Source organism: Erpetoichthys calabaricus, chromosome 7, assembly GCF_900747795.2.
Source record: "Erpetoichthys calabaricus chromosome 7, fErpCal1.3, whole genome shotgun sequence".
NCBI classification, from domain to species: domain Eukaryota; kingdom Metazoa; phylum Chordata; class Cladistia; order Polypteriformes; family Polypteridae; genus Erpetoichthys; species Erpetoichthys calabaricus.
This window is the reverse complement of record NC_041400.2, coordinates 152,734,349-153,212,403: the sequence shown is the minus strand read 5'-3', so window position 1 is coordinate 153,212,403 and position 478,055 is coordinate 152,734,349. Positions and strand designations below refer to the sequence as shown.

Below are 478,055 nucleotides of genomic sequence, written 5' to 3'. Positions count from 1 at the left end.
TTTGAAAATGACAAGCTCAAAAAGGCAAGAACACAAAATGTAAGGCAAAGGATTTGCCTAAAAAGGCCATCCAGAGCAAAACAGTCCCAAAGTGTAATCAATAGACATCCATCCATCCATCCATCCATTTTCCAACCCACTGAATCCGAACACAGGGTCACGGGGGTCTGCTGCAGCCAATCTCAGCCAACACAGGGTGCAAGGCAGATCCAATCCCGGGCAGGGTGCCAACACACCGCAGGACAATCAATAGACAGTAGCTAGAAATTAAGAACCAGAAAAATTATAGTGTATGGTGACAACCATGATTAGCAATGCTGCCTGACAGTGTTACAGACCCAGGCTTAAGTTCTAGCACAGCCTCTGTACTTGTCAGATAATGAAATAATGGTGTCTTGAAAAAGAAAGGTTGTATGTGTTTGAGATTACCTGCTTGGTACACTATCCTCAGTTGCTTTCTTCCTTGTTCTCAATATTACCAGGGTGGATTTCAGCATCTTGAGACCCTGTACCAGTCTAAGATGGATAAGAAAATGGATGAAGAGTTATGATGTGCATTTCTGACAGAATACTTTAAAAGGTTTCAGATAATACAAGGAAATATAAACATAGAATGGTATAGACAAGAATTGAGAACCAGTCCATTTGTAGCAATGCGTTGGTTTTCCCAAAGCTAAAGCTATTTTTTTGTAGATTTCTATATATAATACGCTACCATGACTGTTCGTTTGTCTGTCCATTATTTTAAATCACTTGTAGCTTGCAAACCATTTGACCTATTTACCTGAAATTTGGTACACATATACTACATGACATCTGCTATCTGCTTTCGGGGTGATGATTCACTTCCAAGGTTATTCCTCTTTTTATTTTATTGTAGAATCAACTCTCAGCAGCAGCCAGCAGGGCGGCCGTGCAGCGCATGCGTACAGGCGCCGTTCTCATCCCTCCCACCTTCACTGCCACTTCCCCTACCTCTTCATATCTTAAATCATTCTTGAGGCAGATTGAAGAAGTGAAAAATTAAAGAAAACATACCAAGTACTTGCAACACAAACACTGACTTAATTAGTTTTAACGCGAAAAGCTCCCGACCAAGAAGTAGGCCGCTAGGGTGGAGTAAAAAAGAGCTGCTCAGGAAGCAGCAAGCGCATCAACCTCTGAGCAAATGAATGCTAAACGTACAGAGAAAGATAATGAAACTAGGAATGCTCAAGTCAAGTGTATTCACTGCACGTTATCGTGCAGTGTGCCGTTACTGGTCTAGACATAACTCTTCAATCAAATGACATGTTAGAGCTGAACTGTTCTACAATGTCCTTCAAAGATTCATAAGTACACTGCAGATAGCTTGTCCAAATAGCACAATATCTATACAAAAATTTATATACAAAAATTGAAGGCACAACTATCAGGGCATGCTGCTGACTATAGTTACATAACCAGTTCTAATTTTACTGCTTAAACATACTGAGAATTTTGGAGTTTGATGTATACATGGGTTGCTATTAAGAAAGTGTGTTTGCATATTGTGTCTCTAATCCTTGCTCTGGAAGGGAGTGGTCCATAGAAAAGGAAGGAGAATAAAGTGGCCATAGGATGGAAACTGAACAAAAAAAGTAGGCAAAAAACTGTGTCAAGGAACAAGACAAGGTCAGAAAGCCAAAAGCAATAGCCAGAAGCTGATTGTTAAAATCATAAATGCAAACCAAAGTCAGAGTCAAAAGGTACAAGCAAAGATCAAAAACACTAATAGATGGATAGATAGGTACAGTAGATTGAGTCGGAGACATCAGAGAGGTTTGGGGCAGCCACCCGTATATTATGCTCGGCTGCAGATTGCTCTTTTAAATACATGATGTGTATACAGTAATCCCTCGCTACTTCGCGGTTCACTTTTCGCAGATTCACGACTTCGTGGATTTTATATGTAAGCATATCTAAATATATAACGTGGATTTTTCGCTGCTTCGCGGGTTTCTGCGGACAATGGGTCTTTTTACTTCTGGTACTTGCTTCCTCAGTTGGTTTGCCCAATTGATTTCATACAAGAGATGCTATTGGCGGATAGCTGAGAAGCTACCCAATCAGAGCACGCAGTTAAGTTCCTGTGTGCTGCTGATTGGCTCAGCGACGGAGTGTTGCATTAACCAGGAAGTCTCATCTCACTCATTCACCATTAACGTGCTACTGCTTCAGGGGCTGTGTCCAAGCGCCAACAGAAGATGCAAATGATTGCAGAAAAGGTAAAAGTTTTGGATTTTTGGCATGGAGCTGGACAGTTTAACATCTGTGGCAGAGCGAAGGGCGCTCAGCAGGCTCCTATCAATTATGGAGAATCCACTGCATCCACTTAATAGTATCATCTCCAGACAGAAGAGCAGCTTCAGCAACAGACTGCTGTCACTGTCCTGCTCCACTGACAGATTGAGGAGATCGTTCATCCCCCAAACTCTGTGACTCTTTAATTCCACCCGGGGGGGTAAACGTTAACATTTAACATTATACATAGTTACTGTCTGTTTTTCACCTGCATTATTATCATTCTTTAATTTAATATTATTTATTGTATCAGTATGCTGCTGCTGAAGAATGTGAATTTCCCATTGGGATTAATAAAGTATCTATCTTTCTATCTATCTATCTATCTATCTATCTATCTATCTATCTATCTATCTATCTATCTATCTATCTATCTATCTATCTATCTATCTATCTATCTATCTATCTATCTATCTAATATGTTGAAGGAAGGGAACAGCTACACCGCTGCAGGCATCAATGAGTCCACGATTCTTTTTATATAAAAAGGAGGAAAAGCATATAAGATCTACGGCTGCAGTGTCCTTTAACCAGGGCGCAAAACGAGTTGCAAGTAGACATGATAAGGCAGTAGTCTGGATGGAATCTGCTTTAGGAATCTTTGCAACAAGGTCGACGATGTCATGACCGCCTACAAGCTGCTACGTGTACTTCGCTATACAGTAAGTGTAAACTTATCTACCGATTTCATATTGCTTAGCAGTTGTCCCTGTTATTAATAGAGTAAAGGGTGGGTTGTAAACAATACAGGGAGGGTTTAAAAACGTCCAAATACACGTTAAATAATTAAATAAATATGGTGTCCCTACTTCGCGGAAATTCAGTTATCGTGGTCGGCCTTGGAACCTATCTCCCGCGATAAGTGAGGGATTACTGTAGTTCGGAGTCCAAAACAGAACTGCCTGTGTTAAGGCAAGATGGCAGTTTTAAAGGCTTGGGAAGGAAATGACGTCATCGTTGCAGGAACTGGGAGTGGTGTCCTTGTGTCCGGAAGTGACGTCATCCTTGGGGCCGGCAAGAGGCGGGATTTCCCGGGAAAGGTCTGCAAGGGACTGAGAGAGATAGTCAGTACACTCCACCGCCCCCTGGCCTGGCGTAGAATTACAAGTGTTTAGGCCCTTCAGCTGTTTCCCATGCGCACGTGTGTGACAATAGATAGAACTTTATTTGGACACAGAGGGAATATGACTTTTTATAGAAGTTCTTCAAATAAAAAAATACTGTACATTAAAAAAGTTCAGAAAAAAAAAGAAAAGCAGCGAGGAGTTATGTTTTAGTCAGAAGTTTTTCCTTTGCTCACGAGTATTTTTCTTTGAGTCTTTTTGTTTATTTTTATGTATAGTTAATTTGGTGGTGAAGTGAGAAAAAACATACATATGTAGAATAAAAATATTTATGTTAAGGAGACTGCGGTTGTACTGGCACCCTGCCCAGGATTTGTTCCCTGCCTTGCACCCTATGTTGGCTGAGAATGGCTCCAGCAGACCCCCGTGACCCTGTAGTTAGAATATAGCAGGCTGGATAATGGATGGATGGATGGATGGATGGATGGATGTTAAGGAGAAGAAGCACCAGCTAATAAGAGTGGCCTATACAGTATGCTTCTAATATCATTTTTTACCACTATAGATTCACTCTGTACTTAAATTTAGCCATTCAAATCTTATCTGACTCGTCACACCCACCACATCCCCTATTCATTCTTCTTTCCGGAAAATGGGTCATGGCTATCAAGACTAAGCCTACCAGATTTCATAATAGTGCTTACTCACATGCTGTGAGATGTTAAATGCATAAATTTAACATCTTGGCTTTAGAGACTTGTGTAGTCATTTTCTATATGACTAAGAGTTTTTTCTTAAATTGCTTGTTTGCAGGCTGTTGAAGAATGACGATTACTGTGATGCCCTTTAATTTTTCAGAATTGGCAGCTTTGTGATTTTGGAGAAGTGGCTAGAAATTCTACGGCACATTGCCTCAACTTTCATGAGGCCAGACATCCTCGTTGTCTCAGAAGCAACAAACAGCATTGTTCATTGGCTCATGAGAGGAAGAGGGACAAAAATAATAATAATAATAATACATTTTATTTATATAGCACCTTTCCCATGCTCAAGGCACTTACAGAATATAATAAAGAACGGCAGTGTATACAGTATATAGCATTGTACAAACCAGATAAATAAATAAAGAAGATTAAGACAGTGAATTCTGGAAAAAAAAACAGACAACATAATTGATGGTCTAGCACACACACACAGGTTACATGAGCATCTTGACAGAGAAGTAAACTGAGAGAAGGGTAATAAAGTCAAGTAGAGCTAAAAGCCTTCCTGAACAGATGAGTTTTGAGTTGTTTTTTAAAAGAATTTGTGGAGTCAGCTGACCTGATTAATTTCGGTAGGTCATTCCAGAGTCTGGGCGCTATACAGCTGAAGGCCCTGTCACCCATAGAGTGTAGATTAGTGAGGGGCACAACAAGATTGCCAGAATCAGAGGACCTTGGTGGGCGGGCAGGCACATAGTGATGGAGAAGGTCACTGATGTAGTTTGGCGCGAGGTTATTTAAGGCTTTGTACGTTATTCGTAGGATTTTATATTCGATTCTGTAAGACACAGGGAGCCAGTGAAAAATGAGAATCTTGTGCTGGACTGCTGTAAATGGGGCTGGAAAGCAAGGTCTTTGCCTATCAAGGTTGTTTGCTGGTGTTTTGTAGGGCAATCATTCTATAGAACCTTCGGTACATTTGGCATTATCAGAGAGAGGAGGAGAACAGCTGTCAAGGACATCATAGGGGAAGCAGAATGGGCCTTGAGATGGCTCTGGATTAGGAAAGAAGGCCCATGGGAAGAAGCAATTGCCACCTGTGCCCAAGCCATTGCCTGATCGTCCATGACTAGGTTGACTGGGTGAGGATGCCTGATGTTAAAAGAGCCAAATCACCCGATGACCCCAGGTAACATCACTAATAATGTCCTCGAGAGCATTGAGACACATATGTACAGCACATATCAATTGTATGTTTTTATTGATAGTTTATTTGCTTGAGTTTGAGTAAATCAAATTCTATAACACAAACTCTATTGTGACAGGATAGAAACAAAAAGCAAATGTTCTTAAAGACATTTTAAAACATTGGTATCACAGTTCCCTTAAAGTATCAAAATAGTTTTTCAATAGACATTTAATACCCAAAGGATTGGCACAGTTTTTAGAAAGATGGCAAGAAGTATACAGACTGGTAATTCAACGGAGCATGTACAACCCCCAGCTATGTAGTTACATGTACATAAGTACAAGTTGATGCATGCATGTGGAAGGAACATTAATGAAAAAGTTAGTAATGAAAAAAGCAATACTTATTTTGATGTCAATAAATACAGCTCTGTCACATCACCTTTTTAAATATCATAAAATTTCTTTTTTTGCAAAATTTCTCATGTATAATTTACTACATTTCTAATTACTTGTTCAAAAAAAGAGTAACACATCATTATCATTAGGCTGCATATTAAGAATCCGTGATCTCTCTCAGAACATCTAAATCCCTCACCAGAAAACATTACATATCTTTATATACTGTACAGTATAATACCCTACCGTGGCTGTTCGTTTGTCTGTCCAGGATTTTAAATCACCTGTAGCTCGCAAACCGTTTGAACTATTGCCCTGAAATTTGTTACACATATACTACGTGACATCTACTGTTCACTTTCGGGGTGATGATTGACCTCCAAGGTTATTCCGCTTTTTATTTTTATTTTATTTTATTGTTGAATCAACTCTTGGCAGTGGCCAGCAGGGCAGCTGTGCGGTGCATGCGTACAGGCGCCATTCTCATCCCTTCACCGTCACTTCCCCTACCTCTTTTTTTATCTTAAATCATTCTTGAGGCAGGTTGAAGACTTAAGTGCCAGCTTAAGTGAAAAATTAAAGTAAACGTCCTAATTGCAACACAAACCCTGCCTTAATCAGTTTTAACGTGAAAAGATGCCAGCGAAAGAAGAGAAGAAGCGGCCGCTAGGGTGGAGAAAACAAGAGCTGCGCAGCAAGCAGCAAGCACATCAACCTCTGAGCAAACGAATGGTAAATGTACAGAGAAAGAGTCTGAAAACTAGGAATGTTCAAGTCAAGTGTATTCACTGCACATTATCGTGCAGTGCGCCATTACTGGTACAAAGATAAAATAGATGATTTATGATATTTTCCAGTTGACAAAAACACACTTCTATCAGTAAGATGATTCAATTGTGCAATTTAACAGGTAATAGAATACCTATAGAGGAGCATCTGCACCTCTGTCCATTTAACATTAATTCCATCTATACAGTACATAAAACTACAGAGCAATATCCTTAAAATCCGCATACAGTTCAAGAGAGTACAAGAAAAAACCAAAGGGTTACCTGCATCCATTCCTCTTCCAAAACCCATTTATCCAGGAAACTGCAGCCTATCCCAGCAAGCAATGCACGGAGGGCAGGAACAGTCCCTGGGCTGGGCGCCAGTTCATCACAATGTGAAAACACATTTACTGTATACACCAGGGCCAATCCACCCAGCCTGCTTGCTTTTGGATTGTTAGAGGAAACCAGAGTACCTGGAGAAAACCCACACAGACACAGGGAGAACATGCAGACTCCACACGGGAAGCATCCGGTAGATGAACTCGATCTGCTTATCACGAGGCAGCCACAGTACAAATGCACCACCGTGTTTCACCAAGTCACATACATACATTTTTTTATTCATTTTTTAAACAGAAGAGTATTGACAGTTTGGAATGTGTTGAAAACAATTTAAGTAACTTTTTAGAATGATAGTATACATTCTGGGTTTGAATCCATCACAGGTTATATGTGTGAAATTTTCCCATTCTCCCTGAGTGTAAGTGGATTTTTGTCTTGGTACACCAGTTTGTCTCCAGCATCCTAAAGACTTGTGAGATAGGTTAAATGGTGATTTTATTAATTGCCCTATATGAATGTGAATGTGGGCATAGTTGCAAATTTCCTTCTGAGATAATAAAATTTACTTAACATAAGGGCCAATATGGCCATGTTCAGTACTGATTCTTGTTTTGCACCTGATGCTGCTGGGGTAAGTTCTGCCTGCTGCAAACCAGAGCTATGTTAAGCTTGGTTAAGTTTGCTGGGTTATATTACTTTTTAGAAAAGATACTTTTGATGGATATGAGGTGTTACTTGCAGTAAGAATAGCTTGATTAAAAATTCAGAGTTAAAATGGTCACTAGATTTGAATAATAATAATTATTATTATTATTTACTAGACAAAGAGCCCGTTTCGACAACGTAAGATGAAACGGGCACGAGTTTGTGTCAGCTGTGTATGAAGAACAAATGATAAGTAACGAAGAAGTTGTTTTGTAATGATTGTAGTCCGCTTTACTCATTACTGTACAGGCTTGTACTGTTAGTTGATGAATTTTCCAAGCCTATAGTATAATATTGAATTATGAATGTTCCAGTACAATATGGAATAGTAATAAGTATAAGCACCACAAACCTGATACAGGTGTATTGAATGAATGCGTAATTGAATCAGAATGTGTAATTAGGCCTCGAGCCGTAGTCGAAATCGCCTTTCAGGCCTCTAGAGCTTTAATCGAAGTCGCCTTTCTCTTTGAATTTTTGCAGCCGTAAATCCGCCGTCTGCCATGATGTTGGGGTTGGATGTCGATCTCGTAAGGTTTTTCGGGCAGCTACGCAGAAGGCGACTGCACATTCGGCTTCGGACGGATGTGAGTGAATGAGTGAGGAGGCAGGTGAATTATTTTTATATTTTATTTACAGGCGCCTTTCAAGGCACACAAGGACACCTTACAGAACAAATTAATAACAACGGTCACAAAAAAATCGCTGGTGTTACCCCGGAGGACGTACTGGATTATACGAAATGGAGGACCCTGCAATCGTATAGGACTAATGCTAGGAAGAAGAAGACAATATAAAATGAATAGAATATTACAGTACAATAAAACCAGAACACAATAATAAAATTGAATTTAAATTTATCAACTAAAACTTAAATCAAACAGAATAAGCCAGCTTAGAAAAATGTGTTTTAAGGTGTGGAGATGAGTGGAGAACATGCAAACTCCACACAGAGAGTACATGTGCTGCCCTTATTATTATGCTTACTTGCTGATTTCTTGCCTCGTTATCCTCCTGTGGTATTAATTAATTTTCTTTTTTGGCTCAGCTTCCTTATCGTCTTTTGCTGGCTAAATCTTCATTCTCCATTAGCAGTTGGGTATTGGATTTCTTCCCTTTATAAGCTCAGCTTCTTGTTCTATAGTGACTGTGGACCTGAGTCCTTTTCTGGATTTTTCTTAAGTTGCTGCAGGCAGCCTCTGTACATTTTGTGGCATTCTGATGTTTATTTTTTCTCTCTGAAGAAGTTTTTTTATTTTTCTGCCCAATATTCAGAATAAAGAACTCTTCAGGGATTGGTCCAATTTATCTCTTTAACACCATATGTGGCCCTTGGTAAACACCACTGTAAACACTGCATCACCCATTTAAAGATCATTCTTTGAATAGTGGTGAATGTTTATAGAAAGACTCAGCCTTGATTGTCTAGTGATATGAAAATTAAATATTGGGGTATTCCATCTCAGTCACTGGCTTGATTGTGTAGTGATGTTGGAATTATATACTCTTTACGTCCATTAAAATTGTGAAAACAATTTGAATATTTCCAGATATTTTAATCATGGTTAGTAGCAGTCAGTCCTGGAGAGCTACTTTGGTTCTTTTTACAGGATATTGTCCTCATTGAAGTCAGTCTCAACTGGGAAGGAATATTATTGGTGCTCACACCTTAGAACATGTATCTAGGCCCTTCCTTACTTCACCTAATACGCTAATACAGGTCAGCTATAAAAGAATATTTTCCCACAATTCTGATGTCAGTTTTAGTTGTAACAAACCCAAAGTTTCACTTGGAGACAGTGATATGATCAGAAAATACTCCTTTTTACACACATACGTTTTATAGTATATCTTACTCAACTCCCAAATAGCTCTTACACTTCATTGATCAAAATGTGGCCTCTAGAATGAACTGAAATACAATATACTGTATACAAACTCTAAATGATGGGATTCACACATTACCCTGATATGACACACATTCTTGAACCAGATTTATATGGTTCATCACTTCAAGTCTCTAATGATTAAATGTAAGTGCATTCTTGTTATTTTGTTTGCTTGACTATGCTAACATGTAAGATTTGGTAGTAAATTCCTGGAAGCCATAGTGTTTTTCTTTAAATATGAAACTTTCAGTTCAGTGTTTTCAGGATGTCATTATTGGATTTTGCACACACAACATCAGGTCATAAGGCTTCTGAACAGCTACTTGTACTGATGCCTGCATGACAGTACCTGAAATACATTTCTTATACACTTTAGATCTTCTGATACTGTATGAAAAGTTGGATAATGTTGGATTCATTGTCTATTAAATGTATAATGCTACAGTCATAAGGCTGTGGGGGATATGTAAATAAGAGTCAATGGTATTATGTACAATGAGTAAGCTTCTGTTGTAGCACTTACCAAATTAATAAAACAAGAATAATCAATAAATACAGAATATACACTGTGGAGGATGCTATGTGGGGACTGAGAACCTGGATGGAGCTGTACTGGGAACCTTTCTGTTTCCTTAAGAGGCATTAGCTCTCTGGAAATGTGTTCTTTTCAATTGCAGCGTTTTAATAACCTGAATTTAAATAAAAAGGTATTATCCCACCCAGCATGTAAAATGACGGTTACAAGCTTACACGACAAGTTAGGATAATTCTAGCTCTTTATTGACGGTTTCACGCGGCATTACAAACGGGAAGCTTATGACAGACATATCAAGCCATGGGACTCTTGATCTGTGCAGTCCGTCATTTTTCATTGCCACGCTGAAAGGATTTTAGCCGGGCAGAAGACATAATCTTCTGCTCGGCCTTGGACGGAAGACATACTCTTCCGCCCGGAAGCTTCAAAGTGTTGGTCGTTGGTCCATCCTTTTATTTTGGTTGTTCCATGTGCAGGGTGCATTTCTCTGGTTCCAAACAAGGGCAGGAAGGATTCCAGCCCCACCTTCAAAAAATACAGGAATAGCACAATGCCTACATACAGTTCTTATACTCCCAACAAGGAAATAAGATGGTGTACTGACAGAAGACAGAAATATACTAGTCTGTCTTTAGGCTGACTATTCAATTCTCCAGTTGTCTGTGGCTCTCTAGCCCTGTGCTTCTGTGCTTGGCTCGGCAATTCTAAATGCTGCTGTTGTGCTCCGTGTACCATATTTGGTCTGCCTGTATGAATGAGTCCATAACAGTGGGCACAGAGGACAGTGACATTAAACTTAAATAACAACACATAGTATAACACTTTCCCATCCAAGATCCCCACAACTTGTGCAGGACATTGTCTCCCCCAAAACACTATGTGGCACAACCCCCGACCTCCCTCTCCCTGGGTTACAGTGCCACCATGGATTCCCACAGGGCACACTAAGAATTTCAGTTCGTTCCCTCAGCCCTGTTGGGTTGTGTGGGTGTTGCCAGGGGGAACAGAAGGTTCTAGCGATCCCTATTTAGTCAGGCTCCAGCCTTACCTAGAAGTGCTCACAGGCTGGTTATGGTGGTGTAAAGGTGTCATGAATATTTTCTTGACACACTTTGTGCCAGCTAATACCAATCAACCATCACTTGCTGACCATGGGCATTCCTTCAAGGGCATAAGTTACCTTCTTCTAAAGTATACTTCCAGCATAATAATGCACCATGATGCAAAGCAAAAGTCATCTCTGTTCTTCAGTGGCCTTCCTCTTCACCAGATCAGAATCCAATAGAACACCTTTGGGAAGTGGTAGTACTGGAGATCCGCAGCATGAATGTGCATGTTGTGATTCACTCATCTGAAAGACCCAAAGTGAAGTAAGGCCTTTAAAAATAGCCAAGGAAGCAGGCCCGAATCCTATGTTAATCTCACCAGCCTACTCAGATTAGGTGAACCGAAAGACAGCCTAGCTTCCAGTTGATTGCTAGCTTGGGTGTAAACCGGGCTAAAATGTGTTTAACGCTTAAACTTCAAAAATATACTCTGAAATGTCCTTAATACATGCAAAATATCTCACTAGGATAGGGAAAACTGTCAACCCTTGGCTACATAGCAAGGCAACAAAAGGAGAATTCATTATCAACTACAAAAAGCAAAAAATGAGGTGAAAAGGACTTGCTAACAAGGCAACTGTAAATAGACAAGTCCCAAAACACAGACCAGAAATCACAATCCCAAAAACAGAAACAAAAAGTTAAAAAGCCTGAAGATACAAAAAATAAGGAATAGCAAAAAGAAACACCTCATCAACCACTAAGTGTATGACAATGTACCATAAAGGGACTTTATCATCGTTGTCATTGTCACCATCATCCATCTGTCTTTTTATGGCATTTGGACCACAGGAGGACTGCAGTTCCCATAAGCATTTATAGGACTGGTTTTAGGTTTTGTTCTCCTCTTGGGGAACCACCCACAAAACACAAGGAGCATGATAGAACAAGTTTAAGCACATAGTTTTTTTATTATATAATAATTTCTAACATAAAATACATAATAGGGTAAACATCAATAGTAATATAAGTACTGATAATCAAATATTGAAAAATATAGACATAAAATTAATTTAACAGTGCCCCTGACAAATCTACAGAAATTGCATGACTCAATCATGTTAACACGTTCCAAATTCTAAAAGAAATGTCTCTGGCTTTTTGTAGAATCCATGCCTTGAAGAATTAAGAATGACTTGAAAGGCTCTAGCCAGTATTAGTATTGAGCTCTTAATAATTTTCTCAGGAAGGATATATTATACTAATAAACATTTGAGTTTAAATGAATTACTATGTCTTAAAATACAACATTTATTTATATAGCACATTTTTATACAAATGATGTAACTCAAAGTGTTTACAATACGAAGAAAGAAAAGTTTATAAAAAATAAAAATATAAAAATAAGATTAGACAATACTAAATAACAAAGAATAAAGTAAGGTCCGATGGCTGGGAGGACAGAAAAAACAAAAAATAAGAAAACTCCAGAGGCTTGGAGAAAAAAACAAAATCTGCAGGGGTTCCAATGCTATGAGACTGCCCAGCCCCCACTGGGCATTGTACCGAACATAAATGATCTAAATCAGTCCTCATTGATTTCAGGCTTCATGTGAAAGAATTTGATGATAATGGTCATGTGGACATCTGGCCTTCAATCCATCAATGTAGGGACTGCATGGTGCTTTGATCAGGTGGTGGTGGAACTGGAAAAAGAACAGCAGAGAAAGTAGGGATTAGTACAGATTGCAGAGCCATGATAAAAATGATAATTCAATGCATATACAGTACATCAGGGTTACACTAAAATGTAGCGATGAGAGAGCCATGTTAAAATAATGGGTTTTTAGCAGTTTTTTAAAGTGCTCCACCGTATTAGCCTATCAGTAAGCTATTCCAGATTTTAGGTGCATAACAGCAGAAGGCTATCTCACCACTTCTTTTAAGTTTAGATTTTGGAATTATAAGCAGACACTCATTTGAAGATCTATTGTTACGATTTGGAGTGTAAGGTGACAGGCAATCTGAAATATAGGATGGAACAAAATTATTTAAGGCTTTGTAAATATAAGCAGTATTTTAAAGTCAATTCTAAATGGCACAGGTAACCAATGTAGTGACATCAGAACTGGAGAGATATGCTTGGATTTTCTTTTCCTAGTTAAGATTCTGGCAGCTGCATTCTGCACTAGTTGCAATTGATTGATGTCTTTTTTGGTTAGTCCTGAAAGGAGTGTGTTACAGTAATCTAGTCGACTAAAAACAAAAGCATGAACTAATTTTTCAACATCTTACAAAGTTATAAGATATCTAACTTTTGCTATACAGTATACAGTATCTTAAGTGAAAAAATGCTGTCCTGGTAATCTGATTAATATGTGATTTAAAATTTAGGTCAGAGTCAATAATTACCCCTGAATTCTTTACCTCTGTCTTGACTTTTAAGCCTAATGGATCATGTTTACTTCTAGTACCCTCACTATATCCATTTTTGCCAGTAACTAAGATTTCTGTTTTCTCCCTACAGTATTTAGTTTGAGAAAATTACTACTAATCCACTCAGAAACACAAGTAAGACATTAGGTCAGTTAACCAAGAGAGTCAGGGTCATCAGGCGCTATTGATAAATACAGTTATGTGTTATCAGCATAGCTGAGGTAGCTCACATTATGGCTTGAGATTATCTGACCTAATGGAAGCATGTAGATCAAAAACAGCAGAGCAGTGGACCCGGGATAGATCCTTGTAGAACACCATATAGAATATCATGTGTCTTCGAAGTATGATTACACTGTAAAAAATTGCCAGGATTTCACAGGAGTTAACTGTAAGTTTTCACAATAAAATACTGTATTCAGAAATGTTACACAGCAAGATACGCCGTCTTCTGTCAAAAGACAGCAAATTACTGTAAAATTGTATTTGAAGAAGACCCCGTTGCATGGTGGGATATTACATTCACAAAGAGAGGAAGAAATGAGAATAAAATGGCCCTGTAGTGTACTTTGGCACGTGTTACTTGTACAAACGGTAATTAACTTAACATTCATTGGTTTTTCCTATTATAATTATAACAATTTCTGTTTTGTCTTGTTAGAGAGGAAGTTATGCAATCATTTTAAGACTTTATACCCAGAGTGTATTAGAAACTTATATACTGCGCGCTTTCAGTTTGTACTTTCTCACATTGTTTGAGTATGTGCCGTTTCATTTAACTTCAGTTTGTGCGTTTCTCAATCTACTTTAAATCATGCCTTTCAATATATATTAATTCTAACGTGTTGTGTACAGCTTTAATTAGTGATTTCTTTCATAAAATTTAAGTCTAGCATTTTCAAACCGTTTCAGTTTGTGCATTTTTTTTTTTTTTACTCGTGTCTTCTCTTATAGTTTCAGGTCTGCGTTTTCATATTGTTCCAATGTGAGCTTTGTCATGTAGTTTTACTTCATGCATCGTTAAACAGTTTTAATTTGTGCATTTTGATAAAGTTTATGTGTTTTTGTTTTAAACTGTGATGAAAGATGTTAGCATAGGAACAGCATAAATTTACAGTATATATATTAATTAATTTATGGTAAACTACACAGGCAAAAATAATACATAGAAGCAAATGTATTGATTTAAGCAGGGTTGATAGTAATTTGACTTCAAATAGTATTTTAACCGTTTCTTACTGGTTTAACTTTTTTTGTAGATACATATATATATATATATATATATATATATATATATATATATATATATATATATATATATATATATATATATATATATAAAATATATATTTTTTTTTGTGTTAACATTTACCTTTGGAATCCTAACCATATTGTATTTTGCACATTTAAGTTATTGTTAGCTGGTCTGTGTTAGGAGAGACAGACTTAGCAAAATATTTTTTTTACTCTATTAGCCATTAAATAGATTTGCCATTCAATTCACAATGTTCCATTGTAAATTTAGTAAGTGCCAGTATGTCTGTAGTAATGTTACTCAGTTTATTCAACACACAAAGCTGCACAGTAACACTCCCAATTATCAGTATCGGTCTGGTGTGCCTACATGTTCTCGGATGTACCGCAAAGCCAGTGTTCTGAAAACACACATCTATAGAGACCATAAGGAAGCACTACAAGCAATTCATTACACCTTTAAACAGTGTGGTTCAGTCATGTGAAGTTAAGTGTGATGCTTTAATATATGAATTAATTGGTTAATATTTGACTGTCTGCCCCAAACTCTCTTTTAGAAAATGAGTCAAGACATAAGGGAAGTGGTGCTATCTATCTTGCCAAGCCTCTCAAATGAATCCTTAACATCTCTTCTTGAATGGTTAGAAGAGCTTGGTGTGGAAAGCAGGGAAGACCTTGCTTTTGTACAAGAGAAGGATCTGGAGAAATACATTTGGCCAATCCAGTGTCGCAAACTGTTAAACAGCATTAAAAATGAAGGTAAATATATATTTTGATAACTGCCATTGGTAAGCTGAACAAATAAAACTGAAGTTCAAAAATTATTGAAGGGCAAATTCATTGACCTGAAAAACACAATCATGTCTTTCACTTACTTCTGTCCTTCATTCTGTTTCTTTCCAGTGGCTATAATATATTGAACTGGAAGAATGTAAGTTATCATAAATTAATTTAGTGTGCTGCTTTTTTGTCTTTCTTCTTTTACTATCATTTCTAGGACTTGTAACAGTTCAAAGTGAACTGGATGTGACTGCCTCTTCATCAGTCTCATCAAGCTCCGTGAGCACTCCACTCATCCTATCTTCTAACTCCTCACGCACTCCAAACTCCTCTGTTTCTTCATCCCCATATCCTGGCAGGCCATGGTATGCAGAGTTCTAAGTCAATTGGAATTGGATGCCAGCAGCAATTCAAAAATCAGTGGCAAATCAAACAAGACCATTACCAGGGGACAGAAAAGATATGGTGAAAGCAGTGGTGGATCAGATGCTTGAACACAATCTTTACCCATGGAGCAATGTGTCACAGTGTAGTCCGAGGAATTGTAAGGAAATACCCAAAAAGTTTTGCGGATGTTGGAAAAAAAGGAGACATGGTTGGAGAGGGCTGCCACTCTCTTCTTCAGCAAATTAAAACAAGAGTGGAATATAAAAACAAAAAAAATACTCTTGCAAGGTGACACAGAGAGAGAAGGTCCCACACTAATGCAGTAGGGGAGGCAAGAGGCCCTGTAGATCAGTGTGGATGTGTGAGGTGGTGTCCTGTAGAGCTGCCAACTGGAGAAATGGAGGCATCATTAGATGACATGAAAATGCAGGTACTTAAAATCTTCTCAGAGTTAGGGATGGGTGGAGCAGAGAAAGCTGAACCTCTTATGGACAAGACCTATATCCTCCAGCGCTGATACCTTATTGGAGTGCCTGCACCACACATTGCACAAGTTCAGAAGGAATGGCCTTTCCTTTTCTCACAAATATGTCTTTACTCCCACTTTAGGCTTCTAACAGACATCTCTATCCTCAGCAAGTTGCAAGAGGCACTGGACAATAAAGGCAGTACAATTATGAAGTTCTGCCAGGACCTTAGCCATCATTCAGGAATTCAGGATGTCCTGTCTAAGTTTGAACCAGAGGTTTCAGTTATGGCTGCATGTGTCCATCTCCTCCTGATGGCATACTTTAAAGAGCCCAAGGATGCAATCCTACTTCAAGCAGATGTAAGTTATTTGTAACTTTCATAAAGAAATTGTTTTAGAAATAGAAAAGTAAGTTTTGCTTACAATAGACCAGGAACCCCACTGGCAATGAAAATGCTTTAGAGTTGATTTTAGTTTTTATTTTTCTAAAATCAATGCCTTGAAATTTTAGAAAATTAATGGGGTATCTTGAGGAGTGCTGGATGTGCTTGATTTTTATATAGCAGTAAATGCTCAGTATTCTATATGAAGAACTAGTCTGATAGAACCAATGAAATGAATATGATGGCTCAGCTGAATCTGACCAAGAGTAAAAAAGGCAGGTGCCAATGCTGGAACTTGGGTAGACGATACACTATATTAACTTTAATACTTGTATTCATACACTCTTAATCCGCCATGCAGACACATAGTTCACTGACTACTGAATTTTAGTAAAATACACATAGCTAAATCTAGAATTGTGAATCACTGAGGTCAAAGGATTTTCTTTTGGCATCATTTTTACTCTTCACTAAGGGATATACAGTATACACTGTACATATATCCAGCATATGTTAAAGTTATGTATTACTGTATTTTACAGACATGTGCCACAGGCGCTGATGTTCAGAGGCCAATGATGCTACCAAGCACTCCCCGCTTGATTATACAAGGTAATGTTAACAACACATTGTAGCTTATAGTGTCAGCAACTTTAGTAATATCTAAACCTGTATTACCTTCTCATACTGTATATGTTTTGAAGGTCTTTGCAGCTTCCCTTTACTTTGCAAAGACCAGAAGAACAGTGTGCAGACCTATGACTCCTTTCTGCTTTTATGAGTAATACACTGTAATTATTTCTATTACTTTAATAGTTGTAATCTGTGTTAGCAGCCCATTCCTTTCACACTGTTGTTCATTAGGAATTCCACTTCTTTGCATAAGTACATGATGAATATCTTTGTTTATTTCAGATCACATGATGAAACCTAAAGCCTGGATGTTGTCAATTGAAGGACAAGTAGTCATGGGACCATATAATGACTTCATCAATGGTATTGCTGCAATCTTCGCAAGTTATTACAACTTTAACTTGCAGTATCCTGACGATGCCTCATTCACATTGGAGTTTATCCAAAGGTAAACTAACACACTAACATTGTAGATAACACTTGTCCTTTTAAAGAAGCATGGGTAATAGTGAGACTTGTAAATCACCACAACATTGTTAAAATGGCAGAGAAATCTTGTTTGGCTTTCCTACTTAGGAGGAGTGTTAGGCATCCGTATTCTGTAGAAAGGAACAGCATTTAATATCTTTTGAAAAACAGTGTGAAAAAGCACAAATAAAACTGACAGCTTCTATATTTTGTTTACAGGTGTTTTTTTGGTATTAACCCAGTGTCGGGCTCAAAATCAAAAAAGAAACATCAACCAACAAGTCTGCACACTTCTGAGGAAACTTATTGATTTTGAATGGATATCAATGTAGACATTATTTTCTAAAAGGACTCATAATAACTCAAAATAGATTTAAAGTGTTTTTATTCCCTGTTTTGCCTCAGTTTAATTTCTATCTTGCTGTCTTTATAAATGTTAGACTGCTTTGTAGTTACATTTTGTTGTTCTCAGAATTATTGATTGATTTTGTGCACTTGACCCTTTCAGATGTCTTTATATCTGGAGAAAGTAGCAGCTATCTATCTATCTATCTATCTATCTATCTATCTATCTATCTATCTATCTATCTATCTATCTATCTATCTATTTACAAATAATACAGTGTTGACTACTACTCCTCTACAGCACATAACTGTGGTATGTGGCAAGTTGTTAACTTCGGATGATATTAGATGTACGGTAAAACATGTGTTTTTGTTTATTGTACATATACTTACTGTATGTGAGGTTTAGGCCTTTTTGTTTGTGCAATTTAAAAAAAAAGTTGAACTGCCTGTTAAGACTTATTGAACTCAAAAGTGTGTACTTGAGGTATTCTGTGCATTTACTTTTGAAGAAACACTGCTGAATAAAAATGTAAAACAGATAATGTGCTTTTGTTTTTATTTTTGTTTAACTTTATTAATTTCCAATAATTTGAAGTTTTATATGTGCTGTAAAATGACTGATAAAAATCAAATCCTGACTGATTGACACTGATGGAAACATATTTTGTACAAACATCAAAAGGTTTTAACTCATACAAAAAACCACAGACGCAAGAAACAAGTGAACAAGTAGTGAGGTGGACAAGGGGGCTTTAGGGACCTTCAGAACTGAACTTGATGTAAATTTGGGGAAATTAGGTGAATAGGATGGGCGATCAAGGTTGTTTTAATGTCCTTTGCAGTATTTAATATTGTTATTGCAACTGTAAATTTACAGTAAATTACTGGCTGCTGAGTTGCATTACTTTTATAGTTGGCATGTAAAAATAAAGTAGATTAATGTAAATTGGAAATGGTTAATTACTGTAATTCAACAGCAACATACTGCTACATCACAATAATTTTGTTGCCAAGTTTACTGTGATGTCACTGTGTGGTATGGTAATTTTATTGTAATATACTGTAATATGATACAGTAAAATACTGTAAAAGTAATGCAACTAGTAGTAAGTAATTTACTGTAAATTTACAGTCAAATTTTTTACAGTGTACCACAACAAACAAAGAATTTTCTACCTGTTAAGTAAGACTCAAACCAATTTAAGACACTGCCAGAGAGGCACACCCACTGACTAAGGCGATTTAGAAGAATATTGGGTTCAATGGTATCAAATGTGGCACCCAGATCTAAGAGGATGACCTTGGTCATTTAGTACTTTAACCACAGTTTCTGTACTGTGATTTGTTCTAAAACCTGACTGAAACTTGTCAAGAATAGCATGTTTATTCAAGTGATTATTTAGCTGCGTAATGATTGCCTTTTCTAGAATATTACTTAAGAAAGGCAGGTTAGAAATAATACAATACAATACAACACAGTTTATTTTTGTATAGCCCAAAATCACACAGGAAGTGCCACAATAGGCTTTAACAGGCCCTGCCTCTTGACAGCCCCCCAGCCTTGACTCTCTAAGAAGACAAGGAAAAACTCCCAAAAAAACCTAGTAGGGAAAAATGGAAGAAACCTTGGGAAAGGCAGTTCAAAGAGAGACCCCTTTCCAGGTAGGTTGGGCGTGCAGTGGGTGTCAAAAGAAGGGGGTCAATAAAATACAATACACAGAACAGAACAAATCCTTAATAAAAAATAAAAATTTACGGAAAAGAATTTAACAGTAGATGATATCACATAATAAGATTTGGATAATTTTAGACTCCTGGAGACCTCATCCATCAAGCTGCCTCCCCCATTTGGCTATTCCACGGCTGAAACAGTGTTGGGCCAGCCAATCCGATGAAAGGACCCCTCTTTGTCACGATTCCTGCGATCCTCCATCAGGGATGACTTTACCTTAGGCAGGCAAAACAACTTGGCAGGTGGGCCGTGGCACCAAGTGCCACATTTGAGTACCGAGAAGAGAAACAGAATAGGTAAGGGTTAGTATCCAATTCTAACTATCATGTTACTTATGTTTTAGTGCTAATGACTAACAACAGAGATGCAGTCTGTACAGTTAATCAGCAGCTCTAGTCAGGATATGCTAAACTGAAGTAGTGAGTCTTCAGCCGGGATTTAAAAGCTGAGACCGAAGGGGCATCTCTTATACTAGCTGGCAGACCATTCCACAGTTTAGGGGCCCTGTAACTAAAAGTCTAAAATTGTCAAAAACAGAGGAGTAGAGATTATTTTTCTTGAGCAGGAGTTCAACAACAGCAGTCTTAAGACAGTCTGGGATGAATACATTATGAATTAATGAATACATTAATTTACAATTTGTACTTTCCTTAATACTAAATATATACTTAAAAAGGCTTTACGTGTCTGAGTTACTGTATGTTAACAGAGTACAGTACTTACATTTTCACTGGATGTCTTTCTTATCTCAAGATAAATAAAATATCTCTTACGTACAGTTCAACAAATATGTCTAGTGTTTGTGTAAATAATACGGCACATTTTAACAAATACGTGGAATGACTCTCTAAGACACTCCGAGCAGTTCTAAATTGCTCTGGCCAGCGGCTTTCAGATGGACGTCACGTCTGATTCATCACCACGCCGTTTTCAGATAAGGTGAGTCGGAAGGGCTGCACGAAACCCCGCCTCCTCATCCAGTTTTTTCGAGTGGCATTCCAGCCGTGTCTGCGCGTGCCGCTCTCGCGAGAAGACGCGGGCAGTTGCGGCGAAGAGAGAGAGAAGTTTGGATGCTTTAGTCTTTTGCCGTATTATCTGCTTTTTTTTGAAGGAATATAGATTCAGTCAAAGCCGACTACGTGTCCTTTTCTTATACATGTCTGTGGGCAGTGCTCTCTGACTGTGTGGCGTCTTGGAAGCTTCACCTTTTTTCGTTTCGTCGGCCGCATTGAGCTCTTTCTCCAACCGAAATGAGTTTTTTATTGTGAGTATCCAGCAGCATGGCTTACGTGCCTTGCCGGCGTATACAGTAAATCTAGTCATTTATACTCCGCAAACACCTTAGAAGTAAAAGGTTTAAGAAAGACCACAGGCGCGTGTATGTGTGTGATAACGCGTGGTTGGACAGCGAAGCTTGCGGGCAGAAGTGGCATTTCACGCTGCAGGTTCAAGGTGGTGTACTGACAGGGCTAGTGATAAGGTCTGCGGGTGACTGTACTGGACGAGATTTAAGACTCTTTAGAATCTGTAGTGTAGCTGTCGTTTTAGGATGCGGGAAGCTTGCATAGTTATGTTGGCATATGTAGCCTTGGGTAAAGTGGCATTTAGGCGGCCGTTCTGGGAATGCGTAGACAGTCAAGGCTTCTCTCCATGGACTGTGCTGTCTCGAGTGTGTTAGTAATAAGGACCCTTATGATGACGCGGAGGAGCCTTACATAATATGTGCTTCTGGGTTTTGATAATTGTTTTACAGAGGAAGAAATGCTATGCAAGCAGCATTTTATTTAAAGTATTGTTGGGTTTTAGGTTTTATTTCCCATTTTAGTCGCTTGACCTTGGATTTTGAAATGCAATACAGTACATGAAGTGGTCAACTTTTAGCTGTCAGTAACTTGAAACTGACGGTGAGTGTGCTAGATGATGTGTAGTCATAGATGGTATATCTTTAAAATGATCTGATCCGACACCCCGTGCAGTCGATTGTGCTTTCAGGATTGGATAAGAAAATATTTGTGACATCGTGTATGTTATTCACCATTCTCTGAAATATACAGCGTAGCCAGTTTAGTATGTGTATGTTAAATGTTAGTAAATAAGCACGATTTGATTGATGCAGAATAAGTCAAGTGTCGTGAATTCTCAAAATTAATTATCTGGCTTTATAAACTATCTATCTATCTAAATACATAGCACGAATTGTTCCTTTGAAGCCACGTGTTTTGCTTAGATACAGAATTTATGACTCAGTGTTTTTAATGCCATGCTTAAAATGGAAAAGTGGGTTTGTAGCTTTAGTCTAAAGTGTATAGCAGTGGTTGCAGATTAGATTCACGTTAGTATTTTGTACTTCTTTCTTTTTCTGATATTGTCTGGAAATTGTGGACTGTGATGTGAAACGTGGTAAAGTTCTGCACTGCAGCTTTGATTAGTTCACAAGGGTATGTTCTTTTTGTAATGGACTTTAATAAAGGTGTTCTCTGTATTGGCCCTTTAGGAGCACATTGGTTGTAGAGTTTTTTTCCTCTATGCACTTTCTAAACTGGAAACCAAATATCGCTGTGAATGACGTGTTCTGTCCTTGTCATTCACATCATACAGAACCAAGTTTACAGTGTTATTTCCTTCTGTGGTGTTTTTGGATTCAAAGTCTTAGGAAATTGCTTTGCATAGAAACCTCTTGATTTAGTTTTCAGTTCTGCAGCCTTTATTCTTGTCTCAGGTTATTTATACAATCCTGCTGATGTAGAATACATGCATACACTCTAATATCTGTTTAAGTAAATTCAGAGTTGTATGGGCCTGATCTTATTCTGTCAGTGTTGGTTCCAAAACTGAAAACAGCCCTGGACTTGATGCTAGTCCCCTGGATAGTACACTTTCAACTGGGTTGCATCACTTGTGAATGTTCCACCCTTCTGTGTGAAGACATTCTAAGCACAAATCACAGAATGATTGATGACAAGCTGTCTTTGATACACCCACTTGTTCCAGCAGACTCATCAAACCCAACATAGGACTATTTGTTATGCACTGTTGAATTGTGGCAGTGAGCTGTTGAGGGCTGCTGGGTTATTGTAAACATACTGTTTGTCTGTTACAAAGTCTAGTCTTCTCCACCTACATTAAAGTTTGTTTGCTCTGTACATTCTTTACATGTTTCTTTGAAATATCTAGTCCTATATACATACATCACCATAGCCGAAGAATGTTTTGGTATTTTTTTTTTTTTTTTTGGAAGTAATATCTTGGTTTATTTTCAACATGAATGTTTCGTTTGTTTATTCTCTTCCAACCTTCTGAAAATATGCATAGTTTGGTATAGATGATATGATTAAGCAAAGCATATTTTATAACAAAATACAATAATGAATTTTTAGGTTTGAACTGTTGTACTCTGTAATGCACCAGCAACTAATAAAGATAGATCTAGAATCACTGGATAGAGTGATTCTCCTCTGGTAAGTATAGTCTTTATAAAAAATTAAAATTTTCTATTTCAACATTGAGACAAATAGACACACTTTTAACTCCACTTACCTGCTGTGTCCTTAAATGTATTCAGTATTTTGCATTAAGCATTAAAATAGTGAAAATGAGAAAGAGACTTGTGTGATTCAAGTGTGGTTACACTTTTGCATGTAGATGTGCCCCGAGAACCTTTAATGTCCCGTAAATGCCAAAAGGGACTCTGCTCTGTTGGGCCATTCAGCAATGTCCTTAACCTGCAATTGCTGAGCGCTTTGAGTAGTGAGAAAAGCGCTATATAAATGCAAAGAATTATTATAATTAATGTCTGTTGACCTCAGCACCCTCAATTTTAATCTGTGCAATACATGGGTTTTTTTTCCTGATTAGGGATGCCACGAAGTTCTTGGCTGTATAGATGTTCGGTTGCAAGGAAATGTAGTTTACTCTAAACCATAAATTGACTTTTTTTTAAAGTATTAATTAGTGTCATTATCACAAGTAAAGAGGCAAGTAGAACCCAATTATTCATTTCATGTCACTGCTTAATCCATTTCAGTAATCAAAAACTGTCAAGTGAAGAGGAAAGGGGTTAAACTGGGCCTTCAATGACAACATACTGTAAAGCAGGCCTATTTAACTAGCAGCCTGTGTGCCAAATCAGGCCTGATTACTTTTTTTTTTAATGGTCCGTGTGTGTCTGCCAATCAATAGGCAACAGTAACCTTCTAAGATCTACTGTACGAGCATATCAGCAATGTATGCAGTGGTTACACCGATATGGCCCAGACAGGCTTCCTCTGGTTTTAGAAAGAAATAAATACAATTTGCATTTTAACTGCACACTGTTGGCTTCACAATGACAATGTCCACCTTAGCCCCCATAAAAAATGTGCATCTTGATTGCTAGTCATGGAATCTTAAGTTTTCCATATTTATGTTGTGAGTTATTGAATGATTGCATGTGCCTTTCAAAATTTAAAAGCAAAAGATTCATAATGATTGAAAACCATCAGTTCCAGTTAGATTGGACTGACAAATGCTTATTCACTTAACCAAGGTATGTTTATTGTGTAATGAAAGTGTATTGTGTAATGATACAGTACAATGTAAAGAGATGTTACACGTGACAGAAATGGTTCATTTTCACTAAGATTTCCAAAGTGATTAGAGCAGCAGAGAATGTCAGTGTTAGCATCTTTGCCCCGCAGTCTTGAAGCTCCTTATTGTTTTTATATGGAACAAGGGCGATCCACAATCACTGCAGTGTGTGTAGTTTTGACTTTAGGCAGTCACAGAGGCCTTTTATATACTTGGAGACTGTTAAAGACTGCATGCTAGATATTGTAAATGAGGCGATTGGCAAGAGTCAAGTTTGAGGAAGAGTGGTTTCCTCCATTAAGGACGATACTCTTTCCAATGCAGCAATCCTTCATAGAGCTGATCTTATTGTCAGTTATGTTTGAGATAAGCTTTGGAAGCCTCCTTGAAAAGTTGTGTCAATGTCAGTTGCTATTTGAGTTAAAAGATCTTCATCATGTTGCATATCTATGAGTCTATGTGAGGGGAGTTATCAATATTTTTATTTTAATGAAGCATACTTCAGGGAAGAATTTGTTGATGAATATACCATGGGTGAAGTGATTTTTTTCAAATGATTGTCTCATTTTTTTGAGAAAGTGAACTTGATCTGTAAAAGGTTAGTCTCTTGGTTACCAACAGTGCAGCTTTGGTCAGTATAATGGGAGGTGTGGTTGCCAAGTTGTCTATAATAGTCCCTTAAGTTCATTTTATTCATTGCATTGTTCATCACTCTTTGTTCTGTGCAAAGCTTAGTTGTTAGTTGAAGCATGCCACAAACCCTGTTATGAGTATTGTATTGTATTGTATCTTTTATTTGCTCAGCTTCCAATCTGCAGCATCACCTCTTTCACAAACTGCTGGTTGATGTTTTGGCAGAAGAACCCAACTTAATCGTACATAATGATGTCAGGGCTTTTATAAGATAGTATGATTCCTTTGTGTGGTCCCTTTCTGAAGCATTAATTTTATGTGGTTCTGGAATCTCTTGTTTTAAATGTTGTGACCTCTGGTTTCCAAATATGTTGCATGCATGCATATATATATATATATATATATATATATATATATATATATATATATATATATATATATATATATATATATATATAATATATTACATACATACATACATACATATCATCAACATTAAAAGAAATAAACATTTGAAATACATCAGTCTGTGTGTAATGAATGAATCTAATATACAAGTTTCACTTTTTGAATGGAATTACTGAAATAAATCAACTTTGTCATGATATTCTAATTTTATGACCAGCCCCCTGTATATCCCCTCCTTTAACCGTCACCTTATCGTGGTGGGGGGGTTTGCGTGTCCCAATGATCCTAGGAGCTCTGTTGTCCGGGGCTTTATGCCCCTGGTAGGGCCACCCAAGGCAAACTGGTCCTAGGTGAGGGATGAGACAAAGAGCGGTTAAACAAACCTCCTATGAAGAAAAACAATTTTGGACGGCGTTTTCCCTTGCCCGGACGCGGGTCACCGGAGCCCCACTCTGGAGCGTTGCCTGGAGGTGGGGCTCGATGGCGAGCGCCTGGTGGCCGGGCCTGCACCCATGGGGCTCGGCCGGGCACAGCCCGAAGAGGCAACGTGGGTCCCCCTTCCCATGGGCTCACCACCTATGGGAGGGGCCAAGGAGGTCGGGTGCAGTGTGAGTTGGGTGGTGGCCGAAGGCGGGGACCTTGGCGGTCCGATCCTCGGCTACAGAAACTGACTCTTGGGACGTGGAATGTCACCTCTCTGAAGGGGAAGGAGCCTGAGCTAGTGCGCAAAGTTGAGAGGTTCCGGCTAGATATAGTCGGACTCACCTCGACGCACAGCTTGGACTCTGGAACCAATCTCCTTGAGAGGGGCTGGACTCTGTACCACTCTGGAGTTGCCCCCGGTGAGAGGCGCCGAGCAGGTGTGGGTATACTTATTGCCCCCCAACTTGGAGCCTGTACATTGGGGTTTACCCCGGTGGACGAGAGGATAGCCTCCCTTCGCCTTCGGGTGGGGGGACGGGTCGTAACTGTTTGTGCGAATGCACCGAACAGCAGTTCGGAGTACCCACCCTTTTTGGAGTCCCTGGAGGGGGTGCTAGAGGGCATACCTTCTGGGGACTCCCTCGTTCTGCTGGGAGACTTCAATGCTCACGTGGGCAATGACAGTGAGACCTGGAAGGGTGTGATTGGGAGGAATGGCCCCCCCGATCTGAACCCCAGCGGTGTTTTGTTATTGGACTTCTGTGCTCGTCATGGATTGTCCATAATGAACACCATGTTCAAGCATAGGGGTGTTCATATGTGCACTTGGCACCAGGACACCCTAGGCCTCAGTTCTATGATCGACTTTGTGGTCGTGTCGTCGGACTTGCAGCCACATGTCTTGGACACTCGGGTGAAGAGAGGGGCGGAGCTGTCAACTGATCACCACCTGATGGTGAGTTGGCTTCGATGGTGGGGGAGGATGCCGGTCAGGCCTGGTAGACCCAAACGTGTTGTGAGGGTCTGCTGGGAACGTCTGGCAGAGCCCCCTGTCAGAAGTAGCTTCAACTCCCACCTCCGGCAGAACTTCGACCACATCCCGAGGGAGGTGGGGGACATTGAGTCCGAATGGGCCATGTTCCGTGCCTCTATTGTTGAGGCAGCTGACCGGAGCTGTGGCCGTAAGGTGGTCGGTGCCTGTCGTGGCGGCAATCCCCGAACCCGTTGGTGGACACCGGCGGTGAAGGATGCCGTCAAGCTGAAGGAGTCCTACAGGACCCTTTTGTCCTGTGGGACCCCGGAGGCAGCTGATAGGTACCGGCAGGCCAAGCGGAATGCGGCTTTGGTGGTTGCTGAGGCAAAAACTTGGGTGTGGGAGGAGTTTGGGGAGGCCATGGAGAACGACTTTCGGACGGCTTCGAGGAGATTCTGGTCCACCATCCGGCGTCTCAGGAAGGGGAAGCAGTGCAGTGTCAACACTGTATATGGTGGGGATGGTGCGCTGCTGACCTCGACTCGGGTCGTTGTGGGTCGGTGGGGGGAATACTTCGAAGACCTCCTCAATCCCATTAACATGCCTTCCAATGAGGAAGCAGAGCCTGGGGACTCAGAGATGGGCTACCCCATCTCTGGGACTGAGGTCACCGAGGTGGTCAAAAAACTCCTTGGTGGCAGGGCCCCGGGGGTGGATGAGATACGCCCGGAGTTCCTCAAGGCTCTGGATGTTGTAGGACTGTCTTGGCTGACACGCCTCTGCAACATTGCATGGACATCAGGGACAGTGCCTCTGGATTGGCAGACCGGGGTGGTGGTCCCCCTCTTTAAGAAGGGGGATCGGAGGGTGTGTTCCAACTACAGAGGGATCACACTCCTCAGCCTCCCTGGAAAAGTCTATTCAGGGGTCCTGGAGAGGAGGGTCCGTTGGATAGTCGAGCTTCAGATTCAGGAGGAACAGTGTGGTTTTCGTCCTGGTTGCGGACCAGTGGACCAGCTGTATACCCTTAGCAGGGTCCTGGAGGGTGCATGGGAGTTTGCCCAACCAGTCTACATGTGTTTTGTGGACTTGGAAAAGGCATTTGACCGTGTCCCTCGGGGAATCCTGTGGGGGTTACTCCGAGAGTATGGGGTACCGGTCCCCCTGATAAGGGCTGTTCAGTCCCTGTACGATCGGTGCCAGAGCTTGGCCCGCATTGCCGGCAGTAAGTCGAACCCGTTTCCAGTGAGAGTTGGACTCCGCCAGGGCTGCCCTTTGTCACCGATTCTGTTCATAACTTTTATGGACAGAATTTGTAGGCGCAGCCAGGCCGTTGAGGGGGTCCGGTTTGGTGGGCTCAGGATTGGGTCACTGCTTTTTGCAGATGATGTTGTCCTGTTTGCTTCATCAGGCCGTGATCGTCAGCTCTCTCTGGATCGGTTCGCAGCCGAGTGTGAAGCGGCTGGGATGAGAATCAGCACCTCCAAATCCGAGACCATGGTCCTCAGCAGGAAAAGGGTGGAGTGCCCTCTCAGGGTTGGTAGCGAGATCCTGCCCCAAGTGGAGGAGTTCAAGTATCTCGGGGTCTTGTTCACGAGTGAGGGAAGAATGGAGCGTGAGATCGACAGGCGGATCGGTGCGGCATCCACAGTAATGCGGACGCTGCATCGGTCAGTCGTGGTGAAAAAGGAGCTGAGCCGCAAGGCGAAGCTCTCAATTTACCAGTCGATCTATGTTCCTACCCTCACCTATGGTCATGAGCTATGGGTAGTGACCGAAAGAACGAGATCGCGAATACAAGCGGCTGAAATGAGTTTCCTCCGCAGGGTGTCTGGGCTTTCCCTTAAAGATAGGGGGAGGGGCTCAGAGTAGAGCCACTGCTCCTCCGCATCGAGAGGAGTCAGATGAGATGGCTCGGGCATCTGATCAGAATGCCTCCTGGACGCCTCCCTGGTGAGGTGTTCCGGGCACGTCTAACCGGGAGGAGGCCCCGGGGAAGACTCAGGACACGCTGGAGGGACTATGTCTCTCGACTGGCCTGGGAACGCCTTGGGATTCTCCCGGAAGAGCTAGAAGAAGTGGCCGGGGAGAGGGAAGTCTGGGCATCTCTGCTTAAGCTGCTGCCCCCGCGACCCGACCTCGGATAAGCGGGAGACGATGGATGGACGATGGCCCCTGTATATAATATGTTGTCCACTTGCATATTGTCTTTACATTCACAATAATAATCAGCAATGAGCGTTTTTTGAAGTTTAAAAAAAAAAAAAAAAAAAAAAAAACAAACTGCAAGTTAACAGATAAAGCCAAGCCATTTCTGAACTGAATGAAGCACAATTTTTTTTCTATAGCTGATGAAGATGCTGTTTTTCAGAATATGATTTAAAAAAAAAAAAAAAAAAATATCTGGTGTCATGTATAAATGGTGCGTACGCACAAAAATGTTGCATACAGCAGTTTCCACGCTCACATCGCGATGTATAAGAACTAAAGTTGGCATAAAGCCATGCAGATTCTCACACCACCCCAAACCTTTGTGTACGCAAGTTTTCGGCTTGGTTTTTGCAAATTTGCATTAAGCATCAAAATTAATGCACCCAGCATTAAAGCAGTGCTACTATTTCTGTGTGGTTTCCCTTTATTTTTTAGATTCATATCCTTGACGTAGCTTTATCAAATATACTGACATTAACCACATATCGTTTATTAGTTTAAGGGATCTGATTGTAATCAATCTGTCACAATGTAATGGTCCACAGAATGACCAAACTGTTCCAAATACCATAGCTGCTTTAGCTTACAGATGGCTTTACATTCATTACAAAGCTGATTGTGTGGCGATTGGTTACTTGGAGAAAGAAAAGGAAGGACAGGAATTGGGGTTAGTACATTTGAAAGAAGCAGTACTGCTGCAATAAATCATTTAATCGAGGGTTGTGCACGGCGCAGCCAGCTTCTTGCAGGAGCAATCTCTGGATGGGGCTCTAGCTCGTTGATACCACCACGCTACCATGCCCCCAAGTTTAATACATGCTTTAATTCCTATCATCATGAAAATGATATCAAGTATACAACTTAGTATTTAAATTGTTCAGAGAGCTGAAATATCATGAATGTAATGTAATCTGTGTCATGTTGGCATAAGAGAAAGCCCGTTTGAGAAGCACGTAGTGATTAAGACGCAGAGTACATAGAAGAACACGTAGAATACGAAGAGTTTAACATGCCACTTTAGTTAAGATGGGATTTGAGAAACTAGTAAATTAAACATTGATTTTAAGATTAAGTTTACAACATTCTACTTTAATGACAGAATAAACTATGAGATTGAAGTGGAAATTTGACCTTTTTTTCAACTGCGTCCCTATTTTTTAAAATTTTCTCTGTACCCTAATAAGCTTCCGTATGACACTCAGATGGTGGGCAATGACTCGCCTTTTTATGGCGACTTTAATATCTGACCACTTTTTTTATTTCGGGCACTGTGTGACTTTCTGAACTTGACCTTTTGAGTTTCTCCGCACTTTGTATCACTCAATCGACTTCCTTTTGTTGTTTATACCACTGCTTAAGCCAACAAATAGTATGTTTTTCCTTGCCTCAACTTTGCATTCACTGAAATTATTTTTTTCACATACTTTTTCCATTGTCTTTTAACCAAACACTGAACGGAAAGGGCTATTTATATTAATTTGCATATTAAAATATGCAAAATTCTGGGAGGAGTTGCAGTGGGATGTTAGGCGCATGAACGAGTATTACTTTTCACACTGACTGGGATTTATGTAGTGGAAGTGCGTGGTTTTTTTGCATTGGATTTTTTTTTTTTGTGTACGCACATTTCCACTTTTGTCCATACGCCATATTTTAGTGTGAATTCTACACACGGCGTTATGCATGAGGCCCAAGGACAGTGCTTTTGAGTGAGTTAAAGTATTTAGTAACTTTTTTTTGGTAAACATTTATTCAAACATACTGTATACTGAAGCAGTACTAATTTTAGGCCTTGCTAATGAAGAGTCAAGACTTTTAGGAGGTTTTAGCTTTGAATAAATTAGGTTTAAATCATCTTTGTAACATTACTGAATATTCTAATTTGTTTCTAGTTTATTTTGCAGAAACTGTATGTAGCATGTTCAGTAATCATCTGAAGTAAACTAATATTACCCCCTTGTTTTTTTAAATAAAAAATTGTATACAGAAAAGTACTCAATTCGTTACATAATGCTTCTGATACATCCAGTTAACCAACGACACTGTAACTGAGGCCCACTTACTTAGAAAATTTACCCAGCGAAGCCAGGTAGCATAGCTAGCTTTAAAAATACATAAAATGTTTAATTACTTTTTAAATTGTGGGAAGTTGCTGCATTTTAAGGAATTACACTGCAAATACTAAACCACTGTGCATGATGTACTAACTTTTAATTTTTTTTTCCCCCCCTGACAGTGGTAGCCGTTCATCTAAAACATTTAAACCAAAGAAAAATATTCCAGAAGGTTCTCATCAGTATGAGCTTTTAAAACATGCTGAAGCCACATTGGGAAGTGGCAACCTTCGCATGGCAGTCATGTTGCCTGATGGAGAGGATTTAAATGAATGGGTTGCAGTGAACAGTAAGTTAATAATTTTGGTAGTTAATTCTTTAGTTTGTAAGTTATTTGAAAAGGGAATGATACTTATTTCAGATTAAAAATGGCTTGACAATGGTATTTTTAAATAGTGATTATTGAAACTAGTTTCAGTTAATGGTAATTTTTGGAATAATCATTCATATGTTAAAAAATATATTACATATGGTGCACAATGAGTGTCAGTTTTCCAAAAGACTCCAGTTAACATTTAATAAATATTTAAATTATATCGGTGTAAAATTTGAGGATCACATTAACAGCTTAAATTAAAAAGTGTCAAGTGTCCACTCAAGTTTATCACTGCTGCACATAGCACTGCAGCTATTAACCTGTTAGAAGTATGGAAATGGCTTGCTTGTGATGACCCAACAAGAAAATGTGGAAAGAAATGACATGCCACACTGCCATAAAGACGTTTTATGTTTTAGAACAATGCCAAAGATGTGGCAGTTTCATAGAGGAGCTGTAGCTCGACGCGCCTGGTGCCATACCTCGGCTCACTTCTAAAATCTGCACAGGTGTCAGGGCTGGCTATCCTTCTACGACTTAACTGACTGCTGCCATAGCCCTACACAGTTGTTTTGTTTTGTCCACTGGCTTGATTTTTGTATGTGAATTGAAAACCAGGTAGCATTTCCACTTGTTAAATTTTTCTATCCCTGATGGAAAGTAGCTTCTGTATTTAAGATACGAAAGAAAATGCAGTGACTAATTCATTTTAAAAATGACTTTATTTTTAGAAATGCATAATCATTTTATATGTATATTTTAGCAAGTTGATTGAGTAGTGAGTGGCTTCTGTTGTATCAAGTATATCAATTCAGTGACATTCTCTTTTTTTATTAATAATTGCGTATTATTTATACCTAAAAAATGCCAACTCATTTTATGTTATGATTAAGAAATTCAGGCACTAGTAAAAATAAGTTTTGTTTAATAAAAACACACAGGCGTTTTTGATTTTGTATTAATATGATTTTGTAGTATCCTATAAAATACAGGCACTAATAACATTTGTAGCAAACTTGCCCTTGATAATAAATGTAAGTTCAAAAACAAGCACCTTTGTCAAGACAGCAGCAAAAAGTATGAGATTAAAATATCATGGCCTGTGTCAGTGAGCTACCCTTGCGTATTCTTGTGGTCCTCTGGGGGAACATGGAGGAATAAAGGTGGTTCTCGTATTCAGTCCTGTGGCTCACTGTGGCTGCATGTTTTCATCACTGCTATCTCCTTTTAGTTTGTCTCCTATTTTAATTAAACAGACTGTTATTTCCCAATTTCTGTGTTTTAGAGTCAATCCAGAAATAACAAAAGTTGGATTACTGATTTTTTTTTTTTGGGGGGGGGGGGGGGGAATTTAGCAAGTATGTATGTGTATGACGCAGAGCTTTTTTTTTCTTTCTAAGATTTTTCATTATTATAATGTCTATTCCTCTTTTTCAGGTGTTCTGTATTTTTCTATACTGTTATTACTAATGAGCATTCTAGTGGGGTATGACACTGAAGTAGCTGCAGCCTTTCTACATTTGTTTGCTCATTAATTGACAGTTTTAAGATACAATTAAGATTCAAAGCTCCATAGAAAATACGTGAAAGGATAGGAAAATGTCAAAAGATAAGTGTTTGTGCCCCAAATAGAGGCTTCAAAATTTTTCTGAGGAAATTCCAAGGAGTGAATGCTTTATATGGTGTTGTCCTGGTCTCTTAGTTTAATTGGACCTAGTAGTGTCAAAGTGATACACGACAAACTCAATTACAGGTCGTTTTCTCTTTCTCTTTTATTGAGAGCAACTTTCTAGACAATAGTGAGTCTGCTATAGAAAGTAGGAACCGAGCAGAAAATGAGGGATCTAGTATTAGTACTCCATTTTCATGGGTGGAAGTACCACTTCCCATTCTGTCCCTGTGTGGGTGTGCATTAGGGCAGGCAGATTAAATTTAATTTAATTAAATCTTTGAGTAAAGATTAAAAATACAACATGCACATGTGTAGTTTATGTACTTTTCAAATTTTTTTTAAAATTGAATACTTCTACATTTTTTTGTGCCCCTCAAACAACTTCGGTCTTTCCTCCTCACTTACTCTCCATGGTTCTGAATACACCTAATTGGCGCTTCTTTTGACTTTCTCTTAAAACTGCACACCGCACATCTGATGAGTTTTTATAGCTTAAGCAAAACCTGCCTTTACTGGCAAGTTCAAGCATTGTATGTCACTGATTGTTTGGGTTACCTGTCCTTTGCTCCTTTGAGTTTGGCAATTGTGCTTCCCAGATTTCACTCTTTATGGAATTACTTTTTTTTAATTACTAGTTGTTGTTAGTTGCCATATCTGGTTTGTAGCTGGCTTGCCCTTCAGTTTGGTTTGCCTATCTTTATGCATTTCACACTTACAGTATAGTTGGCATTGGGGGCTTTGCTGCATATGAGTTTGACAGTTTGGGAGCTGTGTACATGCAAGCTCACAATGAGTGCTCCCCCTTAAGTCAATGCATATAATACAGCTGTGAGAGTAGTGAGGGATGTGGGTGATTTGGACCTCACAACCAGAAGAGAGGCTCATGTCTCTGACAACTTGTGTTTTATGTAGCAAGATAGGAGGTTTATTTATATAAAAAACATTATTGCCTATCAGACAAAGGGACCAGCTTGAGATACTTTGGAAATATGAAACTGTGCTGGGAAGCAGTTGCAGAGTTGTCTAATTCTAATACCTTTCCATAGCTAGTCGTGTAATCTGACATAGTCCAGCAATAAGATCAGCAACTATAGTTGTCAGGTCTGACATCCAACTAGGTGCTGTGTAATGCGCCATTGTCTTAACCGGACTTCAAGAAGATTTGTGTGTTTCACGTACTTCCCCATTTTAATGATAGAAATGAGAACTTTAAAGTGCTCAGATCATAGTTGAACACTTTGAACACATAGTTGAAACTTTTTACCACTAACATTTTCCATATTAATTAAGCACTTTAGCAGGAAATCTTGTGACACCTGAATTCCACCCTTCATATGCTCTTGCTTAAAAGAATCTTGATTGTGAACATTGCAGCTCAAGTATGAATGTGAGAAGTAGCCCTTAAGGGCACGTCTGGTTACAAAGCATCATAGGACTGCACATAATTTCTCTTGGGTATGTAAATAATAATAAAATCTTTATATTTATATAGTGCTTTTCTCACTATTAAAAGAGCTTTCAAAATTCCGGTCAGGGAAGACCTGGGATGTGAACTCATGTTCTCCGTATGCAAGTCAGCAGTGCGATCAGTGCTCCACCTCTATAATGACCTTATCGGCTGTCTTGTACCATTTTAGTAGACAGCTAGGTTTCATCCACTCTTAGAGTTAATATATAAAAATTCAGTAGAATGAACAGGAAAATACAAATTAATTTACATATGTTGTCTTTGGTATTTTGGAAATGCAAAACTACCTGTTTGCCAAGGTTTGTATTTTACATTTTTTGATGGGTGTAAACGATCCACAGAATTGCTCTGTCACTAGAAAATTTGACATTATTTTACCCATGTTCATGCCATTTTACCTATGTTCCTTCATCAAAGAAAGGATTACTCAAATACTTTATATAACCTGTTGCTTTTTTCAGTGAGTGTGTGTATTTTTCCATATTTGTTATTTATGTGGTATTTTGTTTGGTTTAAAATAGATTAATGTCACTGGAAGAATTGAGAAAAATTAGATTAATTTGTCATTTGTAGGTGGATTTTCTTAAGGTTTGGTGAGCATGTTGGCTGCCCTGTAATATATATGACCTTTGTTGGCACTTACTCTTGCACTTACTTTTGCCACGATTGTTTTTGAAATGGATAGGACTAGGTAGTATGGCTTAAAAAGTGGTACACAATAATAAAGGCAGTATCTGTAATGTATCCATTTAAAAGCTTTATCTAAATTATACACTTAATTGTCAGATTGATTACCAATACTTTAACTGTGGTATTTACATTACATTTTATGCAGTGGTAATTATTAGTATATCAAACTCTAATTTCCTAAACAAAGAGACAGGAATCCAAATTCAGGTTTTTAAGTAGGCATATCCCTAATTATGACTGATTGCAACATTATATTTTGCTCTTTGCAACTGTTGCTTACTGCATTCTTTAAGTGGGAGTGGTTATGTGGTAAACAGATACTACTTAAAGCACTTTCATTATTTGAGGGAATAAGACTCCGCTGCTTGAAAGCATTTTGTCTTGAACAGAAATGACAGAAGCTGAAATGACAAAATGCTTAAAGATGCTGGTTCTTTGAAGAAGCTCCCAAGGGTTTGTATCTGTTTCTTCACCACATATATTACTGCTGCTTTAGTCACAGGTGTGGTTTCAACTGCTGTGCCAAGTGGGTATCTGCTTGCTTAATGTAGTAGAAACTCCACCACTGAATATGTTTTCAGTTCTTGAATCATCTTGTTTGCTTTACATGACACTCCAGTATTTCCTGCAAACAGAAAATTCACTGGTGGGCTACCACTGCAAAATTTTCCACAGCTACCACAGAATTATATAAATAATGAAAATCCATAACCATTTCCCAAGCAGTGCTTAACACTTTTTGAAAATTTATGCTTTGAAAAATGATATCCAATTAAATATATAATTTTAGTAAGGGAAGATCTTTTAATATATTTTTTAAACTTGATTTTGACTTGATGTTGAAACAGTTTATTTGTGTGTGTATATAATTTATATGTAAAAGTTCTCTGCATTTATCCCATGCTTGCACAAGGTCTGCTCTTTGGCATGTCACTCTTCACATGCTCCAGTTGAGTGTGTCTTTAGGGGTGGTGTTTACTTTTCACATTATTTTATTTGTTTTGGATCAAGCCAGTGTTTCTTTGGACATCTACATGGTCATTTGCCATTCAGACTAAGGCAACACTGTATGGACCATCTGCCCATACCACTGAAAGAATGTTTTTTCATATCTTCTTGGTAATCCATGCTATTCTAATGATCCTTGGTATGTCTTCATTCATAACATGGTTGATCCAGACCAGGCCAAGTGTCCAGCAGAGCATTTGCATTTCTGTAATGTGGAGTGTTGTTTTGTTTCACGGTTGCTGGCCAACACTCCATACTGTTAATACAACTGGTCTGATAACTTTCTTGTAAATCCTTGCCTTATGGTTGCAGTGGACACCAGTTAACTTGGAGTCATTTGAGCCATACTGAGTTGACTTGTAATTAAGCATCTGGGAAGATGTCAACATTACAGTGGACATGCAAGCCCAGATTTTTGAAATTGGCTGCTTAACTTCTTGTCCATCAATGCGTATGCTGTCATTTATCTTCTTTCCACATTTCATGTATTCTTTTTTGTTCATATTTAGTTGAAGTCCATTCTCTTCCAGTCATGTCTTTCATTGTTGTGTCTTGAGTTCGAGGTCTTGACATGCAGGATGTCATCAGTGTACAATAGTGTATGAGGATGTGGTATTTGGATGGCCTTCATGGCCATGCCGAGGGTAAATTAGTAAAGGGAAGATGACTGATCCTTGATGCACCTCAACTCAAGTAGTGAATGGTGGCAAGGCACCAACAAGACATCATATTTCAACTGTAACATTGTTATGGAAATAATAAATCCATCCATCCATTATCCAACCCGCTATATCCTAACTACAGGGTCACGGGGGTCTACTGGAGCCAATCCCAGCCAACACAGGGCGCAAGGCAGGAAACAAACCTCGGGCAGGGCGCCAGCCCACCGCAGGGAAATAATAAATAATAATCCAAATTCCCAAACCTGTATGTCTTCGGAAGGAAACCGGAGAACACTGTGGAAACCCACCAAGAAAACATGCAAACTCTAGGCAGGGAACACCAGGTACGCGACTCCTTACTGCAAGGTAACAGCACTACTGCTCCTCCACCATGCTGCCCCCACATGTGTAATTATTAATAGTATTAATTATTTAAATGACTTTAACGATTTATATGTAAAATGTAACATACTTGCTTTAACATACTTCATCATGAAAGTGATATTAAGAGTAAATAAGGATTCTAAATGTGCAGAGAGCTAGAATATCATAAATTTAGTGTGTTTTGTGGCAATCACTTCCTGCAGCTGTTAGTGCATTTCCAAGTGGATCAGTTTTAAGATGACCTTTATGACGTTCTACTTTAATAACAAAATAAGAGATTAAAGTCGATTTTTTCACTATAATCACAAAATAGGCCTTTTTTTTTCTTCATTGTGTCCCAAATTTTTTCTCTGTGGCATTCTGAAGCTGTTGCGAAGGTGTGCAAAATAAAAAAAAAAAGGTGGCACAGAAGGTAGTATGTGAGACCTTTAAAATGTATTGTATCATAACGATTGGGAATATGTGACTTTTATATTGTCTATGTGAGAATTAGATGAAGAAAAGCAACACGAATTCATTTGTATGTTAGCATTTACTGTAAGTTTGGTTTCATGCGGCTATGCAAATTATCATTCATTAAACATTGAATCATGCATGTTGATTCTGTAGGATCTTCAAAACAGCTTGCTGTTGCATGTTGATAGTAAACGGTGACTCTGATGTCGCCTTCCAACTTGAACACACTTTGCCTTTCAATATTTTTTTCCTCTTTCTGTTGCTGCACGCATTGTCTTAATTTCTGAGGACGTGCTTAGAGAATGCATCAAATGAACGCGTGGCAGCCATGATGCGTGCATATGGCGTGCTGGCAAATTGTTCTGTGAAGCAAATATAGCTGGTTGTGGGGTTCAATGAATGTAGGTCACCGAATATACTCTGCTCCTACGTGCTGGCAAATGGCACCGAGACACGACTGTAGCTGGTTTGCAGCATTCAATAAATATACATCGCAGAATATATTCGGCTCCGGCGTCCTGGCAAATTGCACGGAGAAACAACTTTAGCCGGTTGCGGAGTTCAATGAATATACGTTGCCGAATGTATGTTGCCGCATATACTTGACTTCGGCGTGCTTCCAAATTGCATTGGGAACCGACTATAGCCGGTTCTGGTGGTTTAAGGGTTAAGTGAATATAATTTCAGTTATGTTTGCTAACGCGTTTGAAGCTGTAGTAAACGAGTGAATAGGAGTAGCTGAGCCGTCCTAGTTTTTTTTTTTTTTTTTCCTTCTTTTTAGGTTTAGGTTTAGGTTTAGTATAATATTTGAGTTCATATGAATAGTAAACCATCTCTAACTAACGTTAGGTAACTTGTGTTTTGGAGTATATCGGTAATTAGCTTGTCACATATTTTAGTCCGTTATTTTTTTTTATTTTGGCATAATATAGTGCATGATGTGATAAACTACAACACTTTTTTCCTTCAGAGTGTGATGATTAAAACATCTTTCTCTGTCTGCAAAATCATTCTTGTGTAGTCCTGCTACCTCTACTCCCTCTGAGCGTCTCTTCTCAGCAGCTGGGAACATTGTCTCAAAGGAGAGAGCCAGCCTCAGACCAGAGCATGTCGAAATGCTCACGTTCCTGCACTGCAATCAGGAATATATGAACTGAATCTTTTATAAACTGTACATTATTGTTTTTATTTTATTTGAATTGAAGCTTTATTTAAACTTTTGGACTTTAAGACACACCAGTGGCCATTTTTGGTTAAGTGCACTTTTTTGTTTAAAGACTGTGCACTTTAGTTTGTATTGTTTAATGTATTTATTTTATATTGTGGTAGTCACACTAATATAAAACATCTGATTATTTTCAAATTCATGTGTTTCACTGGTTATTTTAATTTGTTATTAATTTTAATCATGTTAATTCAGAGACATCAGGGTGACATTCACAGGTGGACAGACGTGCGCAGATGAGGTGGACAGATGTGAGCAGATGAGGTAAGACATGCACTGGAGCCCAGAACAGGATGTGCAACCACAGGTCACACGCATCAAAATAGTCAGGCATGAAATAATCATGACTAATCGAAAAAAAAATTAAACGATTAGTCGACTACCAAAATAATCATTAGTTGCAGCCCTAATGTGCTGATGCTCTCCTAAAGTTTCTCTGTTTCATTGTCTGTCCATCCTGGCATTGGCATGTAGCATAAAATAATTCAAAGGGGGTGTTGATCCACATTTAGACTTTCTTCTTTAGCCCACGCCATTCATGAGTAGGGAGCCTCGTCATACTGTTTATGCTGCTTTTTTTAAATATATATATGCACTTATTGGCCACTTTATTAGGTATACCTGTTCAACTGCTTGTTAAATTTTTTTTTCTATAACCAGCCAATCACATGGCAGCAACTCAATGTATTTAGGCATGTAGACATTGCCAGGACAACCTGCTCAAGTTCAAACCAAGCGCCAGAATGGGGAAGAAAGGTGATGTAAGTGATTGTGAATGTGGCATGGTTGTTGGTGCCAGATGGGCTGGTCTGCTAATCTACTGTGATTTTCATGCACAACCATCTCTGGGGTTTACAGAGAATGATCCGAAACAGGGAAAATATCCGGTGAGTGGCAGTTCTCTGGGTGAAAATGCATTGTTAATGCCAGAGGTCAGAGGAGAATGGCCAGACTGGTTTGAGCTGATAGGAAGGCTACAGTAACTAAATAACCAATTATTACAACTGAGGTATGCAGAAGAGCATCTCTGAATGCACAACACGTCAAATGTTAAAGCAGATGGGCTACAGCAGCAGGAAAAGAAGAATGAAAAAATGTTGCCTGGTCTGATGAGTCTTGATTTCTGCTGCGGCATTTAGATGGTAGAGTCACAATTTGGCGTCAACAACATGAAAGCATGGATCCATCCTGCCTTGTATTAATGTTTCAGGCTGGTGATGATGATGTGTGGGGTATTTTCTTGACACACTTTGGGCCACTTACTATCAACTGAGCATTGTTTAAATGCCACAGCCTACCTGAGTATTGTTGCTGTCCGTGTCCATCCCTTTATGACCGTAGTGTACCCATCTTCTGATGGATATTTTCAGTAGGATAAAATGCCATGTCACAAAGCTCAAATAATCTAAAACTGGTTCCTTGAACATGAAAATAAGTTCACTGTACTCACATGGCCTCCACAGTCACCAGATATAAATCCAATGGAGCTTCTTTGGGATCTGTTAGAATGGGAGATTGGCATCATGGATGTGTAGCCGGCAAATCTTTAGAAACTGCGTGATGCTGTCATGTCAATATAGACCAAAATCCCTGAGAAATGTTTCCATCTCCTTGTTGAATCTATGCCATGAAGAATTACGGCAGTTCTGAAGACAAAAGGAGGTCCAATCCGGTACAAGCAAGGTGTATCTAATAAATTTCCTGGGAACTGTATATAGTGTGTGTATGTACAGTAAATCCTTGCTATCTGAGAATTCTGTTCCTGCTGATATGATTATCTGTTACAACAGTGTATCCTATTTTGTGACATTTGCAGTCTAATCGTACCTATTAGCAGCTATGCGCGTTAGGGAAAAAAAAAAAATCCTGTGGTGCTGTCCTGCAGCAGCGACAAGTGAGATTGATCAATAACATCTGTGATGTCTTTAGATGTATGGTGTGGCATGTATGCTATACTGAATGGATCAACAAATGCCTAATTGGCACTGAGAGGCTTAGTTGAGCAGTTGAGTCTTATTTGTGATGGGGACCAGAGGTTGTATTTACTCCCCGTGAAGGAGGAATTTCCAGTGAGCTTGCAGTGATTTAAGTCCTTGCCCGTTGTGCACGTTGCCTATAGCTACTACCGATTGGATGGTCTAGTGAGGATCTTAGATCATCCCTGCTGCATCTGCTTTTGGCCTCTGGTGGAGCACGAAGAAGACTATTGAATTTAGGGTCCATCAGAACCTAACTCCATTTTTCACATAGTGTCAGGGCTTAGGATCAATGCTTCAGTATCCGCAATATCTACAGTCATGGCCGAAATTATCGGCACCCCTGGAATTTTCCCAGAAAATTGTTGCAATTACAAATGTTTTGGTATACACGTTTATTTCCTTTATGTGCATTGGACCAACACAGAAAAACAGAGGAAAAAAAAAAGCCAAATCTGATGACATTTCACACAAAACTCAAAAGCCGGGCTGGACGAAATTATTGGCACCCTCAACTTAATATTTGGTTGCACGCCCTTTGGAAAAAATAACTGAAATCAAGCACTTCCTATAACCATCAACAAGCTTGTTACACCTCTCAACTGGAATTTCCGACCACTCTTCTTTTGGTGTCTCAGATTTGAAGGGCGCCTTCTCCCAACAGCAATTTTGAGATCTCTCCATAAGTGTTCAATTGGATTTAGATCCGGACTCATTGCTGGCCACTTCAGCACTCTCCAGCGCTTTGTCTTCAACCATTTCTGGGTGCTTTTAGAGGTATGTTTGGGGTCATTGCCCTGCTGGAACACCCACGATCTCTGACGCAGACCCAGCTGTCTGACACTGGGCCCTACATTGCGCCCCAATATCTTTTGGTAGTCTTCAGATTTCCTGATGCCTTGCACACAGTCAAGGCATCCAGTACCAGAGGCCGCAAAACATCCCCAAAACATCTTAGAACCTCCACCATGTTTGACTGTAGGTACTGTGTTCTTTTCTTTGTAGGCCTCATTCTGTTTTCTGTAAACAGTAGAATGATGAGCTTTACCAAAAAGCTCTACCTTGGTCTCATCTGTCCATAAGACGTTCGCCTAGGAGGATTTTGGCTTCCTCAAGTACATTTTGGCAAACTCCAGTCTGGCTTTTTTTTGATTCTGTGTCAGCAGTGGGGTCCTCCTGGCTCTCCTGCCATAGCGTTTCATTTCGTTCAGATGTCAACGGATATTTCAAGCTGACACTGTTGCACCCTGAGTCTGCAGAACAGCTTGAATATGTTTTGAAGTTGATTTTGGCTGTTTATCCACCATTCGAACTATCCTTCGTTGCAGTCTTTTATCAATTTTTCTCTTCCGTTCACGTCCAGGGAGATTAGCTACAGTGCCATGTGTTGTGAACTTCTTGGTTATGTTGCGCACAGTGGATAAAGGAACATGAAGATCTCTGGAGATGGACTTGTAGCCTTGAGGTTGTTGATATATTTCCACAACTTTTGTTCTCAAGTCCTCAGACAATTCTTTGCTCTTCTTTCTGTTCTCCATGCTTAGTGTGGCACACTTTGACACACAACAGAAAGGTTGAGTCAACTTTTCTCCATTTTAACTGGCTTCAGGTGTGATTCCTATATTTCCAGCACCTGTTTCTTGCCACAGGTGAGTTCAAACGAGCATCATATGCTTGAAATAAAACGATTTACCCACAATTTTGAAAAGGTGCCAATAATTTTGTCCGCCAGAATTTTGGAGTTCTGTGTGACATGTCAGATTTGGCTTTTTTTACTCTGTTTTTTTGTGTTGTTCCAATGCACATAAAGGAAATAAACATGTGTATACCAAAACATTTGTAATTGCAACAATTTTCTGGGAGAAATGGTGCATTTTCTGGGAAAATTCCAGGGGTGCCGATAATTTTGGCCATGACTGTATTTCTATTTGGTGTTACAGCAGCGTAACCCCTATGGATAATGAAAATTAACTATGTATGTGATATGTTTATATGGGGTGCTATTTAGGACATAATTGTTGTTCTTTCGGAAACATATGCAGCATGTATCAAAACACACATGCTGCATAATGAAATGTAGTTACTGCATATTGAAATGTATTCAGTTCATATTTGATGTAACCAAAAGCAAATGTGCATGTTATATTTGATAGTATGCCTTTTTATATATGAATTTTAGACTAATGAAGATATGGTTGGAAAGTCATCTGAGAAGAGAAACGATACTGTACATTTTTTGAGGTGTCAACACAGTGGGCTTATTGTTTCAGCACAAGCCAAGTACTGTACTTAAGTACACCTAAGTATATCATTATCACTTCTGGTTGAGCGAACGCTGGCATGACTGGTTGCCGCTGCTCACCGGTAACTTCTTAACTTTTTATCTTTAACTTTTTTTACGATTAACTTACAATCTAATGGACTAAGCAACTGTTTTCATTTTGGGCAGATTTATTCGTTGAGTTTTATTTTTCAATCATTTAAAGCTAGACTGATTTCTAGGTTGACTGCTGATTTGGCTGTGTGTGGACTATTTTTCGCCGATCCCTGCTTTGAAACTTACCTGGCTTTGTTTTCCGGACATCTGAGTTGTCTGCGTCTTTGCTTAACATGTGGACCGGTAGGATATTTATTTGGTTCGTGTTTGTTTGGTCCCTCCCGTTGCTCACTATCCTACCTGCGACAGGCCTGCTTCAGTACTCAGCTGCCGAGCTTCTCCGTCTGCGCTTCCACGTGTCCGAGCCTTCGCTGACTGGGCTATATCACTACCCAGATATTGTATTCCTCCCCCGTCTTAGATACATCCACTGCGGGTCTCGCCGGAGTATCCAAGCTGACAGTTCAAAATTAATAAACTCCATCTGGTCCAGTTCTCGACGTACTCCACGTAATTTAGGCAGAGTTGCTGACCACAGTGTGTTAGCCAGCCTAGCCTGGTCGGCTAACACCGTTGCTAAATGTGATAATGCCGTTGTCAACTTCGGTCTGCTGAACATCCTCTCACGAGCAAGGGGCCTCTAATCCACGATCTCCTAACTGATAGTAAGTTTGACTTTTTCTGTCTAACCAAGACATGGCAACAACCTCATGACTTTTCCCAACTTAATGAATCCACTCCCCCGAGGTTTGTTTACATCTCTCAACCTCGTGGCTCTGGCCGTGGAGGAGGTCTCACGTTAATGTATCGTGAAAAAGTGGAAAGTCCTGATGTTGTCTGTTCCTACCTTCAGTTCTTTTGAATCTCTTGTGTGTCAATTAACTGGACCTATTCCTACTATTATTGCAACTGTTTACCGGCCCCCTAAATCAAATAATGACTTTCTGAATGACTTTGCTGTTTTTCTTACATACTTTATCTACGGTTTTATCAAACATAATACTTCTGGGGGATTTCAATATACATATGGATAATATCAATGTCCCTATTACTAGAGACTTTACATCCTGTCTTGAGAGTTTTGGATTCCAGCAGCATACTGATGTTCCTACTCATTTCAAAGGACATATCTTGGACTTGATTTGCTGTTCTGGAGTTACCCTGCTTGATTATACTGCAGATGAACTCCCCATAACTGATCATTTTCTTATTTCATTCAATGTTAAACTTGCACTTTCCAATACTAAGCTTTCCGTCTCATGTCTTTCCGTAATATTAAGAATATTAACTTAGACTCTGTTTCCTCTAGTATTGATTCCCTTATGGACATTCATAATTTATCCACTCCTGAAGAACTGGTCTCACACTGTAACACTGGACTTAATGGTATTCTTAACTCTGTCGCTCCATTAAAAACTAGATCTGTTTCTTTCTTCTTTTCTGCTCCCTGGTTCACACCTGAACTTCGGCTTTTGAAAGCCAAAGGCAGGCAAGTTGAATGGTTGCATAAAAAAACTGGACTCTTTGTTCACAAAGAGATGTACAAAAACCATATACTTTGTTACAAGGACCATCCATTTTCCAACCCACTGAATCCAAACACAGGGTCACGGGGGTCTGCTGGAGCCAATCCTAGCCAACACAGGGCACAAGGCAGGAATCAATCCCGGGCAAGGTGCCAACCCATCGCAGGACACACACAAACACACCCACACACCAGGGCCAATTTAGAATCGCCAATCCACCTAACCTGCATGTCTTTGGACTGTGGGAGGAAACCCACGCAGACACGGGGAGAACATGCAAACTCCACGCAGGAAGGACCCAGGAAGCGAACCCGGTTCTCCTAACTGCGAGGCAGCCCCACTTACGAGGACTGTATTGCCTAAACTAAATCTAACTATTATACTCACATTATTTCTTCTAATGAAGGCAACACCAAGTCATTGTTTTCACTGCTTAATAATATCACACAACCCCCGGATTCTTTACCTTCTCACCTTTACTCAACTGATTTTTGCAATTCCCTTATGTCCGTTTTTAATGAAAAAATCCAGAAAATTCATCAGTCTCTCGGTATGGATTCCTCCAGTACTTCATTTGAATTTCACCCACCAACTCTTTTCAGCTTCCTACTTTCTCAGAAATTTCAGATCTTGTCTGTAAGTCTAAGCCATCCACCTGTCAACCGGACCCCCTCCCTACAGTTCTGGTCAAAGCCTGCCTCCCCTCTCTGGTCCCTCTTATTTCTGCTATAATGCACTTTTCTCTCATTACTGTTCCTTCATCTTTTCATATGACTCAGGCGCCGCTGCGAGTGACAGCCTTTCCAGCAGCTCCGTGTATGACTTTATCTTTTTACCTTTTTTCTGTATTTTTCTCTATTTCACTGTCAACTCCTACCACTTTCTTTTATGTGGACTAGTTCCCTGGACACTTTTTACACTTTTTTACAACTCTTTACTACTTGGAAATGGATTTTTACACGCTGAGACTCATCTATTCAAGTAGTCAACTTCAAGCGCTGAGAACAAATGCCCGAGCCGGTGTGGTCCCCTATTTACCTCACGAGTTAAGAAGGTCGTACTGTGGCAGCAGAGCCGGCGCTAAGATAAAAGCCAAGCGTCTAGAGAGCAAGTGGCAATACAAACCTTCGGTGCCTTCTGTGATCCTGGGAAATGTGTCCAATAAGATGCTGCAGATGTTCTATCAGACGGTTGTGGCGAACGCCCTCTTCTACACAGTGGTGTGCTGGGGAAGCAGCATAAAGAAGAGGGACGCCTCATGCCTGGACAAACTGGTGAGGAAGGTAGGCTCTGTTGTAGGCACGGAGCTGGACAGTTTGACATCCGTGGCAGAGCGACGGGCACTGAGCAAGCCCCTGTCAATAATTGAGAATCCACTGCATCCACTAAACAGTATCATCTCCAGACAGAGGAGCAGCTGCAGCGACAGACTGCTGTCTATGTCCTGCTCCACTGACAGACTGAGGAGATCATTCCTCCCCCACACTATGCAACTCTTCATTTCCACCCATTGTTATCACTCTTTAATTTAATATTGTTCTTTATCAGTATGCTGCTGCTGGAGTATGTGAATTTCCCCTTGGGATTAATAAAGTATCTATCTATCTATCTATCTATCTATTAAAACTGCTGCAATAACCCCAATACTGAAAAAACCTGGTGTCAATCGGACTAATTTCAGTCATTTTCATCCTATTTCTAATCTACCCTGCATTTCCAAAATTCTAGAAAAAATAGTGGCTTTTCAACTTCATTTTCATTTATCTCAAAATAATCTGTATGAACAGTTCCAGTCTGGTTTTCGTCCCCTCCACAGTACAGAAATGGCACTTATAAAAATTACTAATGACCTCCTTATGGCAGCTGATTCTGGTTTAATTACTATTCTCATCCTCCTTAATCTGAGTGCAGCCTTTGACACTACTGAGGAGATCGTTCCTCCCCCAAACTATGCGACTGTTTAATTCCATCCGGGGGGGTAAACGTTAACATTTAACATTATACATAGTTATTGTCTGTTTTTCACCTGCATTATTATCATTCTTTAATATTATTTATTGTATCAGTATGCTGCTGCTGAAGAATGTGAATTTCCCATTGGGATTAATAAAGTATCTATCTATCTATCTATCTATCTATCTATCTATCTATCTATCTATCTATCTATCTATCTATCTATCTATCTATCTATCTATCTATCTATCTATCTATCTATCTATCTATCTATCTATCTATCTATCTATCTATCTATCTATCTATCTATCTATCTATCTATCTATCTATCTATCTATCTATCTATCTATCTATCTATCTATCTATCTATCTATCTATCTATCTATCTATCTATCTATCTATCTATCTATCTATCTATCTATCTATCTATCTATCTATCTATCTATCTATCTATCTATCTATCTATCTATCTATCTATCTATCTATCTATCTATCTATCTATCTATCTATCTATCTATCTATCTATCTATCTCATATTTTTCAAACTACTCTTCTCAATAGATTATCTTCGATTGGCATTACCCACACTCCACTAGATTGGTTCAAATCCTACCTCACAGGACGCACTCAATTTGTTCAGCTTAAAACTTTCACATCCCAACCCACTGCTGTTACTTCAGGTGTGCCCCAGGGCTCTGTCCTGGGGCCCCTCCTTTTCATTATTTACCTCCTTCCCCTTGGTAATATATTTCATAAATATAACATTAGCTTCCACGGTTATGCTGATGACACCCAGCTCTGTCTCACTAGCAGACCTACTGCTTCCTTTTCACCCTTCTCACTTATTAATTGCATAGCAGAAATCAAATCCTGGTTTTTTTCAAATTTTCTTAAATAGTGACAAAACTGAGGTTCTCCTCATTGGTACAAAATCAACATTATCCAAAACTGATCATTTTTAATTTGCTATTGATAATTCCTCTGTCTCCTCTTCCCCATAGGTTGAGAGTCTGGGTGTCATCCTTGACAGTACTTTATCCTTTCAGTCCCTCATCAATAACATCTCCCAGTCTGCATATTTTCACTTGCGTAACATTAATATATTCGCCCCCTCCCTCACTCCCCACACCACTGCTATCCTTGTTCATAGCTTTGTCACTTCTCATCTGGATTATTGCAATTCCCTTTTCTTTGGTCTTTCTCGCAAATCTCGTTATAAGCTTCAACTGGTCCAGAATTCAGCTGCCCGCATCATTACTAGAACCCCTTCTATTCACCATATCACTCCCATTTTGCAGCAGCTTCATTGGTGTCCAGTTAAGTTCTGCATTCAATTCAAAATTGCTATCCACAACCTTGCCCCTCCATATCTGTCTGACCTCCTCCATGTTGCCATTCCCTCCCGTACCCTTAGATCCTCTTCTTCCATGCACTTGACTGTTCCCTTTGTCCATCTTACCACTATGAGGAGCAGAGCATTCCGTTGCTCTGCTCCCCAGCTCTGGAACTCACTACCATCTGAGCTTAGAAATATTGAATCATTTTCACTTTTCAAATCTAAACTTAAATCTCATTTGTTTAAGACTGCTTTTTCTCTTTGATTACAATCGCTCTGTCTGATTTTAATTTTTGTATTTTAGTTTTGTTTATAATTTGTGTTTTATCTATTGTTCGGTGTACTTGTGTGTTTAGAAAGACGCTTACAAATAAATATAATTTATTATTAATATATCCTAGAGCGTGGTTCCATTCAGTACTTTCTTCAGTTTTATGTTACTTTCCTCCCTGACTGAGGGAAAATGGGTGCTGGGGGTGTGTTTAGTGTCCTTTAATCATTTAATTGCACAACTGTCACCTGTATTCTAAAAATCAAGCTACTGGAATGCATCTATTTACATTTTATTGTGCCTTCCTTAAGTAAGAACAGTAAACATTTGTATTAATTTGTGAGTCTTGGTCATTAACATGGACAGAGCCAAAAATATTTTTTTTGTTGTATTTATTTTTTTTAAAACATTCTTTCTTTTTAATTTACAGCTGTGGATTTCTTTAATCAGATCAACATGCTTTATGGTACTATCACAGACTTTTGCACCGAAGAAAGTTGCCCTGTGATGTCAGCTGGTCCAAAGTACGTGTTTTAACATTTTAAATCTACTTGATAGTAAGGTGTTGTACCTCACAACATGTTCTATGTATCTTATTTTTGAGCTTCCATTGTATGTATTGTGTTTAACACCTTGTCTGCCTAGATAGATAGATAGATAGATAGATAGATAGATACTTCTTCTGGTCAGTGAACATTGTGCATGCGTGTACTCTCTCTCTCACGATTCACATAATTTGTAAAAGTTCCAAATTAATGTATTTGCACAAGTGTGTTTTTTTTTTTCTTGTCTGTACGTTTGCCGTCACCAGTCAAAATGGGCAGAGTTGATGTAGTCACACTTGTAAAATGTACTGGAGATTTTGCAGATGTAGTTTAAGGTTTGGAAGTAGCTGTGTAAAATCAAAGTGCTGAACATTGCAATATTTTCCTTTCCATATTGATTTTTGTTAAATATCAAATCACAAATTTGATGTATTGTCCATCTCTACTTAAGTTATTTGTTGATATTGATGTATTCATTTACTGTAATGTATATGTATATATATCATATGCATTCAACATTATATGTATAAGTGATCATTCACTGATCAAAAAAAAGTATCATCCTTTCAGACCATTATTGCATTTTAATGTATAGTGTATTCGTTTCCTTTAAAAAAAACGGACAAAGAACATCCGTATACCGAGTTGATATTTTTAGTTTTTTTATATCTATTTACAGGTGCATCTCAATGATTTAGAATATCATCGGTAAGTTAATTTATTTCAGTAATTCAATTTTAAAAAGTGAAACTCGTATAGATTAATTACACAGAGTGATATATTTCATGCATACTTTTCATTTTGCTGATTACGGCTTATAGCTAATGAAAACCCAAAATTCAGTATCTCAGAAAATTGGAATATTGTGAAAAAGTTCAATATTGTAGACTCATGGTGTCACACTCCACTCAGCTAATTAACCTAAAACACCTGCAAAGGTGTCCTGAGCCTTTAAATGGTCTCACAGTGTGGCTCAGTAGGACACACAATCATGGGGAAGACTGCTGACTTGACAGTTGTCCAGAAGACAGTCGCTGACACCCTTCACAAGGAGGGTAAGCCTTCAAAGGTCATTGCTGAAGAATCTGGCTGTTCACAGAGTGCTGAATCCAAGAATATTAATGGAAAGTTGAGTGGAAGGAAAAAATGTGGCAGAAAAAGGTGCACAAGCAACAGGGGTAACTGCATCCTTGAGAGGATTGTGAAGCACAGCCCATTCAAGATTTTGGGGGAGATTCACAAGGAGTGGACTGCGGCTAGAGTCAGTGCTTCAAGAGCCACCACACACAGGTATATCTGGGACATGGGCTACAACTATCGCATTCCTTGTGTCAAGTCAATCCTGAACCAGAGACAACATCAGAAGCGTCTTACCTGGGCTAAGGAGAAAAAGGGCTGGACTGTTGGTCAGTGGTCCAAAGTCCTCTTTTCAAATGAAAGTAAATTTTGCATTCCTTTTGGAAATCAAGGTCCCAGAGTCTGGAGGAACAGTGGAGAGGTACAGAATCCAAGTTGCTTGAGGTCCAGTGTGAAGTTTCCACAGTCAGTGATGATTTGGGGAGCCATGTCATCTGCTAGTGTTGGTCCACCGTATTTTATCAAGCCCAAAGTCAACGCAGCCATCTACTAGGAAATTTTAGAGCACTTCATGCTTCCTTCTGCTGGCAAGCTTTATGGAGATTCTGATTTCATTTTCTAGCAGGACATGGCACCTGCTCACACTGCCAAAAGTACCTATACCTGGTTTAATGACCATGGTATCACTGTGGTTGATTGGGCAGCAAAATCCCCTGACCTAAACCCCATAGAGAATCTATGGAGTATTGTCAAGAGGAAGATGAGAGACACCAGACCCAACAATGCAGACGAGCTGAAGGCCACTATCAAAGCATCCTGGGATTCCATAACACCCCAGCAGTGCCACAGGCTGATCGCCTCCATGCCACACTGCTTTGAGGCACTAATTCATGCAAAGGAGCCTCGACCAAGTATTAAATGTGTACATGGACATAATCTTCAGTAGGCCAAAATTTTTGTATTAAATATCATTTTTATTATTGGTCTTATGTAATATTCAAATTTTCCGAGATACTGAATTTTGAGTTTTCATTACCTGTAGGCCATAATCAGCACAATGAAAAGAAATAAACACTTGAAATATATCACTCTCTGTGTAATGAATCTATACGAGTTTCACTTTTTGAATTGAATTACTGAAATTAACTTTTCAATGATATTCTGATTTATTGATATGCACCTGCATATAAACTCCTGCATTAAGAATATATTTCAAAAAAAAAATTCAAGAGTAAATTCTTGACAAACAAGTTCATGAAAACTTTTAATGCACATGTTTGCTAGGCTCCTTTGAACTCTAAAGCAGGCAAGCTTTGAATTCTTGAATCAATAAATTCAGAAAGTGGTTTGTAATTAAATGTTTTAGCTACGTAGGAAGAGGTCAATATAGCCATCGTTGTTGTCATTCTCACTGGTTTAATGGCAAAGATCTGGGACTACCCAGGATAGCCAGTTCCACTCCAGGGGCCTCATGTATAACGCCGTGCGTAGAACTCACACTATAACATGGCGTAAGCACAAAAGCGGGATTGTGCGTACGCACAGAAAAATACAGATGCAGGAATCTGTGCGCACGCATACTTTTACGTTCTTCTGCTACATAAATCCCGATCGGCGTGAAAAGTAACGCACGTGCACGCGCCTTCTGTCCCGCCCCAACTCCTCCCAGAATTACGCCTCTTTCAATATGCAAATCAATATAAATAGCCTTCTGTGAAAAGACAATGGGAAAAGCACGGGGAAAATATACGAATTTCAGCGAATACCAAGTGGAGGAAAAGGAAAAACGTACTATTTGTTGGTTTAAGCAGTGGTATAATCAACAAAAGAAAGTTGATCGAGTGACAGAGTGTCGGAGAAACTCGAAGGCTCAACTTCACAAAGTCGCACAGTGCCCGAAATAAAAAAGAAATCACATATCAAAGTCGCCATGAAAAGGCGAGTCGTAGCCCACCGTCTGAGTGTCATATGAAAGCTTATCAGGGTACAGAAAAAAAAATAGGCACACAGTGGGAAAAAAGCACGAAATGTCAACTTTAATCTCGAAATTTCACGTAGTTTATTTTGCCATTAAAGTAGAACATCATAAACTTCATTTTAAAATCGTTTATTTTACTAGTTTCTCAAGTAGCACGTTAAATGCTTTGTTCTGTATTTGATCTTCTTTGTGCTCTATGTATATGAATCACTACGTGCTTCCGTTCTTTCTCTTTCTCCGACACAGAATCCATTTCATTCGTGATATTACAGCTCTCTGAATAATTAAAATACTGACATGTATACGTGATATCATTTTCATGATGATAGGAATGAAAGCATGTTATTAAACATGGGAACACGGTGGCGCAGTGATTGTTCATGTCTCACTCAAGAGGCTTGCTGCGCCATGTGCGACCTTCGATGAAATAATTTATTACAGAAGTACTGTCTCTTTCAAACGTACTAACCTCCAATTCCTGTCCTTACTTTTCTTTCTCCAAATGACCAATCGCCACACAATCAGCTCTGTAATAGACGTTAAGCCATTTGTAAGCTTAGAACGCCGATTCTTCAAAACTTTTAAGGAACATCGAAATATCTTCGTAGTACATGTTTAATTATTCTATCCGTCTATCTTTCCAGTGTCGCGTTAGCGCAAGAATACAACGCAATGCAGGAACAATCCCTGAGCTAGCTAGCGCTGCGGCACCGTGTCCTCACATGTTTAATTATTAACAATACAGATTATTTAAATGAAGTTAAAGTTTTATCTGTATAATATAATCAACATATTTTGCTGCATTTCATCTTAAAAATGAATGCCGTCATCATATGTAAATACGCACTTTATAAAGTGGCGCAGGTTGTGCAATATTATAACTGTAGTGCAAGTTTACAGTGAGGTGATTGTACTTATAAGTAAACAGTTATATAAGGAGCACTTGATGGACTGATTGAGTGCGTTTAGAGTTCTTGGGATGAAACCTTTTCTAAACCACGAAGTCCGTACTGGGAAGTCTCTATAAAGCGTTTTGCCATGGCTCAGGCAGCGTCTGCTTCATGCTGTATACCAATATTTCAGCTGCTGCTGTGATTCCCCACTCAGATACAGTGATATAAATACTCCGAGTAGTGCAGCGAGAGTAATATGGAAAAAGATGATCTGCTGTGGCAACCCTTAATGGGAGCAGCTGAAAGAAGAAGAAGATGCAGTGAGAGTTACAACGCTAAAGCAGTTATGGTATTTGGAATACTATGGCTATTCCCTGGACCATTATATTGCTGCAGGTTAATTACAATCAGTTGCATTACACTAATACACAATATACAGTTAGTTTCAGTGTATTTATAAAGCAGCGTCAGGAATGTGGATCTAAGAAAGAAAGGTGATCACACAGGAACAGTAGCACTGCTTTGACGCTGGGTGCTGCCAGTCTGCAAAACCGAGCGGAGAAATTGCGTACGCCAAGGTATGAGTTACCGTGGAAATGTGCGTGGCTTTACGCCAAGTTTAGGTTTTATACATCGCGATTTGAGCGTGGAAAGGTTCGTACGCAACATTTCTGTGCGTACGCACCGTTTATACATGAGGCCCCAGATCTTTTGCCTCCACTGTCCATGTTACTGGGCATCTTTTGGGCTAAGACCCAGTCAATACGTGTAAAAATAGTGGCAGGTTAGCCAGAAATTAAAAATGTGTCAGAATAAAAAGCAAAGTAATTCTTTCATGTAGGGAAGTATAAACTTCACGTTCAAGTTAATTATCATGTGAACACAGTAGAATGAAATTCTTACTTTAATGTCTCTTCAGAAAAGTAACAAAAATGCAGTACCTGCAAAAGATAACCCACATTTGGGCAGGTTCTGTAAAGCATGACATGCTTAGAACTCATACATTCAGTACATGCAGTTGAAAACTGCTCTAATGAAGGTAACACTTGGAAAACAACCCTTCATAAAAACTGGAATCCCTGGTTAGGACAAAATGACTTGATCAAAGAGGTAGTGTGTTGACATTTTATCATAGCTTTCTTAGCTTGTTACTTACAATAACAAAAGATTTTTTTCGTTGTGAAGTAGCATCAATTTTGAGTGCATCAATAATATAGTGTGTATATTGTGTATTTCCTTCTCATTATCTTCCTTTATTAAATTGGTGATAAAAACTAACCATTAGAAAATATGAATAAACTTAATCTGGAAGTGATGAGTTTTTGGGTCTTTAAATTGTTTGTTTTAACATTTGTAGAATCAGTCCCCCTTTTGAAATTTATTCATTGCCTAAATTGCACTTTTGTGATACTGATTGCTTTATTTTTTTACCTGAAAAACTTACAAACAGACATAGGTTTGTTGGCATTTTAGGGTTATTTGGAGGTAGGCCATATCTGAAGTGCAGCTAGCATAGAATTAAAGGTGGTACAAGAAACATGAAAGGTTGGTGCATTATGGGGACCCTTGCAAAATTCATGGCAGCAGCAAATCGGGAAACATTCAGGAAAGCTCGGAACTAATCCAGAGATTGCAGTGTATCAAACGCGATGAAGTAATGAGAGTTGAATGTATTTTAAGTTAATTAAGACAGAACGTAATAGAAACATTTCTTATGTATACTGTAGATACCAGTTTTAAACTTAAAAACAAATCTTGAGTAGAAATACAGGGAGAGAGAAGTGTGTTAAGGTAAATTTCATTCAAATGTTGTATTTTGTTCACATTGCACACACAACTATAGATACAAGGAACATGTTACCTAGGACTGATGTCAACACAACTGACAGCACAATTATATGTATTTTTAATGAAATGTTAAAATGGATGGATAGATGGATTTTTAATGGTTTGCATCGTAACACATTCTAACTGCAACTTTTTAATCCTTAGTTGTATAGTAGCTATGCAACGTGAATATACGTATAGTTGTGAATTTGGGTGAAAGGCATTGTGTAACATACCATCCAAATTCTTTTTTTTTTTTTTTCTACTCCTGTTTTCTGTATATTGTTGTGAGACGGCATTCATCTGCAGCCCTGACATGCCACTTGGCTCTCCTATCCCACTCTTTCTGACATATCAGAAGTCAAGTTTGAGAGACTTTATAATTAGATAAGAACCGTTCCAACCAGCTGAAAGACCAGACCTCTGACAAGATCATGTAATAGCTGATCCTAGAAGAATGTTTCCTGTTAATTCTTTAGACCGGAATTAAAAATATAGGTTCACACATTTTGTACCTTTTTTCTGTAGGAGAGAAAAAGGTCAAACAAAGAGAACTTGGATTTATTTTTGTGGTGTTTGTTACTGCCTTGTGTTTTATATATGCTTGCCTGTATCCATCATCTGCTGTTATTATGTTATGAATATGTTTATGTGTGAGCCACAAATAAAATGTAAAAGTTGATTTATGTAGACCTTTTACCAATTTATGAATTTTATTCATAACGAAGCTTTTAACCATTTAAGTGACATCAATGAAATTCTTCTAGAGGATTAATGAAAGCAGAAAGCACATTTTTTTCCCTCCGCCTCTCCTTTTCATAGAGTACGTTTTGTAAATTTCTTACTAACTTTAATGGAAAATAAGGGTTAGAGGTTAACCTGGGAAGGTCTGTAAGGCTTGCCATTAACAGAATAAAGTCTAATATAGATTCACAAGTACAGCACACAACATCTTATCGGAGGTCAAAATCTCAAATAGTGAGAGCACTCAAACTCTGAAAAAAAAAATGGAAAAACTCCGGCCCCAGACATATGCGGCAATACATTCAGACCATCACAGAATACAACCTCAACAACAAGTAATGTCTCCCTTCCTGATGAGCTGAACAACTTTTATGCTCATTTTGATCAGGACAAAAAAAAAAAAAAGCCTACCCGTCTCCTCGGATTCTGTTGAATTTTTATCGCTGCACTGTTGAGAGCATATTAGCTTACTGAATTACAGTGTGGTATGGCAACTGTTACATAGCTGGCAGAAAGGCCCTGCAACAGGTGCTGAAAACTGCCCAGCATATCATCGGCATCCTGCTGCCAATTATTGCTGACCTGCAGCATACACGTTTCCTGTGATGTTCTCACGGCATATTCAAGGATGCTTCTCACGCCAGCCATGGATTGCTTACCCTCCTCCCATCTGGGAGGTGTTACAGGAGCCTTCAGCCCTGCATCAGCAGGCACAGGAACAGTTTCTTTTATAACTAGGGGGCTTTGCTCGCCAGCCCCCGTGTTTGGTTTTCCGGATACTCACTTCTAAGATTTTTTTTTTCTTTGAATTGTTGCTATTTCATTAGTTTCACTTTTATTTCAGAACTTCTGTAAAAACAATATTTGTAATCTTGCCAGTCCCAATATGCTGAATCTTTTTAATGAGGTCAGGACAGGTTTCTCTGTTTGGAATTTCAGCACAGACAAAACGATCTATATCATCAGCAGTTAATAATTTTTTTTTTTTTTACAAAGTAAAAAAGTAAGTAGAGTTCTGCATTGGACTCCTGTCTGTAAAGTCGTTCTATTTTCCTCTCACAGTTACAAAGGTACATGGGGTTACCAAGGTGATACCCCAGCTTTTGGCTAGGTTTTTGTACAAGGGCTAGACAGAAGGTTTTTGACTCCTGGTGTAAATTTAGCTTTTTAAATAAGCAGACAGATAAATATATATATACACTAACAAAGTAACCAATAAATGCATGTGCGGTAAACTCTTTTTGAAATTCTCAAGATTCTTTATTTGTCACATGCATAGTTATACAGGACAACACGCAGTGAAATGCATCCTGATCTGCTTATCAAAAACTGTGCAAAGTTAGAAGAATATCAGTTAGAATAACAAAAAGTCATAGATTGAAAGATAACAGTATAGTAGAACATAATAAATAAGTATAATTATGTGAATAAAGTAGAATTAAGTGTTAAGGTGCAATAGTGTAGTAATTATTGTGCAAAACCAAAGTTAGACTGGTACATAGTTAAATGTGGCTGTTTGTTTTTTTGCGCTACTGCGATCTTTACTTTCTTTTTTTATATTTTCTAATTTTCCTACTTTCATATCCTTTAACTTTCTCCACATGTGTATAGCGCCATTTTTTGTTTTTTTGAGCCTTTCTAATTTCACTGGTTTCATAGTCTCTAACCTGCTCTGCATGTGTTTAGTGTCAACGTTTGTAAACGTCTTTATGAAGTTCTAGTTTGTCATTTTACTCCTTGTCTTTTAATTCTGAGCCGTACAGTACAATACATAGAACAGAATAAATCCTCAATACAATATAAAAATAAAAATTCTAGAAGTACAGAGTAGAATTTCAGATTAGATGATATCACATAATATGATTTGGTTATGTTTTAAGTCCTGGAGACCTCATTCATCAAGCTGCCTCCCCCATTTTGCCATTCCACATCTGAAATAGCACTAATCCGATGAAAGGACCCCTCATTCCCACATTCCCATTCATCAGGGATGACTTTACCTTAGGCAGGCAATCTACAATTTAAAGAGACTGTTATTTTCTTGTGAATTGTTACATATGCATTATTTTCACTTTTACTTTAAAAACTTTTGTTAAAAACAATACTTGTCCTTTATTTTTGGCCATGTGCCTGGTTGCATCTCTTTCTTCCCAGACGTTTAATACTGCTCGTGTTGTGAAGGGTGTTGCGGCTGAACGTACACTAAGGATACGCCTTTGGATCATTTGCTGTCTTTTTGCTGCTTGCTAGCTGCCTCTTCTGCCTGTCGCATGTCGTTGTTTTAAGAGCTCCGAGCACATGATGCTTGCCTGCCAAAAGCAATCCAACAACTGCTAGATTAGAGGTTTGTTGACTTGTTTTAAATGATGGCTCACTGCCTGGTCTTGCGTGACATTGTTAAAGCAATACCTGTCTTTTATTACTGGCCCCGGGCATGTTTGAATTCTTTCTTGCAGGATGTATAACACTGGTCACGTTCGGAAGGGGGGTTTATAGTTGCTGTCGTGCTGCCCTTCGATCGCTTTAAAGCCTGTACAGCCGCTCTCCTTCTTGGCGCCAAGTCTCATGTTTATGGTCCCCGCGAGACGCACCGTGGCAAGTCTCCTTGGTCTCGCGGGTCTTTTAAATGTCTTTCGAGATTATCACGTATCGTAGCCTTGCATTTGCTTTCCATCCCAGGATTTCCTTTTATATATAGAGAGATACCATCACCATTCTGAACTCTCAACCCTTACCTCTCAATAGCTAACCTTTCTAAATATAACTAACTTCTGAATGTACTCTCTGCATATTTCACCTGTTTTACATATATTTATTCTTTACATAAAATATTTCATATTTATATTTATTCTTATCTATTTGTACGTACTGATCATTATTCATATCTATATACTCTTCCTTGCATATTCCACTACCTGTAAATTCAAATATTATACACATATATATTCTCATTTGTGTGCTTCCTTATTGCACCTTACTGTCTATTACACTTTAATGTACTATTTGCACCCACTGTCTGTTGCATCTTACTCTACTATTTGCACTTTCTGGTTAGATGTTAAACTGTAATTTGCTGTCACTATACAATATCAATAAAGTTAAAATCTAATCTAAAAAAGCATGAGTGTCATTTCCAGAATATTGACAGAATTGGTGGAACAGTTATATGTCTGGTAACATTACTTCTGCGTGTGTACAAGAAGCCGTGTGCTGGAGTCACTTTTGTCGGTTACAGCTCACCACTTCAACATCTGAAGTAGTTGATGCAGAAAAGGCACAGCTGGCTACTGAACTAAGGTGGCTTTGTCGATTAAAAACCTAAGAAATTTACACTTTGTTCTTGCCCGTCATTATTATGAGTGTATTACTACCTTTATCCAGAGAATAAAGAAATGTTTATATTGGAGCCAAATGTTGAAATTGGAATTTAATCTACCAAGTTTTTGTTTGTTGTTTTTGCTATCTGACATGAATTTTGTTTGTGTCCGAAGGTTGGCAAAAGTTGCTTTTTCATAATGTGCAATATATGTTTTTTTGCAGATATGAGTACCACTGGGCTGATGGGACTAATATTAAAAAGCCTATAAAATGTTCAGCTCCAAAATACATTGATTATCTGATGACCTGGGTACAAGACCAACTAGATGATGAAACCCTCTTTCCTTCAAAAATAGGTATGATTAAGGCTATGGTGGGAAGGTAATGAGTCTTGAAATAATGTACTTGGGCCAAATATCTCTTTGGGCTGTAGCATTAATTATGTTTATCTTAAGCTGCCTGCATGGAATAGATATTAAATGATGCATGAAAATTGTTTGAAATGTAAATTAAGACACCTTTATATATCCTCAACACAAAGATTGGCATAATATAATATCCAAATTCAGGTCTACTGTATATTTTTGACATAGCATGGTAGTGACAAACACATATTTTCTCTAACTCTTGATTTGTTAATCATGTAATTTGAGTTATTTGAGTAATTTTGGTATTCGATCCCAATATCAGTGAAATTTTTTAATAGCTGATACCTTTCGATGCCATGGCAAAAACAGAATTTCCATTAAGTGTCTTTTAAAGAACCTCCAGTATTGAAGTGAACAATATTGTGCCTTTTTCTGTAATCTAATATAAAATATACTAACTGTAACCACTTTAAAATACTGGTATATCCATCAAGTAATTGCACAACTATTTGACTAAACTAGTACTGGCATTCCTACATATCAAAATACAATGCAGGGCTTAAATTTTAATGTAATAATAATACATTTTATTTATACATGGCACCTTTCTAAGCACTCAAGGACACCGAACAAACAATAAATAAAAAAGCACATTATAAACAAAACTTAAAACATCAGAAAATACAGAAAATATAAAAATTAAAACCAAACAAAGCCAATGGGCTCCTCCCATTGTAACAACAAATGGGTGGTTTATAATATTGGAGGATTTATAAAGGGTTTATAAAAAATGGTATTATGAACTACGTGAATTATATTAGCATGTACACATTGTAAACTTTTTCTCTGACATTTATGTCCAGTAACTGAAAAACACTGCTTAAAATCCAGTCAAAAAATAAATGAAAAAATAAACATTATATCCATACTGTTGAATTAGTGAATTCCAAGGTAATTTCATATATTTATATTTAAACTCTTTTAAAGCTGTTTTTGTAACTACATTGTTTTAAAGTTTTTAAAGGTTTTGTCAGGGAATCACTCTGTTAGATTTGTAACATCTTCTATTGTATGATGCATGTTTCCATCATTAGCTGGTTAAAAAAATGTTACTGAAGAGTATTATTTAACAACTGATTCAAATTGATTAAAATCTCAAATGTCACAAACTCATGGTGCATGATTTTTTTTCCCAAATCTGTCCCTCCTTTATTTTATTTATTTATTTATTTTACATTTGCTCCAACTTTAAAGCCTGATGTGCAAAATCAAACTTTGTCGTGTTATTTTATTCTGTTATATCATAACTACTCTGTTAAACAATCTTTGTTTTGCTGTTTCCAAGTTTTCTTATGCTTGGATACAAATTCAGAATTAGAAAATGTAATTGAGACGTAGTTAACTGTACTCAATAAATTTATATTTGTTAGACAGCATTACTGTGTACATTATTCAAAATAACATTTAATATTAATATCTGATGTGCTTTCACTTGAGAGTTATACTAATGAATGATAATGCCTTCAAAAACCAAATGAATGTTACAAATTAAATGTTTGCAGATTTGTATTTAGCAATGAAGTATGCTATTTCGCTTGTCTTGTTATCTGCGTGTTATGGCGATTGTGTTTCTGTTAACACGGTATGTGTTGCGTTAATAAGGAGATGTGCCTTGTGCTTTGAAGCATTGAAATGCTATGTAAATTTTATTTTGGTATTGACAAATGGAGCAGCTCATGTCAACTCCGATGTAGATAAGTAATATAGCTACTTCGTTTTAATCTTGGCTCATTGTGTACTTGTTACAACTATTGTTAGTGCAGCCAGTCAGTCCCCTTCCACTCCACACTCCTATATGCATAAATGTGGAATACCCAAACCACTACCATGTACAGTATTGCATATGCAAGTTAGAAAATGGATGGATGTGCACATTACGATCGGAAGAAGAATGTGTCGCCTTCATTTATCAGGGCTGAGTAGGACATGGTATTGAAAAGCAATTAATCTTGTCTTTTCACCCCCTGCCCCAAATGCGAGTGTGTACAAATTCTGACTTCTCCTTCTGACTTCTTTCCAGAATGAGTTACGAGTGGCAATAACAAGAGCCTGTGTCTATTTTGCCTCTTTTGTTTCCCCCCTTTATAACGAGTACTGCAGTTGCTCATTGAAATACTCCTCTTTGAACTCAAAGCATTTCCAAATATGAATTCTGCTGTTTTTCTTTTTGACAGTTGTTGATATGGTTCTGTATCATCAACACTGTGATTCATTTTCATATGTAGTTTTTACTATTTCCTTGCATATTATTGTACTTTCTGAAGTACATTGACTACTTGCTGTACCAACGGTACGTGCGGTACGATTTTCTCAGTACTACTGATATTGTATAAAAACTAGCACCATTGTGTGAGAGAGAGATATTTGGTCTTTTCTTACATGGACTGTTAACAGAAATGTTAGTTTATCCAATATCTCTCTTAGATCTGGAGTGAATCCAATATGTCTTCATAAAACTCACAATAACATGAATATGTGTGTATGTGTGTTTGTGTGTTAAATTACAATGTAACTCAGTTACACATACAATACTAAATCTTATTTGACTAGATTAGACACTCCCTACCCTGCCCGACAAATTTTCATTTCATGTTTGCAGTGTCATTAGTCTGTTGTAAATAATTAGTAAAGACTCTAAACTGATCATTGTGTATCAGAATAGTAGCTTTCATGCCTCCTGAAATAGTTATAGCTTAAATGATGATTTCAGTTAGCATTTTTTAGTGTTTTTAAAGTTAGATTCTTAAATTAAGTACTTCATATTCCACTGGTTAAAGTGTTACTGCACAATGCTCTATTTAGCATCACTGTTCTTATATGTTAAATGTGTATGATGCTGCAGTATTTTTTTCCTTCTATTTGATGTAATATAGCTTTTATGCTGTAAATTGAAGGTAGCATTTGAACTGTTCAGTGTTAAGCTATTAATATTTTTCACATTTTTTATCATGTTTTGTAGGAGTGCCTTTCCCAAAAAACTTTATGTCTGTGGCAAAGACTATATTAAAACGACTATTTCGAGTGTATGCTCACATTTATCACCAACATTTTGATGCAGTAATACAGTTGCAGGAAGAAGCTCATCTAAATACTTCATTCAAGCACTTTATCTTCTTTGTTCAGGTACCAAGAAAACACATAATGTTTCTTATTTTAGGTATAACTTTGCATTTTCCTAACCATGCAGGTGTTTTAAGTTATCAGGAAGGGGATTCTATGTGAATGAACTAGAGGAAAATGTGCAAAGATGAGAATATTCTATTAACTTTTTACTCTTTGATATATGACCCTTAAATCGCCAAATGATATACTCCTGTTTCAAAACTTTGTTACATATAATTTCATGTGCATTTTGGCTCACAGAAACATAAATCTGGTTAGCTCTGGCCTCTCATTAGTTTATGTTGTCAAATGGCCCTGACATCTGCAGTATGCTGTAAAATGCATATAACCTGTTTTGAGATTTTTTTTTTTTTTTTGTAAATGTTTTTGACAAGAATATCAAAGCAATGAAATGAACAGAGACTGTTTCTTTAGTTTACTCCCATATATGTCGTCACATGCTCTTTTGTTCAGGAAATTTTTCATTTTTCTGTCTGTGTGAACCTGTTTAGAACTGCCAGATATAATATCCATTTCTGTAGGATATGAGAGAAAATGAGAATGCCTTCTGCTTCACACAACTTTTTTCAGTGAGCAAAACTGGAAGGCAGTTTTTAAGGCTGCAGTAGAGGTTGTTTCAATGATTTGCTAAGTGGCATAATTGGTTAGATTGGGGATTGAACTGGAAATTTTGTAATGTAAAGTCAAGTGCCTAGTCACTATGTAAAATTAACTACCAATTGTATATAAATGTGTATTCACATTTAATTTAGTCACACTGCCATCATTAGCGATTTCAAGCTCTGCTTGGATATTCCACAATTCAGAGCTGTAGTGCCCTGTGAAAGTATTTAGACCTTTACCTTTTCTTTGACTTTATTGAATAGCAAATCATACACTGACAGTTTTCATCATTTTTTAATGAGAACTTTTATGTTGATTTTATTAAACATTCACTGTATATGGAATGGAAATAGTAAGAAAATCATTAATCAATAAAAGCTCTTTTTCTCGTTTTAAATTATATGAAGTATTATGGAAATTCTGAATCAATATTACAGTACACTGAAAACTATATAAAGCACATCTACTGAAAGAATGCAATTCCCCGAGGCACCATTCTGTTTGCAGTAGTTGTGAGGTCTCACTTCCGCAGTGACAAGACTTGTGTCAGCATAGAAGGGTAGCTGCGTGGCATAAAATATGGGTACCAAGATTTCTTCTGGTGTGCTGCTTTCTCTAGGGCAGGGGTGGGCAAAGTCATTCCTGGAGGGCCGCAGTGGCCGCGGGTTTTTGTTCCGACCCAGTTGCTTAATTAGAAAACAATCCTTGCCAATAATTACATTTCATTGCTTGTTAGTGCTTTAACTCTGCAATGTCAAGTCATTCTCATATCTTAGATTTTTTTTTCCATTCTAAGGATATCATCCAAATACTTTGAAGTGTAAAACGGATGGGTAATTCTCAGTCCTTCACTTTTTTCTCTTCTTTCCTTCCAAGTATTTAATTAAACCAAATAGTGCACAATAAATACACACAGGTGTAAAGGGTAACAAACAAAATGGATAACTGCTGGTTTCTTTTGTCATTTGTATCTTATTGCTAATAAGGAGCAATAAAAAAACGAGAATGCAGCTGTTTAAGACTTAAATAAGCAATAAGGGTTCAAAATCTTAATGAGGGAGGTAACTAAAATGAAGCAGAAGTGTTTCTAGAGCAATAAGTGCTTTTTCTTAAGCAATTGGGTTGGAACAAAAACCTGTAGCCACTGCGGCCCTCCAGGAATGACTTTGCCCACCCCTGCTCTAGGGAAATTGGGATTGGAATTTCATTATGATAGCACTGTTTTATCTGTTTCAGTTAATGTTTTGCCAATGTGAATTATAAATACAGTGGGGCAAAAAAGTATTTAGTCAGCCACCAATTGTGCAAGTTCTCCCACTTAAAAAAATGAGAGAGGCCTGTAATTTTCATCATAGGTATACCTCAACTATGAGAGACAAAATGAGAAAAAAAATCCAGAAAACCACATTGTCTGATTTTTAAAGAATTTATTTGCAAATTATGGTGGAAAATAAGTATTTGGTTACCTACAAACAAAAAAGATTTCTGGCACTCACAGACCTGTAACTTCTTCTGTAAGAGACTCCTCTGTCCTCCACTCGTTACCTGTATTAATGGCACCTGTTTGAACTCGTTATCAATATAAAAGACACCTGTCCACAACCTCAAACAGTCACACTCCAAACTCCACTATGGACAAGACCAAAGAGCTGTCAAAGGACACCAGAAACAAAATTGTAGACCTGCACCAGGCTGGGAAGACTGAATCTGCAATAGGTAAGCAGCTTGGTGTGAAGAAATCAACAGTGGGAGCAATTATTAGAAAATGGAAGACATACAAGACCACTGATAATCTCCGTCGATCTGGGGCTCCACGCAAGATCTCACCCCGTGGGGTCAAAATGATCACAAGAACGGTGAGCAAAAATCCCAGAACCACATGGGGGGACCTAGTGAATGACCTGCAGAGAGCTGGGACCAAAGTAACAAAGGCTACCATTAGTAACACACTACGCCATCAGGGACTCAAATCCTGCAGTGCCAGACGTGTCCCCCTGCTTAAGCCAGTACATGTGCAGGCCCGTCTGAAGTTTGCTAGAGAGCATTTGGATGATCCAGAAGAGGATTGGGAGAATGTCATATGGTCAGATGAAAAAAACTCTACTCGTTGTGTTTGGAGGAGAAAGAATGCTGAGTTGCTTTCAAAGAACATCATACCTACTGTAAAGCATGGGGGTGGAAACATCATTCTTTGGGGCTGTTTTTCTGCAAAGGGACCAGAACGACTGATCCATGTAAAGGAAAGAATGAATGGGGCCATGTATCGTCAGATTTTGAGTGAAAACCTCCTTCCATCCGCAAGGGCATTGAAGATGAAACGTGGCTGGGTCTTTCAGCATGACAGTGATCCCAAACGCACTGCCCGGGTAACGAAGGAGTGGCTTCGTAAGAAGCATTTCAAGGTCCTGGAGTGGCCTAGCCAGTCTCCAGATCTCAACCCCATAGAAAATCTTTGGAGGGAGTTGAAAGTCTGTGTTGCCCAGCGACAGCCCCAAAACATCACTGCTCTAGAGGAGATCTGCATGGAGGAATGGGCCAAAATACCAGCAACAGTGTGTGAAAACCTTGTGAAAACTTACAGAAAACGTTCGACCTCTGTCATTGCCAACAAAGGGTATATATCAAAGTATTGAGATTAACTTTTGTTATTGACCAAATACTTTTTCTCCACCATAATTTGCAAATAAATTCTTCAAAAATCAGACAATGTGATTTTCTGGATTTTTTCTCTCATTTTGTCTCTCATAGTTGAGGTATACCAATGATGAAAATTACAGGCCTCTCTCATTTTTTTAAGTGGGAGAACTTGCACAACTGGTGGCTGACTAAATACTTTTTTGCCCCACTGTATATCTATTTTAAATGAAGAACTGCATTATACTAAAATGGCATACAAGGCTTCAGAAGCACTAATAGAAGCAGTACTTTGGCACACCAAATGTTTTTATTTTTTAGCCAGTTAGAAACATATTTTAGTTTGTCAGTTCATTTTTTACCATAATTTTCTTTTTCTTCCTTTTAGGAATTTAACCTAATAGACAGAAGAGAACTTGCTCCACTACAAGAACTGATCGATAAGCTGACAACCAAGGATAGATAAATGAGAAATCCTGATTTTTCTTTTCTTTTTTTTTTTGGCACCAACATCTTATGCTGTGGTTTCCTGTTTTTGTATAGACTGCCTACCTTTATTCTGTATTCTGTGTGGATTATTTCGTAGGAAGCCTGATTTCAATATGGCAGTGTTGGGCACTGTTAACTGGATGACCTGATGTGTCACCATAACTAATTTTGAACTTAATTGTAGGATTGGTTACTGACACATTGACATCAATAAAATTTTATTTAAAGTACAACTCTGCCCTGTTGTTCAAGTGCCTGCCACGTTTTACAGGTGGAGCGGACATACCAAGAGCTATAAACAGATACACTTACGTCAGTTTCTGAATTAGGTAACATGTTTGGATGGTTGATTACTACTGTTTCATTTTTGTTCTCTTGTCCTGATTTCTATATTTATTTGTTTTGTTGCTGTAACTCCCCCCCCCCATCCCCAATTGCCCCCTGTAATGTTTACACAACATAGAAGGCTGGGATTTGGAAACTTTTCACACTTCAGAATTTTTATAGTGGCCTTGAATTTGGGTTGTAGATTGTACATTGAAAGCTAATATTTTAGGAAATAATTGTTTAAAACCGATGCCATTTTATCTTGAAAACAAAGTATTTTAAAATAAACCTTTGTGCACTCATACATCTTTATATGATCTAATAAAGAAAGATATTTAACTGGAAAATGTGAATGCCAGTTTATTTCTGTAGGAGTTTTGATTCACTATGGATACAAATAATTGAAACTGTCCCCTCTGAATTGTATTTAGGCACTGCATGCAGTAATCTTTTTCTCCCCATATGTAATGCCCTAAAGAGTATGCAAGAGTACAAAATTTGTGATATAATAATCTTTGTAAAATGTACAAAAGATAATTAAGATTCCCCTGCAAGATTTAAACTTCTCTTAATATTAAGTACTACTCTATACGTTCTCTTTATACAGTATTGTGTTTTTTTGTGTAATCAAAGCACTTCTGCTGCAGAATAAATTTAGAATGACAAGGTTAAGTGAATATTTTGGTATGATCTTCAGAAATTAGATTGTATTCCTGTACTGATTAAATACAGTAATTGGAATGCTTAACACATTTTTCTTTTTGCTTTGTTTATTAATGCTTAATATATTATCTATTACTTTGGGTCCTTTCAAATTCCAAAGTATATCCTAACAATTTAACAAAACATTGAACACTGAAACTGTATCATGTTCTCACTACTCTAACATTTAATTAGCTTTATTAATAAAAATACCAGCATCTCATATTTAATTTCAAAAGCTTAAGTGTCATTATACCAAATTGCATAGTAAATCAAATAGTGCCTGGGAATGCACACAATATTTATTTTTGCCTGTGTGTCTGTAGACACATTTGCATAGTAAATGTAACACAATTCCTAAATATGTGCATTATGTTTATTTTTGCTGGTCTGTGCCACATTATTTATACCCATAAAATGAAGTAGAGAAGTAATAGCATTTAGTCACTCACTGTGAGCAATAGTTGAGCCAAAGTTCTATAAGATGATGGAATCCAGTCTGAAGCAAAAAGTGTCTGTTACCTGCATACTATGCAATTCACTAGTGTAGAGCTTGAACACACTTTATTGCAAATTTGTTTAAGCCCGGTTATACCAATTTTTTGTAACTTGTGGGTTTCTGCATTATTTTTCAAAATCATTTTTATGATTGCAAAATTTACTTGGTACACTAGCCCTCCATAAAACATGAGTCTTCTGTTGAATTATGGCTGGAAGCTGAACAAGCTGTGTACAATTTAGAATCGCATTATAGCGATAAAAGACACACACACCAATTATCTGAGAATGTTTGTTGTTCATGTGTGTCCTCCAGGAGAATATTGTTTTTTTTTCTTTTTTTAATTATTTTTGTATCGATGAGCTAGAGCTCAAATAATGATTATGATACCAGAGAATGAAAAAATGAATGGTTATTGACATGATCTTTCATTTGATTTTACTTTTTTAATCATTCCCCAGTTTTAGTTTGGTTTTATAGTTTTTTACAGTTTTCAATGTTTTTTTCTTCTATGCACAAAGTAAAAAATTTTTTTTTTCTTTTTTTGGCCGTTTTCTGGTTACTAAACAGAGCAAGTGATTAAGTAAATATTTTAATTAAGCATAATTCCAAAGCATACACTTGCCTTACAAAAATCTGACAATAAAAATAAAACGATGAATCTAAATTATAGTTTATTAGCATAAAGTAGTTTTGTGGAGATTCAACTTTATAGAGGCAAGTTTTAACTACCAGTCTTTAAACCCATTATCTATCTTGATGAAATGCAATATGATCTGTGGTACTGTATGTGAACTGTGCCAATTGTGTGTTCTTTAAGCAAGTGGACACATTGTGATCCCTTTCTAAGAAAGTTTTTTAAGGATTTTTTTTTCTTTTAATTTACTGAGTTGTGTAACGCTGAAGTATGGAAGATGTAAATAATTACCATGGGAATATGTATGTACTGCAATGAAAATATGTAAAATCTTGTGGTATGATACTGAATGCTGTTTATAAAGAAAATAAAAGGTATGTCCATTAATTTATCCGATACTTGTCTTTTATTTTAAAAATGCTTTTTTATTAATATATATATATATATATATATATATATATATATATATATATATATATATATATATATATATATATATAATATAATTTTAAATTGTTGAATATATCCATGATTTTTTTCACACTTAACATGTGTTTTAATATAATATGGTTCGCATGGGTGGAACGTTAACAACTACTGATGCAGTCCTTAGGCAATTTCATTTTACCAGATGCTTTATTGTCCCAATATTGTGAACATTAAACAAGATCAGGTTTTGTTTGTCTGTGTTTCAGTGATCTTTCTTTTGAAAGTGTAGATTTTGGACACTTGCAGTTTTCCTGGACCTGCCTGGGATTATGTTAGGTTTACCCTAGCCATGTTGTTTTATTCCTTTCACAATCCGAATCGACAAAATTGAATTGAGTGCAATCATTTGAACATTTTTAGCTCGATTCACCATTACTAGATCAGGCTGTCGTGCTCAGAGACCAGATACATTTGTAGACCTCATTAACTCGTGCTCAGCGGTTTAAATACGAAGGAAGCCAAAGTCCCAATATAAGCTACTAAATGAAGAGTATGCAAAATCCGGAAATTTCGACGAGGTTCGAAACCGAGCCCAACTTCCTGAAACAGTGAAGCGGCAGTTCCTACCATTGTCCAAGGGTGCCGTCAAACCGTCAGTGCCCAACTACTACTTTCCTCTGTAAAAATTAAATCTTGTTCACAATAGAAGGCACTATATAAGATTAAACGAGCGAGGGATCTTTTGGCATAACTTTTATGCTTGTATCGAATTTTACTTGGCACATTTCGTGGTGATCGAATTAGCTAGTTTCAAGTGTACAGTGATATTAGATAGATACTTTATTAATCTCAAGGGGAAATTCACCAAAAATTCACATTAGGGGCACGTGGTAAAAGTAAAGGAGGAAAACTGAGTCACTAAAGCGGACTTTTCCGTGCGCGTCACGTCTGCAGCTGTCTCTGTTGTAGGCGGCGCGCCTACTCATTGGTACTTTATTAAAAAAAAAAAAAAAGTTTAATTTTAAGCGGCGGACTTTGGGTTCGGTTTGGAGATATCATATTAGCAGGTGGAACACAAGAGTAATCCCTTAATACGCTCAAGAAAAGATGGCATCACACCCCAAACGATCTCGCTGCTGTTCTCTGAACCAAAGTTACGAGAAACGAGCTAAGAAAATTTCCATCGAAGGGAACATCGGTAAGTAACTGTAACACGCTGCCCTCCTCCTGTCTGTCATCCGGCAGTTTAAGTATCTGAACAAATGAGCGAGCCGCGATGTAAAACGTGGTGTGCTTAAATGTTTCTTTATCGGGTAGATTTCAGTTTTAAGGTGGTTTATATTACACTGATTTGAATCTTTTTTTCATTGTTTTATTAAATAAAGGGCACGTTGTATTAATAGTTTCCAAAGTAATAGCTTTTCCCATTAAACGAGGGCCCAGTTTTACCGGACCGGAGCTTTTCCGATTCTTACAGCAGACTCCCTGAAATCAGGCCATTCATAATTCGATTGAGTTGGTAAAGAACGTTTTAAACTTTCTGTCAAACCCCCGTGAAGTGGATTATGCGGTTTTGAGAATGTTGTGTACAATGTCAGGCCTGCTTATTTGATATAGTGTGGAACCGGGCACGGAGCCAATCCTGGCAGCGGCGGCTGTCTCACCATCACGGTATGTTGTTGTCCTTTTTAAGATAAGGAACTCTGTGCTTTAATCATTTATATAACGTGTTTTATTTCTTTATTATTTTTATTTTTACGTTAACTTGTATGTCAGGATGAAACATTTAAAATGTTTTTCATCACGTTTTCTTCGTTTGCCGTTTGTGACCTAGTTTTTGTTATAAATAACTAGGTAAGTAACAATAGTAGTACGTAAAGTATTCGTAACGAATAAATGAAAAATAACATTTCTGTTCCCTTGAGATTTACAAAATCTGGCAATACCTGCCATCTGTATGTGCGAACGTTAACGGACGGTTGTGGTTTTTGTGAGAATGTCTGTTGTTGACGAAACAAGCATTTGCCGTTTAAGTAAGGATTCAACTGAGGACCTTTTAAGACGTTTGTTTCTCAGGTTACACACTGTGATGTCTCTGTATTCTTATGCAGTGGATCTGAGTCTTACTCTTCTTTTTCTGTTCTGGTTAGATCAAGTTTGCCATCATCTTTCAAGATGGCAGTAGACAACTTTGTATGGTATCTTCAGTTTCTTGGCGTTCTGTCTCACGGAATAACCATCATTCTGCAAAAATAAAACAGTAGACTGACATGTTTAATTTCTGGTCATTTTAAACCCAGAATCTTTAGGAATGCCAGTACGTTTTAATTCAAATGAACAGAGTAATACGTTTAAGTGGTGCTAATGCAATTGCAGAGGTTTCTCTAATAACCAATTGGCATTTATGCATGACTAAGAATAAGTTAAGGGAATTAACCATTAGGACACTGACGTAATGGCTGCTGAAAACAGGGTATTGGAGTCATACTGTATGTGAATAATATATTAAAATCAACCAATTCAAGTTATATGTAATGTGTTGCTATATTTCTAAATCAATTTAATGGTCCCTTGATTTAAAAAAAGGATAAATTTCTATCAAAAACATTTAAACGTCTGGTTGTGTCCAAACATATGACTGGTAATATTTGTGTTAATGGTCAGTAGGTAAGGTATCTTAACATAGAAGTTCCATTGAAAGATTATATTAGATTTTTTTTTAGGAACTGATTTATTAGAAATCTTGGAATGTATTTCAAATAAAATGCATTAAAGGTCAATTTGTCAATTTAAAATATTTGATAATAAGTTCAAGACAGTTTATATAAAAAGTATATCACATTTTATTATCCAGCATTGAATCTCAGTGGATTTCATTCAGCTTTATTATGCTGATCAACAGAAAAAGACTCTTTAACTGCAAAAGAAAACAGATTTTTGCAAATTGATCGAAATTAATTTACAAATATAATTAGCTAAATAATTGTTTGTTTAAGTCTTCACCCAAGCACCTTTAGCAGCCACAATGGCATCGAATCTTGGTGCACAGGTCTGTATTTGCACAACTGGACACTGCAGTTCCTCCTCATTGTGTTTTAGAAAGCTGCTCAGGTTTTGTCAGGTTGCATGGGGATTGTGAGTTAACAGCCTTTTTCAAGTCCAACCACAAATTCTCAATTGGAATAAGATCTGGACTCTTAACTTGGCCACCCTAGGACATTAACATTGTTTTGAATCCATTCCTGTTTAGCTTTGGCTTTGTTTTCCAGCTAGACAACAACTCCCAAGCACATTCTTCTCTAAAGGCGCAGGATTTGTCTGGATTTTGCTGTATTCGTTTTACCTTCTCAAGCCTTCCAGGGTCTGCTGCAGAGAAATATTCCCACAGCATGATGCGTCATGGTGGGGACGATGGGTTTTTGTTAGGCTTACTCCAAACACAGCTTTTATCCTGATGGCCAAAAAACGCACTATTTCTCACATCAAACCATAGAGCCTTTTTTCAGTTGACTTCAGAGGTTCCCATGTGCCTTCTGGCAAACTTCAGCTGAGATGCAATATGTGTGTTGTTTTTATTTTGGTTTTTTCTTAGCATCTCTGTTATAAAGCCGCAAACTGGTGAAGCACCTATGCAACAGTTGTTTTATGCACAGTCTCTCCAGTCTTGGCCACTGTAGCTGTTAACTACTGTATTTCAGACTTACCATATTTCTCTTTTTGACCTCCCTCACTATTTGGCTTCTTGCACAATCACTCAATTTTTGTGGACGGCTTGCTTTAGGCAGCTTTGCGGGTGTGCAATACTCTTTCCATTTCTTAAGGACTGATTTAACTGGACTCCAAAAGATATTCAGTGACTTGAATATTTTCTTGTATACATCCCTGACTTATTTTCAATAACCCTTTAATGGAGTTGCTTGCAGATTCTTTTGTCTTCATGGTGTAGGTTAGGTCACAATACTGACTCCTCACAACCACATAAGGTCCATTTACACTCAAATCAAATGAATCCCCTTGATTACAGGTAGGTGATCTGTTCTGAACTAATTATATGACGTTTAAAATCAATTGGCTGCACCAGTGATGATTTTAGGTGTCCCATATTAATCCGAGCAGTTAATTTGTGTTTTATATTTGTAACTGACTGTGTATACTCTGCTTCGCCCAGGAAATTTCCAAAGACAATGGGCCTCAGTAATAGTGGCATCGGTTAATCATATGTATCAGAAGTGCTGCGTACTATAATAACCGAGTACTTTTCTATATGATATTTTTTATTTCACTCCCCAGGGTCTAATATTTTTAGTTCACTGGAGCTTCATACTCTTGAATGTGCTACATATACAGAAATTGCCTTTCAGTAAAACATTCATTCTGTAGATTAGTTTCTGATTTTCCTACTGACTGACCTGGACTTTTGTTGATAGTCATTAGAAAATGCAATTTTTCATCAAACTGTATTCTTTTGAATTAAAACAGGTATATCAGTAATAATAGTAATTTTGGGTAATCAGATATGAATGTAACAATTTGATGTACATTCTTGCACTGTTTGAAACTTTTGGAGTGTTTAGAATAAAAGCAATATACACTGAACTATATTTTTTTAACTTGTGACATACATCATTAACATTTAAAGGATGAACATTTATGTGGAAAACGCAATGAACTGAGTATTTTAGGCACTGTACAGAAAAGAAATAATATAATGAAGTATGTACAGATTCCTCCTCCTCTATGTTCTGTCTGTGGGGGACCCCTTTACCGATTTTTTCCTTGGGGGTCTGCAACTGCAGTCCTGGAGAGCTACTGTAGCTGCAGGTTTTCATTCTAACCCTTTTCTTAATTAGTGACCAGACGTTGTTGCTAATTTAACTCTTTGCCTTAACTTTAATTGATGCACAACTTAAGACTCGGGCCCCTTAATTATTTCTTTTTTCCTTAATTAGCAACCAAACAATATTAAGACACAAAATGTACCAACACATAAACAACAACCTTCATCCATCACACAATAACTGAAAATAAAGAAAAGTGAAGGCCTCAGTAATGATGATCTGCTCAGGTTCATAAAACATTTTGACAGCAGTCTTAAAAAAGAAAATCAACAGTTTTGAAAATGTCTGCCATGGCAGAATGAGCACCATGGAATTAAATAACGGGTTTAATTAGCAACGAGAATTGGCTTCAAATTAAGAAACTGAATGAAGTGAAGTTGGTTGGAGGCCCCAACTTGGTCATCTGTTGGCTCACTTCACATCAAATTTATGTTTAGGTGCCATTTAAGGAAAAAAATCAATTCAGCGGTCAGAGTCTCAAGAAAATTCAATTAAAATAAAGGGAAATAGTTAATTAGCAATTCATTAAGAAAAGAGTTAGAATGAAAACTTGCAGCCACAGTAGCTCTCCAGGACTGGAGTTGGAAACCCCTGCCTAAGAGGATTCCACTCGCAACAGCATTATTACCAACAAATATCGCCGAATAAAAAAAGAAAAAAACACCTCAGGTTGGCTAATTTTTTTTTTTTCTTTAACATCACCAAATTTCAATCAAATCAGTCAAAGCATTTTTGAGATTTTGTGGTACAGTATTTCGCTTTTCTATTGTAGGGAGGGTTTTTACCCCTAAATATTGATCTATCTAAATGTCCTTTTTTGTGGATACCTAATGTGCTAGGACTATCACCATGCCACATTTCAGCTTTTTAATTTAACATATTGTAATGTTTTTGTTGATGAGTGAGTCAGTCAAGTTTGCCTTATATATAGAAAGATAGATGGATTCATTTAGACATTTTTGAATAGATCTGTTTTCACTTTGACATTAAGAGAGTATTTTTTCTGTTGCTCAGTATTAAAAGACATAATTAAATCCATTGTGATTCCTTGTTGTACAACAATAAAATGTGAAATCTTCCAAAAGGGGAGAATACTTTTTATGGGCACTGCATCTTGAAATGTGTTTGAACCATCTCCATGTGTATTGTAGTTGTCTTAAAATGCAAAGGAATTTATTTTGAGATATCTTGAAATACGTTTTAAACACCTGAAAAGGTGATCTGCATTTTAAGATACCTGAAATTTCATCTACTGATCCATTCATTTTCCAAACCCTCTTACCCAAAGCAGGCTTGCGGTGAATCTGGAGCCTATCCCAGACCGCATTGGACACAAGGAAGGAACAAACCCGGGACGGGGAGCCTGTTCTGAAAATCCTTTTAAGATATTTTTAAATGTTAATTTTGCTTATAGTAATGGATGGATGAAGAAATCCAAAAAATACTGATATTTGTTTGTGTTAGCATACATTGATATGATCTATGAGAGTTCACGTCAGGTTAATATGTGTTGCATGTTTAATGAACTTTGTGTTGCTACAAATACACACAAAAATTCATTCTGTTTTGAATGCTTGCATTCAATTTCAGGTCTGATTAGAGACATTTTGTTTTATTTTATTGAACATATATTGGGCATTACACCAGTATGTAGAAAATAGAGATATACAGTAAGTAAATAATTTAATGTCTACTTGTTGGTGTTTGAATTGTATGGCTTTGTAAAGAATTTCAGCGTTTAATAGCAATCAGTGAGCACCGTGCTTGTGAAGTAGACAATACAATTATATGTGCTAACATTAACATATTAGGTGTACAGGATGCTGTAATGTATTTTTCAAAATTACACAGAAAGATGGAAAAAAGAATGCATAATTAAGCAAGCATGAGTTTAATATATAAGTTGAAATTAACATATATACACAGCTGGTTTTAACCTAATAAATAAATGCCCTCATAGCTCATCCTGAACAGAATTACCATCTTCCAGTTGTGTCTGATTATACTATTAGTTTTGTTTAATTTTTTTTAATATTACAGGCATTCCTCACAAGTTGCTCAGCATATTAAAACTTATCTCAACTCATAGCCATTGCATGTATTTCATTATTGGTTGCTGAGTCTTGCAAAATATTTCAGTTGCCATCATAGGACAACCTTGTGCCATCCTTAACAGCCTGAATCTCTCATCTCAGTTGCAACTCCAGTGTTCTTCTGTCACTTAGTGTTTAAATTGTCATCTTTCATGAAGTACTAACATACTACAGGTGTAATGATAATATTTATTTTTTGTTAGGTCAAGTGCTAACAAGTGCCTCTTTACAACTCATGTACTTAACTGAACTGAAACACTCTTAAGATATCTGTTATGCTCACTCCAAATAGCGTGACAATGGATTGAATCTTGACTTTTTCCATCCATCCATTATCCAACCTGCTATATCCTAACTACAGGGTCATGGGGGTCTGCTGGAGCCAATCCCAGCCAACACAGGGCGCAAGGCAGGAAGCAAACCCTGGGCAGGGTCCAGCCCACCGCAGGGCACATACACACCTACCCACACACCAAACACAATTTAGAATCGCCAATGCACCTAACCTGCATGTCTTTGAACTGTGGGAGGTAACCCACGCAGACACTGGGAGAACATGCAAACTCCACACAGGGAGGACCCAGGAACTGAACCCGGGTCTGCTAACTGCGAGGCAGCAGCACTACCACTGCGCCACCGATCTTGACTTTCTTGCTACTCAAAATCTATTCAATGTCTAGCTCATTTGACATTATGGAGTGCATATTATCTACTTATTCATTCATAAGGAAAGTTATTATATTTAAAAGACTGGCTATATTACTTAAAACAGGTAATAGAATAAATTTTAAAATGTTTGATATTCCTTGCCTTAAATTTACCCTCAGCATTCATCCATTGCCTTTCTTCTGTATCCTTGTGTGTCTCCCAGTTACTGTCTTTGCTGGCGCTTCCTCTCTCGATCACATTCCCAAAAAGCCTGCGTCTCAGACTCTGTCATTTCGAGGTTTGTAGCTTTCCTCTTGTCTGCTTTTTGACTACAGTATAACCAATGGTAAAAAGGCTACCACTACCCACTGTGAAAACATCATTTGTATTATGGTGAATACTTCCCATGTTTGACGGTGATTTCCAGTGTTTCTCCTATACCTGTATTTGGTATCCTCTGGTGTGTCAAACTCTCTTGCCCAGTGCTTCCTTTCTTCATTGCATTTGACTGAACAACCAAACTGAAACTGACCAATCGGACCCAAGCCAAACTGACCAATCGGACCCAAGCCAAACTGAGCAATTGGGTTGCTCAGAGGGGCTGAACACACACAGAGGCATTAGCGTTTTACTAGATAATAAATATGAGATAAATACATGGTATCCTCATGTGTGTCAACCTCTCTTGCACTGTGCTTTCCTTCTTGCTTACATTTTAATGAGCAAACAAAACGAAACTGACCAGTCAGTTAAAAGCCAAAGTGAGTAATCAGGTTGCTCACATATAGGCATAGTCTCATAAACATGCTTGCTAAAGTACTTGTAAGGTGGTTGAGGTCTTGTTAAGTTTTAAGTTTCATGGTAATTATATTGGATTAAAAAGTTCACCGATTGTCAAGAAGGAACATAATAAATTCCAGGGCTAGAATGTAATATAAAACTTTTATGGCTTGTTGGGGTAGTAGTGTGAAAACTTTAAATCTAATAATCATCTCTGTAAAACATGTTGAAAAATACCAAAATGGGAGAAGAGTTTTATTTTGATCCCGAGCTTTAAACTAACGAAGCAGCCTTTCAGCAAAATCTGATCTGTTTCTTGAATTGATTCAATAGTCGAAGCCACTCAGGCACATGCTTGGCAAGCAAAGCCCCATGCTGATTTGTACTTTAATTGATCAGAATTGAATTAGTGGTATCTGTAATTAGATTTTGTCTGGCTAAAATTCAGACTGAATATATCTGTAATTACATTTTGATAACTCAAAATTAAGGGATTTTTTTTACAATTGATTTCTGTTTAGCTAATTACTGATGTCTGTAGTAAGCATGAAGGCACATCGACATTGGTAAAGCCCGCTGCCTCACAATTCCAGCATCCTGGGTTTCAGTTCTGTGCTTGGCTGCCGTCTGTGTAATTTTGATATACTTGTGTATATAAGCGATATCGATGAAAATATACAGTTAAATAATAAATTAATTGGGTGGAGTGCCAGAAAATTTAGAATCGGCTGAATCAGTACAGAGTCCTGGAGGGTATACACCCTTGGGTAGATTTGTGGTAGAGGAAATTTAATGTGGTAATGTAGTAGACAGTGGAACTTTAGGTTTCTTCAAAATTGAAATCAGTATTATTATGGAAAAATTAGGAAGACAGGATTGGTGAGCTTTGTTGGGCTGAATGGAACTCCTAGTTCAAGAATGATTGCTTCATTTTACCAAAACAATATTATAATAAAAGTTATTAAAAAGAAAGTCTTACCACATGCTGGTGTTTGAAAACCCACAACTGCAAACCCCCCAAACATGCTGGAGCACTGCAAACACTGAACTGCACAACCCTGCAACTTTTGAATTGCGGTCATCTGTAACCTTCCACCCTCCAAACTTCTGCATGCTGTTACTACAGAGGTCTCCAACTCTGGTCCTGGAGAGCTACTGTGGATGCAGGTTTTCATTCTAACCGTTTTCTTAATTAGTGACCTGTTTTTGCTGCTAATTAAATTATTTTCCCTTCATTTTAATTTACATATTTTTTTTTAAATTCAGCCCACTGAATTGCTTACTTTTGTTTCCTTAAATGGCACCCAAACAGAAGTGAGATGTGACATGAGCCAAAAGATGACTAGGTAAGTTGGAGCCTTAAATTCCAACCAGTTTCTTAATTAGAAGCCAATTTTTGCTGTTAATTAAATCCATTATTTAATTCCATGGCTTGTTGTCACAGTAGACATTTCCAGAACTGTTTATTTTCTTTTTTGTAAATGCATCATCAAAATGTTTTGTGGACCTGAGCACATCAACATAATTGAGACCTTCACCTTTATTTTCAGATATTGTATGATGGACTAACAGGTCAGCTGGTCATGTGATGCCTCATTTTCTAAGTCATTATTGTTTGGCTGATAATTAAGGAAAAAACAACACAATTAATAGCAAGTCAATTAAAATTAAGGCAAAAGAAGTTAATAAGCAGTGAACACTGGTTACAAATTCAGAAAAACGTTAGAATAAACGTCTGCAGCCACAATAGCCCACCAGAATCAGACATGGAGACCTCTGACTTACAGCATCTGGGGAAAATAATAGCCGGAGCACTGAGAGCACCTCAGCTAATGGTTGTGTTCATCACTGTTGACATTTTTTAGTAGCCTTCCAGCAAAGGCAGATTGTGGATTTGTAAGCTGAAAGATTCTTCAATACAAGCAAAGTATAAAAACTATTATTTGTGTCATTATTTTTTTGTTATTTTGCTGCCTTTGTGGCCTTGATGGAGTACTGTTGGCAGAATTACCTTTTCCCTGTGCATTTTCCAGCATTGAACCTGCTTCATCTGTGGAGCTAAAATTCCCTTCTGGACACAAAAGAGAAAAACAGCTTGTATCATCATGACATTTTTAAACACTGTCCAGCTCCCTTTTGTGTAATTTACTAGTAATTGTGGTTTCAGCAAGAAAAATGTTAAAACTAGATTACAGTATTCGGCTACATCTAGCAGTAATGGAGGAATCCTTATAAGATAAACAGTTGAGACACCTGCAGGCACAACCACAAAAAAGAGAGAACCACTCGCTGCAACAGTGCAATTGTTAGATACAGCTGCTTAAGAAGAATGATCTGAACAGCATTACTCAGCTTGGTCAGGACACCTGCATGTGCAACATGCAAGCCTCATAATGTGCCCTGTGTTTATTTGTTATGCCATCTATCCAAATGATCTACTGCTCTTAAAGTGTCTGCACTAATTGTAGCACAAAGATTTTAAAAGATCATACTTGGAAGTAATCACAATGAAAAATTTAAGTCCATTACACTATTGGCACTGCCAAGATTGCTAGTTTCACTGGAAATCTACTTGTCATTGACTACCTCAGATATCACTCCCTGATATCTTGTAATAACACACACTGTAAAGTTCAGTACTTTAAGGACTCAAGCTATTCCACAAGTCTGCTTCTTTTTTTAGTATTAGATTCAAACTACCAATAATAAATAACATAGTGAATAGTTAACAATACATTTATATATGAAAGCATGAGCAGATCTTTCATAAAATATACAATTAAATTATATAAAGCAAATCTAATCTACACTATTAAAGAATGATAGTATTTTAAATAAAAAAACATACTTTAAACCCCACTACCGGGCCGCAGCCGTCTGACAGCCGGGCCGCGAGAGAACTGCCAGCAACGGAGACTCGCTCAGACTTTTCAGAACGCTTGGCGGGCGGGGCTTTGCAGTGGCGCAGAGAGAGGAGAAAGACCGAGGTGAGAGACTATTACAACGAAGTATTTTTATGGTCCCGACGGTTTCCCCATATGACACGAGTCTATAGAAATCTCGTTACTAAGAAGTCCATTCAGCAGATACTTTCATTACAACGAAGTGACCTTGAAATGCCTGAATGAATCATCCGCAGCGCAGTTAGATCTGTGGTCGCAGCTAGTTGTGCACATTTGCACAACGATCCCCAAACAGAAACATTGCAAAAAAAATTTTCTTTCTTCGAACTTTCCTCGTACTGTTTTTTTTTTTTTTTCTGTTTTTGTTTTCTGTTGTTTTCAGTGATACCTTTTGCTTATTGCTTGTCAACATTTGAAAAACATCCATTGGAATTTTACTCATTGTCACCCCCCTATAGAAACGGCAAAGACGAATAAACGATAAGTGTTAATGTTTGTGACGTGCAATCTGTTGGAATGACAAATGCAATGCATATGTCTTTGTTATATGCAAAAAAAGAAGAAAAATCTTGGGTTGCAAACGTATGCGAACTGCTTAATAACTTAATAATAATCGAAATGTAATGTAAATTGTGTATAAAACTGCCCTACGAACCCGCCCCGAATCCTCAACCCCCCAATCCGAAACCGGTCCATGGAAAAATTTGCTTCTAGTAAAGTGGTCCTTGCTGTCAAAAAAGGTTGGGGACCACTGCTTTAAACCACTAACAACAAATGTCACTTATAAAATTTGCAGTTGAATTTCCCCCCTAAATGTTTTGATTTGTGTCAGCAATTGTTTTCAGTAGTGCATAACTGTATAAATATGAAAAAAATCTTTAAAATAAAATTTTGAAGTTATTTAATAAGAACAGTGGCTTTGATAGCAGTCACAATAGATGGGCAGAAGTCAAAGGTGGACTCCCTAAGGTGATATTAGCACCTTCACAAATGAACCACATGTTTATATGTGCAAAATGACTACTGGTCTAGCTGCCAGTTGCAGCCAGGGTTATGAAGTACAATATACAGTGTAACACACACAATCATTTTTGGAGAATTAAACAAAAATACAGTGCTATGTAAAAGAGTGGGCACCCCTCTGAGGTTGCATGATAATTTGCTCTTGTCTTCATAATAGACGACCACAGCAAAATACCATTTTCTTACTAGAGAAATGTAGACAAGGGGATGTTTATCAGACAAAGATTTTCAGTGTAGCATTATTGAGTTGTATTAAATAAAATAAAATGTGAAAAATAGGATATGCAAAAGTTTGGGTACCTTTTAATTGCATTAATTTGAAGACCTGTAGTCTTTTAATGCTGACAGGTTGTAGCACAAAATTGCTTTGATTAGCTCATTAGACCTACAAAGAGAACCAATCATGAAAAAGTTATTTAACATAGGTAAATGCTAATTGTGCTTGTCCTTGGATCTCTCTTAGAGCGTGGCAACATGTGTACCTCTAAACAACTTTCTACTGACATAAAAATTAAGATAATTCATCGTTATGAATTAGGAGACGGGTATTAGAAATTATCACAAAGGTTTGTACTGTTTGTCTCCACAGTCAGAAATATTGTTAGGAAATGGAAAGACACAGGAGTAGTCCTTGTGAAGGAAAGATGTGGTAGGCCAAGAAAAATATCTGAAAGGCATAGCCGGTTAGAACGGCCACAGACAAACCATAGACCACCTCCAGAGAGCTACAACAACAACAACATTTATTTATATAGCACATTTTCATACAAACAATGTAGCTCAAAGTACTTTACATGATGAAGAAAGAGAAAAAAGACAAAATAATAAGAATTAAAATAAGGGAACACTAATTAACATATAATAAAAGTAATGGCCAGGGAGGACAGAAAAAACAAAAAAACTCCAGACAGCTGGAGAAAAAAAAATCTGCAGGGGTTCCAGGCAACGAGACCGCGCAGCCCCCTCTAGGCATTCTACCTAACATAAATGACCTCAATCAGTCCTCATTATATTCAGGGTTCTCATGGAAGAACTTAATGATGATGGTCATGTGGACTTCTGGCCGTGTAATCCATCAGTGTAAGGATATCACGGTGCTTTGATTAGGTGGTGGTGGTGCAGATCGCCACCACATAAAAGCAGAAATAGAACAGAAGAGAAAGTAGGGGTTAGTATGGATTTTGAAGCCATCATAAATAATAATGATAATTAATTGAATATACAGGGCGGCACGATGGCGCAGTGGGTAGCGCTGCTGCCTCGCAGTTGGGAGATCTGGGGACCTGGGTTCGATTCCCGGGTCCTCCCTGCGTGGAGTTTGCATGTTCTCCCCGTGTCTGCGTGGGTTTCCTCCGGGCGCTCCGGTTTCCTCCCACAGTCCAAAGACATGCAGGTTAGGTGGATTGGCGATTCTAAATTGGCCCTTGTGTGTGCTTGGTGTGTGGGTGTGTTTGTGTGTGTCCTGCGGTGGGTTGGCACCCTGCCCAGGATTGTTTCCTGCCTTGTGCCCTGTGTTGGTTGGGATTGGCTCCAGCAGACCCCCGTGACCCTGTGTTCGGATTCAGCGGGTTGGAAAATGGATGGATGGATGAATTGAATATACAGAGCATCAGGATTAAACTAAAATGAAGCCATGTTAAAGTAATGTGTTTTCAGCAGAGTTTTAAAGTGCTCCACTGTATTATCCTGGCGAATTCCTATTGATAAGCTATTCCAGATTTTAGGTGCATTACAACAGAAGGACGCCTCACCACTTCTTTTAAGTTTAGCTCTTGGAATTCTAAGTAGCTGCGGTGGGTTGGCACCCTGCCCAGGATTGTTTCCTGCCTTGTGCCCTGTGTTGGCTGGGATTGGCTCCAGCAGACCCCCATGACCCTGTGTTCGGATTCAGCGGGTTGGAAAATGGATGGATGGAATTCTAAGTAGACACTCATTTGATGATCTAAGGTTACAATTTGGAGTGTAAGGTATAAGACATTCTGAAATATAAGATGGAACAAGATTATTTAAGGCTTTGTAGACCATACCCAGGATTTTATAGTCAATTCTAAATGACACTGGTAACCAATGTAGTGACATCAAAACTGGAGAAATGTGCCTGGGTTTTCTTTTCCTAGTTAAGATCCTAGCAGTTGCATTCTGCACTAGTTGCAATCAATTGATGTCATTTTTGGGTAGTCCTAAGAGGAGTGCGTTACTGTAATCTAGTCGACTGAAAACAAAATTGTGAACCAATTTCTCAGCATCTTGCAGTGTTATAAGAGGTCTAACTTTTGCTATACAAAACTAATTCTGATCTCTCTAGTGACCTGGCAAACATATTTAATGTAAAGAGTTAATTATTTTACAACTGAGATGTCTGTGGTTTCATCACACAGAATACTGAAAACATTTTCAGCGTATATATTTTTCAGTATGTTAGACTTTATTTCTGATGCTAAGACATCCAGCAGCTCTTGCATTATTCTTTCAGAGGTGTAATGTGTATTTTTACCAACATTGAGATGTTGTAAAAGGGAAGTACCCATTTCTTTACAGTGTTCCAAAAGATTTTCAAACAACATTGTATGTGGCAACTCATTTTTTGCCAACCAATACATGGATCTTAAAGCTCCTACAGAGGTATCTTTTTAGCACAGATACAGATCTTTCAATTTGACCGATTCCAGTTTGCTCTAGTACTCGCTTTCCTAAAAGGTCAGCAGAAGACTCAATGTGCGTTTTACTTTTTTCATGGTCCAGCAAGCTTTCTTTTCAAAGTCTTGTGCATGGCACGTTTACTCAAGGTAACTCCCTCCTTGGGGGGTGTTTATTTGAATATTTCATGCACAATGAGCACCACATAACATTTTCTTTGACCATTAGCTAATCAAAATCTTTAAACTATTATTTGTTTATGTCGGATAAGCGGTGCTTAGATTTGTCAATTGGCAGAGTGTGTGCTGAAGAGATTTCCCCTGATGGACCAGCCTCTGCAATGTCTTTGTCTGAAATTGCCACATCAGGAGTTGACACTGCACCTTCATTAGTTTGTGGTGTCTGTTTTCTGAAATAACTGAGCAGTGTTGTTTTCTGAACACTTTATTTATTCATGTTGGTAAAACGTTTGGAAAAAATTAAAAGTATCTTTGAATAAGACTTTTGAGTGGGAAAGTAGGAGCCTGTTGGATATTCAATGAACACTTGCACTACAGCAGGGCAAGATATGAACAAAAAAGGAATGGCAGATTGGTCACTTTAACAAAACCCTCAGCAATTCAGTGACAAAACTTTTGCTCAGGACACAGTGTGTTCTGCAAGGGTTTCTGCACACTTTTTGCAATATGGATGCAGGTCCAAATATGAGCAAATATAAGAACGGCAGATGGGATCACTTTAACAAAACCCTCAGTATGAGCAAATATAAAAATGGCAGAGGGAGTCACTTTAAAAGGAACCACAGTGAGTGCTACAAGGATTTTTGCACACAGAACACACCTAATGCTTAAACTAATAAACAATATGCGGGTAATTTCAGTGTATTTGATAAAACCGTGTCAGGGATGTGGATCTAAAAAAAGAAAGGGAAACCATACAGGAACAGTAGCACTGCTTTGAGGCTGGGTGCCGCCATTTTGCAAAACCGAGCGGAGAACTTGCGTACACCAAGGAATTAGCTGGCGTGAAAATGTGCATGACTTTATGCCAAGTTTAGTTTTTATACATCACGATGTGAGTGTGGAAATGGGCGTACGCAACATTTTTGTGTGTACGCACCATTTATACATGAGGCCCCTGGTCTTTATGGCCTATATATTTGCTGCCCAGTAATAAAACTGAAAGTTAGGTAGTGCCATGCCCCCTTCTGATTTAGGTTGCTGTAGAATTGCCCTTTAGATGCTTGGATGTTTTAAATTTCAAATAAATGAAGTTATGTTTGAATCTAATTTCTTAAAAAATAATGTGTTAATGTATATGGGGATGGTTTGAAATAGAAAAAGAAGCCTGGGAATAATTTTCAGTTTGACAGTGTAGATTCTACCTGCTAGTGTTAGATGCAGGGTAGACCATCTATTCATGTCTTGTTTATTTTTGTTCATGCAGACAGCAAAATTTTGTTGAAAAAGAGCTTTATATTTACTTGTGATATTTACCCCTTGGTATTTAAGCTGATCTGCTAAGATAAATGGGAAGGTGTTCAGTCTAATATTGTGTTCTAGACAGTTCACTGGAAAAAGCACACTTTTATTCAAATTGATTTTGAGTCCAGATATCTTTGAAAATCTGCTAGTGCTTTTAGGACTGCTGGCACAGAACTTTGTTGGTCAAATATATACAGTACTATATCATCTGGATGTAGTAATATTTTCTGTTCAAGTCCATCTCTGATAATTCCCTTTATCTCTGATGCATTTTGAAAGTAAACAGCCAATGGCTCAATGGTGATTGCAAAGAGCAATGATGATAGGGGGCAGTAGTTGAAGTAGTCTGAAATAAGTCTTTATTTCATTTTAAAATCAATAATAGTCTGGTTTAAATTACAGCTGCAGGAAAGTCTACATTTGTTCATCTGCTGAAACAACAGAATGAAGATTGGGAGGTAGTTCCTGAACCCATTGCACGGTGGTGCAATGTTCAAAGTGATCTCAATGAATGCGAGGTAAGTTGCTTTTATATAATTTTGTCCTGACACATTCACCTGAAAAATGTATCATTACCAGAATAACAGCACAAAAGTGAGGTAGACATCCCAAATAAAGATAAAATAAGGGATAGATCTTTGAAATAAAACACCGTAGACTGTTTACCCTGGAACTGATGGTAAATTTCAGGTACTGTGTGCCAGTAGTGCTATCTGCAATACTATCATTTTAAAGCATAAATAGGCTAGAAGTTATCTACACTTACAAGCTTTCCTCATTTTTATTATATTTAATGCTGTATTTATTCCTTCCATTTGAATTCAGTTAATAGTATAATGCCCGTTCTGCTGAAGGAGAACAATTTATATGCCTTTGCATCTGTCATGACCATACATTACCTCTAAAAGCAGGTAGTCTAGAATTTTAAAAGTCAACCTTTGAATTTGATTTTGCAAAAATTAAGTAGTGGTGGTGCAGTGGATAGCACTGTTTTTAAAAGCTCCACAGACCTGGATTCAAATCACTACCAAAGTACATTCTGTATGGAGTTTCTGTGCTCTAAATGTTTACAAAATATTCTCCAGATACGCAAATTTCTTCTCACATCCCAGACATAACAAAATGCAAAGGGTGGTGGTATGGAAAATTCCAAGGATACTTTTCCTTGTGGAACAATCATAGCATTGATAGAGGGAGGAGTAGAACAATCATGAGAACTGTAGTAGTGAGAACTAAGTAGTTGTTAGTTATAGACAATCTAGTGGTATGTGGTAATTCTGTGCTTTGCAGAGCATTTGGCTAATAATGAATAAAACGTGTAAAATGTTTACCCAGTTTCAGAGATAGTTCAGTACCCTGGACAGCTCTCAAAAACAGGTAAGTTATATGCTATCCCAGTAATGATATTTGGAAAATGCACTTCGAAATATTTCAAAATATATGTTTCTCAATCTAAATTTCGGTACTTCTTTCTAGCAATACAGTTTACACTGTCAAATGTAGGAGATAAAGTATATGGGAATGAAGTCAATAAACTAAAACTGGAAAAAAATGACAATATTGAATATCTTTGCAGCTCTAAATAACAACTGCTGACCTAGTAAATCATTCTGTTCTTTCTCATTAGTATTGATCAACGAAATTCACCAAAGCGTTTTTTGCAGCTAATATGTGGTTTTCATCAGTGACCTTGTTAACAAAAGTTTTACCTGGAAATTCGCAGTGCAGCTAGGTTGGACAAGTATTTTTCCTAGTGTGAGGCCAGCGTAACATCATAGAGCTGTGCAGTAGTGGGCAAAAGTTTTGGCAATTTACACAAATGTTGTGCTTTGCAAACTTTGCTGTTTCAGCATTATCAGATTGTTTTTTTTTTACACGTTTCTATTGTATACTGAAGAACAATTATAAACATTTCATAGGTTTCAAAGGCTTTTATTGGCCAATACATCACATTTATGTAAAGAGTAAATATTTAGTGTTGACCCTTCTTCTTCATAACTTCTGCAATTTGCTCTGGCATGCTGGATATCAGCTTCTGGGCAATATCCTGACTGATGGTGGTCCATTCTTGCCTTTTTATTGCTTTGAGTTGATTACAATTTGTGGGCTTCTGCTTGTCCTCCCGCTTTTTGAGAATTGACCACAGGTTCTCAATGGGATTAAGATCTGGGAAGTTTTCTGGCCATGGGTCAAAACTTTCAATGTTATGATCTCCAAGCCACTTCATTATTCCTTTTGCCTTATGACATGGTGCTCCATCATGCTGGAAAATACACTGATCATCACCAAATTGTGCCAGGATTGTTGGGAGAAGTTGCTGTTCGAGAACGTTTTAATACCATTCTTTATTTATGGCAGTGTTCTTGGGAGGAATTGTGAGTGGGCACACTCCAATGGATGAGAAGCAACCCCACAAATGGATTGTCTCAGGATGCTTCTCTGTTGGCATGACACAGGACTCATGATAGTATTCACCTTTTCCTTCTCCGGACAATCAATTTTCCAGATGTCCCAAACAGACAGATGGAGGATTCATCCTAAAAAATAACTTTGCACCAATCTTCTGTTGTCCAATCCTTGTACTTCCTACAGAATTTCAGTCTGTTCTAGATGTTTTTCTTGGAAAGAAGTGGCTTCTTTGCTGCCCTTTGCTGTATGTTATATAAAAGTCTTTGCCTCGTTCGGGGGTACTCCGAGAGTATGGGGTACCGGACCCCCGATAAGGGCTGTTCGGTCCCTGTACGATCGGTGCCAGAGCTTGGTCCGCATTGCCGGCAGTAAGTCGAACCCGTTTCCAGTGAGAGTTGAACTCCGCCAGGGCTGCCCTTTGTCACCGATTCTGTTCATAATTTTTATGGACAGAATTTCTAGGCGCAGCCAGGGCGTTGAGGGGGTCCGGTTTGGTGGACTCAGGATTGGGTCACTGCTTTTTGCAGATGATGTTGTCCTGTTTGCTTTATCAGGCCGTGATCTTCAGCTCTCTCTGGATCGGTTCGCAGCCGAGTGTGAAGCGGCTGGGATGGGAATCAGCACCTCCAAATCCAAGACCATGGTCCTCAGCCGGAAAAGGGTGGAGTGCCCTCTCAGGGTTGGTAGCGAGATCCTGCCCCAAGTGGAGGAGTTCAAGTATCTCGGGGTCTTGTTCACGAGTGAGGGAAGAATGGAGCGTGAGATTGACAGGCGGATCAGTGTGGCATCCGCAGTAATGCGGGCTCTGCATCGGTCTGTCGTGGTGAAAAAGGCAGCTCAGCTCTTAATTTACCAGTCGATCTATGTTCCTACCCTCACCTATGGTCATGAGCTATGGGTAGTGACTTAAAGAACGAGATCGCAAATACAAGCGGCTGAAATGAGTTTCCTCCGCAGGGTGTCAGGGCTTTCCCTTAAAGATAGGGTGAGAAGCTCAGTCATCCGGGAGGGGCTTAGAGTAGAGCCGCTGCTCCTCCGCGTCGAGAGGAATCAGATGAGGTGGCTTAGGCATCTGATCAGGATGCCTCCTGGACGCCTCCCTGGTGAGGTGTTCTGGGCACGTCTAACCGGGAGGAGGCCCCGGGGAAGACCCAGGACATGCTGGAGGGACTATGTCTCTCGGCTGGCCTGGGAACGCCTCGGGATTCTCCCGGAAGAGCTAGAAGAAGTGGCCAGGGAGAGGGAAGTCTGGGCATCTCTGCTCAAGCTGCTGCCGCCGCGACCCGACCTCGGATACGCGGAAGAGGATGGATGGATGGACAACATTTGTGTTACTGCCAGTACCTTTGGCCACTACTGTAGCTGCCATGTACAGAAGTTTCACACAAGCATTCTGTAAGATCATTGCCAATCCATTCGGATATGATGTCACAACCCGATCAGTATTCCAACCTTCCACCCGGCATGCATTTAAAAAAAACACAAAAAGAAACTTGTAATATTTTCATTCGTGGAGTACATTAGTTGACCATTATGACAATATTATGGATACTGCCACTAAATATATAACACTGATCCCTGTGTGGCAGCGGCAGTGCCACATGGCTAATTTGTATGCTTAATTAGCCATATGCAAAGGTGCAGGATGGCTCCAAGTTACTAGTTCCTTCTGGGAGCCTCTTGAACCAGTCACTGTTGATAACGTTACCAAGATGAACTGGTATAATGAGGACACTCACAAAGCAAGGGGTAGGTCTACAAAGGTGATACTGTGCTTTTATTAAGACAATCAAAATCCAAGTAACCAAAGTGCAGTGAAACATCTCCAATAAATAAATAATCCATTCAAACAGTAAAGGTTAAAAACAGTCGCAATAAATAATCTAAATAAAAACAATGAAGTTAAAAGGTAGAGACAATCAGTAGAATCCACAAGCTCCAATGCTTCCCTTTAAACCTAGTGTCTCCTCCAACTTATGCTGTTCGGATCTTGCAGAAGGAGGAGACGCTCGTCAACAGGTGCAGTCAACTTTCAAATTGCAGGCCTGGGTCCCTGTTGCCCTTGGCTCTAAATATGCTTTCAATCCGAGCCTCGCTTGTCACCTACAGTCAGTCCCTCGGCGTCCATGGGTGACACCACATTTTGGGCCACTCCTACTCCCAGGTAAACGCTCAGGAAGAGCGCCCCTTCCACAGCTTTTTGTTCCTACAGCCCTGAGGCTCACACCAGACCATGTGTCTCTCACTCTGTTCAGGACAGGTGCTCTCTTTCTCTCTCTCCATCTCTTCCTCTATCTCTTTTTTCTCCTTCTCTCCTTTTAACCTACTTCTTATCCTTCTGTTCAATCATTCTATTCTCTTCTGCGATGATCTGTCCCTTATCCCTGTGCAGGCTCCTTTTATGCTGCCTGTTTAATTGGGCGCAGGTGTGAAGAGCTGTTCCCTCCTCAGCATCATTGAGGTGGCTGACTGATCCGCCTGCCTCTGCATGTGTATGTGGCTCGGCCAGCCAGCTTCTCAATTAACTGCAGAGTGAAACGCAGTCATGTGCACCTGCACTCAATTGGCGGCTGCGCCTTCTTGTGATTATTTATTTTAAATTGGCCACTGATTACTAAGCTGCAGACTCGGTATACCACACCTTGTGCTGCAGGTATGATCCAAAACAAGCCTTAAAGCTCCCACTGAGAAATATAAACACCTGCAATCTTATGAAATAATAATAATAATAAAGATGTATTACTGTTTAAAAGGAGTTTTCAGTCTTCTACATGGAAGTAAAAAGTGCAAAACATGTGCACAGAGAGATCGGAAACAATAAATATGTATATATATATATATATGTATGTATGTATGTACATATATATATATATATATATATATATATATATATATATATATATAAATGTATGTATGTATGTATTACTTATTGCTAGTTTGTGGCCATTTGTTGTATTTTGATTGTGGTTAACACTCTGTCTGTGTCTTTTGCTGTCCAAGGCAGGGTGGAGCCATGCCTCACACCTCAGATCACATTTTTTCCGACAATAATTGATCCCGTATAGTTGGCAGATGCTTCCCTAGTCCCTATGGGCAATTAAAACTCCATTGCACCATTATAAGCCACTCAAAACTGTTTCAGTTCCTCCTTTCTCATGGACTTCATTGCATTTCTCCAAACTCACAGTGAAGCAAACTCTGAAGGGTTTGATCATCACTATTTCTCATACTACAGGTTCACCTGCATTATATATTTTATGTGGATTTCATACTGTCAGAATGACATTTGAAGATGTTTATGTAGTTGTCAAAATTTGACAATGTAATTCTAAACTATGCATGCCAGGCCATTTTTAAATATTTGCTGTCTTATACTCTGCAAAATAACATTTTAGATGGGACTGTCTTGTCATATAGCTCTGTCAGATGGCTGAGAGTTGAATGCTGAATTTCTTGGATTGTCTTTGGAATATTTATTTAATGTACTATGCTCTTCTCATTTGATTGGGTTATTTTTTGTTATTATATTTTGTTGCTTGATTACAAAAGAGATGGTAAAGCAGACAGAGATCATAACTATTTGTATCACGCTTAGAATTCTGTTATGCATATCCTCTAATTTGCTGAAGGGAAAAGTTTTAAACAAATTTATATTTAATTAATGACTTATTAGGGTGCCATATGTTATTGTTGGAAGCTGGTACTGTATCCTGAAGCTAACTGGTTTTAAAGTAAATAATGAATATTTAAGGTTCAAAAGGAATGTAACATGTCATCTGTTGTATACTTCTAAAGCAGCTGCTGAGAGTGATCAAATTAAATATACCGTGCTGATGGCAGAAAGTTTTGAACAGCTGATCTTTGAAAAGCTCACTGCAGTCCTTATGATTGTTTTCACCAAGTAACTACAAATGAAAAATTGAACTTCATAATCATTTAGTATATATATGTACAAGTTACCATTATTGATAGTAATATCTGTGTACATTCATATATGTGCAATATGTATGTGGAATGTGTAGAAATATTCCTTTTCCTTGCATTTGGCTTTTAATAGCAAACTTAAAAATAATTTTCTAACATAAAGTAATTCTTCTTCACCTACTTTTAAAAAAATGTAACTGTACAATAAGTACCTGTCCACTCTATGTTTGTGTATTTTTTCCTTTGGTTATTGTAGCTTTTTTCCAGATCTTAAAGATGTGTCTTAACTGGCATTCAAAATTGTGAATACTAAGGGTGTGAGTGAGGATTTGTTTGTTCCTTCCTTTTGTCCTCTTCTGATTAGATAACCTCCTACTTAAAGTAAGTTTGTACTGGATTATGTATTTCAGCTTTAAGAATTGATTTATGGGTGATTATTTGAATTAACAATTTTCTTTGGATTTAGTAACTATTCATATATTATGTATAAAATACTGCAAGAAGAGCAACAGCACTGACTCATAAGTTTTATTATAGTCTTGTTAGCCCTGTAAAGCACCTTGTAATGGTACATGTTGTTAACGACAGTATATAAAAATAAAAATAGATCATTGTGTAAATAAACTGGGAGAATCTTGTACATCCTTAAAGCAGTGGCTTCTGAAAATACATTAATTATTAATTACATTTATATAGGTCTTTTGCAACCTGTTATGTTACATAGACAGTTGGGAACCACTTCATCCACCAACAATGTGTAGCATCCACCTGGATGATGTGGCGGCAGTCATTCTTTTACCAGTATGCTCACCACACATTAGCTATTAGGTGATGAAAGGGAGAGAGAGATAGTTAGCCAGTAATGGACAGGTGATGATTAATGACCAGCTTGTGATGGCCAGTTTAGCCAGGTAAATACCCTGCTCTTTTTGAAAGATGCCCAGGGATCTGAACGCTATATGACTTTTGTATTCCCATTTCAAGACAGAAAAACAGTGGATACAGTTTTTGAATGCCATCTGATTTAGTCCATGATAGAATCCCAATAATTAGGCTGCAACATAATACTATTTCTTTTGGTGTGTATATGAAAGTACTGCAATACCATTTTGAAATATATAGCAAGAGCTTCAGGAATGTAGCCACACCTGGAAACAAGTAGTGGAGTTCTAGTTTTTTGACCCCATTGAACCGATAGGACAGTTTTCACTCAGAAGTTGTCCATAGAAACTTCCCCTAAGTATTCACATAGCAAATCCATGTAGTCAGCAGGTGGAGTTAGAGTCAGAAGGATAGGTGGATAAAGGGAAGTAGAGAGACCAGCAAGTTGAAGCAGTACAGAAAATGTAACACAGGAGGGTATTCTGGTGTTTAAAGGTTAGGGTGTGCTTAAGATATACCAGTAGATAGGAGTGGAAGACACATATTAGCTAGATCAAATGGGGCAGCCAAGGTTTTGTTTTCTTTTTCATTTTGCAATTTTGTTACTTTAATCCTTGTGTTGTTATTAATAAAAATAGTATTTTTTAGTACTGTAGCCATCCTTCAGTCCAGAATGAACACCAAGATGGCCGGAGTGCCCCTTTTTTTCCATAACCTATGAACATTTTGTTATATTGGTGTAAGATGAGTAAAGTCAGCCTGCGGTGGGTTGGCACCCTGCCCAGGATTGTTTCCTGCCTTGTGCCCTGTGTTGGCTGGGATTGGCTCCAGCAGACCCCCGTGACCCTGTGTTCGGATTCAGCGGGTTGGAAAATGGATGGATGGATGAGTAAAGTCAGTCACTAATATTAGCATAACTGCAGAGATTGTGATACAAAATACTCTGTCTGCATTTATGTTGAACATTTGGGTTCATTATTGTTTTCAGTGTTACTTTTTTCATGATATTACATTGGAAGAAAGAACATAATATGAAAATCGAATGCTCTGGTAAGAATAATACATAGGAGTTGAGGGCAAATTGAACTTTCAGTCTGTGTTTTATGTAATCTAATTAAATATTCTGTTTTATAATTGACACATTTGATATAGTCAAACTTAATTATGAAATAGTTATAAAATAAATGTAACTCTGATAAATTGACTCAGTGTTTTTACTATTTAAATATAGTGGATATGCAGTTTTTGGCCCATAGGTACTGTAAATGATCTCAGCTTTTCCTTCATCCAAACAAAAAGACAAATAGTAAAATTTAATTTATTGAAGTCACAATACATGATGTAACATGAAACATAATAATTGCATTATTATCACCTTGTGATAAAACATTTGCAAGATAATTATATATACCATATAGTAGTGTAGTATAGTATAAAAGATTTATAGAAATTTTAAGGTATAAATAACACAGTCAATAACCAATCTATTATTGGTAAGCTCTTCTGATTGATTATTTTTTTCTACTTCTTTGCACAAATTAAGGTCGTAGTAAGTTTGATTTTGAGTGAAGATGGCAGTGAACTAAAACTGTCAAGAGCAGTTATGACCAGAAGTGAGAAGAACAGAGAAATGTAGGCAGCTATTTTCGTGTACTAAATCACCTAGCAGCCTCCAATTACAAAAGTGGCACGTTGTCCCTGGAGCAGATAGGCCCAGTGGGGATGGCAGGTGGTATCTGCATCCCTAGGTACTCCCTTGTTGTGCTAGTATGAGCAACCAAGTGAATCTAAAAAGAAATATGTTTTCCATCCTTGTATTCTTTGATATCGGAGTACTCATCTCAGTACATACAATATCATGCCTAAGCTTAGCTTTATTCATTTATTTATTTATTGATTTATTGTTAACGTTCAAGAAAATGTATGCCTGCTTCTCCCCCACTATAGAACTGTAGCCAGATTCAAGTATATTAATGAAGTTCTTTTAGTTTCTTTGGTGTTCTGTGAATAGAAGTCACTGTAGTATAGCAACCACTGCCACTAGAGGGCAACAGAACTTTATGCATTTAATAAAACTGTGCAAACAATACAGTATTCATTTTTTTTAAATTCCATGGGACATAGTAGAGTTCAGGACTTTATCCTGTAAAAAAATAAATCAGAAATATTTTTTCTCTTGCAGAGTTTTTCATGTTTATCTTGATAATTTCTGTTTCCTGTTACTTCCTAAAAACAAATAAAATTGTAGAAATTAGTCTTTTTCTGTACAACGACAAACATTTGTAATAATAATAATAATAATAAATTTTATTTATATTGCACTTTATATTTTAGCAATCCCAAAGTGCTACAGAGTAAAAATAGAATAATAAAATAAAAAAAAAAATAAAATAAAATAAAAAATAAAAAAAGAACAGAAGAGTCTATAAAATACTTTAACAAAATGACTTTCTAAAAAGATGAGTTTTTAGGTTTCGCTTAAAGGCCTCAGTCGACTGTGGGGCTCTCAGGTAATCAGGGAGGGCATTCCACAGCCTCGGCGCCACCGATGAAAACGCCCTGTCACCCATGCTGCTGAGCTTAGTTCTGGGAACTTGAAGAGTGTTAGTGAGTACAGAGCGGAGGGAACGTAAGGAGTTATGGGGGGTAAGGAGTTCCTGTAGATAAAGAGGGGCATGTCCATAAATGCACTGATGGGTAAGAAGGGAGACCTTGTACTCTATTCTGAATGAAACAGGGAGCCAGTGAAGGGTTTGTACATTTGGATACATTTGTACATTTGTATCCCTAAGCATGTCATTGATAGCTTACCTGAAGAGGTGTGGATATCTAGTTCATGGCTATGGCTATCATTTTTCTGGGCTCCCCCCCCACCTTCTATTGTAAAATATTAACTTATTTTTGTTGGTCATGCTATCATCTATGCTAGAGAGTTATCTCTGTGTTTTTAGTGTTACATTTTTTTCAAAGGAAAACATTGAATGAAATGAAGAATTAATGCAATTACATAGTTCAGCAACTTCAAGCCAACTGGCTCTGGCTAACAGTGTATTAGATTAGTTTTCTAATGTTAGAGAACAGGTTGCCTGGGCTTTTAAGGCAAAATAATGTGGAAAGGTTGTTTATTAATTTATATTTATTTCCATTTAGGGTAGATTCATATCTTATACTCATTGCAGCCATGTCTGACATTTGAATTCCAGTTTACTTCACTAGAAAGCACAGGTGCAGAAAATGTTTGCTTAGAAGAATTTTTTTTACATATTTCAGTCCCATTGTAATCATTGGTGAACTAAAGTCAATCTTAGTATCAATTAGCCTCAAGACGGAAAACCCCTACAGATTTAAATCTAGTTGTCATATGCTGGACAAAAATCTGGCCACGGTAATGTATATAGAATATGGATCAAAATGTATGTCTCTGTGAGAAATTCATGTGAACACAGAGAGACAAAGCAAGCTCCACAGTGCAAGCAAATCCTAAACTGAACTTGGTACTGTGAATTTGAAGCGCTACATACCAGAAATGTTTAGGTAAACCAGATATTTAATTTTATACATGTACAAAAGTAACATTATAGTTATTCCATAAAAGCAATGAGTTCAGTTTTATTGCTATTATTAATGATTGTGCGTTAAATATGTACAAGCCTCTGCTTTTGATAATATTCATATTTAATTTTCATCATTTCCCTTGCTTATGTGGGTTTATTAAAGTTGAGCCACAAGAAGAGATCGTATACCATCCTGTAAAAACATACTTAAATCAAGGGAGTTTGCATTGTTTTTGGAACAGTAATAAATGCCTTCTGCAGGAGACTTTGTAAAACTGCTGTTTTAGTATTTCTTATAGGAGCAAGCCAGCATTTCTCCAACTCTATAATCTATATTTACTGTTTTTTTTCTGCTAATATGGTATGAGCAAGGGCTTATGAATGTTTACAAACAAAGTACATACCATCCAGACTACCCAGCTCATTTGACCAGAAAATATTAGCTTGCTGGTTTGCAGTATTATAACTTGATATGTGAACTGAGCCACATGCAATCTCAAGAACTTCAGGTACAAAGTATGAATTAAGCCTTAAGAGGACACCAATTCTTCTTATGGTACAGTATACCATTCTCACGACACTCACTCATACTGGGACAAATTGGAGTTAAAAATTAATGCAACATGCAATGCTTTGTCATGTGGAAGTAAACTGCAGTACCTAGAGAATACCCGCTAGACCTGGAGAGCTTGAGGAAACTCCCCACAAGCAACAACCAAGCTGTAAACTGAATCCATGCTTTGCCATACAATTTAATCTCACAATTAGGTCTCTCATGAGAAAATACAGTCTTTCAAAGAGCTTAAATAATTTTTCATAATTGGGTGAATTTTAGCAACACATTTTGAAGGCTTGTAAAAACCTGTAAATTAAATGTTTGTGCAAATTAAGTAAGATAATTTACAGACTGGAAAAAACAAAAGCTAGATGGCATGACCCCTGCAGACATGCTTGCTTGTTCAGGTTCATACCTGTAAAAGTCAACCAATAAAGTACTTTAGGGTTTTTGTTTTGTTTAATTTAAGTATACTTCACAGTATACTTACAAATCTTGTTTATTATACTGTATATTAAAATACTGACTGGTCTCTCACAGGAGTATTATACAGTTTAATTTTGTTACTCATTTGATTTTGATTTTTATTAGTTGATTTAACTGGTGTGATGAAGCTGAGAAAGTGAAAGGTGCATATTTAAAAAGTTAATATAAATCACTAAACTTGAGTTAACCCTTGTTTATTATAATATGATCAAACTTGGATTTCTTGTTTAAATGGCAAGCATGCTAACCGTAGCACCGCCATCACAACCACCATGGTGATATTCCTTTCTTAGCAGATCACTCAGTAGTCTTTCTTGCCACCCTTGCCGTCCTGCACTAGGGCAAAGCCTAACATTTTATGTCAAAAACCTGAATAATGGTGAGGTGTATTGGTGGCAGCATGATGAACTAACAAACAAATAAATGTTGTGCTTTATAGATCTAGAGTTTTTAAATTTGGCTGAAGCTTTCATGCAAGAATCCAGCCGTTTACATACTTTCTGAGGCCTACATTGAGGCAAAGATGGGGACAAAACTAAGTGACCTTCTGATTTAACATTCACAGCTTTAACCATTCTACTTGATTGGCTTTTCCAGTAAACAGTACTGATATGCCTGAGAATTCAGTCTTGACTTGGGCTTTTATTAGTTTTTTATATTCTGAAATAGATTTGACCCAGTGAAACTGCCTTGTTATATTTGTATGCATGCATTTGATATATTCTTGAATCAGTGACCACTTGCTTTCCAGCACAGCCTCAAAATTTATTGTTGACAAATTGTTATACAGTAGTTTGTTGAGCCAAGCTTTCCTGTGCAATTTTACCCAGCATGAACCTAGAATACAACAGCTCGAGTATTTCTCAGGGAGATGGTTATTTCCAGGGAAACGATCCATAAAGAAAATAACCTTGCAATTTGGAGAATCCAATTGGAATTAAAGTTATGACAACGACTGTTTTTTCTGGTTTCAGGTACAAAAAAAAAAGCAAAAATGTAGCAACAATGAATTTTGCCAGTACAAATCGATAGTCAGCCAGATCCACTATATAACAGACAGTACATCTTTTTATATGGTAAAAATTAATTTTATTTTTTGTGTCCGGAAAAGATGATTGCCTGTCCTCCCATTAAAAAAGTTCTAAGTATAATGTGTATACTTTAAATGTTTATAAGTAAAGATGATAAATGTTGCCTTAAAAATGATAGAGGAAACAGCCTGGAAACAATTTTAACATTAGCATCCATCCATCCATCCATTTTCCAACCCACTGAATCCAAACACAGGGTCACGGGGGTCTGCAGGAGCCAATCCCAGCCAACACAGGGCACAAGGCAACATTACCAGTAAAAGTTTAATTTATATATTGTATATATTTTTAGTTTGTGGCAACACATTGATGCAGTGGTGGTGCTGCTGCCTCCAGGTTTTACTAAAGAAGGAGACTGGGATTCAAGTCCCAGGTTCTCCCTTGTCTATGTGGGTTTCCCCAAGCTGCTCCAGTTCCCTGGCACAGTCCAAAGACATGCAGGTTAGACAGACTGGTGATGCTAAATTGGCCCCAGATATATATGTGTGTTTATGTGTGTTCATCCTACAGTTCGCTGGAGGCCTGTATGTGGATTGTTCCCACTCTTACACCTAGTGCTTGCTGGGATCAGCTCCAGTTTGCCTGCAACCCTTTCTAGATGAGCGGATTGTGAATGGATGGATGTATTTTAAGCTTTGAAAAATTGCTCTTTGCATGTTTGTCATCTCATACATGACACGCACCATTTATTTTTTTTCAAAAGGAGCTGACGTCTTCCCAGAAAAGTGGTGGAAATGTTCTTGAAATGATGTATGACAAACCAGAAAGATGGGCCTATACATTTCAGTCATATGCCTGCTTGAGCAGAATCCGTGCTCAGCTGAGATCACTAACTGAAAAGATGAAAGACAGTGAAAACCCTGTCCAGTTTTTTGAAAGATCAGTCTACAGTGACAGGTATGTAAAGACAAAAAATCAAAATCACAAACATGTGATGCATATTGTATTTTTCCTTTTTTTTAATTAGTCCTAAAGAGTCATATATTTCTCACTTGATTAACACTGCACTTACTTGCCGACTACAAATTTTGAGTCACCTTGCTTTATATGTATGTCATGTGACTAATTTGGATATTTAAACCTAGGGAGCTGCCGTTCTCTTTTCTACAGTAGCTTGCTTTAGCACATTGCAAGTATAAATTGTAGGGATATAGATCAGAACTTCCTACCTTTGTCAAACCTGTTTAATTTTTTTAATCTTTTTATTTATCTCTTACAAAACATTTATTCTTCATACAACTCTCAACACCTCTTTGACAAAACTCATAATGCCTTACGGTGTGAGCAGTAGTATTAATCTGCCTTGTGTGGTATATTTTAATGGGTCATTACCCTCAAACTACATTCAACATTTAAGTTCAAAGGAGTCAGGGAATGCTTCAATACCCAGAAAGGAGTAATAGTACACAGTACAAAAAAGTTAAAGACTTCTATAACAAAAAACAATTTGAATATAAAACCATAAAATTAACTGCTGTTGATGAAGAATTCATGTGCTGTTCTAAAGCGGCAGAATACCCATGTCATTAGAAGTGGAACACGGAAACGTTTGATCATATTATGTGTGGTGAAAGCACACTGACTGACTTTGAATGTTTTAATGTAACGTGAATTAGTCAACCATGAGATGATAATAATAATTAAAAGCAAAGTTGTTCTTAGGACGAAATGTTCTGGCAAGTGCATCATTGAGTTCCCAAGTTCAAGTTTATTGTCACATGTACAGAGTTCAGTGAAAAAGTTGCTTGTATCTCTAGTGATTCCCACACAAAAATGCAGAGGAAAATACTTGGTTGAGAATATTTGCCCTACATGTAACACATTCTATGCTTTGATCAAAATTAACAGAAAATCTCTGCATGTATCCATCCATCCATTATCCAACCCACTATATCCTAAAACAGGGTCACGGGGGTCTGCTGGAGCCAATCCCAGCCAACACAGGGCACAAGGCGGGAACAAATCCCGGGCAGGGTACCAACCCACCGCAGGGCACACACACACACACCAAGCACAATTTAGGATCGCCAATGCACCTAACCTGCATGTCTTTGGACTATGAGAGGAAACCCATGCAGACTCCATGCAGGGAGGACCCAGGAAGCGAACCCAGACCTCCTTACTGCAAGGCAGCAGCGCTTCCACTGCGCCACCGTGCCACCCATCTCTGCATTTATTCTCTGGTTAATTTTAAATGTTCTGCTTGCCTTAGAACGTCCAAAAAATGAGTGCACATTACGTTCAATAAAACCTAACCATTGATCACAAAACTGTTTCTTTTGAAAATGTTTTTTTCTGATTTGCCCTTCTGCTATAAGACTGAAGGTGAAAGCTTTTATCGTAACATGAGATGACATTGGCTCCATGAATCTGAACCTGAAATCAAAAGACAGTCAAAGGAAATACATCACCTAACTTCTCTTAAAAAGAAATGGAACATTATGAGCACTGGTTTTTGTCATCTAGAAGAGGTGATTTTGGTAAACATTCAACTTCTGAAAGTTGTAGAAGAGTTAATTACTAAAATATTGCTAGAATCCTCTTTCAAGATGTCAATGCACAATCAAATGAAGTGTATCCAGCAGAGAACATTAACTTCTCTCATGTACCAGGTTCAATGCTAAGACTTGCACTGTGGAAGGCTCATGACGCTTACAGTGCCATCTCAATGCTACAATGGTGACAAAATAACCAGAGCAGGAATAATAAAACAATCCACATACAAATAATTAATGTTTTTGTGTTAAAGCAGAGTTGTCAAATTTGTGATCCAGCCCTTGGACCTTTTAAAAGTGGCCCATTTTCATCACTATTCAAAAATGACAAATATGGCCGGCAATGATTGTTACTTTTCCCAAAGACCCCGCTCATCTTTATGTACGTTTTTTTATGTAGATTATATCCAAATATAATTTAGCAAGATTTTATTTACTCCTGGTGGCCAGCGTCTAATTGCATTTATCTGTACTACACGGGCCACTGCAGCTGCTGATCTGTAGATAAAATGGAAACTGGGTTCTCATAATAACCAAACAAAAAAAAATGGAAAGAAGGTGACATACCACACTGTCATAAACAACGTTAATATTTTAACATGATGACACAATTGTGACAGTCTCATGGAGGAGATGGAGGCACAGCTTTAGACATACCACACTCACTCACCTGTACATTTTGTTTATAAAGAAAGTATGACAGCAGTGCTGGCTTCTGGAGAGAGGTCATAAGGCAATCACATGAGGCAGTACTTTTTTTTTTAACATTATGAAATGATAATAAGTGCTTAATGTATATACTGTCTTTAAAAATTGTAAGGAATATTGTCATTTTAAGTTTTTAATGTCTAAGAACTGCAGTTCACACATGCTTGGTCATAATGCCAGTGTCTGAGTATCAAAACAGCGCATGTACATATCAAAACTTCAGTATCTGATTTTAGTGTTCATTTCCTTGACTTTTCACATATTGTTCTGTGTATATATTGATTGTATTGTTGTAAAATATTGTTAATTTTTGTAATGTTAACAGGGACATTGTCTTAAGTTTGCACCGCATGTGTGTGTGTGGTTAGAATGGTCATGCGCTTTTTTAGCTTGCTGAAGAGAATTTGAAACTGCCAAGGTATTTAAAGAAGAATTGTTATTTGCAAAAATTATATTTTTTTTCTGTTCTACTGTGTTGTGGAAGTATTTTATGTGAACCCAGTTTTGCAGTATACAGTATATTGTATGTGGGTTAAGTGTATCGACTCATACCTAGCAAGGATAAATGGGGGACAGGGGCAGGGGTAGGTTGGACAAACAGTAAAAAATGTGTCTTGCCTCAGGTGTCATTATTTAACACGCCAGGACTTCGGGGTAGTGTTTCTCGGTATATTCTAACCCATGCTGGATATATAAAGTGTTATTTTTGGCCCTTAGTAAAACTGTGTGTGACATCCCTGTATTAAAGAATTACTCAGTGCTGTTCACAGTAGACCCCTAATAATAGATGGTGGTACTGTCAATATTGCTGTAGTGATTAGGATGCTATCTCTCTCTTTCTCTCCCCCTCTCTGTTAGCCACACTGGATGCAGCTGCAGATGTTGCACTGGCCAGATAAGGTGAAGAGGGAGCTGAGCCAAAAATCATTTTACTGGTTGATCTACATTCCTACCCTCATCTATAGTAACAAGCTGTGGGTAGTGACCAAAAGGACTAGATCGCAAATACCAGCAGCAGAAATGAGTTTCCTTTGCAGGGTGTCTGGGCTTAGCCTTAGAGATAGGTTTAGGAGTGCTGACATTTGTTAAGGGCTCAAAGTAGAGCTGCTGGTCCTCCGCATTTAAAGGAGTCAGCTGAGGTGGTTCATGCATCTGATTAGGATGCATCCTGGACACTTCTCTGGGGAGGTGTTTTGAGCATGTTAACTAGGAGGAGACCCAGGACATACTGGAAACATAGTATTTTTCAGCTGTTCTAGAAATGCCTTGGTATCCCCTTAGAGGAGGTGGTGGGGAAATGGATTGTCTGGACATCATTGCTTAAACTGCTGCCCCCGTCACCTGGATGTCACAAAATTGATGGATGGATGGAAGAAATGGTTTTGAGTGCATTATTTAGACTGGTAGCAAAAGCAGGATACATGTTCTTGTGAAGATTATGTGGGTTAATGAAGAGAGTAGCAAATACATTTAGTTATCCTATCAGTATGTTCCATAGTAAATTATATACAATGAAAAAAATCACCAAACTTCCTGGTCAACCCTCATTCTTTATGTGCTCTGGGAAGTTCATTTTCATGTTCCTTATACACTTGGAAGAAGAGTGCTGCCTCATCATATTGTCTTTTGGAGGCATGTAGCCTTATTTCACCGTTATTAATTTTGTGGGTGCCTGATTCACAAAGAGTTTAAAGAAAGACAGTGTTCACCACATTGTGGTACTTACATAGTCTATATGTTCTCTATGTTTACTTATCAAAGTCAGTTATGGTTAAATATGTGATCAGTAAGTAGTTTAATAATTACCTAGAATTCAGAAATGTGATCAAAAATTGTCTTAATAGGTGATTTGTCCCTGTGTAAAGAATTTGTTCAAATAATATTTCTTTAGCCTAGATACATTCTTCATATTTAATCAAACTGCACAGTACCCCAGTCAAATATGTCTGAATTTTCTGATTTCACCATGCTGTTTATAAGAAAGGGCCATGTTTCACATAAAGGACCTGTACAGTTGGAACAGGAGAACAGGCTTGCAGTGAACTCATTAATATTTACTGGTGTGCAGTGACTTTGTGTTATTTTATTTGTTTATTTATTTGTTTTTAATAGAAGAAAGGTACTATGCTGGTCACATTTACTTACAGATGGTAAGCTGTAATGTCAGTAAACTGATCATATATTCAATTTAACCTTTCACAATATTCTATTTTTAGCAAATCTAATCTCTCTTGTGTCTTGGCTGTGTATCTGATCCTGCTAAAGATACAGTATACTGCTTCAAAGTTTTTGTAACTTGTCTGTCTTAAAGCAGGAGCTGGTTTTAGTCAAGATTTTAAATGTCTACAAAGGTGACTCATTTTTCAACATCTGATTTTTATCATCTGAAATCAAAGAAAGATAAGAACTATACTACTGTCTTCATATACTAGAATGAACAACTGCATGAAGTGACTTCTTGTAACACACTGCATACAAAATCTTTCTATATTTATATATGGAATTGTCAGGGTAAAAAAAATCAGCTCTTCTCAGAGCAGATTTTTAGGCAAAATATTAAAATTGCATATGTTAGTGTTTTTTTTTAACTGTAATTGCTGCATGGAATACACATTCACTAAGGGCATTCACAGTACATTGCAGCACTGCTGGAGGAGTAACACCATCTCAGGGAAGATGATGGCAAAATTATAGCTAGTTCTGCCTATCTTCTCCATGACTAGTTGTCCTAGAGCAGCCTCAGTTAGTGACTCATTCCACTGCTGTGTTTTAAGAGGTGCTATTTTTTGCCCGTAGCCATAAGACTGTATAATGCAGCTTCCCATTGTGCTCCCTTGTCCTTTTGATAGATAGATAGATAGATAGATAGATAGATAGATAGATAGATAGATAGATAGATAGATAGATAGATAGATAGATAGATAGATACTTTATTAATCCCAAGGGGAAATTCACAAATTCACTTTCTCAGTTATAATAGACATAATAGTAAAAGGACAACATGTATTTATCTTATTTTATCATTATTATATTGTTTTGTATAGCTGTGTGAACTAATGGTTCCTTTGTCATTGTCCGCACTTTTTTCACCATTTTGTACTGTGGTTTAAATTCTTTGTTGCTGTTTGAGACAGTAAATTTTCCTCCAGGCATCAATAATATCATATCTGTCTGTCTTTCAATGTTAAATGGTGTCTTATCTATCTATCTATCTATCTATCTATCTATCTATCTATCTATCTATCTATCTATCTATCTATCTATCTATCTATCTATCTATCTATTGTGGAGCTCGGCTTGGACACAGACAGACAGACATCGTTAGTACACCCAACACACATTTATTTACAATACTGTTATTTACAATGTGACACACACAACCCCAGTACTCCCCCAAAGTCCAGGCCTTTCTCTAATACCTTCCTCTCAGGTCCGCCTCTACTCCTCTCCTCCAAGACTTCGTCTGTCTCCGCTCCCGACTCCAGCCACTGAACGGAGGGAGGCGGCCCCTTTTACAATCACCCGGATGTGCTCCAGGTGCCTCCCGATAATCTTCCACCGGCACTCCCCAGTGTGGCGGAAGTACCAGCTGCGCACCCGGAAGCACTCCGGGTGTCCCTGGTAGTCTTCCCCCCAGCACTTCCGGGTGTGGCAGAAGTGCTGAGGACCAGGGCTCTCCAGGCATTGAGGCGACCCCTGGCAGTGACCACGGGCCACTGTGGGGTTGAGCTTCCAAGCTCAGTTCCCGTGGTCCCCAAAGTCACCAGGGAGGTCGCCCCCTCGTGGTCTGGAGGAGGCGTAATCCCTTCTCCGGTCCTTCCGGGCATCCTTGCCACACTATCTATCTATCTATCTATCTATCTATCTATCTATCTATCTATCTATCTATCTATCTATCTATCTATCTATCTATCTATCTATCTATCTATAAAGAGAGCCTCATACCCCAAACACCTTTTATGTGATTTTTTACATAAGTGTACTTTATATCAGCTTTATATCAGCTGATTTTTTTCTTTCAATGAATTGTAAAATGACATTTAAATAATGAATAACAAATCATTTTTAAGAAATGTTATAGTGCCAGTCATTTTAACATTTTGACCTTAGAATACAGAAACATACAGTAATAGCTCAAGCAGGTCTGATGTGTAAAAAGGTCAATGTCTTACCACCATTCAAAAACTGCATATTTAAAGTTAAATAAGTGAAGAACAAGTAAATCATGAATCATATTTGTTTGTTAAAGATAAAGCATTCTAGTGTAGTATTTCTTGTTAAACTACATTTTTGTATTTTGATGAAGGCACTAGTAACAATTTCCTGCTGCTACTTTCCTTTGTCACATATTGTAAAGCTGGCTATAGGAGAAGCAGCTTGAGAATTAAGTAGATGCCTCAAAGTCTGGCCCTACACCTTATTGATTATCATGGGTAAGCATGATATGATAGAAAATTATTGGCGTTTAAGCTACAATTGATAATTCATTAAATGAATTACCATTCTGTAGCTCTTTAACTTGAATTTGTGCCTCCTTACCTAATATTGTAATTGGATAATCAATGTTCCAATGTTTAGACCAACTGCAGGCTCTTCCTCCCAGTGGCCTTTCTTTAATTTTCATGCCCTATATATTCTGTACATTTAAATAAACCCAATGCCATTTGCAGGTACTAGATTTTTTGACAATTAACAGTCTGACTGACTAATCTAGTGCTAATCTTTTTTTTTTTTTACATTGCACATTACTGTAAACAAATAACTGTTTTACAGAAATGCACAAAATATTTTAGTAGTTGTGGAAGATCTCAAAAGGACACCAAAAAAAGGTTTGTGGGCAGCCACCCGTATACTTGAAATAGGCTGCCATAAATGAAAGATTGTGGTTCAATATAGACTTTAGTCCAGAACAAGAACAAACAGACTTGCAAACATGACAGCTTTAAAGTCAGGCAGGGGAAGTGATGTCATCTGAGCAGGAACTGGAAGTGACGTCATCAGGTCCGGAAGTGATATCATTGGGCCCAGAACCGCAAGTGATGTCATCAGGCCCGAAAACGCAAGTGATGTCCTCAGGCCTGGAACTGGAAGTGTCGTCTTCAAATCCAGGCAAAATTTCCCATGGTCGGTCTGCCGATGAAAAAAAGAAAGGATCAGTGTGCACCCTGTCACTCCTTGGACTGGCGTGGAATTACTCTCCTTTGAGCCCTTTAGCTGCCTCCAACCTAGCCACGGGGGATGCACAAACCAGTGTGTTTCTTTGTACCATTCCGAATCCTGGATAGATGGGGAGGGTTACGTCAGGAAGGGAATGCCAGATCAACATGCGGACAACAATACAGATTTCCATACCAGATCGGACGAGTTCTGGGTTAACACTGACCGCCACCAGTACTGTTAGCCAACAGGGTGCTGGCAGAAATTTGGCTACTGTTGGCCGAAGAAGGAGAAGAAGAGGAGGGAGATGTGTCTGGAGGAAAGAGGAGAGGAGGAAGGTAAAGAGAGTGGGACTGAGGGTAGGAACTTTGAATGTTGGCAGTATGACTGGTAAGGGGAGAGAGTTAGCCGATATGATGGAGAGAAGGAAGGTTGATATATTGTGCATGCAGAAGACTAAATGGAAGGGGAATAAGGCCTGGTGGATCGGAGGTGGATTCAGTTCTATCATGGTGTGGATGGGAGGAGAAATGGGGTAGGGGTTATTTTGAAGGAACAGTATGTTAAGAGTGTTTTGGAGGTGAAAAGAGTGTCAGACAGAGTAATGATAATGAAGCTAAGAATTGAAGGTGTGATAATGAAAGTTGTTAGTGCATATGCCCTGCAAGTGTGCGATGTGTGAGAAAGAAGATTTCTGGAGTGAGGTGGATGAAGTAATGGGCAGTGTACCCAAGGGACAGAAAGTAGTGATTGGAGCGGATTTCAATGGATGTGTTGGTGAAGGGAACAGAGGAGACGAGGAGGTGATGGGTAGGTATGTTGTCAAGGAGAGGAATGAAGAAGGTCAGATGATAGTGGATTTTGTGAAAAGGATGGACTTGGCTGTGGTGAATACATATTTTAAGAAGAGGGAGGAACATAGAGTGACATACAAGAGTGGAGAAAGATGCACACAGGTAGATTATATCCTATGCAGAAGAGTCAATCTGAAGGACATTAAAGACTGCAAAGTGGTGGCAGGAGAAAGTATAGTTAGACAGCATAGGATGGTGGTCTGTAGGATGACATTGGAGATCAAGAAGAGGAGAGTGAGGGCAGAGCCAAGGACCAAATGGTAGAAGTTAAAAATGTTTAGTGAGGAGGTAAGACAGGCACTGGTTGGCAGTGAAGAGTTACCAGACAGCTGGGTAACTACAGCAGAATTAGTAAGGGTGACAGCAAGAAGGGTGCTTGGCGTGACATCTGGACAGAGAAAGGAGGAAAAGGAAACCTGGTGGTGGAATGGGGAAGTACAGGAGAGTATACAGAGAAAGAGGATGGTGAAGCAGAAGTGGGATATTCAGAGAGATGCAGAAAGTAGACAAGAGTACAATGAGATAAGGTGCAAGGTGAAGAGAGAGGTGGTGAAGGCTAAAGAAAAGGCATATGATGAGTTGTATGAGAGGCTGGACACCAAGGAAGGAGAAAAGGACCTGTACCGATTGGCTAGACAGAGGGACAAAGTTGGGAAAGATGTGCAGCAGGTTAGGGTGATAAAGAAACATGCTCACAAGCGAGGAAGGTGTGTTGAGAAGATGGAACGAGTAGTTTAAGAGGCTGATGAATGAAGAGAATGAGAGAGAGACAGAGAATGTTGGATGATGTGGAGATAGTGAAATAAGAAGTGCAACAGATTGGCAAGGAGGAAGTAAGGACAGCTATGAAGAGGATAAAGAATGGAAAAGCCGTTGGTCCAGATGACATACCTGTAGAAGCATGGAGGTGTTTAGGAGAGATGGCAGTGGACCTTTTAACCAGATTTTTTATTGGAATCCTGGAAAGTGAGAGGATGCCCGAGGAGTGGAGAAGAAGTGTACTGGTACCTATTTTTAAGAATAAGGAGGATGTGCAGAGCTGTAGTAACTAAAATTGATAAAATTGATGAGCCACAGCATGATGTTATGGGAAAGAGTAGTGGAAGCTAGGTTAAGAAGGGAGATGATGATTAGTGAGCAGCAGTATGGTTTCATGCCAAGAAAGAGCACCACAGATGCAATGTTTGCTCTGAGGATGTTGATGGAGAAGTATAGAGAAGGCCAGAAGGAGTTACATTGTGTCTTTGTGGACCTGGAGAAAGCAAATGACAGGGTGCCTCGAGAGGAGTTGTGTTATTGTATGAGGAAGTCGGGTGTTGCAGAGAAGTATGTAAGAGTTGCACAGGATATGTACGAGTTAAGTGTGACAGTGGTGAAGTCTGCGGTAGGAGTGACGGATGCATTCAGCGTGGTAGTGGGATTACATCAGGGATTGGCCGTGAGCCCATTCTTATTTGCAATGGTGATGGACAGGTTGACAGATGAGATTAGACAGGAGTCCCCTTGAACTATGATGTTTGTTGATGACATTGTGAACTGTAGCGAGAGTAGGGAGCAGGTTGAGGAGATCCTGGAGAGGTGGAGATATGCTCTAGAGAGGAAAGGAATGAAGGTCAGTAGGAACAAGACAGAATACATGTGTGTAAATGAGGGGGAGGTCAGTGGAATGGTGAGGATGCAAGGAGTAGAGTTGGCAAAGGTGGAGGAGTTTAATACTACAGAGTAACAGGGATTGTGGAAGAGAGGTGAAAAAGAGAGTACAGGCAGGGTGGAATGGGTGGAGAAGAGTGTCATGAGTGATTTGTGACAGGTGGGTACCAGCAAGAGTGAAAGGAAAGGTCTACAGGAAGGTAGTGAGACCAGCTATGTTATATGGATTGGAGACAGAGCTGGAGGTAGCAGAGTTAAAGATACTAAGGTTTGCATTGGTTGTGACGAGGACGACGAGGTTGTGACGAGGATAGAAATGAGTACTTTAGAGGGTCAGCTCAGGTTGGAAAGTTGGGAGACAAAGTCAGAGAGGCAAGATTGCATTGGTTTGGAGATGTGCAGAGGAAAGATTTTTTGTTTTGTTCTTTATTTCACCTTCTACAATTTGTTGTATTAGGAATTTGTTAGTTTTCGCATACTCCTTGGGGTCAGAGCGCGGGGTCAGCCATTGTACAGCGCCCCTGGAGCAATTTCAGGTTAAAGGTCTTGCTCAAGGACCCAGCAGAGTAGGATCTCTTTTGGCAGTGACGGGGATTCGAACCGGCAACCTTCTGGATACCAGCACAGATCCTTAGCCTCAGAGCCACCACTCCGCCCATGCTGGTTATATTGGGAAGATGATGTTAAGGACAGAGCTGCCAGGAAAAGGATTTATGGATGTGGTGAGAGAGGACATGCAGGTGATGGTGTAACACAGCAAGATGCAGAGGACAGGAAGATATGGAAAAAGATGATCCGCTGTGGCAACCCCTAATGGGAGTAGCCGAGAAAAGAAGAAGAAGCTGTCTCCCATGAGCATGTGTGTGACATAGTCTTTTAAGAATCAATATATCCACTTCTACATGATACCATAACAAAAACAGACAAGATTTCAAATCTATTTATATAGATAATATGTCTGAAGTATCTAAGGCAAAATAAAAGTATTTTACATAATAGTTACAGTATAAATTAAACGAATGGTGTTTTTTTACTTGCTTTGAATTGCTTACACTTTGTGTTTATTTTGCTTGAAGTATTTCACAATGTTTAGAAGGTACATTAACACAAGGTCAGCAACTTTATGGTGTTTGCTATTATACATTAACATTTACAGCTTTTGTTGTCTTATAAAAGAAGACATTATGTTGGAAAAGTACCATAGTTCAAGGTTATTATTTTCAGTACATGGCAAGATGCTAAAGTGAAACTCAAGATTGCTAATGAGTAACAAACACTACCTTATGAGCTGAGATTTAAAAAAGAAGGTTTTACAATATATAGACTTTGAGGTCCTAGTTATAAAATAATTTTACCAGCTGTTTTTAGTCTTCATAATGTATTTCTTAAAGCAGTTGTAATGGTTAACATGTTTGATTGTCTTGTGCCAGTGAAAAAATCACTTAACAGCAGAATTCTTGGATTCTTTCTTTCACTGATACTCCAGTTAACTCCAAATACAGGTAAAATTTTGTTACAACGAACTTCCAGGAACCTAAAAAATATTTTGTTGTAATGAAAATTTTGTTGTAATGAGATTCTGTAGCTATAGTGCTTTCTTTAACTTGCGTCCAGGCGTCTGCAATCATTTCAATAGCTTCTTTCGCATTAATTTTAATCTCCTCCTGTCTACAAGTTATGCTGATGAGAATTTTTCTCAGCATTTCCTTGTGATAATACACTTTCAGGGTGAGAATGATGCCCAAATCCAATGGCTGAAGCACTGCTCTGCAATTGGGTGGGAGGAATTCAACGCGAACATTATCTAAATGCGGAAGCATGTTGTGGGCAGCACAGTTATCAATCAGAAGCTGAATCATCCTTTTCTTCTTCATATTGTAAGGTTTCTGAACACTTTTGGGCTCCCTCCCACCCTGGGATTCTCCCCACCCAATGGGAACATCACGCTGAAGTGCTTCCCGAAGCGTGATTGCCACATCTGCGTAAGATTGTTTGTTCGTTGCCGGGGCAGGGCAACAGAGGCTCACAGCAGTGCAGTGAGGCGCCACAGAACCGAATCTTAAAAGATTGGGGTCACGCTATAAGTCCCTGTCTTACACCCCAAAACACGAGGCTGAGTCTCAGTGCTTTAGCGAAACCAACTTTATTCAGCCTGAAACAGGAACAGCACGATTATTTATTGTAGCGGGATCTGCCACCCTCCTATAAACAGACACAGCAGTCAGGCAGGGTCGTGGCCAGGTTAGTGGCAAAGTAATACTGTTCCCTGCATTTACAATGTTCCTTGATCACCCATCAAGTTTGCTTTGGCAGAGAGACGCAGTAGAGCTGTGAGCCTGCTGTTGCCCTGGCAACATATAAACAGTCTTCCACAGACACGGCGATCGCACTTCGGGACGCTCTTCGGCGTGTTGTTCAGTTGTGGGAGGTTCCAAGAGAGTTTAGAAACCGCACATTTTCTTGAATGAGTGCCGCATTAATAGTAATGGTTCTTGAACGAGCATCACTGAACCACATAAAAACGGCTTTTTCGATGTCTTCAAATGCTGCAGTTTGCATACGTTTGCAACCCGAGATTTTTCTTCTTTTTCTTGCTCGGCCTTTCAAGAAAGTTGACAGTGTCAATTCCGAATTCACTGGCAACATCTTTTTTCTTTTTGCCGCAATTGAGAGCTGAAAAAATGTAAAGTTTTTTTTTCTAATATGAACTGTTGTCGTTTTTTCGTGTCTGCCGTTTCTATAGGAGGGTGACAATGAGATCATTTCCAATGGATGTTTTTCAAATGTTGTCGAGCAATAAGCAAAAGGTATAACTGAAAACAAAAACAGCAAAAAAACAGTACGAGCAAAGTTTGAAGAAAGAAATTTTTTTTACAATGTTTCTTTTGGGGATCGTTGTGCACAACTGAGCTGCGACCACAGAAAAAACTGCTCTGTGGATATTAATTCAGGCATTTCAAGGTCTTTTGGGCACTTCATTGTAATGAAAGTATCTGCTGAATGTACTTCGTAGTAACAAGATTTCTATAGGCTTGTGTGATATGGGAAAACTGTCAGGACCATAAAATACTCCATTGTAAAGATATTTGTTGTAGTGGAATTTTACCTGTACTCCCAGTCACTGCTCATTGTATGCTGAGCACTGTCTTGTTGCTCTCTGGCTACAAACTAGTGCATGAAATTGAGCAATTCAAATTATGGTACAATATTTACTGCATAACAAGCATTGGTATGATATCACTGTTTTTATGAATAAAGTGAAAAGCTCATTCCATCTCTTTTCAGATACGTATTTGCTTCAAATTTATACGAATCTGATTGTATTAATGAAGTTGAATGGTCAATTTACAAAGACTGGCATGAATGGCTTCATGGACAATTTGGAAAAGACATTCAGCTTGATGGAATTATTTATCTCCGAGCAACACCTGAGGTAAGGTAAACCTTTAAGCCACAAAGTTCATCTGGACAATTCCTTGCATATTTAGAGCAGGGTTTTCTAAATGTTTTTCAGAAAATCCATTTGTAGAAGAAGGTTGCTATTTGAAAAATTTTGTAACCTGAGTGATAGCATTAAAAATAAGCAGCTATGCCTGGAAAAATTAACTATGCAGCTGTTAGGCTGTTGAGTTTATAGAGATGCCAAGAAACAGTAAAAGCGAGTAATGTGGGAAGGCACCAGTCTAAGGCACAAAATTTATATCTGATAGGATTACAGTAGGAGTTTAAAGTCTGGTAATAGGCCTAGTTTTTAATAACAGTCTGTCTTTAGTTTGAATGCAGTTGTTTACAATTAAAATGGTTATATTTTAATTTTATTCTAGAAATGCATGGAAAGACTTTTGTTAAGAGGCAGAAAGGAAGAACAAGAGATTCCAATGGAATATTTGCAAAATTTGCACTTCAAGCATGAGAACTGGCTTCAGAATAAAACAATGTGGTATGATGCAGTATGGTAGTGTCTAGTTTAGCATCATGTAGAAGAACAATATTCCAGTCTTTTTTTAATATTGAAACCTGGGAAGAGGTTAAATATTGGTATATGTTAATATTTTGTAAAACACGTTGTTACAAACAAAATTTATGCTTACAGATTATGATTTTACTGCTTCACCCTATTTCACAGGAAAATATTTTTCATTGAAATAGTGATAGTGATGAATGATAATTACCCAGGAGTTATTCCTGAAGAGCCATAGTGGCTGAAGGATTTTGTTGTAACCTGATTAGAAAAAAGTCTTTGCTAATAACAGAAATAATTTAATTTATGGCTTGTTAATGTTTTCATTCTGCCATGTCAGTTCATTCTTATATCATAGATTTTTCCTTCCCAAGGGTATCATCTAAATCATTTGTAGTATTAAATGGAATAGTCTTTCTCAATCCTTTATTTGCCTTCCAAATGTTGTTTTTAAACCAGATAGTTCACAGTAATTACACATAGGTGTAAATGGAAACCAGTTAACTAATGGTTCCTTTTTCATTTGTATCTTTTTGCTAATAAGGAGTGATTTAAAACATTGAATGTAGTAGTTCAAGACTAAAATAAGTAGTTAAGGGTGAAAAGTCCTAACAAGCGAGACAAGTAAAATGAAGCAGAAAAATGTCACTTGAGCAATAAGTGCTTCAACAGCAATGACCTGCAGTTGCAATGGCTCTTCAGGATTGACTTTGCAGACCCTTGATATAATATCTTCTTTCTTAAGCATTTGTGTTTTTTTCTCAACAGTACATGTGTATTTCTGTATAAGATTCGAAAGCATCCAGCTGATCCCTTTTTGTATTCAAACAATTTTAAGTTTGTTCAAAACTGTGCTTTCTGTTATATTCTTATCCAGTCCTATCACTGTTTTAGGATTTTTTCTTATATTTAGTTTTTAAAAATATTTTGAAACAATATGCTTTCATAATAAATATAAAATGCGTTTTAGATTTTTTACTTTAAACTTTTATGGTATTAACACCTTTAAGAATAGATAGATAGATAGATAGATAGATAGATAGATAGATAGATAGATAGATAGATAGATAGATAGATAGATAGATAGATAGATAGATAGACAGACTATGGTCTGAACACACACCAAAATGGCTAAAATGGAATAAATTAAAAAGAAAGAAAACTTCTGACATCGCAGTCATAGTGAGGTATTACGCAGGCATATTGCCATTAACATAAACATATACACTCCAGAAATTCAAAGAACAACCATTGAAGAAGCCTGTAGAATGTGCATTTAGATTTACTCAGTGCTTAATGTTTTCTTCTTCAGTGTGGATTTTGAGTACCTGAATGAAGTTCCTGTTTTGACTTTGGATGTAAATGAAGACTTCAAAAGTGATCAAGAGAAATGTTACCACTTATTTGAAAAGGTATTTTTGTTTTGTTGCTTTACTCAAGTAGTGCCTTTGGACACAAAGGGTGGCATGGCCATTTAACTGTACTAGGCATCAATGTTAAAATTGCAGCTCTGTCACTGAGTGTTTGTAGCTTGAATGATCTCAATGTTTGCTTATGGTTTATGTTTAATGGTTATTATTATTATTATTATTATTATGGTTAATGTTTTCAGAGCTCCTGGTGCTCTGGTTTCCTGAAGCAACTCAGTTTCATGAATACTGTATTAATTGGCCACTCTTGTCTGGTAAGATGCAGTCCATGGTTGGTTCTTTGTACTAAATGCTGTACAAATAGAGTTTGGCTGCCTGCAGTGAACATTAATGAATTGATGGACTCTATCTAAAATGTATTCAGTTTATATTAAGGATGCTATTTTAGAGTATAATTATAACATGAAGGAATTACACAGTGTAGGGTATATTTTGACCTGTTGTCACATGCATTGTATAGTGAAACCTTACTTACTTGAAATACATTGTCACTCTCCGGAGCCATGATAAGCAAGATTGTATTAAAATACACAACTAATTTAATATTACCTTGAAAGTTATGAAGAAATAGCAATTGAATCAGGTCCACTTTATATTCTAGGGTTTTGTTAGACATAGCTTACAGTAAATGTGTATGCTACTTATATACAGACTACCTTTTACTTCAGTTAATGTATATTTTCTGTATGCTAATGTAAATTGTATCTGTTTTTTTTAGGTGAAGGAGTTCATCAGTTCTTTGTAACTTGGTTGACAAAGTGAACAAAGAGATTTGGTCCTTAACATTTTATACAGGAGTACATTGTATATGGTATAATGAGAAGTGTGTAATGTTCTTGAAAGTATTATATTTTTATTATATATTTAAGTTATGACCCCCATCTTTTTATTTGTGTGTACTATACAGGTTATAGGTTAAAAGAATAAATATTTTTTATATGTGTCTGAAAGACTCTATGATTGCTAAAGTATGTGACATATTTGACATGGCTATAATAAATTAAAAACATTTTTTCTTTTTAAAGCTTTCATATTACATATTGCACCAGCAAACATTAATAAACATTTGTTATCTTGCAGTTAGAAAAAATGAGTTGTTTTTCAAAATTCTCCATTCTCAAAAATGTCTTCCCTATTTGATCTTAACTTTTTGTGTTTAACCTATTACAACTTTTTTCTTCATTAAAGTGAGTTGTGTTGTATATTGTACATAATTTTTGCTCAAAATTATACTCCTGTGTTTAAATGATAGATGTATTTTTGTTAAACCTGACAGAATCTTTCCATTTTTTTCCACAGGTAAGGCATACTCTGTTTATTAACACATGGAAATGTACTTCCTTGACTAACAATAATGGCTTTAAAGGCTGGTCTTTGGCTTCTGGTCTTTATCAACATTAGCTGTGATAAAAACAGCAATTTCTACAAGCAATGTCTAACTAACCTAAGTTTCTCATCCAGTTGTTTCTTGAATATTTGAGACTTTGTTAACTTTGAGCGAAATTAGTTTGCTTATGTGTTTAGTCAAATTCAGTTATCTTTTCTTTCTACACTTAGGCTTCTGTGTTGAATGATGTATTGTGAGAACTGGAAAACTGGAATTCACTTTATTGATGCAGCGTAAGAACTATAAGTGTATTTTGTTGTCTCAAAATTCCATTCACTTTTATTCCTGCCACCCTGTTTGCTTCATTTCTGAAGTGGCCTTTGCTATGCATTGAGCAGAAATGCTTATAATATTCTAAAAATGGTCATTTTGTATCACTTGTCATATTTTGTGTATATATAAATACTCTAAAACAGTTTTAATTCTTATAGAATATGGTACATTGGTTATAATACTGATTCACAGAACCAGGAACAAAATTTAGTTGCCTGGTACCCATACTCTCCCCTCCCCCAAAACCTCCACATACCAAGGATGTCCGTTTTAATTTACGGCCCTGAAACTGGCCTTGTGTGAGGAGTGAGTGTATTCCACAAGAGATAAGTGTCCTGCAGTTCCACACAATGCTGTCAGAAAAGGCTCCAACTTCAAGATATACTAAATTAGAGTAAAAGAGTTTTGGGTAGATTGATGTTAAAAAAGCCTAAAGACTTTATTATAATTGAAAGTTTACCTCAGCTTTGAAAAACAATCTATGGTCTTATGGAAGTAATATGATAATGTTTTAGAATTTCCACTTCCAAGTAATATAATAATGTTTTAGAATTTTCACTTCCAAGCACTCAGATATTTCCCTGAATAAGATTTGGCTTTGGATTAGAATTTTATTAAGGGCTTAATTATTCAAATAAGCTCCTTGTACAGTGATCAAAGATAACTGTCTCCTTAAAAAGCAATTTACTTCTGTTTCATTCTGTCTCTATCAATTTATTGCATTAAATGGTTTATGTAATACAGAAAGTCATCTGACTCTTAACATGTGAACTGTATATTTAAAACATCAGCAGAATATTGAAAAATTAGATCCAGGTTGCTCCAGAAAAAATGTTCAGCATAAAACAAAAAATTCAGAAGAATTTAGGCATAATGTGGAGATCTTCTCCATCCATCTAGCTAAATCCAAACACAGGGTCACACTGGAGCCAATCCCAGCGCGCAAGGCAGGAACCAATCCCCAGGCAGGGTGCCAACCCACCACAGGACACACACACACACTAGGGCCAATTTAGAATCGGCAATCCACCTAACCTGTAGGTCTTTGGACTGTGGGAGGAAACCCACGCAGACACAGGGAGAACATGCAAACTCCAATTAGGGAGGACCCAGGTCTCCTAACTGCGAGGCAGCAGCGCTACCACTCTGATACCATGCCGCCTGGAGACTTCTCATGAATGTCAGATCTAAACTTATCCCAAAGGAGGAGATTTGTTTATGACAAGGCACTAACAAGCCTAGAAAGTAATAATTGTGCTATACACAAGTGAAGGATTACTCAGTGTTTAGTTCCCCGCTTTAGAGCTTTGGGTTAGACTTGGCTGTTGTCTGCGTTAAACTTACACTGTTGAGACATGCAGATTGCTTTCACTACTGTATGTAAATCCATGCTTTATGGTTTAGAGTGTGCCCTGTACAGGATGGTTATTGCCTTGTGCCTAATTTAGTTAGGATAGTCTCCTGTTCTCCATGACCTTAGAATGGTATAGATGATTGAATAGAGTACACTTTATTTTAAGTGAATGAGTGAAGTATGGTATGGCATGGCATGATGGGACAGCAGTTTGACAGTGCTTTGACATGGTTCTGCTGACGTCTACATGATGCATTCATGTGGGTTTCATTCCATGGGTAAAGAAGACTTGGTAGTTTGTGATTCTAGATTATGCCAGTTTGTCCTGTTATGCACTGCCACCTTGTTCATGTTTGGTTCCTGCATTGCCTTCATTGTTGCAAACACATACATCCCACGACCAGTGGATGGACTCTAAGATAGCTTTATTATGGCTCTTGTAACTACAGCAGATCAGTGGTTCATTTAGCAACAGGTATCAGACATAAGTTGGGGCACTCAGAAATATACCGAAAGCTTCTGGCTGGTGTAATAGGACAGATCAGTTAAGTATCAGGCAGATTGTGTTTTGTGGCTCCTTCATTTTGCTTTTTATATCTTGTAACAGTGATTGTCGGCCCTTGCACAAAAATCAAAGAGAACTTCCTATTTTATAAATCAATCAACACTTTTAATAATTTGTGTACTACACTGGCTCGTCTTTTGACCATCACAAGGACATTTATTATATTATAACTCCAAAAAATGTTCAATGCCTTACATGTTTCATAAACTTTAATTACTTTTAATATCTAGGCTGCAGTATGGCTGTCAATCTCTGACACAAAAAATAAAAAGAACATACAGAGATTTTGTAAAAGAGGAGACTTTAACTAAACTCTGGCATGCTGGTTACCACTGCTGCAGATCGGCATCTCTAAGCACCCAAGTTCAATTTTCAGCTTGGCCACTGTTCATACAGAAGTTACACATTCTCTCCATTTACAGTTGGGTTTCCTTCTCATATCACTAACACGTTTTATTAGGTTAACTGATCACTGACTGGAAGTATGCATGATAAGGCCCTGATTAGACCGACATCCAGTGCTTCCAAACAGGTTACTCCCAAGGATTCTGTACAATAGTAAGCAGGCTCAGAAAGTGGATGAACAAGTGTCAGAGGGTGAAATTAGCTTTCAACAGCTTGACATCTTTTCCTAGGTTATTTAGGGTGTTATGTCTCAAACTCCTACTGAAATAAATTGGGTTCAGAAAATTGGAATTCTGGAATTTTAACTTGGGTACTTTACTGCCCTTTTAGATTTAATAGATAATTATTTACCATCTTTAGCTGATCAGTTATATATGGAGTCAATAGGATAGCATCCTTTTTTGTAAAAAAAAAAATATGAGGAGTGTAAGCAGATCTGTGACACAGGAGACCAATGTAGAAAACTAAATACAGTTTAATACAATACAATACAATACAATGGCTGACCCTGCGCTCTGACCCCAAGGGGTATGCGAAAAAAAAAAACTAACAAACACTGTTGTAAGTCGCTCTGGATAAGAGCGTCTGCTAAATGATGTAAATGTAAATGTAAATGTTAATAACGAAAGCAGGAACCATTTCAACAAGTGATAACAAAGGGACAAACACAAGATAAAATAGCAGACATCTAAAGCCTTCAAGGCCTATGTACACATGGGTAGCCCTGGATACCTACAAGTACAATTAACTTTCCTTGCACAACTTCCTTAAAAAAAAACACTCCACAACTCTGGCCTCCTTCCCCACCTGAACCCTTGTCACCATCTAAAGTACATTCCAACTCCAGGATTTTCTACACAGAGGAGGACGCCAGTTAAGTGTTGTCCCACAATTACTTATTAGCACACAGTTGTCTGTTTTTTAATTTGGGGTCCTGGGCTTCAACACAGCCCCTTGAACATTCTTCTCCCTATATAGGTGTACTGGTGAGGGCTAGATGGGATGTTCATTCCAGTAAACTCATGTAGCAATTATCATATTTTATATGTGAGTTTTGAGTTATTTTATGGTTTTAAACCACATAGGAATCTGTTTTTGACGTTATTTATTTTTTCTTGACATGATTTTAAAAAGATTTATTTAATTCCTGGGTTATTTCTTTGTTTGAGACCGTGGTCTTCGCAACAATTACATCACCATTTGAGATGATTTAAATATGAGAGCAATTACATTGTACATTATCTGTTAATGGATAAAGCTTTTTCAACCTGAAAGCTAGCATGTTTAGTTTATTTACCAAGGGGGCCCTAGCATCAGTTCTTATTTACGGTTTCAGATCTTCTTTTTAATTTTAACTTCTGATTCTCATTTTAGTTGCCTTATTTGTCTTTTTTGGCTCTGACCTGTTTTGCTTTATCCAGGTATTACCATCTCCTGCTATATTCTATTCTCACAATAATCCGTCAACACCAGAGTGACATAACAATGGTCATGGCAATGGACAGTTGAGGAAAAAGATTTGGAGAGCAACTGGTCATCTTGTGTAAACACAGAAAATGGCCATTATATCAATGGTGATGCTGTTGCTTAGGTTGTGGGGTTCAAGTTTATAACATTTTCTCAAAAGGCAAGGTCAAGAGCAGTTCAATATTGCATTATTTCTTTTCTGCTGGACGGGCTGTATCCCAGAATAACAAAGATCCTGTGCAAGCACTACATAAGCAGACACCCAATGGTTGGATTAGCATAATAATGAAGCTATGCACAGTAGATCAAATTCTTAAAAGACACTGAGTACAGCAACTTTAATTTTAAAGTTAATTTTTGCTGATTAAATTTTGGAAATTCTTATTAACAATGTGTTTTTATCTTCTTTTATACGGGATAAATGAATTTCAATAATAGATATCTTCTTTCAGCTCAAAACTGAATGTTACGAAGTTGTCTTTCACGATCATCTGATTGAGCATTTATTGGTTACTCTGGAATGACATCCAAAACAGCATTTTCCACTTTTATTGAAAGTAGGGATGTTAATTAAACTTTGTTCTGTTCACTTACATTAATAGTTTAAACCAACTAATCATTTTGATTACACAATTAACTTAAATTTTAGTTTAAACATTAAATTACATTGCTATGAGTGATACAGGGCTGCTTTATGACATACTGATTATTGCAGGTAGATATATTACAGCAGTACTTAAGCTGCATGTCAGTTTATATCCAGACACTGAGGAGTCACTTGAGGGAAAATGAAGCATGCTAAATTGAACTTAATTTAGGAGTATTTCAAGTGAAAAGGTAACTAAATTTGCAGCAAACTGCGTAATACTATACTGAAATACAAAAGCAGTAAATCAAAAGTGCATAACCACTTAATAAGCATGCTGATCATAAGGCCAGATTGCAACACTGATGACTGGTGGTCACTGGAAATCACATAAAGGGTGTGTGCAATAACAGAACACCACATATTACCAAGCCACATGGCTGGCAGCTAAAGATCCTCTCACATTACACAACGTGCAGTCTTCAGTTATATAATCTTAGCTTGTTGAACGCTGTCATTCCAAGATTCCGTGACTGCCAGTCATTTAGTCTAACATACTCTGACCTGTCTGCCAATCACACAAACAAAATCAAACAGGCTTAATTTGACGTAAGTTGTAGGGGCAGGCAGGCTCAATGTGTGTAATAGCTGGGAACCAATGAACACTCAGCTTGAAGTACAATGCATATAATGCAGCAATAATGAATATGGAATGCAGGTGTTTTGAACATCACAAACAGAAGAGTCTCGTCTGTCTGATGTCTCGTGTTTTATGTACCATGAAGAATGGAAAAATAAAAAGAAAAGGGTAGATATTACAGCTGAACTCAACATACCCGTAAAGTATTTGTTCAGCACCAACTCAGGCAGGCAGCACAGAAAAAAGGGTGAGCTTGCATTATTTTGGAAATGTGAAACTGCTGGAATGTTGCCATGGATTTATCTAATTTATCATCCCCTGCAATTTCTAGTCATGTCATTTGACATCCTCAGGCGACAAGACGAGCAATTGCAATCTCCTCCAACTAGAAGTTATCTAATGTGTCACCGGCTTATGGCTTTCAGCAGCCAATCAAGCATCTGAAGTTGGGGTACCACATTCCAACTAGAGGCACTGTCAGCATTTCTCCAGCAAAACATTTTGAAGAAAAGACACAACAGCTGACAATCCAGGTTGCCACAGCCAATTAGTTTCCACTTATTGCAGACTTTTGAAATGTGCCGACAACAAAGAATTGTATCACAATAATGTGCCGTTGAGATTAAATCAGTGCTATTACAGAAAAAAAATCTTTCCACTAGACATGCTGCTGGCAGTCTTGCTGAAAAGCTGACTGCTGCCACAGTGAGAGACAGCTTGTGACACAGTCTCACTTCACAATAAAACATATTCTTATCTGCATAATGTATAAATAAGACTCTCTCTTGGAAATATATACTTGTGTTATCTTCTTCATCATTAAGCAGAGTATATCTTTTTAGCGATTAATGACTTGTCGATTATGGAATGATCAAAATTTGCATAACTAATCCAAAAAGGACAAGTTGATCGACTTATTCATGGAAGAATGAACTCCATGTACTGGTGAGTCCTGTGTCACAGCATGCATTACATGTTCTGGTGGCTCAGTGTTTTCTTAGAATTATTTGGTGTTCCTTCCTTTCTTCTACTACTCTATATTGCTATGTAATTTTTATGGTCTGTAATCTTTTTCTGGAGCTCAGGCTCTGTTTCTTATAGCAACTTTAGTAGTTAACAACATTCAATGGCTCTAAGAAGTATTCATTCCCTTATAAGTTTTTCCGTTTTACTGTTATTCAACGTTGAATCATAAGTGGATTTACTTTGGCTTTTTAACAAATCGCCAACTGAAAAGACTTTAACGTGAAAGTGAAAACAGATCTCTACAAAGTGATCTAAATTAATTACAAGTATATAACACAAAATAATTGATTGCATAAAGTACTCCCCTTCATAGGTGCACCTTCAGCATGATCACCTGATTGAGGATTTATTACCCTGGAATGGCATCCAAAGCAGCATTTTCCACTTTTGTTGAAAGTAGGGATGTTAATTAAACTTTGTTCTATTTGCTTATGTTAATAGTTTAACTAATCAAATTGATTACACAATTAAATTTAAGTTGAAACATTAAATTGCATTACTATGAGTAATACAGACCTGCCTTATGACTTTATACTGTTCATTGAAGATAGACACATGACAGCAGTATTTAAGCTACATGTCGATTTACATCCAGACACTAAGGAGTCACTTGAAGGAAAATAAAGCCGGTTAAAGGTAACTTAGTTTAAGAGTATTTCAAGTGAAAAGGTAACTCTTACCGTTTTAGCTTTGAGTCTGTGCACACAGGTCTTTATCAACTTTGTACATCTGGACACTACAATTTTCCCCCATTCTTCTTTGCAAAACAGTTCAAGCTCTATCAGATTTCATGGCAGTTGTGAATGAACAGTCTTTTTCAAGCCCAGCTACAAATTCTCAGTTGGACTGAGAACTGAACTCAGACTTGGCCTCTCTAGGACATCAATATTGTCGTTTTTAAGTCATACCTGTGTAAGGTTGGTTTTTTGCTTGAGTTTGATGTCTTGCTGGAAAGCAAATCTTCTTCAAAATACAATTTTCTTGCAGGCTGCTTCACATTTTCCTCTAGGATTTCCCTGTATTTTGCTGCATTCATTTTACCCTCCACCCTCACAATCCTTCCAGGGCCTGCTGCAGAAAAGCATCCCCACAGCATGATTCCTTCACCAGCATGCTTCACAGTGGGGATGGTGTGTTTTTGAGAACGTATAGTCTTTCAAACATGGCATTTAGTCTGAGTAGTAGCTCAATTTTGGTCTTATCAGACCACAGAAACATCTTCTTCCGAGTCTCTCATATGCCTTCTGGCACACTCTAGCTGAGATGTCATGTGAGTTTTAACAGTGTTTTTCTCATTGTCACTCTTTCATAAAGCAGCAGTCTCTTCAAAATTATTCAATGTAGCTTATAACTCGTTCAGAGTTATCATAGGTTTCTTGATGACCTCCCTCATTAGTATTCTTCTTGCACAATCACTTTTTATGTAGGTGGCTTGCACTTGGCAGATTTTCAACTGTGCCTTACCCTTTCCATTTCTTAATGATGATTTAACTGAACTCCAAGGAATATTCAGTGGCTTTGATATTTTATCTCCATCCCCAGACTTGTGCTTTTCAGTCACCTTTCATGCGTTTGCTGGGAGTGTTCTTTTGTCTTCATCGTGTTGGCTCATTCACAACATTGACTTGGCCCTTGCACATACAGGTACATTTATACAATTGGACTCCAGACGGCTGATTCCAATTGAACTAATTCTGGTACTTCTAAAACCTATTGGCTGCACTGGTGATGATTTAGGCGTGTCATACTAAAAGGGGTGAATATTTATGCAATCACTTACTTTGTGTTTTATGTTTGTAATTAATTTAGACCACTTTGCAGATGTCTGTTTTTATTTTCAGAATAAGTGTCTTTCTGTTGATCAGTGCAAAAAAAAAACAAAAAACGTCAAATTCAATCCATTCCGATTCAATGTTGTACAACAATAAAATATGAAAACTTCAAAAGGAGTGAATACTTTTCTTAGACATTGTATAAGATATTGGATTACATGGCATGCACTGAGTGACCAGTTTAGAGTTGCTCCCTGACTTGGTGGGATTTCGGATTTCATATCCAGTGCTCCCACCAGGCCGTGCTCTAATTATATACAGTGTACAGTATCATGTTTTTTGTATTTAGCCAGTACATTTAGAAATACCCAACAATGCAATATGTCTTGTTAAGACATTTAGTGAAATTATGTGTTGTTCTCATGGCTTTTACACAATGGATTTATTGTGCAGCTCTCTTGATAAGTTGCTCTCAATCCTCTCTAAATATTTTAAAATAGCAGACCATTTACAATAAACAGATGGTTTTAACAAACAGCAAATCTTAGAAAAGAATGGCTTAGTCTGACTTATCTGAGCGCTCAACATGAGGTGGCTGCTTAAAAATGATTTTGATTAATCCTCTGAAGAGAACAGAAAATGTTCACCCCTCTCTATAAACCAAAAAAGGTTCAAATAGAGAAAACAAATATCACCCAAGACTGTATGTTTATTCTGAGAATCGAGAACAGAATTAATCTGAATGCAAAAAATGGACATGGGTGAAAATTATGTGAAAACTGGCAGTTGTGTACATTAGGAAACCAACGGACAAGAAAAGTGGAAAATGGAGAGCTAAATACACTTTTTTTCATGCATGAAATTAGTTTATTCAAGTAGCAATGAGAGCAAGGCAGAAACCAGTCCTGGATGGAAGTGCAGCCCACCCAAACACACAATAAATGTGCAGATGTCACAAAGAAGAACTAAAAGGACCCCTGAGTCCAAGTGCTGTATGGCTATGATGCTAACTACTGTCAACCTCTCTTGGATTTGCTTTCCCTTTATTTTCAATATGTACACTTTTAAACACAAATGAACAACACCGCAGTTGGGCAAACCACCTTCACTAACAGTTTTTAGGCTGAGCGGTTTAGCAGCTAAGTGCTAGGAACAGTAAGCCATAAGTCTTAGGGTTCATGCTGAACTAGAGTGTGACACTGAGCACGTCGCTTGACCATTCAGTCATCAAAATGAACACCTTTTTAAATTGTTGAGAGTTGTGACTCTGTAGTAGTACACTGGACAAATGCAGTTGATGATGATCATTTATATATTTATTTCTGTATATCTGTCTCATGTATTGTTTCATGTGTCAAGTCAAAAGGAAATTGCCCTTCTGTGTATTAAAAAGCCTTGGGCTGAAGGCCGGGCCGTCTCCTCGTACAGTGTACTGATATCACTTACTGTGAACACATTTATCCTGGGCATTTTTTTCAGCTGACAATCTGTTTTTTCTGTCAGCATTAAAAGGTGAGCTCATCCTTTCAATGGCACTCTTGTTGCACATCTTTCTAGTTATCAACTTCTTAGAGCGTATTATGCACTTTACTATTTTTACCAGGAGAGGTCGCAGTAAGCACATTACTTCAGTGAGTCAATTTTCGCTGCTCAAAAACTAACAGAAGTTCGGCTCAAAGGCAGAAAAGTTTGAAACGCTTTATTGTGCATGAATGGCGATAAGTAAGAACGATTCTGTGTTTTCAAGTAACTGTAAAATAAACGTAATGATTAATTTGATTGAGTTCCGAATGATTTGTTCACACTGAAAGACGTATTACCAAAGAAAGGTCGATTAAAGTGCAAAACGTCTAGTAAATTATACTTGCGCTCACCCGTCTAATAATGTGCCTTTAATGTCTTGGTATAAAGTTTATATAGCGCCTTTCCTACTTATTTTTTTTTCCTTCGTCACAAGTTTTATTCAAATTTGTTTGGGTGCCAGAGCGCCATGCGCAAAACAAGAAACAAACCTGGACGAGACGGCAGTCGATGGCTCGTTACCGTCACTCAAATCTGATGTTAGGAAGTGTGGGTCTGCCCACTGGAATGCTCTTTGTTGTTCCCAGTGACTTTGGGGTAGGCGCCCGAATTGGAAAAACGGAATAGAAAATGAAAAAATTTAATCATCTTTGTGATCAGCTCCAATGGCACTGATCGCTGAAAGTGTGAAACTGCACAGCCAACTGCTGCGCCACCGTATTGCACACTAGTGAATATGCCAGTCTTTATTTTAAATAATGCCTTTTAGCCGTAAACACTACAGCAACGAGCTCAATGTATTAAAATAATTTACATTTGCGTAATATACTGCAATACGGTTGTGCTTAATGTCCATAATCTTAGCACCTTTTTTCTAACGGGTGACGGGCAGCGGTCTCTTCTTCACAGACTGCTTTGCCTGTTCAGTTATGGTTGTAGTTATTTTAAGTGACACTTGCTGAAGTGACTTTACTGGTTGTAGTTGTTTTAAATAACACTGAGGTGACTTTTCAAAAGAGATACTAAGTTGCGTTGCTCAAAATGGCACTTTTGTCACAGAGGAGTAAAATAAAGGTAAGCCTTCTCATTATACAGTATACTTGTCAATAACTGGAGATAGTGGTGCTCTCAGAGAAGTCAGGAAGGTTCAAGTAAATCAAGATTTTATATCCATTAAGTCTTTCTCGGATAACTGTGATTGGCATGCTGTCTAGCAGTATTTAGTGACATTAATAAAACCGTTGAATTACCACCGGAGTGTATATAAACCTTGTTCCCACACAATACCTTTAAAATGAACTATTGTATCCCTAAAATAGTTCATTTTAATTCTGGTGATTATTCTGATATTCCACATATAATAGGTGATTGAAATCATCTCAGGGCACGAGCCCTCTAAATCCTTAATTCTTCGCCTCCCCGACCTCGATCGCCCTTCTGCTCTGCTGCCATTCATTCCCAGCTGAACGAGAGGACTGGTGGTTGGTAAAAATAAAGGCGTCTATCCAGGCAGCCGTACTGTACGCGACTGAATGAAGCCCTGGAGTTTTCGTAGTAACTCCTTGACCTTCTCTCTACTTCCCACTTGGTGGGTCATGACGTGGACGGAGGGATGGTGCTTTAAATATGGAAACAAGAGCAGCAGTGGCAGTTCTGCACCGACGCTCCCGTCGAGGCATTGCATATGCCGGAGCACACAAAAACGCTTACCGCGCCGCAGAAGTTGCGAGTCTGAAGAGGCAAAGCGGTGCGGTTCAGTTGGCACCTGTGACATTGGCGACAGCGAACTTTTAACTGGCAGATCAGTGGCCCGCGTCTTATCGCTGATATGAGTGCACCGAGCAGAAGTCAATAAAAGAAGAGAGTGGTGAACACGCAGTCAGAGACAGACCGAGAGAGAGAGATAGTCAGAGGCTGGACAGGGGGCATCGGACGGGCTGACTGACAAACTCTACTCTCTAGAGGTTTACACCCTCCACACCCCCGGCGTCCATACTAGGAAAAGGGGCAACATGAGCAAGTACCAGAAGGGCAAGTGAGTACAAGCCGTCAAAGCTCGCCGAGGCGCAGTGGCACGGGGGGTTGTGGGGCGGGTTTGTGAGCACGGTGAGTGTTGGCCCAAATCAGGTGCGCGAATGCGAGCGAGCTGCGCTACTTTCTCCACCCGCCCGTAAAGTGCCTGGAGCCGAGGAGAGGTAACCCAACACCGAGCAGCAGATGACAGGGGCGCAGCTGAGCATATTGCGAGCGTGCTGCTCGGGTTTCATTCACACCAGGCGACGCGCGTGGGAACGGGCGGAGGGGGGTGGGATGCGCGGGACTCACACGTGACAGACCCTAGCAGGGTGAAGAAGAGACCTCCGTTTCGGGGGAAGGAAGAAGCGACAGGTGTGGTGTGTCAGCACATCTGGACTAGGGTTTCTACGCCTTAGTGCACAACCTACTGGATTCATTGTGTTAGGGCCGGCCAGCCAGGAGCAGTTAAAAAAAAACGTTAAAATGTGACAGCTTGGCCCAAATCTAACAAATCTGATATCATACAGGTAAGCAAACGGGGGTCTGCCTTAATACGAAAGGCTTCTGACAGTCAAGTGCTACTTAAACGTGTTTGAATTGCAGTACTTGTCGATGTGATTGAGGACACTGTTACTAGAAAGGCGGCAAGAAAGAATGATGTCGCGTAAATTTTATTTATGTCTTTATTTATATGATGTATTCACATCTTGCCTGAAGAAGGGTTGTCTCAAAAGCTAGCATAGTGTAATCTTTTTAGTTAGCCAATAATAGGTGTCATTTTGTTTGACTTCTCAATTTATTTATATGTTTAAAAAACAGCTCCGTGCAGAAGCTGTGTACATTTTAGGTAAATTGCTACAACAAGGGAGCCTGTATCTTACAGGGAGCTGTCATCCTTCTTAGATTTGGCTCCTGCCTCGCACCCTGGACAGGTGGTATGGACTCCACTGCCTTTCAAAATGTTAAGGAGTAAGTTAGGTTTAGATACAGACTTGGAAGATATTTATTTGAAAATATTTTTTTAAGAGAAAATGGAAACAATCAGTTGGAACCTTGGCTTGACATCTCCATTTCGAGTCAGTTTATTAATGCTTAATATGGAGCCTTTATTTGTAGACTGACTCGGACCACTATGTGTTATAAAGCTGACTTTACAAAAATGATAACAATAAAACCTGCTAAAATAATGGTTTAAAAATTAAGCATAAAGTGGACATTATTTAAATATGTTAAATACATCCACATTCATTATTAGCAGTGCAGGAGTAATTGTGCAATGTCGTTTTGTTTAGCCTGCTTAGTCCTGTACAGGGTTGCTGGAGCTTGTCCCAGCTAGCATAGGGTGCAAGGCAGGAACAAACCCTGGACAAGGCATGAGTCCATAAGAGGACAAACACACAACCCAACCACACACTAAGGACAGTTTAGTATTGTCTACCCACTTAATCTGCATGTCTTTGGACAGTGGGAGGAAACGGGAGCAAACCCCAACAGACTCAAGGAGAACATGCAAACTCCACACAGGGAGGACCCAGGAAGTGAACCCTGGTCTCCTTACTGCACGGCAGCCAGGGCCGGATTTATATGAAAAGAGGCCCTAGGCTATTCCACTTATGAAGCCCTTTCACCTTCCATTTTTAAGTTTGTAAATTACATGAGAGATAATAAAATTTTGCTAACAATTTGAATGTAGGCCCCTCTTGATCTTGAGGCCCTAGGCTGAAGCCTAGTTAGCCTATAGGAAAATCCGGCCCTGATGGCAGCAGTGCTACCACTGCGCCACCCCATGTCAGTCTCTTAATGTTAAATCTGGAGACAGTGTTGTGGGTAGTGTTGCTACCTTACAGCTCCAAAGTTTCAGTTCAGGTCCGGGTGTCACCTTTGTGGAGTCTGCTGTGTTCTCCATGTCTATGAGCTTTTTTCACATACATCTCACAGATGTGTATGCTAAGATATGTGGCCGCCCTAAAGTGGGTGAATGAGGATGTGTACATAAGTGGGTCCTGCAATGGACTATTTAGAAAATGTATACACAGTATGTGTAAATTACATAACCTTATAAATGTGTATGATAGCACTGAGAATAATCATACATCTCTGTTAAAGCAAACTTTGAAGAAGCAGTCTGTAGTGTGAACATAGTGGTAGACTGAAACCAACTTCACACTGAACCCCTGTCTTGACTACATTTGATTTTTGAAACATAACTTAACTACAAGGGTTGCCACTTAACAGATCCCGTTATCTGTGTGGAGTTTGCATGTTCTGTTTGTGTTTGTATGGGTTTTCATCCGAGTACACCGTTTTTTTTCTCACACCCTCATAGACTTGTTGGTTAGATTGATCAGTGTGGGTGTAAACATGAGTGGCTGCTATGATGAATTGCCTGACTGTCCGGGACACCTTGTGCTGTCTGGGTAGGCTCCATGCCTTATCCACAAGACTAAACTGGATTAACAGTTTGAGAATGTTGTGTAATGTTATGTTGACTAGAAATTAATGAGTGTTGTCTTGTTAATCAGCTTTTTAACAGTATGAGTATATAATCTACACATTTTAAAGCAGACCGCAGTTTTTAATACTATAATGGAATTAAGATACTTACCTCTCGCACTGAAGGGTCCAGTGCTGTTGCCACTGACCTGAAGCAGAGTAGTATTCCAGGCTGCCGGGATGTTCTGGTTAACTCAGCAGTCTGAGATTTGATAGATTTGAGTCTAGAAGTTTGCGAGCCTGTCATAGGAGCTGTATGAACCTTTTAAAATTTTCTTTATTTTCTCTTCCATCTGGCATACATTAAATCTTGGTTCCTATGATCTAAGGATTACAGTTCTATTTTACAGAATCCACGTGTCGTGCTTCCTTCTATTTAATTTGCCGTCTCTGTAACATCAAACATTTAATGAAAACTTACTTTAAAGAGACTGTACGTTTCTTCTACCCATCAGAGTTAGATCCTGCAAGTGATACAATTTACTAATGTAACAATTCTAATTTAGTTTCATGCAGTAAATCCTGGTGCATTATGATGCTTATTCTTGCTTACATCAACAGACATTATTAGGTTTCCATCTGTAAGTAACCAAAACCAGTAGAAATTATTTTATTTTCTAAATTCAGTTTCTAAATGTTAGAGGGCACTGCCTCACAACTTCCAAAATCCTGTGTTCAAATCCTGGTCCGGTCACCATGGGAGTTTACACACTCTCCCTGTTTCTCCATGTGTTGTTTTTCCTCACACAGTTAAGAGACGTGTTCAGTCAAATAGTGAGTCTGAAGTGGCCCAGTAGGAGTAAATATACAGTAGTTGTGTGCATGAAGTGCCAGGTGATGGGGTGCAGTTTCTGTCCAGAGCTACTATCTGCCTTGTGTCTCATGCTATATATAATAGACCCTATACTGAACTAAATGCAGTTAAGAAATATATGGGTAGATATCTTAAAAGTGGTTGGCACAGTGGTGCAGTACACCTGTAAGGATCTGTTTTCCATTTCTGGATCATTCACTATTTGCATGGGGTTTGCATGTTATCCCTATCTTTATGAGTTTTTCTTTTTTTCAGATACTCTAGTTTTGTCCCACTGGATAGATTAGTGACAATTTTAAATGGTCTCACAGTGATTGAGTATTGGTATGTCTGTGAGTTTAGCTTGCAATATACTGACATCCTACTCAGGTTTCCTCTCTGTTCTGTGTGCAGTGTTGTTGGAAAACTGTCTGCCCATTTGTGATCAAGTAATGGAATGAGTGGGTTCAGAAAATGCATGAATGAATGTGATCAAAAGAATACTGATTTATGAAGTTAACACTGCCATCAACATTCATTTCTTTCAAAAAAAAAAACACTGAATAGATATGTGAATTTCATTGAGTGCCTGATGCTGCTGGCATGGGCTTTGGCCTTGTAGTCATTGACTGAATTAAGCAGGTCAGCAAATAGATGGGTGGAAAAAACAAACTAACAATTTAAAATTTAGAATATAAAGATATATGTTTCTTGAAAACAGGAGGAGACTTAAGTGAAATTTACTTTAAGCAGAATTTATATACTGTATATATAAGGCATGGGGAAATTGTAATACCCAGCAAAAACTCACATGAACAACTCTTGACACCGAAGACCCCCATCTGCATGTACACACATTGTGAGGTGGCTACAATACTAATAACCAATTCTTCATTGTGAGTGTTTTTCTTTAAACCTGCTTCATTTCTACTTTATATTTTTCACTGATGGAAAATTAACATAATTATATTATTGTATAATGAGAAGTTGAGCAAAATGACACCTTTTATTGGCTAACTAGAAAGATTACAATATGCCAGCTTTTGTGAGGTTCCTTCTTCAGGCAAGATGTAATACAGAAACTGGAATTCCCTGTGTTTATATATTGTATTATATTGTGTTGTATATAGACACTAGGACAGATACAGCATTTATAATAAAATTTGAATTAAAAAATCAGAATAATCCATTTACTGGAAAAATCCCAAAGCCATACAAAAAGTGGATATTTTGTTAATCACATGCAGATTCAGAAGATTTTCAGTATTATAATCTAAATGAGTATTATGAAGTTGAAATGATGGCAAATTTATAATTATTAATAAGAGTTGTATTGGTATAGACATGATCTATGCTTATTCTTTTACAAAGGGCGAGTAGACTATTCATGATATCCATCCATCCATCCATTTCCCAACCTGCTGAATCCGAACACAGGGTCATGGGGGTCTGCTGGAGCCAATCCCAGCCAACACAGGGCACAAGGCAGGAACCAATCCCGGGCAGGGTGCCAACCCACCGCAGTATTCATGATATGGATATGCTAATTAAATAGCAATGATTATTATTATTGAAGCAGAACATAACAGCATAAACTTAATGTACACTTTTATTTACATTAATCACATTATTCTGTCACCTCTTTGTAATGGTATATTGCATTAATACTAGTCTACTTTCTTTTTTACGTCATTTTAATAGTAATCTGATTTTTTCAATCGTGCTAGTATAGGAGTGGCAAAAGAAAGCATATACTATACAGTATCTGTAAGAATTTACTCTAGCTTTCTTTTCAGTGCGTCAACACTACTTCCAAGAATTCTCAGTGTAAACAATGACGTTTCACATTTCTGTTTGCATTTTGTTACAATTATCTGTGCTGTTGAAACCTGGGCAACATTGGATATGAGTCTGAAAACATTTCTTGACTATCAAACCTTGAGCCATGAATTTTTTGGTGGCCAGTTCTGTTTTTTGTACATTTATGTGAATTTTTGATTTTAAAGTAATCCATTTAGTTTCATAATACAGATTATCAAGAGTTCATAGGGTAATATGTGTTATATAGGTTTATTGTGCTCTATTACAAGTTAGTTATATAAAATTCAATTCTTTTGTAGTTCTATCAGTCATTCAGTTTTATTTTATCAAACGCAGTTCATGGTAAACGCTGCTATCACTCTGTACTCTGCCAAGTAATAATCAAGTACTGGAAAAAAATGAATCAGCCAGAAAATAAATGTCTGTTCCACTTTTATTTACTTTAATAATTTTTAATCTAAGCATTTTATAAAGCAAATGTAGTCTTCCTGTGATGGACTACCATCCTGTTCAGGATTAATTCTACCAATGTGTGCTAATCTAGTTCCTTCTTTCTCACCAGCTGCCTTTAGATATTAGAAAATAACCTCTGGCTAGACAATGTTTGTAGTTCTGTAGTTTGTAAACAATGTTTCTCATTACATTATGAATTTTAGTTATGTATTTATTTATTTTGTTGTTTCATCTGGAGTTTAATTTGTGTAGTTTTTGTAAGTTGGCTGCTATAATACTTCGGTTTCTATCTATCTATCTATCTATCTATCTATCTATCTATCTATCTATCTATCTATCTATCTATCTATCTATCTATCTATCTATCTATCTATCTATCTATCTGCCCAATACCTTCCATGATAGATCAGGTTCACTGCAATCTTATTATAGGCTAACTGGATATGGAAAATTGACAGAGTTACTCTCATTTTTGGCACAATCTTCTCAAAACATTTTTCACTGTATTCATCATGCTTTTACATACAGTACATAATAATCAGGTACAGCTCAAATTCGGGTGTTTTTTGTTATAAAAATGTAATCTTAAGTGATTTCTGCAATAAGGTGCCAAATATGCATATACTCAGCTTTACATTTCTTCTAAAGAGTGGGCTGTGAAGTGAATGTTATTCTGAGCCGGTAAATGTTATTTTGCGATATCTGATCTGATATATGGTGAGGAGAATAAGGGCTTCTGCAGATGAAATTGCATGCAGTTTCATATGTGTTTTTAAAGTTTTAATGTATTTGTACATTTGAAATGGTTATATAAAAATTTAGACTTGGAGAAGTAATATTAAAATATAGATTGACACAGGATTATTGCACTATAATCGAATGCTTTACAAGGTGTATCCAAAAAAAGTCAATACCTGTTATCCTAATTGCACCCGTTCACATGAACCATCATTAGGATTGTAGTCACTTTTCATTCCTAAAAACCACCAGCCTCATCTTGATTTTCCAGGAAATTCCTGTTTCTTGTAGTGGATGTTGTTGCCTAAGTTGTAAGTAACTACACTTGAAACCACACTGCTGCAGGGTCTACTTTATGACCTTGTTGTAAAGACAGGTTGCCTTCATTAAGTGTTTGATTTTGCCCTTTTTCATAATAAATCAAAACAATAGATCAGAAGAGGGTGTGACACAATGTATGATGTCAGGTATCCATTCATTAATTTCTTGTAAAACAGTGTCCCCGGGGTCCAGGATTTATCTCAGCTGAATCAGGCTCAAGGAAGACATGGCTCTCTATTTCACACCACATGAGGGAGGAGTGGGAGCACTTAGAGAAAGAGAACATGGACATGAGAAGAAAGTGCTAAGTTCATGTGGACAGTATTCAGGCTGGGATTTGAACCAGTGTTTCTGGGGATGTGGCTTTGCCACCATTGGTGTCAGGTAGCACGAGTCAGGTAATATTAGGTTAACCTTCAGTTGAAATCCTTTTCTGAATGAGGGAGTTTCAGAGCAGCCTGGTAATATTTACAGGTCTTTCTGTTTTCGCTGGGAAGATTGCTTCCAGAAGAAGTCTGTGTTGTCACAGAAAGGAATACCAGAGCATGGAATGCACACAATCTTCTATTTAAATTGATTGCCTTTATCCTGTTCTCTTCTAAATTTGGGTAACTACAAATACCACCCATCCATCCATCCATCTATTTTCCAACCCGCCGAATCCGAACACGGAGGTCTGCTGGAGCCAATCCCAGCCAACACAAGGCGCAAGGCAGGAACCAATCCCGGGCAGGGCACCAACCCACCGCAGAACTACAAATACTTTAAAGATATTTTACCTGTCTCATGAGCCTATATTGCAAAAAAGTAGGTATGGAAAAAAAAAAAACAAATAGATGAATTCATATTTTAGCTGCCTTCATTTTATGTGAATACTAGCCAAAGTACCCACCATTGCCTAGGTATAAATAAATAGATGAAAAACTGAGACAAAAAGACGAAAGCTGTAATCTTGCAAGACAATGAAATTATTATCCCCATTAATTGAGAAGAAAACGCTGTACATACCCATGGCCTTAGAGGAAATTCTGCTACAAAACTTTGTGTGCTCTGATGATGACACCCATGTCCCAATACCTCATGCTGTTTGATGAGAATTGTAGATCCCTGCATCTGCCCTATTTCTTATTTTTATTTTTGAGTTGCCGCTCCATTATAACTCCTCTTCCTGATACGATTTATAGCCTGTATATTTTAAGTTGGACCAACGACAAGGCCCTTGCAAAATTTTGTGAGAATTTGTTTACCATTTTTGCACAATTAGCAAAAAAACATTAAAAAATATGTATGTGTACAAAGTGTCCATTCTTCAAAACTATAAAAATGTGAGCTCTATGGATATGATAAATATTATACAGGAGAAGCCCACAGTATATAGTAAGAATAGTTTTTAGTTTCTCGTATGCGAAATATAGGGAAAGTATTGTACCCTAAGTTCTTGTCTATAAGCCGCGGCTTATCTAAGGAAAAAAGTTGTGAAAATGAAAAAATAGAATATCGGCTTATACATAAGTCCGGTTTATACAGTAATCCCTCCTCCATCGCGGGGGTTGCGTTTCAGAGCCACCCGCGAAATAAGAAAATCCGCGAAGTAGAAACCATATGTTTATATGGTTATTTTTATATTGTCATGCTTGGGTCACAGATTTGCGCAGAAACACAGGAGGTTGTAGAGAGACAGGAACGTTATTCAAACACTGCAAACAAACATTTGTCTCTTTTTCAAAAGTTTAAACTGCTCCATGACAAGACAGAGATGACAGTTCTGTCTCACAATTAAAAGAGTGCAAACATATCTTCCTCTTCAAAGGTGTGTGTGTCAGGAGCACAGAATGTCACATAGATAGAGAAAACAATCTCTAGCAAACAAGCCAGTGGTGCTGTTTGGCTTTTAGGTATGCGAAGCACCGCGGCACAAAGCTGTTGAAGGCGGCAGCTCACACCCCCTCCGTCAGGAGCAGGAAGAGAGAGAGAGAGAGAGAGAGAGAGACAGAGACAGAGTTTGTTTTTCAGTCAAAAATCAATACGTGCCCTTCGAGCTTTTAAGTATGCGAAGCACTGTGCAGCATGTCTTTTCAGGAATCAGCTTTACAAAAGATAGCAACGTGCAGATAATCTTTCAGCATTTTTAGACGAGCGTCCGTATCGTCTAGGTGTGCGAACAGCCCCCCTGCTCACACCCCATACGTCAGGATCAGAGAAAGTCAGCGCAAGAGAAAGAGAAAAGTAAGTTGGGTAGCTTCTCAGCCATCTGCCAATAGCGTCCCTTGTATGAAATCAACTGGGCAAACCAACTGAGGAAGCATGTACCAGAAATGAAAAGACCCATTGTCCACAGAAATCCGTGAACCAGCAAAAAATCCGCGATATATATTTAAATATGCTTACATATAAAATCACAATTTAAATGACCGCTACGCGCGCGTGTTGACTCGGTGACGCCCAGAGCAGAAAGAACGCGCTCCAGCCGCTCCAACCGCGCCATGCGGGGAGTGAGAGAGACGCCAATATCTCACACTCTCTCCCCCATTAAAGAAATAAAATGGGTGCGAGTGAGACCACTGACCTCCCTCCCTTCTATTAGTTATAGGTTATAGTACGTTCGGCTTATCCATGAGTCCGGCTTATCTATGATACGATTTTATTTTAAAAATTCGTATGATTTTTGGTCTCCGGCTTATACATGAGTCCGGCTTATAGACAAGAACCTAGGGTAATAGTCAAAAAATTTGATGTCGAGATTTTGATGAATGTCAACGTTTTAAACCTTCCTGAGCCCAAAAATACCATTTTTGGAATTATGTCTGTTTGTGTATTTGTGTGGGTATGTGTGTGTTTGTGTGTGTGTATGTTAACACGATAATTTAAGTACGCTTTCACTTAGGTCAACCAAATTTTGCATATAAGTATTAAGTACAAAACGAAGATTTCTATCAATGTGTGGGCTATTTCCGCTAACCAGTAGTGGTACGTTACCTTTTATTCGTGCAGCTGCAGAGTCCGATTTATTCAACTTTACTTTTCTAATAATATTTCAGTATATTATTAATTTGATTTGATATGTTGTTTTTGGGGGCGGCACGGTGGCACAGTGGGTAGCGCTGCTGCCTCGCAGTTGGGAGATCTGGGGACCTGGGTTCGATTCCCGGGTCCTCCCTGTGTGGAGTTTGCATGTTCTCCCCGTGTCTGTGTGGGTTTCCTCCGGGGGCTCCGGTTTCCTCCCACAGTCCAAAGACATGCAGGTTAGGTGGATTGGCGATTCTAAATTGGCCCTAGTGTGTGCTTGGTGTGTGGGTGTGTTTGTGTGTGTCCTGCGGTGGGTTGGCACCCTGCCCAGGATTGTTTCGTGCCCTGTGTTGGCTGGGATTGGCTCCAGCAGACCCCCGTGACCCTGTTCGGATTCAGCGGGTTGGAAAATGGATGGATGGATGGATGGATGGATGTTGTTTTTGGTTCTTTAATTTACATAGTGTAAAAATATAGTCATTGTCTTGTGGTTTACTCCTCAAATATCTAAGCCTGGGCGGAACGTTGGCACAGTGGTAGCGCTGTTGCCTCGCAGTAAGTAGACCCGGGTTTGCTTCCCATGTCCTCCCTGCGTGGAGTTTGCATGTTCTCCATGTGTCTGCATGGGTTTCCTCCCATAGTCCAAAGAGATGCATGTTAGGTGCATTGGCGATCCTAAATTGTCCCTAGTTAGGTGCCCTGCCTGGGGTTTGTTCCTGTCTTGTGCCCTGGGATTGGCTCTAGCTCTGTGTTAGGATATAGCGGGCTGGATAATGGATGGATGGATGGATATCTAAGCCCATATCTGAGTATATGAGAAAGTCTAGGGGAGAACACTCCCGATATTTAATTTTGGGCTAAGTCATGTTGTTATAGAGTTCATGCATATTATACAAATTTTTGTTTGTATAAGTAACTTAATATTCCCAGTTTAGGTCATGTGGGCCAGTGGACTGGGCACCATTCCATTTCAGGGCACACTCACATACACACACTCGCGTAGACCCACTGGACCATTTTAGAATCATCATTTTGAAAAGAGGTCTCTCTTTGAATTGTTCTTCCCAAACCTCTTGCGAGGTTTTTTGGGAGTTTTATTTTTTTGTATTCTTAGAGAGATAAGACTCAGGGACTATCAGTTAAACAGGCCCATTGAGACATTTTGGGCTATGTACAAATAAAGTGTTGTTTTTTTCAAACATGCATGTTTTTGAAATGTGGAAGGAAAACTGGAGTATACATCGAGATCGCTTGGGCATGGCATTAAAACCAGAACACCAGATCTCTGATGCAGTAGTGGTAAACAACATGACATATATGTGTAAATAGCCAAAGTAAATCACCACAAAAATAACAATGAATTTTGTTAGGTACAGGGATAGGACGGTGTTATCAGGTAGTCTGAAAAGTGAATGTTAAATGTTTTGTTTTGATAGAAAAATATGAATAATATTTTGAAGCATTTGGTACTTTTTAATAAAATTTAAACTTGTAGGCTATATGAAATTATACATCCTAAAGAAGAAACCATGGAAAAGATCTAGCCTTAAAGTTAAACAATTAAACACTTATTTTAAATACCCAGCAATTGATTGTACAGATGTATTCTATTTAATATTGTGAAATAAAATAGCTAAAATAAAATAACAGAAAGGAGATGTAAAGAAAATCTTTTGACTGAAGCTAGCTAATCACCTATATATTGGGAATTTGCACACCAAACTGTAAAAGAAACAAGTTCTGTATTTTGAAGTATACAGTGAATTGTCTCTCACGGATAATGTGAATTTTAAGGTGATAATATGGCAGCACACAGGTTAGCAATGCTTCTTCACAGGAATATTGACCTAGATTCATGAACCATATGTCCTTATGTCTTTGTATTCTAAACTGGCCCAGCGAGTCCAACCATTATTGAGGGTTTATTCTTGCTCTGCTCCCATTGCAATTTATAGATTGGTTTAGCCCAGTGGTTCCCAAACTATAGGGCGCGCCCCCCTAGGTAACAAAAAAGGGGGCACGGATGTTGCCATATGTGGCGCGATTTCACTATTCGTAGGGAAATTTTAAACTTGTAGCGGTGTATCGGCAGCAAAAAATATAGGAATAAATTTTATTAGGGTTTCAAAAAAACGTTAGGGGGGGGGGCGCGATTAAAACTCTTATGAAAACTCGGGTCGCAAAAAAAGGTTGAGAAACGCTGGTTTAGCCCATTAATGGAGAAAGTGGGCTTAGAAAATAAACAGATGGGCAGATCGAGTTTCAGAAAAGCAAGAGATCTGCGTTCATTAAAATATTTTACTTATTAGGGGTTGAAGTATAAGAGCAACCTGTGAAAAGAGTCAATTTTACAGCATGTCTGTTTGTGCAAACACTAGTAAAGGTAAAATGATATATTTACTGGCCATGTAGATAATGTAGCTAATATTGTACTGTAGGAAAAGAAAGCTGCAATGCCCTAAGTGTTCTTTTTTGAAATTCCATCCATTTGTCTATCCATCTAGGTCACAGCTTAGTCCATTACAGGGCTGAGGGTAGCTGAAAGTGTTACAGGCACGATACAGATGATAAAATTCAATAAAAATGAAGTAACTATACCCTCGTTCAGTGTTGCTTTGTACCTACAAACACAAGGTAGTCAAACATGCTGGAGAGCTGGAGCAGCCACTGTCAATAGAATATATTTCGTTAGCGGTAAAGGCAATATATTATGGGCATAAAATAGTCAGTCATTATCCAACCCGCTATGTCCTAACACAGGGTCACGGGGGTCTGCTGGAGCCAATCCCAGCCAGCACAGGGCACAAGGCAGGAACAAATCCTGGGCAGGGCGCCAGTCCACCGCAGGGCATAAAATATCTTCAGATTAATCAATAGCAGCAGTGCACTCCCATATAAACCCATATAAGCATCACCACTAGTGTGATTTCTGATGTATCTGCCACTCCCAAAGTGTTGAATGCATGTGGTACTATACCACTTGGCCTAGCTTTTGCAATAGAAGGTACATCCTTATTGTGTGTTTTCAGCATTTATATTCATTTATGATAAAGCCGGTTATTATAGAAATAATGGCTCCAGCAGACCCCTGTGACCCTGTGTTCGGATTCAGCGGGTTAGAAAATGGATGGATGAATGTGCAGCATTTCTATAATTCACAGTACCATTTGCTTGTATCACACTCAGCACTATGTTATTATAAACTGCATAACTGGCTGGTTTAAAGTTGTGTAAATAATTCCAGGGGAGATCTCTCTGAATCTGAACTTCAGAACTGCTTGCTTGCCAAGGCAGGAAGCCAGCTCAGATACATGCTGTAGACCATCCAGATATGACTTTAAATTACTCCGTGTTCATAAGATACTGAAGGAAAGATAAAGAACCTAAAACAATCATGAAGTTGAACTCTGCACTTGCAAATCAAGGTTTTTGTCCCACTGGGACAAATGATCTTTATATAAATAAGCTATTTCAGTATTTTTGATTAATGACTGTAGTCTTAAACTGTTTTCCCACTGTTCTGTTTCACCCACAATGCTGCCACACACGGATAGGGAACACGGCGCAGCTTGATAACCTGGAAAAGACCAAAGATTTACTTTTGCTGTAATCCTACTGTACTGAAACCTTCAGCATTCTTCATATTGCCCAATTAGTTAATAAGTTGTAAAATTAGATTTCATGTAAGAATGAGGCCTTGGAAGTATTTTCATAGGAATTGCTGAGATAAGTAATTATATCAAAGAATTTTTTTTTTAAGAAGATAACATACTTTTATTGACTGTTTTTTCCTTGCAAGGCAAATTAAACATTAATAGTGCTTTATCAGTTAGTCTTGTTGTGATAGCATTAGTTGTGTATTTAAAATTGTTCTCCTGTTTCTCACAGAGTCCGGCAGAACTGTGTTAATTGATTTGTTTAGGTGAGTACCAGGGAAGCATGTGTCATCTTTAAGAAACACATTTATTCACTTTTTCATATCAGAATGTTCAACACTTTTCAGTTTATGAGAACAAATAAATCATGCAGCATGTGCAAAAAATATTGTATCATATTTACAAATGACCTAACACAATATAACATTCCCAATTCAGGTTATATTGTCACAGAAAGATGTACACAACAGTTGTAGTCAATGCAGAAATTATTTGCTTGCTGAAAAAATAAAAAGTTAGAGACACAGTGTTTCAGCTGTATAGATGTCATCACTGTGGTGATCCACTCACTTGAAATGACCAGAGTGGTATGAGGCCTCAAAAAGGTCCAGGAAAGCAGGCTGGAATTTGCACTAGTCTGCTCAGAGGGTGTGCACACAAAGGCAGCCATAGAGCCACCAAGAATGGCTGACTTCAGCCTACACCAGAGGCACAATGCACTACTAAATCCAAGTTCAAAAATATATTTTTAAAGGATAAGTTTGGCATTTTTAAAGTCAAGGTTATTTTTTCACAAACATGATATATATGCATTTGCCACATGAAATAATGTTCTATTCTAAAAAAAATATCTTGCCCGCTCTGGTGCTTTACAATGAAGAGAGGGGGTGTGGAAGAAAAGCGTAAAAACGTACCAGATATGTCCATTTTTCAAACCAAAAGAGTTGTCAAATATTGAACTGTACCTTCTGTGTTTTGGTGCATGTTTGTGACAACAAAAGATCTGAAAATAATCATTTTATTGCATATTCCTGCACTATTTTTCTTGTGGGAAGGATATGTTTTTTTTACTTGCTTGTATAAATTCTCACATAACTACGAAAGTAAATCAAAACAAAACCAGCCATGTACCATGAAAGGTTTACTGTGATCTGGTCTGTTGGGAGGAGACTACTCTCAGGGCACAAAAGGTTGTTGCACAGGAATTCTAAGTTCTGAATGATCGCGCACAGTCTTCTTCTAAAAATGGTTAGATGTCATAATATTGAAGTGTTTTTGTTCAAAAATAACATATAAACTATTTTACAATGTGTGTGTAATGACAAGACGTGGATCAATGCTCAATAACTGTCTTGGCTTGAAAAATTGATGTTTTTGATATGTTTTTAAGTTTTCCCTCTGTGCCCCATTCACTACAATGTAAAGCACCACAGCAGGCAATATATTTTTTTACATTTTTAGAGAGTCTTTATAACATTATTTCATGTGGCAAGTGTATATATAGCATGTTTATGAAGAAATGGGCGGCACGGTGGTGCAGTGGTATCACTGCTGCCTCGCAGTAAGGAGACCTGGGTTTGCTTCCCAGGTCCTCCCTGCGTGGAGTTTGCATTTTCTCCCCGTGTCTGCGTGGGTTTCATCCCACAGTCCAAAGACATGCAGGTCAGGTGCATTGGCGATCCTAAATTGTCCCTAGTGTGTGCTTGGTGTGTGTGTGTGCCCTGCGGTGGGCTGGTGCCCTGCCCGGGGTTTGTTTCCTGCCTTGTGCCCTGTGTTGGCTGGGATTGGCTCCAGCAGACACCCGTGACCCTGTAGTTAGGATATAGTGGGTTGGATGGTTGAAGAAATAACTTTGATTTGAAAAATACCATACTTACCCTTTAAATGTTCCAATTATATCAGTAATGTCCAGCTTGAAAAGGGATGGCAGTAATCCCTTGACTAGGAGAGGAAAAGAGCAAACAAAGAATCTTTATAAATAAAAGATTTATTTAAAAAATGCTCTGTAACAAAGAAAGCTGAACGAGCTTAAAAAAGGCAAGCCAATAAAAAAAACAGAGTCCCGAAACACAATCCGAATAAAGTGTTCAAAAAAACAGAGAAAGGTGGTCAAAAATCTAGTAATTCAATTATAACAATAAAAAAAACCACAAACAAACTCCCCAACACCAAGTGCATACAATGTACTGCATTTAACTGTCTGTAAACTCAGCCTTTACAGGTCCGGTGGCAGTGCCTGGACGGAGATGGATTGCTGGCCCTGCCTATTTGGAACCTCCCACACAATACTGGGAACTTGACAGAACAAATTCTCTCACATAGAATATAAATATACGTTGTAATAATAATAATACATTTTATTTCAAGGCGCCTTTCTAAACACCCAAGGACACCATACGGATAATAAAATCATAAAACCAACAAAACATGCATGTACACATACACATATACATATATTTTTCTACCTTTTTCTCTATTTCACTGTTAACTATCACTCTTTAATATTTTCTTTATCAGTATGCTGCTGCTGGAGTATGTGAATTTCCCCTTGGGATTAATAAAGTATCTATCTATCTATCTATCTATCTATCTATCTATCTATCTATCTATCTATCTATCTATCTATCTATCTATCTATCTATCTATCTATCTATCTATCTATCTATCTATCTCAATGGAACTGAAAATGCAGCAATAAGAATACAGCCTAAGGTCATGTAGTGTAAGCTAATCTAAATAGATAAGTCTTAAGACGAGATTTGAAAATAGGTAGGGAATCTGTGTCCCGAATGTTTTGTGGTAGTGAGTTCCAGAGACAAGGAACATTACGACTAAATACCATGGAATCCATGGGGGGATAAACACATATGAGGTCAGAGAGGTATAATGGAGCAAGCTTATGAAGTGCTTTGAAGGTAAGTAGAAGAATTTTAAAATCAATGTGAAATTTTACAGGAAGCCAATGAAGCTTTTTAAGAGATGGGGTAATGTGTTGTACGGAAGAGGTCTGAGTTATAAAACGGGCAGCTGAATTCTGAACAAGCTGGAGTATATGGAGAAGCTTATGTGGGAAACCAAAGGGAATAGAATTACAATAATCAATATGGGAAGTCACCGTTGTATCTTATGGCGGTGCTATTTAGTGTGAGGGAGGGACACAGGTGTGCAGTGCTACGGAGATGAAAAAAAGATGACCGTGTAGCATTATTGATATGGAATTCAAAATACAGAGTACTATCAAAGATAACCCCCAAACTCTTAACCTGAGGGGAGGGACAGAGTTCTGTACCATCAATATTAAGCGAAAAATTATTAGATTTTGATAAAGCAGACTTGGAGCCAATGAGGAGAACCTCTGTCTTATGGCTGTTGAGTTGGAGGAAGTTAGAAGAAAACCAAGATTTTACCTCAAATAATGAACAAAATTGACAAAACTAAATAATTATCTGAAGAACAAACATAAATAACAATATCAAACAATAACACCAATGGTTAAAAATTCGGACATGGGCATCAGTAAGCTTTGCGCCCTAGGAGCCAAGTTACCCAAACTATTCTATAACATTTCAGTAATTATTTACCGCTCTGATGCTGATCTTCCTATCATAAAATAGATCAATATGATATCAATTGACAATAATAATTCATAATTAATTGCAGAATTACGGTATTTGAAGGTTCCAATAGAGTGCCTCTTTCTCTTGCATGATTTGGCTGAAAAACTAATCAGCACATTGGTATTTTTCTGTCCAGTTGTTTTAGCTCTAGACAGTCCTCAAGAAACTGCGACACACAGACATACACACACCCATCATCAAGATATCAATATTTTTGGTATCGGGACCCTAAAATATTGTGATCTGCCAAAAAACGGAGATCGAAATTTTTTATAATATCTACGATGTTCACTCCTCTCCCATAGTCGAGAGGTTATGGTGGGCGAGGGTGCAAAGCAAAAATGAAAAATAAACAAACAACACCTAAAAAGGAATATAAACATAAGCCAAGGGGATCCTAGCTTAAACATATCAATCTGCTGCATGCTGTAACATCGCTCTAACATTGTTTTCTTTTTTCAGTTGTAAGGTAACATTTACCCAGATGCACCATGAAGCATACCTTCACAAACTCCACCATAGTAACAAACAACAATACAAGCAAAAGTAACAACAAACATTTTTTAGAAAATGAAATACCTGTCATGCCACTGACTCATAGTGCTTGTTTCCCAGGTTTAACTACAAGCTTGGCAGATGTGACTTCTGCTGAAGTGTCAACTGTTCAGCCATACTAAGCTGATTCTGAAAGGCAACAAACTGTAAATGTGCTGACTGCATGTGATTACCTTCACAACTGTGTTTTATGTAGTGCTACTCCTTAAAGCTGGGAACTGTCAGCAGTCAGTGCAGTAATCATTAAACTGTAAATATAACGCAAATTAAAAGCAACAGTGTTCCAGAAAATTACTCCTCAAACAACTTGGTGTTTCAGAACATGGAAGCCTTTTCATGCGTATTTTTAGAGATCATTCTGACCTAGCAGTGTTAAGCAGTTGCAACATTCTTTTGAAATGGAAAGAGAAGTATAATTTTGTTGATATAACTTATAAAATACCTGAAAGACAGTTTAGCTCAGTAAAACCCTGTAACCTTCCTTTTAAAATTAGCTAATTTGTCACCTTCTTATATTATCAGTGAATGAGATACAAGGCACAGATATCTTTAAACTGATTATGTTGATGCAACATTGAAAACTCTTATTTGGTAATATTTTGTGTACACTGTGGTTCAGATTTAAACTGCATGTTATTTATTTCTGAAAAAATAAATTATTTGAAGTGCACAATATTATCTTCACAAGTCAAATGGTTTGTCATTGTGCAATCATAATGGTAAACGTAATTGCAGATAAATTTACATTGACATTACATTTGCTTATTTGGCTGGTGCCTTCATCCAAGGCACCTCTCATCTTCAGGTTTATCTGAGAAGAAGTCATTTGTAAGAATCCACAAAGCTATTTAAAAAAAAGTATCATTTTATAATTGCCCTCTTCATGATGAAGACCTCTGCTGTCTTGGTGGCTTGTTCAGGTCTTACTCTGCATGGATCCACTGATCCACACTGCTTGTTATGGTTGCCTGTTAAGTAATTTCAAGTGATTTTGATGAGCAGTGAGGTTCTAGTAACTCAGGAATAAAGTAACTGAATGCCTTATGTCAGCAGAAGAACCCAATACAGTTTCAAGCTATAGATAGATACTTTATTAATCCCAAGGGGAAATTCACATACTCCAGCAGCAGCATACTGATAAAGAACAATATTAAATTAAAGAGTGATAACAATGTAGGTATACAGACAGACAATATCTTTGTATAACGTTTATTCCCCACGGGGTGGAACTGAAGAGTCGCATAGTGTGGAGGAGGAATGATCTCCTCAGTCTGTCAGTGGAGCAGGAGAGTGACAGCAGTCTGTCGCTGAAGCTGCTCCTCTGTCTGGAGATGACACTGTTTAGTGGATGCAGTGGATTCTCCATGATTGATAGGAGCCTGCTGAGCGCCCGTCGCTCTAAAAATAGAAATTGCATGAATATGTCTATCAATAATGGCAGAATTTCACATTTATTTCAATGTATGTGAAATGTTATGATACTGTCTGGTGTTTTACTGTCTCATATTCGTTCATCATTTCCAGAATCAATCTGTTAATATTTATGTATGCATAACTTCCATTGACATCAGTAGAACAGGAGTCTTTTTGTTTTCAAGTTGAAAAGGCCCATTATGGTGCCAGGAGTTCTGTTACTCATTGGCTACCTTCATGCTTCACACACTCATCAACTGCATTACTTTGGGTTTATTGAGCAGCAGTCTCTGAATCTGTACCGATGAAATGACCTGCTTGTTGAAACATCTCACATATGCACAAATGTGAGTCATATTTTCCACCTGATAATATTTTCACTCAGTTTGCTTTATATTTTAATCTCTAACTGTTGACCACACTCTGCAAAGCTGATATCATGTGAAGTGCTGTGGTAGCCAGAGAATGAGATATTACTCAGCAGGACTCTTGACCAATGAATGAGGGGGGTGACAGGTCTTCAATTCAAAAGCTTAGCTTTATTTGTGCATGCTTCATGGTCATGCACAAATCATTTTCCAGAAATGGCTTACTTAACAAAATATAAAATAAACAAAATTTATTTTAGTAAAAGTACATATTTGAGACATTATCAGCACATGACATTTATATTATGTGACACAAGGGATTTGAGAGTTTTTCATGGACACTGTGATGTTGTTTTCTGTTTGTTCAGTTTTTTTCCGAATTCAAGCCCACTGTATCAGGAATTTCGTTATTTCTGATCACCGTGAAAAAATGAGATTAAATATTTTTCTGGCAATCGAAAAATACATGGTGTTTAGGGATTGGACCTAAATATTGCAATGCAGTAAATAGACATTCCCATTCAGCTCTATCAAGGTATTTTTCTACATCCAAAGATAACAGAAACTGCAAGTTCAGATGCTGTAAAGGAAAATAAATCTTTGAGTATGAATCAGGTTGGATTTTGAGATATTATGGAAGGTAGAAAGTATAACTTTCAACAGGATCTTAATATTGTTATTTAGAAGAGAGAATGGCTGGTAGGATGCACACTTGAGAATATACAGTGTGTATATATATATATATATATATATATATATATATATATATATATATGTGTGTGTGTGTGTGTTTGGAAAGACATTGATCCAATATATTGTTTTTGGTCAAACTCTAATATTACTAAACATCATGGTGCTAACTGAATGAAAAACATTGTTATGAAAATTCCAGTGGGTAGGTGTTTAGACCTAGTGGCTTTCCCATCTTGAATTTCAAATATTTGTGCATCTCCTGTGTGTGTGTGTGTGTGTTGAGCTGTGACTTTTTTATTTTATCAAAGAGAATGTGACTTGAGTCTAACCTTCTGTGTGTCTTTCGATGGAGTACTGAACCTTACTGTTGTAGCTGTGTATGATGGACTTTCATTGTGCCTCTAACCTACATTAGTACATCGGTTGCCACTAGTGGGGTTATAGCACATGCACTGATGGTAAATGTAAGGAATTTAATAACATAAATACTGAACCGTGGATGGTTGTTCGATATCTGATATGCATGTGGATCCCTCCACAGAAGAACACCAATTTTTTTGTTTTCAACTAAATTTCAGTTAATTTTTATCTACAACTTTTGTTTTTTTTTTTTTACTTATGAGCAAAATGCAAAATACAGCCAGTAAGGATTGATACTGCACACTGTAGACTTTGTCACTGTTTGTAGTCACTTTGTACTAATGTAAACATGCGTTGCCAAATGTAACCAGCGGCATGTGCAGTTGTGCAAAAAGCTCTGCCACAGGGAAATGGTTTGATTGACAGCTGGCCATTTAGCCGAGAAAAACGTGAAAGCACATCTCTGATGAGGGATCAATCATCACTTAGTGGTGGTTTTTTTTCTCTCCATTATGTGTTTTCCCTCTCTGTGAAGAACTGAATCATTACCAAAAACTGTATGATGTTTAAGTTTAAGGTCAACATACTATACATACCCATGATTCATTTGAATTTAAATTATCTGTTTTTTGGTTTAAAATACAGTAATATTACTGTATTGTCATTAATAAATTTGAAATATTTTTCTGTAAAATAAGTGATAAAGCATTTTGGATTTTTGTAGATCTTTCTGTTACCGTACGATTTCAGTGCAAGTTCTGACTTACATACAAAATCGGGTTAAGAACACTGGCAGGAATGAAACACGTTCATAATCCGAAGGGGGGCCTGTACACATTTTGATATCCCTAGAACATGTTGTGAGCATTTTAGGAAATATGTGTGTCTCTTGTGCCTGTCCCGGTTTTTATTAGTCTGTGGTTAAAAAAAAAAATGGATGGACAAAAAAAAAAGACTTTTGTGAATTTTGAGTTCAATCCAAAGCTCAAGCCTTGAGCTTTTAAAATTCAAAGTAAACATTTCAAGAGCTAGTAACAGTAGCTAATGATGACATTTTATGTATTTATTAAATGACCAGGATGTCTGTTTTTGTCAGGTACTTTTCCCACCTTGGTTTTGGAGCTCAGAAACTCCATGTTGAGGATGCTACCCCCAAGATTATCCATGTTTTGAATTACTGCTACATCTGCTCCTCTAGTTTTTAACATCTTAAAAGAAACACACCATTTGTAAAGGAATGAATACAAAAGCCAAGTGGTAAATTGATTAATTAATTAATTGTTCAAATTTTGGCCAATAATGTAAGTCTATTTAAAAATATTAAATATTTTATTTAAATTGATTTGCCTTTCACATGGACATAAATATGAAAAATAAACTTCAATGGTCTTATATCTGGAAGGTATTTTGGTACATTTAAACTGTACGTATGTTGTAAATAAGGAGAAAATCGTGTGCTGGCCACATCCAATTTTTTTTGGCCTAGTTCCATTTATAGTGCTTCTTTATTTCTTTGTTTTTTTGTTTTTTCTTTAGCACTGCTTTGCTCTCAGTGACCCAGAGGCACTTACTCTTGGTGCTCTGCTCATATTTATATTCTTGGCTTCTTTGGTATTTTGAATTAGTAGAGCCAAATCCTGTGAATGCCTGCCAGTTCTATTCTTTGTCTGTCTGACAAATGTACAGCCTGGTTAAATATCTTAAAAAGGATTCTTGCTGTGCTCTTCCCTTGAGAACATCATATGGTTTTCTATGCCACATTGAATACAACATTGACGTTCTTGAGCCTTCGTTAATAAAGTTGTTACTGGGGAGACTGAAGTTTAGTTTGTGGGGTATATGGGAAAATGGACTCTGTAGTTTAATATGTCTAGTCACTCTCTGCAAATTTATAAAGTTATAAAGAAAATGTCTCAGAAGGAATGCAGTTTAATTTGAGTGTTCCAGGTGAAAGCACCCATTCAGGACACTAGTGCAGTTAATTAGTGTGAGAGACATCAGGAATCTGGACATGAGCTTTGCAGTACACCATGGATAGTGTTTTGTCTGGTAACTGTCATCTTTCTTTTAGTATTGTGGTTTTGCTTTAAACACAGTGATCAATGATCAATAGGAGTTATAATGTCACTGGCTTTTTTCTGCAATATTTAGCTTTCATACATCATTTGTCAGACCACTTTTCAAAGATGTTTTAGTAGGAAAAACACCTTTGTTCATGGACAAAGGCTAAAAAATAAATAGTGAGTTACAGTAAAAACAAAGTAGTAGTTAATAAAAAAGGTAACTAAAATTAAAAAAAATATGTTGGAAAAATGTTTTTAGTGATTACAGTATACTCATTTCGTCCACTAATAATTCCGATTTAGCAGTTTGACAAACAGTAAAATTCTATAATGCAGAGTAAAAACAATCCAATACAAGAGGTCATATGTATCTTCATTACTTCATTGCACTGGCAAAGTGTAGATGAGACTGTCGTAGATTAACATAAAATTTTGAACACCATTTAATTCAACTTGAGGTCTTGAGGAGCTGCCCATCTGGTGCAAGGCAGGAATCTGACTTGGACATGACAGCTATACTGTATATAGTTTATTTTTTCAAATTGTCCATACACCCACTTAAATAAAGGGTTTAATTAACAACAAGAATCACCTTCTATTTAAGAAACTGGTTGGAGTGAATTTGGAATTGAGTTTGAGGCCCTGACTTAGCTGATCATCCGTTGGCTCACTGCACATCTCATTTCTGTCTTACTGCTTATTAAGGAAAAAAGAATCAATTGAGGGGTCTGTGTCTGAAACAGCAAGTCAATCGAAATGAAGACAAAGGAAGTTAATTAGTAGCAAAACTGGGCATTAAATAAAACAACGGTTAGAATGAAGTTTCCCTCCACTATCAGAGTTGGACACCCCTTTAAACCACAGACATGTTATTAAAACATGCAGGCTTAAAATATGCGTCCCTCGTGATAATGCATTAGTTGTACAGTAGTTATTGATTTCTACTGTAATGGGTCTAGAAGCATCTAAAAAAAGTTTGAAATACTGAAGAAAGCACTAAAATCATCTCCAGTTACAGTAAGCAGAAGGGGTTTTTCTCCTTGCATATTTAATACATCATACTTTGTAGATCATTTATGTACATTTGAAACATCAGAAGTCTGATTGCCATTTCTCTGCCATAACTGAAGCCATAGACCTGGAGCTCTTTCACCCATTTGTTATTAGCCTGTGTGTTGCTTGTTATTTGGGTCTGTTTATAAGAATGTTTTGCTTTCAAGTTATTAAGTTGACTGATAAAAGTGTTAGAGTTTTAAAGATTCCAATTCTTATGTATTTTATGCTAGAATTATTATTAATAGGTTTATATAGACCTCCACTTTCACATAAGAATATTTTATCTTTCAACTAGTTCCATCAAATTATATTCATTGTTGGTAACATGATGGTGAAGTGGTTAGTACTGCTGCCGCCTTACACTGTAGTTAACAACAACCTGGATTCCAAACCCACATCCAGTCGCTGTCTGTATGGAGTCCACATGTTACCCCAATGCCGTGTTAGTTTTCTGCGTGTGTGTGTGTGTGTATGTGTGTGTGTGTGTGTACCTGGGTGGCCCAGATGGACAGATGTCCTGTCCTGGGCTCTTTCCTGCCTTCCATGAAATCTGGCTGCACTATCCTCCAGTTCCCCGTGTACCTCTATTGGTTTGAGATTCCTGTGTTATTCGATTTTATTTTTGCATCCATACTTATATGCTAGCATATATCCTTTTGTATAATGGGAAGCCATTCTTTGATTTAGAGTCACTTAGTTATTTTGCTTTTCAACTATTACTCATTTGTTCTTTCTCAATAGCATGAAAAATGCCCCCAAAAAACCTATATCACCATTGATTTGTCATGCAGCTTGGTGAAGCAATGCATTGAATATTATGATCCTATGAATTCCATCATTAACTGCACAGAATTTACTGCATTCCCTTTCCTGTTCATCCTGCACTTGCAACACAAAAGTCCAGAAGACACCAGCCGGGTGCGACCCCTACTATAACAATTCTGTTGTATGCTGCAAGTTATATACGGTGAGAGCTTTGTACACCAATGACCAGAAAATATACACCTGGGTGTAAAATTAAAATGTAAGCATAGTTAGAGCTTTAAGTTAAATGAAAGTAAAGCCAAGGCCGATCAAGTTCACTGGGGCTGGGGCTGGGGTCATCTAAACCCCTTTCTACCCATTACTGTTCAGAGGTTATCCAGGCTCACCTTGGCTCCTTCTGCGCTAGTAACTTGAGGCTTCAGTCACTGTCATGATTGGCAGTTGCTGACAGCCATCTCTCGTGATCACTGCTCGTTGTGCTGCAGATGGCGTTGCAAGCTATTTCTTTTTAAGGGGTGGCTGGTTCAGTCTGAACTTTCACATGCCACTAGCTGATGCTAACTTATCAGACAGTGTGAGGGGCTTTCCTGCATAACAGCGATTGATCAATTTATTCATTGACAGATTGACACATTTACTGTATTTTCTGATGTTTGCAGACCATCAAACAAACAACAAGATAGATTTCATTCCCTAAAAACTCTACCTGATCATACAATATTCAGTGTCTGCATTGTTTTATTTATGCATGGAGCAGGAACTGTTGTAAAGAAACCACAGGGTGTTTGAACAGTATAATCCAATTATTTAGTTTTCTTATTAGAAGAGAACAATTTTGAAACAATAACACCACAGTAAAAGTTGTTTGTTTCATCTAGACCTATGCTAAAACATTAATGAATGAAAGGACACTTAGTAACAATTGGTAATACAGATTAAAAACAAAAGCCATAAAGTCCAATGAAAATTTAATTAGGTGATGTACAGTATGGTGTGTGGCAGCAGTGCTTGACAGTTTGGGTTTCATGTTTGTGTTCCTGTAACTCTGTAATGTCCAAACTACTTGACGGTCAATGTCAAATATTGACCACAACACTTATCCCTATACCAGTAACAGCGCACTGCACAATAACGTGTAGTGAATACACTTGACTTGAGCATTCCTAGTTTTCATACTCTTTCTCTGTTCGTTTATCATTCGTTTGCTCAGAGGTTGATGCGCTTGCTACTTCCTGAGCAGCTCTTCTTTTCTCCACCCTAGTGGCCCGCTTCTTCTCTTCTTTCGTCGGCAGCTTTTCGCATTAAAATTGATTAAGTCAGTGTTTGTGTTGCAGTTACTTTGTATGTTTTCTTTAATTATTCACTTAAGCTGGCACTTAAGTATTTAATCTGCCTCAAGAATGATTTCAGATATGAAGGTGGTAGGGATGAGAACGGCGCCCATACGCATGCACCACATGGCCGCCTTGCTGGCCGCTGCCGAGAGTTGATTCTACAATAAAATAAAAATAAAAAAAGGAATAACCTTGGAGGTCAATCATCGCCCCGAAAGCTGATAGTAGACGTCATGTAGTATATGTGTACCAAATTTCAGGTCAATAGTTCAAACGGTTTGCGAGCTACAGGCGATTTAAAATCCTGGATAGACAAACGAACAGCCACGGTAGCGTATTATATAAGAAGATAATGTATTTCTCCACTACAAGTAAGAAGAAATAAATAAAATTTGAGAATTTAAAAATAATAAATTATTCATTAAACTAAACCCCATCCATATAGAAATGGTTTGAAGTAATAAGAAGAAAATGATATAATGTATGTAACACCATGATGGACATAAAATTCTCAGACATGTTTAATCCAGCACAGGGTTGTGGTGGAGCCAGAGCCTATCCTGGCAGCTTTCAGTGGAGGAACCAAACCTGGAGGGGGCACCAGTCCATTGCAGCTCCCACTCACACATTCACATGCTTAGGGACGATTTAGAATCACCAATGAACCTAAAGCACACAGACACAGGGGGAACATCCAGACTTCACTCAGACAACAACCGAGGCAGGAGCACTGAGCTACCATCTTTATCACTCATAACAGAATAAACCATAAACCAAAAAAAATTTGGGCAAGAAGCAAGAACTCAGCACCTAATGCAATAGAAGTGGTTCACATCTGGTATTCATTCAGGAGTCTGATCAAAGATTTTTAGGAAGACGGTTCTCATACAGGAGGGCAATAGCAAAGTGAATTGAAAAAAAGCCTCTCTCACAACATTTAAAAATAAAGTTTGAATTTCCCATTACTGTTTTTTATGCTGTTGTTGGATATTTGTGACATATTTACATTGACCTGGCTAAGGCTTTGAACATTAAATCACAGGTTGCCATTAACACCCGTAACTGACTCAATAATCCTAAACAAGTCACTTAAACTTCCTGTGCAATAATCCAAAATATATATATGAATACAATTTCATTCTACTTTGTACTTGTAAAACACGTTGAGATAGTGCTAACTACAGAAAGACACTAAAGAAACAGTGTATGCCATTTTAAATTATTTATTTCCACCTTTAAATGCATTTACTTTCAAGTGTAAACAATGTGAAACCCAGGACGTGCGTACACAGGCAGGACACGGTTTATTCATATAAACACAGTCGAGCACCAGCACAGCACAGTCCCTTTGGCCACCAGTCCTTCCACCTCCACTCCTCCTCAGGCTTTGTCCTCTTCCTAACGACTCTGGCTGTCGACTTCTCAGGATTCCAGGTGCCCAACGAGCTTCTTCCAGCTGTACTTATAGGTGTGGCGGAAGTGTGGCCAAATAGGGCCCTGAAAACGTCCATGCGCCCCCTGGTGGTGGCCACAGGCCCCAGCAGGATTGCGCTCCCATGCTCATGACCCATGAACCAACTGGAAACCAAGGGGGCTGCTCTCTGTTGGTCTAGGAGAGAAACTGTCTTAAAATTACACTCTCCCCCGGTCCTCCCATACCAAGGACGTCCCGGCCAGATAAGGGCTCCTGCCATCTGTCATAATAAGCAGTAAGATGAAATACTGCTCATTAAATGGTGATACATCAGTATGGGCTAAATAATTATTTATATTATCTGGTACAGTGGAAGTAGCTATATTTTATATTATACTGCTTCCTTCACACTCATAAATCAAAATGTCTCCTTATTTGCAATGTTTTACATAATGCAGACTTTTGGAATTGACCTAGCAAAGCTATTCAGTTGGAGTGCAGTGTTATTCTTTTAAATAAAATGATCACACATGCACAAACATAAACAGTAAAAACAAAATCCCAACCTTACTGAAAACTGTTTATTTTGTTATAGATGCATAAGCAATGTAATTTTGCCAAAAGAAATATACAAGTGAAATAACTATGACATGTTGAACTAAAGGGTGGCATTGTTATGCAGCCTCAGGTTTTATACCTTCTTTCGGCATCTCTATGGGATTTTTTTTCCTGGTATTGCAGTTTTCCACCAGTATCCCAAAATGTTGCTTCTTAGGATGGCTACAAATCAGTCCTGTATTTATGAGTGTGCCTCTTGATGGATTGATTTCTGTCTTTTACTCAATGCTACCAACATAGTGAACAGTCTCTATAAGCCTAAAACGGATTATTTAGGTTTGTCAATGGATAGGTGAATATAGCCATAAGAATCATGTAATATTCAGTTATTATAATTATTAGTAATGTTTCTAAATATTTTAAATTATTGATATATATATATATATATATGTACAGTATGGAGTGCTTCATTGCATATATATTAAGTATATTTAAAAAAAATAAACTATGCCTTTATTTTCTAACCAATATAACATGGGCCTGTCCCAGAAGCTATAGGTGCAGTGCAAGAAGCAGCCGCAGAGAGGTCAAGAGTGAAAATGAAGTTATGTGACATTAGTAAAATTTGGGTGACACAGTGATTAGTTGTGTTGCTTCAGGGTTCTGGCTTCAAATTTTCGGTTTGTGTGGAGTTTCAATTTTCTCCCTGTGTTTGTGTTGAGTTTTCCTCGCATGTCACAGTTGCGTTCCTTCCCATTATGTTAAAAATTGAATTTAAATTAGCAACGTCTGAGTGACCATATGTGTGCACTGTGACACGCGGCTGGGGGTAGTACCCAGCCAGGATGCCCAAGAGAACCAGAGGAGGGCTTATGCCTCCTCCAGACCATGAGGGGGCGACCGCCCTGGTGGCTTTGGGGACCACAGGTACAGAGCTTTGAAGGACCCTGTGGTCACTGCCAGGGTGCCTTTGGAGCCCTGACCCTCAGCACTTCCGCCACACCCGGGAGTGCTGGGGGGAAGAAAACCAAGGACACCCAGAGTGCTTCCGGGTACGCAGCCGGAACTTCCGCCACACTGGGGAGTGCCGGCGTAAGATTGTCGGGAGGCACCTGGAGCACATCTGGGTGGTTATAAAAGGGGCCACCACCCTCCATTCGATGGCTGGAGTCGGGAGTGTAGCAGGACAGAGCTCGGATGAGAGGAGAGGAGTGGAGGCGGACCTGAAGAGAGGCAGAGTGAGACAGGCCTGGACTTTGAGGGAGTTTTGGGGGGTTGTCTGTGCACTTTGTAAATGGTGGACTGTATAATAAATGTGTGGTGGTGCTTAATACGACGTCTGCCTGTCTGTGTCCGGGGCTCGTCTCACAGCACATAGAAGTAAGCTGCTGTGGTGGGCTGCCCTCTGGGATACCTGAACTGAATCAGCTGGTGGGTTAATAATGGATGAAGAGAAGGATGAACACAGTTAAAGCTTTACGTCATTTTGTGACATAAGCCCGATATATAAATAATGACTTGTTTAAAACAATCCTTTTACAAATGACCTTTTATCAACTATTTAATTTTAAACTGATAACCAAAAATTTTTTAAAGGTGTAATTTTTTGTCATATAACTGCTTTTGCATAAGTGGCTTGTTGTTTGCACTCCTGTACAATTTATCTAGTGTCCTCTTTGAATCCCATGTTGGGTCATTGTCTGTGTGCAGTTTACATGTTCTCTCAGTGTCTGGGTGGGTTTTCTTCAAGGTGGTCCTGTTTTCCTCCTTTATCCACAAAGACATGTGTGTTAGGTTTACTAGAGACTATATTAGCTCCATTTGAGTGTGAAAATGCATGTGTCTTGTCCGTGTGATGGACTGATTCCTACTCAACATGGAAATGCTCCTGCTACTTTGAGTTGGATTAAGTGGGATTAAGAATATCATTTTCCAACCAGTTTTGTATATCAATGGCTCAGACTTGTGTCTAATCGATCTTATTTGTTCACTTATGTAGTGTGTTTATTTCTGTTACTTAGCATTCATAAAAGTGTGGTTTATAATATTTAGTAGAAATTCAGATTTTTTTTGTCATAGCTTTAATATCTTAAATTTCTTTTACCACTTCCTTTTTAATTTGCCTTTTTATGTGGAGTTTGCTCCCTTAATTTGTCAAAAGTGTAGATCCGTGTGCAAATGACACTGAGTGCCGAAGCAGAATCGCTACATTATTGTCATGTTTATTTGTGTGCTAATTAGTAAGATAAAGGCTTAAATCAATGAATCTTACATTCTCAGACCAACATACTATAACTGTAGGTGTTCATCCCAACCAATTTCTGCTTTTAATTGGACTGCTGTCTTCAGTCAGCAAGATGTTATTTTCCAGATTCTGCCTGTGGTGTGTCAATCCAGAAACTGTTGGAGTGTTACAACGATTTCCGTTACACATATTTTTCTTTTTCTGACATTTTAAAACTTTGCTGTTTTTTCATGTTCTGCTTATTTAAACCTTTTCTTTCTAATGAACAAGCAGGAGAATAGTAATGAAGCAGCTGTTTCCTTTTAGCATTCAGTGTCATTTGCACCCGGTTCTGTACTGCTTGTCACTAATTATCAAAATTTGGATCCAATCAAAGGAGCAAATTCCACTTAAAAAGGTGAATTGGAAAGAATATGGTAAAGGAAGGTTACGCTTTTAAAACTATGGCAACAAAAAAAAATCTAAATTTCTTTTAAATGTAAATATTGCACATTTTGCATTGTTTTGAATTCTGAAAATAAGAAAGGAAGAAAGGCTAGTTAATTAAATGATTAGATCAACTAAAAGTAAGACTGGCCTATTGATTTGTGTATCTGGTGTCAATGGAGGGCGGCACAGTGGCAGCGTTGCTAACTGGCAGTAAGGAGACCAGGGGTCTCATTTATAAAGCTGACATATGCACAAAAAGAGCACAAACATCGTGATTTGTAAAAGAAAATTTGACAGGAGACCATGGCATCATCCATAACATTTCAGAGAAACTGGGAAATGACGACACCCTTGATGAAAAAGGGAGATGCAGGCAAACCAGCTAAATGACAACTCACACGTATAATAATTTGCATCACTCATCCTTTATTATAATGTGTGTTGAGGTGACAAACATATTACACCTTGAAAAACTATGAATTTGATGTATTTACTGTATTTTAGTTCCCTTTAAAGAGGGCCAATGCTGCATATTTCCACTGAAGAATTTGTTTTTTCATTCGTTTATAATGGCTACCTGTTGTCACTTATCAGTGAACTGGCCGATAGGTCAGGAATATCTCAGCCGAGCTTCACTCCATGCCTAGTTTGGTGCAAGCAAGATGACTAGTGAGGCGCTATATCCAGTTTTTGTATGGTGTGGGTGCACATAAATGAAACATAACATGCTGTTGTCAACATTCAAAGGCAGTCTGCAGCAGTGTCTGGTTCTCCGAACGTAATCGGAACAAGTCACAGCACTCATATTGCAATAAAGGCACCTAGCGAGAACACAGCCGATTTTGTTAACCATAAGCAGTTATGGTCCATTAATGCACAAGTCTTCCTAGATGTTACTGTCAATCAGTCATTATCCAACCCGCTATATCCTAACACAGGGTCATGGGTGTCTGCTGGAGCCAATCCCAGCCAGCACAGGGCGCAAGGCAGGAACAAATCCCGGGCAGGGTGCCAGTTCACTGCAGGGCACACACACACACACATCCACACACCAAGAACGCACTAGGGACAATTTAGGATCGCCAATGCACCTAACCTGCCTGTCTTTGGACTGTGGGAGGAAACCCATGCGGACACGAGGAGGACATGCAAACTCCAAGCAGGGAGGACCTGGGAAGCGAACCCAGCTCTCCTTACTGCAAGACAGCAGCGCTACCACTGCACCACCCTAGATGTTACTGGCAAGCATCATGTCTCAGTGGCCTGGGCCAACCTCTGATTCACTTATTTTGCTGCAAAGTAGCTTTGACAGACATGATGGTGCTGTAAGTGGTGAATGGCTTGATGGATGGCTGAACCCTCAGTGTTCCATATAGCGTGTACTATTCATTGTAACTGCAATCATGTCAATACATGTGCCTGGTGATAGCTGTTCAGTGCCCGCTCAGACAATGGTGCCTTACACCTTTTCTGGACACCCAGAGCACGGAGGAGAGGCGCTGCTATATTGCCACGCATGATCTTGTGCTCTCAGCCAGATACTCTTTAACGTAGGTAGTGGGGTATCAACACATCAAGGTGGAGCTTCCCTACAAGCCAATAAAGTTGCTCAACGTCGTGATTGCGTATGTATGAGGTTAATTCGCATGCTCCATATATGGATATTTCAGGGCGGAGTTCAAGGCACTTTCACGTACGCATATTTACAAGGTGATTGTGATGTACACAGGGTAAGTTGCGTAGAAATCAGAAATCTTTTTTTCCTCTATTCTGTTTTCCTTTTTATTGCCGTGTGTATATTTTCCAGCTTGAATCTGTGCAAAGTTTTATAAATGAGGCCCCTAGTTTCATGTACTTGGTCTCCCCTGCATGCAGTGTGTGTCCACGTGGGTGTCCTCTGATTGCTACGATTGGTGACATTAAATTGTTTCTAGTGTTTGTGTGTGTGTGTGTGTATATGTGTTCACCCTATGATGGACTGGAACCCTGTCTACAAATTGTTTCTGCCATGCAACTTATGCTTGCTGGGATAGGCTTTGCCTTACCCCACAACCCTGCTAAGGATCAGGTGGGCTTAGAAAATGGTATTGTATGGTTGCAGTGGAAGCCTGCAAGGGCTGAATCTAAGGACCCCTGAATTAGACCTGTGGTTCTCAAGTTCAGTCCTGGAGGGCCACACAACGCTGCAGGTTTTTCTTCTTTTAATTGGAAATCCTATGTTAATTAAGCAAGATGTTACTTCCCAGTTTTTGTCCTTTTTATCAATTCAAAACTTACAGATTGGTACTTTGTTTTACTGAATGAAGCAGGAGATCTGTTTAGATTCTTTGGTGTTTTGTTCTTTTTAAATTTCTAGTTATTTATGACATTATCTACAAATAAGCACACAAATATTAAAATGAAAATAGTTGCCTTTAAGCTGTGAGAATTGCTTGTTATGATATCTGCTTAGATTGTCCTTAACTTGTCATCATTTAGATATAATGAAGAGAGGAACTCCCGCAGAAAAGTGAATTCATAAGAAAATGACAGATTTAAGCATTGCCAAATATAGCAAAACGTAGTTTGTATAAATGCAACTCTAACACTAATGCACTTTTCTGAATGCAAAATTAGAGAAGAAACAATCGGATCAATTAAAGTTTCAGTGTGAAACATTTTGAAACAAAAACCTGCAGCTAGAGGGGTGCCCCCCAACAGGGCTCTCTTACCTTCATCATGGGCCCTCAGGAAAAGTAGTGCGCTGGGGCCCTCATTTTGATAGCAAAACAGAAACATACATAGGCGTCAGAAACATCGTGGAACCCAATGCTCCTTGGCCTGTGCCCATTGTGCCCATGTGTTAAGATGGCCCTGGCTACCAGGACTGAAATTGAGAGGCAGACCATACAATGGGCGGTTAAAGACTGTTATATAGTAGATATTAGGACCTAGGAGATTCCTCATGTGACTGAGTCAAACAACAACAGATCCCGAGGGATCACAAAGTGTAAGCTTTCTCTGGATCTTTCCATAACTGAAAGTTGCTCATGTTAGTTTTAATTGATAATACTGAATTGACTAGGTGTTGGTGTATACACATCTGACATCTTGAGTGAAGTTCTTGTCTTTAGCTTGAGGCAGCTGCTCGACTCAAGTAGAAAAAATAGAATAAGGAAATGGAGAGACAGATGAATGTATTAAAAGCAGATATCAGTTATAAATATGTGCAATGACACATGTAAGAAGTAAGTGTGTGTCCTAACAAGCAGTGCTACATGTTTCACGCCCTTAGACTATACTAAATCCTGATTATTCTTCTGCATGTAGTTGATCACAATATCTTTTTGATAATACTTTCATGTTTTATACTTTGAATGTTTTTTATAGGTATTTTTGAAATCCTTTGGCAACACAAAACAGGATGTCGTACAGAAAATAGAAAATGTTTTTATTAGATATTCATAGAATGGTTAACAGTAGTGACAAAAAAAAATCAAGATAATAAAGTGTTGAATTATTAATCAGAAAGCTGGTTGAAAATGTTCCATGGTGGGTTCTAGGATTTCATGTGGTCTGCGAGGGGGGGTGGGGGAGGGGGGCTCAGCCCTTCAGTCTCCACCTTTGCCTCAGTGAGTCACATCATCACTAACCTGGCGTTCCACCTTAAAAAACAAATCAGGCCCTTGGGCAGCGAAATGTTTGTGTCAGTCTAGAGGAGAATCTTATGAAGAGAAGCAGAGCTAAGCTAGGCTAGGCTAGGCAGGAGAAGTAAATAAGGCAACTTTTAATAAATGAACTTACTGCAGAAAAGAGTATCAAATAGAGTTTAAAAAATACACTAAGCATTGGAAATGTGGATGTAGCATGGAGTGAACTAATATATTTACAGTATAGGTGCTTTTTTTTTGTATTTGTAATACTATATTAGCAGTTTGTGATAAAGATATTAGAATCTCTTTCTTGCGTCTTTTGTGTGCCCTCTGTCGAGGTTTTAAGGTAATAGATGGAGTGGTGGATGTGTTTTTGAAAGTTCTTTAAGAGGCTATTTAAATATAAGTCAAAAGTCTAAATGTTGCAGTAATTAATGACTAAATTGAGGTGAGGCGTTACTGTTATTTAATTTCAGTGGAAATGATATAATTGCAACATTGAAACAAAACAGAATAGTATTCCTTTCTGAAAATAGGCAACAGACATTTGCTTTCAGATTAGTTTTGCCTGTTTTGGTTTATTGTATGTGCGTGTGTGTGTGCGTGTGTGTGTGCGTATGTGTGTGTGCGTATGTGGTGTGTGAGAGAGACACATTTTGCAAGTAACATTTGACAGGTGCCTCAGCTAAGCCAGGCTCTTACTGTGGCTTCCTCACTGCAGGACAGACTCTGTTGACATTGAATTCAGTACAGAGGGTCAGAAAATGGACAGAGTCAGAAGTAGGCTTAATGTTTTAGTGATTTTTCACCCTTATCAAAGTGCCGTGATTTTATGATCAAATAAAAAACGTACAATATAAAAATTGCTAAATTGCAACACTAGTTGCCCTTTGTGTTGTTTGGTTGGAACTCCCATATACTGTAAACGATGGATGGCTGGACAAAAAGTGCCAATTGTTGTCAGTTTATAAGTCTTATAAAATTGAGTTACAATAATAGAATATCATAACTAATTACACATTTCTGACAGAACTGCCACCTTGCCTTACCTGTTGATTAGTAATTACTGTAACTGACATACATTTGTTAAAGCTTAAAAAGGCAGGCAGATTGATTTACAATAATCAACAGACATTTTGTTCATGTAGCCAGAGTAAACCATTTCCAGGAAAATAAAAAAAAAACAAACACCAAAAGCTGTGAAAAGTTGGCATGTTAGTTCAGCAGAGGGCACTCTTCCCTCTCATTCTTTTAGCAAGAAGTGATGCCCATCTGGTTGTTCTCCTGAAGGTGCCATCTTTCTGATAAAATGATAAATCAAAAGCCTAACAGCATGTGACAATGACTTACCTTATTAAATGAAAAATAAAAAGTTAGGGAGGCAAATTTTGTTTAATATGTCTGGTGTTGTTCAAGAGTTGGATTATGTGTTTTCTTCATCTTAGTATGCTGATGAACTAATTTATGAAAACAGTCATATAGGAGACCTCAGCTTGCCTTTAGTGCTGTGAGGTTGGCGGACAAAAAATGCAAATATAACTGTACTTATTCTCAGTTTTGCAAGATTGTTTCACATAAATAACCCAAGGTAAAAAAATGTCAAAAACAAATACAATATAAACAATAAAACACTTATTTTTCTAAGTCTATTTGAAAGTTTAAACCTGTGTCATACTGTATTTGGTGCAAGCCGTACATTCCGCATGTCAGAAACAGATAAAGTAGACCGTACTCATTAGCCAAACCCTCTCTGTCGTTGCTGACACATACATTCTGTTTTGTAATTGCCACTTGAGATAAATCAGACATTTGTCATGTTTTTGTTTTGTCCATCTTTTATGGCATTTTTGTTACAGTATTTTACAGGTAAACAGATGAAAGTATGGCAGAAGTGTTGACTTTTTGTAATGAGTTATAATCATCATAATTATTTTGTATTTTTTAAAGAGCACAGATGTTTTACCTTCTTTGGCACTGAAGGTTTAAGCCCGGTAATTCAGGAGTGAGTGTGACTTATTGTGCACATGAATAAAAAGCAAGACAGATTATACACTAAAAAGCATGACAGATTATACACCACACATCGTGCTTTTGGGAAGGTATGGTGTGCAATAATTAGTGCTGTTTGGGTACAAAGATTCCAGTCCCTCCTTTCCTTTTACTAACTGTTAATAATCTCCCCATGTTAATATCAGTTTCGTCCCAGAACAAAAGAGATGCACGGCTGGCTAATTGATGACTGGATCAGCATGAGGGAAGTGTGCGTGAGTGTGCCCTGCACAGGACTGGTGAATCCTCCAGTTACTGCCATACACCCAGTGCTGCCTGGATAAACTATGGGTGCCCATGACCCAGTAATTGGAAGGGCGGTCGCCCAGTCACAGAACTTGAGAACTGGTTTCTTCAGCCAACATTTCAAGTCAATGATAACTCTTGTGGGTCAGGAATCAGTGCAGTCTCATGTTAGATAATGTGAAAATTCGCTGTAAAGATACTGAAAGGGTCTCTGTCCTTCTCCACCTTACCTAATCACTTGTGTAGCATCCCACAGTCAAAGGACAGGTAGGAAAGAGCTCCCCTATCAGCTAGCATTGAGTTGTACATTTCTTTTCCAGTCAACAACCCAATAGTGCAGCATTGCTTGAGAGCCATTATTTGTTCTTTTAGCTGACCTTTCTCCATAGATTACCCCACCTCAAAATTATGCTGTTAACTCAGTCTGTAATATGTAGTTTATAGACATCTAACGTAGTAGTAGTAGTATTAGTAGTTTATTTATATAGCACCCTTCACAGACAAAAGGTCACAGAGCGCTGAACAGCAAATACAGTACAAATACAACAGCTAAAACATAAACAAAACCAATACAAACAATAAATAAACAAACTGGAACTATTCAGCACTGATTAAAAGCTTGTTTAAAAAGAAATGTTTTTAGTTGTTTTTTAAAAGAATCAACAGACTCGGCTCCACGCAGACCACAAGGCAGGCTATAAAACGTAAACCTTTCTCCATTTTCTAACCTTTGTTTTTTAAAATCTGTTTGCAGCAACCTGTGCATAGGCAACATTGGGTGATATGCACAAATATTCACCGGACAGAATGTCAGTTCTTTAAAAAGCTAAACATAAGAAAACACATCATACTTTGTAAACCATAGGTAACATGACGAAGGACTGGTCTGGGTCTAAAAGCAGAAGCAAATGTCGATAAAGCAGCAATTCATGCAAAGTTATACTGTAAATACATATTGAGATACTAGTTAACTTAACACTCAAATGAAACCTACTGGGACATATATGCATTCTACTGTGGATCTGAACCTGTGACCCTACTGCTTAAACTGCCAACAATCCCCTCCGTATTAAACATGGTCAGAAATACTGAAACACTTGATACACAAAAACGTATCATAATTATATTATGGTGTTTGATTAGCTCAGTAATATATTGTATATCTAGCAGGTTCTGATCAGAGCATTCATAGATGACCTGACAATAGCAGCAATGTCAGTACCAAAGGGAAGATGGATTTTGGTAGACCTGATAGGTCTCACTAAAGCAGCCAGGACAGAGTTTAAGCCATTCAAATCCAACAAACTAGTGCTGAGGAGATCCTGTGTCCAGGATAGGTTTCATTTTAAGATTGGTGAAGACCTCATTCCCAAAGTCAGTAAGATCCTTGAGAAAAGCCTTTGGTAAATGATACAGAGATTTCCTGAATGACACCGAGAGTGTGAAGGAGATGTTCACACAAGCAGAGAGGTGGCTAAAGGCCCTGAAGAGGGATGGTCACCTGGGGAAGTATAAGGCATGGGGCTACCAGTCCTCCCCAAACTCCTATGGCTACCTCCTGTTTACGAGTTACCCCTGTCCATTGTAGAAGCATTGGAAAGGAAGATCATCAGAACCCTGAGGAGGTGGCTGTCTTTACCCAAACGTTTCTGCATCATCATCCTGTACAGCTGCAGCTACCAATAACATTGGTTTGTGGAGGAGTTTTAGGTGACGAAGGTCCAGTATGCTATGATGCTGCGAGACAGTGAGAATGAAAGGGTCCATCAGACAAGAGTCAGCATCTGGAATGGACGCAAGTGGACAGCTAGCAATGCTCTAAGGGAGGTGGAATAGTGACTCCAGCACTCCATTGTGGGGAATGTGAACCTGGGGAGATTGACACTGAGCTGGAAAGACCTGTGTAACATGGAGGAGTGCTTACTTTGATCTGCCTGTGAGGTTTTGTTAACATCAGTAAACCTACGGTCGAGAGAGATAGACAACATGAGTTGCAACAGTAACCCTGTTTAGGTGACCTACCAGCTTGGAACACAGTATCTTATCCTGCCAAATGATCCTGTCGGATGGCAAGTTCAATTGTCTGTCGGTTTGGAAAACAAGAGGAAACAAAAGAAACTCACGGTACAGACCACAGGGCCTCATTTCATCTGCTTCATCAGGCATTGAGAGAAAGTGGGCAAAGAGGCAAACAGTGCAGGGAATCGGCAGTTAACTAGGAGATGCAGGTGAACCTGATAAGATAGCAGATATTTTCCCAGGGTGAAATTACCAGCACAAGCCAGAGAGCCAATATTGTCAGTTGATCCATTGCCACAAAGCTGGAGGTCCTTTTGGAACGGATGGTGCCTTAGGAAAAGAGGATTGAGGAAGCACATGAGCATAAGCTCAGGAACTATAAATCCCTCATCCTCGAGTGCCTGAAGCGTCCATTGGAAGGTCCCAGGGACCTCACTGTGGAATAAATTGGGTGTTCTTGGGTTTAGGGGTCTATTTCTCAGGAAGCCGGTGGATGACATCAGCAAGCAAGCAATGTCAGCCTCTAGGTGGCTTTGGCTTAAGAGGAATGAGCGATGGTAGAATTAAGCTGATGGAAGAGAGGTGGACAGAGCAGAGTGGTAATTAGACAAGAAGGGCAGAGGGGGGTAGATCCATGATGCTGGCTCTACTGTCAAGCGCTATCATGGGGTAAACAAAAAAAACAGTGAAGGGGCTCCCCATTTAAAAACCTGGTGAAGCCCTGATGGTCTGGACCACAATGCTTTGTCTTAGGGAGAAAACAGAAGAACAGAGGAAAATGGCATCAAGCAGGAGTGCAGGGAGAGATTAATGCTGACCCTCTCACATTAGGTACAAGATAGTTCTTGTCAGGAGAAAAGGTTGAGTTCATTTCATCATATTTTAAACATATTCATAAAGAACAGAAAATAAAATCCATGGGCACAGATAGCTAACAAAGTAATTAAAAGGCAGCAGGTTGTTTCTGGTGTACTCTGTGTTAGGCTGTGTGTATTATGTGAAGCAAAGACACATTTGACAAAACTGCTGACTTGTGAGATACCTGTCATATTACTGCAGCTTCAAAACATCTGCAAGCATGAAAAACCTATGACCAGCAAGGGGGCATTTTGCGGCAGCCTTGTGTATGTTGTGTTTTCCCCTGGCTGAAATGGGACTCATGCTGGAATGACAAAAAAGACACAAGGGTATACAAAGTGAGCTAAACTTATACATAACATAAACTTGGATAAGGAAAGTAAAATGTCAAAGGTGACTTCTCTGACTTTCTCACTCACTCCCCATCCTCTCATTTCCCCAAAACAACTATGTATTAGGTCAAATATTTCATTGCAAGGGGCGCATGGTAGCACAGTGAGTAGTGCATCTGCTTCAAGAATCCAGTACCTGGGGTTCAAGTCTGGTCATTGACTTTGTGCAGTTTGCATTTAGTCCCTATGTTTTTATTTTAGTTTTTTTATTTTTAATAAATTTGCAAAAACCTCAAGTAAACTTGTTTCACGTTGTCATTATGGGGTGTTGTGTGTGGAATTCTGAGGAAAAAAATGAATTTAATCCATTTTGGAATAAGACTGTAACATTACAAAATGTGGAAAAAGTGATGCGCTGTGACTACTTTCCGGATGAACTGTATATATATATATATATATATATATATGTGTGTGTGTGTGTGTGTACATGTATGTGTATGTATTTGTTATCTACTTTCTGGGATTAATTCAGACAACAAAAAAGTTCTCTCTCTTTTTAACTCAGCAGGCATAAACATTAATTTTACTAAATCATCTAAAACCTTCCTCTTCAAAATATAGAAAAATAAAGATTTTATTTTCTAAGTGTGGAGGATACAGGGAATGTATTTCATGTATTTATGTCTATTCAAATTGCAATTCATTCTGTTTGTAGCTTTCATTTACTTCAAACTGCTGCTGGAAGCAGAACTAGGAAGCACAATCACATTACTTTTGTTTTTAGGTTTTTACACCAGATTTACATTTAAGTTTTTGGCTGATTTCAAAATCCTTCTTCTTACATTTGAAGGTTTAAATGGCTTAGGCTTAGCCTGCTTACTTCTCAAAATTTATCAGTACCTGCTAACCAGAGCACGCATCACAATCTTAAGGTACCAGTCTACTAAAGATTTCAGGGATTAATAAAACAACAGTAGGAGGTCAAGATTTAAGCTACAGGGCAAAGCTGTGGAATGATCTGCCAGCTTGTGTAAGAGATGCCCCATTGGTTTCTAACATTTCAATCCAGGCTAAAGACTCGCTACTTTAGTCAAGCATTCTCTGATTAGAGTGCTGACCAACTGCTCACATTGAAACTGTTAGTCTTTGGAACAAAACTGCACTCCTGATAATCATTATGAACTGCTAATGGCTCTCCTGTATTCTCTTTCTCTTCTGTGTATCCTGTTGGATCTCTGAGTGCCACAGCTTTATTGTCAAGGTGCTAATCCTACCCATAAGAAGTGACACCAGAGATGAAAAGATTTAATCTTACAATTAGACACTTACATACTTACTGTATAATATTTTAAAATGCCCAAGAGTGTATGTGTGGCCAGCGGACCTGGGTCACTAGAACTGTGACTTTGCCTGTTACAGTAGACTGTGTACCCTCAGAGACGTATATTCTCCAGAAATTCTGTTGATTGGAGTTTTTGTTTTCCTGTATTGCATTGTCAAGTGGCCACATTTCAGTTATAGTGTTAATGGACTTAATTGTCATGATTTGCTTGTTTTAATCCGATTGAAATTCTTCTCTTATGCTGTGTGTTCCACATAATGTGTGTATTCTTATATGTAAATGTTCATTATTTCATTACATTATATCTAGAAACTTGTGCAGGTGCTCTGCACCTATGCTCAGCGAAGGGTGTTATACAAAATGCAATAAATTGAATAGACAAGCACTGATGAATCAGAGCTGTAAAGACCAGGATTTCATCCCAAGCCTGATGACTGTCTCTGTGGAGTGTACATGCATGTGCTGTCCTTAACCGGGTGGATTTTTCCGTGTAAGCTGCTTCTCACCACCATCAGAAGAGTATACCTGTTAACTTGATGTTCCTGTTCTGTTCTGTCTGATAAATACAGTTGGTCTATCAAGACTAGCATTACCAGGATTTATAACAGTACTTGACTACAACTTGCAGGTTGCATCAACCTAGGAACTTGGCCTTAGCATCATCTGCACTCATTTAGATGAATGTGTGTAAGTATCTTTTATGAAATGAGTTGTTGGAGAAAGAATATCATTGTGTTGTTGTATGTGTGTATCAATGTTTTATTTGTTTGTACAAAATGAAGACAACGGTCCAGTGGATTGTGAGTGCAATTCTCAAGGGCTTGCACTGTCTGGCAGCCAGTGCTGCTTGGATAGACGTTGACTTCCCATGATCTTGTAATAGAAGAGGCTATTTCAGACAACGGATGAGAGACTTGCCTGCCAGGTTTGGTTACCAGTAAGGTTTACTATCTAATATACTTCATATTAAATGACAGGAGACTGAATACAAACTGTGCAAGCAGTAAATGCACATTAGTTACCATTACATCTAAAGGTAATATAGAAAATGCAAACTTTGTGTTATAATAGTTTTAAATGCAAAAAAACAAAAAATAGAGAAGGTAGTAAATGAGGCAATAGTAAAAGATTAAAAATGAACATGACATTTGTAATTGTGATGTTCCACCACTGAGGCTTCAGGGCTGGGAAAAAAACCAAGCAGTAACCTAAAGAAATAACATCACTAGATCATCTGTGAAAGCTTTTTGAAGATGTCTATGATTTGACAATGGTCTGGAGGTACACGACTTAGTAAGACAAAGAAGGAAGATTGAAAAAATATAAGTTTAGAATGTGATAGAGGTTAGGAGACCAAGCAGACCTCATCCTGAATAAAATGAAGGAGTCTGATAACACAGAATGATAATCCTGTCAGGAGTGAGTTGTAGGTGCAGAGACATGACCAGTTCTTGGACTTGGAGGTGTCTTAACAACATGGGCAGCTACTGGAAGATTTTTCTTAATCTTGCAAAAGAGGAGCCTATAGAATTGGTGATGTTATGTTCTGGGAGTGAAATTGACATTTTGTTTTCTGTGGAGAAAGGCTTTTGAACTGGTGGTTGTGGCATAGGAAGCTCATAAGTGGGCCCCACTAAATCTTGCCCCCATGCAAGTCATGTACAAAGTGCACACATATTCCAAGGATTTAAACACATGACTGGTAAGAGCAGGACAGCATGTGTGGGAATTGTCTTGTGGCAACGTGGTGCCATTATAAAATCAATAGTTGCCTTTGTTTTAAACTTCAAGACTGCATCCTATATATCAGGGGGTCTCAATGTATTGTCTTTTGCCACCATTTTTGGTTTTAAATTTTTAAGCATTGAACTCTTATTTGTGATCCACACAAAAATATAGTGTTTGGGGGTTCTAACAAGGTATTTTGGATAGTCGTTGTATGTGTGTCTTTTAATTTTTTTATGTACACCTAATTTTTTAATTAGTTATTTTTTTAAATTTATGAACAATAGTATTGTTCGAAATGGAATAAAAGTTAGAAATTCAGAAATTTCCATACTTTTAATTTACAAAATGCACAGTTTGGAGCTTCAGTTTCATAGGTGACAGAGAGAGGGATTTCTCCAAAGGATAACAACAAATGGGGGGATTTTATTATCTTTGGGGGATTTCAGCATAGTGTTTATAAAGACTGATATGATCAAAAAAACAGTTATTTATGTCATTGCCACTTAAATTAGTGAATATCAAAATAATCTGGAATGCTTTCATTTAGACAAACTGCTTTTATAAAGACACACTTTGTAGTCCTAGGATGTTGTACAATGTTAGCCATTATGGATGTAGTGAGAAGTCAAGCTGACACCTTTTATTGGCTAACTAATAAGATTACAATATGCAAGCTTTCGAGGCAACTCAGGCCCCTTCTTCAGGCAAGATGTAATGTAATATGCATCCGGAAGGTATTCACAGCGCATCACTTTTTCCATATTTTGTTATGTTACAGCCTTATTCCAAAATGGATTAAATTCATTTTTTTCCTCAGAATTCTACACACAACACCCCATAATGACAATGTGAAAAAAGTTTACTTGAGGTTTTTGCAAATTTATTAAAAATAAACAAACTGAGAAATCCCATGTACATAAGTATTCACAGCCTTTGCCGTGAAGCACAAAATTGAGCTCAGGTGCATCCTGTTTCCCCTGATCATCCTTGAGATGTTTCTGCAGCTTACTTGGAGTCCACCTGTGGTAAATTCAGTTGATTGGACATGATGTGGAAAGGCACACTCCTGTCTATATAAGGTCCCACAGTTGACAGTTCATGTCAGAGCACAAACCAAGCATGAAGTCAAAGGAATTGTCTGTAGACCTCCGAGACAGGATTGTCTCGAGGCACAATATCTGGGGAAGGTTACAGAAAAATTTCTGCTGCTTTGAAGGTCCCAATGAGCACAGTGGCCTCCATCATCCGTAAGTGGAAGAAGTTCGAAACCACCAGAACTCTTCCTAGAGCTGGCCGGCCATCTAAACTGAGCGATCGGGGGGAGAAGGGCCTTAGTCAGGGAGGTGACCAAGAACCCGATGGTCACTCTGTCAGAGCTCCAGAGGTCCTCTGTGGAGAGAGGAGAACCTTCCAGAAGGACAACCATCTCTGCAGCAATCCACCAATCAGGCCTGTATGGTAGAGTGGCCAGACGGACGCCACTTCTTAGTAAAAGGCACATGGCAGCCCGCCTGGAGTTTGCCAAAAGGCACCTGAGGGACTCTCAGACCATGAGGAAGAAAATTCTCTGGTCTGATGAGACAAAAATTGAACTCTTTGGTGTGAATGCCAGGCGTCACGTTTGGAGGAAACCAGGCACCGCTCATCACCAGGCCAATACCATCCCTACAGTGAAGCATGGTGGTGGCAGCATCATGCTGTGGGGATGTTTCTAAGCAGCAGGAACTGGGAGACTAATCAGGATAAAGGGAAAGATGACTGCAGCAATGTATAGAGACATCCTGGATGAAAACCTGCTCCAGAGCGCTCTTGACCTCAGACTGGGGCGACAGTTCATCTTTCAGCAGGACAACAACCCTAAGCACACAGCCAAGATATCAAAGGAGTGGCTTCAGGACAACTCTGAGTATGTCCTTGAGTGGCCCAGCCAGAGCCCAGACTTGAATCCGATTGAACATCTCTGGAGAGATCTTAAAATGGCTGTGCACCGACACTTCCCATCCAACCTGATGGAGCTTGAGAGGTGCTGCAAAGAGGAATGGGCGAAACTGGCCAAGGATAGGTGTGCCAAGCTTGTGGCATCATATTCAAAAAGACTTGAGGCTGTAATTGCAGCCAAAGGTGCATCGACAAAGTATTGAGCAAAGGCTGTGAATACTTATGTACATGTGATTTCTCAGTTTCTTTATTTTTAATAAATTTGCAAAAACCTCAAGTAAACTTTTTTCACGTTGTCATTATGGGGTGTTGTGTGTGGAATTCTGAGGAAAAAAATGAATTTAATCCATTTTGGAATAAGGCTGTAACATAACAAAATGTGGAAAAAGTGATGCGCTGTGAATACTTTCTGGATGCACTGTATGTAATGTTAGATGTAATGAAAGATTACATCTTACCTGAAGAAGGGGCCTGAGTTGCCTCGAAAGCTTGCATATTGTAATCTTTTTATTTAGCCAGTAAAAGGTGTCATTTTGCTTGACATCTCACTAAAGACACACTTTGTAAAGTAGGTTTGTCAGAAAGTCACTTTGTCAGAACGTCACATTTGCTGTTGCTTCTGTGAGACTGTCAGTGAATGGATGAGATATTTGGCTAGTAACACAGAAGAGGAATATTTAATAGACAAGTCAAGTGAATTCATATTTCAGATGTTTCACCTGATGGTTTCATTTCGAAACACTTTGCCTCCATTTTTAGATCTGTTCCAACTTTAAGGCTACTTTTGTGAAGTCAGTCTTGTCAATTTAAGATTTTTTTTCTTCAGAATTCCTATAAACCAGCCTTTGTTCTGTTGTTTTCAAGCTACCTCACGTAAGTGATCACACATTGCTATTACTTATGCCTGTGAACTCATCCAGAATTGGTCTGACTAAGTGAAGGAACAACTCATAACTGGAGATTTCAACACACTCATTTCTGGACCATTCACATATGTGTCATATGTGCGTGTGTCAAATTTAAGTTATTAAAGTAATAAAAATTACTTTGGTTAAAAAAAAAAACAAAGAACTATACAAATTTGGTGTTTGCTGGCTCATTTTCAGGAATTAAGTATGCCATTTCAGTAACCCCGCTAATTGCGTGTCTCTGAGATCATGCGCAACTGATAATACATTGTATGTCTTATGACTGCAGAGTGTCTTGAGCTTCAAAACAAATGTCCGGCCAGTATGGAGGTTTTGAAGCTCAAACTAAATATATGTTGTTTATGAATGATGTGTAGCTGGATGTATGTAAGGTGGGCACCCCACCCATGGTTGGGTCTTATCTTCCACCCAGTGCAGCCAGGATAAGCACTCTGAACTGGGTAGGCAAGTCAAAAAAATGGATGGTTGGATGGACAACAGAAGCCATGTTTATAAGAATGCAAAGATAAATGCAGTGCTTCTGTTCTTACCTTATGTCTGCGTATGGCGTTATATTAAAAAGCAAATAATCTTGTCATTTGCTTAAAACATGCTGAATCATGTATGTGTATTTCACAATTAAATCTATAATGGTATTAAAGTGTCAATAAAGTGTCTTGAAAGGTGGATTCTTCCATTTTATTAAATCAAACCATGAAGGCTTTTTAAGTAATAGGTGGGGTGATTCTTCACATGCCAAAGGTTGAGAGCCACTTATATATAAAGTACTGTATTGTTTATATGGGCTAATATGTTAGGATGCACTCGAATATTTTTAAATAAATGTTATTTTTTAGTTTTATTTTTTTTGTCATTTGCGAGTCACAACTAGGGTGGCACTGTGGCGCAGTGGTAGCGCTGCTGCCTCACAGTTAGGAGCCCCGGGTTCGCTTCCTGGGTCCTCCCTGCGTGGAGTTTGCATGTTCTCCCCGTGTCTGTGTGGGTTTCCTCCGGGTGCTCCGGTTTCCTCCCACAGTCCAAAGACATGCAGGTTAGGTGCATTGGCGATCTTACATTGTCCCTAGTGTGTTGGTGGGTGTGTGTGTGCCCTGCGGTGGGCTGGCGCCCTGCCCGAGGTTTGTTTCCTGCCTTGCACCCTGTGTTGGCTGGGATTGGCTCCTGCAGACCCCTGTGACCCTGTAGTTAGGATATAGCGGATTGGATAATGGATGGATGGAGTCACAACTAGGATAGGGCACAGTGCAAATGCTCTGTCCTACCCTCTGCTTACTCTGCCAGTGAATGGAGAACACAAAGTTCCCCCCAGGGGCAAATAAAGTTCTACCTACTGATTTAGTGCTCTCTGTGCTAGAGACAGAATTTGCAGTTATGACAAGGTGATAGTCAAATCACATTTCAGCAAAGGGTTCATCTGGGACACGACCAATAATAAGAGGAAATTAACGTTTGATAGTCAACCATCCAAACCAAGTTGTCTATTACATTGTAGCAGGAAAAACAGAGAAAAACATGCATGCTGCTGGATTTACAGGAACACCTTTTGAAGCAGGTGAACATCACGAGAGGGCCTATTAAAGGGTGATGAAGGAATGCAGTGCATTATGCAAGTGAGGCAAAATGGTACTTATCCATAAAACCATATTTGCATTGCCCAAAATATAGGAAATGAACAAACTCAAGACATCTTTCTGCAAATTATATTGGAAGGAATGCAATCGCTTAAGAAGGTTTGCAGGAAGAGAACACCATTCAGTCTATTATTTTACAAAGAATTTATATAAGCTAACTAATTACGGTTTCATCTCCATTTTCCATGGGTGACTAAAATTTCTGGTCTAGTAGCATGTAACATGGCATGGGATGTTGCAAGTTATGATGGCTCTTTCTATTCTTGTCTTCTTCATGCTTTTACAATAATCCTCTCAACACAGGTTATCAAATTTGAATCAAAATGTAATAGAATAGTATATAAAAACAAGTACATTATATTCGTCTGTTTTCCTGACTTGATTAACATGAGAAGGGTTGCAAGAAACCCTTATTATATTTCAGTAGTGTTCTCTTTTATTCAGTGAAATACTAAGCACCCAAACATTAGTTCAACTGAAAAGAGTGATAAAATACTGGCAGCTCTCAGTGTCTTTCTCGATTTTACACTTAAAAAGTGTTTCACATTTTCTGCTTTGCCGGGTTTTTTGACATAGCATCCATCAATGTGACAATGCAAATTTACATTTTTCACAATGGACAGATTTGTTTGAAAATATTAGTTTAATCAGATCAGGTATAGCCAGCAGACAATTAAAGGGATCCTTCAGTGAGCTCTTGTGTGGGAAAAGCCCCACCATGTTTCCTATAGTTATTGTACATCTGTATTCTAAATAGTTCTTGTAGCACTTTCCTGCATATTAAAATTTTTAAGCTATATGCTTGGCCTGCGTTGGGCTGGCGCCCAACCCGGGGTTTGTTTCCTGCCTTGCGCCCTGTGCTGGCTGGGATTGGCTCCAGCAGACCCCCGTGACCCTGTAGCTAGGATATAGCGGGTTGGCTAATGGATGGATGGATGGATGGATATATGCTTGGCTGGTTTTATAGCTTACCTCTTAATTGGGGTGCTGAGTGGTTGTAATATACATTTTTTCTTGTTTTCAGATTCAGTGCTACAGCTTTATAATGTTTTTAGTACAATGAGCACCCATGGTTCTTGTTCACATTAATATTTCTTGCACATATGACAACTGCACAGAGCTAGATGGTGGCCGTATGTAGACACTTGTTTTTCAGAATTTCAACGGCTGCTTTTCTCTTAGTCAGTTTTTTTATGACCTAAATGCAATACTACCTGGATACATTGATCTTGAATATTGACCCCTAGGTAAGAGAAAATGACACACATTACTGGAATAAAAAATCCATACCATGATGCATCACTTCTATAGATGCCTTCCAGGTCAAAAGAAAGGTCATACCGAGCGAAATATGGCCAATGTGCTAATGTTTGAACATGCCTGTTTTACAGAATGGAAATCTGTTTGCTTTAACTACGTGACCAGTCGTTTCAGATTCCAAACCAACATCTGTTGAAGAAATACTTTCATTTTCATCTTAAATAGGTGAATCTGTCATTCAGAAGCAAAGTCTACAAACATAATTAAAATACCTTTTGTCAATTTTAGTCCCACAAAACAGTTGCTGCACATTAAAAAATACAATACGATTTATTTTTGTATAGCCCAAAATCACACAAGAAGTGCTGCAATGGGCTTTAACAGGCTCTGCCTCTTGACAGCCCCCCAGCCTTGACTCTCTAAGAAGACAAGTAAAAACTCCCAAAAAAACCTTGTAGGGAAAAAATGTAAGAAACTTTGGGAAAGGCAGTTCAAAGAGAGACCGCTTTTCAGGTAGGTTGGGCGTGCAGTGGGTGTCAAAAAGAAGGGGGTCAATACAATACAATACACAGAACAGAACAAATCATCAATACAGTATAAAAATAAAAACTTTACAAGTATGGAGCAGAATTTAATAGTAGATGATATCACATAATATGATTTGGATTTCTTTAGAGTCCTGGAGACCTCAGCCATGAAGCTGCCTCCCCCATTTGGCCATTCCACAGCTGAAACAGTGTTGGGCCAGCCAATCCGATGAAAGGACCCCTCTACCGTACTATTCCTGTGATCCTCCATCAGGGATGACTTTACCTTAGGCAGGCAAAACAACTTGGCAGGTGGGCCGTGGCACCAAGTGCCATATTTGAGTACCAAGAAGAGAAACAGAATAGGTGAGGGTTAGTAACAAATTGTAGCTATCATGTTACTTATGTTTTAGTGCTAATGACTAACAACAGAGATGCAGTCTGTACAGTTAATCAGCAGCTCTAGTCAGGATATGCTAAACTGAAGTAGTGAGACTTCAGCCAGTATTTCAAAGCTGAGACAGATGGGGCATCTCTTATAGTAGCAGGCAGACCATTCCACAGTTTAGGGGCCCTGTAACTAAAAGCTCGACCTCCCACTGTTACTTTATTAATCCTTGGAATCATAAGCAGACCGGCATCTTGAGATCTTAATGTGCGCTCTGGTTTGTAAGTCATGATAAGTTCAGACAAGTAAGCCAGACCTTGGCCATTTAATGCTTTAATATGTTAAAAGCAGGACTTTGAAATCTGCCCTAAACTTAACCGGGAGCCAGTGTAAGGATTTAAGAACTGGAATTATGTGTTTGTACTTTCTTGTTCTTGTAATAATTCCTGCAGCAGCATTTTAGATTAACTGGAGGCTATATAAAGAATAGTTTGAACCTCCAGTGAACAACGCATAAAATACAAGTAAATGTTTTGCAAAAGAGAGATTAAGATATAGTAAAGCTACACAGGCTTGTAAATAAGTATGCTCTCTAGATGATAATGGTGTTCTAAAACTTTATTAGTATTCACCATTGAGGCAAAATAAGTATGCTTTCAACATGTTTTTGAATGCTGATAAAATAAATTCAGGAAATATAAGCATTTGCAATATATATAAACAGAACATTAAATAACAATATGGTAAGAAATTGAAAAAAGACAAGCAGCACAGTCAGCCCAATTAGAACAGAATACACAAATAGGCATCTTTGAATAAAAATATGGCAGAATGACAAAGGTAAGACAGTTTGAAAGAGTATGAGCCAAACAGTGCAATTTGTGACACAAAACATGCTTCTGGTGCTGTGTCAATCCATGAAACAAAATGCAGATTTGTTACATGTGTTACAAAAATAAAACAAACATGGCAGTTAAACTTTAAATTGAAAGATTAAATGTAGAAAAGGAAATCAGTGTTGTCCAGTCAAACAGGAAAGCTGTAAAGCCTCCCTCTTGGACATGACGATTGCTAGGTCCTTGCCCAGACCTTCCGTATTTAATTTGTTGTTTTTGGCCACGGCTCCCATTTTTAGTTGCGTGGTAGGTTCAGTTTACAGGGAAGTCACCAGGGAGCTGTAGGAACCAAGAACAAAAAACCCAGTCATGTACTTATGGACCCTCACACCCTTTAAAATAATTTTGTCGAGATATTCAGAGCACATGTTTGTTGACGAACCAAAATAGCTGACTTAACTGAATGGTTCTCCCCTTTGCAAAATTTCTAATGGTTTTAGATTTTTTATGCTTTCTCGTTAATTAAACAGCCACACAATCATTGTTTGGTACAAAGTTATCATGTCTTTCATATAGTAATTTAAGTGCTCTCTTTTGATTTTGTTTTTTTGTAATCTTGTTGTTTAAGTTTTCTTGTCTGGGGATTGTCACTCTTTGCTTATTTCGAATCGCCTTCTTTATTTACTGTATGTTATTTTTTTTGATCTCTTACACACCTTCCTCCTTTGTGCATGTCGCCTCACCTTTTGATGTTTTTTTCTCACTGATGTAGATCTGTTTTTTTTTTAATATTCTTGACAACCTCTTTGGACCTCCTACATTTTGTTCAAGACCTCCATTGTCACAAAGAAGTTCCCTCAAGGTTTAAATCTCCCAGGTAAACATCAGATTTAGGCTGGGCTGATCACTCAGTGATGTGATTACAACTGAGATTTCATTTGCGCAAACTTTGCCTGTGTGATTTACTTTGCAGTAATGTAAAAGTCACATGTAGTTTGTAAACTTTAAGCTATAATTAATGTTTTAATACCTATATTGTTAATGGCAGAGGTACATCTTTCCTGTCAGAGGCTTAAAGGTGTTTCTTAATGGACTGACTAGCTTTTGTTGCAATGGTTCATTAGCTTATGTAAGGCTCCAGGCACAGACTGTATTGTACACCGCAAGGCATGTCATATGCTGCTATCGTTTCAAAATGGCTGTTTGAAAAACAAGGATAGAAAACAAAGAGCACATACACTTTAAGCTAGGCCATGCTTGAGGCTCTAACTGTGGATTAGGAGAGCATGTATTCATGCACAGCATCACTGGTAATCCATGTTTACCTCTTCTACCGGTTGCCTTTTGTGGCTTTCTGCTTGAATGTTACTAACACTCTTAAGTATGGCTAAGGTAATCCTTAAACAGTGGTTATTGGCCACGTGATAAGAAGCTTGTAGCTGAGGTGGAGAACAGTGTCATGTGTATTAAGAAACCAGCTGGAGTCGGGGCATCTTGTGCATGAATGCCATCACATTGGAGGTGTGCTACAGATGGGCTCTTGAATGATGTAGGATTTGTGTGGGACCAATGACTGTCGCATCCCACCCAGCACATTTGAATCAATCAGCCTTTAAGCAACAAGCCAACCCCCTCCTCAACCGTCCACTCGGATTACATCATTTATACCTGGAAACAACTTTGTACTTTCCTAAGCAGGGTTTTCAGTAATGTGAGGCCACTTTGGTGCCCTTGTTTTGGCCTGGATGCTTGAAGGAAACTGGCAGAAAGAGGACAAAAAATGAGCTTTAATATTCAGGGGGCTAATTCCAGGAGCAGGTGTGGCTCAACGGGCACCCTCCAAGAGAAGAGTGAACAGTCTTTCTTTCTTTTCTATTATTACAGGATGGAAGATGAGGCAGTGCTAGACAGGGGGGCCTCCTTCCTGAAGCACGTCTGTGATGAAGAAGAGGTAGAAGGTAAAACATTTTGTTTATTTCTTATCTCATAAACCTGTACGGTCTTTTAAGATATTTTGTGCTGCTCTGTGGTATTCTGTATACTTCAAACCATTCATCCTCCTGACTTCATTTTATTCTCATTTTCCTTGCTTTATGTTAGTCCTAACCTTATTTTTTAAGCTGTGCAGCTCTTTCCTTCCTTCTAGATTTTATTTGGACCTTCATATCAATATTGACTTGTACTTTTCTTATGCTTTAATGTCTCACTTGATAGCTGTCTTTGATTGCTGAGCAAAGTATGCAAAAAGCATTCTTTGGGTGATTTGGAGCAGGAAAAAAAGAGAAATAATTAAATAGTCTTTGAGGATGATCATAAAATAACATTGGAAAATACATTCCGTATTTGAATCTTGTCTCCAAATGTTTTGTAATATATACTTTTTCATCTTTAAAGTATTGCTGCAATTTTATACCTGCAATATGTATAATGTTTATTTAAGCTGCAATTAAGCAGCAAACCTTTCGAACATGCCAAGCAATTTTTTAAGAATACATCAGGATCAGTACTTGGAATCAAGACGTATAGTGGAAGTAAGTCCATCTATTTTTAATGCAAAATACATTAATTCCTAAAATTTCTTAGCAAAAAAACACCATTAGCTATACTAAACTGAGCTGAATCAATTGAGCCAGATATTTAAAGCATGTAAAAATAAACACTTGCTTTGCTGAAATTATCATGGATTGGACCTGCACAGCACAATGAAAAGGTAGCAAATAACCGTTCAGTAGAAGTTTGTTATAAATTGTGAGTAAATTATAATGTTAAAAAAAGACAGGAAATGTGTCACATTCAAGAAGAAATGTTGTACTGATAGCACCGCTGAGCACGTACCCAGTATATAATGGAATGCAGTTTATGTAAAATATACACCTAGCAACCTGAAAATAAGACTGTTATTCTAGTTGGTAGACTTAATCAAAATAAGCACTTCAACTTCCGTGTAAAGTGAGCTTTATGCTTTACATTTTAGAATGCCTTGTAAATATTGACAGAATTAGTCATTTGCTATTACTGCTTTTAAGATGACTGATCCTCTAGAATATATTAGAAAAATCAACATTACGTGTGTGAGATGTTGAAATGAATTTGAAATGTCTTTTACATTTTACTTAAAAACACAGAAAATGGTAATCCTCTTTTTCCTGCTTTGTGTCTAATTCCCTGTATGTTCCTGCATGGGTCAAAATCCTCTAGCTGATTTCCCACAGTGCCCACTGCACCCTTCGGTTTTCACAGTAGTGATCTTCTTTGAAATGTCTTGCTCAAAGGTTATGAGTGTGCTTCTGTGACATCTTCAGTTTCTTTTTTTAGTACTCTCTTTTATAATTGCTGAACAATTTAATCATTAATGTATGTTGCAAAAAAAAGACGAATAATCCAGACGGTATTAACCTATTGTGGCTAAAACATATTTTAGGAATACAGATATAAAAGCATGTATAAAATATGTAGTAGTCTGTTAATATAACCGATTAATTGGAAAAATGATTGGTTGCTAAAGGATGCAATAAATGAACGACGCAGTAACATAAAAGCAAACATCCATCCATCCATTATCCAACCCGCTATCCCAAATATAGGGTCACGGGGGTCTGCTGGAGCCAATCCCAGCCAACACAGGGCACAAGGCAGGAAACAAACCCCCAGACAGGGCGCCAGCCCACCGCAGGGTGCACACACACGCACACCCACACACCAAGCACACACTAGGGACAAGTTAGGATCGCCAATGCACCTAACCTGCATGTCTTTGGACTCTGGGAGGAAACCCTCACAGACACAGGGAGAACAGAGAGCAGGAGGAGAAAAGCAGTTTCAAGCTGGTTAATGACCCAAAATCAAACTTTGTTCTTAGCATGTTCTGTGAAAGAAGGAACGGCAGACATTTTGGAGTATTTATGTCCCTTGTGTTCAGACATTTCTCTGGATTCCCTGATTCTTTTAATGATATTATGCCCCTCAGAAGATGACACCCCCAAATTCTTTGCAATTTTATGTTGAGGAACACTATTCTCAGATTGTTGCACAAATTTACCTGCGTAGTCTTTCACAGAGTGGTGATCTGCTCTCCGTCTTTACTTCTGAGGGACTCTGCCTCTCTGGGATGCTCTTTTTATACCCCGCCATGTTACTGACCTGTTGCCATTTATCCTGATTAGTTGTGAGAAGTTGCACAAGGTATCTTTTTTTAGCATTGCATACCTTTTCCAGTCTTTTGTTGTCCTGTCCCAACTATTTTGAAACGTGTTGTGGGCATCAAATTCAAAAATATTTTTTCATAAACCAATACATTTTCTCAACATTTGGTATGTTGTCTTTGCTGTATTTCCAGTTAACTATGAGTTTGAATGATTTGCAAATCACCACATTCTGTTTTTCTTTACATTCTACCAACTTTTTTGGAAACAGGATTGTAAATTAAATAAAGGCACATTGACAATCATTGCTTTTCTGCTTTTCAGACACTGGGTAGGCTTTATGGTTCATCCTAAAGCTTTATTGTACATCCGTCCATTAAGCACTGTATACCCCATCTTTTACTGGACCTGGATGTAAGGAAGCAAAAGAAAGTCAGTAACTATTTTGAACATGATGCTGGTCTGCTGCAGAGCACATTTACATTCTGTCACACTTAGCTGCAACAGATCTATTTAAAATTGGCAATAAATCTAAAATGCTTTTCCTTGTGCAAGGAAACAACAAAATTACTTTGTAGTCTTAAAATCAATCTTACTTTTCAACTGATCTTCAATCTTGCATCTTCCATACCCTTTTCAGAGAAATGTATTCATGACATTGCTTCTGCTTTGGCACATGGGCACCTTGGTATAAATATCTAAAAATATAAGTTCTGACCACCTCATTTCAGTTTGAAGTAATTCTGTCTAAACATTAGCCAAAAAAATGTTTCTTATTGAGCATGATCAGTGTTGAACTGGAAACTGCAATGACTGCAAAGTAGAACCCTACCCTGAATGTCACAGGTTAAACAAAAGTCAACATTTCATTTTTTCCATTGATTGAAGAGGATTTTCAACTGTTAAGCAAATATGTACCTATTTTACTTTTTCATAATAGTGGTCTTGATAGCCACTTTGCTTAATTTACCTAGCATGTGCACGGCTTGTGGTTTTGCTTATTTTTCAATGTTCTTTCTTTCAATAAGTGTATGCAGATTCTTTTAAGTTCGAGTACTTTGAGATCAGGGATTGAGCATTGTTGTCAAGGAAGATTAAAGGAGAATGCAACTGTGCAACCTGTTCTATTATCATGACGGTAATTGTAGGTGGCACATAACTAAACAGAAAGGCTGCCCTGAGTAATCCATGGGTTTTGTAAATGGGCAGCTTTTTTAACAAGCTTTGATTTTACATTCTATAAGAATGTACAAGCTACGTCTTTAATAATTCTGTTACAGCACCCAAAGTGATGGAGGATATTATTAATTCATTTCTGCTTAAAATCTAATCTAATATCTAATGATATCTTGAATAAGAGGGTGAAGAGCTTTTCGCATGCTTTTTGTAACTGAAGGCCAGTTGACTAATTTTTATAATTGGTATGTTTTTGAAAGTTTGTAGAACAGGCATCCTGAGAACTTTTCGAGGAGCAAAGAGTATACAGTCATATGAAAAAGTTTGGGAACCCCTCTTAGCCTGCGTAATAATTTACTCTACTTTAAACAAAAAAGATAACAGTGGTATGTCTTTCATTTCCTAGGAATATTTGAGTACTGGGGTGTTTTCCGAACAAAGATTTTTAGCAAAGCAGTATTTAGTTGTATGAAATTAAATCAAATGTGAAAAACTGGCTGACGAAAAATGTGTGTCCCCTTGTAATTTTGCTGATTTGAATGCATGTAACTGCTCAATACTGATTACTTGCAACACCAAATTGGTTGGATTAGCTCGTTAAGCCTTGAACTTCATGGACAGGTGTGTCCAATAATGAGAAAAGGTATTTAAGGTGGTCAGTTGCAAGTTGTGCTTCCCTTTGACTCTCCTCTGAAGAGTGACAGCATGGGATCATCGAAGCAACTCTCAAAAGATCTGAAAACAAAGATTGTTCACTATCATGGTTTAGGGGTAGGTTACAAAAAGCTATCTCAGGGGTTTAAACTGTCAGTTTCAACTGTAAGGAATGGAATCAGGAAATGGAAGGCCACAGGCACAGTTGCTGTTAAACCCAGCAGGTCTGGCAGGCCAAGAAAAATACAGGAGCGGCATATGATCAGGATTTTGAGAATGGTTACAGACAACCCACAGATCACCTCAAAAGACCTGCAAGAACATCTTGCTGCAGATGGTGTATCTGTACATCGTTCTACGATTCAGCACAATTTGTACAAAGAACATCTGTATGGCAGGGTGATGAGAAAGAAGCCCTTTCTGCGCTCACACCATAAACAGAGTCGCTTGTTGTATGCAAATACTCATGTAGACAAGCCAGATTCATTTTGGAACAAAGTGCTTTGGACTGATGAGACAAGAAGTGAGTTATTGGTTCATAACAAAAAGTGCTTTGCATGGCGGAAGAAGAACACCGCATTCCAAGAAAAACACCTGCTACCTACTGTCAAATTTGGTGGAGGTTCCATCATGCTGTGGGGCTGTGTGGCTAGTTCAGGGACTGGGGCCCTTATTAAAGTCGAGGGTTGGATGAATTCAACCCAATATCAACAAATTCTTCAGGATAATGCTCAAGCATTGGTCACAAACTTGAAGTTAAGCAGGGGTTGGATATTCCAACAAGACAATGACCCAAAACACAGTTCGAAATCTACAAAGGCATTCATGCAGAGGGAGAAGTACAATGTTCTGGAATGGCCGTCACAGTCCCCTGACTTGAATATCATTGAAAATCTATGGGATGATTTGAAGCAGGCTGTCCATGCTCAGCAGCCATCAAATTTAACTGAACTGGGGAGATTTTGCATGGAAGAATGGTCAAAAATACCACCATCCAGAATCCAGACACTCATCAAAGGTTATAGAAGGCGTCTAGAGGCTGTTACATTTGCAAAAGGGGGCTCAACTAAGTATTGATGTAATATCTCTGTTGGGGTGCCCAAATGTATGCACCTGTCTAACTTTGTTATGATGCATATTGCATATTTTCTGTTAATCCAATAAACTTAATGTCACTGCTGAAATACTACTGTTTCCATAAGGCATGTCATATATTAAAAGGAAGTTGCTACTTTGAAAGCTCAGCCAATGATAAACAAAAATCCAAAGAATTAAGAGGGGTTCCCAAACTTTTTCATATGACTGTATTTGCCTCTCTGATTCCTTAAATGTGCTCCAACTATAATGATCTCCGCCTATGTGATGGTTGAAGTGCTGTCAGTGGGGTTCACATTGTACCTCTAAAGGAGTGTGGAGTGTGCTATATAAAATTGTATTGTTATAGAACATCTTGTAAGTGACTGAAGAATGTATAATCTTGTTTAGATTTATATTACGATTAAAGATTTGGTTTTAATATCCATGCACAGTCCACTTCCTTTAATTTGTCTCCTACAGGAGCAGTGTACTTCCGCTACCCACATCGAATCTTATTACTCGGATCATCCTCTCCCTAGATATATTTGTGCACTATCTTGCTCCTATTGTGTGCCTCAGGTTCTCACAATACAATGTCTCAAAAAAATTAAAGGAACACTTTTTAATCCGAGTATAGCATCAAGTCAATGAAACTTCTGGGCTGTTGATCTGGTCAGTTAAGTAGCAGAGGGGTTTGTTAATCAGTTTCAGCTGCTTTGGTGTTAATGAAATTAACAACAGGTGCACTAGAGGGGCAACAATGAGACGATCCCCAAAACAGGAATGGTTTAACAGGTGGAGACCACTGAAATTTTTCCCTCATCATCTTTTCTGACTGTTTTTTCACTAGTTTTGCATTTGGCTATGGTCAGTGCCACTACTGGTAGTATGAGGTGATACCTGGACCCTACAGAGACTGCACAGGTAGTCCAACTTCTCCAGGATGACACATCAATATGTGCCATTGCCAGAAGGTTTATTGTGTCTCCTGGCACAGTCTCAAGAGGACGTAGGATTCCAGGCTCTTGGAGAGCTGGACAGGGCTGCAGAAGGTCCTTAACCCATCAGCAGGACTAGTATCTGCTCCTTTGGGCAAGGAGCAACGGGATGAGCACTGCCAGAGCCCTACAAAATGACCTCCAGCAGGCCACTGGTGTGAATGTCTCTGACCAAACAATCAGAAACAGACTTCATGAGGGTGGCCTGAGGGCCCGACATCCTCTAATGGGCCCTGTGCTCGCTGCCTGGCACCATGGAGCTCGATTGGCATTTGCCATAGAATACCAGAATTGGCAAGTCCACCACTTGTGCCCTGTGCTTTTCACAGATGAGAGCAGGTTCACCCTGAGCACATGTGACAGATGTGAAAGGGTCTGTAGAAGCCATAGAGAATGTTATGCTGCCTATAACATCGTTCAGCATGACCAGTTTGGTGGTGGGTCAGTGATGGTCTGGGAAGGCATATCTATGGAGGGATGCACAGATCTGTACAGGCTAGACAACGGCACCTTGACTGCCATTAAGTATAGGGATGAAATCCTTTGATCCATTGCTAATGCCTGGGTTCCATTGCACAACAATGCCCGGTCTCATGTGGCGAGAGTATGGAGCCAGTTCCTGGAGGATGAAGGAATTCATACCATTGAGTGGCCCCCACGCTTTCCTGACTTAAATCCAATAGAACACCTCTGGGACATTATGTTTCGCTCCATCCGACGCCACCAGGTTGCACCTCAGACTGTCCAGGAGCTCAGTGATGCCCTGGTCCAGATCTGGGAGGAGATCCCCCAGGACACCATCCGTCGTCTTATTAGCAGCATACCCGACGTTGTCAGGCATGCATACAAGCATATGGGGGCCATACAAACTACCAAGTGCGATTCTGAGTTGCTGCAATGAAATTTCGGCAAAATGGACTAGCCTGCCAAATCATTTTTTCACTTTGATTTTCGGGGTGTCTTTGAATTCAGCCCTCTGTAGGTTGATAATTTTCATTTCCATCAAATGATGTGGCATCCTTTCATTCTTAACACATTACCCAGGCCATATCAGCATAGATATCTAGCAGGATTTTTTTCCATTGAGATATGATGTGTTTTCAATGTGTTCCTTTAATTTTTTTTGAACAATTTATTTAAGAGTATGTTGTTGCTCACCCGCTGGAGGTCCCATATGTATACCATGTGCACTAAGGTGAAATTATGTAAAATGTGATGAACAATGTTTCTACATTTGTGTTAAAATAGGGCTTATGAAATTACCCATCAAAACATTTGTCACAGCTCAATCCTTATATCATGCTGCTGCTACAATGACTTTGTCATCCACTACAAGAAACCCAACTTCACTATCCTTGACAGTTCATCTAGATGAAGATCAGGAAGAGAATGTTCTTCTTATGTTAATATGCCGGTTTTACTTTAATGAACTGTAAGCCTCATCTAATTTAAAAAAAAAAAAGGTTTTCAAACTAGAATTTCTGTAAATGTTTTAACTTTTGTGTACACTTTAACTTAATTTAAACAAAAAAGGGCCTTTTTTTGCATAGTTGTTACCGCTGCTATCTACACTCCTAGTATTATGTTTTGCTCGAATGCTTGTTGACGTTTTAATGTTTTTTTTACACACAGTCCAGTTTCTTTGCACAACCTAAACATGATGATGTAGGTGAGTGTATGTGTGTATGTGTATATGTGTTCCCTGTGATGGAGGAGCATTTGTATCCAAGTTTGGCTCTTGCCTTGTATCTGATACTGATTGGAAGGCTTTAAGTCCCCATGACTTTGTAACGGAAAAAGTGAATGAAGATGTTAGAAGTCAGTAGATGCATATTTACTAACAGTATTTTCCAACTGATAATATGCACACATTATTTAATACCAATTTGTAAACAAGCATTTATTATGTGTATTTGATACGTTGGTATTTTTATTTGAATCCACCAACAATCTCAGAAAGAGATTTAGTTATATTTTAAGGGTCTAAAAGGACATGCACTGTCTTTTCTGCCATTTTAGCACACTCACTAAAGTAAATATTTCATGCTGAACCTTTAAATCCATCCATCCATCCATTTTCCAACCCGCTGAATCCGAACACAGGGTCACGGGGGTCTGCTGGAGCCAATCCCAGCCAACACAGGGCACAAGGCAGGAACCAATCCCAGGCAGGGTGCCAACCCACCGCAGTGAATCTTTAAATTTAGTTTCTATTACATCACTAATATGTTAACTTGTTGATGTTTTTTGCTTATAAATTATACATGTAGTATATAATATCATTGGCAGTTTTTTAAATAGAATTATTTCTTGTTGTATTAATTAAACAAGAAATAGTTCCATTCCATACATCCTTTATCCGACCCGCTGAATCCGAACTACAAGGTCATGGGGCTCTGCTGGAGCCAATCCCAGCCAACACAGGGTGCAAGGCAGGAAGCAAAACCCGGGCAGGGCACCAGCCCACCACAGAGCACACACACACACACCAAGCACACACTCAGGACAATTTAGGATCGCCAATGCACCTAACCTGCATGTCTTTGGACCGTGGGAGGAAACCGGAGCACCCAGAGGAAACCCACGCAGACACAGGAAGAACATGCAAACTCCACGCAAGAAATAGTTCTTTTTTCAAAATCACTATTAATTCTACCTACTTGAAAGCTATTGTAAAATGTATGACTTACTGTAATTCTAATTTAAAATAAAATATTGTGCATAGGTATTAATTTCACGTCACCTTGTCCATTGGTCTATCAGCTTTACAAGCCTTCTTTATCCATAGTTGCAGAAAACTGGATATCATCACATACCAGACAAGGACCAATTCTGAACATGACATCAGTCCATCATGTTTGATTATTATACAGTATGATCAGTTTAGTTTACTCTCTTTGGCAGGTTTAAATAACCAAATCTTGCCTTGTCCTGTACTAAGCTGTGGGGCAAACTAAACTATACTTGTGGATCTGCAAAGTAATTAATGCATACCTGACATGTCTCCTTCAAGTGTATCTGCTGGATTGTAACAGTTTAAAGTTTTGACCTGGTACGATCCCCTCAATACCCTTTTAAGAAAGCCACATGTCACTGCTGTTCATCCATGTTGTGCTTATCTTCTTGATAATCCCCTTGTTAAGACTGAACATTTGCAGAAAAGGTTTTAATGTGTAGCTTCATGGAGGTATAATCAATCGTTAATGTTGCTTTGGCAAAGATCTTTGAAAAATTTCAAAAAAGTCATTGCTGGAATTAATTCTGTTTTGTTGCTTTTGTCTAAACTTTGCAGTCCATATTATTTTACCCCAGGATACTGTATGTGTGTGTGTGTACACGTGTGTGTATGTATGTGCTTGTTTAAATGTTGCTTCAACAAAGCTGGTGTTCATGTAGGTTTGAATCCTGTCTTATATTCATTTCTAAGAGTTGAGATGATAGGTAACCATAATATAAAAACCAGTAGCATGGAACTGATATTTTAAAATGGAATCACAGCTGCCTGAGTAGTAGGTATTCATTTCAAATCAATGTAATTTTTGACTGAACTTTTGACATTAATTACAATATTATTAGATGGTTTAGTAAGGTAACACTCTTTGACCATCTGTGTGTGTTTAGTCCCAGCATCAGCAATAGTTTCATTATTAACACTTAATAGCAACTATGCCACAGTTATTTCTTCAATTTCTGGGTGTTTGCTATTTAACAATTAACACAGTCTAATGGGCACTATGTCCACCTGAAGATGCAAAGCTTCTTTCTAAAGGCCTTTTTCAAGCCTTATCTTTGCGTTTAATTGGTCACCCCTGTACCCAATAAATTATTCTGTGTCATTTATGTGCAACCATCCATTGTGTGTTCTTGCTTGACTAAGCTACAGGATTGCCTGGAGCTGAAGTCTGTCTTGGCGATATTTGATGCAAGGTAGGAACCAATCCTAAGTGGGTCACTGCACAATCACAGGGCATTGTCCCTCCATACCAGTGAAGATTGGCCACTTAAACTAGCACATATTTCTTTGTGATGTGAGAGGCAAGCCAGACTAAATGAGAAAAACCCACACAGACATGAGAGTTCAGAACAAACTGATATTCAAAGTCAGTCTTCTGAAGCTATGAGTCAGCACCACTAACCACTCTACCACCACAATTATAGTGTACTACACACCTCGTTTAAATAGGGGAAAGCTGAATGTATACAATCAATTATACTTTTCTGGCTTACAAAAAAAAAAGATTATTTCTTACCAGAATGTTTAATATCCTTCAAGAATAATTTGACAGCTAAAAGAGAGTGTTTTACCAGATCTATAATCTATACCTATTTACTGGATTTATAATCTAAATATTTATCACTTTATCACTTTCTTCAATTCCTCTGTTCTTGTGAAAAAAAATGAATTGAATTTGCCCATTCACATAGGGTGGTGCAGTGGTAGCACTGCTGCCTCGCCGTAAGGAGACCGGGGTTCATGTCCTGGGTCCCAGCTGTGTGCAGTTTGCATGTTCTCTCCATGTCTGTATGGGTTTCCTCCCACAGTCCAAAGACATGCAGGCTAGGTGATTTGGCGATCCTAAATTGGCATTAGTATGTGGTTGGGATGGATGTGTGTTTGGTCACCTGCTGATGGTCTGGCACCCTGTCCAGGGTTTGTTCCAGCCTTGTACCCTATTCTAGGTGGGATAGGCTCCACCAGATCCCTGCAACCCTAGTCAGGACTAAGCGGGTTAGAAACTGACTGACATTCACGTGGTTTTGCAGTAGTAGATGTGTCAAATTATAGACACACGCAAAATTGCATGCTACCACTCCTGAGAATCAAAATGGAAACCTATAGTATGTAGCTAATCCTCCACATAATATATGTCTGTTTATACTTTGTGGGGAACAGCCTGGACACTGATGGTTCCAAAATCAGCACATGTTTATTCATCATGTGCAAGTAAAGCACACAACCCACTTTCACCCCCAAAGTCCAGGCCTCACAATGCCTTTTCTCTCTTCAGGTCCGCCTCCACTCCTCTCCTCCCGAGCTCTGTCTCTCTTCCTCCCGACTCCAGCCATCGAATGGAGGGAGGCGGCCCCTTTTATACCCACCCGGATGTGCTCCAGGTGCCTCCCAATGAGTGCCTGCTGTCGGGGAGTGCCGGCTGTGCACCCTGAAGCACTCCGGGTGTCCCTGGTCTTCTTCACCCAGCACTTCCGGGTGTGGCAGAAGTGCTGAGGGCCAGGGCTTCTCAAGCATTGGGGCGCCCCCTGGCGGTGACCACGGGCCCCTATAGGGTTGAGCTTCTATGCTCTGTTCCCATGGTCCCCAAAGCCACCAGGGCGGTCGCCCCCTCGTGGTCTGGAGGAAGCGTAATCCCTCCTCTGGTCCTTCCGGGTGTCCCGGCTGGGTACCACCCCCAGCCGCTTGCCACAACTTACAGCACACTCACATACTGTTTGTTTGTGTTCCAGACACATTTAATGAACAGAGTATTAGTTGTTCTCAAAACTTCTTACCATTATTAAATATTTATTACTTAGACATAATTAGCGAACAATATTTGTTGTCCTGAAAACCATACAGTATCCCTTGCTCTTTTCCTATTTGATTCTCTTTATTCTATAACTTAATGTGTCAGCAGTTGGGTGTGAGAGCTGATGTTTTTCCATAACTATATCATTTTGTTTCACCATTTCATTCATTTAGCCACTAAGAAAATGTTGGATTTCCAGAGATGACGCATCTGCCTCCTTGAAAGGTGGCGGTGACTTTAGACCTTGATGTGTGTTTAAGAAGAGTTCAACTCGATTAGTGGAGGTCCCATGTGCTGCATGTTTTTCATTGCATATGTGTTTTGTGTGACTGAATAACTTGCCAGTAGTGAAGTTTGAAGATTATTACTGCTGTGTATAAAATTTTGCTCATAGCCGTGCCACTTTAGCAAGAGGTAGGTTTGGTTGGACTAATATACGTACTGTAAACGGGGTTTTGCTACTCACCACAATTATGAAAGGGACTTTGGTTTTAGATCGCAGTCTCTCAAGTTCTGTTTCATTGTCTCACACTTGCTTTGCTGTCCTTTGGTGCTCTTTTTGTCTTGTTTTTATCATTGTTTCTTTTGTTTATGAATTTTTTCACCTGTGTAGTATATGCATGTTTCATTCAACATTATTAGATCCTGTCACCTACTGACCAAGAATTTTGATTTTAATTCATAAGATGGCTGTTTCAGTGACTACCACAGTGGGCACTGAGTGATTGATTTGAATAACCTACAGTATATCGATGTACTTACAAAGCACCTAGGCTCACTTTGCAAAGACTCTCTTTTAATTTTAAAGTAAAGGTGTCCTCGCTTTTTTCATTTGCCCATTTCAAATTTCAAATCCTGAAGTGAAAACTTGATTTTCTTAGTTCTTGTTGGACACTGCATTTCCCCCATGTCCTAACAGCCTTAAAGTTTCAAATGTTTTGCCTATGGCATTATATCTGGTGGGTAAAGAAGACTTCCATAGAAGGGGTCAGCTTCTTTCTGTTAGTGTGATAATGTTTGTATTTTTCAAGTTTTAAATCATAGTCCCATCTTTGTGAGTTTGCACATTCAGTCCATGTCTTGATTAATTTTTTCATGGTTACTGCAGTTTTCCTCTTACATGCCAAATGTCTTTGTGTTTTAAAAAAAAATGATCATAGGTGTCATCTATCCTAAAGTTGGCCCCCAGATCTGGAGTGAGGCAAGAGAAAAGTCATGATGATAAAACTGAGTTTAAAAGTGCATACTAGATGTATTTGGGTCTGTACATTAATACAGGATATTTATAAAGGCAGATCTTGTCTTGATCCGTCACTCTAATTGGTAGACTACAGTGACAGTGACAGCGGGATTGTAATCTTATTAAAGCATCCAGATTAACCATAAACATATACATTTAATTTAGGTCCCTGAAATCAACTCTCCAGCCCAATGTAATTACAGAAATGGATGCAATTGAAACACAATAATCATCTTTAATTAAACATTGACTCCTGATTCCTGTTTTCTGTGTCCAAGCCGGCATTCACAGATAATACTTAACATCACCATCTGCTTAATACAAGATATCAGGAAATTTTTCAAACGCAACACCAAATATAGAGCCATTTTTCAGTGAAGAGTATCATCAGTGGATTCAAAAATGGTAGCGAACAATGGGAGATGACGTTTGCCAAGTTTTTGTATGTAAACCCATTTGACAGGCACTTTTAAATTTGACTTTGAATTAAATCAATCTTTAGCAATGCACTCAAAGCCTAGAGTTACATCTGTGCTGTTATGTTGAATGCTAAGTTTTATCTTGATGTGTTTCCGATTCCAAAGCTACTCCACTTAAGGATTATTATTATTATTATCGCTATTGTAACTGTTATTTTAGTGTTATGAAATATTAAGCACTACACATACGAGTTTCAAGCAAAGAATTCACATCAATCTTGTTGTTATTTCAAATAGCATGCACATTCCCCATGATTCAAAAAATGGAAAAAGCTCCAAAGTACCATATGATGCCTTTCAGCAAGTATTAAAAACCTCCACACAGTTGTGTATCAAACACCAGATTCCTCAAACGCATCAAAGCTTTACTGCTGTTCTCTGGTGCCGAGTCTTTTGACACCAATGACTGAACTCAAGCAAGAATTTTTTTAACCTGCAATGTTAATCACAAGTTGGCACCCATGTTGATTGATGACTGTAAATTGGCCTAAAGTGATGGAATGGCGTATTTATGTAGGATTGCCTAATGATTGGCACTTTGCCTTTGCTGCCAGGAGAAGCTTTGACTCCATGACCCTGAACTCACTTAAACTCGTTATAAAATTCATGGATCTTAGATTTTGATACCTAACATCTTAAAATTAACTGTGAAAAGAAAAAAAAAATCTGTTATTCTGCTCAAGTTTTCTTAATGAGCTTTATTTAAAAATTTCTGAAGTGTTACAAAGAAAACACATCCACAAGTTAAAGTTTAGCTTTAAGAACAGGAAGAATTTCATGACAAAACACACGCAATGACATAAATTCTCTGCACATCAGGAAAGAAAGGTTTCAGAAAACATTCATATAACCAACGAGAACATTGGAAAGACTTTGAGACATAACCCTTAATATTTAATGCCACCTCCACTTTTATTTTGAGTTGAAGGTGATGTCTTCATTTGTTGTAAAACAGTCACTCCAGCTCAGAACCTTATTAGCATGCCACATGGGTGTGATGGCAGCCTGCCATCATCCTTATTGATTGGACATATTCCCCAGTCTCTGTTACTCGGGAAACTTAAACAGTAAACAGTAGCAGAAATAAACTAGCTTTAACCTATGGCAATAAAGACATGAGACATCCTGCTGGAAGCAGCCTTTTTAAAAACAAGGAAACAATATCAGAGAGTGTACTCCTTCCTTTCCTTTTTAATAAAATCTGTGAGACATTGTTGCTCTTTTCAAAACTGTAACATGAAGTTTCTGTTTTATTTCTGTCAACTTCTGTAAATGTTTGGTATATTTATCATTAAGAGCTTTTAAAGTGTATGCTTCCTTTGTATGCTACTTTGATTCAAAATTACCAAGCAAATATTTCCAAACAGAACATTAATTATTTTGTTATCAGTTTTTGACCAACGTCCAGGTTTGCTCTGGTTTCATCTCTAAAAAATGTAAAACATTTAAAAAACCTTGTACGTGTACATTGCTGCCTTATCTTTCTCTCCCTTGCTTAAGCTTTTTTTTTCTTCATTTAATTTTAATATTTATTTTTTTTATGCACCAGGAGGTATGATCCTCTTCACTTTTTCCACAAACTGTATTTGTTATGATGTAAAAGGTATTGTCGCTCAGCACCTGCCACTCCTCTTATTCCCTCCTGAACTCAAACCTATGGGCTTCTATTGACTAACCCTGGCATGGAGCAGAAAGAAAGAACTTAGCATGTTGAGGTAAATGGAAGCTACTGTCATCAATATTCAGTACCAGCTGGTGATGACACCCCACTACTCAACGAAACACGTTCAGTCGTTTTAGTTAAATGCAGGAATAATCACATATTCACAACAATACAGAATCTGTTAGTACCACTACAGTTTGTAGTGCACTTTTGGAAAATGCCTGAAATGTATTGTGCTGTGTTTAGTGTGAATTATAAATAGCAAAGCCTGCTGAAAAAAGCAATTGAGGGACTATTTATATTTTCATAATATTAAATAAAACAAAGCAGCCATGTCTAAGTAATTGTAGTAGGCATGTTTCATTTCTAGAGACGTATTTAATACTCAGGACTGAGTAATACAGTATGTGGCTCTGCCGCTATAAATAAATGAACTGCTTCTTGAAATGTAACAATCATTCATACTGCTGATCAAAACCTTCCAGACAGAGAGCACGGCAGGATATGCACCCTGAGGAATGGTAATTACTGAAATGTCTTTTTTCCATTGCAGAGCTTAGGGGTTCCTGTATAAATTTCATTATGGAAGTGTTTGGCATTTATTCACTTCCTTACTTTGTGTTAAATTACAGAGGTCTCCTCCCTGTGGTCTAAAAGGAAACAATTGACACCCAAAGCTTGACTTTACAATCTTGTTTTGTGTTCATTCTCACTGTGTGAACTCCCTCTTAGTTTCAATGGGATGATTAATGCTACCATTAAGAACATAATGGGTTTTTTTAATGGGCTTTGTGTTCTTTTTTTTTCGTTTTGATTTCTTTAGGTTAGTAGTATCATGAACAGTATTCTGTAATAAATAAGCAAGGAATTTCTTGTTTGTCTAAAAATTAAAACTATTCCTATTCCTATTACTCACTAAATAAAATACAAAAGTATATGATTTATGTGAAAGGGTCTAAAATGTCCGAATAGTTTGAAAATATTCATATAGAAACCTGAATACTAAAAACACTGAAAGATGGTTTTACATGAATTTTTACTCTACTTGAAATTTTTGCCATTCTTTTCTATGGCCTTCTCTCTCATCCCAAATCTTTCAGTTCACCTCAAACCCTAATTTCTCCTCACCTACCCAGCATCTGTCTAACTCTGATGCCACTACAGCTCTGAAACGGAGCCCTTTACAGTGTTGTTCTCTTTGAACTCACTTTGTTCGCCAAGTGTCTAATTGAACTTTCATATCTAAAGAATGGTGTTTGAGCTTCTTTCTGCTGTCCTGATTCTCCTGATATATGCAATTCATGGTTTACTCTATAGACCAGATGTATATGGGCAGCACTGTGGCACACTGGTTGCGCTACTGCCTGGCAGTAACACGACCAGGGAGGTGAGTACAGTGTTTGTGTGCTTTTCCTCCAACAATCCAAAGACATGCAAGTCAGGTGAATTGGAGATGCTAAATTAGTCCTAGTGTGTGTTTGGTGTGTGGGTGTGTGTGTGTGTGTGTGTGGCGCACCTTGTCCAGAATTTGTTTCTGCCTTGTGCCCTATGCTAGCTCTGGCTCCCCCCGTGCCCCTGGTCTTGATTAACCAGTTCAAAAGTTACATGACCATAGACATGTTGATGACACTCAACTTCACCTGAAAATCACTATTTGATCTGCCACAGGCATCAAGAAATAAACTGTCTGTCTTAAAAATGTCATTCCTTGAATTATAAACCTTATCATGACTTCAGGTTTAGACCCATTTCCATCTTATTTAAGAACCTTGACTTGATCTTTACCTTTTTGTGAACACCTTTAGAATTAGCAGTGAAGATGAACAGCATCTTCAATTTAAGTATATCCCTTCTTCTTAAAAAGAAAAATACTTTTTGATATATTAAAATACTGCATTTCCGCCCATGGTGCACTTCCTAGACATTATTAAGGGCTATCTCCTAGATTAAGGTTTAGATTCTGGAGTCCTGATACTACAAGTACAGTATTGTGCACTTTTTAGGCGGAGTGGTTTTTTTTGTGGCTAGGGATCTGCATTGGCAATTGGAAGGTTGCCGGTTCAAATCCCGTAAATGCCAATAGGGACTCTGCTCTGTTGGGCCCTTGAGCAAGGCCCTTAACCTGCAATTGCTGAGCGCTTTGAGTAGTGAGAAAAGTGCTGTATAAATGCAAAGAATTATTATTATTACACTTTGACTTTGGAAGCTCATGCTGTCCCAACTGCTTTATATTTCAGAAATGACTTCCAAAAATCTTTCTTGATTAATTAGAAAAACCTGAAAGTGACATGTTTGGAAGACTTGACTGAATTGATTCTCCCATATAAACCTTCAAGAAATCACATCTTTTGAAACTTAGTTTCTCATTATTCACAATGAAGTGCCTCACCTGCAGGTGTTCAGTTTAGTGGCATTGAGTCTCAATATCCAAAGGAGTAGCTGACTGGAATTAAAAATATACATACTGTCCCTTAAAAAGGAATTTCACCACCAAATCTATTTTCACATTGTACTGTCTTAGATTTTAAATTTACAGTAAATTAAAGTAAGGATTTTTCCTGCTGATCTGGAAAACAGTACATATCATACCAAATCAAATTAAACAATTTGCTAAAAGCAAAAAAAACAAAATACAGTAAATGTATTACCAGCTCACCTAAATTATTGATAGCCTCCCCCTGTACTGGAGGTTGGTGGATCACCTGTTCTAAATGAACTAATAAGGATAAATACCCCCTCTCTCACTGAGGTCCAGCAGAACAGTAGACATTTTCCACAAAGCAAACCAAAATGAAGACAAAAGAACATTCAAAACAAATAGGAGATTCAATTAATTTGAAGCATAGATTTGGGGAAGGGTACAAGACCATAATTAGACATACCCTGGAGCTTAGTGCAGTCCATTAGATATAGGTAGGCAAAATATGCAGCTACAGCCACACTGCCTAGAGCTGGATGCAAAAAAAATGGCCACAAAAATTTGCAAATGTTAATTGGAAGATACAGCAAAGCTGTGGCAGAACACCTTGTGGTCTGAAGATCTTAAGTGGAACATTTTGCCTTGACCATTAAACAGTATGTGTTAATCTAACACTGCACATCAGCCTGGTAACACCATCCTCACTGAAAAAGATGGTGGTGCCATTAGCATCATGTTGTAGTGCTGCTTTTCAGCAGCAGGGAATGGCAAGCTTCTCAGAATTGATCAAAAGATAAGTGCTGCTCAATACAGACAGAACCTGGAAGAAAACCTGACAGCCTCTGCCAGAAAGCTTTCAGCAGGGCAGTGACCCAAAGCACACTACCAGAGCAACAATAGAGTGACCTAAAATTAAGAAATTTGATGCCACTGAGTGGTCTAGTCAGCATCCTGACTCTATCTCCATGGAAAGACCTGTCATTTGCTGTCCACCACTGCTCCCCAGCTAAGATGGCACAGCTAACAGGCAAAACAAATTTAAAAAGACTCATCCTAAAAAAACTACTTGCTGTAATAGATGGTTCCACCAGATACTAAACAGGGGGAGTGTAAATACTTGCAAACTGTTGACAAGTCAGCCTTTGGAATTTCATTTTCTTTCTCTTTGGGCAGCACTATGAAAAATAGTGCTTGGTTTACAAATGAAAAATCCAGTCTAATTGATAAAAATCCCAGATTACAGCAATCATTTATGTGAAAATACTTGCTGAATACTTTTTCAAGGCACTACATATGAATTCATTCATTTTTTAAACTCATTTATTCAGTTCATATTTGCAGATCCAGAGTCAGTCCTGGGAACATTGTGCACAAGACAGGAATTACTGTATCCCTGGAATAAGTGCCAGGGGATTGCAGGGCACAATCATGCACACAACATCCATCCATCCATTATCCAACCCGCTATATCCTAACTACAGGGTCACGGGGGTCTGCTGGAGCCAATCCCAGCCAACACAGGGCACAAGGCAGGAAACAAACCCCGGGCAGGGCACACACACCAAGCACACACTAGGTTCAATTTAGAATCGCCAATGCACCTAACCTGCATGTCTTTGGACTGAGGGAGGAAATCGGAGTACCCGGAGGAAACTCACGCAGACACGGGGAGAACATGCAAACTCCACGCAGGGAGGACCCGGAAAGCGAACCCGGGTCTCCTAACTGCGAGGCAGCAGCGCTACCCACTGCGCCACCGTGCCACCCCATGCACACAACATTACTTATTTATTACCAGTTTAATTTAACAACACACATCTTACTAAAATGATACTAAAGTGGAGCATCCTGACTGGGAAGGCAGGCAGTTCCCAGGCAAGAATTCAAACTCAGATTTTTGGCGAAGGTAGGATGACGTACTGAAGTTATAAATGAAAATAAAAATTTTAAAATATATACTGTAAAACACATTGGCCACTCTGGCAACCTGGCACTTGAACTCTTGCTCAGCCTTACCTTCCTAATATTTTATTGAGCTCATCGCCTCAGGTTATTAGCTAAGGTCAAGCTCTTTCTATCTGTACATAATTTTGAAACACTAATTCATGTGTTTGTCTCTTCTCGGCTTGACTTATTGCAAATCATTATACATTGGGGTTAATCAGTCATCCCTTGCTCATCTTCAGCTAGTCCAGAACGCTGCCGCCTGGCTTCTAACAGGCACACGAAAACAGCATCACATCACACCAGTCTTAGTTTCTCTTCACTGGCTTCATGTTCGCTACAGGATTTAGTCTAAAATTTTACTGTTTGTTTTTAAGTCCCTGAATGGTTTAGACCCGATTTATCATACTGATCCATTATACCCTTACTCTCTCTTCGTGATCAGTGATGTCCTCTGACCAGCACCTATTGGTCATGCCGAGGTCTAGACTTAAGCTTAGAAGGGACCATGTTTTTGCAGTAGCTGCCCCTATGTTTTGGAATAGTCTGCCTTTTTATTTTAGGCCAGCACCAACTGTGGTCACTTTTAAATACTGCCTGAAAATCTATATTTTTGACGTAGCCTTTTAATATATGTATTGGTGTATTAATGGAAGCTGTACAGCACTTTATTCAACTTCTGTTGTTTTAAATATGCCCTATAAATAAAATTCACTTGACGTGGCTTGAGCTTTGATGCTTCTATGCACTGAAACCTCCTGGTTCTGGACTGTCGTATTTTTCCAGTTAACGTCAGAGCTCCAGTAATCAGCCCTCAGGAATCCTGGCTATCACCAAGTGAATTATGGGATATAGTTTGGCCTTTATGGAAGCCCCTAAAGAGCCCCTAATTAGCCAGTGCCTTCTACGCTCATTGCTGTACAGAAGTACATTTGATATTGGGGCCTGCTGCCCTGGGAAACAGCACTATCAGGCCAGTTTAACTAACACTCGTCCTTAGTTGATGTAATACACACCAAACTGGAGTTTGACTCCTTGTAGCATTTTAACCTTCGGGCCTGTTACAAGTGATCTCACTTACCTGATCTCTTTTTCTCTGGCACTTATGTTTCTCCTGCAAGCCATGTAACCCTGGTTGTGTTTCCCCTTAACACTTTTATTCAATGTGAATCCCTTAATTTTCTTATTTTTTGGTGCCCTTGCCTTCTTAATTGTGCTACTGTATACTGTTGGTTTTGCTGCCTGTCTCTGTCATTATGTGCCATACATGCAATTCACTCATCGCTCCATATAATAATTACTCCAAAAATGCTCATGTAATCTTACTGTATAAACAACTGAATGTTTCATAAAATGACTGAACAACTAGACAAGATTGCTTGTTTTTTTTTTCTTTAGGTGCTTGAGACAGAAAAGTTCTGTTTATGCCATTTAGATGTAAATATCAAAAAGAGAATCCAACTAACAAAGACAGGAAGTATTTGTTGTTAAATGTCTATTTTTAAATAAGGCACAGATGAATTTTAAATTGGAAAGTATGTTCATGGCATCCACATTTGTCATTTCTTTTCAGCTGTCCAGTTTTGCTTACTGTATCTATACATTTAGAGTTGATGAAAATGAGAATTCAAAGCTAGTCGTAGTTCAGACATGACTGCAAATATCAAAGGTCTTAGCTAACAACAGTATGCACAATTTCAGTACCGTGAGTTATCTGAGAAGGATCATTGGTGACTAGAATTTAGAGAGCAAAGTGGGAACCCTTAGAATTTTCAGTGTGTTAGTGCCAATAAGAAATAAAGAAGAGCTATTCATTCTGGTGCTTACTACTTAATCCTTTGGAAAAATAGACAACAGCGCAACCAACTTGGCTTTGGTGTTTCATTATCCTAAGTTTTGAATGCTAGTTGGCAGAGTGACCCATACCTAGGTTTTGGTTTTACAGAGTACACATTCACTGTCATATGTTCACAGTACAATGAAAGCCTTTCTTGCTTTTCCTGCAAAGACTAGTGACAGCAGTAAAAAACAAACAACAGATAGCGACTACAGCACAAAGCAATATATACATTACATATGTTTATGCAGTCGTTAATATAACTGTTTTACGGGGCCTTATGACCTGAAGGTAAAAACTGTCCTTGAATCTAATTGTGTGAGGGCTAGTGGCCCTGTTCCTGTGTCATTTTCCAGAATGGAGAAGGTATTATGTGTTCAGTAAGGATATACAGTATGTTGGCAGATTATTTTGACATATGGCAGAAGATTTTTGTGCTGAACTACATACAGTCATATGAAAAAGTGTGGGAACCCCTCTTAATTCTTTGGATTTTTCTTTATCATTGGCTGAGCTTTCAAAGTAGCAACTTCCTTTTAATATATGATATGCCTTATGGAAACAGTAGTATTTCAGCAGTGACATTAAGTTTATTGGATTAACAGAAAATATGCAATATGCATCATAACAAAATTAGACAGGTGCATAAATTTGGGCACCCCAACAGAGATATTACATCAATACTTAGTTGAGCCTCCTTTTGCAAATATAACAGCCTCTAGACGCCTCCTATAGCCTTTGATGAGTGTCTGGATTCTAGATGGAGGTATTTTTGACCATTCTTCCATACAAAATCTCTCCAGTTCAGTTAAATTTGATGGCTGCCGAGCATGGACAGCCTACTTCAAATCATCCCATAGATTTTCAATGATATTCAAGTCAGGGGACTGTGACGACCATTCCAGAACATTGTACTTCTCCCTCTGCACGAATGCCTTTGTAGATTTCGAATTGTGTTTTGGGCCATTGTCTTGTTGGAATATCCAACCCCTGCATAACCTCAACTTTGTGACTGATGCTTGAACATTATCCTGAAGAATTTGTTGATATTGGGTTGAATTCATCTGACCCTCGACTTTAACAAGGGTCCCAGTCCCTGAACTAGCCACACAGCCCCACAGCATGATGGAACCTCAACCAAATTTGACAGTAGGTAGCAGGTGTTTTTCTTGGAATGCGGTGTTCTTCTTCCGCCATGCAAAGCTCTTTTTGTTATGACCAAATATCTCAATTTTTGTCTCATCAGCCCAAAGCACTTTGTTCCAAAATGAATCCAGCTTGTCTAAATGAGTATTTGCACACAACAAGTGACTCTGTTTGTGGCGTGAGTGCAGAGGGGGCTTCCTTCTCATCACCCTGCCATACAGTAGAATGATGTACAGATACACCATCTGCAGCAAGATGTTCTTGCAGGTCTTTGGAGGAGATATGTGGGTTGTTTGTAACCATTCTCACAATCCTGCACATGGGCCACTCCTGTATTTTTCTTGGCCTGCCAGATCTCCTGGGTTTAACAGCAACTGTGCATGTGGCCTTCCATTTCCTGATTCCATTCCTTACAGTTGAAACTGACAGTTTAAACCTCTGAGATAGCTTTTTGTAGCCTTCCCCTAAACCATGACACTGAACAATCTTTATTTTCAGATCTTTTGAGAGTTGCTTTAAGGATCCCATGTTGTCACTCTTCAGAGGAGAATCAAAGGGAAGCACAACTTGCAATTAACCACCTTAAATTCCATTTTCTCATTACTGGACAAACCTGTCTATGAACTTCAAGGCTTAATGAGCTAATCCAACCAATTTGGTCTTGCAAGTAATCAGTATTGAGCAGTTACATGCATTCAAATCAGCAAAATTACAATGGGACCCACATTTTTGCACAGTCAGTTTTTCACATTTGATTTAATTTCATACAACTAAATACTGCTTCACTAAAAATCTTTGTTCGGAAAACACCCAGTACTCAGATGTTCCTAGGAAATGATAGACACACCATTGTTATCTTTTTTGTTGAAACTAGAGTAAATTATTATGCAGGCTGAAAGATTTCATATGACTGTAACTGCAAATCAGTGATTGCTGTCATAAGTGTATGTAAAATGATGCGAGTATAAACTACCATTATTACCATGCTGAAGTTGACTTTAACAGTATTGCATGCTGTAGTTAAAAGTAAGAAAAATAATAATTATTGTGCAACATGTTGTTTTTCGAGATGTAAATTAAAGTGGCAGTTGCTGTACTCCTATCAGTCCATCTTGTGAATGTTTTATCTGTAGAAAGGAGAAATTGAGCATTTCCCAGAAGCATTAAGCACACGAAAGGAACTAACCCTGGGTGGAATGTCTGCCCATCACATGGCCCCCATATACACAAACAAATGGTTAGTCATACTGGATCAGCTTAGAACCCCAGATTATCTTAAACTGGAGTGAACAGAGAACCCTCCCCTACACAAAAACACAGCACACATATGTAGCAAAAAGCACCAGTGCTAAATGAACACTTTTTGATGCCTGCAGCCTTGGCATCTTCTTGAACCGAAAGCAAGGATGAACACATAAACTACACATATAGTACATCAAAAAGTGCCCAGTGCATTTTATTCAATAAACTCATAAATAATCCATAAAACTAGTGCTCTTTGTGAGAGTTAAAATCGGTTAATAAATAAGTAAATCATTAAAGCCAAACCAGAGTTAAAATCAAATTCTAAAATCAAAGAGTTAAAATCCGGTTTTATTTCTCTCTGTTCTCATGTGAGCCTCTGTGTGTCTCTTTCTCTCTTCTCTCCTACCCGCTCATCCATCAAATTTTTGCAGCAGGGCTAAGACATCGGCAAGCGCGGTCCTCAAACTCTGCATGTCTTTTCAGCCACCTCAGTCAGTCATTACTGGGACACTCGGAGCCAGCCTCCTTCATCCTGCCACCTCTCTTTGGGATTGCTTTTTGATTACTCAACAGGAACAAACCATTACCCTTGCTTTCTCGTGGGGCCACTTGACCGCCTTGCCTGTGTTCTACTGTACTGGTTCACACTCCCATCCATTCTCTGCTCTTCTCCAAACCATCTCTTTTGATTTTGTTTTCCTCCTTTATGTCTTCCTTTCTCAATGTCCTCTCTTTTTTTTTACTCAGGTTCTTTTATACCTTTGTGGTTGCAGGTGCTTTGCTTAATGATCTGTGGAGTGTCAATGAGGAACAGCTGAGACGATTGTGCCTTCACATCAACAAGCAATCAGTTAGCTTCTCCATTGAACACACCGTGGCCACATGGCATTGCAGCAGAGCGCATCCGCATCCATAAACCCGGCCCATACTTCTTCTTCTTTCGGCTGCTCCCGTTAGGGGTTGACACAGCAGATCATCTTCTTCCATATCTTTCTGTCCTCTGCATCTTGTTCTGTTACACCCATCACCTGCATGTCCTCTCTCACCACATCCATAAACCTTCTCTTAGGCCTTCCTCTTTTCCTCTTCCCTGGTAGCTCTATCCTTAGCATCCTTCTCCCAATATACCCAGCATCTCTTCTCTGCACACGTCCAAACCAACACTATCTCGCCTCTCTGACTTTGTCTCCCAACCGTCCAACTTGAGCTGACCCTCTAATGTACTCATTTCTTATCCTATTCATCCTTGTCACACCCAGTGTAAATCTTATCATCTTTAACTCTGCCACCTCCAGCTCTGTCTCCTGCTCTCTGGTCAGTGCCACCGTCTCCAACCCATATAACATAGCTGGTCTCACTACCATCCTATAGACCTTCCCTTTCACTCTTGCTGATATCCGTCTGTCACAAATCACTCCTGACACTCTTCTCCACCCATTCCACCCTGCCTGCACTCTCTTTTTCACCTCTCTTCCACAATCCCCATTACTCTGTACTGTTGATCCCAAGTATTTAAACTCATCCACCTTCGCCAACTCTACTCCTTGCATCATCACTATTCCACTGACCTCCCTCTCATTTACACACATGTATTCTGTCTTGTTCCTACTGACCTTCATTCCTCTCCTCTCTAGAGCATATCTCCACCTCTCCAGGGTCTCCTCAACCTGCTCCCCACTCTAGCTAGAGATCACAATGTCATCAGCAAACATCATAGTCCACGGGGACTCCTGTCTAATCTTGTCTGTCAATCTGTCCATCACCTTTGCAAATAAGAAAGAACTCAGAGCTGATTCCTGATGTAATCCCACCTCCACCTTGAATGCATTCATCACTCCTACCACAGACCTCACCATGGTCACACTTCCCTCGTACATATCCTGTACAACTCTTGCGTACTTCTCTGCCACTCCCGACTTCCTCATACAATACCACAGCTCCTCTCTAAGCACCCTGTCACATGCTTTCTCCAGGTCCACAAAGACACAATGCAACTCCTTCAGGCCTTCTCTATACTTCTCCATCAACATCCTCAGAGCAAACATCGCACCTGTGGTGCTCTTTCTTGGCATGAAACCATACTGCTGCTCACTAGTCATCGCCTCACTTCTTAACCTAGCTTCCACTACTCTTTCCCATAACTTCATGCTGTGGTTCATCAATTTTATCCCCCTGTAGTTACTACAGTCCTGCACATCCCACTTATTCTTAAATATCGGCACCAGTACACTTCTTCTCCACTCCTCAGGCATCCTCTCACTTTCCAAGATTCCATTAAACAATCTGGTTAAAAACTCCACTGCCATCTCTCCTAAACACCTCCATGCTTCCATAGGTATGTCATCTGGACCAATGGCCTTTCCATTTTTCATCCTCTTCATAGCTGTCCTTACTTCCTCCTTGCTAATCCGTTGCACTTCCTGATTCACTATCTCCACATCATCCAACATCTTCTCGCTCATTCTCTTCATTCATCAGCCTCTCAAAGTACTCTTTCCATCTGCTCAACACACTCTCCTCGCTTGTGAGTACATTTCCATCTTTATCCTTTATCACCCTAATCTGCTGTACATCTTTCCCAGCTCGGTCCCTCAGTCTGTCTCATCATACGCCTTTTCTTTAGCCTTCGCCACCTCTCTCTTCACCTTGTGCCTTATCTCCTTGTACTCTTGTCTACTTTCTGCATCTCTCTGACTATCCCACTTCTTTTTTGCCATCCTCTTCCTTTGTATACTACCCTGTATTTCCTCATTCCACCACCAGGTTTCCTTTTCCACCTTCCTCTTTCCAGATGTCACGCCAAGCACCCTTCTTGCTGTCACCCTTACTACATCTGCTGTAGTTTCCCAGCTGTCTGGTAACTCTTCACTGCCACCCAGTGCCTGTCTCACCTCCTCCCTAAACTCAACCTTGCAGTCTTCCTTTTTCAACTTCCACCATTTGATCCTTGGCTCTGCCCTCACTTTCTTCCTCTTCTTGATCTCCAACGTCATCCTACAGACTACCATCCTATGCTGCTTAACTACAGTTTCCCCTGCCATCACTTTGCAGTCTTCAATCTCCTTCAGATCAACTCTTCTACATAGGATGTAATCTACCTGTGTGCATCTTCCTCCACTCTTGTACGTAACCCTATGTTCCTCCATCTTCTTAAAATACGTATTCACCACAGCCATGTCCATCCTTTTGGCATAATCCACTATCCTCTGACCTTCTTCATTCCTCTCCTTGACACCACACCTATCCATCACCTCATCGTCTCCACTGTTCCCTTCACCAACATGTCCATTGAAATCCGCTCCAATCACCACTTTCTGTCCCTTGGGTACACTGTTCATCACTTCATCCAACTCACTTCAAAAATCTTCTTTCTCACCCATTGCACACCCAACTTGTGGTGCATATGCACTAACAACATTCATCATCACACCTCCAATTTCCAGCTTCATAATCATTACTCTGCCTGACACTCTTTTCACCTCCAAAACACTCTTGACATACTGTTCCTTCAGAATAACTCATACCCCATTTCTCCTCCCATCCATACTATGATAGAACAATTTGAATCCACCTCCGATCCACCTGGCCTTACTTCCCTTCCATTTAGTCTCCTGCACGCACAATATATCAACCTTCCTTCTCTCCATCATATCAGGTAACTCTCTCCCCTTACCAGCCATACTGCCAACATTCAAAGTTCCTACCCTCAGATCCACTCTCTTTACCTTCCTCCTGCCTCCAGACACATCTCCCCCCTTTTCTTCTCCTTCTTCAGCCAACAGTCGCCCAATTTCCGCCAACACCCAGTACTGGTGGCGGTCATTGTTAACCTGTGGCTCGACCGATCCGGTATGGAAATTTGTATTGTTGTCCGCATATTGATTTGGTAAAATTTTACACCAGATGCCCTTCCTGACGTAACCCTCCCCATTTATCCGGGCTTGGGACCGGCACGAAGAAACACACTGGTTTGTGCATCCCCTGTGCCTGGGTTAAGCCCAAGCCATACTGTTTTTACTAAAAATTCTTGCACCACCACAGACCCCTAATGCACAGCACCACACACTTAAAGTGTCTAAATGGAAATGCTCTGTTCCAGTTTACAGGTTTGAAGGGTTACTTTAACACTGCATGAGTTCATTTAAACCTAGTATTTTGCTGTGTTCACAACCATGTATCAGATCCAGATTCTTAGACCTGTAAGGCCACCAAGGCTTTCCATTTTCCAGGTATAATTAACCTTTAAAGATGAACATTTCACTTTTAAGTTAATTTACACATTTTATAAAGATCCATAGATATATTTTCTTACAAAGTTCTGTTTAGTGCTAGAGGCGAGACAGGAACCATTCCATTGCAGGCCACACTCACACACACTAGGCCAGTTTTCAGGATTTAAATAACCTAATAAACATTTTTTGGTATGGGGAAGAAAACCTGACTTGATTTGACAGGTGGAAAACCCATACAGACACTGGAGCCAATATTCACAACTGACATAAAGAGTGACCGAGCCAGAATTCGAAGCCAGGATTCTGGTGCTGTGAGGAAGCAGATCTAATTTTTAAAAAGATATTATTTTAAATTCAACAGCAGATGTAGTTAAGAATAATGATCAGTAAAGAATGAAACACAAACTGAAAAGAGCAAACTCAGTTGTAAGGACTGAGTTCAGAGAAGCTAAGTAGGCTGCATTCAATACTTGTCTATTGCTGTTTCTTAAAGCACAGAGCAGCATGCAAATAAGGAACTTAGGACAAGTACAAAATGTTCCTCCTTTCTAAGCAGTAATAAAGGCAGAAGGAGTCTTCTGTTGGTAGCTTTGAATCCAAAAGGTACATTTGTTTTGTTGGATTTCCTATCGTGAATCAGCATTAGCAAGTGAATGACATCTGCTCCACTCTTCTATCCTGTCATTTTTGCAATATTCAGATCAGTATTTAGTGGCATAGCAAATCTGCTCTGAACTGTGATATTCAAGGAAAACTAATGTATGTGTGTGTAGAGGTGCTCATTTGTACTACAGTGCAAAATGTGGAGAGTAACAGAATGAAATATGTCTCTCAGAAACTCACATACTTGAAAACCTGACCAGGAATGGCTGAACTGCTGCTGTTATTCAGTGATTCCAGAGGGTAATGGGACAAGCAAGACTGAGATGTGATCAAAATACACAATAATGGAACAATTATAATAACAATATATTTACATAGCACTTTTCTCGACTCAAAGCACTTTACATAGACAGAGGGGAACCACTTCAACCATCACCAATGTGTAGCACCTACCTGGATGATGTGGCAGCAGGCATCATTGCGCCAGTACGCTCACCACACAATAGCTATTAGGTGGTAAAGGCGTGAGAGAGATAGTTAGCCAATAAAGGGCAGGAGATGATTAGGGGGCCAGAATGGACAAATTTGTGATGGGCAATTTAGCCTGGAGTTTGGGATAAATCTTACTCTTTTTGAAAGATGCTCAAGCATCTTTAATAACCACAGAGAATGTGGATTTCGGTTTTACATCTCATCCAAAGCACAACGCCATTTTTACAGGACAGTGTCCCCACACATAGACCACAGGGTAGATGCCCCCCTTACCAACACCTCTTGCAGCAGCTACCCTAGCTTTTCCTAGATGGTCTCCCATCCAGGTAGCGGTTGGGCCCGAACATGCTTAGCTTCAGGTGGATGACCTGTTCTGAAACACAGGTGGTATGGAGAAACTATGACATGAAACTTCCATTTTGCTCTATAGTTGTAAAAAAGTGAACATGTTTAATATTTTTTTTTGCTGTGTCAATGAACATTGTCGTTTTCTGTGATTTTAGTACCTCAAGAAGGTGCACTAGTTTTATACAGCATTCGTTCATTTTGTTTTTGAGGGCTTACCTCATAAAATATATGACTTTGTAGACAATTCTTACCAGCTGAATTTGTTTTGTATACACGCCAGATGTGCAGAATTTGAGTGCTTTGTAACTCATTTGATACATTTTGTAATATCTGTGGGTGTTACCTACACCAGTAAACTTTCAAAGTCGTTTTCTATTTAATGTACTTTGATTATTCAGACCTTGAATTTTTTATTGAAAGTATGAGTTTTCTAAAATGTCTCAGTAAGTAATTTTGGAATCAATTTGAGAAAATGTCTTCTTCACTTGTGAAACTGCTATAGTTTATGTGTGCATGCAATTGGCAACATCAGACACAGCCATGTCTGGGCACACTCGTCCTCACGCATACACCCACACATACTTCTGCCAGACAAATTTACAGTTATACACATATTCCAACATAGACTCCTTGAGGTACTGAAATAGCAGCACTAATCACTATGCCACTGTGCCACCTTTAATAAGAGATTTACGGGCAATCAAAATCAACTATAATTAACACATTAACTACTGCTGCATGTGAGCCAAATCTCCTTAACTCTATTCTTGCCATCTTAGTACATGCAGCTTTGCTTAAATAGTTTCCTGCTATGACATAGTTTGTCTTCCCATATTGTGACTGGATAATATTACAATATAGACTTGAATATTAACATTTCACATCTGAAGAAGGGTTTTGTGCTTATATGCTTTCTATGCCAGAGGAATATGAGTGTGTGTAAAGTGAGCAAGAGTGTGAGTAAGTATGTGAAATACGAGAAGAAGCAGCTTTGCTGTCAATATACTGTGCTCACATGGTCTAATCCAAATTCCTGGACTGAAAATGAAGTTCAAGGAGTTAGGTTCCAATGTTTTAAAATCATCTTCCTCATTGACAACACTACACATTGAGTTGTGAATATATTAATTCTAGATGTATTATTCCGATGCACTTACTATGCAGTTACACATGCTTCTGTCCTGCCTGCCTCTCTGTTTTTACAGTATTTGGTGTCCTATAGAGTAGGACATCTGAGGTGTATATCCGGGCACATTTTTAGCCATCTCTTTCAATTCCTGTTTTTTTCCTTCCTGCCAGGGCATCACACCATTTATATTGGGGTGCATGTTCCAAAGAGTTACCGACGGAGAAGACGCCACAGGAAGAGAACAGGACACAAGGACAAAAAAGAAAAAGAGAAAGTAACAGAAAACACTTCTGACAAGTCAGATATGGAAAACAACGATGAGGCTGGCAACAGTATTCTCAAACCTCTCAGTAAGTACTCAGAAATACCTGTCTGTTCAATTATTGTTTGTGTGGCATTGCAGTTGAACTGAGAAATGCATTTCATCTTCATTTTGTAAATTAATGTCACCCCCAATGGCCTTTAGCTGTCAATACTTTAAAGCCTTGTAGCAAAGGGGTTGGGTTGACTCCTCTTAGTCGAAACACATAACTGGGTTATTTCTTGTTGGTTGAGAATATTTATACAGACATGAATGAGCTTTAGAATAGAAATAATAAGGCCACTAATGGTACTGAGTGACTTGATGGTCGTCATTGTGCATAGAAGTCAGTAGCATTAAGAGGAAATGTGGCTTGGATAGCTTAAAGGCTCTGCAGCATGCCCGAGGACATCATCTGATCCTGTTTTCATGCTAAAGCTCTTTTCTTATGAGTGGTTATAAGAAATTGTATTATTTCATTCATGATGGATGGAGAATGACATTTTCAAATAAGAACAGTAATGCTTCTAAAAACAGAAAAAGGTGTTGTCAAAAAACCTTAATAATTTACAAAGTCATGCCAACATATGAGAAAAAAAGAAAGAAAGAAAGAAAGAAAGAAAGAAAGAAAGAAAATGAAAGAAAATGAAAGAAAATGAAATTGAAAATCCATCCATCCATCCATTATCCAACCTGCTATATCCTAACTACAGGTCCACGGGGGTCTGCTGGAGCCAATCCCAGCCAACACAGGGCACAAGGCAGGAAAAAAACCCCGGGCAGGGTGCCAGCCCACCGAGGGTAACTGAAAATGAAAATGAAAATTTGATCACACTCAACTCGGTTATAACACAGGAGGCTAGTGGCGCTCATAGAGGCAATTGTTTTTCTTGGTTCCTCTTGATTGGCCTTCAGGCAGTTGATCATTTAACATTTACATAACTTCATGTTACTTTCTTCATCAATAACCTGCTTAATAATGAAATGGACAAACCTCTTTATGTTAGGAAAGAGATGTTATAAGCAATGGTTCAGGGCAGTGAGTACTGGTCCAAGTTGTTTCATCTTGGGAAATGTTTTTTAGCTTGATAGGAATCTTTCATTGCTTAACTATTTTCTTAAATTAAGGCATAAGGGCTCATAACAGGCCATAATTCACCTTGACTTATAGTAGTATCATTGTTGGTTATCTGAAGTGAGTTTAGCTTCTTGATAAGTTTAAGTCTGTGTTGTATGCTGAGAATTATATCTTAATGTGAGATGAAGCCATGTTTAATGTTATCATGGGGTTTCACACTCCAAAAATGAGGCTGGAGATCAAATAAACTGTGTGTGTATGGAGAAGTACATGAAACATATGAAACCATATAACAATGGTAAGATGTACCTTTCTAGAGGCCTGTCACTTGAGCATTGTTCATTGCAGCACTGGAAAACACATTCCCTAACAAGTTATCTGAGACTTGTGGAACTGCTAGAAAATGATGTACCCTCTGCTTTCATGAGGGGTCTTACTAGGATTCATCAAAGGCTGTTGTGAATGCTTGGCCCTTTATATACAGACAAACACTGGGAGATGGCAGTGGAGCCCGGGCATTCCAGTGAGTGCTCTGCTAATATGGACCCATAACTTTGTGATGTACTCCCAGACATCAATGTTCACCTCCTTGGTGAAGGTTTATTTACTGCTGTCTTCCAAAGCTGACTTAGTTGGCAGAGGAGTTGAAAGAGAGCTTTTGAGCTGGGGGTCAGATTTCTAGGGATGATGGAGTTGACTGTGATTTTTGGCCTCTGTTGTGATGGCATGCTGGATTATTGTTGATGTGGTAATTGGGGCATCTGTTGTACAGTATATTCAGGCACAGATCAGACAGAAGTGTTTCTGTTTATCCTTCCCCAGTGTGTGTGTGTATCTTTGAAAAGATATAATTATTAAAGATTGTAGCTCCACCCAGTGAACGGGAATCAATAGAATATTATGAATTTATAGATATCCTGTGATGTTTACATAAACAAAATGGCAAAATTATTATTATTTTTTTAATTAAGTGTAGTCAATTTCCATGCATTATCTAATATTATTTTAAAGTAGATGACAGATAAAGAGGAATAGGACTTTGTATTGTGTTGTATTGTTGGCCAAAATGCATGATAATTTTCCCCTTTCTATGAGATTTAGCAATATCCATTTGTTTTATTAACCACTGATGTCAATGCTTTAGTGGCAGACACTCTATTATAGCAAATGACATCCATTATCCTCCTCATTTTCATCATCATCTCCTTATGTTTTTTGTGTACCTAAAGAAAGTGCTCACTGTTTCCTGAAATTGTTGATTAGTAAGTGCAAAGTCGTTTTCCCTAACTCATATTTTTAGCAAAATCTTCATTTCATATTAATCATATTCAATAATTCTGATTCACTGTATTCTTTTACATATAGCTCTTTTGATTAATTACACTGACTGATCAAATTATTAAGAACACCTATACTTCTGCTTATCCATGCAATTGTCTAATCCGTGATTTTGATCATGGTATGATTATTGGTGCCAGATGGGCTGGTTTGAGTATTTCTGTAACTGCTGATCTCCTGGGATTTTTATGCACAACAGTCTCTAGACTTTACTCTGAATGGTGCAAAAAACAAAAAATATCTCATGAGTGATATTTATGCGGAATGCAACACCTTGTTGATGAGAGAGGTCAGAGGAGAATGGCCAGCTTGGTATGCATGGAGAGAAAGACTACTGTAACTTAGATGACTACACAGGATAGCTGTGGTGAGCAGAAAAGCATCTCAAAATGCACGTTGAACGTTGAAATGGATGGCCTACAACAGCAGAAGATCAGATTGGGTTCCACTCCTGCCAGCCAAAAACAGAAAGCTGAAGCTGCAGTGGGCACAAGCTCACCAAAACTAGACAGGTGAAGACTGGAAAAAAACAATGCCAAGTCTGATGAATCTTGATTTCTACTGAGGCACAGAGATGGTAGGATGCACCCAACCTGCCTTGTGTCAACAGCCCTGGCTGCTGGTTGTTTGTTTAATAATGAGGAGAATGTTTTCCTGGCACAGTTTGGGCCTGTTAATACCAATCAATCGTCACTTGATTGCCACAGCCTATCTGAGTATGATTGCTGACCATGTGTATCCCTTCATGGCCACAATTTGCCCATCTTGTGATTGCTATATCCAGACTGATAATTCACCATGTCACAAAGTAAAAATCATCTCAACTGGTTACATGAACATGGCAATGTGTTCAGTGTTCTTCAGAGGCTTTCCCAGTCACCGGAACTGAAATGTATAGAACTACTTTGGGATGTGGCAGAACGGGGGTTCACAGCATGAATGTGCATCTGACAAATCTGCAGAAATTGTGTGATGCGATCATGTCAACATGAACCAGAATCTCAAAGGAATCTCTCCAACATTTTATGGAATTCATGCCATGAAGAACTGATACTGTTTTGAAAGCAAAAGGGGCCTTACTCCTAATTTTAGTATAATGATCCTAATAAGTTGCTCAATTAGTGTATATGTAATGAAAAGCAAAAGTCATCACAATTAGCTATATCAAACATTACAGTTATTTTGTAAAAGTATACTGCATTAATTAAGCCTGTTGAATTGTTTAATGATCAAATGGGTGGCCTAGTAGACAGACATTGCCAGGTAGTAAAGGATAGCAGGAAGGCAGAGAGTGAGTTGTTACCTGTGCAGAAGTGTAACGTATCCTGCTAAGAAGCTAGATGTGTGCCAACATCCCAGTTTCCAGTGCTGACCGACCTTCTGTTAAGAGATATCGAGGGCAAAAAGAAGATAAAAGACACCTTGATAATTAGAGGACAGTCTCAGAATCTTGCTTTTTTACTTTATTGGTCCTTTTGTTAATGACTGTGTGACTCATTAGTTTTTCCTCACTTGTTAATTGTTGTTATGTTTGTTAAAGCTCGTTCTATTTTAGTAAAACATTTAAAAATGTAAAAAATACCAAGAATAAGGTTATAAAAGCCAATTGGATCAGTAAGTAAAACTAACAGAGCTTTGGTTTAGAAGAAACAAACTCTCAATGTGTGTTTTTAAATAAAATCAATTTAAAAGAGAATACATGGAAATACATTCAAGTAGGATGAGCTGTACATTTACCAATTCACTTAAATGTATAACTGCTGGCTTATGATATTCAGAAGTTTTAATTTTTTTTCATTCCTTACTGTATTTCAATATAATCTGAAAAGTACTGCATATTTAATGCCAATGCAACCATGAATTAATTTTTTTTAAAACATTATTAAAAATAATTTTGTTAAACAGTTTATTGAGATGGATTTTATATGGAACAAAAGTTGTGCAATACACAGTGAAAATAAATACTTCAGAATATGTCATTGCCCCTTATTTATGGAGAATCCTTAAGCTTCAGTCATGTTTTGCTTTTAATTGGCTCATCAGATTGTGTCTCATCTTAAGTACACACAGTATTACTGAGTAAACCGACCAGCGAATGCGCAGTATATCTGGTGAGTAAGACAGAATCTAGACAATGTTGTGTTTTGTGATAGAACTGACAAACATGCGGCCATGCGTTATTTGCTTTCAGGATTGATTTGGGAAATAAACTTGTAGCAAACCATTGTTAACAGGATCATCAAGTTTATAGTGTTTACTGTCACCACCCTTATTGCTTCCTGCTATGCTCATTCAGTTTATGGCGTAAATGGTGCAGAAGGCTGTTGTGCAGTGCGTTTCTCTGTATGAAACGACTAAGCAATTTTACAGTAAGCACGAGACTGAATACCAACAAATATGGCAAAGTCACAGTAGTGAACAAATTGCATTGTATCCAGTGATTATTTAGCCTTGGGTTTGTTAGGGAAAAACACAAAACAAGAAACAAAATACTGAAATCAGCCTTCATGTAGAAATGCGTCATTTTAATTGGGAAGTTTATGCACAAAAAATGTCCTTGACTCCTGAAAAAGTAGAAATTTGGAAAAAGCAAACTGAGTAATAGTGTTAGCACTGTCAGTTATGTTATTCTATAGCTTTGTTATATATTTAAAGGAGACGTGTAAGCCACATGAAATATCTTATTAATAAGAATATTAAATCTTGCAGGATTTAAAAATATCCATCCATAGAATCGTAACTTGCTTGTCTTGCTGCCAAGAAAATAAGCATTACATCTTCAAACAGTATACCTGTAAAGTGGTTGTACAAGCAGATGGCAAAATATGTATTATTACAAAACCTAATAAGAAATATATTCTTCTTGGAAGTGTACAATTAGAAATGGCTTTAAAGAAAAAAACAGCAAGGTTAAAGAAATACAAAGACTATTCTGTTTTCAGGTAAGAGGAAGTTTTATTCTGATAATTACTGCAGTGCCTCTAGCACTCTGCTATGTTAGGTGATGGGTTTGCCATCTTTACATAGTTAGTAACGTCAGGTTTAAATGGTGCAATTGTAATTTATAAGATCTGCTTGAATCAACCACTTGCTTCTTAGGACTATTTATTATACATTCTGAGTATTTGGCTCCTGTCACATTTGCTTGTTGTATTAAAGCGGAGTGGTGGCAGAAATACTACTTGCAAGTTTTAGTTAGAGTACTAGAGTAGTTAGAGTATTTTCAGAAACCTTACGTATAGTAATTGTATTTATTTAATATACTTTACTTTTATTTATTTAATATTTAATAATATAATTTCCCTATGCATGGGTCAGGACATCTACAACTACAAAATACTGTATGTTTAGATATCAATAAGTCAAGTGGACAGCATGATGGCTAATTAGTTACTGCTGCTACTTGAAAACTCCAGGTAGCTAGATTTTAGTTCTCACCTAGTTAATATCTATGTGTGTTTTGAATGTCCTTTCCTTATTTGTGTCATTTTTCTCTCAATTCTGTGGCTTCTTCTGACATCACAAAGACTTTTCATGACTGATTGTGAGTGTTTGCATACAGTATGCATGCTCTACAGTTGAATGATGTCCTATTCAGGGTAGGCTCCTTCCTCGTGTCTGATTCTCTCATAATAGATTTTGATTTCTTCTGATTCTTCCAGCTGAGCTCTGGCCACTAGTTGCCCCAGTGTCTCTGTACTTTAACTTTTCAGTTTGAACCGTGCTGCATGTATTTCCACAGACACCATTCTCTTGTCTCTTTCTTTTGCTTTTTTGTAACCCTGGTAGTTTCACCCCCAGGATGTCACTAATTACAGTCTTCTACCCCCTAGGTGCCCTTGTCCTTACACACTGGTAAGCAGAGTTTTGTAGTATTTTGTAATAAATTTCACTTTTCCCCATAGTATCCTGGTGGTGCCTTTGACCCTGACAGCTTCATGCTAACTAGGTACTGCTTCATTCTAGATAAATATGTTCTTTTAGAAGACATTTACTTGCTTTCACGAATGCACAGCTAAAGGTGTTTAACTTATACTGTATATTGGATTAAGTGTCTCATTAGAGACATGATGATAATACATTTTGGTTTGACATGGTTTGACTTCAGCTGATATGAATCAGTATATATATAAAAAAGATTTTTTATTGTACATAGTGTCACTGTTAGAAAATATAGATCAGTGAAACATCTTCTGTACAATGCTAATGTTAAAGGTGGATTCATTGCTTTAGGCTAAAGATCTGCACTGGTATCTGGAAGGTTGCCAGTTTAAATCCTGTTACTGCCAGAAGGGATTGTACTTCGTTGGGTACCTGAAGCACAGCCCTTAAACTTAAAATTGCTCAAGCGGTGCTATACAATGGCTGGCCCTGTGCTCTGACCTCTATAGGTCACATGAAAAGACCATTTCCCCTTAGGGATTAATAATGTGTATGAAAACATATATAGCTAAACTTTTTTTAACCAACACTAATCATATGTTCAGCCCAGACACTTTGGCACATTGACGGGCCTACCTTCCTAGGTATGAGTCATTATTTCAATATTTGCAAGCGGGACAAATAATTAAAATATAGCAAATTTTTCAATAGACAGATGTATTGGTGCCTTGTCCTGGGCTGGTTCCTGTCTTGCCCCCAATGCATTTGGGACAGCCTTCAGCAACCACAACCCTGAACTGAGTTAAGGAGAATCCCATGATAATGGGGCAGCAGTAAAAATCATGTGTGCCGCCTCAGGTTTATTGCGAATATTACCTCCTATCTGTGTTTTTTTTTCATACTGAAATCATAATATCTGTCATCCTTTAGTGAGATGGTCAGAGTGATAGGCCATGGTAGTAGAAACAGTCACCCTTTTAGCACACAAGAATGAATTTCTGCTGGAGGCAAATATTTATTATTTGGAATTTATTAGCAGATGTTGTCTGATAACTAGCAGGTTTTGTATTGATACTGTTAAATATTAATAATAAATTATATTTTTATTCATAATGACAAGTCTTAGTTTTACATGGTTGGAATGAATTAAATGATGTAAATAAATCTTTGAAGTTTTACGTTCACTGCCACAACTGGCCATATTACATTAACCTTTTCATACTGACTCTTTTTTTTCAGAAAAGCAAACTCAAATCTTAAATAGCAGATACTTCCTGCTAGTCTCAAGTGTGAACTTAACCAAGTATAGAAAAAAAAAGTTAGTAAATGTTCCAGGGATATGACTATTTACCATAAATGTGTAATGGGAGTGTAATGATAAATCTGAATGGGAAATGGATGACTGATGTGTCACTTTTACTGGTAACTGTGTGAAGCTCAGGGGCGCGTACAGCCGCCCAACCCGACAGAGACAGGCAGAGACACAAGTTTGCCACACAGCACACGTTTATTCACGTGGGGAAGTGCTCTTTCTCTGCACCCTACAACACAGTAAACAAAGCACCAAACACAGTCCAAGACAAAAGTCTTTGCCAGCTTCTTCTTCTCCGCCTCCACTCCTCTCCTGGCAAGATTCATCCACCTCCTCCTGACTCTGGCTCCCTGAGTAGTGTTGTCTGGCTCCTTTTATAGAACACCCGGAAAGACTCCAGGTGTCTGATGAGCTTCTTCCGGGTGCGGCGGAAGTGCTACTAAATAGGGCTCAGGAAAGGTCCAGGCACCCCCTGGCAGTGGCCACTGGCCTCCATGCTCCAAACCCATGGCCCCGCTACAAGCCAGAGGGGCTGCTTTGTAGCGTTCTGGGGGAGATAGTGTCTGGAATAAGCTCTCTCCCCAAGTCCTTCCATAATCAGACATCCTGGCCGGGTAAGGTCCCGGCAGTCCGCCACAACTGACACATAGAGACTAAGCACGCTGAGTAGAAGTTTCAATGTTGTAATTTAGTTACATCTGATACCTGCCAAAAAGTGTGGTTATCCAAGTAGAGGAAACGTTCATTTTGCTTATCTTTGTGCTATGCATTATCCACCTTATTAAGGGATTTTAATATCAGACAACAGGCAGGTTAAGTCAGATGTTTAGTGGTAATTAACCAGCAACCTTGGGGAAGAAAGGCTAGTGCCTTACTAGACCACACTACCTACAGGTATATACAGTATGTACAGTATCCTCTAGTAGCTCACTTTCCTGAAGTCCAGAAAGTTTTTCTTGTCCTGGAATGTTGCAGTGTATCCTCTTATGGGCTCATTGCCATGCTTAATTCTTATCAAGGTGCATTTTAAGCCTCAAATTTGCATCTCTTTCTCACCGTTTCAGTTCAAAATGTGAACAAAATCAGCAAAGACTATTACAGTTTCTTAAGTACGCCTAATGATTTTAGATCTAATCTTTGCTGTCATTTAAACACATTTTGCTTTTGCTTAAATTGCTTGTTCAACACTTTATGATCCCATTCAGGTTGGCTGTCACTTGTATCTTGCTTCAGGCAGTCACCATGCCATATCTTGTAGCCTTGTCAGTTCCTGTACTCATACGTATGCTCACTCACGTGTCTGCCGCATCTGTTAGGATTTTGCTGATGGTTGCTGTAAATCTATGGCATCTGACATTTTATAAATATTGACTGTTTATTTCTAATTATGTTTCAGTGTATACGCTATTTATAGAATTTAAAACAACCAGTCTGTTAGAAACTGTAAAAATGATACTGACAATAATACATTCAATCATTTAATTTATACTCACGGATCGATTTACCAATCAAATATCAACATGTTTTAAATATATTAGTATAAAATTGTATTGTATAGTTTTGTGATTCTATGAAATTTGAAGAATTTCAGTAGCTTGTAAATATGTGATGACCATTTATTGGATGGATATAGTCTCTTATTAAGTTAAATTATCCACATTCTTTACGAATAGGTTTTATATTTTGTTTTATTTGCTTTTATTTAAATAGTGCAATTTTTGAGAAGACATACCTTGCCTGAGAGGGATTTCATGTAGTTGTAGGAAAATGATACAACAAGTAGGCAAGCAGGTTTGGTCAATTAATATTTGCATCAATATATAAAACATGACTTGAGATTTCCTTTATAGATTTTTGGAGCATCAATGGAACTCTGAAGGTTTTATTACAATTTGCTAACATCTATAATCCCTAACTGCATTTAGGCTCTTGGACCTGAAGTTAGGCAGGTTAAACTGGGAAAATTCTAAATGTACAGTATACCAGTTATTGTATTGATTATAGCCATTGCACTTTCCTAATTAAATATTCTAAATATATGTGTCTTTTTATTGCTTGTAGGCATTTCACTTTCCTATTGAAAAATTCTGAATATATTCCAGTTATAGGCTTTGTTCATTCACATAATGAACTGAATGTAGTTACCCCTTGTGGGTTTCCCTATGGCTGTATGTCAAACTTTTAGCAACATTCACCACTGCAGTTATTATTTTTTTGTATTTTTTGTTTCAGTTCATTTTATTTATTCTTGTAGTTTTGTTTGTAGTCCTCCTTTCACATAGAATAACATGAAATTATGTTTTTCACTCACAAACATGTGTGATAAAGGTGCTTGGTTGGCGCCGACCCGACACAGACTGACACCAGAGTCATGGGCAAAATAAACAAAAGATTTATTTTTCTTCACCTGTGGAGCATGTCTTCCCTGTGAACCCCACAGGCACAACACAGTCCCAAATCACAAATAAAACACCCCAAAACCAGCTTCGTCCTCCTCTTCCTGACTTTGGCACCCTGAGTAGTGCAGGTAGGCTCCTTTTAGCCCGCCCGGAAGTGCTGCAAGTGCTTGTTGACCTACTTCTAGCTGCACTTCCAGGTGTGGCTGTGCTCCCACCCAGTTGGGCTCGTTAAGCCTTGCAGCTCCCCCGGGCAGTGGCCATGGAGCCCAACAGGGATGAGCTCCAGTGTTCCACCATTTTGGCCCCGTTGCAACCCAGGGGGTCTGCCACCAAGTGTTCCGGGGGACGTAGCGTGCATCCCATGGCTGCTCTCCTGGATCCAGTGTCGTAGGGGCGTCCCGGCCGGGCATGGACCCCGGCCATCCACCACACATGCAATTAAGATCCCTGTAGGCCTGTCTGGCTCTTGGGTTAGAAATGGGCCAGCAGTCTGGTAGGGATACCTGGAGCCACCAGAGGGAACTCTGGACAGACAACCCCAAGGGTTTGGTAAGGTTATACCTGACCCGGAGATACTTCACAGGTGACCAGAAATGACCTTGGAAGTGGTCTAGGAACTGGGTAGTAAAGAGGATTTGGTGAACATGGAATTAGGTATAGTGTGGATGAGAGTTCGCTTGGCAGACAGAAAACTAAGGCAAAAGAGGAGCAAGTATGGAGAAAGGTAGAAGGTGTAGACAGAGGGAGTCAGTGAAGGGTCTTTTTATTTTTGCTCTACTACTTCATTTGTTGTGTTCTTTATTCGGTTGTAACAAAAAAAAATCCTTCCCTTTTATTTTTAGTTTCTTTGGCATTTTTTGTGTTTGGGGACTCCAAGAGTGCCTGCAATAGGGCACACTTACAAAACATTCATCTTAATTCTGATTTTCAGCCTAAAATAAGCATTTGTTTCATCAATTAGCCAGTAAAAAATCAACTATTAGTACAGCTGAAATCCATTGTAAATTATGAAATGTATATTTGCATACAGTATTATAGTTGTAATGGGCCTGTCTGATATGGTAACACTTTGAGGGGAAGCCTGCAGTGATTTTTTTGCCTACTGTTTCCATGTAAGACTGTATGCTATAAGTCCGCATACAGCTAATGTGTTGTAAAGACAGAAACTAACAACTTTTTTGTAAAACTTTCATCAATTAGGCATGCAGTCTGTAGCTTCATGAAAACGGATACAGGAAATTAGGTCCAAATATAAGGATAAAAAAACTAATGTTTTTGCTTACTGTTGTAAGGTAAATGTTAATATTACAGGGAGCAGGCATGTTTCTACAAAAAGAAAAATGCATAGTTGAAAATTAAGTCCACAGTATAAACACTCAAAAAGAGAAGCACGGTGTTCTTTCTCTTTATTTATAAGCATGAAATAATGTTTCATATATTTCTTTTTGTTTGTTCTTAAGTGAAAGTAATATTACATTAATTATTAATTATTTCATTAATTAATTGATTAATTAATTAATTATACTTGCGTATAAGTCAGGTCTTGAAACCTGAAAAATCGATCATAAAATCAGACCCCGACTTATACGCCCGTTCAAAAATAAGACACTTCAATTTTTTTATTTTTTTTTTACATCTTCTTGCTTCCTCCAATCTCACACCAGTTTCTCAGACACATCGAATTTTGTTGCAGCAGACCAGTTACCCAATTTCTTTCGCTACTTCAACGACGTTTAATTTAAAACCAGCTTCATGTTCTCTTCTGATCCAACGCTCCATCGTAGATAAGGGATGCTCTTACGGTAAAGTTGTATGAGGGTATGAGATACAAAAAACACAAATCAGTGCAAATGTCGCTTCGGAATAGTTCAGGTATCACTGTGTGGTCATGTAGGCACAATACATAGAAAAAAAAGGCAGTGTGCTCCGTTGGTTACTCTCTCAGGTGGGCATTAGCATATCATAATCTCTTGGACCAATTGTGTTAGTTTTCCACATTCGACTTAGGCCAGGTTTATACTTCACACGACGCAAAGCATGCTCTAGTGGACGCTCCTGCTACGCTAGCGTTTGACTGTTTATACTTGCGCGTGTACTTTACGTAAATCTGGAGGAATCCAGCAGGTGGCAGTGCGAGATATTATCACGGTGAGACCAGTTCGGCTTCACTGTGTTGTGAATTTCCTGAAACAGCCATTAAATTCCGACAACACCTTACTGCAATATCTCTGAAAAGGATGTTTAATGATTAAATCCATCAATCCAGGGATTTGCCCATTTCATCTAGCACTGGGCACAAGGCAGAAACAGTCTCTGGACGGGGCCTCAGCTCATTGCAAGGTGAATACAAGCACACACATACACTGGAGTCATTTTAGCGGCACCAAATCCCCAAATCTGCATATCTTTGGAAGGAAACTGGATCACACTGTGGAAACCCAGCAGGAAAACATGCAAACTCCATTTGACCCAGAGGTACTTCCAACAGGCAACGTCCCTGGCATTGGAGATACTCCCGCGTACTCAATAAATGGGACCTCACTCCCTTATCCAGGCAAGTCGGAGTTGGGAAGAAGGAGAGCAACAGTCAACTGCAGGAGGGCAGTGCGGTGTAGGGGGGAGAGGTGATTGCGAAGAGAGAAAATCTGTGCTTTGTTATTTTGTATAGTTATTGTGGTTTATAAACCATCCTTTATTTGAACTTGGGACTGTATTGTGTCTTTGTGTTTGGGGTTTGGAGCTCACTGGCACCCCAGTTCCATCACATCAGTAAACATTATAAAATGTTCTCAATATATGGATTATGTACTATCTGTTAAATTAGACTCTTTGTTATTATAACTGAGATAAAGATCAGATCACATTTTAGAAGTTATCCGGGAAATCCAGGAAATTCCAAAGGGTTCACAAACCTTTACATATCTCTCTGTAGCAACTAGTAGGAATAATGTACCTGGTCTAAATTTAATACCTTGGTATAATGAAATGCATTCAATAAAAATAAGATTTATCTGTCCATTCATCTGTTCTCATACATGCTTCTCTGGCTTGGAGTTGCAAGGAATCACTCCCTGAAAGAGGTGCATCATTCACCAAATTAAGATAACAATTTTATTTTTACTAAGGGTACTACTGCACTCTGGACCATTTTGGACATGGAGTACGTCTGGATGTAATTGTGATCTGCCAGATATGGTCAAGATGGGGCTTTTTTAGATCTACAATATTTTGATTAATGTAGCTATAAAAAGATACTTCTGGCTACCGTGTCCTTTCAGATCAAGTCCAGTAGGTAGGTTCAAGCAGAACTTTGAGAATGACTCCTAATGGATGTGACCCTAGTCCATCCTGATTAGAAAGCAGAACAGACTTTGAGGCTGATATCAGCAAGTCCTTTACACTTAGGCTGCAGCAATCTGCTTGCTCTTTGGGAGTGTAAATGTGCAAGAAAAGTGTTCTATGTGCAAATTTAAGAGCATGGAATCGTTAACTTGCAAATGCACAAGAGGGGAAGGGAAAAGATAAAAATAAATTCAGTAATGTAAAATAAAGACAAAGTTAGAAAACCAGTGTTTTTTGGTTGTTTACTCTGCAGCAGAGTTGTTGCAAAGAGTATCATTAGTGTTGTCAATATAAACAGGAATATATATATAAAGTTTCTAACATTCCTGTTTATCTTGACAACACTAACACTGAAAAGGAGATAGAAAAATGCACAGTGAAATTAAAATATATATATATATATATATATATATATATATATATATATATATATATATATATATATATATATATATATATATATATATATATATATATATATATATATATTAATTTCACTGTGCATTTTTCTGTCTCCTTTTCATTTATCTAATGATGATTCTAAGTCTTTGTTAGATTACAGTACTGTACATTTATAATGCTATATACAGACGTTGCATATGTCCCTGGATTAGCAGGGTATTATAGCTACTGTAGCTAGTTATCCAGCCAGCTGCTGACTGCAAAATCAAGCAGCAGATTATTTCAAGCTTCTCATTTTTACATTTATAGCACTTTCTAATACAAAATGTTGACAAAACCCTTCATACTCAACAGCCAAATGTTTTTGACTGAACACATCAGTCATTCTTTGTTTTCTATGGCACCTGCTGTCATGAGAAGTGCTGTGTAAGTTCTTTGCAAAACATTCTAGTAGAATATTAAATAGATAAAGTAATATACATACAATAAGTGCATATACTGTAAGTAAAAATGGTATTGGAGAAAACAATGTTTTAAAGGGCTGTTGGGAGTCTAGTTTTATGGGAAGTAATTTTCAGGTGGTAGTTTAAATAAGTATGAAAGCACATCAGAGCCACGTGTCTGTAACACAACACTGGGGTGGTATGCACTAGTTATATTGACAGATAGTCTTTATGCAATGCCTCATTAACTGATCACCCTGGTTAGATTTGGACTCACATTGGGCCCGCTGCTTCCAAGACAGCCACAGGATCCCTGTGACCTTGAATTGAATTAGGAAGTTAGAAGATGGTTGGATGGCTGGATCATTAATGATTATTATTTAAGAACTGCAATTACAGATAATCTATTTTAATGTAGGTTGCATTTTCTAAATATAGAAGTTACACATAAATTAAGATCAATGAAATGACATGAAAAACTTGCATTCCACAGACAGAATGTTGGAAAGCAGCATCCATATAGCCCAAATTTTTCTTTCTTTTAACAGCAATCTTCCCTTATACTGTAGCTTAGTACTGCAATAAAAAGAATGCAACACAAAGTGCTAATACTTGTTTCTTTGCACATTCTTACCTTGAAAATGTTGTTCAATTCTGTACTATTTAGTTTGTGAGAATCAGCTGTTCATTAAGTTGGAAGCATTAAAACACAGCAGCATTTGTCCACTGTGCACATGGAACTACCTTTGTAATTTAGAGGCCAACAGACTCTAATCCTTTCTAGTACTGTTAGCTTCTTCGGTTAGTGGTTATAATTAGCTAAGCTGTCCTAAGTCTTTGGATAATTCTAGTTTATGTGTCAGCAGGCTGTGTTGGTGAGATTTTTCATAAAGTTGTTTGGAGGCTTCCATAATAAATCTCATTGTGTATGAGTAGAGGAAGTATGTTTATTTATTTTAATTATTATTATTATGGGTAGTGTAGTGGTGTAGTTGTTAACACTGCATCCTCACATATCTATCATCCAGTGTGAAACCTGTGCCTGCCCATTGCCTCTGCAGGGTTTGCATGTCTTCCCTTTGTCTGTAGAGTATTTCAGATACTATGGTCTTCCTTCCTTATTCTTAAGATGATGCGTGTTACATTTAGACCCTGTTTGAATATTAGTGTACTGTTGAGCAACAAGCTAAGCCAGACAGGCCAGTTTTTCTTTTGTCCATGAGAAGCTTTCAGTTCCTTTTCGGAAGTTCTGAAATGTTCCTAGGCCAATGGAAGGATATCATCCTTGAGAGAGACCAGGTTTTGCTTTTCTTTCCCTGTAATTGTACATGCTCAGGGTGAATCTCCAGAATGACACCCAGAGGTCACCCACAATAAATATCCACCTTAAATGACTTTTGTAAATCTGGGGAATCATCAGCTACACTCTGATGTCCTCCGGTATTCAAGCTAATCTTTTCACAGAGAGCAAATCCAGGAACCTTGACCAGGAACTTAATTTTGATGACTTTCTTCTTTTTTCAGACAGTGCACAAAGCTAATTGTGAAAAATTTCAAAGCTTAGTAAATTTAAAACTTATGTCAAGGACTTAACTACCAATTAACCAGCTTCTTCTAGTTTAAAACACTCAGAACTGCTGCTGCAACACTAAGTGTGTGTTTGTCAGTCTATTTGTTGCCTCTTAACTTAAATGTGAAGAAGAATTTTCCACTTCAGCTGGCTCTTCCTCACATGCAAAAGGAGAGAAAGAGGGCGAGAACAAGGACTTTGTTCACATTACCAGGCTGAAGTGTCTCAAATCCCATTTTTTGCCATTATGTCACACAAATCTGATGTTTTCAGGGCTGAGGACACAGAAATTCGATCTTTTCAAATCAGACTGAGTCAGTTTCATTTTTGGTCTTAGATCAGATATGTATCCAATTAGTGGTCATACAGTATGAATAGGAATGATCAGATTAGAATTCATATGCATAGGCTGAGGTCTGTTGTCAGTAGCCAGCACTAGGAGTGTTGCATAACAACAAAAGAGAAGAGCTATAGCTGTGACATGGTCCCACCAATGCTGGCTCCCTTCTTGTACCCACATATCTCTTGGTGCAGCAGTGCCAGCAATAGCTGCGAAACCAGAAAAAGCCCCCTGGCATTTTTTAGCCTTCTCGACCTAATCATGTGCAGCTATTAAACTGCTGTGCTCCATGAAAGTGAGATGCACACACTAGCTACTAGCGTGTCCATTTTCTCAGTTTTAGTACTTAATAATAGTTGTCGGTGATGCAGTTCATTCATGCAGAAACGTATCAATGTGTGCAAGCGTGTTGTTTCGGAGGACAGATGTGTTCACATTACAGTTAAATACAGGTTACTTGTACTTATGAATATGACCTGTCTTGATAGGCAAATACGATCTAAGCATTAAAATCGGAATTGAGCAATTAAGCTTGCAATGTGACTGTAGCCATTGACTTAGGAGTGTTTGAGGAGCTTGTGTGTCCCACTTTATAAGAAAGCATTGCTTCTGGTTCCTTGTGCAAATTGTTGTATTTGTTTCAGTTGTTGGTTGGGGTAAAAAAGAGTGGCTGATTGCCATTGTGCCTCTAAAGGAAAACATTACCTTGAACATGAGGACTCCTAATGTTCCTAATGAGCGGCTGGAAAGTGACCCCATAACATCCACAGCTTACTTGGACTGGACCTAAAAAGCCACTTGAGTTGTCGTGTTGACTATCAAAGTGCAACTTAAAGTGTAGGGAGTCAGGTACAGTGTTCAACTGGGTAACACATATTGAAGAGATTTTCTTCCAGTTATGCCAGAGTCAATTAAATGCACAGGATTTAGTAGCAGATAGTAGTTCCATGTGTGCAAATACAATATTAACAATGATCTGAAAGGTAAAGAAAACAAATCAACCAGAGCAGCAATCAAAATATCAGAAATGCTTGTCAGAGTAGTTTTATATTCCGTAAGTAATAAACCATTTTGTCTTACTAAAAAAACAAAGGTTAAGTAAACAAAAACATTTAAGTTACAAATAAGTAAAAGTAACCTTCTTCTTCCTGGTTGTCTTTTCCCACTTCTACATGGGGTCGATGTGCTTGAACAACCTTCTCCAAATAGCTCAGTCTTGCACCTCCTTGCCAGGCAAGCCCTGTTCTTTCAGGTCTTCTTTTGCTTTATCCATCCACCTCTGCTTTGACCTCACTCACTTTCTCTTCCCCTGTGCTTACATTCATCTCACTGTTTTGCCCACATATTCTTTGCCTCTCTTCATCACATGTCCATAGCATTTTCCTGAATTTTCTTAGATATCTCTCCCACTTTTGTTCTACCTCTGATTGTTTAATTTCTTATTCTGCCCTTTTTTGTAACTCCGCACCTCCACCTCAACATTCTCATTTATGCTACATCTAACTTCTTTTCCTGTGCCCTCTTTACTGCCCAAGTCTCAGCTCCATACATCATTGCCGGTCTAACCACCGTCTTAACAATCTTATCCTTTGCCTTAATTCTTCGATCATGCAATACTCCTGATACCTTCTTAAAACCTATCTATCCACACTGCACTCTATGGGTTATATCTGCATCTAGGTTTCCATCTTGAGCTACCACTAATCTTAGATATTTAAATATATCCACTCTTTTCAATATTTCTCTCAGCAAGATAACTTCTGAATCCTGATCATCATTAAAGCTCATATATTCTATGTTCTAACTATTTATCTTCAACCCTCTATCTTCCAAAGCCCTTCTCCATTCTTCCAAGTTTCTCTCCATTTCCTTTGCTCTGGTCCTAAACAATGCAATGTCATCAGCAAAAAGCATGCACTGGGGGGATTGGTCTTTTATCCCATTAGTCAACACATCCATAACCAGATCAAAGAGGTAAAGATTTAAAGAAGATCCTTGGTGCAGACCTGCTCTAACTGGGATCTTATCTGTTACCCCAACACTGCTTTTAACCAGAGTCCTCACTCTCTCAAACATATCCTGGACAATCCTCGTACTTCTCTGTTACGCCATTCTCTCTCATGCACCTACATATGTCTTGATGTGGCACTGTATCATAAGCTTTCTCCAAATTAATAAACACTGTATGCAATCCTTTCTGTTTTTATGCTTCTCTGTCATCTGTCTTAATGTAAAGACTGCATCAGGAGTTCCTCATCCTGGAATAAAACCAAACTGCTCCTCTCCTATGGTGGTCTCATTCCTAAACCTCCTCTCTATAACACTTTCCCAAATTTTAATTTGTGTATAACATTTGCTTTATCATTTTATAGTTTCCACAATCCTCAATATCACCCTTCTCCTTATAAATGGGTACAATCCCAGTGTTCCTTCACTCCACTGGTATTCTCTCATGTTCATAGATCTTCTGCATTAGATCCCTCAACACAACTCTGAAACACTTCTGCTGGTACTTCATCTGATCCTGTTGCCTTTCTATTTTTCATTCATTTTATGTATCTGGATATGTTGTTAATAAAAAAGAGCATCCTTAGATTGGCAAATATAAATAAACTGTTGTGCTTAAGCAATTGGATGAAAAAATAGAAAATCAATAATGTCCTATTTTCATCTTCCTGTCACTTTAAAGACAGCATTATTGATAGAACAATCAAAGTGCTAAACTAATTTGTTTTTTGATGTAGCTTAAAATAACAAAAAAACTTACTTTGTGTGGTTGACTGATTAGTGTTTCACAGTTTATTCAATTGCTTCTGTTACAAAAAACTGTTAAATAAACCGTCTGGAATAATTTGATATGCCTAGGCCAGTGTTTATTAAACTGTTTTGTATTAGAAAGTAATTAGAGTTATCTCTGATTTATAGAAAAATATTCATATGATCAAAAGAAATGCAAATATAATTTTGATTCATATTAAGTTAATTTCAAAAAAAAAAGTTTATTGTGTATTTCTATAACTACAAATAATGCCTAGCTCCAGGATCAGAAACCTTGGAGTTTAAGGTTTAGTCTCTTAGAATAGATTTTATACAGTAAAGATGAAACAGTACTGGAGGCTTCACCACTGCTGTAATATAAAAAGACTTTAAAAAAGATAAAAAGAAACAGTAAAAAGACAAACCAATTACAAGAAAACTGATTATGTCATTTAAAAAAAAACTGATCATAGCATACATTCAAAAGAACCTTGTATACAACAGTTATAATTATTATTATATCCTTCTTTTTTGTAATATTTATTGCTTAGCTGTTCTAGAACAGCTCAAACAATATTTCGTTTTTTAATAATAAGTTACATAGTTTTATATTTTTATGTACATGTATGATACTGGAGACCCAGCTTAAAATATGACTGTAAACTATTGTAAGTAGAAGTGGAGTCATTGTTCTATCAAATTTTCAGTTTGTACTTACCACACACATTAATACAGTTCCTAAGGTATAAGTCTCAGAACATTTATTAAGCTTTTCTCTTACTTTTTTGTAACCCTGCCAGTTTCATTCCCAGGATACTATAAATGATAAAGTCTTGCACCCCCTAGGTGCCCTTGGTAAGCAGAGTTTTTGTAGTATTTTGTAATGAACTTCACTCTTCCCTATAGCATCCTGGTGGTGCCTTTGACCCTGACAACTTCATGCTGCTTAGTCACTGCTTCATACTAGATAAATTTGCTCTTATATAAGACATTTTTGTTCTGTGATAATTGATAGTATTGTTTGGTATTATTTCAAAAACATATACAATGAAGTAGTGCTTGGTACCAGAACCCTGGATTGGACGGGCAGGATTAGATGATGGATGGATGGATCTGCACTTGGTAATAGTTTTTGAATAGCTCCTTAAAAGGATTCATTTCAGATACCACAGAAGTTAAAACCTGACCTAATTACTTCTAGTCATGTACAGCTATTCTTGAAAAAATTAACACATTTGTATATTAAGAAGTGAGGGAATTATTTTTGCAAACCTTGAGAGCAGCAATGCAGCTAATAATGCCCGCATAGCTGAGCCTCTTTTGGCAGCTAATGTTCTTTTCAGTTTCCCATGTGTTTTAAACAGCAGACAAAGTGCTCTTTGTGTGGGCATGTTTCTTGGCTTCAGTACACATCCCTTTGAAATTCACTTGAACTGTGTCATTTTCATTTATACTTCTTTTCCTCCTATTTCCCGGCTATTTGAACATATTGCTCCCTGTTCTCTGTGTCCACTCTGAAAGTCTCTGGATGCAAATGGTTTTCAGTAGTGCAGCAGAAGGAATCTACTGGATATTTTTCAAAAGACATTGCAAATTAGCTTAGGAGCATTCAATCCTGGGCCCACTCTGTGCTTCTAGAAGGGGGTAAATCAACATACTAGTTTCAAGTTTTAGTTAGACTGTTTTCTGAGCCCTTACTTATAATAATTACATTTATTTATTTAATAATACAATTTCCCTGAAATTGGTGCATGTTTAGGTCAGGACATTTAAGCCACAAAATATGTTTAGATATCACTAAGTGGAGTGGACAATATGATGGTTCAGCAGTTACTGTTGCTACTTTAAAACTCACCTACCCAATACTTAGGTGTGTTTTGAATGTTCTCCCCTTATTTGTGTCATTTTTCTTTCAATTCTCTGGCTTCTTCTGACATCCCAAAGACACTTTTCATGACTGATTGTGGATGTTTGCATACAGTATGCATGATCTAGAGTTGACTGATGTCCCATCTAAGGTAGGTTCCTTTCTTGTGTCTGATACTGTCATAATAAATTTTGATTCCCTGTGGTTCTTCCAGTCAAGCCCTGGTCACTAGTGGCCCCAGTGTCTCTGTACTTTAACTTCTCAGTTTGAATGTTAATGTTAAAGGTCGAGTGGTGGCTCTGTGGCTAAGGATTTGTGCTGGTATCTGGAAGTTTGCCGGTTCAAATCCAGTTACTGCCAGAAGGGATCCTACTCTGTTGAGCCCTTCACCAAGGTCCTTAACCGGAAAATTGCCCCAGGGTTGCTGTTTAATGGCTGACCCTGTGCTTTGACCCCCAAATGTCACGTGAAAAGACAACTTCCCCTCAGGGATTAATAAAGTATATTGAATAAAAAAAATGTTTTCCATTAAAATACTTCTGTCATCCTGGATATACTTATCTTCTTATATAATATGCTACCGTGGCTGTTTGTTTGTCTGTCCATGATTTTAAATCACCTGTAGCTCGCAAAGCAGTTGAACTATTGACCTGAAATTTTGTACTCCAAGGCTAGTCCTCTTTTTATTTCTATTTTATTTTATTGTAGAATCAACTCTCGGCAGAGGCCAGCAGGGCGGCCCGTGAGGCACATGCTTACGGGTGCCGTTCTCATCCCTACCACCTTCGCTGTCACTTCCCCTATCTCTTCATATCTTAAATCATTCTTGAGGCAGATTGAAGGCTTGAGTGCCAGTTTAAGTGAAAAAGAAGCCATACTAAGTAATTGCAACACAAACACTGTTTTAAGTTTTAACACGAAACGATGCCGACAAATGAAGAGAAGAAGCGGGCCACAATGGTGGAGAAAGGAAGAGCTGCTCAGGAAGGAGCAAGCGCATCAACCTCTGAGTAAACGAATGCTAAACATACAGAGAACGAGTATGAAAACTAGCAATGCTCAAGTCAAGTGTATTCACTGCACATTATTGTGTACATATTTTAAGTAGACAATAGTATACTGTATATACTTACAAAGTAACTACTATGTAAGTAACCTTCTGGGATTTATTACATACTAATAAATAATAGTTTTTGTCAAAAATATTGTCAAAGTTTCTGTTTTTGTGTTGCATAAGAGTGATCACTGTACTCTTGTATATCTGTGGAAGTAAGTGAGGCATCAGGAAAATGGCCTTGATTATTAGATGCACAGTTAATAATGGAAGAATAACAAATATTTGTATCCCTTATTTAATTGCAGTTGTATACATTTTAAATAATTTGAAGATTAGAATAAATAAATTAGTAATTAAATAAGCCATATCACATGCACTTAAGAACAAGTCTTCCACCTGAAGCTAAGCATGTTTGGGCCCAGCCAGTACTTGGATGGGAGACCATCTAGGAAAAAGCTTAGGTTGCTGCTGGAAGAGGTGTTGGTGAAGCCAGCAGGGGGTGCTTACCCCTTTGATCTGAATGTGGATCCCAATGCCCCAAGTGCTGTAAAAATGGCACTGGATGAGATGTTAAACCAAGGTCCTGGCTCTCTATGGCCATAAAAGATCCCTGGGCCCCTTATCATCCACTGTCTCTGACTGACTAACTATCTCTCACCCCTTCACCAACTATCAGGTAATGTGTGGTGAGCATACTTGGGCAAAAACAGCTGCCTTCACATCATCCAGGTGGATGTTACACATTAGTGGTGGTTGAAGTGGCTCCCCACTCACTAAACCACTTTGAGTAGTGATACAATTTCTATATAAATGTAAGGAATTATTGTTGTTATTATTATTAAGACTGTCTGTATGTCGGTAACATTATAGTGAGATTTTATCCCACTGGATTCAGCTGTAAGGGTGCGTCATTAATATTTCGGCTCTTCAGTCAGTGTTGTTGTAGTCGATGTGCTTTATAACCTGAAATCTAACTACCACAATTTGCACTACTGCCCTGATCTCTCACTTCATCTGTGATAAGAGAATATCAGACTTATAAAAACAATAAAATTGTTTTATTTATACGCCATTTTATCATAAAGTTGAGGTCACTTTACAAGAACCATCAAAATAAAATACACATAACAAACCAGGCATAAAAAAAACAAAAACTTGAGCTAGTGCAATGCAATACAATACAAACTTAAAAAATGTTAAAATAACACAGAATGTTATAATAAAAATAAGAATGTAGCCTAGTCCTTTTTTAATGTAAAGGATGAACTGATAAGTAAGGACTGGCACATTAAAAAATGAGTGATAAATTTTCTTTGTCAGTGTTTGAAAAAATAGTGCAACTTAAACAATGTAGGTTTAGGGTGAACTATTTTGCTGACATAAAAATATGAACAGTGTTTTAACAATATATTTCCTTGTTTGGTGTCTGTAAATTATAATGATTTATTTTAGCACATACTGTAAAAAGTGAAATCTGATACATAGTTTTAGGAAATATTTGAAGATGAAAGGTGTCTTAGTGTTTATGACTGGAATATCTCAGGGCTCACTTAGTCATACACAGCCAATTTAGAGTTGCCAACCCACCTAACGTAAATATCTTTAGGGTATGTTTACCTTGTAGACATACAGAGAACATGCAAACTCTTTATACTCTACTCAGCCTTCTAGCTTAGCTTTCATCTCAGGACCTTGGAGCTGGGAGAGAGCAGTTCTAACTGTTGTGCCTGGCACAGCAGATATAGAGTTATGCTCTTTTCCATTGTCGTTAAACTGGAGATTGTGTGCCCTGTTATCGTCATTGTTGATATACGAGCTCATCACAGAATTTAAATAGAAGATGATGGATCCATGAGGCATCTATGATACTCATTATCCCACAGTGTTGCTGTTTTGTTTTACAGAGTCCATATTGATTCAATTGAAATTGTTTTTTTTTTAATTATCCATATTATGAAGAACATAGACAGGGCACATCATATCTTATTAGGAGGTGCTAGGCATGAGCGTGCATGTCCATGTATTGATTCTTACTAACTTCATAAAGTATTACAGTGTCTAAAGAGAAACAGTAGTGCAACCCCTTTAGTCAAGACTGATCACCCTACAGATCTAGGATAATCCCTAGTGTCTGCTAAAGTTATTGAAAACAAAACACATCATAGATAAGCAAGACACCATGAATTATTTATGATCATGAGGTCTGGTTTCAAGGCAGAGAACAGAGAAAAAAGAAATAGTCTTTAATTGAAAGATTGAAATATAGCATCCACAGTGGCCTCCTCCGAAACCCCTCTTAAACGGTGATACAATGGGAAACAAATAGTTTTTTTTTTTACCTCCTCTTTGATCGATCAGTAGCTGGTTTGCTGCTGCTCCCATGCTGTGTGATCCACACTTCACTCACGTAAAGCCATCACTATGCGCCTTTGTGAATAGGGGTGCTGAACGCACCCCAGGGAGACATGGTTGCTCCTCTGAAACCCCTCTTAAACGGTGATACAATGGGAAACAAATAACAATTGTTTTTTTTTACCTCCTCTTTGCTTGATCAGCTGCTGGCATGCCATGTGATCTGCATTTCATGCAGCTCTTTGAACGTTTAAAAGCCTGTACGGCAACTGTCCTTTTGTCTCACTGCCTTGTCTCTCTTTTCCCCCAGACATCCTCAAACACTATTCGATCTCTTTTCGCTGTTCCGTTATTTCACCGAGTAATATTTTCCGTTTGTTTGCGCTAATGCGATCTTTACTCTTCCATTATCTCTAACCTGCTCTGCGTGTGTATCACGGGACTTGCTTCCAAATGTTGTAAGTATTACGTGATTTGACCGTCTTGCAGAATGTGAAAGTGTCTCTATGTCTCTCTCCAAATGATCTCTTTTCAAAAGATCACGTCTTGTCGCAGGAAAAAAGTCTCGTCACAACATTTTTTTTTTATAATAGAGAGATAATATCCTTTTCACAACCAGACTCTTATTTTCATACTGTACTATTGAAATGTATGACAATTCCTTCTGATTTGCAGTACCTACTGTATTACTTTTATCTTCCATTGTTAACATTCCACTCTTCTCAGGATGTGACCTGTCTACACGTAACTTGGTTGTTGTCTTGTCTTTCCGGTGATGTCTGGGAGAGTACTGTTTACCTAAATATGAACGTTGGTTATCCTCAGTAAGCTAACACAGTTTGGCTTAACAGGGTTCAGTTTGCTTGTACATCAAAAACTGTCTGAGGAAACATCCTTCTTTCAGTGTATTGTCGGAAATCTTTTATTTTATGGAAATACACAAAGACCTCATACAAGCAGCATAGTCTCACTTAACCCATGTCATACTTACCAGCAATTAATATGTATAATTTTTTTTAATATGATTAGTATATTGTGACAAAATACACAGTCGGCTCAATCTCTTAAGCACAGTTACGTACGTTAATAGGTTTGCCCCCACTGTGGGGACAGTGACATCAGCATTATTAACCAAACTGTCTCTCTGCTTAGCTATTATGTGGCTATCCAGGCTTTATTTGGGTACATGTTGTTTGCTGCTCTCGCTAGGTGCACCTAAACTGTTTATTTCAGTCCATAAAACAAGCATGTCTAACCATGCTCACATTGTTTCTGCTTTACTGTTTGAAATCACATGGGGCTGAGCAACCTAGATCTCATTAGTTCTCTCTGTATTTTCACCTCTCTGGTTTTTAGGTCCTTTGTCACTGTTTAGTTCTTAATGTGCCTACCATTTGCAAATGCAAATTAAATTTGACAGAGGGTTGCCTGCTCATCCAGGACTGTCCTTTGCAGTATGAGTTGCCTTGCTCTGACGTTTTTTTGAGGATTCATATTATGTTCATTACATAGTTACTGACTATCAACATACAAACATTTACGGCCAACATTTCTTCCAAGATTCTGTAAAAGGGAAGACTGAAAATTATGGACTTTTGATTTTTCACCTGTTTCTCTGCTTGCCATGCTGTATTCAAAAGTGCTTATAAATCTTCAAAGTAGACTTGTGTCCTGTAAAATAAAACTTGGATCACATTTTAGTCAGCATGACTGTGCTGTGGCAGTAATGTTGCACTGGCAGGTTTTTCCTGTTTTCTCCATTAGAATTAAAGGACTCCTTTGCAAACTGCTCTGTAACTGTTTAGTGGGGGCACATAGTTAAAAGGTCATATGTATAATAAGTCTGACTAAGCAATACTGGCAACCTCACTATGACACATATAATGCAAGTATTTACATTTATATCATGAAATTAAATAGTTTATCAATCAGATTTGGAAATAAACGCAAAATAGTACCAATAGTATCTTATTTATCCATTTTTAGGCATGTTCACATATAATGTGAGAAGTAAGTATTGCAATCACCTTGTATGCCTGCCTTCCTGTCTGTCTGTCCATCTGTCTGTAATTTCTTTTAAATACCCCAGCACAGAGTGGACCAATTTTGTTGATTCCTCGAGGAAAATTGTCAGGAAAACTCCATTCGAGGTATCTTGAATACAATACAATGTCCACATTTTTGAAATTTCAAATTTCACATTGAAAAACTTTGGTGAAGTTGTGAACTAGTCAATCTAAAAACAGAGAAATATTCTGTGTGGCTTAAATTAACAGATTCATTTACTGTTTAGAATTTACTTTGAAGGAGGTCACTTCAACTCTTATATTTTATAAATTTTCCTCTTTTACTTGTTCAGCGGCTGCTCCTGATGGTAAAGCAGATATATTTTTGTTGTTCTTTATTGGTTGTTTCAAGAATTTGTCATTTCTCTAGCACTTTACCCCAGAGATGGGACAAATTGCATCCCAAAACATGCCCTGAAGACAACACTCTCAATGTTGTTCATTTTTTCTGGCTGAATCACCTCTGGGGATCCTTTTCTCTTCATTTCAACACTTTATCTATTTGGATGCTTTCTACATTTTTGACCATCTTTCTGAACATTGTCTGCTTCTGTTAATGAAAAGAAGATTATGGAAGATTTGTTTAATATTATTTTGTAAATTACTAGTATGTTCATTAATACAGCCTGATTGGTCTCATTTTTAGCTATTCATTTTTATCATTTTACACATGTTCTTTCAAAAATACATCTTCACTCTTTGTAACTACAGTGGAACCTCGGTACACGACCATAATTCGTTCCAAAACTCTGGTCGTAAACCGATTTGGTCGTGATCCGAAGCAATTTCCCCCATAGGATTGTATGTGAATACAATTAATCCATTCCAGACCATACGAACTGTATGTAAATATATATTTTTTTTAAGTTTTTAAGCACAAATATAGTTAATTAAACAATAGAATGCACAGCGTAATAGTAAACTAAATGTAAAAACATTGAATAACACTGAGAAAACCTTGAACAACCAGAGAAAACTAACACTGCAATAGTTTGCGCTATAGCGCTACCAACCGCTGGCTAAAAACACTTTTTTTTAATGAGTTTTAAGCACAGGAAAAAAAATAAACATATGAAAAAATCCATAATTTAATAAACCACCAAGAAAAGTAACATTGCAACAATGCACGCTACGAACCGATCACTGTAAACAGAAGTGAAAATAAAATCAAGCCCAGTGCATTCTTTAACTGCCTTCCTACCTTATGCATCCAGCTCTCTCTCGGGCTGCCCGTGTGCATGTGTGTGTTGCGCTCTCTCGCGCTCTCTCTTGCTGGCTGCAAAGGAAATGCACAGGGAGAGACTGAACATGTACAAACCAAAAGGGAAACTGGCTTGTTCGTATACCGAGTGTGTGGTCATGAACCGAGGCAAAAGCTTGGCGAACTTTTTGGTCGTAAACCGATTTGTACGTGTGCAGAGACGTTCGTGAACCGAGGTTCCACCGTTTGATTTTGTGAGTGCAAGTTAACATTTATAGTTTTGCAGGCAGTTTGCCATCATTGAGCATAAGAAAGGTCCTAAGCCTGGATGGGGGCACAAATCCATCACAGGGCACGTACTAACATACACTTTCTGATACAGAGCCACAGTGAAAAATTCATGCAGACAGATGGACACTATGAAAACGACATATTGAGAGTGACCTTGATGGCATTCATTTCCCGTTCTTGGAGCTTTGAATAACCACAGTGCCACACAACAGTTTTGTACTAATATTTGTGAATGTTAAAAAGCTCCATCATTATCTGTTTTTGGCCTTTATCTCTGTTTTGGTATTTAAGGCTATCTTTATACCACAAAATTCAGATATTTGTTGGACAGACAAATACATTCCTTTAAGCAGGGCAGGATGTCTGGGTGTTGTCAATTTAAAACTATGTCATCTTCTGGAAGGTCTGTTCAGAATTTTACCAAGGCATACTGCTGGTAACAAAACTAAGTTTATTCATACAGTGTTTGCCTTCACAAACCTTAGTGTTGTGTGGCACAGTTTTTTGGTGGCTTAACCCATTGTTGGTGCATAAATCAAACACAGGTGCTTTATGTTCTTCTTCATTGCTAACAACACTGAATGCGGTCCATTCACAATTGCATATGTCTTGTCACACAAGAGAAATCGCAGTGTTTCTACCAGCTATGATGACACAGCTCAGTGCCCTCTTAGAACACTATACTCATGCAGAAGTGAAGATTTAGCCTTTTAAAAATGCAATGTTTGATGTAGATTAAAAAGAGTTCAGTCAGCCCATTACAGCTCCTCACATAATAGCATAATTTCAGCATAATGATTAGTAAGCAAGACTTAAAAACAAAAAGGGCATGGATTTATTTAGCATTTCATTTCATATTTTGTATAGTTTGGTTAGCATAGCTGGATAAATAAAATCCACTGCTGGATCTTGGTCCACCATTACCTTTAGCATTGAGAACCAGGGAGGAACCACCCCTCAGAAGAATTCCATGTCCGCTGTGTACGCTCACTTCACATCTCATCTTATCATCTGAAACTGCTTCTCCTGTTGCTCCATTTATAAAGCCTGCGTACACATATTTCTTGTCTATCATTAACCTAGTCCCAAGATGCTCTGGTACCAGATACTCTTCCTTTTGTTTGAACATGGTGTTTATGTTATGCACGATCCATGATTAGCACAGAAATGCACTGTTCTGCTTCAGATCTGGCAGACTTTTCTTCCCAATCACGCCCTTCCAGGTATCTCCATTATGCCTAACATGAGCATTAAAGTTACCCATTAAGATTACCAAGTCAGTATGTGGCACTCTTTCAAGCTCTTCACTCATCCTCTCCAAAAAGACAGAATACTCAGAAAAGTTGTTTTGTGCATATGCGTTTTGTGCGATATGAGTTTTTCTCTATGTGACTCTTAGTTGCATTGAGGCAACCCTCTCGTCCACCAGAGAAAACTCCAAAGACCTCAGCTTGTGAGTATCCCCACACCAACCCAAGGCCTTTCACACATTGGAACTCCAGAGACGAAGAGATAGACCACACCCAATCAGGAAGTTTGTTTCCAAAATGCATGCTATGTGTGGAGGTGTTGCCAGCTGTATTTAGCTGGTATTTTTCCACCTCCTGCACCAGCTCAGGCTCCTTTCACATAAAAGAAGTGATGTTACAATTTTCCGAAAGCCAGTCTCTGTTGCCAGGGTCTAGAGCAGTGTTTCTCAGACTTTTTGGTGTTGTTACCCACTTTTTCCCATATAAATGCCTCCCTTATTAAGTCTGAATCAAGCAAGATTGTCTAATCAGAGGGGATAATCCAACTTAGTGAATCAACCTTAATCGTCAAAGGTGTTCCCCTTGGTGAATTGAGCACGATTGTCAGAGTTAGGGGGTGGCTGGTGGATCGAGTGTTGTGACCCCCCTTGACCCACTCCAAAAACCACTACCAATATAAACAATAGCAACTTGTGACCCACTACTGGTTGAGAAGTACTGGTCTACAACAACTAGGTCTTTCCTTCCTATGCCTGCCACTAGCCTGGCATCGCACCTGACCCTCAACTTTCATCTTGCAGGTGGTGAGCCCACAAGTTCATCACCATTTTGGGTTAGGTTGCCCAACCACCAGGTGTTCGCCATTGAACACCAGCCCCAGGTCTTGCCCCAGGTCTTGCCCCAGTGCTGAGTTTGGGAACCCTATGCTGGATAAATTTAAGTAGTTTTGATTATTTTTATTGTTATGACGGTCATTGTGGACCATTTTTTGTGTTACCTTTCGCCCCAGATAACTTCATCAATTTAGAACCTACCAGAAGCATAAAGCTCTGGATGTGAGCATCCCTAAGGTGCACAAGCCCAACCACCACAGAATGTTGACGGTCCAGGGTGGGATGCTCACTTCTCATAGGAAATATAATTAACCAAGGAAAACTCTTGTGTACATAGTGAAAAATAGATACTGTATATCTGTGAGTCACCAGCAAAGCACATTGTGCTACCTGGGTACGCACAATAATACATTTACATAATAAAAATACTCTTGCAACAGCAGTACAATCAAGAATGTGGTGTAAATGTAAAGACAAAATTATATGAGGAAAAAAAACACTTAATAACATTGTCCTCAGGGCAAGATCCAACCTGCGAACGTTGCAATCAAGCTCCGGGTCACATGTTTTGGGCCTGCACCAAATTAACATCATTTTGGACCAAAATCTTTAAATGCCTTTCAGACAGCCTTGGTGTCACAATCCCTCCTAACCCACTAACAGCTGTGTTTGGTGTACTCCCTGAGAAGGACAAACAAACTGTGATTGCCTTTGCTACACTATTGACACGTAGACTTATTTTGCTCAACTGGAAAAATCCTATTTCTTCCCTTTTAAGTCAGTGGGTAACTGATGTTATATATTATTTGAAACTGAAAAAAAATCAAATTCGCACTTAGAGGATCTGTACAAAACTTTTTCAGAACCTGGCAGGATCTAATTAATAACATTTTAGAATAAAATAATTGTTTCAAACCTTTTTTCTTTTTTCTTTTTTTTTTTGTTAAACTTGAGCTATGTGTATGGAATGTTATTTGATTTTAATAAAGTCAATAAAATAAGTAAATAACATTGTCCTAGGGAGCCATAATCTATCCCAGTAACAGACATATCCACACCAGTTTAGAGTTACCAGCTAACCTAACCTGCACAGGAGTGCCCAGACACAGCTCTCACAAACATAGATGGTGCCCAGATGTTGATACAAGCCCTGGTCTCTGGAGCTGTTTGGCAACAGTACTAACGTGCTTATAATGAATGGTATAAAGTTTGTCTGATCTAATCTAATAATATGAAATAAAGACAAAGTCATAGGCAACATGACTTCATAATAACAGGACAGTTTATTCAAGGAAGAGTTTAGGCTTAATCACAGCTTGCACTGCTTTTAGAATGGACAGTTTAGGAAATCTCCAGGAAACATGTTTCTATAGTAGAAACAGAAAGACAGCTATCATATTGCTAGGTTTCAGATTTCTTTGTAATCTTTTCATTTAAACAAAGTTAAATGTATAAGATTACACCTTCATTTTTAAACAAATGTTTTTTAAATACGTCTTATTAAGCTTCAATGCTAAAATTAAATGTTTCTCAAATGCAATGCATGAAACCTGATTGAAAGTGCTAGCCATTTACGGAATATACTAAAGGGAACAAATTGAAATTTTCAGCTTATTTGGTTTGGTTTGAAAATGAGAGCTATAGTTGAGAAAACTATGCACTTTAGATAATTTCCTTATATATCTATAAATAAATCTTTAGCTTAAAAGCTAGACATTAATTTGATAAGTTGTTTTTTTTACCAGCGATATTGATGTTATATTGTAACAGTTGTGCAGTTTGGAAGCAGTTGTGAACCAACCCTACCAGATAATTCTCACTTTGTCCTGTTTGTGCATAGCTGTTCCAGATTTTTTATTGGGCAGTTTGGAACATGTGTACCACCTCCTCCATTTTTTTCAGTCTGTCTCATTAAGTTGTTTGTTGTCATTTAGTTTTCTGAGTTCCCAGAATTTGCTTGTTGATGTACCAAGAATGGTTTACATCTGTTTAGCTGGCTCAGGACTTAGGCACCATGCTATCACTGAGTCCATAAGTGCCACACTATACCAGAATATTCTACTAGAAAATGTGAAATTATCTGATCATCTCCTTTTCAGCACACTTCATATGTCAGTGTCTTATGTTGAAAATGTTCTCCCAGGGCTCTAAGAATGTAAACCTCTTTCAACTGCACTTTGAATGACTGGTTTATCTTTTCCATATGTCTATGGTCACACATTGCTAACACAGCCTTGACAGGTACATAAGGTGGCTAACCTTCTTTATAACAGTATTTATTTTCACTTGTCATGAATATCTTGGGTGGTTGAGGTGATGCATGTAGTTCATGGGCTTATTTTCTAGTTGCAATAATAGATGGAAACATCATGTAGTATTTTGGAAAACACTGGAACTCCTGTGTTTACTGCTGAGATTTTTTTGAATCTTAGAGGTTATTGATGGCAAAAGCAATGGTTTCAAAATATTGAGTGAGTTAGAACATCAGAGGGGAAAGATTTTCCTTTGTTAAACACCATGATACTGTTTTAGTTAGTAGCTCTCTCTGACTTGGTGCTAATTTACTCAGAAGGGCTCTTTTATCTTTCTGGCAAAAAGAACACAAATTATCACTGAGCTTAGCAAACTGTGTACATTTCTAATGACTCAATCACCACTCTTTCATCACCTTCACTAGGAAACTATAGTTTTGGTTTTCTGGGAAGCTGCGTTACCAGTCTCCACCATCTCCGCAGTTTTCTCACCTAGGTATTATGGTCAAAGCTATTCATAGCTGTATCAGTGTTTAGTAATATGGTATATAAATAAAAACATCTTGTTCTGTTCTCACTACGCTACTTACAATTCATTTCTGATATCCTTAATAAATAAAAAAACTTGATCCCAAAAAAACAGCCTGTTTAAACAGCATGAACAATGTAAATGAATTCCTACATTTTCTGTTTTAAAATGGTAAATCAGTGAAATACAGCTAACTTCTGATTCTTCTCATACTGCTTGAGATCTAAAAGACATGAAAATTTGACACTTGCTATACGTCTATTCTGTAATCTATAAAATATACATAATGTCAATAGGAGTGATGTTTAATACAATTTTGTATGTTGCTGCAGTCGTGAACTGAGTGCTAAACAATTGGCGTTAGGATTAATACACTTGCCTTTAATTGAATTAGTCTATTTCATAAACAGTTAATGTTTGGATGCTAGATTATGTGTGCTGCTATCTTTTATAAAGAGGTGCAACAACATCACAGGCCACAAACGGTCCATAGCACGTGACTATCAACAGGGAACACCCCTATAAACAATACGACCAAACCTGTGGCAAACAAAATTCAAAATGGTGATTATTCCAAAATATCCTAAACAAAACAGTGATGTCATAATGTCATCAAAATAACATGAAAATATTTCACATAGAAAAATGGGATAATGTGCCTACAAATCATTACACAAGACTCAAAAATGGATCTAACCAATTCCTAACTGCTGGATGTAGTTAATACATTTTACTTTTTAGAGATAATATTTGTACAGTAAAGTGGTAGAAAATAAAACCGTTACCATTCATTTCACTTTCACCCCATTTATCCTGACAGACAGATGACTTGAAAAATATGTAAATGAAAAATCTCTTAACCATGCTCACTTCCATGTAAGAAACCAACTTTTTAAAATTCGTCTGTGATGTATTGTTTTTTAGATTTACTTGGTGTACATTTTATCTGTCAACCTTGTTACATACTCAGGTGCAGTGACATGTTCTGTGTTTATTACTGCCTTCTCCCAGCATGGTCACTGTCTTTCTGAAGTCTGCATGTTCTGCTTGTGTCAGTGTGGTGTATCTACAGTTTCTCTAGCTTTGTCAGGTATTGCAAAGGCATTCATGCTAGGCTGGCTTGATATATTGTATGAATATTTTTTATAAGTTCTTTCAAATGAAGAATAATGGTAACAATTGTAATTTCAGTTAGATGTACAGATTGTTTAAATGGATTCCCTTAGTCTTTATGGTATATTTCTAGTTGTAATCTTTAGGTCCAGTGCATCCACTACAGACACAGGAGGAAATGCCATTTATTCATAATAATGTGGTTTCCAATTTTGACCATTAGTGTAATTTTTTTAAGAATCTGTACACCTGTTAAAATTCCTAAAGTCCAAGAAAAACATCATATTGTACTTTTACTGATTAAACTTATTTTTTAAACTACTTTGTTATAGTTTATATAAACACACAAAATGCACTAAATTAATGCAAAAGGATATCGCACTCCTCTTGATTAGAGTTACTGTAGGATTTGTGCATATCACAGGTAGCCATACTGCTTGGTTACCTTAATAACAGCCTACTGGAGCAAAGTTAATTCAGAGAATTCTGGTCGGATATTGTGGAAAATTCCCAAGGGTGTGCCATACAAGCCACCAACCATTGGTCACATATTTTTGTGGTCACCAAACACCTCAAACATGAAGAGATGCATTTGAAATATCGAATTGCTCTGGGACTGAACAGAGTCGTGTGAAAATTGTAATATTCTACAAGATCCTGTTGAAGGCACGAGTAGCACATATCTTCTTATTATGAGAAAAAAAGCCAGAGAAATATCAGTCGACGTTGCAGTGTGCAAATATGGCCTATTGATTTGACAGTCATTTTATTGTTTTAATGCCTCCTAGAAATGTGTATTGGTTTCCATGAAAGTAATAATGGGACATAACTTACAGTTGGTAATGTGGTGCCTTTAGCATGATAACTGATATCACTAGGTGTGGCAGTTAAACTATATTCCCATATTGCTTTTGGAAATATTTTTTCCACTTAAAGTAATCTGAACTTTAAAATGGTTCCTCCTTTAACCTTTCCAGAAAGTAACCATTCATCCCAAAATAGAAATAGGAGGTAATAGTAATTAATCATGCAGCTTGGATTCGAATTTTATTGTTATCAGGCACTTGACACTAACTACTGCACTTCTTCCTCTGTCATGCTATCTTGAATAAGATTGGTAATATTTTATAACAGGAGAATTAGTTTGATATACAATTTGTTTAAAGTTTGGATGTTGAACGCCGTAGAGACTTAGTGTTGTTAGTATATATTTTTTCAGATCAAGCAAAATATAGTAATTGTACTCGTATCATAGTATGTAAAAAGCTGACCTTAAAACCAGAAAAAATCAAATCCCATTGTTACCCAGTTAAATGGTCCTGAACAAGGCACTTAAGCCACTTTATACTCCCATTATGAATTATAATCTCCTTAAATTCTGCGGTGGGTTGGCACCCTGCCCAGGATTGGTTCCTGCCTTGTGCCCTGTGTTGGCTGGGATTGGCTCCAGCAGACCCCCGTGACCCTGTGTTCGGATTCAGCGGGTTGGAAAATGGATGGATGGATGGATCTCCTTAAATTACATATATGGCATTTTTTCTTATAAAGTGGTTGATATGTCTGCTACTGCAAAAGTGTTATATCACTCTGCTTTGACTGAAGAAGTGTGTGCTGTGTATCATAAACCAAGCTATAGTATGAACTAGCATAATTTCTGCATCATCACTATAAAAATGTGACTTTACCCTTGTACTCTGAGATGGAGATGACACAGAAGCAATCAGGCATGTTAAAAATCTATTAATTTGTAATCATTAATGAAGAAATAGCAGACATTGTTAGTAAGCAAAATCACAACAGAGACAAACTATGGTCTTTGTTTGACTTTGTTTGTTTCAGTAGAAGACAGGATGGTGCTTCAGTGATTTGTACTGTTAGATTCTATGGTCAAGTGCTAGCTGTGTGAAGTTAGCACCTTCCTCTTGCTCATGAATGTTCTCTGGTCTACTCATACATCCTAAAGATGCCTAAACTGGCCAGAAGTGTGAGGAGGTTTATATGTGTTGAGGTGCACTGTGATGGACTCTAAAGGATGTGCATGCTAGGTTAACTGCTGATTCAGAATGGGCTTGGTGAGAGTGATGAATCCCTTTTGGGTTCATCTCTTATGCTCTTTGCTCAACACAACACTGTATTGGGAAAAGTTGATCCAGAAAATGGATGAATAGTTGACACAGGTTTGTTAATGGGTGTGTGGATTTAATTTACCAACCAAAGCTCTGTCTCCTCATTAAGTTATGCCCACACCTTGTTGCTATTGCTAAGTTAAATATAAAATTACAACTTTTAGGTAACTAAAAAGCCATAAACCCCTGCAGTTAATTCTAATACAGTAAAGTCTTGCTTTAATATGATGTACATTACTGCATTTAGCTCTTACTCACTTGATGTCTAGTGACCAGCAGCACATCTTTGACTTTTTATGACAACTTTCATAGGAGCAGCATGAGGATGTAGTCCAGAGGTAGCCAACACGGTGCCCGCGGGCACTTGGTCGCCCGCAGGGACCATGTGAGTTGTCCACAGGGCATGTTCTAAAAATAGCACTAGACACTATAGAGCTCAGTCTAAAAATGGTATTTATTGGTGTTGTTACTCTTTTTGAATCAGTAACACTTGCATTGATGTAGATTGGGGTCAAAGTTCAATATTGTGCACAAGACAAACCTCCATCTCACTCTTTGCTGAGACAAGCAAACGGGCACAGCTACGATGGAGAGCTAGATGCAGTTTTTACCTCCTAAAAATAAAGAAAAACATTGCAGAAAAGCTAAGGAAAATTTCCAATATATTAATAATTTCATTAAAGGTGAACCGATCAACTTTGTTATTCAGGAAGTTTGTATCAAACAAGTAGCCCTTCGTATTACTCAGTACCCTTGAAGTAGCTCTCAGTTTCAAAAAGGTTGGTGACCCCTGATGTAGTCAATACGCTTACACCACATTCTAACAAGGTGCCTTATTTATAAAAAGATTCTACAAACAGATTTGAATGTACAGGATTTACAAAACACAAAACTAATGTTGAAATGTTGTTACACACAGTGCCTGAAGTGGAAACACATAAGTGCTAGTGCTCTGTGTTTTTGTTGGCTTCTTGGTCCTCCTCCCGATGTGCCGGTATGGCAAACCCTAGGGATTTTTCAGTCGCGATGATATATGAACATTAGATCAGAGTGGGAGGTGTGGAGAAGGGGGTTCACCTTGGCGATGCTGGTTTGCAACCATTTACTGCTGTTAAGCCACAGTAAAAAATGGAATACTGCCAGTACTACTATTCTCATTTGTCTTCATTCAGTATACTTACTCGTGATAGTATGAGATTTATACAAAATATTTTATGTGATATTCAGCTAATATAAAGTGTGAAAATCTTAAACTTAAAGACGAAATGAACATCCAAAATGTGAATGCATTATATTGGTATAGGTCAGCAGAAGGAAGACCACCGACAACAAGCAATAGTACTATTTGCTTAAAGTAAAAACGAAAAACATATGCAATATTAAAATGTTTTATTTTATTTTTCTGTAGACACTAGTGAAACACTGTTGTTTGTGTCTCATTATTTCAGATATCACTTAATTAAATTGTGACGAGGCAGGCACAGTGACACAGTGGTAGTGCTGCTGCCTCACTACAAGGAAACTGGGGTTCAAGTCCTGTGTGATCCCTGTGTTGCATGTTCTCCCCAAGTCTATATTGTTTCCCCCAGGTGCTCTGGTTTCCTCTCAAAGACATGCAGGTTGGGCAGATGGGTAGTAGATAATTAATTGTCCCCTGATGTGAGGGTGTGTTTATGTGTGTGTTCATTTCTGTGATGGACTGGTGTCCTGTACGGTGAATGTCCCTGCCTTGCTCAGATAGGCTCTTGTGACTGTACTCTGGATAATCTGGTTTAGAAAATGTACAGATAAATGGTGACATTCACTTCACTGGTCATCACTAATTAGCATATTGTGTTCCCTATATTTATGAACAGAAGAGTAAGGAGCCTTCACTACACTTGCTTTGCTAGAGGATTTTGCTAATGGTACACAAAGAGCACATCTTCAGAGAGACTTTTTTACTACTGCTGATGAGTGGGTTAGTCAGCCTTTATTGGCTACCAACAGCCGTCTTTAAGGATCTTTGCCAGATGCTGAGTTCCACTTTGTACTAAATGCATTAACACTGTCCCAGTAGAGATTCAAGTTCTGTGTGTGCATCGGTTCTTTGCAACAGAGATAACTAGCAGACTTATTGGAAATATTTCAGACTATACTCAGTTCAGACTTGCCTCCTGTTTCAAAGGCTATCATTCACAGTTCTCCATTGTTCATCAGTTTCCCCAATAATTAAAGGGTTCAGGGTCCAATTATGATGGGATTTGAGCAGCCGATGGGATTTTCAGATTTAATCGGTCCAATAGATAGCACCTATTTTCAATACAATTTATGAATTTCCCCTTGGGATTAATAAAGTATCTATCTATCTATCTATCTATCTATCTATCTATCTATCTATCTATCTATCTATCTATCTATCTATCTATCTATCTATCTATCTATCTATCTATCTATACAAGGTCATTCACTTATGTTGAAAAGGAAATGCTGACATTCTGTAATATTCTGATTATCTGTCACAAATTCTTGCCATTTCTATTGCATTATATTTTATTATGAAAGCATGTTTGAGGGTGTTCTCTGGTTGGAGAAGATACACCCTTTCAAGTGTGCAGAATTATATGATGATTGGTGATTTATAAATATGTCATAAGTGGGAAGGATTTAGGCATATTACTTTTTATAAATTGTTTGAGATAATTTTATTGGAAATAATCCAATACTGAGAAAGAAGGTTCAGAATGTGGATGGAATTTTGAAGAGACCTTGCAGTGCAATGTATGAGCGTAAAAAAATGTACATATTAGATATGTTCCTAGAAATTACTCACTTAAGCACTCTGGTAGGCAGAATATGATAAATCATTCATCTTAATTTACATAAAAGCCATCTTTATAGTCCTGCGGTGGGTTGGCACCCTGCCCAGGATTGTTTCCTGCCTTGTGCCCTGTGTTGGCTGGGATTGGCTCCAGCAGACCCCCGTGACCCTGTGTTCGGATTCAGCGGGTTGGAAAATGGATGGATGGATGGGCCATCTTTATATTGCTCCTTCAATACATGTAATCTAGTTTGAAATCTTTGTTTCTTTACTTGTCTTTCTAATGCTATGCAGAAATATTCTTTACATCACTGAGAAATTAAACAAAGAAAAGAACAATTCATAAACACTAAACATTCACTGCTTTAATGTGGCACAATGTGTAAAAATAAAAAAAATTACGTATAACCTTATATAACCTATATAACTTAACCTCATGCATTACTCTGTACACTCCATTTAGTTCATGAATTCAGATTCAAAATGCATGCAATACAGGAAGAGTAAATAAGCAGGTGGCTACCAAAAACTGACATAACCATAGTTGCATAAGTTTGGAAAAATTCCTGCAAATTCTTTTGAAAATATTTGTCATTAGCTTTATAAGAACATTTTGTCTTTATACATTAGAAGTTTAACAGTATGGAACATACCATTATTTTCCAAAGTGTGCTTCTTCCAGACGGTTGTGAAATAACAAGTTTCTTGCTCAGTAAAAAGTCAGCAGTCACTTTTGAGATTTTATTTTCTTGTGAGAAGGAAAACTCAAGTCAAAGAAACGAGTCCTGTATTCTTAAAGCGACTGTCCATTGGTTGGTTCCTTTTAGATCATGTGTAAATGCAAAACATAAAGTTACTTTAACATGTGAGCTTATCATGTGCTTTGTACTCAAGCATGAAATAGCTTAAAGGTAGCTTGTTAGCATTTACTAATTAGTAGAACTTGTTTTCTGTATGCAGCCCATTTGTAAAATAACCAAAGGTCTCTGATTAATATGTAACAATAGCCCTAATTCTGTTAATCATCCTTGAAAACCCCAAACAAGACCTAAGGCTTTTGGTAATGCTTTGTAAAACACTTGTTTAAATGTTTAAATAGCTAATAAGCTCACGCTAATTGAACTCAATGATAATGGCCAGCTTTCTCATTAAAGCAATACGTGGCTAAAAGATCATTTTGTCATAACCAGAAGAAACTTGATTACAGCTTGTCCTACTCGACCTTGTGGGCACAGGGGTGCAAAAGGTTATCTTATGCTACTTTTTCAGATCATATTAATAAAAAGAAGATATTAGTTTCATAGTTTTAGAATGTGATCATGTATGGTGTTAATAGATATGCTGTACGAACACAAGTGTAAAGTTACAATTCTGTGAAACTCTGTTTATATTTATTACCCATGGCTATAAGCTGTTCACACCCATATACTGTAATTATCTATATTCTGTGTTCTCATTTATGAAAGAGCCTGTGAAAGTCTACCTGTTTCCTGGAAACCCTGCAAAGTTTACATGAAAAAGCTTTTCTTTCCTCTGTCTGGAGACACTATTTTTTGCAACTGCAACTTTTTATAAATGACAAGCTACCCAATATTTCGACACTGTGATTAACAAATGACATTTGTTATTAAACATTAATTTAAATAAAGCACCTTTTAATAGAAAGCATCTCAGCAAAGTAAAAGTATTGGCATATGGTACCGTCAATTTCTACAATTATATATAAATCAAATCTAGCTTAAGGTTGCAGAAATAGACTTAAAGCTCAGAACCAAGATGTACAATACTAACTGTAAGAGGTTGTTAAGGCACAGAAGAAAGCAGCTTATTGACGTGGGAATAACGATAAGCTAGTTGACTTCAAATAATGCCAATAAGTACTGAAGCACATGGCATTGTAGCACCAACGATAGACGGCATTCTAACAACATTTTTTTTCCCTCTGTTCACTTCTTAGATGCAATAAGGGCTAGAATGCATTCTCATGTGCTTACTTGTTTTAAGTTATACAGTGGGGCTATAAAAAATCCTTTCAACTTCCACCATTTCACACTCTGTCCTGCACCTCAGAAACTAAATCTTTGTGTGATTTTTTTTGTATCGATAATAACTGTAAATTTGAAGCAGGACTGTACTCATAGTACACAGAATTTGAACTGAAAACATTGCTGGGTTACTTCCCTACTCAGGTTTCTCTAAAAATGTTAACATTTTCTTCTGAAAATATTCAAATCCTCCGGAGCCTACCAAGCAATAAACAAACCAGTCAATGTCATATTGCACACATGCACACATCCACAATCACTCATACTGCGTCAGCTTAGAGACCCTAATAAACCTGAACTGTCATAAATACCTACATATCATAATCATCCCCCCATTTATTCTCTAAACCTGTGCTTTCCCTTTCACCTGAAGTAGAGTTCTAGTCTTTTTATTATTATTAAACACAAGGCAAGGACCAAACCTTGAAGGATGTCAAATTCACCCTAGGCATATTATAGTGAATTGTTTTGCTTATTTAATCATTATATTCAAAATTAGTTAGACATCATAGAGGTGCAAACACAAATAAAGTGAACTACATAAGAATGTAATCATACTGACTGTTAAGTTATTCCAAAAGTGCTGTTAGAACAACAACAACAACATTTATTTATATAGCACATTTTCATACAAACAATGTAGCTCAAAGTGCTTTACATGATGAAGAAAGAGAAAAAAGACAAAATAAATAAGAATTAAAATTAGGGAACACTAATTAACATATATTAAAAGTAAGGTCCGATGGCCAGGAATGACAGAAAAAACAAAAAAAAAACTCCAGACTGCTGGAGAAAAAAAATAAAATCTGCAGGGGTTCCAAGGCCACGAGACCGCCCAGCCCCCTTCTAGGCATTCTACCTAACATAAATGACCTCAATCAGTCCTCATTGCATTCAGGGTTCTCATGGAAGAACTTGATGATGACGGTCATAGGGACTTCTGACCTTTAATCCATCAATGTAGAAGAGGTATGAGCATAAATAAAACTATGTATTCAATTTGCAAATGCTTCTGGAGTGAATTCCAGAAATTAAAATAATTTAATTCATTAATTTTCAATCTCACTTAATGCAGTACGGGTTGGGAAGGGGTATAGCACAGCGCCATCGAGTGCAAATTAGGTACAATCTATGAATAAGGTGTCAGTCTATTCCAATTCATGCTGTCATAGGGCCCCTCGTACACACACCCACACTAACTCGTACTTGGCCAGTTTTGAGTCAACCTAACCTAAGCATTTCAGATTTGCAGGAGGAAAACTATAGATTACCAAGCAAAACCCATCACACTTACAGGGAGATACCCGTAGCATTTAAACCCAGGACTGTGGAGTGGTAAAGCAGCTGGGAAAACACTATTTCAAAACATGTTTTATCCATCCATCCATATTATTAGTCTGCTTATCTAGGGCAAGGTCACAGGGAAACTGGAGCCTGACCCAGCAATCATCAGGCACAAAGCAGGAACACCATCTGGTCTGAGCAGTATTCTATCACGGGATGAACAAACATGATCACTAGGGCCATTTTAAACAACCTCAATTTATCTAACCCGTTAGACTGTGGACTGTGGAAGGAAACCAGAGAACCCAGCAGAAATCCACACGGACATGGAAAGAACATGCAAACTCCTTGAAGGGGGCACATGGCACGCGAGGCAGTAGCAGTATGACTGTGCCACCATGTCACTAAAAATATGTCCGCTATTTTTTATGCTTTAAAAATGGACTACCTATATACTCAAAGGGGTCATTATATGCTACTTTTCCCTTTTCACAGTTATGTAATGATTTTAATTTGCACCTGTAGACACACCTGATAAATGGGTTCAGTAATCGCACACATAACAGTGCTTTTTTTCAATTTGTGTTTTTTAAAAAATGTGTGTTAAATTAATAATTTGTATTAGTAAGAACAGGGCTTTTGCATTTTGTTGACATCTGTTATACCTTTTTGGTTTTACTCAAACCATAGTTAGTCTTGTTAATGTTATGGTAATTCATATCATAATTTCTCATCCTAATAATTTAATCTGTTGACAAAACACATTATCCTTACTTCTGTTTGTAAAATCTAAATTTTTGTATCAATATTTTGCAGTGATTCTTTTATATATACCATGCTTAGCTTAGATATTGTTTTGGGACTCTTGAGAATGAAGTAATATACTTTATGTGAATAATATATTGTTAAAGTGCTTCTGGATATATAACCAAATATAAATTCAAAGCATAATTTTTATTTATCTAATGTTGAATTTCAAGTTAATGAAATTCCTGAATTTGCCATTATCTAGATACATAACCATTAATTTATCCTGGTTAGCTTTCCTTTATGTTAGTTATAACATTTACAGTATATTAGTTAAATGGCTTAAGTCAAAAAAAATGTCTTCAGTTCAATGTTACTGTGAATTTCAATTTGCAGTTATTATGCGCTTTATAGAGTTTGTGGAGTTAATTGAGTGTCCTCGTGGTTGAAGGCAAGGCTCAGTCAAAAATTAGAAACAATGAAATGTCAACCTGTCCTTCAAACACAAGATTTGGTTGGCTGGTGCAGGTAAACACTAGGTCATTGCAAATATCCAGCACAACTAGTGTTGTTTGGACAGCAAAATGGCTGGTTATTGGTTACATCAGTGCAACACTGGTTTTAATTTGGGATTCTATCTGTTCATTTTATAATCTGTTGCTTCCTTCTTCTATATGTGTCAATTTGCAAAATTTACATCGCAAGAAATGATCATCCTGTATTTCCTTCCAACATTGAATATTGGGTAGGTAGGTGCATATTTCTGGATAGAGGGATAATTCGTGCTGTCTCATCCTAGATTTCTAATGAAATGACACTGAATAGACTTAGCAAAAAATGTCAATAGTTCTACTTCAACCAAGGTGATGGAACATTATTAATATTGAGTGATGTAATGCTTAGCTTTGCTGCCTCAGAGTGTAAGATTCCTGTGTTCAAATTCCACCTCCCGTTCTTGCCATTCCTGGCATGGGTTTTCATTTCATGTCCCAAAGACTTGTGTGTTAGTTTGACTGGCAGCTCAAAATGTGGCCTGTGCTCTGAGAGAGTGAGTGTATGTGTGTGTGTGTGTGTAAGTGTGCCTTGTGATAGACATACCCCCAGTCCTGGGTAGCCCCCTGCGCTATTGCTGCTGCTGTCGGTCTAGACACCAGCTACCTGTGGCGCACAACTGGATGAATTATTTAAAAAAAATAAACAGATGGGCTAATTAATATTTAATTTAAAATACCAAAGGAAGTGTCGGTCATGGCCTAAAAAATGAGAAATATTGGGAGAGCACTTGCTCACAGAACAGTGAATAATTATTACTGGACAGAAAAAGAACAACCAGAGGATTTTTTGGGTGTGGAGGGCTATATATTGCATTTGTTGATATCCCAAAAGAGAGAAGATTAAGAATATTGCTTTGTAGTTGTAACAAATACTCACAGAATGATCCTACTTCAGCAGTGATGACATGGGTCACATTAACATTTTCCATTATACAAGACTTGTTTTATGCCAATGTGATGAGTACTGTACTGAATTTAATATATGTTTGAGAAATTCAGCAGAATTTACCTGGTAGATCAAACAATTATTTTCTGTATGTTTTTTCAAACAACTCTAAAATAAGTGCATTGCCTTCTGTTAGAAAATTTCACTATTGCATCAAGTTGCTGTTTAATCAATTTAATAGTGGCCGAGTCCCCCACTCAGAACCCCCTGAATATGTCAGGACATGAACTTAAAAAGGTGTTGAGAGTGTGACATAAGGGCATTGGCCCATGTTGACTCCTGTCCTACTGAGTTAGCTGGTGGTGAAACTCTTCTTCAGATAACTCATTTCATATCATGCCACAGAGACTTCATTGAATTGAGAACTGACAAAGCTACTACTAGTCACCATTAGGTTCCTTCATATGTTCCAGGAAATCTCCTAACGGTGTGACATGCAGCATTATGGTTTTTTTTCTCAATATGACTATGACAGTACCAGTAATGTGCTACATTCAAAGCCAATCTTTAGTCTTAGTCTTTCTGAATTGTACACAGAGGTGTCTTAGTGCCTGTTTACATTTAAGCTAGCAATGGTGGCACATTCTGCATGCTTCTTTCACTGATTGAGCAGCTAGTTTTGTGGGAATGGAAGGAGTACATAGTAATGGAGCCCAATCAATGTGTTTCATAGTTGCCAATAAAAAAGAGCTATAGACATCCTTTTCACATCTATTGACTTTTTAAATCCAAAAACTTTATTTTTCAAAATGTATCTATTGAGAGAACATTTTTTATAGGTGTTTAGGTTATTATTGTCACATGTAAAGAATTACAGACATTCTTACTTGGATGTACAATTAACATGCATCCCTTTACCACACTCTGGTGTCCTGGTTAATGATCATAACCACCATACCTCAGACCTCTTGTCTTCCTTACCTGAAAAAATCTGATTTCGTTAGTACTTCAAAACTTTGCTTGCTCAGTGGGTGTTAAATACCATAATTCTTTTTTCCTTCTTTTCTTTTGTTTTTCCTTTGCAAGTTAAGTTACATGCTGAATAAATGCCATCTAGATTTATATACTTCTCAAAAAAATTAAAGGAACACTTTTTAATCAGAGTATAGCACCAAGTCGATGAAACGTCTGGGATGTTGATCTGGTCAGTTAAGTAGCAGAGGGGTTTGTTAATCAGTCTCAGCTGCTTTGGTGTTAATGAAATTAACAACAGGGGCACTAGAGGGGCAACAATGAGACCACCCCCAAAACAGGAATGGTTTAACACAGGGGTGTCGAACTCCAGTCCTGGAGGGCCGCAGTGGCTGCAGGTTTTCATTCTAACCATCTTCTTAATTTGTGACCAGGTTTTGCTGCTAATTACTTCTTTTAATTAGCTTGACTCAGGCCCCTTACTTGTTCCTTTTTCCTTAATTAGCGGTCAAACAATAATGAGACACAAAACAAGCGGCCACATGACCAGCTCACCTGTGCCCATCACACAGAATCTGAAAACAGAGAAAGGTGGAGGTCTCAGTAAGGCTGATCTCTCAGGTCATCAAAATATCTTGATGGTGTTCTTATAAAAAAACATAAAATCATCAGTTTTGGAAATGTCTGCTGTGGTAGAATGAATAATTAAATAACGGCTTTAATTAACAGCAAGCATTGTGCTTCTCATTAAGAAACTGGTTGGAGTTTGAAGCCCCAGTTTAAGCTGGTTATCTGTTGGCTTGTTTCACATCTCATTTCTTTTTGGCTGTGATTTAATGAGGAAACGGATCAATGCAGAGGACTGAATCCTTAAAAGCAGGGCTATTATAATGAAGGGAAAAAAAGTGAATTAGCAGTGAAACTGGTTACTGATGAGGAAAAGGGTTACAATGAAAGCCTGTAGCCACTGCAGCCCTCCAGGCCTGGAGTTCGACACTCGTGGTTTAACAGATGGAGGCCGCTGACATTTTTCCCTCCTCATCTTTTCGGAATGTTTTTTCTCTAGTTTTGCATTTGCCATAGAATAGCAGAATTGGCAGGTCCACCACTGGCACCCTGTGCTTTTCACAGATGAGAGCACGTTCACCCTGAGCACATGTGACAGATGTGAAGGGTCTGGAGAAGCCGTGGAGAACGTTATGCTGCCTGTAACATCAGTTGAGCATGACCGGTTTGGTGGTGGGCCAATGATGGTCTGGGGAGGCATATCCATGGAGGGACACACAGACCTCTACAGACTAGACAACGGCACCTTGACTGCCATTAGGTATCGTGATGAAATCCTTCGACCCATTGTCAGACCTTATGCTGGTGCAGTGGGTCCTGGGTTCCTCCTGGTGCACGACAATGCCCGGCCTCATGTGGTGAGAGTATGCAGGCAGTTTCTGGAGGATGAAGGAATTGATACCATTGACTGGCCCCCACGCTCGCCTGACCTAAATCCAATAGAACACCTCTGGGATATTATTTTTCGGTCCATCCGATGCCACCAGATTGCATCTCAGAATGTCCAGAAGCTCAGTGATGCCCTGGTCCAGATCTGGGAGGAAATCCCCCAGGACACCATCCGTTGTCTCATTAGGAGCATGCCCTAACGTTGTCAGACATGCATACAAGCATGTGGGGGCCATACAAACTACTGAGTACGATTATGAGTTGTTGCAATGAAATTTCGGCAAAATGGACAAGCCTGCCACATCATTTTTTCACTTTGATTTTCATGGTGTCTTTGATTTCAGCCCTCTGTAGGTTGATCATTTTCATTTCCATCAAATGATGTGGCATCCTTTCATTCTTAACACATTACCCAGTCCATATCATTACAGATATCCAGCAGGCAGCATTTTTTACCCATTGAGATCTGATGTGGTTTTCCTTTAATTTTTTGAGCAGTTTATTTAGACTTATAACTCAAGCCTGGGATCAATTATTTCAATCATTTTAACTTTAATTTATAGTCTCAAACACTTGGCACTGAGTAATCAATGCTTATTCTTGGTTAAGTAATACAATCAACAAATCTCTTTCAAAACAATGGAAATCACTTACACCAATAAGAAACATTTGAGTCATTCATTGTTTGTGAAGTTCACAAAATGCTGAATAAAATTGTTCTCATATGCCATGGCTTTATACCTTAAATATTGATATACCATTTCATCAATTTTAGTGTTGTATCTCTGAAAGGGGAAATATATAAATAAAGGAGATCTTAGACAAGATGCATCTTCATGGATGAATATTGTCTGGAATCCAACCAATTGTTAAATTTGCTTAATCCACTTTTAAAGTTGCATGGAAAAGAATCCATCCAAATATTATCTAAAGAGACGCCAGGAGGAGTGGCAGTTTAGTACTGGGGATGGTCATACATACCCCCATATTTTCTCACATTGGACAAATTGATACTTTGCAATAACTGAAAAAAACATTTGTCTTTGGTATTAAAGAATAAATGAAGATTTATAGATGTTTATCGATCATAAACAAAAATATAAAAACATTATTCCATCAGCCTTTCGGGTGCCTCTGTTTTACAAATCCTTACACATATAGTGTACATTCAGTAGATTATGTTTTGTCTATTACATTTTCATTCCATAATCTTACAAATAATTTGATGTTTCTTACATTAAAAAATAGATTCCAGTCACACTAAGGCATTATGCAGGTATGTTGCTGTTGTTATAAAGAAACCCCAGTAGCATTTCTTGACACACTTCTGCTGAATAATTTGTTAGCTGAAAGTACTCAGTGTTAGTGGTCAGAGAGGGAATGTGCAGCGTTGTTCATAATGGATCTCAGTTTTGTTTTCATTCTTTCCTTTGCTTCTACCTCCAGGGAGTCCAGAATACATCCCATAACTGAGCTGGCCTTTTTAATGACATCTTAATGACATTTCAATTTACATTTTCTCTTTCAACCTCTTTTTATTTTACATTATTATCCAAGTAATAATTATTATTATACCTCTTTAATGGCCCGCATACTCCAATTATTACTTAGTCTGTTTTATACTGTACATTAATAATGCACTCTGTAACTTTGTATGTTAGTTTTGTTTTTTATTTTTTCATTCAAGAAACTCTGTTTTTATTTAAACGACTTATTTTACATAAAAATGTTTTTACATGATTCAGAAGTTCTATTTTTGTACATATTCCTTCATTTTCTGAATTGTAGGATTTGTTAACTTAGTTTCTTTCATTTTCCATCTGCACAGAAATGGCACATGAAATTATTACTCCAATATATCTACTGTATATACTGCATACCATAGCAGGTCATAATATGAATGTCATTTTTATAGCCAGTGTAGCCATGCAGATTTCAACTTGCCCTTCATCTGTCATTTCAAATACTAATGAAAAATCTTAGATAACTGTGTTGTCATGCTAGACATGCAGGCTTAAGGCTTTGAAACAGGAGAAAAGGGGAAATATATAAATGTATATATAATGTGTGGACTGCCTGTTTTGTTATTTGATATTCACTGCTTAAGCTGAATGGAAACATTAGCATTAAGTAGAGTAAACATTTTGTTAGATTTTTGTTGTGAAAGCTATTTTAATGATTGCGATTAAACATACTAGAACATTTAATGTTTTTGTTCATAACATATACAAGGAAGAACAGTCGGGAGCCTGTTTCTGCCTGTTTTACATGTCTTGCATTATGTGATTTTCTTTCTTGCACACTGCCAATCTTAAACAAGTGAATTTCTAAATGTGTAACCTAATAAAACATTACACTACTGTTTTTTTTAATATGCAATATTAATTTAAATCAATTTATTGTGTTTGAGTGTTTTTTTGAAAAGAAACTAATGTAAAAAAAGTTGTGTTTTAGTATTCATTATTGGGCCAATGGATAAGCACGTTAAATCTCACTCTGTAGTGTAATGGAAGACTTCAGTGCTTAGCTGGGGAGCCCACACGGGTATTAATGGGAGGAAACGGTGTGACTACGCAAACCGAAGAGAGAGAGAGGGGGGTTAGGAGCATTCACTGATAACAGCACACTGCCTCATCCACCACATGACAAACCACCTCAGGATCCCAGATTAGGAGGTGACCCGTTATTATATCTCTTATGAGGTTTCAACAAAAAGTGTCATTGTTTGAACACCAGGCACCAGAGACATCTTGGAACAAAGGTCAGTAACTGACTCTGCAGTTAAGAGGTCTCATCTGAGGACATATCTTCTGGATGCTCCTGTAAAAATTACAGAAGGCTACTTTGTGGTGACAGTTGTTAGCTTTAGGCGGTTTATACCTTTCGCCACAGTATTGAACACATTCATTGAATTACCTTCATCTGCACTGGATTTGAGTTTCTTGTCATCATAGTTGTCCTTGACATCCACTTTTTGCCTTTTAGTTGAGCCTCTTATGCTTTTTTAATTGTTTATTTTTTGTGTTTTTGACCACTATGTTAACTTATTTACCACAGCTTGCTTAGCAATGTACTATATGTCCATCTTTTATTTCATTATAAGCATATATTTTAATTTGTCCTTATCTAATTCTTTAAACTTCTTTATTACCCATTTGGCTTACTGAACTTTTACTTGTTACCATGTCACTCATCCTCTGACTGGTAGAATCTTATATAACACTCTACCAGTCAGCACTCTTGCGTAAGAGTGCTTCCATTAATAATGCTGATAACTGTTTTTGTCCTTCTTTATTACACATCTTCTTTGTGCTCACCAGCAGCCATTGTCTCAAAGAGAACTTAACCATGAATACTAAATAGAGGGTGAAGACAGATTTGGTTGGGCTGGAGTACTGTCAGTATTGCAGCTTCTGTAACTTCTTTGATGATGGACCACATGCTTTCTAATGTAAAAGAACTTGGATTTGAAGGAATCATCACCACAACTTAAGTCATTGTTCTTTTAACTGATTTTGTGTGTGCCTTTGGATTTTTTGATACCTTCATTTGGATTATACTTTAGTTGTTCTTATCTAAGCTGTTATTGACTTCTGCTTGTCTGACTAAATCTTTGCTCCAGAATTCTTTGGTTTAGTGTTATGGTGGTCATTTCAGCCTTCCTGGACATGTGCAAGTTCATGGGATAACATTTATTGGGAGTGTATCCAGCAGGGGGCACTAGCTCCCTTGTTGGAATAAGTTCTTTTGTAATTGCGGCATGTTACATAACCCGAAACTATACAGATATAATATAAAAAGGCGATACCCCTCCCTTAGTGATACGGCAGTAAGAAATCACATAAGAGAAATAACGTAGTTTTCTTTAATGACGGATTACGCTGCATAACAGACGAAGGAAGCCATGAAAAGAACCCAGTTTGGGAGTGGGGGCCCAATGTGTAGAGTCTTCCATTTTCATCGCTGTGTTGGAAGGATATTCCTGATCAGATGACGTTATCTCCCATCCATCCGTCAGCTTCAAAGGTGTGCCCGGCAATGTTCCAAAGCTTTATACTCTTTCTTCACGTGCAGGCCCCCACTTCGGTGAATCATGCCATTCCAAATAAGGCAAAGAGGATACAGTTTCATGCTGACTTTGACACACAAAAATAGTATACAATGCCCATTTTGCAGTTGTCTCTGTCTTGTCTTCTAATGCTTGCTTAGCAGTTCTAAATGATGAGCCCCTGTGCTAAATCTGGTTTTGTATTAGCTGTGCATGTGAGTAGAAAGAAAAGTAGATTTATAAAATATTTGTACAGAGCACAGTGACATATTAAACTTATGTTACAGAGAGTTGAACTCGAAGGAGAGATACTTCTTACTGGTGAAGAACAGAGTCAACCTCCAGCTGCTCGATTGTCACAACTAGAAGATCTACTTTTGAACCTCACACAATTTAAAGGTTGTGCACCTTGAATGGTCCAGTTCAAAACCTCATTAGTGGGGTTGAACACTACAAGGTATTATCAAAAATATGTTGGTGCCTATCACAGAGGCACTAATAGGACCCATTGCTTGACACTAGCTGTAAGGCAAACCATCAAGTTAAAGAAGATGGCCTTCCTTGCAGGGTACGCAGGCTTGACTGAATGATTAATGATTAATCCAGCTATACTGTGTTACAAGCTATGTCAGCAAATATAGTGTAACCTCTGGTGAAAACGATGTTTACATGCCATAGGTAATAACTTTTGGCCAGAGGACCGAACAGACTATTTCAGAATTTAGATAGGATATGTTCGATGTCACCTAGACCAGGGGTCAGCAACCCGCGGCTCTTCAGCCTCCTTGTAGTGGCTCCCTTTGGCCTTGACAAAAAAATAAAAACCATGAAAATGAATAATGGCAATTTCTTAATTTAAGTTGTATTTATATATATATATATATATATATATATATATATATATATATATATATATATATATATATATATGTTTATTTACTACTACTACTGTTTTACATTTTAACATCTAATTTAGAGAGTTTAATTCTGCGTGGACAGAAGCATTTGCCTTCACCGCCAACGACGCTGGCTTACCGGTGTGCTTAATATGTGGCGATAAATTATCGAACAACAAAAAATGTAACGTTGAAAGACATTTTCAAAACAAGCTGAACAGAGCAAACATACTTTCAAAAAGTGGATCACTTCTACACAGTCAACTACAGCTGCTAGTTTTGTGGCAGCTCAAGAGATCGTAAGGAGGGGTAAGCCGTTCACAGACGGAGTATACATGAAAGAATCGTTCATAAAAATATCAGAGCATCTATTCTCCGACTTTAAAAACAAACAGGAAATTGTTCAGAAAATGCAAGATGCATTTAGAGAAAGATTCAGTGAGTTCAGAAAGGAAAAACACACACTCTCTCCTTCCCTGTCACACCCCTGGACATCGACCCATCCCTGCTGAACACATCTGCATTCACAGGAGTAAGCCCGATCTAGAAATTGAACTGGACGACATAGCAGATAAAGATTAATGGGTGTCCAAGTTCAAATGCCTGACAGCGGATCTTGAAGAAGTCACCTGTCAGAAGGCTACTCTCGCTAAAGAGCACAAATGGAGTGATATTGAAAACCTCCCCAAACCCGACAAATTTGTTTTCGACACATGGAGGGCCATTCCCGAAACGTATATGAACATGAAAAAATATGCATTTGGAGTCCTGTCCATCTTTGGCTCAACATACTTAAGTGAGCAAGTTTTCTCAAGCATGAACTTCATAAAGTCCAAATATCGCTCCCGCCTCACACATGAGAGCCTGCAGTCCTGTGTGAAGGTCAAAGTCACATTGTATAGCCCCGACATACAGACGATCAGCAGTGAACTTCAGAAACAGAAGTCACTTTAAACAGGTGAGAACAATAGCATTTAATAAGCTATTATTTTTCAGAAAAACAAAACACATTCATTTCGGATCCGGAGCTGATGTAGGTTTTTTTGTATGTTCAGGTGTTTCAGTTGATTCAGCACACTGAAATGGAATTTAATGTTTACTTTTTTAAATCTGCTAAGCTACAGCTAAATGTTTTATTTATATTAAAGTGGGCTAGTTTTTATTTTAATTTTACACAGGTATAGGAAGGACCCAAATAGGCCTGCATAGTTCAGTTTAATTTATTTCAAAGTAGCCCTACACATGCACACTGCACTTCTGTTTGTTGTATTCCGTGGTTGTAACATGTAAAATCTAAAAAAAGATTAAAACTTTTAAAAGTTTATAAGCTGTGTTATGTTTTGCGGCTCCAGACTATTTTTCTTTGGAGGAAGTGGGGGGGGGGGGGGGGGGGGGGGCAAAATGGCTCTTTTCATAGTGAAGGTTGCAGACCCCTGACCTAGACTTATCTCAAAGACCATAGATAAATGCTAACACTTAACAAGAAGAAGAAGGAACATATTGTGGAACTTGGTGGACATGACATGCTCATAGTATGCACTTCAGAATGCATTTGGTGAAATTTGCTCATTATTTCTGGGTGACGTCACTGCAGTAGTTGAGAAAAAAGCTGTAGTAATGAGATTGAGACAGCAATACTGAAGGCTATCGATATTGTTGGGTTATCTTGATTAGTGTGTTTTCTGTCAGTTGTATAGAGATGTGATAGATAGATAGATAGATAGATAGATAGATAGATAGATAGATAGATAGATAGATAGATAGATAGATAGATAGATAGATAGATAGATAGATAGATAGATAGATAGATAGTCTGTATTGTCAGCTGAGCGTGGTGGTAAACATTAAAAAGATTAATGAGCAATGGAATTTATATTTACATTTACACTTACCTTGAGATTTGACTCAAAAGGCTCCCCAGGAAAGTACATCTTAGTTTGCAAGAAAAGAAACAATAGCCAACTGTCAAACTTTGAATTCAGAAGGGGCAATGTAGATTGCATTCTTTCTATGGAACAGTGGACCAGCTTCTTTTCCTAGGAGAGGTATGATTAGAATCAAGGTATTTTGCCAATCCTGCCTTCAAATTCACTTTGGAATTGATGAATGTTCTCATGGATATTTTGTGAGACATTTTGTGATTTGTGGTTGCTGAAAATGATGTTGTATGCCTTTTACATCAGGTGGAAAGTTTAAGTCCTTTGAGGTTTTGTTGTAGTGTATATTCAGGGAGAACTATAAAAACAAATAAAGAATTGGTACAGTAGTTCTGGGAAGTTTTTAACTTGTTAGACCGCACCTGTATCTTTAATTATAATCCCAACTCTATGTAGTGGCCATGTAAATGACATTGTATGTATAAACATGTAAAGTGAGATTCCTTTGAAGGGTTGCAGGTCACGATCACCTTGATGTAAAGGAGCTGGACAATCCAGGATGACTTCGTAGGAAAGTTCCTGCTACTTACAACCAGGAGAATCCATAAAATGTTTGAGTGTCTATATGGAATATCTCTTTCGTTCCTTAGTAGTAGTAATAAGCAAAATCTACAAAAAATTATCTGGGATTTGGTTTGATTCATTGGAGAGACACGCTAGAGAAATTAGGTATTAACATGTTAACCCCTGGGAACTCCCTAGGAGGAACTGTTAAAAGTGAAGCCTTATAATCCCATCTCAAACTCACTAGAACAAAAAAGCACAAGAAAAGAGATAATACGAGACAAACCTTTTAAATTTTGTTGTTTAGGTTTTTAAGTCATTAAGTCTTGTACACTCAGTCTGTTCCTTCATAAATAAAAAAACAATCTTGCATTGTTTTTATTCCACAGGAAAGAATTACAATAATGACTAGACAATCTACCCATAAACAAATCAAAGCACAATCATGTCAGAATGACGGTGCTTTTTTTTACAGCTGCTGCTGGTTCAGGCAGCACCTATTCTGGATAAAGTGGAGCAAAGCAGGTTGCTTGCAAAATGTCATTTGTATTAGATCCTCATGTTTAACATCCAGCCGTCTCCAGCAGTGCATGACATAACTTTTGACATCACAAACTCTCTTTAACGTGCCTGGAAGAAAGGGGATCACAGAGGCCAGCATTAGAAAACAACTCATGGCTAATCATGCAAACCCATTATTAGAAGTCCATGGCCCAGAAAATGCCTTAATTGGATTTAAACTGGCTAAAAGGGGGTCATTGCACTACAAAAGGTAATTTGTTCTGCAGTGCATTTAATGTGTTTGGTATATTTCAAAATGTAACTTAATATTCTAAAACAAGGTCTTTAATAAATGTAACTGATCAATGTTTTAAATATGTAGGTGCAATGTAAGTATGCATATTCTGATTTTATATTTGTGCTAGTGTATTGTTATAGGGGAATGGTTTAGTTGACCCTCCATACCAGGAATGAATGCCAAGGAGGCCACACATTATAAAAATGGCACATTTATTATACAGGTAAACAGAAATAAGGGAATATTTGATAGTATGAAATAAATAGACTATACACAGCGAGGCGTTTCTGGCTGTATTTTAACTGATTAATTCTCTGTCATCATATTAGGATGTCTTGTCCAGTTACTTAACAATCAAGTGCAGGTAAGCAAGTGAGCAATCTACCTATTTAAAACTTTCCAACTCTGTCTATCTTATGATCTCTCTTCCACCTACCAATGAGTTCTTGTTTTAACACACCTCCTGATTTTAAACTCTTTGTTTAGTTAAACCACTTCACAAGTTCACAGTGCCAGTGCCATCTTGTGACCCCTAAGATCATTGTACTCCTAAGCTTTTCTTACCCATTTAAATAGCAGACCTCTTAAGAAACACTGAACTCTTATTATTAAAAGGGAAATATGTTCCATTCATTTAACAGTTCTGTATTTAGTCAGTCATTTTCCAACCCGCTATATCCTAACACAGGGTCACGGGGGTCTGCTGGAGCCAATCCCAGCCAGCACAGGGCGAAAGGCAGGAACAAATCCCGAGCAGGGCGCCAACACACCCAAACACAAGCACACACTAGGGACAATTTAGGATCGCCAGTGCACCTAACCTGCATGTCTTTGGATTGTGGGAGGAAACCTACGCAGACACGGGGAGAACATGCAAGCTCCACGCAGGGAGGACCCGGGAAGCGAACCCAGGTCTTCTTACTGCGAGCCAGCAGCGCTAACCACTGCACCACCGTGCCACCCATTCTGTATTCAACATAATAAAAATTAAATTACAAACATAAACAGTACCATGTGTAATAGCTTAATATCTATATATACACACACTTCTATACTCCAGACTGTGATGTCTGTCCTTTTGCTAATTATATCTGTGCCATTTATAGCTTGTGGGGGAAAAAAAAAACCTTTTTAAAATATAGTCACGTCATTCTCTAACCTGCTTAATCCAGGCCAAGCCTTGGGGGTGGGCTTGGATGGCTGAAGCATATCCCAGCTAGCATAGTGCACAGTCCATTGCAGTCTTTAAATATAGTTTGAATTGTAATTACTTTAGAAAATAGGCTTAAACTGTGCATTATATAGGAGGGGAAATTTGCTTACTAATTATGATATTTTCATGTATAGAATTTTAATACTTATTAATGTCAGAATAATATGCAGTTTGTGATTCAAGTTTGTCAGAAGAACTTAGATTTGATTATAAATTGTGAACACATAAGTAACAGGTCCTGGGGGATTATCAGCAGGTGTGCTTGCAGAGACTGTGTTTTAATTACAATAAACTTCTCTCCCACCAGTAAAGTGTCCACCAGGTGGTTGCTACTAAAATGTAGCCCTTGCAGGCCTCTGAACCATTGTGTTTCACTCCACCTCAATTGCTGTATGTTCAGGATTACTTCTTGCTTGTCAATGTGGTTCAGCACCTTGTCTTCTTATTCATTCTTGTTCATCGTCACGTGATTTGCTTGATACTCAGCAGATGCCGTTGCTCTTCTTTTTCTTTCTACCATCATGGCGGTTATCATTTGGTTTTGCAATCAATTTTCCATAAACTCACAGCCACAGGTCACTTTATCTCTCCTTTATTTACGTGTAACAAAGTGTGATGATCAATAAACACAATACTTGCACTTAATTATGAATTCTGAACATGCATGTGTGAGTGTCCTAGGGGAATATCAGTAGATTGGCTTGTGGTAACCATGCGTTTACAACAATAACATTTTCTGGCCAACAGATAAGTGGCCATCATGTTGCTGTGACTTAAAATATTTTGAATTTCCAGAAAATATCAGGCTATATTTAGTACTACTTCTTACTTGCCTTTCTGCTTCAGCATCTTGCCTACTCATTCTTTTGCATTCTTGTCATTTAACTTCTGCATTGTGCTTAATGTTTAGCAAATGTCTCTTCAGTTCTTTTTCCTTCTTTCTCAATCTCTTCACAGTAAAAACATAAACAAGGATCATGGCCATGAGGTTACCGCTACCTAAAATATTTGACCTTTTTCAGTTCATTATCATTCTTGCATTCTGTCCCTCGCATTTAACACTGAGCAGATGTTGCCAATCATCTTCCACCTCCTCTTCCTATCATGTGTTCTTTGTCATGCAATTGGCTTGTGTGATTTGCTTGATGCTCAGCAGATGTCACTTCTCTTCTTTTTCTTTCTTTCTTATGTTACTTGATTTTGCCATCACTTTTTCCCAATAAACACACAACCACAGGTCACTTTGCTGAGGTTTCCACTACGCAGTTTTTTTTTTAAATTTTCAGAGCATACCAGCTCATAAGCTTTTAAATTAAGACCAAGATCACAATCAAACATTTTTAAACTCTATTCTAGGGGATCAGTAGAAGCTTCTGAAATTTCAGAATGTTGTATCACTTGACATATACAATCAAAATCTCAAAATGTAATGTTACACCACATTAAGGCTGTGTACGTACACCATTTGTAACTTTATTGACACTATATTTCAGGAATACATGGCAGTTTTGCACACATCTATATGTAGGATAGGTTAAAAGCCTACTTTAATATTTGGGGTAAGGTCTAGCCAAGGAGAGAATAAAACGTGGGGAGTTTTTAAAAATTCTATTATGTCATTGTTTCATGTCTCAGATTCACTGATGCATTTAAATCCTAAAGTTCTATTTCAGTTATGCTTTATATAAAAGAATACACTTGAAAATACTTTACATTTTAATAACATTTGAGATAGCTTTGCTTTACTTAACGGACTGAATTTTACAGTTGTTGTATTAGCTTAAATCCTGTATATATTTTTTAAATTTTTTACAATAGAAATAATCTTGTTTTCTTGTGGCAAGCAAGAACATATGTACTTCTTTTTAAATATATGAAAAAAAAAACTCATAGACAGTTCACTGAATCCAAAAAGCCATTAAAGAACCCACTTTATCCAGTTCATCATAATGGTTACTAAAGCAAATTGATAGACAAGGCAGGAACCAACCCTGAATGGATTATCAGTACATCACAAGGCCCACTCACTGATATGGGTGTAATTTAGAGTTAGCAGTGAATCTAACGTACATGTTTTAGGGATGTGGGATTAAATATGTGAAGAAGAAAAAAAAACACATCAGTTTAGGAGATCATACAGATTCAACCCAGATAGTCCACGAGTCCACGAGGATTTGACAGACAGACGCTGTCATTTTAAGGCAGCAATTTGTGCTCCTGTGCCTTTTACTTAAAAGAATGAAGAGATTTCTTCAGCCTGAAAGCAGCATGTTGTTCTTGTGCTGTAAAAAAATATTTTTATCAATTGTTTGCAAAAACAGAGACACTGAGCAGCTCATACTTTCAAAAGTTTAATATTTACCTGAACTATACTTCACATTTGGGTGTGAACAGACACAATGAGCAGCAAAAGAGTAGCACTTAAGATAAAGAGTGATTGTTTATTACAGTATTGCGTAATTAGCTTGCATCTGTGACAATTGGTGATGTTACTTCATGAGATTACTGTACCTAAAAAGCCCACTAGTAAAGGATATCTCACTGATTTCTGAAGTGTGAGGGACAGCCACTTGATTACAAAAAAGCACAGTTACCTCTTTGCATAATAAAAGGCTCCTTTTGAACACACACTGTTTTTGGACCTTAAACCAGATGAGTGAGAATATTAATTTTGTCAAAAAAATAAAGCAATAGTTGTAAACTACAACTTTGTATTTTTTATGTTCAATGATGCTGAACTAAATATTCAAATTACGAAGAGATGAAGGGCACAGCCCTCTTGTAAAGAATAGACAAAGTTTTGTTAAACATTTTCTAATTGTTAATGAGGGATCCGAGGGCATAGAGCCAAACTAGATTGAAGTCCAATGAAGAAGTGAGATTTCCCCAGTTTGGAGGAGGGCACTGAAAGTGGGTAGATTTGATCCAGTTTTTTTTTATTTTTTTAACCTAGGACAGATTGGTTTTAACTGGATTTTGGTATATAAAAAGGGCAGTGAATGCTGTGGATAAATGTTGCTGACTGGTTGAAGAACTGTGTTTCAGATGCCAAGCTTTATTGTTGTTGTTTGGGACCTTATTAGCTAGCCAGCAAACATTCTTTGAGCCTGCACTCAGTTGACTACCAAACACATCTTTTCTGCTACTCAGCGACAGTTCACTTTAGAAGCGAGCGGAAGCATGTCGAATAAACAGCTGCCGCCCGGCAAAGAACTGAATGGCTATGGGGACGAGAACAAAATGAAAAGCCGCACATCTCTAATCATATCCCAGGCAGTAAATCGAAGTATCTTCTCTTTCATAGTCTCACCAGCAGCTGAGAGGATTCGTTTCATTTTGGGAGAGGAAGATGACAGCCCAGCCCCTCCTCAGCTCTTCACAGAACTGGACGAACTCCTTGCTGTTGATGGGCAGGATATGGAATGGAGGGAGACAGCAAGGTAACAATCATGCACTTACATAGGTATACATTTAATAAAGTACACAGAACTATCAGTCAGTCAATAAACCTTGTCAATATTGTAAAGGTTTGTGAAATCTACTTCTGTGGACACATTTAACTTAGGCATTTAAACACATGGGAATTCAGCAGTCAATGCAAGGTAAGAGAAACTTATTTAAGGCTTAGAAATTCAAAATGTAGATTGTAGCAATTGTATGAATTGTAACTGATTAACTAACTCGTTAGGACTTACTTGAAACGACTGTTCTTTATTAATTTTTTAGGAGTTTTAAAAGGTTATTATTAAAACATAAATTTGGTTGAAATGGGAATGCCATCAGAAGACTGATATTCTGGTTATGCAATGACAGTATTCATAAGTACCATGCCACACCATTTGCTAAGCCTGCTTGATTCTTAGCAGGGTCGTTGGGGACTGGAGCCTATCTCAGCAAGCATAGGCCACAAGGCAGGAACAACCCCATTGCTGGGCGAACACACACACCATACATGCAATAGGGCAAATTTAGCATTGCCAAAACACCCAATCTGCATGCCAGTATGTATTCATAAATACATTACTTATAAATAACAGGAGATATCAGAAACTAGAGAAAATCGTTCTGGTAAGTGAACAAGTGTGGATCCATTGTTGTGGTCTATTAGTTGTTATGCTTTTAGATGCCTGCTATAACAGGACTACAGGGAGGATTTTTAAATCTTAAAAAATGTTTGTGAACATGGCATTCTGGAAAAAAAAGTTTGAATAGATTTGTTTTTTTAATTTGTAATAAAATTAATAATCCATAAAAAAACAATAGTGTAGATCACATGTATTGTACAAAATGTGCATGCATGTCAACAGATTGTGCATTCTATGGATAAAGTAACCATTAAATGAAAGATAAATTTAAATGAGAATATAATATATCATTTCACAAGTCAACTTAGATTGAAATATGTCATTTAATCTAGTGTCATGTACAGGACTGGGTGGCATGCTAGCACATTGCATCAAAAGGAATCTGACTCTCTTTATGATTGCTGTTAGCATGAAGTTGGCATGTTATCCCCAGATCTGTGAACATTTTTGCAGGGTTCGTATGTTTATTGTTACATACAAAAGTATGTATTTATTAGTTTAATTGGCAGCTGACCCTGTGTAATTCAATATATCCTGCAATGAATTAGTGTGCTGTCCATGGCTCCTTCCAATTTGATACATTATTTTCCTTGTCACAACCCTGCAGTGGAAATTAAACTAAACTTAGATAAGAGGGACACATATTATATGGAAATAAAATGAGTATGTTGTAAATATAATTATTCTAATGATAGTACAGTCAGTTATAAAAGAGTTATTTACTTATTTAGGGAGATGTAGTTTGCTGGATGGTACAAGCTACATCTGACTGTCTTTAAATTGTTCTGTTGCTAGGTTTAAAAAGGTCTTTAATGACAATAGAGAACACTGAAAAAGATGTGGGAAAATTTTAAAATCTAGATTAAGAATGTTATTTCAATAGTATCCTGCCTTGCGCCCTGTGTTGGCTGGGATTGGCTCCAGCAGACCCCCGTGACCCTGTGTTGGAATATAGCAGGTTGGATAATCGATGGATGGATTTCAATAGTATTTCAGTCTTTTTGGATCCTTCTTTTATATTTCAAGGCTTCATGTTATCCTGATGCTAAATGCTGTTACTTTATGGGGGGAGTGAACACACTTCAGAAAGTTAATACATTTATCGAAGTTATGTTGAAAATTTCCTTTTTTTTAAAAAAAGACGAATTTAACAAGGTTAGAGGTTAGTTTTTTTACGGTCCTGGAATAGATACATTAAGCATTGTTGAAAAATCTTTTGGACTGAGTTTGCAGGAAGATAATGCTGTGCCAAAGTTCAGTATGTAAGGTTTGCGTATTGAATAAGGTGCAGTTCAAATGTTTTTGCAGGTTTTTTTTCCCACACGTGGCAGTTTGGAATGAATACAGTATATGTCAAACCAGATTCACAAGGATGTTAAGATCAAAAAGAAATACGCTTTAAAAATATTCTCATCAACTGATACTACTACTCAGGAGTTCTTTTTAGACTTTTAGCCAACTCATTAAAGCAACAGGCAATACTTAACATATAAATCTTTGGATTTATTATGCTCCCCGCCAGTGTTAGAGAACTTTTTCTCACCATGACTAAAAAGAGGCATTGTTCTAGAAATGAGAGCATTGCTTCTGCATCAAAATATATTTTTTCCTTGGGATATTCACATTTCAAATTATACAAATCTTGATATGGCGTGTTCCCACAGCACACCAATTTAAAAGTTACACATTTCTTAGTTTATATACTTGAATAATCTGCATTTGAATGCCATCTTTATCATGTTATTCAGCTGCTGTACCTCTATGTCTGCTGTCATGCTGAAAAGTTTTCCTCACAAACTATTTGGAACTGGCTCATGACCAAGCAGGTCTTAATGTAGGATGAAAAAATTACTGACATATCTTCCTCAGATAAGAAAATGAAATATTCAGGCAAATCTTTGGCTGCCTTTTTCATTTTTTTTTTCCATTTAAGGTAGAGGTATTAGGTATTTGCTGGTAATTTGATATCTGAAATAAACTAAAAAAAGTACCCACTACTTCAATACATATATAACTAACTGCTTTGCACCTTATACATATTTTGTTTAAACTCAGAAAAATAAAAGAATTGAATATATATATATATATATATACAGTATACAGTATATATAGTATGTATATTGTATATACAATGTTCTTCGCATACAGTTCTTATAAATGAAAAGGTTTTCACTGAAGTTACTTGAAACACATGACACAGTGAACCAGAACATAAACCAAATATTTTATTTTGTAAAAATTAGCAAACTAATGCTAATACAGCAAATGTGTAACTAAGAAGAATAATATGATACAAACCTGTACACTGCTATTCTTAATTTCAATTTGTTTTCATGAGCTGTCTTCTGTTTACTGCGTTAACCTAACAGACTATATACTAATTTATGAACTGAATGAGCACAGTCAGAATGGAAAATGATAAACAACAAAAACATAAAACATAATTTTGGATAAAAACATAATTGAATATGGGCAAATATTTATACATACAAAGTAAAACATTGTATAGTTGCTGATTCCATTGTTCTAAGTGGAGCTGCACAAAATGCTGCAAAGTGGATAAATGGTCAGGTAGACTTAGGGGTTCTGTGTTCTCAGCACCATGTTAAACGTTCTTATTTATGGCCCCATCTTCATGAAATTTGGTAGGCGGCTTCCCTGCACTAACCGAAACCGATGTACGTACTTATTTCGGTGGTATGACGCCACTGTTGGCCGCCATATTGAACTTTCCAACGGTCTTTGTTACTTATGGGCCCATCTTCAAGAAATTTGGTACGCGGGTTCCCAACGCTAACTGAGTCCTACTTACGTACATATATACGTCCATAGCCTGCAGCTCGGTCGCCGTGTGAGGCGGCGTTGGGTCCCCCCATCCCCACGCCTCCCACGTTTTATGGTTGGGTGCAAGAAGAGTTCAGAAATACTTTAGTGTGCATTGTCCTTTTTAAGATATATCTTGTAATGATCAGGCTGGGGGTAATGCTTTTATGTAGGCAACTACTCCTAAAAGATTCATTGACATAAGTCCATATTTTGGAATAATAGAACATCACTGTTCGGGGTGATGCTTTTAATGAGAGATCCCCTGTTTCATGTGACTTGATTATTATTTTAAATGAAATATGGCATCTTTATTTGCAATAATTTATTATTCTACTTTTTTAATGCTTAACATATACATAGCCTGGATGTGCTGAAGGAAAACAATGCTGCTTATACTAGATATACAGGAGAGAGTGAGCCAAAAAGTAATGTGAAGTGCACAACAATTGTACAGTGTAACAGTTTAGTCAATTTGACATATTAGCTAAAGGGTTTGAAGAAACCTACAATGAGCTTCTTACTATTGTTAAACAAAGCCCACTCTGCCTGTTGTAAGCATCACCACAATCGTTTATTGATTAGAGGGCCATAAAAATAATTTTGCATTTGTCTGAAAATTGTTGGACTTAACTATTATTACACAGTGGTTTAATGTCGGAAGAGTCCAAATAATAATTTTGTAGTAAGCAGTTTACACAAAGTTCACAATCCTAAATTCAAAAGCAGTTCAACAATATGCCGATACATGTAGAGCCAACTAGAAAGGAGTGAAGTAAGGAAAATACAGTGACATTAAATTTTGTGTTTGGTAAAAACAGGATTAGGCAACTGGAGGAGGAGGAAATAATACTAAATTATTGCAGATCTTTAAGGTCAAGAGTCCAACATAGACTTTTTTTTTCTTAAAAATATTATAGCAAGTTGGAAAGTTACATATTGAAAAACAATAATTGTAGGGAGGAAACATTTTTAAAATTATGAGTCCAACAATGGGTTTGGTTTATAGCAAGTTTGTTACATCAAGACACTGAATTGTATTTGGTCAGTAAGTTTTATGGTCTAGGTAGGGGATATACCAGTAAAAGGAATAAGGAATAAGCAATGTTCTTTTGTTCTACGTGGATACTTCAATATCCTCTACATTTCAAACTTAATGTTAAAAATTGGCTTTTAGTACCAACTTTCCTTAATTTGCGGATTAAGTAGTAGATTATAAAGGAAGACCTTTAAAATTTAAAAGTTAACAGAAAACTTTTAGGAAGGAGACTTATGATTTAAACCAAACACACAAAGATGACTGATCTAAACAACAAGACAAACAAGTGTTAATGTTTGTTAGAAGAAGAAAACAAAAAGAAATACCACAATAAGTAAGAGATTCATATACATGTGCACTTTAGCCTTTGATCAGCACAGAATGAACACTCACTGGTTGTGATGTCTAACGGACCTGAGTTAGCCCACTTCTGTCCTGTCATATGATGCCCATTTTTGGCTCTTGTATATAGACCTCTCTTGCATGTCACATACATATGATATACTGTACACACAGCCCTTGGTGACACTATAATATTATCACTGCTGCCTCACATCTTTAAGTACCTGCATTGCTGTTCTGCCCCACTTCCTACCCATGAGGAGTATTCATGTTCTAACTACACTATGTCAAAATAAATTTTCTACAGGTACTATTGATTTGCTTAGAAATCCAAAATATTACAATTTTCATTTAATTTGAAATGTCAGGTTTCACCTGGTAGACCTGGAGTATACTGTGTAATTGACTTTCTTCTTATTCATTCATACATTATAAAATCATTTAATTTTTTTGACACAATTGTTTATTAAAATAATACTGCAGTTATAATGATGGCATCAAGTATTCTGAGGCGGGCAGAGCAAATAAAAAAAAATGACTATTATGTGATATGCCTCCCAGTACATGAGTCCCCATTGGATTTCTAATTAGAGTGCCTTCTCTGAATAGATTGTGCATACTCTTGGTATATTTATGGATGTTATTTTATTTGAAGACTCTAAAATTTTCCAGCATAAATGACTGCATTGATTTTTTAAGCACTAGTTCCTGTCTTGCTTCTGATACTTCAGGTCCCTGTAAACTTGCTCTGGCAAGCAGGTTAAAAAAATCTGACCCTAGGCGCCATGCAACGCACTTCAAACTTTGACCTCTATTAATGTCAGTGCATCTGTGCTCCATTGTTAAAAATTTATAAATAACAAAACTAACATCAGCGCCTTTTTGTCAGAAGTAAATATAGAATACAGATGGATGGGATATTGCAGATTGGCTGATTTGGGTCTTTTTGCCCATGGTGAGAGGATTTCATTCATTGCTCAAAAAAGTTATAATTTCAAAAAAGGTTTTGAAGAAATATTTTAGATATTAGCTTTTCTCAAAAATGTTTTCTTGAAACTATTTTAAAAAAGCCATAGTGTAACAAATGGTAAAACCTTTCTTTTTGGTACTGCAAATATGAACTAACTGCACACTGGAAATGATAGGGAACACTAAAAAATGTTTGAATTTTTGTAAGTTCTTTTAAAATGTTTTTCAAAAATGTATTTTTAGGGTCACTTAAAAAATACTCTAAACAGATTTTGATTGAAATCACTACAGTTCTACCTTTTCAGAACTGTAATTAGAGATCAAAAACTGATCATGACTGGTTAATCTGTTCGTAATCGATGGATATCACACATTTACTAAGACAAGCGTTATGCCTGAAGTCCTCAAATTGTTTGCAATAATGTGTAAAATATTTGAAAACTGAAAGCAAAAATTTTGCCCCCCTTTTAATTTTTAATACTTTCATCTGTGGAAAGCGTGGAGATAGTTGAAATGTGTAGATGGATGAAATAGTTATACTCTAAGGAACTTTTAGGGTTTATTGGTAAATCTAAATAAAAGCTATTATCAACATTGATTTCTCTTTTTTGTACATTTTATCTTTTCTTAGTTGTAATCATTATAATTTAGCAAGCAATCCAGCAGTTACTGTGTCACTATACACAACTAAGACCTTAGGTAATTATACTCAGATATTTACAGGGTTGCATTTTACAAATTCCTTGTCTTATTGTGCAAAGGTATAATGTAGTAATGCATCATATTTATTATTTCCAAAAACTTATAATTTCTTTAGGAAGCTCTACAGTGATAAATATTGTAAAAGAAAAAAAAATTATTAAAAACAAATCCAGAGATGCCCTTTGCCCTCCCATTGCAAGAGTAAAGTCCTCCACTGCCCGATTTAAAGCACTTGATAGTCTGCCCTTTGCAGCAAGTCAGCATTTTTCCAGTGAAAAGCATACAAGACACGCATTTCTTCTGTCTTGCTTCAAAAACAATGTCGTTTTGTGAGTTGCTCAGTGGTATTTGCTGCTTTGACATGTTCATGTATTAATAGCAAATTCTTATATTTTAAGATTGCATAGTGTAATTTGAAAGCATTTAATTTTCATGTTCAACAGTTAGTTAAAAAAAGAGTCTCTCAGCAGTTGTGAAAACTGTATCATAAAGTAGCACAGTGTTAATTATGATAAGATTTGTAGTTAAAATATACAGGAAGAGATACAGAAACAAGTTCATCTGAAGTTAATTTGGTTTTGTGTATTTTCAAATTTACAAGATCTAATTACAGATTGCTCAACATATGTCATTTCATTTAGGAGCCTTTTCCCAAGAATGCAGGGTGTATTACGTAGTTCTTTCAGTTACTAAAATTTAAATGTGGCATCAACTAATCTTGAGTTTTTTTTGCTGCTCTAGAGCTCTCTTGAGGAACCACTGAACCAAGCATACACAACTAAGACCTTAGGTAGTGATGAAGGACGTCTTTCATTGAAAATCATTGTATACACAAAGATAAGGTAACACACATGGAGTGGGAACATGACCCAATACAATAAAATACAATAATAACACTATACCCTCTCTGAGCTTACCTGAATGGAGCAAAGACTCTGTCTAACCCAAAATCCTGTGAGGTGGCTGGTCTTCTTTACCATATGACATGCTAATCATCACTCTTCTTTACCTCTCTCTGTATCCTCTTATACCAAACGGGCTGGCCACTCTTCCATCCTGCCAGACAAAGTCTTGCCTCTATTCCACACCTACTTCAAGCTTACCAGGCCTATGATCCATGGTCCATTTATAAGTTCATTACTAGGAGTACTACTGGGATCTCATCTGAAGTACTTCCAGGATGGAACTAGCACTATGAATTAAACTCCTAGAGTCATCTTTCAAGAGTTGCCTATTGGCACCAAGTATTCTTGCCACCCTCTTGGGTGATTTATAACATAAGCACAAGACAACCCTTCAGGGGTCTTTACATAGGCAGATTCTCCTGCAATTATGCAAGTGGAGAATTTGTGGTCTTTTATCGTGCATTCTTTATTGTAACTATTAATTTGCCCCAGAAGAGTTACATCAAGAAATGCATTTATTCTGGGCTTTCTTTACAGGACAGATTAATATTGTCTTCCCTTCCTGAATGGTTGTTTTTGAGTGAAACCTGTGGTCCAACCTCTTGATTTTTCAGCACAGCATAACAGCTCACTTGCTCTCTTTTCACTTCAAACTTTGCAATCTGTCACAGCCCTTCTCTACCACCACATTCTTCTACAATATATTTTTAAAGTTTATAAACTAGGACATCACTCTATGCTCCCCTGTCATGAAGCAACATAATGCCAGGAACCCAAACAATGAAATATACAATATGCAAATATAAAATATACAATTAATAACTTTCATTAATAATACAACAAGTGAAGATTCCAAGAGATAGATACAGCACTTAATATAAAACAGTCAACATGTATGTTTCCCTCTCAGGCCTGCTTAAATAAGAGCAGAGGTTTGGTTTGATTCTACCTCCCACCTCAAGCCTGATTAGCTGTCTGGCATGAGCTGGCATTAAGCTCAGTACAAGTGTGACTTCCTGCCAAGTCTGACTTCACTTTTATCGTCAGTGGTTGCTGTCTTTGGCTAGAGGTATACCAGGCTAGACCTCCCACCACCCATCAGCTCTCAATAGTCTAACTGCATACTTATTCTCTAGGGAAATTGAATCTTGTGACGGTAGTGTTAACTAAAAGTTTTTTTTTTGATCAATTCCTCTATGGAAGTAATGTTCCACCTGATATTTTGCCAGCCTGCTGCTTGGCTCCCACAGCCTAACTGCCTTGCTTGGTGAGTCACGGTACCCTGTATTACTCACCTTCTGTCCAATGGAACCTTCTACGTTCTAGTCAGGCCAGTCTGCAACTTTCTACTCTTTCAGAAACATTTTATAAGCTTCTTTCCAGGACATCATAAACCGTACTTTCTCTTACACTATTACCATAGCAAGTGTTACCATCAGTGCAAAGCGCATCATTGCAGAGGACATCCATTACAGTAGCTCAGACAGTCAAATTATGGGAATTGAATGCAAAACTCTATACTGCAGCACTCCTAAACTCAGGCCAGATACTAGTGACCCTCTATTCTAGGTCTTTCTGCTTTATTGCACACTTTCCTTTTTACAGCCAGCAGTTCACAAGCACATTTTCATATATTCTTTTGGGATTGGACAATCTGTGACAACTTCTAAACATAGACAAATACTGTATGCAAGCAGGGCCGGATTAAGACAAAATTGGGCCTGATGCTGCAGCGAAAAAAAGGACTATTTTTTCTTAGCATTGGTGCATGTGCATTCGACACTCATCGTACATGCGCACTCAGACTGACCAAGAAGCCTTAATTGCTTGAGACGCAACCAGCCAGCCTTTATTGAACATGAATAATAATAATGACGTAGTATCATAACAGCTCGAGATTAACATCAAACTATGTAACATCAACATTCAATAGCAATTGTCTGAAAAGTGCACTTAATGCAGAAAACCTAACAATGAAATACACACAATTTCACAATTCTCTTATGAAACAGAGTAAGAAAAAATGAATTTGCAGAGACATTGGGTCAAAGTGACTCAGTTCAGGCTCTTGAGGGTAAAAATTTGTCCATGATTTAAATTTCATAATAGGTCAGAATCCTGTCTAGGATTTTAAAAATTCTAAACATCCATGCTGGGCCCGCGGGTCGGCTTTTAGTTTTACCTTTACAGATAACCATTTAAATAGCCATCAGTTTTTACTGTACAACTAACTTTCAAGGTGAAAAATTTACTACGTGGCACTTACCGAACAATAATAAAGTGCAAGAATCCTCAAGATATTGCAAAAAACGCAGCTAAATTACTAAGTAAACTGTTTAACGTAAAATTGATAGCATTAACTTGAAATCTTCGGTTAACAATAAACACAACGACGTTATAGTTACGTCACAGCACAAAGTACGATAGTAACTGTATAATAAATAACGTTGTGTCTAGGCGTCCGAAAGTCGGACTCCAAATTTCATTCTAAGAATTATTTTGAGGTTAATATAGCAAAGAAAAACTGTTCAGCTTCCGGAAAATTCTCGTCTGTTTTCATCTGGGCCTATTTCAGGAATGGGCCTAATGCTGCAGCATCAATAGCACCCACCTTAATCTGGCCATGTATGCAAGCGGCATGGCCTTAAGGTATGTAACCGTGTACTGTGGAGAGTGAGATAACTAGATAATATCAAATTACTGTAACTTTTTAAAACATGTGAATATCATTTCTTGATTATTTCCTCCAGTTCATGGCATTCATTAATGAAGAATGCAAATATATGGAATAAAAGTAAACTTTTCTATTCATAAAGCTTTTTTGTTTACCAAAGATTCCCCAGTATCTCATCCATGCATTTTTTTGTTTTTTCGATTTCGGATTACTTATTGTGTGAAGAAATACTTACTGATTTCTTTTTTGAATTTATATTAGCAATGAGACAGAACCCGGCGATTATAGAGAACATTCGGTCATCCTGAGCTATGTTTAGACAATCAGATTAGCCTAAAATGAATGTCTTTGGAATGCAGAAGAAAGTCAAAATATCTAGAAAAAATCCCATGCATATTGGCAAAGATTCTGCAAACTCTACACACTAACTCATCTCTTCGTAGATTCAAAGCCCCTAAAACTGTAAGGCAGCAGTAACTAAATAATTCTTCTGTATGTATACCTTTAAATTAAGTCCTCAAGTGCCCAATTTTAAAAGTGACTGCACCAAAGAACAGCAATACTATTTTAATATTCAAATTGGGAGATGGAATCAAAGGCAGAAATATGTCGATACTAGGGAGTCAAATAAATATTTCAGACAAAGCAAAGCTGTTAAACCAAAATTAAGTGAAGTTAACAAAATGAAAAGGGTCCGAAGTCAGTAAAATCTTATGAGTAACCTATGCCAAAACAAAAGACAAAATTGAAATTAAAAGAAGAAAATGATTCACAGCCAGAATATTAGAAAAGACTAATCAATGAACGCCAGAATTTGTTCTATGAATTATCCACCTACTTGGATGATTAGGAAGTGTACAACTCTGACCTTTATACCTTTGACCTGCTCATGTCATGCGCCACACACTTTCGGCTGACATTGCCTAGAAACAGCTTGATAACCAGACCAAAAAAATGCACAAAATGTTGCAGCATAAGAACATCTTTTGTTTTCGATGTTGTTAAAACATCACTAAATAAAAAGCAAGTCCTCCAGAAATACAATGCATAGATTGCAGTGATGAGGAATAAGAAACATGAGTATTTTTTTTTGTTCTTTATTTCACCTTGTACAATTTCTTGTATTAGAAATTTGTTAGTTTTCGCATACCCCTTGGGGTCAGAGCGCATGGTCAGCCATTATACAGCACCCCTGGAGTAATTACAGGTTAAGGGTCTTGCTCAAGGGCCCAGCAGAGTAGGATCTCTTTTGGCAGTGACGGGAATTTGAACCGGCAACCTTCGGGATACCAGCACAGATCAGAAAAACAGCTCATCTGTCTGGTGCCTCATGTTTTACCTACCACGACAGAATGGATAAAGAACAAAGGGGCAGAGGTTGCAGCTGAACTCACAGTAGCTGTTAACGATTTGTACAGCATGGGCTCCGTCAGGCAGCATGTGATTAGCTGTCACATAATGGGGCAAGCACAACTCTGCTGAAAGATCGGCAGTTTGTCATTGGATGTGACATGGACAGTAATTTTCAGTCATTTGAGTTGACATGGTCCAAGACGCGATCATCAAGTGCAGTCGGCAAATCTAACATGCCCCATGACTAGAAGCTGTGTAATGTGACATTAGTTTAGAAGGACTCACCTTGAATTTTAAAGGTTAGAAGGGCATGCATTGCGTTTAAATAGAAAAGTCAACATCCTGAATGGTGTATTTAAAAACTGTGGAAACCAGCTGTTAATGGCTTTAGTTTTTATTTCAACATTTTGTTTGCTAAACTTTGGCATTTAAATGACATAATCATCTATTATTTTTATTCTATTTGCCATGAACACCAAATAATCGCCCACTCATACATTAAGCTTAATGAATCAGAAAGTATTCCCTTATGTTTGTCCTGTTTTCACAACACCATCCACTCAGCACACACCTTAGCTTTAGGGAACATGATGGCTTAACAATGCTCTTTGACAAATCCTTTTTTATTTTTTTCCAGCTGTTTTTAACATAACTTTGTTTCATGTCACTACTTCCTGTACTGGAGTGTTGGTGCATTTCGTTGTGAAAAGATTTGGAATGAGGATATCCATTGCTGAGCTAAAATAACAGTTCACTGTTCTTCAACTGGAAGGTGAATACTGAAACTGAAGGAGCTGCACGAAAAAACATGAAAGAGAGTTTGAAATGTGGGGTACTAAAAGTATTAATTGCATGGAGAGTAGTTAGTCTCTGAAATATTTGATTTGATGGTTGACTTGATAGAATATTCATCTGACAAGGCTGCATAAGACTCCTGTAATCAGAATATAAGTTTAATGTCACTGTGCTCCGTGCAAAAGGTATCTGTGACAACTCCATATACGCATTTACTAACAGATGAAGATGGATCTGAACTTTACCAAAGCAAAATAACTTATTGTGGACTTCAGGAGACACATAAATCATTGCCAGAATCACAAAATGCACATTACCATGGTTACACATATATAATGAAAGTGATAGAGTTACACTCACAACACAGTGGTCTTGAAAATCTACAATTGTAGATAAGAGGTTCAGATGTACTAGTAACAAATGGAAAATAAAACTTATGTTTTGTAATTATATGTTATAACAACCAAGACAGGATGGCACAGTGGCCCAATGGTAGCCTTCTGCCATGAAATAAGGAGACTGGGATTTGCATCCTGAGCGCTCCATGGGTGGAGTTTGCATGTTGTCCCTGTGTTGGTTTGGATTCCCTCTGGGTAGTCTGTTTTTCTCCCACAGCCTAACCACATGCTAGTTAGGTGTATTGCTATTGTTAAACTAGCCCTAGAGTGTGCATGTGTGTGATTTATTGGTTAAGAAAATGGATGGACGTATGGAACAACCAAGACATGTTTTGTGCTAGCTCTTGACTATTCTAAATATTTTGACTGTTTCATTAGGGTTTTTATTTGTTACTACTCTAGCAGAATCTTTTTAAAGATTCCAAACGGCAGATTGAGATATTACCAGCTACTGAGGTATATGAGTCAAGGCTTAGATCTCTGTTTAGAATGACACCAAGGTTGATTAAATCAGAGGTAGAAATAGAAGTTGGCAGGATTTCGGATTGAAGCTGAAAGAGACACATTGTACTTGAGATCCCACAAATATTCAGCTGCAGTAAAGTACAATTTTGTTTCTGTTAGTTTAGTCAAAACAGAGTATCACATTTCCAAGTATTATGTTTTCTTTCTTATATAAATGGAGGTTTATGAGAAAGGTGACATTTAAATTAAAAGGAACACATTTCAAGTTTAAATTCAAGAGTATAGTGCTTATGTATACTTAATTTGATTTAAAAGAACAGTGCTGATTATAGTTATATCAGTGCAGGCAGTTTTGCAACTACCCACCCCAGTTTTATCCACTATCAAGCCAATGCACCTGCTTTCTGAAAATGTTAGTATAGACAAATTGTATATGTGTTTTATATATGCATATTTACAATATATATATATATATATACACAGTGTATACACACACACACACAAGTGGAATCTCACTGTAGCAAAATTCATGGGACCATAAAAAATATTTTGTTATAATGGAGCCGTATAATTGGCAGATTGTTGGCCAAGAATAGTGAATACCACAAAAACATTGTTCATCCCGCACTTAAATATAACATCTTCTTCAGAAACAAGTCCAGAACTGAAGTCAAGACTGACTGACTTCTTCTGCTGGTAGTGTTCTCATATTTGGGTGCAGGAGGAAGATGCAGGTTTGTTGGCTGAAGCCAACTGGCTCTCATGCCTTCAATCTCCCATTTTGAGGGCTAAAGGGGGAAAGACATGAACAACAGCACGAACCCATGGACTTAAAGTCATACTACAAGTAGCATAAAATGGCCCGAAGATATCTGCTAATCACACATGTCACTATATACTGTCTACTGTATATATTGTGATATTGCCGCTTGGTTGGCACCGACCCGACACAGACTGACACCAGAGGCATGGGTAAAATAAACAAAAAGATTTATTTTTTCTTCAGCCTTGGGGCATGCCTTCCCCATGTCCCACAGGCCTACACAGTCCTCAAAAGAACACAAAGAAAAATCACCCCAAATCACACTCTTTGTCTTCCTCCACTCCTCCCAGGCAGCTTTGTCCTCCTCCTCCTGACTCTGGCACCCTGAGTAGTGGCTTGCAGGCTCCTCTTATAGCCCACCTGGAAGTGCTACAGGTGCTCGTTGACCTACTTCCGGCTGTACTTCCAGGTGTGACTGCACTCCCGCCCAGACTGGCTCATTTAGCCGTGCAGCTCTATGCAACTCCCCCTGGCGGAGGCCACAGAGCCCAACCAAGATGAGCTCCGGTGTTCTACAAAAGTGGCCCCGATGCAACCCAGGGGGGCTGCCAACAAAGGTTCCGAGGGACGTAGCGTGGCTCTCATGGCTGCTCCGCTAGTTCTAGTGACAAAGGGGCATCCCGGCCGGGCATGGGTTCTGGCCGTCCGCCACAATATATATGTATATAGATCTATATATACACCTGATGAGCCCCAATTAGGGTGAAACATGTGTCATGTACTGTTTGTATTATTTGGCAGGTATTGTATCACACACACACACACACACACACACACACACACACACACACATATATATATATATATATATATATATATATATATATTTATATATATATATATTTATATATATGTACATACAATAGCTGTGAGAGTTTACTTTTACAACACTGAAATAATGGTCTGCTGGAAATGGGGTTTTGCAGTCATACAGTATGCAAATAATAAATTATAATCAGTCACTTCAAGCAGTAATAGCCATTTGCAATATTAGTAATGTCTTGGATGTATTTTTACATCAATTTAATTGTACCTTGAAAAAAAGGTTTTTATTTCCATCTAACACATTAAAATTTCAGATTGATTCCAAGTCTTTGAACACTAGTGCATGCAAGAAGATGCAAGGCAAGTCCCATGAATAGCAAACCACACACAGAAGACCTCTTGAAACGTTTCGTGGTAGAATTGTCTTAAGTATACTTTTATTTAATAACTTATATACAACAGTTACAAGAAGGAAGATTAGGGTGGTGCTACTGGCTCATCTGGTTGTGAATATGAAATTGGATGCTGATACACAGAGAACTGTAAGAAGCAGAAGGCAGCACCGTATGGCACCTTGAGTACATCTGAATGATTTTTTTACTCCATCAATGCAATTAACTAAGTAGTGAAAAGGTTAAAGGAGTGACCTTCTAGTGGAAGCCTCTTGAGCTTCTTGAAATAGAAAATATTGCTTTGACAACAAGGATAGTGATCTTGCAATAGTCAGAACCCATTTGTGCATTCAGTTAAAAAATAGAAACCTTTAGCTTGTGATATTTTGTGTTTCAGTGTCTATCTATCCCAGAATATTTCATTTGTCTGTATGTTCTACACACTACAAAAAGAAAGACTTGTTACTGGCAAAATGATTCAAATCTTGGAGTTTGACTTGTAAGTAAATCTTAAGCATTAGAAATGACATCATCTATTTAGCTATTGTGAAGAGCTTAAAAAAAGAACAAATTAAATATACTCTTTAAAATGGAATAGGATGGATAGCATTGCCATTAAGATGAGGAGAAAGCAAAATCCTGAGTTCAAACTTTTTGATTTTCCAGTTTTCTTAATCAAAGGCCATGTCCTGTCTTTTACTGTATTTGTTTAATTAGCAGATACACCTTAAGTCTAGATTGAAATGTAATTTTAGGCTCTGGTTTACTTGTCTAAACAAAATTTATAACCACTGCTACATAGTTTTCTTTGGGATTATCTTCATATAGATGCAATTGTATTTTAAAATTTCTTCCCCTTTCACTTTGTCCAGTGATGTTGAATTAACACAATTTTATCTGCTTTAGTTACACCATTAAGAAGGCTGTCCTGACAGTATTTAGAAATAAATTGGTACAGTTCAAATGTCTCAAATATGTACACATTTTACATCAAAAAATCTATTCATATTGTGAAGATAACAAAGGGAAGTCCAAAGCTCAGAAGAATGGTCCACTCACACATCTATAGAATTCATATTATGTCTGGTAAGGATGCATGACAGTGCTTTATAGAGGCAAGCAGGCCTTCTGTTTAGTAATCTCTGGTGGTGCATTGAGGAGATTTCTCTGCATAATTCTTCCAATGTTATAGAATTGTTTTTGAATATTCCAGTGATCAAGCTACAGTATGCAGGTTCAACAGATAAATACCACCATTATCCATCTTTACATATTAAGCGAGAATCAATTAATTAAATAAATTCTAAAGTATGACATGTTAATCAGGCAGGGGAATTTCTTTTTTAGCAGACAGACCACTTCTTGAAACAGTAACTTTTACAATAGTAAAAATAGTATCCATGTAAGTATACTTGCATTTTGCATATATTTTTAAATATATTTGAACATACTGCTGTTATCCCACAACTTTTAGCGCTATTAGCAATTGAGTAGTGCATTATGCAGTGCAATTAAAAAGGAACATTCACCTGTGGTTCATACAAAGCAGTCAGAAGTTAGGTCCCGAAGGTACCATACTTTAATGAATATTCCATAATACTCATGAAACACAACTTTTACAACTGCTAACTGCCAGGCAGATGTTTTAAGTTAAATATGTTGATTTTCATCTTTAGCCTATTTTTTTAAGTTGTTAGGCAGCACTTTTTAAAAAGTATGAACATTAAACATGTGCAATTATGATCATTGCCAGGTAATTGCTAGTTATAGTTTGTAGTGAAAATAACAAAATTCAATGTAATCTCCTCCAAGAGTTCAAAGGAGCTCACGTACAGTAAAATGGGATTCAATGCTGCCCTCTGTCTCCTTGATGAATTCTCTGTTTATTAATGGAAGTCCCCCATTGCCTTTCATTAACTAGCTCAGGGCCTGAGTTTGTCTGGTAGCTTCCCCTGGTGGCTATGAGCAAGGCTGCTACCTTCATTTATTTTGTGTAAAGGAGAGCTTCACTTATTTTGACATACAGTATATGCTCATTTTAATTAACGTCAGATCAAGTGTCAGTATTGTATTGTTTATAAGTCGAGATACTCTAAAATACATATTTTATTAACCTACCTTTCTCCTTCCAGTTGTGCTAGTAAGTAAATTATTGGTAATTTATTTTTCATTCATTATTTCAATAATTTACATTTAATTGATATTTTCTGTTTATGCTTTGAAATATATTAAATAATGAAATATCAATGCACATCATCCGGTGAGGACATGGTATCTAGACGTAATGAACATATTTGCAGGCGTTTAAGCTATCTCCTTCTTATTGCCTGCCTTGAAGGCCAAAAATAAAAAATACTACTCAGTTGTAACTCCTGTGAACATGAAAGAAAACGATTAAAAAAGATATCAGACTTACAAGTAGTAGTTTTATTTTAACTTTGCATATTTACAGAAGATCCATCCATCCATTTTCAAAATCTGCTCATCCAGAGCAGGTCACGGGGAGGCTGAAGCCCTTTTCCAGCATGCAAGAGGGCACAAGACTAGAAAAGTACCCATAGGCAATTGATATATTGTCACTCACACAGGATGAGACTTATCTTTTTGACACAATTCTTAGGAATTTTTGAGGGAGAAATACAGAATATGAAAAATTTAAAAAGATGTAAAAATAATTTGACAAATTGACACCAGCCTTAGTAAATTTTATAGTGTCAATGGTAAAAAAAAATTTTCCAGTTTAATACATAATTGTTTGTTCAAATATACCTGCAAATTTAGCAAGCGTTGCTTGAATGTTTGATCTGAACAACACATTTTGTTCAAGTTAATTTTTTTATTAATAAATATATCCATAATAATTTAGTATTATGACCAATTTGACAAAGAATATTTTTGGGAGAATTTAGCTGCATCACCGGATTATGTCTGCAGCCTGCAATATGAAAGATGCACACAGCAGAAGCTCAGCTCACATGCACTTGCAGTGAGAAGTGTGATTGTCAGCTGCTGTTTCAGAAAGGTGAGGTAGTCTGTAAGTTTCAGTGACACTCCCCTCCAACTAGACATCTTTACCTTCTGAAGTCAGAACCTCTGCCTATGTTCCCATGTGTTTTATTGAAATGAAAACTAATTAATTTCCCAGCAGACAATATGCAACAGCACAACTAATGAAAAGAACATGTTAAGTTTTCTAAAGGGACAAAAGAAATGTTGTAGATGCTTACTACTGTATATAGGATAATATGATACAACTATCTGTAAGGCCAGTTGTTAATTGACAGAAAAAGGGAAAAATTTAAAGTACTACAACAGTAGCAGGCTTCTGCATGTGCTTTGGAGGGATATGGTATAATGTGTATTCACCTGTCCCAATCGAGACTATTCAGAAGTGGAGCAAGTAAAAGGTTATGTTAGAAAAGTGAGGCGATCGTGTACCCTGTATTCTGCTGTAATATCTGTACTATTAATTTAGTTCATTATTAATACAGTTGACTTTCAGCAGTATTATTTGTATTCTACATTCTAACCAATCTTTATTTCAAATCAGTTAACATGAATAATAATAATAATAATACATCAATGTTACTGAGTTTAAAACAGTTAAACTACCAGTCTTACTCTGCGTCAAACTTTGGAAAGATTAACTTATATAAGAGACTTGTATTGAATAGATATATTGAACTTTAGGACACACAGACATTAAAGTGCAACCCCTCATACACTGAAGTGAAAGAACGATCCCTCCACTCTGGAGTCCTCACTATTTGCATAATCAGGAGATAGGGGACTTTTGTAGCTGCAAACCATATCGACAGAAATGTGCTATAAAAACTGACAAATTATTATTTTAAAGATATCTATAGTGTAAATAATACAAGTCATGAGACACGACTTTCTTTGTCCATCACTGCTTTCATTCTGTGAAGGAAGGCAATGCAATGATCATAATCTCTGGTTACATGAGAGACATCACAGTCTTTGTGTAGTACCTGCAGAGCTTGAAGTTTGTGTGTGTGACTGATCAAGGCAAAAAATGTGCACATAGACATCCCTTGAGAATGAGCATGGAGTCAGCCTTCAGAGATAATCGGACATAATGCCTGAAGCTGGGGTGGAAATACAGTCCATTAGGCAATTAGCTCTTTGAAGTGGTTGCCTTATGTTTATAATATGCTTGGAGACTCCACAGAAAGAAAAAAAGGAGACTCTATCAAGTTGAAGTGAAGATTTTAGATCTTTGCAATGGAAACATTGTTGCGGGAAATTATCAAATTAAATCTAATAGAAAGTGATCAATGTTAATGCTGCAAATGCAGTGATTAAAAAGGGTTTTTCTGGATTCTTTTTGATGTAGTTAATTAATTTATTTATACATTTTAAAAATTTACTTATTCAGGTCATGAAGGCTGGAAGGTGCCCTGGCAAATTAGGCAGAAACCAATCCAGAATGTGCCACCAGTACTCCTTAAGAAACAATCTGTTACACTGGATCAGTTTCGATTTAGGTCTTTGAAATGTGGGTTACAGAACAGGCTACTTAGAGAAAATTACACTGGAACAGTAAGAAATTTAATATTTATTTGGGATTTGAACACAAAACACTGGTGTGATGAATTAGTATTATTAACTGTTGCATTACTGTACCATGCCGTTTCATTGCAATTTATTCTTATAGCACCATTCTGATTAGAAACTCTGAGAATGCTGTACATCAAGGTTCATCTGAGGTTTGTATACTAATTATGTTTGTAAACCTTAGGGTTGAATGTCTGTCCCATTAGACTGGTTAGACTTTGGTCTTTGGCACATACTGGCACAGATTGCAGCTAAATGTGATGTGACTGTGATAAGACTTATCACCTACTGATCTGAGGTCACATTTCTATCATTGAAAGCTTTGCTTGTTCCCTGTAAGAAGGGGTAGGTAGCTGTTCCATATGGAGATGTTTAGGTACCTTTTCATGAGGGAGGGTAGAGGTGATGGTGAAACTGAACAAAGAATTAGTTCAACAACAACAATTTTGTGGGCATTGTACTAAACTGTGCTGATGAAATAGAAGCTAACTTCGCAGGTAAAGTTTTCCATTTAGCAGTCAATCAGCTCCCTATTCCTTACCTACAATAAAAAGAGATTGCAACAACAATCAAGCTCCTGCATTGGGTTGCTCGATTCACTCCCCTATTATTGTCTTGAGGAGCTCAACAATATGTACGGACCAGAAAGTAAAACCACTACTTCCCCAGACTAAGGATACATGGGTTGGGCATGTAGTTAGGATTTCCTCTTGGCTCCTTCCAACCAGAATTTTACCAGGAATGACCAACTAGGAGAAGACCAACAGGCAGACTGGGACTTTCTGGTGGGATTATATCTCTTGACTGGCCAGACAGTGGCTATTATTTCCCCAGGAGTAGCTGAAAGAAAGTTCCAGGGATAGGGTGACCTGGTCAAGCCAGGTCAGTGTGTTGTCTTTGTGGTCTTTATCAGGAAAAGTGTCATTAAATCATTAAACCATTCCATTCTCAAACCCGCTTAATCCAAGCCAAACAGTTCTGATCAAGGCACCAGTCTATCGCAGAGCAAATCATGCACATACCCACACTCACACTTACATGGAGCCAACTTGGAACTGCCAGTCAACTTATCCTGCATATCTTTTAGGATGTGGTAGGAACACCAGAAAATCTAGTAGAAAACCTGTGCAGACGTGGTGAGAACATACAAACTCCACACTGACACCTTGGAAAACATACAATAATGCAAATATGTCTACATAGGAAACTGCAGTGACACATGTCATTTATTTTGTACATTTATTGTTCTGTTTGTTTATCAGACTGCCTGAGGAATAAAATATTTTACTTTCTTCTACCACCTGGTAGCCATATTTTTATGAAAAAGTTCATCCCACCAAGAGGCATCTCATTTTTTTAAATCTCATTTTACCTCCTTCTATTTCTTGCATCTTGTGGTGCTGCTAACTAAACCTTAGTAGACCTGGTCTCTAAGTGTATCTAGTGCAATAGAACACATGCTCCTGGGATTTGTCCATTCAATCTGGCACCAATTTTTCATTTGCTGGAAATGTAAGTTCGCTGATCGAGTGACTGTAAAAGTTTTAACACAGGGATGCAAAATATTTGCTTTGCTTTAAGTACAATACAATACAATTTATTTTTGTATAGCCCAAAACACACAAGAAGTGCCGCAATGGGCTTTAACAGGCCCTGCCTCTTGACAGCCCCCCCAGCCTTGACTCTCTAAGAAGACAAGGAAAAACTCCCAAAAAAACACTTGTAGGGAAAAAATGGAAGAAACCTTGGGAAAGGCAGTTCAAAAAGATACCCCTTTCCAGATAGGTTGGGCGTGCAGTGGGTGTCAAAAAGAAGGGGGTCAATACAATACCATACACAGAACAGAACAAATCCTCAATACAGTATAAAAATAAAAATTTTACAAGTATGGAGCAGAATTTAACAGTAGATGATATCACATAATATGATTTGGATTTGTTTATAGAGTCCTGGAGACCTCAGCCATCAAGCTGCCTCCCCCATTTGGCCATTCCACAGCTGAGTCAGCGCTGAGCCAGCCAATCCGATGAAAGGACCCCTCTACCCCACGATCCTCCATCAGGGATGACTTTACCTTAGGCAGGCAAAACAACTTGGCGGGTGGGCCGTGGCACCAAGTGCTACATTTGAGTACCGAAAAGAGAAACAGAATAGGTGAGGGTTAGTAACAAATTATAACAATCCTGTTACTTATGTTTTAGTTCCAATAACTAACAACAGAGATGCAGTCTGTACAGTTAATCAGCAGCTCTAGTCATGGTGTGCTAAACTGAAGTAGTGAGTCTTCAGGCGGGATTTAAAAGCTGAGACCGATCTCTTACAGTAGCAGGCAGACCATTCCACAGTTTAGGGGCCCTGTAACTAAAAGCTCGACCTCCCACTGTTATTTCATTAATCCTTGGAATCATAAGCATACCGGCATCTTGAGATCTTAATGTGCACTCTGGTTTGTAAGTCATAATAAGTTCAGACAAGTAAGCCAGACCTTGGCCATTTAATATTTTATATGTTAAAAGGAGGATTTTGAAATTTGCCCTAAGTGTAAGTTTTTAATTCACAGAACTTTATTCCTTCCTCAGGTGGATTAAGTTTGAAGAAAAGGTGGAAGATGGAGGTGAAAGATGGAGTAAGCCTCACGTGGCCACACTTTCTCTACATAGCTTATTTGAACTTCGAACCTGCATAGAGAAAGGCACCATCATGCTTGACTTGGAGGCCTCAACTCTTCCTCAGATTGTTGGTGAGTTCATTTTTTTGTTTGAGACATCTTTCAAACCTGTATATACACTAGCAGAAAGCACTAGGAGATCTCATGCTTGTTTGACAATTATTTACTGGTAAAAATGAATAGCTTAAAAATCCAATATGTATATGGTGTATTCCCAAAATGGGTCTGTAATTATCAGCAAATTGAGAGTAGAATGATAAAAACAGTGCACAAAATCAAAAGAAAATAAAGCAATTCAGTAGAAAGAGAAAAAGTACCTCCTGTGTCTTTTTGCTTTGCTTAGAACTAATATTGCATACTAAAATTTTCTTGCCACTTTAAATGTGTATTGATTTTTTTTTGTAGTATTGTACATTATTGCTTGCTCCTCTGTTTGGAATTATATACAGTACATCGGATTAATGTAATTTTTTTATCCGGCAGGTTGAGGTTATAAACTAATCAAAGCGGTTAGCTATAATGACTATGCATTCACATGATAACAAGACTTGGGTAGAGATACAAGTAGATATACAGTACAGTATTTCTTAAAACTGCCTAATGAGACCTGGCCCAGCATTTTTATAAAACAAAACAAACAAGGAAAGCCAAAATGTTACATTGATTTTATTTCTTTTTTTATTGTGCTTGTCCAAGCAATGCTTTTTGTAGCCAACATTTAAAAAAAATGACTAGAAGAGGTAAGGCTATCCCATAAATTAAAATGAAACTTGTATTTACAGTAAGCAGTGATGACATTTATGTCATTTAACTAGGAGTCTTTTGAGTCAAATGTAAAAAATAAATGCTGCTTTTGCCTCTCCTGTGGCTTTAATGTCTGGTTCAAAGTGTTAATCCATTAGCACCTAATTAGAGTCACCAGCTAGGCGCATTTATCCTGAGAAATCTAGCAGTTGTAGTGTTTGAAACAAGTAACTCTTTTCATTGTTAATTATGATTAAAAACATTCTATCATTAAGTATTTTTTGCATCCATTTCTGTTAAAAAAACATAAGCACAAAATATAAGAGTGGTCCCATAGAAACATGTTTATTTGTTTTATGTAAGCTTTACCATTGACTACGCAGGATTATCTTCCAATGGTGCTTCCCAAAGGATAGAAGGAAAGCATGTCTGCTATATATAAAGCTTAACTCACTGGAGACACTAAGGCAAAGTTGTTAAAAAAGAGTCACCATTGCTAATTCTTGACTGCAATCTCCTACTTCACCATAGGAACACCTGAAAACGTTTCTTTCTAGAGCATGTGTTTTGACAAGTATAATTCTGTTTGCTATATTCTTGAGTAAGTCTTTCCTTTGGTTGACTGAAGTCTTGTGACAATGTGACAAAACAATAATGTTTCAGGATTAGAAACTGACCGTTTCTGACCTTGAATAATTATCTTAACTTGCTTAAGCTACCTTTTGAAAATTGTGCTGTATCATTCACTGTGAGGAATGTGTTACATAAAGCTGAAAGAGCCTGGTAACCAATTAGATGGTGGCCACATCTGGACATTGTTGCTTCATGACTTTGAACATGCATCTGATTACGCCTTTGACCATATAGTTTTTCCTCATCAACACCGTTCACTTTTAGTTGCATGAAAACTGCAATTATCTCACAGTCACTTGAAGCCTTTTTGGGCAGACAGGGTGGTGCAGTGACAATGGCATTATTCTTTAAATTACAAGGCTTTGAGTTTACACCCATTTCATTGTAACTCTGAGAAAGTTACTTTTCATGGTAACCAAGGTAATCACTGAATCAAATGTACACTGTTAATGGCTGTCTAACACATTATTACTTCATATAAGACTGGTTTGCCATCTTTTTCTTGGCCTAGATAAATATTGTGTTGATCCACAATTCTTTTAACTTTCGCACATTTTATTGTTTTTACACTTATTACTTTCCAACTCAATGTTTATTTATTTTATCGTAATGCAAAGGGAAAACATCTCCTAATGAATGGATATAATTTAACTGAAAAAAGAAACTGAAAATAATTAAATATAATTCATCCATCCATTTTCCAACCCACTGAATCCGAACACAGGGTCACGTGGGTCTGCTGGAGCCAATCCCAGCCAACACAGGGCACAAGGCAGGAACCAATGCCAGGCAGGGTGCCAACCCACCACAGGACACACACAAACACACCCACACTAGGGCCAATTTAGAATCGCCAATCCACCTAACCTGCATGTCTTTGGACTGTGGGAGGAAACCGGAGCGCCCGGAGGAAACCCACGCAGACACGGGGAGAACATGCAAACTCCATGCAGGGAGGACCCGGGAAGCGAACCCAGGTCTCCTAACTGCGAGGCAGCAGCGCTACCCACTGCGCCACCCCTAAATATAATTCAAATAAATTTAAATTCATTGAAAATTATAGAAAGCCATAATTAAAAATTGTAACCTGTCCTAAACATCTAGGTTACCTGGGTAAAGACATTACTCAGATCTGCCTTATTCTGCTTTCAGGATTCATGTGTGTTTTTAATTTTGCCACATTCTGATTTGCGTAATAATTCTGCTTGTGTTAAATTGTTTGCATTTTCATCTTGGTTTCAGGTGCTCCATATGTCTGATTAACTGCCTACCTTGTTTCTAATCTGACTGTGCCCCCATGTCTCCCATCTGCCAGTATCATGAACATGAATCTGTCTTTTAATAACGTTAGCAGAAGATACTTGATTCATACAGAAAAAGCATTCCACTGTTCTTATTTTTCCTGCTTTTAATAATTTTCATTAATTCATTATTTCAGTGCCACAATTCAACACATAGTTTGTTATTTTAAGAGCATGTATTTCACTTAAATGCTACATTTGGGAACAATGTCATAAATGACCAAGTAAAATGCTTATGGTGCCTTTTATGAAAGTAATTTTTATGGGCAAAGAACATTTCAAAGTCACACATTCAAGGAAGACGCATCTATTTTATACTGAAGCAATGTGTGGGAAATCACTTACCCAGTACTTTATTTTAATTTAAACTTAAAGTATTTTCCCCAAGGTTTATCTCCCTATAGACCAGAAATTGTGACCTTTGATATCTGTTGTCAGGATTGAAGAGGAAAAGGATAATGGTGTCTTTATAACTTTTTGGCTTGAGAGCCTGAAAAGCCATCCCTTGTCTAAATCATCTATCCACCTAATCCCAAACCTTACTAATTTAATTCAAAATTATGCTGCATTGTGCCTGTGCTAACAGCATTATGTGCGAGAAAAGAAAGCGAGAGTGCCAGTCCTTCATAGGGCGCATGCAAACATACACACAGTCACTCATAAAAGGGCATTTGATCAAGTAATCAGTCAACCTAATATATAGATATTGACATGTGGGAGTAAAGCCGAAGTATCAGGAGAAAAAAAAACCACCCACATACAGGGAGAACATAAAAGCTCTGTGGAAGAAATGAGTGGGGAAGGATTCGTATCCAGTGTTTTGTAGTTTTTAGGGCAGCAACACCAACAAATCCTTCCATGTGCCATTGTCTAAAGCATTTGAATAAACCACTTTGTTTCATCTGTGAAATTCATGTTAATTTTTCTTCTGGGTACTTATTCTTTAATTTTTAATTTACTTCCTTATTTCAAATTTTACTATACAGTTTGCACATTGTATCCAATTGATGGTTAATACTTTACATTTCAATTATCTTAGCCTTTTTCCCATTTTTTTCTCTTTCTTATTTTTCACATTATGTGTAAACTTAACCCAAATTCCCTACTTAGTATTGCATTTTGCTTCAGTTTGTTTGACACGGCAACTCTCATTTATATCTTTTATTCATAAGTAGATCATTTCGCTTACTAATTTAAACATATTTGAAAAGTGACAGACACATTAACAACTGATTAAATACAAGTCAAATGATAGTTTGAATCAAAACTTCTGTCCCATAGTGTATAAGGAAGTAATTACCTTGGAAGAAATACAAAGATCACTCTGGGGATACTGCTGAATGCAGCATTTTATTCTGATGAAGGCTGTATAGCTGAAGCATTGTGTCCCTTACCTTCTTTTCTGTTACGTTTTTCTCACCTTTACAGATGCATACTGACGCAATAGCTTTTGTCTTAAAAAATGTCACCAGCTCAAATTCATGCTATATGAGCAAGAGGCAGAAGGATGCATTTTTCTGTTTTGATGCTTCTACTTTTATTAAAGAGCATGTAACACATAATATAAACAATACACAGTATAAATGATGGAGGAAGTTTAAAACTGGAGATGTATATAGCAATATTGCCTCACGAACACATGTTCTGTCCTCCTTCATCATAATACAGGTAATGTACAAATAATGTAGTTGTAGGCGCAAAACAACAACACAGGGAAACTGGAAAAGAAAGCAGAGAAAAATATGGTGAGTAATTATTGCAAATCCCTGAAGAGTTTGATAATTCTATGTATGCATATTCTATTAGGAGTACAACTAAACTGTGGCTATGAAAAGCACCATTTTAAAAAGTGGAGTTTTTTAAAGTGATCACGTCGTTAGCCTGGCATAGCTCTCTATTGGTAACGTATTCTATATTTTTTGTGTATAACAGCAAAAGGCTCTCTCACCACTTCTTTTATGTTTAGCTCTTGGAATAATAAGCAGACAATTTAAAAAGATCTAAGGTCATGACTTGGAGTGTCAGGGGGTCAGGCACTCCAAAATACAGAAAGGAGCAATATTATTTAAAGCCTTATATTCCATTAGTAGTGTTTTAATATTGATGCTTAAAACCAAAAATCTTATATATTATCTTATAAATAATATTATCTTTATTACATTCATCTGTAGCAAAGAGAAAGTAAGACCTGCTTTGTAACTTGAAGTGAAGTAATGCTAATACAGTATATAGTGATTCAAGGAAAGCCTATATGCAGAAAATCCTACAGGCCATTCTAAGTGACCCATTTCCCAATCATTAGCAAATGACCAGGCTAAGTCTGTTTCCCATCCATATTATGCCAGAATGTCTTTTAATTAATCAATTTGCAAGCATTTTGTTCTAGAATTGGAGACAGTAATCAGCACTTATCTTAATTGAGTTCAATATGCTCCTATAATGAATAACTAGCAATAATAATTGTTCTTTAGAAATGGGAAATAATAGTTTAGGGTGAAAAACACTCTTACAGGGCATTAGGTATTCTTTTTAAGTGTTATTTATTGCATGTAGTTCAAATGCTTACAGGGGAGAGAAACTGATGGTATTACTACAAGAACAAACAACTGAAAAAGAAGAGAAGAAGGCTGCACTTTATTGTTTTAGCCCCTTACACCACTCTTCTCTCTTTTACTTTCTCTAACAACTTTTTTTATGCTTTGACTTGAATTTTTGGTTCAGGCACCACATCATAGCAATGCAGAATCATGAAAGTACAGCCGTGGCCAAAAGTTTTGAGAATGACACAAGTATTGGTTTTCACAAAGTTTGCTGCTTCAGTGTTTTTAGATCTTTTTGTCAGATGTTTCTATGGTATACAGAAATATAATTGCAAGCATTTTATAAGTTTCAAAGGCTTTTATTGATAATTACATTAAGTTTATCCAAACAGTCAATATTTGCAGTCTGTTTCAAGACCTCTGCAATTCGTCGTGGCATGCTGTCAATCAACTTCTGGGCCAAATCCTGACTGATAGCAGCCCATTCTTGCATAATAATAATAATAATAATTCATTACATTTATATAGCACTTTTCTCAGTACTCAAAGCGCTATCCACACAGGGAGGAACCGGGAAGCGAACCCACAATCTTCCACAGTCTCCTTACTACAAAGCAGCAGCACTACCACTGCGCCACCTGTGAGGACAATAATCAATGCTTGGAGTTTGTCATAATTTATAGCTTTTTGTTTGTCCACCTGCTTCTTGAGGATTGACCACAAATTCTCAATGGGATTAAGGTCTGGGGAGTTTCCTGGCCATGGACCCAAATATTTCGATGTTTTGTTCCCCGAGCCACTTAGTTATCGCCGTATGGCACAGTGCTCCATCATACTGGAAAATGCATTGTACGTCACCAAGCTGTTCTTGGATGGTTGGGAAAAGTTGCTCTCAAAAGGATTTTTTAGTACCATTCTTTATTCATGGATAAGAAGCAACCCCACACGTGAATGGTCTCAGGATGCTTTACTGTTGGCATGACACAGGACTGATGGTAGCGCTCACCTTTTCCTTTTCCCGGATGCCCCAAACAATCGGAAAGGGGATTCTTCACAGAAAATGACTTTGCCCTTTACAGTCCTCAGCAGTCTAATCCCCGTACCTTTCGCAGAATATCAGTCTGTCCCTGATGTTTTTCTTGGAGAGAAATGGCTTCTTTGCTGCCCTTCTTGACACCAGACCATCCTCCAAAAGTCTTCTCCTCACTGTGCATGCAGATGCACTCACACCTGTCTACTGCCATTCCTGAGCAAACTCTGCACTGGTGGTGCCCCGATCCCGCAGCTGAATCAACTTTAGGAGATGGGCCTGGCACTTGCTGGATTTTCTTGAGCGCCCTTAAGCCTTCTTCACAACACTTGAATCTCTCTATTCTAATTCAATCAGCATGACAGAGTGATCTCCAGCCTTGGCCTCGTCAACACTCTCACCTGTGTTCACGAGAAGATCACTGAAATGATGTCAGCAGGTCCTTTTGTGGCAGGGCTGAAATGAAGTAGAAATAGATTTTTTGGGGATTAAGTTTATTTTCATGGCAAGAGGAACTTTGCAATTAATTGCAATTCATCTGATCACTCTTCATAACATTCCAGAGTTTATGCAGATTGCCATCATAAAAACTGAGGCAGCAAACTTTATGAAAATTAATATTTGTTTCATTCTCAAAACTTTTGACCACGACTGTAATAACCTTCAACAAACCAATTATTGCCCTCTCACACCATCAACCCTACTTGACAGCATGCTGCTAGGATTTGTCTGCTGTGAGTAGTATAAAGAGTGAGCAAGAGTTTCTTTTTACCTGCATCTCAGCGTGCTTGCTCTAACTGCATAACCATTAATAATAAATATAAATGTTCCCTTATACTATTCCATATTTAATTCAAAAGCTATTCAACACTATAATTACTGATTGCACCTCAAATCCTTCAAGTGTGTACTTTTACTTGTATTCCATAAAAGTAGGTGCATGCTGTTGGTATAAAAATGTAATGCATTTGGATATTAAATGGCAAGAAAGTGTTTTTAAACTGTAAAAAATTTAAAGTTTTTGATAAAAGGAATCTCATTTTAGGCTTCCGTATTACCGAGATGGCGTAGAATTACAACAACTTAAACAGTGACAAAACTCCCATTAGCGGATTTTGCCATTTTATTATGTTTTTAAATTAGTATTGTGTTTGTATATACGAATATGTTATGATCTGCCTTTCTGGACTCTTATTTGCTTACAGGATTCATTTTTGTTCGCTTTTAACCATTATTTTTATATCATTATGTTTGGTATTAGTTAGGAGACCTGGGTTCACTTCCCGGGTCCTCCCTGCGTGGATTTTGCATGTTCTCCCCGTGTCTGCATGGGTTTCCTCCGGGTGCTCCGGTTTCCTCCCACAGTCCAAAGACATGCAGGTTAGGTGCATTGGCGATCTTAAATTGTCCCTAGTGTGTTCTTGGTGTGCGTGTGTGTGTGTGCCCTGCCCGGGATGTGTTTTCTGTCTTCCGCCCTGTGTTCACTGGGATTGGCTCCAGCAGACCCCCGTGACCCTGTGTTAGGATATAGCGGGTTGGAGGATGGATGGATGGATGTTTGGTATCATGACAACGACTCTGCACTGGTTTCTGGATGCCATCAATTTGTGCTTATAATTCATGGCTGTAGACATTTTCTTTACTGCTACTATGCTCACTGCCAGTCACAAGGCACACAGGTTACATAACATATTACCCCATCATGACCCACCAATACAAGATGGTAGCAAGCATGTCGTAGCGTCCTTGTTTTTGATCACATTCTTTGCTTTACATTACTCCTTAATGAAAGGGGAAGCTGAAAGGTTTTTCCAAGAACAAATCAGTGTTAGAATTTCATTTTGTTTTTCTGACTTTGTTTATGGTTTATGTATTGGGTCTTGTTAATCATTTTTTTTATTTTTTTCTCAATGTACTGAATTCCAGCCTCCCTTCTGACTCTTGGCATTATTAACTCCTGTTCCATGTCTAAAACCCAGCAGAGTACTTGTTCTCTCAAATTGTGCCCTTAACAAAATATTGCAAAAAATATGAATTTACTATGGCACTATTATAGTTAATATTGGCAATTGAACAACTCCCTACACATGCCTTAACCTAAGTTTATCAGGGGTATAACATTATTAGCTTTCAAATGTATAAATTATTACAAAAAGGCACTCTCTTTCCATTCCCCATCTCTCTTTCTGTTAATTACTCAGGCATTTGTTCCTCCCACAAGTTAGTCTTCTCCTAGCTATGTCCAGAACCCTTCTCATAAAGCGTTTTCTTTAAATCCATTCCTGGATTCACTTCTTGGCTAAGCCTGAAATCTTTTCCAAAGTCAAGATGACAGTGACTACAAATATATCAGGCTAGTGTTCCGTCTTTCAGTACCTAATGTTTTTACAACACTAAACACTGTGCAGTCCTTGAAGGCTGGACATCATCTTACATTCTTCACACCATCTGTGTAGTTTAAGTTTGCAATGTGGTCCCATTGATTACATTCAAGGGACTATTTGCTACCGCTTATTCGGCCTCTTACTTTAAAATGGTCTCTGTTTACATGAATTGGTAATTTGCTGCCATCTAATGGTTCAAAGATTCTGTGGCCTCCTACTGTTCCTTCATGGCTTCTCTCTGGTTAGAGTCAACATTGCTTCATCATCTGCTTTCTAACTTTAGGGGGAATCTTCTTTGATTCCTCTTAAGGTGCTAGTCTCCCTTCCTACTATGATTTTCTAGTTTTTAAGAATCATCAAACTCAGTTTCACTTTCATTTTGTTACTTCATTGATGTTTTGATCTTGTTATTATTTTTGTTTTTTTATTACATCACCATTTTATTTCACTCAAGCACCACCTTTTTGAGTGTATTGAGCTTCTCCATTTCTAGAAACAACGTTCTGTTCCTATCACTGTGAGAAGTTACAACATAAGACATGCTCACTGCAACCCTACTGTATATAACCCAGTCCAGGTTGTGGTTGCTTTGTGAATCACATTGTAGTGTTAGCTAGAGATAAAAACGTTCCAGCAAGTCAGGACTTTTTCCTTTATACTGTCTTAAGACTTTTGAGAATCACATTAGGCATTGGCATATTTTTTTTTTAGCTTATTGTCTTTGATTTTTCTTTCTCTTTAATTTCCTGGTCCTTGACCTTTTATTCCTGCCATTGTTCTTCTTGGCTCAACACTTCCTAGCTCAAGTATACGTGGAGATTTCACTTATGTGGCACTGCAACTGACAAACGTTGCTTCACCTATCAGCATGTACAGGTGCTTTGTCATAGTCAGGTAAGATCTTTCCTTCTCAAGGCTTCCATTTGCTAACTAAAAAGATTACAATATGCAAGCTTTTCAGGCAACTTAGGCCCCTTCTTCCGTAACAAAATTAAAGATCTAAATAATTCAACTAACATAAATATATCATCTGTTTATATCTCTCCCTGTTTTCCCACTCCATCCAGCTCCTTCTCTAAGTTCTCACAAGTCACTTCTGCGTTTGTTAATAACCTGCTTTGTAAGATGAGGCCGACTACTTGTGTACTGGACCCCATCCCCACCACACTACTTAAATCCTGCCTTCATGCCATAATCCCGACTGTTACAACAATAATAAACTCATCCCTTGACACTGGCTCCGTGCCGCTCACTTTTAAAATTGCTTCTGTAACCCCAATGTTAAAAAAGTCTGGCCTTGATGTTGACAATCTTAACAATTTCCGGCCTATCTCCCACTTACCTTTCCTGTCAAAAGTTCTTGAGCGTGTTGTAGCTTCCCAACTCACCAATTACCTAACCTCTAATAATTTGATGGAACCCTTTCAGTCTGGTTTCAGGGCGCGGCACAGCTGTGAAACTGCTCTGCTACGGGTAACCAATGATTTGCTTATGGCAGCAGACTCTGGACAAACTAGCATATTAATTCTGTTAGACCTCAGTGCAGCATTTGACACAGTCAGACATGACATCCTACTGTCCAGAATGGAGAACATGCTGGGTATCTCTGGCACTGCCCTCCAGTGGTTCAAGTCCTATCTGACTGATAGGCAAGAGTTTGTTAGTCTTGGCAACAGCAGATCCAACTCAGTGCCAGTCACACAAGGAGTCCCTCAGGGCTCTGTCCTCGGTCCTCTGCTTTTCTGTATTTATATGCTTCCCCTTGGCCATATTATCCGTAGTTATGGATTGGGTTATCATTTTTATGCAGATGATACTCAGCTCTACTTCAATGTTAAAAGTGGAACTTCATCAGAGCTTTCTCAGCTCACAACCTGCCTTAGTGAAATTAAAACCTGGATGGAGCAGAACTCTTTAAAATTAAATTGCAATAAAACTGAACTCCTGCAAATTGGGACTAAAATGCAACTTAATAAAATGAGCTCCTTCCCAGTCCATCTTGGCAGTGATCTCATCAGACCTGCCTCTACTGTAAAAAATCTTGGTGTCATTTTTGATTCCTCCCTCACTTATTCCACCCACATAAATCACATTAAGAAACTTTCTTACTTTCACCTCCGTAACATATCCCGTGTTCGCTCTTTCCTCTCCTTCTCTAATGCTGAGAAGCTTGTCCATGCTTTTATCACATCCCGCATCGATTATTGTAATTCCCTACTGGCAGGTGCCCCTTCTAATCTTATATCACAGCTCCAGCTTATTCAAAACTCAGCTGCAAGAGTCCTTACTCGAACCAGCAGCAGCGAGCACATCACACCCATCCTGCTCCGCCTTCACTGGCTCCCTGTGTCCTACAGAATCGAATATAAAATCCTACTAATAACCTACAAAGCTTTAAATAACCTCGCGCCAAACTACATCAGTGACCTTCTCCATCACTATGTGCCTGCCCGCCCACTAAGGTCCTCTGATTCTGGTAATCTTGTTGTGCCTCACACTAATCTACACTCTATGGGTGACAGGGCCTTCAGCTGTATAGCGCCCAGACTCTGGAATGACCTACCAAAATTAATCAGGTCAGCTGACTCCATGAATTCTTTTAAAAAACAACTCAAAACTCATCTGTTCAGGAAGGCTTTTAGCTCTGCTTGACTTTATTACCCTTCTCTCAGTTTACTTCTCTGTCAAGATGCCAATGTAACCTGTATGTGTGTGCTAGACCATCAATTATGTTGTCTGTTTTTTTCAGAATTTACTGTCTTAATCTTCTTTATTTATTTGTCTGGTTTGTACAATGCTATATACGGTATATTCTGCCGTTCTTTATTATATTCTGTAAGTGCCTTGAGCATGGGAAAGGCGCTATATAAATAAAATGTATTATTATTATTATTATTAAGATATATCTTTCCTGAATAAGGGGCCTGAGTTGCCTCAAAAGCTTGCATATTGTAATCTTTTTAGTTAGCCAATTAAAGGTGTCATTTTGCTTGACTTCTCACTACATTCATAATGGCTAACACGGTACAACACACTAGTACTAAGGTTTCCAGTGGAACTTTTTATTGCCTGTTTCTACCTTGGTGGTATTCATGCCTGTAAGCAATTTTCAAGGTTGACTCCCTCTGTTGTAATTTATTTCCACTGAATTTATTCTTACTATACATATGCCCACTTATGAGCCTAATGCACTATATATATTCATTACAAATATAGTATAACATGAAAAAAATAAATAGAACTATGCAATAACATAATGTTAAAACCATAAAGAAGTAACTTGCATTATTTACTGTATACAGTATATTTCTTAAAATTCATATTCCAAGTTTCCCAGATTAATGGCATTCTGACGACGATCATAAGCAAATGATTATAGTTCCATTTGGACAGAAGAAGTAGGATCATCATACTGTATGTAATGATTCACCTGCTAAAGGGCAGACCATCTGCCACCATGAACATTGGGAATGGAATAGACTTAGTAATAATAGGAAAGGAAGAACATCTGCTACAATTAAGAAGAAATGTAAAGGAGCAATATTAAACAATCTCAGCAGCTACTCTAACAAACATATGCTAGGTACAATGAGTTTTCAGCTGTAGAATAATTTATGTTACCAGTAGTATAAAGTAATGAGTTACATTTACATTTGTTACTGTACTTGAGCAGATTGTGTAGAGTATTGTAGATTTTAGTTTTTTAAATAAACTTACCCTTTAAAAAGTTTATTATTTAGTAACGATTCAAGGTGGATTGTTCCAATGTACATTTGTTTGGCTATTTTAAGAATGCAAAGTTTACAATGGTCAATTAAAATAATACTGACCATAAACATTTTAGGGGTTGTAGGTCATGATCTCGGAGTGTGAAGTGTTTTAGTAAATAAAACTATCTACTGCAGAGTAAGTAGATGCATCTCAGTATATAACAGGTCAGTTTATGGACCAAATACTAAGTGTGCACTATAAAAGCTCCAATCTTAAATGTAGAGTGCAGTAACTATGTTTATGAGGTCCTTGTACAGTCGAGAATGTAGTGGAAAGGTCTTGGTATAGTGGCAGCAACAGCAGTTATTTTTATAAAATATAGACTGCAAAGAGCCATTCAGTCTTACTGATAAAAAAGAAAGCACCTTATACTGTGTCAACTCTGTTTCCATAATCTGTGGAGTCGTCTACATTCAGGGATGTTTCCTCAAACTTACGAAAACACATTAAAGTAAGGTGATTTTTTTAGATTAGCAGGGTATTTTAAAAAATGCAGCATAAATGCTAAGAATCAACTTGATGCTTTGAAAGGTAATATTCAGATAGCTATATATTGTTGCAACCAAAGCAGTGCATGGTTGTCCAAAAAGATAAGCTGTGATAACAGGTGGCATCATTTTAAAAAAGATGTTTCGGTGAATAATGAGTAAGTCAGGTGTATTTACCTCATAATTTCCTAAATGGGAATACATTTTTATTAATGTATGTTGGTAAGTATGGCATTTCTGTAGAAGAATATATGCGCTTGAATTTTTTGGCCTCACCTTTCAAGCCATGCAGTCATTTCCCTGTCTGCAGCAAAACACGCCCCACAAATATTACAATGGTAAGTGGTCTTTGTCTGTCATGCTCGTGTGGCTTCTAAGTACTGGTGACATGGAGGGCTACTGGCAACAGCTACAGTATGTTCTCTTATAAGCAACTTTATATTGATGCCACACTGAGAAAATATACAATACCTGTACATTGTATGTGCTTCAGATCCACATTGATCAATCATTGTCTGAAAAAATTCTGCTCCACCTGCATACATTTTTTGTTTTTAACACTTTCATGTATTTGAGGTAGTGCGGCACAACCACGACAATTTAAGCTTTTAAATGTTGTTTCTATATTGTAGTGCTGTGCAGATTTTATTTACTTCATGTTAACATAACTAAAAAAGCCTTTTAGTCATTTGGATATCAATTCTATTGCACCTTATTTGCAAAACTTCTTTTTAAGTAGAATTTTTAGTACTCTTTACTCCTCTGTAGGAAACTAATGAATTTTGTATGCATTGTGTACCGTGTTGATGGAACAGTACAATATAGAACAACCACCTGACTTGTAATTGTGAAATCACCTAGAAATATCAGAGGCCTTATTTATAGAGCTTGCGTACACACACAAAGAGGCTAGAAATGTGCGTATGCAACTTCCCATGCAAACATCGGGATTTATAAAGGAAAATTTGACAGAGGATTGATTGTGTTTATATTTATGCAACATTTTGGAGAAACTGGGAAATGACGACACCGTTGATCAAGTAGAGAAATGCAGTCAAACCTACTAAAAATCACCAACCATTATTACAATGAGCAATGATGTGACAAACATATTACACCTCAAAAGTGATGCATATGATGTACAGGCTATATTTCAATTCCCTTTTAAGAGTGCCAATGCTTTGTCAGTTTATATCATCTTCCTGTTGTCACTTCTCAGGGAAATGGCTGACAGGTCAGGAAGATCTCAGCCAAGCTTCACTCAGGACAATGTTCGAAGTGCATTCACATGCTCACATTTATAAGTTGATTGCGATTTATAAACAGTAAATTGCTTAAAGTGTGCCTACTATGGCAGATTTTATAAATCATATTTTTTTGTTGGGGTACAAATTTTCTTCTTTTTTAGACCCCTAGGTATTGTTTGAAGGGTTGAACTATATTAAATAATTTGTTCACATATATATATTTTATATAGTTCCCTATCACAAAATGTTGTAAAAAGCAATAAAAACAATTACAATAAACCATTATATGGTGACATTTATAGAGTGTGCTATCAACAAGCAAATACATCAAAGTTGTAATATTATACAAATAGTCATTATTTTGTACAGTATAGTGACTTTCACAGTATAGCAATATCTGGCTGACATACAGTAGATGATTTTCTTGAAATACACATTTAGAATGTGAACTTGTTATTCTGTATGTGGGTGAGGTTAGCAGCCCTTGTTTATAATTTTACTTCAATATACAGTACAGTATATAACATAAATTGACTTTACTGTTATTGCCAATATTGGCTAGTGTCATCATACATATTATATTTTGAAGCAATGCACATCTGAGGGCGGCACGGTGGCGCAGTGGGTAGCGCTGCTGCCTTGCAGTTGGAAGACCTGGGGACCTGGGTTCGCTTCCCGGGTCCTCCCTGCATGGAGTTTGCATGTTCTCCCTGTGTCTGCGTGGGTTTCCTCCCACTGTCCAAAGACATGCAGGTTAGGTGGATTGGCAATTCTAAATTGGCCCTAGTGTGTGCTTGGTGTGTGGGTGTGTTTGCGTGTGTCCTGTGGTGGGTTGTCACCCTGCCCGGGATTGGTTCCTGCCTTGTGCCCTGTGTTGGATGGGATTGGCTCCAGCAGACCCCCGTGACCCTGTGTTCGGATTCAGTGGGTTGAAAAATGGATGGATGGATGGATGCACATCTGAACGTCACCACGCTCTGTGAGCATTATGTATAATAATAATTTTACTCTTATTAAAATTACTGGTATACTTAATAATTATATATCAATGTTTTGTAGCCTCATATGGATTTATCATTGTTACTTTCTCATTATTACTCTTGCCTAATTTAATTTGTTTTTTGCAGTGCAGAGTTGCAGATATTCTGGTAGCAACAGACATAAAACAGGAGCTAACCTTGGACAAGAGATAGTCCACTATGTGGCAAACTCTTACCTGTATATACCAACACTAGTTACACAGTTAGCCTGTCTTGGCTCTCTAGATGGATAGAGGGAGAGGTCTCTAATCTGATTAAAATAGTGCATTTCTCACTCATCTCTAATATGTACACTTCAAGTAAACCTTTACATATAAAAACAGCAAACAGATAGATACTGTAGATATGTAGAAAAAGAGTTAAAGAGTTGTAGTTGGTAATGAACATAAAAGTCTATGTTTGGATTGTCAGATGCAACTACACAGTTTAAACAAACAAAGTAAGATAACCAAGAACTGAAGGTGGTATCCAAGTACAGGCATTCTGATATGGCAACATTACTTACTATGCCATCACACTGTCCATATTTGTGTTTTTTATATTTGTTGGATACATTTGTAAGTAGCTAATACTAAACACTACAGAACATGGCAGTTCTGCAAGTAATAGTGAAGACTTGTTGCTTTTATTTATTTGTTTGTTTATTTTTTTAAACCTCCAGGTTATTTTTAGCATTTTCTTTAGGTTGTAAAAGTTGCTGATTGGCATCTATAAATCCCACACAATAATCATTAGCAATGTTTTTTTTCAGGAACACATTGGTGGTGTTGTATGAGTTCTAAGATAATTGCTAGGCAATCATATTTCTGAAGGTGTAATTGCACCATCTACTGAAGATACTAGTTCAGCAGCTGTAGAAGTGACATGGTACAGTATGTGTTATGAAGCAGATGTTTTCAATTCAGCAGCTTAGTTTGTTCTTCATGTTGTGGGTCTAGACAGAATATGTTCATCACAGATACAGTACCTATGATATCCACAATTGGAAATTGACTTTGTTCTTGTCAACTACATTAAATGAACAGCACAGAACACATTAATTTATACATGCAGTCAGTTAGTAAAGTTAGTATGTATGTCATGATGAATAACAAGAGATGGTAAAGTGTAAAATATAGTGAAGCATTATGCCCTAATGCATGACTGATCCATAAATAAATGTGGTTGAAAGTATTCCTGTAATGCTTGATCGGTTGCTGTAGGGTAAGACTGATTTTTCTGTGTTCTGAATCCAGCTGTTCAGATTGTGCCAAATAGGTTCAATTCTGTTTATGACATGATTTTTCACACTTGGTTATCTAATCAATAAATACCCAGGAAGCACAAGATACCTAGCTAGATTGCATTTCAACAAGAAGAGTTTATTTTAAAAGACATAAAGGCAAGCATTTGGTTGGTCATCATCTTAGTATTTGTATTCTTTTTTCTTTTACAGAGCTCATTACTGACAGCCAGATTGAGAATGGCCAATTGAAAGCTGACCTCAAGGATAAAGTGATGTACACTTTGCTACGTAAACATCGCCACCAGACCAAGAAATCCAATCTGCGGTCGCTGGCAGACATTGGGAAGACTGTCTCCAGTGCAAGTAGGCTGTTTACCAACCCAGAAAATGGTAATACAGGTGCCAGTTTGCTGCAGTCTTTCTGTTTAATAAAATTATATTCTTTAATCTTTCAGTTTTTAATTATCAGCTTGCTATAATGATAAATAATCATTCTATATCTAACTTGTAACAAATTGTAAAAAACTATCATAATTTAAGACAAAGTAAAACATCCACCCCGTGACCCTGTAGTTAGGATATAGCGGGTTGGATGATGGATGGATGGATGTAAAACATCCAACATCAAAACAGTTTAAAGAAGTCAAATTCTACTACGTTGTTTGGTTATAATAATTTAGTTAATATATTTAGTCAATAATATAATTCTTATTGCAATTCAGTTTGAAGTATGGGTAAAATTCTCACTATAATTAACTACCCAAAAGAAAATAAAAAGGCTAATTTGACCCTAAAATTATTTTTATATGTGTAATTTATTATCATAATCATTTTTCGCCACTTAATTCTGATGACGAGCACATTAGCATCAACTGAGGCTTGGCTCAACCGACCTCCTTATCCCCAGTAACTTGCTCCAGGCTTTTCATTTGCCATACTCAGATGCTCCCATGACAGTCAAGAGATATAATCCTTCCAGTGTGGCCTGGATAAGCCCCTGAGTCCCATTGTACAGGGCCATGCTTTATACATTTCATGTGGAAGAAGCAAAATATTCATTTTTAACCTCATAACCAAACCAGCACAACTGCCTCGTTTCAATACTGAGAAGCAACAGTAGTACTTCAAAGTTCTCCCTTATTTCTAAGTTGCACAGTTTATCACTAAGACTGGGCCCAGCAACCTTGTACAGAAATGTTTTGACTATTTGTACTTGTGATCTCATTTCTGCAGTTTCATTTGGTCACTATTTAAATCCAGAGCTCAAGACAATAGACAAGGATGGAGATATAGCCTGAGTAGTAAATCGAACACTTCATCTGAGGACTTACTTGTGTGCGACCACCAGGTTTGGTACAATATCAACAAATTACTGTCACTGGTCAGATTCATTGGCTAATCTAATGACCACCTGTTCTCTCACTTGTGAACAAAGCCCCAAGGTACTTGAACTCCTCCAGCTACTCAAGTTTGATATTTGGCAATCAAATGAGACATTGGGCAATTAAAAAGGATATATTCCATTTAAGAAAGACATTTGCCATATATAAGCTGGATATTTGCCATTTGCACTGAACATCTGCAGTATACAGTAAATCCAACATTTGCCACATAAGTTCGACATGTGCCATTTTACCCAGGAGAAAATCACACACATTTGAAAAAAGACAGCACTTTTACATTTTAGAATCCTCTAAAAATATGGAAAAATAATACTGCAAGAAAAGATTGCACTGTTTTATGAATAGCAGCCCATAAAAAGGTCTTCACCAAATTCTACCCACATATGGCCTTTCACTTTGGCTACTGCTGTAAATGCTTTTGTGACCTGCCGACATCTCATCAACTTTAGTAGTCACTATTAGTTAGGCTACTGAGTATTTACTATTACTGAAATAAAACATGGACAGGACAAACTAAATGTAAAACTAATATAATTGCAACTTACGTTCATCTGTTAGTCACTTACTGCCATGTAACAAGACCTTGACAAAGGCTTTGTGTTAAGTAATAATACGTGACTAATGGGTGTGCTATAGCAGCAATTAAACACCATGTACTTATATGTTAGCAAATATCTAATCCTTACATGCATTATGCTGTTATATCTGAGTCTTGTATGATTCTGAAATTATTATTGACTGGACTCTAATTTCCTTTCAGACTAAAGTGTAGCCCATGCTTATGTTAATAATTGTACCCTTTATAATATTTTTGATCATTTCAAAGTCTGTTTGGATATCATTTTCAGTCCTTCAAGAGGTTTTACATTTAGCAAGGGTGCAATACGTCCAAGTTGGCAACAGAGAGATTTTTTTGCAGTGAGTAATTAGATGACAGAATATCTCATGACAAGTGGAGCTAAAAATTCATTATGTAAAATAAATACCTTTCAGTGTAGTCATATAATAATACATATAAGAGCTTGTAGTCAGGATATTCAGAACTGTTTTGATGTGAGATGTTGTATACAAATATCCTATTTATACATTATTTCTTCTTGTACATTCTTGAAAATGAAACTTCACTCAGAAATGAATGAAAAGCATACCTAATATGACATTTAAGTTGCATTTTCAAATTAAACATATTGTTCAGTTCTATCTGTTAATCAGTGTTAGGATTTTTAATGTCATTTGTTTTTTGGATGGATGTACTCTTAAAAAAGCTACAAATTCTGAAGCATAGGTTGCTGTTCTGTTTCTGAGTTGAAGTTGATTTTTCCCTAAAATTGCTGTTGGTCTTCATAGTAAAATAACATAAGTAGCACAAGTCTCTTTTTAATACTTTCTGCTGAGGTTTACAGATAATACTGTAAATACAGTAGTTTGGTGCCATCATTCAAATGGTTCATTTACTTGGTGACTCATGTTAGCTGTTGGTGAAACGTAAAGTAAATTTCGTTATGAAACTATTATTATTCAAATGTGTTGTTTATTTTTTATTTTGTTTATTTTAAAGCTTATATATCACATGGCCTTTGTGGACTCACTGTCCCTGTAGTGAAAATTACTGGGGACTTCCTATTCATACCTCTCATAAAGAACATTTCTCCTTCCACATCCTTGAAGAAGAGGAGTGTTGTCTGGCTTGCTCGAATATTGGAGTGGACAAAAAAAAAGTGATTGCATTAGAAATGTTCATTAGAAAAAGAAACATTACTGCAGAACTGTATACTAATTAGCAACTTTTTAAAACTGTAGTTAGAGAGAGCACATCAGTAATCCATCTTGATTCAGATTCTGTGCCCAGTTGTTGGAGTTTAAAGTTGCACCCAGTTTGCATGTGGGTTTTCCTCCAATATCCCCAAAGACATGCAGGTTAGTTGAAATGGTGACTAAAAATTGGCTGTCTGTGGACAGATGTGTGAGTGGGCCCAGTGATGGACCCAGAGTTGTTTCCTATGTTTTGTCTAGAAATTCAGGGATAAGCTCCAGTCCCCATGATCTAAATTCAGATTAAATATATTTGAGAATGTTTATATTGTCATATAAGTCAATATGCTGCATTTTGCAAACAAAATATGAGATCCTGCAGAAAGGAAATAATGAAAAGTTTTAAATTTGACATTTTAGTAGTTAATTGCCATAAGTCTTAGTAATGTTCTTCACTCCTTTGCACCATTAACTAAAAAAACACACACACACACACACACAGATTCTACGGAAGAATAGTCTCCAAAGATTTACAAAGTCTTTGAGAAGTGAAAAGTTTGTTCTCATAAATGGCTCACGCTGTTTTTTGCAGTAGTTAAGGTATAAATAGGAACTACTACACTGCAGGTTTCTTGGAAAATCAGTGGACTGAAGTTTTATTTCAGTAGAAGTTGAAGAACTAAATATAAAAACATAAAATAAAGGAAAAGTATAATTTTATTGGCTGGTATTGAATAAACAAGTAGGCTTTTAACTTTGAGAGTTAAATAAAATTGATTATATTTATCCATCCATCCATCCATTATCCAACCCGCTATATTCTAACTACAGGGTCATGGGGGTCTGCTGGAACCAATCCCAGCCAACACAGGGCGCAAGGCAGGAAACAAACCCCAGGCAGTGTGCCAGCCCACCGCAGGGCACACACACACGCACACACACCAAGCACACACTAAGGACAATTTAGGATCACCAATGCATCTAACCTGCATATCCTTGGACTGTGGGAGGAAACCGGACAACCCGGAGGAAACCCACACAGACATGGGGAGAACATGCAAACTCCACGCAGGGAGGGCCCAGGAAGTGAACCCAGGTCTCCTTACTGCGAGGCAGCAGTGCTACCCACTGCGCCACCATGCCATCCGATTATATTTATTAAGTTTGTAAATTGGAGAAATCCTTTACATAGAGTATGCATGTGATCTTCACAAGGATCTCCTGGTTGTTACTGACATGTAGATGTAGTAATATTTTTCCCAAGTGAGCCTGTCAAAGTCAACAAGTAAAATACGTTATTGTTTGCTTGCACCAAATATACTGGAAACTGATTATATGGTTGCTTTCTGCAATTGCTACTTTTGCACTTGCTTATTATTCTGTCAGCTTTTTATCTCTCTTTTTCTTCCCACGACTCCTTTCATATTTCTGCTGTCCTTTCATCACTAAAGCACGTAGTCCTCTTGAAAACTCTGTGCCTTGCCTAACAGTCCGCACTTCAGATGAGGATATTCATGTCCAGAAGAGTCCAAGCATGGGATGGCTTAGTAAGTTGAAAGAAACATTAAACTGTAGTTTGTTTGTTATATCAAAGCAAACAAACTGTTAGCTGTTAGTTGTAAAAAAAAAAAAAGTTAACATCTAACAAACTTGGCTATCACCATAAAATGTCAATGAATGAGTGAGTTTTTAATCAAAAGAGAAAATAACAAAAGGGGAAAGTAATTAATAAAAGAAAAATAACCATAGTCAATAATTAATTCAGTTGTGAAGTAAGAGTCAGGTGTCATTTAAATAATTGCTGATTATTTTGAAAGGGAGTTTACTGTGTTTCTAATATAATTTGGAGATTATATCATTTATAAGTTCAGAGCATATATACTGTACATTGTTTCACATGTTCAGTGTCACTGTGCCCCCTAGGGAACAACATCCTTACATCGCTAACAGGTACAATACAGGAAGTCTTCACTTTGACTGGAATATCAGATGGTCATTAAGGGAGCACCAACATATAAAAATAGACATATAAATAGATCTTTAGTACATATGTAGGGCTAATTTAGAATACCAGTACCAGTAAAAAATAAAAGCAGTTTATAATAGTAAAAGTGTGGTGTAATAATAAGATGATGAATTCTTAATCATAAAGTAACCAATTCAGTCTCAGCTTCTTTTTCAATGTGTGGTACCCTAAGCAACTCACCTAACCTGCTAGTGTGCCAACTGAAAAATGATTTAAAAATATAATATATCCAAGTATTGTTAGGCCTGTTGGATAAACATGTTGGCCAAATATGAAATAATAATAACGATATAGCATATGGCATATAAAATGCAGACCGGCCTAAATTTAGGAAAATATTGCCCTGGTAGTACATGGTATAATTTGCAGATAGGATTTAATGTAATTAAAATCTTCAAAGATCTCTTAATATTATTCAGTTTATGCCTTAATTGTACTCTGTTATATGATACATTCTATGATAAGCAGTGGTGTTGTTAAAACATTACATATTATACTTAGTCACTATAAAAAAGTTAATGTGGAATTGGTATAAAACTATCAAGAAACCTATTAACAACCCAAAGGACTGCTGCCATGGATAAATACAAAAATTGTAACATAAAAGTTAAAAAAACACAGTTCTCTACCTGTTCAGTTTTTTATCTTCACTTGACATGACAGATAGAGAGAATTAGCATAGTAATTCTTATTAATTTATCTCTTTTCTTGTTACAATTAGATTTAAACTCCCTGGATACATACAGTTTTGTTCATGAAATTCTCAATCAATAGGTTTGCCTTTGCTAAATATATTCATTGCTAAAGTAATTTTTCCATATGTTTAATATATGTTTTTAGGGGAAATAATAGTATGTGCCTAAACTGAAAATGTAATAATCTCCCCAGTAAATCTGTAACTCCATAGTTTTAAGACTTCCATTTAACTGTAGTTGCGACAGACAAAGATTCACCTAAACCGTCAATCAAATATACTATAAATCTTACTATAAATGGAATGGACACTCTGTTTGGCTTTCATTTATTTTATGTTTTAAAGCAGTTACTGCTGTTGAAGCTTTTTTACAGCATGCATTGTAAAAGAAATCGGAAATGTTTGTATCAGTTGTAAATGACTGCTACCTACTGTGTTAGTAAGTTATGATAAAAACCTGCAACGTATATTGCACTAAAAGGAATCTCTAAATTATATTAAAGTAGTAATTTAAAGTTATTATGCTGTGTCCTCATGACCCAGTTTGGAATAAGTACATTGTGAAAAATTAATAAATGAATGAACAAATTAGACCATGTCTAATTTGGGCAAATTTGTATTGGCTGAAAGGTCTTCTCCTGCTTTTAAACTCTCTTCTAACGTTCTTATCATTTCTGATATCACGGGTGAACGGTTAAGGGCTTCACTGAATATGCTTTAACTTTCATTATGTTATACTGACTTCACATAGCACATTGTTGGCACTTTTCAAATTAATCTGTTTAGCTCACATAAAACAAACAATTATTATGTTGCTGAAAGTCTGCTTTATTAAGGTACGCATTTAATACCTTATTATAGTGGCTGCATCAAACTGACATTTGGTTCATTATCTACAAATATGAAAAAGCTGTGCAAAAAGAGAGTGTGTCATGCCACTGATTACTAAACATTTGTTAGTATCTATCTATCTATCTATCTATCTATCTATCTATCTATCTATCTATCTGTCTGTCTGTCTGTCTGTCTGTCTGTCTGTCTGTCTGTCTGTCTGTCTGTCTGTCTGTCTATCTATCTATCTATCTATCTATCTATCTATCTATCTATTGATATGTCTGTTAATCTTCCATTTCTAGCAAGAATAGTATTTTAGGCATAATCTTGGGTATGAACGTGGGCAGAATCCTAAGTCAGCAGCTTGTATACTTTTCATTTTACCATTTTTGTCTTCTTAGTTTTATCTAAATAATCTTGTTAGTTTTTCGCTTGGATCTCTCTATATCTTCTCTCTAAACTTCAATGCAAAATTTAATGATCTTGCACAGATAATGCCCAATTCTTCCATTTTCTTTTCTCATTTTAATAGTTTCCTATTATTGGCAGTTGGTCTTATTTTGTAGTGAACTTGAATTTTATTATTGTAAGTAATTTGCTTCTAATCATTTAAAAACTCAAAATGTGCTTACCTCTTATAAAAAACAAGTTCTAATGTTCTTAAAAATACTTTCTTTTTAGTTCATTAAACAAAAATAGCTGTAAGGGCATAGCACAAATATTCAAACTATTTTGAGTACAAAATTTAGTTTCCATTTTATGAAGAAAATTTTATTAAGAGAAAAAAAACTTTTGTCATTTTTTGATCAGAAAAAAACTCTACTTTTATGTGTATTTTAGACTTTTCCTAGTAACCCTAGTTGAAAATGTACTGCTGTTAGTTTATTTTATTTTTTTCTTCATTAAAACCTAGGGAAAAAAGTGAGCCAGTAAGTAGATGAGAAGCAGGCTTTTTTTGTAAGGAAAATAAGAGGCTCCATGCAGTAATTATGGGCTTCAGTTTACAGTCTTGGAACATTGTCAATACAATGGACTCCTGAGAGGAGTATGACATGTTTACAATTATAAAGTAAACCACAATTATGCCAGCTTATACTAAACTATTATAATCCTGGTCTGATTGTAGCACAGATGACCTTTAGAAAAACAGGATTAATATAATGTGATTTTGACCAAAAATTAATATCTTTCTGGGTGAATGACAGCGGGCCATGATATAGCAATCATTTATATATAAAACTTGCAATTGACTAGATTTAGTAAGTCACTAATTATTCTATTTTAATTGCTTTTCAAGTTAATAAATGCACATCTTTTAACAGCACACTCAATGTACATCAATAGAATTGCCCTAATTTTAATGTAAACTAATAAATAATAAGTAGACAAATACTCGTAATTACCACAATAGTGTTTTTGCTAATGCCATTTAAATTGAATATCGTTAATTGCTCTTAAGATCAATTCTGCCAATAAATCCCCTGCTTTTCCTGCTTTTATTTCTGCATCACATCAACAGTATAGTTTGTGACTGATTTCAACCTTCCCTCCTTTGCCTAATTGGACATATCTATAACAGTTGTCTGATATTGATTTTATAGGTAGCCCAACTACAACTCATCGAAACCTGACATCAACCAGTTTGAATGACATTTCTGATAAACCAGAAAAAGACCAGGTATGAAAACTAATGCTAACAAATGTTGTACTGTACTTCTGGGCACAACTTCGGGGTCACTCTTTCGGTATCAGTTGTTAAGAACAGGACATAATATTGTAAAAGAAATTAAGGAAAAAGGATATGATAAGAACATCTCTGGTGCCATTTCTTTTTTTTTCTTAAATGGTGTAAACCTGGCAGCACCTTCCAGGTTACGTCCATCAGGCTGATTGCATAGTGTGATAGATTCTGAGATGTGTTTTGACACCATGTCTTGGTCATAGGTGCTACCTTTTTTCTTATACCAAGGAAGCCTGGAGCAGTGTGAGAATGCAGAAAATTAACTTCTAAAGTTGCTATTTATTTAGTATCTACTTGTTGTAATAATGTCTTGATTGCAACTACTAGTCTGCAAGACACACCTGAAAGGAGAAAAGTCTTTTTTATACAACTGCTACAAATTATAATTGAAGAAACAAACAGTAAGCTTTGACTGGCGTCTTTAAGAAAAAAAAAGATTTGTTAACTTGATAAAAAATAACATAAGATTTTAATTGAAAGTATAGATTACTAGGGGGCTCCGCCCCCTGCTCGCTTCGCTCACCCACCTCTGTGTTTGGTCTACCAGATACACAATTTAAACAGATTGTTATTTTCATTGGAATTGTTACATATATATTATTTTCACTTTTACTTTAAAAACTTTTGTAAAAACAATACTTGTCCTTTATTTCAGGCCCCGTGCGTGGTTACATCCCTTTCTCGCCAGATGTATAATGCTGCTCGCGTTGTGAAGGGGGGAGGGGGGCGGCGGCTGAACGCTAAGGATATGCCGTCGGATCATCTGCTGTTTTTTTGCTGCTTGCGAGCTGCCTGTTCTGCTTGTCGCATGTAGTTGTTTTAAGAGCTGGGAGCACATGATGCTTGTCTGCCAAAAGCAATCCAACAACTGCTAGGTTAGATGTCTGTGGATTTGTTTTAAATGATGGCTCACTGCCTTGTCTCACGTTACGTTGTAAAAACAATAATTGTCCTTTAGTTCTGGCCCCGGGCGTGGTTAAATCTCTTTCTTGCAGGACGTATAACGCTGCTCGCGTTGTGAAGGGGGGGGGGCAGCTGCTGTCACACTACCCTTCGATCATTTTAAGGCCTGTACAGCCGCTGTCCTTTTTCCCACTTCGTGTCTCTGCTGCTCACATTGTGATCGCTTCTCCGTGATCATAAACATACACCTGACCGAATTGTGTTTTCTTTGAAATTAAACTTGTCGTTGCTTTAACTGTTGTGGAACCACAGATTCTCATAGCGTATGTTCCATTATTGTGTAAATCTATGTTTTGTGCATTGAATGATGCGAATGCAAAAAGACTTTGTTTTCTGCTCTTTGCCTTTTATTTCTGACCTCGCTTTGTCCTGCTATTTTTTCAATTACACCTGGTCCTGATGATTAATTTCCTTTTGTTTGATCTTTTAGTCGTCAACGTTTCATTTATAACGTATTCCTTTTATGTGCTTTATATGCACTGAGACCCCTGTATCTGTGTGTGCTACGTGCCTTTACACTACTGATTTTTTTTTGCTGGCCGTGCTCTGTTGCTTGCTTGTAAGTAGGGCATGTCTTGCAAGAATCTCATGTTCTATATCCCCGCGAGATGCTCCGTGGCCATTCTCTTTTGTCTCGCGGGTCTTTTATTTGTCTTCCTTGATCTTAACGTGAAGATCACGCATCGTCTCCTAGTCATTCCCTGCCACGGGATTTTTTTTATAATAGAGAGATAATTGTGTAATAGCTGATACATGCATCCATTTTTAGTCCACTTAATGTTGGATCGTGGGGGTCTATCCCTGCAGCATTAGACACAAAGCTAGAACCTTGGTTTTTTGTACTAATATTGGGGTTTTTGTATTTCTAGGTATTTTTCATTTGTCTGTATAATTTTTTATAACTTTAATTGTTGACGTGCCACACACAGGTATAGCACATAATACTATAATAATATACTTGTGTCATTTGTGGTAACCGTGGCTCACTAAATCTGTCAGGTGACTGTGTGTCATGGTCTTTAAGTTCATTACTTTGCCTTTTTGTTGTTAAGACTTTATAGGTGCAGTTATGCAGTCTACCCTTTGTTGTATTTAAGAACAGATTTCCTGACAATATCATTTTACAAACCAAAGATACTCATTACAGGCTTTTGATTTAAGCCTTTTGTTCCTGTTTAGAAATGTAACTTTATAAACTTTGCCTTCTGTACAATATATCCCCACCCTGCACAAGTATAAGTTCAACATTGCTTCACATTATATGTCATCCGTAGTGGTTTTTCTGTGTTAAAATGTAATGTTATGTTTATGGTACCTTTCAAATTAAAGACAATCACAATAAAAATAAAATGAAAATGTGACGGATGACAGTGGAATAACACTGAGGTACTTCAACAATCATTCTTTTTACACTACACTGACTGCTTTTTGTATATTTTCCCAAATCAAAAGCTTTCTTTCTTTTTAGTAATTTGTGGTGAATAAGAAAAATGCCTATATAAAAATATAATGCAGAATCTTAATTGTATTTCTGCCTAGCTGGAGTAGAGATTGGTAGGTCTTTTTGTATTTATGTGGATCACAGGATCACAGGTTTATGATACAATACAGAAAATAGAGATATGCAGTTAGTTTGGAGGTAAATGAGAACATCAATGTGACAGTCATAGCAAGACAGTGAAAGTGTATTTGATGCCAATTTGACGGACCATACCACCCGATAAACCGGGATCCATTTTTAACATTTCCATTTAAAGTGAATAGGATACCTTTGTTGGTATTGCCTTGATTTAAAATAAAATGGTGATTATTAGCAACTTGAACTTTTCTCAATAAGAAAGTCCCATACTTTATTTTGTAAGTCTTTCTTTTTCATATACGTCTCTTCAATAAAAGCCTTTTTATGACTCTCTTTTAATACTTTGCCAAAATAGCATTTGTCATTTTATATAATGCCTTGGTATTACATACAATGCCTAGGGAAAGTATATGTAATATTAAAATAATTTGGATATTTCATACTTTTCCCAAAAACGCCAGGCATTCTATATATTGCCTAGGCATTCTATACAATGCCTGTAAATCATACATTGCCAGTAACATATATAATACGCTACTGTGGCTGTCCGTTTGTCTGTCCAGGATTTTAAATCGCCTGTAGCTCGCAAACCGTTTGACCTATTGACCTGAAATTTGGTACACATATACCATGTGACGTCTATATCCGCTTTCGGGGTGATGATGGACCTCTAAGATTATTCCTCTTTTTATTTTTATTTTATTTTATTTTATTGTAGATTCAACTCTCAGCAGTGGGCAGCAGGGCGGCCGTGCAGCACATGTGTACCGGCGCCGTTCTCTTCCCTACCACCTTCACCGTCACTTCCCCTACCTCTTCATATTTTAAATCATTCTTGAGGCAGATTGAAGACTTAAGTGCCAGCTTAAGTGAAAAATTAAGGAAAACATACTAAGCAATTGCAACACAAACACTGACTTAATCAGTTTTAACGTGAAAAGATGCCGACGAAAGAAGAGAAGAAGCGGGCTGCTAAGGTGGAGTAAAGAAGAGCTGCTCAGGAAGCAGCAAGCACATCAATCTCTGAGCAAACGAATGATAAACATACAGAGAAAGAGGAGGAAAACTAAGAATGCTGAAGTCAAGTGTATTCACTGCACGTTACTGGTAAAATAATAATGGTTCAATCAAAGTTGACATATATGATAACCATGTACGTAAGGAAAATTGAAGCATGGATGACTTCACCAGCAGCTCCGGGAATGGTAGACATATTAGATATTTAACCCAAATAGGAGGCCGATGATGACCTTTAATGACCTCTTGGGTACAGCCATCAGCAGTGTGTCTGTTTGCGGAGAGGGTTTTGACCTTGTTGAGGAGTTTACTTACCTTGGCAGTGACATTCATGTCTCTGGTGACTTTTCCTATGAAGTCAGTAGACAGATTGGGAGAGCATAGGGGGGTCATGAGGTCGCTGGAAAGGGGTGTGTGGCGCTCCCGATATCTATGCAAAAGGACAAAGGTCCCAGTATTTGGAGTCCTGGTGCTTCCTGTCTTGCTATATGGTTGTGAGACACGGACGCTATCCAGTGACCTGAAACGAAGACTGGACTCCTTTGGTACTGTGTTACTCTGGAAAATCCTTGGGTACCATTGGTTTGACTTTGTGTCAAATGAGTGGTTACTCCTGAAGTCCCGAATGAGGCACATTACCTGCATTGTGAGGGAGCGTCATTTACAGTACTACGGCCATGTGGTGAATTTCCCCGAAGGTGATCCAGCTCGTAAGATCCTCATTGTTGGGGACCCAAGTGTCTGGACCAGGCCAAGGGGTTGCTCACGTAACACCTGGCTGCGACAGATAGAGGGTCATTTCCGGAGAGTAGGACTGGATTGCGTGTCTGCCTGGGGGGTTGCCAATTGGAATCCCGAGTTGTTTCGTCGTGTAGTGGGTGGGATCATCTGCTTACAAAAGTGGAAAAGTATAAGAGCATTATAACTAAAGATCCCCTCTGCCTACCATAATTTAATTTTCTTGCATATTATTATTATTTTTATTATAAATTGCATTCTGGTGTTGATCCATCCTAGTTTTCTAAACCTGCTTTATTTTCATTTTTCATCAATACATCAAATTTATTAAGAAAAAGTGAAGATCATTTCCTTTATTATTAGACACTAATGCTTATTAAATACAACTACTGAAAATTAGACAGAGAATCAGCATTTTCGCTGCACTTTACCATGAAAATGTTTATGGGCTTCATTATGTGATATCCATTCCATATGTTTTTTCAATTCAAGGTTGTAGAGAGCAGAAGCTTTTCCAAACTTATTGGCATAAGACAGGGACAAGATGGCAGTGCATTGTAGGGCATACTCACATGCTCTGTTATACCAACTCATATCAGACCAGTTTAGCTTTGCCAATGTGTGTGCATTTTGTAATCTGTAACGTTTGAAACTGTATTTTACCTGTGAAGTTGTTACAGTGCGCTGAGATTTAGTGAAGAGGACTAGACAAAAAAATACACTTGATTTTACTTGAGTAGGCAAGTGTTACAAAAACGGTGAATGGTCTGGGGTGTTGAAAATGTCAGTGGAGCTATGAGACAGTAGCATTAACTACTGTATTACAGTTTAGGTGCGAATAAACATACTGTACGAGTAAAAACTTAGAGTCATGGTTTAACAAAGTGACAATTATGTTAATGCTTTAACAGTAGTAACAAAAAAATTGAAAAAAAAGGTCGGAACTTATGAACAATCCACTCTTTTTCTTTGTGTTATGTATGGAACATTAATACAAGGTAAAAATTTACAGCTAGATTCTAAAATACAAGTAGCATAAACTAAGTGGTCTGCCAAATGACAAAATATCTTCATTTTTTCTCATCTCTAATTTATAGCATCCTCCATTTGAGTCTTTCTTTTAATCTTGTCTCTCATTACTGAAGATTTACTGAAATTTATTCAGAAGTCCTGCAGATGTCATATGGTGCCATCTCCTGTTGTTTATAGCTCCAATGCCCAGTAGTATTCAAGTGACACAGATGCAAGCAACAATTTCTGGGCTAGTAATATCAGTTAAATACTTGCAACACTACTTAGAGGCAAATTACATTTTTGTTTCAACAACAGAGAGTTCTTTGATAAAATGTGAATATGTTTTTGAATACTGTATCAAAATAAATTATAGTGATTATAATTCTGGGAAGAGCACTTGTTGTGTGCTGAAGTGAAGGATTACAGATAGCATTACCTCATTAATTTTATTTTTTTTTTTGCTTACACTAAAAGGTTATCTCAATTTGAGCTTACTCAGGAGATGATTCACGTGACTCTGTGTATGCTGTGTCTTTGTTACTGTACACACATAAATGTGTTTGGAAGAATATTTATGTGATTCCACTTAATTTAAAAAAATGTTCAGTAATGCGATCAATGCCATTAAAATCATCAATAAACAGCAAAGAGAAAAGGTAATTTAAAGACTATTAAATTTCAAATCAGAGAGATCTTGGATGCCCCCGTAATGATAATCTGTTTCTTTTTCATCTGGGATCACAAGGTGACACTGCATATGACATAAATGTTTCCTACTGGGCACTCCATTCACTTTTCTCATATAATGCAAGGCACAGTTTAAAAAATACTAACTTGTTATTAATAGAGCATGAAACCATTTTAAACTTGTGTACATTTGTTAGTAATAGTATCATTAAATACTGTATAAAGTACAAGTGAAAACTGTTTAACATGCAGTTTGATGTACTGTAGCATAATGCACAGCATATAAAAATGAAAGCTCTATTTGATTATTATTTTTAAGACATCATAGATGAAAGCTTGTAACATTACACAAAAAGACATTATTGAATCTGTTAATAAGAAATATGTAGCCAAGGCAAAGAAACAATGACATCACTTCTTTATGACTTATGTAACTTTTTTTTAATGAATTTCCAAGAATTTTTATGGTATTATTGTTTACAAATCATTTTTGATTAATTAATTTGATTATAATATCAAGGATATATTTATAATAAGCATGTTTTCATATGATAATGTTAAAAGGCTAAATATTTAGAAATTACTCAGTTTATTTAGTGTTATTAGTAGCAGGCTGGTGTTTATTCATTATGTTATTTCTAGGTCAGCCTAGCTATGCTAGTTTTTTTTATTCTAAAGGAGACTAATGGTAAATAGGAGACACACAGGAGTACTATATAAAAATACAATACAATGCAATCATCAAATCAGTGCAGGAAGCTTTTGAAAGGAAAAAACTGAGATATTTCGAGCTTGCAGTGGAGGCAGGACAGCAAGGATGGAATGTAAAAATCTACCCAGTGGAGGTTGGATGCAGGGGCTTTGTTGCAACTTCCACTGTAAGGCTGATGAGGGACCTTGACATTAGTGGGCATGCCCTACGCTATGCCATTAAGGAAATATCTAGGGTAGCAGAATGGAGCAGCCAGTGGCTATGGATTAAAAGAAAAGACCCTATCTGGTCTCCCAAATAAGAAGGCTGGACAAATGCAGAGGGGGTGGTTCTGGGACGCCAGATACCACTGCTGAGGCTACTGGAGACATCGTAGGCCTAGTCAGCGAAACGTTGATGAAAGTAGGAGCCCACTTGACAACCCCAGTGATGTGGCTGTCCAGCCTCCTCAAAACATCGGAAACATAGTGCGATTCCTTCTTTTAGGAATGTTGTCAGGTGTAAGCTTGGCTCAGGGGAGAGGACGCCCCTGCATTGCATAGTCCCCAGGCACTATGGCTATTAAACATCTTATCCTGTGTATTTGAAATCTTTTTATTTTTTTTTGCAGTGGCGGGAATGGGCTTCATTAGTAATGCAATAACGCATATCTGTTTATTTTAAGTGACACAGGTATTTTTACTTCACTTAAATAAGTATTGAGTTAGGTTACTCATTACATAAAAAAGTAATCTGACTATGTAACACAACTTTTAATGCATTACCCCCAACACTGGTAATGTGTAATGTAAATGCAGGTTCTGTCTGTAATGCAGTTATATTACATCTAATTCTAAGTCATGTCATGTCATTTTCCATACCACTTAATCCAGACCAGGGTTGCAGGGGGTGCTGGAGCCTATCCCAGCTAGCATAGTGGGGCAAGGCAGGAACAAATTATGGACATAGTGCCAGTCCATCGCAGGGTGACCAGATACACGCATGCACGCACACACACATGGGCCAATTTAGTGTTGCCAATTCATCTTACCAGCGTGTCTATGGACTGTGGGAGGAAATTGGAATACCCAGAGGAAACCCATGCAAACTCCGTGCTGCCCTTCTGCAAATGATTCATTTATTTTTTTCTTGCTGAATTGAATCAACTGATACAAAACAAAACAGTAATTTATATCAATTCTAACTGTAAATACACTGCTCAAGACTGCAGAATATCCACATAGTTTGATAAATATTTTTTCATGTTGTAGGTTATAGTCAAGTAGAGCCTGTTCCAGAATCAGCTAGTACAAGGCAGTTACTAGCTCTGGAAAATGCCAGTCCATTAAAATGCACCCTCACACACACTCATCCCAGTTCTGTGTGTTGTCATTAATCAGACAAGCAGCATCTCACTGGACAGTAAAAGTGGTGTACAAAAAACAAAATAAATCTTCCATTACATTTGTGTCCCAGGTGTAGCCTGCATTGCCATTCTTGTCTTATCTTTATATTTGTACTGTAAGCAGTAACAACTCTGTTCACACTTTTATTTAGTTTATAGGTTTGATCAAATATCTTAGGAAGTGGTAGTTCATATATTTTGTTTGACAGTTTTATCATAGGTACTGTTGATTAAAGTAATTTGAAATGTGAAGAGTAATTCATAGTAAAATTCAGTTAGGCTGCAGAGTGAATTATTATAGCTGAATAGCACATTGATGAGTTGCAGAGTATTTTAATAGAATAAGTGGTTGTAAAATGTAATAAAAAAAAGCATTTATGTGGTAGGTTAAATATCTTATAGTTATTGTTCCTTATTTTCCTTTCTTGTAATATTTATTTTGTAATAAGAAACCAAGGCTGATAACATCTTACTATTCTTGAGGTTATGCAGAAAATTCCATGCCCACAGAACCAAAATATCCCCAGAGGTTAATAACAGAAAAAAATCAAGGATATATAAAAAATAAATAGACTCCTGACATTAAACCATTTCAAAATATACACATGCAATGGAAAATTAGATTAGATTATGTGAATTATGTGAAGGAAACAAAAAATAAACAACCTGGGCAAACATGAAAAAAATGAAGAAATACTTCAATAAAAAAAATTAAACGCAACCAAAGATGAAATATTTAATGGTTTTTTTTTTGTTTAAAAAAATAGACATTTTTTTGGATGGAGATTAATAAATGTTTAAAAAGAAGTTGTGCTCAAAACATGTACAGTAGTGTTGCTTCAAGGCCAAGGAACTGAAAGAAACAGACAGCTGATGATGTAATGGTACACATTCATTACCCTCTTCGTGATATATAGTTATTGCCCATGCTGCAGGCTTTTTGCATTAATATCATCTTCTTAAAACAAGGCCTTACTCATCTTTTGGTTTATGTTCTTAGGAAAAAGAGAAAAGTGAAAAACAGATTTTTAAAAGTAGGATGTACCTTAAACCGAACGTGTTAGAGTACAATTTCGGGGGACCTTTATAAATTTCATGAATGTCTGAATGTGCCTATTAGAGAATGGAAAAAATATTTATTGGTCAAAACATTAACACCTCTAGAGATGTCATCTTATTGAAAATAACACCGCAGTTCTCAGATGACGAAAGTAGCTTAGCCACCAGATGCTGATTGATGTTCACCTATCCCAGGAACAGGTTGTTGGAAAAGGCTTAGCTTTACTGTTCAACACTGTTGTTCAATTTACAGATAGGACAGAGGGGGAAACAAAGAAATTAAAACTTTTTTTATTAGAAAACTACAGATTTATTCAGGAGTACTTATTATTTAGGTTAGTGCTATTTCACTTGCACTGCTACAGTACTAATGAGAGCCACTGTGGCTATGCTTAAACACGTATACCTACAAGAGAATACAGTATAACACCAAAGCCAATGGTTGTGAGCTTAGACTAAATTTCACTTGTTGAGATTCCTTACATTATTATACTGTTCTAAAGTATTCAGCAGTGCATACATTTAATGACATTTTAAAAATACAATTTCTTCAGCAAGAATCCTACTGACAGGTTTGAGCATATTCAATAATCCATAAAAGAAGTGTGATATGATGTATTTAGCAGAATGAAAAGATGATATACTACACAGGAGCGCTATAAGAGTGAAATGCTTAAGCCCTTCACCTATGGTTCTGCATGTGAGTTGATGGCTGCTGCTGAATTGTTCGGTTGTCGCTTTCAAGTGTACCGAAATGGCCAAATATTTTACACCTTTGGACAACCGCCAATGCCTCTTAAACATCTTAGATTCACAGGTGACGATTTGAGTAGTGGACACTTTGATGTTTATGAATGTTTAAACTCTCAAAAGCTGGATGCGAAGTTATCGATGAAACCCATTTCAATTCAAACGCCTCCAATTTCCAGTAAAGCTCTGCTTCGCAATGGCAATTAATAAGTCTCAGGGACAGGCCCTACAAAAGGTTGGCATTGATTTGAGGCAGGATTGCTTTTCATATGGCCAACTATACGTTGCATGCTCAAGAGTAAGCTCAGCACACAGCTTGGTCATATTACAACCGGAGGGCCAAACTGACAACGTGGTATACAAAGAGATCCTTAACAAATAATTATTGGCATATTTTCCCTCAGTTTAAAAAGGTTTACTTTTCTTCTTAATAAAAATTTTAAAGCAGTACTTCGCCGCTGGGTATTTTGCTAGTAAATATATAAAACTGAAGTCCAAACTCTGACCTCCTTCAGAACCTTCAGAACTTAAATAAATAGAAACAAGAAGTCTTACAGAACATGTTCAGTAACACTTTAATGTCTGATTAAAAGAGTGAAAACTTGCATCCCCTGTACCCCTTCATGAAAGGAGAACAGCAGCCAGGACTGCATTTTTCTAGCTCTTGCCATGTGTCCAGCATTTACATGGCTACCGTTTCCTGCTAATAAGGAGAACAGAAAGTTAAGAAATTTAAAGAAAGAAAACAGATGGGGAAGAGTTTCGGAAAATAATGGTTGAACTTTCAGGTTGTACACTGATAGATTGTACCTGCCACACTCTTCCTCGCTGGCAATCAAAATCCATCCCTTTTATTTTCAGCTCTCCCATGAAGTAGGCATATAAAAAGAAGAACTTCTGTGTCCTGGTCAGCCACAAGATTTATATCTTTCACTTGATTTCACTGCTTGGATTTTAAAAATTGCTTATATCTTCTGCTTTTTTTCTAAAATTGGTATCACTTCAAAAATAAGCTGGTTGAGTAAAATGCTTACTTTTTTGAAAATGGTTTACAGTCGTATTAATAAAATGTTTGCTGGGCTGTACAGTATTTATTATGAATTTGTTATTTTTGCAGTGTTAATAAACCTACAAAAGAAGTCCTGATTAATTAATAAACTGTATATAGTTACCATAAATGATTAAAGCTGTAGAAATAAATATAATACAAATTTCAGAAATCATGTGAACGTTTGTATTCACAGCTAAAGAACAAATTCATGAAGAAACTCCCTAGAGATGCAGAAGCCTCTAATGTTCTTGTAGGAGAAGTGGATTTTCTAGAGAGCCCCTTTGTGGCTTTTGTTCGTCTCCAGCAGGCAGTCATGCTGGGAGCACTGACTGAGGTTCCTGTACCAACCAGGTAAGAGCACAATGAAGTAAGGAGACTGTGTTTGTTTTTACTTCTGAATAGCAGTTTTCCATATTATAAACAGCTCATTTACAGGCATATTGTATTAGATAATGTACATCAGGTTATTTAGAGATTTAATATTTGAAACAGTATATGGAGTTTGATTATGTTACAAGTTGGCTTTTGTTAGAGTTTTGAGGCCACATATGTATGGTCTATAAAAAGTGTATATATTGTTGTTTTTCTGTCTATTTATTATTAAGCAATAGTAAGATGTAAAATTATAAATAGACTACAAGGGAACTAATATACTCTAAATGTATATATAATAAACACCACCACTGATGTAAACTACCCCTCTCCCAAGCTGCATCTTTCCAGCCCTGAAAGAGACACTATATACTCTTATTGAAATATTAGTGCATTTTTTTAAACATCAAATACCTTTCATTTTATGTAGTTGTGTACCTTTTTAATACTTCTTACTTTTCCCTACTGATTGCTTTAATGGATTCTATACTGAAGAAATAAATGTACTATTACTGGCCATGATGGATGCTGAACTAGACAGGATTACTATTGAATGATATACACTCACCTGTCAGTCTAAATATTGGTAGTTGACAATTTCACCTTGACATATCTTTGACAAGTAGTGGAGAATTTCCGGTTCCTGGGTGACACCATTTATAGCATGTTAACCTGGGAAGTCATTAATGGTCAACTAACCTAACTAGAGACTGCTTTTTCTGACACAGATATGAAGTTCAGAATATCCCAGGAAGAAATTATTATTTTCTTTGGGTCCATTATTAGAAGTCCTTTGACCATATCCATCTTAGTTTGGTATAGCAGTATCTTTACTGGGGACAGGGAACAGCTAGAGGGAGTGGTTTTGCACCATGTCAAAAATCTTTGGTAGCCCGAAAGTCCAATGTACATTCACTTTACTTTTGCAGACTGAAAAGTAAAGCCATCAAGATCTTATGTTCACTCTTTTAAAATTTGATAAATGGATTATGTCATTCAAAATTAGGAATTCTAATTTTATAATAGTACTTTTAACAAACTTTGAAACAACATGACTTATCTACAACTTCACACTATAATACTGTAATCTGGCATGTTTTAAAACCTCTCTAAGGCATTTTAAAATTTAAGTTATGTTTTCACTCTCTTTGAATTACAGGTTTCTCTTTATTCTGCTTGGACCCAAAGGAAAAGCCAAATCATACCATGAAATAGGGCGTGCAATTGCTACTCTTATGTCTGATGAGGTGAGCCAACTTTGGCTAGTTAATACTTCCATAAAAATAAACAAATATCGGTGCTGAATTGTGTATATGTGCCATATATGTGTCTATACACTATGTACATCGAAAAATACTAAACTTTGTGTAATGTGCAGAAAAGACTAACACTTCAACTAAGCAAGTTGTCACTGGATGTTGGTACAATTATTTACACTATTTTTTTACATTTTACTAGAAAAAAAATTAGTGTATTTGTCATAATTAAGATGCATGTCCTTTATAAAAACAATGCAAGTATATTCTGGTAAACTGCTGTGAGGGTGCTTGCCACTGCTATTTTGTGGTAAACTTTACTTAAATTTTTCAAAATACTACAAACCACAGACTTAATTTTAACCCTTCTTAAGTGAACACCATCTCAAGGTACTCTACATATTGTTTTTAGAATGTGTTTAACAATTCCAATGTAGACATGTTAAAAATTGTAACACGCTTAAGGTTTAGGAAGAAGGACCTGAATGCATATGCTCATTCTGACGTTTTAGAGCCATCCATGTGGAAATCACTGAGTTTGTTTTCTTGTATGATTTTGTACTTCTTATTTGTAATAATTACATTAAAGTGTATTTAGTAAAGATGTCTAATATTTTAACATTATAAAACAGCTCCTACATTTGTCTTCATTTTTACTTTGTGTGTTCACTTTCTTTTGCTGATTTTATTTGATATACAGTATGATCAGTACAAATAATAGAAACAGAAGAAGTTTTATGCCAATGTCCAAACTAGAGTTTGGTAAACATAGTAGTAAAAAATCAGTGAATGACAGCATATCATCATAAGGTTCTTTATAAAGAAAACAAGAGTAAAATTCAAAGTAACAAGATAAAATACAAAATCTATTCAAGACATGATTTTATGACTAATTTTAATGGCACCACTGGGACTGAGCCATGTACTTTCATATCATTATTTCATAATATTTAGCTCTTGTTGTATATGGCTATCTCCAATTGTACTTACAGTACTTATAACCTCTGTCACAATAGCCCCCCTCTAATAGTATTTTTCTTGTGAGGTCAACATACACAGTCAAAAAAGAGAACACATTGCTGGAGAAAACACCTACTAGGTAGTAAAACAGGTAATTGCAAACCCAGGCAGAAATCTGATACCCACATATTCAGTCAGTCATTTTACAATCCACTATATCCTAACACAGGGTCACGGGGTCTGCTGGGGCCAATCCCAGCCAACACAGGGCGCAAGGCAGAAACAAACCCAAGCAGGGTGCCAGTCCACCGCATGGCACACACGCCAAGCACACACTAGGGACAATTTAGGATCGCCAATGCACCTAACCTGCATGTCTTTGGACTGTGGGAGGAAACCGGAGTACCCAGAGGAAACCCACGCAGACACGGGGAGAACATGCAAACTCTACACAGGGAGGACCCGGGAAGCGAATCCAGGTCTCCTTACTGCAAGGCAGCAGCACCACCACTGTGCCACCGTGCTGCCCACCCACATATTCAGATTTTTAAAAATATTACAGCAAGGTTTTGAATGTTATTATTATAGAGAAAAGCCAAGCAAAATGACACCTTTTATTGGCTAACTAAAAAGATTACAATATGCAAGCTTTCAAGGCAACTCAGGCCCCTTCTTCAGGCAAGATGTAATTTTAAGTGTCATTGTTCACAAATTCCAGTACACTATTAATTGGGTGTAACAGCATTTAATTGTGTTTTAAATCCAGACCTAGATAGGTCTCCTGCCACAGGGGCGATGACATCTAACACTGCAAAGACAATTACACAGTTTGTAACTGACCACAACTTATCAGACCCCTGGAGATTTCTAAACCCTAACTCAAGAGCATATTCCTTCTACTCACCAGTGCATCATTGCTACTCAAGAACTGGTTATTTATTTGTAGATAACAATTTCTTGCCTACGATTAAATCTTATAAGTACATTACTATTGTTATTTCTGACCATGCCCCTTTGATTTTGGAGCTAAAATCACTATGCCCCACATACTCATCTCACAGATGGTGTCTTAGTCCACTTTTATTAGCAGATGAGAACTGTACAGAATTTATATCCAAGCATATCAATTTTTTTAGATACAAATACATCTTCAGAGGTTTCAGTAACACTCTGGGAAACTCTGAGGACAGATTATCTCATATCTTTCCCACAGAAATAAATTGGAAACCAAGAAGGTATCAGAGTTAATCAATGAAATTACTAGAATAGATCAAGAACATGCCAGGTGTCCAAGTGAGGCACTTCATAGGAAAAGGCAGGCTCTGCATTCAGAGCTCAACCTCTTAACAACTAAAGAAACTGAACAACTCATATTTAAATCAATACATCATTATTATGAACATGGAGAGAAAGCTAATAATGATCTTAGCTCAACAAATCCACAAGCAAGAAGTTCGCAATGCAATCCCAGCAATCACCAATACAAACGGAGACCATAAAAATATAATGCACACATTTAGAGACTACTATAAATCCTTATATTCTACTGAGTTTAAAGAAGACAAGACACAATCTAATGCATTTCTGGATGCAGTACAGATACCACAAATAGATACTCTTAGTGCAGAGGGATTAGATAAACCTCTGGCACTATCAGAATTACTAGATGCTATAAACTCACTGCAGAGTGGGAATGCAGCAGGCCCTGATTGCTACCCTGTCGAATTTTATAAGAAATTCTCAACTCAGCTAGCTCCACTTCTATTAGCAACATTTACAGAAGCTAGAGAAAATAAAATTCTACCTCAAACTTTTTGCTAAGCATTAATTATTGTTTTTCCTAAACAAAATAAGGACTTATTACAATGTGCATTGTACAGACCACCTTCACTTCTGAATAATGATGTTAAGATACTCTCCAAAGTCCTAGCTAGAAGGAGACAGTGCTGCCTTCGGTAATATCACAAGACCAAACTGGATTTATTAAAGGCAGACGCTTATCTTCCAATCTTCAACACCTGTTCAATGTAATATATTCACCCACAAAGTCAAACACCCTGGAGATATTATTATCGTTGAATGCAGAAAAAGCATTTGACATGGTTGAATGGAATTACCTTTTCACTACATTGGAGAAATTTGGGTTTGGCCTGAACATTTGTGCCTGCATCAATCTACTGTATACCAATCCAGAAGCTTCAGTTTGTATTAACAACATTAATTAAAACTACTTTAAACTAGAATGTGGTACCAGACAAGGATGCCCCTTGTCACCACTGCTTTTTGCAATCGCCATTGAGCCACTGGCAGTTCATTGTCGAAAAGCTTATGAGATAAAGGACTGGAACAGAAAATTTCTCTATATGCAGATGATATGGTACTGTATATATCAGATCCACAAAATTCTGTGCCTGCAGTCCTAACAGCACTAATAGAATTATTCAACTCAAAATTATATATCAAGCGTATCTCTATTGTTTAAAATTGTCCAAAATGTTTCCAGGGCAAGATCCAACCTGTGAACGCTGCAATCAAGTTCCGGCCTCACTGGGCCACATGTTTTGGGCCTGCACCAAATTAACATCATTTTGGACAAAAAATCTTTAAATCTTTACATCTGTACAAATCTGACATTCCTTCTAAAAGTTAGTCATCCATGTCAGGAATCTATTGTTCAGACCCATTTAATCCACTTACAGGGTTGTATAAGGACTGGTGCTTAAGCCAGTTGCATTGGGTGTAAGGCAAGAATCAGCCCTGAATGTGTCTTCCAAAGCTGGACATTTCCACAATCATTCACACTTGGACTAATGATCAGTTTAACATGCACACGTTTGAGATGTGGGAGGAAAAAACAACCTAAACACAGGTGACCTGACAATGATTTGTTAAAGAGCACAATTGGATATTGCATTTAATTAAAGAACATTGTACATCTCCATCTAAATGATTACTTTGTTTCAAATGAAAAGAAATGCAGACAACACTTGAATCAAGGACCTCTCAAGAATAAGTGAACTAGTATACTGTGAAAATTGATTGTATAATCCCGTATATGGAATGTTTTTAAGAAGAGCTTGGTTTGTATTTTTAGATTTCTTTATCAGTTGAATTGACCCATAAAATGTATTACAAAACTGAACAGTACCAATGTTAACCTTGATTCTACAAATGGGTTGTGGGGGTAAAAAATATCTTTAACTGGTAGATTGTTTTTTGTTTAAGCATACACTATTGGACTGGTTTTTATGGGAAACCTTCTTTCAAGTAAAAAAGTAATCAACAAGTCAGAACTCTGTTATATAACAGTGAAAATGTATATTATTGTGCAACTGCTGTGTCATCATGTCATTAATTTTATTTCCTATTTTATGATTTTAGGTGTTTCACGATATTGCATACAAAGCAAAGGACAGGCAGGACCTGTTGGCTGGAATAGATGAGTTTCTTGATGAGGTGATTGTTCTGCCACCTGGTGAATGGGACCCAGCCATTAGAATAGAACCCCCAAAATCTCTTCCATCATCTGACAAAAGGTGTGCATTAAATACAATTTTAATGTTCAAACTGTGTGACATAACTACTTGGAAATTTCAAAATAGTTTGATTTAAATAACAATTTGTTTTAGGTGTTTTGGTAAACTTTAATATCCAAAATCCAACTTGGCCCCTGTGTGAGTGTCATGGATTGACATACTATCTTGGCTGGTTCTTACCTTACGCCCAGGCCTGCAATAATAAGCACAGGCCTTTTGCCACTCTGAACTGAATTTAATAGATATGAACATCTTACTGTATATACATTATGGTAATTAATAGTGTGTAATAGGAATAAATTGAATTCATGGAATTAAAGGATAGATTAGCAGTTTAGAATGACATGGCCTTTAAGCTACAATAATTTGAAAATATGCATTATATTATATATACTACAGTAATCCCTCCTCCATCGCGGGGGTTGCATTCCAGAGCCACCCGCGAAATAATAAAATCCGCGAAGTAGAAACCATATGTTTATATGGTTATTTTTATATTGTCATGCTTGGGTCACAGATTTGCGCAGAAACACAGGAGGTTGTAGAGAGACAGGAACGTTATTCAAACACTGCAAACAAACATTTGCCTCTTTTTCAAAAGTTTAAACTGTGCTCCATGACAAGACAGAGATGACAGTTCTGTCTCACAATTAAAAGAATGCAAACATATCTTCCTCTTCAAAAGAGTGAAGCAAACAAATCAATATGTCTGTTTGGCTTTTAAGTATGCGAAGCACCGCGGCACAAAGCTGTTGAAGGCGGCAGCTCACACCCCCTCCGTCAGGAGCAGGGAGAGAGAGAGAGAGAGATAAAAAAAATCAATACGTGCCCTTCGAGCTTTTAAGTATGCGAAGCTCCGTGCAGCATGTCTTTTCAGGAAGCAGCTGCACAAAAGATCACAACGTGAAGATAATCTTTCAGCATTTTTAGACGAGCGTCCGTATCGTCTAGGTGTGCAAACAGCCCCCCTGCTCACACCCCCTACGTCAGGATCAGAGAAAGGCAGCGCAAGAGAGAGAGAAAGAAAAGTAAGTTGGGTAGCTTCTCAGCCATCTGCCAATAGCGTCCCTTGTATGAAATCAACTGGGCAAACCAACTGAGGAAGCATGTACCAGAAATTTAAAGACCCATTGTCCTCAGAAACCCGCGAAGCAGCGAAAAATCCGCGATATATATTTAAATATGCTTACATATAAAATCCGCGATGGAGTGAAGCCGCGAAAGGCGAAGCGCGATATAGCGAGGGATTACTGTAAATATCATTATATGCAAATATCCTTTTCAGCAGCTCCGTTGTGAATTTCCCCTTGGGATTAATAAAGTATCTATCTATCTATCTATCTATCTATCTATCTATCTATCTATCTATCTATCTATTTTGATGATATGACAATGAAATGAAAAATTTGAGTGTTTAAAGTTTCCATCAATCTTCTTTCAGTAATTCTTTAAGGAATGTTCCACCAAAAAGTTGACTTTTCTTTTTATCTGTTGCTCACTCTGTGATGTTTGTAGTGATGGTAGAGAAACATTTTCAATCCATTGTTTTCATGGAGAACACAGATCACAAATCTATTATATAATGGGCTTCAATGGGGACCCACAGAGGGCCAATAAGTAGCAACAGCAATTGATATTAAAACTTCCATGAAAAATATCTCATGTTACTTGTTTTGCATAATCCACATGTTTCAATTGACTCCTGACCAATGAATGAGGGGGAAAACCGGATCTTCAGTTGAAAAGCTGGTTGAATTCTGATTTATTAGATTTTGTTTTCTTGTTCCTGCTTTGTTTTTTAACTTTCTGGTTTTTTTTTTATTCTTTTTTTTCTAGTTTGACCATGAAGTCACTTGTTGTATAAGTTAAACTTGATTGTATGCAGTGTTATTTTCTACAATAATTAAAAAAAAATAGAAAAGCTTGTTCTTGTTTCAGCATGCTTTCTGTTCATGCACTACTCTGACTTTTTGGAAGTATTTATTTTACAATATTTTAGCTGAAAGGGCATGCATTTTTGACGTTGTTATATCCATATACAACATATGGATTATGCGGCACAAGTAGCTTAATATATTTTTGTGATCTCTGTGTGATCTCTGTTCTTTGTGGAAACATGAAATTAAAATTTTTTCTTAGTCAACACTACAAACAACTTAGTGTTAGTAATAATTTAAAAAATATTTTTTGGGTAAAGTAGTCCTTTAAAGCTATGACTTGTAGCATGTGTTTCAGAGCCATAAGGTATCAGTGTTACATTGTACCACTCATTTTACAAGGTCAATAGACAGTCTTAAGTTGTCTGTTTGGTCATTCCAGGTTCAGCTGCAAAAAAAAAACAAAACTCCAAAACACAGTGTAAATCTTTCTTATAAATACAGGTAGTCATTGACTAATGACCTATGTGTCTTACAACCATTTCACTTACAACCACTACCACATCTCACGGCAAATGACAGTTTTCGCCATGCCAGCTACCTTTGCCATGACTCATTCATCTCAATGTCAGTTTATTACCTGCAGCAGTGTCAACTAAGTTCAGTTACATTTGTCTTACAATTACAGGAAAAAAGGCAACTAATCTGAACACAAAAATGAAGGTTATCAAGCAGTATGAAGGAGGAAAGAAAGCGAATACAATAGTTATCCCATTTTAACCGGTGCGCTGTACTGCTGCACTCTGACTTTGAATCCAGTTAACCTCCAGAGCTTCTACATTGTGACTCACAAAATCATTACAATCCTTACAAAAGTCAGCAAATAAAGTATATCTTAGGTGCTCAAATTGAAGTTAAATTCAACTGTATCATGCCTGAATTACAAGTAACCACACCTGCTGGGCCAAAAGGTTCTTGCTTAGTACAGTATGGAGAAATGAAGTGAAGGGGGGAGCCAGAGCTCTTTAAAAACAGTGGTATCTCACCAAAAGAAATAATATATTTACAAAAATTATATGTATATGCACCTTTCCGATAGATGGCCTATTTCAGGATGTGAATATTAAGTACTATGAGTTTTAAAATGTATGCTTTACTTAAAAAAAAAACTTAATTTTACCTCCACTGTCAAAAAAAACCTTCAACTTCAAAAATGCTAAACTTTTCCTTTAAAGAATAAGCGGATAAATGAAATTACAGTATAATGCTATGCTTTGTACGTATAGCACTTTCTGAAGAAAATACAGATTGTCTCATTGACAGATTAGCCCAGTCATTACCAATAAATATTTACATGGTAAATACAATTAATATATAAAATACTTTATATGATATGAGGTACATTTAAATAAAATTATCATATAGTGGAGGAAAAAACATCAATTATAAAGACATATTAACTGCAGTAAAAGGTAATGTATAGACATTTTGAAAATGAACAGAATTTCTTTTACACTGGAAATAACTGATCATTACATATGGAAAAACTAACAACAACAAATTATGATTTTGTCTACATTGAAATTCTCTTTCTTTTTAGACTCTGATGATCCAAGGCATTGCTAAAGACTTTTTAAGGACACAGCATAATAGTGAAAGCCTTTGCTTCAGGCTCTTACCAGACAGATCAAAATATGATGCTTATTTAGTAGTTAAAGTATTGGTTTGTTTCAAAGTTATTATCTGTTAAGAATGAAACAATCTTAGTCATTTTCAATGACAGTTCTCTTTAATATTCTAGATTCTTTACTTGTAGTCTATTGTTATGAGTTATTCAGTATCAGTACACTTATGGCATTTTTCTGAAATGAAAGACAAGAAAATGTTTTCTGTAAAGGTACTCAGTTCATAAAAATGTGTAGGAATACTGTACATTTGTTTACTGTGCACAGTATGTGTACTAGTAGAAAACCATTAGTTTCTAAAAAGATTATTTTTAAAGAGAATCACAAATAAATTAGTAAAAATAAATTCTTGAATGTTTTTGAAACATGCCATTTAGGATATCGGTACAGACTTTAACAATAAATACATTTTATTTTACATTTATACAGCAATCTAGTATATTAAAAATAATATTTAAAACATTTGTCTGGATTTTTAGCGATCGCTGAACATCTGAAGGTGAGAAAGACGCATTTGACAGTTAGCAGAAGGATGAAAAATCTCTTGCATGATAGAGAGTAAAACATTGTCCTACGATTAGAGAAACAATGCCATGTTTTCCTTTTAAAATTTAGGGCTAGTAGGTAGCTAGTTGTTTCCCTCTTGGCCATTATTTCATAGCACTAGCGAGTAAAGAGTTGGACCATAGTACTAAGTTTAAATAAGGTAACCCAGAATCTGTCTAAGCGGTTTAGCCCTTTAAGGGCAGTGAAAGACTGAGGGTTGCCTAGTAGGCATGTGGCTTTTTATATCTCGACCTACTTTCTGGGTATGGAAGGCTGTTATAAGAGTGCCTCCTCCTCTTATGTTACATTACATTGCCATACACCATAAAATACGCAAAACAATGACAAGTTTATGGGAAGATGCAAGAATCATTTAGAGAAATATTACTCTAAAAATATTAAAACAATTTCCTTGAGGCCACATGGTTATAATTTTTTAATCAAATTTTTATTTGAATAATTGAAGTCTTGTACTTTGGATTCATGCTCAGATCTGCCTTCTTAGTTTAAAGAAAAAGTTAGCAATTGCAATGTTAAAGTAAAAAGGGATGGTTTCTAAGTAGCCATTCAAGATGCATGTAATATTACAAACATAAGAAATAACAGTAGTCTTCTTCTTCTTCTTTCGGCTGCTCCTGTTAGGGGTTGCCACAGCGGATCATCTTCTTCCATATCTTTCTGTCCTCTGCATCTTGTTCTGTTACACCCATCACCTGCATGTCCTCTCTCACCACATCCATAAACCTTCGCTTAGACCTTCCTCTTTTCCTCTTCCCTGGCAGCTCTATCCTTAGCATCCTTCTCTCAATATACTCAGCATCTCTCCTCTGCACATGTCCAAACCAACGCTATCTCGCCTCTCTGACTTTGTCTCCCAACCATCCAACTTGAGCTGACCCTCTAATGTACTCATTTCTAATCCTGTCCATCCTCGTCACACCCAATGCAAATAACAGTAGTATTATATTACTATTTTATATTATTATATAATTAATATAATAATAATATTATATAATTAATATATAGTATTATATTATTATATTATATTATTAGTATTAGTAGTATTATAGCAAAATTTCCAGAGAACAAAGAAACAACATAAAATGCTGTCATACTACTGCTCCAACCCAGATTGCAAGTGAATAGTGCACATCTTCCTAAATCGACTGACCCAGCTAAAGATGTGAGTGAGCAGTTAAGCAAATTATAATATTAAAAAACACTGTGCATTGGAGACATTTTACTTATGTACAATTGCGCAGCAGACATCTCCATAGCCACCACAAGGTTGGGGCTCCCACATCAAACCTCAACAAAGCCAAAAAAATATTTATTTAATTTTTGTAAATAGAAAAAAAATTTCATTTTTAAGCTAAAATAAAACAGTGAGAAAGTGATGACTTTTCAGGCAATGGACAGGGGGGCACCATATTGCTTGAAATCTGCTAATAGACAACAAAGAGTTACATAATAAACATAAAAAGAAAATATCTAAATACTGCTCAGAAACTTGCTAGCAAGCAGTTGGCACAATAGGCCAATGTCAAACTATACCAAAGGTAACATCCATATTACTAACCGAGAATGCTAAACCGGATGATGGACGCAGGCACATCCGGCCATGGGCCGTAGCAGCAAAAAGACGTACTGCGCAGGCGCAAGAAAGGGCGGACGGGATACACACCAAGAGGGGGATTTAACAAGCCCCTGGAACACAAAAAAAAAGAACACAAAACCGCCCCACACACCCTACAAGCAACGGACGGGACACACACAAAGAGGGGGATTCAACAAGCCCCTGGAACACAAAACGAAAGAAGACGCTCGCTCAACAACAATCCTCCCCCACACACCCCCCCCCCCCCAATCAATAAGAAGTGACACCCAAAGCCACATATCTAAAGGAAACGTCCATATTAAACATACGTCATCTCAAAACCTTCACACTAGGCAGCATAGGTGGATCTCATTAAAATAAAGCACTATTAACCGTTCAACTGGAGAAAAGGCTCCATATTAACAGTGAGTACGATCCTACTAAATACTTATCCATATTTCGCACGCTGAGGAACAAACAAGTCATGCATACACGGTCACGGGTACAAAACTATTCGGATCGGATAACGGAACAAAACACACGAACACGAATGAAACAAAAAGAATACACGGCGGCGCATACAATGCGCTTCGGAAAATACGTGAGAAAAAATGTCTCGGATCAAAAAACGCAAAGCTCAAGTAACCCCGTTACAGAGACGTGCCCAAATGAACAGACACATTGAACGTAGATGCATACAGCGCGCGTCTCAAAGTGCTGCATCAAAACAAGCACGATTTCAAAAGAAAGAGCTTGCGTCTCAGACATACAAAAAAGGGAGCAAAGCAACGCGCATATGACCGGCCAGAAAACAAGCAAGCAGGACTCAAAAAGCAGAAACCTCAACTGACCGACATACAAAAACGGACAAGGCACGATACAAACAATGCACGACGTAGAGTGAAACGGACTTTGCGCAAAGCGGAGGCGGATCAATTAAAACTCAAAAATAGCGCGTCACAAATAATGGACATGCAACAACGCGGCACTCAAACACCACAAGCAAAACATGCCCGTCGCAGACATCAACACCAGACGTCTGCTAAACGCTTACGCCAGTTGGCTGACAACGCTTTCAATAATGAGTCCACTATTGAGGAAAATTCATTGGGATTAATGAATGTCATTTGCAATCATTGTCATTCACTTAACTTCACAGAAGAAACAACTGGCAATACAAATAATGAATTTACACGTTGTTGTCAAAAGGGGCAGATTAGACTGCCTCCTTTACATTCATATCCTGAATATCTACAGAAGCTTCTAACTAAGGAGGTGCCTGAAAGTAAAAACTTTATGAACTACATTAGATCCTACAATAGTTCATTTGCTTTTGCATCTACCAGAGAAGGCAATGGCCCATACTGCTTTCGCATATGTGGTTAACACAACGCACTATATTATGTCCAAAAAATATTAATGTTAATCACATTATTAACCAGGTCATTTCATTACTTCCTGGAGAGACACGGCTCTTTCTAAGCTCTGACAAAGTTGACTCTGATGACGACAATGAACATCTGAATTTCCCATTAGAATATTTGAACACTATTAACCCGGATGGATGACCACAACACAACCTTACCCTTAAAAACGGAACAATAATCATGCTATTAAGAAACCTTAACACTAAACAGGGTTTATGCAATGGCACACGGTTAGTCGTCAACACCATAACACACGATGTTATTCAAGCAACAGTTCTTTCAGATTCACATGCTAACAATACTGTTCTCATTCTTGGAATTGACCTTACGAGTTCTGACCTAGAATTACCTTTTACATTGAAACACCGACAGTTCCCCATTAAACCTGCATTTGCCATGACCAGCAAAAAATCACAAGAACAAACCATGGACAAGGTTGGCATCTACCTCTCTGAACCCGTTTTTGGACATGCACAACTTTATTTTGCCTTCTCATGTGTTCGACGTTCATCTCACAATAAAGTTAAAATTAAAAATGATCCATGCCAAGGAAGACTCATTCAAAGACAAGACACCATCTTTACTACTAATGTTGTATACAGAGAAATATTCCAATAAAACATTACTCTATGCCAAACACTCTATTTTGTATTTATATAGGCATCATCCAAACCTGCACACTATTCTATATCTAATTCATACATCTCACTCTTTGTCATGCCCCAACGCCAGGGGTTGGCGAGCGAAGCGAGCAGGGGGCGGAGCCCCCTAGTCTATGACTAAATCATCAATGGAAGATGGAATTGGCAAAATGCTGCCAGTGACATCAACAGAGCAGATTACTGTACGTCGGTTGGATCAAGTATTGCTGTGAGTTCAAAAGAAAAGCTTTCTTCTCCATGTCCTACTTGCTGATGTCTTCCCACTGCACACAACCATGAACTTATTATTAAAAGTGCACTGAGCAGCCTGACAACCCCTAGACCCATGTAGAAATGACGATGTAGTATTTGAATAGAAATAAGTAATAACATTGAGGTCTCAAAATACGTATTTCATTATGATTGTGTAATTGCAAGAGCAGCTTTTCCCTGAATTGCAACAAATTGTTCATGCACAGCACAGGTTTAATTTAATTTGGTCTCTGAAAAGCCATTTGTTTGAATAGTTCTAACATTATTACATTTGCTACATTGTTCATTTGCAAGAACCTTAACCTTATCTAAACGTAGAAAAAGTAAACTTTATTCAGCTGGGGTTAACCAAGCCAGTCTACAAAGTGTGAGTGTCCTTTCTTGGACACTGCCCTTTTTTATTCAGCTTCAATAGTAAGCTTTGATCTTTGTCTTCTCTGACTTTTCTTTTTTAGTGGGTTTAGCTGATTACTGGTAATGCAAAGATTTCAAAGAAATAAAGGAATAACATTGCATCAATGATGTAATAGTAAAACATCATTCTGTTTTACTAGTTTTCATAAACTAAGTACATTTTAGAATTAAAATGTTAGTGAAAGTGTATCTTTTCAGTGGTTCTGATGTGAAAGTGTGTTTTGAAGCCAGCCCTTGTTAGTTGTGACTAGAAATATCTGATCTCACAAAAACAGGCTTCTCCAAGAAAGGGGACTGCAAACTGATCTCCTGCAGGTTTGCTTCTTTTGAAACCAATTGCACGGAGTCTGATTACCTATACTGTACTTTCATTTTTGCCATTTAATACAAGTCATATGAAACAACAAAGCCAAAATGAATGTGGAAAAGGAAGTGTTTTTTGAGATTGTGACCTTTTTGAACATTATCTTATATGCACAGATGATTGTAATAGATAGATAGATAGATAGATAGATAGATAGATAGATAGATAGATAGATACTTTATAACATAAGGTAGTAAGAATACCTTATCTGTTTTTTCAATTAGTGTCGAGATAACAATATAAGGTGGTAATTCTAATGTGGTACCAAAGTTCTTTTTTGTTGTTTATGAATGTTTTTGATTTTTCATATTTTTTAAAAATGAAATTTCATATCAAAATTTAAAATAGATTTATTAACATCTGATCAAAATAAAACTATAATATTTTTTAAACTGCCCATTTGTTTGTTCTCAAAACCTTATATTTGACACAAAATAGCTTAGTATTTGTTTGCATTTTTCAAAATGTAAAAAAATGATAAATATGAAATAAACTATTTAAAATGTTATAGTATGTCGCAAATAAAAGCCTTTGTTTATATTTTTAGTTCTTTTGTGTAATAATATTGTAATCAATTTGTTTAACAGAAAAAATATGTATGCTGGAGGGGACAACATACAAATGAATGGAGATACACCCTATGATGGTGGGCACGGAGGTGGAGGTCATCATGTTAGTGAGGAGCTAATGAGAACAGGGAGGTAAAAAGCATCTCTGTCTCTCTCTCATTATACATTGCATGTTATGCAAGAAGGAAATGTATTTGCTTCATCCACTCTTGGATGTTTTCTAATATTTGTAAGAATTTGAAATGGCTTGATTGACTTCTTGCAAAAAAAAATTACGTCATTCAATACATTTTTTCTGTCTGGGGAGCAGCATTTCTTGAGTTAAAGTTCTGGCATGTAATTTTTGTGTAATATTGTATAATACAGTATATTCCATATTTAACATTATATAATATTTTTTATGCTGAAACAATTTTTAACTCATTGCTCTTTTAAAAATTTATCCTCCAGACTTTATTTTCTTAGTGAAGTAAGTGCATGTACTCCAGTTTCTACTGTGTGCCCCATTATAATAATTGTTTTTCATTCTTATCAGATTTTGTGGAGGCCTAATACTAGATATCAAGAGAAAATGTCCATATTTTGCTAGTGACTTTTATGATGCACTGAATATCCAGTCACTGTCAGCAATACTTTTCATCTACTTAGCAACAGTTACCAATGCCATCACTTTTGGGGGTCTCTTAGGAGATGCCACAGAAAATATGCAGGTCAGTCGTGGTATTTTATGCAATGCCTTGAATCGTTATTTCAGTAGCAATTTTTTTTTTGAGTAATTCCATTGATTATTTCCCATCAACTCATGCTTCACCTTAAGTTAAATGTTTGATATACTTAATTTGTTTAATTTCTATTATAATATGGCTATGTTCAGTACAGGTTTTCTTTCCAAATTCAACATGGCACTAGTATAGAGTTAACAGTACAAGTATACTAGTACTATCCATATGCTGTAATATTACCTTGTGTGCACTTTGCATAGTAGGATCTGCTGTTATCTGTTATTTAGTGCAAATCCACCCATCCATTTTCCAACCCGCTGAATCCGAACACAGGGTCACGGGGGTCTGCTGGAGCCAATCCCAGCCAACACAGGGCACAAGGCAGGGACCAATCCCGGGCAGGGTGCCAACCCACCGCAGTTAGTGCAAATCAGTTTCTTGAATTTGTAATCTGATCTTCTGGACCAAATCTATTTTGAAAGGCTACTAATCTAACTTAAAAAAATTGTCAGAAAAGACGACTACTCATTCTGTAGATTTCCTCTTTTGTAAACACACTGGCTTCATATTCATTAAATATGTGAATTTTCTTTATGAAAATTCATTTTTTGTCAGATAATAATTGCATTTACATTAAGTAAAATAGCATTTAATGTCAGCTACATGTTGTACATTTGTCCACTCCCATGTCCATTCATTTTTTGTTTGTTCCTTGCACTGTTACTAGCAGATAGTATACTATTTAATTTAATCTATACTGATAAAATGTACAAGTAGTCAGTTCAGACAAGTGACACTGTATTTAAATAATAAACTAGAGAAAAAAGTACTGATAACTTGAAGAAAAAGAAAATAACATATGAAATTAAAATACTTCATTTTATATATGAGAAGATGAAGAATGCATTTTTCTATGTAAAATGACTTAGTAATCTGGTAATGTTTATTTAAACAAAACATGTCGTACATAGTTACATACTAATTTTATCCTTTAAGTTAGGACAAAGCCTTCCCCAGAAAAGACAAATTGTGTCTTCACATTGCACCTTTATTTGCAGTCATATGTATGTATCAAGACTGTAGCATTCAATAATATTTGATAATAAGCGTAACTGTAATAACAATGAAAGGTAATGTATTAGCTCCTACATCCTTAAAAAAAGGCAATGTGAAGGATACTGTGGAATGAGTTGGTGCCAAGCAGCACAGTTGCGTGATGCAGTTACGTGATCTAGGCAAAAGACAGAGAGAAAGTTCATCCACGGTGAGAGGAGGCTTAAAATCATTCAGCATTTATGGCCACAAATGGCATGACCATAGGTAGACACAATCAAAATTACACAATCACACAAGAAATTTTCGGATTCAACTTTTTATGGTGAATATCTGTTTGTGGTAAATGTACAAGTCAGCAAAACATTATTGTCCAAATTTAGTTGCTGTTAATTTTGTATGGCTTCAGGTAATTATTTTCTTCAACACCAAAATAACAGTCCTGTGGTGCTTTGTGTTGGGGTTTGATACAGAAATTATTTTATACCTAAACTATCATATACATGATCATAAGAGCACAAGATGTTTGCCCAACGAGAGGAGATCATTTAGTCCAACATGATTGTTGGGTTAGCTAACTGCTACAGAAAGCTGACCCAGTACTGCTTCCAGATCATTTTCAAAAGTTATAAGGTTTTCGTATCAACTGCTGATTTAGTAGTTTGTCCCAGTTTGCCACAACACTTTGTGTGAAGAAACGCTTCCTGGCTTCAGTCTTAAATGCACCTTCCCTTAATTTTTATTGATGTCCTTGAATACATGATTTGCTATATAAGTGAAAGAATTCTGCTGGATCAAGTTTATTAGTATAGCCTTTTAAGATTTTTGAAGTCATTGATTAGGTCCCCTGCCGGCCACAGCAGGAAATACCCTTCAATTGATGTTATATCTTTTTGTAGCATGGCGATGAAATGATCAGGACTCTACATGGTACTCCAGATGCAGCCTCATTAGAGTATTATACAGTCTGAGCATAATGTCACTGGTTTGATATTCAGCAAGTTTTATAGTATACCATCTTTTGCTTTTAATTATATTTGTACATTTCTTAGACAATGAGAATGTTGTATCAGCATTAACCCCAAATTAATTTTAGAGGTCTTTTCATACAGCGTTGCTCACATTGTATTTATGTTTAATGTTCTTTTTTCCTCTGTGTAGCATTTTTCATTTTTCTATATTTTAAACTGTTGTCTACTAGTGTTTACCCAATTTTGAATATTGTCTGGGTCTTTTAAATTGATTTTGATGCCTCTCTAGTATCTGCTGTCAGTCCAATTGTAATGTTATCTGCATTTTAAGTTTACTATATATCTGAAAAACATATCAGTTAAATAAGTAGTGATCCAAGCACAGATCCCTGAGGGACTTCGTTGATAATTTCACCCCATGTAGAGTATAATCCTCGTATCTTTTTCTCTCATGAGTTAACTAACTCGAAGTTAAGTTTACTGAGGTACCTCTGATGTCAGCTGCTGCTAGCTTCAAACTAGTCTTCAGCGTGGAAGTATGCATTGCTTTTCTCTACTTTGCCAGTTAATTGTTCAAAAAGTCTAACAAATTGGGGGTTTTCAGGACCTTCTGGTTAGAAACATATGCAGGCTGTTATTTATATTATACAGTTTCAAAGGTTGCATTTCATGGTTTGTAACTGAAGGCAAAGTCAGTTTTCCACCTATCAGGCAAAACTGCAAACATTCTGCAAATAGAAAAAGCCTTCAAATATTACTAATAATGATTAATACTGTATTAGACTAATGTTTATTAAATGAGAATCATCCTGATTCTACAGGTATTAATTTCATTTCCAGAAAGGCTGTTGTGGTGGAAGATTTTTGGTCTGGGTACATTTTTTGGCTTAATTTTAAAAGTAAAATTTTCAGCTTAATTTAAAATTTAATTTGTTAATTTACAGAACCCTTAGCTAATTTGTTTGCAGCATTTATTATATTGAAGTACATTTTTCCAATCTAACTGCTGATTAACAATAAGGCAATTAACAAGGGAACCAATAGTAAAACAGGTAACTTGCTCTGCTCCCATGGCCACCCGTCTGTATTCATGCAGAAGTGTCAGTAAAATATTATAAAAACAAAAAAGAAAAAAAGAATGAAGGACTGAGAACTTCATAAAACATCGATGACATCTTTTCTTTTTCTTTATTTTCTGAAATAAAAGACAAAACATATTACACATGTAGTGGTACCTTTTGGCTTCTAAGTAAGTAAGCACCTGGAGTGAAAAACCTGCAGCTACTTCCACTCTTTAGGAACTCATTATGATACTTCTCTTGTATACTACATTTGCTCTCTTTTTATACTTATAATACAGAGACACTCGGCAAAACTGGAGTATATTAAAAACTATTTATCCCCTGATGTTACTTTTTTGCAATATAAAATATTTTTGACTAAGAGTCTGTCTTTGTTTTTTATAGGGTGTTTTGGAGAGCTTCCTGGGTACAGCAGTTTCTGGAGCAGTCTTTTGTCTTTTTGCTGGTCAGCCCCTAACTATTCTCAGCAGCACTGGTCCTGTACTAGTATTTGAAAGGTTACTGTTTACTTTCAGTAGGTAAGTGAACACCTCATAGACATCTATGAGTGAAAGGAAGTGCAGTATCAGCATGCATCTTAACAAAGAAGAAAGGTGAAAATCAGTTGTGTAACTCTAGAGCCAAAACAATTTTTCCTGGCTAAGCATAACCCACAGCAGGACAATAAAATTGTTATTCAAATTAGCTGAAATGAAAATGTTGCACCCTTGGTCTTAGATGAGATTCTGCTTTGGCCAGTACAAAACATTGTGTGCGCTACCGCTGGTGATGTTCTCTGTTAGACCCGCCAGACTACTGGTGACTGATGGGAATTGTAGTCCCTGTATCTGCGCTGGTTTTTGGGTTTCACCCCTCTAATTACATCCTTCTTAACCCAGTATATCATATAGCCTACATTTTAAGTTGGACCAACTGCAGCAGACATGCAGAATCTTGTGCGAATTGGTCCAGAGGTTTTTGAGTGATTGGCAAGCAAACAAACAGACTTACATCTTATAATTTTATTTATATAGATAAATTGTGGAAAGATTTAGACAAATCACTGGACATCAGTGCCTGTCTTGAATGGGGTACTACCTTTACATACATTTGACTACACTTTGTTCCAAAGTAAAATGTATTTAGTTAGTGTTTCAAAATTTCCAGACAGACATTTGTAAATGTTTTGAAGTGCATGGCAGATCTTTCCAGTAATACAGCATGCAGTGTGTTAATGGAAATGCATCTCAGATATGTGTGATTAGCAGGACTATTAAAATGGCATACTTAAAAAAATGGTGGTATTTTGGAACATTTAAATTGCTGGGGGTGGTTCTGTAAAACAGAATGTTGAGAACCCCTTGTTTAGATTATGTGATTGAGCTGTGCTGTAACAAGACAAGTAAGACAGCAAACCTTATGTGCACTGACATCATCTTAACTTAAATTTGCCAAAAACAACCTCATAGCCTATTGGTTCATCTATTTCACTCAATTTTAAAAATGTGTTCCATTTTTTTTTTCTTTCCTTATTTCTTATTTAATGGTAATATTTTTGGCTAAGGCTACAGATGTAGATGGTTCTTAATTTAATTTATTTTGAGTAATGTAGAAGGACAGAAGACATATGTGATGTCATACCAATTAAATATATTTCTGATTTTCTAAAGAATCAACAATACAAATTTCCTTTGAGTAAAATCAGAATAGAGATAAAGAAGATTCTTTGTACAGTAATTACTATTTTGTTTTTTTTTTGTTTTGCAAAACACAAGCTTCACAAGCTTAGACCCTTAAAGATACAGACCCAAGAAATATTAAGATTATGAAAAGAAAATGTAGGGGTTTTGGGGACACAGATAACAAAGTATTTGAAAAGTACAAGTTTTAATGGCCTGATAAATGGTATTGTCAAAAATTTTAAAACCTATTAAAAACAGTTGATATAGTGATAATTAAGCTTATTTTGTCAAGCCACAGTGTTCACTTGCCCACTTGTTTTGTTTAGCCAGCTGGAGATGTTTGCATGTGCTTCAGGATGTAGAAAGCCTAAAGCAACTATGGATTCTCAGTACCACCATGCTCAGTGAACAAAAGAAACATTTAACTACATTTAAGAAAAAAACTGTCCAGCATGTTAGTTTAACATATACAGTATGTGTGCTATAAATCATTACATTTGTTTGTGATCTACAACTAGATTGCTAGTTGATGCTACAAATTATGTTAACATTTGTAAGTCCTGCTTATTAATGATTACTGTATAAAAATGATTTTTTATGTTTAAAGAAGGTCTTTTTTGCCTTTTGCTCCATTTATGTTATCACATGACAGAAAAAAAGTAAAGATTATGAACTGGTTAGCTCTTGATTGACATCGACTTAATGAACTTAACCATAAATGAGTGAGGGTAATAGAGACTGAGCTCTGTTGAGCTACATTAGGTTGATCAGCCTGTTCTCAACATATTTTTTATGTTCTTATTTTCGTACTATTAACTCTTTGAATTACCAAATTATTTTTTAAGATGTACAACACACTTACAATATTTCTGTGTATAAATATACTGTACATGCATGTAATGTTTGATGGTGTCCTTTTTTGTCTTTTTCAGCGATAATGGATTTGACTACCTTGAATTTCGGCTGTGGATTGGGCTCTGGTCAGCCTTCCTTTGCTTTGTCTTGGTTGCTACTGATGCCAGTTTCCTTGTACAGTACTTCACCCGATTCACAGAAGAAGGCTTTTCTTCACTAATCAGTTTTATCTTCATATATGATGCCTTTAAGAAGATGATCAAGCTGGCACACTATTATCCTATTAATTCAGAATACAAAGTGGACTATATAACACAATATGGCTGCTCCTGCATGCCACCTCTATCAGGTAAGGCAAAAAAAGTAGACAGCTCCTAGCAAACAGAAGTTTTTCTACTGAATTCGGTTGAAATAAGCATGATTTAAAAAAATAAAATCTTTTAATGGTACAATACAACTAATAATGCAACATACTTTTACTATAACATTTATTAAGATATTTCTTTATTTCATTTAATAATTTGCCTCGGATACTGGCATATCTCAGACATTTCTATGTATAAGGTTTGTAAAAATTATTGTTCAGTACAGTGAATAAAAAACCTGATAATATAAATTGTACAAATGCAAACTGACTATCACATCCATGCAGAAATTACATTTCCAATATTAATATTTTCCTTTATAAATAAGTCATGTATTTCTCTTTGGCATAAGCCTATTAAATATCTACTCACTATCCACCTTAGAGTATTGTTAACTAGGCAAGACTTTTGGTACTCAATTGTGTTTGCTTTTCCAAATACCAGCTTAACATTCACTGCTTCCTTGTTTACTCAGATAACTTGTTTGGAACCTATGGTGTCTCCTCTGCCATGAGTGTCTCATACAAAGGCTAAGCACAATATCATTTCTTATAACTCATGAACTTGAGAGTGATTTATAAAGTTTAAGAAGTACATTTTTCATTACCAAATTATATAGCTGCTTGGGTTTAAGCACAGTTGCTTGAAATTTTATTAGATAGATAGATAGATAGATAGATAGATAGATAGATAGATAGATAGATAGATAGATAGATAGATAGATAGATAGATAGATAGATAGATAGATAGATACTTTATTAATCCCAATGGGAAATTCACATTATCCAGCAGCAGCATACTGATACAATAAATAATATTAAATTAAAGATTGATAATAATAGTAATGCAGGTGGAAAACAGACAATAACTTTGTATAATGTTAAATGTTAACGTTTACCCCCCCCCCCCCGTTATTATTGGTTGTGCAAGAAATAATTAGAAATAATTTAAATAAGCTCAAGCTTGCCTCTGTCATAGATAGGAAGGAACACAAAATAAGACTGAGTCCAGTATTTTCTTCTTTATTTAAAGTGAGACATCCAAACTATGACATATTTAAGCTGATGGTGTTAAAATATTAAAAAACTAAGTAAAACGAAGTGATCATAAATAATCATTTTAAGGTTGGAAATGGCAGCACAGTGTTTATCACTCAGTTCTGGGTTCAAATCTCTGACCGATTGTGTTCGGCAAGATTTTTGCATGGTCTTACTATGTCCTTATGGATTTACTGCATGTTCTGTGGTTTCTATTTTTTTTTCCTTACTGCTTTCTGCCATGTATTCTACATGAAATATTGCTTTGTTTACTCAGCCATTTACAGATTAATTTGCCATGTGCAATGGATTGAGTAATTGATTTTCCTCCAATATCCCAAAAGCTCTAAACTGGCCTCATACCAAGAAGCATGAATGTAAGTACAGTCATATGAAAAGGTTTGGGAACCCCTCTCAGCCTGCATAATAATTTAATCTACTTTCAACAAAAAAGATAACAGTGGTATGTCTTTGATTTCCTAGGAACATCTGAGTACTGGGGTGTTTTCCGAACATTTTTAGTGAAGCAGTATTTAGTTGTATGAAATTAAATCAAATGTGAAAAACTGGCTGTGCAAAAATGTGGGTCCCCTTGTAATTTTGCTGATTTGAATGCATGTCACAGCTCAATACTGATTACCTGCAACACCAAATTGGTTGGATTAGCTCGTTAAGCCTTGAACTTCATAGACAGGTGTGTCCAATCATGAGCAAAGGTATTTAAGGTGGTCAATTGCTAGTTGTGCTTCCTTTTGACTCTCCTCTGAAGAGTGACAGCATGGGATCCTCAAAGTAACTCTCAAAAGATCTGAAAACAAAGATTGTTCAGTCACATGGTTAAGGGGAAGGCTATAAAAAGTTGTCTCAGAGGTTTAAACTGTCAGTTTCAACTGTAAGGAATGTAATCAGGAAATGGAAGGCCACAGGCACAGTTGCTGTTAAACCCAGCAGGTCTGGCAGGCCAAGAAAAATACAGGAGCGGCATATGCACAGTATTGTGAGAATGGTTACAGACAACCCACAGATCACCTCCAAAGACCTGCAAGAACATCTTGCTGCAGATGGTGTATCTGTACATCGTTCTACAATTCAGCGCAATTTGCACAAAGAACATTTGGCAGGGTGATGAGAAAGAAGCCCTTCCTGCACTCACGCCACAAACAGAGTCGCTTGTTGTATGCAAATGCTCATTTAGACAAGCTAGATTCATTTTGGAACAAAGTGCTTTGGATTGATGAGACAAAAATTGAGTTATTTGGTCATAACAAAAAGTTCTTCGCATGGCGGAAGAAGAACACCGCATTCCAAGAAAAACACCTGCTACCTACTGGCAAATTTGGTGCAGGTTCCATCATGCTGTGGGGCTGTGTGGCTAGTTCAGGGACTGGGGACCTTGTTAAAGTCGAGGGTTGGATGAATTCAACCCAGTGTCAACAAATTCTTCAGGATAATGTTCAAGCATCAGTCACAAAGTTGAAGCTACGCAGGGGTTGGATATTCCAACAAGACAATGACCCAAAACACAGTTCGAAATCTACAAAGGCATTCATGCAGAGGGAGAAGTACAATGTTCTGGAATGGCCGTCACAGTCCCCTGACTTGAATATCATCGAAAATCTATTGGATGATTTGAAGCAGGCTGTCCATGCTCAGCAGCCATCAAAATTAAATGAACTTGAGAGATTTTGTATGGAAAAATCGTCAAAAATACCTCCGTCCAGAATCCAGACACTCATCAAAGGCTATAGGAGGCGTCTAGAGGCTGTTATATTTGCAAAAGGAGGATCAACTAAGTATTAATGTAATATCTCTGTTGGGGTGCCCAAATTTATGCACCTGTCTAATTTTGTTATGATGCATATTGCATATGTTCTGTTAATCCAATAAACTTAATATTACTGCTGAAATACTACTGTTTCCATAAGGCATGTCATATATTAAAAGGAAGTTGCTACTTTGAAACTTCAGTCAATGATAAACAAAAATCCAAAGAATTAAGAGGGGTTCCCAAACTTTTTCATATGACTGTATGTGTGAGTCTTGTGATGGACAGGCCTATATCCCCCAAAGTCCTCATCTAAATTAAGTTTAAAAATGTATGTTTTTTCGTATATTTTTGTTTCATGAAAGTTAATTTTCAGCATGCTTCAGTTCATATAAATTTTAACATGACAGAATGGGTGTTCTTGCTTCTTTGGTTGAATGGGTTAGGTTTGGATTGATTTCCTATTATTAGGGTCAAATTTCCTCCTTATTAGCTATATCAAAATCTTGAAATATATCCTATATCCCATACATTTTTAAATCTGCATTTTATTGGAAAAATAGAAAATGCCTTACCCACACCCATATTTTACACTGTAGTTGCAAAAGAAACAAAATAATACTGACATAAATTTAGAAAATGTGGTATTAATCCAGATGTAGTTAAACAGTTGTCTTGCTTAACCTTAACAGAAACAAAAGGGCAACAATGTATTGTACAGCCTGCTTAAGAAGAGGTAAATGAAATTTCTATTTCAGTTATCCATATGAGCATCTGTGCTAAATTCATGTATAATGAATATGATTTCTCCTTTTTCTACTAAAGACTGGAAAAACGTGTGCAGTTTAACATATGATTTACATGTTTGCATTGGGTGAATAAACATATTAACATGTAGAAACTGCTAAGAAAACTTGTATTTAAAGTAATTCAATTTATGGAATGAGAGATAAATTACCAGGGCACTGATTTAGCTGTTTATATTAAGTGTTGCTGTTAAAGCTATAGAAATATCATTTCTTTCTTGGCAATGGTGAAAGCACAATTATTAAATACTATGTCATAACCTGTATAATTATTAAAAGTTTCTTATGCATACCTTTTATTTTAGTAACATTTAATCAATCATTAAATGTCTCCACCAGATGTTTTAATAAATGGAAAATATAATGATGTTTTGGTTTTCTTAACTGGCAACATGAATTGTAAAGTGGTGATGTGAAGATATGTTTGATGAATTCCATAGTCAAATGGTGGTCGTTTGGATGAATCTATGGTGTGTGCAAAGGCAAGAATTATATGTTTTTTCTTTACAGCATAAAAAAGACAGCCTAAAATGAAGAAACACATGGGATAATAGTTTCAAAACATATAGTAATGCATGGCAAGGATGCCAGAAATGGCAATAAGCAAAGGTGTTTGGAGTAGAAAATAAGTCATGAAGTGGTGTTTAATGTGGATCTGGTTTCAGTGGCTGTTTTTAATGGAATTTGTTAGCTGAAAAAATACTTTAGTCAAAAGCACAACTGCAACATTTTGTCATCATTCAAAATCTGGCAAACTTGTTTCCTAAAATTGTTAATTTTAGACATTTTGTCTTTAGTTCAGTGTTTCTGTTTGTATTTGTGCCTATGAATGATTGTGCTCTTTCTAGTTGGCTTCTTTCCCCTCCAGTACTGTATCTGTGTAACCATAATTTTAATCTGTGCAAAATGTGGGAATTAAAAGATTAAGATTCCTTATTTTGTCTTTACAGCCCTCTCATTTGGTGCTGTTTTGTTTGCTTGCTTGTTGTTTAGTCTTGATAGAATCCTAGGTGACCCTATTCTCCCATTTATATTCTTTATTATGTAGACCTTAACAAAATATCTTAAATTCCATACACTTAACCACTGTCAGATGCTGCTTTTCAGCACTTCCTAACCTTCTTCCATTCTATGTATGTAACCTCAGGTGATTAGACAGAGTGAAAGAACAGGCAGGGGAGAGATGCACTTTTAATTAATTATGTAGTAGATAACATGCCCATATTATAAGGAAGCAGAATACAATGAGTGTTGGTTACAACGCAATTTCACCCAATAATACTTGATGTGCAGTTTCAGGTGACGCAATAACTTTAAGTTGTTCAGCTCATTATCTGCACAGGCCCAAAGAACCTTCCTGTCTCAAAATACCTGCTGAGACTGAGTTGTCTTTTCTTTATGGAAAAATGGCAAGGCAGAGAGGTGGTGGTCTCTTCGTGACAAGATGGCAAAGGAGAGAGAAAGGCAGATTGACCAACTTATACTTATTCCTGCCACAAGTCCTGGATCAATGGGTGTAGGCAACTCCCTTGGTTCATCTAATCCTGTTTCGGCATGACTGGACATATGAGGCGATGTGGAACAAAATGGCCAGTTGTAAACAGCCATATTTCAGTCCATCAGACCCTGCCTCATACGAGCTAAGCAGTTTATGGACTTTCTGTGGAGTACAGCTTATAGGCTCATGTAGTGTCTGAAAAGGGTCACTCTTGCCAAACTGGTTTGATGCATCCCCAGCCAAACTCCCTAACCAGCCATAAATTTCATGTTCTGTGTCAATACTTAACACTACCTCCTAAAGACTCAGTGTTTGGTTAGGTAATCATCAAAGCACAGCTTTTCTTAACAGTAAAGTAAAACATGTCTCCTGAAACACTACCTAATGCAAACCTTAACACATTCTTAAAAGACATAATACATACAATTATAACCATGCCAGATATCACAAATATACAACAACAAAAGGACTTTAAAATCAATGCTCTTTGTGCAGTTCTTAAATCAGTTAATTTCTTCTTTGTATATTCTAATTTGTGAACATTTTTAATCTCCATTACACTTGTCATTTTAGATCTGGGCCTAGAACTTTTGGATAGAACACAGAGAATATTTGGCTGTCATTGGTACTTCTGAGTAACTAGTGCATGCATTCTCTGTTTCCCTTGCACTGTCAAGATACGCTACAAAGATAGCCATCTGTGCTTGGAGCTGTGTCCAAATGCAGTCATCTATCACTAAAAGTGAAGAAAGGATGTCATGTAATGGGAAACTAGGTTTTGAGTAACCTTGTCTTTCCACCAAGATAGAGTGCATGTGTGTGATACTGCATGGTTCATGTTCAACTTGGCTATCATTGTGAACTGCCAGAACAGATATTTCTTTTATGTTGCCGTGTGCAAACTTAAACAGCGCAACCTTTCAGTAGTCTAGCTTTGAAGGACTAAAGTGATGTTAGTAAATTAGGAGGGAGGGAAGAGAGATAACGAATGGCTGAGACTGTAATATTTGATTTTAGAAATTATAAATGTATATATGTTTGAAGTTTACTTTTTTATTCTTCTGCATCAAGGATTTGGCAGATAAGAAATTGTAACTATGTTGTTTGACCACATTGCAGTGCTCCATTTGTTCTTCTTAAATCTATATACAACATGTAGACATGCTTCTGTTTGAAACTAAAAATATATTAGAGAAACGCAAATGATATTTGGTACTTCAAGATTTACAAATCGTTAAACATTCATTGTACACTTACCTTTTCTATCTCCTGCAGTAAATAATATTTCGTTGATGCCTACTTCTGTGAATCTTGTTGTAGTTTTGTGGACTAAAGAGAGATTTTTTCATGAAGGTGACAGATGTAACTTTTTGGAACCAAATCAAAAGGCTTTCATTGTTCAAAATCTGTTGATTTATAGTTCATGGGCACTGTAACTGTCATCTTAATTTGATAAAGATTTATTAATTCAATGTAATTATAGTTCTTAGTGAAACAACATACTGTTTGAAATTAAGTTCTTTTAGAAATTTTAACATGACTACTGTCGCAATAGATTATTCTAGGTTCTAGTACTTTTTAATAATTTTCTTGAAAAGCGAATTTATGCTATTGCATTGTATTTCCACCTGACAGTTTAAGTAGGCAAAATCTCTGGAACCAATTAAGATTATTCAGTTTATAGTAAACTGTGGAAAAGGTAAGGCTTTGCACATATGTTTTTACTTCCATGTACAGTGGAACCTCGGTTCACGAACGTCTCGGTACACGTACAAATCAGTTTACGACCAAAAAGTTCACCAAACTTTTGCCTCGGTTCACGACCACACACTCGGTATACGAACAAGCCAGTTTCCCTTTCGGTTTGTACATGTTCAGTCTCTCCCTGTGCATTTCCTGTGCAGCGAGCGAGCGAGAGAGAGAGCGAGAGAGCACGACACACACACACACACAGAGGCAGTGCGAATGAGAGCACACACACAGGCAGAACAAGAGAGAGAGAGAGACGCGCAAAAACACAGGCCGCACAAGAGAGAGGGTGCTGGACGCTTAAGGTAGGAAGGCAATTAAAGAATGCACTGGGCTTGATTTTGTTTTCACTTCTGTTTACAGCGATCGGTTCGTAGCGTGCATTGTTGCAATGTTACTTTTCTTGGTGGTTTATTAAATTACGGATTTTTTCAAATGTTCATTTTTTACCCTGTGCTTAAAACTCATTAAAAAAAAGTGTTTTTAGCCTGCGGTTGGTAGCGCTATAGCGCGAACTATTGCAGTGTTAGTTTTCTCTGTTGTTCAAGGTTTTCTCAGTGTTATTCAATGTTTTTACATTTAGTTTACTATTACACTGTGCATTCTATGGTTTAATTAACTATATTTGTGCTTAAAAACTTTAAAAATATATATATATTTACATACAGTTCGTATGGTCTGGAATGGATTAATTGTATTTACATACAATCCTATGGGGGAAATTCACAACCAAATCGGTTTACGACCAGAGTTTTGGAACGAATTATGGTCGTGAACCGAGGTTCCACTTTAGTTGGAAGTTTGATGAATGGTCTCAAAAATTTGCTATCAAGTTAAGTTGACATTCTAATTCTATGATGTTCAAAGCGTTGAGAAAAGTTGATTGTAGCATGTCATTGAGGTATTACTTTTTTGCTTCCATACTTTAAAATGCATGCTATTTTTGGAAGCACTACATGTGTATTCTAATGTGGTGTAAAGTGGCATGAACCTAGAACAAGGGATTATCTGGCAGATTTATGATCTGTTGTTTCATTACACTATAGTACATAACATTCAGTCCAATATTCTCCATTATTTGCTTATTACACAGCAAGCTGCACCTAGCTTGACTTTTAAAGCTAGTTACTGTATTGTCATAAATCAAACATCTGTTTGTAGTGCAAGAAAGCAGAATGTCAGATCAAGAATCTCTTATTCATTTAGCATGCTGAACCCCAGTGAGTCTTCCAGATGACTACGTGTACCTTCTCTAACATATCCTGTGGCTTGACCTGCCAGAATATTATAGGGATATTTTTGAGAAGCAACCACATCAAATCAGAGTGTGGTAGCTGTTTTTAATTTTCAAAGATTTATTATAATACACATATTAATGATCGATTAAAGACTCATTTTAATAACTATATTCACATACCCATTCATCTACTTTCCGAGAGAGCAAAAATGGGAAAGAATCAACAAGATATAGCTCAAATAGCAAAAAGGCTCACAATGGTTCAGCATGTTCAAATGACAATAATAAAAGGCTATTAAGGTAAATCTGCTTTTCTTTAATTTTAAGCCACAATTTTCCATTTTACAGCAGTACGAGTGTTAGGGCTCTGCCAAATGAGAAAGTTGACAGAATGTGTTATCAATTTATGTTGAGACATCACAATACATACTGTAGACTGCTCTATAAGCAGTAACACTTTGTTGGGTGTTACTCTAAAAACAGGTTGAAGTTAATAGTGTTCTCATATATAAGCCAAGACTATATTAAAATAAAGTTTAAACGCGAACATCTCTAACAAAATGTGACTCAGAGAGGTAAGTAGTTGAATATATCACTCACAATTAGATTTATCTTGGCACTTGGATGTTCCATTCTTTGTTTGTAAATTCAGTTAAAAGGATCCAATGCTCTCAAATCATCTAGAGGCACATTGTTGTGGAATCATTAGTATAGTTTTGAGATGCTTAATATATCTGTGTCATAGCTAGAGAGTAGAAAGAAGTTAGGCAGGTTTCAGTTTGTGTTGGTTTGCTAATTCATTGTGCACTTTGTATAAAAATAAATCCAGTTCCAGTTTTTCATCATTATTCTCTAAGCACATGTTTTTAAACAGCTAGATAATATCCCACAATTTTTCATACCTTGTACCTCCTTTTCTAGTTGAAACTAGAATTGTTATATTTGTTAATTACTTTGACACCCCTCCCTATTGTTTATATGTAACCATGACATTTGTGCAGCTTCAAACTATATGCTTTGTTTTTATATTGTCCAACTTTCTGTAAATTGCTTAATTCTATAGTACATGCTAAGTTCTTCTTATGAGTGTTCTTAACTGAATTAGGCAGATTTGTTAATGATTTTTTGGATAGGTAAATCCATCCAACTATTTTCTACCTCACTTAGAGTGTTTAGGTTCGTGAGGGAGCCAAAGTCTTGACCACAGAGAGCTCTTCACATTAACTGACTCTGGATGGGGTCTCAGACCATCTCAGGTGTACATCCACGCCATATCAATTTATAATCACCAGTTAATCTAATGTCTTTGGGATCTGGGATGAAAACCATGGTTTTCAAAGGAAAACCCATGAAGACACAGACAACATACAGAGTTCATACTTACAGTGCTCAGGCCATGTTTTGAACTGAGAACTCTGAATCTGTGATATGGCAGTTGTGGTGGTCCCAGGACTATTTATATACCTCTTGTCTCTCAGGGATTCATTCATTATTACCAGACTAATACTCTTTCTGAAGCTGCCTAAATGAGATGTGGCAAGACAATGAAAATGACAATTAAATATTTAAATATTCTTTTATGTTATTTATTATATCATTAAAATACTTAGTCCACATATCTAGTGGGTTTTCATGTATATTATAGCCCTAGTTTTGTTCCTGCAGCAAGAATAAAGTATTTTTGTTCTTTTGATGCTAGTCATCTAATTCAGACTCAATACCTAACGTAAAATTGGCATTATGTAAGATGAGACAAAATCTCCTGTCTTCAACCAAAACCTCCCTCATGAGAAAGATCTGACAATTGTGTGAATAATAATATTTACAACTTTTTACGTATTTAGTGCACAAGAGTGGGCCACTATACTCTAGACATAAACTGGTGAAGTAGATGAACAGAATATATTTAATGAAAAGACAGTTGTTTTAATCTTGGGTGTTGAAGAATATTGTAGTGACCTCCGCGTCAGGTTCGAAAAAGAAGAAAAAAAAAAGATGGACGAAGTAAAGCCTCACAAAAGTTTATTTGAACAATAAAGAAGAAAAAAACACAGGGTTGTAACAGCAAAAAAAATAAATGTCTTTGACTTTGAACTGTTTACAATCTCCTATATTTCTCTCATATTTGCAGTCCTGAGAGACGCCATTAAAGAAAAACGAAAACAGAAAAGGAAGAAAACGGCGACTTCGTAACCCCACATCACAACCTTCTAGCCCCTTCTCTATCAAACCTCTCGATCCTCCTCCCGTCCCGGGTACCATCCCCCATACCGTATCAATCATACCCCCGCTGTCAGTCCTCCACACTGCACTCTACCCTCCCTCAATCGGACTCAACGTTCACTCCAAAAAGGGGCTTCAACCTGGCTGGGTAATGAGTTATAAAAAGAACTGGTACTTTTAAAACTAAATTATTAGCTAGGTATCCTGATATTACATTTACATATATGAAGGTTTTTTTTAACTTTCTTTAATCCAAATAGACACTGTTACATTCATAGCACATATTCTATTTTAATGAAATTCTTCCAACTATGAAAATGTTTGCTAAAATGTTATACTTTTACCATTTTTGTTTCCTGCAGATAATACATCTGGGCTTTTCAGCGAGACCATGGATTTATCTGTTTCTTGGCCTAACAACAGCTTTGATTTGGTAAGCTCTTTCCAACATATTTTATTAATTCATCATCTCAAACTAATTACCTTGTAATCTGAAGCAAGTTTTAATATATGTCTCCACCCTGTCCACACTACACCACACCATTTCCTCAAACACTCACAATTTGGACTTGTTTATTAATTTGCATGCTGGCTTTCTAGTGATAACTTTTTATCACTGGAGAAGAGGACAATACAGGTAACAAAGAAGTGACTTAATAAAGCCTCTGCAAATTACCAGAACTGAGATCTTTAATCACAACAGTATATTGATATGAAAAATGCAGACATTGCCACCCAGGGTATGAAGAACTTAGTCACCTTATTATGCCACTTAGGCCAGAGTATAAGCATACATTGGTCATGGAAATTTGTAAATTAGGGGTCTCCGTGAAAGGGTACAAAGAATAACTCAATTTGACTCATTAAAAACAGAAAATGCTACATAATTTTATTATGAATGCTAGATTAGTACTGAAGAGTTACTAGCAGTTTCAAATTTATTACAGCAAGGAGCTGATGTTGTTGTCAGAAGTTTAGAAAAGAAAATAACCCAGAAACAAAGTGCTACATTGAGGTTATTCTGCAGCCCTTACAAATTGTTTTTTCATTTTCTGCCCTAAAAGTGCTTGATGTCCACAGCCAATAATAACTTGTACGTCTCCTGATTATATAATATTTGTTTGTTGTATGCATTTTATTTATGTAGTTAAATAATGCAAACATCTAACATGTATTTATCTCTTATTTTCATGTATGTTATATAGAAAGTATTTGGATAATGTTACATTTTTTACATTTGAATTTGACTGTTTTATTTTTTCTGAAGTAATTAAATATGTTAATAAATTATAGTAACACAATGGTTACCATTGCTGACCCACAGATCACTCTTGGTGGAGATCTTTATACTTTCAAATTGTGTCCATCTTCATTTTTTTGTGTCCATTGGATACTTGCAAAATCCTAAACAGTTGCTTACTAGACTACTTGGTCTCTCAAGATTCACACATTATGTAAAACTGTGAGTGTGTTTCCATGGAGTTGGAGTCTTAATCTTCTTTTGCTTAAACTGAAAAGGCTCAGCTCTTTTACTATTTGTTCATAATTGATCCCGTGTAGCCATGAAATGAGCCTAGTCACTCCTCTCTGGACCTTTTCTTGTGCTGCTATATCCTTTTTGTAGCCTGGAGACCAAAACTGCACACAGTACTCCAGATGAGGCCTCACCAGTGCATTTTAAAGCTTGAGCATAACCTCCTTGGACTTCTACTCCATACATCATGCCATATAACCCAACATTCTGTTTGCCTTCTTAATGGCTTCTGAACACTGTCTGGATGTTGTTAGCGTAGAGTCCACTATGACTCCTAAATCCTTCTCATAAGATGTACTGTCGATTTTCTGACCGCCCATTGTGTATTCAATCTAACATTTTTACTTACTATGTGTAATACCTTATATTTACTGACATTAAATTTAATCTGCCTCAGATCTGCACAAGCCTGTATGCTGTCCAAGTCCTTCTGTAATGATTTAATGGATTCTAAATTATCTGCCAATCCACCTATCGTGGTATGCCCAACCTCTCTTGTGGCATCTTATCAAATGTTTTCTGAAAGTCAAGATAAATAATATCATATGCTCCACTTTGATCATATCCTTGTGTTGCTTCCTCATAGAATTCCAGCATGTTAGTAAAACACAACCTCCCTCTTTTAGAAAAACTCTTACACTTGCTGTGTGCTGCTCAATCTTATCCATAATAATTTTTCCATTCATTTTCCTGTGATGCATGTTAAACTTACTGACCTATCGTTGTTTGGATCTGCCCGGTCACCCATTTCATATAACTGGATAATATTTGCCATTTTCCAGTCCTTCGGAATCTCCCCAGTGCGCAGTGACTTTCCTTAAAAATATGTGTCAAGGGTTTACATATGTAATTGCTAGCCTTCTTAAGAACTCTTTGGTAAATATTATCTGGTCCTGGTGATTTGTTTGATTTCAGCCTATTTAATCTGAGCAGTACTTCTTTACAATTTCTAAATCACTCAGAACTTCCTTAGTAGTCTCATTTACCACTGTGAGGTTATCCACTTCCTCACTCGTGAAGTTTAAAGCATCTGCTATTTCACTGTCTGTATCTTTTAATTCCCCTTTACTATTCCTGCTGTACTTCACCTCCTCCTTGACTGTTCTTTTACTACTAAAATACTGAAAGAATCTCTTAGGGGCATCTTTCACCTTATCTGCTATGTTCCTCTCCAATTGTCTTTTAGCCTCCCTAATATCCTTCTTAATGGTTGCCCTCATGTTCTCATATGCCCTACGATTCACTTTGGAGTTATTAGTCTGATATGCCTTATATAGCTGTTTTTTCCTTTGCAGCATCTTTTTAACTCTTTATTAACCCACTGCAGAGTTTTTTTAAATTTCCTGTTAATTTTAAATTTAGTTATGTATCTGTCCTGCATTACATGTAAAACATTGTTAAAACTGTTTCACTGCTCCTTGACTGTGTCCTTAAAAGCTTATCCCAATCTGTCCTCCTAAGACTTTTTCACATTTACTTAAAATTTGCCCTACCAAAGTTAAACTTAACAATTTTTGTATTTGCATCTGCAATCTTACAAATCACTATTTGCATTATATTATTGTAACTTGACCCTAGTGGTTCAATCACCTCTTCACTCCCAATTCTATCCTGATTATTACAAAATACTAAATCCAGAGAGGCTTCACCCTGTGTTGTTGCTTTAACATACTGTGTTATAAAACAGTCACTGATCTCTTTTTAAAACTCCTATTCTTGTGCTCAGCCATTTTCAAGGTTATCCCAGTTATATTCGGATAGTTAAAGTCCCCTTTGTGGCTATAATAAAATCTCCTGTAAACTTGCATTTTTAATATTACTAAAAAGATGTCTGTTGAGATTATTGTCTGCATTGTGTGGTCTATAAAACACTCTTAAAATAAGTCCTCTTTCCCTAATGCTTTCCAGGCAAAGCCACATGTCAATGTCAATGTCAGTGTCATGATAAAGAGTTCCACAGGTGAGGAACAGCAGCTGCAAAAGCCCTGTCCCCATTAGTTTTACACTTGGTATGAGGGACAACAAGAGACAACTGACCAGAAGATCTAAGCACTCTGGATGGCTGGTGTAAAACACATAATTTGGATAAATAGGCAGGAGCAAGCCAATGTAAAGATTTAAAAACTAGCAACAAGATTTTAAAATCAGTTTGAAAACTGACAGCCAGCTAGTGTAAAGAAGCTAATATGGGAGAAACAGAGTCATACTTTCTTGCCCCAACCAGAAAGCGAGCGACAGCATTCCTCACTAAGATGGAGCTCATCATCCAACTGAAGAGGACTTGTGTTTAAATTCTGCTTGACATAAACAGCAACCCCACATCCTTTTTTTGTTCTGTCTACCTCCTAAAATGTGTATCCCTCTATGATATACTCATCCTCATCTTTATTATTTAGCCAGATTTCCATTATTGCTATAATATCCTAATTATATTTTGCTATATACAACTCCAACTCACTTGCCTTATTTTTGATACTTCTAGCATTAAGGCAAGCTATTTTTAATGTGTTACTCCTTTTACATTCAAACGTTGGGTTAGAATTTACACTACTATGCATTTTTATTTTTACACAATTGTTTGTTCCCCCATTTATAGTCTAAACCTGGCCTGTCCTAAACTCCCTGCCTCCCGTATTCCCTAGTTTAAAGAATCCTCAACTAACCTACTCATATGCCTCCCGTAACCTGTCACGGCGGAACAGGTCCCATCTGTTCCAAAAGGAGTCCCAATGCCCCATAAACTTATACCCTTCTTCCCTGCATCAAGATTTGAGCCATGTATTAAGCCTTCTAATCTCCTCAGTCTTACCTGGACTGGCGCATAACACAGGCAGAACTTCACAGAAGATTACCTTGTCAGTTCTGCTTCTCAGAGTAGCAACTAAGTTTTTGAATTTGGATTGCAGAACTGACAGACTACACTTATGTATGTCCTTTGTTCCAACATGGACAATGACAACTGGATCCAAGCCTGCCTTGGCCAAGAGCCTATTCACCCTTCCAGGGGAGTCTCCCACCTGTGCACCCAGAAGGCAACACACTGTGTGAGACATTTTCTGGGAACTGGTTTTGAGGTGGCCCATTGGGACTCATCATCCCTGTTTACCACCATCTCAGATAGGACCTGAAAACAGTTTGACACTTCCAGTTCTGGTGTTGATGCCCCTGGACAGTGTGCACCACTTTACCTTACGCCTTGTGACCGTTACCCTCCTATTTCTACCTGGAGTCTCCTCCCACGCCACCTTGTTGGTGCACACTATCTCTCTGAAGGACACCTGGGCCAGGTCCGCCAATTCTCTACTATAACGCAGGCCAGCCAACTCCTCCTCCAATTCAGTAACCCTGAGCTTGAGGTGCTGGATCAGCCGGCATCTCCTGCAGATGTGGCCCTCATAGAAGACTGGCTCCTCCAAGCCATCATTTAAAATGTCCAAAATCCAACAGGATTTGCATTGCATCAGCCTCATAATTAAAGTTTTATTTAGGATTAATAAAACTGCCTTAACTTTTTTTTTATTAAAATTAAATTATTTAACTTAAATAGTAAAACTAAAAAAAATTAAGACAACGAAATTAGATTATAGAACTGCTGCAGCTATTTTACACCTTCTGGCCCCTTAAGCTCCTGTAATATTCTTCATCTAAACTGCCTGCTGTTTGTCCTTCTATGAGGTTAACTTTACTTTTCTCTGTCTGTTCTTCTAACTTTGCACTCCTCTTATTCCTTACTTAAAAGCTCTCCACTCACAGTTTCTGTTCCCCTTAATACTGTTGCCCACTTAACTGCTGTACTTTCAGACTGTTAAGAACTGTTCAATTTAAAATAAATAAATAAATAAAACTTGCTTAGTGAATATCTGTTATTGTCTTATCTGCCTCTACAGCCATTTGTACCTGATTGGGCATCTTAATGCTGGCCTCTTACCTACAATGCTGAGCCTTCCCCTTGCTTTGAAGTCAGCGGAGACTTTTTTTTTAAATAAGGAATCTCTTTTTCTGTTACTTATTAACTATTTATTGTTAAGACAAGGTTATTTACTTACAGATGCTGATATCAGGATTGCTACTTTGTGCCCTGCCTTCTCTACGCTATTTCAAATACAAATAACAAGAACAAGTACGGGTAACAAGTAACAAATAACATTTCTAAGCACACCTCTAAACACCCAGCTGCTTTTGCTCCTGTGCATGCGAAAAAAACAAAAAGCCCTTCTAAAGGGAAAAAAAACTTTAAAAGGTTCCATACGATTCCTTACCAGCAACCAAAACACAAGTTTATAGGAGCAAAATATTTTTTTTTTATTAACTCTCACTCTCAGCAACTCTCAGCTGCCTCTCTCATTTGCAAAGTTGACGTCAGCACATCCTCGACATACTGTATCAGCAGATCCTCTCAGCACGTCAGAATTTTCATTAATGGAAAAAGCATATTTAAGAAATGAGTGAAAAAATAACACATGTACAGGTTAGTCACTGTTTTAACTGAATAAATTCTTGAAAAACGTAGGTTTTACAGAACACATGTGTACGGTTCCTTAATAAATTTAAGAGGTTAAATCTTAACTCATACAGTAATATATCATTACATTGCACAGCGTAGATTGTATAATTCTGAAATTGTCTTACAGAAAGAGGGAGATAAAATCTGCAGATTTTAGGTTTACCTTAAATTTCAAATATTAAAACAATCCAGTACTTAAAAAAAATTGACAATATAAACAGACCATAAGAAAGCCTCCTAAACATCAGTAAAACTTACACCATACCAAAATTTTTTGAAAGACTTTAGCCTTAAATGTTACATATCATTATTTTGTTTAGAAAGACATAATCTGTGGTACTTTATTTAGTCATTTTATTTAATAATGAGTCGTACATGTTTCAATAACAGATGTTTGTATGGTTTGAACATTGTCAGTTCTTGATTAAGCTTTTACATAGCGTCCTCTGTCTGTAATGCAGTACCTTGGTTATTTGTAAGGAGACAATGAGATAATTGCTGTTTAAGACCTGAGTGGTTTAAAAGCCCAGAGGTGTGGATATATCGTATATGCTTTTTGGGTTGCAAAGGGTGATAACAACAACAGAGAGAAAGAGAGAGAGAGAGGCTTAGTTTCCCATGACACAACTACCCCCCCCCCCCAACTAAACCACCCACAGGTGATGTCAGTTGTTTTCTGGAGGATGAGCTATGCCTACAAAATTCCATAAAGCTCCCATGAGAAAATGTGAGTTTACATAAAACCTTAATGAGAAGAAGATCACTCTTACTTTGACTTTCAGTTCAGGTGAGAATGAATTGTATTTGGTGCACATATCATTTCTGTTGCTTAGGTCATACAAGAGACTAGTATAATGCATTTGCTGCTGTGTGACAAAAATGTATATGATTTTACAACAGTAACAAGCATAGAGTAAATGAAACATGTTAAATACATATAAATTTATTTTTTCAATTATTAAGAAATAAGTAAACACATATTTTTTATACCTCTTATGACCCTAAACTCAAATAAACTAGCAAATATATGGATGGATATTTTATTAATTTGTGAAATACCTTATCCTTGGTATTTTCATGTTTGGCTGAGATTTTCATTAAATGAACCTAAATATATAGCTATGGAAAAATATGAGAACCTTAGAAAGGATTCTTATATTAAGTTAATAGAGGCAAACAAACTAATAAGACAAGTGACATTAAAGCACTAGACCATAAAGTAAACTGGAAAAACTGGTTCAATAGTACTTGTAACTTGCACACTAGATATCTTATTTCATTCAGTGTAATGTGCTTGACCAAAATTTTTGAATGAAACAAAAGCAGTTTTCTGAATGTTCAAGTATCATGCTTCTGGCCATTCTCAGTGATTTCTACCAAAGTAATAGATGAATAAGCTCTTAACTGCTGCACTCAGATTGCTATTTAAGTGTGTTTATGTAATTGTCAACTGTGATATGAATATTTGAAATTGTATTAGGGGAAAAGCCTGCCCTGTAGTGTGAAAAGTGTCTAATTTGCTTGGGAATATACAGTAGCTAATGTCAACATTTATGTTGTTTTGAGTTAGAATGCAGTGTATTAAACATAACAGTATTTTTACTTTTTTTTTTTTACTAAAAATAAATGTGCCATACCTATTGAAACGTTTTGGTTTACTATTAATGTTTTATAAGACTCACTGCAGAAAAACCTAATGGTCTCTGTTTTTAACATTTTTGCTCAAACCTTCTTTAAGATGAGATGAGACGTTCCATGCACCTACCCAGATGGGCCACTTCAAATTAGGACTCGAGTCCTAACGGGCGCACGTTCTGATCCCCAACAGGCCTGACCCCATTGGCTCTTCCACGGTTTTGTCTCTTCTGGGGATAGTGCTCCTGAGTGCTTTCCCCTATCCTCTTCATAATTTGAGCAGCCTTCCTATGGGTGGCTGCGGCAGAGCTACTCCCCCAGAGAGCAGTAAGGAGTTCTGTCTGTTGTTTCAGAGCTGCGTGAAGTTTTTTTTTACGGTGGCTGGAGTGCCAATCCTGCCACCAACCCCCAATGATTACCCTGCAAGTTGGAGGACCACTTGCAGGGCCGGATGCAGTTTAACGTCAGGCTCCTTTGGTGCTATCTGTCTTCTGAGAACCCTTGGGTACCGCTGGTTTGATTTTGTGTCGAATGAGCGGTTGTTCACAGAGTCCCAAATGAGGCACATTACCTGCATTCTGAGGGAGCGTCAGTTACGGCATTACAGCCATGTGGCATGATTCCCCAAGGATGATCCAGTTCACAGGATCCTCATTGTTGAGGACCCGAGTGGCTGGACCAGGCCAAGTGGATGCCCACATAACACCTGGCTGCGGCAGATAGATGGTCATTACCAGAGGGAGGAATTGGACCGCGTTTCTGCCTCGGGGGTTGCCCACCAGGTTCCTGAGCTGTTTCATCGTGTGGTGGGTGCAGCAACGGATTCCAGTGATAAGTGTGTTTGGTTTGATCTCTAGAAATTTAGCACATCTCAGTTTTGCAGTTTTAACCTTTTATTTTTTGCAAAAGAGCTCTGCCTCAGTGAAATTTTGAAGTGCTCTCTAATGCATAGCCTTCATTTAATGAGTCCACAAATTTTCTCTAGGTTTGATATGCAGGATCTTATCAAGCTGCTTCAGTATATTGATCTTTGTTTTGTTGTTGTGCTGAAAGGCAAAAAATCTTCTTCTTCAGATTTATACTGGAAAGTAGCAGAATTTACACCAAAATATCTTGACATTTGGAGATATTCATTTTCTTTATTATCCAGAGAAAATCCCTTGCCCCTAGTGAAGAGAGGCAGACCCAGATCATGATGCTGTCCCACCACACTTGACAGTAGTATTGTGTTTGTTAGGGTTTGAGTTGTTGGTTTTGAAAGACCAAATGTGTCTTCTTTCAAAATCTATTTGAGATTGGTTGCACTTTTTTCTGTGAAATGTCTTCCATTTTACCAGTCTCTCTCACAGCGCTGACTTGTGAAGGACACACAGAAGTTTTTAATATGCATGGAGTGACCAATTACTGCCCTGCATTATTACATCTTAAGATTGCTTTGTTGGCAGTAAATGCATGTAAAATGTTTATTTTTAACTGTTTTTTCCTAACTTTTCTTTTCTATCAGAACATTGCATTTATGTTGTTCTTTTTATAAGATCTCCTTAAAGGAGAAAAATTGTTAATTTCAACCTTATACCACGAAAACCTAAACTTCCAATGAAGGTGTGCATACTCGTGATATCAACTTTATATACCTTTTTAATGAATATCAAGGTTCATACAGTTTCTTGTGTAAATCATATTGAGTGTTTTGGTTTGATTGATTTTCAAACTTTTTATGTTTTTTTTTTTTTGCAGCCCTTTAATGCAACTTGGTCTTCTTTATCAAAGAAGGAATGCTTGAAATATGGAGGTCATCTACAGGGAACCTCCTGCAGTTATGTTCCAGATATAACCCTGATGTCCTGTATTCTCTTCTTTGGTACTTACGCATGTTCCATGGGCCTAAAGAAGTTCAAAACCAGTCCATTTTTCCCTACTACTGTAAGTAGTACCTTTATGCAGCAACGCTCAGCATTTTTCATAGTAATGGAACACTGTGAAATGTAATTGGTATTACTGTACTTTTAAAAGAGGCTGTATCTAAAATAACTTGTATTGAGATCCAGTAACTTTGTCAGTAGGTATTTTTATGTTACCTACTAAATACTATCCATCCATCCATCCATTATCCAACCCGCTGAATCCGAACACAGGGTCACGGGGGTCTGTTGGAGCCAATCCCAGCCAACACAGGGCACAAGGCAGGAACCAATCCCGGGCAGGGTGCCAACCCACCGCAGTACTAAATACTAATTCTGACTAAATTGCCATTCAGGTAGATGTCAACAGGAAATTAGACTTTTATGGAAATGTTCTCTAATTTTCAGAAGTGCTGATGGTTTAGAGTTCAATTTCATGAATTAACATATTCCACTATTAATTGCCATCTTGCAGTCTTTAATCACATTATGAATTTTTAAAGCATCATTAATACTTTAAAACATGTTTAGTGCTCTTTCAAGTTGTGCCATTCATTATGTCTGGCGTGATATGCTTTAGTTTTCATCAGTCTGTCAGCAGAACAGCTGCGGGTTGACAGTGGTGACTTATTTTCTGTATTCTGTCTTTCTGACCTTTCTATTTTGCTAAATGTGATAGTCTATCAAAATGATTGTCACTGTTAAACTAACAGAATAAAGAATACATAGAATGTGCTGCAGAGTTTAGCCATTGTCTTTGGTAAGCAAAAAGACATGACCTTACTGAACAGTAAAATGGATATATTCCCTGATAACATTTAATAATTTAATGTGTTAAAGATAAGTGTACAGTGCTGATGATCAAGTTTCCTAATCAAGTATACTTTTTTAGAACTTTTTCGAAGATTAGTTTTAATGGAATGAGATGAATACTGATGTTACATCACAGAAATTAAACATCATGAATATACAGTGACCCTGAATAACCTAGTGAAGGAATATGAGATCCATGTTAAAAAATAACAGAATGTTAGAAATTGTATCTGGCAATGTAAAGCTACTTGTTCTTGTAAGTGAGCTTTAGTTTTATGAATCCAATATACTTCAGGATTTATATGTGTTACTAAACATCTTTATATATAATACGCTACCGTGGCTGTCCATTTGTGTGTCCAGGATTTTAAATCACCTGTAGCTCGCAAACCGTTTGACCCATTGACCTAAAATTTGGTACACATATACCATGTGACGTCTACTATCCACTTTCGGGGCAATGATTGACCTCCAAGGTTATTTCTCTTTTTAGTTTTATTTTATTTTATTGTAGAATCAACTCTCGGCAGCAGCCAGCAGGGCAGCCATGCAGCGCATGCGAACGGGCGCCGTTCTCATCCCTACCACCTGCGCCATCACTTCCCCTACCTCTTCATATCTTAAATCATTCTTGAGGCAGATTGAAGACTTAAGTGCCAGCTTAAGTGAAAAATTAAAGAAAATGTACTAAGTACAAGTACTGACTTAATCATTTTTAACATGAAAAGATGCCGACGAAAGAAAAGAAGAAGAAGGACCTTCTTACTTCAGTAGTGTGAACTCTGTCTTAGGCTGTGGCCTATAGACACACAGCATTTTGTTTCTGGGCTTGCAATGAAATAATTAAAATCTGCATGTTAAGGCAGAAACTGATAGAAACATGCCAAAAGAAATTCGAGCACTATGCTTTTAGATGAACAGAGTAAAATGCTAACGATATTTGTATATGTAATGGCAGCCCTCTTTTCTTTCCAAACTTTTAAAGGTTATGAGCTGAGTAGTTAACTGTCCAAAAAAATAAAACTGCATGGCTTTAAACAATCAAAAGGTTAAAATGTAGCCAAATAATTATTAGATTGAAGATTTGTGCCTTGTGAAAGACAGCCATATCGCCGAGAAATAACACAAATCAATAACTAAATATTACTTTGTTCAGTGAGCTACTTTTTATGCATGCATAAAATATTATGTTATAATGAATATCAAAGAGAAATATCTACTGTAAGAGAAGTTCCCAATTATATGTGTAGCTTGTGATTATAATGCAAAAAATGTTTCTTAAAATTTCCAGTTGACAGATGAATGAAGCCTGCTTTTTAATCTGAAAAAGTTCTATAGACAGGAAGAAGAGCTATTAGTTATTAGTAGTAAATTAAATTAAACAGTCTATTTCACTAAAAAGGGGCTGATATGGTGATCAATAATCTGTTACAGTGTGTTAAAATGAAATAAACAAATAACATTTCCTTCATTTTGTATGGTGTCTTCCTGTAGCAAACACCATACCAAGGGCCCATACGTACAATGGTGTACATGTCTGTTTTTTATCAGTCAGAGCACAGACAGGTTTGCTGGGGGTCACAGAGTGAGTTGCAGATGTTTTTGTCATGTTTTTGATAATGTTAATAATGTTTTTTGTAAATGTTTTTGATATTAAAATACATCTTAAAAAAGATGGGTTGAACTGAACTTACTCAATAATTTTGAGCAACATGTACAGTACTTTGGAACTATAAAGACCATACACTATGCAAACCACTTACAGACATTTAATCTTGCCTTGCCTAAAGGTGAGCCTTGTTTCCTAAATATGGAATACAGATAATCAAGCAGTTTCTAGAAGCCAGTTAATGGAGTGTAATATTTAATTAAACACACAGACTCTGTTTTAGTTCTGACATGTCAAAATTTTATTTTCCTTAGTTCAACACAATTTTATTTAGAGCAAAGCATTTAGTACCATTTAATATTCAGCTTTATTATGTCATAATATTTGTAGTACTGTAGTACTTGTGGCAAGTGGCTGGGGGTGGTACTCCTCCAGCCTCCTCCAGACCATGAAGGGGTGACCACACTGGTTGCTTTGGGGACCACGGGAACTGAGCTTGGAAGCTCAACCCTATAGGAGCCGTTGTTCACTGCCAGGGGGCGCCCCAATGCCTGAGGAGCACCGGCCCTCAGCACTTCCGCCACACCCGGAAGTGCTGGGGGGAAGAAGACCAGGGACACCCGGAGTGCTTCCGGGTATGCAGCCGGTACTTCCGCCACACTGGGGAGTGCCGACGGAAGCTAATCGGGAGGCACCTGGAGCACATCCGGGTGTGTATAAAAGGCGCCGCCTCCCTCCATTCGATGGCTGGAGTTGGGAGGAAGAGCGACAGAGCTCGGGAGGCGGACCAGAGAAAGAGGCATTAGCAAGAGGCCTGGACTTTGAGGGAGTTTTGGGATTGTGTGTGCACCGTGTGAATACTGTATTAGATAGATAGATGGATAGATACTTAATTAATCCCAAGGGGAAATTCACATACGTAATAATAATAATAATAACATAATAAACGTGTTGTGGGTGATTTAAACATGTCTACCTGTCTGTGTCCGGGCTGCTTTCCACATACTGCACACTGAATAATGAGGCCAGCCATTAGAACCATTACAGGTAACAGCAGAAATTTATATTAGAATGGAAACCTATAACTGCAATGTCACTCCAGGATCATGATTACCTGGCACTGATGTAGGAGCACATTTAAAATCAATAATCATGCCAAAACCTGTACAGATTACATTAAAATCCCTTTGTATTTGTATGTAACTTTTTGCAATGGCATTGTTCACTTAAAAAAATAATCAGAGGTCTTTCAGCCTGATACCTGCTACAGCACTCCATCTTTAGTACTCTGTGGCTCCCCAGTGCCCTGCAAGTACTAATGTTAAAACAACACTCTGGGTAGGTGAATAGGGCAAGTGCACACACTGAAACTTTTGACACATCTCAAAACTAAGGCAGAGAATATGTCTTACACTTAAGGAAGAAATTTCAAAGTTTGGGAAAACATGGTAAAGCTGTGTCCTAGAAGTGCACCAGTTATTGAAGGCTTAGTTGTAGCTGCTGTATTTCAAGTGTTTGTTGAAACCTGTATTTATTTATTTATTTATTAATTATAGTGCAGGCACCGGTCTTCTAATAAATCAATGCTTACATCACTTTTCAAAAACATAACTGTGCAATATGTGCACCTGATGTGCATTTTACTATACAGTTACAGCAGTTGATTCCAAACGGGTGCTACAACTGGAGCTAAAATCAGAAAAACAGATAACAAGGACTACAGATAGAAACTTAAATAAGAACTTAATTGGAAAGGAAAAGTGATTAAACATGCAAATTCTTAACAATATGTTAGGAATGATAAAAATACTTGACATTACAAATGTATGGTGAATGTAGGGAGCATGCAAGACTAGCTAGCACTGTGATGGACAGACACCCAGCCCAGAGCTGGTGTCTCTGCTGTGCCTGATGCTGCAGGCATAGACATCATTCCCTTCACAACATAAACCGGGATGGCAAATGAATGAGTGAAACAAATTGAATATATTTCAAGTGCTGTAATGTTAGAGTGGATATCTATGCTTTAAACTCGCCCAAGATTTCCAAGTTTTTGTAAAGTAGAAGGTTTAATGAGCAAGAGCTGCATAGATCTGTTACTCACTTTGCATTTAATTTTTTTTTTATTTTCGAATATAGTTTAGCACACTTCTGCTTTAAGTTTGTTGTTTCTTTTGTTTAATTCTATAAAAACAAAACTAAATGCGTGAAAAACAGCATTTTAAAATACAATTATTTATATAGACAAAATTTTTGAGTAGTTGTTAAGAAGAAGAATACAAACACTACTGATTGTATTTTGTTAAACCCTTATGGTGGCACTTCTAATTAGCATCACACATCTTAAGATGTATGGCATAAATTGCCAAGAATTTTTTTATCTTGCAGTGATCAATAAAACCTAAAAAATAGCTCTCATTTTTTAATAAAATACAATATCTACTTGTAGCTTGTTAATGGTAACTGGTATCTTAGTAATTTTTTCAATCAGAATTTTCCATATTTATTAAAGCACATTAATGAGTACACAAGTTATTTAGTTTTTCATCATGATAAAGTATACCATAGTTAAATAAACTTAATTATTATGTCTTATCTTTCTCAGTAAAGAGAAAATCTTCCAATCTTAATAAGAGAAGTATGTTTGTATAGGTAAAAACTAAGATTGTTGTTTTATAATTGCAGGTCAGAAAACTCATCAGTGATTTTGCTATTATCTTAGCCATCCTGATATTCTGTGGTGTGGATGCTTTGGTTGGAGTGGATACACCAAAGCTTATTGTGCCAAGTGAATTCAAGGTGTGAACTCATCTTTTAACATTTCTATTATTATAATATATGAAAAGGTCCCTCAAAACATAATAAAAGTTGTTCTGATTGTGATTATGTGACCTGTATTTGTAGAATTGGTGCTGCAGGGTATGCAATATTAATATTAAGATAAGGTAAGTTTAGAACAGGTGAATTTTGCAGGCAGTAGACAGTACACTATCTGTGTACTGTGCCTTTTTACTGTTACTTTCCCCAAATGCAGTTCTTCCTGTTTCTGCACAGGTTTTCTTCAGGTATTTTAGCTTCCACCTGCATACCAAAGATATGAATGCTTGGTTAATTAGTGACAATAAGCTCGTCCTGTGTTTGTGTGAGTGTACTTTGATGGGCTGACGTGCAACTTGCCCTTAGACCTGTGTCTAATGTCATATGGGTAGGCTTCTACTTCCTGTGATACTACTGGAAAGGCAAGTGCAGAATATGAATGATTGAAGTAGCCTAAACATTTATCTAACCATTTGTTTCTTTTGTTATATGATTTTTGTGAGTGATTTATTTTTCTTTGCTGACTTGAACTGGTGTCCATTGCTTTACACATCACAATATATACCAAGGATTATCAATTAGCAGCATGCAGGCCACTTTTTCCTTATGCTCCATGCCATGCCAGTAATAATAATGGATTGAATTCAGTGCAACATGTGCTTGATATTTCCTTATTTTGCATAGATATAAATTTGACAGCTTTGGATTGACTTAAAGTGAGTATGATGTGCATAAAATGGGTGAGTGAGTGAGAGTACCATGGGTGAATAAGGGAATGTGTCTGCTGTATGTATATGTGTGGTTTATGTCTGGCTTAGTCCAGCCCTACGAGTTTTTACTCTCTTAGAATTTAGTTTCAAGACCGATCTATTTGATGAATACACTATATTTATTCCTTTCACCCAAATTTTTGACATTGTACTGCTTAACATTACACTTGACTATGAACTTATGTTCTGATATCTATAACCTATACTGCATGATCAGTCACTTTAGAAGTAATAGTGATGACTATGGAGTCAAATATCCAATAATTTACTTTAAAATTTAATATAGTATTAAAGCTGAGAAATCTTAGTTTTGCTGCAAAAAAGCTTACATACGTGGTCAATTATTTTCCTACAGGTATATATAAATGTTTATCAATACATTTCCAATTAAATCTCAGCAGCTAGTGAACACATCCTCAGAGGGAATGTAGAACCAACTATGGATGGGGCACCAATCCATTAAAGGGCGTACTTACACGTACACTTACTCGTGCTAAGCCAATTCAGAGCTGCTTAACATGAACGTCTTTTTGATGTACGAGGAAAACTGGAGTACTTAGAGTATAACATCTGAAGACACAGGAAGAACATAAATATTAAACAGGCAGGACCCAGGTTAGTATTCAAACCTGGAACTCCAAAGCAACGGCATCAAACCAGTGCGCTGCTCCTACATGCAACAGTTGCGATTGGGTAGTTCTCAGAAATTCAGCAGGGATGTGGTGTTTTTGCTCCTACAAAGTTTAGAAAGTTTATGTCTTATTGGTCAAATTGGGATATTTGTTTCTCTATTAGTCGAATTGAAAATGCCAGTACTCCATGTTTTACTTTTCTAAGAAAGTCAGCAATGTTATATAACTGGTAAGCAGAGTACTGATTAATTGGATTAATCAAGACAAAAGTTTCAATAGCTAACCTGTTTCTGTAAGGTTTCTCCTGGTCTTTGTACTTTTTTCTTATCTTTGTTTTGTGGATGTTATTAGAAATAGTCAAAAATCCATACTTTTTAAAAAGCAATACAATTAAATAAAATAATAAGGGGTGTATGATCACCTAGTTAATCAGTTACCAATTTTACCATTGGCAATTAATTAATTAATTAATTAATTAATTAACAAGATGCCCCCTCCCCCAAGTTAAATGTATGTTGAGTAAGGGATCTTTGTTTCACTTCCCAGTTGGGATGCTAGAATTATGAAGAGATCTGTACAATTCATATACAGTACACACACACGTTATATACTAGGGGGGCAACTCCCTGGAGCCTTCAGCACCCCGACCTTCAGCTAACTAAATCACTTAAATACAAACATTGGTGTTATGAATAGATAATTTTTTTTTTAATAGTTTGTTTCTGTGAAAGTTTACTCAAGCAAAAATAAAAACCACGACTTTCTTGATATTAAAAATGATGACTTTCTTGATATTTTAGCTTATAATTTAAAAACAGAATAAGAATCTGAAAATCTAACAACATCACATTAAAGTTCGATAAACTCTGAAAAGAATGATGCCAAACATATATAATAGGTTTTAAAATAAGCCTGACATAAAAAGTCACATAAAGTTCTTGCACAAAATCGTTGCACTTTTAGGCTTAGGATTTTATATATACAGACTAGATATATTTATATAGACAAAAGACAATTACAGACAACACAAAACATAAAATTATGAAGCTTAGTTAAACTTTTGCTCTCCTGTAGAAAAAGACACATAACCTATGAATTTTGATCTTTCAAATTATGTGTTCAAGATAGATAATTCCTTCAGCTAATTATTAAGCTTCTGGCGTCTGCACTATTGCATTCATTTTCCCACTGCATTGGCTTACCTCCCCACAACAAGTTTCTGTGTGTGTGTAGTTGTGTGTGTCACATGCTGCTCTGCACTTTCTTATTTGATTTAAGATGAGAAATTTATCATAGCCAGAACTTATCCTTCACAAGGTTATTACCTTTCAGTTATAGTGACACCAATAACTTAAAATTATAGCTGCATTTGTCCTATCTATTAAATTACAGTTAATAGTTCTTGGAATCAAAGTAAGTGTAATTATGATTTAAGGTTATTAATGTTTTGTTCCTTTCCTGGTTGGCTTTTTCCAGACATATGGAAGAATCTTCAGTGCACTTTCTTTAATTAGCAGTGCACCTTCTTCTTTTCCTTAGTTGCCCCTTCTTGTCAAAAGGGGTACTGCAGTTTCTCTTCAAGGTTCAAACACATTGTGTCGGTCCTCTTGTTGCTAGCAAAATTATGCTTTCTGGGCTGGCTGGTGATCAGTCAGCCCCAATCATTAGCAAGATGAAGCATGGCTTATACATATACAGTCTTCCTCTGCTCAGGTACTTGCAATATTTAGCAAGTTTACACTAATGGCACCCCTCGTATAACTCCTGTTACAGACAGTCTTTCATTTTTTCAGTTCTACCCCAGTTAACCTTTGGAGTAGAAGGAATTACTACAACTTTGTTACAGCCACACTCCCTAAGCACTGGGTTCTTTACTATACAGCAGAAGTTATGGTTGAACAGTGAGCTGACAGAGGAAAGCAACAATCTGTGTCTTACCAGGGTTTTTAAAGGGAGGAAAAGTGGTCTTGCTATTGGTTTCTTGGACGCTTATAAGCCCATCCTTTTGGTTGACCATTGGTGCAAGGTTCTGTGCATCAATATTACTCATCCTTGAGTTGTGTTCCTTTGTTTGAACTTTGGTGTATACCATGTGCCTCTGAAAGATGTCCCTGCAATGTTACGTGGTCTAGTATCAATCAGATAAGATGTAAAGGATACATTTCAAAGAGAGGCCCACTGAAAAAGGAGCTGATATTAACAATGTCTTACTTAGCCAGGACTTGTGTTCCAAGATTTTCATTATTTTAGTACAACATTCAGTTTGCAGCAGGATTATTCCCAATCTATGGAATACTGTTTTGAAGTCAAAACCCTCTTCCTACAGTGATTTTTTCCCCCTGTTTAGGTGAGCTGAGGTCTTAACTGACTGTTAAATGCACCAGTTTTTCAATTTCTGTTTGACAAAATGTTAATCCTACCCTTGCTTTTGATTTATGTATTTCAATCATGTGATTCTTTGCTACACCTGCATGATCCCCAGGTTTCTGCGTGAGCTTCATGCAGGATTACTGTATCCTACTACAGTCCAGAGACAGGTTACCATTTTCAGCTAGTTACTCTAAATTGTCTCAGCATGAATATGTGGAACTTTTTTTTTCACCTGGGTTTTTTCTTGCCTTGAATCAGATTATTCTCTGCCCACTTTCAAGCCTATATTGGAATAAACAGATCCAGAAAATGAATGAAATCATTAATTAAAAAACAGCAGTAGTCACAGAATATACAAAGTATTCCAGGTTTAATATTATCATTAACATTCTCTCTTTGCCAAAAATGCTTGATGACCAGCTTTTGAAAACCAAGGAAAGTTGACAATCATTATGAATGAAGAGGCGTTTTTAATGTTGCCTTAAATTTCTTTAAATGAAAGCATTGATCTTTTGCAACAAATTCACTGGCATTTCAATTTATAAAATATTGTTTCTAAATGTTTTAAAGGTTTCATCATAAAATGATTTATGGAGTAATTGTTTTTTTTATTTTTGTATGTGTTCATTGCAGCCAACAAGTCCCAACAGAGGATGGTTTGTGCCTCCATTTGGAGGAAATCCCTGGTGGGTATATTTGGCAGCTGCTCTCCCTGCACTGCTTGTTACCATTCTCATCTTTATGGACCAACAGATTACTGCTGTCATTGTCAACAGGAAGGAACACAAGCTCAAGGTGGGTCTCCTGTACATTAGGAAACATGATGGTAGCACATAATGATGCTGTACACTTCATTAAACGTACCCCTACATGCTGGCTTGACATACACTTGGAAGCATCTGTTTACTTTTTTCTATTCATTGCTCATTATGGCCATATTTTATTACATATACAATTTTAAAAGCAGTTTAAAATCCTTAAACTGTGGTATAACACTGCAGGTTGTTTGTTTAACTTTTCTGCTGGCAACTTTAAAACCAGTTTACTTTGGCAATTTATTAAAATAAATAGAGAATGCTGCTAAATGATCATGTCATATACATTTTAAAACTCATGACGTATTCCAGAGACAATTCTTATAATATAAGGTGCTCTTGGTTAGAAGAATTGCTTCTTTGTCACAGATTTGGCTTTGAAACCATGCTTACAATTGTTTAATAGCTGACATACCTTGTTCAAACCAGAAATATACTGTTTTAAAAAAACTACCCATTTGTGTTTTATACCAAATAAGTATTTATTGTAATGATGTAATGAAGATGGAAACTTCACGCACTCTTAGAGGAATGAGGAGAAGAATTTTAAGAGATTGTATTAATTAGGTGTCTTTTTTTAGCCTATGAGTTGTTGTAAGTTGTGACCTGCACATATCCAGTGCAATACTGTGTAACACTTTTTGCATTAGTTTAAATCCCACTGAATTTGGCAAAATGAAAACAAAGTGCATTTTAAGCGCAAATTATATCCGCTTTTAGGATAAAGAGGTATAGTAGGCGACCCAAGCAAATTGCTATTTCTAGTTTTATTTAGATAATTTTTTTCTGTTCATTCCATGATGTTTTTGAAAATCATGAAAATTCACATTATTTGCAAATAAGGCAAACTTTAAGTATTCAACCCTCTGCCTTTCACTGTTAGTGTAGCACCGCCTTGTCAAAATGAAATTTGCCACATTAACTGAGTGGCATACAATCTCATAATCATTCTTAATGATACGGATGTGTTTTACTTGAACAGTCATAACAATTCAACTAAGAATTTGTAAGACACAGTAGGTGCTGTGTCAAAGTTAACAACCTGTCAGCACATCAAAGCAGTTTGTTTCAAGGTAACTTTAGCTCCATTACTTTTAATTCCTTTTTATTTCTATGCAATTTTCACCCATTTTTCAGTTTAGTTTTGCAAACTTTTGACCATTTCTATTAGTTTTTTTTTGATGACTTTATGTTACTTTGAGAAAATCAATTCAGTTTAGTTTTCATTTTTGCTTTAAAAATCACTATGCAATAAAGATTAATAAAAGCATGTTGTGCCTGCATAGCTAAGGAATTTTACAAACCTGTAGATATGCCCATAACACACTCTGTGAGGCCGTATTTCTTCCAGCCATCTATTCATAGAGTGTGTGTAACTCGCCTGGTAGCAGTGTCCATCTCTTCAAAGAGCAGACTGTTTACTTTGGCAGCATTGGGCATTTTTTACTTTGGAACAAGTACTTCACAGTATCTTATGAAGGCAAGTGATTCACACAACCTTATGGACACTCAGTAAATAGCTGTGCCAGTGCAGTTTCTCCCTATGTGTTCAATCAAATGAGGTGACCAGACAGCAGCTTTCCATTGAAACAAAGTTAACATTTGTTGACCAAGGTACCTTCTTTGGTAGGCTTACAGTATGTTTTTTCAGCATGTCTTAGTCCTCAGACTCTTTATAAAAGCGGTTTAACAGTGTTTTTAAATTCTTCTATTTTTCTCTGTAACCGAGTTCCACAAAACAAATAGTTACACCATCTTTTATACACTTACTCTTGTTACTGTAAGTGTCTTACTGAAAACTGGACAAAAAAAGTTAGTTCTCCATAAAGACTAAAATAATACAAGAAAATGATGCCATCATCAATCAAAGTATTTAGCATCCATCAAAAAGGCTAATGCAAGAGAGCAAAGATAAGAAAATATTCGAGCATACCATAAACAGTGTCTAACATGCAGAGCATACCTGGAAAATAAATCTTTGCCTACCCATTAGGCAGTATTGTAATCGCAGTCTCCTCTTGTAGCAGTATTTGGAGTGTTACTGCACAGGATTACATTTTTAAGAGAAAAATTTGTTGTAGCTTCCTTTCTTAGGCTGCTGTCCTGTTGCCTTCTTGCCTAATTAGATGAATCCTAATCCACCCATCATAGTGGGAAAAGGATATTATATTCTCTTTTAAATAACAAAAAAAATATTTTTTTCTGTCTAAGGCACTCTTCAAAGCTACTTTAGAAGTTGACAACAATGTATTAATGTTTTTAAGTAAGCATGATGGGACTAAGCTAACTGTTTCAATGTGTCAATATATATGAAAGACCACTGCATTTTGGGTTATTCAATTTCATAGCTCTCTGATGTGCTGGGGATCTTGATGAATTCATTATGGAACATGGCATTCGTGCATGCTTAATTGTTCAGAATCATACTTTTTCTAATGAAATTTTATAAACCTAATAGAAATTGGAGCCATTTCTAAATATATAATCCTATGCTCTGATCATTTGTGTAAGCATGACAAATGTCACAAATGTCAGAAATATTTCTTCTTGTATAAAATGGCAAATGCATTAAACACATTTGGTGAAATGTGTTTGGTTTGTGAGCTAGTTTGGCCTGAGTATATCCTCAAGTTGTATGATGTTCTGTAATACTGGCTTTTAGCAATTTCTGCTTTTGTTAATATCTACAGGAGCAATTTAGTTTCCCATCTCACAAACCATTTGACAGAATGTGTATAGTAACACATTCTGTTTGGCACCATTTAACTATTCCTAATTCATAAGTCGTAATAATATTAAATGGTGTTTACATTATACCATTCAGGCAATTTTACATAAATGATTTAGTACAACTAACGTAGATACTGGATTTACTATACTAGGATTCAAAAGTCCATTCATGTATTTAGTCAAACCCATTTAGTGCAATTCTACGATTGTAGGCTGTTGAAGCCTACCTCTGCAGCATGAGACATACAGTAGGTGAGGAACTAGCTATGGACAGGACATTGCCGGGTGTATAAGTCAAATAATTGATATATTAGAAGTGAATATTTTTGCTGTTTTGTTTATGTGTAAGATATAAGGCTGGCTTGCTGCTTAGAGGCCTCTAGTCTAAATAACTGAATCGTACTGTGAAGCTGTGCAAAACACACAGCTCTGTCTCATGCATTTTGTTGACCCTATAGAGAAGGTTTCTTTTTTTCTATTAGACACTGCTTTCTTTTCTTTTGCCACTATGATGTGTGTAGCTTTAATTTTATTACACTGTAAACCTACTAAATTACAGCTTCATCAGAGTGACAGACTTCGACATCAGGAAGTGAACATTTAGCTTTTTTGCTATAGTTTTACAGCATATCACTCCTATCGCTTTATCTATCACAAGGGTTTGCAGTGAGAGATTATTTAACGCAAGTCATAATCTTCTCAGGATTTCTCAGTTCTTACCTTCCTTAATTAAATACTATAACTTCTCATTTCTTCCTTAAATGTCATGTGGAAAAATACTCTATTCAGGTTTTGACGGTGTAAAGCTCAGCATACAGCCTAAATGACTGTTTTAGTACACTCTCCACTAATCCTTTTCTTCTGGCTCAGTGACACAGCCTGATCCTCGCAGTGTCACTTTCAGCATAAGGGATAATTTTACAGAACAGAACAATATTAACTTTGTGACAGATAAGTAATGTATATTACTGTTATCTTGAAGCAGTTTTTTGTTTAATCTGTCCATCCAAATTCTTATTATTATGCTTTTTAATTTCAAGGTAACAAAGTGTTAAATTATATTTATTGATATAAATGCCATGCATTAAGCCTCTTGATGCTAAATAATATTTTATTTTAATGCAAAAAATTAACCAAAGAGATGTGAAGTCATACACTATATTGGTCAATATTAAATACGTTTGCGTAAAAAATCAAAGAGTCATTCCAAAGCATAAATCTGTTTTTTAAGAGGACAATTAATAATAAGTTTTGTAGTAGTAGTAAGTGCTGCTTTATTATTTTACAGAAAAGTGCTGGCTACCATTTGGATTTGTTTTGGGTGGCTGTTCTTATGGTTGTGTGTTCCTTCATGGCTTTGCCGTGGTATGTTGCTGCTACTGTCATCTCTATTGCACACATTGACAGCTTGAAAATGGAAACCGAGACATCTGCTCCAGGGGAGCAACCTAAGTTTTTAGGTGTACGGTAAGTAAAAGTGGATGCAGTGTTAACTTTGAAAAAAGTGTTAAATACTTTCTGGCATGACCATCATAGGAATTAAATCTTATAATTGTATTTAACTTAAAATGTGAACATATTTGAAATCTGAAAATGTGTTCTATTCTTGGTGCCTAAATATAACCTCTCATGCTCAATTTAAATATGAACTATAATAGTCATATTGTTGGAATTTAGACTTAAAACCATATATATATATAATAATATATATATATACTGTATGTGTGCGTGTGTGTATTTTATATATTGTATAATGTTTCAGTGTTTTAAATTTTGTTATATATTTATAGTATGGTTCTTTGGACAAATAAGTGGAATAAAATCAAACAGAATCCAATTAAATATTTTTAATACCATTAAACCTATGTTTTTATATTAAATATCGTAACCTGACATTAAATTTGTAAATCCAAACTCTTGTGGAGAAATGTTTTGCATCATTGTACAGAAAATAATCATATGAATTGCATTTAGATTCTGAAAATGCTTTGGTATCTTTTGAGTCTGGTATATAGTTTGTTGTGATTTATCTCATTTAGAGTCTTTTCAGTATTGTACAAGGTTAGAGATGTTGTCAAGTCCGTCTTCAATCATAGCTGTGTGACTGAATAATCATAAAAATATTAGTTAAATACACTTAGAAAGCTTTTGCAGGATTGAAAAACAATCCTATTTTTTGTAAAAATTGATCTATTTGTATGAAATGATTACAATAAAATTAATAAAAAAAAAGAAAGAAAACTTTTGCAGGTTAAATTATTGTGCAAAAAATCAAAGTGCATTATTAATGAGGGATATCGTTAATTTACTCCCTTGCTTGGTGAATCTATGAGTTACCTTTTATATGTATAAAGTTACAACCACCAAAAAATAAAGTTAGAGATTCCATTTTGCATGTACACTAATTGTGTGACTGTAGTATTTTCATGATTACTATGATGGCAAAACATAGATATTTTATGTGGTAGCTCAAAATCGTATTTATTGATGAGGAAAAAAACTTCAATTATGCTATGGCAACACTTTAAACATAACAAAATTGAACTTTTTTAATTTTTTTACAGGGAGCAAAGGGTCACTGGAGTTACTGTGTTCATTCTGACTGGTGTATCTGTTTTCATGGCTCCGATCCTAAAGGTGGATTTTCAGTTATTTTGAATCCCATTTCAAATACAAATACTAGAGAGTTTTAAAAAAATCTGACTTTTCATTTAATTTAAATTTTTGGTAAAAGTACAAGTATTGTTTCTAAAGAACTAAACGGTGAAAATCATGAATTAGGAATAGCACAGTTAACATTGATAAGCAGTGAGTGCCACCGTGTGGCCATTTTTAGTTACTAAACCTGGAAACACTTTTTTTTTTTCAAAAGGTCTGAGCTAGAGATGTGCAAACAAAGTATATAATGTAATATAACACCATTTCCCAAAAAACTATTCAACATCCTTGACCATTAATTGCAATAACACTATATTTCAGTAAGCAAATACTTGTAATCTAAAATATAATAAAGATAATATTAAATGTTTAGCATAGTTTATTGGCTGAGATACATTCAGGTTTGCATATGTTTTACCTAAAACAGTGTTTCTGTGCTCATTTGCAGTATATCCCTATGCCTGTTCTTTATGGAGTTTTCCTGTACATGGGCGTTGCTTCCTTAAATGGAGTGCAGGTAATTCACAATCAGTCATTTTCTCAATGTTAATGGCATATGGGTTCTTGGGTGTAGCTAATCATTAACTGTAGAAGTAATGAATTCCAGGCAAGCCAGCATTTTGTTATTATTCTTTTTAGTATGCATTATTAAGATATTTCTCTTCAAAAGCTAAATATATCAGTGCAGTACAAGAAAAATGAACTGTTTTAAGTGCTAGTTGTAAAGGCCTAAACTACTGCTTGGTGTATCAGGTGCTTTTCAAAGTTGCTTTGCACATAAATAGGGACATACATTATTAATAGTGGAAACAAGGTTTGTGCAGAATGTGAGACAGCTGTTTCTTTGGAATGGTGCAAAGTATAAATAGTAATAGGTTACTGAATAACAGCATGATTGAAGCTTAGCTTTAGCAGAATGTGTTAAATAATTTTTCATGTTATGAAAATCTAATTGCTGTTCACCTTAAATGAGTACTTTTAAATAGAAAAGGCATCTCACCTCAACTCACCCCGCCTCAAATCACCTCGCCTCACATCACCTCATCTTACAATTCACAGTGCATTACAGAAGTTAACAGCAAGAAGGCAACTTCAGCAGCTCTCTTATTCCTTGTATTTATATGCCATGTGTGTGCATATAATATAAACCTTTCTAAAATCAGCATTATGAAGGGGAATAGAGGGTCACAAAAGGCCTTGACTTGACCTTAGTCCCACAGCATAATCTGTGACCGAGTCTTTAGCCCTCTGCATGCTTTTTTAGGTTCTCAAACATATTCATTCTTGACCAAAAATGTATCTGACCACCCTTTCAAAATTCATAATTTTTTACCTTGACAGCCATGAAAATGAAGAACTTATTATGATATTTTACTAGTTTTTATAAAGTAATACCCAACATATAAATGAAAAAAGTACATTCTTTGTTAATACTTGATTGAACAAAACTTACTTTGTACAACCATAGCCCCTAATCAATAATACTACCCCATCACAGAGAGGGAGCCCAACAAGCTCATATTTTTAGTTATTTACCAGAACCCGTGACAGTGGTTAAGGATGGAGAAGTAGTTCAAAGACAAAGCTACCAATATAGCGGTCTTAAAACAGCTGGTGTTTTTTTGGTTGGATTACCTGTACATTCCCTTGTGAAGAACACCCCATCAAACTTGAACTCCTTTATTTTTGGCAGATTCTCACGCCTTAACTGCCGGGGATATTCTGTTCTTTTTCAGGATTTCATCTCACTTTTGTAAGTGCTAAGTCTCATACCTATGACATCACACTTAGCTATGAATTGGTTCAGTGTGTACCAGAGGTCATAGTCTGAGTCCAAGAAAAAAACAACATCTGCAGACAGCAGACATGCAACCCTTAGATTCCAACTAAATGCCATTCAAACCTTGACTGCTTTTTCATGTCCTGAGCTTAGGGGCAGCCCCATTAACTGCACACTTGCATAATCAGGAGGCCTTACCTGCCTGGGTTAATCATAAGTGAAAGGCAAGAAGAAAAATGAAACAGCATAATTACAAAACAAACGAAAGAAAATTACAAAATGGTTAACAAGAAAGAGAATAATACATAAAAAAAGTATTGGACAAATCAAGAATGTTATTAATAAAAAGTATTACATTAACAAAAGAACAAAATAATTTGTAAGGACAAAGGAGATAAACAGACAATAATAAAAAAATAAAGTCAAGGACAGAGCTCTGGCAAAATCCTGACATCTCCAAACATAGATCGGTTATTGTCATTATTTTCAGATATGAACACCACTGTAGCTATCGGGTATCATCTAGAAAATGTTCCTCGTCCCTCTATTCTTTCCACTCCTCCACTGCATTGCATTGCTTCCCATGGTTTTATGATTCAGACAAAAATTTTCTGCTCTATATACATTTTATTTCAGGGTCATTTAAGATTTTCAAAGGTTTCTGACAAGAGGAGATCTCCCTGTATGGTTATTTTTGTGAGTTATTGTCTCTGGAAAAATGTTAATAATTATAATCATTATGTGTTTATTTTATGGGGACACCTTTTGATTATGCAAGGGTGCAGCCATTTTGAGTAGCTGTTGCCAGGACATGGGTCCAGATTACAAGGCTACACCCCATGGAAGTCATGTTATGTGATGTCATTGGCATGGTGCCTTAAAAGCTTGCCTTGCATGCTCATTGACATGCAGTATTGGTGTTAGTTATTTTCTTCCTACTGATTTTTGGTTTAAGAATTATAGCAAGCTTTCTGAGTGTTATTATGACAAGTGTTGGTCAGCGAATTTCACCAAAGCGTTATTCGCAGTGAATTGGCTGCGTTCGCAGTCGCCCTTGTTTGTTGAATTATTTACTGATAATTCAGATGGTTTAAGAGAACTTTTTTCCCCAGCACCCCATAATGCTTTGTGGAGCCAGCGTGACATCCCAAGGAGCTGTAACAGCCAGCATTGGACATCAGCACAGACAGTTTGGAGAGCATTCAGTGCAGCTTCAAAAAATAGAATAAGCCAGCAGCTTCAATCATTACAAGCCACTTTGAATTTTCTGCTTTTAAAAGATCTACATCTTTTTTTTAAACTTTTGACTACAATTTCAGCATTTCCACTTTGTTTTGGCAAAATATATGATTGCGAAGCTCAGACTGCTTTTTTTCTTCTTTGATCTCACAGAGGCATGGTGGTACAGTGGTTAGCACTGCCGCCGCACAGCACAGGTCACTGTTTTGGCCACAATAATGAGTCCAATTCAGTTGACGATCCACAGTTGACGAGATGTTTTTCTAGCCCTCAGGGACACTTTAAAAGTGACTGCACCATTATAATCCAGTCAAAACTAGCTCAGTTAGTCCTTCTCCATTGACTTCAATGCATTTGCCTGAGTTCGAGGATATTTGCAAACACGTCCGCGATTTCTCCAAACTTGAGGCAAAGTGAACACCGTGAAGTTCGCTCATCACTAGTTATGACTGCAAAGCAGATGACATTTGAGAATAACCAGGAGAAGAATGTACAAAACAGACAAACAAGGGGTCAAAACAGGAAAAATCAAAGAAAGCCATACAACAGTGGTCGCCAACCCACTGATCAGGATTGACTGGTAGATCTTTGAGACTTTCCCTGTTTTTCCCATCAGAAACAGAAAACTTAATACACAAACGCATTAGATCTGATTAATGTTCAGTTTTCCAAGCGCCTCACTCTCTCTCTCTCTCTTTCTCTGTTGATCCAGTTGTATTTTTCCCTGCATAGCAGGTGCTGAATTAAGGTAACCAATTAAACAGTACTGGAACATAAACGTCAGAATACAACACTCGCTCAGTAGATTGCTTGGCAAAGGTTCCATGAAAAATAGCAAAAACTTATAATTTCCATCCAGAATGGGAAGAGGAATTACTTTTTACCATGGTGAGAGACAAGTGTGTATGTATGATGTGCCACCAAAAACAAGCACTATCTAAAAGAGAAATTCAAAGACAATTACCCACCAAAGAGCGTGATCTGTGTTTGGAAGGTTGACGACCTGAAATCAGAGTTAAAGGCCCAGCAATCGCTTTTCACAAAACCTGTTGCTCAAAGTAAAGTTGCTATTGAAGCATCCATCCATCCATCCATTTTCCAACCCGCTGAATCCGAACACAGGGTCACGGGGGTCTGATGGAGCCAATCCCAGCCACCACAGGGCACAAGGCAGGGAACCAATCCTAGGCAGGGTGCCAACCCACCGCAGGACACTATTGAAGCATCATTTCGATTAAGTCATCTTTTGGCTAAACACAAGAAGCCTTTTAGAGATGGCAATTTATTGAAGGAAGCATTTGACATTACAGCAGAGACTGTCTTCAGCCAATTTATGAACAAAGATGACATTAAAACTATGCAACATGGTTTATCGCTTGGCCATGTAACCATGACAAGGACGGTCGAGTCACAGTCAGAGAATGTGGATCGACAAGTGTTGGAAGACTTGACACTCTGTGAATATTTTTCACTACAATTTGATGAATCCCTGGAAGTAATGGACACAGCTCAGCTTTTTGTATTTGTCAGAATGGCTTTCCAGTATTCTGCTACAAAGGATGACTTCCTTGCTCTTTAGCACTTAAAGGAGAGAAGGTGAAGTGAGGATATTTACACTGTGTTTAAAAAATATACGGTATCTGTGAAAATGACATTCCTATTCATAAACTGGTGGCAATTACTATTGATGGGGCCCTGGCAATGTGCGGAATGCATGCTGGTTTTATAGCACTGTGCCGTAAAGACTCTTATTTTCCATACTTCGTGAATTATCATGGTGTGGTTCATCAACAGGCCTTGGCTGGAAAGGTCATGGACTTTTTTCATGTAATGACACTGGTAGTCGTCTGATAAACTCAATACAAGCAAAAGCACTCCAGCACCACTTATTGAAGGCATTACTGGATGAGCTCAATGGCGCTTATGGAGACTAAGGCCGGGTTTATACTTCACGCGATGCATGCTGCTATGCAAGCGTTTTACTGTTTATACTTGCGCGTGTACTTTACGTAAATCTGGAGTAATCCACCAGGAGGCAGTGCAGGATATTATCATGGTGAGAACAGGTTCGGCTTCGCTGTGTTGTGAATTGCCTGGAACACCCATTAAATTCCGATGACACCTTACCACAATATCTCTGAAAAGGATGTTTAATGATTAAATCCATCAATCCAAGGATGTGTCCATTCCAGCTAGCATTGGGCACGAGGCAGAAACAATCCCTGGATGAGGCATAAGCTCATTGCAAGGTGAATACAAGCACTCACATACACTAGCGTCATTTTAGTGTCACCAAGTCTGCAAATCTTTGGAAGGAAACTGGAGCACACTGTAGAAACTTAGCAGGAAAACATGCAAACTCCAGGCAGAGAATACCAGCGACATGACTCCCTGCGAGACAGCAGTGCTACCGCTCTGCTACCGTGTCACCCTTAACAGTGTTCATTATTTAAACGAAATTAACGATTTATCTGTAAAATGTAACATACATACTTCAATGCATTTCATCATGAAAGTGATATCAAGTATAAATCTTAGGATTCTAAATGTGCAGAGAGTTGGAATATCATACATTTAATGTGTTCCTTGTGGTGATCTATTGCTGTTTGCCGCTGCTGTCATGTCCAGAGGAAGCCACAGAAAAAAAGACGGCACATAAGACAGTATGTGAGACTTTTAAAATGTATCATGTCATTACGATCGGGAATATGCAACGCTTGAATATAAAAGCACCACGAATACATTTGTATGTCGGCATTTTGCTTCACCACATCGAACCATTCATCATCAAACATCGAAGCGCGCACATCGATCTTGTAGGATCTGCAAAGCGGCTTTCCGTTTCATGTAGATAGTAACCAAAGACTCTGATGTCACATTCCAACTTTTAGCACACTGCGCCCCCCGAGTTTTTGCTGGTACTGCAATTCGCATACGCGTCGCGTTAATTTCTGAGGACCTGCTCAGAGGACACATCAAATGAACAGCCATGATGCGTGCGCATATGCGTCCTGAGCATGAAGTATAAACGAGCCCTTACTTCTCCATGCTGACTTCCAGTGGTTGAGTCGCGGGAAAGTTCTGTAACGTTTTATTGAATTGTTGCCGGAGATAAAAGCTTTTCTGTTGACAAGGAACAAGAAGCACATGGAACTGTCAGATAATGTGTGGCTACTGGACCTTGGGTTTGTGACAGACTTAACTACAAAACTGAATGCACTAAACAACAAGCTTCAGTGGAACTGGCGTGGAGATGGTTGATTTGCAAAATAACATGGAGCTGAAAGCCAGATCAAGGGACAGTGACATTTGAAGACTTGTCAGCAGAAAGAAGTTTCCTCTCCTCACCACATGTGCACTAAGAGTCAGTGCCTACTTTGGATCCACTTACCTCTGTGAAATGGTGTTTGATATGTTAGTTACGGTGTTATTTTAACTGGATCAATTTGAAAGTTGGACCAAAGCATTTCATGTAATTCAAATACAATTTGCTTAAGCTTCAAGTTGCAAGCACAATCTTGGCTCTCTTTTTCTCTCAATACTTCATAAGTAGATCTTGCCTTTCACCAAGGCCAAGATCATGGATCTTGGGCTTAAAAAGGTTAGTAACCACAGCTGTACAACAAGCCAAGATGAAGAAGTCAAATAGTGTTAGCAAAGAGTGGTACACAAAGGATTTGACAGACAAAAGATTTTCTGAAACGCGAATCAAAAAGGGTTTTGTCCACAGCTCAGGTAGAGAAGGATTGTCCTGGAAGATCTTTTATGCTGTTTTGGCGAAATCAGGGTCATGACCTTCAAGTACACTCCCATGACAACTACCTGTGCCCCTAATGACTGGCGCTCAAAATGACAGTGGAGATACACAACCCTAAATAACGGTCAAAATGGTGAAAAAATTATAAATGTTTCCAAATACTGACACAAAATATCTGAAAAATCACCAGAGGTAATATAACTCCTAATAACTGTGATTTTGGTGCCTGATTTTCTTGATTTCCTCATTTTGACTTTGTTACTCTTAAAGTTTCTTCATTTCCCAATCCATATGTTAGGCTTATTTTTATAGCAGATTGGCTTTGTAGCCTGCAACCCAACTGAACTGCTAGCTGTTCAGTCTGGCAATAAAAATAAAACTTTTTTTCCTCTTTGCCATTTTCCTCAGTGCTTAAACAAAAGAGAGACAGAACATGTTTTAATTAGGATGTACTACAGACAGAATTGAAATTTGTGATGCTTGTATATATTTTCATTAATAATTAATTAATAATTGATGTGTTTTACATAAATGGGCAGTGCATTGTTATTATCAAAATGAATTATGTACCACACTCCATGCACACAAGTCATGTGTGTATAATGAAATACCTTGCCAGTTAACAGTGAAATATATTTCATAGATTTGTTATAGAGAAAGAGTCCAGTACAAAGCACACATTTACTTTAAAATTCTTTGTGACAGTAAAATAATAAATCTGGTGTCCTATTTGAAATGACTCAGCAAACCCAACAGTGTTTATTGTTGGTCTCAGATAGGCTAGGATCCTACTGTTTCTGTGAATTACATGCTATATTGGCTGTAGGTCTGTCACTAGCTTCGGCAAAGGTGACTAAGTGCTTTTGATCGGTGGTGCAGAGGCTGTAACTTTTCTTATGTAAGTATTTAGACATTGTTGAGAACATTATTTGTGTTCTGCCCCGTACATTAGGCTTTCAGGACTGGTTCTAACATCTGCAACCCTGAAGAGTTTTAAGTAGGTTCAGAGCAGATGTAAGAATTGATATTAATTTTTTTTTTGTTTAAAAAATTCTAAAATAAATTTCTGGCCATTTTTGCAAGTCTAGGATTTTATGAAATACTTTTGATGTGATACAAAAAGAGTCAAGTTTGGCTGTTATTTAAACTTTTCATGCTTTCAACAAATTATCAAAAAAGATATCTCTTCGCCCCTATACCCCCTGATGTTTAGCCAGTGGTTCACATTTGATTAATTTTGAATCATCTTTAACTCTATTAATCATAAGCAGTTAGAAATGTAACAATACAGATGTACAGTATGCATTTGTACTACTCAAAATACAACAACAACAACATTTATTTATATAGCACATTTTCATACAAAAAGTAGCTCAAAGTGCTTTACATAATGAAGAAAAGAAAAATAACAGACAAAATAAGAAATTAAATTAAGACAACATTAGTTAACATAGAAAAGGAGTAAGGTCCGATGTCAAGGGTGGACAGAAAAAACAAACAAAAAAAAACTCCAGAAGGCTGGAGAAAAAAATAAAATCTGTAGGGGTTCCAGGCCAAGAGACCACCCAGTCCCCTCTGGGCATTCTACCTAACATAAATGAAATAGTCCTATATACTAGTATAATAGTATAGAAAATGGGATCTAGAAGACAATATATTTAATATAATGCATTTATGTACTCTAATTTTGCACAAGACAAGGGGTGGCAGCACTAAAAGATTGTGTAATAATAATAATAATAACAAATGTATTTATATAGCACCTTATCATACATTTACATGCAACTCAAGATGCTTTCCACATATTAATCAACATGACAAATACAGTGGAATGAATAATGACACACAGAATGCAAGAATTGACAGTAATACAGACCTGAATGAGTCAGTAAAAACTAGCTCTGAGTAACCTCTTCAGTGATACAACTCTCAAACAATCAAAAGTGAGCCGATTCACAAAAAAGGCAAAATGTTATCATATTTGGCTTCAATATCACACACTAAAAACAGTTTATCACAGGATGGGAGTTTTTGGGGTGCAGGGTAGAACTAGAATGAAACTCATGGCTTCTCAATGAAATAAATGACATAGTATGACATTGTGACTTACTTCAGATATTTCCACCTGAACTGATCCAAATCACTTTGCTGAATGCAAAAATATCCATCAGTAGGCAGTTTTAACAGGTGGCATATGCAAAATATGAGTTTTAAAGTGGAGTTACATTAAACATAGAACTTCTTGGAAGATGAGCACATGCAGTCACAGCACTGTACATTTAATTGAGTGAAAACACGAACGTCTGGTGCAGCGAGCTAATGTGGTTGTTGTAGAGTACAAGATACATCAAAGTTGCATCCTGCTGTGCTCACAGCTAAGTGCTGTCTACAGTATATAATAAATGTGTCTCTTTGATGTAGTTAGAATAGCTTTAGTGTAAAGAACAGGGAGTTAGAGCCTGTCCTTGTGTATACTGTATGTGCACAATGTACAGAGAATTCAGACTCATTTTTAACTTCAGTGACAGCAATGGGTCATGAATAAAATCTGTGCTGGTGGCACGCTGTGTTTAAAAAGTAATTTGTCCTTTAATGTGTCACGATTCTCATTCTATTTCCTACAGAAATTTCAGAATATAGTGAATTACTGTTTATAATGCAACTATCAAATGTATATCAACGACTTAAAAAACAATTAAATTACCTTTCTCAATTTCTGCATGACAGTATATTTTAGCATTTTTTTTTTTCCACAAACAGCATTTTAAAAATAGTAAATGGAAAGTTCAAGATGAAGCTAGAACAACCCAAATTATAGTCACACTCATCTTCTGTTTGGGAAAATTATGAGTTCCTGGTTAATTTTAACAATAATGGGGAAAGACATTTTGAAAACATTTCACCTCGTGAATTGAAAATACAAATTCTATATTGTAACACTCCTATAAACTGTGTCCACCAGTAGAAGGTGCTCCAGCATATCTCTTGTTATGCCAAACAATTTAGAAAAATCTCCTAGTAAAAATTTTTTTTTCTAGCTTTCATAAGACTCGGTCATAACTTGATTAAATGATTGGCTGTTAACATTATTACTCCTAAATCATTACTACCAAATTGTCCTTTTCCTTAGTACTAATTTTCGCACATGCTGTGTATTGTTTAGAAGTAGGCAAATAATAATTATCTTGAGCCAGAAACAAATGTACTTTTGACCTTATCATTCTCTAAACAAACTACAATAGCAGCTTGAGGAAAGCTGCTTTGGAGATGATAAAATGAATCTAATTTGGCACTAACCATCGAGGTAAGTGGTAGCACATCATGTCAATAACACTAAAACTAGATTAAGACTAGTTACATTTAACATAACACTCGGAAACCCATGAAAACCAGTTGAGGGTCATGGCAGCTGTAGCCTGTCTCAGCAGCATCAGGTGTAACACTGGAAACATCCCTGAATAGGATACCATTCCATCACTGAGTCACACTAAGTCAAGAGTCAGGTTTGAAGCACCAGTTAACCCGATGTAGTGGGATACGGAAGGAGAACTACAGATGCTGGGAGAACATGCAAAATCATCCTGTAACAAGTGGGTGCAGGATCCATGAAGCAGTAGAACTAACCACCATTCAACCTAGCTTGCAAAATCTGTGGTTTAAAATTTGTGTTTTTAAATGGAAAAGTTTGCATAATTGGACATGAAAGCAAATTATAAAGTAATTTTTTCAGCAAAGTATGTAAGCACCCGTCCTGTTTAAACATTCTAGGAAAATTACTTTTTAATGTACATTTTGTATTTCTTTCCAATTTTTTTTATTTTTTTTTATTTACTTGAGTCATATAAAGCACCTAATGAGTTCAAGAACTGGATCACACTCATATTAAATATTAAAAATTAAATTATAAAATTTTGAATATGATGTTTCAACTGTTTTAGAATTAACTAGTTATGGCTATGTATTTATTCTTTGTTGTATTATTTGGTGATTCTATACATTGAGGCATTCAATTCCAATGGAATACTTGTGTTCCCAAAGTCTTCTGGTGTGAATATAAACATATTTAAATTACCTCTTTTTTTGTTTATTCAGTTCATGGATCGTCTGCAGCTGCTTTTAATGCCAGCTAAACATCAACCAGATTTCATCTATTTGCGTCATGTACCTCTCCGGCGAGTCCATTTATTTACCTTTATTCAGGTGCTTTGCCTGGCTTTGCTGTGGATCCTCAAGTCAACTGTGGCTGCCATTATTTTCCCAGTAATGGTATGTGATATTATGACTTCTTAGGGAGTGAACCAATTACTGTATATGTCATCCAAGAATTTTTCTGTTTATTTAGACATATTATATTTATATATATCATGTTTTTATATTTACTGTATATAATTATAAATGTATGATTTATCATTTGGTTAAAATCAGAAAATATTATTTCTGTCACAAAATATAGTTTTTGTTGCTTCTCTATAAACTTGTTTAGCAACACCTAAGTAAATTAAAACGAGCCATTATGTTATGCTGGAAACAATGTATAGGTTTGTTCTGGTTTAGTATGCCTGGGGTTACTAATATGAGGGTGTTATCATCCTGGAATAGGGGAAAAACATGAGAGGAGTGTTCTTGCACCATAGGCTGTACAATATACCTTGGCCATTATAAGACCATACTGTACAATCATCTGACCTAGTGACTCCCACAAGATAGCTTACCCATACCGTTGTGGGTTGAAGGCATCCTTTACTTGTCTCCAAATGCAAGTCAAACAGATGCAGGAAATGGGGGGAAAGATGTCTTTTTTGATGACTTTTTTCCACTGCTCAGGGGCTTTGTGCATCTTGGTGTATTGGCTGTGCATACAAGTTTTTGCAGAATAGTATCCCTGTCATAAAATACAGTTTTGTGAAGCTCACAACATACAATTTTTGTTGAGACTGAAACACAGAGCTCTCGATTCAGCTGTGTTGTAATCTTTGAGGCTATACTTGTGTGGCCTTTAACAACTACTGTATGCTGTTAAATGGCAGTCTCTCTCACTGTTGGTGAACACTGACTTGCAACCTGTTTCTGTTTGCCAGTGTATGTTGTCCATTGTGCTGTCATCATTTTTCATGGTGTTCTCCTGAACAAATGAAATAAAGTCTATGAACCAATGCATTTTGAGCCTCACTGGAAATTTGTCAGTTGCCTGTGTTTCTTTGAAAGGTTCTAATTGTCAGGTGTTCAATGTAGTAATCATCAGACGTCCATTCGAGCTAACACTCTGCTAATATGATTCACCATTGCAGCTACATTTGAACTTGTGATTTACTTCAAAGTTCAACTTCTTTTTCATGTAATGTTTTCATTATTTTGTCCACCCACATAGGTCTATTTTGATACACTATAGTCTGATACTTCAAATTTCGGTGTAGTTTTCTATTACTGTATTTTCACGTTTATATTGAAGTAGTCCACTTTTGCTCTAACCAGATAGGCCAAATTATTATTTTTGTGCATGGGCACATCATGGCTGGATTGCTGAAGTACTGGGGAAATGGTAAAGTTGCTTCTTGATGCCATTTACACTGTACATAGCATTCGCAATGGCTAAAAAGTGAATGCTGTTCTGTTTTTAGTTTTGAGGTAACGTTAATAATTTCCATTTTTACATTGATTTCTTCATATTTGCAGATCCTAGCATTGGTGGCTGTACGGAAAGCTATGGATTATATTTTCTCCCAGCATGACCTTAGTTTCTTGGATGACGTTATTCCAGAAAAAGACAAAAAGAAAAAGGAAGATGAGAAGAAGAAAAAGAAGAAGAAAGGGAGCATAGACAGCGACATTGATGATGTAACTTTTTTTTTAAACTTCAGTTTGTGATGTACATGTTTTTGCTCAGAAGAATGAATTTAGTAGAGGTTTTTTCAAATAATTTGCCCCAGCTAACAGATTGAATCAGTCTTGAATATATAAGTGCAGTTGAGTTTTTATTTATGACTGTTACTATTGTTTGTTTTCTAACAGTTAATAAGAATAATAAATTAATTAAAACAGACCATTTAAAATATTTTACTCTATGCACATCTTTAAAGGCATTATTTGTAAGAAATATTCCATTGGCTTCAAGGCGAGGCTTGACTAAAAATATTTGCTGATCACACAGCTGGAGAGTGAGAGGGTGTTCTTTCCAGATGTGCAAGTATGGATTTCACTGCACTCTGTACATATCTCAGTAAACCATGAAAACTTCAAATTGGTTAGCAAAGAAATATTTGTAATAATAGTAATAATAATAATAATATAATAATACATTTTATTTATGTGCACCTTTCCCTTTGCTGGGATTATTCTGTTCTCCTAAGGAAACAGGACTATTATTACAAACAGACTGATCTGTTATAGTATTATAGGTGATCTGGGCCTGTGTGGAGAGCTGCATTAATCTCAAATTGCCATCTCTCCAGTTTAATTTCACATTTTCTACTGTGCAATCATATTTGTGTTGCTGTTTTTTTTAGTTGCTACAGGTTTATTTATATTTTTGAAAATATTCAAGAAAAATCCTGCATTAAAAATCACAATTTTCTCATAAAGTTACATACTATGAAGCAAAGTACTGTTTAAATGTTGTCAATAACATCTTCTTCATCTGATTGTAATACTTTTAGTGAGAAACTTTAAATTAAGAGGAAATAAGGTATATGTTTTGATGAAGTTTACAGTAAGGGAAATTGAGCCTAAAATACTTATTGAGTGAATAGGACCCACCTATGAGATAAATATTTTTTATTACTAATTAGGGCACAAATAGATTAGATTTTTACACATCAGATTTTAATGAAACACAATTGAGTGTGCCACACAACCTTGTATGCAATTGTATAATTAAAATATTTAGCCTAATTTAATTTGAAGACTATGGGAAATAATAAACCTCACTTTTGCTTTTAGCTGGTTTTGCTAGTGACTTTTACAGTAGTAGTGTACAAGGCCTTTGGATGTTTTTTATGTTCGATATTATTCTATATATTACAATACCTGCCTTCCTAAAGGTAATTTGAGATATTGGTTTAATGTGAACAGCAAAAACTGTATTGCATTAAGATGTTTGGGTGAGTAGTTAGACTATTTTTTCTATGTAGTTGATATAACTTTATGTCATATTTACTTGAATTACTGCATTTATATTACCTGGTGACCCTGAATTGAACTGAACAAATTAGAAAATGAATACATGGATGCTCTTTATACTGTTAAATTAATATCACTTAATGCACAATGGTTTCACATTTGAATGGCTTAATTAAATTATTAACCAGACCCATTGTTCCAAAATAAACTTAAGATCTTGTAAAACAGGAGTCCGTGAGTCACAGCTGCCATCAGGTGTGGTAAAATAGAGATTTTAAGAGCTTTGTTTCAAATTAACTTACAATAATGATCATGTTTAGGAAAATGATCGGTATGATTAATAATAGTAAATATATATTTAAATATACAAACTAAATCATATATCCTACATACAAATTAAAATATAAAAACCCAAAGTCTGCCTGTGTGTTACATACTGTATAGAGGTGGCCGCACATAACCTCATATTGGTTTACTCACTGGAGTGAAGGGACTCACATCTGCTTCACAGTCCACAGTAAGATCTTCCAGATCATCAGCTGCCTTTTCTACACAGAGGAGGTGGCAAATAAGCACTCTGTGGCCCACACAGAACTGCCCTTTCCTTTTACATGGAAACCATGCTCACAGTCATAAGTCCTGCTTAATAAACCGAGGACATCAAATACTTGTGTAAGTGTGGAAAACGGCAACATCATAAGAAACATTGACAGACATTTTGATTCAATCACTGCTCATGGAGTCTTATAATATACTGTATGTAATCACATGCCTTTTTACTCCCAGTAAAATATAAAAAGGCAAATAGATATAAGTTGCATCATTTTAGCCATCTGTTTAATTATGTTACCTTTAAGTTTTCTTTACCCCTCTTTTTAGTAGTGATGACAAAAGTCTGCTGGATTTGCTTTACCTGGGCATAATTGTGGAAATTTTCAAGAACTTCACCAAAACTTCACTGCAAAAATGCATCTATTACTCCTTTACTATCATGTATCAATACCTTAACAAACACCTCTTTTTGTCTTCATAACACTTTCAAAGCATCAGTAAAGTGTTTACTCATCTTTGCAATGTGACCTACTAACAAAACATAACTTTGGACTGATCTGAGTTGGCTTAACTGAGACACATTTCTCTTGACATTATGTATTTAGTATAAGACTTGTGAATCCTTCATACCAGCAAGCAATTGAGTAACCGATCTACTGATGTTTGTTATGAAGACCAAAAAAAGCCTTGTTAAGGTCTTACCTGATAACAGTTAATAAGAAAAAGATGAATTTTATACTGCTCCAAAAAATTAAAGGAACACTTTTAATCAGAGTACAGTAATCCCTCCTCCATCGCGGGGGTTGCGTTCCAGAGCCACCCGCAAAATAAGAAAATCCGCGAAGTAGAAACCATATGTTTATATGGTTATTTTTATATTGTCATGCTTGGGTCACAGATTTGCGCAGAAACACAGGAGGTTGTAGAGAGACAGGAACGTTATTCAAACACTGCAAACAAACATTTGTCTCTTTTTCAAAAGTTTAAACTGTGCTCCATGACAAGACAGAGATGACAGTTCTGTCTCACAATTAAAAGAATGCAAACATATCTTCCTGTTCAAAGGAGTGCGTGTCAGGAGCACAGGCTGTCACAGAGATAGAGAGAAAAGCAAACAAATCAATAGGGCTGCTTTTAAGTATGCGAAGCACCGCGGCACAAAGCTGTTGAAGGCGGCAGCTCACACCCCCTCCGTCAGGAGCAGACAAAGAGAGAGAGAGAGAGACAGAGTTTGTTTTTCAATCAAAAATCAATACGTGCCCTTCGAGCTTTTAAGTATGCGAAGCACAGTGCAGCATGTCGTTTCAGGAAGCAGCTGCACAAAAGATAGCAACGTGAAGATAATCTTTCAGCATTTTTAGACGAGCGTCCGTATCGTCTAGGTGTGCGAGCAGCCCCCCTGCTCAATCCCCCTACGTCAGGATCAGAGAAAGTCAGCGCAAGAGAAAGAGAAAAGTAAGCTGGGTAGCTTCTCAGCCATCTGCCAATAGCGTCCCTTGTATGAAATCAACTGGGCAAACCAACTGAGGAAGCATGTACCAGAAATTAAAAGACCCATTGTCCGCAGAAACCCGCGAAGCAGCGAAAAATCCACGATATATATTTATATATGCTTACATATAAAATCCGCGATGGAGTGAAGCCGCGAAAGGCGAAGCGCGATATAGCGAGGGATTACTGTATAGCATCATGTCAATGAAACTTCTGGGATATTGATCTGGTCAGTTAAGTGCCAGATGGGGTTGTTAATCAGTTTCAGCTGCTTTGGTGTTAATGAAATTAACAACAGGTGCACTAGAGGGGCAACAATGAGACAACCCCCAAAACAGAAATGGTTTAATAGGTGGAGGTCACTGATATTTTTCCCTCCTAATCTTTTCTGACTGTTTTTTCACTAATTTTGCATTTGGCTACAGTCAGTGTCACTACTGGTAGCATGAGGCGATACCTGGGCCCTACAGAGGTTGCACAGATAGTCCAACTTCTCCAGGATGGAACATCAATATGTATGTTTGCCAGAAGGTTTGCTGTGTCTCCCAGCACAGTCTCAAGGGCATGGAGGACATTCCAGGAGACAGGCAGTTACTCTAGGAGTGCTGGACAGGGCCGTAGAAGGTCCTTAACCCATCAACAGGACCAGTATCTGCTTCTTTGGGCAAGGAGGAACAGGATGAGCACTGTCAGAGCCCTACAAAATGACCTCCAGCAGGCCACTGGTGTGAATGTCTCTGACCAAACTATCAGAAACAGACTTTATGAGGGTGGCCTGAGGGCCCCATGTCCTCTAGTGGGCCCTGTGCTCGCTGCCCGGCACCATGGAGCTTGATTGGCATTTGCCATAGAATATCAGAATTGGCAGGCCCACCACTGGCACCCTGTGCTTTTCACAGATGAGAGCAGGTTCACCCTGAGCACATGTGACAGACGTGAAAGGGTCTGGAGAAGCCGTGGAGAACGTTATGCTGCCTGTAACATCGTTCAGCATGACTGGTTTGGTGGTGGGTCATTGATGGTCTGGGGAGGCATATACATGGTGGGACACACAGACCTCTACAGGCTAGACAAAGGCACCTTGATTGCCATTAGGTATTGAGATGAAATCCTTGGACACATTGTCAGACCCTATGCTGGTGCAGTGGGTCCTGGTTTCCTCCTGGTGCACGACAATGCCTGGCCTGATGTGGTGAGAGTATGCAGGCAGTTCTTGGAGGATGAAGGAGTTGATACCATTGACTGGCCCCCAGGCTCGCCTGACCTAAATCTAATAGAACACCTCTGGGACATTATGTTTTGGTCCAGGTGGTCAGGTTGCACCTCAGACTGTCCAGGAGTTCAGTGATGCCCTGGTCCAGATCTGGGAGGAGATCCCCCAGGACACCAATTGTCATCTCATTAGATATGAGATATAGGAGCATACCCGACATTGTCAGGCATGCATAGAAGCACATGGGGGCCATACAAACTACTGAGTACGATTTTGAGTTGCTGCAATGAAATTTTGGCAAAATGGACTAGCCTGCCGCATCATTTTTTCACTTTGATTTTTGGGGTGTCTTTGAATTCAGCCCTCTATCAGTTAATAATTTTCATTTCTATCAAACGATGTGGCATCGTTTCATTCCTAACATGTTACCCAGTCTATATCAGTGTAGACATCCAGCAGGATTTTTCCCCATTGAGATCTGATGTGTTTTCAGAGTATTCCTTTATTTTTTTTTGGACATGATATCATGACACAGTTACTGCAGATTTGTCATCTGCACATCCATGACGTGAATCTTCCATTCCACCACATGCCAAAGGTACTCTATTGGATTGAAATCTGGTGAATATGGAGGCAGGACATAACATGCTTTCATGTTGTTGATGCCAAATTCTGACCCTACCATCCGAATGTCACAGCAAAAATCGAGACTGATCAGACCAGGCAACATTTTTCCAATCTTATGTTGTACAATTTTGTTGAGTCCAAGCCAATTGTAGCCTCATTTGCCTGTTCTTAGCTGACAGGAGAGGCACCCGGTGAGGTTTCCTGCTGCTATAGCCTGTCTGCTTCAAGGTTCGATGTATTATGCGTTTACAGATTCTCTTCTGTATATCTCGGTTGTAACGAGTGGTTATTTAAGGTCCTGTTGCCATTCTATCAGCTCAAACCAGTCTGGCCATTCTCCTTTGACCTCTGCCATCATCAAGGCATTTTCACACAAACAACTGCCGCTCACTGGATAGTTTTCTATTTTTCGAACCATTCTCTTGTAAACCCTAGAGGTGGTTATGTGTGAAAATCCCAGTAGATGATTAGTTTCTAAAATACTGGCACCAACAACAATGCCATGTTCAAAGTCACTTTAATCACCATTCTTTCCCATTCTGATGGTCAGTTTGAACTTCAGCAGGTCGTCTTGACAGTGTCTACATGCCTAAATTCAGTGATTAATTGATTAGATATTTGCGTTAACAAGCAGTTGAACAGGTGTATCTAATAAAGTGGCCAGTGAGTGTATTGCACCTTTGAAAGTTTGATAAAACCAATACTCTCTAAAGTTTGCCATACATCAACCTGGAGCGAGATGATTATAGGAGTTCTGACCAGGAGAAAACGTGGTGTTTCTTCATGTATTTTAAAGTACCTTGAGATATCATGTAGTACTACAGCAAAATAATAAAAAAGAAAGTGGAAGTACTACATTAAAGTTAATCATGTGAGCAAGAATTTGATACATAAGATTATGAGCAGAAGAATATGGCTTTTTAATGAAGAGAATTTTCAATAGACAAAAGCCTAATCTTCTCTCTAATACTTTTTAAACATTTTCTCCTCAGTCTGATTATCAATACCCAGAAAATGTTCCCAGCATTAAAATCCCCATGGACATCATGGAACAGGAGCCCTTCCTAAGTGATAACAAACCTGCAGACAGTGAGTAACTCTTATCCAAACCCTGCCTGACTGCAAATAGAATTAAACTGAAGTGATCTGCGCCATACATCTTGCTACTATCATAACCATTTTAACTTCAAGCATTCTTTTTTCTCTTTTAGTAACTTGGCAGACTGCTTATTGCTTTTAACCATTGTTAAATTTTAAGTTGACCCTATTGTGCCATCATTTTTTAACTGTTAGTTAGACTTTTCCTGTTGTCTACACCTTTAACCTTAGAATTAATTTGCCTTCACTGAAATTCTCTGACAAAGGTCCTTTGGTATCACTAACAATTCTTCGTTTGTTCTCTGTTCGTTTCCCACTCCTGTTTTTTGCATGATTTTTAATGGGGTGAAATAGAATAATATGGTTTAATTTTATTTTCTCCAGATAGAAATTGAAGCATGCAAATATATATATCAAATAATAACCATAAATGATTAATTGAAAAATACATCTGTAAATGATTAACATCTACAAATTATACAAAAACTGGTGAATCATAGCAAAATTAGAATTTAAGGTCTATTTATAATTTAAATTGCATTAGAAAACAAACTATTTAAAAATGATTTAATATTCTTCACACACTTTCTTAATTATATGAAATATGTTGTTTCATTTATATTCATAAAAGAGATGCACTGATATTATTTATAGTAATTAAATAATTATGTGCATTTTAACATCCATGAAAAATAACTGAAATGTAATTTACACTTAATGTGCAATTTAACAAAACATGGAGTTCAGTTTTCCTCAATAAAATCTTTTTGTTGTATCTTTTTTGTAAGCTCTAAAGCAGGAGCAGTTGACTGTCTATAAATAGCTGTTGCAACATATGTGCTATGCAGACCACCAATTTGTGCATCATGTAATGAGAAACCATATGTTTTATGTTTTATTTCATAGGAGAAAAGTCACCAGATTTCCTTGAACGATACACATCATGTTGATCAGGTTCATTTTACAAATTCAGCATCTATGCCAAGGTAATGTATTTGAACCGATTCATAACTTTAAAGTCTTTTTTATATAGTGTTAGTTTGGTTTTACTGTTTTATTACTAATTTTCTTTTAACATCTGTTATAGTTACATCTGTATCTTTTAATTTGTAGCTTGTATGTTTGATATTAACCACAAATAACATATTGAATCAGCCACCCATCGAGTCAGCCATCCATCCTTATTTTTAGCACATTTTTTCTGTACAGAGTCAATAAAGACTGGCTTGGCATTAATGGTGGCAAGGCAAGAATTGACCCAGCAAAAAAATAGTCTTCAGATTTTATTATTATACAACACTGAATCACTGGGCATTTAATTTGGCTTTTTTGACAATGATCTCCAGAAAAAGGCTCTTTAATGACAAAGTGAAAACAGATCAGTCCAAAGCGGTCTAAATTAATTACAAATGTAAAACACAAAATAATGAATTCAGTCATACATGTTAATGAGGAAAGCATTGCCTGGCATCTTTACAAACTCAGAATGATGCACTTGAGGTGTAAAATGTATAAAAAGGTTACATTTTCTCACTGAGAAAACACTCACGAGGGAGGAAAAGTCAAAGAAGAGATACAAATCATGAAACAGAATACAAATACACATTTGTAAATTCTGGAGCTCCTCAGAGCCTGGCCTCACAGGTTACTGCCCTGTTTGGCTAGTTGGGTGGCTTCCCCACTTTTATACCCGTCTTTATCACTTCAAAGCACTGCTCTAATCTGAGGTAAAAGGGCCAGAACTGTAAGGTAGCTCCTGGGTTACCTGTGGCTTAAAAATATCTAATTTATTAATCAGATAACATTTTCCTCATGTCTGTCCCACTGATGCCTTTGGGCACCTACTGTTATGAAGTCTGGCCCCTCATACTCCAAAACAGCTTTAGATCCAAAAATCAGTACTCCAAGTAGGTCTCGGAATACAGTGTAGGCTTGGCCCTTAAATTCTGCAACAGGTTTGCGACCAGCCCTTTATATACGCACCAAGCCTGGAATACTGAGAAGGGGAGAGGGGAACCATAACACTCCGAGGCTAAAGAAAAAACAAGATTTTTTTATAACTATAATAAAGCTTATTAACAAGAGAACAGAAAGAAGCAAAATGCAAAAAGATGTTTTAAAAAGGCAACTCAAAAAACAACCAAATCCAAAAACTGAATTCAAACAGCAAAGAAACAAGCAGAGACTCCAAACCTAAAAAATCAAACTGAGAACTTGTCAAGCTCAAATGAACACAGGGAAAACAAGAAGTGGGAGTCAAATAAAACAAGCAGGAGTGCATGACTCAGCAACGGGCTGAGGGCCTTTATATAGGCTGAGGGTGGTCCCTACAGATGCTCAACTAGAACAGACTAAATTATCATTCTTAACAAATACACAATAAAAAACACTTACAAAGAAAAGAACCTAACCAAAACATTTACATAGGAAAAATATTAACAATTAACATTAACAATAGTCACCTTCCTGTGCGATGCAATTTTCTCTGCGTCATACCAACTACTCCTCCCGCCTTCACCGTTTCCAACAAAAATACAAAAGTATGGTAACTTTTTGAACATCCCTCGTAATAATCAGACAGGTAACTGAACTGCTCTAGATGGCCATCACTTCCACATTTCTGCCTTATTTTCATACCTGAGACCACATCATTAACATTAAGGAAATGCAGAGAAACCTAAGCAGAACAGCAGCATTTTGAAACTGGACGGATTTAGTTTTTTCATGCCATACTAATGCCTCGGCCCTGTTTGCCTCCTATTGTGCTATATCCTTTAAGGCAACCACTTCGATTAGCTTGATAATTCTGTGACATTGTTCAGTATATCCCTGCTGGATTAGTAATGTCTTGGCAACTCTTTAAAATAATTCTTCAGCAGCCTAATGTAAAGAGATATAAAGTAAATCAAACCAGTATGAAATCTAAATAAGTAACAACTTTAAACTGACCTGATGTGATGGTGTGTGGATATGGGCCTAAGTGAGCCTAATGTTTGGCTGGGATAAAAACGGGCTTTTTGCATTTCTTATGTCAATAAGCGTGTCAGTAAAGGCATGAATGGGTGTTTACCTGTATTATATTATATTATATTATATTATATTATATTATATTATATTATATTATATTATATTATATTATATTATATTATAGGGCAGCATGGTGGTGCAGTGGTAGCGCTGCTGCCTCACAGTAAGGAGACCTGGGTTTGCTTCCCGGGTCCTCCCTGCATGGAGTTTGCATGTTCTCCAGGTGCTCCGGTTTCCTCCCACAGTCCAAAGACATGCAGGTTAGGTGCTTTGGCGATCCTAAATTGTCCATAGTGTGTGCTGTGTGTGTGTGTGTGTGCGCCCTGTGGTGGGCTGGCACCCTGCCTGGGGTTTGTTCCTGCCTTGCACCCTGTGCTGGTTGGGATTGGCTCCAGCAGACCCCCGTGACCCTGTGTTAGGATGTAGCAGGTTGGCAAATGACTGACTGAGTGACTGAATGACTATTATATTACAGTGCATCCGGAAAGTATTCCCAGCGCATCACTTTTTCCACATTTTGTTATGTTGCAGCCTTATTCCAAAATGGATTAAATTCATTTTTTTACTAAGAATTCTACACACAACACCCCATAATGACAACGTGAAAAAAATTTACTTGAGGTTTTTGCAAATTTATTAAAAATAAAAAAATTGAGAAAGCCCATGTACATAAGTATTCACAGCCTTTGCCATGAAGCTCAAAATTGAGCTCAGGTGCATCCTGTTTCCCCTGATCATCCTTCAGATGTTTCTGCAGCTTAATTGGAGTCCACCTGTGGTAAATTCAGTTGATTGGACATGATTTGGAAAGGCACACACCTGTCTATATAAGGTCCCACAGTTGAAAGTTCATGTCAGAGCACAAACCAAGCATGAAGTCAAAGGAATTGTCTGTAGACCTCCGAGACAGGATTGTCTTGAGGCACAAATCTGGGGAAGGTTACAGAAAAATTTCTGCTGCTTTGAAGGTCCCAATGAGCACAGTGGTCTCCATCATCCGTAAGTGGAAGAAGTTCGAAACCACCAGGACTCTTCCTAGATCTGGCCGGCCATCTAAACTGAGTGATCGGGGGAGAAGGGCCTTAGTCAAGGAGGTGACCAAGAACCCGATGGTCACTCTGTCAGAGCTCCAGAGGTCCTCTGTGGAGAGAGGAGAACCTTCCAGAAGGACAACCATCTCTGCAGCAATCCACCAATCAGGCCTGAATGGTAGAGTGGCCAGACGTCACTCTGGTCTGATGAGACAAAGATTGAACTCTTTGGTGTGAATGCCAGGCGTCACGTTTGGAGGAAACCAGGCACCACTCATCACCAGGCCAATACCATCCCTACAGTGAAGCATGGTGGTGGCAGCATCATGCTGTGGGGATGTTTTTCAGCGGCAGGGACTGGGAGACTAGTCAGGATAAAGGGAAAGATGACTGCAGCAATGTACAGAGACATCCTGGATGAAAACCTGCTCCAGAGCGCTCTTGACCTCAGACTGGGGCGACGGTTCATCTTTCAGCAAGACAACGACCCTAAGCACACAACCAAGATATCAAAGGAGTGGCTTCAGGACAACTCTGTGAATGTCCTTGAGTGGCCCAGCCAGAGCCTGGACTTGAATCCGATTGAACATCTCTGGAGAGATCTTAAAATGGCTGTGCACCGACGCTTCCCATCCAACCTGATGGAGCTTGAGAGGTGCTGCAAAGAGGAATGGGCGAAACTGGCCAAGGATAGGTGTGCCAAGCTTGTGGCATCATATTCAAAAAGACTTGAGGCTGTAATTGCTGCCAAAGGTGCATCGACAAAGTATTGAGCAAAGGCTGTGAATACTTACGTACATGTGATTTCTCCGTTTTTTTATTTTTAATAAATTTGCAAAAACCTCAAGTAAACTTTTTTCATGTTGTCATTATGGGGTGTTGTGTGTAGAATTCTGAGGAAAAAAATGAATTTAATCCATTTTGGAATAAGGCTGTAACATAGCAAAATGTGGAAAAAGTGATGCGCTGTGAATACTTTCCGGATGCACTGTATATTATATTATATTATATTATATTATATTATATTATATTATATTATATTATATTATATTATATTATATTAGCTATGTTACCTGAATATATTTAAAAGTATTTTTTGCCCTATGTATACCTTCCATGTCTAACATCCTTCCTTGTTATCTTTTTGTGTTGCAACTTTTCTTGCCTGGCGCTTCTTCTCTCGATCCCGTTCCTGTAAAGCGTGCTTCTGTCATTTTGAGGTAGCTTGCTTGGCTTCTGACTCCCTTTTGAATGCCACAAATGGTAGATGGGCCTTCATTACTCACTGTGAAAACCTCATTTATATTCTTGCGACTACGTCCCGTCTTTGGGTTGTGCTTCATTAGTATTCAGCAGCCCAACGTCACTCAGTATGTTATTCACTTTTTTGTTGCTGAAATGCTTCATTTTAGCTCACTTTTTGTAAAAATAAATAAATAGCCACAATCAAGAATTGAACTTTGCACCCATAGTGTATTGTGTCATCATCGTCACTACCACTGAGTCACCAAAGCCAAACCAACCAGATCAGATTGATGTCAGGGACTTGACATACACACATATGCAGGCAGTACTGTTTTATTATATAGTAGAGAAGATTATATTGAGGAAAATATAATTATTCTTTTGATGTCAGGTGGAGCAGGCTTAATTAAGCTGAATTAATGTACTCTGGAGCCTGAGACCTTTTTAGAGCTAGAAGAGATTTTTGAGCAGAGCCCAAACTTGGTGACTGGCAAGCAGTGGCAGAAGACAGCATACTGACACTGGAAATGTTCTGTTTAGGGGAAGCATTTACAGGGAGGAATGGTGCCACCTCATTTTGTCTTCTTTAATTGTGCCATGTGGTTAAGGTATTATGTCTGTACTCTATTAATATCCAGCTGACACTTCAGGAATAAAACTAAATGTCTTGGATTTTCTAGTGTTAGTAATGAATAGAACATCAACACTAACAGCCTCAGTGGTCTACGCAGCTCACATTGTCCTACCTTATGGTGTGCAGTGCTGAATTATGAGTAACACAGGTTCTGGCACATATTCATCCTTTTAACCTAATGTTGAAGAACAGTCTTTTTCAAAGTCTTTGTTACCAGCTGTGTCACAATTCATTCATGTTTTGATTGTTAAAATATATTTCACTGTTTTATTGCTGCCAATTGATGGCTAACCTACACTGCCCTGTGGTCTCTTTAGCCATTATAGAGAACTTCCATAGACACATTGCTGATATAATAGAAAAATTAATTCATCTTCTTTATAGAAAACGTGCTTGGAAACAACATTTCTTTAGCTCAGCAGGTAACAGCTTGTTTCAGCCGCTGGCTTGTTTGACGGAGGTCGTAGGTTAAGGTCAAGCTAACAGACTCTTAGAATATTTTTCTTTAATAAACAGTCAAATCACACAGTGAAACAACTTCAGCTGAGGACTACAGTTGCTTTGTTTTTTTAAATAATAAAAACTTAATCGAGGTTAACATAATTCTCTTGTTACCCTCCAAATGTATAGTTTTATTTTTGTGATGTGCATTTATACAATAAGGGCAGCACGGTGGTGCAGTGGTAGCGCTGCTGCCTCGCAGTTAGGAGACCCGGGTTCACTTCCCAGGTCCTCCCTGCGTGGAGTTTGCATGTTCTCCCCGTGTCTGCGTGGGTTTCCTCCCACAGTCCAAAGACATGCAGGTTGGTGCATTGGCGTTCCTGAATTGTCCCTAGTGTGTGTGTCCTGCGGTAGGCTGATGTCCTGCCCGGGGTTTGTTCCTGCCTTGTGCCCTGTGCTGGCTGGGATTGGCTCCAGCAGACCCCCATGACCCTGTGTTAGGATATAGCAGGTTGGAGAATGACTGACATTTATACAATAAGTTAACAACAATGACATTTTTGTTTCTTACAGCCCTCCAAGAATTCCAGCAAAATCTGTGCCTCAGATTAGAATAGACATTGACCCAGATGACAAAGGTTTCTTGTGGAGCAGCCGAGGGTCCGAGACTTTCCTGTAAGAAGCACAATCATCATACCTGCTCTCGTTTCCTGGTCTTAAAGAAGAGTTTGTTTTTCATTTTTATTCTCTATGCGATCAAAACAGATTGAAGATACGTGGAAGGATCAGGCTAGTTTTCAGCCAGTTGAAACACACACATTTGTCACAGAGCTGTTTATATAAAACAGAGCACACCGACCAGCTGGATAATGATTATCCACGGACAAACACACATTTCGATTTTTTGCACTCTGGATTCCATGCTACTGTACTTATTTTTTTTTTCATTTAACCTTGATTATGAAACATTTTGTGTTCCAACACGCAACTGAAACACTGCCAAGATTAACCTTTGCTTCTTCTTCTATGCAAGGATGCATAACCTGACTTCACTGGAATTAATAAATGAGAATAACAAACACCAAGTGTGGCGAGCTTGCACAGGCCAATCGGACTTCTCTCTCGCCTCGCCGTTTCTTATTTTCTGTGGTTTCTCTGTGTTGGCCCATTTTACTTTGAGGCTGTTTCTTCAGATGAATGGCAAAGAATTTTGAGGCCTAACTTTTGTGTCTTTTTTTAAACCTTTTTGTAAATTAATGATCATAATAATCACAATAATAATTATAATAAACTATTTTCCTGTAGCAGGAAATTATCTGATCCATTTAGTAGTTCTACCTCTTATTATAGGCGACAATTACAAAATGAAAGGGTGTGAAATACTTTTGTTAAGGAAAAGGCACATGACTTAACAGAGTATTAATTATTTACTTTCTGCGTTGTTTATAGTTCCTTTTGGAGCATATTATTCTCAAAGATAAAATGTATTATGTGAAAGGCAATATTTTTAATACAGAAATAATTGTTACACTTAAGTATGATAACTTGTGCTGTGTGTATATGACAGAATAGCAGATATTTTGGGCTGTGCCACCATTCAGACATTACTGAAGTATTGAAGGCTTTCGGTGATGGCTGAAGTGATTGAAATGACGAAAAAGCTTTCAAGTCAACCCGTCTTCATTCAAATCAGTCGATGCAAGCCACTCAGAAGACGTTCCAAATAATATTCAGTGTTGCTGGAATACAATTGCAGATTTTTTCAGTTTGTCATAAATATTAAGTAACAAACAGATTATCTGATTCCCCGAGTACGTGACAGTCTTATTTTAATTGAAAATAAACCCTCTTTCTATACATGGAACAGTTGATTAATGCTTACAATTATGTTATTTTCAAATTGTGTTTCTCTCTCTTGGTGTAAGATGTCAACACCACGATTAACTTTCAAACTAATTTAATTTGATTTACCTTCATGTGTTTCCATTAATAAAACACAAAAGTCTTCCAGCTAATGCTGCGCTGAATACTTTTCTAGGACTAAAATGTTGTGCCTACTTTTTAAAATTCTAAAATAAAATTCCATTTGGAATGTATATGTATATCGTTTAATTACCGCTTGAACGTCAATTTTCTTCACCATGGAGTTTTATGTCAATGAAGTTTTATGAACAGTTTCCAATTTGGCATTTGCAGCAACAGCTTGTCTCATTCCATGATGCTGATTTTATTATGTCTGTTTTATTTTATTTCTTTGCAAAATTAGAGTAAAATATAACTGAGCATGCTACAGTATTTGCTATATACCCTGAAATAACGATTGCTTACATTCATCAATCATTTAAATTGAAAAGGAGCAATATATCTTTATTATTTAATCAAATTTTATGAGCACTATGGACGGACTAAGATTAAATAACTTTTTTACAGGCAGCATAAAGCATGGTATTAGAATATTAATGACTATTTCCTGTACTTTATATTGTAACTTTTTAGAATGGAAAAAATATTTTAGCATTTATATTTTTGAAATGAAATGTATCTTGAAAATAAACCAACTTTATTTACTTGGGTGTTCGTATTCGTTACTCTCTTTTAGAAATTCGCCAGGCTAATACGGTGGAGTTACTCTCTTATTGTTTTTAATGCTTACAGTTATGTTATTTTCAAATTGTGTGTCATTCTCTTGGTGTAAGATGTCAACACCACAATTAACACAACTCACAAAATTCACTTTACTGGAAGTAGAAGAGAAGGAGAGAATTGAAATAAAACTGAGTGCCATTATGTACAACGCTGCACATCCTCTCTCTGACACACTAACACTGAGGACTTTCAGCCAACAAGTTATTAAGCAGAAGTGTGTGAAGAAACGCTACGGGGGGCTCCTTTACACCAACAGCAATACACCTGCATAAGGCCTCAGTGTGACTGTGACAGCCAAGTCAGAAGCTTTCTTTCTTTTTCATTTTCTTGAATTATAGTCATTCTGGTGTGTGTGTGTTTATTTATTTACTTACTTATCTACCTATTTATATATTTATTTAAGGAGCTTCTGTAAAAAGCCAAATTTGACCCCTGGGGACAAATAAAAGTTCTATCTATTCATATTAAAACCTAGTAGTGATGGACGATTTTCGTCTTAACTCTTACGTGACACTTATGCCCCATTCATGTACACAGTCGTACAGTTTCCAATATTCCATGAGTCTCCCATTCAAGTAGATTTGAACATTAGAAACAATCTAGAAGAGAAGAGGCCATTCAGCCCAGCAGAGCTCACCAATCCTATTCATCGAATTCCTGCAAATTAACATCAAGTTGAGTTGTGGAGGTCTCTGAAATTCTACTGCCTACCACAGTACTTGGTAGCTTATTCCATGTGTCTATGGCTCTCTGTGTGAAGACAGATTTCCTAATATTTGTGGAAAATTTACCCTTTACAAGTTTCCAGCTGTGCCTCTGTGCTAAATGTCCTGTTTTTATTACACTACAAATTTCATAATCTTCCAAGCTCCCCTTAAACCACAAAAACATAACAAATCCTTCTATGCAGATATTGACTCATTCACTTTGTCATTCCACATCATAGTAATTTGTGTGAATTATGGCATTGGGCAAAGTATGCAAAGCAAATTAGATTTTTATTTTGCCTCCTGACCTCCACGTATGGTATACCGTATGACCAGTGCTGCTGCTCGGTTATCTTGTGCCCTAGGCCAAGCTTATTACTACACCAACCGACTGTTTGGTAGCCAACCTGTGTAGCTGGGTCTCCCCCAACCCTTATGGTCTGAACCCTAGACAAATGCCTAATTCACCTTGATGGTGACACCGGCCCTGCGTTTGACTCATTTTAATGTCCAGTTAAGCATCTAGACCTGAAAAATCCTCCCTTTTAGGCCACTTTTCGGACCCTATTTTGTGCAGGAAATTACACCATTATGAAAAAGGGTAAACCAGTAGGTGTCTTCAGCAAAAAAATGATCAGAAGGACTTGAAGTTGTGCTTATCACATCAACCAACCCCAGAGGTTCACCCCCTAATGGGATACAAGGGGTCAAAGTTACTAATTTGACAAAACTATGAAATCATGGAGATCGGTAATATAGGCATGTGGAGTGTCATTTTATGCTCTTTTGTGGTTGCTGATCACAAATATAATAATATTTTAGATATCTGATTGTTTACCGTTGGTCCTAGCTGACTAAGAGCAACTTTCAGGAGACTACAAATGACAAATGCAAAGTATAAACATGTGGGATATAATTTTAGACTATTTCAAGATCAGTGATTATAAATTTGTTAATTTTTGATCCTTTACTAGATCTGTTTAACCTCCTGATTGCTTTACTGTAGCTGCCCAAGCCTGTGCTGTGTGGATTAAAAAGAGCAGCAGAACGCTAACTAATAAAGTCACTAAACACTCTGTTGTTATCCGGAAAACAAAGACAATGGGAGATGTGTGACGCTGACCTTTTATACCATTGTGCGAGTGACATCACAAGTCATGAACTCTTCTTATCGTAAGGCAGCAGTGGGCATAGAACCCACAAAACAAAACAAACCAAAATGATGGCACCAATTAACAGAAACAAAATGGCAGTGCACCAAGACTTCCAATATTTTTAACAAACTGAAAATGGCCCTAAATTACAAAACCAATTGCAAAAATGGATTCTGCATATTGCAAAAACTTTAAAAAGAAGAAAACAGTACAGAAATACTGTAGATAAAGTTTTAAAAAATTTATATTCATGGCACAAAGTTGTAGCCTTTTGTGATAAGATATCTGTGGCAACGCGGGATTTTTAAATAAATAATCAGGTGTGCTGGCACTGCTCTGGGGTTGATTGGGGTTCTTGGCTGATTACGCATTAATGTGCAAATGTGAGGAGATCAGTCAGGTACGTCATTCACGCCTCAGAGTAGGTGGAGGAGAGCACCTGCAACTGTTTGGGCAATATGAAAGGAGCCTGCACGATAGAAAGGGGGATAAAAAATGAGATTAGATGAAAGAAAAGAAAGGGGAAGAAAGAAAGAATGGCAGTGAAGGAAGGAGAGAAAGGCAGGATGGTGCTTTGCCCATGTCATGAGGAAGGAGGTAGGTGGTCAGGCGTATACCACAGGGAAGCGAGCGGCAAGCCGCACTTGAGCGTGAGGTTGGAGGAGAGGTGGTCTGACTGAGCAACGCAGAGTGGCGTAGGAGCGGACTCGTTGAATTTCATCTCCCTCGTGACACAGACGGACTGGCTGAGGGGGATGTGCATGTGGTTCGGAGGAGAATCCTAGGGACGCCAACAGACTGGCAGTAGGAACCTGAAGCCAGGATTTAGTGGAAAATTGCACCTGTTGGTGGGCATCTCCTCATGCTGCGCGGGGCTGAAGAGGGTAAGCTGAGATTTTAGAGAGAGGCATAGGGGCTTGTGACTGTTTTAATTGGGAAACCTTACTGGAAATGTAACCTCAGTTTTATTGGATTTTTTATTGGATTTTATCCTCCACATTTTAATGGATTATTTATTTATTGAGGACCTGTTATGACACTGCACTGGTTTTTGAATATTTAGGATTGGTTTCAGGGATTTCCCAGCTTATCTTGATTATCAACATTTCCAGGTTTAAGAGGCTCCTGGATGCACAATGGAGCGTGGAGCTCTCAGACATTAACAGTACCCTTCACTGGAAGCAAGGGGCCTAGCAAAGCCCTGAAAAACAGCCCCAGACCTTTCTGGCTCCTCCACCAAACTTTGCACTATGCACTGCAGAAAGTTTCGTTCTCCTGGGATCTGCTAAACCCAGATTCGGCCATCAGACTGCCAGACAGTGAAGCATGATTCATCACTCCAGAGAACAGGTTTCCACTGCTCCACAAACCTGAAGTGGCATGCTTTACACCACTCCAGCCAAGGCTTGGCATTGCGCATGCTGATCGCAAACATGGACATGGAAACGTACTTCATGAAGCTCTTGACACACAGTTCTTGTGCTGATGTTGCTTCCAGAGGCAGTTTGAAACCCTGTTGTCAGTGATGCACCCGAACACGGGTGGTTTTTGTCTGCTATGTGCTTCAGCACTTGCTGGCACCACTCTGTGAGTTTGCATGGTCTGCCACTTTGTGGCTGAGCCGTTGTTGCTCCTTGACACTTCTGTCTCACGATAGTAGCACTTACGGTTGACTCAGCATAGAAGAAATTTCACACACTGACTTGTGGCAACGTATGAATGACAGTGCCATGTTTAAAGTCACTGATCTCCTGGGTACGACCCATTCTAGTGCCAGTGTTTGCCAATGGAGATTGCATTGCTAGGTGCAGTTTTTATTACCCTGTTCGCAATGAGACATCTGAACTCAATAATTTGGAGGGCTGTCCACATAATTTCGGCCATATGTATGTGGTAATATTTTGCTTAAGTTTGCCTTGGCGTGCGCAGAAGCTCAGCCTCCTAATGTTACCTTCTGACTCATTTCTTTACTTTAAATTCATAAGTAATATAAATATGCTTATCACAGTGGAGATTTTGGTCTGAGGCTGGCTGTCATGTCCAACAACAACATTTATTTATATAGCACATTTTCATACAAATGATGTAGCTCAAAGTGCTTTTCAAGATAAAGAAAGAAAAAAGAAAAATATAAAAATAAGATTAGGCAATACTAAGTAACAAAGAATAAAGTAAGGTCTGATGGCCAGGAAGACAAAACAACAAAAAAAAAAACTCCAGAGGGCTGGAAAAAAAAATCTGCAGGGGTTCCAATGCCACGAGACCACCCAGACCCAACTAGGCATTCTACCCATGGTTTACAGGCTTCATGTGAAAGAATTTGATGGTGATGGTCATGTGGACATCTGCCCTTCAATGCAGCACGGTGCTTTGATCAGGTGGTGGTGGCGCACCACAGAAAAATGGAAAATGGACAACAGAGAAAGTAGTGGTTAGAACGGGGCCATGATAAAAATGATAATTCAGTGCATATACAGAATATCAGGGTTACACTAAAATGAAGCTATGACAAAGCCATGTTGAAGGAATGGGTTTTTAGCAGTTTTTTAAAGTGCTCCACCGTATTAGCCTGACGAATTTCTATCTGTAAGCTATTTCAGATTTTAGGTGCGTAACAGTAGAAGGCTGCTTATATATATACAGTATATGGGGTGGCACAGGTCCTCCCTGCGTGGAGTTTGTTCTCCCCGTGTCTGTGTGGGTTTCCTCTGGGTGCTCCAGTTTCCTCCCACAGTCCAAAGTCATGCAGGTTAGGCAGATTGCCGATCTTATATTGTCCTCGGTGTGTGTCCTGCGGTGGGTTGGCACCTTGCCCAGGAATTTGTTCCTGCCTTGCTCCCTGTGCTGGCTGGGATTGGTTCCAGCAGACCCCCATGACCCTGTGTTAGGATATACTGGTTTGGAGAATGACTGACTGACTATTGGAGAATGACTGACTGACTGACTATATACTGTATATATACTGTATATATATACAGTCATATGAAAAAGTTTGGGAATCCCTCTCAGCCTGCGTAATAATTTATTCTAGTTTCAACAAAAAATATAAAAGTGGTATGTCTTTCATTTCCTAGGAACATCTGAGTACTGGGGTGTTTTCCAAACAAAGATTTTTAGTGAAGCAGTATTTAGTTGTATGAAATTAAATCAAATGTGAAAAACTGGCTGTGCAAAAATGTGGGTCCCCTTGTAATTTTGCTGATTTGAATGTATGTAACAGCTCAATACTGATTACTTGCAACACCAAATTGGTTGGATTAGCTCATTAAGCCTGGAACTTCATAGACAGGTGTGTCCAATCATGAGAAAAGGTATTTAAGTTGGTCAATTGCAAGTTGTCATTCCCTTTGACTCTCCTCTGAAGAGTGACAGCATGGGATCATCAAAGCAACTCTCAAAAGATCTGAAAACAAAGATTTGTCAGCATCATGGTTTAGGGGTAGGTTACAAAAAGCTATCTCAGAGGTTTAAACTGTCAGTTTCAACTGTAAGGAATGAAATCAGGAAATGGAAGGCCACAGGCACAGTTGCTGTTAAACCCAGCAGGTCTGGCAGGCCAAGATAAATACAGGAGCGGCATATGCGCAGGAATGTGAGAATGGTTACAGACAACCCACAGATCACCTCCAAAGACCTGCAAGAACATCTTGCTGCAGATGGTGTATCTGTACATCGTTCAACAATTCAATTTGCACAAAGAACATCTGTATGGCAGGGTGATGAGAAAGAAGCCCTTTCTGCACTCACACCACAAACAGAGTTGCTTGTTGTATGCAAATGCTCATTTAGACAAGCCAGATTCATTTTGGAACAAAGTGCTTTGGACTGATGAGACAAAAATTGAGTTATTTGGTCATGACAAAAAGTTCTTTGCATGACGGAAGAAGAACACCGCATTCCAAGAAAAACACCTGCTACCTACTGTCAAATTTGGTGGAGGTTCCATCATGCTGTGGGGCTGTGTGGCGAGTTCAGGGACTGGGGCCCTTGTTAAAGTTGAGGGTCAGATGAATTCAACCCAATATCAACAAATTCTTCAAGATAATGTTCAAGCATCAGTCACAAAGTTAAAGTTACACAGGTGTTGGATATTCCAAAAAGGCAATGACCCAAAACACAGTTCGAAATCTACAAAGGCATTCATGCAGAAGTTGAAGTACAATGTTCTGGAATGGCCGTCACAGTCCCCTGACTTGAATATCATCAAAAATCTATGGGATGATTTGAAGCAGGCTGTCCATGCTCGGCAGCCATCAAATTTAACAGAAGTGGAGAGATTTTGCATGGAAGAATGGTCAACAATACCTCCATCTAGAATCCAGACACTCATCAAAGGCTATAGGAGGCGTCTAGAGGCTGTTATATTTGCAGAAGGAGGCTCAACTAAGTATTGATGTAATATCTCTGTTGTGGTGCCCAAATTTATGCACCTGTCTAATTTTGTTATGATGCATATTGCATATTTTCTGTTAATCCAATAAACTTAATGTCACTGCTGAAATACTACTGTGTCCATAAGGCATGTCATATATTAAAAGGAAGTTGCTACTTTGAAAGCTCAGCCAATGATAAACAAAAATCCAAAGAATTAAGAGGGGTTCCCAAACTTTTTCATATGACTGTATGTATACATGGGAGGCAACTAAAAGGCTCAAAAGATGGTAATTCCTCACCAGACCAGGGGATAGCAGAGTGCATTAATCCTTGCTCATTTCCATTAGCAGACAGATCACAGGAAATTCCGCTTGGATCCGATGACGTCACTTCTAGTTCCGGTATCAAGACAGCACTTCCAGTTCCAGCTCTAAGGACGTCACTTCTGGTTCCTGCCTGATGACATCATTTCCCATCTGCCACATATATAAGCACCAAGTTTTCCTATACTGATTGTTCTTTGTTATAGACTGATCTGTACCAATTTCAACCACATCTTTGCTACGATTTGGCAGCCAATTTCAAGTATACGGGTGGCTGCCCCCAAACCTCTTTCCTGTGTTGTCTGGATCATATATATATACAGGTGCTGGTCATAAAATTAGAATATCATGACAAAGTTGATTTATTTCAGTAATTCCATTCAAAAAGTGAAACTTGTATATTAGATTCATTCATTACACACAGACTGATGTATTTCAAATGTTTATTTCTTCTAATGTTGATGATTATAACTGACAACTAATGAAAGTCCCAAATTCAGTATCTCGGAAAATTAGAATATTGTGAAAAGGTTCAATATTGAAGACACCTGGTGCCACACTCTAATCAGCTAATTAACTCAAAACACCTGCAAAAGCCTTTAAATGGTCTCTCAGTCTAGTTCTGTAGGCTACACAATCATGGGGAAGACTGCTGACTTGACAGTTGTCCAAAAGACGACCATTGACACCTTGCACAAGGAGGGCAAGACACAAAAGGTCATTGCTAAAGAGGCTGGCTGTTCACAGAGCTCTGTGTCCAAGCACATTAATAGAGAGGCGAAGGGAAGGACAAGATGTGGTAGAAAAAAGTGTACAAGCAATAGGGATAACCGCACCCTGGAGAGGATTGTGAAACAAAACCCATTCAAAAATGTGGGGGAGATTCACAAAGAGTGGACTGCAGCTGGAGTCAGTGCTTCAAGAACCACCACGCACAGACGTATGCAAGACATGGGTTTCAGCTGTCGCATTCCTTGTGTCAAGCCACTCTTGAACAAGAGACAGCGTCAGAAGCGTCTCGCCTGGGCTAAAGACAAAAAGGACTGGACTGCTGCTGAGTGGTCCAAAGTTATGTTCTCTTATGAAAGTAAATTTTGCATTTCCTTTGGAAATCAAGGTCCCAGAGTCTGGAGGAAGAGAGGAGAGGCACAGAATCCGCGTTGCATGATGTCCAGTGTAAAGTTTCCACAGTCAGTGATGGTTTGGGGTGCCATGTCATCTGCTGGTGTTTGTCCATTGTGTTTTCTGAGGTCCAAGGTCAACGCAGCCGTCTACCAGGAAGTTTTAGAGCACTTCATTCTTCCTGCTGCTGACGAACTTTATGGAGATGCAGATTTCATTTTCCAACAGGACCTGGCGCCTGCACATAGTGCCAAAGCTACTAGTACCTGGTTTAAGGACCATGGTATCCCTGTTCTTGATTGGCCAGCAAACTCGCCTGACCTTAACCCCATAGAAAATCTATGGAGTATTGTGAAGAGGAAGATGCAATACGCCAGACCCAACAATTCAGAAGGGCTGAAGGCCACTATCAGAGCAACATGGGCTCTCATAACACCTGAGCAGTGCCACAGACTGATCGACTCCATGCCACGCTGCATTGCTGCAGTAATCCAGGCCAAAGGAGCCCCAACTAAATATTGAGTGCTGTACATGCTCATACTTTTCATGTTCATACCTTTCAGTTGGCCAACATTTCTAAAAATCCTTTGTTTGCATTGGTCTTAATTGATATTCTAATTTTCCGAGATACTGAATTTGGGATTTTCATTAGTTGTCAGTTATAATCATCAACATTAAAAGAAATAAACATTTGAAATACATCAGTCTGTGTGTAATGAATGAATCTAATATACAAGTTTCACTTTTTGAATGGAATTACTGAAATAAATCAACTTTGTCATGATATTCTAATTTTATGACCAGCACCTGTATGTCCACTTCCACTAAGAATTTTAGTTTATAACAAAAAATAGTTTATTTCTTGCTATAATATTTTATTCTAATGGAATTTGAATTCTTGGTATAATAATACAGGGGATATTGGTTAAACTATAAAATGATGAAACAGCAAAGTCATTCATAGCCCAGTGTGATGAACTCACTTTGTGCTTTTTAAACATAGCACTGGCTGTGCGTTAAAACAATCTATACAAAGGCTACAGAAAAAAGGCCGATACCAGGATTCACGTTTCCCAATACCAGCTGCGGATATCACTGCAACAGAGCACAGACCTTAGCAGACACAGCAGCACATCTGAAAGAATTTAATGTTAGTGTTTCAGCTTTACAAAAGGTTAAAGAACTCTGAATGTGCATGACAGTTGGATTTTCATAGACTGTGATATATAAATGTAATGAATTATTATTATTATAACACCAGACAACAAAGGTTTTGCTTTCTGAACACCTTTGGGTGTATCTTTTGGATTTTTTCCTGCTGATCACAAAATTGATCACATGCCATTTTATTACAACCACCAATTTTTGTGATTTCCTCTTATATTATAAGTGTACAAATGCAATTACAACAATGAAGACTGGAAAATATTGTGGTGATGGTGGCGGAACGCTAGTAGGAATGCAGGGCATGCATAGCAAGTACTGTTGTTTCATTTGCAAATGTGATAGCCATACATTAAAAAGAACTGGCCTCTCCATAAGCATTTGTCACATAAACCACTTCTCGACCCAACAAAGATAATTTTGTCTCCTCTTCATGTGAAAGTTGGACTGATGAAAAATTTTGTGAACATGATGAACAATAAAGTTGATATTTGAGACAGATGCCAAGATTAAGAAAGACATTTATGTTGGTCTGACATGTCATCAATGACAAGCAGCTAGAATGTGACAGTGGGGCCAGAAGAAACTGCATAGAAGGCATTCAGGGATGCTGTTGAGAATATTTTTGCCAACTACAAAGCGCCAAACTATACCCAGCTGGGTGACAGCGAGCTCCAAGCATACAAAACCATGAAGTGCAATACGGTGCTAAAGATTCATTTTCTGAATTCACACATGGACTTGGTTCCTGCTAATCTTGGTGTAATCAGTGACAAATATGGAGAAAGGTCTCGCCAGGATATTGCAAAGATGGAAAAGCAGTATCAGGGCTAATAGAATCCATCAATGCCAGCCAACTATCATTGGACACTGAAATGAGAAGCATCAGATGCAGAGTAAAAATGAAAATCAGCAGCAAAACACTTATACCTCAGTTAAACTAATGCAATGTGCCAGCATGATTAAGTTATTAAACACACTACATTCAATAAACGTTCATTTCTTGTTTCTCCAGATTCTTATGTGGTACAGACAAGCTGAATTCAAATTTGTGTTCAGTTTGAAGCTGTCTTTATTATAATCAACATGACTTTTTCAGGAAGCAAAACGTTTTGAGAAAAAATGTTGTCTAGTGGAACAGATCATCCAGCAGTTGTCTAATAAAATTGTCTTGGGAAAGCAGATCATAACCTGGTTCTGCTTCAGCCTCACTATAAACCAAAAGTGAGAGTCCTACCTGTAACCACACGATCATTCAGGAAGTGGACCCCGGAGGCTGAGAATACTCTGAGAGAAGGTTTTGGAACTACAGACTGGGATATCCTGCAGGGATCTCATAGTGAGAACATTGAGGAAGTTGTTGACTGCACTACTGACTACATCAACTTCTGTATGGACATTGTAGTTCCAGTAAGAACAGTACGCTGCTATGCTAACAACAAGCCATGGATTACAAGTGACATCAAGGGCCTTTTGAACCAGAAGAAAAGGGCTTTTAAAGACGGTGATCAGCATGAGCTCAAGCGCGTGCAGAAGGAACTCCGAGTCCAGCTCAGGGCGGCGAAGGAGCAGTACAGGAGAAAGTTGGAGCAGAAGTTGCAGAATAACAGCATGAAGGAAGTGTGGGATGGGATGAAGATCATCACTGGCTGCAGCTCGAAGCGGGGTACCACCATCGAGAGAGACGTGAAGAGAGCAAACCAAATGATCAACTTCTTTAACAGGTTTGACCACCCTAACCCACTCTTACTCTCACCTCGGAGTATTGCACCCTCCACACATCCTTCTGCTGATACCAGCATAGGAAAGACATCTCCACCCATAATTACAACAGCGCAAGTGAGCAGAGAGCTGAGGAGACTTCGTGCCAGCAAAGCAGCGGGTCCAGATGGAGTATCAGTACGACTGCTGAAGGTCTGTGCATCGGAGCTGGGTGGTCCTCTACAGCGCATCTTCAACCTGAGCCTGGAACAGGGGAGAGTCCCGAGGCTTTGGAAAACATCTTGTATCACCCCAGTACCAAAGGTATCACGTCCTAGTGAGCTGAATGACTTTCGGCCTGTTGCTCTGACATTACATGTGATGAAGACCATGGAGAGGCTGCTGCTTCACCACATTTGACCTCCAGGTTTATTAGCTTGGATGTGTCTGCATTGTTTGTCCTGTGAACTCTGTTTAATGTATTAATTATGAACTCACCCCTTTCCATGTCTAATTCTTGTTCTTCTTCTCTTTTACGTGAGCAGAGACACAGTGGCAGGGAGTTTCATCCCGCTGTTTCACATTGTGGTGAAGACCTTGCAAGGACGAGGTGTTCGGGTAGAAAGGAGAGTGAGCAATTTGAAATCGGCAGTTAAATATTTTATCTGTTACCACTGATGATTAATTGCTGACTTTGACTTATTTTGTTTCATTTTATTTTTTTGCTTGGTGTATTTCCTGTAACTTCTATCCTTTGTCCTACAGCAGTAAATTTGTTTTGAGGATGAGCTCCTTTGCAGGTCTTTTTCCCCTTTCCTTTTCAAACAGATTAAAACCTTTAGAGGGCCTAAGCACTTAAAAGATTTTGGTGCCCCCATACATATCTAATTCAAAATATAAACAATAATAAATCATAAAATAACATTTTATTTTTCTAAATGAAACAAAACTTACAGTAAGATGGAGGGATGTGGGAGCCCCTTTTTGTGGAGCCTGGTTCAGCTGCACCATTTGCAGTTTTGCACCATGTGGTCCATAATAAATCCAGCAATGGAAGTTTCTGCAGTGCCCCCCGTTCCTGTCCCTGGGATGTCTCAGTACGATGCCTATCATCATCTTCTTCTCTTTTATTAATTTTGTAGACTGCATAAATTCTGGAATGGTTTAGAATTACAGAATATCATTCAGTTTAATGATACTATAAGTGCATGTTACTGATAACAATTCATACTCTGCTGCCATCTTTTTTTTCCAAATCTGGTATTAACAGCAGCTTGGAGTAGGAAAAAAAGAAGGATTGTTAAACATTGCCCGTGTACAGTGGAGTATCTGAAGCCATCTGAAAGCATCGAGGCCACCAGCACCATCCGTACAGAGATGAATCGCTACACCCCTGCTGCATAAGTGCATACGGATCCACTGCCGGCTCAGGAAATGAAGCCTGCGTGGAACAGAATGTGCCAGGCCGTTTGTCAGCAGCATCTGTCTTTTTGGGACATTTATGAAGTCGGCATTTTCTGCTGCCAACTCCTGCAGCTAACAGTTAGGCATGTCCATTCTCTACAGCAGCCTGCTAAATGGCTGGATCTGCACTATAAACTGGCATTACAGCTCTGCTTCTAATCAAGCTACATCTACCTCTCTCACTACACAGCGTTTCCCAATCTGCCTGGGTAGGGAAGGGAATTGGGTGCCAGTTAAGAGTTAAGAACACATTTTTGGTGTACACAGACGTGTGTTTGATTGCGCCATCTATCGGTACTCCAATGACAGTGACGCTAGTCTTTGGTACATAAATGACACATCAATTGACGTTTAAAACTGTTCTTTTTTATTTTTCAAAACCAATCCATCAAAAAAAAAAATCATTTAATATTCAGCTTATTAAACAGCAAGAATGAATTAACTGTTGTTGAGGGAAGCACCCACAACAGGGTGAGAACAGTGAGCAAAGTTAAAGAGTCAGCAAGAGGCAGTCCGAACGAAGGTGGATTTCTTTGGTTATTTTGCACCATTTAGAATAAAATGACAGTTGGCACCTGTGGACTCACCCAGCAAAGTGGCACTTGTGTGGCTTTTGGGATCGTCACAGAATCAAGTCAGGATCCACTCAATCTGTCTACTTTGTCCTCCTTTACAGATGCAGTAATATGTTCATAAAAGTGGCCTGAATATTTTTAATTACACTTCATTGTTTTTGGCACTATGTGTTGTAAGAGCTAGCCCAGCCACAGACAGACATGACGCCACAATGTCCAAACACACACACGTTCATTTATACTATGTACAAACTATTTACAATATTCACTCAGTCTTTGGTTCCTTCGGCCGCCTCCACTCCTGTCTCGTAAGCTCTGTCCCATTCCTCCCGACTCCGGCTCCCTGAGTAGTGGCTGCAGGCTCCTCTTAGTGCTGCAGGTACTTGGTGACCTACTTCCGGCTGCACTTCCGGGTGTGGCTGCGCTCCCGCCCAGACGGGCTTGTTAAGCCGTGCAGCTCTATGTAGCTCCCCCTGGCGAAGGCCACGGAGCCCAACCAGGATGAGTTCCGGTGTTCCACAAAAGTTGCCCCGATGCAACCCAGGGGGGCTGCCAACAAAGGTTCCGAAGGGACTTAGCGTGGCTCCCATGGCTGCTCCCCTGGATCCAGTGACAAAGGGGCATCCGCCACAGTGTCAATATCAGTAGCCATATAAAATGGAGATTAATTGTGGAACGCAACGTGTTGGCTGACATTGATGAGTCTTTTTAAAGTGTGGATTTTAAAACATTGTAAAAACAGGAAGATTAGAATTATGACAGCCATTTCCATTTGCTTTAATGAGAAGGTCTTGGCATTATCCTTTTAAAATAAATTCAAATGGCAGCATTTGATCTGACAGCCCTAGTCCATGATGATGTGCACCATACCATATCATTTTCCGAACCCACTCAATTTTATGCAGGCTTGCAGGAGGCTGGAGCCAATCCCAGCAAGCACAGCACACAAGGCAGGAGCAATCAATCCCTGAACAAGGCACCAGTGCATAGGAGGGGAACACATTCACACACACACACACACCCTCTAGGGCCAGTTTAGCGTCACCAATCCACCTAACTTGCTTGTCTTTGGTCTGTGGGAGGAAACCATAGCACCCCGAAGAAACCCAAATAGAGACGGGGAGAAGATGCAAACTCCATACAGGGAGAACCCAGGACACAAACACTGGTCTCCTTAATGCCACGCCAATTAAAAAGCATTTCTTTGTATCCTTCAGCTCTTGTTATTGTTTGTGTTAATAGTCACACTCAGATTTTGAGTATCCTGAAAAAAATGTTTTTGTCTTTGGTCTTAAAAAGTTCAGCATCATGGTAGGGAAGGCTTATTCCACTAAAACTGGTTTCATAAAGAAACCAACTCGAGGCAAACTTTAGACGATCATTCAGTTTTCATGGAACGTTGTTTCTCCATGCTTACTGATGCTCTGGTGGTTGCTGGGCAGGTCATCTGTGTTGTGTTTGAACATTGGAACAATAGAACAATTGAAATAAGAACAGGTCATTCCGTCCAGCTCGTCAATCCCCAGCCATTTAAACTGTTGTAAATTAACAATGACTTTAAACTCCTAGTGTTTAGTACACTACTTGGTTACAAATTCCATGCATCTATAATTCTTTGTATGAAAGAAAAATGTATGTGAAATTAATCCTGAACAAGTGTTCATCTGTGCCCCTGTTTCTTTTAAAGTAACAGCATCAGCCCACTATACCAGTTTCCTTCAAAATTGTGAGCCTTTCTATTGTTTGTTATTTGTAATGCCATCACATGGCGGCGCTGCTGCTGTGTTATATGTAATGTCATCACATGGTGGCGCTGGTGTGTTATATATAATGTCATCACATGGTGGCACATCACATGGTGGTGCTGCTGTGTTATATGTAATGTCATCACATGGTGGCGCTGATGTGTTATATGTAATGTCATCACATGGTGGCGCTGGTGTGTTATATGTAATGTCATCACATAGTGCCGCTGATGTGTTATATGTAATGTCATCACATGGTGGTGCTGGTGTGTTGTATGTAATGTCATCACATGGTGGTGCTGGTGTGTTGTATGTAATGTCATCACATGGTGCTGCTGCTGTGTTATATGTAATGTCATCACATGGTGGCGCTGCTGTGTTATATGTAATGTCATCACATGGTGGCGCTGGTGTGTTATATATAATGTCATCACATGGTGGCGCTGGTGTGTTGTATGTAATGTCATCACATGGTGGCGCTGGTGTGTTATATGTAATGTCATCACATGGTGGCGCTGCTGTGTTATATGTAATGTCATCACATGGTGCTGCTGCTGTGTTATATGTAATGTCATCACATGGTGGCGCTGCTGTGTTATATGTAATGTCATCACATGGTGCCGCTGCTGTGTTATATGTAATGTCATCACATGGTGCCGCTGCTGTGTTATATGTAATGTCATCACATGGTGGCGCTGGTGTGTTATATATAATGTCATCACATGGTGGCGCTGGTGTGTTGTATGTAATGTCATCACATGGTGGCGCTGCTGTGTTATATGTAATGTCATCACATGGTGCTGCTGCTGTGTTATATGTAATGTCATCACATGGTGGCGCTGCTGTGTTATATGTAATGTCATCACATGGTGGCGCTGGTGTGTTATATATAATGTCATCACATGGTGGCGCTGGTGTGTTGTATGTAATGTCATCACATGGTGGCGCTGGTGTGTTATATGTAATGTCATCACATGGTGGCGCTGCTGTGTTATATGTAATGTCATCACATGGTGCTGCTGCTGTGTTATATGTAATGTCATCACATGGTGGCGCTGCTGTGTTATATGTAATGTCATCACATGGTGCCGCTGCTGTGTTATATGTAATGTCATCACATGGTGCCGCTGCTGTGTTATATGTAATGTCATCACATGGTGCCGCTGCTGTGTTATATGTAATGTCATCACATGGTGCCGCTGCTGTGTTATATGTAATGTCATCACATGGTGCCGCTGCTGTGTTATTTGTAATACCATCACATGGTGGCGCTGTTCAGTTCAACTGCTCAGACAGATAACCAAACACTCCTTTGAGCTTCTTTTGTCTTTGTGATTTTTTTGATATCTGGTTTTAACTCCCAGAATTGTTTATTTTCTTTTTTTGAGTTATGGCCATATCACATTAGACAACTTTTCCAGTACCTTTCAGACGTAGCCTTCATTTATATAATTTAAGCAAGTCTGAGGCAGTTGGCGGTGTGCTCCCATTAGTCTGACATATACTACCTAGTCTGTAACTCGCCCCGACAAAATCAAACCGGTTGAATTTTCTCCCTCCGCAGTCCTACTGGCAGGCTGTGTGTGGAGGAGAGCCAACAGCCAATGAAAGCCCATCCAGAAGTACAGTGCATATAATGCAGCAAGAAGGAATAAGAAAAATGGGTGTTTTGGTCCTCGCAAATAGAAGACAAGCTTGTCAGTCTGATGTTTTATACCATGACAGAATGGGAAAAAGAGAAAAAAGGCCAAAAAATAGGCAGCACGCTATTGGCTCTAACAAAAAGGGGCGTGCACAACTCTGCTGGAAGGCGTTAAATTTGATATGCCCAACAATTTCCAGTTGTTTCAACTGACAGAGTCCGGTGACAAGAGGAGCAACTGTAGTAGGCGAGTCGGACATATCCAATGACTAGATGGACATCTTTTGTTGTTTAGTTTCACTTTTGGAATGTGGATCTAAATAGGATCAACCACAGGAGTCCTGGATAAAAATTTATTAAAAAATGTCACAAACAAAACATGCTATAAAAGTGTGAAAACAGGGTGCATACAAAAATGAATTCCTAATAAAAAAGACCAGTATTAAAATGACTATGCATGGCTTTTCAAAATAAATATGAAGGACTGACAGTTGTGATGGACAGCCGGCGGTTCAGTCCAGCCGGGACGTCCATGAAATAAAAGAATGGAAGAAGGCAACTTTTTCAGGACACTGCCACCCCCGGGACGCTAGGTGGCAGCTCCCCTGGACGGCAACGGTTCCCCGGATTCCCGCAAAGCATCCTGGGATGTGGAGTCAGTTTCCTCAGCCCTGTTGGGTACTGTGGGTGCCACCAGGGGAAGCTCACAAAGAACCTGGGGACTTACTACTGTTACGACAACCCGGAAGTACTTCAGAGTCACGAGGACGGAAGCCCAGAGTACTTCCGGGCTACTTGAGGAAGGATGATGTGGAGTTGAACCCGGGAGAAACACTTCCAGGTCATGGACTATTTAAAGGACTCGTGAAGACCCAGCAAAGACAGCCAGAGTTGGGAGGTTGGGTGACTATGCTGCTGGGAGAGGAGGATTGTTATTGTATTGATTATTGTTTATTATTATTGAGTATTGGAGAATTGTGGAGTGTGTGGTGCTTTGTGCACTGTATTGGAACGAAATTATTATTAAATTCTTCTTGGTGCTTTTTATAAGTGTGTCTTGGACGTCTGTCTGGTGAGTTTCATGGGGCAACAGCGCCTCTAGCGTCCACACAATCTTCCCATGCTTCAAATCTTCCTTTTCACAGGGGTGATAATGGCTACTGGCTCATGTGGTTGCATTTATCTTACCACATACTATGACATCTTGTTATGGGCATCAGTCAAAATCAGTAGAAGATCACCAGCCTGACAAATCAATAAGTAAAGAACAAGAGAAGATATGATAAGAAATGAGTCAGAAACAGCGTCAAACCTGACATCAGGCAGGCGCAATGTGCTCCATAATTCCTAAATAAAGACATCTTTAAAAGACTCGGTGAGATTTCATTTTTTCTTTAGTGTCATTGGGTTTCTTTCATCTTTTTTGGTATAGAATTTGTGTAGACAGGCAAAGCATGAACAAGAAACTCTGACATAGATGGTGCCAGGTATAATTAAATGCCAATTCCTTGAAAAGACGCACATGCCTGTTGTATCTGATTAGTGAGATTTCCACAGCTTGGTATTAAATTCAGTTTTTTTCTTTCTTTCTTTTTTTGTGATTTTTAATGTATGCACTGCATGCCTTCTGCAGCCTCTGCTACCCTCTTTAATAGGAAGAGAAGCCGGAAGGGACAACATTTAAGGGAGTGACAGCGAGAGATGGTGGTGTTAAAAGGGAATTCAGCAATGCCACTGCAACAAGAGTAGACAGGGCAAGAAAGAGAAACAAGAGAAGCAGCAAGGATCTGTCAAGCTGAGCCATTTTTAACGGAGTTGAGGCAGAAACTAAAAAAGGTGATCTTGGGAACGACCCACAGGAATAGAATTGTGGGGTATGAATGGAGCGTGACTAGCAGCCTAAAGCCCATGCACAACTCCTCAAGTCCCAGGTTCAAATAAAACAGGTTTACTAACCAAAAAACCCGACAACAAGGTTTTTACTTGTTGTACATCAGCAAATGTCCTCTTCTCCTCTCTCTTCCTCTCTCTCTCTTATCCCTCCAATCCTCCCAGGCGAATCTTGTCCAACTCATCTCCCAACTCTGACTCGCCTCAATGAGGTTGAGAAGCTCCCCTTATCTTAGACCCGGGTGTACTTCCAGGGCTAGGACATGGCCTGATGTAAAGACCTCCGGTTTGAGCAGAAGTCCCTACAGAAGCAGGCGAAAGAAATCCTCACAGCCCTCTCTGACAGCACTCCTGAGACCAAACAAGTTGCCCCCAAGGGACTACAATTCCCAGCATGCCTTATAGCTGTCCAAACTGGTAGTGTCACCCAGGGATGCTGCTGCCTAATGTATCAGGGGAGCATGTAGACCTGACTAGTTGTCTCCTCCGGTCCTTCAATCACAATGGTACTATTCCTTGATCCAACCCTGCCAGGATGCCAGCGTTCCCAGTTTCAAACTGGTATCTTTTGCCATCTTCCTAGCTAAGGCAAGGAACATCCTTTACAGTAGTCATAACTAAAAAAAATGGAATATTTAGAAAGAAGTGCACTCAAAGGAGAAAGTGCTAAATATCCAGGAATATGAATAAAATAAAAATCATTGCTGACATGTAAAGTATTTTATCATTCAATCAAAGTTATTGAAATAGTCTGGCAGCCTAAAAGCCAACTCCTGGCGCATCATGCGATGACAATTACTTACTGAATGGCAGCAGCTGTTTATGATGTAAGACACAATGTACTTCTCTGAATCCTTAAGAAAATATGTTTTTTGCACTTGGGAAAAAAAAGGAAATCCATAAAAAGCATTGAAAGTGCTTGTAGTGATGAGAGAGTGGAACATTTGAGTTTCATTTTAGGTAGTTTCACAAAATTGACCCTAAAAATTCTTTACATTGCAATTTTGCAATCATGAAATGCAAAACTCATGACATTCAAAGGGATTTTGTGGGCTGTAAAGTAAGGGATGTTGCTCCTTTAGGCCTTGTTAGCTGCGTAATGCAGATGATCAGCCTTACACCAGCAAAATGAAACATATTCTATGGCTCTTGTGAACTTCACTGCTGAGAAGTTTAAAAAAATAAATACATCTCTGCACAAAGACACACTAAAATAGACACAGGAAAAACAGTATACTGGTTTATTGATTCCTGCAGATTGTTGTGAATAGCAGTCCCCTGGACAAGTTTACAATAATTATGTATTCATTGGTGAAAAAAAAATTACTTTTTCATTTCATGGTGGTTTAAAAAAGTGGAAAATATTGATCATTTTGGCACAAGCTATATTGGTTTAGTTTCGAGTGCCACCATTTTGAAGAGATCAGCAGTTGCCATAGTAATCTATCCCGGAAAAACCTGCAAATGCGCACCATGTGACATCCCTGGAGCAATTGTATGTGGGTCGACTCGTACATCCCATGCATATCCAAGTTTTGGATAAAAACAGTGCTGGTGTGTAAATTTATTTCTAACTTTAGGACTTCCTGGCTTTCAAATTTGCTTTGTTCCTTCAGATCTTTGATTTTTCCTTTCATTTTGAAGTTGACAATCGATCAATTTACATTCTTTGGTAACTCCCGACTACTTTTTGATCTCCTGATCCCTTTCCTAAAAATCTTCACTGTCTTTTTCTGAGTTAGTACACAGAAGAGGCTGAAGATAAATATATACTCCAAGAGTCATTGGAGAAAATTACTGAGTATTGTTTCTGTCACCTAAACTTTTTATAGGATTGCGTTCACCAATAATGTCATTATAATAATTTACAAAGTGTGACACATGTCTCACAGCTCAGCAAAATGGCTGCATGTGGCAGAAAATGACAGATTTTTTTTTCACTATACAGGCAGTCCCCAGGTTACGTACGAGATAGGGACTGTAGGTTTGTACTTAAGTTGAATTTGTATGTAAGTTGGAACAGGTACATTATTTTAATAAATGCTTTTGTTGACCGACTGTAACCAAGTGCTCTGCCAATGAATGATGGAGTTTTTATTATTTCTACTTTATTTTCTATGGTGATGGATTTTCTCTTCTTTACTGTATCACCAGCACTTGCATCAGATTTGTGTTTCAGAGACATTGTTGAAGGGTGAAGACAAAAGGTTAAGATGAGCTCTTCTGCACAGCACTGTACACGTTATCACAGCAGGAAGGCACCACTCGTCGACACGTCTGATGTATAGGGTGGTCCAGATCTAATTATGCAATTTTCATTACGCTATAATTTATTTAGTTTATTACAAAGAAAATCACCCGAAAAATCCCGGACCATCGAGAAGTGTGTGAACTGACAGCATGAAGAATCGTCTTCGCACCGAACTGGAATCGTCCCTGCATAAATCAAAGTCATCCAGATGATCTGGATCTGCATAATTAGATCTGGACCACTCTGTACTGACAAGAGACAACTTCTTGCTATGTGCATAAAAATACAAGCAGGCTTGCTATTGAGAATGAATGGGGGCAGCGAGGGGTGGTTCATCACCAACCCACCTCACAGTCACCTCCACTACAGTATGCTGCCTGCAGCGTATGCAACACCACCGCCCCCATTCAACACGCAGCCATCCGAGGCACACTACAATGCTACCCCCCGCCACCCCATTCAGCCACAACCGGATCACCGTTTGCAGCATTACCAGCCACGCGCCTAGAACGAACGGGGCAGTCGTGTGTGGTGGGCGGGCAGTGAAACCGCTTGCCGCCGGGAGCCACCCGAGGGACACTGCACTGCGCGAGCAGCGAAATCGCCCCCCTCCAGCCATCGCTTGCAGCATCCGCAGGCCGAAGATGATGGAGCGGCAGTTACTAAGGCACATGCGTCGCAGCTGCGGCCCCATTTGTATGTCATAGGTCAGATGTCCGTAACCTGGGGACCACCTGTAACCTTTAGACCATTCATTCGTCCGTCAATCGATTTTCTAAACTTATTTTTCCAGAGCATAGTCACGGGGAAGGTGAGACAGGAAATTGTATTCTTTTTACTTTCTCATTTATAAAATACAGGGAAAATATTGTAATCGTCCTAAGATTCGATGTTGAGATTTTGATGAATCTCAACGTTTTAGACCTCCCTGACTTTCTTGTATATAAAGCATAGGGAAAGTATTGGAATCATCCAAAAATTCCATTTTGAGATTTTGATTAATCTCGACGTTTTAGACCTCCCTGAGTCTGAAAATACCATTTTTGAAGTTATGTCTGTGTGTCTGCGTATATGTAAACACGATAACTTGAGTAAGTTTTAGGTACAAAATGTAGAGTTCGATCAGCTTTTGTGCTATTTCTGTTAACCGGAAGTGGTACTTTACCTTTCATTCATGCCACTGCACAGTCCAATTTATTCATCTTTACTTTTATAATAATTGTTCAATATATTATTCATTTGATTTGATTTGTTGTTGATGGTTCTTTAATGTGCATAATATAAAAATACTAGGGGGCTTTGCCCCCTGCTCGCTTCACTTGCCAACCCCTGTGTTTGGTTAATCGGATATACAATTAAATTTTTTTTTTCTTTGGAATTGTTTCAATTTCATTATTTGCACTTTTACTTTAAAGCTTCATTAAAAACAATATTTTTTTGAGACACATTGTGACACAACAACGTATAACTGCCCATTAGTGAATATTGTTTCTGTTTCTCTAATAAATAATCTGACTTTTTCTAATGTTTGTCCCTGTGATTTATTGATTGTTATAGCAAAAGCTATTCTCACAGTAAACTGTAAACATTTTAATACGAACGGCATATCACGATCTCCTTTGGTGTGTAATGTTATTCACGGAATATATACATTACCTTTCTTTTTGCCTGTTAAAATTTGCATCGCTTTTCCGTGATCTTCAATATACACCTGATCAAATTGTGTATTCTTTGAAATTCAACTTGTCGTTGCTTTAATTGTTCTGGGACCACAGATTCTCATAGCGCATGGTCCATTATTGTGTAAATCCACGTTTTGTGCATTGAATGATACGAATGCAAAAAGACTTTGTTGTCTACTCTTTGCCTTTTATTTCTGACCTCGATTTGTCCTGCTATTTTTTCAATTACACCTGATTCTGATGATTAATCACCTTTTGTTTGTGGTAATGCGATCATTTCTATATTCTTTGATACTATAGCGACTGACATAATAAAGTGTCACAAAAGTGTTACTTGAACAATCGCCAACTTCCTAACCCCAAACACAACTTTCTAGCACCCTCTCCAACCCCTCCTCTCCCAGGAACCCCACTTACCGCGTCAATCACTACCCCGCTATCAGTCTTCCGTGCTGTAGTCCGCCCTCCCTCAATCGGACCAAACAGTCACTTAAATCCAAAAAGGTCTCAACCTGGCTGGGACGCTACAATACTTTCGAATTTTACTGCTTTCATATTCTGTACCTTTCTCTGCATGTGTATCGCGCCATCATTTGTTTGAGCCTTTCGAATTCCACTGCTTTCATAATCTCTTATCTGCCTTTGGGTCTCTCTTCTCCGTATTGTCCTTATACGCTTTATATGTGCTGAGAGCATAGGATATGTGTGTACTACGTGCTTTTACACTACTAAGTGTTTTTTGACGGGTGTGCTCTTATATGATACGTATCTTTTGCAAGAATCTCATGTTCCACGTCCCCACAAGATGGCCCTGGGACAATCTCTTGGCACCAAGTCTCATGTTTACCGTCCCCGTGAGACGCTCCGTGGCAAGTCTCTTTTGTCTCGCGGGTCTTTTAAATGTCTTCCGAGAACTTCCAAGAAGATCATGTATCGTCGCTTAGCTTTTGCTTTCCAGGATTTTTTTTTTATAATAGAGAGATAATCAATGTCTTGCAGTTTACTCCTTAAATATCCATCCCCGTATCTGAGTATACAAGAAAGTCTAGGGGAGATCACTCCCGATTTTTTTTTTTAATAAAGTTTCATAATACGTGCTGTCATTGACTGCTAGTAACCACAGGACTTCAGGTGAAATGTTAAGGTACAAACCTGGTTACAATGTTTACTTCTTTGATACGAGAACAAAATATCAAGTGTTCAATGGCACAAAAATAGAACAAATCAATAAAGCCAATGGGAGTTAAAACGCTTCTTAATCAAGCTTGACATCAGACTTCTTTCTATTAAATGAATCATCTTCCAAGTGAGCCACCACCTTCCAGGACCACCCTCTTTTTATAGCTCATGGACTGGAAGGGGTGGAGTTAGTTGCCCTTACTGAGTAGCTTCTAAGGGCTGTGGGTGAAAAAGGAGACAAGGTGGTTAACAAGGGCACACTCTGGTGTCTCTGGGTGGTAGTGCTTACCTTTGAGGAGCTGAGAAGGTTACCCTCTGACACACATGCATTACAAACATGAAACACACAATGTTATAAAGGTCATATTAAAATATATAAAATACTGTCCAATCAAAAATTCCAGCAAAGCAACATTTCAAAGTGAGAGTTGAAATATGTTAAATACCTGGATAAGGTATATGGTAGGGTGTCCGGATAGGAGTTGTGGTATTGTATGAGGAAGTTTGGAGTGGCATAGAAGTATGTAAGAATATGTATGAGGGAAGTGTGACAGTGGTGAGGTCTACAGTAGGAGTGACGGATGCATTCAACGTGGAGTTGGGATTACATGAGGGAGACAAAGTCAGAGTGGCAAGATTGCGTTGGCTTGGAAATGTGCAGAGGAGAGATGCTGAGTATATTGGGGAAAAGATGCTATGGACAGAGCTGCCAGGCAAGAGGAAAACAGGAAGGCTTAAGAGAAGGTTTATGGATGTGGTGAGAGAGGTCATGCAGGTGATGTGTGTGACAGAGCAAGATGTAGAGAACAGAAAGAACAAGATGATCCGCTGTGGTGACCCCTAACAGGAGTTAAAATATGTTAAATCATAAAACCCTATGTGGTGAAGCATGTTGGGGGTCCATGTTGACGCAGGGTTTTTTTTAATAAAAGCAATGCGGTTAAGACTTGGTGGGTGTGGGTTGTGCCACTGAAAAGCTATGAGCCCGCAGGGTGGAAATCAGTTGTTTGCGTGTTTGTGTGAAAAAGAAATCAGCTGAGCCAGTTTTCACATTGACACTTTGCAGGTCATTGAGCAAAGCATCTGCACCCGCAAAGTATATAAGGAGTCTGAGCAGGATAGACGGAAACAAGGAATATCAAGAAAGAAGGAAGAAGGAAAGGAAAGGAGAGGAAAGAAAGGAAAAAGAACGGGCAGTAAATCAAGTGAGATGGTTCAGAAGAAACAAGGATTGGGACAGGAGGCAGGGTGTTTGGGAGGAACAACACAGGGGCAGGTCAGTTCTGCTGAGCATTGAGGGAGATTATCCTACAGACTCCAGCAGATGATGCTGGGACAATGGAGCCGGGCGTCCCAGAGGGGTCAGGTGAAGTTGGTTGGGATGAAAGCTGTTTAATGGATGACCGCGTTTGCTGGCATCTCAGCCTTACTGAGGAGACCTGAGGGGTAAGCAGCAGAGACTGGAGAAAAAGATGCACAGAGGCTCACAGGAAAAGAGAAAGAATGAACCCGATTTTTACAGTATCTGTCCATTTTAGTCTGGATATTCAAAAGTATTTATTGGTGTCTGTTTATTTATTGATTGTACAGTATTTTAACTCCCACAATGAGCACTTTATTTTTTTTTTATTTGACACAGCTTTATTTGGAATAAACTGCACAATGCATGTTGCATCACTCCTGCTTGTTTGTGTGTCCTCATTGTACTTGTCCACCTTGGTTTCATGACCCAGGGCATTGCGCCCCACTCTTATCCAGGGAGACCGCAGTCTTAGATGGCTGAACAGCAAAATGGCTCTTTTTTTAATTGTGTTTAAATAGGAACTATAGCAGCAATAATATTTTAAGGGACACATTTTAAAAGTGGATCAATTCTCTTAAAAGCAATTAAACTCTCACCCCTAAAGAATTATATGAAAGTACAAGCCTACAATCTGACAGAAAAAGTGGGAACAATACCAGCGACATTTCTGTGTGCTGACATCAAGCCAATATCAAGGGGAGCTGAAATATGCAGACAGCATACAGAAAGACCGTTAATCAATACAGCTCCAGCTTTTCATCATATAATTGCACCATCATCATGTCTAATGCAAAGATGCAAAGATCTGCAATTATAAATACATAAAAGAACATATTTATGATGATTGTTATTTATGTTTTAAAGTAATCATAATGTGCCTTTACATAACTATGGGAAAACCCTCATGGTAGATGTGAATGTACCTGGTGTATAATTATCTCACGCGAAAACTGTCTGCAGCTATTATTTATCATTAAGTGGAATTCTAAAATGATTTATTTTCAAAAGTTGAGGCATAAATGGTTCTTTTACACATAAAGGTATAGCAATTATAAACTGTACACACTACAAATAGAGAACTTTCTTTTTTGACCTCAGCTCCTCTAGGCACTTTACCCAGAACCGATAATAAAAAGAAGAACTCGGGAAAAGGTAGCTTAATTTTGCAATTGCTATTCAAAAAGGAAGAAACAAGGGCTTATTGTTTGTCATGGCATGGAGAGCTGGTAACCTGGACACAGGCTGCTTCAAATCCTAACTGTAATTCAAGGCCTGAACTGGGCCTCCTCAGACTTGTAGAAAGCCTAGCTCCACTAACTGGGATAAAGCAGACACTTTCACTAAAAACAAATTCATGATTGTGCTACATTATGCTGTGTCAAAACAAGCATCCCTTAATGTCTGTGATGGAAACTATTGTGTTCTCGTAACCTGAGCACCTTACATCATTGGTCACAATGCACACTAATTACAGAGTAAAATTTAGAGATGGGCATTTCCATTCACTTTTGATTTGATTCTTTTAATTTGGTCCCCTCTCCCCTCTTCCCTCTGATTGCATCACAAATATATAATTTAATATTTCATACTATTCACATCAGTTATCAAGTATATTTAACATGATGATATTTTATACGACATTGTCCTGTTTCAATCCACAAAGCATAACAACACAGTTAAAATACACTGTCAGTTTAGACCAGGGCTATTCCGTTACAAATTCAGATTTTCAATCCAAGAAATTTAGCTGGGCCAGGCATTTTCAGTGGCCTATAAGCAGGAGGTAATGACAAATATTAAACCAACTCAGATAAATGTAATGAAAAACAAGTAATGTTTATTCATTGTTTCCCTATTAAATATCTGACACAGGCACATCAAAAAGTGAACTGAACCGAATCTGAGGTAGTAGCAATACGTTTTTCCCACTTTTGAATCAAATAAATAAACATTTTGGTCATATCTGACCTAGGCACATCTCAAAGTGCATAAAATCAAAAAAGTGCACATTGTTTACCTTTTGAAATAAAATCAATATTTTGGTCATATATGAGCCACATCACAAAGTGTATTTAATAGAATAAAAAAAGAACTGTTAATGCTATCAAAGCTATCAGTGCACAAACCCATAGCAAGTGATGATAACAGTAACTAACACACATGAATACAACGTCTACTGCACACTAAGGATTTGTTTTAAATCACGACATGTGCGATTAGGCACGGCTTTGTTACACATCCCCCATTGTGAAGTGTGCATGGGTAGTGGTGGGGGGCAGTGTTGGGGGAAAACGCTTTGTGAGGGTTCAGGGCTCTTTCCTAAGGGGGGGATGAGTAACATGAACGGAGAGATGAGCGAATGGTAAAAGTTCAGAAAGAGGAAGGCTACTTGTCCCCATGACCCAGACAAGGAGTGGTTAGGCACCGTTTATAGCGCTGCACACCAAATAAAAAATCCATTTCATCATTTTGAGTGCAGCTCCTGTGTGTCTTATTTGACAGGTCATCACAGTTTTTTGACAGTCAACAACGTACTGCATTGTGGGTTGTATGTTACTCGGCTACGTGGAGTGTTGTATTCATGGTCTGTACTACTGTAGTAATTTATGTAGGAATTTCTGAAGGCTCGCGAAATGTGTTTTTCTTGGCTTTTCTCTGTGTTTCTTTTGGGACCACAGGCTGGGCCACTCAGTCGTTGCTTCTGAGCAGCATGTGACCCACAGGCCGCCATTTGAATAGGCCAGATTTAGATGATACGTTATGGAATTACAAGTGAATGAGAATTATGCATCTTGTTCTTGAGTAATGATTCATTCACAGATCTAATGAACAAGTATTGGCAGACTTGTTCTTGGTAATGATTCATTCATGAATCAAAAAAAAGAGAATCAGGACTAGTTCTCGGGTAATGATTCATTCACAAATTAAATGAACGAGACTCATGAGACTCATTCTTGGGTAACAATTTGTTTATGAATCAAATGAACAAGAATCATGAGACTTGTTCTTAGGTGCTGATTTAGTTTGACATCAAATAAATTAATAAACAATACGTACATGCCCATTGCAGTCAATGAGCAATTAAAAAGTCTGCGCTAAAGTAAATTTGAAAGCAAATGATTGTTAAAAAATAGAAATTTTTCTAAATAAGGTTCAGTTTAATGTGACTAATTTGTTAAATGCACAAAGGCACATAAATATATTAGGCTAATATTGTGTTTATACTGGATTAGATTCAATTAAATAAACTTTGTTAATCCCAAAGGGAAATTTTGAATTTTATGTATCTTATATATAAATGTCTACACGTGTACACGTGTGTGTGTTGGTTTGTCTGGCCTGGAAATGTGAGGCTACTACAGAATGAAGCTCAGAGAGCTGGCAAGGCGACCCCAAGTTAACAAGTCGGAAGAAGAAAGTGACTCTGTTCCCAAAGTAAAACTGCGAGAAAAGAGAGAAACTCTTATGCAAGCGAGACGAGCACATCAGCAAAACAGTATCCCTTTTACTTTTCCTCCCACCGCTAATACACAAGCGAGGCGAGCACGTCAGCACAACGAAACCAAGGAGAGAGACGCCCTGAGTAGTTCCTTTCAATTATCTGAGATCTCTACATTTCAATTTTTTTTTTCCGACAATTTCAATAGTTTCTAGGACCCCAGGCTTTTTACAGCACGGGCGTACACAGCTAGTATAATATTTTTAGTTTAGAACAAGTCCAACAACAAATTTTATAGAGCACAGTAATTGATACATTCTAATATAAATGAGTTATTTCTGTATTGTACTTGCATCATGAATGATGGAATCATCAGTGACAGAATTCTTGTTTGCTGATACTGATAGAGTTTGAACTCCAATGACTCATAAATTAAGTGAACGACACCAGACTCACAATTCATGTGGTTCTTTCACATGTGGTTTAAATATTTACCAGCGTTAGATAAACAAATGATGTTGTGTCAAGATCACACAAAACATGCATGTGCGTTAGCTCTCCCATTGATCTCCATTGAATCGATTCGTTCATGCTTGTGAATCAATTTGTACAATTTACTGAAAAGAGTCATTCAAAAAACAATTAATTATTTGACTTTATACATTGTTTTCTCCCGCAAATAAGCCTGTATTGCATCCTTAAACTAATTCTGAGACTCCTTAAATTAAAGCCTTCCTTGTCATTGTCACCTGTAAGATAAAATAGGAGACTCTGATGGGGGGGACTGCCTTCGATCCTTGGTGTATTCTGCTTTAATTTTAAGGATTCAGTGTTTGATTGTGGGTCATCCACTTTTTTAGAATATAAATGCAGAAGTCTAAAATTATGAGACACCTGTTAATGTATTTATCTATCATAAAAATGGATGGATCCGTTTGAGGGTCATGGTGAAATTTAGAAGATGGTTTACGACAAAAGTCTTTTAAAAGGAAACTAAAGAGCTTACGACGTCAAGAAAAAAAAAACATTTCAAGCAACTTTTTTCCTAATTTTTTCTCTTGTGGTAAAATGCCACCTTTCTACTGTAAACATCATCCCAAATCATGGTTCAGTCCCTAAAGCCTTGTGATTTAGAGACCAAAGCCTTAGAAACTAGGCTACACCACATGCAGAGTTTGACAAAAGACTTACATGGAATTGTCCGTTTTGTAGCAAGGATTTGTGAGTACACTATATTGACATTTGTTTAGCAAATATTGCACAGTGGGGGCAAGTCACAGCTTTCAATGATTTCCAGTGAGCTTCTGTTTGGCAGGCCTGAGAGAGGGCATGCGGAACTAAAAGTCTCAAGTCACTGGCACAGCAAAAAAGGTCATCATGCTTCCTTCCCACAGAATCTTACAGAATCCTTTCTTTTTTGAAAGTTGACTTTATTTTAGAGCACAGTTTAATCTCAACATGCACTTTAATTATTAAGGCTCATAATTTATTATTGACCCAGTACAATTACCCTTTTAGATCTACAAATGAACTTGTTCTTCTAAAATCCCTATGTAAAATCAACAGAATGTACAAGAAATAAAATGTTTGACTTCAACTCTTGCAAATGTTATTTTTCTGTTTCTTATTATGTATCAAGTTAAATGAAATGGAACTCATCGATTTTCTTTAAATAAAGTAAATGAATAACATCAGAAGATAGGAAGAGTTCCCCAGAGATCTCTGATTAGTTAGAAACCTTCTAAGCAATAAAACATGCATACTATTCCAAAGATTACCTTCAACTTTATCATTCATTATTAACCTTGTTTAATCCATTTCAAGGATAGCCAATTAACCTAACAAGCACGTCTTTGGGATAAAAATATGAAAACTAGGGGCCACATTTATAAAGCTTGCATATGCACAAAAACAGGCTAGAAATGTGCATACGCAAGTTTCCAGGCAAACAGTAGGATTTATAAAAAAATCTTGATGCGGGAACATGCGTATATTTATGCCAACTCTCACCCGTGCATTTCAGAGAAACTAGGAAATGACGACACCCTTGATCAATTAGGGGTATGCAGTCAAACCAACTAAATGACTATGCATGTGCATTAGAATTCATATCACCAAGCCGTTATTATTCTGTGTGTTGATGTGACAAATATATTATACCTCAAAAGTGATTAAAATGATGCACAGACTCCATTTTCATTCACTTTTAAAAAGGCTAATTCTATGTATTTGCACTGAAGAAAATTTTAGTTATTGTCAGTTTATAAAGACTACCTGTTGTCACTTCTCAGTGAAGTGGCCAACAGATCAGGAATGGTTCAGGCAAGCTTCACTCCATCATGCCTGCTGTGCTGAAGTCATTAACTGACTGGCCAGGCACTACATCCAATTTTGGTATGGTGTGGGTATACATACATTAAAAAAAAAAAAACATATTTGCCAACATTAAACATCAGTTTCCAGCAGTGTCCAGCTCTCCCAATGTAATATAAGCAATTTACTGCACTCATATTGTAATAAGGGCATCTAGCGAGAATGAAGCTGATTCTGTTAACCTAAGCAGTTACATTCAATAAATGCACAAGTCACCCAGGGTGTGAATAGCAAACATTGTGCCTTGATGGCTTGGGTCAGCCCCTGGTTCATTTATTTTGAGACAAAGCAGTTTTCGGCAGATGTGCCAGGACTGTACAGTAATCCCTCCTCCATCGCGGGGGTTGCGTTCCAGAGCCACCCGCGAAATAAGAAAATCCGCGAAGTAGAAACCATATGTTTATATGGTTATTTTTATATTGTCATGCTTGGGTCACAGATTTGCGCAGAAACACAGGAGGTTGTAGAGAGACAGGAACGTTATTCAAACACTGCAAACAAACATTTGTCTCTTTTTCAAAAGTTTAAACTGTGCTCCATGACAAGACAGAGATGACAGTTCTGTCTCACAATTAAAAGAATGCAAACATATCTTCCTTTTCAAAGGAGTGCGCGTCAGGAGAGAGAGAGAGAGAGAGAGAGAACAAAGCAAGCAGTCAAAAATCAATAGGGCTGTTTGGCTTTTAAGTATGCGAAACACTGCGGCACAAAGCTGTTGAAGGCGGCAGCTCACACCCCCTCCGTCAGGAGCAGAGAGAGAGAGAGAGAGACAGAGAAAAACAAGCAAGCAAAAATCAATACGTGCCCTTCGAGCTTTTAAGTATGCGAAGCACCGTGCAGCATGTCGTTTCAGGAAGCTGCACAAAAGATAGCAACTTGAAGATAATCTTTCAGCATTTTTAGACGAGCGTCCGTATCGTCTAGGTGTGCGAACAGCCCCCCTGCTCAATCCCCCTACGTCAGGATCAGAGAAAGTCAGCGCAAGAGAAAGAGAAAAGTAAGCTGGGTAGCTTCTCAGCCATCTGCCAATAGCGTCCCTTGTATGAAATCAACTAGGCAAACCAACTGAGGAAGCATGTACCAGAAATTAAAAGACCCATTGTCTGCAGAAACCCGCGAAGCAGCGAAAAATCCGCGATATATATTTAAATATGCTTACATATAAAATCCACGATGGAGTGAAGCCGTGAAAGGCGAAGTGCGATATAGCAAGGGATTACTGTATGTGGTGAATGGCTTTTTGGTAGCTGGCTGAACCCTCAGTGTTTCATATGGCCTTGTACTACTCATTGTAACATCAATCACGTCATTACATGTGCCTTATAATAGCAGCTACTCAGTCAGACGCTGGCACCTTACCCGTTTCTCAGAAACCCAGAGTATAAAGGAGAGGCGCTATAATGCCACGCATTATCTTTTTGCGCTCAGTTTGCAGCCATATACTGTTGAATGTGGGTGGAGGGTCTTGATGTGTCAGGTGGGTGGCTACTCCTCAGCCAATGAATTTCTGCAGCATTGTGATTGCATATGTATGATGCTGATTAGCACGTTCCATATATGGATGTTTCAGGGCTGTATTCCTGTACGCACATTTACAAGGTGATTTTCATTTATACATGGTAAATTGCGTAGAAATGTGTGTATGTCATATTTTTATGCTCAAAATCCACACAAACATTTATAAATGAGGCCCTAGAATAGCCAGAGAGAAAACAAGCAGATATAAAGATAATGACTGAGCTGGAATTTGAATCCAGTCTTCCAGAGTGGTGGGTCAACAACCTCTGACCTCTGTACCACAGTGCATAATGTTTTAGCTTGAAGCACCCACTTCATGGTATGCTGAAGATTCAAAAGTGCCCTCTTCTAGGGACATAAGGAGCAACTCACAATCCCTTCCTTCATGGGACACAATAGACTCCGGCAATTCTGCAAAAGAAATAACTGGAGGAAAACACTCAAGAGCAAACAGGAGGAGTGAGTGGGCTAAGGGAAACCATAACAGTACCTGGAGTAGGTGGCTCAATAAAATGGCAGTAGAAAAACAGTAAGTAGTTCAATTGAGGTGGCAACAGACAAAACAAGAAGTACCTGGGTGTGGATGATTCAAACGTTGTAGAAAATCTCACTGAAGTAGTTGACTCAATAGAGAAGAAATTTAAAATGATGCCTTAGACTTGGATGCTTTGGCTGGAGATTGGGGTTTGGATATGAATCTCTGTGAATTAAAGTTCACAGTAGATTGATATTGAGCCAAAAGTTACTGAATGTCAGTTCCACTTAAAGAGATATTCTCATAAATATCATTAAAGTTATTGTCCTCATCAGGATCTGTAATTTTGGCATCAAGGAAAGTTGCCACTGAACATTTTGCAGTTATTTAGAAAAAAGGAATATCTGGAGGTAGCATAGCTTCATTTTAGTTTACAGTAATCCTGGTGCTCTGTATATTCAATTAATTATCATTATAATTCATGATGGCTCCAAAATCCATACTAACTCCTACTTTCTCTTCCGTTCATTTTCCGGTTTTCTGTGGTGGCGACCTGCGCCACCACCTGATCAAAGCACCATAATGTCCCTACATTGATGGATTAAAGGCCAGAAGTCTACATGACTGTCATCATCAAGTTCTTCCATGGGAACCCTGAACACAATGAGGACTGATTGAGGTCATTTATGTTAGGTAGAATGCCCAGAGGGGGCTGAGTGGTCTTGTGGCCTGGAACCCCTGCAAATTTTTTTTTTCTCCAGCCGTCTGGAGTTTTTTTTGTTTTTTCTGTTCTCCCTGACCATCGGACCTTACTTTTATTCTATGTTAATTAGTGTTCCTTTATTTTAATTCTTATTTATTTTGTCTTTTTTCTTTTCTTCATCATGTAAAGAACTTTAAGCTACATTATTTGTATGAAAATGTGCTATATAAATAAATGTTGTTGTTGTTGTTTAAGTATAATAGTATAAAATTCACTAAAAATGTAATCTACCTCCTCCAGAACCTTATGCAAAATATATAGCTCTTTTTGAAGCAAGCTACTTTTAACTTTATGGTTTTCATTTATTTAGGAGGGGTTAATTCTGTTATGATTAGGTGATTAGGAACAAACATAGCAAAAAGGGGTTGAGGCCTCCAAGGTAAGCCACAAAAGCAGGCCAGGACCTTCACTGGCCTGCCTAGAAGAAACTCGCCTCATGACAGCCTGACCTCCCAATTCCACAGGCAGGCTCCAACCTAACTAGGCCCAAAACATGGAGAATAGTATTTTAAATTTCAAAATGACTTAAAATGTTCTGAAATATACAAAAATATCAAAAAAACATACATAGCAAAAAAAAAAGGGTGGAAAGAAAAGCAACCAAAAGCAAACAAGTCCCAATACACAATACATAAATCAAAACCAATAAATAAATAATATAGAATAATAAGTATCAAAAATATGTAAATATGATCAACATGAGAAAAAATAATAAACACAAAAGGCACAGAAATTAAAATAAACAGAAGCCAGGGAACATACCCAGGCCGAAGCCTGACACTCATGTACATTACCTTTCATTGTGTATTCAAATCTACCATTCTTGCTTCATACAATACAGCACATTTATTTACCATAAATTTATTCTGGCACAAATCTGCAAAGCCCAAGTCCTTCCAGAAATATTCAACTGATTCTAAATTATCCACCATTCCAGCTAGTTTGGCATCATCTGTAAACTAGATCATGTACAGTATGTATATATAACAAAAGCAGCAGGCCCAGCATTGATCTCTTAGGGATTCCACCTCTAACATCATCTCATTCAGTTAAAGGTCCTCGCACTGTAACCCTTTGCTTCAGATGTTTGAACCAATTTTGAACGTTTCTACCACCTGCACCTTGAATGCCCTCTTCTTTAAAGTGTCACCCTTAACTCTTATGTGAGATATGATCAAAAGCTTCCTGAAAATCATTATACTCGTATTTTTTGACCAAGATCAGCCTGATCTCATTTTTATATAATGGGATAATGTCTGGTAACTAATGTCTTTAGGAATTACCCCAGTGTGAAGTTATTTTTAAAAAGGGCATATATACTGTATGTACTCAGTAGCCTTCTTAAGCACTCTAGGATTAACGTCATCTAGTTGTGGAGAATTATTTGATTTCAGCCTTTTTAATCTAAGCAGCTCTTTTCCAGTTGCCAAAGCACTAAGTACCTACTTGAAAATCTCTGTAACTGATGAAAGGGCTTTTGACTTTTTTACACATGAAACCTTTATAAAAATGCATTTGCTTTTGTCAGTATATTTAGTTTGCCCTTACCATCTCTTTAGCACTTCACCATCTCCCTGACCTTTGTTTTACTACTAAAATACTGAAACAATCTCTTTGGTCATCTTTCACCTTTCCTGCAGTATTTCTTTCTAACTGCCTTTTAGCTTTCCCAATAATGTTTTTGTCATTGCTGTCTGTACCCAGCAGGGGGCGCTTGCGCCATACGAAGAGGTTCGTTAGAGATTGCAGCTTTTGTTATACCACTACTATGCATAAAAATATATAAAATAAATTATTATGTCATTCCCTAGTGGTATGGTGGTGATTCTACAAGGAAGGAAGAATTACTAACACTAAAGAAATATTATATTTTAGCTTCCTATTAATATCGGCTTAACTGTCACAATAAAACAATAGTCAAAGGAGAGTTATACTTGACCAAAGCATGATGCAGTTGAGGTTTCCTGCGATCGATGCTTATCCAGTCTTTGGCAGTGAGTGTAGGAAAGCATTGTGTCCTAGGTACGGCCAGGAATGCCATCTTCCGTCCATAGGTGAGCTCATTCAGTTGTTCGAATTTTTAACACTTTCTCTTTGAACGTGCCGCCTCCAAGCATGGACACATTCTGGTTTGCTGGTTCAGCACTCACAGAGGTTTTTGGGTCCCTGCACATTCCATCTTTCCCTGAATACCCTGCCTTGAATAGCTGTTTGTTTCTTGTCATGAGTCTGTCTCCTCAACCATCAGCCAGCTTGCTTGGTAATATTAAGCTGGGAAGCCCTGAAAATAGCTGAATGACTTTGGCAACCCTGGATAAAATTATTGAATGGGGCACAGCATCACTTCAGCACTGTGTAACACCTGATTCATCTCATCTCCCTGCCTCGTATGTTATGTGAAAGATACACGTCTTTTTCCCATCAGCCATCTTACCTAAATGTGTCGGGCTTCTCAATAAAATCAGATACAATGACATAAACTTTACAGATCAAAGTAACTACTTAAAAGATTGGCTACACTACACTGTCGTGCCCTCATAAGCCCTGAAGTTATTGTCCACTTTACACAGCTGTTCTGTTCCTTTTTAGCTCCTTCCTGATCCACTGAGCAGTTCTCTTTAACTTGTTAGTACTTCTATGTCTTGGAATAAACTTGCATTGCACATGAAATGCCTTTAAACCTGCTCCACGGCTCCTCAACTGATTCTACACTCAAAAGCTTTGCCTAATTTACCTCCTTTAGATTTTTTCATAACTGATTAAAATCTGTTCTGTTAAAGGTAACCTTAACCATTTTAGTTTTTAATATGCATCTGCAATCTGCTAAATGACTCTGAGGTTTATTATATAGTGATCACCACAACCCAATGGTTTCACACCTCTACCTCCTGAATTCTGTCCTGATTATTACAAAACATTAAATCCAGACAGGCTTCCTCCCTCATCCGTGTTTTAACATATTTCATTAAAAAACAGTCTCTGATATGAAACAGAGGACTTTTCTTGTGCTTGTCTATTTACAAGTTTAACCCACTTAATATACTGTATGAGTAATTGAAGTCTCCCATTGACGATAACATCCTCTTCTTAACTTGCTTTTTTAATGTGATCAAAAAGATGTGTATTGAAACTATGGGGGTCTGTAACACACTTGCAATATCAGGTGTCTATCCATAATGCTTTCTAGTTGAATCCAGATGTCCCTACTAAGATGTGACTTATATGAAGCAGACCTGTATTCAAATATTTTTTATTTTGATTTTATATACTATATTAATCCCTGAGGGGAATTGTCTTTTTGCATGACCTTTGGGAGTTCAGAGAGCAGGGTCAGCCATTGTACAGCACTGCTGGAGCAATTTTCAGGTTAAGGACTTTGCTCAGGAGCCCAACAGAGTAGGATCCCTTCTGGCAGTAACAGGATTAACTGGCAACCTTCCAGATACCAACGCAGATCCTTAGCCTCAGAGCCACCACTCCACCTACATGCTTTTATATAAACGGCAACTACCCAACGTGAGGTAAGCAATTTTTAACTACTGTTCCTGTTAGTTTGGCCTAGAAATATCAAAGTAATAGTATTGTCCTTTACATGTAATTATGAAACTGACCTGCTGTTGGCCCCAACCCCACCATCCCATAGTTTAACAATCATCAACTAAGCTACTAATGCCCAGCACACCGTACTGTTCTGGTTCAGATTTATCCAGTCGAAGCAGAACAGGCCCCTATGGGCACAGGACATGCCCCAATGTCCCATAAACCTATGCCTTTATGATCTGCACTTAAATTATTTTAACATTAGTTCTATAAGAAATTAGTCATGACCAAAAAAAAAAACTTGTTAAAACAGATTACATTCTAATAGAATTTTACCTGTTTTTTATTTATTTATCTAACTATTTGTTTATTTGTTTATCTGATGTGCTTCTGTAAAAATCCAAATTTACCCATGGGAAAAATAAAGATCTATCTATCTATCTATCTATCTATCTATCTATCTATCTATCTATCTATCTATCTATCTATCTATCTATCTATCTATCTATCTATCTAATAGTTTGTTCTTTATAATATTTAGGTTATTTAAACCATTATTTGCTGGTAAGCATACAAAAAAAGTATCCGTTGTCTTTTAGTATTCAATGTCATTGGCACCTGTGTCTACTCCATTCAACTTTAACAATAAAAAGAGCAAATTCACCATAGAACGTGAATTAAAAAAATATAACAATATCCTTGAATTTAAAAGTATGCAGTGTAAACACTTTTTCAATTCATTTAGGTACAGCTTGGGTTAATTTATTCTTAATAACACAATTCCACTTACCAGGCCAAAATACTGATCGTATTTACAAATGTAGCATTAAAAAATATAGCATAAAGATACAATATGTACATAAGCACCTTTAATGCTGGTGCACTTCCACCAATCCATTTCAATAACAAGGTAAAAGCCACCGTTTACTGTGACTATGGATCAGTATTAGTAAATTCCATTCTCTGCCACAGAGATTCCATCAAATGCCAAAGGTTTAATGTCCAGAAACAATTTGCCCTTTTCAAACACGCACATGGTCACACTAAATAAATTCTTTGTCACCATGTCTGACTCTCATTTGCAGATTTAAAGTGCTGCCTTTGCTTTGTCATTTTACACAAAGAGAGTGGAGTGTATTAGGTGGGTGCCAGAAGGGGAACTTGAAGAGCCAAAACTTGGCTTATCACCACTGTAGCACCTCACATCTCCTTCAAAGTGAATGTGAAAATTAAACAAATGAGATATATAATATAAAGAAAGTCAATCATCAATAATGACTTTTTTTTCAGATTCAAAAAGTGTAGGATTGACTCACTGCTGCTGGAAAAAATGCGCTTAGGTAATGCTGTTCTACTGTGCTTTTCACCTAAAATAATTAAGTTTAGTCATGTACGACTTCAGTTATAGTTTTGTGCTTTCTTACTAATCTGTCACATTCTGTATAACTTCTTTAAACTAAACACTCCCTTTTTAAAAAACAATTAAAAAAGCAGAAAACATTCTGATGACAACAGACTTTCAGCTCAGCACTTCACTTTGCCTTCCAAAGTATCTCTCAGTGCAGAGCTGATGGTCCCTAAAGTGCTTCATTCTACAGCACTACTTGGCACCTTGTTCTGTGTTTTTAGTCGTCTGTGTGCAAAAAAAAATCTCTTAACAGTTGTACTATGATTGCCCATTAACCAAATTCCATCTGTTCCCATAGTCTATGATTTTAAAGTAAATGTTGGTATCCACTATAACTAATGCCTTTATGACTTCAAACACTTCTGCCCTGTTCATTTTTTGTAATAAAGGGTGGACTCGAGGGCTGCCCATCACACTTGACATTAAAATACAGCATGTGTTCATATTCTGTCTGAATAAAATGCAAAATCACCTTCCCCATGCAAAACAGAACTCAGCTTCCACTTATATGGTTGTTTTGAGCTGATAGAAAGTGCATTGCTGTGTATGGCTTGTGTTAAATATAGTTAGTATCTGTTGTGATCGAAAAAGAAAGTCACAAATACAAAATAAAGATTTGGGGACCGTCCCCGTATATTGTCGTGCAGACAATATTGAAAAATGCAGTGATTCAAAGTCTTGAAAGTACAATGAACAACATTACTGAAACAAAATGGTGGTTTTATAGAACAAAAAAAAACATGTGACAGGAAATGGTTGGCAAAATGGTGATGTGGCAACAGGAACCGGAAGTGACGTTATTTTGAGGAGCCGGAAGTGAGGTGGTTTATGGGTGCCGGAAGTGACGTCATCAATATTGGCCGGAAGTGACGTCATCGCGGCCATTTTGAAAACCCGGAAGTTGCGGGATTCATTTTCTTCTTGTTTCCTGTTGGCAAAAGAGAGTTCAGGTAAGTACCACGTGACATCCCCTTATCTCGCGATGTTTTACTCACCTTTAGGCTCTTTGACTGCCTCCTAATCGTACATGTGTGACACTGTTCAAACAATCAAAATTGCATTTACACCTCACTTTTAATGTTGCCGAGTGCTGGCCAATCTCAAAAACAGGTTTTAATGCCAGGGTTAAATGCAATGCAGAATATAAACCAGCTCTCATCAGCCTTTTACATTACTTCTCTATACTGGTTGGTCATGAATTGAGATGGATCCTCTAGGATTTCTAAGTTTTTCCCAAGTCTATTACCTAGAAAAGCTACTCAAAAGACTTCACAGAAGTTTGAGAAAAATATAAATGTTAAAACAAAAAAAAAAAATCAGACCTGAGCGTCAGTGCCCTAGGCCCTAGTTATCTGAACTATTCTATAGCATTTCAGTAATTATTTACTGCTCTGATGCTGATCTTTCTGGTCATATAATAGGTCAATACTATAGCAATTAATGAGAAGAATTCATAATTAATTGCAGAATTACAGTATTTGACAGTTCCTCTAGAGTGTCTCTTTTTCTTGCACAACTGTGCTCAAAAACTAATCAACACATTGTCATCTCATAATAGGCTTAAGTTTCGGATCTGGTATTTTTCCATCCTGCTGTTTTAGCTCTAGACTGTCCTCCAGAAACTGTGACACACAGACACACACACACCATCGAGGTATCAATGTTTTCGGTATCAGAAGACCCTAAAACATCAAGATCCATTGAAAACCGAAGATCAAAATTTTTGACGAATCTAAAGCTTTTGCTCCTCCCCCATAGATAATAGGTTATGGTGGGGGAGGGTGCAAAGCAACAACTAGATAAACACATACACAAGGACATCTGGCTGGCTAATAACAGCCTTGAAGTTCGGAGTAACACCGATGAGATTGTGGTCAGATCTGCCTAGTTGTTCCACAGGTTTACCTTTAAAGGTATTTAATAAAGCATGTGCAACGTGTTGAGTCCATGAGTAGAATGTGATACATACTGAAGGAAGTTGTTATTGTTCCTTCCATAGTTCTCCTGGTGGTTGAAGTCTCCACCGTTATGGTGTCAGAATGATTCATTTTCAGAGTATTGAGCACAGAGTGAACCATTTCTGTTGCAAAGTCCCTGTTTGCAGAGGAAGGAATAGAAACTTTAATCAAGATAATGTAGCTCATCTCCGTAGGCTGTAATGTGAATTATATATTTTACTTTTAATTGTAACGTTTTTACTTTTACACCATTGCTCATTCACATAGGTGTCCAGTCCCCCTCCTACCCATTTCCCACACCATCTAATCAAATAGATTTAATCTGTCCGGCATTAAAATAGCATCTGGAATAAGAAGTTCAAGACAGTTCTCAGCAGTCTACAAAATGCCACAGTACTTGAGCATGCCATGAATCACCATTAGAGGTGACAGGTAACAGTTTATCCCTCTTATTCAAAAATGACTGAACAGTCCAAAGACATGCCATACTATTAATTGGGGGCCTTAAGCTTACCTTGCCTAAGTGAGTGAAGCGGTGGGCTTTGGTCTCTGTTATCATGGAAAATGCAGGCATATCAAATTGTTTTCTAATCTTCACAAGTTATTTTTATATTATAAAAATGCCATTCAGTTTTACGTATTGTGCAGTAGCTGTGCTCATCCGCAGTCTACATGGATGACAATTTATTTGGAATGTATTTCAAAGAGCTATTGTTTCTCTCAAGGCCTTTTCCACAGTGCTTTTTCTATGGATTATCATACCTTTTGACCTTTTATGTTCCTGCCTTGTAATTCTGTTACTGTTTGCTGATTTGGTGTTAGGCCCCAGGCTTTCACTATGCATTGGCCTGATCTTTGTAAGATATTTAACATAACTGGCTTACTGATCTTTTTTTGCTATTTATTTATTTATTATTGTTATCTTGATAGCGAGGCCCCATTAAGAACAAGAATTCATTCACTTGAAAGCCTTGTTTCAACATATGCAGAAAACAATAAACATTACATTCTGTAACATTAAATTTTGTAACAATAAACATAAAATTTTCTACTCATAACAAAATACATTTCTGAGAACATTTCCCCTATTTCTTTAAACATCAGAAAAATGTCTGCTGCTTCATTAGTCTTCCCACACTTAATCAAGACTTTGAAATTCATCAAGGGGTTTTCAATCATCTGTTACCCATAAAATGATATGGTATGTTATATAGTATGATAAGAAACAAATAAGCATATATTTTTTTTACATTGGGCCTGAAAAAACAAATATGCAAAAACTCAACTTACTGGCGAAAAGCAGTCAAATTACCAAAAAGCACCTCTGTATCATTATATTAAATCTGACAAATGCTGTGTGAACATGGGAAGGTGAAACAACTTTAGCAAACACAAATTGATCATTTACCGTTGCATAACCGCTGACAGTTAATTGCTACCACTTAATCTAGGCTTTGATCTCACAAAATCTTTGTGAGCTTTTCCCACACTCTGGTCTCATATCCATGAGTGGCTTGAAGTTAACACTTAGTCAACCTTCCATAAGAAGTTCTGGATACTTCCCCCCAGATTTACTGTTATTGTTTTGAGAACAATGCACATTAGGGTGAGTACTAGCTGAGAACTCATCGTCCATTAAATATAACTACATCAGCAAAGAGGTTGGAAACAGTTTGCCAACTGAACATTAAAATAAATTATAGGTATGTCAATATATATTCAATGGCAGTTCTGAAGACTTTCCCTAGACGGTTGTCGCCTTTCACTTTTCTGTAATGAAATGATTTCAGGGCAATAGATTTATGAATGCATTGCTCCAGTTTAGTAAAATTTTGTATTGTTGCCCTTAATTTTATCGGGTTTATCATGAGAACTAACTCAAATGAAATAAAGGTAAAAGGTAACAAGGTAGAGTCAAAACATCCACAGGTGTTTATTACAATAATTTATAAGCAGCCAAGTCAGTCAGTCAGTCATTTTCCATCCTGCTATATCCTAACACAGGGTCACGGGGGTTTACTGGAGCCAATCCCAGCCAGCACAGGGCACAAGGCAGGAACAAACCCCGGGTAGGGTGCCAGCCCACCGCAGGGTGCACACACACACACACACATACACCAAGCACACACTACGGACAATTAAAGACCACCAATGCACCTAACCTGCATGTCTTTGGGTTGTGGGAGGAATCTGGAGCACCCGGAGGAAACCCACGCAGACATGGAGAGAACATGCAAACTCCACGCAGGGAGGACCTGCAAAGCGAACCCAGGTCTCCTTACTACATGACAGCAGCGCTACCACTGCGTCACCGTGCCGCCCATAAGCAGCCTATTATAACTTGTTAATTTCAATATGATATGTTGTATGTCCATCCATCCATTTTCCAACCTGCTGAATCCGAACACAGGGCCACGGGGGTCCGCCGGAGCCAATCCCAGCCAACACAGGGCACAAGGCAGGGAACCAATCCCGGGCAGGGTGCCAACCCACCGCAGGACACACACAAACACACCCACACACCAAGCACACACTAGGGCCAATTTAGAATCACCAATCCACCTAACCTGCATGTCTTTGGACTGTGGGAGGAAGCCGGAGCGCCCGGAGGAAACCCACGCAGACACGGGGAGAACATGCAAACTCCACGCAGGGTGGACCCGGGAAGCGAACCCGGGTCTCCTAACTGCGAGGCATGTTGTATGTTATATACCAATATATTATTTTATAAACTGAAATATACTATACTCTTATGTATATACATCTACAACTGTGTGTGTCTCTCTGTCTGGCCCGGAAATGCGAGGCGGTACCAAGTTAACAAGTTGGAAGAAGAAAGAAGTGTGAGGCTGTAGCATGAAGCTGAAAGAAAGTGACTCCATTGCTAAAGTGAAACAAATGAATGAAATGACAATGAAAGACAAGCTTCTCTGGCTGCTAATACACAAGCGAGGTGGGCACATTGGCAAAATTAAACCTCCGAGGAGAGAGACATTCGCTTACTGGCTGATAGACAAGGGGGATGAGCATGTCCGCAAAACTAAACCGCTGACTCTGCATTTCAGTTTCTTTTCTGATGATTTCAATAGTTTCTAAGAGCCCGGGCTTTTTACAGTACAGGCTTACACAGCTAGTATATTATAATGTGCAGTGTTGCATTGTGAATATTTAAGTTTTTTAATTTAATTTGTAGACTCGTAGCGGTCAGACATTGGGTCATGTGCTTATGAAGCACTGGCCAGCAATAACCAAATAATGCTTATTTAGGAGGTTGCTGTTCCCAGTTTCTTTTGTGTGTTTTAGAAATTTACAGATAGCAATGAGAAATAACATATTTTATACATAGTGTTTAAACAAGTAAGCATAAACAAGTAAGCAGACACTTGCATATTTGAGAAAATCCAGAGCAATAGTAATGGCCTGCATTCTCCTCAAACAAATGTCAATAATCAGCAGGGCAAGGCAATATTACACTATATAAAACACTATTTCTTCTCATATTTATGGTCAAGACTACTGCTATATTTCAAATTTTTTGTAAGAAATTATGTTTAACATAGCAGAAGCTGAGCCATGAGGGCAGAGAGCAGAATAATGCATTATTGTGCTCAGAAAGCACAGATGAGGACAAGCAGACCCATAAACTGAAGCCATGGTGAAGCTGGTTGAAAAAATTAAATCTGAGATCCAAAAAAAGCTTAGTCAAAAATAAGCAGGAGTTTAAACAAGAAGAATCCAATATGAACACAAGAAAAAAAGAAGAATCCAAAAGGTCATGTCAGAGGTCAAAGAACATGAAAACACTAGAGAGAATAGCTTTCACATTTGGCTGTGGGGTTCAATGCCTGGTTCTGTTTTTGCTCCATTTTTTATGTTTCTAAATTTATTTCTCCTGTGGGGTCCAGCTTGGTCAAAGCTTCATGACCTCATCATGAGAACTTGAGTCCATGACATCATCATGACATGTACTATTTCCACCGATTTGTATTCCAGCTGAAGGTAGGTAATTACGGGGAATCATTTAGCTCAACAGCAATTAGCAGCAACAAAATGTCAGCTTTATCAAAACCTCAAATTTGCCTCTTACTCCTGATTTGATGGTGATTCAGCTGTGTGCAAGGTTTTTAATCCTAGTGTTAAATGTTTTTTGAGTTGCAACCCACCTCCTCCCCATCCTGATTTCAGCATCACTTTACTGGTTGGCAAACCTCTGACTTGGTGAGGGACAGTCATGGACAGCTATCATCATTGTACGATTCTGAGCAAATTTCGTACCAAAGGCTCAGCTCTGAAAAGAGGTCAGTGACAACTAATTTAATTATACAACAGAAGTAGGGTGATTGCTTGATTAGTCACTAGAGAGTTGATGTTAAACTTTGAAAATGAAAACATTAAAAAATAAGGCCAAATGACTTACATACTGTAAAAGACTCAAAAGCAAAAAGGTGGTGAAAAGAAATTGCTATTTAATGTCCTGGTTGGCTTAAGGATGAAAAAATACACAAAGCAATGCAAATGATGGTTTGCACCTTTCGTTTGTTAAAAAGTGCTTCTTGGAATATGGGTCAGAACTGAATGCTGACTTCGAGTGGAGCGTCAGGTTTAAATACTCTCTGAACTGGAAAGGGGCGGGGCTTGGCAGACATGGGCGAAACTAGAGCTAGGCTTCTTCCTGTGACTTCTCCAATCTAAATAGAGGAGTGGAAGCATGGCTTCTGGCTTTATTTATATATATATATATATCATTTATCTGGCCCTTATGTTCCTCTTGATCATCACCCATGATGCACACATGTAAGTGAGAATACTTAAAGAGAGTCTTCTGTTATCTAGAATTAGACGATTTCAAACAGACAACCTTTATCGTATGTAAAATGCTCGTAGCTACTAAATTCTTGCAGTAGTCATAGTGATTACTATTGTGTTCTTGTGATCCCTTTTATGTGCTGTTTTGGACTTGGCCTATCAATCTTTTTACCTTTTGATTAGATTTGTTTTTGGATATTGTTTATATGATTGGGGAATTTGGTTTTGTTACTTTTAGGTTCTCATTCTCATGTTTGAATTCAGTTAAGTTTGTGTTTCTTTGTATTTTTGTGTTTGTAGGTATTTTGATTTTATGTATTTCCTTTTGAGGAATTCTGTATTTTGATATTTCAATTTTTAGATTTTTGTATTCTCATTTTCATTTTGTGAATTTCATTATTTAGTTTTTTTAATGTTTTACTTTATTCAATTAATTACATTTTGTTGGTGTGGCCAGAGTTTTTCCTGATGGTTTCCATCCCATTTTTGGCATTTCTTTAAGTAATACATTTATAACAACCACAATGTCTGCATTATTACAGTAAGTTTCTGAATGAGGTAATTCAGTAGACTTTAAAACTGGGCACTGGAATTTAGGAAGTCATAATATATAAGAAGGAAATCAGTACTTAAGCCAGGTGAAAAGTAAGACTGGCAGCTAAGGAGATTGGTTTTCAAAGTATAATAGACAAGGACTCCCTTCTTGCCTTGACAAATGCTTTCACTGTGGCAGGTCAGGTAACATGTATTATGAATGCCTCATGTTACATCATAGATGACTCAGAGGTCAGTTTGCTATGTGGAGATTCAGGACCTCATGTAAATGTGCTTATGTGTACTTTGCCTGCATTATTAACTGTAAGCAATGACCCAGCTTTTGATTTCATCATTTTTGTGACATGGTGATTGCGGTGAAGCAAGTTGGCTTTTGACATCACTGAGCAATTTCCCCAATTCAAATAAAGTCTAGTAAGATTGTCAGCACTCCTGTTGTATGCAGGAATGTCAACATTTCAGCATTTTCATTTACTGTTTGTTACCTCTCTCTGCTCCTTTTCCACTGTGTTTTGGTGAAATCATTTCTCCTTCTACAGTCATGTTTATTTTATCCGATATTTGCTCTGTTTGTTTCAGCACTGTGGTGGGTTTAGCCATTAGCGGTTATTTAAACTAGGTAGGCGCTCCTTCTGACTGTGCTAGGTCAATTGAATAAAGCAAGTTTTTGTGTGCTAGGGCATGTTTCTCTTTCTACCACATAGTGAATTATTTGTCTCCTTGCTGAGGTTTAATTAAACTGATTCAGAGGCATATTTGTGCATCATCAGTATTTTTAGGAAGTTTATTTTTACATGCTTTTTAATCGTGACAAAGTGAATAAAGTTGATTGCTTTATCAGTGCTGAATTAGCTGAAATATGAAATTTTAAAACAACCTGGAAATATCATATGATTACTGATTAACACAAAATCTGATTTAGCACTTCTTACATCTATCTCATAATGAGGTATTTCATAATGAATGAACTTCATGTTTGATTGTAGATTCTCTCAGTTAGTTTTTTGGCTAAAAAAGAACAATCCCAGAATAAACTAGAAAACCAAGGAACTAGATCTAGACTTCAACTGGGTGTTTTAAATCCAGTTTGTAGCTAATTAAGTAAATTTACAGTAATAGGTATTCATTGGAAAATCTGCTCCCAACTATACAGATTTCCAAAATGTGTTTGGTAAATGGAAGGCACTATATAGTCTTACCATCCCATAGCTCACAGGGAAATATTACTTCTCAAATGTTGAGTCTTTGATGGCTCGTGAGACTTTACAGAGCATGTTCTATATTGTGACATCTCTTTCTAATCTTTTAAAAATCTTTTTCAGGACTTCATATTTTTTACCTATTACTGAACTGATATAACATCTGTTACATTTCTTTTGTTTTTTCAGTTGGAGCACAGGCAGAAGTGACTTGCTTATGGTCACACAGTGGTGTCAGTAGTGGGATATGAAACCACACCTTCAGGGTTGGAAGTTCAAAGTCTTATCCTCTATGCTACACTGTCTGCCTTTTCTTCCAGAATGAGTATGATCTAATTGGAGCACAGCAATGAAAATTACAGAAATTAATAATTTTATTCAGAAACGACTACAATTTTGTAAGCATAGGAAATTATTTTAGTACTACAAACAACTTTCCATACATTTCACCATATATTACTGAACACACAATGCAAATACTTTCAAGTTGCAAAAAAATGTCAAGACGCTATGCAATCTGAGCTCATTGTGTGACTTTGCTGAGATCTCTGCTGAAACTCAAGAGTAGAAATATGTCAGAATATTGGGGTAAATAATTATTCAGGAGACAAATCTGAGCAGCAGGAGACAAAAGAAAATGTCTCAATTTTGCTTCTTTCTGATCTTGCTGTCTAGGAGAAACCAAAAAAATATTAATGAGATCTGTTTTTTTTTTTTTTTGATATTTCATTCCCATGGGATAACATCTAGCCCATGAGTTTCTAATAGATATGCTGCTTGAGGTCTTTGTCCAGCCTAGAGATCAAAGCTATGCACAGCTATACTAAAGAAAATGTAGCAAACTGTTTTATTAGTCCTCCTAGTCCTAGTCTATTTGAGGCTAGTTTGTTTCTCAACAGAAAAAAAAAATGATAGTTCTTTTTAGTCACATGTAGAAAAATCGCTGTTTCCTTCATTATTCAGTTATTCCTTAATTTAGTCAAATGCAGAAATCTACGAGTTTTCTAATCTTGGTAGCTGTAGTGTGTTTGTGTGTCTGCTCTTCTTTCTTGAGGGGGTGAGTAGAGGATGACACTTAATAAAGTCATAGGCTACTATGGATATCTTGTAATGCCTTATGGATTTACGAATGTGTGACAGGTGTCTGGTCACACTTACAAGTAATCTCACCTAGACACTGTTAAAATATCTGACCATGCCACCCAGTTTTATTAGAGACTGGGAACTCTTGAAATTTAACGATAATAGCACACAGGTTTCTTTAAATTGGGCGGTGAGTAAACACACAATGAAAGAACAAGAGTAATTTCAGGAAAAGCAACAGTAAGTTCTATTATGCAAGACAATATAAAGTACATTAAAAAAATAAATGAACATAAAAAAATCTAACAATATCAGGAACAAAATTCCCATTTTTAAAAGAAAAGCACACAATCCAAACTCTAAAAGTCCATTAAAAATATGAAGTGGAGGATATAACCTTTTAGTGGTGCAGAGTTCAGTTTGCACACTGTGTTACCCCAACAATTAATCGTCCAACTGTCCATGGATGCACTCTGTTTACCAGACACTTGTTTCCCAACAGAAGTTTTGTCAAATCATGGAATCCCTGTCAGCGTCTCTTCGTCGTTCTTTTGTTACACTTTGGGCTCCTTGTGTTGCTGCAACCTAGGTACGCCTCACTTCTCGTCCGCCAGCTTTGCTTGGTCCTTTCATGTGGCTTCCTTCTCTCGCTGGACCCACAACCGTCTTCTTGTGGAGCTGTCTCTTCCTCCTTGAAGGTAAGTATTGCCGTCCTTGTGCCTCACGTCATTCTAGCCGCGTACCCTTATCTGCCTGTGAGCCTCTGTGCTCTGTGCGAGTGTCTTGGCAGCGTTCTCAGTGGACCGTCCCTCACCCCTGCCTTCTTCTGCCCAGAAGTTTAAATCTCCTTCAGTCCCTGCCCTGCCCCTGCCTACAGGACGATGGATAAAACAATGGCACATCCAAATTTCCTGGCTTTAACAATGTAGTGAGAAGTCAAGCAAAATGGCACCTTTTATTGGCTAACTAAAAAGATTACAATATGTAAGCTGTGGTACCCGGATGGGGGTGGTACCCAGCTGGGATGCCCGAGAAGATCGGAGGAGGGCTTGTGCCTCCTCCAGACCTCAAGGGGGCGACTGCCGTGGGGGCCGCGGGTACAGAGCTGGGAAGCTCGACCCTGTAGGGGCCCGTGGTCACCGCCAGGGGGACCCCAATACCTGGAGTGGCGGAAGTGCTGGGAGGAAGAGGAACAGGGACACCCGGAGTGCTTCCGGGGAGACAGCTGGCACTTCCACCACACTGGGGCGTGTTGGTGGGAGATTGCCGGGAACACACTTGGAGCACATCCGGGTGCTTATTTAAAGGGGCCACCTCCCTTCAGAGAGGGACTTGAGTCAGGTGGAAGAAGGACAAGGTTTCTGGAGGAGAGAAGGAGGCGGTCTGAAGACAGACAGAGAGAAGGCATTGTGTTGGCCTGGACTGAGGGGTATTGGGGTTGTGAGTAGTGACTCTGTAAATATTGAAGCCCGAAATAAATGTGTGTGGGGTGATTACAACGTGTCTGCCTGTTTGTGTCTGGGTCATATTCCACAAAGCTTTCGAGGCAACTCAGGCCCCTTCTTCAGGCAAGATGTAAAAGGTGTCATTTTGGTTGACTTCTCACTACATTCATAATGGCTAACACGGTACAACACCCTAGTACTACTGAGTTTAACAAATAATGTAAACACAGGTTAACAAAAAGTATTGTTGCCAACTATCATTGAGTACACATTTGCTGATTAGAAACCAATATCCCCAGACATGTTAATTTCTAAACCAGGTAAATACAAACATTTTCCAAGGAAGGAACAGTTCTTTTATCACAATTTGTTTTATCACAAAGCAGTTAAAACTTCAAAGCAGTGATTCTTTTTCAAGACAGCAAATACCTATATCCTGTAGACCACTGTTTCCCAACCTCGGTCCTGGGGGCACACTGTGGCTGCAGGTTTTTGTTCCAACCAGCTTCTGTTTTTAATTGGACTCCTGGGCTAATTAAGTGATGTGTTATTTCCTAAGTTCTGTGTTTTGGGAACAATATAGTGTGGCAAGTGGCTGGGGGCGGTACCTGGAAGGACCGGGAGAGGGACTACGCCTCCTCTGGACCACAAGAAGGTAGGCCACCCAGGCTGGTATGGGGACCACGGAAACAGGACATGGAAGCTCAACCCTATAGGGGCCCGTGGTCACCGCCAGGGGGAGCCCACATGCCTGAAAAGCCCTAGATGTCAGCACTTCTGCCACACACACCACAATATGAATAAACGTGTGTTTGGGTGTAAACCATCGGCGTCTACCTGTCTGTATCCGGGCTGCTCTCCACAACAGCAATTAGAAAAAAAATTTGAAAAAAAATATATATATATACAGTGCATCTGGAAAGTATTCACAGCGCATCACTTTTTCCACATTGTGTTATGTTACAGCCTTATTCCAAAATGGATTAAATTCATTTTTTTCCTCAGAATTCTACTCACAACACCCCATAATGACAACGTGAAAAAAGTTTACTTGAGATATTTGCAAATTTATTAATAATAAAAAAATTGAGAAATCACATGTACATAAGTATTCACAGCCTTTGCTCAATACTTTGTCGATGCACCTTTGGCAGCAATTACAGCCTCAAGTCTTTTTGAATATGATGCCACAAGCTTGGCACACCTATCCTTGGCCAGTTTCGCCCATTCCTCTTTGCAGCACCTCTCAAGCTCCATCAGGTTGGATGGGAAGCGTCGGTGCACAGCCATTTTAAGATCTCTCCAGAGATGTTCAATCGGATTCAAGTCTGGGCTCTGGCTGGCTAATATATATATTAAAATGTACCAAGCAGTTATAGTGGAATAATGTATTTTGTTTCTTTTTTACAATATTTTCATCTTGATTTTCATTCTACTTTTCTAGGTGTTCTAATTGTTTAATTAATCCATTATTTACTAATTAGTGGGTCTGATGCTAAAGTAGTTGTCGCCTTTTATTATTCAGTGTTGTATGCCAGTGTGTCTGCTCTTCTCATTTTTAATTGTCATTAATAAAATACAACGAAGGGGAAAAACTGCACAGAGAAAGGGCAAAATATAATGAAATCAGCAAAAAAGAGTTCAGCATTTAAATCTATAACAAAAGCAGAAATATTTCTAAATGTCTTATAAATGTAAAAAAAATGCTGCAGTGCTTTTCTGACTGTAGAATAAAAGAAAAATAATACCAGCTAATTAAATGAGATCAGTGTTACCAGGTGTTGTCACTGATTAGGAATCTGGTTGGAACAAAAACCTGCAGCCACCGTACAATACAATACAATTTATTTTTGTATAGCCCAAAATCACACAAGAAGTGCCGCAATGGGCTTTAACAGGCCCTGCCTCTTGACAGCCCCCCAACCTTGACTTTCTAAGACAAGGAAAAACTCCCAAAAAAACCCTTGTAGGGAAAAAATGGAAGAAACCTTGGGACAGGCAGTTCAAAGAGAGACCCCTTTCCAGGTAGGCTGGGCGTGCAGTGGGTGTCAAAAAGAAGGAGGTCAGTACAATACAATACACAGAACAGAACAAATCCTCAATACAGTATAAAAATAAAAATTTTACAAATACGGAGCAGAATTTAACAGTATATGATATCCCATAATATGATTTGATGATTTGATGATGATTTGATCAGCCATCAAGCTGCCTCTCCCATTTGGTCATTCCACAGCTGAACAGCGCTGGGACAGTCAATCCGATGAAAGGACCCCTCTACCCCAGGACCAAGGTTGGGAAACACTGCTATAGACAGCCATCACAATAATCAGTAACAGGATTACCTAGGAATTTTGCCTTTTAACTTCTCACCCCAGTCCCAACAATGGGTGCCTATTGCCTCTTCATCTACTGTGTTTTAAATGTAATATTTACTGTACATATTCCTTTGCCTAAGAGACAAACGAAACCACCCAGTGTACAAAAAATGTCCCCCTCTGACAAATGCACCTACTGCATTTCAGCATGAATCCTCCCTTTTCATTTGTCTTATCCTATTTTAATATAACTACTGGTGTTTACTAGGCAAAGGGCAGATAGGTAAGGCCAAAGGCAAAGATCATGAGAAATAAAGGACTAAAAGATGAACTCAGACTCAGAAAATACAATGATCTACAGTTTTCAAATTATACATACAAAATGTATAAAAATCAATTACTTGTACATATACAGTATGGTGTAAGGAAAATGAATAAAAAACTACATTTATTAAAACTATTGGCCATTATGAATAACAGGTCCTTTAATGTGATTTAGCAAGTGCTCCCATGGTATTCTAAGCTTTAGACAATGAGATGTTATTTTTGTATGTGGGTCCATTTATAAAACTGGCATTTTAAGGTATTTTCTCATTTAAGTTTCAACAAACATTACACAAAATGAGGTACATATAAATTTCATGTTTAATTGGTTATCTTCCTTAAGAATAAAGTTTCACCTGAAGATTTACACATGGACTCCTGTAAATCTGAATGCATTAAAATACTGACAATCAACCATGAATGTGCAATACTTTTTTAGTTTGTTATCACAGATTAATCAAAAATGTATTCTGTAATCTTTAACTGTACTTAACATGAAAAAGCACAGAGGTTCAAAGGATATTTGAAACCATAAAAAAACACATTCTACATCCGTACTTTTATGATTCATCTGGTTTATCTCTTCGTTTTATGGTTGGGGTTCATGCTTCAGATATTGGTGGTATGGTATTTATTTCACAATCTTGAACATTACAGAAATGTAATTCTCATGCTTTGTTTTCGAAGAGGATAAGCAGCTGTCAGGTGACCAGACAAAAACAAAACACCTGGAACCCCACCATTTAGAGACATAAAACACCGGAGAAACAGGATATGTGCCACTAAGAAAAGTGAAATGACTTACTTACATACTTTTTTGCAGTATGACTTTTACAGACATGGCCAGCTGGACAAAAACCAAAAGAAAATTCCACAGGTGTCAGCCACCAGTGAGAGAGATGCACTGTGAAATTATATGATAAGCGTCATGGCTGTGTTTAAATCCTAGCTTTGACACACTTGCACCCTAATACAATTATCCATTTACTAAACTTAATTAATCCAATGTTAGGGCTTTAGGAGCCGTAGACAATACCAGCAGCATCAGGGGTAAGATGGGCTGATATTAGCCAAGGTGCCAGTCTATCACAGAGACACTCATTCACACAAAATCACGCTCATCAAACTCATTCTTTTGGGACAATTAAAATACCTCTTTCAATTAAAAAGAAATAATGTATTTTGCCTTATAGAACTATCTATTATATTTCTGAACAGTGTTATTTGTGTGTTAGGGAACGATTGTCTTATTAATTGCACTGTAAATTTCGATCATCATATTCATGTCTCAAGTTGCTCACTGAGTATCTGACAGATCTCTTCCAAAATGTAAATTTAACTTTTAACTCATGATAATCAACTTTAAAAAGCTGTATGTTGCTTAGACAAACTAAAAAATAATAATGTGTTTCAAAAACTTGAAACAAAAGAAAACATATATGTGCTGATTATAAGAAAATTGAGAACTGTGTGTGAGAGTTCTAGCTTGTTTCATGAGACTTTTCTAACACTGCATTCACTCTGGTGCTTAAAGAAGCTATTGCATGTCTCAGAAAAAGTGAACCTTCTAATAATATTCAGTGCCCTTTTTATTTATATGCTGTATACCAATAGCTGCAGTCTCACCTGTGTGGGCTTAAAGCTGATTTATACTTCTGCGTTGAGCCTATACTGTAGCCATATGTGCAGGCTATGCTGTCAAAGGTAGTTTATATTTTTGCCTTGCGATGCATCGCGGGCATGAGCCCAAACACTAGTTCGTTTATAGCATGCAAGAAAAGCAAATGATCTATTAAAATGCAAGCAGTTTTTGCTCTTCGGGATCGCTGTTACTTTTGTTACAATTTTTCTTCCATGTTTTCATACATTCACTGAATTCCATACCAGAAGATGAATAGAAACACATTTCAAGAAATACATTGCTACCAAACCAGCCAATCAGAATTGAAGGGGCATGCATAGAGTTAACATCGACGTGACATGTAGTCACATTTTTGAGGAATTGCATATCAGGCTAGGCCGTAGGTATATCGTAGGCTACGCGGATGAAGGTGTACCTATAGCATGTGCTCAACTCAGAAGCATAAATCTGGAGACTGATTTTAAAGGTACAGTAGGAAAGGAATTAGTTGCTGTACAGCCACTATTGTGTCTTCCTTTTTTGCACCCAGATTTGAAGGCAAAGGCCAAAAAGAAGAGCCCTGACCATATCTCTGGCCATGCCTCTGTTCCATTGCTTCTGCTCCTGTGCAATTAAAGACCAACTATTCAACAGGAAGTTGTTGTTCATTTGGATCCAAGCTGAGTTTGAAGACCATCAGAGACAGCAAAACAAGAAAACTGACGCTCTGTGCAAGAGAGGACAGAGCCGGCTATACTTCCTTAGGAGATTGGCGTCCTTCAACATCTGCAATAAGATGCTACAGATGTTCTATCAGACGGTTGTGGCGAGTGCCCTCTTCTATGCAGTGGGTGTGCTGGGGAGGCAGCATAAAGAAGAAGGGACGCCTCACGCCTGGACAAACTGGTGAGGGAAGGCAGGCTCTATTGTAGGCACGGAGCTGGACAGTTTGACATCCATGGCAGAGCGATGGGCGCTCAGCAGGCTCCTATCAATTATGGAGAATCCACTGCATCCACTAAACAGTGTCATCTCCAGACAGAGGAGCAGCTTCAGCAACAGACTGCTGTCACTGTCCTGCTCCACTGACAGACTGAGGAGATCGTTCCTCCCCCAAACTATGCGACTCTTCAATTCCACCCGGGGGGGTAAACGTTAACATTATTCAAAGTTGTTGTCTGTTTTTACCTACATTTTTATTACTCTTTAATATTGTTTTTTTTGTATCAGTATGCTGCTGCTGGAGTATGTGAATTTCCCCTTGGGATTAATAAAGTATCTATCTATCTATCTAATAAAATGTGAAAAAGTGAAAGGATTCGAGTACTTTTTGAATCCACTGTAGAATGTCACACATGTGAGCCTGGTGAATGTTTTTTACAGGGGCTAAAGGGAAGAGAATAAGGAAGGAGGACATCCATAGCAAGCTCTCTATTCATTCATCCAGTGCAGAAGAACTGGCAGTCGGCAACAAGTGATGATGTCACACTTGAGCAACAGTCGGCTCCACCCCTTCCGGTCACTCTGAATAAAAGAGAGCGCTGACTGGAAGAGGGGCTTGACACACTGCCCCTAAGGGAAAAAAATCTGAGAAAACAGAGAAGGAGGTTGTTGTTGTTATCTGCTTTGTTATTTGGGTAAAAACACCTTTTGTGGGAATACGTATGGAACTCAAGCTCTTTGATGCTGCAGGAACATTTATTTTATTACAAAATATACTATATTCTATATATAATATGTATAAAATATATTACAGTCTGTAATACATATTATAAGTAATACATTTTATGGTTGTTAATGTACTCAAATGAAAGATGACTGAATTCCATCTCCTAGGTACAAGAGCAGTGCCTTTGACTAAAACAAATTAAATTAATTAATAACAATCAAGAGTTTGTACCGGAATTTGAATTCTCAACGGACATATTGTACATACATTTATCAGCTTATCTTTTCCAAGGAGTTATTTTATTAATCAACACAAATGGTTATACTATGAAAAACAATGCTCTTTTGTTCACAGACAAATGGGGATATTTTTTGCACATTGAAAGACTCAGTTAATCATTTGTGAAAAGATTAGTACAGTAACTGATAACATACGTGTAAGTTGAGTCAAGCGCACTGAGCTGATTGTGATGCATAAAACATAAGCCTTCAGGCTAATACCTTACTTATAATCCTGAAAAGCAGAAAATGTTTCTGACTCCATTGTTTCCTGGAGTAGGAGTTTTTCATTTCTCCGCATTCCCGTTTTCCTTTACCCCGCCAGCGTATAATAGGTGATCATTTGAAGGGACAGCAGAAGAATGACTGTCACGATTCACCTTGTTACTAAAGTCACGTATTTTGTATAAAGTGGCCCGAGTGGCATCAGCAGACTCTCAGGTTGCAGACTTGCTGTGTCTCCAAGGGAAATGAGCGGATTAATTGAACTTCCAGTCTGTAGATGAACTGAGGGGTGGCATCTCGGAAATGAATGCACTGAAGGAGCCAAGAAGGTTATCTAGAGGGGAAAACATGTCTTGTTTTGTGTAGCTTTCCATTCATGTGTGTTACTTCACTATTTTTAAGATTTAAAGTCATTTATAATAACACATTTTAGGGTGGCAGACTCAAGTCTACCGTACTGCAGGTTGATTATAGTATCTTTAAGAACTTGACAAAAAAAGACAAAGTCATATTTGGCCTTAAACCAATATTTCCTTTCGTGGTGTTGGGTCCTAAAATTCAACCTAACCTTCTTTCAAAAGTTCCGGCATTCTCCTCAATTAGACTTTATTTATTTACAAGGTTTATTTTATGTCTAACAATTTACACTTTTCAAGATGCAGGCCATGTTAAAAGGCTCTCCTTCAAGTATAAAAAGTGAGGTTATGTTGGAATTTGAACATCTGATCTTAAAATATAAAGTGCAGCCCATTAGTGCTCTCAGGTGAAGATTGTTAATAATAACATCTGTTTTAGAGCTCAATGTTACAAGTGATTAGTATACTAAAATGTGCAAAAATATTCACCATAAAAGAATAACAATCCATCCTTTTTGTAATTGTGCTTTTCTAACACAAGGTCAGGGTCAGCAGGATTGGACACCAGCTCAGGGAAGAACACACGTACAGTCAGGCATTCCAGGTCAGCTGATAGTCAGGACCTACTCTACTTAAGAAACTGGACCCTGGATGGGAAGGGAACCATAATGCACACTCATTTGTGTCAGGTCCAGCAACCTAAATGCATCTTCTGGATGAGGGAGTTCAGTGAACCTGTCAGCTCAGGCAGTGCCTTGGCCAGCAATACCCAGGTCCCCAAGGCGGCGCTATCCACTGCACCACCATGCCACCTCAAACATTTTATTATGAGAGTGGTCTAACAAAATAAACACACACATTATCTGAACCAGCATATCACGTATCCAAGAAGTCACACATTTAATAACCAAGTATTTTGTATTCAGTTAATTATCTTTTTATTAAAAAGTAAGCTATCGTCTATATATTATATATAACATTCCATTTCTGGGTAGGCAAAATAGCAGTGATTTTTGTAATAAACCAAACAATAATTATAAGAGAGCAAGAAAAATAAACTGTTAAATGAAAACCAACTTAACAGTTGTGGCTCAAGCAATGATTTCAAACTGTAAACCAAGAGCACCATCTTGTGACTGTAATATATTTGGTGAAACAGAAACAAAGTGTACACAATGCTAATTTTACATGCAGTTTTACATAAATAGTTGTAATAAATGTGAATAACTTATTATCAAATAAGTAAATAAATGGAATAATTAAAATGATTCCTTGAATGCTGAAGCCTTTAGAGAAAAGCAGCTGGTCATACTATCCTGGGATTTCACTTTACTAATCCGACTCTTCAAGGTCACAGGATTTTGGAATTTCTCATTCCAGTTTGGTGTTCTCCTGGGGAAACAACCTGAGCTCAAGAGATGACACAACATTTGAGCAAACTTATCAGGAAAGCCTGCGCCATCACAGGGTGAACCCAGGACACACTGGAAGCTGTTGTGGAGAAGAGGATGATGGCTAAATTGGATGCCATCGTGAAATATTCCCTCCAGGAGGTGCTATCTTTTAGCCACAGGCTCATTTCACCAAGGTGTGCTAAGAAGCCCCTCTGGGGATATTCTCTGGCATTGCTATCAGGCAGTTCAATCCTTCCTCCCGACATGCTCATTAAGTTCATTTTGAAATATCTATACACTATACATATATTTACAGTATTTATTGATTGATTAGAGTATTATCTATCCTACAAGTCCATATCCTTGTTTCTTATGTTTCTGTTGCTGTATGCATCTGAGCTTCACAGAACAGATGGGTCTACAATTTCTTCTTAAATACATTGAAGGAGTCAGCAGTACAGATGATGGTAGGTAGCTCGTTCCATCAAGTGGGAACTACACAGGAAAAGAGTCTGGACTGAGACTTGATACCACGCAGAAGTGGCATCAACAGATGCTGTTCACTGGAAGACCTGTGTAGGCAAGAAGGAGTACAGTATAGCACTTCACCAGTGTCTCCATATACTCTGGTGCTGACCCATTGACTACTCTGTAGGCAAGCATCAGGGATCTGAACTTGATGCATGCAGCTACTGGGTGCCAATGTAACGACCTGAAGAAAGGAGTGACATTCTGGATCATCTGCAGTGGCTTGATGGCACATGTGGGTACTCCTGCCAGGAGCGAGTTGCAGTAGTCCAGACACAACAAGACCAAAGCCTGGACCAGACGTTGTGTGGTATACTCTGTCAGGTAGGGTCTGATCTTGCAGGTGTTAGAGTAACATGAAATGTCTTATACATTATTATCTTAGTTTCTTTCTTGAGACCATATTTGGTGGGCTTAACCTCTGGCCTATAGTGCATGAGTATTTTTTCCTTGTTTCTTTCATTGGTAATACTGGTTCCCCCAAAGTTACAGGTTATCCACAGAAGGTAGAGTGTGAGTTGTGTATCTGTCTCCAACCCCAGTTGCTTTAAACCAGAAACATCTTTGGGAGGAATCTAAAACACTTTGTTGTACGACTTTTAAGTCATGTGAGGCAGCATTATCTATTTCACTCAAAGTAGTTAGAAAATAGCTGATCATGTTTCACTACCTTATCATTTGTCCACTACCACTAGCAGCCTGTAGACGTGTAGAGGAAAGGCGTTTTTGTTGCTCTTTGCAAACAGTTTACACCCAATGCAACTTTTCCATTTTCATGTTGAATGATGATCATTGTTTCATCACAGGGCAACTTTCTTTTAAGAAACACAATATCTATGTCTCCCAAATATTGATTTCTGTTGCATAGTTGTAGTAATAACAAAAACACTTGAAGACTGTTTTGATATTTTACCATACCAACTCACCTTATATTACAGTGTTACGCATTATCGAAAAGCAGACATAATTAAACATTGCATCTGAGAGAAAAATAAGCTGCATGAGTGCCATCTTTCATAATGTCCCACTGATTAACTGTAATGATATGCATACAGGTCTGTGTACATCAGTGATTGAAGGCAAGGAGGTCTTAACTCTGCTGTTTCACAGAAGAGACAAATTAACCTCCGCTGAAAATTCAGCGGGTTTAATTGCTCAAACAGATGATCTTCTCAAGTGATGTCACATAATAACAAACACTTAGCTGGAGATTAGCAGACATATTACCATAATGCTTTGCAATGACTTTTTGTTGTTAAACAACTGTAATACACCGTAGCTCATTCCAGTAATTTAAATGCACAACATTTATTTCACACCAGTTCACAACAGATTCAGGACCAACTGATAAAAGAAATAGTTCTGCTGGCTATACAAATGAAATTTATTGTCAAGTGAACATGGTAAAATTAAATTCTTACTCCTTAAAGTTGACAAAGTAAACTGCAGAAAATAAATAATAGACATTAAAAAATTAAATACATAAGTGAAAGTGGATGTTACTCTACCCAATCATACATGGGGAATGTAGAGGAGACAGGGGACTGTATAAGAAAAACTTTGCTGTGGGAGAGAAATAGTCATAGTAATAATATACTGAATATAAGACAGAACTTTACATATTGATTTTGAATACATTATATGTTAGTTTATTTTAAAATTGTTGTTACCTACATGTCTAATCATCATGCAACATATTGCCACTCTTCATATTGATATTGGTTTATAGCAGTATTATTGGAGTAAATATATTGTTGACACTTGAGGTGTAAAAATGGAAAGACCCCATGATGGGTTTCATACAATTATTTTGACCACATCTAAAACTAAATGTAAAGCCAAACCTGTACAAATATAAACTCAGCTGATTATGACCATTCAATTCACAATTTCAAAGAGTATACAGTATAGTGTGCCTTCACTGAGGTAGGATTTGTGCATATTAGGAGATATTTCAAAAATCACAGGATGTCCTCAAGACATTCATTTACTGCACAGGAATTACACCACCATTAATTTGAATGTGCAGCACAAGACAAATGAACCGTGAAAAATACAGAGTGTGTTCCGTTTCTAACAAAGCTGGAGCTTGACTTTAGTAATGAGTGCCCACACACACACACACACAACATGTGACAAGGCCTGAAAGCAGCTGGCAACCTTGTCAAGTGAAACATTTACTGTACTCAAGGTGCGTGAAAGCATGTGCCAAAGAAAAATTAAATCCCTTCACGCATGTTGTTTTCTTTGAAAAGCTTGAATTGCTGACCGTTACTAAACATTATACTACATTATGTTACTTTCTGATAGCCGCTTATAAATCTGCATTGTGCCATTACTGTATATATAAAAGGATATGCTGTTTGTGAAAAGCAAAATGAATGTCTCTTGCTATAATAAAATCACATGCATAGTGAAAATGTTTTAGCTGAGTGTGGTGATGTCCTCGGTGATGGACTGGCGTCCTGTCCATGAATGGTTCTTGCCTTGCACCTAGTTCTGCCAATACTCTCCATGGCTTTAGATTGAAACAAGCGTGTTTGAAAAACAAATAAATGAATGAATTCAAATGCTCTGAGTAGGACATGAAAGTCCAGCAGAAGGACAGCTAAGCTGCTTTTACTATATTATCACTCGGCCTTAGTTAAGGTCCAAAAAGATCAACAATGGCATCAGAAAGAGCATACAATCAGGCCTTCAGGAGATTTCTAGCTATTAATAAGTGAAACCAGTATTATGCAGTTCATGACATATAATTACATTTTTGTGGAAAAAAATAAAAACTGCCCTGCAACAGCTGTATGGAACCAAGGCAATTTAGCCCTCAAGAATCAAGCCTGGAGACAAATGAAAGTAATTTCAGTTCTATCTGCTTTATCCGTCCAAAGGAAAATTGGCCATGCAGTAGTAGCTGTTATGTTTAACCTGCCAAGGGTTATGATCTATCAACACAAAAAGCATTAATTCCACAATTCAAGGCAAGTGTTTCATGATTTAATCAATTCTCGTAACAGTCTTTTTCTGCTCAGGATTGTGGCAAGGCAGCAGAAAGCAAGATTGGAATATAGATGGAGTCCAATTTCATGCACAAGCACAACTGGGAAGTTTACAGTGAGAGATTGCTGGCCTTTAAATTGTGAAAGGAAACCTGAGTCTATGAACACAAGTCACGGGAGCATTGATAGAACATGTAATGTGTACATACAAGGCTCTGCACATAAAGATCAGCTGGAGAAGCTGCAGCATGTGTTAGCTCCATCACTCAACTTCAAGCATGCGTTACACTTTGCTTAACATCTTGCAGGTATTTTTTCCTGTCTTCACATACTCGTAGATTCCATTTGAGAGCATTGTTTTCCTCTCAATAATGAAACAAATAGCTGATTGGCATTTCAAATCTGAATGTGTAATTACAACTACTGCATTGCAAGTTTGCACAGCATTGAAGTATTTAATAGAGAATGCTAAAGGTAACATCAAAGATCCATCCGGTAGAAATGACAAATTATTATTTTTATTCACACGACTAAATTGCTGCAGTCTAAAGGAAACACAGAATGCCCATGATCTCTCTTACTCTATACCTCGCATCTTTTCTTTATTCTTTGGCACATCGTCTTTGTGTGACATTTCTAATTATGTAGAGTCCATGATTCATCTGTTCTATTTCTTTTTCTTATTATTTTTAGCATTTTCAGAAACACATTAAATGCAATAAGGCACCATTTTCTGACTGGTGAGGCATTATCTGACTAAACTCCAACTGTTCTTTCTATTTTCAGCTAAATGTCTCCGCACAAATCATATATTTAGTGGCATTATATATAGTAATTTAAGAAATGTATCCTGCATTTTCCATTACCATAATGCTTTTGAAATTGACTGCTGGAATATGTCCAAATGCCATTACCTAATGTTATGAGCTAGAAGTCCCAAGGCATGTAATTCCCAGATGGTTCCAAAAAGCACCTTTAAAATGCCCATTAGAAGGGGAATATACCGCCAAACCCCGGCTAGATAACAGGGCAAATGCAGGATCTTTATAAAATAAAAGACTCATTTTTAACAAAATCAGTGCTGAGAAGCACAAATAGTAATTGCTTGAAAAGGCAAGGCAACCCACGGTAAACATGGTCCCAATACAGAAGTGAAGTCAAAAACAGAGCTCAGATTCAAAAATTCACATAAAGGCACAAAGCACAGCAAAACATAATAACTCAACAACTCCCGAATGCATTCACAATGAATCACCAGGAATTGATTAAGTGGAACTGGAACAGAAGATTAAGAGGAGACATGACTGAAGTTTTTAAAATTATGAAGGCAATTAGTACAGTGGATCGAGACTGTTATTTTAAAATGAGTTCAACTAGAACACAGGGACGCAGTCTGCAAATTGTTAAGGGTAAATTCTGCACAAACATTAGGACGTTTATCTTTACACAGAGAACCATAGACACTTGGAATATGCTACCAAGTAGTGTGGTAGACAGTAGAACTTTAAGAAATTTAAGGAATTTCAAAAGTTGATTTAAGAAGAATTATGTGACTAGGACTGGTGAGCTTTGTTGGGCTGAATAGCCTGTTCTCGTCTAGGTTGTTCTAAAAAAAAAAAAAAAAACTGTGGGAGATCCTCCGGATTTATATGGCAGAGGGTTGTTCCTGGCATTGATCGGCAGGTGGCATCACCTCTTTGTCAACCACCCACTAAACACATTGGACATAACTAAGGCATTGATACGTAAACAAAATAAAAACAAAAAATATAAATAAGAAACCCAACCAATGTTAATGTAAACAAAAGAATCATAATTGAACAAAAATGACATAAAACAAAGACATGAACCTCAGCCAGAAGAAGGACCGTGGCTGAAACATGACACCTTATATATTTGACAGGACACCATAAAACCTAAATATTTGAAAGCGAATCATGAAAATGAAGTTAGAAAACCATGAGTATGGTTCATTGTGTGACACAGATATTGCCAGTCAGTCAGTCATTCTCCAACCCGCTATATCCTAACACAGGGTCACGGGGGTCTGCTGGAGCCAATCCCAGCCAACACAGGGCGCAAGGCGGGAACAAATCCTGGGCAGGGCACCAGCCCACCGCAGGACCGCAGATATTGTAAAATATTATTTTCTTTTTGCAATGGGTCAGTGATATAGCAACTGAAGAGCCAAAAAAATGCAATGAGTAAAGGAAGAGAGTATCAGTAGGATAAGGTGAAGAAGGAGAATCATCACAATAGCAATGAAAGGAATTAAATTATTGAATTCAATTTTATTTTTGTATAGTGCTCTTCACTGAATACAGGCATTGAGAACATGCAGCCAAAATACAATAACAGAACTAGATAAACCACACATCATTACATACTTTTGTATGTAAAACATTATTTTTTTTTTTGTGTGAACACACAAATTATATGGCTGAGCCATGAATATTGAGGAAGGAAGTGATCGAGTCATGGCAGAGGCAATCAAGTGGTAAAATTTATGATGAAGCATGATAAATTAATACAAAATAAACCTAAGTGAAAGAGAATGTGTTTAAAGATAATGTTAATATTGGGACTGTATGAAGATGTAACACATCCAGGTTTTTGATTGTTTGTATCATTATATACTAGATACTTTGATACAAATACTGTAAATATAATTTTATGAGAAAGATTAAAGCCAGGGTCTCTGTCTGACTGTAATTAGCATTGCTAAGAGGTTTAGATTGTCCTTCCTTTTCTAACTGCAGTCCCTTAAGGGCAAAAGAGGTCTCTCTTTTGGTGTTAAGAAAGTAAAGACCACCCCAGTTTGAGAAGTAGTGTACCACAGAGGTCCCTCTGGTAAAATACGGCATGGTCACTGAGACAGGTAAGAAGTTACAGGTAACAGTTGTGTAACTTGTCTTCACAATTCTTTCTAACCACCAATGAGAAAAGAACTAAAGCAGTTCGTTGGTACGTTTCATGTTAGCTGCACATCACAGTTAATCTGACAACATGATGAAACAGCACAGTTGAATATAATGAATCAAAGAAATCAAATAAAAAATTCTACAAAAAGTCAAGACCTCATGCACTTGACAAGGTGACAATTGGATGAAGTGGTGCCTTAAACCTCCTCTTGGCGAGTGCTTTGTAGGTTAGAAATTTTTTTCAAATAATCCATCCATCCATTATCCAACCCACTGAATCCAAACACAGGGTCACGGGGGTCTGCTGGAGCCAATCCCAGCCAACACAGGGCAGGAACCAATCCTGTGCAGGGTACCAACCCACCACAGGACACACAAACACACCCACACACCAAGCACACACTAGGGCTAATTTAGAATCGCCAATCCACCCTAACCAGCATGTCTTTGGACTGTGGGAGGAAACCGGAGCAAACCCCACGCAGGGAGGACCCGGGAATCGAACCCAGGTCCCCAGGTCTCCCAACTGTGAGGCAGCAGCGCTACCCACTGCGCTACCGTGCCGCCCTTTTTCAAATAATTTTTTTTATTAATTTCAGTATGAAATTTTGAAAGCTTAATTTTCTAGCATATTTATAAATGAGTTTGAATTTTACTTCTCTGTTTGAGAAAGACATAATTTTTTTTTTTGTTGGAGTTTTAAGTGCATCACGTCAACACTTTAGAAGAGGCTACAGACAGATAAATGAGTTGCAATAAGATCTTAACTTGGTGGCTGGGGACCTCCTCCCTATCTTGTGTCACAAACACTTACTAATACACTTCAATACGGTGCTGGGCCCATCTTGATTTTGGTATTCTTGCTTTGACTTGTAGCTTTTTTGTCTCGACTTCATTTTCATCTTAGTGTTTCACTCTGGTAATATTATAGAATTTTAGTGAATGACTCTTTGCAGTTCTTGTCCCAATACAATTGGTGGTTAGACTCTTAGGCATGAAAAGTAACTCACAACTTTTATGAAAAGCTTTCTTCTGTTTTCAATTTTATTTTCACTCTTTGGGAAAGACATCCATTTGTTTTTGATATTATTCCAATAAGAAATGAGCTTCTCCTTGTTAGATATTTTGAACTTCATAGCAAGTTGATCGAAAGATCACTGCATTCAGTTTGGGGCAAAAGATAGGCGGTGGGCGACTAAGCTGAGGAGATGTCAGGCTGCTTTGTTTTCATAACTGGCATAACTGCTAATACACAACTGATGAGGCTGAAAAGTATGGAATTATTTTTGCTCCATCATTCAGAGAAAGACAAAACAGGAGAGAATACTATTTTTATAAGATATTAGATGACGAAAAGGCAATGATAGCTGGAGATATAAAAAAAACCTGTGTGTAATGATAAAGAAAGCTTTCAGCAAAGTAATCACTTTATAGCAGCACTACTTAAACTGTCTTACACCTCGTCAGCGGCACAGCAGTATAACGCTATAGGACAGCTTCAGAGTGTGCAAGGGATGTTTGTAAGAAGATGAGCAAGTGAGCCCTTTAGTAAAGAACCTAAAAGTCGCTGAAAGGATCACAATTGTCTGTCTGTTTGTTAATACGTCACATCATGCAACTGGATTTCGACTTGACCACCTTGGATTACAGTTTCTGGCTGGATGTATGTGCTGTCCTGTTCTTGCTTGATCATGTGAATTCATACTGGCTAGATACGTCTTTATCTGTGGAGCGCTCCCAATCACCTCAATTCCTCAGGCCTCCTCAGGAACCAGGTAGGACAAAACTTTACATTGCTTTCAGATGTTCACGAGGTTATTCATTTACACAACCATCATCATCTGCATCTGCTATACTGGACTGTTTTGGACCTTGTTGTTAGTGTTTATTGTTTGTTATTAGTGTTGTAATTTACTAATCGCCATTGGGGAGCAGGGGAGGGCTTTTGTGTATGTGTTTTTTTTATTCATTATTTGATTAATATATCTGTTA

The 478,055-nt window shown here is 37.7% G+C and overlaps 3 protein-coding genes and 1 pseudogene across 8 annotated transcripts; all 4 read left to right on the top strand.

Moving 5' to 3' along the window:
- The first annotated feature begins 15,216 nt into the window (after positions 1-15,216).
- On the top strand, positions 15,217-18,109 carry LOC114655144 (uncharacterized; annotated as a pseudogene).
- A 2,733-nt stretch (positions 18,110-20,842) lies between these two features.
- On the top strand, positions 20,843-68,716 carry mob1ba (MOB kinase activator 1Ba). The gene is made up of 6 exons (XM_028805569.2): positions 20,843-21,121; positions 31,308-31,474; positions 48,936-49,029; positions 59,110-59,243; positions 62,275-62,438; positions 66,064-68,716. Exons 1-6 carry the CDS (start codon positions 21,108-21,110, stop codon positions 66,139-66,141), a joined length of 651 nt encoding a protein of 216 aa, XP_028661402.1. The 5' UTR covers positions 20,843-21,107; the 3' UTR covers positions 66,142-68,716.
- Positions 68,717-69,698: 982 nt separating this feature from the next.
- On the top strand, positions 69,699-115,387 carry LOC114655143 (deoxycytidine kinase-like). The gene is made up of 7 exons (XM_028806006.2): positions 69,699-69,956; positions 85,567-85,682; positions 98,770-98,963; positions 112,216-112,363; positions 112,755-112,870; positions 114,204-114,303; positions 115,040-115,387. The coding sequence occupies exons 1-7, from the start codon at positions 69,866-69,868 to the stop codon at positions 115,064-115,066; spliced, it is 792 nt and encodes a 263-aa protein (XP_028661839.1). The 5' UTR covers positions 69,699-69,865; the 3' UTR covers positions 115,067-115,387.
- Positions 115,388-126,960: 11,573 nt separating this feature from the next.
- slc4a4a (solute carrier family 4 member 4a) lies at positions 126,961-412,516 on the top strand. Of its 6 annotated transcripts, none has more exons than XM_051929546.1 (27): positions 126,961-127,352; positions 179,081-179,154; positions 209,716-209,895; positions 269,091-269,226; positions 291,474-291,634; positions 308,176-308,355; positions 312,572-312,667; positions 316,276-316,352; positions 327,563-327,720; positions 328,901-328,988; positions 333,339-333,493; positions 342,905-343,018; positions 343,422-343,596; positions 347,099-347,232; positions 349,308-349,579; positions 360,273-360,343; positions 369,321-369,506; positions 374,592-374,705; positions 379,129-379,290; positions 383,329-383,507; positions 384,605-384,677; positions 385,147-385,215; positions 395,567-395,740; positions 397,148-397,309; positions 403,466-403,562; positions 404,478-404,557; positions 410,523-412,516. In XM_051929546.1, exons 1-26 carry the CDS (start codon positions 127,330-127,332, stop codon positions 404,519-404,521), a joined length of 3,354 nt encoding a protein of 1,117 aa, XP_051785506.1. In that variant the 5' UTR covers positions 126,961-127,329; the 3' UTR covers positions 404,522-404,557; positions 410,523-412,516. The 6 variants fall into 6 exon arrangements, with proteins under 6 accessions (XP_051785506.1, XP_051785505.1, XP_028661396.1 ...); XM_051929545.1 differs by having other exon boundaries at positions 308,176-308,364; XM_051929547.1 differs by lacking the exon at positions 126,961-127,352 and adding an exon at positions 127,654-127,860 and having other exon boundaries at positions 308,176-308,364.
- Positions 412,517-478,055: the final 65,539 nt, after the last annotated feature.

Bases quoted from the DNA above. Each gene is read 5' to 3' on its own strand.
- LOC114655143 (XM_028806006.2), top strand. From the start codon at position 69,866: ATGGCATCACACCCCAAACGATCTCGCTGCTGTTCTCTGAACCAAAGT. The intron at 69,957-85,566 runs GTAAGTAACTGT...TTTAAATTACAG, and splicing joins TTCCATCGAAGGGAACATCG to CTGCAGGAAAGTCTACATTT. The intron at 112,871-114,203 runs GTATGATGCAGT...TTTCTTCTTCAG, and splicing joins CTTCAGAATAAAACAATGTG to TGTGGATTTTGAGTACCTGA.
- slc4a4a (XM_051929545.1), top strand. From the start codon at position 127,330: ATGAGCAAGTACCAGAAGGGCAA. The intron at 312,668-316,275 runs GTAAGTTGAAAG...TTGATTTTATAG, and splicing joins TCCAAGCATGGGATGGCTTA to GTAGCCCAACTACAACTCAT. The intron at 403,563-404,477 runs GTGAGTAACTCT...TTTATTTCATAG, and splicing joins TGATAACAAACCTGCAGACA to GAGAAAAGTCACCAGATTTC.
- mob1ba (XM_028805569.2), top strand. The intron at 31,475-48,935 runs GTAAGTTAATAA...TTTAATTTACAG, and splicing joins TGAATGGGTTGCAGTGAACA to CTGTGGATTTCTTTAATCAG. The intron at 62,439-66,063 runs GTACCAAGAAAA...TCTTCCTTTTAG, and splicing joins ACTTTATCTTCTTTGTTCAG to GAATTTAACCTAATAGACAG.